The 470,074-nt window shown below is 33.3% G+C and overlaps 30 protein-coding genes, 5 long non-coding RNA genes and 6 other non-coding genes across 50 annotated transcripts; 25 read left to right on the top strand and 16 right to left on the bottom strand.

Annotated features, from left to right (window-relative positions):
* Nucleotides 1-13,094: 13,094 nt before the first annotated feature.
* On the bottom strand, nt 13,095-25,496 carry LOC144845598 (uncharacterized). Its single transcript, XR_013612573.1, has 3 exons — nt 25,388-25,496; nt 24,915-25,034; nt 13,095-13,191 (listed from the first exon to the last, which is right to left on the bottom strand). It is a non-coding gene; the product is annotated as an uncharacterized LOC144845598 (long non-coding RNA).
* A 4,623-nt stretch (nt 25,497-30,119) lies between these two features.
* Nucleotides 30,120-36,136, bottom strand: LOC144845130 (uncharacterized). Its single transcript, XM_078702285.1, has 8 exons — nt 36,021-36,136; nt 35,407-35,520; nt 35,073-35,186; nt 34,672-34,785; nt 34,284-34,397; nt 33,982-34,098; nt 33,744-33,857; nt 30,120-31,715 (listed from the first exon to the last, which is right to left on the bottom strand). Exons 1-8 carry the CDS (start codon nt 36,103-36,105, stop codon nt 30,223-30,225), a joined length of 2,265 nt encoding a protein of 754 aa, XP_078558411.1. The 5' UTR covers nt 36,106-36,136; the 3' UTR covers nt 30,120-30,222.
* Nucleotides 36,137-44,732: 8,596 nt separating this feature from the next.
* LOC144845128 (chitin-binding domain protein cbd-1-like) lies at nt 44,733-48,173 on the bottom strand. The gene is made up of 2 exons (XM_078702284.1): nt 48,131-48,173; nt 44,733-48,032 (listed from the first exon to the last, which is right to left on the bottom strand). Exons 1-2 carry the CDS (start codon nt 48,171-48,173, stop codon nt 45,178-45,180), a joined length of 2,898 nt encoding a protein of 965 aa, XP_078558410.1. The 3' UTR covers nt 44,733-45,177.
* Nucleotides 48,174-48,233: 60 nt separating this feature from the next.
* Nucleotides 48,234-71,588, bottom strand: LOC144845127 (uncharacterized). Its single transcript, XM_078702283.1, has 44 exons — nt 71,504-71,588; nt 69,849-69,925; nt 69,517-69,706; nt 69,182-69,289; nt 68,865-68,978; nt 68,477-68,587; nt 67,973-68,086; nt 66,568-66,681; nt 66,195-66,308; nt 65,738-65,854; nt 65,218-65,331; nt 63,562-63,675; nt 63,092-63,205; nt 62,812-62,925; nt 62,502-62,615; nt 62,302-62,415; nt 60,432-60,542; nt 60,108-60,221; nt 59,109-59,222; nt 58,774-58,884; nt 58,051-58,161; nt 57,753-57,863; nt 57,376-57,489; nt 57,113-57,226; nt 56,624-56,734; nt 56,326-56,436; nt 55,953-56,066; nt 55,690-55,803; nt 55,200-55,310; nt 54,902-55,012; nt 54,478-54,642; nt 54,266-54,379; nt 53,752-53,862; nt 53,452-53,562; nt 53,078-53,191; nt 52,815-52,928; nt 52,300-52,416; nt 51,802-51,915; nt 51,181-51,294; nt 50,420-50,650; nt 49,729-49,910; nt 48,834-48,965; nt 48,504-48,620; nt 48,234-48,299 (listed from the first exon to the last, which is right to left on the bottom strand). Exons 1-44 carry the CDS (start codon nt 71,586-71,588, stop codon nt 48,234-48,236), a joined length of 5,202 nt encoding a protein of 1,733 aa, XP_078558409.1.
* Nucleotides 71,589-77,756: 6,168 nt separating this feature from the next.
* On the top strand, nt 77,757-81,973 carry LOC144845126 (chondroitin proteoglycan 2-like). Its single transcript, XM_078702282.1, has 6 exons — nt 77,757-77,817; nt 77,899-77,949; nt 78,360-78,470; nt 79,019-79,132; nt 79,240-79,353; nt 79,824-81,973. Exons 1-6 carry the CDS (start codon nt 77,757-77,759, stop codon nt 81,275-81,277), a joined length of 1,905 nt encoding a protein of 634 aa, XP_078558408.1. The 3' UTR covers nt 81,278-81,973.
* Nucleotides 81,974-83,132: 1,159 nt separating this feature from the next.
* On the top strand, nt 83,133-88,440 carry LOC144844534 (uncharacterized). Its single transcript, XM_078701482.1, has 8 exons — nt 83,133-83,303; nt 83,598-83,975; nt 84,203-84,260; nt 85,136-85,408; nt 85,904-86,173; nt 86,417-86,689; nt 86,822-87,079; nt 87,799-88,440. The coding sequence occupies exons 1-8, from the start codon at nt 83,199-83,201 to the stop codon at nt 88,128-88,130; spliced, it is 1,947 nt and encodes a 648-aa protein (XP_078557608.1). The 5' UTR covers nt 83,133-83,198; the 3' UTR covers nt 88,131-88,440.
* Trnan-guu (transfer RNA asparagine (anticodon GUU)) lies at nt 84,641-84,714 on the top strand. Its single transcript has one exon. It is a non-coding gene; the product is annotated as a tRNA-Asn (tRNA).
* On the top strand, nt 84,951-85,024 carry Trnan-guu (transfer RNA asparagine (anticodon GUU)). The gene has a single exon. It is a non-coding gene; the product is annotated as a tRNA-Asn (tRNA).
* Nucleotides 88,441-89,288: 848 nt separating the features above from the next.
* On the bottom strand, nt 89,289-92,043 carry LOC144845125 (uncharacterized). Its single transcript, XM_078702281.1, has one exon. It carries the CDS (start codon nt 92,041-92,043, stop codon nt 90,091-90,093), a length of 1,953 nt encoding a protein of 650 aa, XP_078558407.1. The 3' UTR covers nt 89,289-90,090.
* Nucleotides 92,044-99,988: 7,945 nt separating this feature from the next.
* Nucleotides 99,989-107,631, top strand: LOC144844691 (E3 ubiquitin-protein ligase TRIM71-like). Its single transcript, XM_078701717.1, has 2 exons — nt 99,989-100,241; nt 103,547-107,631. The coding sequence occupies exon 2, from the start codon at nt 103,592-103,594 to the stop codon at nt 105,587-105,589; it is 1,998 nt and encodes a 665-aa protein (XP_078557843.1). The 5' UTR covers nt 99,989-100,241; nt 103,547-103,591; the 3' UTR covers nt 105,590-107,631.
* A 323-nt stretch (nt 107,632-107,954) lies between these two features.
* On the top strand, nt 107,955-110,807 carry LOC144844192 (carbohydrate sulfotransferase 11-like). Its single transcript, XM_078700950.1, has 3 exons — nt 107,955-108,085; nt 108,434-108,585; nt 109,689-110,807. The coding sequence occupies exons 1-3, from the start codon at nt 107,980-107,982 to the stop codon at nt 110,523-110,525; spliced, it is 1,095 nt and encodes a 364-aa protein (XP_078557076.1). The 5' UTR covers nt 107,955-107,979; the 3' UTR covers nt 110,526-110,807.
* Nucleotides 110,591-117,722, bottom strand: LOC144844193 (transcription factor A, mitochondrial-like). Of its 2 annotated transcripts, none has more exons than XM_078700951.1 (7): nt 117,633-117,722; nt 116,588-116,772; nt 116,290-116,360; nt 113,917-114,066; nt 112,779-112,883; nt 112,272-112,328; nt 110,591-111,810 (listed from the first exon to the last, which is right to left on the bottom strand). In XM_078700951.1, the coding sequence occupies exons 1-7, from the start codon at nt 117,719-117,721 to the stop codon at nt 111,634-111,636; spliced, it is 834 nt and encodes a 277-aa protein (XP_078557077.1). In that variant the 5' UTR covers nt 117,722; the 3' UTR covers nt 110,591-111,633. The 2 variants fall into 2 exon arrangements, with proteins under 2 accessions (XP_078557077.1, XP_078557078.1); XM_078700952.1 differs by having other exon boundaries at nt 116,588-116,757; nt 117,633-117,720.
* Nucleotides 117,723-118,487: 765 nt separating this feature from the next.
* Nucleotides 118,488-120,730, top strand: LOC144845620 (uncharacterized). The gene is made up of 4 exons (XR_013612579.1): nt 118,488-118,704; nt 119,160-119,187; nt 119,689-119,812; nt 120,447-120,730. It is a non-coding gene; the product is annotated as an uncharacterized LOC144845620 (long non-coding RNA).
* Nucleotides 120,731-124,290: 3,560 nt separating this feature from the next.
* On the top strand, nt 124,291-126,331 carry LOC144845596 (uncharacterized). Its single transcript, XR_013612571.1, has 4 exons — nt 124,291-124,437; nt 125,044-125,062; nt 125,529-125,645; nt 126,027-126,331. It is a non-coding gene; the product is annotated as an uncharacterized LOC144845596 (long non-coding RNA).
* A 2,161-nt stretch (nt 126,332-128,492) lies between these two features.
* On the top strand, nt 128,493-130,977 carry LOC144844829 (uncharacterized). 2 transcript variants are annotated; one of them, XR_013612474.1, is made up of 4 exons: nt 128,493-128,650; nt 129,716-129,743; nt 130,339-130,460; nt 130,642-130,977. It is a non-coding gene; the product is annotated as an uncharacterized LOC144844829 (long non-coding RNA). The 2 variants fall into 2 exon arrangements; XR_013612473.1 differs by having other exon boundaries at nt 130,339-130,486; nt 130,658-130,977.
* A 2,196-nt stretch (nt 130,978-133,173) lies between these two features.
* Nucleotides 133,174-135,119, top strand: LOC144845597 (uncharacterized). The gene is made up of 3 exons (XR_013612572.1): nt 133,174-133,329; nt 134,131-134,238; nt 134,817-135,119. It is a non-coding gene; the product is annotated as an uncharacterized LOC144845597 (long non-coding RNA).
* Nucleotides 135,120-136,277: 1,158 nt separating this feature from the next.
* On the top strand, nt 136,278-140,280 carry LOC144845594 (uncharacterized). The gene is made up of 4 exons (XM_078703029.1): nt 136,278-136,436; nt 137,055-137,064; nt 137,300-137,431; nt 139,542-140,280. The coding sequence occupies exons 1-4, from the start codon at nt 136,380-136,382 to the stop codon at nt 139,676-139,678; spliced, it is 336 nt and encodes a 111-aa protein (XP_078559155.1). The 5' UTR covers nt 136,278-136,379; the 3' UTR covers nt 139,679-140,280.
* A 244-nt stretch (nt 140,281-140,524) lies between these two features.
* LOC144845580 (uncharacterized) lies at nt 140,525-154,647 on the top strand. Of its 3 annotated transcripts, none has more exons than XM_078703010.1 (11): nt 140,525-140,615; nt 141,302-141,492; nt 143,027-143,286; nt 144,151-144,306; nt 145,341-145,459; nt 146,830-146,938; nt 147,478-147,710; nt 148,917-149,070; nt 150,189-150,243; nt 151,658-151,802; nt 153,494-154,647. In XM_078703010.1, the coding sequence occupies exons 2-11, from the start codon at nt 141,303-141,305 to the stop codon at nt 153,558-153,560; spliced, it is 1,488 nt and encodes a 495-aa protein (XP_078559136.1). In that variant the 5' UTR covers nt 140,525-140,615; nt 141,302; the 3' UTR covers nt 153,561-154,647. The 3 variants fall into 3 exon arrangements, with proteins under 3 accessions (XP_078559136.1, XP_078559135.1, XP_078559137.1); XM_078703009.1 differs by having other exon boundaries at nt 140,525-140,630; XM_078703011.1 differs by having other exon boundaries at nt 140,553-140,600.
* A 2,235-nt stretch (nt 154,648-156,882) lies between these two features.
* LOC144845571 (glutamate receptor ionotropic, NMDA 3A-like) lies at nt 156,883-180,803 on the top strand. Its single transcript, XM_078702995.1, has 8 exons — nt 156,883-157,537; nt 170,441-171,024; nt 172,540-173,590; nt 174,961-175,106; nt 175,900-176,033; nt 177,776-177,946; nt 178,618-178,754; nt 179,270-180,803. Exons 1-8 carry the CDS (start codon nt 157,205-157,207, stop codon nt 179,381-179,383), a joined length of 2,670 nt encoding a protein of 889 aa, XP_078559121.1. The 5' UTR covers nt 156,883-157,204; the 3' UTR covers nt 179,384-180,803.
* LOC144845589 (transmembrane protein 59-like) lies at nt 180,801-187,274 on the bottom strand. The gene is made up of 6 exons (XM_078703022.1): nt 187,033-187,274; nt 186,447-186,555; nt 186,220-186,317; nt 185,468-185,678; nt 184,949-185,148; nt 180,801-183,845 (listed from the first exon to the last, which is right to left on the bottom strand). Exons 1-6 carry the CDS (start codon nt 187,207-187,209, stop codon nt 183,702-183,704), a joined length of 939 nt encoding a protein of 312 aa, XP_078559148.1. The 5' UTR covers nt 187,210-187,274; the 3' UTR covers nt 180,801-183,701.
* Nucleotides 187,275-187,564: 290 nt separating this feature from the next.
* Nucleotides 187,565-189,537, top strand: LOC144844612 (large ribosomal subunit protein mL64-like). Its single transcript, XM_078701596.1, has 2 exons — nt 187,565-188,113; nt 188,347-189,537. The coding sequence occupies exons 1-2, from the start codon at nt 187,695-187,697 to the stop codon at nt 188,600-188,602; spliced, it is 675 nt and encodes a 224-aa protein (XP_078557722.1). The 5' UTR covers nt 187,565-187,694; the 3' UTR covers nt 188,603-189,537.
* A 2,198-nt stretch (nt 189,538-191,735) lies between these two features.
* LOC144845124 (uncharacterized) lies at nt 191,736-195,467 on the top strand. Its single transcript, XM_078702280.1, has 4 exons — nt 191,736-192,202; nt 194,051-194,093; nt 194,515-195,409; nt 195,454-195,467. Exons 1-4 carry the CDS (start codon nt 191,736-191,738, stop codon nt 195,465-195,467), a joined length of 1,419 nt encoding a protein of 472 aa, XP_078558406.1.
* Nucleotides 195,388-197,615, top strand: LOC144845587 (excitatory amino acid transporter 3-like). The gene is made up of 4 exons (XM_078703017.1): nt 195,388-195,710; nt 195,909-196,142; nt 196,398-196,727; nt 197,381-197,615. The coding sequence occupies exons 1-4, from the start codon at nt 195,475-195,477 to the stop codon at nt 197,613-197,615; spliced, it is 1,035 nt and encodes a 344-aa protein (XP_078559143.1). The 5' UTR covers nt 195,388-195,474.
* Nucleotides 197,616-197,766: 151 nt separating this feature from the next.
* LOC144845591 (uncharacterized) lies at nt 197,767-204,159 on the bottom strand. 2 transcript variants are annotated; one of them, XM_078703024.1, is made up of 9 exons: nt 204,077-204,159; nt 202,146-202,221; nt 201,655-201,743; nt 201,150-201,348; nt 200,712-200,816; nt 200,194-200,275; nt 199,309-199,473; nt 198,603-198,690; nt 197,767-197,903 (listed from the first exon to the last, which is right to left on the bottom strand). In XM_078703024.1, the coding sequence occupies exons 4-9, from the start codon at nt 201,302-201,304 to the stop codon at nt 197,848-197,850; spliced, it is 651 nt and encodes a 216-aa protein (XP_078559150.1). In that variant the 5' UTR covers nt 201,305-201,348; nt 201,655-201,743; nt 202,146-202,221; nt 204,077-204,159; the 3' UTR covers nt 197,767-197,847. The 2 variants fall into 2 exon arrangements, with proteins under 2 accessions (XP_078559150.1, XP_078559151.1); XM_078703025.1 differs by having other exon boundaries at nt 201,150-201,205.
* Nucleotides 204,160-204,751: 592 nt separating this feature from the next.
* Nucleotides 204,752-216,992, top strand: LOC144845572 (DNA repair endonuclease XPF-like). Of its 2 annotated transcripts, XM_078702996.1 has the most exons (21): nt 204,752-204,892; nt 205,276-205,360; nt 205,659-205,755; nt 206,402-206,484; nt 206,842-206,964; nt 207,496-207,706; nt 207,834-207,947; nt 208,236-208,331; nt 208,750-208,859; nt 209,203-209,272; nt 209,719-209,809; nt 210,886-210,966; nt 211,207-211,361; nt 211,883-212,091; nt 212,395-212,488; nt 213,204-213,341; nt 213,921-214,043; nt 214,945-215,205; nt 215,504-215,644; nt 216,147-216,283; nt 216,612-216,992. In XM_078702996.1, exons 2-21 carry the CDS (start codon nt 205,290-205,292, stop codon nt 216,814-216,816), a joined length of 2,610 nt encoding a protein of 869 aa, XP_078559122.1. In that variant the 5' UTR covers nt 204,752-204,892; nt 205,276-205,289; the 3' UTR covers nt 216,817-216,992. The 2 variants fall into 2 exon arrangements, with proteins under 2 accessions (XP_078559122.1, XP_078559123.1); XM_078702997.1 differs by lacking the exon at nt 206,842-206,964.
* Nucleotides 216,993-217,011: 19 nt separating this feature from the next.
* LOC144845579 (CD5 antigen-like) lies at nt 217,012-227,011 on the bottom strand. Its single transcript, XM_078703008.1, has 6 exons — nt 226,871-227,011; nt 225,153-225,485; nt 223,935-224,255; nt 222,538-222,864; nt 221,078-221,188; nt 217,012-220,285 (listed from the first exon to the last, which is right to left on the bottom strand). Exons 1-6 carry the CDS (start codon nt 226,932-226,934, stop codon nt 219,924-219,926), a joined length of 1,518 nt encoding a protein of 505 aa, XP_078559134.1. The 5' UTR covers nt 226,935-227,011; the 3' UTR covers nt 217,012-219,923.
* A 488-nt stretch (nt 227,012-227,499) lies between these two features.
* LOC144845585 (midnolin-B-like) lies at nt 227,500-250,334 on the bottom strand. The gene is made up of 7 exons (XM_078703015.1): nt 249,842-250,334; nt 244,550-244,640; nt 244,090-244,146; nt 235,977-236,174; nt 232,695-232,875; nt 229,767-229,964; nt 227,500-229,486 (listed from the first exon to the last, which is right to left on the bottom strand). The coding sequence occupies exons 1-7, from the start codon at nt 250,042-250,044 to the stop codon at nt 229,323-229,325; spliced, it is 1,092 nt and encodes a 363-aa protein (XP_078559141.1). The 5' UTR covers nt 250,045-250,334; the 3' UTR covers nt 227,500-229,322.
* A 2,970-nt stretch (nt 250,335-253,304) lies between these two features.
* On the top strand, nt 253,305-255,447 carry LOC144845217 (uncharacterized). Its single transcript, XM_078702400.1, has 3 exons — nt 253,305-253,608; nt 254,139-254,240; nt 254,365-255,447. The coding sequence occupies exons 1-3, from the start codon at nt 253,521-253,523 to the stop codon at nt 255,384-255,386; spliced, it is 1,212 nt and encodes a 403-aa protein (XP_078558526.1). The 5' UTR covers nt 253,305-253,520; the 3' UTR covers nt 255,387-255,447.
* Nucleotides 255,448-277,796: 22,349 nt separating this feature from the next.
* LOC144845786 (uncharacterized) lies at nt 277,797-278,703 on the bottom strand. The gene is made up of 3 exons (XM_078703219.1): nt 278,561-278,703; nt 278,212-278,428; nt 277,797-278,051 (listed from the first exon to the last, which is right to left on the bottom strand). The coding sequence occupies exons 1-3, from the start codon at nt 278,659-278,661 to the stop codon at nt 277,866-277,868; spliced, it is 504 nt and encodes a 167-aa protein (XP_078559345.1). The 5' UTR covers nt 278,662-278,703; the 3' UTR covers nt 277,797-277,865.
* Nucleotides 278,704-278,764: 61 nt separating this feature from the next.
* On the bottom strand, nt 278,765-283,549 carry LOC144845619 (uncharacterized). 2 transcript variants are annotated; one of them, XM_078703052.1, is made up of 3 exons: nt 283,006-283,549; nt 279,195-279,282; nt 278,765-278,880 (listed from the first exon to the last, which is right to left on the bottom strand). In XM_078703052.1, the coding sequence occupies exons 1-2, from the start codon at nt 283,404-283,406 to the stop codon at nt 279,201-279,203; spliced, it is 483 nt and encodes a 160-aa protein (XP_078559178.1). In that variant the 5' UTR covers nt 283,407-283,549; the 3' UTR covers nt 278,765-278,880; nt 279,195-279,200. The 2 variants fall into 2 exon arrangements, 1 of the variants encoding a protein (XP_078559178.1); XR_013612578.1 differs by lacking the exons at nt 278,765-278,880; nt 283,006-283,549 and adding an exon at nt 279,382-279,543 and having other exon boundaries at nt 279,221-279,282.
* Nucleotides 283,550-292,618: 9,069 nt separating this feature from the next.
* On the bottom strand, nt 292,619-323,688 carry LOC144844549 (serine/threonine-protein kinase NIM1-like). Its single transcript, XM_078701504.1, has 4 exons — nt 323,492-323,688; nt 303,331-303,765; nt 302,630-302,898; nt 292,619-294,653 (listed from the first exon to the last, which is right to left on the bottom strand). The coding sequence occupies exons 2-4, from the start codon at nt 303,599-303,601 to the stop codon at nt 293,913-293,915; spliced, it is 1,281 nt and encodes a 426-aa protein (XP_078557630.1). The 5' UTR covers nt 303,602-303,765; nt 323,492-323,688; the 3' UTR covers nt 292,619-293,912.
* Nucleotides 323,689-325,220: 1,532 nt separating this feature from the next.
* Nucleotides 325,221-329,565, top strand: LOC144845592 (synaptonemal complex central element protein 2-like). The gene is made up of 4 exons (XM_078703026.1): nt 325,221-325,350; nt 326,069-326,209; nt 326,483-326,666; nt 328,120-329,565. The coding sequence occupies exons 2-4, from the start codon at nt 326,127-326,129 to the stop codon at nt 328,312-328,314; spliced, it is 462 nt and encodes a 153-aa protein (XP_078559152.1). The 5' UTR covers nt 325,221-325,350; nt 326,069-326,126; the 3' UTR covers nt 328,315-329,565.
* A 2,002-nt stretch (nt 329,566-331,567) lies between these two features.
* LOC144845058 (chitin synthase chs-2-like) lies at nt 331,568-342,028 on the bottom strand. Its single transcript, XM_078702188.1, has 11 exons — nt 341,829-342,028; nt 339,200-339,349; nt 338,567-338,695; nt 337,445-337,850; nt 336,159-336,994; nt 335,795-336,043; nt 335,451-335,633; nt 334,934-335,093; nt 334,395-334,608; nt 333,738-333,938; nt 331,568-333,522 (listed from the first exon to the last, which is right to left on the bottom strand). The coding sequence occupies exons 1-11, from the start codon at nt 342,026-342,028 to the stop codon at nt 331,568-331,570; spliced, it is 4,683 nt and encodes a 1,560-aa protein (XP_078558314.1).
* A 7,087-nt stretch (nt 342,029-349,115) lies between these two features.
* On the top strand, nt 349,116-349,188 carry Trnar-ccu (transfer RNA arginine (anticodon CCU)). Its single transcript has one exon. It is a non-coding gene; the product is annotated as a tRNA-Arg (tRNA).
* Nucleotides 349,189-349,416: 228 nt separating this feature from the next.
* Trnar-ccu (transfer RNA arginine (anticodon CCU)) lies at nt 349,417-349,489 on the top strand. Its single transcript has one exon. It is a non-coding gene; the product is annotated as a tRNA-Arg (tRNA).
* A 238-nt stretch (nt 349,490-349,727) lies between these two features.
* Nucleotides 349,728-349,800, top strand: Trnar-ccu (transfer RNA arginine (anticodon CCU)). Its single transcript has one exon. It is a non-coding gene; the product is annotated as a tRNA-Arg (tRNA).
* Nucleotides 349,801-350,028: 228 nt separating this feature from the next.
* Trnar-ccu (transfer RNA arginine (anticodon CCU)) lies at nt 350,029-350,101 on the top strand. Its single transcript has one exon. It is a non-coding gene; the product is annotated as a tRNA-Arg (tRNA).
* An 877-nt stretch (nt 350,102-350,978) lies between these two features.
* On the bottom strand, nt 350,979-353,413 carry LOC144844507 (glutathione peroxidase 3-like). Its single transcript, XM_078701446.1, has 3 exons — nt 353,096-353,413; nt 351,560-351,754; nt 350,979-351,454 (listed from the first exon to the last, which is right to left on the bottom strand). The coding sequence occupies exons 1-3, from the start codon at nt 353,351-353,353 to the stop codon at nt 351,245-351,247; spliced, it is 663 nt and encodes a 220-aa protein (XP_078557572.1). The 5' UTR covers nt 353,354-353,413; the 3' UTR covers nt 350,979-351,244.
* Nucleotides 353,414-354,629: 1,216 nt separating this feature from the next.
* On the bottom strand, nt 354,630-357,522 carry LOC144845194 (carbohydrate sulfotransferase 9-like). The gene is made up of 4 exons (XM_078702376.1): nt 357,377-357,522; nt 356,743-356,835; nt 356,065-356,161; nt 354,630-355,677 (listed from the first exon to the last, which is right to left on the bottom strand). Exons 2-4 carry the CDS (start codon nt 356,823-356,825, stop codon nt 354,817-354,819), a joined length of 1,041 nt encoding a protein of 346 aa, XP_078558502.1. The 5' UTR covers nt 356,826-356,835; nt 357,377-357,522; the 3' UTR covers nt 354,630-354,816.
* A 612-nt stretch (nt 357,523-358,134) lies between these two features.
* LOC144845570 (dual 3',5'-cyclic-AMP and -GMP phosphodiesterase 11-like) lies at nt 358,135-445,624 on the top strand. 3 transcript variants are annotated; one of them, XR_013612570.1, is made up of 22 exons: nt 358,135-358,263; nt 358,883-359,770; nt 391,418-391,585; nt 400,435-400,524; nt 400,930-401,067; nt 415,964-416,002; nt 421,472-421,551; nt 422,440-422,500; nt 427,013-427,060; nt 428,714-428,857; nt 430,414-430,506; nt 431,523-431,573; nt 432,750-432,896; nt 434,656-434,763; nt 435,808-435,917; nt 437,562-437,649; nt 438,324-438,424; nt 438,965-439,106; nt 439,820-439,891; nt 440,567-440,650; nt 441,233-444,376; nt 444,473-445,624. XR_013612570.1 is itself a non-coding variant. In XM_078702993.1 (21 exons), exons 2-21 carry the CDS (start codon nt 358,988-358,990, stop codon nt 441,404-441,406), a joined length of 2,721 nt encoding a protein of 906 aa, XP_078559119.1. In that variant the 5' UTR covers nt 358,135-358,263; nt 358,883-358,987; the 3' UTR covers nt 441,407-445,624. The 3 variants fall into 3 exon arrangements, 2 of the variants coding, with proteins under 2 accessions (XP_078559119.1, XP_078559120.1); XM_078702993.1 differs by having other exon boundaries at nt 441,233-445,624; XM_078702994.1 differs by lacking the exon at nt 415,964-416,002 and having other exon boundaries at nt 441,233-445,624.
* Nucleotides 373,208-377,240, top strand: LOC144844881 (uncharacterized). The gene is made up of 4 exons (XM_078701983.1): nt 373,208-373,622; nt 373,719-373,825; nt 374,056-375,078; nt 375,246-377,240. Exons 1-4 carry the CDS (start codon nt 373,208-373,210, stop codon nt 377,238-377,240), a joined length of 3,540 nt encoding a protein of 1,179 aa, XP_078558109.1.
* Nucleotides 445,625-470,074: the final 24,450 nt, after the last annotated feature.

The raw sequence follows: 470,074 nt of genomic DNA, 5'->3' as shown, positions 1-470,074 counted from the left end.
ACTTACTTATATCACAGTTTATACCAGTGTAGCCTGGAGAACAAACGCAGATGTATCCATCAACCAAATCAGTACATACACCATTGACACATGGGTTCTCCAAACAATCATCGATATCTGTTAAAGAAATTTGATCTTCATAAAACAAAAAATAAACTGTATCTACCAGCAGCGTAATAAAGTCAAATCATTTAGGATGTATGTCTTAAGGTTCGCATAATACTTACTTATATCACAGTTTGTACCAGTGTAGTCTGGAGAACACAGGCAGAAATATCCACCAACCAAATCATTACATACACCATTGATACAGGTGTTCACCAAACAATCATCGATATCTGTTAAAGTAAATTCGATTTTCATAAAACAAAAAAATAAACTAAATCTATCTATCCGAAAAGACTCGTTCTACCACCAGAACCATGGGCTGAGTGAGTCTCGAACCCTTGCCGATTTTATTGCTACGTAATTACGGTTCCACTGTCTTAACCGCTCGGCCACTCACTCGGCCACTCACTTTACTTACCTATGTCACAGTTGATTCCTGTATAGCCCTGGAAACAAGAACAAACATAACCACCAACCAAATCAAAACATTGCCCATTTGCACATGGATTTCCAAAACAATCATCATCATCTAAAAAAACATTTATAATGAAGTTTTTAAAACACTATGTGTTCGTACAGATTCTTGATTTTCACAAATTGTGATAAAGATTAGATGTTCGAAATTAGACAAAGAAAACTGGTCGTAGGTAGGGACAAAACGTGTTTACTATAAGAAACTAAAAAAACAAGACAGTTAGTTACAGGTAGTGGTAGTGATGTATAGGAGGGTGGTGGTGGAACAAAAGTCGGTAGAGGAAGTCGGTTATTGTATTCTATTGACAGTTTTCAAGGAAAAATACAAGAAGAAAATAAAACCAGAAAAATGGCGAATCTCATTTTTTCGCTGTTAAAATCATAACTTATTTCTACTCCTTATATGGTTACGATATTCTAATACTCACTTGTTTCACAATTCCTCCCTGAATACCCCGTTTGGCATGCGCAAAAATAATCATTAATCAAGTCTGTACATTGACCACCATTCAAACATGGGTTTGGAGAACAATCATTGACATCTATAAAGCAAAATTATAAATTATTATTATAAACGTCATAAAACCACTTAACCCATTGCATTTTTTAAATTTGATATTTCATCGATGAATAAAACTACGTCGATGTATACGATTGCATTGATCCGTTATTACATTTTGCACTGACTTACTTGTATCACAGTTTTGACCGATAAACCCAGCGATGCATGTGCACAAATAACCACTGACAAAGTCTGTACATTGCCCTCCATTTTGACATGGGTTTGGAGAACAATCATCAGCATCTAAACGGCGAAACAAAAATTTAAATTATAGTATAAAAGAGGTGATAAGATAAAGTACTGTACATATGCATTTTTACTTATAGAATGAAAGTCAAGTTAGAGAAAGAATAATAAATCTATATAAATATTTTTTTTAAACATGGCAATCACAGGGGCAGGTTGACATTTGAAAAGTGGATTTTGCAAACTATTGGTGATGTACCAGCAGCGTAGTCAGGTCAAACATCTAGAGTACGTATGTCTTAAGGTTCGCATAATACTTACTTATATCACAGTTTATACCAGTGTAGCCTGGAGAACAAACGCAGATGTATCCATCAACCAAATCAGTACATACACCATTGACACATGGGTTCTCCAAACAATCATCGATATCTGTTAAAGAAATTTGATCTTCATAAAACAAAAAATAAACTGTATCTACCAGCAGCGTAATAAAGTCAAATCATTTAGGATGTATGTCTTAAGGTTCGCATAATACTTACTTATATCACAGTTTGTACCAGTGTAGTCTGGAGAACACAGGCAGAAATATCCACCAACCAAATCATTACATACACCATTGATACAGGTGTTCACCAAACAATCATCGATATCTGTTAAAGTAAATTCGATTTTCATAAAACAAAAAAATAAACTAAATCTATCTATCCGAAAAGACTCGTTCTACCACCAGAACCATGGGCTGAGTGAGTCTCGAACCCTTGCCGATTTTATTGCTACGTAATTACGGTTCCACTGTCTTAACCGCTCGGCCACTCACTCGGCCACTCACTTTACTTACCTATGTCACAGTTGATTCCTGTATAGCCCTGGAAACAAGAACAAACATAACCACCAACCAAATCAAAACATTGCCCATTTGCACATGGATTTCCAAAACAATCATCATCATCTAAAAAAAAACCAAGTAACCATGTAAATATTTATAACGAAGTTTTTGAAACACTGTGTTCGCACAGATTCTTGATTTTCACCAATTGTGATAAAGATTAGATATTCGAAATTAGACAAAGATAACTGGTCGTAGAAAAGGTGGTGACAAAAACGTGTTTAGTAAGAAACTAGAAAAACAAGACAGTTAGTTACAGCTTGTTGTGTTTGTGTTGTCCTGTAGCGTAACAGTGTATTTTTAAATATATTTGTTTATATTATTACTACTACTTGTCTGATCTAAAGTTAAGATTAAGATTTAAGTATTGTTTATTTGTATTTGATACAATTATTAGTTTATTTTGTACTGGCTTAAAGCTCTATATTGAGTTTATTTGGTCTTTTCCAGGCTTTGCATTCTTTATTTAATACTTTGAATTAATCTGGATAAATAACAAGTTTGATGTATTGTGAAATAAAAACGAATGAAAGAATGAACGAATGAGTGATTAAATTACTCCGGGTGCGCTTACGTGTTTGCGTTGCGATGTGTTCAAGTGAGATGCACGCTTTAGGATCTACACACAACGTAATCGTTGTAAATCATTTGGACTTACTAATTTGACATACTGTTCCTGCATAACCAAAAGGACATGTACAGAAAAAGAAATTGACCTCGTCATTGCACGTTCCACCATTATTACAAGGGTTAGATGCACATTCGTCGATATCTGTAATAAATATAATAATTTTTTAGTTTCAATTTATGAATTTGAGTACCTAGCTAAAATAACCAGTATTACGCTTTCAGTTAAACTCACTTGTTTGACAGTAAACACCACTGTAACCTGCTGCGCATGTGCAGATGTATCCACCAACAAGATCTGTGCATAAGCCTCCGTTCAAACACGGATTTTAGAAACAATCGTTGAAATCTGTACAACCAATTAGTGTTTGTTTATTACTTTTGTATGTGTCGCAAATATGTAATAATAACCAAAACAGGATAATATATGGTAATCTTCCGCTCCCAATGTAAATGCACATTCATTAATATCTTGATAAAACAAAATTAATAAAAAATTCATTTTTCGTTAAATCACCACAAAATGAAATGTGCAATGATGTCGGAAAAGTGTACACAGCCAGTAAAGCTGTACACAATCGGTAACATTCACACAATTGGTAGAATACACACATTGAGTAAATTTAATTAAAGACCCATTCCCTACGTTTTTTAGATCTAATTTAAGATCACAAACTATATTTAATGTAAAAATAATACTATATGGTCCTATTGCGATAACTTTTTTCGTCTTTAAATGGTTAAAAATGTGAAAAATAAGTCGATTCTAATAATTATAGCGGCCCGCTATAAATCCTAAAATGCATTGCGCGCGAATTGATATTTTTGTTTTTCTTCTGTAATTCACCCACTTTTCGATCAATCGTGAGGCCAAAACAAATGGAGGACTCCTAACTTTTCAGCGAAAATACCGGGTTTTCCCCAATTTGTATCAACGGAGTCTGGCAAAATTAGAAAGACAATTAATGCAGCAACTATACAACGTCAGGCTAGGTATATAGCTAGCGTACGATGTTCGTACGCAGGCCCGTAGCCAGGGGGGTTTTATGGTTCGGGCGAACCCCCCTTTACAGCGAACCCTGTTCTATGAAGTATAATGTGTCATCATCATCATAGAGGATTATAGTGAATTTAATATATTACACTATAATATCTATGGTATCATGTACTGTAGTTTACATTAGGCCTATAGCATTCAATTATTTTTTTCTAGACCACCAGCCGATACGTAGGCCTACTCAACTGTATCAATACCACCTATTTACATTGATATATTTAGTTTCCTCAACAAATTGCTGTAAATAAATATAGATAGAGCTATCAGGGGCAGTCGCAAGACTATTTCAAGAGGGTTGCCCAAAGACTCCAGGGCTGTAGACACTGAGCAAGCAAATTGTTAAATGACATCCTTAGATGGCCGCAAATGGTACTCTCGCACATAAAATTCATGATAAATTTTTTATCGTTCAATGCGAACGTCACATGGAAGTCCCCGATGAAGGTACTTTTGGTACGGTAATACATTCCTTTTTTTTTTTCTCTTTCGTGGGGGCAACCCACTTTTATTTCATTCTTCATATTACACATTGTAGTTATATATAGAAATTGTATAAAATGTCATTAAAATAAAGTTTTAAATATATATATATATAAATAAAAAATTAAAATAATAATGAAACAATTAAAAATTAATACATGTAATTTTAAGAAATACAAGTTAATAATTTTCTTTTTACGTTACCCCATTTCTTTTTTGCCTTGTTTATGTTACAAGCATATTGATTCTCTATAAGATTTTTTAGCTCACATCGGAACAAGTTCCAGACGACTTTTGATCTCATTTTTTAATGCTTTTCTAATGATTTAATAAAATTTGTTTTATAAATACAAAAAGTAAACAATGATAATAATTCATTGACATTTTCACTTTTTGTTCCAATAACAATGTCTAGCCAATCATGTACGGTTTCTTCAAGTGTATAGCATTTTATAATCATGTTGTTAAATTTTGTCCATACTTTTTGGATACTTTTACATTTCAGAAGCATGTGCTGTCTCAATTTCGTTTTGGCAGTGTTCGCACATTTCTTCAGGAGATATTTTCCATATCTTCATTCGTTGTTTACATGCCAGAATCCGATGTAGCAGTTTAAAATTAAATGGTGCTACTTTTGTTACATGTTTCATGCTATAGACTTTTTTTAACCATATTTTATTCCACTTAAAGTTCACATTTCTAAATTCCGTTTCCCATTTCGATTGACAAAATGGAGTAATAGATATATTGTTTATAATGTGTTTATAATAAAAAGAATTTTTATACTGTTTACAATATATTGTTTGTATTTCTTGTTTGTCTCTCTCTTTTTTATTGTTTATAAATATTTTCTTCCAATTTGAGGGAATTGCATTTACAATCTTAAAATATTCAATTATTCCATTTTGTTGCTCTGAAAGGGTAGTTATCAATTCTGTCGGAGTCATTAATCTGTGATTAACTATTATATCTTTTATTGTTTTATACCCTGCTTGTATCCAACTTTTAAAATATAATGTTTTTCCACTGCATTTTATAAAAGTGTTTTCCCACAAATGTTGTTTTTCAACTTCGTTTACATTTTGCGGGTATGTATTACTTATATTGTTAAAATACACTAACACTTTTAACATTTCTTTATAAAATTCAGGCATACATTTCAGTTCTACATGACTTTCAAAATTGGGCTCACTAATATTGACAGTATAATTAAATGGATACATATAATGTTTTGGTAAATATTTCCATTTACCTGGGTCAGGGCTTAACAATCTCTTAACCCAACTAAGTTTTAACGAACTAACCATTGTGCTAAGATGTACCATATTTAGACCACCTTCTAGTATTGAATTTATAAGGGTTTTTCTTTTTATTTTTTCTCTTTTTTTACCCCACAAAAATCTATATAATACCTTTTCTACTTTTGGGAATACATATTTAGGCACATTTATGACACTAGCATTATATACAAGTTTGGAAATTGCAAATGTTTTTATAATAATTATTTTTCCAAAAAAAGAGAGGTTTCTTTTTTGCCATAATTGCAATATCTGATCAAGTTTAGTGATTTTTTCATTCCAGTTCTTTCCTTCGCACACTCTTTTATTGTAGCCGACATATATCCCTAAGAATTTAACTGGATTCTTCGTCCATGTTAGATTAAAAGGTGCTGTTTCATTATTTTTGCTGGAACCAATCCACATTCCTTTAGTTTTTTCTTTATTTAATTTTAATCCAGATATATTACAAAAAACCTCTATTTCTTTCAAAAAGTGTTTTAAACTAGTCTCGTCTTGTGTAAATAAGACGGTGTCATCTGCTAATTGACAAATTTTAACAGTACTTTCATTTACATTATCTATATTACATGGTAACATAATGCCTTTACATAGAGGATTATCTCTTATGTTATTAGCCATTATTTCAACAGCAAGTGTGAATAAAAGAGCAGACAGTGGACATCCTTGTCTTACTCCACTTTTTATCTGAAAACTTTCAGATAGCCAACCATTATTTTCTATAATACATTCTGTTTCTGTATAATAACAATGTAATCCATTTTGTAAATGACATTCCAAAGCCAAACTTTTGGAGGCATTTAAAAATAAAGTTTCTATCTAATGAATCGAAGGCCTTTGCAAAGTCTAGAAAAACTAATGCTCCGGGTAAGTTACATGTATTGGTCTGGAAAAGAACGTCTTCTACTAAGCGTATGTTTTCTCCTCCAAATCGTCCGTTGATATAACCTTTTTGGTCGGAATCAATAATTGGGGCAATTATTTTTTGTATTCTACTCGATAGGGCATGGGCCATAATTTTATAATCAACATTTAACAATGTAATTGGTCTCCAGTTTGTTAGTAATTCTCTTTTTCCATTTTTAAATAATAATTTTATTATTCCCTTTTTTTGTGTTTTAGGTAGTTTACTTTTATTGTAGCTATAATTTAAGGATGCACATAACATTTCTTTTATATGATTCCAAAAAAACTTGTAAAATTCTACACTTAGTCCATCACACCCCGGACTTTTATTCAAGTGTATTTTATGAAGAGCACTTGTTAATTCATCTATAGTTAGTAAACCTTCACATTGCATACTGTCATTTAATGAAAGTGTTTTGGATTTTGATTTATCAAGATAGCTATTTATATTATTAACAGAAATATTTTTTTTGGAATATAAGTTTTTGTAAAAGTTGACCTGTTCTCTTAAAATGTCATTAGTGTCGGTAGTATACTTTCCATTAGTTTTTAATAGGGTAGTAATTTGTTTTCTTTTTCCATTATTTTTTTCAAGGCCGAGAAAAAACTTAGTATTTTTTTCTCCCTTTTCAAACCATTCTATTCTCGAACGGATTTGGGCTCCTTGGGCCTCAGATGTGTATATTTCATCAAGTTGTTCTATTTTATTTTTTAATTGACAGTCAGTTTCTTGGCTGTAGGTTGAATCAAGTTTTTTTGTAAGTTCGCTAACTTCTTTTATCAACTTTTCTTTAGTATAATTTTTTTTAATTTTCTTTCTTGAACAATATTTACACGAGAACTCTTTTATTTTAACTTTTAAGTATTCCAATAAACTGTCAGGTTTCAAGTTATATTCGTTTTTTTTTGTCTTTTCAATTATGTGTATAACATTTAACGCATATATTTCATCATTCAAGACCTTATTGTTTAGTTTCCAGAATCCTGTACCTCTCTTTTTTTCATCATTTATTATTTTCAAAGATATCGCTTGATGATCAGAGAAGATACAAGGTCGAATATCTGTAGAAATGATGTCACCATTTTTATAAAGGGCGTTTGATGTGCACCAAAAGTCTAACCTTCTGTACGTATCCTTTCTTCTCCATGTAAATTGGGATTTATCTTTATGACTTTGTCTCCATATATCAATTAAATGTAACTTATTCATGCATTTTTTAATGCTATTGGTGATTTGTCGTAGCTATTCACGCTGTTTTTCTGATCTACCTTTTTATCTAATATGCAATTCATGTCACCTCCTATTATTATGTATTCATTAGTTACATCACATAATGTGTTTATCTTATTTTCAAGTTTCTTAAAAAATATTGCTCTTTCCTTGTAATTGTTTGGAGCATAAACATTTACGAGGTTAAAGTTGGTCTTATTATGAATAATACATTCTAATAACGGTAATACATTCTAATAACTGTACTCAATTAATGTAAATTAATTATCAAATAATAATTTTAAAAAGTTATACAAAAAAATATGAAGCTGTTGCTATAAATATATTGAGCAAAAGGTTAAATTGTATAATTTGGAATTTTAATTCATTTAAAAATGCTAAATAAAGTCAGATGTTAAAACCACAATTTCCAAAAATTCATTTTTATTTATCCACTATAAACTTTACAAAAGTGTTGTTTTAAACCACACTTCAAATAAAACAAAGAAAATAATGATAGGACATGAAAGAAGCGAACTTTGCTCTGCTACCGGTATAACACGGTTCAAATTTCGGAACGTCTATAAATTACTACGGAAATTCGGCCTAATATTTACGAACGTACGGAAATGAAGATAAATAGGGTACTACACGCATCAGAAATAGTATGCTACATACACGAGCCTAGATAGGGAAGATCTGTACTGTAGTTCATTGCGAGAGGAGGGGGAAGTCCGGTAATGTGTCATGAAAAATGTAACAAGCCAGAGATGAAATAAAATCACTAACATTTAGCTGATGGTCGTTGTTTTAGTCGTCGTCAGAAGTTTATCGACCGACATCTATTTCTCATGTGTAGTAGAGCGTTTCTTTGATTGAATAATATTGTTTGTATTATAACACAAGTTCATTTTGGATTTTCAGTAAATTACCAATGGTTTATTCAAAGTCAAACTGTAACTAATCCCTCACTATTCAATCAAAATGTTATTGTTATACTACTATATTGTTGAAAAATGGATTGCGTGATATGAAAATGGATTTATAGTAAAACGTAATAAAGATACGTTCTTGTCTGGTTATTAGGTATTCATGCTCTGATGAAGCAGAGGATTATTTTTATAGCGTTCCATTTAAAATAAATTTTATTACAAAGAAGTATTTTGGTTGTGAAGGTCGTTTTAACAATTAGGCTAATATCAAAACCTTCAACAATGATAAAATGCCCTGCAACTCTGTAACTACTTTATGACTAAGCCTATCAAGTTCCGGGTCAGGTGCCATTTATCATGAATGTTATGGGCGAGAGTACCATTTCCGGCCATCAAGGGGTGTCATTTAACAAAATTCGCCTCAGACCCCACCGGGTTGGGGTGGCGCGGGGCAGTGACCCAAATACTTAGTGTCCGAACCCCCCCTTGACAGATCCTGGCTACGGCCCTGGTACGTTACCGATGTTTACCAGCTAGGCCTACAAAACTAAGCCTAGCTAGGCTAGGCCTAAGACCGTCCACGAGAGGTCAATCGCCGCGAGCTACTTAGGTAGTGCATTGTTTCTCACTTTTTATCATAATTTACCATAAAACGGTACATTTAAGACAAGGAATGACATGGTTTAATATTTTTAAAGTAATATATATGTATTATTTTTACAAAACGTCACAAATTGTAGGGAAGGTGTCTTTAAACAATCTTTAAAACACACCATACATAAACAGACGTGTACGTGATAACACCGTCGATACACATGCCCTGGTTTAAGCAAGGGTTCGGGAGACAATCATTCGGATATCTAAATTAGCAAAGTTAGATGGACACGATTATTTAAAGAAAATGAAATATATAACCATATCATAAACTACTACTAGGAACAATACTATCAGGTAGACTTCAACAGCATTATTAACAATAGTTCTACGTTAAAAAGTTTAGGCCTAAATTCTATAAAAATCCTTTAAAAAAACCACTGATTTGTTTAAATGTTATTAGGATTGATCTGCACCAGCTCAATTGGAAACTCTTAAAGCAAGGAATAACCTTCCAAAACACAACATAGTGATCCTGCAAAATCATTGATTCAAATTGCACTTCAAGCAAAACATTCTTTAAATTAATTTGTGGATTTGAAATCTAATAAAATGTGTTAATTCATTCATATAAAAGACATTAGCTTATTTAAAATCGGGGGTTTAAATCGCACTATTGCTAATGAGCTAAACTAAAACACCAAACATCGTAATAATGGCATAACTATACTTAGTCTGGACTGTAGCGGTATGGTATCATAATGAAAAATAAATACACAAAACTTACTTTGAGTTTGAGGGAATGCTCGGACATTAGCAACTCCGATAACTACAAATAGAACGAACAGGCTGTTCGTGAGGAGTAACATCTTGTTTGTAAGTTGTAGAGAATTAAACTTATCAATTTGTACGATACCAGAGTAACGGCTCCTTTTATAACCATTCGTCTTTTAGTAGAGTGAATGGCCTCTTATTATGTTTCCAGGTAGGGATTACAACAACAATATGTGGAAAAAAAAACCAACATAATAGACGTGTAACATATGCAAGAATTCACGTTTTTGGAAACGGTATAATAAATCATTTAAAGATGTATTGTCCCTTTGACTAATTCCAAAAAAATAAAAATAAAAGATTTCGAAAAAAAGTGGGTCATTTTGATGTATCATAATAGTTATTAAATTTCACAAAAAATTAATCGAAAAAAAATCATTTAACTGAAATACAGACGTTTTTATTGTTCAAAAAATAACTTTGACTTCCAGTCAAAGTTTTCGATCAAAACATATCTCATAATGCAGCGCGCTTGTTTGGCTACTCTGTATGCATAATCATAAAACTTCCTCGCGATCTGTGTGAAAACACCTTCTCAACCGTAACGAGTTGTAAACAATCCTAATTAGCATCATGCATAATTCATACTCGTGGTTTGAAATCTTTGTTTACTTTCGCTCACGACGATTTTCTAGACGAAATGTAATCAAATTAATTTACCTGTTAATTACGTTAACATGTTGTTTTTGGCAATATTACTTGATATGGCCAATTTAAATTAAAATATTTTGACCTTCATTTTTTGTGTTTCAAAGGACAATACATCTTTAAGTGTGAAGAATGATTCTATTAATGGTATTATTAGGTCTATGCATTTTACTTGCGTTATTTGCGTCAATAAATATGTTTATTACAGTAGGTAAAAGGTAATTATACAATAAGGTAGACAAAACAGCATCATGCTCTTTGGTAAGAATTCGTCTTCAAAATATGTGTTGAAGTAAATGACCAACTATCTGGGTACAATATGGGTTTCCAGGTAAAAAATTACGACAAAATCACGGAAAAATCTTCATACCAATACATAGATATAATGAATAGTAATGAATAGTTATTTGGAAACTTTCCAACAATTTTTATACAATATATGTCATGTCAATAATAACCTATCGTGTATATTATTATCAAATATCTCACAAATACATTGATAGGTAAAAGGTTATTGTACAATAAGATAGGAAGAATAACAGCATTAGACTCTTTTGTAAGAATCCGTATTCTGAAGTGAATAACCACCTATGTCACTATAAGAAAAAAACACGGACATCATACAAATAAATGAATAGTAAGAATAGTCATATTTGGATCTTTTAAAACTTTCCAATAAAATGGACATAATAGGATTAAATGCTCAATACCAAGGTAAGTCATTTGCAAATTTAAGCACGATACCATATTGTATATGTAAAATCAATGACCTATGATGTGAACAATTATAATATCATTTTATTGAATATGTTAATAATAATGGGTAGCCTAAAATGTACTACAATAATGGTAGGCCTATAATAAAGAAATGTAACATACTGCACCTCTTATTTAAATGTGTTTTATGTTCTATTCTTGTTTAATTGATTGCATGTTTTATTTCTTGTTCTAAATTAATTGTCGTATATATTGTTTTGTCTTGGTATCAATTAGTTTCACAGATGGCAATATGTTTTTCATATACTTCCTTGGTAGAGCTCTCGGGAAGTCAAAACATTTAATGTATTTTATAATGACTAGCTGTAAGCAACATTTTTGCATGATACTTGCTAAATAGTGTATTACTTGAACCAGGTATACACTTTTGAATGTAGAGGAAGGTTCAATAAGTTTAACACAAAAAATGAAACCGAAAGACTTATTTGAATAAATGGAAATAATCATCAATATATTTTTTAGGTTCTTTGAAAAGTTTCCACAATAAGGAGTCGGTTTTATGTGCATCATGTCAATAACCTATAACGTGAGCTACGGTATTCATTGTTATTATTAACATCTAAATATCTATATCTCCATATGACCTTTCATCATTCACCAAATGCCATTATTTGTACCCTTACTCATAAACATTCATTATTTGTATATTATTGGTGCGTAAAAAGTATAAAAACATGGAATGGATTTTTTGACAACTTTAGAAACTGTCAATTCGAGTACGCATTCAGTTGTAAGCTGTAATTAATAATTATGGTATTGTACAAGACAGTAGGTGATATTTTATAGGTGATATTGTATGTGAAGTTCTGAACAAATATTCAGCGCCACAAATATGTGGATATACTATTTGGTAACAGTGCTCAAATAATAATAAAAAGCATTTTTTTGTAATACATTTACAGTAGGTCTACAATTGTCTCAATCTTACTGATACGAGACATTAAAGGCGATTATATTATGACCATAACATAATATGTGTGTTATAAGGTAACATGTTATACAAACTTTGAAACTTGGCTAAAGAATACTATACCAGGATGTATTGGACCAATTGAACTAACATGTTGTTTAGGTATGATATAATTGATCTAGGCCTACAGAAATGTTATGAACAATGGCATGCAAATATGTAGATATTACCGAAAGAAAAACACGAAAATAAATGTAAAATTTGGTGCACCAAACATTCTCTGAAAATTATTGTTACAAACTGCCTTCCCACTAAACTGATATATTTATAAAGTTTAACAATACCATAAGTTGGTTGTAGTTATAGTAGCCTCACCGTCCGCTAGCAAATTTAAAAACTTTTAAAAATGTGATGGCTGTTTCCAGTTAGTCATAGAAAAGCAGCAAAAAAAGAAGCAACACCATTATTATTATCAACATCTTTTTATTTCAAAAAGTTTTAATCTTTGGTTGTACAAATTAATTTAGTTTAAATTATTCAAATTAACATTGAGGTATTATTAGATCGAACAATTTACAATACAACATTTTAAAATTTGACATGTTTTAGGGTATGTTGTACCTTGGTAACATTGGTAAAATATATTACAGTCTGTTGGATGGTAGTGATATCCATTAGTCTTGTCGAAACAGAATTGATCTAGGCCTAAAGGTAAACAGAATTGGAAGATAGGAGTAGATCATTTGATATGTACAAGAGAGAAAAAAGATTATTTGTGTAAGAAAAGTGTAGGTAATTGAAGGATTAATAATTTATGTTTGGTCCTGCTAGGCTAAATGGGGGATGAATTACGATTATGGATTTCGCAAATTTACAGATTCAAATTTCTCTTTTAAATGTATTAATTGCTCTGAGTACATTAGATGATTAAACAATACCAAGACATAAAATTCCTTACATTTTATAATTAGGCTCTTTAGAACAAAAAATCATTTATATCAAGCAGAAATCATTAATAAAAATGAGATTAATATGTCATAATTAGGATATTATAGCATGAACAACAAAATGATTGCGGAATATTTGATACAGTATATGGTAATATGCTGTTATTTTACTCAGCAAATTTGCATAGATTAAGAATAGATACTCGTAGGCGTTATATATAAATATGTGGATATTTCACCAGGTAAAAGATACTACAATATAATTATTATATCAGTAGACTATAAGGCACTAAACTATATAATAGTATAAATACAATATTGGTAAACTTTGGTAACCTTTCCATTGTATACAGTGAAAATTAACATTTAGGTTCCTTTATTTAGGAGGTATTTCAAGTTCAATTATGATAAACACAATGTATAGTTTTGCCATTGTTAAACACTCCAATGGCTGTCAATGGTGAAAACATAACGGCACACAACATAACATAAACATGCTTCGTAGTTTCTTTTCTCCAACTACAATTTGGTTTTAATTACTTATGTAAACAGCTTGATTACATCATTTTACAGACAAACGAAACTTTATAGTATGCATTTTCATAAATAAGTGAATAAACATATACATATTTGTGTTTTCATTGACGAGGTTGTAATACTAACTTCAGTAACTATTACAGTACTTATTTGTCATACGACACAAGACAAGTGTATCTGATAGGTACGTACATTTATTCGAAAAAATAAGTCTATATAAAGATCCCTTAGGCGTCATAAATCACGGCCCAACAAATCAGTACTCCTGAAGATAACTGAATTCTTTTTTAAGGATCTTATAAACCATAAAGTTAGCTTGCTAGGCCTATATCACATTTCTGTTATGGTACCTAATCCAATCGGTTTCTGTTTATCACTATATAAGTATACACCTGTGGGTGAATAGCAGATCACTCGACAACAAATTACTTACTTATATCACAGTTTGTACCAGTGTAGCCTGGAGAACACAGACAGGAATATCCACCAACCAAATCATTACATACACCATTGACGCATGGGTTCGGGGAACAATCGTTACTATCTATGAAATTAGAAAACATAAACGAAACTTTTAAACGCTAAAAATGTTTACGAAAGAGATGTAAATCCGACGTTTTAAATTCCACTGACCATATGATGACGTCACAAAATCCAATAGACAACATTTTTATATGAATTCTGATCTACAATTTAACAGCTTTCATTAAAAGTTTTAATCATGAGAATCACTTTTCATTCTGAGAAACTGGTCATATGGTGAAGTCAAAACATCCGGTAGGTACACATTTTTACATTAATTCATATCTACAACTCATCAACTTCCAATAAAAAATTTTCAAAAATTGGAGGACACCAGCCATATTCTGGTTAGAAAACATTTCACAGATTTGCATTAAATTACGCATTTTTAAACACACGATTATTCAAGTTCAACGTGTACCTGCGCCGTTATTTTGCAATTAAAGTTCATCAAAATTAATGAAATCTGCTACAGATGATATGAAACGCAAAAATCAATTACAAAAACGACCTTTCTATGTTGCTTACGATCTGCGTGCGCAAAAGTGCGCGCGCAATGTAAACAAATCGAAAATGTTTATAATGACCTGAAACGCGCAGAAATTGATTTTTCGCAATATAAAATTTTAATGGCGCGTGCGCGCGTAATTTCTTGTGCAATAAGCCATTTTTATTCGATATAAGGTCGACGAAGCCTTATATAAATTATGATTTTTTGAAGTTTCAATAAAAAAGTTACCAATACCGGATAACCAATAAAGATTTCATACAATAACATTAGGTGATACTTTTATTCTAAATGATAACCTAATTATACGACCGACTACGGCGAAGTTATTTTAGCAAGCCTAATATTATAATATTACTATTGAAAAAAAATTGCAAAAAGCATACAGTATAAGTATACATCTTTAAGACATTACCAGACAAACAATACATATATTATAATTGGACACCAGAAATGAAGATATGCCACAATTCGCAATTATTAAAAAAATAAGACTAAAACGATATATAATAACATGATTAAAATTTATTAAATCATTGCATTATAACTGTTTTTCGAAATTAATAGTAGTAGAGGATTCATAAGCCACGAACATGAAAAACAGCTACATAAAAGACCGCAAAAAGTAATGAATTAACAAAAAAACTGTATTTATTTATTTATTTCATTTCCCAACCAACAGTGAACTCATGGTTCACCACTTACAGGAGGGAACACAGACAAACACGTACACATACAATAACAAATATTATACTAAACTACTAAACAATGTTATGAAACTTACGGAGATTATTAATAAAAATATCTAACGCAGGGTTTCTTAAAGATGTATTGTCCCACAAAAACATGAAAAATGAAGATTAATTAAATCGGACTTCGAATATTTTTTTTTGTAGTTTTAATAAAATTAAACACTTCCATAGAAACAAAAAACGAAAAAAAATATCACTTATAAAATGACAAAATAAATGGTTAAATTTAACCAAAAATCCATCGGCTGACAGCCAATTTGACCATTTTTTGCTTTAAATTACATTTTTTTCAGGTAAATACATTTTTTAAATCCAATTTTTGGTTAAAGTGGACAACTATGATGTTACATTAAAATGGAATATTAAAAAAAAAGTTGTTTAAGAATTATTTTTTCAGAGGGACAATACATCTTTAAAGTAAAAGAATTATAAGTTTGACTTAATCTACTAATAAAACCATTTTTTTTAAATTTACTCTACTAAAAGGAATATGGAATGTAGGATTTCTTCTAAGACGACGACAAGGGACTCTAAGACTAACTAAGTTACAGTCTAATAAAGAATTAAAACATTTATACAAAAACACAAGATCAAAAAGGCTAACTTTTCTAGCGGTTTTGCTTTATCGTTTTGATTTAGCTTTTCGCTTTTTTTTGTATCTCCATTGAGATCCAGCCACTGATACCCACAGCATTGTCATTTTTTTCAGTGAAAAAAAGCGAAAAGCTAAATCAAAACGATAAAGTAAAACAGCCAGAAAAGTTAGCAGAGCTTTCGGGCAACACTAGCCCTTCATCGGTGCAAGTGAAGAAATTTGGATAAAGTCATGGCATAAGAACTGGCAAGTGCTGCCTGGGTGGACAGGAATATATATATTAATATTATACACATTTTAGACAGACGGAAGGCTAATTTAGATTACTGTGACTTCTAGATTGTGAGTTATAGAGGTTCACTGTCTCTTTAAGTCAAGGAACTATAAACAAATAATATTTATAAGCAAACAAGAAACTAAAATTAAATTTTAAAGACGATTAAAGTAAATCAACTATCGTAATTGATACCATAGAGCACTTCCTATTGATATTGCAATTTTACAAGTTTAAATCGCACTATTGCTAATGAGCTCAACTAAATTTAAACAACACCAAACATCGTAATAATGGCATAACTATACTTAGACTGGATTGCAGCGGTAAGGTATCATGATGAAAAATAAATACACAGAACTTACTTTGAGTTTGAGGGAATGCTCGGACATGAGCAACTCCGATAACTACAAATAGAACGAACAGGCTGTTCTTGAGGAGTAACATCTTGTTTGTAAGTTGTAGGTCACTTATCAAGAGAATCAAACTTATCAATTTGTACGATACCAGAGTAACGGCTCCTTTTATAACAATTCGTCTTTTAGTAGAGTGAATGGCTTCTTATTATTTTTCCAGGTAGGTATTACAACAACAATATGTGGCAAAAATATAAAACCAAAATGATAGACATGTGACATATGCAAGAATTCATGTTTTTGGAAACGGTATAATAAATCATTTAAGTGTGAAGAATGATTTTATTAATGGTATTATTATACATATTGTTTGCGTTATTTACGTCACTAAATTGTTTACAGTAGGTAAAAGGTAATTATACAATAAGGTAGCAAATAAATAGGATCACTTTTGTAAGAATTCGTCTTCAAAATATGTTTTGAAGTAAATAACCAACTATCTGGGTACAATATGGGTTTCCAGGTAAAATATTACGACAAAATCACGGACGAATGTCGAATAATAATGAATAGTTATTTGCAAGTTTGGAAACTTTCCAACAATATTTATACAATATATGTCATGTCAAAAACCTATCGTGTGATATTATGATTAGCATTATTATTGCTTACAATAAGGCACTGATGAAGGGCTAGTGTTGCCCGAAAGCTTTGCCAATATTTCTGGCTGTTTTACTTTATCGTTTTGATTTAGGTTTTCGCTTATTTTTTTTGTATCTCCATTGTGATCCAGCCACTGATATCGACATCATTGTCATTTTTTCAGTAATTTGACTTTATATATATATATATATATAATTAATTTGAAACGATAAAGATGAGGAAATCTGTAAGAATAAGAAAAAGTCGCCCCAACCGAGACTCGAACTCGGACCTTCTGCTTGATATGCAGTTGTCCTAACCATTAGACCACTGGGGCTTTCATGGTATTGTTCAAACTCGATTGGATAGCGATTCTTTAACATTCTCGGCGTGGTACGTCGGAACAGCACTAGTCTTTATTTGTACGCGCGCACCAGAGATCAAATTGATACGCCCTCATCTTTCAGTATTTTTATTCACGAGACGAGATCTCCGATGAGATACTTTTATATATATAAACAAATCAGAACAGTAATTCTAAACCGCCCGGTGATATACTGTATTTAATTAATTAATTTGAAACGATAAAGATGAGGAAATCTGTGAGAATGAGAAAAAGTCGCCCCAACTGAGACTCGAACTCGGACCTTCTGCTTGATATGCCTGATTTGTTTATACTCATTACCCTCAATCACCCAAATAAAAATTTAAAAAATAATTCAAATACTTAAATAACACGCAAAGATCAAATTTCATTTTCGTTGTTGTTAAAAACAAAATTTATTTCAATACACATTCTATTGCAATACACTTTACAAAACATAATAAGAATAATAATACTTTAACAGATAAGAAAAAAAGAAAAGAAAAATAACTCAAAACATTTAATAACATTACAAATAATTGAAAAAGATGGTAACTACATACAATTATACATTTTTGAAAAAAGGTTGTAATCACTTGAAACGATTTTTATCAGTGAGTTAAATTCATTGACGTTCATAACAGCAGGTTAAAATGTTTAAATGCCCATTCAAAGTGGGTACTACCATTGTCGACGAGATTTAAACATAAGATAGCTTGATAACACCTGTGAAGAAGTTCAAGTTTTGGTAAGTTACAAATGTCGTGGTCTTCTTCTGTACATCTTATTTGATATCTGCCGTACAGGCAACCCAAACAGTAAAGTTTTTTCATATCATTCATCACAGCTATGAATGCCGATATGTATGTTCGTTTAACTGTTTCCTTTATCATTAACCATTCTCTTTGGTTAGAACTTGTCATCGCCTTCACTTCTTCCGTCAACTGGTCTATGGCTATTTCATAGATGAACACATCGTCGTCTAGTTCTGAATTATCTTCTGTCAGATAGTTTAAGTTGTCTTCTATGGTTTTGGTTTCATCGAAGAGTATTTTTCCTCGGTCGAGATTATACGTGGGTATAGAACATCCTCTTCTGGTGTAATATCTTCCTCCATTAGTTCCATCTCTTTAGAATCCATCGTTAATTCTATCGGAACGTTTTCTTCTTCTGAATGGATTGAAAAATCGGCTTCCCTCTCTAGTTCTTCAAAACCTTTTAAATTCTAATAGTTCATATTCTTCTTCTGAATCAGGTAGCGTTGTTAAGTCAATCAGTTCAATTGCAGCGACTTCTTCTTCCTGCATGGTTAAGTCGATAATTTCAATTACTTCGTTGACGAAATTCATAGTGATTTTTTTAACTGGCTAAAGTGTCTGAAGAAAAATAGTATGTCTGATAGGTTACAGCGTTGTAGAATGGTTAAATGTTACAGCATATCGTCGTGTTATATACAGCTTCCATGGATTAAAAATAACATTCGGCATTTACTAAAACTGTTTCATCCCTTGTCTCATTTTCACAGATCCTGTCGAAGCGCTGTGTTTCATTTGTTTCAAAATTAGCTTCCCCAATGTCATTCAATTTAAAAAATGTCCGATCCAAGATCATCAATCCGTTCTGTTTTCCAAAAGATTACATTGTAATTACGGAAACTGTTTTAACCAATCGTAATTGTCATTCTTGTAGCTTTTTTTGGTCCGTGTTTCTAGCATTTCATTGTCATTCATGTTTACACCGGTTCCACAATCTTCACATCCATTCAACTCTTCAATCATTTCATCGACCATGTCCTTTTGTTCCATTAGATCTCTCCACTGCATCAATGTTAAATTAATACCTTTCTTGCCTAATTTACATTTACCATCTGGTTCTGATTGATAGTATTCTCGGATACATACGTACATATTATCATCACGTCAAGTTTAATACGTTTAGTAGCTGTAACTGTAATTCGATTATCATTCTTAAAAAGTGATTCTTTACCACCGGTCGACAATCTTGTTGAAAAGAAGCGCTAGTATTTGGTTCATCTTCTACTCTCTGTCTCTTGCTAGACCTCATAACTCACTGCATAGTAGCCTTAGCCTTATCGGCTATTTTAGAATCGGTGTAATCGACTGTTGGTTTGTAGAAGTTCATACTGATGAAAACTGTACTAAATTCTCTTAATCAAGATTGTAGAAGTGAGTTCAGCGCTTTGAAAACTGATACTTTGAAATCGGCACTTCACTTGCTAATGAAATTCCCAATAGTAACAGATCATTTAAATACTTCTTACCCAACTCTTCCCCTAACTCAATATTCTTTACTCCAGTCAATGAGGCCGAAGTTTTTAAAATCATTTCTACTTTTAAAAACAACAAATCACCCGGTATTGATGATTTTCAAACCAAGCCCATTAAACATATTGCCGATCTCTTTCTTTTCCACTTACTCATATTTTTAATCTTGCTTTATCAAAGGGTGTTTTCCCAGACAGGATGAAGTTTGCGCGCGTTATCCCTATCTACAAATCTGGAAGCAAATCTGATTTCTCTAACTATCGCCCCATCTCTGTCCTTTCTATTTTCTCTAAAGCTTTAGAAAGGGTAATCTACGATCGTACATTTTCATTTATCTCAAAACATGACATTCTTCACAAAAATCAATACGGCTTTAGAAAAGGACACAACACACCCATGGCTCTCATTGACTTAACAAACAAAATTGTTGACGCATTTGAAAGTGGTCATCTAGCCATCGGCGTTTTTTTAGATTTGTCGAAGGCATTCGACACAATAGACCACAATGTACTTTTATTTAAATTATCCTATTATGGAATCAGAGAGCCTGCATATGATCTTTTCAAAAGTTACCTTACCAATCGTTTTCAATGTACCATGTATTCTAATTCTGTCTCCAACTTCAATCCTGTACTTGTGGTGTTCCCCAAGGCTCTCTTCTTGGCCCCATGCTATTTATTCTATATATTAATGACATCTATCTTTCTTCTTCAATTCTTAACTTTTTTCTATATGTTGAAGACACCACTGTTTATTACTCTGACCCTGATATTCAAACCTTATTTAATACTGTTAATACCAATCTGACCCTCATGTCTCAATACTTTTCAGCTAACAAACTTTCTCTTAACCACAAAAAATGTAACTTCATCCTGTTTGGGACCCCTCAGAAAATTAAAAACATTGATACTGCAAACTATAACATTTCGATTAACAATCATGACATTCCCTCAGTCCAATCTGCTACATTTTTAGGAGTTCATCTAGACAGTCGACTTTCATGGAAAAATCATATCAATTTTGTTGAGAATAAAATTTCAAAAAGTCTGGGCATCATCACTAGACTTTCTTTTTTTTACCCCCTAACATTCTTCATATTCTTTACTGCTCAATTATCCTGCCTTACCTTAACTATATTAACAATATATTGCAATTTTTGCAATATTGTCTGGCGCAACTCTTAACCTTCCAATATTAAAAAACTTCAAACTCTTAAAAAAAAAGGCCATCAGGGTTATACCTGGCGCCCCACCCCTGTCTCATTCATCTCATTTTTTCTAAGCTTCACCTTCTCAAAGTCCTTGATATCAATCTAACCCAACAAGGCTCTTTCATCTTTTCTTCTATTATTCTAACCTTCCAAAACATCTTTGCTCCATGTTCACTCCTAATTCTGTAATTCATTATCATCATACCCGTATTAGTTCAAAAATTACATATTCCAACCCATAAAACCAACCACTTCAACACAACATTAGGTATTCCGGACCCACTTTTTGGAACGATCTGCCACTCCCCATCTTAAACTCCGTTTCCAGTAAATCATTTTTATCTAAACTTAAAAGTCACCTTATTTCCAAATATTAACTATTCTTTGGTCAATTTTTTATTTATTTATTTTTTTTTTTATTATTCTTTTTTGATTGTCTGTGTAAATAATATGTACGCCCTCAACAGAATGTGTTTTCATCTTTCTTGTACCCTCTTCTTTCTAAAATCTTTTATATATATTGTACATTGTAATCAGTTTTTTTATTCCAAAGGAGTAAATAAATGTTGCTTTGAATTGAATTGAATACTGATAATTTAACTATACATTCACCCTACATTTATACTAAACAAAATAATGTATACATGTCAGTTGTAGCGTCCTTTTTTGTTTTATTTTAAAAGGAAACAAAGAATTCTTTATGTAAAACGTAAACCATTTAAATGAAAATGAAACTTAATTTAAAGTTAGAAATAATTATTATTTATTTTTGAAAAATAGTGAAACTAACATATTGCTTGACGTTACACCATTCATTCATTGCGAAGCTCCATTGTTATAATTTCCGGAAGAAATTAAGTACATGTCTGTATAGTTCAATCAAGACATACTTATTATATCACTTCATTATATTCTTATCTTTTTATTTTTGTCGTTGTTATAAAATACCAGTATTAATTATATGTCGGTCTAGTTCTATCAAAACACCCTTATCCACGAAGCTGTGTCCCCTATGGACCAGTACTGTTATCAAATTAATTAGCCTAGGACTGTTCTTTGTCTCGCTGAGAAGAAGGGTGAAGTAACTCCAACCTCGCAACTGACAGCCCCTGGGTAGTTAACTGACCGTTTTCCACATTCCTATCCTGAGCTGGATCTGATTCACTGTGGAAGATGTGTAGAATGGTTACCTCTCGCATTGTTTCTTTGCAGATTTTCAATTAGGACGGACTTTTCTGAGTTTACCTCAAATCCTCCTAATTAATCAGTCTCGATTGCTACCAGGCACTTGACCCCATCAGAACACTGGGCTCAGCCTTTATAAAATTGGGAGGAGTGTAGCGAAAACCCCATTATATAATAATGGGTCGACCAAAGGTGTGACCCGAGGTCACGTGCGTTACTGACCGGTGCCGTAGCGGCCTCTTTGAACGCATGACATTGGACGGGACGGACGTAAATCGTGACTACACTGTATAAGTATCAGCTCTACGCACGTTCCCTGGTGTTAGATATACATTAGCCTATAGCCAGCAGGGTTGGTAACGGGACGATTCGGCCCTGAGACGATTCGGCCCGGGATGATTCGGCCCTGGGACGATTCGGCCCGGGACTATTCGGCACACTTACATTTATCGGCTTTGATGCATTTTATAAGCATAAAATAAGCTTTTTTCCCCAAACTTTATTTTCAGAGAGACTATGGGTAGTACTACTAGGGATAAAGATGCAATAAAGCAAACATTTAAAAAAAAATTGTCGAAAATGATCATTTTTTAGTCACGCGAACGATGATAACAAGTTACGCCCTCTGTTGGCCGCTTGGCGAATGCACAATGCACAGGGACGATTCGGCCCTGAGACGATTCGGCCCGGGACTATTCGGCCCACTTTTGGTGGGACGATTCGGCCCACTTTTGGGCCGAAACATCCCACTTTGTAGGCCGAAACGTCTCACTTTAGACCAAATTCATATTCATTTTTGTGGGTATTTAAAGTTTTTAAAGGTGTTTAACAATCCGTATTTTATTGATATTGACAATTTTGATATAATATATACAATAAATTACTAAAAAAACGTAATTTTATATTCAATTTATTACTTCGAAAATCTTGTTTATTTCGTGTATTCGCCAAGCGGCCAACAGAGGGCGTAACTTGTTTACATCGTTCGCGTGACTAAAAATTGATCATTTTCGACAATGTTTTCAAAATGTTTGCTTTATTGCATCTTTATCCCTAGTAGTACTACCTCATAGTCTCTCTGGAAATAAAATTTGGGGAAAAAGCTTATTTTATGCTTATAAAATGGATATCAAAGCCGATAAATTTAAGTGAGCCGAAACTTCTCAGGGCCGAATCGTCCCGGGCCGAATAGTCCCGGGCCGAATCGTCCCAGCGCCGAATCGTCCCGTTACCGCCTAGCTAGTACTAAGGGACTGCTCACCGGGTAGCCATACGCACACAGCAACGGAATTAAGGTACGTCTAGTCCTCCTAGGCTGGCCTGAGTGTTTATCACTACCAGCAGCCACACATCGGAGTAGACTGTTCGTACTCTTCTGGGTATAACACCACATCTCGGCTACTAGAGGCGGAAAGAGACCAGTCCCGCCTAAAAGGTAAGCTGGTACGCTTTGTGTAATAATTGTAGTAGCTTCGCACTCTCGGCCGATTTACAACATTGGCGCTGTGAGCAGGGTTCGAACCTGCGCGGGAAGATCCCAACTTTATTATTTATTTTTTAATTAATCAAATAGGCCTACTCATGCACGTGCATACATAGTTATCTCCTTTTAAAATTGCCGACAATACATGATGTCATGTAACTATCAAATTAAATAATACCTAAATTGTTATATATCCGAAACACCTATTGTTTTATACTTCCTTAGTCATTTACTTTTCAGTACTTTGTACAACTGAACTACAAGTTGTACAATTTAAATTATACAGCATATAGTAGACAACATACTGAATTAACCCCACTTTTTTTAACAACACAACAAGATAGCATGTAACTAATTTAAATTATATACGGTAAATACCTCTATTGTTATATACCCCAAAATGCAATACCTATTGTTTCATACTTCCTAGGAATTTGTTTTTTCAGTGATTTATACAACTGACTAATATTTACAATTTGTAAAAACAGCCTATAAACGGACTATAAACGCTATTTAACTACTACAGTTTATACCAGTGTAGCCTGGAGACCAAACGCAGATGTATCCATCAGGGGTTCGCCAAATAATCATCGATATCTGTTAAAGTAAATTCGATTTTCATAAAACAAAAAATAATCTGAATCTATCTATCCGAAAGGACTCGTTCTACCACCAGAACCATGGGGCGAGTGAGTCTCGAACCCTTGCCGATTTTATTGCTACGTAATTACGGTTCCACTGTCTTAACCGCTCGGCAATTACTTCACTTACCTATGTCACAGTTGATTCCTGTATATCCCTGGAAACAAGAACAAACATAACCACCAACCAAATCAAAACATTGCCCATTTACACATGGATTTCCAAAACAATCATCATCATCTAAAAAAATATTTATAACGAAGTTTTTAAAACACTGTGTGTTCGCACAGATTCTTGATTTTCACAAATTGTGATAAAGATTAGATGTTCGAAATTAGACAAAGAAAACTGGTCGTAGAAAAGGTAGGGACAAAAACGTGTTAGTTGCAGATAATGGTAGTGATGTAGAGGAGGGTGGTGGTGGAACAAAAGTCGGTAGAGGAAGTCGGTTATTGTACTCTATTGACAGAAGTTTTCAAGGAAAAATACAACAAGAAGAAAGTAAAACCAGAAAAATGGCGAATCTCATTTTTCGCTGTTAAAATCATAACTTATTTCTACTCCTTATATGGTTACGATATTCTAATACTCACTTGTTTCACAATTCCTCCCTGAATACCCCGTTTGGCATGCGCAAAAATAATCATTAATCAAGTCTGTACATTGACCACCATTCAAACATGGGTTTGGAGAACAATTATTGACATCTATAAAGCAAAATTATAAATTATTATTATAAACGTCATAAAACCACTTAACCCATTGCATTTTTTAAATTTGATATTTCATCGATGAATAAAACTACGTCGATGTATACGATTGCATTGATCCGTTATTACATTTTGCAATGACTTACTTGTATCACAGTTTTGACCGATAAACCCAGCGATGCATGTGCACAAATAACCACTGACAAAGTCTGTACACTGCCCTCCATTTTGACATGGGTTTGGAGAACAATCATCAGCATCTAAACGGCGAAACAAAATTTAAATTATATTATAAAAGAGGTGATAAGATAAAGCACTGTACATATGCATATTTTACTTATACAATGAAAGTCAAGTTAGAGAAAGAATAATAAATCTATATAAATATTGTTTTTAAACATGTCAATCACAGGGGCAGGTTGACATTTGAAAAGTGGATTTTGCAAACTAATGGTGATGTACCAGCAGCGTATTCAGGTCAAACATCTAGAGGACGTATGTCTTAAGGTTCGCATAATACTTACTTATATCACAGTTTATACCAGTGTAGCCTGGAGAACAAACGCAGATGTATCCATCAACCAAATCAGTACATACACCATTGACACATGGGTTCGCCAAACAATCATCGATATCTGTTAAAGAAATTTGATTTTCATAAAACAAAAAATAAACTGTATCTACCAGCAGCGTAATAAAGTCAAATCATTTAGGATGTATGTCTTAAGGTTCGCATAATACTTACTTATATCACAGTTTGTGCCAGTATAACCTGGAGAACACAAGCAGAAATATCCACCAACCAAATCATTACATACACCATTGACACAGGGGTTCGCCAAACAATCATCGATATCTGTTAAAGTAAATTCGATTTTCATAAAACAAAAAATAAACTGAATCTATCTATCCGAAAAGACTCGTTCTACCACCAGACCCATGGGCTGAGTGAGTCTCGAACCCTTGCCGATTTTATTGCTACGTAATTACGGTTCCACTGTCTTAACCGCTTGACCACTCACACTCGGCCACTCACTTTATTTACCTATGTCACAGTTGATTCCTGTATAGCCCTGGAAACAAGAACAAACATAACCACCAACCAAATCAAAACATTGCCCATTTACACATAGATTTCCAAAACAATCATCGTCATCTAAAAAAAAAACAAGTAACCATGTAAATATTTATAACGAAGCACAGATTCTTGATTTTCACAAATTGTGACAAAGATTAGATATTCGAAATTAGACAAAGATAACTGGTCATAGAAAAGGTGGTGACAAAAACGTGTTTAGTAAGAAACTAGAAAAACAAGACAGTTAGTTACAGCTTGTTGTGTTTGTGTTGTCCTGTAGCGTAACTGTGTATTTTTTTTAAATATATTTTTTTATATTATTACTACTACTTGTCTGATCTAAAGTTAAGATTAAGATTTAAGTATTGTTTATTTGTATTTGATACAATTATTAGTTTATTTTGTACTGGTGAAACGCCGCGAGCTACTTAGGTAGTGCATTGTTTCTCACTTTTTAACATAATTTACCAAAAAACGTACATTTAAGACAAGGAATGACATGGTTTAATGTTTTTTAAAGTAATATATATGTATTATTTTTACAAAACGTCACAAATTCTAGGGAAGGTGTCTTTAAACAATCTTTAAAACACACAGTCGGTAAATTGTACAAGGTCGGTAAAATGCACACAATCGGTATTATATAAAAATCAGGACGGTAAAATTAACCCAATCGGTAAAATGCACAAATTCAGGTAAAATACACTCACTTTACAAACTGCACACAATTGGTATAATGAACTGTGTTATTTATTATTATAACACCTACCTGTTTGACACTTTGAAACCAGTCTATCCAGCCATACATAAACAGACGTACGTGTTAACACCGTCAATACACATGCCCTGGTTTAGGCAAGGGTTCGGGAGACAATCATTGATATCTAAATTAGATTTTGATATTACTTGATATGGCCAATTTAAATTAAAAATATTTTGACCTTCATTTTTTGTGTTTCAAGGGACAATACATATTTAGGTGTGAAGAATGATTCTATTAATGGTATTATTTTACTTGCGTTATTTGCGTCAATAAATATGTTTATTACAGTAGGTAAAAGGTAATTATAAATAAGGTAGACAAAACAGCATCAGGCTCTTTGGTAAGAATTCGTCTTCAAAATATGTGTTGAAGTAAATGACCAACTATCTGGGTACAATAGGCCTATGGGTTTCCAGGTAAAAGATTACGACAAAATCACGGAAAAATCTTCATACCAATACATAGATATAATGAATAGTAATGAATAGTTATTTGGAAACTTTCCAACAATTTTTATACAATATATGTCATGTCAATAATAACCTATCGTGTGATATTATGATTAGCATTATTATTGCTTACAATATTAGTACCGGTAAGTACCAAACATGAACATATCTTCTATGTTAAATCAAGAGAATAACAGGAAAGATTTGTGCGAAACCAGAGTATCGGCTCCTTATATAACTCTGGTTTGTCTTTTAGTAAGAGTTAATGGCCTCTTATTATGTTTCCAGGTAAAGGAGTACAAACAAAATATATGGAAAACTAATAATTACCGTATGATACCTAAATATGACAGCAATGCGACAAAAGAAGAATAGATTCTATATTATTATCAAATATCTCACAAATACATTGATAGGTAAAAGGTTATTGTACAATAAGATAGGAACAATAACAGCATTAGACTCTTTTGTAAGAATCCGTATTCTGAAGTGAATAACCACCTATGTCACTGAGAAAAAACACGGACATCATACAAATAAATGAATAGTAAGAATAGTCATATTTGGATGTTTTAAAACTTTCCAATAAAATGGACATAATAGGATTAAATGCTCAATACCAAGGTAAGTCATTTGCAAATTTAAGCACGATACCATATTGTATATGTAAAGTCAACGACCTATGATGTGAACAATTATAATATTATCATTTTATTGAATATGTTAATAATAATGGGTAGCCTAAAATGTACTACAATAATGGTAGGCCTATAATAAAAAAATGTAACATACTGTACCTCTTATTTAAATGTATTTTATGTTCTATTCTTGTTTAATTGATTGCATGTTTTATTTCTTCTTCTAAATTAATTGTCATATATATTGTTTTGTCTTGGTATCAATTAGTTTCACAGATGGCAATATGTTTTTCATATACTTCCTTGGTAGAGCTCTCGGGAAGTCAAAACATTTTATGTATTTTATGATGACTAGCTGTAAGCAAAATGTTTGCATGCTACTTGCTAAATAGTGTATTACTTGAACCAAGTATACACTTTTGAATGTAGAGGAAGGTTCAATAAGTTTAACACAACAAATGAAACCGAAAGACTTATTTGAATAAATGGAAATAATCATCAATATATTTTTTAGGTTCTTTGAAAAGTTTCCACAATAAGGAGTCGGTTTTATGTGCATCATGTCAATAACCTATAACGTGAGCTACGGTATTCATTATTGTTATTAACATCTAAATATCTATATCTCCATATGACCTTTCATCATTCACCAAATGCCATTATTTGTACCCTTACTCATAAACATTCATTATTTGTATATTATTGGTGCGTAAAAAGTATAAAAACATGGAATGGATTTTTTGAAAACTTTAGAAACTGTCAATTCGAGTACGCATTCAGTTGTAAGCTGTAATTAATAATTATGGTATTGTACAAGACAGTAGGTGATATTTTATAGGTGATATTGTATGTGAAGTTCTGAACAAATATTCAGCGCCACAAATATGTGGATATACTATTTGGTAACAGTGCTCAAATAATAATAAAAAGCATTTTTTTGTAATACATTTACAGTAGGTCTACAATTGTCTCCATCTTACTGATACGAGACATTAAAGGCGATTATATTATGACCATAACATAATATGTGTGTTATAAGGTAACATGTTATACAAACTTTGAAACTTGGCTAAAGAATACTATACCAGGATGTATTGGACCAATTGAATTAACATGTTGTTTTGGTATGATATAATTGATCTAGGCCTACAGAAATGTTATGAACAATGGCATGCAAATATGTAGATATTACCGAAAGAAAAACACGAAAATAAATGTAAAATTTGGTGCACCAAACATTCTCTGAAAATTATTGTTACAAACTGCCTTCCCACTAAACTGATATATTTATAAAGTTTAACAATACCATAAGTTGGTTGTAGTTATAGTAGCCTCACCGTCCGCTAGCAAATTTAAAAACTTTTAAAAATGTGATGGCTGTTTCCAGTTAGTCATAGAAAAGCAGCAAAAAAAGAAGCAACACCATTATTATTATCAACATCTTTTTATTTCAAAAAGTTTTAATCTTTGGTTGTACAAATTAATTTAGTTTAAATTATTCAAATTAACATTGAGGTATTATTAGATCGAACAATTTACAATACAACATTTTAAAATTTAGTTTAAATTATTCAAATTAACAATTTACAATACAAAATACCGTAATGTATCTATACTTCTTTATTATTATAGGGCTTTCGCCACAGAAAAACTATCCAGCTAATAATTACATAAATTATATATCATGAAATATGGATCAGCTAGTATAAATAGCTTAAAAGCGTAGTATCGGACATTTTAATATCCATTGTTGAAATTTACTATGCCACCGGCATACATATTTGAGACAATTAATTACACCTAGGTACGTTTGATGGATAGTCACATCTTACAGGTGTTACTTCACCATTGAAGAAAAGTCCAGGCTGACATGTTTTAGGGTATGTTGTACCTTGGTAACATTGGTAAAATCTATTACAGTCTGTTGGATGGTAGTGATATCCATTAGTCTTGTCGAAACAGAATTGGTTATCTACTTGTGCTTGGACTCCACAAGGCCCGTTTACTTTAGTTGCTTCTGAACACGTCTTGACAGCCGGATTGTAAACCTTTCCTGTTACACATATATTGACTTGTGACACTCCCCAGGTACACTGGTAATATAGATCGCATCGGTCATCGAATCCGTAGATTCCATCTGGTTTACCTAAACATAATGGATCTGGTGACTGTTGTTGGAATGTGCACGCTGGCGTTCCTGTATTTGGCGATGAATCACAGGTTCCAATGGCAGCATTGTATGTTAACGCGGGTGAGCAGTTAGGACGTGATGTAACCTCATTTGAACAGCTATAGTATCGATTGCAGCTGGAAGGATCTGTGTAACTTCCGTCCAACTTCCCGACGCAAAAGCAGGATGGTGTGTCTTCTGGTGCTCTACATTCTTGAGCGTCCGCATTGTATGCAAGACCAGATCTGCATATTCTGACGTCAGAATATCCATTTTCACATACTAAATACGTGGTACATGAATCTGGGTAAGGATATTTACCATTGGGTCTATCGACACAGAGAGGATCTTCAGGTTGACATTCTGGAACATTGGAAACAAAGTCACATTTCTTTGTTTGTGGATTGAAAACCAGATTTCCATCACATTCAAGGCGTTGGGCAGAGCCTAGGATACATACGTAGTATCCTTTGCAGTAATTGTTGTCTGGAAAGTAACCAGTAGCAGTTTCGCATTCTGCGTCCAGTTGTTGGTATTGAGGTTCTAAGCTGTTGCAGCCACTTTCTCTGTTACAAGTATTCTGATATACATTATAAGCCTGGTTTTCAAGACAAGCATAATGAAAAGCTATCTGCTCGTCACACCAGTAATACATGTTGCAGTTTCTTGGATCTGCGTATGCTCCATCATCTTTATCCCAGCAAAATGGATCGAATTTAATTTGTGGTTCTGCACATCCGGGTACATTGGAATGATGGTCACATTTTTCGACTACTTCGTTATATACTAAACCAGTTGGACAACTGTGGTGATACGTTTTGCCATTTGAACATTGGTAGAACTTTTCACAGTTTGATGGATCCTTGTATAAGCCGACAGCACTCTTTGTAGAACAGAAGTCTCCAACTTGAGCAGCTTGGGCACATGGTCCAACTGTTAATGGATAATCGCACTCGTCATTCTCAACAGAGTAGACTAAACCTGGTACACATGTTGTGACAGTACTTACGCCACCGGAACATTGAACAAATTTACCACAATCACCTGGGTATTCGTAGTTACCGTCATCTTTTCCATTGCAGTAGACGTCACCAGTTTGTGCTTGGTTACATTCTGGAAACTTTGTAGGGAAATCACACTTATTGAGAAGCTCGTTGTACACCAGGTTGTAAAAACAAGAGGCAACTTGAAGGCTTCCATAAGAGCAAATATAATACTTAGTGCAATCCGTAGGATGTCTGTAGCTACCATCGGGTTTACCGTTACAAAATGGATCAACCTGTTGCTGATTTGAACATCCAACAACATTATACGGATAGTCACATTTCATTTTTGCCTGGTTAAAAACTAGTCCAACTTGACACTGCCGTACGTATTCAATTCCACCGCCACACTGGATATATTGACTGCAATCAGAAGGATGGCTGTAGAGACCATCCGGACGGCCAGTACATTCGGTTGGTACATCACAGTCTGGAACACTTGATGGCCAGTCGCAATACCCTGCTTTAGCGTTAAAAACTAAACCTTCTGGACATTCAACTTTGTATGTAACGAAATTACTACATGTGATGTAGGTAGAACAAAGCACCCAGTGACTGTATAAACCATCTTTCTTATGATCACAGAACATATCCTCGTCTGTTAAGTAGATAAAGACAACAACGTATTAGCAAATTAAATCACTATTAATAGAAGTAGGCCTAAGAGCTTTATTTATCTAATTGTTGACAATCTCATTGACAACATAGTACATCAAGAACTCCTTGCGAAAAATCTGACTTATTATAAACACATGTATAATAAGCAAATTAATCTTTAAATACAGTACTTACGATATTGGCAGTTATCTCCGAACCATTCAGTGGAACACACGCACTTGTAAGTTCCAGGACCAGTCGTAAGACATACTCCATCATGTTGACATGGTATGTTATCACATTCATTTACAGCTAAAATAAAAACAATTATATACAATTCGTTACTTTGTATAGTGACTTTTATAGTGATATTAGTAAATTTTAAATTCTTTTTGTGAATGTTTTAAATCTACTGATCTAAAAAAAACAGGATCATATTTAAAACAAGTGCAATATCCAGACCTGATATGTTTTATCCTGTATAAATACGTTTTTAAATAAATACAATTTAAACAGTTTTCCCAATTAAATTAGGGAATATATAGGCAACCTAAGGTAATATTTATTTTAAAAATGTGTGTAACTATTGAATAACTTTTTTCTTCTTAATTTCCATTAACTTATCCTATTTTGTGATTTTTGTATTTTGTACGTTTGGTTTATCTTGTGTTTACGTAATGTCCTTGTGTCAGCATATGACGTGTTATACTATAAGAATTGCTATTAAATGATAATACATAGGCCTAATGCTGTGTTTGTTTAAACAACTCACAGATTTCACAATTTGGTCCTTCGTATCCAGGGAAACAGATGCATGAGTAAGAATTTACTTCATCTTTACAGGTAGCACCATTTTGGCAAGGTAGGCTGTAACACTCATCAATCTCTGAATAAAATATAAAATAACGACATTTAAAAAAAATCTAAACCTATCACACGCTTGATGTAAGGTAAAGGATAAAACGAACAAACTCGCAGTTTGTAAACACAAGTTTGATCAAGTTTCCTAGTAGAGCCTAGTCTACACCAGACAACTTTTGACTGCGAGGTTACTTGCGTTTGCAAACTAAAGCTTGGTTCCCACTAGGACCTAACGCAACGACGTAAGCGCGACGTAATCAATTAATTATTAATTACAAGCGATGAATTATCCGAATTTTCGCTTGTGATTGGTCAACTCGCTTGCGTTGCGTTTACGTCCTTGCGTTGCGTCCTAGTGGGAACCAAGCTTAATGTCTGCTTGCGCTTGCAAACTAAAGTCTGCTTGTGTAGACTATGGTTTAGATTCAGGAACAATATACAGTCACCGTTATGAAGAAGTTTTTCAAAGGATTGTTCACAGTTGTATAGGTATAATACAAAATGATGGTTCTTAATCCTCAATTAAAGATAGTATATATTTTACAAGGCTTTATTCTAAATAACTTTAATTCAAAATTAAATATGATGTCTGATTACGACATTACAAAATATTTTGGGTGAATGAAATCAGCGTTCGTACCTTGGTCACACGTGTATCCTTGGTAACCAGGGGCGCAGTTGCACCAAAACATGTTTAGCAAATTAATGCATGTAGCTCCGTTCTGGCAAGGGTTGCTGTCGCACTCATTTATATCTGTAAGATTAATACTATCTGTCAATGTATTATAGTTTTACTACTAACAATATGTTTCAATTAGTCACTACTATAGTCATCTGGATGTGTAATATTATTGTTTAGATATTTATTGATAGCTTACCAGTCTCACATCTGTCACCAATGTAGCCAGGAATGCATGTACATGTGTAGCCTCCGTTTGGACTCTGAGCGCAAGTCCCGCCGTTTTCACAAGGGTCTGAGCGGCACTCGTCTGTATCTGAAATAAAATAGATTTCAATCAATTTAAACAAACCCCATGGATGTCAGAAACGGATACTAGAGGTGGATAGGAGGTGGGAAATGGCGTTCTCCTCCAGACAACAATAATTATAGGCTATAACATTTTAAAAGAGCAGGCTTGAACTCTCCTAAAGTCTTCCTGACAAAAAAAAAATTACGTACCGATGTCGCAGTTCTTGCCTGTGTAACCATTTAAACAAAGACATTTATAATCGTTGACTTTGTCAAGACAAATTCCTCCGTTTAAGCAAGGGTTTGGTTCACATTCATTTACATCTGAAAATAATATAAATTCAACTTATAGCAGATAATATAATTAACATACGCGATACAAGAAAAGTGAAATGTGAAATATAGATAGATATGCCAACAACGAACTACTACAGAAGATTAATATGACCACAAAGCCAGCCAGCCATCAGCCAGCAGCTATCACTAAACAGATTCTAACTAACAATCGCAAGTCAAATTGAATATTATTATATACTCGTTTCTGGAATGACATATATGATAATTAGTTATTATTCAGTAATTAATAAGCAATACTTACTCTGGTCGCAATTGACACCAGTGTATCCTGGATTACATTTACACTCATAATAGCCAATAAAATCAAAGCACGTTGCTCCATTCACACATGGGTATGATGCGCATTCGTTGATAGCTAATAAAGAAAATAACCCATGTGATAGTATGTGAATAATACGCCTACAAATTACCACGAATTAAGAATCATATTTGTATTTTAAAAACCCACACTGTCGTAAGCTTGGTTCTCACTAGGATGCAACGCAAGGAAATATGCCGCAACGCAAACGAATTGACCATTCACAGGCAACAGTTAGGAAAACCTAGCTTTTGATTGGTCAATTTGCTTTCGTTGCGTTTTACGTCCTTACGTTGCGTGCTAGTGAGAACCAAGCTTTACAAAATAAATTATATTACACTTACGAATTTCACAAGTTTTTCCAGTGTAGCCAGTTGGACATTCACATCTGTAGTAACCAATACGATCGACACACGTGGCGCCATTTTTACACGGATCTCCGACACAGTCGTCAACATCTAAAATATAACATATATTCAATTATACAATTCAATTAGAGGGTAAAACAGAGATATTACAAAATTCTTTATCTACAAAAACATGAGAAATAAAGATTCCAGTTTCCGGTTGACTATTTTTTTTCTTTCCATTACGGTTTTATCAGGTAAATAATATTTTTAGACCACACTTCTTTATATGGTAAGATTTGTTTTTATTATAAATAATATTTTTTCTTACTAATTTCGCAGTTGATACCGATATACCCAGGTGGACATATGCAGTAGTAGGCATTGATACTGTTTATACAAACTCCTTTATTTTTACACGGTTCCGGGTTACACTCGTTAATATCTGAGAGAAATAAACATTGTATAATGTCATTGTAATTATAGCATTATCTATAAAGATGTAATCTCATAGAAAATAAAGAAACATAAAAAACATATAATAATAAAATAGATAAAGATAAAGAAATGTTTTTTGTTTCTAAGAAACTTTTATATTTCACTCAACTGCTTCATTCTATAATTATGATTTTTTTTTATACGCATCAAACAGCGAGTAACTCATCAATTATTAATGGTTAAAATATTAGAATGTATCGTGCTTATAAAGTCTCACTCGAGGATTAGAGAGTGAAGTTGAAAGAGTCGTGAGTTACAACCCCGGTACTAGGTCAGGAATGAACCCTGGAAATTGAGAGTACGTTAATCACCAAGTCTATTTCTTCTATTGTTTGTTGTGCATGTCCACACAAGCTGCAATTACTGTTAAATCATTCTTCAATCCAAAGTTTGCAACATTTGCTTAAATATACATAATTACAGAATAATTTTTAAAAAGCAACTTACCGATTTCACAGATTAGTCCTTGGTATCCAGGTGGACATATACAGGTGTAAGTATTGACACCATCTTGACACGTGCCCCCATTCATACACGCTGTAGGGCTACAATCATTCGTGTCTAAATTAAGATAATAAGAATAAGATAATAGTGTAAACTACACCTTACAAAGTATTATACAACCAAACCAAATAGTTAAAAAAGAATAAATGCTATCTACTCTCATACAACTTCTTTAAAATTGTACTTACTTATGTCACAATTTTTCCCTTCAAATCCTGCTTGACATGCGCAGAAATAGTCTCCGACACCATCAATGCATGATCCGTATACGCATGGATTTGGGTTGCAGTCGTCTTCATCTAAATAGATAATTAAATATTGAGTTGATATATACACACTTTTAACTTATTATGATGTAATTAATGAGTTTAACATGAAAAAACAAATAAAAAACAACCCGGCATACTTACTTATTTGACAGATATCGCCTCTGAATCCAGTCGAACAGTCGCATGTGTATCCATTTATACCGTCTACGCATGTGCCAGCCAAACAAGGATCTGGGTTGCATTCATCAATATCTGAAATGATGAAAATATCAAATTGTATGCCTTATATAGTCTAAAAATTAGAACTAATAAACGAATTAAGGTTATATTATTTCTACACGATAATATGATGCTGAGACAGATTGAGAATATTTGGCAGATGGATGGAGAGAGACTGACATTTCTGTCTGACATGACTAATACGTTACCAACCATTTTCTAGTTTAACATTTGTGACAGTTTTGTTAAAACGGTAGAACGTAAATTATAATATACGAAATTTGGTTTTTAATTTTACCTGTTCCACAGTTTACTCCAGTGTAGCCAGGCTCACACCAACACTTGTATCCATTAATTAAATCTTGGCACTTTCCATTATTCAGACATGGTTGTGGCACGCAATCATTTATATCTAAAAAATAATTTATAACAATGTATTAAGTAAGCCAATGCATCAAACGAGTCTTAATTATCTTAATTTGGCAAAAGCTGGAGTGTGTAACTCCTCTACCAAAACGTTATCAGTACGGATACGGTACCGGTAGGCGTATTTAAAGCACCAGTAAATAATCCCAATATTAAACAACATCTAGATTCTTATGGGCAGAATTGTTAAACATCAACCAGTGGTTAGGCCTACATAGGCTAGATATAGAACACTTCATTCAAAAGTAGGCCTAAGGGTCTCAATCTCTAGATTACCCAGCGCGCGTGGTCATTGTTGTCAGTTAAAGTTACTCACTTTCTTCACAGAATAAACCCGCATACCCTGATGCACAAAAGCAGACATATCCATAAACAACGTCTTTGCACGTAGCTCCGTTTTCACAACGATTACCGATACATTCATTAATGTCTAAAATAAAAGCAAAAACACAGATATAACATTATTTTTTTGTTGATTAAAGATGTTTTACTTCGATTATCTTTTCTCTGTTTCCAATACAATGCAATGATATGTTCAACCTTACTAACAGTGTTTTTCTTTCTTTTCTTAAATAACGAGTTTCTCATTTCTAGGCATTATATTTCCAATAATCAGTAGCTCTCTCTATGTCAAATTCGTATAGAACTTGTCTTTATCATTAGCACTGGTATTTGAAACTCACCTCTCTCGCAATGTGTTCCATCGTAGCCTTTGGCACAAATACATTTGTAAGCTGATACGGCATCGATACATTTTCCACCATTTTGACATGGGTTCGGTTCACAATCATTGATATCTAAAATAAAATTGATAAGTTATTACGTAAATAGAATTTTAAAAAGCAGCCTGTAGAATTGTATTGGCACAAATTTAGAGCTGAAATTCTGAAACTTGGAAATGTTAATATACTGTAGATGTAGTCAATTTCAATTTCTTTTTATTTCGGAAATATCAACCATATTAATAAACTTATAAACAGAAAAAGAAAAATCGTAAACTCTAAACTTAAGTATATAGAATGCTTCTCCATCTACAATACATTTTGGAGTTAAGGAGCATATGTTTGGAAACACAAGCAACAAGGATGTTACCACTATTCAACATACGTTGCATGAAACCATAGGTAGATTTTCGCATATACTCATTAAAGGAAGGGACACCATGTTCAATAAACATTGCACTGGCACTACTACTTCTAGAGACATTGCATTCTTAATAATTAGCTACTACCCAGACCTATATTCAGAAGAGTTAAATGTATAGCAGATTAATTATTATAATAAACAATCGTAATTCAAATGGAATATTGAACCTTACTTATTTCGCATCTTTCTCCTTCATATCCTTTAGGACAAATGCACTGGAAGGCATTCGTTCTATCACGACACGTAGCTCCATTCTGACAAGGATTTGAAGCGCATTCATCTATTATTAAACAAATATTGATACATGGTATATTCATTTTATTTTATTTGATCCCTAACAACATAGTTCAACAATACAGTAACTAAGTATTTAACAGATTGCCGTTACAGAAGAATTATTTTATATATGATAATAATTATTTGTTTCTTTATAATATTTTAAATGTTTCGATTTGCATTGAGGATACGAAGTTTATGATTATATAGTAGACAAAAAAGCGATGTAAATATTTTGAGAAAAAAAGAACTAAAAACGTTTAATTACAATTCGATAATTTATATAATTACAAATAGGCCTAATATCACTTACCGATTGGATGTGAGCATCTAAATCGCACGCGGTAGTCAAGGCAACGTTCTCCTGGTTTTTGTTCAGAATTTCGACAAATCAAGCCAGTTGATGCTTCGCATTTCACGACCTGTCCTGTGGCAGTGTACGGAACTCCAGATGTAGTTTGACACTCGATTCCAAATGGAAAGTCGCATAACAGAAAAGGATTTTCCTGTAAAGATCAGACAATTTGTATTTACTTTCTAATAATGTGTTTGAACTTCAGTATAATTATTGTCAGTGGAAAAAATAGTTTGTTGTCAGATAGTTTGAACCAATCATATAATTAAATATCAAAGGATATCAAATTATCGTAGGGCTACGGTATTTGTCTAGCTGTAGGCCTATATATCACATAATTATTGTCAGTTGCCTATAACTGATTTGTACGTATTTCACGTCACATATATTATATTATTTACGTTTATATAAATATTATATAATATATGTAATCTTACCCTTTTAAGATCTTCTAATGTTTCAAAATCACCTTCACCTGTCGGACTATCTCGGTTAAACCAGCCCGTAAGATGCTCTAAAGAATATAAAATGAAAGATAAAAGATATAGAAATGCAAGGCAACCAAGGCAATGATACTGTTACAAATGAAATTTGCTTTTCTAATTTCTATTACCGAATTTTCCATTCTTTAATTTGAACCAATATACATATATTGTATATGTTATTAAAAAGACAAACAATGTAACTCACCTTGTTCAATCGGAGCGAATGTACTAAACTGGGCGTTTACAGCGCTGATAACAGCAAATATTGCACATAAAAAGACCGGACTGCGTTTGAGGTATAACATCGTTTTCATTATTTTTCGACCGGCCTGATAGACTCAAATCTCTCGTTTGGTTTGAAGCTAGGCATCGTACCTTCTTATAAACATACATCGACGACCCTGGCCTTGGCCTGAAACAGGACACAAGGGTGATTCCTACCTGATGTCTTAACTTTGCAAACTTTCTTCTGGGAAGCCTGCAGTTGATTGGCACAAAAACAAATTCATCGATAACCAATCAGATGCGAGAATTTGTTATAGTGAATGAATATTAGATTACATTGAATTATGCGGTTGCATGACATGTTTAGGAATCTTTAATTATGAAAACACATTTTTTTCAGAAAGCGATTAATGTCCAAGGAGATTTGTCCCCTTGTATGGCTCAACATTTCCTGTTTAGGCAAATATCCGGACACAACAAATAACCTAAATTGAAATGTCATCAAATTTAGCCATGTCCATTCGTGACGTAGAGTTTACAAATATTTTCCAATAAATTGAAATACAGATAATCCTTTTTTGTTTTGTTTTATTATATTTATTTATTCATGTTGACGCTTTATATGTTTTTTTAAATTTTATTTTGTGTTTAAGAATGTATTTTTTTCCCAGTAATTTGCCGTTTGATTTAATTTAAATTTATTATATTATAGATATTCATCGGTTTTAATTCTAATACAATATATTATACTAAAATTACAGACAATTACTTGAATATTAACTTAAACTAAAAGTATATTACAATAACATTGATAATCGATATGTAGATTGTTTCATTGATTTATAAATATACCGATGTTTCTTGATTTTCCTAATTTGTAATCAAATTTGTTTTTGTAATGTTCCTCATCACTTCTCTTCCTTGTGTTGCATTTAATTTCATTTATTTTGTCTCCATAAAAATACAATATAAAAAAACGTGGACAAAGAACAAGAACACATCACACAAAACCAGGCAGAGTCAGGATTCCTAAAAATCGAACTTAATCATTATCTAGTAGGTCATTGTATAAAAAAACCATTTAGAATATAATTTGTATAAACATAAGTGCATGAAATATATTGCAATATCATTAAAAATCATCAATAAATAGCATAATCCTACTTACAATACATTTTAAGCTTGTTTATAAAAGTCTTAATACCTGTATTTAAAATGAATGAATCTCTTATTTTCTTCCGGGATTCCCTCCCATGCACGGAGAAATATGAGGAAAATTGAGTATTATTATCTAATGTTTGTTGAAAGGAATAAACAATGGCAAAGTGAAACAATACTGCATTTTGAACTCATTTTTGAAGCAACCTCCTCCAAGGCAAATTTGTCTATGCAGAATGTATTTGTCTAAAGTGTTTGCAATGATGTAACTGGTTAATAATTTCAAAAAAACATATTTTATTTTCATAAATTAAAGTTAATCATACATGCTTTATAAAAAATAAGTAGGCCTACTTATGGTTGTGACGTAACCATAATAATAATTCCGTAATAATGGAATACGCTAAATCCGGAATAGACGAAGCTGTATTATATTCAAAATATTAACATTAAGTCATTTTAGAGGAATTATATAAGTAGGAGGTGCTATGTTTAATGAATAATAATAATCTTAAGCTGAAGGAATAAAGATATTGATATCGGATTAGCATAAATCCACAATTCGTACAGGAAGCAGTGGTAAAAGCCGCATAAGTGATTTCCGATGGTCATCCCATAGGATTGATTGTCCTTCATAATTAGGTCAAATAGTATTAATTCCTAGTATGACCTATATAGGATTGATACTTATTAAAACAATATACAAACAGTGTTGAATAGTAGGCCTACAATTAGATACAATTTATAGATATTTTATAACTAAAGTCCAACATAACAAGCGTTCGATTCGCCATGCATAGAGAGGCACCGTTATTAAATTAGGGCTGCTGCAGCATATTAGTGGAATGTTTTTTTTAAAGAGGATACAGTTTTTGTGAAGTGGTTCAAGCAAACTTTATTTCGATTCTCTTGATCTATCCATTGTATATTTTATAGTAATAGGGCCTACAACAATTCTCTTGATCTATCCATTGTATATTTTATAGTAATATGGCCTACAACGTTGACATTTACATTCCTAGTATTTACACTGTACATTTATTTATATTATATTGCTCCATACGTTTATTAAGAACTTTCACTGACATAATCTAATTTACATACTTATTATAATAATAATAATTAAATGCAGTAGGAGGTAGTAATAGTTATATATAGGCCACAGTGAATAAGTGTTATTTTTGTTGAATTAACTCAAGTGGCAAACGCCCAACTTAACAGATTAATCTACTGAAAATCAATGATATATATAATTCATTGTTTCAATAAATTAGATTATGTTTTAATACTCAACTTAGATTATTCAAGAAGGTTTGTCAAGTATGCAGTCCAAGGATATTTATGAATAAACTAATAAGATTAATTAGAGAAGAACATTAGTTAATTAGTTAATTAGACAAGATTTGTTGGTCTGTGGCGTATTATTTATAATAATTACGATGCTTTAATCGCCCAACTCTCAAAAGGTATAATACAGTTTCTTGTCTGCTAACTCATGCTTCAGTGACTCTGCGCGGTCAGTACGCGTTTTTACCGGAATGACGAATCAAGCCCAACGCATGAGAGACTGTTTTCATTGTCAACATGGCTATACATACAACAATATCTTTCACAGAAAATAAATGTTGAAAATAAACTAATTACATATTCGTAAAATGTTATGTAAAACACATGCCTCTCTTTTTCAAATACGTTATCTCAACGCTTTTCTGTAGGCCTGAGCCAGCTGTTTGACAGAATGGTTAGTGTGTTAGCTCTTCCAAATCGAAAGAAAGGGTTCGATTGTGGATTTGTGAGAGATCATTAATTAGAATGTTACGTTAAGTTAATATTTGAAAGACAACCAATTCAATTCAAATTCTTTATTCATCAAACATAAAAAAAATACAACAATATATGAATACATAATATAAAATGAAAAGGAAACACATAAAAACTCAAAAGAGCTTGATTAGTTGTGTTCCCCTATGCCATAGTGTTCCAATTTTTTTAGAAGAATATCATGGTTGATGGTGTCAAAAGCTTTTGACAAATCAATAAATATTCCGATGGTATTTTCTTTCTTATCAAGCGCATCAGTTATTCGTTCAACCAGATCTATAACGGCCATAAAAGTAGAACTGTTTTTTCTGAAACCATATTGTGCCTGATGTTAAACTTAGTGATATAATTATTTATATTCTAATTTGAACAATTTTTTCAACGATTTTTGAAGCGGTAGGCAGAATAGAGATCGGCCTATAATTACTGACGTCACTTTTATTGCCCGATTTAAAAATTGGAACTACTCTAGCTACTTTCATACTATCAGGGACCATGCCTGTCTCAAGAGAGAGGTTAAAGATATGTACAAGAGGAGATGCCACAGCAGCAATAATATGTTTTAGAATACGATTACTTAAGTTATCAACACCTTCTGAATTTGAATTTTTGATTTGACTATTTATTTCAATGACCTCTTCTTCATTCGTAGGATTGAAGAATATGGATTGGGATTGACTGTCTTTCATATATTGTTTAAAGTCAGAATTGTTTACATTTGATATATTGTCATGTAAGTGATCATGTAAATAAAGCTTAATTTCTTACTAAATAAGAAACCACATAAATACATTACATTATACATACATTTATATAATTATAATATAATACATTATGTTTTTTGAAAATCATACAAATACGAATATGTATGAGGCTGTGCGTTGATTTTTCCTAGTAAAGATCAACTAGATCCAGGGGTTTATAAATCAATTAATTTGTAAACGACATCCGGGTAGCTTGTTTAATCAACAGACAGCAGTAGTTGTGTTAAAGTAGGCCTACTTTTTTTTACATTTTAACTATACTGTTGGTGTAGAAAACAACCATATTAGTTATTGTTTGCATCTAACTAAAACACAGTACTTAAGTTATGATGGAATTAATTTGACTGCATATCAAATAGATTGAATAAGGTGGAGATATTTTGTATAGGCCTAAATGATATATAATATAAATGCATCTGATGTAAGATGTAGGAAGATTATTACATTTTTTTTACGTTATAGTTATACATGTGATAATGAACGTCACAAGTAAAATTGATCGAGACCTAATGTGAGAAATCAACAAAGTATAGTGCAGTAGGTATGGATAAGCTACGCAGTAATGTCTGCACGTCCTACAATGTTATCCTTGACCTATTAATTTGTGACGTCTTAATTTTAAAAGTGAAACTTTGTTGTTTACTTTATTAAGTAATCAATCAATTTGTTTAAGTCACGTTTTTGGAGAAAATAAGAAAAAGAAAAAGAAAGAAAAGAAAAAAAGTATGACTTAAATTACGAAAACGTTCTCAATCAATGCAATGACCGGTATGACGTCATCAATGATATGATATTATGGCATAATAATTACATTTTGAAAAGGTAATATTTTGGCCATTTTCCATTTGTCCTGGGGTAGTTATCCTAAGAGGAGGGTAATTGTCCGTGTAGCTATTTTCTTTTCGTACATATGTTGGGGACCTCATCATGAAACGTCACAAAAAAAAGAAAAGAAAAGGTAATATTTTGGCCATTTTCGACAAAAAATTGTCCTGGGGTAGTTATCCTAAGGGGCTGTCCAGAGAGTAATTTTCCGGGTAGCGATATTTCAGTTTTGTATCTATGTTGGGGACCTCCTTATGAAACGTCACAAAATAAACATGAATATGCATTAGTCATATCCATAAGATGTTACGTATGAATTGATCTAACTACAATTCACTAATGTCTCCAACTTATGTACGAAAACAAATTACGTCCGTGTACGAAGGGGATAATTGTTGGACAAACTTTATTATCATCAACTTTGTCATATTTTCCTCCTCAATGTCTTGTCCGTGTCATTGTCATCATTATTGCAATAACTATCTCATGTCTTAGAAACTGTTCTATCGGCATGCTGCTGATACTAATCCCTGCCTCTTAAACTATTGCAAAATATATCCTACACCAACATCAAATAATGTCATTGAACAACATTTGAATTTGTTATGAATATTTTATTATTCGAACATAAGTTGTATAAAATTAGTTATGTAAATAAATAAAACAATTTTAGAGCTACAAAATTATTATTAATCACCATATAATTTTGAACTTAAAAATAATAATATTGAAATAAATATCCCGAAGCAATGGAAGTAGCCTAATCAGGAAATTTACACGGTATAGTCTAGAAAGTAAATTAGAGGAAAACATTTAAACTATATATAGCACCAATAATCAAATTAGACTGCGATAAATCACAGCAGCACACTTTATAATAGCCATAACACACAGTTCAATAGACTACCGGATACCAAACAAAAATAAATATAAATAAAAAATAGCAAACCATTAAATATAATTACTGTAGCCATTAAATAAAAATACAAATGCCATTAAATAAAATATTAGAGTTACATTATAACTGAATTGTCATTCTACACCGTCACCATCATGGCCTTCTTTATTAAGTTGTGAACACTAACATTATCTTCGTGAACATTAAATAAACTCCATGACTATCTAACGATATTAACAATAAGGAACGAGAGTAAAATCTATACATGAGCACGTGACCGGATCAAATGCACGCTGAGGTGGACACGTGAAGCTTCCAAGCTGGCCATCTGTACAGATGTAGTATTTTCTACAATCTGTAGAATCGGCAAAATGTCCGCTCTGTCCTTCTTCACATAGATCAGGAAGCGGTGCGACACAATTGTCCACGTTTCCTCTAAGATCACATTGGTCTATGGTTGGATTATATCCAAGTCCAGCTGGACATTCGAGTGATGTAGTTACTCCACCTGAACATGCGTAGTACTGAGAGCAGTCAGCAGCGTCAGGGTAATTTCCGTCAGGAAGGCCAGCACAGAATCCACTGCCTGGGAAGAATCCTGAACATTCTGGAACATTAGCTGGGTTATCACATAGGTTTCCGGTTTGGTTAAATACAAGACCTGGTGGACATGACAAGAATGTAGCAAGACCTCCAGCACAAGCAGCAAATATACTACAATTTTGAGGTACGCGGTAGTTGCCGTCAGGTATATTTGAACAAGCGCCGCTACCATCACCGTCTCCACGATCTCCTGAACAACCTGGCACAGTCGATGGAAAGTCGCATCTATTCTCTTGAGAATTGAAGGCGAGTCCGTCTGGGCATAATAGCAATTGAGCTTGTCCACCACTACAAGCATAATAGGAACCACAGCTAGAGGGGTTTGGATAGTTACCATTTTGAAGACCCGAGCAAAATGCTGACCCGCCTGAAAGCTCACATCCAGGAACATTGGAAGGCAAATCACAAGTGTCATTTACACTATTGTAGGCTGTACCACCGGGGCAGACTAGAGTAGCAGCAAAACCTCCACTGCAGGACAATATAGCAGTGCAGTTGTTTGCAACTGCATAGTTGCCGTCTGGAAGGTTATTACATTCTGGATCTCCACCACCACCGACAAAATCTTCACAACCAGGAACATTTTGAGCAAAGTCACATTGATTATCAATTTCATTGAAGACTAGGTTTCCTTGACAAGTCAATGTTGCTACTTCCGAGCCTCCAGAGCAGGCAATGTACTGGTTACATAATTGAGGATCTCGGTAATTGCCATCAGGTCTAGCTGAACAAAATCCTCCTCCTCCTCCACCACCACCACCACAATTTGGCACATTCTCTGGTAGGTCACAGGTACGGAATTCAGCATTAAAATATAATCCTGGGTTACATGAATGGAAAGAAACAATAACACCTCCTTCACATCTATAAAAGCTGTTGCAATTAGAAGCATCAGCGTAAAATCCATCTGGTCGACCAGTACACGTTACTGGTGGACCAACATCACCAGAGCATCCAGGTACATTTCCTGGCTGCTGACATTCATTGTCGGCTTCATTAAATGCCAAGCTTCCTGGGCATGCAAGTTCTATTGTTACTCCTCCACTACATGCGTAGTAGCTATTGCAATCAATTGGGTTAGCGTAATTACCGTCTTCACGTGACGTACAGAAACCTTGGCCTCCTACAGAACATCCAGGGACACCTACATCACACCTGTTACCAGTAATGTTGAAGCCTAGGCCAGCTGGACAGGATTGTATAATTGGGTTACCTCCTACACATGAGATAAACTGACTACAATTGTTTGGATTAATATAATTTCCATCAGGTAGACCTGCACAGAAACCACTTCCACTACCGGCACAACCTGGAACATCGCGGTCGCACCTATTACCAGTTTGGTTAAAGGATAATCCCGTTGGACATACCTGGTATGTTGATACGCCCCCTGTACAAGAGAGAATTGCACTACAGTTTCCAGGAACAGCATAATTACCGTCTAGTAGCCCAGAACAATCTCCTGTAGTAGGAAGCTGACATCCAGGTACATTTGATGAAAAGTCACATTCCATTGTAAGTGGATTATAAACTAGACCAGATGGGCAGAATAAAATAGTTTCTTGGCCGGCAACACACGAGTAGAATGATCTACAACTAGATGGGTTAGGAATGTTGCCATCAGGGCGGTTTCCACAGATGCCAGATTGAAATACGTTGCATCCTGGAACATTCGATGGCTGGTCGCAAATATTGCCAGTCTCGTTAAAAACTGTTCCTTGTGGACACACTTGGTAGAATGGGAATCCACCAACACAACTCAAGATGGCACTACAATTTCCAGAAACAGCATAGTTGCCATCTTCTCGATTAAAACAAGCTGGATCACCACCAACATTAGTACATCCTGCCACGTTCTGTGGGTAATCGCAAATATCTTCAATCGGGTTGTAAGCTAATCCGGCTTGGCAAGATTGTATGATTGATGTTCCGGATACACACGTATAATATGATATACACGACAATGGATAATTGCCATCTGGAAGAACACTGCAGAAGTCTCCACCAACGCTTCCTTGGCATCCGTCAACATTCTGAGGACTCTCACACATGTCAGTGGTATCGTTGAATGCAAGACCATTTGGACAAACAAGGTAAATTGGAGTGCCACCAGAACATGTTAGAATTGCACTACAGTTCCCTTGAACAGAATAAAAGCCATCGTCACGTCCTCGACACTCATTATCTGCACCAGTGAAGTCCTCACAACCTGGTACATTTATAGGACTATCACATTGTTCTTCAATGGGGTTGTATACCAAATTTTCGCCACATTGCAACACGAAAGTATTGCCATTACTGCATTGGAAGAATGATTGGCAATCATCTACGTTAGGGTATAAGCCATCTGGACGTCCTGAACAGAAATCACCAGGTGTTACAACGCCTGTACCAGCACAGCCTGGAACCAAAGACGGTTGCACACATGCATCTTCAATTTCATCGTAAGCCAAACCCGGGGCACATTGTGCAATATAGTCTATGCCTGCAACACATTGTAAGAAATTATTACACGCTCCTGGGATAGCGTAGTTGCCATCTGCTCGTCCAGAACATGGGGTACCGGTTCCAATACCAGCGCACCCAGGTACGTTTTCTGGTCGATCACAAATATCGGCAGTCTCATTGTACGCCAATCCTTGTGGACACGTAATAAATATCGGAATACCACTTACACAGGCCACGATTACAGAACAGTTTGTTGGATGAGCATAATTTCCATCCGCTCTCTGATAACACAGTAGATCGGGATCTGTAAAGTAAGGAGCACAAATATAATAATTCAGGTCAATCTAACATTGTTATCTGAATAACAGGGGAATATAATGTGATGAAACTCGTAACAATAATCATCATGTGTTGGAGTTTACTAAAATGTATACGGTGTGCTCAAAACTTATATATATGTATGTATACCACAAATTTGCAATAAAGTTATTAAAACAGTTACACTTACTGACATTACAGTAGAAATCAAATCCGTATCCTTGACAAATACATTTGAAACCGCCTTCAACGGTTTGAACACACGTACCACCATTTGCACAAGGTTGTGAGTTACAAGGATTTCCTCCTAAATAAGAACAAGATAATTATCAAATTATAAAAAACAGTGTTTTTTTTTAATATAAGTAGTTTTTTTGTTGTACCAAAGACGGTTTATGCTCGCAATGTTTACGCCATGAAGAGTACCAAGTAAAATTGACACATAAATGTATCAATAGTGACTATAGGCCTAATAGGCTTACATATGTTTATGGTTAACCATCTATGTAGCCTTACGTACCTCCTGGGATGAAAGTTGCACAAGTTGGTCCTGTATACTGACTTGTACAGATACAAACGAAATTTGAAGTGGAACCAAGACGTTGACACGTTCCACCGTTTTGGCACGGTTGAGAGCCACAGGGATCAATAACTATAATAATAACAATCGTTTTGTGATTAATTAATTCAAAAACTCACACGTATACATATGAAATGTTTTAAAATGTACTTTTGGAAGAAACTGTTTCACATTTAGATATAATGTTATCATCATGCATTCGTCTTCACATTGACTGCTGCTGCACCAGAACTAGACGGACATAGTTTTCGGTGGTATAATAACAATAACATATTCATACAGGTTTGTTTTTATTTTGTTTTGTTTTGTTTTTATATATATTTTTTTGTTTTTAATATTTTTATTATTTAGGCAAATTGCCAAGGATAATTAATAACCACAAACGAATTCATTCACCATTCTTCTTAAAGGTGACAATCTTGTTCACAAGACAAATATATACACAAGATGCTCTACATAAACAAAGTCTTATTACAAGTCTTTGGGAGTGGAGTTGTAATTTGTCCTGACATATGACAGGACTTGAACCCAGGACCCTTGAATTGGGCCAAGCATCATAACCACTAAGCCACAACTCCACTATATCATTGTACTGTTCACAAAGAAAGGAGCTTATCTATAAAATATCGATATTCAAAAATACTGTAGGCCTATGTGCAGATATGGCAGTATACTAAGAATCAGAACATCCACTCCAGGAGACAAGACCGAGGCTCCACTTTTGTGGTGACCTGCTTGAGGTATATCATTAGTTAAATTTAATTGGTGGTGGTTTTGAATAATACTTACGGATTTCACAAAATTGTCCAGTATAACCAGAAGGACATAGACATACAAAAGCATTAACACCATCTAAACAGGTTCCTGCGTTCAGACAAGGGTTAGGATCACAATCATTATCGTTGGTTTCACAGTTGAAACCACTGTATCCCGTTAGACAGCGACAGAAATATCCGATTGTTAAATCAAAACAATCGGCACCATTGTTACACGGATTACTTTGGCACGCATCAACTCCTAAAATAAACAACATTGTAGTAATATAAAAAAAAGTAACATAATTATCAATAACACATTTGACGTTAACTTAATAGAGTTCTTTGATTTTTAACCAATGTGTAACATAATCAAACCAAAAAACACACAAAGGCCTAAATAGTCACACTATCAAATTAGTGTGTTGTGCCCAAATATGGTAGTGATATGCTTAAATATGGCAGTGATATATCATTATCATGTCCATACAGCATATGGGCATACACATTGTTATGTCACATTAAGTTTGATAGTGTAGACAAGGCTCTAGTACATGCATTTTAAGGCCTAAAGCTCTGTCTACACTATCAAACTAGTTTAACAAAAAAGTGTGATGTGCCAAAATATGGTAGTGATATAACATCGTCGTGGCCATATATGGGCAGACCACATTGTTTTGATAGTATAGACAGAGCTTTAAAGTAAAGTGAAGAATGAGACACATGTGATTGACGAAATCACTTTTTAGTGTGAAACAAGCGTGTAGTTACCTATCTCACAGACTGTTCCAGTATAGTCTACGGTGCAGCTACAGAAATATCCATTAACCAGATCAATACAAAGACCATTATTTTGACACGGGTCTGAGGCACATTCATCAATGTTAACCTCGCATCTTGGTCCAGTATATCCAGGGATACACTGACAGAAGAAGAGTCCTGCGCCAGGAATGTTTATGCATGTACCACCGTTATCACACGGATCACCGTCACAACTGTCATCTATCAAACAAGTATTTAAGTCATATTTAACGTAAATGTTTTGCATCTCAATCAATCAACATTTCTCTTCAAGTTCAAAATAATAAATTAAAAATAATTTGATTTGTCTACATAAGACAGTCAAAGCACGTTGATTGAACGTGTGATTACAGTCTTCATTTAAAAAAAAATAACAAGTTACCCAAATATATAGTACTTGCATTACATTGTTTTTGTGTTATGTTTGTTTGTTTTTCACAATAGCGTTCTCAATTTTTAAATTATCGTCCTGAATTTTTTAGCGTTAGTTTCAGAAAAATAGATATATTTGTAACAACACAAATGCTTATTAAAATCTTATCAACATCTTTATCTTGCTTATCGCCCTATGTTGTGTTTAGTTAACCAAATATTTTACTCGGTTTTTGAGCGCATAAATTACTGCGTGTTTATTATTTAGTATTATTTAAAATCTTTCAAATGAGTATATTGTGTTTTGTCAAATTGTAATATTTCATTTATACTGAAATGGCAAAAAAGGTATATCTTACCATTTTCGCAGTTCACTCCAGATGTTCCTCCTAAACAAATACAAGTGTATCTGTTTATTTCGTCAATACATGCTCCTCCATTAAGGCAGGGAGAGCTAGCACATTCATTGATATCTAAAAGAACAAGGGAGGAGAAAAAATAAGTACATGGATAAATGAATGTGTAAATAATGCGAAATGTAATTAATGGAGACTAAATATGTTTATTATTTATTAATTATCAACTTCTTACTAACTCTGTTAGTGAAGGATCTGGACCAATAGGTGGTAAATACTTCTAAAACGGTCCAGTCCCAATTGCACAGTGGCTGTGTTTGTGTGGACTAGTACACCGGGGTAACACTAAAGATGTACTAGGTTTTCTAAAGTGCACATGAGCTATGTGTACAGTGGTTTATAGTCCTTATCCGAGAAGACTCCTTCTACCACCAGAACCATGGAGCGAGTGAATGACCTATTATTTCACTCAGTTTTTGAGCGCATAATTTACTGCGTGTTTATTATTTAGTATTATTTAAAATCTTTCAAATAAGTATATTGTGTTTTGTCAAATCTGTCGCTGTAATTGTAATATTTCATTCATTTTTGTAATACTGAAATGGAAGAAAATGTATATCTTACCATTTTCGCAGTTCACTCCAGATGTTCCTCCTAAACAAATACAAGTGTATCTGTTTATTTCATCAATACATGCTCCTCCATTAAGGCAGGGGAAGCTAGCACATTCATTGATGTCTAAAAGAACAAGGGAGGAGAATAAATAAATACATGGATAAATGAATGTATAAATAATGCGAAATGTAATTGATGGAGACTAAATGTGTTTATTATTTATTAACTTCTTACTAACTCTGTTAGTGAAGGATCTGGACCAACAGGTGGTAAATACCTCTAAAGTCCCAACTGCTGTGTTTGTGTGGACTAGTACACCGGGGTAACCCTAAAGATGTACTATGTTCTTTAAAGTGCACATGAGCTATGTGTACAGTGGTTTATAGTCCTTAGAAAACTCGTTCTACCACCAGAACCATGGAGCGAGTGAGCCTCGAACACTTGCCGTAATTACGATTCCACTGTCTTAACCACTCGGCCACTCACTCGGGCACTCACTTTACTTACCTAGGCCTATGTCACAGTTAATTCCTGTATAGCCCTGGAAACAAGAACAAACATAACCACCAACCAAATCAAAACATTGCCCATTTACACATGGATTTCCAAAACAATCATCATCATCTAAAAAAAAAAGTAACCAAGTAAATATTTATAACGAAGTTTTTGAAACACTGTGTGTTCGCACAGATTCTTGATTTTCACAAATTGTGATAAAGATTACATGTTCGAAATTAGACAAAGAAAACTGGTCGTAGAAAAGGTGGGGACAAAAACGTGTTTAGTAAGAAACTAGAAAAACAAGACAGTTAGTTACAGGTAATGGTAGTGATGTAGAGGAGGGTGGTGGTGGAACAAAAGTCGGTAGAGGAAGTCGGTTATTGTATTCTATTGACAGAAGTTTTCAATGAAAAACACAACAAGAAGAAAGTAAAGCTAGAAAAATGGCGAATCTCATTTTTTTTGGTTAAAATCATAACTTATTTCTACTCCTTATATGGTTACGATATTGTAATACTCACTTGTTTCACAATTCCTCCCTGAATACCCCGTTTGGCATGCGCAAAAATAATCATTAATCAAGTCTGTACATTGACCACCATTCAAACATGGGTTTGGAGAACAATCATTGACATCTATAAAAAAAAATTATAAATTATTATTATAAACGTCATAAAATCACTTAACCTATTGCAATTTCGTAATTTGATATTTCATCGATTAATAAAACTACGTCGATGTATACGATTGGATTGATCCTTCATTACATTTTGTATTGACTTACTTATATCACAGTTTTGACCGATAAACCCAGCGATGCATGTGCACAAATAACCACCGACAAAGTCTGTACACTGCCCTCCATTTTGACATGGGTTTGGAGAACAATCATCAGCATCTAAACGGCGAAACAAAAATTTAAATTATAGTATAAAAGAGGTGATAAGATAAAGTACTGTACATATGCATATTTTACTTATAGAATGAAAGTCAAGTTAGAGAAAGAATAATAAATCTATATGAATATTAAACAAAACATGGCAATCACGGGGGCAGGTTGACATTTGAAAAGTGGATTTCGCAAACTAAAGGTGATGTACCATCAGCGTATTCAGGTCAAAAATCTACAGGATGTATGTCTTAAGGTTCAATACTTACTTATATCACAGTTTGTACCAGTGTAGCCTGTGAAACACGCGCAGGAATATCCATTAACCAAATCAGTACATACACCATTGATGCAGGGGTTCGGCGAACAATCATTGATATCTGTTAAAGTAAATTCGATTTTCATAAAACAATAAATAAACTGTATATATCGATCCGAGAAGACTCGTGCTACCACCAGAACCATGGAGCGCGTGAGCCTCGAACCATTGCCGATGTTATGGCTACGTAATTACGGTTCCACTGTCTTAACCGCTCGGCCACCCACTCGGCCACTCTCACTTTACTTACCTATGTCACAGTTGATTCCTGTATAGCCCTGGAAACAAGAACAAACATAACCACCAACCAAATCAAAACATTGCCCATTTACACATGGATTTCCAGAACAATCGTCAACATCTAAAAAAAAAACAAGTAACCATGTAAATATTTATAACGAAGTTTTTGAAACACTGTGTGTTCGCACAGATTCTTGATTTTCACAAATTGTGATCTAGATTTGATGTTCGAAATTAGACAAAGAAAAAAATGGTCGTAGAAAAGGTGGTGACAAAAACGTGTTTAGTAAGAAACTAGAAAAACAAGACAGTTAGTTACAGGTAATGGTAGTGATGTAGAGGAGGGTGGTGGTGGAACAAAAGTCGGTAGAGGAAGTCGGTTATTGTACTCTATTGACAGAAGTTTTCAAGACAAAATACAAGAAGAAGAAAGTAAAACTAGAAAAATGGCGAATCTCATTTTTTTCCGTTAAAATCATAATTTATTTCTACTCCTTTTATGGTTACGATATTGTAATACTCACTTGTTTCACAATTCCTCCCTGAATACCCAGGTTCGCATGCGCAACTATAGTCATTAATCAAGTCTGTACATTGACCACCATTCAAACATGGGTTTGGAGAACAATCATTGACATCTATAAAGCAAAATTATAAATTATTATTATAAACGTCATAAAACCACTTAACCTATTGCAATTTCGTAATTTGATATTTCATCGATTAATAAAACTACGTCGATGTATACGATTGGATTGATCCTTCATTACATTTTGTATTGACTTACTTGTATCACAGTTTTGACCGATAAACCCAGCGATGCATGTGCACAAATAACCACCGACAAAGTCTGTACACTGCCCTCCATTTTGACATGGATTTGGAGAACAATCATCAGCATCTAAACGGCGAAACAAAAAATTAAATTATAGTATAAAAGAGGTGATAAGATAAAGTACTGTACATATGCATATTTTACTTATAGAATGAAAGTCAAGTTAGAGAAAGAATAATAAATCTATATGAATATTTACAAAAAACATGGCAATCACAGGGGCAGGTTGACATTTGAAAAGTGGATTTCGCAAACTAAAGGTGATGTACCAGCAGCGTATTCAGGTCAAACAGGATGTATGTCTTAAGGTTCGCACAATACTCACTTATATCACAGTTTGTACCAGTGTAGCCTGTTAAACACGCGCAGGAATATCCATTAACCAAATCAGTACATACACCATTGATGCAGGGGTTCGGCGAACAATCATTGATATCTGTTAAAGTAAATTCGATTTTCATAAAACAATAAATAAACTGTATATATCGATCCGAGAAGACTCGTGCTACCACCAGAACCATGGAGCGCGTGAGCCTCGAACCATTGCCGATGTTATAGCTACGTAATTACGGTTCCACTGTCTTAACCGCTCGGCCACTCACTCGGCCACTCACTTTACTTACCTATGTCACAGTTGATTCCTGTATAGCCCTGGAAACAAGAACAAACATAACCACCAACCAAATCAAAACATTGCCCATTTACACATGGATTTCCAGAACAATCATCATCATCTTAAAAAAAAAACAAGTAACCATGTAAATATTTATAACGAAGTTTTTGAAACACTCTGTGTTCGCACAGATTCTTGATTTTCACAAATTGTGATAAAGATTAGATGTTCGAAATTAGACAAAGAAAACTGGTCGTAGAAAAGGTGGGGACAAAACGTGTTTACTATAAAAAACTAAAAAAAACAAGACAGTTAGTTACAGGTAGTGGTAGTGATGTAGAGGCGGGTGGTGGTGGAAGGTAGACTCTATTGACAGAAGTTTTTAAGGAAAAATACAAGAAGAAGAAAGTGAAACTAGAAAAATGGCGAATCTAATCTTTTTCTGTTAAAATCATAACTTATTTCTACTCCTTATATGGTTACGATATTGTAATACTCACTTGTTTCACAATTCCTTCCTGAATACCCCGTTTGGCATGCGCAAAAATAATCATTAATCAAGTCTGTACATTGACCACCATTCAAACATGGGTTTGGAGAACAATCATTGACATCTATAAAGCAAAATTATAAATTATTATTATAAACGTCATAAAATCACTTAACCTATTGCAATTTCGTAATTTGATATTTCATCGATTAATAAAACTACGTCGATGTATACGATTGGATTGATCCTTCATTACATTTTGTATTGACTTACTTATATCACAGTTTTGACCGATAAACCCAGCGATGCATGTGCACAAATAACCACCGACAAAGTCTGTACACTGCCCTCCATTTTGACATGGATTTGGAGAACAATCATCAGCATCTAAACGGCGAAACAAAAATTTAAATTATAGTATAAAAGAGGTGATAAGATAAAGTACTGTACATATGCATATTTTACTTATAGAATGAAAGTCAAGTTAGAGAAAGAATAATAAATCTATATGAATATTTACAAAAAACATGGCAATCACAGGGGCAGGTTGACATTTGAAAAGTGGATTTCGCAAACTAAAGGTGATGTACCAGCAGCGTATTCAGGTCAAACAGGATGTATGTCTTAAGGTTCGCACAATACTCACTTATATCACAGTTTGTACCAGTGTAGCCTGTTAAACACGCGCAGGAATATCCATTAACCAAATCAGTACATACACCATTGATGCAGGGGTTCGGCGAACAATCATTGATATCTGTTAAAGTAAATTCGATTTTCATAAAACAATAAATAAACTGTATATATCGATCCGAGAAGACTCGTGCTACCACCAGAACCATGGAGCGCGTGAGCCTCGAACCATTGCCGATGTTATAGCTACGTAATTACGGTTCCACTGTCTTAACCGCTCGGCCACTCACTCGGCCACTCACTTTACTTACCTATGTCACAGTTGATTCCTGTATAGCCCTGGAAACAAGAACAAACATAACCACCAACCAAATCAAAACATTGCCCATTTACACATGGATTTCCAGAACAATCATCATCATCTTAAAAAAAAACAAGTAACCATGTAAATATTTATAACGAAGTTTTTGAAACACTCTGTGTTCGCACAGATTCTTGATTTTCACAAATTGTGATAAAGATTAGATGTTCGAAATTAGACAAAGAAAACTGGTCGTAGAAAAGGTGGGGACAAAACGTGTTTACTATAAAAAACTAAAAAAAACAAGACAGTTAGTTACAGGTAGTGGTAGTGATGTAGAGGCGGGTGGTGGTGGAAGGTAGACTCTATTGACAGAAGTTTTTAAGGAAAAATACAAGAAGAAGAAAGTGAAACTAGAAAAATGGCGAATCTAATTTTTTTCTGTTAAAATCATAACTTATTTCTACTCCTTATATGGTTACGATATTGTAATACTCACTTGTTTCACAATTCCTTCCTGAATACCCCGTTTGGCATGCGCAAAAATAATCATTAATCAAGTCTGTACATTGACCACCATTCAAACATGGGTTTGGAGAACAATCATTGACATCTATAAAGCAAAATTATAAATTATTATTATAAACGTCATAAAATCACTTAACCTATTGCAATTTCGTAATTTGATATTTCATCGATTAATAAAACTACGTCGATGTATACGATTGGATTGATCCTTCATTACATTTTGTATTGACTTACTTATATCACAGTTTTGACCGATAAACCCAGCGATGCATGTGCACAAATAACCACCGACAAAGTCTGTACACTGCCCTCCATTTTGACATGGATTTGGAGAACAATCATCAGCATCTAAACGCCGAAGCAAAAATTTAAATTATAGTATAAAAGAGGTGATAAGATAAAGTACTGTAGGCCTACATATGCATATTTTACTTATAGAATGAAAGTCAAGTTAGAGAAAGAATAATAAATCTATATGAATATTTAAAAAACATGGCAATCACAGGGGCAGGTTGACATTTGAAAAGTGGATTTCGCAAACTAATGGTGATGTACCAGCAGCGTATTCAGGTCAAACAGGATGTATGTCTTAAGGTTCGCACAATACTTACTTATATCACAGTTTGTACCAGTGTAGCCTGTTAAACACGCGCAGGAATATCCATTAACCAAATCAGTACATACACCATTGACGCAGGGGTTCGGCGAACAATCATTGATATCTGTTAAAGTAATTTAGATTTTCATAAAACAATAAATAAACTGTATATATCGATCCGAGAAGACTCGTTCTACCACCAGAACCATGGAGCGCGTGAGCCTCGAACCCTTGCCGATGTTATGGCTACGTAATTACGGTTCCACTGTCTTAACCGATCGGCCAACCACTCGGCCACTCACTTTACTTACCTATGTCACAGTTGATTCCTGTATAGCCCTGGAAACAAGAACAAACATAACCACCAACCAAATCAAAACATTGCCCATTTACACATGGATTTCCAGAACAATCGTCAACATCTAAAAAAAAAACAAGTAACCATGTAAATATTTATAACGAAGTTTTTGAAACATTCTTCATTTTCACAAATTGTGATCAAGATTAGGAGAACAATCATCAGCATCTAAACGGCGAAGCAAAAATTTAAATTATAGTATAAAAGAGGTGATAAGATAAAGTACTGTACATATGCATATTTTACTTATAGAATGAAAGTCAAGTTAGAGAAAGAATAATAAATCTATATGAATATTAAACAAGGCCATATAGATGGCTGCAGTCGCCGACCAACCTACCAACCGATCGACCAACCGACCGAAATTGCTGAACATGTTTAAAAATGTTGAAAATGTTTAAAAACATTTATATTTTTTTAATTTACACGTGCGTAGCCTGTCACTTTTGATGTGCTCGTATAACGTAATTTCGAGTTGAAAAGTAAGTCAAGAAAACAGAAATCTGGCAAAAAGAGTGCGTATTAATATTTAACGCGCAGTACGCGTGCAAAAATCTGCGCACTCATGGCAATTTTTTAAACTCTTATTTCATCGAAAATAAATTTTGACAATTTCAAATTTTTTTAGCGCGCGTACGCATGCGTTACATGCGCTAAAGGTTCGCATAATACTTACTTATATCACAGTTTATACCAGTGTAGCCTGTGGGACACACGCAGGAATATCCATTAACCAAATCAGTACATACACCATTGACACATGGATTTGGTGAACAATCATCGGTATCTGTAATAAGTTACGTTAAAAATGACAAAAGGTGACAATCTGTAGAAAAAAGACTTTCACAAAAATCAGTTAAAAGATAGTGAGAGATGAAATTGTTTTGTACATAACCGCACTAAAAAAATCAACAGCAAGACGCTGTGTGAAAACACCTAGCCTACATTAATACAAACCTCCTACTTTACATTAAACGTTTGATTCAACTTTTTATACATGTTAGTACTTACTGATTTGACAATTTCCACCAGTATAGCCGGCTTGGCAACTACAGATGTATCCTCCCAAAAGATCTACACATACTCCTCCGTTAAGGCAAGGGTTAGGTGAACAGTTATCAAAATCTGTCATAGATTAAATGATACTGTGTAAAATCTTAGACAAATCATCAAGTTCATTAGAATTATGAATGCACATAGCTAGCTTGACATAGCTTTCGAGAATCTCAACAATCCATGTATTAAGATGTGTAAAGACACCAGACGTGGTTTTTTAAATATGTAAACGTTGGAAATAATGTACAATACAAATTAATGATAAATTACTGTAAACAACATCATGGTACTAGTTTAGTTTTCATTCCTATTTTTTGCTGGAAAGTTTGCAATTTTAATGACTGGCCTATAATAATAGTAATAACGATATCAATATGATTTCTTGAGCTCTGTTACAACCGCTAATGTAGAAACCTCAGCTAATGTAGTATTAACCAAATGTGTTTATATGCGTTCTAAAGCTCTGTCTACACTATCAAACTTTTTGTGACAAAAAATGTCATGTGACCATATATGGACATGATGATGTCATATCAGTACCATATTTAAACATATCTCTACTATGTTTAGGTACATCACAATTTTGTGTCAAACCAGTTTGATAGTGTAGACATATCTTTACGTCGTCAAGCTTATTTTCCACTTGGCGTATTCATGTTTCCATCTTCCAAATCCATCTCTACACATGCCTCCTATAAGCTGACGTTTTCGATTCATGCGAACAAAATCGCCTAGTGGAAAATAGACCTTATTCATTGACTGGCGCTTTCTACATAGCGGTTGTAAGCGCATGTATGAAAAAATGCCTACGACTGGGATTTATTTTTTGCTGTAGGCCTAAATAATAAATGAGACACGATTGAACCCAGGATCGCGGGCCTGTCAAAAAACATCTTAACAACAAAAGCTAAAATTGTATTCATAAATATAATATGAATGGTGAGTGCCACATACCATTTTGACATAGAGTACCAATGTAACCAGCAACACACGTGCACGTGAATCCGTTGATGAGATCAACACACGTACCTCCATTCTGACATGGATTTGATGCACATTCGTTAATATCTAAATAACATTATTCATAAGATGACGTCAATGCATTGCAGCAAGTAATTAGAAAATAAATAAATTTATTTTTAAGGTTCTTAACCATAAAGTTAGCTTGCTAGGCCTATATCACATTTCTGTTACGGTACTTAATCCAATCGGTGTCTGTTCATATATACGTATACTCCTGTGGGTGAATAGCAGATCACTCGACAACGAATTACTTACTTATATCACAGTTTGTACCAGTGTAGCCTGGAGAACACAGACAGGAATATCCACCAACCAAATCATTACATACACCATTGACGCATGGGTTCGGGGAACAATCGTTAATATCTGTTCATACAAACACAATTTTATTTACTATTTTAGTGAAAAAGATAAAAACAAATGATATTAGTCGTACTTTAAGTGTGTATTCCTCGCATATTAAAGCTTTGCGTCCATTAGGACGTAACGCTAGGACGTAACGCAAGGACGTAGACGCAACGTAAACGAGTTGACCAATCACACGCGACTGTTCCAATAATTCATCGCTTGAGATTGGTCACATTACAATTTGTTTTATGTACCCAAAAATCCGGGCGATTTCCGCTAAACGGCACGAAATCACCGAAAAACAGCTATTTTTTGAAAGTTTTTTCAATGTAACTTTGTTATTAATTGACCGATTTTTATGGCTGTTTCGACATTGTAATGCCTAATTAAGTACATACAATGTCATGTTTTTTTTAATTAAAAAAAACTTAAAACGTCGTCGGCATTGATTTTTAAAGTTAGACGATTTGAAAATTGCCCTGTGTTAAAGAATAGGCTTGTTTTGCAAATTTGTTGAGATCTTTACAAAAACGTTCATAACGTTTGACCTAGTTATCCAATGATATTGGCTATTCCACCATGCAAAAGCTAATCAATCAAGCTTTCTAATGACCTAAATTAAAATTTGATTGGTTCAGATACTTCGTCGGCACAGCCCCTTTTTTGAAGCAGTGTTTTAGTTTGTCAGTGACCGGCTAGTGTTAAAGGATAGGCGAAAATTTTCGAAGTCGACAAAGCTTTCCTTAACAGTCAGAACGTAACGTTAAAACTAAAATTACAGTTGCTGAAAAACTACTTATCCAAAACGCTTAATTTTTTCACGAAAGTTAAGAGTTATTATCCCTTATTTGTAATATGTAAATATATTTAAGATTAGGGTACAGGATGTTTTACATAAATAGTTTTAAAACACTTGGTTTATTTGAAAACCACCAGCGTGGTATTGCCGTATTGGCGGACTCGTCCATTTTACTAATAGGACAAGGATTGTAGCACATATAAAACGTTGAATTTGACCTATGTGGTTTCCATTTCTGTTTTCTAATGTAAAATTAATATTATATTATTAGTATCTCTATGTAATATATTATATATTCATATTGTACTAGTTAGCATCTACATACTGTTATACTGCACTTTGTTTTGATGATTTTTCAACACAGGGAGTTGGTATACCCTTAGTTCTACTAAAATTATTATTACTTTTATTTGTTTGTGCAATATTTGAAGATTGCTATAAAAATAGAAATAATTTAAATATAATATATTTAACAGATTAAGTGTACGCACTATGCCTATGGAACAGATTACCTATTGGGCGTAGTTCAGTATGACACATCTGATGTTCTATTATTACCTTCTGTATCAGCCTCCGCCCTTTTGGGATTTTTTTCTATACAATACTTATTGTTAATGTACCATAGTTATTTTAAGGGGAATAGTCTCCTAATAAATAGTTCTTAACACTCTAACATTGTTCTTTTGTACCTATTGTATTGCTTTGTTTTCTTGTATTAAAAACTTGTGTTAACTGTCTGAAAGTTACCTCCTAGCAAAGTGGGACGACCCAACATGGTTCATTACCCACCACTGTATTAGGGAGCAGATTGAGATCAACTGATAAGAACCCAACGCACTAAAATTAAATAGGCCAAAAAAACAAAACAAATTGTAATGAATCACTTTGCATTGCGTTTCGTCCTTGTGTTGCTTCCTAGTGGGCACCAAGCTTTAAGCTTTAAGCAACCTAATCATTGTAATAATCATTTTGACTTACTAATTTGACATACTGTTCCTGTATAACCAAAAGGACATGTACAGAAAAAGAAATTGACCTCGTCATTGCACGTTCCACCATTAATACAAGGGTTAGATGCACAGTCGTCGATATCTGTAATAAATATAATATTTTTTAAATTTTAAATTATGAATTTGACTACCTAAAATAACCATTGTCACGCTTTCAGTTAAACTCACTTGTCTGACAGTTAACACCACTGTAACCTGCTACGCATGTGCAGATGTATCCATTAACCAGATCTGTGCATAAACCTCCGTTCAGACACGGATTTTGGAAACAATCGTTGAAATCTGTAATAACAAATTAGTTTTTGTTTATTACTTTTGTATGTGTCGCAAATATGTAATAATGATCAAAACATGATAATATATGGTTATCTTCCGCTGCCAATGTAATTTCTTTCATGACAATTAACATGAATTATGTATGTACTCTAATATGCCTATTTAACGACGAGGAAGCGTAAATATAATGATGATGACGTACTTATTTCACATCTATTACCAACGTATCCGATGACACATTCACATTCATAGAAGTTTACTCTATCAACACAAGTAGCTCCGTTTAAACATGGGTTTGAGGCACAATCATCCAAGTCTGGAAAAAAAAATAACAGAATCCCATATTGTAATAATCGTTTACGAGATTGGATTCATTTTAGTTATTAGTCCTATACATACAATAACTACACGAATAAACCAACGTTGATATAAGTTGTTGATTCTAAATTTCTCGACGGAGTTATAAGTCGAAAATAACTAACCTGTTTCACAGTTGATACCAACGTAACCAGGAATGCATCTACAGATAAAACCATTCACACCATCAAGACACGTTCCACCATTTTGACAAGGATTCGATGCACATTCATTAATATCTTGATAAAAAAAACAAATAAAAACACACATTTTTCGTTAAATCACCACAAAATGAAATGGGCAACGATATTGGCAAAGTGTATACAACCGGTAAAGCTGTACACAATCGGTAAATTAAAATGAACACAATCGGTAGAATACACAAAATCAGTAAATTAAACAATCTGTAAAACACACACAGTCGGTAAATTGTACAAGGTCGGTAAAATGCACACAATCGGTAATATATAAAAATCAGGACGGTAAAATTAACCCAATTGGTGAAATGCACAAAGTCAGGTAAAATGCACTCACTTTACAAACTGCACACAATTGGTATAATGAACTGTGTTATCTATATTATTATAACACCTACCTGTTTGGCAGTTAAAACCAGTGTATCCAGCCATACATAAACAGACGTACGTGTTAACACCGTCGATACACGTGCCTTGGTTTAAGCAAGGGTTCGGGAGACAGTCATTGATATCTAAATTGGCAAAGTTAGATGGACACGATCATTTAATTTAAAGAAAATGTATAACCATATCATAAACCACTACTAGGAACAATACTATCAGATAGACTTCAACAGTTGATAAATTATATAGTTCTACGTTAAAAAGTCTAAAATTCTATAAAAATCCTTTAAAAAAACAACTGATTAGTTTTAATGTTATTAGGATTGATCTGCTACCAGCTCAATTGGAAACTTTGAAAGCAAAGAATAACCTCCAAAAAGACAACATTGTGATCCTGCAAAATCACTGATTCAAATTGCCCTTCAAGCAAAACATTCCCCAAAATTAATTTGTACATTTAAAATTTGTTATTTCATCCATTCATAAAAGAGCATTATATAGTTTATTCAGGGAAGCGTGAAAATTTGATATATAACTCATATATATATATAAACACAAGAGGCAAAGAACATTAATTCTAAACCGCCCGGTGATATACTGAAATTTAATTAATTAATTTGAAACGATAAAGATGAGGAAATCTGTGAGAATGAGAAAAAGTCGCCCCAACCGAGACATATATATAAAGATATATATATATATATATCATCGGGCGGTTTAGAATTAATGTTCTTGCCTGATGTGTTTATATATATATATATAAATCCAAAGGCAAATTACTGAAAAAATGACAATGCTGTGGGTATCAGTGGCTGGATCTCAATGGAGATACAAAAAAAAAGCGAAAAGCTAAATCAAAACGATAAAGCAGAAAAGTTAACAGAGCTTTCGGGCAACACTAGCCCTTCATCAGTGCAAGTGAAGGAATTTGGATAACGTCATAGTATAAGAGCTGGCAAGTGCTGCCTGAGTGAACAGGAATAAAAGAAATACAACAAAAGGAGACAGGGTGGAGTCTGAATAAGAGTAGAAAACAAAGAAGGTAGCTTGGTAGAGATATAAACAATTTTGGAATGAAACTAAAAAACAGCTTAAATGGTGGTTAATACTGAAACTTAACTTTTGGTAGTCAATGGAATAATTTTACCGATCTGGGAGTATGTTCCTATATATAATGTTAAGTTCAAAAGGTTTTGTGGTTTTAAGTTGTAATTCCCAGTGGGTTTCGTTGTCTTTGTGAGTTTTGTCGCTCCATTTGACATCGTGGTCTATTGCAATAACTCTGAAATTTGCAATCGAGTGACCAGCTGAATTAAAATGTTCGGCTACAGGTTGATCAAGCTTTAATGTTTTGATAGCTGGTCTGTGTTGTGTCATTCTCATACGGAATATATATATATATTGGCTAGTGTTGCCCGAAAGCTCTGCTAACTTTTCTGGCTGTTTACTTTATCGTTTTGATTTAGCTTTTCGCTTTTTTTTGTATCTCCATTGAGATCCAGCCATTGATACCCACAGCATTGTCATTTTTTTCAGTAATTTGCCTTTGGATTTATATATATTTATATATATAAATAATTAAAAAATTAAATAAATTATCATGGGTTGACAACGTCTAAATGTTATTACTTTGTTTACTAGTGCAGTACAGGTATTAAAATTGTTCTTACTGATTTCACAATTGAATCCTTGGAATCCTATTTCGCAGACGCATAGGTATTGGTTGATTCCATCTAAACAGCTTCCTCCATTTTGACAAGGAGCTGAACTACATTCGTTGATATCTGGAAATACATTGGAAATAAACTTTAGAGTAACGATGTATTATTATATTAAGAATTTGTGTATATTATGGCTGCTTTTCGCTTCTTCCATCTTCTACGCACGTCATTCGTAATCCAGAGCATTGCAATCGGCAAGGGTTCAATGTTCACTCGCTCCGTGGTGCTGATGGCAAAACAAGTATTCTCGGATGAAGACTTTACACCGTAGGCCCAGTGTTTGTGTTTAAAGAACCTAGTACATCTTTCGAGACGAGTAGGGGGTTACACCGGTGAAGGCCTACTAGTACACACATATACACCGTCTTAAAGTGGCTGCACTGACATTGGAAAAGTGCCATGAGCAATGACCTATTCGTAGGAATCGGCGCTATACAAGAACTCGTATATAATTATTAATATTACTTACTTATTTCACAATTTATGCCTCCGTATCCTGGTGAACAGTCGCATTGGTAAGAGTTTACTAAATCGTTACAAGTTCCACCATTTAAACAAGGTTGTGGTTGAGCACATTCGTCGATGTCTGAAAAGGAAAACAAAATATATTCGTGTTAGATCGAAAGAAACATGAAGTGGAGGGTGATATGCGCTTGAGTCAATTAAATACCTGCTTGCCCAATTTTAAATTCTCTGTCTGCTGCAACGATCTGTCCTCAGTGGATCTAAGACTTTGGCTTATTACTTGTTTCTGTTCAATTATTATTGTTTTACTTGCCATTGCTATGCAGTCTACTTTCCAAGAGCTGTCTATTAGTCTTTTCTTATTTATATTATTTTTCGAACATAGAGACAATGTGTTATGCCTCCATGGACTAGATCAGCGCGGACTAGTGAATTAAATATCTTTAGAGGCGAAAATGTACCTGTTTCACAATCAGTGCCGGTGTAGCCTGGAACGCAGCTACAAAAGTAGCCACCGCCGAAGTTAAAGCAAGTAGCTCCATTCAAACAAGGGCTGGTTGTACATTCATCAATATCTGCAAATAGATACAATTAACAATGCTAATAAAAAATAGTATTAATAATAATAATATTTGAATATCAATAATAGGGAATTGACATTGGAGCTCAGGATTGTATAAATACATTTAAAAAATGAATGATGTAATCCTGATTTTTTTTTCAGAAATACCATTTAGGCCCAAGTATAGGTTTTTTACGATTGATTTAAAATTACAAATTTACTTTGTACTGGCAATCAGATAAACATTTACATATTGTAATTTTACCACTTACCATCCTGACAAATTGTCCCAGCATAGCCAAATGGACAGATACACAGAAAGCTGTTGATGCCATCAACACAATTTCCATTGTTTAAACAAGGGTTAGGTGCACATTCGTTAATATCTGTTGACAAATAAGTAAGAATATTATTACCGTATGTAAATAAGAAGAAAACTGTGGTAAGGTGGCCAAGTCAGAAGCCTTATATGTTTAAATGAATGTTTTATAATAATGATTTGCTTACTTATGTCACATCTTAGGCCTGTGTACCCTGGATTACAATCACACCGGTAGCCGTTTATCTCGTCTACGCATGTGCCAAACAAACATGGAGATGAGGCACACTCGTTGATATCTGAAAACAAAATAAGTGAAAGTAGTTTTGTATTTATAACCAAACACATCTCTAGGCCTCGTAAAAAAAATCGTGACCTAAGAGAGGTATTACTAACCAGGTCCTAAAAGAATATAAAGACGAATCATTCGTTTGATAGTGTGAATTAAGGTCATCTCTTTTTCCTCGGTCACATTTGCCTAGAAGAGATTACCTTCCTAAATGTACTTAACCTAACCCTCTAGATAATCTCTCTCAACTATTAAAAAAAAACATGTTCATGAAAGACCTCCAGTAATAGGTTAAAGATATATTGTCTCCCTAAAAAAATGATTTTTTAAATTTTTTTGTTGAATATGTTATTTTAATGTCACATAATAGTTATTCACTCTCACAAAAAATTGGGTCTGAAAAAAATTTATTTACCTGAGAAAAATGTAATTTAAAGCAAAAAAATGGTCAAATTGTATGGAAGACAATGAGTTTTTGGGTAATTTAACTGTTTATTTTGTCTTTTTATAGGTGAAATAATTTTTTCCCCCGTTTTTTTCCTTATGGAAGTGAACAACTTCATTAAAACTGCAAAATGGCCTATTCAAAGTCCGATTTTAAAAATCTTTATTTTTCATGATTTTGGGGGACAATACATCTTTAAAGCCTTTACCACTATACCAAACATTTCGGTTGGGATAGTCACGTCAATTGACTATGATGGCATGGTTGTTCAGTCTAGTGTGACCGTGTATTCAAATGAGGCAAATGCGACTGAGGAAGAATAACTAACCGTGAATTAAGCGAACGATAAAAGAATATGTCTACTTACTCTGTGCACAGTTGGTACCAGTATAACCGGAGTTACATGAACAAAAATAGCCGTTGTTTAAGTCAGTACAGGAACCAAACACACATGGGTTAGGTACACACTCATTTGTATCTAATAAAGAAACATACAAAACGTTTAGTATGAATGTCAAACGGTCAAACCCCTCCTCACTAGGATGGAATTACATTATGACATTCATGGTGACCTGAGGTAACAGGATATAGTGATAAAGTTTGTTTAATTGAGATAAAACCTACTTATTTGACAATTAACACCGGTGTACCCAAGTACACATACACACTGGTATCCGTTCACTTCATCCTGACATGTTCCGCCATTTAGACAAGGCTGGGAGGCGCATTCGTTGATATCTATAATACATTAATTATAACATTTAAATAATGATTATTAGTAGAAATGTTAAATAATAAAAGTGTATATATAATTGAAAAAGAACTGATGATTTAAGCGGCACCGAAAGCACTGTTTAAATATTTTCCATTAACCATCCGATTCTCTTTACTGTACTTCCACATATGACAGTATTCAGGAGGCATTAAGTCTGACACAAGCATCACATATGGCGCAAGTATTAATTAGGTTATCGATTAGTTAGGCGTATGACCTATCATATACGTAATATGTGCCACTGCATCACATAATTTGCCTTTGATGCGTCACAGATTATAGACACAGTACCAAGAATCGGCTACTTTTAACAATAAGGGTAAAAACAATAAACGACTGAAATAAACACTTACTTATTTGACAGTTTGTTCCCGTGTATCCTTGAAAACAGCTACAGAAATATGAATTTACTAGGTTAAAACAATTTCCGTTGATACATGGATTGGAACTGCATTCATTAATATCTGTGTGAACAAAAGTTTTTGATTGTAGTACAGTATGTCAATTTATACAAACACTGCATGAGATGTACAAAAGTGGAGTGGGTTGCGAACATCCGTGCTATATTTTGGAGCAATATGTAATATAGTTGGCAGCAGACTCGATCAATAGAAGAGACCGATCAATATGACAGAAAAGTGTGAATTGAGTCTACGCTGAATACAAATTTAATCTTGATAGGTCTATTTGCTAATATCTACCCAAAATAATATAATAATAATAATATTGAATGTTTGTTACCTATTTCACAGTGTGTTCCTTGATATCCGAGTTGACAATTGCAAACATAAAATCCAAGAAAATCTACACAAGTCCCACTATTTTGACATGGATTTGATGCGCACTCGTTGGTATCTAAAAATAGAATAACCGATGTCAGTGGAAGTCCATTTCATTTTACGTTGGTAGTGGCGACGTCACCGTTTCCCCCGGAGGGGGCGTGTACCTCCAACGGAGGGGTCGCCGTCCCCAACGAACACATGTTCAATTTACGAACGTCCTGGAGACTCTATCTAACACTATAATTTATGTTTGTATGATTTGTAAATGGAACCTACCAATTTCGCACCGGTATCCTGAATAGCCAGTAACACAAACACATTCAAATTCGTTTACAAGATCATTGCACGTTCCACCATTCAAACATGGCTGCGATGCGCATTCATCTAAAAATTCATAATTGTATTAAATAAACCAGAATCTAGATATACTCAAAGTATACAAAAGAAACAAGACAACATAACTGAAGGAAATTAGAAGCTTATAAAGATATTGCTAAGTCTCAGCATCAGCAAGTTTTTCTAATATTACTTATTTACAATTTAATTATTATTATTATTAATCTAATTTAATTCTTGAAGCTATTTTTGAAGCGCAAAAAGAAACCACTTACCTATTGGTTCTGCGCATCGAAATCGAACTCGATAATCAAGACAAGTTTCTGGCTGATTATCTGCGTTCAGACACTCTAGACCTCTAGATGCCTCACATGACACGTCTTGTCCAGTGACTGTATATGGCTGCCTAGAAGTAGTCTGACACTCAATCCCAAAAGGGAATGAACAAATCAGAAATGGGTTTAACTGAAATGAAGATTAAAGTCATTAAATATAATGTGAATAGGCATATAAGTCAGTGTATTTGTAGTGGCATAGCTAATTTACATACGTGTTATGTACGGCTAATAATAAAGAGTTTTTTCTTCGAAATGATCGACGAACTTACTTGTCTTAATTCATCTAATAATTCAAGATCTCCAGTACCGTCTGGATCGTCACTATCAAACCATATTGTCCATTCCTCTGCAATAGTACATAAACATTTCGATGATATAAAAGGTTAACATCGATTATACGATTGAAATGTCAGTTATTACACGTTGGGCTTATCCCACTGTAAATGATTCAACACATCTCTAGCTAACACAAACGTAACTTTATAAAACAAGGTCAACAGCCATAAGTCGCGTGCTAAAACGCATAGTGATACCGGACCGACAGACAGACCGACAGACCGACAGACCGACCGACCGACATAGTCCACGCGACTAAAAACATGTACCGGGCATTTAAAAGAATGATTATCAGCCAATGATGTTACAACTATATCTTATGCTCCTAAAGAGCCAACATCTCCATTCAATTTTTTTGAGAACCGTTAAATCATTATTTTATTAAATGGGAGTGGGACGGTGGTTTTAAGGAGCTTTACTGGTGAATAGATGATGATAAGATCTAGTTCAGGTATGTATTCATAAAGGCACACTCGATACAAACAAACAACTGTTGGCTTACAAAGAGGACAAGTACGCTAAACCAGCTCTTTAAACGTTGTATTACTCAGTGATATCACTCCCAAGTACAATGACAATTGAATTGCACTAACATAGTATGCACTACACACACAAACCGATTGACTGACGTAATACAGTATTATTTTTTCTCAGTATAATATCATATCTAAAATAATTGCAATCCATTCCAAACCACTTAATTAACTAACTTTCAAGGAAGAGTAAAATTACATTGTAATTTGTATTTTCACTCTTCGCTGCTTTTAATAGGCAAGTTTCTTGAAATCGTATTTCTGTATTTTATCTGTTTTGTTTTCAATTTTAATAAACGCAAACATTTCAAACTGTTTGATATGTGTGTTTTGATCATGTGCCACACCTGACCTAAAACCATGATTTGAACCCACGACATGAATTGGTATGCAAGAATAATCACCGCGGTATAATGCTATCTATTAATAATTGCATGTTACAATTGGAATTGGCTCTCAGAATTTCTAGGAACGTATCCTTACGAACTTTCCGTGCAATTATTTATCTAGTATAATTTGGTTATACTGTAAGGTTCAGTAGTACTTTCAGGGTGTAAGATTCGAAAAAGATAATATATTTTAGCTTTAAGATTTATTTTACATTCCCATCGCACAGACAGAATGAATAGATGATAGCAACTCCTCACTAGTCACAAAGGAACATACGAGATAATAATAAAATATAGTCTTTTTAGTTAGCTAAACTACCTTTAGTAGTAAGTAAATAACATAAATATAAATATAAAATCAGGTAATTCTAACATTACCAATACTGAATGGTATAACAATTACAATCTCTATTATATAACTTGATCTGGTGAAATATAAGTGAAGGAAAGCAGAAAATGGGTTAGGCTAAGAAACAAAGAAGTATGAGCTTAGTTGGGAGTTTTTTTATAGGAAGAAAAACCAAATTATTTGATTTGTAAGAATCAATTTAGAGAAATCGTATTATATACCCTACCCGTTTTTTAAAAAATAATTTTGGGAAAAAAAAACTTCAGGTAGACAAATGTAACAAAATAATGAAAAAAACAACAATATAAAGCCTTTACCTGAAACAACAACTTCTTCCTCTTGGGCTGATACAGCCGATAAAAATAATATACATAGGAAACACTTTACTGATTTGTCTAACATTATGATCCTTTGAGTTCGTTGCGGACCTTACCAGTCCGACCAGTTCCAAAACGTTAAAGATGCCAAGAACAGAAAAAACATTGATTTATATACACATATTTCTCTATAGGCCTATAATCCATTTTTATCAGGAAGCTTTGACGTTCCGATTCTATAGAAAAAATTGTTTCAGACTCCAATTGTGCAGTCGTAGCAACGTAAACATTGTTTTTTAATCCAACGTTTTATCTGGATTAATTTGATAATTTGCATGGATAAAGACAGTATTGTAACTCAACAACTCTGCTTAACAATGAAAAGATTTGAAGATTATGAATTGTTAGAATACTTCATATACAAGGTATTTTGTCTATTTTATCATCTTACATTGTTGTAAAACAACTTGTCGGTAAACAATTGATTAAGAAGAGAAAATAACTCCTCAAAAATAAGCGGCGAGTCAAGACTCTCTTAAAAGCGGCGTATACGTGACCTCAAAGTTAACTACAATCCTTAGCCTAATTATCAATGAACTGATAGTACAATTAAATTTGTAAAAATGACTCGAGTGCTAATTAATAGTTATGGGTCAGCTAGGGTACAGTACCGGTATTGATTTTCTATTTTAAAAATGCTACTAAATTAGAAGGGTTTTTGAAAGGAAACGGTGGTTGGTGGTTGGGGTTTTGTGTGATTGGGATGGGGGCTCGTAGTTTGGAGGTTGGTTGAGTATCTGTATCTACTAAAATATTTATATCAGAAAAATATCGGTTAGTTTATCATAAGGAGACTCCCCCTGAATTTTAACTAATACCTCGTTAAATGAATGCAATCTCTGTTAAGAATTTATTATTTACCAATTCAAAAGATAAATTACCAAAGATTATTCCATCGGGATTATTCCGCTAAGTCCATATTATGTGGTGGTGGTGGTGTGGTGACCTAGTTTGCTGGCGGACCAGAACATTGCAACTTTGCAACCCATACAAACATTATATGTATTTCATAATTCTTATCGTTCTTTAATTAAGGTATATTTCATGAAAATAGCCAAGAAGGAACCATGAATCAAAAACTATATAACGACATGTACAGAACAGTAGTAGAAATAAAAATACATGCTTATTTAAAACAGAACGTTTTGAAGAAGATAGTATAAAGGATGTGTCCTAACAGTGTGTATATTATTGTGTTATTTACTTTATTAAATATAAGTTTGTGTATTAATATTCTTTATTTTCGGTTCCCATCGGTACTCGTCGTGTAGGACTCAAGTTTCATTTTTTGCAAAGTTTAGCGTGCGCTGTATGTATACCTTTGCTGTCACAAGCCTACGCTGTATCAAAATATTTCAAAAGTGAATATCCTTTTCCAAGAAAAGTTCAGAATAAAAGTAATTACAATAGTATCAATGCGGCTAACATTTTAAGACATTGTTAATGACGTACGGAATTTTCTCGGTCATTCAGCTGCAGGAATTTCGGGTTGTGGAAAAATACTGAACAATATGTAATAAAATAGATCCGATAGGAGCATTTTAATAGGCCATGAACCAATCAACAATACATATTTACAACATCAAAACCATGAAATAGTAATCTCACTCTCCCTGTTATAAAACCATTGAATATAGGTCATTATTTGAATCAGACATAATATTCAGCATACAGCGTAACCCAGGTGAAACCGCGTTTTTGACAGGTATTTCGAACATCCGGGCACTTATTGGGTTAAGATACACCAAAAATTGACCATGAGGTTTGAAACGGACCTAGCTTCAAGTTAAATAACAATAACAGTATAACGAACGAAGGTTATTAGACCTACGCAATTATGTACTGAGCTGACGTTTAAAAAAAGAAAATTGTCTTCGTCAAATAATTGATGCGTACCGTGGAAACTCTACTTAATAGGTATCAGAATATACTATATCACAAAAAATGTCGTGTTATGGAGTATTATATTGTATTGATCATTTATGTAACTAAACTGGTAACTACCAACAGAAAGAGAATAGATTACAGGCCTACTGTACCCATACTTGCTAGGTGACTGATTATAGTATAACCTATACTCTATTCTGTGTTTAGTGTATTACAGAAGATTAAACTATGTAAAGTAATTTGCTGAAAGCAGAATAATCAAATATCAAGTGTGAAAAGGTTATTAATATATTCCCATTGCTTTATCCGTTGGATGGAATGCAAATGAGTTACTAGAAACACCACATAGAATTACCTAGAATCGTCATCAATAATTAGTTCACTTTTAAAAAAGAAACCGGAAAGATTTTAATCCAAATAAAATTTATTAACAACGAGAAAAATATTGTCTGCCTGACCTTCTTTTGAGTTAGATTGAAGTGTTTTAAACAAAAGTAAATCAGTCAATGTATTCCTTTAAAGAGGAATTTTCTTAAGAATTGCTTACAAATGCAAAATCTTAAAAAACAATACATTCTGGATCTTATTGTCTCACTTTTAACATAGTTCGTTAACCAGCAGCTTAAGTGTCTACCTACGCACTCTCTCCAGCAAGATTTAACAGTAGTAGGCCTACGACGCTGTGGGTGAGAAGAGTGGATATCCAATCAGAGAAAAATATACTATGATCTAATCGTCCTTTTTCAGGTAACTCAAGTTAGAGTGTCGGTTGAGTCTTATTCTTGCTGACATTTTATATATATATAGAATTAATGTTCTTTGCCTCTTGTGTTTATATATATAAAAGTATCTCTTCGGAGATCCCGCCTCGTGAATAAAAATACTGAAAGATGAGGGCGTATCAATTTGATCTCTGTTGCGCGTGCGTACAACTGAGGACTAGTGCTGTTCCGCCGTACCACGCCGAGAATGTTAAAGAGTCGTTATCCAATCGAGTTCGAACAATACCATGAAAGCCCCAGTGGTCTAATGGTTAGGACATCTGCATATCAAGCAGGCGGTCCGAGTTCGAGTCTCGGTTGGGGCGACTTTTTCTCATTCTCACAGATTTCCTCATTTTTATCGTTTCAAATTAATTAATTAAATTTCAGTATATCACCGGGCGGTTTAGAATTAATGTTCTTTGCCTCTTGTGTTTATATATATAAAAGTATCTCTTCGGACATCCCGCCTCGTGAATAAAAATACTGAAAGATGAGGGCGTATCAATTAGTGCTAGTGCTGTTCCGCCGTACCACGCCGAGAATGTTAAAGAGTCGTTATCCAATCGAGTTCGAACAATACCATGAAAGCCCCAGTGGTCTAATGGTTAGGACATCTGCATATCAAGCAGGCGGTCCGAGTTCGAGTCTCGGTTGGGGCGACTTTTTCTCATTCTCACAGATTTCCTCATCTTTATCGTTTCAAATTAATTAATTAAATTTCAGTATATCACCGGGCGGTTTAGAATTAATGTTCTTTGCCTCTTGTGTTTATATATATATAAATAAAGAGTTATCAATTGTAATAATAATTCAACCTAAATTATAAAAGATACTGGTACTATAAACTAAGTGATGCGACTCTTAATAATATTCTTATAATATATACAGTATTTTGTAAATCCAAAAGCAAATTACTTACAAAAATGGAAATACTGTGGGAATCAATGGCTAGATGCCAATGGAGGTACAAATATAATAAGGAAAACGCTAAATCAGAACGATAAAGTAAAGGAAAAGTTATAGTGCTTTATATGTATATAGGTCTACATTATTTATAATAATATGTACGCGGCATATCATAAAGTTCAATGTTATGTCAACATTTTTACAGATTATGTTAAGACGGTTAATATAATCTCTTGAATTATGTTAAAGAAGGTTAACAGTTCAATATTTTTAACTTTGTCTTGCCTTTTAGTGGTTTTAATTCCATAGCAAAGCATCAAATACACTCACATCTAATAATCCAAGGTAATACATCATATCTATTATAGTGATCATCTTACTAAAATGATTACTATACATCGACTGGAGTGTTATTAATATTATATGCTATTAATATGTCTACATACAATATACCACTTTAATTTATGATTTAACTTTTTCTATCTGAATTTAATTGAATTTCACTGCATGATAGGTAACCTTTTTTCTCTCCTTTCAATTAGTTTTCGTTTCTCGGGTTTGCTAGAGAACAAACTAGCCTGGAAATGAATTTACACGCTGGTCCGTACGGTCATTTATTAGCATTTGGGTGTGGCATTTATGGCCGTGTGGAGGGCAAATAAACGTTTGTAAATAGGGTTTTCATGTGATCCTACAACCTCACAACCTATCTAGGTTGAACTGATCCTACGCTATGCTGGAAACATATTATTTCAAGTAATACTTTCGGTGGTAAATCGACGTATATTAATAATACTTTGATTAACCACCAGACGTTACGATTTTGTAGACATAATTGTTTTTATTCTGGTGTATTTAATACTGAAGTGGTAGTTAGTTAGAAGACCCATTGACCCAATTATTCTAAACAACACTTATTAACTAGAGTCACAGTACAACACCTACGCTGTCGATAAACAAAGGTGTTATCAATCTTTAAATTCCAAGTTTACGTGTTAAGTGTGTTTTTAAATACTATTTTAAACTATGATCTTTCTAGAAGTTCAAGAAATGTAATGATTTAAACTTTACAGCTAATTTAAATAATACTAAAATTATTCATGAATGCATTATCCGCCATTGAGGCATGCTTGCTACAGTATAATAATTTCGTGAAAACTCCATAACGGTGATCTCGTGTTTTGAAAAAAATATTTAGTTTAAGCTTCAAAACTAATTCTATTCTAGCTAAAAATTGAAACTAATGAATATTCATATTTTTCTCCTCATGCAGTATTAATGCAGATCAAGCTTGACATTGTCTATTAAATCTGTCAGAACCTAATTCAAGAACTCTGAATGGTTCAGAATTTGTTTACGTCACACATAGTTATATGAAAATATGAATACGCATGCGCATTACCCAACGCCCCTTTTCTTTGAATTCGTCCAATGGAAAACAAGTTTTTACAAATATCAAGTTGAAGTTTATTCCGAAGATAAGATAATATTATGTTTCAGCAATATGCATTAGAACGTTAATACTTACATTTCACACAATATGGGCCTAAACTTGGCGTGTTTTAAATACCAAAATGGTTCGGAGAAAGTTCATTTAACCACCAGGCCTACATTACTTAATATAACGTCATATTATTAAAACAAGGCCAACAGCCATAAGTAGCGTGCTCTCAGAAAAAAATGAACTTTCAAAAAGTAATGTACTTTAAAACTTTTCTGTACATCGAAAAAGTTCAAAAAGTACAGAAAAGCGATAAAACGCATAGTGATACCGGACCGACAGACAGACCGACAGACCGACCGACCGACATAGTGAACTATAGAGTCGCGTCCACGTGACTAAAAATATGGTTTTAGTGTTCCGATTATTATGTACATACTACAGTATCAGGTCGAACTGTAATATAATAAATCTTAATTAGATATTAACTGTCTTCTATCTTATTCTATCCACCCTCTATTCATAAAGATTGACACTTCTTTCTCCATGTTTTAGCCTTTTACTTGTTTTATTTGTATTTCTATTACGATCTAGTCAGATACATACTGTAGTTTGTATATTTATAAATCTTTTGATTTGTATTTTATATATTTTAAAGTTAATGTGTGTTTTCAATTTATATGTGATGTATGTATGTGGTTTGGAGTATTGGAGAGCCACTTTGATAGTGCTTGCACTGTTGGCAATCCTTAGGGTACTCCATCCACACTTGTTTGTATAATGGTGGTTTCTTTCTGTTTGTATACCTGAAAATTAAATAAATAAATAAATAAAAATACACATTATTGTTGCAAAATATAAATATTAACCTAACGTCACTTAATTCGCTTTTTGGTCAATTTTATTTTCTTCCCATGTATTAGCTATAAAAACTATACTCTAAATCTGGTTATATAAACATGATACCTACTTTGTCTTATTTTAAAGAATATCTTTCTATTTATAACTCTTTCAACAAGTTCTAAGAACCATATAATCTCTTCATGGATGAAAAATATGTAATAAACAAAAAACCTTGGCACATTTAATCTGATAAGTAGTACTTTTTAATGAATTGGTCATCCCACTTTGACAAAGTATGTACTCAACAAATTATTGAACAAAAAACGCGACCTTTTGAAGTAGCTTACAAAAAATGGTTATAAGTAAAGTGGAAAACATTGTTCTACCTCAATTTCATAACGGCTGTTTCTCTTGTTAGTGTCAGTTTTCTTACTATTAAAATAGGCCTATATAGTTCCAAATGTTTAACATTATCTACTTGTTGCTATTACCAGGGCTGGCGGAATCAAAGAAACTACCATCGACCTCTGGATCTTATGGAAATCGTAAGTAAGAAATTGTACTCTTTTTACTCTGTCAAATAATAGTTATCTTCTTCAACGTTTATTGATTTGATGTATTTGCATCGCAGTGTGGTTACATTACAAAGAAAAAAAAATAATATAATAATAATTTAAACATTCAAACGTCTCATTCACTAATTATCAAAATTCTTTTTTTATTAATTCTCTTTTATTTATATAATTTAAACAACTTAAGTACATCAGATAAAACCAGGAAGCTGACAAGAACCACCTGACAGAGAGAAGCATGAACTTTGTCCGTAAATTAATTATAAAGAATTTGGTCAACTTATTATACGCGTATGGGTATTGGTGGTCATGTATATTTTTTTTCTATGAAGAATTTAAAACCACGCAATCAGAAAATTATTTTTGTCTTTTCATGTTTGAAGTACGGCAATGTGATCAAAATATATGTCAAAATGGAGCAGAGTGTGTTGTCCAGAATGGAAATGTATGGTGTAATTGCTTATTTGGTTACCAGGGAAAATGGTGTGAACAAGGTAATGAATACAACATGTGAACAAAAGTAAGACAACTTTCGACTTAAACCTGCTGATAATAATAATAATAATAATAATGATAAAATCTTTATTTTAAAACGGAGGCTCGTTCACAACAAAATGTGTTCTTCCACGAGGCCGTATGAAAGAAATAAAACTACAATATCACAATTATCAAACTGATAACTATAAGACTGTGTTATTGACTGTGTTATTTTACCCGGGTTAGTTGGTTCTTTACCCGCCACAGAGCGACAACTGTGCCAATGAAATAAATTTACATGAAGACATGAACGGGCTTTATGTGCCTCGATACAGAATTGACATTCATACTTAGACCAGATTCGTTAACAGATACTCAGATGAATAATCAACTCGTACTCTATTACGTAACAGAAATAAGGAAGTTCAGACATGATATATAACGCTGTATTTATATAATTTAAGGAAGGACAAATAATAATCTGACATAATAACGTTTAATAACAGTGTGCCGAATTTGTTAAAGAACATTTTTGTTTAACTTATACTTATTATAATGTTTACAGCGATAGATGAATGCTACAGTATGCCATGTCAACATGGAGGTATTTGTGAAGACGAGATCAATGGATATCGTTGCATTTGCCGTAACGGGTATAAAGGTGTCAATTGTGAACGAGGTAGGAATCTTTTATGGAAGGCCAACAATGTCAGTATCGATCAAGTCATAATATTATGACGTAATAATATAGATATAACAACAGTACATACATTTGATTATCTTTAGAAACTAACGAATGCCGGAGTTCACCTTGTCAAAATGGGGGTTACTGTATTGACCAGTTCAACGGTTACACTTGTGTGTGTTCTAAAAAGTATACTGGGCCAAACTGTGAAATTGGTAAGTTTTGTGAGCAATTAAATTACATTAGTCCAAAAAAACTAAATACAGTATCACATAATAACTTTTCTATTCGTAATATTGTCTTTAATAGTACATACCGCCATAATCTTTAAAAATGTGTAAATCTGTGGATTGTGTCAATCATGGTATCTGGGATAGCGTTAAGTCTGCTCTTTTTCACAATTATTTTGCCACCTTATTTAACTTGTTAAAACCATTTTAATCGTTTGATTCGTGTGAATTTTAATTTTGATGTGTTTAATTGTACAGTTTTTTATGTTTCTCCTAAGGGAGGTGAATAAATTTGAATTTGAATTGAATACATTATTGTTTCCACACTAACCGTAACATTAATGTGTATAATATATTATAATGATCACAGAACAAAATAATAAACAACTTTAAATCAATAAGGAGCCGTTTAGTGACAGAGATGACATTAAGCAAGTATTTTTATTTTGTAATAGTTTTGACAGGAAAGAAGAATTTTTGCAAATGGAAAAAAGACGGTAATTATCGAAACCCGGAAAGCTGCTCCAGCTTCATTCAGTGTAGCGGAGGCCGACTCGTTGTACAGCATTGCCCAGGTAAACTGGCCTATAATGAACATACAGACGCATGTGACTACCCGGGCCAAATCAAAGACTGCCGATTACACTCGAACTTTTGCTACAGAAAGAAGGACGGAAATTACAGAGATACAACAGAATGCAAAAGGTTCTATCAGTGCTCCGGTGGAGAGGACTTTATACAGTATTGTCAAAAAGGTCTGGTCTACAATCAGTATGAAGACAGATGCGACTATCCATACAACGTGCCGGAGTGTAGATATACTCAGGGGACCGATGGCCGATTCTGCACAAACCGTCCTGACGGAAATTACAGACATCCTGATGATTGTAAGAAGTTCTTCACATGCGTGTCACACACACGATACGTGTTCAGGTGTCCGTTAGGTCTAGTTTATAATCAGAATATTGGAGTCTGCGATTGGCCATTCAATGTACCAGAATGCTCGTGTACTAACTGCGGCATCTGCGCAAAATCATCCACAGACTTGCATCCACATCCATCAGACTGCAAGAAGTTCTATCAATGCTCGAATGGAAACATTATAACAAAATCTTGCCCCTCGGGCTTGGTATTCGTAGTCTCCAAAAGAAGATGTGACTACCCTCCGTCATCCGGTGCCTGCTCTGTATTAAAAGGCAATGGGTTTTGCCACGGTAAGTATAACGGACTCTACACAGATCCAGAAGATTGTGGTCGATTCTACCAATGTTCTAATGGTATTCCTTATCACTTCACATGCCCCTCTGGTCTTCTGTACAACGAACCAACAAAAAGATGCGACTATCCGCAATACGTTCATACATGTAATGTACCTGTTGGAGTCCATAACCCTTTCTGTGATAGAAAACCAAACGGTCTTTATCGAGACCCAAGTGATTGTAACAAGTTCTTTAGCTGTCATGGACATATTTCATATCATCTATCTTGCGCTGAAGGCCTTGCGTTTGATGAAAAGCGGTTAAAATGTAGAGGAAGCCATCATATCTCTGGATGTACGCCACAAGAACCCAATATATGTGCTGGTCGTGGCAATGGTGTGTTTAAAGATCCAAATTCGTGCACAAGGTTTTACATATGTAAGGATGGGATGCAGTTTTCGCGTAAATGTTACAACGGGTATTCCTACAGATCGGAGACAAAGAAGTGCGAACCAAAATCACAAGTTCCCGGATGCCACAACTATGACGAAACATGTACAGGTAAACCAGACGGTAATTATCCTCACCCACGTGACCAAAGAAAGTACATTTACTGCAGCTCTGGTTTTGGTTATAAACGTTCATGTGAAGAAGGAATGATATACAGTGACAGAACTAAACGTTGTGAACCCTGTGTTGAAGAAGAGTAGATAACACAATACAAATCCAATTGTACATTCATGAACTTGGGTATGACTAATTGGTAAAATCTCACATTTTGAAACATTGGCGAAATATGGTCCAGTCTGAGTCACAGTACAACCTTTCAAAATAAGTTTGATTCTTTAAAACAAGTCACCAAAAAAGTTATAGAACTAAAAATAATGTATTTACATAGAAACCATAAAATATAATAATAATAATAATCATTGTGTTTTAAATAAATAAAACAATTACAAGGGAATATTTACTGTATTAATAATGATGATAATACAATAAAACAAAGGATTTAAAGAAGATGATAGTAGTAAAATAAGAATTAGTATAAGTTGACCTATTAATATTCATGTTTAAAAGCAACGATATACAATATGTTAAGTTAAAAACACGAACATTGATTTAACGTGGGTAAACACAATGTAACACTTTAGTCTATAGTATCAACAATACCTGTATACGATTATATTTAAAACATTCTACTAACACTAACACAAGTACTATAAACGTTCGTGGATTTCAGTTCGGGTTTTTAAAATGACTAATAACTTATAGTATGCTAAACCAATGTAGAGAAAATAAGCGAAGATGTGCGTTGTCACTGTATTTCTGGTATATAAACATTATTATGAAAACAATGATAATATTTATTTATTTGGAAACTCCACTTTTGAAACAGTGGCAAAGTAAACGGAAAGTGATTGGACAAGGATTATTTATAAGAAAACTTAGTAGTAAATTACGAAGTAATTACAAAAGTTATAGAGGATTTAATAATAAAATATAATAGTATAAACAATGTAGATAGTAAAGTCGAATTTATTAACACACAGATCATTCATTTCTATATGTAATTAAAATTAATTTATAAAATGTAGTTTAAAGTTAATTGTCCGTAAGAGGGCGGTGTAGTGTACCATGAAAAAAAGTTAAGCTCTATTTCTAAGCACTGCTATGATACAATAGCATGTTATTGTCTTCTTACGATAATCGATACAAGTGCCTTTGTTGCGACGGGTAAAGAACATTAAGAGAAATAATTAAACAAACACCAATGTCTTTTAACAATAAACCGCATTTGTTCCTTTGACTTCATGTCTTGGAAACCAAACTTACTTGCCTCGTAGGCCTACTATCGGTGTGGCAAGACCAAGGAATTACAGACGAGGTAGGACTAATTTGTTGTTATCATCTTAATAAAAAGTTCTTTATAGCTAGGCCTAATATAACATTATAACAATATTTTCGTAGGCTTATCCACGACACATTTTTGTGTTTACGTATTCAACATTAAATTATACTAGATATTTTTAAAAGCTGTATCAAGTTGAAAGGCGATTATCATTATGACTTAGCAGGAGGTTCGATGTAGGCCTAGGTGGCCTATACACATTGTCTGTTGCTTCCACTCCGTAGGTAAGGTGAATAGGCAGGGTTAGAGGTTGGCAGGTACACGTATAATTCCCAAAAGCATAATAAATAAACAAGCAATGATCGGCCTATTGTAATAATAGTTAAATGATAAACATGTATTATTAGGCCACTGTGACTTATTCATTGAAAGCATACAAGAGATCTGAACGGAACGATCAAAATCTAGTACTTCATACACAGAATTTGTCATCAGTGATAGCCCTTCGTAATATACGAAGAAAACAATATAGGATTTTCTATCTGTATTTTTTGGTACGGTACAGCGCATTGGGAGCCTGCTTATAACGAGTTATATAAGAATTAGATATTATTATATTTATGGTAGGCATCCTAGACATTTGGAAGGGTAGATTTTTTTCTAGAATTATTTACATTGATGACCGTCCATGCTTTTATAAAGTCAAAAATATCAAGACAGTGTGGCCTACTTTCATACATACGTATACATTTTGATTGTTAAGACGTTAAATAGTCGACAACATGCCTGACTCAAAAGGAGATAAGGTTCGATTTGTTCTACATCAAACGGAAAAGGATCCAAATGAAGTGTTTGCTCATATAATCAAAGAAGATGAATATGAAAAGGTAAGAAATGGACTTATTATCATGGAATTCGACTTTTTAATTTTTAATCATTGTTTTTTCTTCAGATATAATTATTTATTTTTTTACTTGGATCTATCAATTAGTCGCTTCTAATTGGTCAACTCAATTTCGTTGCGCCTAAGTTGTTTCGTGCGTGCGATTTAGAAACATTATTGTTGATACGAATACTTAAAGTTGTTCACGATATAAAATTAAATAATTTATCATTCTTACAAACAAAAGTATTAAAAATACATCATTAACCTTATTGTTTTCTTTATAAATCGTTACCAGTTGTGTAAAACGATGATGGAAAATGGATCAACTTTGTGCGAAGCTATCAAGTCAGAACCATTTAACGCTAAGGTAGACGAATCCTTCATCATTCATGTCATCGGTGACGTCATTATAAAAACTTTTGGAGAGCACAGCTACAGAAGTGATCGGATACAGTTAAAGTATCTACGGAATCGTATTAACCGTCGAGATTTCTACGTAAAGGGGTACTACAGAGGGAGATACCAGCCTGAGTATGTTGGTAAAGTGATGCTACGTCGAACTACAATCCACGCAGGTACTACCAATAAGGGTAGTGGCAGGCAGTTCGGAATGACCAATTTAGAAAGTGTTATAGGAAAGGTTGTGGCAAGTGTCTCCATTGTTTTACCAAAGGTACCATACTCTGTTATTGTTATACATTATTGCTTTAAATACTAAAACATTTGACTTTAATTTTTTTAAATGTAATTTACCTCAAAGTAACAAAATAAATAAGATAACACTAAGTAAAGCTCGATATGCAAAATAAGAAAGCACAAGCCTTATGTGTTAAAATTCAATATCGAAACCTCACATCCGGAAAAACATTACGTTTTTTTAACTATCATATTATTATTAAGGCGCTTGATGACCCAGTACCAGAAGACACCGAGGGAACTGAAGAAGAAACTAAAAAAGGTGAGTACATACTAAAAAAGGCCTAAAATACTAGGCATACTAGGCACCACATCTTTTGTTCACTTACGGCTTAACTTTGCAAGTAAAAGGATATTTACCTCTGGTCATTAACCAGAACGGAAATATTTTTATTCTCAAAAATTGTTATATGCATTTTAAACAAAAATAATAAAAAGTTTTATATTTACTAGCCAGATTAGGCGTACGTGCATAAGCAGGTAAATTTACAGGCCTATTCAAACAGTGATATCTACTAATTATAAAATAACAATATGTATAGCTAATAATAGAGAATGAGTTAATATAATAATATAATAATGATATTTTAAAATAATGAGGAAGTATTATATCGATACTAATTTAACAATAAAACCAAATGGGTCTCTGTGGCGCAATCGGTTAGCGCGTTCGGCTGTTAACCGAAAGGTTGGTGGTTCAAGCCCACCCAGGGACGCCTCTTTCTTTTGATTGGGTTAAGAAAACTGCTTATTTTATTATGCCAAAAGAATAAAGTAGAACAGGTAAAAGGAAAAAACATTTGTATTCAGGGAATTAACGTTTGCTAAAGTACTTATTTATTTAGTTCATTGTATTACATATGTCCTATCGCTTGTACTTATCTATTACTCATGCAATGCAAGTACCGGTAGATAATAAGGAATTGTTTAGTGACGATTAGCAATCATCCGGGTCTCTGTGGCGCAATCGGTTAGCGCGTTCGGCTGTTAACCGAAAGGTTGGTGGTTCAAGCCCACCCAGGGACGGATTTTTTTTATCCCTATTTTTTTCTTTTCTTGTAAAAAAGGTAATTTACTTTCTTCATTTTATACTTCTTACCCACTTCATTTCGTTTTACATTATTTTATTTATTTCAGATATTATTCTTCGAACTATTTCGAAAGATATACACCGTGGGTTTGCTATTCCGTTGGCTATGCACCTGTTTGGATTAACGGAGACAGAAATTCTTAACTTAAATCTGCTACCCAACCACTACGACTTCAACGAACAGAGATACCTGATTCTAAAGAAATGGAAAACACAAGAAGGGGAGAATGCATCGTTTGAGAAATTGATTGGGGCCTTCAGAGCAGTCAGGATGACAGCACCGGCGCAATCGTTGAATAGAAATCTACTTACAGATAATCGTAAGTAACATTAGATCCTAACATATTTACATTCTTATTTTATTGTATTGATTACTACAAAATACAATTATCATCAGACTCTTTTTTGTTCTAACCATAATTTTCAATTTTATCGTGTTTGAATATTGGTTAGACTCAATATTACGCGCAAACAACTTTGTTTAAACAGGGTCCGGTTAGTACGCGCTGTTGGCAATACTAGTGTCTAATAAAATAATTTAATTATTTTCATTCACATTTTCAACACGTAACTATACAAATCTGTATTTATATGTTACAATACGACACTTTGCCATTGATATAGTTGATATGATCTAGGCCCTATACTTCTTATTTATGATTAATAATGTAATTTATGTGATAAGGAGCAATGCTAAGGTAAATCCCTGTCCCTTCATATCATATCAGTGTTTTGTTTTTGTAATGGAGGCAATCAAACAACAAGAATAAAAGATCATGATTTAAAGATGTTCGTATCTAATTATCTATTTTCAGTTCTGAAAGTAGTTGCCAACGCTCTTCCACCAGACCCTAAAAAGCTATGTGACCATTTCAAGATAAAGATGACTGAAGTGGAAGCAAAATATACCGACGAACTGAATGAACATACTTACCAGATTCTAAGCCGATGGAAAGAGAGAACGCACAAAAAGCTGTCGTCGGCAAGAGCGTGTCACCTGCACCTCCTCAAACATCTACGAAACATTGGACTAGAAAACTTGGCAAAGAAATGTGGTGAAATTACATCTGTTGATACAAGAGACGGTATATAGTTTTAATTTATACATTAATCTTTAGTTCAGTTAACGATTTTCATATTAAATATGCATATGCTTAGGTATTGGGGGTAAGTTGGTATCATGTGCACAGTTATCGATAACGTTGGTCGATAGAAGCCAACTACCCGGGAAAATACCTAAGTGTTGTTTTTGCAAGCAGGTAGACGTCAGGCCTAAATTAGAATCATGAACTATAAAACGTAACAGTATTACTTTTGTTTTTTTCCAGTCACTATATTGCGCATCATAACAAAGGATGCTAGTCGTGAAACTATCTATCGTCTGGTTAAGAGTCTAGGGATTAGTCAAGACAACATAGACGCTATAACACGTACTTTCGGATTCGATTTCAACAAGCGAATGTTTCTATTGAATTGCTTGGTAAAATGGATGGAAAAGGGAGAAATGACATTTGAACACATTCTTGGTATTATGCGATCCAAAGCAATCGGTCTAAAAATGAACGCGCATATACTTGACGAAGAACTGATATCACAAAAACGTAAGTGCATTAGGTCTATAAAAATTGGAGAAAACGATTTGTGTGTAAAGTTTTACATGACGAATAAACACTAACTATATTTAACGATTGATCATACAGATGTATTAATAATATGTGTTGAATTCAATTTAGGGCTAAGCAAGCTAGCCAAATTAATTGAGCCGGAACATATCCAGTCACTAGCCGACGAATTAGGGGTTGATACCGAGAAAATGCAAATTCCTGACGGAACCTTCGAAGAGGCAGTGCGATTTCGTCTGCTCCAACGTTGGAAGGAAGTACGCGGGAAATACGCTACGCATACGGAGCTAATAAGCGCTCTTCGAACTGTCGGGCTCTCATCTGTAGTCACACAGATTGATGCGATTGGTTCAATTGATATAAAACGAGGTAAATATATAATATTTTGGTTTAGATTTTTATTATAGCCATCAATAGACATTAATGGGTTGGTCTTTCTATTCATGAGCTATACACGTAGGTGACAAACTTCTTTTAAATATGGAGCGCAGTACGACACCCTATCTATTCTGTCCTATAGACCTTCGTTCGTAAGAAACAATTGTGGTATTAGATGGATGGAAATAGCTCAAAAATAGCCTGTGAGTCAAACAAATTGCAAAAGTTTGTTTATTGTTGAAATATGTTAAAAATATATAAGAGAATACTATATCCAAAATCTAGTGGCCTAATTTGCATAAAGTCAAAATGGCTTTTGTTTAATATAGCAACAATTAATCGTGAGATTAACTTAAAGATGTATTTTCCTCCTGAAAAATATTTTTTTACAATTTTTGTTGTTGAATATGCCATTTTGATGTCACATAATAGTTATTGACCTCGACAAAAAATTAGATCGAAAAAAAATGTATTTACCTGAAAAAAATGGAATTTAAAGCAAAAAATGGTCAAATGGATTTTTGGTTGAATTTAACCATTTATCATGTTATTTTATAAGTGAAAACATTATTTTTCCCGTTTTGTTTTTACGGAAGTGATTCACTTTATTAAAACTACAAAATAACCTATTCAAAGTCTGATTTAATTAATCTTCATTTTTCATGTTTTTGGGGGACAATACATCTTTAAATGTTATTTTTCTATTGTAGGCGCACTTTGTGATTTCTGTTTACGTTACGTCAGTAGCTGGATGCACGTCAACAGGGCACATGAGTGGCCGTCAATCGTTCAAAATATTCCATCACCTTTGGTTGAAGGATTGGACAGTAAAGTGATTGATCAGATCCAACGTTACAAGAGAGATCCGCAAGAGCAAATGGCAAACGCCCTCACATTGTGTCGAGACCGTGGCATTTTACCAACCGTTGCCAAGTTCGTTGATCGTCTGACTGCGTGCGGGTTTGAGCACGCAGCTAAGACGTTTCTAGATGTTGCAAGGCCAGTACTTTACTACTCTGGGTTGAGGCCCTACGAAGTTTGATTATTATCGACGCACTCTACAGGTTGGATATCGATCGTATATTATACTCATCAGCCTACCCCGTCGAACAAAAAATGTCCCAGAAAAATAGTACATTGAATCATTGAAATGTGAAAACTAACGCACGACACGTGATACAACATTAACCAATCAAATGGCAAATATACATTTATTTGTATTATAAAAAATACCTCTTACTAACTTAGTATTATTAAGTGGCATGTTCAAAATATAAAAATTATTATTAACAACAAATGTAAAGGGAGTACATCTTATTTGATATTATGTCCTAATTAGCCTGTGTAATGTCTCTCATTGTTGTGCTATGTCAACATAATGTCAATGACGGCGAAATGTCCCCAATAATGGGGATAGCTATGCAAACAAGTAACAAGTAAGTAATGGTGGCCTCTCATTTCGATCATGCCCAATACATACCTCAAAATACAATCATCGGAAATCAGTATCACAACTGAGTAATAGAAATTAATCTAATTATAATCATTGTTTTTATAACATCTTTTTGTTTGGTTACTGACTCAAATCAAAATAAAAAATAGTGAAAACAAACAACAAAAGTAAAAGAATAAAAAGTACGGTATATGGGTTTACTTGGGTCTCACTTTAGACGCAAAGCAATGACGTACGTGCAATGTAAGTCATGTGACCAATCACAATGACAGTTCGAATGATGTTCCGTCAATTGCACGTTGTGTCCAGTTTTAGTTTAGTGGTTCCCACTAGCGACGCAACGTAACGCAACGCTACGACGTATTGACGCACAGTGCTGTATTGCGTAATCACAAGTGGCAACCGACGACGCAATAGTGCTTCAAACACACAGGTTTGATTTCATGCAGTCGGGGGAAAACGCAATTATTGGAAGGGCATTTTCTTACGTTGCGTAGGTTTCGTTACGTTGCGTCACTAGTTGGAACCAAGCTTAACTATAAACATCCACGCATGTATCTGCTGCTTTGCCTGATATGTTGGTGGTGTTGAAGCCCATTCAGACACCTTCATTAGAATGACTCAATCAAAACCAGTATAGTTCATGAATACTAAAATTTCAATAACATTGTTGAAGTATTGCACTCTCAATTTAAATATTAACATTTCCAAATGTTATCAACATTTCCCAATTTCCAACTAAATGATTGCATTGTACCTCATACTCTAATTGATCAATAGCAATAAAATCACTCTATTTCATTTGAATTGGATAGTGTTGCTTAAGTATTGTGTAGGCCTAACAATACACCAACATTTACGATCGCTGCATGCTACTGTCCGAATACAAATATTTAAAAGCAGGCCCACTACAATGTAAAATAACAACGGTGGGCCTATTGTTCGTCACTCAATGACTTATCCAGGAAATAACTATCTGTTTGCTGTTTTGGCATAATCGTAACGTAATAATAAATAACATGTATTCATCAAGTATCGAAGGTTGGCGCGTACTGTATTATCAAGGCAATCTAACTTGCCTTGGTATTATCAACTCTGAACGTGCGTAAATAAAAATGTATTGTCTATTTGTGGCGTCATTGGCGTACCATACTACATATTTAATATTTGTATTATGGACCTATACATTATTAATGTAACAATACACTGCATTCATACATTTAAACTATAGCTTCTACTTTTGATGAATCTTCCTTGTATACGCATTGTGTTTATGAGCAACTGTAACAATTCATACAATAATGTTTATGTTCAAAATATGCTGTGCGGCTTAATTCACAAACTATTTCCGTTAAAACATCGATGACTAATAACAATCATTCTCATCTAAGGTACTTACAAGTAATCTTGAACTTTTCATACATAATTTTCATTGGTTAATGATAAATTTGCGGCAGCAGAAGCTCAAACGTTGCTAATGCATTCAAAGGTTGATTACTGTCTTGTCTAGTTTCTGTTTGAGTTATTTTTAAACACATATAATATTTCCTTAAATCTTCACATCAGCGTATATCGTTGTTGGCTCGGGTGTTTGTGATTTTATTGACTTTTTCATATTTCCAAAATCTAAATCTGCGTATGTTAGCCCTTCCACATTTTTATTCGATTTGTCTGGTGTTTTTTCCGGTGATGCGTACTCACTGGTATTGATAGGATGGGGTTGAATGGCACTAGTATTTGAATTACCAGACAGAACGATTGCATATGTCTCGGAATCATCTACCTTTCTTTCGTCAAATGATGGTTTGACTCCACTTTCTTCGATATCTCCCAAATGGTGTTTCTTGTTAGCAGTTGTTTTTATACTCGCCTTACTAAATTTCGACGGTTTTGTTCCTTTAACTGATTTATCTTTCTGTCTCTCCCCAAGTTTTGACACGTTGCTCTCTTGAATATCTCCTAAATTTTCCTTGTTAACACTTTTTTGCAACTTTTTTATACTGCCGGTAGCTGATTCATCTTTCCTCCTTTCGTCAATAGTTGATTTTGGCACGTTGCGTTTATCGATATCTCCTAAATTAGGTTTCTTTGAAATACTTGGTTTTATGCTCCCCTTATTAATTGGATGCGGTGTTTTTACACTGCCAGTAGATGTATTCAAAGTATTTGGTTTCTTACTGTCTTTTTTAGAAAGCGATGATTTTATACTCCCTTTATTCAAAAGTGACGGTCTGACACTTTCTCTATTCGGCTCGGTAGGTTTACTGTTATTTAACTGTAACTGTAGCTCAGTTAAGTTTCCTAGATTCTTCTCTGCAGTGTTTACCTCTGTGATAGATTTTTTCCGTTGAGTGTCGACATGCCTCTGTAGAACAGATTCCAAGTGGGCCTCTACAGCAGGTCGTGTTGATTTATCCGTATTTCGCTTTCTGCTGAACACGCACAGTATAATTAGGACCGAGAATGCTACAACAAGTGATACACTTACTACAACTGCTATCAGCGCCCCAGCGGAAAGACCTGTCGACACGTTCCCTTGCTCTAACATGTTGCTGTCAATGACAATCACGAAATACGCACTTCCTGACCCAAAATTATTTACAGCGTTACATGATATATTTGTACCGTTGTCAGAGGCTTCAATGCTAGCTATAGTTAAAATACTGTCGAGAATATTAAACCGATCTGGGGAGAGAGATCCAGAAACCTCCCATTCGTACTCAGATATTTCCGGGTTTGCCGAAGCTTGGCAGGTAACCGAAACAGAACCTTTAACAACAATAGCATTCGCTGAAAATAATCGAATATTCTTTGGAGCGTAGTGTATATCTAATGGTCCTATTTTACACATTTTTGTTGTCGACAACAAAGGGTGATCTTGTAGACAATAAAAGTCACGATTGTTGTCAACATAAGTTAGTACACGTTGATACGTTGACGTCACATTACCGATACTTGATTCTTTATCCACCTTTACTATACTCGGTAATTCATTCTCGCCGTCACTCCATATAAGATCTACTGTTGGTTGACTTTTTCCCGATGAACAATCAGCATTTAAAACGTTACCTTCTCGATAAACAGATTTGTGTGTGGAACATATTGGGAATTGATCGGCAGGTGGGAAGTTGACAGTTAGTCTGGCAGATGTGGAAACAACTCTTGTAGAAGGCACAAAACAGGAATAAATTCCGACGTCGTCTGGGTCTGCATCCCTTATAACCAGATTAAAATCGCCGTCCACTGGGCTAGCATCGATAAAGTATCTTCCGTTTTGCGGTCTAAAAGTTGGGTTTTGGCCATTCAAACTGATGATAGTTGCGTCTTTTACCCAGGCAACCTGTTGTGATATGCCTCGGCCCGTGACGGAGCAGAAGAGTACCGCGACTTGGCCAACATCTACGGTTGTGTCAACGGGTTGTATGCTGAATGTTACCCTAGATATTACGATGCTCATACAGCATTGATAAAATACGTACAATTTCATCAACAAGCTATTCATGTTTGGCACGATGTGAAAATTACAATCCGGCCAACTTTTGTCGGTGACTTGTTCCGAAAACACCGGGTTATCTATCTATCAAAGGCTTAATTCTACTTGGCGGTTTCTCATATAATAGCAATGAGTCGCAAATCGGAACTGAAACACAATTAGATTCCTCGTCACACGTATTAATACGAGGCAAAATTACTTTGATATAACAATATTGATAATGCATTTGAAGAAACCGGTTTAGTAATGCGGTTTACATTTGAAATGATATTAAGACGTATCCACTTATAACATACTGAAGTTTAAAATGATCTACTAAATCGAGGTTTATAAGTTTAACTTAAAAAAACCATTGATTGGTCGGTCAGTTCATTGAAAGTCTTAAGCTATACGGTATTAGTCAAGTCGACAAATCAAAACAATGGGATAAAAATGTGTTCCGTCTCTTTATTTGGAGTTACACTCGAATTATTTTATTGGAAATTATTCAGTGATAAAATTAATTGGTTTTAACATATCCATTTTTACTACAGGCAGTCATTATAGGACGCAAATTATAAGGACGAAGCCGCAACGCAAGCGAATTGACCAGTCGTAAGCGACCGTTAGAATTATCCATCGCTTTTGACTGGTCAGTTCGCATACTTCGCGGCTTGCGTTGAGTCATGCTAATGTAAACCAAGCTTTAATCTATTCACTAAATGGGAGAAAACCCTATTTTAGTGTGATTTTCCTTTTTTCTTCTTTTTTTTTTTGCTTTGTTTTATTTTTGATATGGAATTGTGTTATTCTGGGGCAACTGACTCTTTGAGTTATAGTAATTGTTTTGCTTTAGTTACCCCTGACCATTGTGCTCTGTTTCTGTTCTGTTCTGTATCTGTGTTTTGGTCGAATAAATAAATGAAATGAAATGAAATAAATTGATCAATTAACCAACCAATTGGTGTAGGTTTCACAGTTACGTTACGTTACGATACGTAGCTTGTAAAAGTTGTTAATACAGAGACGGATTCATGGGGTAGATGTACCCCCACTCCACTTATAGCTACAATGAATTTATGAATATCAAATATTCCAATTATATTACTTTGTATTTAAATCATTATGTGGATAAGTAGGCCTATTGATAAAGCTTGGTTCCCACTAGCGACGCAACGCAAGGACGTAACGCAACGCAAGTGAATTGACCAATCACAAGCGATGGCTTATTCGCTTGTGATTGCTAACTGTCTATAACTTCGCTTGTCATTGGTTAAAACGCTTGCGTTGCGTTTACGTCATTGCGTTACGTTCTAGTGGGAACCAAGCTTAAAGCTTGGTTCCCGTTAGGACGCAACGCAAGGACGTAAACGCAACGCAAGTATGTTGACCAATGACAAGCGTTGCCTCTAGTGGGAACCAAGCATAAGGCATTGAGAGAATCAAAACAATGCAACAGAAGGAGTAAACTATTACGACCGCCTTCTTAAACTATATTAGCGCTCCTTGTAAATCTGTCCCTGAGAGAGTTAATCTAATAATTTTATTTATTTTTGGCCAATGAATAAATATTGTATGCCAACAGATTTGAAAATGTTATGGTAATTCGATTTTAATTGTGAGAATTAATTCGTATTAAAATAAAATTGGGGATAGGCCCAACAAGACCATTTATAATTCGATTATCGACAACAACAGGTCTTATGTTTATTTGAAGACCCATTCTCAAATTTGATTCTATTGCATTGATACCCATCCAATTTAACAATTTATAAAACTTAATGTTAAAAAGAAAGGAACTTAATGGACTAACAGTAACATTATTAGTAATCATCCTTGGTTCTTGGTTGATTCTTTCAACAAACGATCTTTGTTATATGGCCATGGACCTATATTGTTGTCACTAGGAAAGTACCACTGATTGAGGATACGTTTTTACTGCACAGCGCCACCATTGAGTAGTCTTATATCATCCATCCATGAATAGTGCGGAGTGAGTTCGAATGTTCATCTATATGTCCGAATGTTCCATTATTTTAGAATGTCTCGCGTCTCGCTCAACATTATGAAACCTGTCTCGAAATACTAAGTTGGTATTAGACATACGTAAGTAACCCGACAGATAACGAGCAGTAAAGATGTTGAGTCAATTGAACAATCACACTACGTTCAGATACAATGAAATCATATCCTCTGGTCTATTGTACAATAGTAAACGGTGATAAACAACACTGATATTGTTAATGTGTAATTAAAACAAATTGAAACAATAATGTTGATCACAATTATGCCAAGTAGACGCAACGTAAGCGAGTTGACCAATCACACGCGACTGTTCGAATAATCCATAGCTTGAGATTGGTCAAATCACTCACGTCCTTACGTCCTAGTGGGAACCAAGCTTAAGTATGAGACTAGCCGGTTGTTGGTACTATATCTAAAATTGGCACAGTTTCTATCATAGGTAAATTATGTAGATATTTGTTATCGCAATGCCTGTATCATAGGCTATAAGTATGCATATTAATTATATTAATTAACATAATACAGGCGATACATATGTGACATTGCATTACACTAAGAATTTGCATATGACAGATAATGCCTGTATACGAGAATCGGGTGGTTAAGTAATTATCAGATACAGGTCCTCAATGTGACTGGGAAATAGGGAAGGAAGGAAGGAAAACTAGGAAATTGAAGTCGTAATGTTGGTCACAACAGACTCTAGTGTAACATTAATTGACTGTAGACCTACTTAAGTATGTTTGAGTAGTGCAGTATCATATTCATATAAGAATATTAGGATGTGATTACTCCACAGTAATGCTAGGGCTCATGCAAGCAAAAAAGAGTACATGGTTGACGGGACAGACTCTCCATGGTATTACATACAACACAGGAATTACAGTAAAAACCTATCGAGGTGAAAAGTCCTTCTAGGCCAACAAATCCCCTTAATATGTTATGGTGGCATTTCCTCCCTGTTGGAAAGTGTCCCCTATAATAGGTGTTTATAGTGTTAAAACATGCCTCTCTTTCATATCATTGAAAGCGCCCGCGTATGGTGTCTTCTGATTAGGAGTATCACGAAAGGGTGTTTGTGTTAAACGCCAGGTGCTGGCAAAACATTTCTATTGATCATACATTCCAATAATTATTGATCTATAGTTTCCACTATGTTTCATAATTTTTGGGATTGTATTTGTGTTACACGAGCTTGTTGTTTTAGGGCCTCTATAGCAGAATTTTACCAAATTTTGTATTTGACCATTTTAAGGGAAATTAACATGTTTTTTCTTCTAGATTTCTATTACAAATATTTGATTTATGTACAATTAACCAGATATTATGTTTAAAATTCATGCCTGTACCTGAGCTTTAAGTATTTAGTTTAACACAATTTTACATAACGTCAAAGTTCAATTAACACAAAAAAAAAACATAATTGGGAATTCGACATGAGGAAACAACTATTTGATAAATGAGCGAGCTTATGAGTTTTGACATTTAAAATTGCTTATCGGAATCAAGTGATTTTATAAAGTCATATGACTGAGATAGTGTACATGGCTTTACTTGAATGTTAAATTATTTCTAGGCTAAAACAATCTAGTATTAGGCCTAATAGGTTTGCGGTACCCATTTGTTTCAAAAGGTTGCTACAAACGTCTTATGGAGATATATATGAACGTGGAGCACAGACTTAAATATTGAAGTTGACATAATCATTACAGTTTAAGAACAAACAAAAAACCAATAGGCTCTACTACTTTTAAATTTAGAACTTAGACATTTCAAATTAGGCTACAAATTAATGTTTAAATCGCCCAAAAAAGAGTTTTAATAATTTACGTTTTGACTGAATGATCTTTGTTCAGTTATTCATTTCTGACTGAGAGCTAGAAGAAAACTGTGAAGACAAACAGACAAACCGACAGGTTGACAATAAAAAGAAACGTTTCATAATGGTAATTACCGCATTTCTTCATTATAAGTACTTAGAAATTAAACAGCTAAGATCTTATCTCTAATTGTATCAGTTTCGGTAACTCCATGGCAAGTGCCTACTATTTTAATAGGGACTTAGGCTTACAAGGTGGCCTCTTTTATTGTGAATATAATTAAACCATTGTTTGTAGGCCTATACTACTCAGTGATTTGGCAAACGGGCAAACAAAGTCCTCAAAATTAAGCATAAAGGGGATTGAAAGATATATTGATTTTTTTCTCATTAATTGTACTATGTCAATAAACATTTTTTTCTAAATACAGGCCTGCTTGTTTGTTTGAAAAACAAACAAACAACTCTTCTAAATAATATTGTTTTCTCTGATTTACAGATATTAGGGAGGTTTCGCAACCTTACGAATACGATAACGAAAACGGATACGTCATACATTTGTGAAACTTTTGAGCTGATCCCCATTTCATATTCGTAAAGCGTATTCGTGTTGACGAATATCACCAGTCATATTCGTAACTACAAAACGAGTATAGTTTTTGATCTATTTTGCACATTTTGCATTTGAATTAGGAATGATTCATGATTATAATATAATTATAGATTTATTGAAAGTAATTTACTAAAGTAATTTACTAAAATGCCAGGTCAATTTAGATAAATAGCAGTTTTTAAAGTCCTCACTCGCTTTGATGTTACGCTAGGCCTAGGCAGCCAAGCACCTAGCAACACGTACCTGCGCTTCGCTCAAATTTACCGCAGTCATATTTTGGACGCGCCTCGATATTTCGTTGCCATGCGAAACAGATTTTTTGATGGCTTACGAAAACGAATACGTGTGCGTGACGTATCCGTTTTCGTTATCGTATTCGTAAGATTGCGAAACCTCTCTAATATGAACATAACCAATTATTCATACTCTTGCTTTCAAATAATTATGTGTTTAATGCTTTCACTGTTGTTTTTTGCTTTGTATTGAACACCTGAAGAAATCGAAACAAGCAACGAAAGTCGTCAATGTTAGTATTTTCTCATTTCAGAATATAGATATGACTCAGGATTATTGCGCAACTGTATTTGATGAGATACCGTTTAAGCAGCACCGTATTTCTTAATTACAGACACAGTCAATTAGGCGATACCTGGCCTACGTTATAACGGAATACATTTTGCACGCGACACTACAGCTCACTATGTCGGTCGGTTGGTCGGTAAACACTAACTTGAGCACGCGACTGCAGCAATGTATATGGCATTGTTTCTCCGGTTTCTAACTTATATTATTGCTTTTCGAAGAAAACATACGTTGTTTTTAAAATCATATATTTAGAAAACTTTGGAATGTTTAATATAATCTTCATGATAAAATACAACTAATAAAATAGAAGAATAAATCTTAAGTCTAGAAATATTCGATCCGGCCCCCAAAATAAGATAAGAAATTAAATATTTTCTGTTTTTGTATTAAAGTTTTTATTGAAAATTTATGTTCTCAAATTCATTATCCGGTACCATCTTTTTTTATAATATTACTTTGTTCGACTCTACTGTACAATCGAAACTACAATATACATCGTATTTAAAAGAAATCTTTTCATTTCACTCCCCCATAACTAAGTCACAGCACTTTCAATTTGCAATCTCTAATGAGTGGTTATTAAAAACAAGAGAAAGAGAAACAAGCTATATTAATTGCAACGATGGCTATATACGTTAAAATTGATTACAGTAAGTACATCTATTTATTTATTTCGGTATAAAAAAAAAATATATACAAAAAGCAGCAAAAGTATTGCATTTACATAAAATCAGTATAAAAAGTACACAAAAACATCAAAACATTAACATAGAAAAATATCAATACGTTATAGTAATACAAATTTATACAAAAAACAATCAAACACGAAAAAGTCATACAAAAACAAAGGAAAAATCAAACACATCAAAAAAGTGATTAAAATTCATAAAATCTAGGTTCCCCATAACTACTGCGTCTGCGCAGTAACCACACCGAGTTTCCGGACGAAACATCAAGATGTAGAAGAGGGTTACGTAACTCTTCCGGTCCTTTCATCGTAATAGATAACAGATTGACAGTCTTTGACACTTTGACCATTGAGGTTTCTGACACTTTGACCATTCAGGTTTTACCTATAGCGATCTCTTGGTTTTACACAAATATGCGTTTCTTAATTTGGTCATGGATTATATATGAACAGAATCCATTATGTGGTCCATCTAATGTCATTAAATGTGGAATTACTAAAGCTTGGTTCCCACTAGCGACGCAACGTAACGTAATCAACGCAACGTAAGAAAATTCCCTTCCAATAATTTTGTTTGCCCCCGCCTGCGTGAAATCAAACCTGCGATGTTTGCAGCAATGTTGCATCATGTTGCGTGATTACGCAATACAGCACTTTGCGTCAATACGTCGTTGCGTTACGTTGCGTTGCGTTTCTAGTGGGAACCACGCTTAAGTATCACAAACGTGCGCTTTTTCTTCAAAGCCATTAGGCTAAGCCAACTTATTTTAGACACGTCACATACTGTACCACTCCACTCACAATAAATGAACAAAGAAAGGAAAATCAATCAAACAAAAAGTTGATAAGGGCTCTAATAATACATGTGTATAAATTAATAGAAATGCAAAGTAAACACTTTACATTTACCAATGTTAGCTTCGACAGGCCCACTGAAGATCTTTATTTACATTTATTTTAAACGTCTGTTTCACTAAAGTTTTCCCTAGGAACAACGATTTCACTAAAATGATTGGTCATTCATACTGACCAATTGATACTCGGACAATGTCCACGTTAAGTCTGCATGCAATTTATTCATTACCAGTGTGTTTTGTAAAACGTAAACAAGTTTAAAACTATATAATAGCTTTTATTAACTCTCTACGACCTCGATTTGTCATTGGGCAGATTAAACGCACATATTGTGTACATCTTTGATGACCAGTTGTACAATACCATAAAGTATTGTAAGTATTGTCTGCTAAACATAACATATGTCTTTACATTTTTTAGGCCCATGTGTGGGATATTTTTCGATGCATAATTTCTTCTACATGTTTAAGTGTCAGGGCATGGCGGCCAATAGGAAATCTGCCTTCCTGTCAATCGTAAGCCCGTCGTTTGAACTTATTATTATTATTATTAAATGAAACACACTACATGTATAGGCCTATCAGTCTATATTTATATACCTCTCTGATCAGTTTTTAAGCGGACACACGACGCACGCGCATTGATGTGCGCACGTACGTTGCTATAATATACCCTGACACAATTCAATCACAATTTTAAGTCTGTTGTCAGCGTATTGTTGATTTTAATAAAGATTGTATTTTTAAAGAAATAAGTCCACATCGATGAGTAGTTGTGTATGTACTCAATGTAATTAATTAGGTACAAGACAAAGGGCAGATGGCAGAAGCGATACTCATGAATAGTAAATAAAGTGATTTTTACCACCGGTAGGTCTTTATTTCTGCTTTGATCAAACAAAGAGGACTTGTTTTTTGAAATTTTACATTTTAAACAGATCAGATACCAGTGATAAATATAAAAATATTGAAGCTATTAGTTTATTAATGACGATTAATAATCAACTGAGTGCATCCAAGGTGAAAAACGTGTTATGGTTCGCACGACGAACAGCTGAGCCGTTTGTTAAATAACGGGTATTATTGTATTTCATTGTTTCGTACATCTTTTGTGATGGTAAGGATACAATAATATTCCTCAAAACCACAATTTTTCGTCTTTGTCTCATTTTACAAAAACCGGTCATAACACATCATTAAGAATAATCATGTAACGTTACGAAATATCCTTAATTTTGCGGCCCTGGGAACTATCACCTAATTAATTTTCTTTTGATCTTATTAAGCATTCGTCGTAGCAACAAATATTGCGTGATCTGATTGGTCAGTACGGAATATTGATATGTCAAAGTTCATGTGTTTGTTATTTGCATGTATACACGATTATCTCATTGTTAAAACGCAATTTCGGAAAACACACTCGGGTAATGTGCATCTGGTATTTTTGTGTTGGTCTACTCCGTATTACATACAATATATATAATATTGTGTATTTATCAACCCATGCACAAATTGTTAAGCGGTTTTGAATTTATTTTTTGTTAACAGTAAATGGAGCATTTACTACGTATTTTGTATTGAGCTCGATTCATCAGTTTATATTCTCAGTCGTTGGTTGTCTGTCATCCTCCAGTCAGCTGTGTGGTAAGTATACATAATGTATTTAAAATCTTTAATATATTTCGACGATTTGTATACTATGGGTGTATTACTGGGGTACGTTTAGTTTTAGTAGGGAATTTGAGCACTCACATTGTCTTTATTATTATCAACGATGACGAAACTTAAAGGATACTTAAATATTCGATTCGTCGTCGAGTACGTTTTTGATCATCATCGTGTGGGTTCAATTTCATTATGTTTTTATTGTTACATTTACAATTATATTGAATAATCATTCTCGCTATACTAGGCATACAATAGCCTATGTATCTCCAGTGATCTGTATAGGCCTAATCGTTGCATATGAAAACTGGTATTAAACTTAACTCATTATTAATGTTCATCTCATTGCTACTTCCGTTATTAATAACATGAATCATATGAATATTTTACATTCAGTAACAGTGCTGAGTGGTATGTGTATTAACGTGCTTTATGAAGATTGTGGGTACGGCACAGACGTACCGTATCTTACTGCATTGTCTAAAAATAAGTGTGACATTTTATTTCTTGACCTGTTTTTTTTTTATTTATACCTGGTATACAATATTAATAATACATATTGTATTATTGCTATTCTTGTATAAAAATATCTCCCTTATTGAGGCATCGCTTGGGTTATTTTGTATCAGGTCATGCCATATTGCAATTGATATTAATTCAACTTGTTCTCAAGCCGTTGTATTAACACTTTTTCGTGTTAGAGATTATTTTGTTCTTGAACTGGTCATGAACCGGGCTAGGATGTGCTGTAGCTCTTCAAGGGCATTACTATTTTCCACCAGACTTGTCTATGTGTTCCCTTAGACCTGTTCATAGAGTTATAAAAAAATGTTATGACCTCCTAAGATCATGATCGATATCGTACTTAATGTAAATTAAAAGGAATTAGCAGACGTGTCCTGGTGATGATGATCATGATGATGACGACGACGATGATAATAATGATGATTATGATGATGATGATGACGATAATGATGATGATTTAATTGGTAGACTCGATGAAGTTGACATGATCATGATTGCAATGATTGATCATATTGGTTAGGCCTTGTTTTGTGGCTAAGTATTTTCTTTAAAAAACTATTGCACAATGCTACAGGTGTATGTTGACACAATGTGTATCTGTTCTCATGGCTATTTGTATTATTTACCGAAGGGCATCTCACTATCTCCAGCACACTTGAGCCGAATGTGTTTCAATAATACTACAATTAGTACACAAATATAGGCCTAATTATGGCAATATATAGATACCTGCCTGCATAGACTATGACATACCGTAGGCCTACCGTACTTTAATCACCTTAATATAAGACGACATCATAATATAATTATATGCCCCTCGTTCGTTCACGGAAAAATCCACTAATAAGGGCGTCCCTTGAATAGAGGCGTAGAAAAGGTTATGCCGAAGTTGCCGTGACAGAATGGCTAAAATAACGAATAAGATACCAGCTTCTTTTTTATTGAGGACTCCCTGGTATTTCTGTGATCCGGATTAACAATACCGCCCGAACGATGCTTAATAAATTAGAGGACACTAATTAATCCTACTTTATAGTATTAAAACAACCCTGTTAAAATGTATACAATTTTATATTATTTAATTTTTACTGCTTCGTGCTGATTGGAAAATGACGCATCATAAACGAGGTTGTGGTTAATAATTTATTTTAACATTTTGAACATTTCCCACCAGTTTAATATTTTGCTGGCATATGTTGTATTCATCAACTCATTTATGCGGATAAACAAATAACTTTACAACAAGGAATGATTATAATAAACTCTTTGTTTATAACGTTTCCAACTCATGATTTCTTTGTTCCGGAATTCTCTTTGTTTAGTGTTATATTTTTTATATAATATAAATACTGTACGCTCGAGTTTTGCTTTTTATGATCATGTATGCAGGCCTCGACATGCCTCTTACAAATAGTAACTCGGTACCTAGGACCGTATATGACCTTCATATTGAGAAAAATAGTCGACGTGTATAATAGTATTTGATTGCCATAGTAGTCGATACAATGTATACCTTTATAACACTCGAAACTCTTCTAATATTAAGTGTATTCTGAGATTGATGCGAAGGTATAAGGTTAAGGTATTATATAGCAGTGTGTTATAGGACATTATACGATGATATGATGATGACGATGATGATATGATGATGATGGATCAGTTGGTGATGATGATGATGACGATGATGATGATGATGATATGAATATGATAATAATGATGATGATAATAATGATATGATGATGATGATGATGGATCAGTTGGTGATGACGACGATGATGATGATGATAATGTAATTATGATAATGATGATGCTGATGCTGATGGATCAGTTGGTGTTGATAAATTAATGATGATGATATGACGATGATAAAATTATGATGATGATGAATCAGTTGGTGATTACGATGATGATGATTATAATGATGATATGCTGATGATGATGGATCAGTTGGTGGTGATGACGACGACGACGACAATGATGATATGATAGGGTATAGTGATTATTATATCGGCTATTATGTAGGCCTACCTTGTAATGTTCAACTTGCGAGTACGACGTGATGGAGTTAGTTTGCGATGATGTGGGTATGTAATGTGACGTAAGATTAGATGATTGCTAATACTGTATACTATTTTTAAAACCGACCTAAACTGACCTTAAGTATGAACATTTTAGTAGAATAGGATGTTCCAAACACAACACGTACTACATACGGCATGTTACTTGTGGCAAATGTTTAATTACTGTCATTAATTTGCCTATTAATTTACTCTCATACAAAATTAATTAAACCAATTTACATGATAAAAAATGTATATTAATTATATGTTATATGTGACTCACTGCGTTAATAGGGTTTCCCCATTTCATGGTACAGTGCATTGGGCAATTAAAAACAACACTGTGCTACTGATATACAAAATGACTAAAATAGATTGACGAGAACAATTCTATAAATTCTAAACGTGATCCTATTGTTCAGTTTTAAAAACATAAACAATGACAAGGTATTAACGTGTTTGGCCTGATTTCATTGACTTTGACACATTTGGGTAAAGGTCGTGTCAAATCGGTTCCTATTATTAATATTTTAAATAATAGGCATATACGTATAGGCCCACACAATCACGAGGACGAGTAACGTTATAATTACTCAACTTTATAGTCTTGATGATCGATGTATATAGTTGCGTTTCCTAATACTTGCGTCATCTTAGTAATTCTTACCATTCTGATAACAATATTTTCTTTATTCGCAGATAACCAATAACTACATATTCGAAACGCGTTGAAGACGACAAAACATGGCGGCTAACTGTTTCATGAACTACATGTTTGACTATCGTGGTCTACAAGAAAAGGTCGAAACCGAAAAATGCGAAGTGTGTGGACACCCAGCAAATTTTCATTGCGTTGAGTGTAACAACCTACTATGCAACGGTTGCAAGCTAACCCACGAGAAACGTCCGGCCAGCGATCGCCACCAATTTTGTACCATTTCACAAATGAACACTCTTAATTGGGAACACCGCAACTCAAAAGACACTTTGTGTACTAAACACAGATATACGCCGATTTCGTCATATTGCAAATCGCCGTGCGAGACGCCTATATGCGCTGACTGCGCACGATCGCATGAAGGTCATCATATTATAACTGTTGATGACGCGTTTCAACAGTATAAAAACGCAACTGAGACGCTTGTGAACTGTGCATTGAAGGAGGAAGAGTCGGCAAAGGAGAAACTTGCAACATTAGAAGCAACAAACAGAAAATGGGTGACGTCGACAATAAAATGTGAGCAAGATATCATAGCGTATGTCGATCGATTGCAGCAACAACTGGAAAATGCGAGAGATCAGCTATTAGAGGGCATGAATGAAATAAGTACAAGGAAAGAGAGGCAACTTGAAGATGAAATTCAAAAACTGAAATCGATTGACGGTACCGTGAGGAATGCGCGATTGCGGAATCAAGGTATTATGGGAACATTGAACCCAAATGGTGCTCTTTGTATGATTAATGATGGACTTCTACAACTTCAAAGTGCTCTTGAAAACATCCCAAAAGTGCACCCTATTAATGTTGGAAATCTGGAGTTTGACCCAGATCGTGAATGTATTGAAGGGTTTAAGTTAGGTACCGTCTACGAAGGTGGATTGTTGGACCAATCTAAATGTAGCACTGACATCCCAGGGAAGATGGAAAAAACTGTCGGCGAAACCATCCAGTTTAAACTGACGACCAATGATTCCAATGGAAGGAAAAAACACGTAATAGAAGAGTCCATTTCTGCAGTGCTCCAAAACGAATATGGTGGCCAGGTGATTGGCGAAGTAGCCAAAGTTTCCAAAGGTGTATTTCAAATAACCTGTTTGTGTAAATGGGAAACGGAATACAAGCTTCATGTAGAAGTGTTCGGGAAGCCGATTTGTGGTTCTCCGTTTAAAGCGGTTGGCCTTCGACATCAGTTGCTTCTCAAGACCATCGATACGGGAAACTTCTGGACAAAAAAGAAAAGCAACATCGACGACGTTTGCTTCACAACAGATGATGTTCTTCTCGCTTGCAGCTCGACAAACCAAATTTTACGATTTGATTTACAAGGAAATTACTTGAACACTGTTTTCTTAGAAGATAAGAAAGAAATCCAGGGTATTTATTGTATTGATTTTGACTTGATGGCAGTGACTGAAAAAACAGGAAGTGAAGTACTGATCTGCAAGCAAGATGGTGCTATTGTTCGACAGTTCGGAAAAGGCTTGCTGCAGAATCCAAAGGGCATAGCCGTTTCAGTCAGAAGAAGTGAAGTTTTTGTTGTGGATTGTCATGTACATTGTGTATTCCGCTTCAGTAATGAGGGACGTCTATTGACAAAGATCGGTGGTTACGGGAATAGCAATGGTCAGCTGAACACTCCCCATTCTATTGCGGTGATAGATAAAAACGATCAACTTATTGTGTCCGACAGTCTCAATCATCGTCTGCAGGTTTTTACATTCGGTGGTAAATACATTAGAACCATTGGAAAGGGCCGTGGACATGGCAATGGTAAACTGGAGTTCCCTAGAGCTGTAGCACTAGATGGCAAGGGTCGCGTTATTGTTGGAAGCAGTGACAGATTACAGTTGTTTGACCACGAGACAGGTCAATTTGTGACGCAACTTGACCACCGAAATGATGACATCATGTTTCCGTATGGGATAACAGTCACTAAAGGCAGAATAGCAGTTGCAAATTGGAGAGGCCTTGGGTCAAAAACGGCAAATATCAAAATATTCAAAGATACATTTGAACAATGAGTAAATTCCATCAATGATTGCTATCGTAAATATGTTTATTAACTGTATTAACTTTGTATTATGTAGAACTAAAACTTGCAGTATTAATCACACTACACACATTTCATTTGAATTCAATGCCACTATCAAAATGTCTTCGATATATTTCGTGTGCTGCATATTTTGTATAACTAGAGGCGTACTCTTGTGGAGTTAGTCTTTCATATTTTCAAGTTTTATTATTTATTATAAGTTATTGTTTATGTTTCCGTGCTTTCTGTAATAGCGTATACCGTATATCAACCGGACATTGTATAAAAAAAAAAACGTTATCGTGTAGGCCTAGAGAAAGTCTTAGGCCTATACCGTTTTGAAATCACAGCAAAACTCTAGAGTTAACACACTCACCGTTTCCTCAAGATCGGCGTTTTGTATGTTTGTTTAAACTCCGGAGTTTTGCTTGGTTGGAAAAGGGGTGTAACAATGTACCAAGTCCAGTGATAATTCAGCTTCTTCGATAACACTTGCATTTAAAGTAGTCTTTATTAATGAAATTAATTCTTTTCACTTTAGCCTTCTGACATTTTTATAATAGGAGAAATAGACATTATATTGTAGTACTACGCATGCGCTCGATTTTCAATAGTTTACATTTTTATTATAACTCATTTAAGCTTGACGTTGGGCTTTATTATATCTATTGTCGTGCCTAAAATTGAACAATGGACACTGTTGACACTATACTCTATTGTGCTAAATTAACGTAGCGTTGTAGACAGGTAGAAACAACAACGCTAACATTACTGTTAAGGGCATTTATGACTAATATCATAATAATATATATGAAGATGTAAACATAACTAGAGCATATAAGGTAAGCCTTGAGCCGATATCGAATCCGAACATATTTTCCCGAGTTTTTTTGCAATTGCCTTCAGTAGGTACACGATAGTTGTAGCGACCCTTGCAGAGATTGAAGTAATTTCTTGCCTTGCTCCGACGGGTTGTAGGCTACAAAGCTTGTCAGTGACGACATTATCTATTATAGAGGTATTACTGTACGTTATTTAGCCATACCAATCTGCGCAAACCAAAACATATTTAATTTCGTCCGTTAAAATGGTGATCATTTTCTAAATAATATTTCACTATTTAATACTATTTATGTAATAGTCTTTTTTTTAATTAAGGCATCTTGCAACATTGAAAAGAAGAAAATGTCCTATCTAGACTCCAAGTTTAAAATAGACAATCGATGTGCTATCTGTAATGAAATAGTTACCGTGTAATGGGGTTGTATCTTATTTGTAGACTGCGATGCAATTTCAATATTTAATCCATATCTTGCCGTCAATTCATATTACTATATCATTTTTATCGTTAATAAATCAATATAACTATCTCTAGGTGTTTTCCCAATGATGCTCCCAAATCTAAGATCTCGCTTACATATTATTATTTTATAACAGTAACGTATACTAATAATAAATAATAATAATAATAATAACTAACTAATAAAATAAAATCATTTGTGTGTTTATATCGCGTATTTTTCAATTAAGATGGTCTACCTGTATTATTTAAGACGACGTAAATAATGTTCAACTATGTTAATTATGGTTAAAAAAAACAAAACAATGCAATAAACTATAATAAATAGATGCTTAACAAACTAATAATGGTATTTTCACTATTTTATTTTGCGGTAGCTGTATTCAAATTATGAAGTAGTAATACACGTTCAACTTTTGTCTTTTGTACTTCATGTTTGAGCAATTAACGAATTTTGAAAATGATTATTACTATCACAAACATTATACTTAATATAATATAATACGATAACAAGGAAATGATTTAGAAAAAACTTATAAACAATCAAAAGTAAAACTATAACCTCCCTGTGTGCAAATTATGTTACTCTTTTCTTGTTTGGTCCTTTTGATTTATGTAATGTACTGGATGTTGAAAGTTATGTACCGCACCGTAACACACTGGGGAGTTAAACAATGAAGAGGGTTTTGAAACACATTACAGAGGTAGAGTAGGTCCCTCCTTTGAGACACACTGTGACACCCCCTATTCAGGGGACACATGATCAGTTAATTATGTTCTAACACCACAGCCAACCCCGTGAGGATAAAACTATGTTTAGGGGACACTCCTATGTACTTTCTTGGGTCCGGAAGTTGTCCCCACGGGTTCTACTTTATATTTAATGCGCTCATTGCACAGAAACATACCTTTTGTGATAGGATATCACTCAGTACGACAGACAGACAGTCCTACATGATTACTTCTGTAATGCATTGTGTTTGTTATTCATTACAACTAGACATTAATAGAGCAACAATGAGCAACAATTTCTATATGAATCAGACTAATATTTGACTTACAGTATTATTTACGTAGACATGCCGAGGATACGACTAAGACGTCTTATCGTCATGTTTGTCTTTGGAACATTAGCTGTATACGCCATTGGAATATTTTCAAGTTTGGCCTACGTCATATATAACAGTAAGACGTGTTGCTTTAATTGTATCCGTTAATAGTTAATTACTGAATTAACACAGGTCACATTATAACGGCCTATTTTGTATTATTTATTATTTGATTGGCCTAACGCAGGGTTCAGAATAACGCCCAACCACCCCTCTTCCGTTCGTAATAACGTTAACAAAAGTTATTGTTGTTGTTGAGCAAACAGGCACCGTACTGTTACATGAAAGAGAAAATACTTAAATCTAAGAACAATTAAAATACACGGACAACATGAAAATCAACACCAGTCATTATTATTTAAGCACGTGCTTAAGTGAATTTAGTCATAATCCTACATAAAACATTGTTGCTATATTATTACAGGAAAAGACTTCTTGTTCAGACGAATTCAGGTAAACGCTCAACGGAACAAGTATATTGAGGAGAGGCAGCCTCCGGATTTCCGAGAACATATTGGTAGTTCAGATCGTTTTGATCGACAAAGAAAAACACAGTTTGTTAATAGTACAGCGACGGTAAGAAAGCTAGTCCATAGGAAGGTGATCGATAAAACAGGACCTAAGTTACAAATTGAGAGTCTAAAAATAGGTGCCAAATGTAACTATTAACAACTTCGACAAAATGGTAAAAAAAATAGGTGCGAGTGTTTGAGAATAATAATAACTCATCACGAATTCCGCACAAAACGTTGCATTAGATCTTGTTCCCACTAGGATACAACGCATCGAGGTAAATTAAGCACAACGCAAGCGAGTTTACCAAGGACAACTGACAGTTGCGTTGCGTTTACGTCCTAAATTTAATATAATATATAATAATAAAGGTTCTAAAGCGCACTTTGCCGCGCCACCAAAGGTGCTCAAGACGCTTTATTAATACATTGGAAAGAATAGCAATGCACCCAGGATTGAGCCTTTACTGAGATTTATGATCTAGGCCTATACCTAATAAAACAATAGTAAGCTTAACATATGAATTTCCAAGATGGCATGAAGTCATATAGTTACATAATTGCAAGGTCATAGACAGAAAAATAAATATAAAGTTATTCATGTTTTATTACTGCTGGTAGGCCTACAGGAAATAATCCAAGCCATGAGAGCTTCCTTGGATTTCACAGATAGAAAATATTCACCGAGGAAACAGTTCCGGAAGACTTTATGCTTGGTTCTCACTAGGTTGCAACTAGGACGTAGGTGCAACGCGAATGATTTGGCCAATCACAAGCGACAATTACCCCTTATGGCGACAGTGGGCCCCCGGCCGCTTTTTCTACTTCTTGGCACATTTAAAGTCTGTAATGTGCTCAGCTGTTGCCGAAATTAATAAATAAAATAATCTGGCAACAGTCCTTGGTTGTACTTTCATTGCGCGTACGTGCGTCATTGCGTTGACCGAAATCTTGATTCACAATAGGATGCAACGCATTGACCAAACACGATGCGAAGGATAATGATCCATCGCGTCGTGATTGGTCAAATTATTGCTTTGCGTGCTCTTGGGGACAAGCTTAGATTCACTCCTATCACATGGTGTATCTAAATCACTTTTGACTCTTTAGTTGACATTAGGCCTTTAGAAAATTACTCATACAATTTTAACTATCATTTTATTACAGGAAATAGACGGTGATAAATGGATGAGTGTAATGGACGAAAAAATGCTGGTAAGAAAACAACTACTGACTGGTATTTGTGAAAATCGTTACAACCGATATCGTGTCAAGATTGAAACACTTGCAGAGAAACCGAGACAACAATTGAGGGCGCTTATTGTAAACGACCAGAATAGATTTCTTTACAGTATCGCATACAAAGTTGGTTCTACGAACTGGGAACGCGTAATTGTAGAAATGGCCGGCTATAAAAATGTACCAAACCAAAAGCTATACAAACATAAAGCTTTAAAATGGACAGAGAAGTTAACAAACCAGGAGGTTGTTGAGCGTCTACATAACTACACTAAATTTATATTTGTTCGAAATCCATTTTCTCGAATACTTTCTGCTTATAAAGATAAGTTTGTGGATCATCATTTTCCGTTATTTAATAGTATTGGTAAAACGATAATTAGAAAGTACAGGAAATCTAGATTTAACGTGTCCGAAATAGACGGAACTGATGTTACTTTCCAAGAGTTTGTTGATTACTTGACCGATGGTCACTACACCGCCAATGTCCATTGGACACCGATACATATACAGAACTGTCCGTGTGAAATTGATTTTGATTATATTGGTAAACTGGAAGACGCGAACGATGACGTAAAATATGTTTTAATAAAAGTAGGTATATGGGGTAAGGCATATTACCATAAGGCTTTCACGGACCCAGCTAGTGAAAAACATCGAATCAAAACATATTACTCAACTTTGACAAGAGAATCTGTAGCACAACTGTACCGAATATATGAACCTGATTTTCTATTGTTTGGATATACTTTACCAGAAATGTGAAAAACAAAATCATGTTTTTCTGTCATGTCATTTGAAACTATGTAAACTTCTTTTTCGCAATGTACTTTACTACAATAAAGAATAAATGTTGATTTATGTGATTCTTAAAATGAAGATCCCTCGATACAAATAGGTCCAACTACACGTAAACAACGTTATGTTTCTTTTTAGAATTTTTATTTGGAATATTTGTTGTAGGCCTATACTTTTATAATTAAAGAATTTGATATTTTTGTCATAGCGTAAAATGTATTTACATTAGGGCCTATATGTATTTTATTTGTACTTTTTTACTGAAATAAAAATCGGTTTTCCGAAATTGCAGTGAATTTTTTAAGTGCCTCTGCATACAATTCATATTATTTACACAGAAATCTACGTAAATTGATATAAAACACAAAACAGGATATTTTGTATAAAACTATTGTATTTTCATTCACAATATATTTTAACAGAAATCACTGATTGAGTGTGATTAACCACCTTTATATGTTGTTGTAATTTTAATAGACTTAGAAATATACGGACGAAGTGATAGTTTCTTTTACGTATCGCCACCAGTTTTGATTTTTACAGCTCAAGTATAAGTATGACACGCCATATGTGCCAAACTGTTTTTAACGAATATCAAGCCGAATCAGCTAGTCAGAAAGTACAGAGCAGCCTTCGTCTTTATACAGTGCAAAAGACTGTTATAATATGTTATTTCTCCACATAGTAGACCACAATCATAATACGTTTCATTCATTGCAGAAAAATACGGTTATATATTATACAATGGTATAACATATTCCAATATTCTGTATTTTGATAAATAAGAATACAATAGTAAAGGCTGATATCAAGTGCCATCTTGTCGGGACACATTTAGCACCATCAAAATGTTCTGTCATTTTCAAAACACACTTTCCGGAGACAAACACTGTTGAACCATTACATAACCAGAACGTAACCTGACTGTCTGGTTCATGACTATCATTGTTTTAGCACAGTTGTGTTACAATTCACATAAACAGACTGGTTTGTTACTCCCTGTACATCATCATGTTGTATTATAGTTAAAATCAATTCATTAGTACTATATCAAAGCATTCCTTTTATCTACATGTCATGTAGTATCATCATGTTCAGAATCATTTTTATCAGTATCATTTTCTTGTTCCTTACGATGTGCTTTTTTTTTGCGTAATAAATCGTATCTCCCTTCCGCTTCCATTCTCTGCTCCCATTCATCCATCTCTTTGCGGTACCTAACCATATCTTCCTTTGCAAGCTCTTTATAAACCTAAACAGCATAAATTAAAAAATATATATGACAGATTTCCTCATCTTATTGTTTCAAATTAATTAATTAAATTTCAGTATATCACAATGCAGTTTAGAATTTATTCTGTGCCTGTGGTGTATATAGGACCTGAAATATGTGGATAATGGTAAATACTATAGAGCTACCATGACCCAGGGGCAGAATCAAGGGGGGGGGGGGGTGCCTGACAGCCTGGGCCCCCTCTAAATTGCGCAAATTGAAATGCAAAAGATAGGACATCAAAGTTCAGCACTTAATTTTACTACTTTTAGGCCTTGGGCTACCCCTATTTTAAAATCCTGGATCGCCACTGTAGACTGGTAAACAAATAGTTCTTCACTATGCCACTTTAATGTTTACATGTGTATTCTTGAATATAAGACCACCAGCTAAATGTCCCATCCCATTACCCTTTAATTCACTGCACAAATTGTACTTACATATTTTTCTTCTTCATCCATTACATTCCAATCAAGGCTAACATCAGCTAAAGGAGCCTAAAATAAAATACAAAAATGTCTTCAGTAAACACAACCAGAAATAATAATAATAATAACAATACTGCCATCTATAGTAATACACAAATAAACATGCGTTAGAATTTCTTTTATTTAGCTGTGAATTTATAAAAGATGAGTGCTATATCTACAAAGTACTTAAACATGTTATACTGCCACCTATTGAAAAGAATATACGGAAATCAATTTAAAATCTAACACTGTTATATAAGATTTGCACGGTGAGTAAAAAAAAAATAAATATTTATCTTTTTTTTAAATACCATACCTAAAAATACATTTTTGCTTAAGTTATTTTGAAAACTGACTTAAGCAAAATCATATGATTTAAAAGAAGATTTTTTGCTATGCAAGTTTGATAAATTTGAACCCAGAGAACTATAAATTCATTAAATGATATTCTATAAAGAAAGATGACTTAAAACTTACTTTTCTGATTATTGCACCTTCGGCTTTCAGCTCCGACAGTTTAGCTCGCGCGTAAAAAGCAAACGGTCCAGAGAACCGCTTTGGTTTGTCTAATTCTTTCATTTCCTGTAAAATAAAGTGCTGTCTGTTTTTCGTCTAATCAACTGGGGCGAATTGAATTTCTGATTTAATTTGAATTTTGAAAAGCAACATATGGTGGTAATAAGCAAGATCCAATATAAGTAATAGAAGGTGATATGTAATATGATGCAATGTAATATGATGCAATGTAATATGATGCAATGTAATATTTATATTTATATATTTGAACTTACACCTTTAGATTGGTGGCACTCAATCAATGACAATTGGTGCATTCATAAATAAAAAGTTATGTTAAGTTACAAATATGTAAAACAAGAAAAATATGCATAAACACACATAAACTCTTAACTAAATACATTAAAAAATCACTGAAATGATAGAGCAGAAAGCTCTTGGAAACCATAAAAACAATTTAATACTTAAATTACAAAAAAAAAAAAAAAAAATGACTGATGTTCAGTAATATGAAGATGTAAAATGTCAAATTTAAAGAAAATCAACTGACTGTGTCAAGTTTATCTAAGCACAATGAGGTTAGATGAAAGTAAAAATTTGTATATATGACGCAAGATATTAGTCAATAACGTCAAAGACCAAGGGCCGATGGCGTATGTGAGTGTAGGTGTGAAAAACAACAGGCGGCCTGGTCTTTTTCATTTTTTTATGACATATATTATTTTTTTCTTAGAAGTTTAGATTACTACAGAAGTCATTAATTCATACTTTAATCTTGAATATGCTGTGAAAAGGTCACTGCAGTAAAACTCCTTGTTGAGTGAGAGAGCGAGTTTGTGAAATAAAATACACTTGCGATTTTGAATGCCCAATTTCAAGAATATGTCAGTGCCAGTGTAAGCATTGGGTATGATTGGGCACATTTCAGGTTAACAGCATATACTATAAAACAATCGAGAGAAATTGTATCTTAGCGGGAGCAGGAGGATAAGTTGAAATATCAGGAAATTCCTGTCAACGTATGTCCTACCCTGACTTAGGCCTATGGAGATAATAACTCGCTTTGAATATGTAATTATTAACAAATATATAGCTTTACCTGTTTACCCTTCCTTAGTTTTCGTCGTCTGAGTTTTGTCCTCTCCATCTCAAGTAAAACTCTGATGTGATTTTCTGTTAAATTTGCTTTATAATATTCAAACTGTTGTTTGAATTCTGATCTAATTTTTTCTGCACGTTCTCTGTATTTCTAGAAAGAGCAAAGATTTTGTTCACACTTTAGATGGGACATAAAGCTTTGGTCCATTGTGCATAAAAAATTAATATGAGTATGTTAAAAAAGTGGGGCTCATCTCAGCATGCTAATAATGATAGATGCTGCACTAGTGGGTCAATCTTCTTACAGTTTCATATCAAAATGCCAAGTACTAATTACTTGATATAATCTAAAATTTAAAGTAACATAAACCTTTTTAAAATTGTGAAATAAAGATTTAAAAGTAGCGTTGGTATACAAATACCCATTCATTTTGCCACTAAATTTAATACTTTAATATACCATTAGTGATATTGGCCACCGTCCTTGATAAGTTTAATTTTGTTTAAACATTTTTCCATTCGTATAGTTTTGTAGTTGGTTACATATCATAGCTGACAAAATCAACAGAATCAACAATCAAAAGAAGTGTGGTTTTTCAGTTGTTAAGTAATTATAGGTAACTGAGGACAAAATTATAATTTACAGAAACACTGTCATTTTTAAACACAATTTTCTAAAGCTCTGTCTACACTATCAAACTAGTTTGACAAAAAAGTGTGACATGCCCAAATATGGTAGTGATATGTTCAAATATGGTAGTGATATGAAATCATCGTGTCTATATATGGGCACATCACATTTTTTTGTCACAATAAAGTTTGATAGTTTAGACAGAGATTGAGGATATTTACTGAATATCAAATTTCCTTAATGTAATTCGTTATCAATTGTCAATTCCTAATTTTATGTATAAATAACTATACTAATGATGTTACACAATTGACACATGCTTACTTGAACTTATGCACAGCAGTAAAAACCTACCAAATGACTAACCTTAAGTGCACTCAACGAGGGTTGATTAACAGGTTGGATAATTATACAAGTAATTTAAGCAAGTATAATGATGGTGTGCGCAATCATAATGACCATTGGGATTTGGGAATAAACAGTAATACCGATGGAACGTGACTTTCTTTAATATCACACTGGAATAATCTTATCTGGAATTGTGGGTTTATATTGGGAGATTTAAGGGTCTGTTTCTGCTGCATAGCGCTGAATAAACCGATTATGTAAAAATAGATTAAAATGTAACTTTTATATTGACTGCATTTCTGCTCAATTTTTGCTCCAAAATAACCGTTTAAATCAGTGGGTGGTCGTTGACAAAAATCGTTAGAATTACCCAAAATGCAATTGGTCCAGGCAGTTAATTCAAATGTTACCGTAGTGTAGTTGACTCAAGGTCAGCAGCTGTCAATCAAATAACTGTGTGATTTTGTGTTGCAGCTAAAAGGTGCCCATCAATAATCCGGTTAAATGGCGTTCTAACACTGAATTGAATGGGTGGTTTTAACCGTTATTTTTGCACTGCCATTTAACCGGTTACTAAAAAATTGTCCTGTTTCTGCTCCCAAGAAATTGGGGTTAATTTATTCACACCGTTTTTAATCAGTTATTTTTATGCAGCAGAAACAGGACCTAAAAACAGACAGATGAACTTAAATAACCAATCATAATTAAAAATATTTCCTTTATTAAATAACTCCTAAGAAGGAGTGTGAAGAATATAATGACTCTACTAATGGTAATTTCTTCATAATGAATCATTTTTATTTGACCACTAGGAATAATAAACCATCACTGGTCAGCAAGGATGACCATAGATGATCCAAATTTATGATTTTACCTCTGATTTGGAGATGCGCTTTATGTTATAGGGGAGTGAGAAATAAATAATTTCAATTTTTAAAAAATGAGTACAGTTTACTGTGAAGGTGCTTGGGTAGAAATCCTGGGTCCTGGGTTCAAACCAGGCAACTTTTTTTTCTAATGAAACAGATGTATGATGACCTACTGTAAAATGGATTACGGACATTTACTAAATGTCAATGGATGCATCTAAATAAATGATATGGAAATCTCCTTTTAAATTCTTAGTTATATGATTCAGTTGTGAATATTACCGTATATCCTCTGGTATAATCCCACCGACCTACACACAAAATTGGGTTCAGGAAAAAATGATTAGTAAGTATTTCTTGTAAAAACTCATCTGAACTGGCTAGAGAGAGGCCTACATCCAGACCAAAAGTCAATACTGAGACTATAGCCTGTTTGTGAAATCAGACATAAAGGGATTAAACCCGAGGTGGGATTATACCAGAGGATATACAGTAATTGTAAAAAATAATAGTGTAATCCACTTACTTCTTTCTCTGGTTCAGGCAGTTCTTTCCACATGTTACCTAACATTTGGGAAATTTCTTTAAAAGATTTATCTACAAAAAAAGTGTTAGAAGATTATGGTCTTATGAATGCTACTAGATGATACATGTGTATTTGCTGTATTAAAGAATTTTTGTATGATACTGAAGAAATTTAGATACAGTTACCGAGAATTGAATGACACAACAGAAAATAATATCACAGATTTTAAAAACAATATTATATTTGATTGGCTATATTAATTGATTGTTATTGAAAACTAAAAAAAAAAGTCACGAACCAGAGTGTTCAGCTGTAAGTTGTGCTCGAACATCAGCCAAGAAAAGGCCGTAACTGTTTCCAGGTCTTTTCAATTTTGTTGGAATTATACTTGATAAAATCGTTGCATCTGTTATGCGTCTGTGATTCCCATGTGATAAACTGAAATATGCATTGTTTTGTAAAGCGTGCCTGAAACAAATATGCCTGAAACAAAGTTGTAAAATTATTTAAGGAATAGTTCAAATAGTGGAGAATAGACTTAATAGTAAGTTTTACAGCGAGATTCACATCGTTTCCCGTACACTACGGGATCGAGGCGAAGCACTCAGTGCTTAAAAGCCCCTCTTGAAGATAAAGTCATATTCAAAGGTGAAAACGTCAGGGTGGTTGGACCATGCAACATTAAGTTTTGCTTTAAACGAGTTGACAGTAGAACATGAAACAACATCCATAGACAGGGCATTCCATAACAGAATAACCATCCTGGAAAATATGACGTCCCTCCTTATATTAAGATGTGAGTGAGAGTTTGAACATCAATGTAAATATAAGAAGTAGGTCACAGTATCCAGATGGTATAAAACATAACTTCCTGCCCTGGTTTCTAAAAAAAGAATTATGAAATGGTGTCTCTTGTTCATCATCTTCAGTCGGGAAAACGGATTTATTTGAAATGAGGCCACAACTCTAGGCCTGGCTGGCCCTTTCTTGCCTATAATTTTATAAATAGGCCTAGCCCTAGGCCTAGATAGTATGGTATGGGCAATACTAATAGTGATGTACTGTACTAGTGATAATTAATCGACTCTAAATAAAGCAAATACTGATACAATACTGATTGATTCAAAGCATTCGCTAGGCCTAGCCTAAACGTGAGTGTGCAGTGGAACTGATCTCCAACGGCGGTACCGGCGCGTTCAAGCGGGTACCCGTCCTTTACAGTCCTAACTAACTACTAGCCTAGCTAGGCCTAGCTTAACAAACAAGTTTATATACTTTACTGAATGTAAAATACACCATTTAAAACATAAAAACTAGAAAATAAATTAACATAATTCAATAACCTCCAGCGGAAAGTCAATATTGTCCTAGAATATTGAGCGATAACGCATAACATCAACGACTTCATTTGTTTCAAGATGGGCGCTGCCATTTTAAATTGCCAGAAAATAATTGCAAATTTCTCCAAATCCGTCATGAATTTTAAAATGTTATAAAAACAAAACAATAGGTTTTTTTCTTGTGTATCTTGTATCATCGTTACATCACACATAGTTTGTTGTATGCATCCAACCGCCTGATATATATCAATAATGTATGGAAAAAAACACGATAAATGAAGATTAATTAAATCAGACTTTGAATACTTAGGTTACTTTGTAGTTTCAATAAAGTTGATCACTTCCGTAGAAAAAAAATCGGGAAAAAAAATGTTTTCACTTATAAAATGACAAAATAAGTGGTTAAATTCAACCAAAAATCCATTGACTGGCAGACAATTTGACTATTTTTTGCTTTGAATTACAGTTTTTTCGATCTAATTTTTGGTCGAAGTGGAACTATTATGTGACATTAAAATGGCATAGGCCCTATTCAACAACAAAAAATTGTTATAATTTTTGAGGAGGACAATACATCTTTAAAAAGAGTAAAACAAATAATTCTAAAGAGGAGAGGCACAGACGCCGCACGGCTAAAAGAAAAAGTGGGACACAAATTTTATAACACAGTTTTTTATTTTGAGATCAAATGTCCCTAATCACCCTGGTTGGTTGTGATATAATAAGTCTACATGTGATTTTTTTTTTATTCCCGGGGAGAAGTAATAGCGAATTAAGTAGATGGTTTTGTTGAATTATGGAGAGAAAAAAAGATTAGCTAATGCGGTCATTATGGTAATTTATAATCGGACTTACTCCCTTACTTTGATTTAATGTAACCAATAAGAACACACGATTATTACTTTTATGACAACTTCAAATCTTATATAAGTACGGATTTCAGAGCAAAGATACCACCCTTTTGAAAGAACTTTTGCAAGACAACCAGGAGAGCACAAGGCACTGTCACTTCACGATGTCAAAGACTTTAGCATTTTTCTTTGTTGGAATGATTGCACTTTGCATAATTCAAATGGTAAGTATATGTTTTTAAATTCTAATCAATCGACACCTCCCCCCACCCCCTCACCAATAATGATAATAATAATATTAATACTGATAACATCGAGCATGGATACTGAGTATACCTTGTTGTAGTATTGTAGGACCGTGGTCCAATTAGGCCAAATTCAACTACTGTATATTCTATTCTAATTTTAGAAATTTAGTTTAGTCTAGTATGCTGCGCCTTTACTGAGAAAAAAGCGACTTGAATGGATTAGCAGGAATAGTAGTCTTAGGTAGTCACATACAAGACGAACGACGTAGGTGATCTATAATCGAAAATATCTTATTTTACGTTCTGTGTTAGCTAGGTATTACGTTTAATGTTAATCTAAAACAATGATACGCGGTTGAAGCGTAATAACATTGTTTTAATCACCTATCCTTGGTAGTACAGTATTTTAAAATATCCTGATTTCTCCACAGGCATACTGCGCTGGAGTCAACGATGCTGGTAAGTAACCTACTGACATGGTCCAATCCAGTAAATATACACATTTTGAATATATAAATTAGTAAAATAAATAATACTTAAAGATGTATTGTCCCACAAGAAAATGAAAATGAAGATTAATTATATCAGACTTTGAATAGATTATTTTGTAGTTTCAATAAAGTTCACTTCCGTAAAAAAAAATTTAAATTACAGTTTTTCAGGTAAATACATTTTTTCCAATCTAATTTTTGGTCAAAGTGGATAACTATTATGTAACCTTAAAATGGCATATTCAAGAAAAATTTCTAATAATTATTTTTTTCAGAGGACAATACATACAAAACTAATGAAGGAAAAGCACAGATTGTTCATGAAATCTTTTCCTCCATTGACTTTCAACATCTCCAGTCATTATGAATACACATTGTTTGTTCGTACCACCCTCTTAGCCTGTATACCAAATATATACTTATATATTAAAAAATATTTTCTTATACTTTTTTTACGTGTTGTTCGTAGATATTAGTTGCTCCGATACACCAGGAGTGGACTGTTCAGCCATTGCTGGAAAATGCGACCAAGAGGCATACGTTGATATGATCTATGACTGCTGGAAGACATGCAAATTCTGCACTTAAAATGTGTAAGTGATGTTTGTATTAATTGGTCAGATGTTTGGCCTACTCTTGCGTAATTGCAATTAATTATCATTTGTGAGAACGCTACTATCTAACCCAAAATATGCAATGTTGGTGGTCTTCTAAAGGTGTGAACGCCAGAATAGTGATTGGGAGGTTCGGAGTTAGAATCTCAAGAATTACTTTTTTTCGAGTTCTCGTATGCAGGAATCTACTACAGTTATGTAAGAGTCAGGCAAACATCTGACCAGGGAAGAGTTAAATTACCTTTTCCCTGATCTGACCAAATAGCTCTTTAACTCAAAGTAGTATATATTATATATGTATGTATGTATTTTTATTACGACAACGTCCACCATGTCCAGCTTATCATCTTCAATTTCTTTCTAAGTAGGCATCTATATACAGATTTCATAAAAATCGATATATTAAAAAAAATACGCATTCCATCACTATTACGTAAACGCATTACGTCACCTTGATATATACAAAATTCCACTCCTTCCTGGTAAAATAAATAAATGAACATAATATATGGATGAATAAGCGAACGTTCCATGCTGTTTAAACTATCTTAGTAAAAAACGAACTTCAGATATTGTATTAAATAGAAAAATTATTTATCTTTATATTTTTCAGATTGAGTGTCAACCTTTCAGAATATTTTCATCTCGTCAATCAATCATGTTATATTAAAACAAATAATACTACTACTAGCTAACGGATTTTTTAGCCCCAAATTATCACTTGTAGACTAGGCACAATGCTTTTTTTATCATCAGAATTCCAATACAACTATGGAAACAAGTCCACCAGGAAGCGTGATAATATCTTAGTGACGTCATACTATAACAAACCCGTCTTTGAAAGCAACAGTCGTTTAAGATGTTATTTGCTACACCATAATAAACATATCGTTTTAAGTATAACAAATATAAGTCTTTCAATCTAAACAACGCGTAACTGGTTAAAGTTGATATCTCAGGACCCATTGTAACCGTAAGGTAATTCGCAATGTAATGTGTTGAGTAAAGAAAATTAATAAAAGATATGTTGTATTCTATTTGGTTTGAATTTGTTTATTCTTTAAAGTATCGATTGAAAACAGTATTAATAACAACAGTACAGGTGTTTCGACTTAATATTAATAAAAGATCAACATTTTGGCACAAATGGCGTTTCATACGTATAATACTCGAATCTGTATTTTCCAGACAATAACGTCGACTGGTGGACTAACATAACAAAGACAAATTTAATACAGACTTGGAGAATGTTTAGTGTTTTGAATGAGAATGTACTTTCTATAAAAATAACCAACGTGACGTGTGATATTATAGTGAATACGCCAGGCAGAACATTTTTGTGTGACGCTATAGAGGGCGCTATATGTGGCAAATTAATTATAGTGGAAATGTTTGGTAACAGGAGTTTTACATAAAACTATGTTGCTAATACAATGTACAAATCACCATTGGTTTATGTTGGTCCTTTTTTTACCGTTTGCTGTTAATAAGAGAATGAAATGGTGTAGTAAATCAGATCAAGCCATTTTTTTTTTTGAATTGCCAGAGAAAGATTTTAAATTTTTTTTATTTTGGCCCTTATTGAAGATAAAGAGAAGAGATTTTAATAAGTTCGTTAGATTTTTAAAAATATACCGTTTTCCTAAACAATAAATATTTGTTGGTATATCTATTTACACATTCAAAAAACGACAACGATAACTTCAGAGTGTTGGCAGACAACGTTCAACCAATAATATTTACAAAAACCTACAGTATGAACATTATGAGTTTGTTGAGAGGTGTTTCTCATTTCATTTCATTTCATTATTTATTCGGTCTATTACATAACAACAAAAAAACTGAAAATGGGGAGACATGGGTCAAACTAAGTGAACTTAATCACTGTAGCTGAGCCGGTTGCGATTTTATTTTTCGTACATAAGTTGGGGACCCCTTATGAAACGTCACAAAATAAACATGAATAGTTCATTAGTTGTTCACCATTCACGTGATTGCCTTCGCGTACTCTTCTTCACGCACACCATGCATACTACTCCTAGGCCTTATTATTAGCTAGCTCTCTCTCTCGCTATTCTGCTTGTTTGTTCAAAAGAAGAACGGTTGCTGTTACACATCTTTTGCGCATACTATATGAACACATGAGATGGAAAGATTAGACCCACGAGAATAAAGAATATATATCATTTGTGTAATGTTAATTTTTTAATTATATTCTATTATTGAAGATGTATTGTCCCTTTGACCAATTCAAAAAAAAAATTTTTTTTTAAATTTCGAAAAAAAGTGGGTCATTTTGAAGTATCATAATAGTTATTAACTTTCACCAAAAATTAGTAAAAAAAAAAATTATTTAACCGAAATACAGACATTTTTTTGTTCAAAAAATAACTTTGACTTCCAGTCAAAGTTTTCGATCAAAACATATCTCATAATGCAACGCGCTTGTTTGGCTACTCTGTATGCATAATCATAAAACTTCCTCGCGATCTGTGTGAAAACACCTTCTCAACCGCGACGAGTTGTAAACAATCCTAATTAGCATCATGTATAATGCATACTCGTGGTTTGAAATCTTTGTTTACTTTCGCTTGTGATGATTTTCCAGACGAAATGTAATCAAATTAATTTACCTGTTAATTACGTAAACTTGTTGTTTTTGGCTTGAATTTTCGACTTAAAGTGAATACCTTTAATATTACTTTGATATGGCCAATTTAAATTTAGAATATTTTTTTTTTTCATTTTTTGTGTTTCAAGGGACAATACATCTTTAAACAGTACATTGATAAATAAGTATGTATGTACTCAAAGGAAACTTTACATAAGCATGTATATTAGAATAAAAAATGTACATGCTGTATTTTTGTGTAATGTAATTGTTTAATTTTGCTGACTTATTCGGACTGTGTCATACCTAACACACACACGTCACACACACACACAGTACTAACTAGAAGAATAGACATGGGCTTTAGAGACTAATAATTAGGCCTAATAGTATTAATAGAAACTATAATTTTAACACGTAATTCTTTAGTAATAAATTCTATTAAACAACACCATAAACTAAAGGCTGATTATTTCGACAATCCACACAACGCCGCTATTCTTTTATGAAATCGCACGCCGCAACCACAGCGGAGATATGCCTATAATCGTATCGCAGTTGTAATCACGCTTAGGTGCATACGGAACAACAAACTTAACTGATGAATTACTCATGTTTATTTTGTGACGTTTCATGAGGGGTCCGCAACTAATGTACGAAAAAAAAATCGCGAGCCGCAAAGTCAATTTACACATAAAAGACACAGTTACAGTTAAAGCGAATCAAAATGAAGGTGAACTTTTCTAATCAAGGTTAATGGGCTTTCTAGGACTGCAGCATCTTTCCACTTTTATCATAACTACCCGTTATAGCGAAAACGTTGTGTAAACACAATAGAATAGGATGCTTTTTTCTCTAGCAGAAACTATCGCGTTCGAGACACGGTTTTTTGCACTCTCTGGCAACACGATGTAAAAGGTGTTTGTTAGACTGAACATATATAGGAATGTAGTTTAGTGCAAGTTAATTACCTTACCCAGTATAATATGAACTTACGGCTTTCTTGTGTAATTTAAACGTTATTGCATACTTTTTAAAGAGCAGTGTACACAAAACGTGTTCATTATTGGTTATTTATACGCAATGACGTCAGTTATTGCCTTTAACCGAATTTCTGAAAAGGAGGATATCACACTAGTAAGTGTAAAAATGGCCATCAAGAAGATGGCCTTATTTAGCTAATTACAATCCAGGCTCAAATGCCGTTGACCTTGATATTTTTTAAAATAAAATAGGTCACTAATATGATATTATCTATTATTACCAAAGTTATTATTACCATTTGCTTATAATCCTTACTTAAATCCACAGACAAAAACACAATAATGTCACCTTCCAGATGTATCTTATGTGCATATAGATCACGTCACTTGTACCTATCTAATGTTTATTTTCGGGTTGATGGCCCGTATATACTGAATAAAATCTAGCATGGGGGAGAACTGAAGATTTTTTTGTTTTAATAGTTCTGTGAGTTTTTACGGGTATATCAATGAAAATGATAGTAAAAACATTCTCCATTGGACATCCTTCGCCTAAAATAAAAGAAAGTATAAAGTGAAACAATGGATCTAGTTCCCCCACCCCACTTTTTTATATCAGTCCCTAAAACAGTTGAAGTTTAAAAATACATTTGTTTTGCTCCTTGGTTTAGGAATCAATGATGTATATTGAAAACATAGAAAATGTGACTATTTATATTTGGCCAACAGTCATATAACCGTTATAAATTTATATATAACTATGTTAGGAGTTATTGTTAAAAAACCGTGTCCTGTTTCTGTTTTAACCAATGAGAGAAGAGACAACACGTTTACATTTTGTTCAGAATGTATATAAGGGACAGACCACCAGTCTAATGTATCACAACTTACACTTGTAAACTTAACTTCTTGTTTCAAGGACAGACTGACAAACCTACAAACCTTCTAAGATGTCGAGAACTTTCGTATTCATTCTCTTCGCTTTGGTTGCGCTTAGCCTTATCCAAACGGTGAGTATTTTTAGTTAAACTTAGTTTCTACTTGGACACAATGCAAGGACTGTAAGAGGACCGCAAGTAATTTGACCAATCACGACGTGATGCGTCATCCGATATGTCACTTGTGATTGGGCAACTCACTTGTATTGTGCCTACGACGTTGTGTTGCGTCCAATTTATTTAACGATAATAGTTGTTTCTATATAATAATAGAGACGGCTTTAGAAAAAGGCCAACCAGCGTATACTATACTTGCCGATACTGCAGCTGACAGTCAGTGTCAGTCAAACGTGTCTAATATAGCATAGGTGCAATCAATTTAATACATGTTATCCATGTCCGTAGGTTCGAATCAGACAGAGTAGGCCTATCATACCTTTACATGTTTTTAGCAGCATAGTCACTGTTAGTATCTCATGACACTTTATAATAATATAAATATTTTAAATAATAAAGTATTTTTATATAACTTTTCAAGTTAAAGACCTCAACGATATCTTATATACACGTGCTCCTGCTTCAGACCTAAAGTGACTTTGTTTTAGGACATTTCCTCTAGTAGATAGAAACATTATGTTTATTTGATTTGATTAATATTAAATTTGTTTTTGTTCACAGGCATTTGGTGCTGCTGTTGGTAAGTAACTAAATTACTTAAAGGATAGCTCCGGACATAACATGTTTAGTGTCTATCGGCCTTTGCAACAACATTGATAATATTTAACCTTGCTTTGTTGTCGTCGGCAAACAGAACGAGCATTGTGAAATAAGTCTCTATTTAAAAAGTGATGCTACGGGATATATTTTCCGTTTTTCTTGTTGCAATAGCATGAAGAACACCAGACTCCTTAACCCATATTCATAATGAACACTGGGCAAAAATTCTTCTTCCTATTTATGTCCGTTTATGCATAATTATATTATATATATTATTATTAATGTTCTTTGCCTACTGTGTTTATATATATTATTATTATATATATATATATATATATATACGCCATTCACATTTTGATTAATCAAGCGTAACGGATGTAAATAGCGGCATCACATGTTGAACTACAATACAAATAATTAGTATACATTGATATAATTTATTATAGATCCCTCATGCTCCGACACACCAGGGGTAGACTGTTCAGCCATTGCTGGAAAGTGCGACCAGGAGGCGTATGCTAACAAGATCTATGACTGCTGGAAGACTTGTAAATTCTGTTAAAGTGAGTTAGAATTCGTGTTACGTTACAATATTTATTCAGTTCTGTGTTAGTAGGTGGTTATCGGTACAATATCTGTAATTTGTCCAATATCATGAAAGATTCTGTGACAGGGTCACATGTATCAGATGTGACGCCGTAACATAGGCCTAATGCAGAAACAAAGTTTATTTTAATGCTTTACATAAATTTTTATTTGAACACTATCATTTGTACAATAAAGAGGAATAAAGAGCTGAGACATTTCATTTATAAAAGTAATGGCCACACTCGTAGTACTACAAAATGAAAAATGCTCAACCACAGCTGTGATTATCGATTATCCCTCTTACAAAATACTGTATACATTGCTGATATTATTTTCTTCTTGTCTTGTTCTTTCAGATGGAGGTCCGTGAATCTGTAACGTCATGATTCGCCAGTAAATATTCTACAAAGTAGACCTATACATAGGACTTTAAATAACATATTCAATAGGCTATTAATTATCTTTAATCCATGATGATATATTCTGATCAAAGAACAAGTTCGATAAGCTAAAGAAGAAGTTTTATGACGAATAATTTAACTAAATGATTATATTAAATCACGTGCTTCCTGCTGTACACCAATCAAATATCAGTTTTAACTTAGTTTCCAATGTACTTTACTTAGGCGTAGGTATGAATAAAGTTACAGAAAAAATGAAACTGTTGTTTGTTAGATTGTATTGCATGTTTGATGATTTTTCGATTAAAAATGTGCACTGTCTTGGATTGTAAAACACAATCAATGTTTTAAATGATTATGTGACGTTTAATTTTGATGAAAATAAAGATAATTTAGTTTTTAAAATTTATTTCGGATTTAAGAAGGGACAGTGCATATTTTAAATAGAATAGAAAACGCCATTTCAGATCCAGTTAGTATTGCTTGTGCTGATAATGTACATGATGCATAGCAATACTTACAAAATACGAATATTGTATTATGATGCTGTTTTGTTGATGATCGATAGAAGGAAAATCGAAGCCCGCGAGTTTAGACGTCTTTATTGGCACATGACTGTGACACGAATATAGTATACAAATAAAAGGTGAAAGTTGAAAATATGACATGACTCATCTTTTCCCAAATTAAATAATTCGCCCTATTGCACGAATATAAATATTCAGTTTTATAACATATACTGTGAATAACCAAGCCTAGGCTAGCGATACGAAACATCGTTCCAGACTGAATTTCAACTAATACTGGTAAAATGGTAAATATTTTGGCACACATGGCGTTTCATACGTATAATATTTGCGCTTTTTCCAAAGATCGAAACGTCGACTGGTGGACTCTAAAAGACAATAATACAGAATTGGAACAAGTCTAAACATCGCTTATACAACTGAAACCAGGCTAACTTAAGTGTCCCGCTTTGAATAAACACCCCATGTAAACAATATTGTATTAGGCCTATTACACATTTCTATTTGTAGTAGAATGCATTGACTACTTCCATGATCTACAATTTAACAAGCATTTTGATAGGATAGAATAGAATAGAATTGTATTAATTAATTAATTACATAACATGTCCGTTTCTCTGTCATTAGACAGAAACAACAATATTCATTAAAGCACTAATAGGCCTATGTGGCCAAGAAAATAAAAAATACAAACACATTTTACACGATTGAGTTACAATGTTGTGAATGGGGAGGTATCAGAGTATGCCTAAAATATTCTCTTTTATATATTCTTTGGTTATTCACTAATATAAGAGTAAAGTATAGGCCTAAACGTTGCTACTTCAGGTAATGCGATTGCATACATTTGGAATCCGTTTAAATATTGACATATAGGAGGCCTACGTTTAAAAGTTTAAATAAAGAAATGTAATAAAACCGTTTACATCTAAATGAAAATATAGCCTCAGTTAGTGACAATCACAATTTATACAAATAAATTAAATACACAAATATTTAAATTAATCTAAAATCCAAACTACCAACGAGTTGTACCAAAAAATGTTTAAATTTCAATTTTCAATTTAAAATCACATACATTAACTTCCTTTTAAGATTTAATAATGGATTTCAATAATGGAATAAATAAGAAATAACATAGACAAAAATAACAATAAATCTGCGGTGTGGGGGAAGAAGGCAAGATCCCAGAAAGATACAGGATCTTGAGTCGGGTCTGCCTCGGACAAAAAACGAAGGGACAAAGACAAGCGGGACACGGGACAGGACAAATCAACAGAAAACAACCAGGACATTAAACACTACGGATTCCGACCGAGTAACCAACAAACAAGGCCATATACATTACATACATATACAGTCGCGTGCTCAAGTTAACCGACCGACCGACCATACCAACTGACCGACATGGTGAGCTGTAGAGTCGCGTTGCATGCGACTAAAAAGAAGGGATGGGAAATGCAAAAGTGAATTATATAGCAATCAACCGCCGCATAGATACGTAACTGTATACTTAACAACTAAACTACAGATATAACATAATAGGCTTATGTTTTTTATCGATAAAATATACAATACAACAATACGAACAGTCTTAAAATGCATGCTTTTATTTATAACCAAATCATATTAAATACATTAGAAAAAATGTAATTTGTGTATTGTATTTTTTAATTTGTTGGTAAAAATTACATACAGGGTACATACTATAACCAGGTCATAAGCTATAGGATGTGACGCAAATTTAGTTATTGCAAAACGCATTTTATTGAGATGCCTATATAAGGGCACGTACATTAAAATGTGTATAAAAAGGCGTACATTACATAACCTTGATAGTTAACTGATATCATAGCCAATGAGAAGTAATAAATGTGTTTTATTACTTTACATTTGCTTTATAAGTAGTGAGGTTTCAACCTGCCAGAAATAACAACTTAACTTGTCATCATCAATATAACATACTTGTTCCTGAACAACACCACTTACAAGATGTCGAAGACTTTGGTATTTATCCTCATCGGAATGATGGCTCTTAGCCTGATCCAATTGGTGAGTTTTCTAAATAGTTTGATATTTGCAAATACACGATGTTTTAGTTATAAAAGGTAACATTTAACCAGTAGATAACTTAATTGTCATGGCTGGTAGTAACCAACTAAATTCACCATTTGAAGGTCAAGTAAAATGTAATTAAATCTAATAATTCAGTGTTTTCTTTTCTTATAAACATACTTATACTGAATATGTGATTACAGTAATCCCAGATGTTCGTTTCCATGACTGTAGCCTCCTGGAAAGTGACGCGCAAGATTCATCTGTGGATTTGTCGAGACTGTTAAGCTCTGTCTACACTATCAAACTGTATGTGACAAAAATTATGATGTTATATCACTACCATATTTAAGCATATCACTACCATATTTGGGCACATCGCACTTTTTTTTTATCAAATTAGTTTGATAGTGTAGACAGAGCATTAGTCGATTTAACATTAGTACATCAGGCTTTGCTCGACTAACAAAATATTACATTAAAAATTCAGACCAAGATTGAAGCATACAAACCATTTCGCGTCGATATGGTGTACAACCAGTAAAGATTTACAGTACGCCATGTGCTTCAACAAAGGAGGAAAGAACTGTCAAACAGAATACGGTTGTAGCTTAACAACAGGAACGTCGAGACATTCTCAACCATGCTTTATTACGCCTACTTATTGCAGATTAAAGACTGCACTTATTAACGAAAACAAGTACCGCTTTTCGTTATATTGTAGCCAGCATACCATCATTTTTAAATGCACCGGAGGCTCGCTAGCGAAACTTGTATTACTCGACGTATCGAAAACCATTCAAATGTCATAATTTACGCCATAATTAATTTCATGAATTCTGTCTGAGACGGACCCGCTAGATGAAATATCATGGAATTGTTTTACAAAAAAACACTACAGTTTTATTTGTTCTTACACAATACATTTCGGGTTTTCTTGTGTTATAGTTAAATTGTCTGTTGCGTTTGAGAAAAAAGAAGACATATTATTTTCATGCTATTATGCAGTGGCACTAAAATAAAGTAAATTATTACCGCAATAACTTTTTTTTTGTTTTACAGTCGAGCTGTACCGACAACGAAATCACTGGTGCGTATTTCTCTCTGTTAAACTAAAATTGAATTTAAAACGTATTGTCCCTCAAAACTCAACCACGGTTGAATTAGATTACTTTTATAATAACAAGCTGTCGTTTATTATAGGAACATATAGGAAAATGTATGTAAGAGTCGTTGTTTAATGTAATAGATGATACATCTCCTCCCCTTCGTCTTCCTCATAATGTGGTATGAGCCAAATGGCTGAGGGGTTAAGGCAGGGGCGCCATTTACCGTACCTAAAGAGTCAACAAAATCGGCAAGGGTTCGAGGCCGACTCGCTGCTACTTCTGGTAGTGGAACAAGTCTTCTCGGATAAGGACTATAAACCATAGGTCCAGTGTACACAGTTACAACCCGTGTGCAATTTAAAGAACCCGGTGAACTGGTTCACAAAATAGCCCTGTATCAGGAGTATTAATACTATCTGATAGGACAGTGATTAATTTACTATTTACTAATCCTTGGCCACATGTGCCTAATGATATAAAATAAAATAAAAATAAATAATAGGTCGTCTTTATATAAAGTAGAGGATTCCAAATCTTTACCGTTTAGACATTATTTTCATTTTATATTTTACATAGAGTTTGAATGCGCCGACACACCTGGCACAGACTGTGCATCCATAGCTGGAAACTGTGATTCGGAAGACGTAGACCCAGATATGGTATACAACTGCTTTAAAACGTGCAAATTTTGTTAGCAAGTAAGTATTCTTATGCTATGCCTATTGTATAGCAATGCAGTTGATTGAATTGTTGTGACGTATAAAGTGATAGTAAATATCGCCCCTCCCCCCTCCCCGCCAACTGTAGATATAATAATATGCCTTGTGAACGAATTGTCACTTGTATTTCAACATTGACTTATTTCCTTTCTTCTTTCAGATTGCCAAGAACCAAGAGTCACTGTTTAAACAATACAATAGTCCGAAGCAACCAATCTATTTTAATTCACTGTAGTTAGTTTATTCAGCCTTTTTAATGCCAACATCTCATTAACAATTAATTATTACTGAAATCGTATACATCAATACAGAAATAAAAACAAAACCATGGTCTACGATCACCTGATTGTATTGACCAATCAGATTATTTTATTATTTACATTAGTTTCATTTATCAGTTAGATTCTTGTATCACGTTATTGAGTTCTTATAAACTTTATTTAATTATTTCGAAGTTTCGTTCAGAAAATCGTAATAAATATCAAATTGAACCAAATATAGTTGTCTGTTCTGTAATGATATTGTTGGATTTAATATGCATGTAAAGATGGGGATTCTGGGGATGACAATGATGGTGATGATGATTACGATGATGCCCGATGATGAGGTAAGAAGATGCTGATAATGTTAATACACGATGGTGATGATTATAATGACGTCATGATTACGCAATGGAATGAGGATGACTATTACACTAGTTACGATGACGTTTTGATAATTGTGATGTCAATGCCGTGTTAATGTTGTTGGCCTGATTATGACAATGATTTTGATGATGCTTCATACAACGATGATGAAGATGATGTTCATACTTGTGTTACTTGGGTAAATGGTCTAACAAAGAAAAATTTGAGTAAGTTAAACAGAATAGTTAGGAATGCAAGCAAAATTACTGGTGTCGAAATTAAAGGTATCACACAAATGTGTAATGATGGAATGATATCTAAATTAAATAGTATTTTAGCTGATGAATCTCATATTCTCAACAATAAGTTAGTAGTTACCAGATCTGGAAGATTAACAACAATTTCAGTAAAAACAAATAGAGATAAATGTTCATTCTTATCTAGCGCTATTAGACTATACAACAGTGAGTTTCAAAGATAGGTCATTAGGTCTGTTGTATTTTATATTGCTGATCATTTGTTGTTGTTGTTGTTAGTTCCAAGTTGATCACGAATGTAAATATTATGTATGTATTTTTTTGCTTGTGTTTTTCTGACAAGAAAATAATTATCATTATACTATGTATGAATGACTTAATAAATCGAATCTGAATCTGATATCTACGTTGTTAGTGATGTGCCGGTATAAAGACAGACTTGTATAAATGAAAGTAATTTTACAAACACATGACTGAATAGATGAGTAGGCCTACAAGCCGCAGCCCAACTTTACATTTTAAGACAATATTTCATCTTTTAAACGGCATTTGGATTCTACAGTCCATTAATAAAACTAGGTTATCTTAAACACGATTATCAGATACACATATGGCAATAGAGCAACTGTAAGCACTTATTACTGTAGAAAATATGCTAAGTAACGTCTTACAATTTGTAACATATGTTATAAATTAGCCTAAAACTTAATGATCTATACCTAATCGACTGATACAAATACAGATACTCAATACATTAAGTATACATTATACTTCTGTCGTAATACTAATAGTCTTTTACGAACTTAAAAATATGTTTAACCGAAGACATTTTGCTTATAATGTGAATACTGCATAATTATTCGTATCATATAGGGTTAATGTCGCGGAATGTGAATATCAAATAATGTCTACATTTTGTTAGAAAATAAACATACGCCATTTGAAGCTTGACTAAGTACTTTATTCTTACGTCGAATTGACGTTTAAAGAACATTTGACAAAAATAGTATCTTCTCTTCTCTCTTTACTACAATTGTCAGTTTTTTCACTATTTTCATCAACATTAAAATCAAACTGTAGGCCTAATAATTAGAAACATTTTGCATTTAGAAGGAAAGAAACGGCTAAATTGACATATCTAGACCTCCACCAGATGCGTCAAATACACCAGTGGTACTGAAATCTATTAATCTAGAAATTATGTAAATACCAATTATTTCCAGGTACTCTTTTAAAGGAACATCCAGGGTTGAATATGAAACTTGAAAGCTACGACAGGATCAAACTAGGCCTAGTATACCGTGTAGGCCAATTCTTGGGACACCGCTATTCAGGGGGTACCCCTATTGCAGGGATACTTTGTTGGGTCCCGATGGTGTCCCTATAATAGAGGTTCCTTCATGTAAAATTCACACAAACTTTGTTTTTCACCCGTTACCTGATGCCCTCGCCAAAACGAGACGCATTAACGTGTTATAAATACACGGATCTTGTTAAGAACTGTTTACGTTTAATTCGTTGTCATTAGTAGTTTTAAAGGTAATACAATCAGGTCATAGTAATCCACAGAATAACAAACACTGCTCTATTAACAATATTAACAAACTAGTACACATCTGCACTTGTTTTTATTCTGATAAAACCCTAAGAATAATTGCGAATTTTATTCCTAATTCAAATTACGGCAAGTGACAAAATAACACTAAATAAGATATATACATACTTATCAGATAATAGTGAAAACAAGAACCTTTCAAAAGGTAATTTCTATCACCTTTTGTCTTATAAAAGGATAATAACTTCGAAAGAACATATATACTTATAATTGTGACAGCCGTACATAGAATAACTACGAAAATTTAGCTCAAGACATCACTACAAACATGGAAAAGGTTCTGATCTGTCTTTTTGTCAGTGTACTTATTTTTGGAGTTATTCTGCCAGTAAGTAAAACTTTATTTTCTCGTTCATTCTTTTATTCCAGATATAATATTCATCTGTAAGAAAGATAAGAAGAAATGCACACTATAATGCTCTGTCTGAAGTGATACAATCAACAAGGGTCCTCGGACCCGATCGTTCTGATTTCAACCCCATCTAAAAAAAAAGGCGACCGTGTAAATAATCGAACAACTATAATCGAAAACCAGCCCCCGATATACTCTGCGAGAGTATTGTATAAGCTACGGTATACTGTAAATGAAAATGTTGGATAACTTGTTGTATTGATCTTTTCTTTGTAAAGGCCGGGCGTCCTAGAATCGGTTTAGGGGCTGCGGACCCGTAAATAATTGATTATCTTCGACGTATTTATTTTATTATTGAAGTGATCAAATCAACATCAACACTTCATTAATATAAAAATGTGTTAAATCATTAAATAGTTTATGTTTTTTTTTCTTTTATAGGTAGAGAAAGCGTCAGCAAACGGTAAGTATTTATAAATTACAGTCAACCATCACGTTTTGCATGAACGCCATTTTATTTTTAGTCTAGACATCCCCTCCTGTTTCTTCTTCAAGCGGTAGAATAGGCCTACTAAAAATCCTCCGATTTTCTGTGGAATTTTGCTAGAGCTGTCATTAGGTACATTGCAACTGACTATTGAAAGTCATTGAAACACACCTAGGTATATATCAAATACCTTTAATACACGTTATGTAACTGGGTACATCTTTTGAACTTGTCTACCATTTGTACTAGAACACATGCTAATTTAAAAGTATACATACATTTGCAATAATTGTAATCGATCTTTAACAACAGCCGAATGCCAAGATTATCGTGATGACTGTCAAGTGTTCAAGGGTTGCAATGATCCTAAGCAGGCGATGGCTGCAACGGGATGCATGAAGACATGTGGGGCATGTACATGTAAGTTAACAAGACTCAGAGAAAGCTCTGTTCAGACGATAAAAATGGTATTCCCTGTGCTGTATTTCTACATATTATCTGTTTTCTAAGTATCATAGAAATATTTGGTAATACAGCATCTTATTTATATCACATGTGGTGTCTGTATCATAAAAGGTTAGGTTAAGAGTTAGGCTAATACTATAAGATACATGTAAGCACATGTTGTATTATACCAAATGTTCCTATGATACTTTGGAAATAGATACAGTACCGAGAATCGGCTGAAATGAAGGCCGTATTCCCCAATTACACTATAAATATTAAGTAGGCCTATTTCACTTCATTCAATAAAAATGTAAGATTTTTCCCTTAAATTGTATTCAAATAGATAGATGTTTAAGTAGTATTAGTGTGAATGGTGAATACGGCCACTGACTCGATTTGATTGAATCATATGAAGAATTAAAGTATTGCTTTTGGTTAATATTAAGTCAAAACTCCGCTGGAACCCAGGCTAAATTTGACGATGTGTTGCCGTATGCATTCGATATTTCCTTGTACAAGATAAACTTATCTTTTATTAATTTTCTCTTCAGAAATCCGGAATGGAAGCGGAAGTTCCAGAAATATGAAGGCCATAACACTTTCCGATTAGGCCTACAGTTAAACAACTAAATTGACAATTTTAATTAGTCGAACATATTTACTTATTATAATTATGTGAGGTAATTTCCCGATTGATCGTAAATTCAAAACGGTACTAGATGATCAATCATATATTGGTGTAACCTGTTGCCACTTAAATAACATATTTCTTTTTTCCTTTTGTTTAAAATATATCATATTTGTGTCGTAGACATTAAACGTATAGTTTTAATTCTTAATATATTTGTCATCCAGTAAAATAAGAAGCTAAATAAAATTCTATCAATAATAATTGCCTTGTTGTTTTTTATTTATAGTTGGGTTACTTGAACTTAATTCTCATTTGTGTAGTATTGGTTAGCTATTAAAATGCATTATTATAAGAGCGCCTTCTCGTCGAAGTAGGCCTAATAACACACAGATATTATACAAGTAAACTTTTACAATTAAAGTAAGTTGACATTGTCGTCTATATTTCTTAGTTGACTGATTTTATTCGGCGATATAATAAATGGCATGGTCATAAAATTACTTTTTTTAAGATAGAATGTGAACTGTGGGTTTTTGACAGGAGAGTAAAAAATATCGAAAATATGTGGAATAATAATGTAAATAATGGATAAAAAATAAGGTAATCGTATTTTAAAGTGCTTTGATTGGTGATTGGTCATTGCTTCACTATTTCATTGGTTTGGATTAATTGTGCGTTTGCAATATCCAGTCAAGTGGTTTGGCCTGGGAATGCTTTATTATGTTATCCAGTCCCGGTGTATGATTTAATTTATTAGGAAAACCATCATAAAAAAATACACACAAAGCGATAACATAATTTACTGATATTACAAATAAATACATTTATAAAAGATTTTCCAGGATAGCCTAAAAACGCTTATTAGCTTTTATCCATTGGGATCCTTTTATAATCTAAAATAAAAAATATAAACGTTACAAACTAAGTATTGCATTAAACATATAAATAACAACAACAATAATATTTATAGCATGGTTTAAACATAGATCTCAAGAGTACACCAGCAGTGAAGTCATCTGATATTAAGTGTCCGTTAATGACGGCCATGTGTCTTCAGAAGAAGACGGCCACAAGAACAGTAACAGTAAATGGTATGTCTGCATAATTAAGCGGTATCTCTTTATAAGCCTAACATGACTATTACAAGAGGTGTTTATTCCGCTCCAAATACAGTCCTACTTATAACTCTATCATTACTGTTCCCCTTCATTTTCCAAGCTTTTAAAGATCGTAAATCCAACAACTTGCAATTCCAAAATCGTTCTTAAAATGTATGGGTGTCAAAATGTTGAAACAACAACATGAGACGTTGGTTGATTAGTCATCTATCATCATTATGTTTGTAAATAACACAGTCATATAAAAATGTGAAAATATAGATTCGATTTTACAATTCATTGAACTTCCTTCGTGTACAAATACCTCGTTGTATAGTTAGGCCTCCATTATATTTTACAACTTGGACAAAGTATCTGTGAACAAAATGAGTATACGATTCAGTGCTGTGTTTCTTACAGTAGCAGTCTGTGTCAGTTTAAAGGTAATTTATTTTAAAATATTATTTATTGTTATTAAAATAACAATTTAGGCCCCTATAGTGTTAAATTGATAATTCTGCATCAGATGAGATCTGTACGGATCCTAACCCCTTCCAATTGTCTCGAAAACTAGAGTTTACACATCATACAACACGTTTGTGTACACCAGTTTGCAGCCGACGTGAGGGGTGACAAGGAGAAGCTCAGTATAAGAACTGCAGGTTATACATGGAAGCTAGTACCATTATGGTACTATGATAGTACTATTATGTATCCACCCGATACAACGGTATATCATGTCTAACGACTGTAGACATTGTGTAGTATTGCGGATTCTGACAGCAAGCTTCGTCCCAATGGTCTTACTATCAGAGTTAGATAATCGAACGTTTATATAACAGTTCATGACCTATTTAAATTATAAAAATCCTCAAACACAACATGTGTAGGTCTAAATGTGTTTATTTCTTTAATGTACGAATTATTTTTAGATCTTCTTATGTTTTTATAAATGCCACATGACTAATTAATGAACCTTTCGATGTTTTTGCTAAATTGCTAAAATAGTATAACATGTAACTTAAAATAAATAATTTATTTTTTCTTTATGCCATCAACAGTATTCAGCAGGTATGTTCGATTATTTTTGAATCCATATGGCTTTTTGTTTCATTTTACTTTCACATCAGAATTGCTTGGGTGATCGCTTTTTCCAATTTGTAGCCTAGTATTTCTTCAGTTTAGATGGATAATTTATTAAATAAATAAATTAAATTAAATAGATAAATTTATTTCTTGTTTCCATTTCATAGGTTTAAACAAAATATGAGATTGTCTTGATATAATTTATTTTAAACTGTATTAGGTAATTCGGAGTTTGAAGTTTGCGAGGATAGTGATATAGATTGCCCACACTACGCCGAGTACTGTGATATGTCGGTAGCTGAATCTTTCGTTAACAACAATTGTCCAAAAACTTGCGGCTTTTGCATTGACAGTAAGAAACCAATTTATCATTTTAAAGCGTAGTTGATCAAAATTACAGAACAGTAAGGACATTCTTTGTTTTCTAAAATTTGTATAATAATTAAGCGGTATCTCTTAACCACCCACCTAAAGCTCTGTCTACACTGTCAAACTAGTTTGACAACAAAAGTGTGATGTGCTCAAATACAGTAGTGATATGACACAAAGTTCGATAGTGTAGACAGAGGTTTAGAAACCTCTCTTAAACAAACCATTATGGCGATATTAGGTTAACAGTGAATATTTTAGTGTTTTTTTCTTAAAGATGTATTGTCCCCCAAAAAGATGAAAAATGAAGATTAATAAAATAAGACTTTAAATTTTGCTTTAAATTAAATTTCTTTCAGGGAAATTCAGGAAAAGATCCAGTTTTTAGTCAAAGTGAATAACTATATGTGACATTAAATCGCATATTCAGCAACAAAAAATGGAAAAAAATATTGTTTAGATGGGGGACAATATATCTTTATAATAAATTAAACCCTTTTAGCATAACATTTTCCAATACACCATTATTATATTCAGGTATATTTATTCATAAAAAAGGAAAGCCAAAAGGCTGAAAAGTAGTATTTTACAATATTTGATAAAAAGAATATATACAAGTGTATAAATAGTAGGCCTAAAACTATTTTTTTTTTATTAAAACATTAAAAATTAGTCCACCGGTAAATTAAATAGTGCCAGCCTATTCAATATTCATTGAAACATCATCACTATTGAGTCAGGCTAAGAAAGGGACTGGTGAAGATTTAAATCTCTCAAACGGGATTTCCAGTCTAGGCTAAAGGCCCATTTACACTAGGACGATAACGATCGACGATAAATAAATAAGCATGCATTTTTATTACATAAAACAAAATAAATTAGAAAAGTTTTCGTTCTTGAAGTATAGAACAATCATTTATGCTGTCTTTGATAAAAATAATATGTTTTTAAATTCCAATCGAATGACGTCATGATAAATAAAAACAATAAAATCGTTGTATTGTCACGATATTATTGCTCTTACTAATCATGACGTCATTTTGATTGGACGTGTGAAAATATCATTTTTATCAAAGATAGCAGAAATGATTATTCTATAGTTCTAGAATGAAAAGTTTTTAAATTTCTTTTATTTTATGTATATAATAGAAATGCATATTTGTCTATTTATCGTCCTAGTGTAAATGGGCCTTTACACGCAGACCTCAGAGGGTTCTGCTAATGTCACGAATGAATGCTTCTAAATGTATCGGACTTTATTAATCCTTTACCAAATTTCAGTAAGAGTTGGACTCTTCTGTTAAAAAAAAAATAGGTTATCTCTCTCCGACGTTAGTCTCACACCCCCTTTCATCATCTTACGTAATGTACGTCGGTAATGTTCATTATCATTGTAGGAATATATTCAGTCATCCTTATTTAGTTTTTATACAAAAAATGCAAGCGACATTATTGTTTTTAACAGTGGTTAACTTTTCATATGTTTTTGTTGCGTCGACTATCCTCCATTCCTCTCACATTGAGCAACCTTCGTTTTTCGGGTGTTTAGAAAACTCAGATCTCAGATATATATCTGAGTTTTCTAGATCTAGAAAACTCAGATATCTGACTTTTCTAGATCTAGAAAACTAAAGCCTGGTTTCCATAAAATCGCTACACCGTGTCGCCGACTGCTGTCGCCGACAGAGCGTAGCGATTCTATGGAAACGCTAGAATTTATCGGGGATCTAGTACGCGAGCGCTAAATATTCTTTGGTACACTCGTATACGATTCATCGCCGACAAAATCGGCTAAGTTGAACATGTTGAACTTTGCCGATTTGTCTGCGATGAATCGGGGAGACCTCCCCGATGCGCGTCGGCGACATCTGCGCGTGTAGCGATTTCAATGGAAACGGTGTAGCGATTTTATGGAAACCAGGCTTAAGATATCAATATCTGAGTTTTCTAGTTCCAGAATGGAACTAGAAAACCCAGATCATCAAATGATTGGTTGGTAGGTCATTTGAATAATTCCATTATTAATCAAAGGGTAGGTCATTTTGAAATACTAGAGTATTATTAAAACTGATTACTGTGTACGTTTTTTACAGCTCAAACGGAATCGAACGATGTGTGCATAGATGAAGACCCCGATTGCCCAACCAAACCATACATTTGCAAGCTAAAGGAGTACAGAGCATACGTAGAACAAAGATGCAGAAAAACTTGTGAACTGTGCGACTACTAATAATTAGTATGCAAATTGTATGCAAATTAGTAATGGAATTTGCAAATACCAGGCAATTATGCCAATACAATATGTGTCTAATGTTGAATTATATATTATTCGTTTTTTTCTCATTTTCACAGATTTCCTCATCTTTACTGTTTTTACAATTAATTTGATAACAAAAATAATTTATTAATTTAGATCGCCGGTTTAAAATTGTATCTATGCCTGTAAATTATTCATAGGCAAATGTAATATACAATATAGCCTAATAATGAGAAAATAAAATCACAAAGTTAGTTGCCTCATTAACCAGAGTAAACATATTTATTTGACATTAGTGAAAGAGTACGTTATTTTGTAACGATCGTTTGTCCATGCATAGCCACACATAATGTAGACGTTATACAGATCCACCACCATGTATACGAATGTAGGCTACGTTTTCACGAATGCGTTCATAACATTCATTTAAATTGTAACTCACTTTTCTATTTAAAAAGATTTAGTATTTAGCCTACTATAGGGTAGTAAAATGAAAGAAAATAAAACTCAACGTCAAAATGAGATTAAATTGGTTTTTTTTTATATCGACACAATAAATGTTACATAATAAGCAATGAGTGACATTTCAATCATTTCACTCTTTCCTGATAATATTATAATAGTTGCAATGAAACAGCATACACAAAGGTCTTGCATCCATCATACGATTTTCATTATTTTATATTTATTACTATTATTATTAATATTTCTTTGATTGCTATACTTTAGTCCCATGTTATTTAAAAAATCCCAGCAGCAAAGAATGTAGGTTTCACTTCCGACATGTAGATGGCGCTACTTTATTTTTTTTTTGATAGTGCGAGAAGTGTGCATGAAATCAAAAAAGGATTTTTCTTGACATTCTTTTTTCGAAGAAAGGAAACTCCAATTTCAAGTATTTCATATTAGAGTGAATATATTTCAAGTATAAAATTGACTGCACATTATATGATAATTTATTTATTCAATTATTAGTCTGGCTTAATGCTTTTGGTAGCCTTAGGCTAGGCCTAGGTCTAGCTAGGCCCTCTAACTATATAAGTAGGCCTAGGCTAGTAGGAGGCTATCCTAGCTAGGCCTAGCCCTAGCTAGGGAGAGGCCTATGCCTAGCCCCCTAGCTGGGTAGGCCTAGGCTAGGTCTACTATGCCTAGCGTTGTTGTTGTTGATACGAACTGGAGTAGGTCCTGTTTGTAGCTAGGTTACGCTAGGAAACTTCAAGGCCAGCTAAAGCATTATTGTAATATTAGTTTTTTAGTGTTGTGCTCTCCGACTCTTTATTTATTAGTACATGTATATTGAAGTTGAGAAATTATTTTATTTAAGTAAATTATGGGGAGGCCTGATTATGGAGAAGTTTACCCCCTCCCCCTGTGATAAACCTAGGCCCTAACCCCTCCAAATTACCCCTACACACAAGAAAACTGAATTAAATTCTGCAGAGAGGCCGGGCAATTTGAAGTCGTGCAAGAATTTCCTTTTAAAAATTTCCGAATTGAACAAAGATTTGTTTTGCAATTTCATGTTGCAAATAACACTGACACTTCAGGCCTTATCTTTTAGGCCACTAATACCCAATTTTTAAACATATGATTCAGAATGGCAGATGCTGGTAGTTATGAGATCTCAACCTGGAATCCGAAGGGTTCAGCAGTACAGGAGACAGTAGAAGAGAAACCAGTAGAAACAAAGCCAGCAGAAACAAAGCCAGCAGAAACAAAGCCAGCAGAATGGCCGACGTTACGTAGGCCATACAAACCAGGAGAACAACCAATGAAAACTCCACCAGGTAGTATGACTATTTACATTTGAACTTTCCAACAAGGAAACAATAAGCCAATACCCCAACACAGTTCAAGTGAGAACCTCTTGATAAAAAAATTAATCTACTGTATATATAAAAAAACTGATTTCGATCCAAGTCGGCCCTAAACCGTCTCGGCCAAAGTCAAGTCGGCCCCAAATCAACTCGGCCCCAAGTCAACTCGGCCTCAAGTCAACTCGGCATCAAGTCAACTCGGCCTCACGTCAACTCGGCCAAAAAATAATCGGTCAACTCGGCCCCGTTAAAGTATGGAACGGAAAAAGTGCAAAGAAAGGGGATTGATATTTCTTCACATTTTTTTACCTATGAATAATTCTGACTTTTAATGAATATTAATATTTAGACAATAATACATTTAACAAAAAAAATAAGAATGATTTCACCAACTTTCCTTTATTTACGTTTAATAAAATTTCAAATTGCACAAATTGTTCAAATTGCGCCTAACAAACAATTGATAAGCATTCATGCTATTATTAATGATTACAATGAACATTTGGATAATAAATAGGCCCAATAATGATGATGCACGTACGTCGGCGCGTATGTTCGTTCGTGCGTCAAAATTCAATAAACATGTCCGATATGCGAGGACATTTATTAGGTGTAATAGGATTGTTTGGTTGAATCATTGAGGTATAAAATAATGGTAACTCCATGGTTGAATCACGCGTAGAAATTTTCAGTGTATGCATTTGATTAGGCGACAACATCTGAAACCAATTCGTAGCTGCGCCTCCCTAGCTCTGCGCCTTTGGCAGCTATTTCGATATCTAATACTGCTACGTATTTTCGCTGACTGGGGGATTCCCCTTTTTTAAAAACGCAAATCATGAACAAAAACGATATGTACGATTATTTTTTCTATGGCAATGAGATCATTTTTTTATATGAGTATTTTTCTTATTTCTTCATTTTTTTTAAAGCGTGGATAGTAATAATCATAATAATATTAAGCACTTTTTGCGTTCCATACTTTATTGTGGCCGAGTTGACCGATTAGTTTTTGGCCGAGTTGACGTGAGGCCGAGTTGACTTGAGGCCGAGTTGCCTTGGGGCCGACTTGACGTGGGGCCGACTTGACTTTGGCCGAGACGGTTTGGGGCCGACTTGACATGCACCCAAAAAAACTATATAAAAAAATAATAAAATAAAATTTGTACAAGGAGAAAACATTAAAAGGTCACCTAAAGTTTATAAAATGTGCAACTAGATACAACTATAATTTTGTATTAATTAATTATTAACAATGACATTATCTGAAAGAGCTATGCTTTGAAGATATCAATAAACATGCTACCCAAAAGTCCACAGTAAACACCCTTTTTTGGGACACCCCTTGGAAAGCACATAAGGGGCAGTGTTGCGTAAACAGGGGACACCTCTATTAAGGGGTCACTTCGTTGAGTCTGTGTATTGTTCTTTCCACAAAACAGTACAGTTACCTATGCAATAAAAAAAGAATATACATTTTGATTAATTTTTTATTTTTGTTTAGCTGCAAGTTGGCAGAACATGTCACAAGGATTCCATAACCATTCCTCCCTCAATCCAAACGCTAAAGCTTTTACTCCTGGTGGTGCTGTACCAAAAGCACCAGCTGTTTACAACCAACGGGTACTACCAGTGGTTTTAGATCCAACATTGGTAAATGACCCAACATTGGTACGCGTACCATCAATGGAAGCATTACAGCCTACGGTTCTATCTGTTCCTTCAGAAGATAATCATGTTTTGACTGGTGCGACCTCTGCAAATGTAATTACTTTAATTCTATTGTTTTTATTTATGCAAGGCAATATACATTTCTAGTTAATTGCTGTGTTTACTTCTAAACAATTGTCATATTATTTTACCTGTATTCATTTTTTAGGAATATTGACAATGTGGAATTTATTCACTGCCATGATAAAAACAAAGTCTTATACTGTAACAAACAAGTCTTTGAGATTGCATTTGTTGGCATCCAACAACACTTATTAGGGACTTTACGAAACATGACGGTTAGGGGAGACGACGAATATCCTGTGTTCGCTAGAGTGTAAAATCACATACAGTCAACATAGCCGTTTTATTAGTTACGCACCTTTGTGCGAAGACAACGACTGGCAGTACAGTATATCTCTCTGGTCCATCCCTTGTCTCATGGCGCTGGGCCCTTCTGAATTGCTTGGCTCTGGTGATACAGCATAGGCCTTCCTAGCTAGGGCCTCGCATTCAAATGATGCTTTAACACAGCCATTTTAACCCAATAAAAATGTCATTAAACGATTAAATTAAAAGTTCAAATATTCCACATTTAAGTGTAATTTGAACTGTATGTTTAAGGTTATATACATTATTTCTAGTTGTTCTACATGAATCATGGATCCAGTGTACCCAATTCACAGAAAGCAGGGATTGCACATCTACACTAGTACCTAATTCTCGCAGCTCGTGTCATGAATTTTTGATAGAGTGCCTGCTAAATACAGAGCTGGAGCTTATGCAACAGTGTAACATTTGGTTCAGTTTAGAATAGACAGTAATACAGTAATTACCAGTATGTTTGTGATAGTAGGGTACAGTGTACAATTTTAAGTAATTTAATCATCTTTATATAATGTATATATTTGATTTTAGGTCGATATCATGAGCAATGTCAAGGATGTATTAAATGTAATGTCTATAAATCCAGGATGTTTTGATGATTACATTGAACAGTTGGTAATTGCTCTCAACACAAACCCAGTCGACTTGAATCAACTAGACAACCTTGTAGAGTTTATCTATGAACAGGTATTATTGGGAATTTAATCTTTTTGACAAACCCATTGTGTTTAAAACTCTGCCTACACTATCAAACTAGTTTGACAAAAAATGTGTGATGTGCCCAAATATGGTAGTTATAAGTTCAAATATGGTAGTGATATGCAGGCCTTGTTATTTGAAATTTATAGGTGTGCTACAAATTGCACTCCTCAATGCATTCAGGGGTGCTGAAGGTGCTGTTTGTATTTTGGTGTGTAGAAATTTACCAAATTTAGGCGTGGTTGTAAATCGCACTCCTTAAAGGCAGTTTAGGAGTGTGTTAGGTGAGTGATCGCACTCGTTCGCCTTAAAAGACAAGGCCTGGATATGACTTCATCATGTCCATATGGGCACATCACATTTTTTTGTCACATAAAATTTGATAGTGAAGACAGACTTTACTGACTGACCAATTCAACATAGAGGTATACCTCCATGGTTTCAATAATCAGTTCAGTGGTTTTGAGTGTATATAACCCTACTGTTTAGTGAATGCCACCCATCGGCGAGTGGTTCACTTTTAACTCTAAATTTCACTCGGATGATGCTACACATGAAATGAACATCAAGACTGTTAGGGCTGGCATTTAACAATCATTTTGCTTAAGTCAACATAGTGCTCAAGTGATAAACAAGGCTTTATTTATCAAACCAGTTCCATTACATACAATGGTTACAAATTATTTTTAGTTTGTCCATGCCCAAGATGGATATTTATCAATTTTTGAATGTTGTATTATATTCTTTTAATATTTGATGGAAGATTGTTCAAGTTTTATATTCAATTGTATCACCATTTATTAATGAAATGAAGTACAGTATAAAGCTCTGTCTATACTATCAAACTTTATAAAACAAACAAATTGTGATGTGCCCTTTGCCTTATAATGGACACGATGATGTCATATCACTACCATTTTTGGGCACATCATTGCCATATTTGGGTACATCACACTTTTTTTGTCAAACTATTTTGATAGTGTAGACAGAGCTTAACGTTAACTTTATTGTTTTCTTTCTAGGCTATTTTTGACACTAACTTCACATACACTGCAGCAAAAGTGTGTAACTGCTTGTCTAAGAAGCTACTAGTACAACCAGGGATGGAATCAGATGTGTTTAGAAATATTTTAATGGAAAAGTAAGGTTACAGACACCTAAAGCTTGGTTCACACTTACGTTGCGCTTACATCCTTGCATTATGTCCTAGTGGGAACCCAGCTTTAATAGTGGTTGGCCGTAGTGTTAAAACATATATTTTCCCTTGTTCATTTCACAGGAATGATTCCCCTGAATGGTCTTTATAGTGTTCAAATATATATTGCCCCTAATTTTTCGCGCCACGGCTTTTAAGAAGCTTTATCATCGCGGCAGCTATAGTTCTAAGGCCGACAGTTTTAAGAATTTGTAAACTCGACTATAATTTATAGGTCCCAGCTGCTGGACCCAAAAAACGTCTGGGAAAAGAGAGTCTATGAGGGCTCACGGTTGAACGATTTTGGATACTCGCCCTTTGATTGGTTGACGTGAATCAACAGACTGTGGAAGAATTTTCTCACTTGTACCACCGTGAAGTCACATTGTCTCTAGAGGGTATTCAGTTGCATGCCTACAGGTTGAGGTCACACACACAGCAAAAATTGAAAAATCAAAATTGACCATTTTTAAATGCCATTTTTTAATTAGTAGATGTATATTTTTTGGCAAATAATACATTGTTGGAAAGGTACACATGTCTTCTTTCAAATGCTGTTGAAAATTAGCAGAAATATCAATTATTCAATGAAATACAACCAGATTACTAACAGTAACACCCACCAAAATGGGCATGATGTGATTTATAATTAAATAGCTGTTAGATTTTTGTGATTAACCAACATATTTTTATTTTGTTACACGTTTACATGGTAACAAAAACATATTTTCCATAAATTATTAAAAATTGTGTATAGTATACAATTAACTAGTGAGAAAATGGGCATAATGTGATTCATAATTAAAGAACTATCTTTGAATTGTATGTATTTTTGCGATTAAAGGACATCTTTTTAATAATTAATCATTTAATATATCTGAAGAAAGAACAATGATTAATTTTAAAATGTCGAGCGGCGTTTTTTGTAAGAAATAATTCTTGTTTTAATGTTAAGTGTCCCCTTAATAATTTGCCTTGAATTGGAGTGTCAGGAAAGGAGGGTTTATACTGTATTTAAAATGCGATGACTGATCATTGGTTGTAGAATTTGGGTGCTACTGTACTTTCGCACCACAATCTCTCAAGCTTACCCAATTGAAAAGCATTCACCCACTACGCGACGGTGATGGTGAGTGACTGTGAAGCCTTATGCCTAGTTTTAGGTGCGAAACTGCAGTAGCAGTAGCAGTAATTATTGATATCTAAATCTAAACTGATTCCAGTTTCTTTCAGCTGTTCTTATACATTGTTTATTCTTCCATCATCTGATATCTAAATATAGATAAATAAATAATGTTGTATTTTTTCTTAAATAGATTGAAGAAAGAGTTTGACGAACGAGAAACTGCGTTTACTGATCCAATTTTGAAAGAAAGACTGTATCGGTTTACGATGTTCATAGCTGACTTGTTCTTAAACATGGATGTATGTTTGTAATATTTGTTTTATTATTATATATTATTATATTATGTTCTTGGCCATTTTACTGTTCTAAAACAATCAGGACATCATTTGCCTTGCCCAAATTATGAGTTTGTGAATGCCTTGAGATTGAACCTATTGTAGGAAGGGAGAACATTATAGAGCATAGTAGGAGCAAGGCAATCTAACAACAGAATGCTGAGCTCCGGAGATCAAAGGGTTTTTCTGTGGCTGCGACACGATCAGTCCTACACGGCGTGACAAACACTGCGCGCCGCAGAGAATACTGTTGGTATTTGTCACAGCCAGACATAAGATCAAAGGACTGTTGCGAGTTCCTATCTTGGCAAGGCAAGACACTGTTGTGAGATTGCCCGAATCAAGTTAGATTTAAGACATGATACGCATACAATATCATGTCATTTGTTTGACAGTTAGGTTAAGTCTGTTGCAGTCTACAGACACGATACTGCAATCAGTTTTTTGTCACTAGACATGATACTGTATAGCATCTATTGAATTTGAAATTTAATTTCTTTTAGTTAATGGTAAACAATAAACCAAGAAAAATTAAAATTTTAAGAAAAGCTTTAAATGGCTTGATGGAATCTTTTCTTAAATATCCCGATGATGAAAATGCAACAATGTTGATTAGGCTGTTGAAATTGACTGGAGCTCAGGCAGATGATTTCGACAGGGAGATGGGCAGCATGACTAGTCTTCAGGACCTTTTCTCTACAATCAGAAACATCATTCTAGATAATAAATTACAGAGGTATTAATGATTAACCAAAATTATTTATGCAAATTGTATGTTAAAGATGCATTGTCCCTTTGACTAATTCCAAAAAAATTTAAAAAAAAGATTTAAAAAGAAAGTGGGTCATTTTGAAGTATCATAATAGTTATTAACTTTCAAAAAAAAATCATTTAACTGAAATACATACATTTTTTTTTCAAAAAATAACTTTGACTTCCAGTCAAAGTTTTCTATCAAAACATATCTCATAATGCAACGCGCTTGTTTGACTACTCTGTATGCATAATCATAAAACTTCCTCGCGATCTGTGTGAAAACACCTTCTCAACCGCGACGAGTTGTAAACAATCCTAATTAGCATCATGCATAATGCATACTCGTGGTTTAATTTTCGACTTAAAGTGAATAACTTTAATATTACTTTGATATGGCCAATTTAAATTTAGAATATTTTGACCTTCATTTTTTGTGTTTCAAGGGACAATACATCTTTAATTAGATTCATTTTCTTTTTTCAATGCACAGCCAACAGAGAATTTGTACACACAGATTTTAACATCAAATAACTTACAATTTTTTATATAATTACAGGTATAAAATATATCAATATCATTAAAATTAAAAGTAATTATTGATATTTAGTTTATTCCATTTCAAATGAAGAGTAAATTTGTAACATTGTAAAAACTGAGAAGAAATGAAACAGGGACAGCCACAAGCAAGCAAAAAAGCTTTTACAAATAGTGGTTCCCTAAAAAATTTAGCTAAACGTAACATTCTAAAAGGTACATTAAATACGTTTTTGGACAACCAGGAATGTTCAATTAGTCAAACTTATATAGCACAGATATCTATAATAATAATGTTCAGAGGTGCTTCACAATAAAGAAAAAATAATAATTAAAGAAAAAATAATAATTAAAGAATAATAATAAAAGAAAATTAATACATTCATTTTTTTTTTTGCATTTTAATATCCACAATGTGTAGTAAAACTATAATAGTTACAAAAAAATATGCTGATTAATAATTTTATAAATTAATAATAAAAGGTAAATAATATAATTGTTACCAGATATAAAATCCTATCATTTCTTTAGTATAGTACTAACTAAATGTTACAGAACATGTTTTAATATTTAAAAACCAATGATTAAATATGTTCATCTGACTATGAAAAACATTCTTGATTTTTTATGTTGCATTTGTGTTATTTTCTAGGAAAACAAGGGAAACATTATTGAGTTTAATTGAACTTAGAGCAAGCAATTGGGGAAGAGACACAACGTCACCGGCAGCCCAGCAGATGTATTCCAGTGCTGCTGCTGCTGCTGCTGCTGCTTCAGGAGATAGTGCAGTTGGGGTTGCAGATCTAGTAAGTGATTATGTGCTTAGAACAATTGGCTTAAGGGGATATGTATCAAGCTTGTGTTGCTTGTGTAGTATGACCAGTCAGTTCACATAGTATTTTTTTCTAAATGGATATCATTATTGAGAACATGAGGTGGGCTCGTGGAACTATCCATGTTTTTTGGCCTTTATTGCAAAATTAATCATAATATAACATTGACCGAAGGCTAAAACCACAATATTTACATAATTAATAATGATAGAGCATTATAACAATATAAAACATCAAAATAAGAAACCATTAAGATATTAAAATTTGGATTAAATGCATACAGTATATCGTATTCAGTATTAAATTAATAATTATAATAAAAGATTAATTAACTAGGTTCGTTTAAAATTTTAGCAAGAGTGAGTATTGTAGATTTACATCTTCGTTTCTGCATTGCACCTGATTTCATATAAGAGACGATGAGACAGCAGGGCTTTAATAGACGTGTGGCAAGGAGGAAGCAAATACCTAAAATTATTAGAAACCAAGAGTTTCTTACCAAAAGTAGGAGTTGGTTCCTCTTTGTCGCAAGTAAAGGGAGCCCAGCAGCCTCACGTAACTCGACAGTATTTAAATTGTAACCAAAAATAATCCGCAAAATTCTATTCTGTACTCGTTTGATCGATTTTGTGGCTTGTTTAGTGTTGCCTGTTTTCGGATGAACACATAATTTACTTTTTTGATGGGCACCATTTAATTGTTTAGTGGTCTTATGGATAAATTTAACATTTTAAAATTCTGTTCGGGACCTGTTTTTACAGCAAACATATATATAGCTCGATAATAGCTACTTGCACTTGTTTTGAAGCAAATTTGGAGTAGAGTATGTGTATCTGACGTTTAGTTTTAGGGTGATGTATTTGCATTGTGATCCAACATGCATAATTTATATACTGTAGATATTCAAAATTGTACAATATTCTCATTGTAATGTTCTATAATATGTTGTTGTGGCCTCTGCTTAAAGTCTATATCTAGACTTATTGTGATCTCCACATTTATAAATATTTAAAGATTTATTAAGAAAATTATATATTATTTGTGGAAACCAATAAACAAAACTTGTATAACATGTTTTCTTTTTTTTCCAGAACGATTACACATTCTATGCACCGGATGGTAGAGTCATTTCTCAAGAAGAAGCTAGTAAGGACTTTTGGAATTTTTGAGTGTAGATTTGACAAAATGTGAAGAACAATTCTTAATCAAGTTAATTGCATTTAATAATTACTTAAGAAATAATACACCTCCATTTAAAGAGCACTTTTGGACCAGTGTTGTGTGGGGAAGTTTTTATTCCTTAATTAGGTTCACTGAGTCAACTTACAATCCGTTTCCAGTTTTGTTGAGTATATTATATAAAGAATTTAATGCTATTTTGTGTTATGTGAAAGTGTGTAAATGTAGCCTAAAGCTCATCCTACACTATCAAACTAGTTTGACAAAAAAAAGTGTGATGTGCCCAAATATGGTAGTGATATGCCCAGATATGGTAGTGATATGACATCATGTATATGGACACATCACATTTTTTTGTCACATAAAGTTTGATAGTGTAGACAGCTTTGTACAGTTGGTATATGCTCGATCAGTCAGGTCTTTGTAAATGGTAATGTTTCAGTAGAGGAGAATTTGATTTATAAAGCACTTTTTAAAGTTGTGCCAGGCCTTGTCTTTTGAGGCATGGGCACCTAATCTTACCTCGAGGTGTACCATCTACAGCACACCTGCAATTTTCAAAAGACATTGCCTGTGGTACGGTAGCATAGTAGGTAACATTCTTGCTTACCAATCCCATGGTGCTAGGGTCAAATCCTGGCAGTCCAGATGTGACTTAAGCCTGAGACAAGACTATGCTTAAGCCTAGTTTAGACTATCAAACTAGTTTGACAAAACAAGCGTGGTGTGCTCAAATATGGTAGTGATATGACATCACCGTGGCACATATGGGCACATTAAGTTTGATAGTGTAGACAGACTTTTAGAAAGCAATCTTTTTTTTTTCAATGTTTTTAAATTAGCATTTGACACTGTTTAATATATAAAATGTCTTCCATTGTGTTCACTGGTATAATTTCTTTATTTGCCTATCTATAAAATTGGAAAATATTGTTGGAAATAAATATGCAGTATATCAACTTGATTTCGAAAACTAGATTATAATGCATTATATGCTACTGAATTATTAATAGAAAAAATAAATCTTTAATAGACGAAGGTCTAGCGAAATATAAATTTGATTGAATAAGCTTAAACTCTATATATATTTTACAAAGGGTATACAATTGGGAAGTAGTGCTCTTCCACTGTACCACAATGAGGATGTCAAAAAGTCACTCCAATTGGATTTGAATCATACCATGAAAGCCCATATGGTCTAGTAATAGGATGTCTGGATATCAAACAGAAGATTCTTGGTTCGAATATGAGTTTTTTCTCATTCTCACAAATGTCCTTCTATTCACCATTTTTAAATTAATTATTTTTTAGTAGATTACTGGAAGGATTGGAGTTTCTTTTTGCCTGTAAATTTATATATCATTTTTTATTTATATTATAGGTATTATTTATGTAAATGAAAGTGATTTAAATAATATGGATGAGTTCCTAAGTAACAAATGGAGTCTGGGAAACAATGAAAAATCACAAAGATACAATGATGATGACTATTATACAAGTGAAAGTAGTTCTACCTATGACCAAGGGTAAGACATTAATTTTATGCTAATTTATGCATGATTAACTCTAAAAAAAAAATTTATTAGCTCTGATTTAAGACTGTTTTTTGGGACGGGTATTAAATTAGATAATAATATTTAACAACTAGAAAGCCACTCCGAGAGTGCATACCTCCGCCTACTGTAAAATTCTCCTACATAAGATTTCTCTGGTTAAAAAAAAGATATTTATATATGCGTTTGTCTTAATGCTGTTTGTGATTTGGGCTAATTTCACTACAAGCATGTGTATGCGAGTTTGGTGTAATGGTTATGTAACAAGCCTTTCAATTAAAAATAGCTTCAGTTGACTAACAATAGAACAGCAACGCGAAAATCAAACGAGTGAATTTGAAAAGAAATAGGTTTTTTAAACCATCAAAAAACGTGCACATTAAATCAAATTATGTTTTAAAATTACAAATCACAAATTATAACTCTTGCCTCTTGTACAAAAATGAAGTTTTTTGGACAAGTAGTTCTCGAGAAAATGCAATTTCAGTTTACTTGTTACTTTAAGACTGCTCGCCGGCTTTTGAAAAATTCTGTCCTATCTTTTAACAGCAGGTCTGAAAAGTATACTAAAGCGTGGTCCAGAATTGGGACCATGGTCCCAAATGGTCCTAAAATTGAATGGAATGGTCCTTAACCACATATCTATCTGTATATTCATTTTGGTAAAGATTTTGTAATTACTTTTTGAGTAATCCTGCTAACTAACAAACAAACACACGCTACCAATTACATATACCTCCTTGGCGGAGGTAAATTACAGTGATACAGAAATAATAATAATGATGACTTTGATGATAAGAATGATAATATTACAGTATGTTAAAAGGCCTAACAAAAATTGTTTTGTTTCCCAAGCCCAACATTTGATCAAAACTATGGTTGTCTTTTTCATTCACTCATTCATTCATCAGTGGAAAATTAATTCCATTTATTGCCATTTGCATATAAACTATACATAAAAATTATCTCTTTTTATTTTTAATTGATTTTAGTAAAAACATTTACGAGTGAATTTTCTATAGCACTTGATTTGATTTGAATTTATTTGGAAAATCATCATAAAAAATACATACAAAGTTAATAACATAAATTACGGACATTACAAATAATACATTTATAAAAGATTTTCCAGGATAGCCCAAAAAGCTTATCAGCTTATTTCCATAATTGTTTCATTAATTATACAAAATTGTTTAATCGATGTTTTTGCTTGGGCGTCATAATTTTGGTGGATTTATAAAGCACAAATAAACAAGTGCTGTGGTAAAAGGTAGGGTTCAAGTCTCTAAGGTCATATTTTTCTTTGGTTCAGTTGCACTTCAAAAGTCAAATATTGAACAATTTGTGTATTCAATTTCTGTAGTGGCTATATTATGATTTGAAGGTTTTAGTGTCTGTAAAGGTCTTCCGATTACTTGGCCATAGGCATTTTACTGTATTTTAATTATTTAGTCAATGATGCAGTATAACCTTGTACTTTTATCCGAATTTAATAAAGCAAAGCAAAACCATCTCACCTCTCACGATAAATAAATTAATTAATTAATAAAATGATTCAAAAGTTTGTTCTTGTATTTACATGATAATATCTCATTAAATTTGTTATATTAAATAAACTTGATTTTCTAACATGCTGTTTTATCGGGTTTTTCTCTTTTTTACAGTCTTAACGATGAGGAATACGCAGCCTATGAGGAATTTACCAGGTGTATGCCTGGTGGTCGTACCTAGCACTGCAAGCTAGTGAAAGTGCTTATAAAACTTTAAGACAAGAACTTTTTAAACTGATATCTTTAACAATAGGAGCTACATTTTACGTACGGTATGGGTCCAAATGTGAAATAAAGGAACCGTAAAATTCATGTTCACCTTAAATTGATGCTATATCTAAGGTAGCACTACCGGTTGATTACCTTACAAAAACACAAAACAACGTGCCGATATGTATTAAATTACAAAAATAATGATGTCACCTGTTAATCATCCAAACAACATAAAACGTAGGTCATACTGTATGCGAGTACTTCAACATGTCCACAATACACTATCTATATTTTTGTATGTATTGTTTGAATTGATAACATGTCATATCGTACTGCAGTTTAGTTGGTTCCCACTTTGATACAAGTTGACCAATCGCAAGCAACAGTTTGGATTGTTCATCGCGTTGTGATTGGTCAAATTACTTATGGTAGACATTGTTGTATTCAAGTGTGGATCATCCTTAATGTTTCACGCTTACTGCAACTACTAAAAGTATTATTTTAAACAAGAATAAAAATGTTTTGCTTTTTTTTTATGGAATCCACAATATGCACAATCAATGACTTTTAGTAACTATATTATATATATTAAGTCAGAGTAGGGCAAAACATTCTGACCAATTAGTAAATATATTCTTTTTAATAGAATCAGTTTGTTTTAATGATTGGGATCTCAAATCAAGGCTTTTTTTAATTATAGAGTTTAAATACAAATAAGCAAATGTGTATAAAAAACATGTTTTTAAAAGCTTAACTGCAGTAATAATTGACATATATATTTATTGTAGACTTCACTTCCAGTTATCTTGATTGTAAATAGTAAGACTAGTGTAATTTTATCATTAACAATCAAACATCAATTGGAGTGTTTGCAATATTTTTAAAAAAACATTTTAAGTGATTGATCTGATGTAAGATAAAGAGATAGCGGTTTTTGTAAATGGTTTTTATGTATAAAATAATTGTTTTGTAAGGTCTGCTATAAGCAAACTTTCCACCTATTTTGAATTTGTTTAAAACTTGTAGTGAACGAAATAAAAATGTTGAAAATACTATTTTAAATCTTTTAATATTATTGATGTGTTTGATGAAGAAATTAATAATTAAAACTATTGACTGGGCTTCACAAAGAAAGAAATAGAAAAGTTTTACCGAAAAGAAGGAAGAACAAGATCGAGAACCACTGACTGGGCGCCACAAATTGAGAAAGTAATGACATGAGAATATAAAACCACTGACTGGGCGCCACAAATGGCAAACAGAAATGGAAATGGTTGACCGAAAACAAGGGGAAACATGATTAAGAAAATAATGACGGGAAAATATAATCACAGGTTATAAGAAAAGATTATAGGAAAGTTTTAATGGAAAAACATGACCGAGGACCACTCACTGGGTGCCACAAATGGCAGAAAAATGAAGGTTTGGCTGATTAAGGAAAACACATTCTACAACTGGCGCACAGAAAATGGAAACGTATACAAGACGGAATGAAAAACATAATGGAGAAGAATAATCTTCAACTCTAAATATAATATAAAGTGAATAACTTAATCTATGGAAAAGGTTAGTTCAGTGATTATTTTTCTCTTATTCTTTGAAGAAAAAAAATGAAAATGACAGATCAGGGTCATATCACTAGGTCATCATTATAATTAGATTAATTAGACTACTGTGTTAGATAGATTGCTCTACTTGCGATGTCTCGTATTACAGTCGCATCTTTGTAATAATAAATGTTAATACATATGTCAAAACCTAATACCGATTATAAAGCAATATTATACATCAGCAGTATTAAACATTCTGTATTCATAACCATAATACATAACACGTTTCGATTACATGTCGCAGTCTAACTCAACTCCCCATTGTATCACTTGGCTTATTTTCAAAATAACACAATTCATTTATTCGGTGACACAAAGACCGAGTAGCTTAAAAAAGCACAGCAATCATAATAATTGATAGAATATTGAAAGAGTGAGGCTTAGTTAACGTTATTTAACACGGAGGTCTAAAAGCAGGAATCATCAGAGCCATATATTATAATAGTGCTTTTTATAAAATACATTGACAAGAGGAGAAATCATGGCTTCATCACAATGTCTGCAACAAATGCAACTCTTAAGCTTGGTTCCCACTAGGACGCAACGCAAGGACGTAAGCCGCAACAAAAGGGAATTGACCAATCACAAGCGACAGTTCGAATAATCCATTGCTTTTGATTGGTCAATTCGCCTGCGTTGCGTCGTGTCCTAGTGGGAACCAAGCTTTACGATGACTTGTTGACCGTGCGTGTTCGTTCTCGACCCAGCTCAACCAAAAAACTCACCATGTAGAATTCTACATGCTGCTTACTTACTGGGTCAATCATTCACGAGTTAATCTCATTATCTGAAAATAATTACAGAACGATATTAATATTATATTTTTCATCGCTGGATGGTAATCTTATTTAGTAACAATAGCAATGCATTCAGGCGATGTTCACTGTGTATTCCAGTTCAAACGAAGGGTTGCCTATACTTTGGGATGCAACGACAGTACGATAACAATTCTCATTGTAGAATAGAACGAAATTCATACAATATTAATACATTAATATACTAATAGAATTTTACCAACACAAAAAAAAACCCGTGCTGCATCTGTAATCTTTTTCAATATCAATTCATCGGATTATGGAATTAATGTGAATTTTGGTTGATGGAAATATTCGTTCATAAGTGTAAGATGTCACCCATATAGATAAAAAATTAATAAATATATAATTTATATGCCTATATATTTAAGCTTAATAGGCCCTATTAATAATAATTTCTAAGAATTGTTTGCTTTATGTTATCTAATCTCATAATCTTATTTCATGTTGATGTACACATTATATTTCACTTTTGCTGTTGTGCTGTTTCCCACTTACAAATACATTAGTACTTTGTACTTTTTTATATTAATTACCATCTCGTACCAGTATTTAGTATGAATATATTAATAATTATCAGAAACATAAATTGGAAGCCTTTTCATCAAGCATATTAAGGAGGTTTTTGTTGTATTTCATTCTGTCACGTGTCTGTGATGTGAAAATTGAACTAATAGTGCACATATTTACGTGTTTGTTAAAATGTGAGAGTGAAATTGTCACTTTGGCTAATTTTTAAACGATATGTGTTTGTTGCTGCCGGTTGTACTATTGCCGCTAGCGGGCGTTTAGTAATTGAGAAAATAGAACGCGACGGATAGCTTTTATTTTATAACGACGACAGTCACTGTATGCTTCGCACAGGTTTACAATTTATCTGCATCTGACGACGCGTGTACCTTACAAATTACATTTTTATTTGGTTGGCTTCTTTCCGATATTTATTACTTTTCAAAACATGGTGATTTATTCGTTCGATAGATTTAAAGATTTATTTAAGCAAGAACACGAACCGTGGTGTCTTTTTTAAATCGCATGATGTGACTTCAAAGATACCGACAAGAGAACTTATTTAACATGGTTATGTGGTGACCGACTTTTTTTAACCGGATAAGTACAGGAAAATACGCGATTGTAGTTTCTCGTAAATTGGGATACCTGGTGACAATGTCTAGGTACAATTTGACATGATGGCTTTACTCTTACAAATATTTATAAATGTACACATTATTGTCGCATCAACCTGCTGGGCATCGGGACAAGTGGTCTTGTATACGAAGAACAGCGGTGGGAGCCAGTTCCCAAATGTCGTCAATTCGCACGCAATTTCGGCAGAAGTTGCGGAAAATCCCGGTTACTTAGCAACTCAAATATGCAACCTAACGAAAGATGATACGAATATTGTTGGAATTGGTGCTGCCGTTGATGATAAGTTTTTGTATACATTGTCAACGACAGCTACCTATCTAGATATTCCAATTATTGGAATTGGCTGCCGGTCTCTTATTTACTCGGATAGGGTAAGTTATATGGTATATTGAATGCATTATTATATTGCTTTGTAAAGTGCATTGCCGTGCACGAGCGACACACTTTAATATCAATAATGATATTTGCAGTCAACGTGGTACTTGCACCTAATGAGTTATAGGCCTACTACAGACAGCTAGGTATCACCATATAGCCGTAACCATCCTATGTCTTTTGGTTCATTGTTTTTTCACAGTACAATACTTTCTCTTATTCCAACAACAGTAACGCCTCGGAGCGATTATACTCAGTTAAATCTAAGTTAAATGGATCTGGAAACTAGCCTAATTGGAAACTAGTCATTAGCCTAGATGTAGTTTAAATTAAATAATGACAGCGTAAAATATCGAAGAAGTATGCTCTATCCGTTTCCTTTGAGATTAAGCTATGTCATGAAAGAGTAATTCAATCAACTTGATCGGAAAAAATATAGCATAACGTCAACATAAAACTGCAATCAAACTTGCATTACATTCGTCCATAATTGTCAGTCGTCATTTATGAAGAAGTATAGTACTCCAATCAAGGGACACATTCGGGCCCAACAAAGTATCCCAGTAGTTGTAGGTCCTCAGAGTGGGCGTAGCCGTCTGTAACGTTACAACGTATAGGCCTACTCTCCCTTCATTCGTTTCGTGGGAATGTGTACCCTAGGAGTTTTCCATGAATACAAGTCCCTGTATTATTTTCATTAACATATGTTATGGTGTAAACACCACCTGCAACGGAATCAGCTGATACCATACCAATCATAAATGACGTGGGTTCGAGACCTGCCTCATTTGTATCATTGTACTCTCATTCCCTTTCCTTTGGATGGGACGTTAAGTCGTTGGTCCAGTCCTCGGAATACACGTGTGGACAATAATACGTAACTGTTTTAAAAAGTGCTGCATTGAGGGTGTGGTTGGTAGGCCTACATAGAGACCCCTAAACCGCATTCCAACATATTCTAGCTAAACCATAAAGACACTTTTATACACATTTCAATTTTAAATTAAGTATATTTTTATATGAAATAGTATTAACATATAACATCAACCTCACATGTTTAATAACCAGATTACCAAATGTTTTGCTATTAACAGTCCAGACTGTTATTTGTTAACATTACATATTGCATGTTTTGATATTATTCGTATAAAGCTATTGTCATCATGCGCGTGTAGAATGCATTATTTACTTTATTACTGTATTTTAATTACGGTCTGTGGCATCGATTATTATTATTGTTACAATATACAGGTATACAGTTCTATTTTTGTATACAGAGATATAATAGTTAATCGTAAATAGTTTGATTTCAAATATCAAATTCACAATTTCTGAACATACATTCAAACGTTTAATTTCACTTAATTTTTTTTTCATATGCCTGTAAAATGGACATTTCTATCAAAGGAACACCTTCCTGTGAAACGAAAGAATGGAAATATATTCAGGGGGCCCCCTATTATGGGAACCTTTTAGTCCTTCCCAAAGGTGTTCCCAAATTCTATAGTATATGTGCTCACAAATTAACTTCGGACATGTGTGATTGTACAACATTCAAGAGGTTTTACTATTTCTATTCCATTCAATTATTCGCATGATTAAGATAGTGGGACCGTAATTATGTAGCCATAACATCGGCAAGGGTTCGAGCCTCACTCGCTCCATGGTTCTGGTGGTAGAACGAGTCTTCTCTGATAAGGACTATAAACCATAGGTCCAGTGTACACATCTAGCTCATGTGCACTTTAAAGAACCTAGTCTTTCGAGACGTGTAGGGGGTTACCTCGATGTACTAGTACATCAGCCAATGATCATAACTGGGCCTTCTGGGAGACCAATATTTGACTGAAGAGGTCGCCCAGTATAAATAAAATATTTCATTTCAATCAATTAATCAATCAATCATGTCTTTGCCTATCTACAGAAATGTGTAACCATCCGATTCTCTACTCTATCTCCACTTAAGTCATAACTTGTCCATGATAGCGTTTCCACTTGTGTAATATTTCTCATTTGAATTTTTTTTTTTTAATAATTGCTCTAAATGCCTTGCAATTTATTGCCATCTTGATGGTGTTTTATTTAAATGTAGTTTAACAAATGTTCACCGTCGTTACTTTTTCAAATGTTACGATAAACAATAATTGGTTTAAAGACCTTCCGATGTATTGCTGTTGGTGCTATTAATAGAATTATGCCTTTACAGTTTAATGTCTCCTTAAAGTTGGTAAACAAATCAAACTGCAATGTATGAATTTATTAAAGCGGACGAAAGATGAGAAGTGGTAATTGAAACAGCCATTTACCATTGTTTTAAATATAACTGCATTGTCTGACTTGTGATTTACGCGCCAATCGATCGCGTGTGTCTGTCTGTCTGTTTGTTAGCAGGATTACTCAAAAAGTTATTTCAAGATCTTTACCAAAATAAAAGATAGATGTGGTCAAGGACCAGGCAATCCGGACCACGGTCCCAATTCTGGACCACGTTTAGTATTATTTTCAGATCTTTTTTTTTCTTTTGTGGCGCAAACACCACTTTTATTCACATTCATATTATCTCATGTCATTACATAAAATCATAAATCATTAATCATAAATTATTTTCAGACCTAGTGTTAAAAGATAGGACAGAATTTTCAAAAGCCAGGCGAGCAATCTAAAAGTAACAAGTAAACTTAAATTGCATTTTTGTACAAGAGGCAAGAGTTATAATTTGTGATTTGTAATTTTAAAACAAAAAATGATTTATTGTACAGGTTTTTTTATATGAGTAGTTTAAAAAAAATGTCTTTTCAAATTCACCCGTTTGTTTTTGGCGTTCCTGTTCATTGTTAGTCAACTGAAACTATTGTTAGTTGAAAGGCTGGTTACATAACATTTACACCAAACTCGCATACACATGCTTGTAGTGAAATTAGCCTAAATCACACAGAGCATTAAGACACACACACAAATATATATAGGCCTAATATCTTTCCGGAGAAATCTTTGGTAGGAGAATTTCACAGTAGGCAGAGGTATGCACTCTCGGAGTGACTTTTTAGTCTAAAAATGTAAACAATGCACTTAAATGTTATCAATTGTTATAGAAATGTGAATATAACATCTGGTTTATAGAAATAGGTTAAAATGGGGACTGTCATGTGGCGTAATATTGGGGTAAAAAAGGTGTACGCACAAACAGTATAATCGTAAAACAGTAATATGTTTATTGATATAAAAAATAAAGAAACTCATTTACTACAATCAATGCAATACAAACATTAAAATCGTTTAAAAAATATTGTTTAATCTTATGAATATACATAGGAATAGTAAAGATTTGTAGACAACTCTTTCATATACTTTGATAAAGCGGCTTAGAAATAGAAAGCTCTTTTGAGTACCGTAATTGAGCAAAGTGCGTTTTTATTTTTCATCTATTTTTAACTTAATTTGTTTTGGTTGTTATTTTGAGAGGTAGATAAAGCCTTTTTCTAAATTAGTCGTACATTAAATGAAACATATATTGATAATATGCGGTTCGTTTGACGTTCATTTTATCATTAAAATCAAATACCAAAAAGGATGTAATCAAAATGTTTACGTTATGAGTACATTGTAGGAAGCACACAAAGCAACACCAATCGAGATCATTTTCAATTAATGAAGAAACTTCTATTTTAACGAAATGTTAAAAATATTTCATACAAAATGTAGGCCTATTCACTTTGGACAAAAAAATATAGGACTGCATGTCAGTTGTCGCCATTTGTCAATAACGAAACGTTATAGTTGTGAACAATTATATTTAATGTGTTCTAATTCCACAGAATAGAACTTTAAGTCACCTAGTATAGTTATAATACTGCAATAAATGAATGTATAAATGGTATACGACTTATAATTTTATACATGTTCAGTTTTAGTAATTGTTATCGAGATTACATTTAATTATTTGTCAACGATGGGTATGGAAAAATGATCGTTAGTGAAATTAATTGAACTATGCCAACGAAATGATGCAAGAAATATTATTTGAAACAATCAATAAAATAAAATCATTCTAGTAATTGATATTAAGAATGATTAAAAGTGATCAAGTGGAATTTATTTAAATTAATTCAAATCACTACCGTAGTATTCACTGGTTATTATCACATGCTCATGTATGCAAATTACCGCACGCGTCTAACAAATATACTGTACATTTATCACAGTATTATCAAAATTCAAAGCATATTGCCACGGATTGTACAATCGATACCAGTAGACTGACAAACAGATACTGATTTATATCTTATTCCATGGTGTGTATGTGAACGGACAGATATCTGGCCGTGATTCTTTCCGTACGTAGGCTATTCGTTCCAATCGGTTCGTTTCGGATGCACTCGGTAGATATTGTATCCTGTGATGCGTAAGAACGAAAAATACAATTTCCACTGGGGGATAATGTGTTGAGTTATTGAAAGAGTTAGGGTTCATATTAAAAAACAAATCCTATTTGAAACATTCCACCGAGTTCATCCGATATGAACCGATTTAAGGAAATCGCTGTTACGTACACACATCGTCCAAATAACATAACATAATACAGCCTTCAAATCGTACACATCACAGACAGTCTACGTATTGTATTTCGCTAATTTGGTTGTAAAGTGTAATACCACTGACATTAATTGTGTGAAGTCAATTCCCACTTCTTCAAAAACCATCCTACCCGCCCCGCCTGGCCGTGTTGCCCATGAGGGGGGTTGCTAGCGTGCGGAGTTTTCTCAACTACAGTATCCGCTTCAACATACAGAAATATTGGGATTCGAATGAAATGGAAACCTTATTATGAAAAGATCATAATGCAATTATATCAACAATTTAATCGACTAACCATCACTTGCGTATGTAGAATAATGATCCAGTTTAAGTGTATGATGGGTAAAATATGAAACACCTTCGTTACGAGATTAATGTCAGCGCATTGCTCAAGAAATGATTAATGTTTAAAAATGTGTTAAATTATTTTGTTTGTGTATAGAAATCTTATATTTTAAAAGTCGCAGCACGTATTTGAAGATTATAATTTAAATCATTAAACACAAAGTGTTTCATCAGTCCGATGATTACAAAATGTTGATATTGAAACTCCGTTATGAGTAGCCTATTAAAGCTTATGTTACTGATAGAGAAAAAAGTATAGACAACAATTATTCTAAGCCTAGAAAATACTTATAGAATTATCAAAGTCTTTAAAACCTTCTCGTTTTTGAGCTCACATTATTCATCCCGTTGGCAAGTAATTTGTTAGTAATAAGTGAAGGAATTGTAGATTAGAATCGACAATTATTCAAGTTCTATAATTCTGTCACACATCAATATTGCAACTAAATAGCGAAGGCATGACTCTTGGGAGAAGATTCATTATGATTAGTGGGTGTTCGCCACACCCTACCAAGACATTAAGTAAGGCTACTTTTACTCCTCGATTAAATATGATATAACGCTAAGGCAACGAACCTATAATTATAATTCATAAAAATTGTATCACTATTTCATATAGGGTAACAATTGTTGTAAACTCTGTGTTATTTTTTTTTAATAAAAAAGTATTTCGTTTTAATACAATAGTAACTTAGAACCATATTAATACCTCTTGCTCGAATAACAGAATTATACGCGCATGGACTCCGTATGACAATTGCACGAAACATCTCATTTTAATAAGTTAGCCAAAACTTGTTTCAATTTGGGACTTCTATTTTGTTGTGGGGGAAGGGGTGATTTGCAAGGTACGAAAGGAAGAACGAGGTTAAAAAGAAATGAAAAGACTGTGTATGTTAGAAAGAAGAAGAATGAAATGTTTGATGATTGATTGATTGATTTTTGATCGATTGACACTTCTTTATACAAGCTAAAACTATACACTATGTGTATGTGTATCTTAATTTGTTATCTTATAATAGAACACACATTAAAATACAAAATAATGTGAAACGCATGTTTATCGATCGTCGTTCACCACTTCATCCCCACTGTTGCTTAACATATTTTCATATGAATTGTTATTAACTGTAGTAGCCATTCAAAATAAAGACTGTTTACTAAAGCTTAATTACATCCTTCAAGTCGAGTGTATGTTAGTGAATGGTCTACTAATACAAGTGGGCCAGGCCTATCAAATGAACCATACGTGTCAAGAACCCCTGCCTGCTGCAGTACGTTACAACGGTACTGTTGCGTAACATTAAATTATGTATGATACACAAAGGTAAATTGGATTAGCTATATTATTAATAAACACCTGACATATTGTGTGAACCTAATATTATTATATTTTCTCGTGTCCCCAACGGATAAAACATGCTTAATATTTTTGTTGACATTTTCAAACGACCTAGGCCTGCCAAGTTGATTAGCCAAGTCTGTTTTATTTGTAGCCTAACCAGTTCTGTCTTGTCTACCATATTTTTCCTTTGGTGGATTAGATGTTGGTGGGATCCAGGCTAGCTAAACGCTTAAAACGTACTTTTCAATTCAATTTGTTTTTGACAACTTCAGCTGTAAATGTATTGATTTTGATTAAAATGAATGAGAAACTACCCACACGAATACGTCAAAAGACATAGTATAGCCTTGATATTATTAGTATTACAATATATTTAAAATGCTACATGTTTTGCAAGTGCCAAGTGAATTTAAGTTCAACAGAGAGAGGTAATATTTAGATACCGTTGTCATGAAATCAACTAATATGAAGATGTTATTATGTTATTATCATCTCGGCTTATTATATGTGACCGATTCAGCTTTTTTTTAACCCTGTGATGTTATGGAAAAGTCTATGACAATTACCCTTTGATTAATCGAGTGTCTAACTTAGTCGTCTTGAGGACAGGGCCAATGATATTCTTTTCCTGTGCAAACATGGTGAATCCTCCTCGCCAAAAAATCCACTCTTCACTTTCCGTTGTTGATTTTGCTTCTGTACCTTTGTAAAAGTTGGTGAGTGATAGTTTGTTTTAACCATGTTTAAACCATCTTGTTTTGTTGTATGCCTAAATGCCTACCAATGAAAACATTGCAGCACTTCCAAAGCCCAAGGCTGTCTAAGTTCAAACCCTCACTCTAATTTCAAAATTACTTAATATATAATTACTCAATTAAAAGCCAATAACGAATATAATTGAATACGTAAAGGTTTCATGAATTATGCAAACAGTGAAAGAACCGTCGTATTATAATAATAATTATTATAGATTTCAATTATGTATACTTATTCTAAAGATAACAAATATTATTATGAAACAAGCTACAGCTTATGGGCTACCGCTTATATGCTACCGCTTATGGGCTACCGCTTATAGGCTACTGCTTATGGGCTACCGCTTATAGGCTACCGCTTTATAGGCTACTGCTTATGATCAGGGAAGAGTTAAATTTAACTCTTCCCTGTTATGATCTACCGCTTATAATCTACCGCTTATAGGCTACCGCATATGGGCTACCGCTTATAGGCTACCGCATAATGGGCTACCGCTTTTGGGCTACCGCTTTTGGGCTAACGCTTATATGCTACCGCGTAATGGGTTACCCTTTTGGGCTACCACTTATGGGCTAACGCTTGTGGATGGCAAAACTGGTGATTTTCGTCGATTTCATTTTCAAGAAATGAATAAAACAGTTGCTGTGCCAGTTTTACAGACGATTTTAAGTCAAATATAATTTATAATATTCTAGAGATAAATAATATATGAAACGGCAAATTTTAAGTTATTACATTTTATGGCCAACTATACAATATATATATATTCAATAAATGAATAAAATTGGTTGTTACCTTTTCATGTCGCTTTCAATAACAGACGTTTTAAGTCAAATTGAAAAATTGGTTAGCAATTTAAAATCTATATTTTTCTCTCTATATAATTCAACAATAATTTAATTGATTAAAATATTGTGAATAGTAAAGGTAAGACTTCCAATGAGTTGATAAATAATGAATATGGTAGTTTAGAAGTAATTTTCAGTATGAATAACCAGGTTTTATTTGTAACCACGACAAGGGTGTACAGCAAGACTGCTTCATGTCAAGCGATAGTAACAGGTTTTGACCAATCAGGACGACGCGTTGGATCATACGAACTGTCGCTATTGGTCAACTCACTTGCGTTGCACCTGCGTCGTTGGCACTGTTACAGGAATCTGGGGCACTAGCTAGCAGATTCGATGTAGTAGTAAGTCTGTTATATATACTGATATTCACAACTTTAATATTAAATATAAATATTAAAGTCATCTGGTGGGTTACCTAAGCATCAATGTTCCTAATTAGATAATTTGTGTTTATCTATGTGGGTTCATCCCACTTTTATTTCCATATATAATGTTCTCTTTACATATATTTTTATCTAAACATTTTCATTTCAATACACTATACATTTTGTTATATTTCATTTGTTTACATATTATCACATTGATTTTTGTTTTTATCTTTTCTCTTCATAGTTTCCTCTTTTTATACATATTATCTATAATACATTTTCATTAACAAAGCTTATCTTTTCTTACATAGCATATTTGATTCATACAATTATAATATATTCTATATTTAATAAATCCATCTAATTTATTATCTCCTATGGGTTTGTCCCATTTTATCTTTCTTTGGATGTATCTATGCAAACATATTTTCATTTAACAATACATATTCTTTCTTATATCTTACTAACTGTTTACTGTAAACATAATTAGATAATTAATACATAATGAATAATATAATAGTCCTTTGGTATTGAGAAAATTAATATGGATTACAATGTGAACTGCTTTGTATATATCTTATTATATTAATTTTTTTCGTTTCTGCATTAACATACACTAGGAAAATACCCACCCCCATGACGGTTTTCATACGTTACCGTAGTTTAAAACTCCCCAATAAAATGCAGGTCAGTTTGATAACCAATGGATGCATGCAATAACAACACATACTTAAACGTTCTATCTTACAATACTCAACATGTCGCTGAAGGGTTTAGAGTTTGTCTATTTCCGTTAAATGTAATACTGTAAATTCACATTATTATTAAATTTCAGCAAAGTGTCTTAATAACACATCAGCGTTATAAATTATGCTTATTTAAGAAAAAAAACCTCTGGAGACACACTAATTCAAATGTATAATTTTTCCATTAACTGAAATAAAATAAGTTATTTCTTTTGATAATAATGCTACATATTCATTTGAAATCCTACCGACATCCTTATTATGAATTACTTTTGGCGGACAAAGCATCTAACAAAAATTATAATTACTTTATGCGCGTAAAAATAGTCAATAACGTCATTACAAACAGTGTGTTCTGTGTAGTAATTTTAAAATAGCTATTTGAATGATTGCCTTGTCGCAAACAAACGGCAATTTGCTATGATAACTAAATTAATCAACGAATTAGGACTGTGTGTATGCCTGTACTTATGACTATGAGGCTGGTTATTGATGCCAAAATTACTCATTGGGATGATTCTGTGATACAGAATCACATGTGGTCCTAACACCTGTATTTTATACTTATTTTAATCCTTAATATAATCATGATATGGGCATCACATGAGATACTGTATTACGGAATTTGCCTAATGATACTGCTAACAATTGTTATGTGTGAGATACAGCATCGAGAATCCGGTGAGAGTGGGGTAGGGTGTTTTTTTTCCTAGACTGTGGGTACGCAGCGACTAGAATGTCCTCACTGTATAAGATACATGTATGAAAGACCCACCTCTTAAGAAATAATATCTATACATACATTAGAGGTGACCAAATACCGTACTAACAATAACTGTTATCTTAGTATAGACATTTCCCAATCGTCTATACTACTGTAAGACCTAAATACTGAGGCCTTAGTACCTAATACAAGTGTTTAATCCCAGAGTGTAAGGCCTAAATACTGAGGCCTTAGTACCTAGAATACAAGTGTTTAATCCCAGAGGTGTGTTTCAGTTATTAAATGTGCACTATTTTATTTGCTGTTTCTTATATAGCTATGTGTGTTACGATAAAACAATTATTTACACAATAACCGCCTAATAGTTGAAATGTTACCTAGTAGAGTCAGTTTCATCCCTTGTGTCTTCTTCTATCATGCCATCTACTTAAGCATATTGCCATAATTCGAGCCAACCCGCAGATGCCATTCAGTGACTATTGTTATCATGTTTTGCTGCTAGGAGGCCTACCAATCGCGAGGCAGACTAAACGAAAGTAGCGTAACAGTTTATTATTGATTTACAGTCTTGTCCGTTTTCATAATCAACAAACATTGCTAGTAAAATAATTAATTTTATGATAACTATGACATTCGTTTCAGTATGAACAATGCTTATTGAACCTGTAGATAGACGTAGTAACGTAACGAAATATTGTGGTTTTTAAAAAAGAATTATAGCTTAAAAAAGATAGAGGATTACACTTTTATTAAACGAATTTCAAATTAAATTTCTGTATAAGAAAAAGTACTAGGCTCTGCAAATAATGCAATTTAACAGATAACAATTTATGATATATTTATAATAATCGTTTATCTTATGGGCAAATGGGAAACACAATTATTCAGTTTCCTGTTATGTTCCTGCCAATTTTAGTGGTCTCTGTTTTTTGGGTAATGAATAATAAGAATAAGACTAACCATAGATGATGTTAATTACCCATCATAAAAATTATACAGTAGTAAGATTTATGAATTAATTGTTTTTTGATTACCTATTGGCCTAAATATTTTATTATTTTTTTAATTTACTACAATAGCAATTAATCACATATTTCAACCAATATAGTATTGAATTTGTCCGGTTAAATTATGAATTTGATGGTATATAAATAATAAGAGGCCTCATCAATTTGCAATTGCAATGTTTTCAACAGCTTACTGATAATTTGTTAACATTTTATATTGGCACATGAATGTGCACAGGAAGAACATGAGTTATGTTCAATTGGACAACATTAATTCTTACAACTTACAAATTGATCGTAATGATTGTACTAGCTGTGCATGTTCACTCACCAATTGGTGCTGCGATAACTTCAACAATAACGACGATATTACAATTCTTTGTAGCAAAAGCATTTACAAAAGTAATTGGATTTTCATATATCAAGGATGAATATTATAAATTCCTTCGCATTGGTAAAGCAGCATCACATTGACGAATATAATAGTCAGGAGAATTTAGTCTCAGGTTCTAACGATCTTCGTTGAGTACTTCTTCAAATGATAAACCCTGGATGTATAATGAGTATCCATTTGCCATGGGAGTGTTCGTTATTTCATTATATACACCATTAGGCCTATATAAGTTTAACTAAATCACAATCATTTTTTTTTCTTATAACAATCCCTTATTCCTCCATAGTATTTTTTTACTTGATAATAAAGGCTATCAAACGGCCTTGATAATGATAAGCAAAGTACGATTCTAGAGAATTCACATGCGCTATATTGTTAATAATCTTAAATATTGATACGTAGCAGCTACTCATATTCTACATAGCAATGTTACCACCCGTCACTCTTCATTGCTCATCAAACCGACAGTTCATTGTTTGTCTACAAAACATGGGCCTAAGATGACCTAGGCAAGTTTACGGCTTTCGCTCTCTGCGGGTGAAATCGTTTATTGCAGGCGGCGACGATTGTGATCATTTTCCTTAAAGAATGTCCCCCTGAACAAAATAATTTTTACAACTTTTGTTCTTGAATATGCCATTTCAATGGCGCAATAGTTGTTTTCAGTTGGACCAAATATCGAAAAAAAATGTTATAAAGACAACAAGACAACGGTAAAATAAGATTTCTAAAACAAATGAGATGAGGCCTATTTTAAATGAACAAGCAAAGCAGGCAAAATATATTAAAGGTGCTAATATTTTCTAACTAGTATTTTTGATAACATTAAAGTAAATTAGTAAGAACGTCTGTAATATTCTGATCAAATATAACATTGTCTGAATCATCTTGTTACATTAAATAGAACCGTGATCTCACATTAAAACATATTGCTTATTTGCAATGCACCATTGCTTTATTACTTTGTTATTATATTTCAGTGTTACAATTTATGCAGAATATAATTACTGGAAACAACATTTACATATTGCGAATGATAATGGAATGTATATATATACTAAGCTTATGAACGTCGTTAATTTCTAGAGTGAAAAGAGTATAATTTTATACAGTGTTCTGTAATCAATTACGAACATTTTTTAACAAGTTATAATAATACCTGTTTATACTGCTGATCGTAAAATGCAAGCTGCTTATTTATGACCTTTCATTAAAAGATGTGTAGTTCAGAAACTGACAAACTATATTGAAATATATTTTTGGCTAATGCTATTTACAATATCGATAGTGATTGTGAATATTTTGTTTATTCAGAAGTAAAATCAATATTGCAAATATAAAAAAATAAATAAATAAAAAACAACAAATAGGTTAAATCTCGACTCTTGTTTAGCATCGTGCAGTCGATAATAGATCGCTTGTAATATATCGCTTGGCGTTCTTTTAGCGTAAATATGGAGAAGGTACATGGGAATATTGAAATGCGATTACTGTACGATCTACTGTATTTTAATATGCAGCAATAAAAATTACATTACAATGCATTATTGTTATGGAAATCAATCATCGTCATTAATATTATCACCATAATTGGTGTAGTATGATTTTCCGAATTCTTTTAACCACTTTTTAACTTCTTCCATTTAGGAGCAAACTTCGTTGTTGAAGTCTACTGCTCCACTTACAATCAACCCTAAACCATAACTATGGTTTGTCAGGAGTACTCCAAATACAAAATGTAGGTTTTTAAGTCTCAACTAAATAGTATTATCTTCTTTTATTTTGTAGGAAGTCCATCCTTTATTTCTTCGTTTTGCAACGTCTGAAGCTAAGCAAGCAGAAGTCATTTTGAGTCTTCTTCGACGCTACGCCCTCTATCGATTTGCCCTTCTTGGTAGTCGATCATCATCAACCGAACTTTTTGTTGAAGAACTTAGGAATTTAACAAGGTCTTCATCCGTCTGGGATTTTGTTGATTATTTTACAATCAAAGAGGACGGAGAGGATGTTGTAAATGCATTGAGACAACTAGTAATTGAAAATATTCGTGTAGTGATTATTCATTGCACTCCAGAAGAAGCAGCGGTTCTCTTTGAAATTGCAAAACAAACTGATGTTCTTAGTAACGGATACGCTTTAATAGCAACAGAGTCAGTAGTAACTTCCAATGAAAGTATATTAGTTCGATACCCCGAAGGCCTAATATCATTAATGCTTCAAGAACGTGGAAATGTAAATGACAGTTTTCAAGATATAAAAACACTTATGACAAAAGCTGTTACTACGGTAAATGTTAGTTTAAATAATATTGATTGCCATGAAGCAGTAGTGAGCACAGGCAGATCGAATAACAATGGTATTGTATTATATAGGTAAGTTGTTTTGTTTGTTTTTTTTTAATCGGTAAATACATAATATAAAAATAAATAAGCGTTCAGAAATACTTTCTAAGTTGCAGAGAGTGACAGAGGGCGTGCTATTTAATAGTTTGGCTCATATGTTAAAGATACAGATAACTCGAGATTTTAATAATCGTTTGTGACGTTCACAATATATCGATTTTTCTGAAAATAAATAGGCACGTTATGTTGGTATATAACTATTTTCCAAAATCAGGACGAAAACTTGAAAATTGTGGACGTATAATAAGAGCACTGATCATTGAAAGTATGGATAACAATTCCTTGCGTTTGCTGTTGAAACAGCCTACACATTGTAGTGCTAGCATGTATAATGTTCCATCATTTTGATGAGTTCATGAGAAAGACAGTTTTTAGTTTCTAAAAAAGTGTCAATTCTCTCTCACTTTTTTCTGTAATATTGTACAACTACAACAACCTTTTTGTTTGTTATCATCATTCTGTACAACGGTTCGCATTTTATTTTTTTGCTATAGATTTATTTATTTATTTATTTCATAATCTCATTCAACAGCGGGAAACCCGCCCCTTACAGAATGGAATAAAATATCTATATATATCTTAAGACCTATACAATACAAAGTTATACAATCTTACTAATTTTATTACAAAAACAATTATAACGGCCAAAAAAGAGATCAATAGAATTATCTTTAACAACACAATTATTAAAAAGAAGACAAATAGATGGATATATTATGTGATGATTCATTATAATATTCCAAAAATAAAAAGATGAATGAGTGTTATCTCATTAATCTTTTTATTCTGGAATAATTATGAATCATCACATAATATTTCCATAAAGCTTACATACAAAAGAATACGAAAGAAGTATATGCGTTGGAAGCATTTTACCAAGTAATAAGGATTTTATCAATTAATTTACTAAAATGGATTCTTACCAGTACATTTTATAATAACATATTTCAATTCATATTATAGATTTGTGACGATCTACGAATAGTTATAGTCATAATAATGCCTATGCAATCATATATGGAAATTAATGTGTGTACATCAGTAGTAGACATTCGAATCTTTCCTGAAACACAGACACCAGATACGCATAATTCTCCTATTCTCCAGCGTACAACAAATCTCAAACTTCACAATAGGTCAATTAAGATCACATTGTGCTCATACATTACGACATTATAACGTATTTCAATAAGGCCAAATGACTCTTAAAACTCAGCAAACATTGAACTATAAAAATTCAACATTTAATAAACTATGTTTTTTTTATTTCTTTATGTCGTAATTTGAAATGTATTGCTATATCCTTTCTTGTCAATGGCGGTTATTATAGCTTACTGACATTTCAAAACGCCATGCGGTGCCAATGCAGCAGCAACACACGGTGCTCTAACTAGTCTAACCCTAAGGAAATAATTATGTCCATTTATTTCATATTTTAAGTAGTTTAGTTTCTAATTCAATTTCTTTTTCATTTTTAACATTAAGGGAATTACTAGAGACATCATTTAATGGAATTACAGGAAATGTGAATTTTGATCAAGATGGCGATCTAACCGATGCGTCTTATCGTATTTTGAATTTAATGGCAGATTTAAAAAACAATTCTAGCATACAATGGAAAGGTGTTGGACAATGGGATAATGGAGTCTTAATACTTGATACGCTAGTATGGCCAGGCAAAAAAGACCGTCCATTTGGTATTGATACTCATAGTATTCTAGTTGCTACAAATGTAGAAAAGCCTTTTTTGTATTACGCAGAAACAGATTCTGAAGACTTTGACTGCGTTACTGGCGCAATGTGTATTGAAACGACAATGGACGACGATCGTCTGGATATTAGCAGAACGATCCATAGACTGAAGACACACGTGTCAGACGATAACATCACCACCGCCAATAGACGATGTTGTCTGGGACTTTGTGTTGATCTTTTAAATGACATCAGTCGTGATCTCGAAATTACCTATGAGTTGTATCTCGTTGCAGATAAAAACCATGGCGCTTTAGAGAACGGCAGCTGGAATGGAATGGTTGGAGATCTTCTCTACGGTAAAGCAGATATTGCCATTTCTTCCTTCAGTATAACATTGGAACGTAGTGAGGTCATAGACTTCACAGCGCCATTCTTCCATTCTGGTTTTTCTGCGTTGGTTGCTAAGAAAAAACGGGAGCTTACTTTCGGTGCCTTTCTTGCCCCATTAGACGGATATGTATGGATGACTATTTTCATGTCCGCCATTGTTATATCATTTGCCATAACGGTCTTCGAATGGGTCAGTCCGTATGGACTTCATCCGGGTGGCCGAAATAGAAAGTATATATTTGGTTTTCCATCTGCCTTAAATATAACATTTGCGATATTATTTTGCCATACTGTACGAACAAAACCACCAAAGTGTATGACAAGTAGAACTTTATTAAATATGTGGGGCGGATTTTCTGTTATATTTTTCGCAAGTTACACCGCTAACTTGGCTGCCTTCTTAGCAGGACAGATGTCGTATTTACAGATCGATGGAATACATGACCCTAAGGTTAGTTTTTTTTAGATAGCTTTCGATTTGCGACAACTAATAGACATAGGAACTAGTTACGTCATAGTAATACTGAAAAAAATGTAGGAACATTGGGACGGGTTTCCTTACTCCATTTGGCGGGTTCCAGACGAGACTCGACCAACGACGCAATATGTGTGTAAATGCTAGGTTGTCGATCGTCGCAAATCGAAAATATCCTATTATGTTATAGTTTAAGAATATAAAGTAATCCATGTTAATAGAAACTCTCTGCGCACATCTCGACAAGCTGAAGTTACAGATTTGTCTAAACTGCATGGTTCAATCCAGCAGAAGGACGACATTACATTAAACGTGGCTACTATTAGAAAAACTCTTATCACACAGCCGTATTACCATCTAAAGTAAAGGTATAATACGGAAATTCAACATTGCCAGCTGAAAATGCATGTATTTTACATAATGCCGGCTTACCTGCATGTCTAGACGAGCAAATCCTAAACCATGGAGCAATAAATTATAACTTAAACTATATCTTTTCTTGTAATTAAATTAAAGCAAGCAGACAATGTTCAATATTAATTTGTAAGTTGTGGCGGCTGTTCATTATTATACATTTTTTGTCAATAGGCCTAGGTCAAATGAAACATTAAGCTTCGGGTAAAGTCAATTGATCTCGAATTACCTAGTTAAATTCTGTCATATATTACCGGTACTTAATATCATTATTCACTCGTGCATGGTGTATTTTCTTAGACCGACAGATATTAAAATAATGTCAGTACTAAGGCAATTCGTATGACGCGTGTAAATAATGTGACGACTTGAAACGTAATGAGTTATAAAAATTGATTGTTATATTTAGACTACTTGTCGGCATTAATATGTTAAATAAGCCACTTTTGACGTTCATTGCATATTAATGACACGTTGGAATGTAAACAGAAAAGTATTAATACTATAGCATAAAATATCAATATATTATATACTGATAGTACACCAAACAGCCTTTTAAACATAAAGGCATCCGATTCTCGTACGGTATTTTGTCTATAGGGACATATCAACAGATCCAGTTTCCTGTCGTTATGTTAGACACGACACCGTACGGAAATCAGTGTGAATGCTTTGATATATTTATTCTTCTGGTATACAATACAGTAGGATAATAATAAGTATTATTATGCATATTACCGTACTCACGTAATAACTGACGTAGTTTCACCAAATACTCGCACAAATTGAAAGTCCCACCCGAGGAAAAAGGTGATGTTTCAATTCAATTCACTATTATCAAATGTACGATTACGTCACAGTTTGGCAAAACATCTTCCTACACAACAATTATATTAATACAAATGTTTGTTATTATTTTAAAATGTTTATAGTTGAGAAATCCAACTGGAGAGATTAACATTGGTACTGTGACGGGTAGCAGCATTCAGTCCTATCTAGCCAGGTTGAACCCAGGCCTCGATAGATTTATGGACGATTTTGTACAGCCTTCAACAGAGCAAGCTATTCAAAGTTTAAGGTATTTTTTAAAATCATGTTTTCACAAATAGTTACTGCAGAATCCCTATTGAGGAGTAATTAGTTGTCCCCTTGATTGGCCGTAGTATTAAACCTTAGCCTATAGTACGCCATAGAGGTACAGTATCCTCTAAAATAGGTGTCCCAGAGGTTCTAACTGTATATTGTAATAGGTTAGAGGTATAATTAATTACTAGGTATTGTGTTCAAATCCTTGTTTGCTCTCAGAATTGACACACATGCAGTACGCTTAATAATAATATGTAAACAGAGCTACTACCTCGAATTAACTAAATCTAAGTGATGAATATACTTCTTTGGATAAAATGTATCCAACACTTTGTTGTGTCTCGAAGGTGTCTCCTTAATACGTTCTACTGTTTATGTATGCGTATAATATGTTTTGTGTATACCTTGGTACTCTTATGTCGTGGATTGTTACTCTGGTAATCGCAAAACCTTTAATAATGTGGATCTAACTGATTAGTCAGTGATTTGGCATTTCTCAAGACCCACCTGAGGATGTAACAATATGGCATTTATATTTCAAAAAACAAGAGATATCTTTAGAATTTTAATCAAACCCCATTGAAATCTGGTAAAGACAGGCATGTCGTTCTAGTCAACTCTAGGCCACATAGTCAACTTAAATATCAGGCCAGAGTCAGGATATCAGGCACAGAGTCAATTCTGCTGTAACTCTGCAAGAATACCATAGGCCTCTATTAAAAAAACAAATGTCAGGCATGCTAATCTCTTATTTCAGTGGCTAAAATCGTTTCTTTTTCAACAAGGAATGGAGACATAGACGTGTTTTTGTATGATTCACCAATAATCGACTATAGGATGTCCAATGACCCTGATTGCAAACTTGTCAGTGTCGGTAGTTCTTTTGGAGAAGAAGGTTTTGGGATAGGCCTACCTAAAGGTAAATCGTTAACGTGAATTTATTCACAATTCACAACATTATACCCAATTCAGTTAATTACAATTCAACTTTATTTAACCATGCACAGAGGCTCAATGTTTGTTTTTTCTCTATGGGCTGTGAACAGCAATACCAATACAATTTAACATTTAATATTATGTAGGTCTATTATTGTTAAACATATTAATTGAATGCATGTAACTAAACGATTGGAAGGCCGTAGACGAATGAATGTGAGCACCAAGAAATTATTTCATTCAAGTACACCAGTTTATATGCAAGGCTACATTTAATATATTCCGTGACGACTCTAACTATCTTTCTAGGCCTGTCTAAAGCTCTGTCTACACTATCAAACTTTATGTGACAAAAACATGTGATGTGCCCATATATGGACATATCACTGCCATATTTGAGAAAATCACACTTTCTTGGTCAAACTGGTGGATAGTGTAGTCAGAGCTTTATATTCGTCTGCTATTTATGCATTTTTCAGGTCAATAGTATTGCTTTCACTATACGTCATGCTCTAAAATAAACCTAATAGCATTGAATTAGTAATTGACGAGTGATCTAGAATGTATTCTGAAATTAAGGTGATCGTCACAGATGGGCGATAAAAGCTAAAAATACATATTAAAAATTAGCTAGGTTCGCCTATTAAAATAGCAAAAGTTAATAATATATCAATAGTCTATGAGCTAACAGTGTATATATTTTGCGTCGCCGTTTGACAAACATTTTGAAAACTTTAAAACTGAATCTTTAGACCCAAATAGATAAATGAAGCATACTTTTGTGTAAGAAGTTGTAAAATAAAGGCAAAAATAACAGTGATGGTCACACACAAATAATAATACAGTTTAATTCAATATAATGTAAAATGCAATGCGCCTCTAAGCGAACAATTAACAGAAAAAAGAGAAAAAGATGAACATGAACAAAAGTAAATAAAGACAAATGGCATACTGTAAACTGTGAAATGACATCATGACATGGAAAACAGTGGGTCTACTACCGGAAATTAAGGATCAATTTAATTTTAATTTCTGCTCCTCTAATACCACTATGTTTAGATAACTCATTGAGCTCAAGCATCGTTTTGTAAAGGTCTTCCTAATGTAGGTCCTTATAACGAGTTTAGTGCCATCTGTGTCACGCCCCTGGCGATTCTCTTCGACTGAAGAGAATTATAATTTAATTATGAGTGTTAATCAGGTATAATTTGATTTTATTCTAATGCTATGAAATATGAATAAGGTGAGTACAAGGTCAATAATAATAATATTATGAGTATACTGATTTGTATAATGAGATAACACTGTGCAGCTCAGTGATGGATTCATGAAATTTATTCTTTTGAAAAAGAAGAGTCGATGAATTGGACAGAGACACCCATAGATTTGAATATTATAAACTGTAATACCGTTCTGATGTTTCATTTCGTTTCACTTATTTATTCAAAAACACATAAAAGAGACATCTGTGTCTCACTGGGAGTAAATTTGGATATTTCATTTTATAAAATAGATAAAATACAATAAAAATATTCAATAAAAAAAATAAAAAAACCATCTTCCACGAAAAAAAATATATAGAAGAATAGAATGTTCCTCGTCCTTGTTTTCTTCCAATAATTCCTATTAAAAACAATGTTTATACCAAAACGTGTTTTAATCGATTGATTATTATAGTAGGCATGTTAGTGTGACATCGTATTTTTTTTCCCATTGGTTTATTAGGTTCCACATTAAAAACGCCTTTATCAACAATTCTACTTCAATATGAGATGGATGGACGTCTGGAACAGCTTCACCGGAAATGGTTCGATTCTATAGGTTGCTTAAAAGAGGACGTATTAAATCCCCAAACTGGGGGTAATGATAGCAGTGTGACAGTTAAACACGTGACAGGTATATTTTATAGAACATTTATATGATAAACATGATCCATTACTCGAACCAACTGTTATAGGTATAAACTACGTGCTACAAGGCCTACTCTGATTTTGTACGCCGATATAGGCCTACATTGCGATGATGAGTAAACAAAGTACGCCCAGATACCCAATTAAAGAACATAGAATTGTATTTAGTAAGCCTAATAATATTATAATAAAGTAACAAGGTATTTTAGAAATAAGGGTGCAGACACTTACAGTCATTAAGGGGACATCTCCGGGGGACGCGACAAAGTTTTCTATAAGGGGGTGTAATCTTAAATGGCTGCAGTTTTAAAACATACTGCTCCTCGTTTGTTTCTCAGGAAAAAAAGTGTCCCTTAAATAGGGGTCCCCTTGATTGAATAGAGTTGTTCCAGTTCTCTGTATACTATTACGTAATGTTTATTATTATTAATTTACTTATACTGATGAAAAGCTTCTGTTTCCCAAAAGGTCTGCATATTTTTCTGCCTTTTTTCTTTATCGTTTTGATTTAGCTTTAGTGCTTAATCTCCATTGAGATCCAGCCACTGATACCCCCAGCATTGTCATTTTTTCAGTACAGTAATTTACCTTCGGATTTATTATTATTATTTCATATTTATACTAATACAAACAATAACACAATACTTTATTTTGCAGGATTAATAGTAATGCTGATATTAGGTATACTTACGGGATTCCTTCTTTTACTATGTGAGTTTGCAATGCACAAATGGGGAGTTCCTTTTCTTAAAAGGAGGCCTCGGAATAAGCGAAATTTCCTAGTCATTAGCCAGGTAAGCTTTATCCTAGCTATGGGCATTGTATCTTATATTATACGTACAGCTTAACTAAGTCTTGTGAATATATCCTAATTTGACTTAATGTTATGTATAATATGATACTGAATGACTAAAAAGATGATTATGTAAATTACTGACGATGATGATGATGATGACGGCGACGAAGGTAGAAACATAGCTAGCCACTGGGACACACCAAGTTTAGTGAAAACGCCTATAAGGGGCATTTTTCTTTTAACCGAACGATGGGCATTTTAATCCTAAGAGGAACATTCTCTAGTAGTGATTGGTTCCCACTAGGACGCAACGCAAGCGAGTTGACCAATCACACGCGTCTGTTCGAATAATCCATCGCTTGAGATTGGTCAAATCGTTGCGTTACGTTCTTGCGTTGCGTCCTAGTGGGAACCAAGCTTTAGAGGACATTTTGCTGAGTCCTGAAGGTGTCCCCTATGAATTTTATTGTAATAATCGGGCGGGATTAATTAAACTATGTGGTTTTTTTACAGCGCATTCACAATGAAGTGAACAGTGGTACAAGTCAGTCTTCGTCTTCCAACATGCAGAATCTTGTGGCCCTCTTGAAAAACGGCGAGTTTCGAAAGATGATTCACAACGAATAGGACTTCGTAACAGCACAAGAATAATAATGATAATTAAGATAAAACGTTAATCAAATTACACTTCTTATGGAATAACGTGCAGTATCATCAAATCGATAATTGTGATAGAGGTCGCTGTGAACAGATTATCGACTGACGTACTTGGTAACTTAAAATATTTCACAACTAAACGAAACGCTTTTTTTTCTCGAAATCCAATGGCTAAAAATCTCTGCTGCTTAATGTGTTGTATAATCAAATAGCTGCTGGTAATAACACTATTGTAAAACACGCGAGGTAACGGTAAATAATTTTTGTAGGCCTATATGCACTTTTGTTACAATGATATATTCAAACACACTACTTGATAGTATAATTGTATTACGTCATTATACATAACATCATATCTTATTGCATACCGTAATAATAATAATAATAATAATAATAATAATAATATGTTCTTCTATGATAAAAGCTAACAAAACGTTACTTAAACTTGGTTCTGACTAGGACGTAAAGCAACAACGTAAGCGCGAAGTAAGCAATTTAACCAATCACAAGCGATGGATTATCCTAATTTTCGCTTGTGATTAGTCAACTCGCTTCTTGCGTTGCGCTTACGTCCTTGCGTTGCTAAACGTAGGCCTAATTAATATAAAATCATTATTTCCCTGTCTAGGCCTATTCGTTATCTTCCATTTACAAATATAAAGTGTAGTAATATGTAATAATGAAGCTATTGTTGAGATAATTTTTCAAATTCAATTATTCTACTTTCTGAAAGGACGAACATACTGTAAGCATAGACAGATTATATTATACAATGCTTTCAAAGAAAACCGTGTACAAAGGTGGTTTCTTGGTAACCAGCAAGGTCGTATCTACATAATCGATTTATATACGGTAATATATATAGACACAACTGTTGAAATGGACCTGTCTAACAATAAGTAGACAATAGTCTTTTGCCCAGCTCAGCTTTCAGGCTTACTTATTTACACGGGGGTAAGTTGGTTTCGAGCACACAGGTGGATGCCGGTTGGAGCCAACTTACCCGGGTTAATAACTAAGCCTGAACAGAATTCTAGGACTAATTTGAAATATATACACAAACCAATGTTTGTTTCTTTTTTTATTACCAGCATAATGTAGAATGTTAATAGTAGTATTTTTGGTTTTATATTCCATTCTTAAAAAAAAACTGTAGGCCTACTTCATGTAATCAAGGCAATACGATTGTCTTGATGTAATTAAAATTAAAACACATTTCGGGACAATACGTAGTCTGACGTCACATAGTACAGTGTAGTTGATATTTAAATATATATTTCTAATTTAATTATTATATTATATGTATTTATAATTATTGTGATTTTTTTAGTTTCTGTGTGAAATTTATGCAAAGATGTCCAAATAAAGTATACACACGGTTTCTGAATAAGGTACTATTATTTTTATTGTAGTAACTAACACATGCATCTAGGTACAGCCTTGGTAAATAACACTGGACCTATGACCATACAACAATACTACAAAAATAACTCAATCCACCATTAATAGTATTCTCTTAAATTACAAAAATACCACAGTAAAGATAAATTTAAATTAACTTAAATTCTAATAAATTCCATCAAATACATGTTTTAATTTAGGATTAGGATTTGCATTCAGGTATTAGTCGACGCTGTGGTCATCTGTTGAAGTAAAGTTTGGCATATCAAGCGTGTCCACTTAAGTTTGGTTCACACGATGACGCAACTTTAGCGCAACGCATTGACCAATCACAAGCGATGGATTGTTCGAACTGTCGCTCGTCATTGGTCCACTCGCTTTCGTTGCGCTTTACGTCCTCGTATAGCATTTGGTTGCGTCCTAGTGAGACCCGAGCTTTATGCTTGGTTTCCACTAGAGACGCTACACAAGGACGTAACGCAACGTAAGTGAATTGAACACAAGCGATGGATTATTCGAACTGTCGCTTGTCATTGGTTAACAGGCTTGCGTTGCGTTTACGTCCTTTTGTTACGTACTAGTTGGAACCAAGTTTTAGTTTTCATACGCGACAGAGGCGATGTGTGAACCAGTCTTATAGGGCCTATTTTTTTACAAATTGTCAGCATACTTGACTGTAATGAAAATGGCTCGCTGGTTGTGTAACTGTTACTAGCCTACTGCATGAATATTTGATTTTCTCACTTAAAAAAAACATAAAACAACCATGCAACAAGTATATTTGGGACCATATCCATGAATTATTGTTGAATTTGATTGATGTCGGCTCTTCAATGCATTTAACAGTTTTTAATATTCTTAAATACCACGAAGGTGATTAAAGTACGTACGCCTAGATAATCCTACATTCGTGTAGAGTAAAACTCTTTGGATTTAGATTGTATCGCGGGAACAGGGAAACCACTTACTTATAATTAATAATTATTTTCTCTCCTCTCTTTAATAACACAACAAAAATCTCGTAATTAAGATGAAATAGCCTAGGTCTCTTAATATTGATTGATTACGGTATCGAGAAGCGATTTGACGCCAATAAAACATGGAATACGTTTAGTGAAACCCTTATTTAAAAAAAACTTGTACCGTACCAAACCAAAAAAGCACACTACGGAGTAGATCTTGATAATATCCAGGATTTATACTGTTGTGAAACCTCTAAGCGCTGAACATTATTACCCCAGTCATTTTTTTTGGGATCAAACACGTGTAAACATACTCCCATAATGCAGCTAGTAATATGCGCAAAGCTGTGTCTTGATCTAACCGGGTTCCCATTTATACACTAACTTGGATGGAGATAGGCAAACGTAAGTAAAGTATCTTGCCTAAGGATACAAGCAATGCGGCGAGAGTTGGATTCGAACCTCGATCAGTAGTAGAACGTCCAACACACTGCGCCACACGCATGATTAAATCATAATATCTTTTGTTTTGATGATAATTGCTAGAAATAAAATGCCTCTTCTAAGGGTACATAGAACATGGTTCCTAAAAAGGTAAACGTAAGTAATAAGTACTTATTAAGTTTTTTAAAATTTAATGATAATGTCTATATAGTACTGATATCAGAGCATATTATTGTTATCCTTAGGCTTAAATATGTTATTGTTTTATGGCTTAAATATGTTATTGTTTTATGGTTTAGAAAGTTGTTAAGCTGGATCTATAGGGCAAAGTAACAATCACATTACGTTGTTTTGTTCTCACATTGATTACACTTAGAATACAGTAAAATGGTAAAGAAAATTATTACGCTACCAAATTAAATTAAAACTTAAATAAAAAGTCCAATACCAGTAACAACTTTATTAAGTTATTATTAATATAAATTTTAAAATGCTAGTGAGTACCTTTTACCAAATTAATGTTTATAGATTTTATTTATAGATGTTTAAATATCATAAATAAATATATTAGTTTAATTTACTATAAATATCACCAGAACCCTTCAGCCTGAAATGTGTTCAGAATACAATGTCACTAAACTAATTTCCTTCCCTAAACCCTTTCCTCCTCTCCCCTATTCAGGTACACGCCCATTCAGGGCAACCCCATCCAGGGGATACATTCTCATGAAATAAACAAGGGGAAATATATACCTAACACTTCGGCCAACCCTTATTTAAAGGACACCATTATTAAGGAGACAATTTTGTTGTCCCCTTAATAGGGTTTATACAAACACACATATGGCAGTCACAGGAATACAAGTAGCTGCTTCCACGACCACAACCCACATAACTATACACGGCCAATGAGATTGATAATATAATATAACGGGCACAGAACATGAATTCTAAACTGCCCGTTGATATACTGAAATTTAATTAATTAATTTAAAACGATTAAGATGATGAAATCTGTGAGATGGTTTTCTTTTCAAATAAAAGAAGCATTCAGAAATAAATATTAAAGACTACATAGTATTTTGTGTTATTTAGAAGAAGAGTCTTTAATTAAAAGAAAAACAATATCTAAATTAAATTTGAAATTAGACAGAATAGAATACCCCAAATTATAATATCAGATATAATGGTAAATTGTACTAAATACTTACAAGTTTAAATTTTTACAATATGTTTGAAACAAATTTTAAAAAGAAACTGGTTTACAAAAGGTACAATCAATTTTAAAAAGAATACTGACAGCACAATACAACCTATTATGCTTTATCGGGTTTAACCAGGGATTATAATCTCGTCACTCTTTTCTGGTTAAACGCACAAAAAGGAATCACAGTATTAATGGTATTAACGAAAACAACAATTTAATTCACAACCATTGTTCTTATCCAGTAATGCAGTCAATATAATTTATTGCAATTGAATTATATACTTGTGTTGTTGAGTGGAATGTCCACCTTCAGTGGCAGTGGTTCCGTCATTGTACTCTCGTCAAAGGATTCAGCAACACACACAGGGTACTTCTTCATTAGGTCTTCCCACTCTGGGTCTAAGTACTTGTATGTTTTCTAAAACAAAGAAAATCAAATTTTAAAATCGGGCCAAACCTAATTTTTTTTTACACAATTATAGGTGGGAGAGAACAATATGTCTAATGTACCTTAATCACTTGAGGACATAGACACTGTTGGAAAGAACAGACATAGATAGCTATTTTAGTAAAGCTCTGTCTACACTATCAAACTAGTTTGACTAAAAAAATGTGATGTACCCAAATATGGTAGTAATATGACATCATCATGTCCATATATGGGCACATCACATTTTTTGTCACATAAAGTTTGATAGTGTAGACAGAGCTTAATACTACAGTAGGGAGGTTTCGCAAACTTACGAATACGATAACGAAAACAGATATGTCACACATTTGTGAAATTTTTGAGCTGATCCCCATTTCATATTCGTAAAGCATATTAGTGTTGACGAATATCACCAGTCATATTCGTAACTACAAAACGAGTATAGGTTTTGATCTATTTTGCACATTTTGCATTTGAATCAGGAATGATTCATGATTATAATATAATTTGTCCCACAATCACCTATAAAAAATTTGTCCTATGTTCACTCATGGAGAGAACAACTGGATCGTAGACATTTTTTATATTTTATGTGATTTTATATAGATTTGTATTTTATATGTATATTTTTTATTATCTCTGCATTATATATAAGAATTCTGATGCATTTTTTATATTGGAACAAATAAAGAATAATAATAATAAATAAATTATAGATTTATTGAAAGTAATTTACTAAAAGTAATTTACTAAAATGTACATTTTGATAAATAGCAGTTTTTAAAGTCCTCACACACTTTGATGTTACGCTAGGCCTAGGTAGCCAAGCAACACGTACCTGCGCTTCACTTTAACATTTTCCGCAGTCATACTTTGGATGGCACCCTCAATATTTCATTGCCATGCGAAACAGATTTTTACTGGCTTACAAAAACAAATATGTGTGCGTGATGTATCTGTTTTCGTTATCGTATTCGTAGCGTTGCAAAACCTCTGTACTATTGCTTTACTGCCAACCAATACTAACAAGGCTTTTAAGATACAGTACAAGTGACTACAGTATGAAGGTATTAAAAAACATTTTCACAAACCTTTGGAGTAATAACTCTGTGTGGTTTACTGGTTGAACATGATGCAAACGCAAGCCAGATCATGGAAGCAGACGACAAAAATAAAATAAGAGAGATGAGCCATTCAGGGAGTCCAGAACGGTATGAGACACATGTTAACCAATCAGTGTTGGCGGAATAACTGCTGTCATATGAGGGCATGTCCACAAGAGTGTCCAAATCTGTCAAAAAAAGTTTTAAAGGGTTAGATATTTGATACCTTTAGTGAATTAATAAAGTGTGCTGAATAAATAAAAGTGTGACTGTTTATATTATATGAGAACATAAAATCACAAATGAAGGAGGTTGACATCATTCAAATTAAATTGCTAAATAAACCATCCTCAACGATTGCATCTAAAATAATCTTAAAAAAATATTTAAAAGGGACCAGTTTACAAGTATGAAATAAGTAAACAGATCTCAAGGAAATTAACGATATGTGGGTAATTAGTGAATAATTATTATTTAAAATTAAATTAAACCTTAAGTTTACAGTACCTAAGGGTGGGTCTTCATATTTTGGTTGATATGTAAAGGTGTCAAGTTTTGGTTGTGACTCAAACACATAGACCACGCCATCATCTGATTGCATGAACAATGAAAACGAACTCATCATCATTCCATGAGCATTGTCCAAAACCTCATGGTACATATTTTGCATCATCAGCAACGGAGTTAGCATATGAATCACTGGTTCCATGTTTGCATACTAATAAAATAAAAAAGAAAAAATGATTAAATGTTTCTCGTCACCTATTTAATATCTAATCAATTACAGTAGTCTTTGGGACGACCCTATTCAAGGAACACTGGTATTAAAGGGGCTCTTCCCTGCTAAATGAACCAGACAAAATACCGTATATCCTCGGGTATAATCCCACTTCTGGTATAATCCCACCCCCTACTTCATGTTTGATTTCACACACAGGCATATCCTTAGTTCCAGTATTGACTTTTATCTGGATGTAGGCCTCTTTATAGCCAGTTCAGATGAGTTTTTACAAGAAATGCTTACCAATAATTTTTTTTCCTCTGAACCAGGCTTTCCTCGGTTATAGTCCCACCCCCAATGTCCCAATTTGTGTTTTATAGAGGTGGGATTACTGTATAACAGAGGATATACAATATATATTGCAGACTATGGCCAACCCCTATTAAACAGTGTGTAAAGACACAACACGTTTTTACCTCCCATAAAATAGTGACTCTATTCTGACCCCTATCTTATGTCATTAAGACATATATTGTACCTGTTCTCTTAGTTGTCTGATGTATGGTAATTGACTTTTGCATCCTAGGCTGCATGCAAAGTTTGCATCTTCACTCGTATCATATGCTTCCTTGCAGGCTATAAGGTAAATAATAAATTAATATAAATAATAGTATTTTCTGGATTTTGTTATTCTGTTACAGAACTAGCCTCTATACTGTTTACGTAGTTATGTACAATGTACTTATAAACTTAAATTATACGTACCACCATCACATGTTTTTAGTGTGCTGTTCAAATCTGTTTGGTCCTCATTGGCGAATTCAACGATAGATAAAAGACGACATCCACGTTCACATGCTACCAAATTATCATTCTAAAAATTAAATCCGACACCGAAAATCATTAGAAAGCAAATAAAGATACATTCTATACAGCAGATATAATGTCAAACTAGAGCATCATTTACACTTTATTTTGTTGGATTTTCAATGTGAAAATTTCTAATTAATCCTATTGCAACACTACCAAATAATAACAACTGTTTAAAAATAACACAAATATTCAGTTGAATATCCTCTAGGCTATATCATAGAGATATTATATAACTATAATATCGCTATGGCTATATATATTTCATTTCTGTAGTTTACTTTAAATTGTTAGACAGTTTGTAATACTAATAGGCATTTGAAAATAGTATTTATTAACCATTCATTTGTTCTTGAAACCTGTTAATAAAGAACATATTAGTTCAATAATATATATTTATTGTGAACAACTTAAAAATATGAAATCAAAACAAGGTCAAAGTACTCTGTACTGTTGTAGGCCTACTAAGAAGACTACGTACCTCTGGATATGTGTGCATTGGATATGTATTTTCACAGGTCTCAGAGCAACTGCTCACGTCGTCTAGAACAGAATCAAACAATTCAGAAGCAGCATTTGTCCTAACAAGCACACTTATTATAAATATAAGTGTTACATAAACAATTAAAAGGCCTTTCTTGTCGCCAAGTTCAGCCATTTTAATATATTTTGTATAATTAATTTAGTTCCTCCCTCGACCTTTTCGTCTGTTCACAGAAGAAATCAACATAATGAGGAAGAACAACAAAGATTTGCCAGACAGTCAGCAGTGCGTTGGCCTATACATAATTTTAAGTTATTTTTCATGTATTAATATAATGTTTATTTATATAATATTATTATTTATGTATATTCATCCACATTTATATTTTAATATTCAGTAAAGGTAAGCCAACGCTAGACCATAGTAACTTTGCAAAAAATAATAAAAAATAATCATAAAGTCAACTAATTAACTGGCAACAATTACACTACAGTACATAGCGCCCTCTCATAATAAACAAATTGTTCAACTTTGACCTATCGATAGTCGGCGACGAAAAGCATGTGTAAATTTGTTTTGTAGGCCTAAGTTTCTGGGGCCTAATTTGTCGTATTTTATAAGCTTTCATATTCGGAAAATAAATATTGCCAACATACAATATGACATTGTGCATATGTTTAAATATTCTTTCTAGAAGAACTTATATTGAGCACAGTAGGGTGACGGGAGCAGTTGTTGGGCCGTTCCGGCAGGCCAGGACTGCCTGGCATGAGACGGCTAGGCCCCTTACTTGTAGAAGTAACGTGTTAATGGTTCCAGAAAAAGGGATTGAAGAAATAGATGAATTTCTTAAAACTAGGACATATACGGCTACCCCAAATTATCGATTAAGTCTAATACGACGAAAGTATGCGAAGGAAGGTGCTTCATCGGGCATTGATCCAGGAATCATGTGGCCCACAAAAGAAGAGTTAAAAGCCAGAATTGAAGAGGATTTAGAATTTGAACCCTCACTGAAACAAATGCAGGACGAATTATTAATCGAAAAACAAGAAAGAGAGCAAAAAGAACTTGCAAAGTAAAAACTAACGTTTTAGTTTCATTGTTTTGTTACAATTGTTATTGTTAAACAAGAATTATTATTAATTGATATTGAGTATGATGTATTAATTTGTTATTACTGTACCGTATTTATAATTACGGTAATGCATTTTTTTACTAATCATTTATGTTAGGTTTAAACAGGGAATTGGAATACTAATTAATATACTGTATATTACCGCCTTTTAATTCCATCCTTTTTTTTTATAGAGCCAAGGCAATTGAAGAAGGCATGAAGAAGATGCCATCATTGATTAAAGAATTCAAGAAAAAACAATTAGAGAAATTTGCGGAGGAAGAAGCAGCAAAGGAAAAGCGACAGAGGCTACTAGAAGAAGCCAAAGAAAAGATGGGTTATGCTATAGATCCAAGAAACCCAAGGTTCCAACAGATGTTAGCCGACATTGAGAAAGAGGAGAAAAGAAAAAAAAAGGAATTAAAGAAGAAGGGAATTGTCGTGGATTAAGAGAAATTATAATAATACATTTTCCTAAAAGCTTCTGTCTAGAATAACATTGTATTTGTTTCATTACTCAGAATTATTTTTTAATATTCTTTACAACTTGTTATTGAACATTGCAAAATTTAAAACAAATTTAAATGCATAAGCTAGTTCAAGAGGATGTGGGGTCCTCAACTCTAAACAAAAAATATATCTTCAGCCATTTAATACAGGTATTCCTGGTTCCACAACCTCTCCAGCTTTTTCAAAATAGACCTACTATATAAACCCTGATGATGAATTTGTGTACGGTCGGTATACATAAGAAGTTTATAATACTTGGCCAAAAAGACTTATTTTAACATCAGAGAACCGTAGAGCTATCTGTGAATCAATTGTTCAGTACAGTAAAACCATCCCTCCATTGGGTCACCTTACCTTACGAGGACATCTATAATTTGGATCTAATAAAGTGGACACTTTACTAGGTCCCTGGGTTAGGTCCTGACAATAGGTGTATCCTAAATAAAGCCCACAGACGACCGGTCAGCAGAAAAACGCGTAGCTCGTCCCATTACATGTAGAATTCGACAGCTCACGTTTAGTGTAAATGGTCATAAGAAATAACATAGATTCTGTTATTAGTTTTTGTTTATCGTTACCGCTCGTCTGTGTAAATTGACCTTTAAAAAAGGACAATTTACACAGACGAACGGTAAGCGGAAAACCGCGTAGCTTGTCCCGCGTAGAATCTGTATCTTTCTTGATGATCGGAAACCGTCCGCTCCGCGTTGTGTGTAAATGGTCATAAGTAATTCCATAGATTCTATACATTTAATACCGTTCCCGCTCATCTTAAGTGTAAATTGGCCTTTAGGGTTTGACTGTATTCTGATTTAAACAACATGAACATTGTGATGTAATAAAGTTTACAGTGTAATTTATATTATGTACTCTTCTCGTTTCGGTATCAAAATAATCCTCTACCTTTCTATATGACCAAGATGGACTAGGCTTCCTGATCTATTTTTAGCTAGCTGTGCTGTGTAGTATTAATTTTTAAAACCATAATATAATCATTATATTTATTCAAGCACACATAATTGGTTATCCGCACTTGGCGGATAACCCCTTGTTATTGTCAGGATCTTTTTTTTTTTTTTTTTTTTTCTATGTTCTTCTTTCTTTCCCCGAATTTTGTTGCACGCATATCTCTAATTCTGGCCTACATAAGATTGTATAACTTTGTCATAAGATTGACCTATAGCTGTAGATGTGCAGCCAAGCTTTTCGACGATTTCGGAGTTGCGCAGCGTAAGTTACGCACGATTTTATGAATTTCAATGATTGATCATAGATTAAAAACCAAAAGTCATTTTGTATTGAAACTTGGTGAAAATTTAAGTCATATCAAGCGGAAACTTTCAGTGGATTAAAAATGGCAGGTTGCGCAGAAAGTTACGCGCGCACGCGCGTTTAAAATTTCAAATTGCGAAAAATCCATTTCTAATCAACTTTCTACGCGTTTCATGTCATTTTGAGCATTTCAAAAATTCCCACGCGTGCGCAATATTTTTACGCGCGCGTGCGCACGTAGGGCAAAAACATGTTTTTTTTGCTTGATTTTTGTTTTTTCAGCCTTTTCTAGTAATTTTACCAACTTTCAAACAATTTCGACTTAAAATCACGTCATACGAGCACGTAGAATTGAACAATTTGCGCGCGTTTTTGATAAACAATTTCAAAAATTTGTCAAAATTATACCTTTTTTTAAACAGTCATAGATTATAAACTACATGGTCAATTTTATTTTTTTTTACATATTCTGAAAGTAGATGAGTTTTAGATGTAGAATCATGCATCCATTTGGCTAACCGGACATTGTGACGTCATCGTATGGCCACTCCAATATCAAATATAGGATTTTTGTCTCTTTCGTCATAGCTCATCACATTTAATAGAGCGCATCTCTACTTATCCATATTCCATTTTCCTCAATTTTGTAATATTGTCTAGGTCAATCAATTATCTTTTACATGATTTACCATTTTTAAAATTGTGATGACGTCATCATGTTCAAAAGCGTCAATAACTTTGGTAACTTATTTTCACCTATTCTGCACTGTATGTAGTACGTATACAGTATATAGTGTATACCGTATATACTCAGACGTGAAGCAAAATAGAGGGCACACTAACACTTTTTCAATGGCATAATCGTTTTTCTGTGCGCAATATTCTAACTTATGTCGTGCGCGTGGCTTTTGCGCTGCGGATAACCTAACTCGTCCGTAGTGACGAGTTCAAATCTAGTATTTTTTTTTTTTTTCGGTATTTTACACATGTTTTGTTTGTATCAAAACATAAATAAAAGATAAGAACTTAAGTTTGAAATAGAAGAAAACATGTTATTAAATTTGTAAGAACAATTAAATTGGCTTTTGATCGGTAATCCACCTCATTGACATTCCAAAAAACTTTCCAAACTGTTTGCTTTAAAAAAATTAGTACATGCTCTAGAAATATAATGTAGCGTGCGATATGATTGCATTTTCATATTAATTATGTGTTTTTATCATCTTAAAACTAATACTAAAAATAGTCTTAATTTGTGAACTCACTCCAATACACGAGAAAGCCTTCTCTTTCTCATACGCAGATCTATTTAGTAAGCATGCATGCCACTCTCTCGAGTGTGCAAAAATGTAAATAGACGTTAGACAAAGTATGGACACAACATATAATCGACCAATCCAATTGAACCTGACTAATAAATAGGTGTATATATGGAAACGCGCTCGATTGTTCAGTAACTGATTAAATTTGGCTTGTAAACAGAATCATCTCGAGATGTTTAACCAAAATAATGTCAATAAAAGAATAAAGCTTTGAGATTTTTACTGACCAATAAAGATAGCCTACTCAAGTTGTTATCTACAACCTCAGCCAATAGCTATTGCAAACGTTTCGTCCCTATCGCTGATTTATGAAGACTTTAATATTGTCTTTCCATAAATTAATGATATCATTATCTCGACAAAAGTGAAACAACAGCGGGTTAACACATTTTGGTGTTGAAATAGAAAAGGATAAAGGAAAAGGATTTTTCTTTTAAGATTACGTACACGACGTGCATACTCTTCTTCCACAATTGAAAATGGCACTCGGGTCTAAAGATGAGTATGTCTTTAAAGACAGCGACGATGAAAAAGGGAAACGGTGCAAAATCAGCAAAGAAAATATTCTATTAATTCTGTTGATTTCATCCGTAATCCTCGGTTTCTTTTTCGGTTGGTTATTCGGCAAACTTTTTGATTTTACTCCAGAGCAAATTGACTACATATCCTTTCCTGGCGATATATTCATGAACATGTTAAAGATGATGATACTACCATTGATTTTTTCAAGTTTGGTTTCCAGCCTAGCATCGTTGGATTCGTCAATGTCTGGAAAGCTGGGAATCAGGGCAGTGGTTTATTACATTTCGACAACAATTATCGCCGTTTTTCTCGGGATTTTGTTGGTGCTTACGATAAGACCTGGTGAAATAAGTGGAGATGTTGGTGAGAGTTCAGAGGAGGAAGCGTCTGTTGGGACAGCTTATGCCTTCATGGATCTTATAAGGTAGGCTAGTGTACTTTATTCATGTTAAAGGAGACGATTTTCAGAGAATGGACATAGGTGGTGTGCAAAAATAGTCTCTCTCTTATGTTGTTTTAATGTAAAGTAAGGTTTAATTGTGGTATGTGCATGTGTTTCCAAACAGAAATTGTGAATTGGGAATGTCTTCACGTATGCTACAACCGTCTTCTGGAATAATTCCATTTTTTAATTTCTATTGCAATAACGATTAGTGAGGTTTGCTGAGGCCGTGTTTCTTTTTTCACATCTATATTCCAACATTTCTGCTTAAATTTAACATGTTGATATATATACAAGTATCTATTAAAAAGTTTTCATGGTAGAAATATAATAGAACATTGGATTTTAAAGTGAAAATAAAACAAAAACAAATATTTATTTGTTAACAATTATTTGCCGTTGTTCATTTTATAGTAAACACCCAATACACGTTAGAGTTAACGTGTTATTATAGTATTTGGTGTTCGGTGTTTGTACCTATAATGGAACTTTGTAATAACTGAACGTCGCTCTAATAAATGTGCTGTTGATCTTTATAATATAACTGAGCTTTTATACTTTATAATAACTTGCACTTCGTAGAACAAAGCTGTCGCACTTCGTAAAAACAGAGCTGTCGCACTTCGTAGAACTGAGCTGTCGCACTTCGTAGAACTGAGCTGTCGCACTTTGTATAACTGAGCTGTCGCACTTTGTATAACTGAGCTGTCGCACTTTGTATAACTGAGCTGTCGCACTTTGCAGAACTTAGCTATCGCACTGTAATAATTCAATGAGCCGTGTCGCACTTTTTATAACTGTGGGTCCGTCGTTTTTTACAATTAGTATAACTTTGTAATAACTGAGTTTTCGCACTTTGTAATTATAAAATGAGCTGTCGCAATTAGTGATAAGAATGACCTGTCGCACTTTATTGTCCGTCGCACTTTGTTTTCACAATTTTAAAAATGTTAGTGTACCTGGCTTGCCCGCCACAAGTGTCAATTGGAGTAATCCGATTGATGTATAAATTAAAGGGCTCTAGCCTCTTCATTTTAGCATATTTTAAAAAATTTGGGTTTTTTTTAATCAAAAGTATATTAATCATTTATTGTTATACTTTATTTTTGTCAAATGTTAACGTTATATTTGAAAGAAGCAATAAATGTTACTTGAAATGAAATGAATTGTCACACTTTCACTTTTAATATCTGCCGTCGTTTGTACAATTATTATATTATAATATTCTATACCGATTAAAATACCATTCATAAAAGTTTATCCATATACCTTTAAAATATCTTGTTCTTGCTTATAAAAAAAATGTATTTGTTTGTAAACATTCAAATAACCAAATATTATGACTATTAAAACATTTTAGGGGAATCACCGAAAATCAACCCTTGTACATGTTTGTACACAAAATAGTAATGTTTCCATAGAATTATAATCTAACGTAAACATTTTGTTTCCGTAAACGTCATTTGGCGGCAGTATGTTAGTCTGATAGCAATCCCACAATAGCAATACCGATAAACCGATGAAATGTAAACGAAAAACATACTTAATTGTATTTATCTTATGTCGATTAGACGATAAAATCATCGATTGATTCGAATGCAATTATTTTACAAAGATGCTACTGTAAGATAGTCGTATTAACCGCAGCTGGTCGAACTCACGTAATATACGGTCACAACTTTTGTTTAGTGAATGAAGAATGTAATTTGTGTGTTTAAAAAAAATTAAAATAATATAGAAAATGTTGAAAATAGAGTAAAATAGCAATAATTAGAAAATGTGTGTCAAATAAATAAATCTTTGATTGAAATGTGTTCGTTGTATCTTTAGGAGCATGTTTCCGTCAAATCTGGTTGAAGCAACTTTCAGGACGGTAAGTAGACCTGGTTGATCATAGCTTGTGCTTTCGATTCAATAGAGAGGTTTCGCAATCTTACGAATACGATAACGAAAACAGATACGTCACGCACACGTATCCGTTTTCGTTATCGTATTCGTAAGGTTGCGAAACCTCCCTATTAAAGGATCTGCTCCTAAATCGGGAATATTAGTTATTAAACAACTTATATATATGGGTATAATTTAATCATTGTATGTTTCACAATGAAATAAATATCTCCCGATTTTATAACGAGATTTACGCCTTCTTAAATAGGAGGTTTTTAAAAAGGTTTAGACTCTTTCAACAGAGATAGTCACCCTAGTGTAGAAGTTCAATGCACAACTAAGCTAGCACGCATATAATGATTATAATTGACTCTATGTTGTAAAAGAAAATATGGTTATATTTCCAGTACAAAACTGAAATGCAAGAAGAAGCCATAGAACCAGTAAGTTCTGACGATCTTTCAAACCTAATGATCAGTTCTGGTGTTTCTGTTGCATCTTCACTTTCTGCCATTAACGGTAGTTTGATGATCATTGGCAAGAAAATGGCAGACTTTAACTCCAGCCGCTTGTCTTATGTGGAGGTACGAGCTGATATGGATGTCTTTCTGCAGGAGGTTGACTCGAGTTTGGTGTTTGTAGATAACGTTAGAGAAGATCTTCCAACACCGACCACATCACTGGATCTGCTTATGAAACATACTTCCGATAAACGCGACCTTTTGCAGACGCAATTAACCGAGATAGGCCAAACCGATGGTGATCTCGTTAGCGAATCACAGATGCAGATGCTTAGCACCGAATCAACAGATTTATCATTTTTACTAGTTTCAACAGCGCGGGAGATGGTTAGATTAGTTGGGTTGTCGCCTGTCCCTGCCACAGCAATGCAAGACTCCGCTGTTGCTCTTAGTTCAACTCTGAATGGAATCAATGAGGTCTTTTTCATGATCGATTATAATCAGATCAATCAAATAATGAGAGATGTGAATGACGTCAGTGGAAGCCTGATTGACGTCATCGAACAAAGCGACAAGAACACGTCATTTGTTGAAATCAATGAAATCATGACGATCATGATGAATATGACTATGACGTCAATGCATGTTATAGATATCAAAAGTTCATTGAATCTAAATGATCTTACAATGAGTTCAATGCGCATGACTGTTGATTTACTTTACTTACTGGACATAGATAAAGCAAACAGTTATGACGTCATGACTGACATAAATGCAATCTTAAAGAGAATGAACATAATTATGATTGAACTGATGACTCTAAGCTCATCTCCTTTAACTGGTGATTTGGAAGAACTTAACCAGATAGCATCTCTTACAAAAGAGGTTCACGAACTTGAAAAGACGATGGCAATGATCGTCAACACGGGAATGGATTACGTCATCGTTTATCATACTAACTCCACAGCGGCAACTCTGTATGTTGGTGTTATGTCAGATAGCATGAATATCCTTGGTATTGTTGTCTTTGCTATAGTATTTGGTGTAGCGATTGCTCGTGTTGGGGAAGATGGAAAAGTTGTCGTCAAGTTTTTTGGTGCTACTAACGAAGCAATTATGAAATTAGTAACAGTAATCATGTGGTATGTATTGTTAAAATGTTGTATGTATAGACTTTAGCACGAAGATACAATTTTCAAGTGTTTGCATCCCAGAAGAATTGATAATTTGACGGAAAAGTGTATAACTTCCCTGTTCACTTAAAAGTGAAATGTCCAGTACCAATTTATATTCCTTGGTATAGAAATGCCGCAATAACCTTCTGTTTATTTTAATTTCAGGTATGCTCCAATTGGCATTCTTTTTCTGATAACAGGAAGTATGATCGAGGTAGAAGACTGGGGAGAATTATTTGCAAAACTCGGCGCGTACATGGGAACTGTCGTAGCTGGTCTGTTCATACACGGATTCATCATCCTTCCTCTGCTGTACTTTGCGTTCACACGGAAGAATCCATATGCATTTCTTATCAATGTTTCTTCGGCTTTCATGACGGCTCTTGGAACATCATCGAGGTAAGAGTTCTTCACAGGTTTTCTGCAGTCCTTCATTATGAAAACGAAGTAATCAATTCCCGAAAACGTGTTACATGAATGCTTGCGTGAAACAGTTCTGGTATGAAAATGTCCCACATTTTAGCGTTAATATGCTCAGGGAAGAATCAGCTTGACATTTTGTGTTCATGAACCTATAAATTAGAGGCCCATGGTGTAACAAATGTTGCAAAGAATTGGTACCTATTTCAAATTCCGTTTTCGGAATCTTTTCAGTTCTGCAACCCTGCCCGTGACAACACGATGTCTGGAAGAAAAGAATGGAATCGACAGACGAGTGTCCCGCTTCATGCTTCCAATCGGTGCAACAATCAATATGGATGGCACGGCACTGTACGAGGCTGTTGCGGCTATCTTCATAGCACAAATAAATAACATTCCTTTAAACGTTGGCCAGATCATCACCATCAGTTTGACGGCTACATTTGCTAGTATTGGAGCTGCTGGAATTCCTCAAGCGGGTCTGGTGACAATGGTGATTGTTCTGACAGCGGTGAATTTACCAACCAATGACATTGCCCTGATTCTAGCAGTTGATTTTATTTTGTAAGTAAATCTCTATCTACACTATCAAACTAGAGTGACAAAAAAAGTGTGATGATTCCAAATAGGGTAGTGATATGCCCAAATATGGTAGTGATATGACATCATCATGTTCATATATGGGCACATCACATTTTTTTGTCCTATAAAGTTTGATAGTGTAGGCAGAGCTTAGCCTAGTAATTACTTAGTATTTACAATCTATCCGACCGATAAATAGTTTATCTGTCATTTAGTAGTACTGCTGCTACTGAAGAGCTAATCAACCTTATCATTCGCAATAAATAGATACTATTAAGATTTAACAGAATGTAAACACTACTGTAGTTGTTATATAGTCTTTTATTAGCCCTGCTACTATGTTTTATGGATCAATAAAAAAGTACATAAATTACAAAACAATACTCAAAACTTGTAACACAGGGATATTTTCATACAAAAAGTGTAATTAATAATAATAATTGTCTTTTGTATAGCGCTTAACCAAAATAAATTTCTCTAAAGCGCTACGACCACAAGGCTCAAACTAGGTAGAAATGACATCATTTTATATGCTATGCGAAAGAGATGGGTTTTCAGTAACTGTTTGAAGATGTCAATAGAATTGGCATTCTTGATTGATTGTGTACACAACATTCTGTATTTATACTTTTTAGAGATCGTCTTCGCACCGTTGTCAACGTAGAGGGAGACTCAATTGGTGCAGGGATTGTCAACCACATGTCGCAAGATATCTTAAACCAATCAGATGACCAGGATAAGAAAATGGAAGAAAATGATGTTGAGTCAGGAGGACACTATAATAATGGTTTTAATGGGACAGTTGAACTAAAAGAAACCAGATACGATAAAAAGAAAGATCTGGCAGTTGAAACGAAAGTAAAAACTTAAATTCGAAATTCTTTTTGCAGTTTAGTTCATGGTTTTTGTTTTCATTTAAAAACATAATTGTGGTTGAAAATTTAACAATTTCATTTATAGAAATCATTTTATTAAATGCTTAAACAACATGTGTTATTCCCTCTATAAAAATGATTTTTTTTAATGAACAACTTATTGCTTGCTGTTATAGTTGAGAAACTTAATAAAAAGAGAATTTAACTAAATGAAAAAAAAAATCACATCATCTTTTGTTGGTTTTTCGAAGTAAAGAGTGGACTTCATCTGGTGGTAATTTTACTAATAAAAGAAAGCAAAGAAAAATACTTTTATAATCTTCTAACATCTCAGTAGAACTTCTATTCAGGGCACAACAAAGCGTTCCTTTATTAGGATTGGCTGTAGTGTTAAAACATACTCTTTGCTAATTTCAAAGTAAAGTTTCCCCTGAATAGAGGTTGACCAGTGTGTTAAAACATATATTATACCTTGTTTGTTATAACAGAAAGTAGGGACTTTACGAAACAAGACAGGTAGCCATAGGACGGTGCTCATGAATAATTTATGCATGAGCTTTAAGAAAGTGGGCAGAACTTCTTAACACGTCTTAACTTTTTGAGAACGATAAAGTAGCCATTTTTAGAAATAATGTATTATAACCTTAAATACACTTAAACGTGGAATTTTCAAAACTCTAAATAATATTTAAAGCGATTCAGGACCCCGCACCATGAGACAGGCGACGGATCGCAGAGATATACTGCCGTCGTTCATCTTCGCGCAAGGGTGCGTAACTAATAAAACGGCTATGTTGACTGTATATGATTTTACACTCTAGCGAACACAGGATATTCGTCATCCTCCCCTAACCGCCGTGTTTCGTAAAGTCCCTAATGTCTGCTTAAAAGGGATTTCCGAGAAGAGGGGTTTAATCTAAGTAAAGCACGTTGTGTAGGTAATAATGATAAAGTTAAAAAAAACTAAGAAATAAAAACTCACATGGCTTTCGTTGTGATGGATTGATAAGACGTGCAACACTTACGTTGAACAAATCATCATCTTCATTGGTGCCATAGATAATGTATAACTGTACATATAGAAAAAATGAACAATTAATTCAAGTGTTTTAATCTGATTTGCAGTCAACTCTCATAAAATGTTGAATTTGAAATTTATTTATACTGGGTAACCTCTTCAGTCAAAGGCTGGTCTTCCAGAGGGCTCAGTTATGATCAGTGGCTGTGTGTGTACTAGTACACCGGGGTAACCCCTACTCGTTTCGAAATATGCACATGAGCTAGATGTGTACACTGGACCTACGGTTTATAGTCCTTATCCGAAGAAGACTTGTTCTACCACCAGAACCATGCAGCGAGTGAGCCTCGAACCTTTTCCAATGTTATGGCCACGCAATTACAGTTCCACGCAATGCAACGTAACGTATCGACGCAAAGTGCTGTATTGCGTAATCACAAGTGGGAACCGACAGTGCAACAATGCTGGAAACATCGCAGGTTTGATTTCAAGCAGGCGGGGGCAAACACAATTATTGGAAGGGAATTTTCTTATGTTGCGTGGGAAGTGGAAGTGGGAACCAATTTTAAAGGCTAGATCCTGGGAACAGAGTAGTTTTTTTCCTATGTTTGTACATGAACCAGTTACATTTTGTATTGAATACATTTTACATTTAATAAAAATAACTTACATGATTTTTGTAAATAATGGCCGAGTGATTGAATCGTTTAGTTGGTGGCTCAGAGATGAAGAATGGTTGCTTCCATTTTAATGTGTCAATGCTCAACTTGTAGAGGTCATTCAATATGACATCCGATGTACCAACAACACTTAAACCACCGAATACATACAAATCCTTAAACAAAAACATAATGCAAAAACAATTATCTATTAAATTTTTTTTGTTATTCTATACACATCCAACAGCGAGCAACTTGCCAATTACAGGATGGATAAACTGTTTAATAATTTATCGTGCTTATAAACTAAGGCTTAGGGAGTGGAGTTGAAAGAGTCGTGAGTTACAACCCAGGCACTAGGTCAAGATTGAACCCTGGACCTTGGGATTGGAAGGCAAGCACCATCAAGCTACAGCTCCATGAGTGATTGTGAGTGGTTAAAACTTTAAGCCAATCAGCTTTTTGCTGTGATAATCTAATGTCTGTACAGTATTTGCGTGCAATGGTCGTTCATTTACAGTATATGTATTTACAAAATAAGAATAAAGGGTCTTTCACACCTGTTCCGGCACAGTTCTGGTCCGGCGAATCAAACATCAATGTTTTGTTTTAACGACGCTCCACTCGGCTATGCGCCAATCGATATGCGCGTAGCCGTGCGAAAACGAAACATTGAGGTTTGATTGGATTTTCCCGGCACCGGACCGGAACCGTGTCGGAACAGGTGTGAAAGACCCTTAAGGGAGTGGGAAAAACCTTGAATAAACAAATACGGCTAAATCATGTGTATTTGTATAACAATAACTTTTTTCTTATTTCCCAACAAACATGGTACCTCCTCCAACCACCACTGTAAATAATTACTTTGGCAATATGACAATAATCCACATCAATACCTTATCTGAGTGTGCTGTAAATGAATGTGATCCTCTTTTACAACGTACTTCACCTTTGACCTCTGGCTTTGTCCAAACAAGACTATCTATTGTTAATATGATAAGAAAGAACATTACACATTATTTATAATAATAATAACTATAATATAATCTTCATTTCAAAATTTCTAGTGCGATGTTTTCAGTATATATGATTATCTGGCAAAACATATTAATCAAATAAAAATTCTTTTTATATAAAAAAAATGTAAATATCAGTAAAATACAACATTTACAAAATATTTATTTTACATGATTTTAACACATGTTCTGTTTACAAACTCTGTTCACACTAATAAGATATCAGACAGTTGTTTGGAATTTACTAGTCTTGTAGTTAAAATAATTATCTTTGATATCGTTTTGATTTTTGTCTGGAAACAAGTATTATACATATGAAACGCCATATGTGCCACAATATTTATCTTTTTACTAATATTAAGTTGAAACAAAGTCTAGAACCTAGACTAGGAAGTTACTTGCCTGTATCAAGAACATACAGATCATTCAGGAACAACTGGTATCCATGACAACCACCAAACAAATATATTCGTGAATCAACAGCACTACATCGGTGGTCACATCTGAAAGTGAAAAGTATCATTAAATGAACATAATGAAATGACAAATATAGAAATTTGTAGTCAGTTTCAAAATCACTTATAAGAAATCACTAATGAACAACTACATTTGTTTTTGTCAATACCATATAGTTTTTAGTTTTCTTGTCATGTCGACAACTGCTTTAAGGTGGTGAATACTTAAAGTAATTATTATTTATTTTGTTCTCCTTTCACACATTGTCCTTTTTGTATTTTTTTTTCTTTTCTAAAGTATAAATATCTGTTCTAGTTTGTACAATGTATGGAAAATAAATAAATGAAATGAATTATATATTTTACTACATTTTGAAATACCTCGGAGTTGGAATTTCACCATGCGTATGCAACAATGTCCAAGTTGAAGACGAAGGCTGAAACAGATAAACGTTGTTACTAGCTTTACCATGTATTATTCCACCAATAACATACAGGTTTCCACGAGCGACTGCTGTGTCATGACACAAGGTCATTGGTTCAGGTCCATTTCTTTCGCATTTGACCCAGTGCTGGTTGACTATAGTAAGCAAATCGAGACAACATTTATATTTTATTGTTAATAGGTACAATCAAAAGGGTCAGTAAAACAATAGAGAAAGTAATATCGAAACTACTGTATATGTAATTCTCCACTGAATTGAAAATCTGTCTTCCATAAAATTTTTCTCAATATATTCTCAATTATGATTGGACAGGACCATGGTTATTTTGGGTACTTATGTTGGGTGTATAGACTAGGGAATCTATGTAAAAATATCATCATTTTAGTAGCATTAAAATGTGACCAAAGAAAATTCTTGAATAGAAAATCTTTTTTCAATACCTGTGTCAAATTTGAAAGTTCCTGGCAGGCACTTTTTCGCATCTGGGTGGTTTTTCCCACCATGCAAGTACAAGTCACTGCCGATAGAACTACAAAAAAAATCTTATTTAGTAAATGCATATGATAATGAATTCATATTTTATTTTACGCTTTATGCGGTAACAGTCTCAACATGCAGTATACTAGATGTTACATCAACTTTCATCTCTCCAAAAATTACAGTAGTTTGACAAAAAAAGTGTGATGTACCGAAATATGGTAGCGATATGACATCATCGTGTCTATAATATGAGCACATCACATTTTTTTGTCACATAAAGTTTGATAGTGTAGAAAGAACTGAGAGATGTCATATCAATACCATATTTGGGCATATCACCACCATATTTGGGCACCTCACACTTTTTTTGACAAACTAGTTTTATAGTGTATACAGAGATTTATATTACTATTATTCTTTATTATTTTTTATTCAAGTTTATTTAAGTTACCTTAGAGAATGGCCATCTCTTGCATCTGGGATGCTACCACACTGCTTTACTTCAATCCACTCCAGCTGCTTTCCAACTTTAACAAAAATTAAAGCTAACAATTAATTTTATTAACTCTTCTTTCAATTTTATATTTTATAATTAAAAGCTGAATAAATCTCAATCCACTGCAATGCATAAATAAAAAATATGAAATGTGTAAATGATTCACTGATAAATATGATATAATAATTCATCAAAACCAGTAGTTTTACCATATTTAATTTCATTTTAGATATATCACACGTTTTTATATTACTTGGTTTCCAAATATGTTTTCTTCAAGAAATTTACCACTATGACAATGTATAAACATTTTATTTTTAAATGTATGCACTCATGCATGTAAAATCAAAGCCAATTATGAGATACAATTTATGAATGAAAGTTATTATTGAAACATGCACAATATGGTCAGCAAAAGGATGCACAATATGGTCAGAAAAAGATGCACAATATGGTCAGCAAAGGATGTACAATATGGTCAGCAAAAGATGTACAATATGGTCAGCAAAAGATGTACAATATGGTCAGCAAAAAGGAAACATTAACTTTACCAACTAATTTGAACATATCACTAAAATAAACAGTTTTCTAAAAAGTAAAAAAAATAGAAATGTCTCCAACTTGCAAAAAAAAAGTTAAAGGGATGCAAACATATTTAAATAATAAAATTATGAAAATATGTGTATACTGTATATCTGAATAAATGAGCCTGCATATATTAAATATTTTTCTACTAAAATAGTAGGAAAAAGGGTTGTGCATACAGTGGTCTCATGATTTTGTAATGACCGCTTAATATTATTGATTATATAATAAACTGCTCAAAAAACTATAGGGACATCATCATCAGCTTCTGTCTATAGGAAGTATGACCAAAAGTTTATTTTTCCTATATATTTTGTTAAAGACCCCTTCCCTGCAATTTTGGACGTTTTTTGGAAAATAATACATATATATCACTTTAAAAACATTAAACCATGTCATTCCTTGTCTTAAATGTAAGTTTTATGGTAAATTATGATAAAAAGTGAGAAACAATGCACTACCTAAGTAGCTCGCGGCGATCGACCTCTCGTGGACGGTCTTAGGCCTAGCCTAGCTAGGCTTAGTTTTGTAGGCCTAGCTGGTAAACATCAGTAACGTACGAACATCATACGCTAGCTATATACCTAGCCTGACGTTGTATAGTTGCTGCATTAATTGTCTTTCTATTTTTGCCAGACTCCGTTGATACAAATTGGGGAAAACCCGGTATTTTCGCTGAAAAGTTAGGAGTCTTCCATTTGTTTTGGCCTCACGATCGATCGAAAAGTGGGCGAATTACAGGTGAAAAACAAAAATATCAATCCGCGCGCAATGCATTTTGGGATTTATAGCGGGCCGCTATAATTATTAGAATCGACTTATTTTTCACATTTTTAACCGTTTAAAGACGAAAAAAGTTATCGCAATAGGACCATATAGTATTATTTTTACATTAAATATAGTTTGTGATCTTAAATTAGATCTAAAAAACGTAGGGAAGGGGGCTTTAAGTTAAGTTAATTGAGTATGACGTTGAAACATGTGCAAGAAGTGTTGTTTTACTTTAAGACCTGTGTATTTAAAAATGCCATGAGAGTTTTATTCATATATTATCTTACCTTGGTATGGTGTTCAATTCCTTTACTGCCTCCAAACAAGTATATACTTCCATCAACCAAAACAGTTGCATGGCCTTGTCTGAAGACAAAACATATTTTTGTATTAAATAGTAAATTTAGCATTGTATCACAGAGTTCTTTCCAAATCATCATCTCATTCCAAAATAATGATATTAATATACATGTATTGTACAAGTACAAGAGCAGAATGTAAATTTTGCATTTTGGATTGAATGAATTTACCTTGGACTAGGCTTGTTTCCAATTGGACATCGATCCAGCCACTCAATGCTTGCAACTGCTAAACTCATTTTTTTACATTATATTCACAAATTTCCTGTAACAAAACAGTTATAATAATGTGTCATCTCATTCTCATCAAACAATTAATATTTACGTACAATAAAACAATATCACGTAATTTTTTCTTTAATCCTTTTTTTTTTACAATTTACTGGTACTGTATAGGTAGGGAGGAGTAGAAGTAGGATTTGTTGATATAAAGTTTGCGAAGAAGTAGGATTATTAGGGTTAATTCTATTATTAGCCCATTTCATATACTGCGACCGATGATATGAAGTGTGGCCGAAATTATATGAGAAGTCATCAGTGGTGTCCATCCATGCATGGTGTAAAGAGGAAGGATTCGTCAAGACTGGGGCCTGGGCTAATCTATGTTGTGTCAATGCAATAACAATTTGTTTTTATTAATTGTTACTAATATCATGTTTCCAACTATTGAATTACTAGCCTAGACCCTATTACTACATTTACATGCACATAATACTTATTTTTGCCACCTTTTAATATACAAAATCTGTTCCGAGACCAACAAAACATGATCGACATGCCGTCCGTGTGCCAGAAAGTCAACCAAGCGTGACACAAACTAATCAAAAGCATATAAATGTGAAACCTATTCGAGCATGACCAACATGTGAGAAAACAAAAATACAAGATTTTTTATGTAATAAAATACCTTTTTATCAAGTACTTAATAGCAATAATACCGGTCGATACTTCAAGTATACTGTATGTAAATCAATTAAGTAAAACAAGGTAAATAATTATTGATCAATATCATAATGCCTCAATTATAGTTTTGAAAGATGGCCAAGCCAAGCCAGAGTAGGCCACAGAGATAGGCTGACTTCACAAATCTATAAAAAGCAACCCGAAAAAATTGCATATCTTCGCATGTGAGGGAACATGCTGACATGGCCTAGTAGTAGTAGTCTCTGGTATTCGTTTACTCTATATTGTATGTGATACATCTTATTTATGATCAATGCAATGCAACAGCTCTACTTTTGACTACAAGTGCAGTGTAATTTTAAATCAATTTAAAAATGTGAAGTACTTGATTTATTTTTGCAAAAATTAAAATAAAGGATTGCTTTTATGATGGGTTGATAAGATAATAAATACTATTTTTTCTACAGAATCAAGACATAAAATGCTGCTGGAATATGAAAAGCAGATGTTTTTAGATCTGTTCCATGAGGATGGACTTATTGTTTCAGCACGGTAAATGCAAACAGGTTTTTTTTTTTGAGTGGAGGGATACATCAGAACTACAGTAAATTCTCACAACAGTATGGGAAGTGCACCTCAACTCCTTTCATGTTCTCCCAACTCATGTTCTTCTGCCAATGCGAATGTCAAGAGAACTATATTAGTGTGGTTTTCTTTTCAAACCCAAATTTAATTGCAAACATTACAAGGTTTTGGTCAGAAAAAAATATGAATTTAATAGTACCTTAGATGGATATAGATGTGTATTTATTTGTTAATAACTTACAGTATTGTTTTTTTTTTCCTTTAGGGGTCTTGGAATAGAAAGATTGTTACTGCATTTCATAGAATTGTACAGTGATCCTGGAAATCTTGTTCTTGTTCTCAACACAAGCAGTCATGAAGAGGTTAACCTTTCAACTTTACACTTTATACGTCTGATTGCTATCTCCCTTTGTTTTGAACTTTGACATTTAGCATGCCTTATTTATCTATTTCTTCAAAACTCAGGGTTGTGTAATTTAATTATAGATATAAATCACCACATCAGATGATTTGCCTTTCTCTGATGTAATTAATTAAACAAATTTGCCAGTACCGTACTAGTAATTCTTGGGTGGGACTCAAACCTACAACCTCCAGAAAACTAGCCTGGTGTCACATACTTCTAGAGTACTGAGCTTGCACTATAGAGGCTAGGGTTAGGTTCAAGCCCAAGAAAGCAGGACAGATACTGAAATGATCAATCAATAATTTCTTTAATAATTCTGAATTTTTGTACGGTTAAAACTATCATCAACCATATTGATTTAATTTGTTGGGTTAGTAGTCCTAATTATAAAGCTCAGTATACATCAAACTTTATGCGATAAAATATGTGATGTGCCCATATATTGACATGATGATGTTATATCACTACCATATTTGGGCACATCACACTTTTTTGTCACATGAAGTTTGATGTGTAGACAGAGCTTTACAAGCAAATTACATAGTGCCCATTTGCATTGTAATATGTGTGACTGACCATTTTGGTTTCTTTTTCATTGACAGAATTACCTAATTGAAGAATTAATAAGCAAAGAGGTAAAGTCTTTACCAAAGGTTATCAACAATGAATACAGTGTGAAACAAAGGTATTATGGGATATTTCACAACTTTCCTTTATTGTGAGGGAAATTTTGGTGTTGAATCTGCTTTCTGCTTTCAGATTTTGACTGTATTTTGAAAGAATGAAAATTGAAATTATGTTTAATTATCTTCAATAACTTTATGTTTCTACATCTTTAGTTTTACAACCTAGGACAAAACTGAACTCCTTGAAAACTCTCTAAGAAATTTCTGAAGACCAATTTATTTTCATCTCTTTGAAATGCATATTCTGAAAACATTTATCTAGCTCAAATGTGTAATTTGTGAGAGTTTGCATCCAATTCCCTACATATGCATTACCGGCAAAGAAAAAAATTTATTTGGTATGTTTTATTTTACAGACAAGCTGTTTACTTAAAAGGTGGAGTTCTCTTCATCACGTCACGTATTCTTGTTGTGGACTTATTAACTGACCGTATACCTGCTCATCTAGTATCTGGCATTCTGGTCTCAAAAGCACATAAGTAAGTTACAAATGAAAACGATATATTCTAGGGATGTGTTGTTAGTGCTGATGATTCCATTTCTGCAATCACTTTTGCGAACTCTACATAACCTTTTAAAGTATTGGAGCTGCAGCTTTGTGGTTAACATCTTGCCTTCCAGGATCCAGGGTTCAATCCTCACCTTGTGCCAAGGTTGTAACTCACAAAATTAGCCTCAAATTAGACTTCGTTTATAAGCAACAAAAATTATAAAATAGTCAGTGGCATAACACAGAGACCTGAGTTTAAGGACACTAAGTGGCTCTCCCACGCTCGAGGCTTTTGATGTTTTTAGCCCTTTTCGACATATTTTAATGCCTGTTTTTCCTCTGTAAGCTCCGGGGCCTCAGGGTTTAGCCAGTGAGGGCTCATAGTCATTACGCTACTGAAAATAGTTAATCCATCCTGTAATTGGCGTGTTACACGCTGTTGGATGCTTATGCAATCAAAAATAGTATTAGACAAACCAATGTTTTGATACAGCTTAACTTATTCACATGTTTGTTTTAGAATTATCAACAGTCATCAAGAATCCTTCATATTACGGCTGTATCGAGAGAAGAACAAGACAGGATTTATCAAAGCGTTCTCTGACCAACCACAAGCCTTTTCATCTGGGTTCTGTAAGATTGATCATGTGATGAAAAGCTTGTTCGTTCGCAAACTTCATCTCTGGCCTCGTTTTCATGCTTCAGTTAACTCGTTCTTAGAAAGAAATCAGGTAAGAGGTTAAAGGATCATTAATCAAAAGATTGAGACACTTTAGTTTCCAGCATCAGACATGATTTACCCACCAAGCTACAATTCCTTATAACCACTTATTTCTTTCTTCTTTCTATTGCTTTCAGCCAGATGTTGTTGAGCTTCAGCTTAGCATGACAGCACGAATGCAAGCCATCCAATCATCAATTCTTGACATCATTAATGCCTGTCTTCAAGAGATTAAAAGATACAATCCTATGGTAAATTATTATCATTTATTTCATACAAGTTCTTTTATAACAAAATCCCAGAATACTGTATAGGAAAAGTTTTTGTATTGCATCATTCTCAATGATATCAATACAGTATAAAACATCATAAGAATTGTGATGGTCCATATACTGATTACAGTAATAATAAAAAAAATGTCATGTTAGGTAAATTTGAAGGGTCTTTTTTACGGTATATTTTGAAATTTAAAAAGACTATTTATGGCTTTCTTCAGAACTTATTGTGTGTTATTAAGGAGGTTCTTTGTTACTTTTTAGCTGGATGCAGATGCCCTTTGTGTTCAGAATATCATTGGTAGAAAAAGCCTTGATAAACTCATCAAGCACCAACTGGATCCAGTTTGGCATCAGCTGGTAAGTAGAGAATACAAGAATACAACTATTTAAATATGTATTGACTTAATTGAAATAGTGTATAAGCATAGAGATATTATAGTAAACATCTTGATAGTTTATATTTATTTCTTATTTTATTTAATTTAAATTAAAACAGGTATAGATGTATCACCTGTTTTACATATGGTCCTGTTTATAGAAAATAAAAGGTTAAAACATGCATACAGGATTCTTTAAAACATGTAAAAACAGTAAAATAACAAGGGAAATTATTTCGATTGGTGAATACGACCACAGGAAGGGAGATATTTTGATTGGTGAATACAACCACAGGAAGGGAGATATTTTGATTGGTGAATACCACAAGCACAGGATTAAGATCCAAGAATTAAGCAGATTATTATTGATACAGTCGATTTTTCCAAATTGTTTTTAGACAGGTAAAACAAGGCAGTTGGTGGCTGATTTAAAGCTTCTATGTCTACTGCTACAGTATCTTGTTCAGTATGATTGCATCACATTCTATAATTATTTAAACACATTCAGGTAAGAATAACAATTTATATTTACAGTACAATTAAAATATTAAAACTGTAACCATATTATTGTTGCTGTGTGGGTAAAGGGGTTGCTATCTAACTGGAGTAATTGACCATGCCCACAGAACATCTGAGCAGTCTTGTGGTAGTAGGGCATCTGCATTAAACGAAACAACCATTGAGATGAAGTGAAGTTGATGTGCCATGTACTAGCCTAGACTATTTAGAATTATTATCATGGTAAAGTCTCATAGACAGTGCTTTAAGTACAATATTCTATGTATTATTCACAATTGGGAAAATATTAATGTAATGTAATGTTTTTGGAGATTACTGTATTTTTTTTATAGATCAAGTGAGCTAAAGTTTGGACAGAACTCAGGTTGGCTTTATTTAGATGCAGCAAACACAATGTTTATGGTAATTAAATAAAACGTTTTATTTTTAGTCATCAATCAATCAATAATAAATTTGATTTCTCAAATATAAACAAGTACAGTGACATTTTCTAAAATGATAAAGGAGAAAAGGGGTGCCCCACTGGAAGCCTAAGCTTTAAAATGTGGGGTCCAGGCAACATATTTAAGGTTCTCGTCCGAACACCGCAGTTAAACAACATCGGGCCATGACAACAAACAATATGGTAAAGAATTTTACCATAACACTGTACAATTACAAGATTGATTATTTGTTACATCAGTATATTAAGATACCCCATGGTAAATTGTCCCCCTCTGTTTTCCAAAAATAAATGCTCTCTAACAAGATATCATTATTAAATACCGTTAAATGATTAAATCCCTTAATAGTGTTTGGTATGAACACATTTTTCTTTGTTGTTGAAAAGTTTTATTATATTTCTATAGAATGCAAAAGAAAGAATATTTGGCGCCTCAAAGAACAAGAAACAAAAAACAGACGACAAAGAGGAAAAGAAAAAAGATGAAGAAGAACAAGGTAATGCTCAGAGAGTGGCCATGTTTCCGAAGCCAAAATAAAATTATCGGTTAATTGTTTAACCAATTAAAGTGTACATGATCAGTCACTACCAAACAAGCAGATGGTCAATCACAACGCAACAATTTGTCCTTCAGGTCAACTGTTAAAAATTATCGCATTTAACCGATAATTATCTGATTTGAATGAGATAATTATCGGTTACATTTTCTTGAGTGGAATCGGTTAAACCCTATTTCCGCAAGCAGTTTATCGGTTAATTTTTATCAGTTAATTATCGGTTATTTTTTTCCTGCAGAAACACAGCCGAAGAGTCTTTTATAGAACAGAATTAACTATTTAAACTAAGTCAGATATTTCTATTAAATACAGTACTACTTATTTTAGTTAAGTGAATAAATATTTAAGGTTTGATTAAGTGTGATTAAAGACCCCTTCCCTACAAATTGTGACGTTTTGTAAAAAATATGCATATATATTACTTTAAAAACATTAAACCAGGTCATTCCTTGTCTTACATGTATGTTTTATGGTAAATTATGATAAAAAAAGAGCAAAACAATACACTACCTAAGTAGCTTGCGGTGAATGTTCTCTCGTGGACGGTCTTTAGGCTTGTTTTGTAGGCCTAGCTGGTAAACATTGGTAACGTACGAACATTGTACGCTAGCTAAAGGCCTTAGTTGCTGTATTAATTGTCTTTCTATTTTTGCCAGACTCTGTTGACACAATTTGGTGGAAACCCGGTATTTTCGGTAAAAAGTTCCATTTATTTTGGCCTAACGATCGATCGAAAGTGGGTGAATTACAGGATAAAACCAAAAATATAAATCCGTGCACAATGCATGTTGGGTTTTATAGCGGGCCGCTAAAATTATTAGAATCGCCTTATTTTTCACATTTTTAACCGTTTAAAGATGAAAAAAGTTATCTCAATAGGACCATATAGTATTTATTTTTACATTAAATGTAGTTTGTGACCTTAAATTAGATCTAAAAAATGTAGGGAATGGGACTTTAATGAATACGACAACTGGAGAAAATGTTAGTTCCCTTCCCTTCCTCTTTTCTTCTAGATCTCGAGCTTGAACCATGTCCGAAGTGGCAGTTATTATTAGATACCTTGAATGAGATTAAGGAAGACAGTAAAACTACAGGTGAATATACAAACACACAAATATGCAAATTTTATTGAAACACATATATCAAATATCAGCAGGTTAAGATACATATGTATATTACAAATAAGATGTTTTTACATTTCATACATCTGTATAACATTTAATTTATACCTATGTTTACAATAGTTATTTATTACATTTTTAGTTCAATGAATGCATATAATATTAGTAACTTCTTATTATGTCTTTACATTGATAAACTTGCCCAATTTTCAGGTCAATCAAATCGTGTTTTGATCTGTGCATCTGATGACCGAACTTGCTCACAACTAAAAGATTTTCTTTGCAACGGTGCTAAGCCAGTATTGTTGAAGTTATTTGATAAATATTTCCAATCTAAAACTTCTGACAAGGATAAAGATGACGCTGCTGTAAGTATTCAATATTCAATGAATTAATGTTTATGATTGTAATGATGTGGAACGAAGTTAAATAGGACAGTCCAATGAAATGGTGAAAATGTTGTATTATAGTGAATATAATTATAACTAGAAAGCCACTCTGAGAGTGCATACCACACGATCGATTACATATACCTCCTTGGCGGAGGTAAACTACTGACACATGACACTCTATTCTAGTGACATCAGACCGCCTGTCAATAACATCTTTCATTGCCCAATAGGGCAATATAACGTTTTCGACCCTTGTACAGTAGTAGTATGTAGTTATATGATGCCATATCAGCCAATCACATTCTTACATAGGCTATGTACTATAATGAGAGTTAAAGGCAGAACAGGAGGATTTTTATCTATAATTCTCAGTTTATGGGGACTTGTTCTATATATATATTATGGATATGAAATTGTGACAATACACAGCACTTGTTGGATTTCCTGAAGATCAACAAATATTTAAATATGCCCCTTTGTGCATCTTCTATTTCCAGGGTAATAAAAGAAAAAGAACTGCAAAATCAAAACCAACAGAAAGAGGCAAAGACGAGCAAACATTGACCCAGATGGTAGGAAGTTTGATAAGCATTCCTGATGCTGGTAGTGACCAGGCACCTTCAAATGTCCAAGTGACATCATTTGATGCATATTATGGTATTGTAACAGCACCCTCTACTGTCATCCATCCACTTCATGGCAATGAGTAAGCATCTTCCTTTGTTTGTTTTGTTTTGTTTACTCAGTAATTTGAACTCTATTTTTTATTCACTTCTGTAACAGAACGTGAAATAAGGAAATGAATCTTTAGAGAGAGAGATATTTTTTGTTTTATCATGTTTGCCATTGTCAACTTTATTTGCACCAATACATGTTTTTCTGTAAATTCTAGAGGGCCCACTTTCAAAATCAATAATCCTCTGAAAAACATATTATAGTTCACATTATTTAAAATAAAGAGTAAATCTTGATCGTTCAATTGATTTTTTTTTTTACATTTTATTCGCAGAGATCCACATAATTTAACAAGAACTTTAAAAGAAGTTCAGCCAACATATGTTATTTTGTACGATGCAGAGATTCAGTTTGTTCGTCAGTTAGAAGTGAGTATATTATTGTTTGCTGTTATAAGTAAATAAAAAAACTAAATAACAGTGCAAGAAATATGTAAGGTCTAGTATAGTTGACAGATTTCTGGTTTTAGGACAGAATTGTTAATAAAACAATGGCAGATTTATAATTCAATTTTAATTTATTTCACAAGAAGGCCACTCAGAGAGCGCAAGCCTCCTCCTAGGCCTATTAAAATTTAATTAAATGTTCCCATACAGCTGTGAAACCTTTAAAATCTTGAAAATCGAGCAATAACTTTTTGATTAATCCTTGATTGATTGATTACTGCCTCTCTGCTGAAAAGTCTGCCGACATTTCCGCTTGGGCTGCTCCGTGAAATCCTGCTAACTAAATATATATATATATTATATATAAATTTGAAACGATAAAGATGAGGAAATCTGTGAGAATGAGAAAAAGTCGCCCAAACCGAGACTCGAACCCGGAACCTTCTGCTTGATAAGTCGCTATCCAATTTTGGATAATCCCATGAAAGCCCCAGTGGTCTAATGGTTAGGATATCTGCATATCAAGCAGAAGGTTCCGGGTTCGAGTCATCTGCATGCCCTCACCACTACCTTTTACACTTTATTTAATTGTTTATTGTTTATAAATACAGCTATCCTTCCTCTCACCCTGCCCCCTCCCTATACAAAATTTTTCGATCCACGCTAAAAAATGTATAATTTGTATTCCTTTTTCAAGATATATAAAGCTACACGAGGGAACCTGCCACTTCGTGTTTACTTTCTAATGTACGAAGGATCAACTGAAGAGCAACGCTACTTAACAACCCTCCAAAAGGAGAAGAATTCATTTGAACAATTGATACGAGAAAAAGCTGTAAGTTCAATGTTGTTACTTTTTGTTACAGTGGTTCTTTTGTTGTTGTATGTTTAACACCGTATACTATAATGCTTGTTTATCAAACAATTTGTGCCCTAAAGTGCACTATATTTACATACAAATCATTTCAGTTTTATGTATGTATGTATATGTATTTTTTTGTATTTGTATTTTGGCCGTTCATCTGGATAATGAATGAAACTAAGCCAGGACTGTTTAAAACACCTTGGTTGGTTCTCTCATTGATCAAGGGCTTCTCTCATCCAGTGCCCACCTTAATCAGAGGAGAGGCATAAGCCAATATGTCTGAAGCAGATACTAGATGCACGGGCTGCCTAATGGGACCCCAGCTCCATATACAACACCCGGTATTTCCAGATGGTCTCCCATCCAACTGGTCCCAACGTTGTCTATTTGAATTGCTGAGGAAACAAACTAGTTTTCTGCAGCTAGCTGAAGTTATTCAGCTGGTCTACAGTTCCGAACTCAGAGTTTGCTAGTATTTTTAAGAGGTTTTAAGAGCACAACATATAAATAGTGCAATTCATTTTCAACTTGCTTACTTTAATTCTACAGACAATGGTTATTCCAGAAGAGGTTGATGGAAAAGGAGAAGTAGCCCCTCAATTGGAACGTACACAAGCAACAGATAAGAGTAATACTAGGAAAGGAGATCAATCTATGCATGTACAGCAGAAGGTATTACATCCATACATATTGTTATGTTGAGTAGCCTAACTGTTTAAGACTGGCGCACACTAAAGCTATCGACTGAGCCAACTGGCACGAGTAATACTTTGCTCACAGTGTGCGCCGGGGAATTCATGAGGAATTGGCCACCCTTGCAGCTGAGGATAATATCTATCATGTTTAATATTTGTTGGCACACGTGACATTTTCCTCATAGTGTGCGCCGAATGTGGGCTAACAGGTCACTAAAATATTCCACTGCGCATGACATATTCTAATTTATTAAAATATGTCAGCACGTGCCGTATAGCGTAGTAAGTAAGTCTGAAGGCGTTTAGTATGTATAGAACTGATCACAGTTTGCGGCAAATTTTTTTGTGAGCAAAGTGTTATTCGTGGCAGTTGGCTCAGCCGCTAGCTATAGTGTGCGTCTGGCTTAAAGTAGAGCCTCAGCAAACCGTAACCATAGCATCAGCACAGGTTCAAAGCTCTATAGTTTTGGGGGTCTAGTGTACACATCTGGCTCATATCATATGCATTTTAAAAAACCCTGTGTATCTTTTGGAAGAATAAGGTTACCCTGATGTACTGGTCCATGTCAGTTCCTGTCATTGTGTACAAATGTGTTCTGTCTACTGTTGTATTTCAAGATGAAAGGAAGGTGAAAGTTTTTTTGCAGTATGTACAACATCTAGTCCATTTTATTAAAATGGTTGTACTTATATAAAGCTCAAATTTGATTCCATTGTATACTACTTATTAAAGATACTGCATACACTTTGATAGAAATCTCTAAATTGTTATTCATCCAAAAGTTCAAATATCAATATATTTTAATATCTTTCAGAGCCCGAAATTTTTAAATTAATTAAATCAACTATAGTTTGTGAATAACAATGTTATGTTTTAGGTGATAGTTGATATGAGAGAATTTCGAAGTGAGCTGCCATCGATTTTGTACAAGAAAGGAATTGACATTGTTCCTGTCACTATAGAAGTTGGGGATTACATATTGACCCCTGACATCTGTGTTGAACGTAAAAGCGTGAGTGATTTGATTGGATCGTTGAAAAGTGGTAGACTTTATAACCAGGTGGTTGCAATGACAAGGTATTATACTACACCTGTTTTGCTGGTCGAATTTGATGCAAACAAGTCATTTAGTCTACAGGTACGTTAAGAATAATTAAATCAATGGTTTAATGTAGGACTTGGAAGAAGTTTTTAACTATAAGCCATAATTTTTAGCCATTTGATTCGTTAATTTTATATCGAGTGCCATTTAATGTTAGTTCTATTGCTCAGTAAAAGTTCTATCCAATGGTTCTATTATAATTTTATTATGCATAGTATATAACTGTTCTACTCCGCAGCCATAAAAATAGAATAGCCCAGCCTTCCTATCAAACGATTGTAAAAAATAAAATGTTATTATTGTTGTAGTTGAACATTTTTATATTTGTTTTTAGACAAGAACCACAATGACATCAGAAGTATCATATCAAAACATCTCTTCTAAACTGGCTCTTTTGACGCTACATTTTCCCGGTCTACGGATCTTATGGTGCCCAAGTCCACACGGTACTGCAGAATTATTTGCAGAGCTTAAGGTATCCATTTTGTTCCTTTGTATAACTGGTGGCAAATAGATGCATTTTGATACTGTCACTATGTTAAAAATTGGAATAAATGGCGGGTCCTGTAATTTCACCTATTCTACACTGTATGTAATAATGTATACAGATTATACTGTGTTTACTGTATATGCTCTATGACACAAAATAGACAGAATTCAGCACTAACAACATATCATATTCTTCAGTTCAGGTCATAAATAAATGCCATAAGCTTTTTCTGTGTGCAATATCCAACGTATGACGTGCACGTGGCGTTTGTGGTGCGGATAACTAACTCGTCAAAGTGACAAGTTCAAATCTAGTTTATTTATAATGTAGCGCCTTTAACATGCAGGTAGCTGATAAGAACCATGTAATCTATTCCCCATGGCCTACATGACTTGTATCAATAAAACACTCAGTTACAGTTATCTCTGTGGTTCACTTTACAGATGTATTGTTTATTAAAAGTAATGTTTCAATTTTTGTTTCGTAGGCTAACCGAATGCAGCCTGATGTAGAGAATGCACTGGCCATCACAGCAACTGACAAAACTGACTCAATCGATGTATATAATCATACACCTTATGATATGTTACTTAAGATGCCTGGAATTAACACAAAGAATTGCTGGTATGTATGCCTATAGATATTAACCGGCTGCAGAGATGTTTGAATAAATGTTGAATCAACTTTTTAAGCTTAAGCTCTGTCTACACTATCAAACTTTATGTGACAAAAATGTGATGTGCCCATATATGGACATGATGATGTCATATCACTACCATATTTCATATTTAGGCAAATCACTACCATATTTGGGCACATCACACTTTTTTTGTCAAACTACTTTGATAGTGTAGACAGAGTTTTACATTGATTAAAGGCTGTTATGATGATTAAATGATAGATTAAAATTTCATTTTAATCCATGATAAATTATAATTCATTTTTATTTCAGGGGTTTACTGAAGAAGGTTAAAGATTTATCAGAATTAAGTTCTCTATCAACTGATCAATTGGAAGAGTTGCTTGGGAGTAGCCTGCATGCGAATCTACTACACAAATTCCTACATACGACGCTGACAGAAGCTGCAGCAACTGCCTGTAAAAAACCTACTTCCTTTCCTGGTCGTAAAACCACAAAATCAAATATGAAGAAGTAGTAATTTGACATTTTATATTCCTTCTTCTTGTTGATAATGGATGATGACATTTGCTCAGGTGCGGATCCAGCATTGGATAAATGAGGGTGGGGTTTGTTAAGAAGATCATTTGTATCATATATATAAACTATTGTATATAGAAAAAAATATAACATTTTTGGAAAATTTGTCAACAATTCGTTTCTTGTTCTTTATTGTATCAATACAACAATACATTGGTTAACCCAAGAAATAGCTTTTAAGGCCATTTTATAATAATCAAGCGGTAACGGTAAGCGCAAAATACGTGTAGCTTACCGCACATAGAGTATGTATCTATCCTAAGCTAAAACCCCCCGTCCGCTCCACGTTGTGTGTAAATGGTCATAAGGAATAAGATAGATTCTATTTTTATTACCGTTACCGGTCATCAGTGTAAATCGGCCTTTAAACAAATTTGTGAGAGCCATAGTAAAAATATGCAGTTCAAGCTTTGACGTTTACATTAGAGATGCCTTCTAGTGCCCACCTTATCAATAAAATATTTTCATTTTTGATTGGTTTTAATGAGTCTAAAGACATAATTTCCTCATTTTTAATCTCAATATTTGTAATGTTAAAGATGTATTGTCCCTTGAAACACAAAAAATGAAGGTCAAAATATTCTAAATTTAAATTGGCCATATCAAAGTAATATTAAAGTTATTCATTTTAAGTCGAAAATTCGAGCCAAAAACAACAAGTTTACGTAATTAACAGGTTAATTAAATTTGATTACATTTCGTCTGGAAAATCGTCACGAGCGAAAGTAAACAAAGATTTCAAACCACGAGTATGCATGATGCTAATTAGGATTGTTTACAACTCGTCACCGTTGAGAAGGTGTTTTCACACAGATCGCGAGGAAGTTTTATGATTATGCATAAAAAGTAGCCGAACAAGCGCATTGCTTTATGTTTTGATCGAAAACTTTGACTGGAAGTCCAAGTTATTTTTTGAACAAAAAAACGTCCGTATCACAAATTGTTGGTGAAAGTTAATAACTATTATGATACTTCAAAATGACCCAACTTTTTTCGAAATCTTTTTTTTTTAAATATTTTTTTGGAATTAGTCAAAGGGACAATACATCTTTAAAGAACGAAATAATAGAAAATACAAACATCATTTTTAAATAAACCAACAACCTTGTATTTAAAGTTTAATATAAAATAACATAGTTAAAGTTTTACAAATTACAATAATGCACACAGAATGTAGTTAAATATATAAATATTATATAAAGAATATAGTAAAATAATATATATATATGTGGGAAATACTGTAGTAGGGGTTCCACACTGTTTGTTAGGTTCATCCAATAGTACAAGACATGATTACATTATAATTTGATTGATCATAATCTGTATGTAAAATGTAGGTTAAATATTAAAAGTTATCAAAAAACACTTTAAGTAACTTTTACTAGATATTTACAAATGTTGGCTTCAGCCTCTTTAAAATCTTAATATATAGCCAACATTGAAATCAGAATCTGGTTCTTTCTTGCAGTTTAAAATACCATTCTGAAAGCCTGACATTTTGGGCCAGTGTGTGCAGTTTTGAGAAAGTTGACTATTATCGTAATTGCCCCAAAATAGTCAGTACCCTGCAGTTTTATCATTCACAAGATACTAAAAACAGTTTACTAAACATTAATATGAGCACTATAAAAACTTAATAATTTAATAACTATTGAATTATGTCAGTAAATGGCAAGTAACCAAACATATCCAGAATTTCAAACAATACACATACTGTACATAGCAACCTTTTTTAAGGGGCTCCCTGTTTTGTTCACCTTGTGTTCCTATAAATTATGTCCTTCCTTCACTAGAATAAATGATAAATCTTAAATATAAATTATTATCATTGCTATACATAAGAACACCAACAAATTATAATTTGTAATATTATTATTATTATTATTATTATAAATTATTATTTACTACCATTATTATAACTACCTTTAGTATTATTATTAAAATAAGAACTAAATTAAAATTGGAATGTTTTAATTAAATCAGTTAAAATTTATATAATATACAAAGAAAGTCTGAGATTAGTAATTACATTACTAGTTGGTAGCCAGTGAAGAAACCAGGGAATTAATAAAGGCTTCCCAAATTAGGCTTTATAAGCCTTGTCTTGCAGGTGCAGGTGTACAAATTGCACTGTGTGTGCTTTTGGTGTCCTCTTTGTATCTTGATGTGGTTAAGTTTTAGTGGGATGTAAATGGCACACCTCATGGGTGTCGGCAAATGATCATGCCTCAAAAGAAGAGGCCTGATGATTCCAGAAAAAGTATTCTAGTTTTTATTGATTTGTTAAAGTCAGTAATTTTGCTAAAATCATTTTTCAAAATAACCTAAGCAAATATATTTACAATTTTTTTTCTATTAAAGATGTATTGTGCCCCAAATTTGTTTAATTTAAAAGACAATTTCAGAAGATAAGTGGGGCTAATAGAGGGCCACAACCGGCCCACCAGCCTCTTGCACCACTCAATTAGAGTTGTGTACCTTGAGTTACAGTGGTGAGTTAAAAACATGACAAATGAAGGTTAATAAGTCAGACTTTGAATAATCTACCTTGCATCTTCAAAAAAAGTTTCGTAAAAAAAAAAATGCAAACAAATGATGTTTTCACTTATAAAAGACAAAATAAATGGTTAAATTTAACCAAAAAACAATTGGCTGCAGGCACCCAATTTGAATATTTTTTGCTTTAAATTTTATTTTTTTAAGGTAAATATTTATTTTTTCAATCCAATTTTTGGTAAAGTGAATAACTATTATGTAACATTAAAATTGCATATTCAACAAAAAAAATATTTTTCAGGGGGACAATACATCTCCATTCCTTAGATTAAAAGAACATTCAATTAAGTAATTATTAACTATATTTAATAAAACGAATAATACCAGCTCAGGGATTTTTACCCATGTATAAACTACTACAGTATAAATAAATGAAAAAAAAGACGGCTTTGCTGCTATAGAAAAATAAGCCTCAAGCAATAAATATTGACATTGGCTGGCGCATGTATTGCAAAATGCGAGAATTGTAAGCGATAAAATACTAGAAGGTTAAGCATTGTAAGGAGGTGGCTCATCAGGCTGCACACCACTACCATCAAGGGGAACTTTTTCATTAGAGTCCTGAACCATCATTGCCTGTGCTCCAGCTACTGCTCCTGGTGCCTGGCTGAATGGTTGAATGATGGGCATATGTGATCCAGGAGGTCCAATCTGGACTATAGGAAGCAAATTAACTTGGTTTGCACTGTAAGCTACTGCTGGTTGATCTGTACGGTTCTTTCTGGGGCAACAGTATACAGATAGAAGAACAACAAACACTATAATTAAAATGCTTCCACTTACTAATCCAACTATGAGACCTGCTTTCTGGTTATCGTCATCATCATCAGGGTAAGTATAATCAGAATACTCTGAAATACATTAAAATAATTAAACTTCTACTTTCGTATTTGTGATAAACAATAGAAATACATATTTTGTCTACTTTGATCCCTGAAACAGGTCTTAATCTCTGTCTACACTATCAAACTATTTTGACAAAAAAAAGTGTGATGTACCCAAATATGGTAGTAATAAGACATTATCATGTCCATATATGGGCACATCACATTTTTTGTCACATAAAGTTTGATAGTGTGGACAGAGCTTTATTATAATTTGACTTATTGTATCTAAATTGTAAATTGCTTATATTTTTTTCTTGAAATAAATGTGAATGTGACTTATTGAATATTTGTAATATATTAAATTGAGTATTATCATTGCTTATTATCATTATCATTGCTTATTATCATTATCATTGCCTATTATCATTACTTATTATCATTGATTATCATTATCATTGCTTATTATCATTGCTTATTATCATTATCATTACTTATTATCATTGCTTATTATCATTATCATTGCTTATTATCATCATCATTTATATCATTATCATTGCTTATTATCATTATCATTATCTTTGCTTATTATCAATGCTTATTATCATTGCTTATTATCATTATCATTATCTTTGCTTATTATCATTGCTGATTATCATTGCTTATTATCATTATTATTAAATTACATAATTTTGTAGGCACATTTCATAAATTAAAAAGAGTACTACTATATAGTAAAGCCTTAACAACCAAGATTAAAACATTTTAAAAATGAAGCATGTACAATAGTTTGAAATAAAATGTGAATATTATACATACCACACCATTCACCATACCATGATCCATAACAGGTACAATCACCATATCTACAATGACCATTGGCACATTTTTTTCTACATATATAGCTCTTTTGCTCATCAGTTTCATTAACTGAAAAAACAATTTTTATAAAAAAGAAAGTGTATCCGGTATTTTTAAAGTTAATTCTTAAAGATGCAATCACTTCCATAGAATAAAAAACTAGAGGGTACTCCGAGAGTACAAACCTCCGCCTACTGTAAAATTCGCCTACATAAAATGCCCCCTGAATATTTTTTTTTTACATTTTTTTAAATTAGTTCTAAGTGTAAATAGGCTAACTGCACACTACAAAGTTGTGGATGACAGTGTGGTGTAATGGTTATGTATCCAGCCTCTCACAGTTGAGATCGCTGGTTCAAGTCCCACTGAGGTTTTTTTTTTATTATTTTTTTATTTCTTTTTTTGTTTTTGTTTTTTGTGGTCCTTGATCTTTGACCCTGACCCTTCAAAATTTAACCACAATTATATGATGTGTCATTGATCATTGTGGCTAAGTGTGGTGAGAATTGGATAAAAACTGTGGTCTCTTGGCAGTAAAATAGTTTTTTGTTAGTTGTGACCTTGACCTATGACCTTTCCCCCTCAAATTCGAACTCGTCCGAGCTTTTGGGGCATAGATCATTGTGGCCAAATTTGGTGAGAATCGGATAAAAACTGTGGCCTCCAGGCTGTTCACAGACACACACACACAAACATACAGGGGTGAAAACATAACCTCCTTGGTGGAGATAATAAAATGACAAAATAAACGGTTATATAACACCTAAATAAATTCCTGTCATTTGATTGGACGAATGTGGGTCACATGGCGTGCAATAGTACGCACGTTCGTTCAATAGTACTTTTTTTCATGTACGAAAAAAAAAATCTTTTTGCGTTTGAAAAATATTTTGTTTCATACTATAGCTTTTGAAATACAACAGCGCAACATATTTTGTACATTCGCTGTGATTTGATGGTTATGACTGGTTTTTCGTGATGGAAGTACATTGTTGGAGAGATATATATGTACTAATTTAGATCAAAAAGGCATTCAAATTAGGTTTAGATCGTTTGTATGATTTTGATTAATTAATGGGAACATCTCTACAAGACGTGGAATTGTTGGAAAAACCATAATTAGCCTATATGAGTTCCAGTTGTCTGTCGAAGTTTTGCCTTTCAGCCAAGCTAGTACTACTAGGTCTAGTCTACAGTAGGTCTGTTAGTATAAGAGGCTAGGCCCCTGGGTTTAGGCAGTGAGTGCTCATAGCCATTATGCCACTGGGAGTACGCCATTGAGTGTGTCCAAAAACGTGCGTGCCATAATGTTGGGCTGCAGGTTACTCCAATTAGGGTGGTGCTTTGGTCGATCTGTGCCCGGGTACCAACTTTTCATATCTCCACAGTTTTTTTTCAGCAACTAAAACTGTACATACCTACTGACTGCATACAGACAACAACCCATACATTTGAGCAAGACGACCCAGTCCAATCATCATGGTTACACTCAATAAGACTGTTTTCATGTCCGTCACAGCTTATATAATCAAGCCAAATCTTACTGGTTGAGTTTCTGGTAGTGTACTCGCCAACAATTGGGTTGGTAAAACCAAGTGAACGGCAGGCAACAGTTGCATCTACAGGTGCATATGTGCTGTACGAGTAATAGTAGTTGGACTCACAAGTGTAACCCCAAACTTCAGAATGGTAAAATTCAACTATTCCAGAATGTACATTATTTGACTGCAATCGGATATCATTATCTGTAGAAAGAATATATGGTCTGTTATGAGGCTTTCACGGTAAGCAAAGCCTACTTTTCAAACTACAAATGTACCCTTTATTTGTTCAACATAAGACGGAATGCCATATTTATAAGAATAAACGAAAAGAAAGTGAAAAACAAAAGAAAGTAGAATTCACCAGTACAGTAGTTTCTTTCATTTGTGAATGTTCATTCCCATAAAAGAAAAAAGCACTTGGATGAAGTGTACTAAGTACATCAGTTTTCCAATCACATATTTGTTTTTTTTTAAAAGGATCTCACTATGAGTGAGATTATACTATGACAATTTGCAATGACCTACCGTACCTACTGTAGGACCTAGGAACTAACCTAATTATTATTATTACATGCATATAACCTATTGATTCTGTCAGAATCTTTATTTATTCTTTCCTTAGCACTATTTTGTCCGTCAATTATCTTGATATCAGTTTCATCTAGCTAAGTCAATTTTGAGTATATTCCTTATGGCCAGGAATCGATGTGGTTATGTTTTCACGGTGCGCAATCAAAAATTATGCAATTTTAATGAAATCACGTTTGTAATCATATCTTCACAAGCATGAATCAAAATTGAACAAAATTTGGTACTCATAAATTTCAGGTCATATTTCATCATATAGCAATAGAATTACGAGTGTAGCGCATATAACACATGCATACGCACGTTTAAAATTTAAAAGTGATACCGGCTATTGTATATCTTTTAAAAATCATTTATCTTTATTAAAATCAATGCATATAACCTATAATTGGTCATAGTGACGAATTAAATCTAGTGTTGATTGGTTTTGTGCGTGCATAGACATTGTGATGCTTCCTCACTTTGATTCTTTGACAGTTAAAGGTAAATTTTATAATGAAATGGATAATTGTTTTGGTAAATTATCTACCAATTTTGCATATGAGGATCATGTTCTTGCATTCTTTGACACAGTTTTGCCAGATTTGAGGTCCACTTGATGACCAATGAATAGGTCCCACATCTTTGCAAATCAAAATTTCTCTATAGTATTATGTACCTAAATATGAAATCGTTTTATGTACCTGAATAACAGTACATGTATACATCATCATTATGATTACAGGAATCACTTCCACTCCACGACACTTGTGAGCATTCACTTATTTTCGACTCTGAACCATCGCAACGTAAATTATCAATCCAGATTCGTCCTGTTGCTTTACGCAAACGTTTTGATAGACTGTATTTTGCCAATTTGGTATCGTAGCCGACAGTACGACAGAGTGCCGTTGCATCCGACAACACCATTCCGCTATTGCAGATCGTACCCCACTCCCCATTGTGATACACTTCGGCTCTGCCTTCTTTTGCAGTCAAACCTCCAACCAATCTAACATGACTTTCTGATAAATAGAGAAGAAAAAAAAATCAGATTTATATTATTGCATTATCAGTTTCTGGATCTTGTCTGACACTTGTGTGCATGTCATTAAAGTCAATGTAAATAATTAAAAATCAAATAATCCAGTGCTTAAAATTCACACTAGACAATTATAAATTAAGAGATTCCAATTGTATTGATACTTAAAACTTTAAAACCAATTGCACCAATTGGACACACCGTGTGTGCATAAAACTCACATGGGTTATTTCAGACAATTTATGCTTGTTTGTCCAAATTGGACACATACATTAATAACTTTAAATAAAGTATATATCTAAATGATACTATATATGGTTTACTTCAAGTTTTTTACATTTTTTTTAATAGGAGTTACATGGCATAATATTTTTTACTTTTATTTTTTCAATTCAATTCAAATAACATTTATTTATCCGTCCGGATAATCTTAAACGTATTTCTAATGTAAATATTTTAAAATTAAGTTTAACTACATAAATTTTGTTTTAATTGTTATCCTGAAACATTGTTTAAAAAAACCGGGTTGGTGTCCGGCGGGGTTTAGTTTTTATGTTTATTTTCCTCTTTTATTCGTTTTGTTAATTTTCAGTACTTATGTATGGCCTTGCACGGCCTTGATGAAAAACAACCTTGGGTGTTTCCATGAAAATAAAGTATATTATTATTATTATATTATTATTATTTACTTCCTTTTAAGATTTAAACAATAATGGAATAAATAAGAAATAACATAGACAAATAACAATATACTTTTGTATATTAATGAGATATAGTGCAATACCTGGATAATTTAAAAGAAATTGATCATGATACACTGTGGCCATGATAATATTAAGCTTCAACAAAGCCTTTAATTAAGAAGACGTAATAAACATACCTTCTAGTCCTTTACATGTTATTTGTACAATCTTTTCATCAATTTTATCATCGAATGCAGATGAAGGTAAGTCATATTGTTTGCAATACTGTAAACCACTTTCCTTGCCAGTGCAAATAAAAGTACGTGCCGTTAACATGCGTGAATTGTCTACGCGGTTGACAAGGGCGTAGGCATGTACATCGGAATAACCTAAAGATTTGCAGACGACTAAAGAGTTTGATAACGTCCAATTAGCTGAGGCTATCAACCACCAGTTCCTGTTGTAGTATATTTCTACCGTTCCATAATGCTGTCCAGGTGCTTGACCGTTGTTAAACTTTACCTCAAAATCTAAAAAAGTCAAATGATTTTTTTTTTTAACATAATTATTTATTAATACTATGAATTACTGACGACCACCAGATTTGACAAGACTGGTGACTAGACTATTTAGAAACAGGTATAACGTCTAGAATCTAAATGATAATTGGGACAAAATGTTACTATGTGCCCGGTACATGTTCCCAAATCTGGTAATGTTTCCAAATTCAATGATAACATATTTTATTTCTTTATGATAAAAGATGACAAATACAGTAACAATAAAAAATAACAAATTTAATATTAAATAACAAAGAAATGGGGAAATTATTGAAGCATAGGCCTGTGCTTATAACACTTTATTATCAATATCTTCTTCTTTAGAATACTGCTTAACGATCATTAAGGATCAAAACAAGTGAGTGAGTGGCCGAGAGGTTAAGACAGTGTAACCGTAATTACGTAGCCATAACATCGGCAGGGGTTCGAGGCTCACTCACTCCATGGTTCTGGTGGTAGAACGAGTCTTCTCGGATAAGGACTATAAACCGTAGGTCCAGTGTACACAACTAGCTTGTGTGCACTTTAAAGAACCTAGTACATCTTTCGGGGACGAGTAGGGGGTTACCCCGGTGTATTAGTACATCACAGCCACTGATCACCAACTGGATCCTCTGGGAGACCAGTCTTTGACTGAAGAGGTCGCCCAGTATAAAAATAAACAAACAAAAAACAAGCATCCAAACATGAACAGCTATTATTAATTAATGATGTTTTAGGTGGTTCACATAGTCTGTTTGTTTGAATATGACTGTTCAATGTGTATGGTACTACTACTAATACTAGGCTTATTAAAGTATTATGTATTGTAATGTAATAAATAATAATATGAAACATTAGGAATCCCAGCTACATAAATGTGACCAACCCATCTACAACTATACTCAAATGAGGTTCTTCAGAGTATATAATAGGTGCTAGGAAGATGATGATGATGACCAACCTTTTATTTAGTGGTCCCAACATGGGCCATAATATAAGATAAAATTATATTATTTTGACAATAAAATAAGATTTCCAATGGTCTTAATGTGTTTGTGGGTTCCTTCCAAATCAACGATATCCCTATCTATTATCAATAGGTAAGCCTATCTAATATTACTAGGTCTAGGCCTAGGGCCTAGCTATGGCCTGGCTACATACAGCCTAACTACTACTAGTAACTACCTAGGCCTACTAGAGCTAGGCCTGTCCACTAGCTAGCTAGGCCTATGATGATGCCTAGACTTAGTCTTAGTAGGCCTAGAGAGTACACAGAGCAGCTAGCTAGGCTAGCTAGGCCTAGCTTAGCTAGGCCTAGCTAGGCTAGTTTAGCCTTTGCTAATAATCCTAGTCTAAATACAGTATCAACATACCAAATTGAGTATTAACACCATAACAATGTATTGCAACAAAAACAAGAGAAAGTATCCAAAACATAACGGCTTCCTATGTCCTAAAAAAGGAGAAACTACAGTACTAGGTAGGCCTAGAAATGTATGAAGTTTTGTTTATTATTGTATGCCGCCCTCTACAGTCTACATGTATCATTTCTACTAGTATTATGGAAGGCGATCACCGCCAAAAATACAATTACAAACACAATGTGCCCGTAGTATTAAAAGGGATGTTTTTCGGTGCGACAATTTGTTTACAAAGTGCATGCGAGTATCTTTGGTAGACATATTAGGCAACTGGGATGGAAGATAGGAGAAAATTAGAGACACTACTGATGTGAAAAACCTCATTCCAATCATTGATATCGGCACGCAAAAGCTTAAAGCTTAGTTCACACCTAGTTCACACCGTTTTAGTTACACGACTCTGCTTTTTATGTTTTTGATCATGGAAGGTTAATTTATATAGACCCTTGTTAGTCCATGGGAAATAGACTTTTAAATCAAACTAATTGCAAAAAAAGCTTTTTATATGAAATAGGTTCTTTGGACCATACAGAACACTTTTCATTAAAAATACAAACATTCGACTCAATAAAATAACGCAATTAATCAATTCGACGTAAGCTATTTTAATTGTTACTACAAAACCAATTACGTCATTCAAAGTGATAATATAGTGAAAATGCTACTTGTTCTATTTTCTTCATAACTAGGCTTATCACCGAAAACAACTCACTAAAATATTTAATTTTTTTTTTCATTAATATATTATTTACAAAATTTGGTCACGTGGTGGAAGTTTAAAAATGGTAAACAAATCTTCACCAAAATGCTAGTACCTGTTTACAGTAATTAACATACATAATTATACACTGTACAATAAATACCATTATACCATAAGGTGCGCGCGTGCGCCTAAAATGGCGACGCGCACTTCCAAGGTATGCTGCTAAACAATTATATACACGATATTCACAATCAATTTTATTCATATGGCTTCACGCATGTATATATATATAATATAATTAAATTGTTGTAATGTGGATCTTATTGGTATAAACACACGGCGCAAATGTATACGCTAATGATAAAAATAATATATTCAAAATAATCACTATTGCGGGTATTTCTTCTGGGACAGTATACAGACACAATGCCTGGAATAAGACAACACAAGATAGTTTGTACCATAAAAGAGACTCAAATCATATCTTGATACAATAGCATCTTTTGTTTTGCCAAGTTTCCTTGAAAAATAAACAAATTATGTTTAAAATAAACAACTGGATATTGGTATATGACGGCACAAAACCTATCAATGTTCGAATAGCAACAACAACTTGAAGTAAGTCAAAAACCAGGGAAATCCTGGCCGTATACATTTGACACACGGAGAGAAACAAATAATTATTTTGTTACACTTAAACAAACTTATATAAACATAATACAATGTATCAAATAACTTTATATGACGTTTACTACGGTAATTGTTTTAGAAATATTATAATTATTATTAATGATTTTAAATGTACCCACAAGTTGGCACATACAAGGTTTTGCATTATCAGCATATTAAGTAGTTTTAATATCATATACTGTACTAAAAATATAAATTTGTTTCTAACTATTAAAAAGCAAAAAATACATGTAACCGTTACAGCGCTATCTTTCGACTTGAAAACACCCATACCGAAAGCGCTCGCGTGGTTATATGATAAAAGTGTTGATATAATAATAGGCCTACACTTATTTTATAATAGTATTGTATAAGGTTGTCTATTTTAAATGAAAATGTGTTATATACTATATACGTGTCAGATGAGGAACTCAACACACTTAATATTAGAAATGATGAAGAAAAAACCTGATTTTTAATTAAAAGTTTAGTCTCAATTTACTAAAAAAAATTTTACGATATATTAGATAAATTAAAAATAGTTTTGCATATTAATTTAATTCACTCCTGGCGTTCGTTCTTGCCATCATGTAAATTAATATCAAATGAAAACAAAACCGGATGAAACCTAAAACGTTTTTTTATGCTAAATATTGTTCAACAAAAATTAACAAAATTATATCGTAACTATACATGATTTACTTTAAACTACTAAATGAAATAAAATCGATTTTTTTTCTTTCTGTTATTATTTCCATACTAATGCTTTCTTTAAATTTTACAAATCGATGACGCTGGTTTTTAGCCTACGATATGTCTATTCCCTAGCAACCAACAATGATCGTTCTCAAACTAATTCGATTCGTGTGAAACACCGTAAACACTTCGCAATGCTTTAGCCCGTGGCTCCAAGCACTAAATTGTATTCGTCAATTTTGAAGCTTTTCTTTAAAGCTTCAGCAGCCGAAATCTGCTAGAAAATTCGTCAAAATCCGATCAGCTATTGCTAGCTGAGATTTTTCTGGCCGCAGTTCAGACGGCGAGGTTACTCCCTTCTAAACGTTCGATTGAGCGATGAGGGGTGTTGTACGGAGATCGTAGATCGCGGCGGGCGCGTCGTCGCTGTTGGCGATCTTTCATCATCATCTGCAAATGCGCCATTTTATCTCTGGTGTGTTTTTCCTGACGTGCATCATCTAAAAATGTAATAATATATAATTAATAACTTGCACGTAATTTGCAGAAACTATTTTATTTATAAATAGGTCTACTCCATTGTCTAATAGGCCTATAACATCATTATTATGTCACGTTTTCTCTTGAAAATGGTTGCCCATGGAGGTATAAAATAATACCTCCATGGGTTGCCTATGTTAAATAGTTTCCGTATAGATATTTCTATAAAGGTGGTTCTATTTAAGGGCACTATCGGCGTCTCTTTTGAAAAAAAAAATTGTATAGGTTTCTTATACTGACCATTGGTTCTTCTTCTGAAGTCTGGCAGTCCTCCGGTGGAGTTTTTCGTGTTTGCCATTGGTGCACGTGGTCGACTTTCCAATAGTTGCTTATACATTGGTGCAGCTTTTAGAAGATCATTTAAAATTGACGCAATCGTGTTGATATCCCGTTTCTGTTTGCCGCCCTCATCACACACAGCAGCCGTATTCAATGAGCCTGTAACAAATAATGTCGTCATACAATAATTCGAATCCATGGAAGGCAATGTTTTATTCACCCTTTTCATTCAGAAACATTTCCTTTGAATAAAAATCAATGATATTAATAAATAACTGTCTTTAAAAAATCAATTGCATTTATGGTCAAAGCACCGCGGCAATGGTAATCGATCAAATGAGTAACTGCATAAAAATAACTACCCCAGCCGCACCCCACCCGACTGCGAGATTTGACGATGCGTCACGAATCAACATAAAGTACACGCACATACACGGTTTATCAAATATACAATTACGAATCAATTGCAATTTTTAATATAGAGTGAGTGATGCATTGTTATGGGAAAATAGCAGGCAGATCCCGAAAAGTTACCATCCCCCTACATTACAAGAAATTAGAATTTAAATTAAAATCACATTTTGTTTGTTGTCGGAGATAACATCGAAGTTGTATTGTTTATTTGCAGTATTGTTCTAATCTTTGAATGGGGGAGTGACCATGGTTTTTCATACACGTCGAGGTGTATGCAATATTTTTCATCTTCTAGGTCGAGGGGGGGGGGGGGGGGGGTAAGCGACCATACTCGACGTCTCAAATGTATTTTGCCTACTAGGCCTACTATATGCCGAATGGCGAAGGTTTTCGAACGTAACTTATCTTGTGTTATATAAATGAATAATGTGGATGTAATCGTTAACAAAATGACAAGGAAACGCAATCCACTCTACATGACACAAAGTAATCCATAATACGTTAGCAACCGTTGCTGAACGCGTATGATGTCATTCACTACGTTGCTAAGGCTGTGTCCTTTCGGGAATTATTAAAAATCTAAGGAACTGACATGACATGGCTATACTATTGCACAGCATATACTGTAGCGTAAACGATAGTAGAATTAGAGGGTGCGTAGTGAAGACCATTGTGTTGTATGAAATTGGAGTGATCATCCGTTGACGCGCACTTCGACGTTACGTTGCCATGGTTCCAAATTAAGGATTATTGACCACAAAGTCTTTGGAGTTGTTGAATTGCTAATATTTTAGATGACCTTATATGTCAGAAATTGGTTGAATAACTGCTATGATCTTTAAAAAAAAACTCATTTATAATAATCCTAGGGTTAGTACGCTATGTACTTAAACAACGGTGTTGTATGGTATTGGAACGATCATTGGAACAACACAGCACATTTTAATGTATACTAAAAAAAATTAAATGTCAAATTTCTGAAAAAAAAAGTATTGTGTCGATCACGTGATCAAAATATGTTCATCAAAGGTGGGTGCTGAATGAAATATCTATCACGTGACTCGGAATGGAAAATGACAGATCGAGGACGTATCGATGACAACGCAGTGATGACGTAATAAAATGCAACATTTTGTTTTCTTGCAAAGAAATATTTCAAATCAATTTATCTGGTTACAATTACAAGTAATAATACTGTAAAAGTGAAAGTTATTCTTTATTAAAAATATTCTCATCAAGAATATTATTAAGATAATGATTGCAGATTATATGAAAACACGTAAGTAGACGTGTAATGATAAATCTCACGTGTTTTATTCACGCATGTATTTCACATGGCTGATTTCTAAAATGCCAACTGAGAGTATCACGAGGCCTTTAAAACATCCATTGACTTTAAAATGCAGCCTAATTTTAACGATAAATGACGTTTGAAAACTAAACTGGTTGCTTCTTCGTAAAGTAGGCCGTTCATTCACAAAATGCCAACGACCAAATGAGTGAAATCCAAGAATTCACAAATGTCGACGTTAATCGTATAAAATACCAATAATAGTTTCTCTATCGCGTATAGCATCTGCGGTTTATTGTAAGCTAAAGTATTAACGATACTGGCTTGGTCAAAAGCATTAATACCAGTTAATCTTAATGGCGAATTAATATAGGACCCGAAGAAAAAAATCTCACATTAGAATGTATAGTGAAAAGACAGGTCTGTGTATTGTTAGTTTCGCTAATCTGGTGGCAAGGAGGGGAAGCTTCCATGTTATACATTATTAAATGACCATTATTATACAAACGTGTAGGCCTAGTATGATCAAACTTGGAGACGCGGACCTGGCGCTTCCTAAGCGAAAACCAAGACTGTCTTGGCCATCATACACGTGTATTTCTGGTCCGTTATTAGCGGTTGATTCTGTACACTGATTTCTGTCCGCAACTGCAGGCTGTTATCGTAAAGATTGTACAACATTGGTCTCAACAGCGTAATCTGTGCTATTTGTACTTTTCTGACTTAGGCCTAGTGTTCATTATTATTATATTATTTGTCTAGACCAAAGCGGCTAAAAACGAAACCCCAAAGCGCTCATCCAAGACGGCTATATTCTTTATGACAGATTGTTATCGTCAAATACGTTCTATCTTGAGAAACTTGATTTTAATCGATGAAGATAAAAGTTCTATATTGAATAGGAAAATAATTACGGCCACTGATACAAGTTACAGGATGCCGTCCTGAAACCTGAAAAAAATAGGCATTGACGTAGTCACAGGGCTACAGGACCTAGATAAGTAGAATGGAGGTGTCACGCCAAATTAGGTGACCTAGCCTTGCGTGATACAGATCACGCGAACCTAATTTTGGCGTTACACCGGTTTCTCCCAAAGGACAATGACGGACTTTTGTTTTTGTAAAAAGGAAGAGTTTTATTAATTTCTTTATAAATTTACATATTCATTATCTTTCTTACTTACCAGAAAAGGTTCCCGAAAACACACCGGGAGCATAATGATTTACTTGATCAATACAAGCACCTGTTCTAGGGCATGATTGTTGATTCTTGTCTCTACATGCCGTTGGTGAGGTGGTCGGAGGAGACGTCGGGCTGGGCGGTGGAGAACATGGAATGGACCGGGGATGTAAATGACAAGTGGGCTGAAAAGAGAAAAAAACACATATCAGTCAAACAAAGTGCATTTTACAATGTTAAGAAACGGACATTCGTCCGAAAAATACCAGATTCTGTGTTATATTTTCCCCAGTGTCATAAGAAAATTCCGAAATACAGCATCTCACGGTAGGCCACAATGGTGCACGTATAATGTAAAGTTAGGTTAAATGGTTAGGGTATGATACCAAAGATAGTGATGATAATAGGCGATTCATGTAAAACACATGTGATGCTGTATTACGGAATTTTCCTATGACACTGGAGAAAATCTAGATACAGATGTTCAAAAGCCTCATGAGCAAGTAATTCAAATGTTTAATTTTAACGGGAGAAATGCTTACTATACCTTTCGAAAGCGACATGAAAAAAATAACGGTGTATGATTGATTGAGTTATCAATATTTTGTATTCTTTTTTCAATATCAGACATCAATGACATGATATTATCAGACGTACACACTTGATATATTATTCTCATTTAACAGTCCAACTGCGGTATGAGTTAATTGCTGACAAGGGGGTGGATGTCAATTAACCGGGCAGACGTGTCACCCCATCAATTCTTAATGAATGTGTTCTTTGCAAAACACAATGTATCAAGTGGTTATAAAACCACAATAGCGCTCATAAACACTAACTCGCGGTCGAGGTGATATATTAATTTCACTGAAGTGATAATCTTGTATGTCTTTCTAGAGTCGATATCTTAATTAATTTGAGACACTTGTTTTTATGATTGGCTATGACTTGCCATGACTTAGCAGGCTGACCACACGCCTAACGTGCTGTGTAGCATGTGTCCACACACGCGATGTATACCGAACACGGACAGATATACATATACGACGCTGGATTCACGACCCTCCCTGCAGTGCGCACTAGGCTATAACTTATAAATAAATTCTACACCCAATTCTAGTAATGACAGGAGGTCATATCAATATGGCATTATTATCCGTCCGGTAACAAATTATGTATGTATATGGCGCCTGGCAATTATATAGTAAATTAGGGTTAGACTTGATGATCTATGATACAGGCGTTACTTTATGCGATACATACTGTATGTTACACTGTATATTGTATAATGATACTGGAGTTGTGAGATCAAATCGATTATTGACAACTTTCTTTATAATTATAGAGGGCCATATTGTTCGTTGAATCGCATGATTCCACATTGTGTTCGCACATAATTCTCGAATTTCCTATTAATTCGATATTTTATTACCGCTCGTTGACTGAGGGGTTGTCACCATCTCAATCACGGCACTGCACATTCGTGTCAATTATAAATGCCAAATTCTCCCATAAATATCACACAAAGTAGACCTAATATTTATTCTGAGGTGACCTTTGACAAGAAATTATTAAATGCGGAAACCCCATTCCAGACTGAGTTTTCTTCAAAATACTCGGACTCATTAGGCCTACTAACATGTAGTTTTATTAGAGGTCGCACGTACGTCAGAATGATTAATAGGCCTAGAAGGTCGAGCGTAATGTATTGCCACAGTGTTGCTATGGATACTTGATTTGATGCGACGACAACGTTGTCTTAAATTGATCAATTCCGCTGGCGGCTAATTAACATTTTGCACATGAATTTTAGAAAAAAAAATTTCTTGCACAGGTTTCTAAATAATTCATATTTACTGGTATGGTCCTTCCAGGCATAAAATTACGCATAACTAATTTTTCTTAGGTTATGTAATGATAATCTAGAACGCCCACAAAAGCTAGGAGATTAAAACCTCGTCTGCACGTAGCATGTGAAGACGTCAAGGACGCCAGCTTGGAAGAAGTAGCGGAAATTGTAGTTCAGAATGTTTCAGGAAAGTATACACAGAAATCCATATGGATCATAAGTCAATTCAATATGCTTCAAGAGTTAGTCTGCTATGCGCATTTTTTGCTATTTTACGAGATATCTATACCAACATGACCGGTTGTTGTACTGGGACGGTTTTTGCATAGTCCTAAATTCGAACCACCATCGTTGTGGTGTATTTTCCTAATAATAAACACAAAAATACGGCTAGCGAATTAGGCTACGGAAGTAGGCATATATGCTGTAATAATTCTTTTAGGAATAGGTAGACTATGAAGGTACTCTGAAATGAAACCACCGAAAACCATTACGTTTATTTCGTTAACGTCAGACGGAAGAATTTGTACATAGGTGACGCGGTAAAAATACCAATTAGGTCAATTAGAAATACATTATTAATTTAGGAATAGTTTGACATACAATCCATTCGGCGAGCACGTTATGTTTTCAAGATAGGCTTTCATTATATTCACGATTTCACCTTGTTTTTCTTACTTGCAGTTTAAACCCAAAATCGAATTCTTATGTCGTAGGCGATTGATTGATTCTAATTGTATCATCACCAGAAATCAATCAACAATTGCGCGTGTGACGATGTAAAATGGCGCTAAATCAATACACTCCTTCAGAAAAATGACGTATACTACTAGTTCACATTGAAATAAAGCGTGGTTGGTTACTCCTTACTTCTCAGAGATTCGCTTGACCCTCATTTCAAGTTCTTATATTCTCAACACACAAATCATAGGCCTACATCATGAAATGTAGGCCTACACGTTCTTACTACAGTATCCCCCTGGAAGATGACTGTATAGTATATATTGTATGGATGTATTGAAACAAATAGCTGTGTAATCTCCCCCAGAGGACGAATGACCTTGTCCGGATAGAAGTAGGCTAGCTACATGAATGAATGCAATGAACATGAGCAATGTGAGGGTAAGTGTGGGTTGCAATCAAATTAAAGAGTGCCAGCTGAGAAGCAGGCGACAAAAGAACGAAAAAAACGTTTTGTTTGTGAAAGAACAAAGTAGAGTTTTGTTGTCGGGCATAATATAACTTACTACCAGGTGCAACAATATTGGTTTATAGGCCTATATTACGCATATAGTTACTTTCGTAAACGTCACAAATTAGTGGGGCTAGACGAGATCCCAGGGCATCACACTGTTTGTGACTATGAATTGAAACGTAATTTTGCTATTATAAAATGTAATGTTATGAGTTGTATGCGAGTCTCATTGGCTCACTTACCGCGTCTACGGCCGCTGGAGCTTGACTTGAGGTATTTCTTCCAAATTGAGTTGGATTGGTAGATGAATGTAATGGACACTTTAGTTTTCCCCTTCCACCATTTGGACTAGCGGCTAGTTGAAGCTGTACAAACACCATGTGGTTACCCCATCGTAACGCCAATGTCAAAGGTTGTTTCCCATTTAGAAAGTCATTAACCTGATGAAGATAAAAAGTATAGAGAAAATATAAATTAAACAATATGATATTTTCGTTAAAATGTACAAGAAGCAATAAGAGAAAAAGTAAATGTCATACGGAGTTGTATATGACGTCATCACATAGTTAAGGTTACTGAACCGAATACATAATTATAAGCGTAGTAAAGAGAAATGACATGGTTTAGTATTATATTGTACAGTACGTTAATTACTAAAAGGGCACACGCCAAATTGAAGCGAGTTTCCACGAATACTTAAACGACGTTGATATTATGCCATCCATTTGTAAAGTGACGCGTGGTACATTCACAATTTCTTTAATATGAAACGTCTCAATGTAATTTAAAGTGACTAAATTGTACGTTACAAGAACACAACAGCTGCGCACGCGTCGTCGCAGTCGTGGATCGAAAAAAGAGCCGGTACCTGGAATTAGATTTTGTGGTGATATTTTGGTAATACAGTAACTGTGCAGTAACGGTCCTACCATAATGTGTTTTGAATTGAATTAAACATAAACTACATTCATTCATTCATCATGCGCTTTGTCTGACTTTATTCAAATATGAACTATGATGCTATGGCAGACAAGCTCATTTTGTATACAAATCCCAGTCAATAATGTAGGTTCTAGACGACGATTCGGCTTAATAATTGGAAGAAAGATAAACATTTAGGCACACATGGCACGCCATATGTATAGACCTACTTTAGGTGGGATATCAAAGAATAAGTGCTAACAACTAGTACTTAGTCAACTTTGAAAATGTCACGTGACTTTAAAAGTTAATAGTTTTTTTAAATAATTGTTAGGAATTCATATTCCTGAAATAGTGAAGAAAAGTATGGTAATATGGGACGTCCGGTACATAGCGAACAGACTGGGCGATTGGGTTTCCACAATATTGTGGTTATGTAATATATCTCTTTGAATCGACATTAATGACGTCACTAATATCCACACAGAGGATATGAAAAGGTCACGGCATTTGACCATCGGCGTGTCTTTGCCAACTCTTTTAATTTATTTAATAATCTATCTTTGCTATACGTTCTATTTCCTCGTATGGTCTTTGCCAACTCTTTTTATTTATTTAATAATCTATCTTTGCTATACGTTCTATTTCCTCGTATGGTATTTCAAAATATTATTCCTGGTCTTTCATCGTAACACAATGATAGTGACAATGTTTATATTTTGAATTATTTAGGTCATTGCTTAATATTGGATAATCCGTCTTTCGGAAGTGTTCATTGATTAAATTGAGTCGAGAAAGTGCATCTACGCAATGATGATGAAATGCACAATCATTCGTCTTCAACGGAAGCAGTAAATTACATTCCGTACCATTTTAGTTGCAATCTTCCCTGAACTAATTAAACACAAGCCTTCGTGCTCTCAATCCGCACTCTTTGTACCATTGGCACATACCCTAGGTGCCTCTACATTTCAGAGGGAGGATTGTCCCTCCCTGTAAGGCACCGCAACAACTCCCTTCTTTCGTAACCCTGCTTTTACACCCTCCATCCACACCCCCTTCTACGTCCAATCACAGCGGATCGGCGCCCTGTTGTTCTTCCCTGATAAACTGATTACTAATACCAAAATACAATAACAATAACGAATAATAATTACAAATCACAAATAATACTGAGCAATCAGGCATGACGAACGATCACGTCAACAGTTTGTACGAATAATAAACAATGACTCATATTTATATCTTTATAAGTTCAAACAGATAATTTGTAAACAATATAGCAATAAGCTTATCAAATGTATGTTTTGAAACGTCATCACAATAAGTGCGTATTTTACCCCACTTGGTCGATACAAATAAGATAATAATTATTATAGATATAAGTATGCGTATTTTACCCCACTTGGCTTATGTACAATAAGATTAGTACATTATCATAAATTACGCAGTATTCTGTGCATCGTAAACAAACACAAATATCCTCTAGGGTTTAGCGTTCATTCTGTAGGCCAAGTACGGTCAACAAAAGAGTGAACAGGAAACTCTCGTATCACACCACTTCAAATTGCACAAAGGAAAGCGTACGATTTGAATCCGATTTGGATTTACCGCCCCCGCACATACACCTAACCAGAAACAATACAGGATGGTACCGCTGGTGGTGGTTGTAGTCCTAAAGACATGAACGCGCGAACCACGCGTGGCATCTAACCTTGATTGATCCAATTTAAACAGTACATCATAGGCTAGGCCAACATGAAGGAAATCAATAATGTTTTACCATACTTTGACAATGATATTATTGCAGGGGTAAAGCAATGGGAATTGAAATAATTATCAAAGGAGGAATAGTTGTCATGAATGCATTTGCGTAATCCAGATTGATCCATTCAACTTGACACATTCCAATCCCCCGCGAAATTTGGACAGTATATACCAAAGAATGATGTTTACGCATTCCTCACAATCGTTAATTATCTCATTGCAAAGTAGTTTAATTGCGTTTAGGTACTGGGTTCTAGACGGCAATTCGACTTAATACAAAATATGAATAAACAGTTTAGCGCACATGGCGTACCATACTTTAGCTGGATTTACAGACAAAAATCGAAACGCCAACTGGAATAGATAATAGATAGACTGGAACATAAAAATGACAATAACTTTAGAGGTCTAAGTCTATAGTTACTTAGTACACACATCGCACTTGGTGATACATGTACCTTGTATTACGAGCCACCATAACCCTCCTAACAATGTTAGTAGATATTGTTTGTCCCAAAAGATTCTTAAACACAACGATATTCGTAAAACAAAACAATCTTTGAATTATGGTAATTAAATTGTATTTGATTGATACGGTGCAGTTCTCTTTCAGTTTCGACAAATTGACAAACTGCAGTAGAAAAACAGTGGTTTTATTTAGGGCCTATATCTGAAGGCAATTAATCACACCTCTCTCAAAAGAGTATGTGGTTAGTCCAAAAATATGTAGGAGGGGTGTATTAAAAGCTGAAAACTGTTGATTATCGATTAACACACAACTACACAATGACGTAATAAAAACTAATACAATAATCCCATGGGCATAGCTACCGATGAAAACGCAATGAATCAGTAACTATATCGATATTGATTTTAATTACGTTAGTATTATCCAGGTTAGTCGTGAGAACTGTAATAAACGACCACGCTTTTTTATTCTACAATATTTTGTTGAGTTGTGTAATAGACAATGTAAACCCAGTAATTCAGCCCACGAAATAAATTCAATTGTACAAAAATTGATCGGGACGCGGCACAACATCACAGGGTATATACGTCACTAAAAGATGATACTGCATATTTTAATTTCATAAATCATGGCCTCAGTAGTGGGTAGATAAAACCACATGGACGCTTCATGAAATTTAGATTTAAAAATAATATATTTAATATATATTATTTACGCAGAAGGGTATTCTTTATAAAAGTGTTTGAATTCTTGTCGACGGTTGAGTATTATATAACCGGATGATCGCGCTCTGCGCAGCGATGGTGTTCGTAAACTGCACGGATCTCGCTGCTCACGCGTATAACCATTATACGAAAAACGGTGAAATTAATCAATCAATATCGATACATTTCCACTTGACTAGGGCCTTATCGATCAATTAACTAATCTTTCAATACCAATATCAACCTATCATCACGACCAATAATACGAATCATTAATTTCGATATTTAAAAAAAAGTCAAATTTGTATTTATTGGATTTATTAAAACAAACGCATTTGGTGGTGGATATCTAAACAATTATTGTTTACGAAATTCAATAATTAATAATAGCCCACATTATAAGCGGATTATTATTAGCATAATAATTAATATAGAATTCGGTTTTTGCATAGGAATGTGATTAAGCTGTGGTGTATTTTTAACCGATATAACCAAAGATAGGCCAATACAAACAAACTTTGACTATGTGCATTTAAGGTAAAATGTTGTGGAATCAGAATAAACGAATTTATACCGAAAAAGGAGTAAAACCTGTATTGCAATGCGATTTAAGGCTATCGTGCAGTTTGATGCAGAGTAAGGAGATAACGAACTTCACAGGATGACGTCAAAACACTAGCTAATTCATCCAACTGTGACACGACAGCGCGCTAACTACGTCATCAACCAGCGTGTATTTTAAAATGTATTTTATCTCTTTCTCTATATAAATCTATACAGTGTAAAATATCTAAGCTTTTTAATGGCCTTTAAAATTTCATGACATGTATTAAATGACATATAATGATGCACATGCGCAGTGTTTATTTTAATGTGACTATTAAGTTAATAATAATCTCTTATGAGGATTCAATGAATTTATAAATGTTATTTCCTAATCCTACTATTTGGACAAAATAAAATTAGTAACTATGTATTACTGAGCTGACATTCATCACGCAAGGGTTTCTCTGGACTAATAAACCCGGAGGAGAAGCCATAATAATAAAAGTGTTGGCATTCAAAAAAAATTAAAGTTTAACGCATGGTTTGTAAATGTCAAAGTGTGATAAACGTGATATTGGCGAGTATTCCAAGAACACGATCGACAACGACAGCAAGTAGGATTCAGTGAGAACATTTACCTGATGTAAATTAACTCGAAGAATCATCAATCGATTCAATATTCATTGTGAACACGTTGTATGTCATCCTTTCCAACCCGGTTACTGTTTATGTTAAACTCGTTTACTAAATTCTACGAATATTATCGTTGTTTCAGCTAATCCACGATTTAAGTTGATTTAGTAAATATTATAAATATGACACAGATATTATAGTTACCGACCGTACTATAATACTGTACTATAATACTGAAGGGATCTTATCAACAATTATCATACTGCAGTAAGCCTACTACAATAACGTCCTATGGTATAGTCTGTTGAACAATGTGGGGGTTTATGCCACAGTCACTGCAATAAACAGTATATTCGTACCTAAATAATTGCAAAAACAGGTTAAATAGTAAATAAAAATGTAATTACTACAGTAATTGTAACAGAATATAATGTGGAGTTTAGTAGTACACGTATGAAACGCCATATGTGCCAAAATATTTTTATTTTACTAATATTAAGTCAAATTCCGTCTGGACCCCACCCAGACTAATATGATCCGTACCAAAGTCTGCAGACATACTGTATTAAATGAACACGTTGAATGTGTGCATTCACGATCTCTGAATACTATCAAAGGGATCAAATATCTGTAAATCATATTTTATTGTTTGTTAAATATATCAAATCATATTCCACCAGGGGTTTATTTCGACTGACCTAGGCCTATATTAGAATATCCCGTGGGCGTTGGTATTCAGGTCCGATGTGATCATTTGTCTTTCGTTGTGGTGCAATTGGTTGCTTACACTTGTACTTGTGTCGCGGATGGGCATATAGACGCAAATTACCCAGTGACATTTAAGTATAAGGTCACTATTTATATTACAATCAATGCCCACGTACATTCCAGACTGGTCACAGTAGTGAGGAACACCGTTACCGGTAAAATTCGAAATGTGGAATTCATTTCTTGTAATTTTTGTTTGTGCGAGACCACTAAAGTTGATGTGTTCAGTATTGTCCTTGTTCATGATTACGGGGCGCCGAACGCAGCAAAAGTATAATGCTAAAATACGGCTCACTATATGGGAAGGGATGGATGAGAGTTGGGAATACTATTGGTTACGCCCATTAGAACTAGTCCAGAAGATGAAGATTCACCTGTACGTCGCTCATGTTGCGGTGCCATTTCGGTAGACCTACACACCCACACGACCACAACTGTATTGATTTAAACGTTTACTTAACCTACACGACTTATTACACAAGGGTTAAGATGAGGTCAACTGTGTTACACATGTAATCAATTCCATAGTACACACACCTCACCCTAGAATTGGACGTTATTCGAACAATAGGACTTTTTGAATTTATTTTATACAGCTGGGCTAAAAATAATACAAAGTAATTCCGTTTAAGGTTTCAGGGGGAAGAATGGTGTATTATCCCCCGCATATTTTAATTCAATTCGACATTATTCGAGAGATTTTTTTTAGGTCAATGAAAAGAAGGAACTATATATTTCTGGTTTACAACGCAGACTCAATGACGATATTCACCTTGATTTTCCGTCACATGACATTTGACATTTAAAAAATACATAATAGAGTTTAAAGCAGCACCAGTTTAAATTCCCCGAGTTTTGTACAGACTTGTAATCCACTCGATGAACACCACGTACCACACCAGAGTGACATGTACAATTAATTATTATAATGGCAAACACAGGCTCCATTCCTGGGTAGACCTAATGTGCACCAGGGTGCAGTACGGTACCAGAATGCGCTCATGGGGGATAGATAACGAAACGTAGGCTATATCAGGGTCCGCTAATGCACCAACGTGCTACTAAATGTAGGCCTACTGGAGTTCCAACATTTCTAATGAAAACACAAGGCGTCAATTAATCCGACAATAGAAAGGACATTCAACACTTGCATATCTAGTTTAAATAAGATATCGTACTATAAATAATCTATTATTTGCAATGCACTGCAATTACTGTATTGTATTGCAACGTTATCGGCGATAAAATGCTGGCCTTTCTAATCAACTTGGTTTTCTCGGCTCAGTGGCTATTTTTGCCTATGGTTATAGGGAAGTGAAATAAAATCATACAATGTTTTAAAACTGTATAATATAGAACGTTTGTAAATCTTGACGCGGAATAATAAAACATCACGGACATTTTTATTGGTTCTAAGAAGATTATGCAATGTATACTGCTCAATATTGTTTGAAATTTAAAACAATATTTAGTTGCTGATTCACTCATAAATCCAAGTATCGAATTGTAGTCCGTTCCTGAGATTTATGATATTTCAAAATGTCAATGGCAAATTTACTTTTATAAATAACTTTCTCCGTAGCATCGAGTTGCACCAAATTACGAATGACCTTTCTGATCACGAGAGATTTTATGATAGCGTCGGAGATTATAAGCCGGTTGTGAACTTTCAAAAATGTTGGCTTACTTGGCTAGAATGTCAATGGATCATGTATGTTTGAAGTTTTAGGAAGAAACTATCAAGTATTAGACTTAAGTTTTAAGTTATTGTCTTTTTCATGATTTCAATGGCAAATGAAATATGTATATAAACAACAACGATATGCCTATAGAGTTTGTGGTTTTTCTCGATCACCCAGGCGTTAATATATACACAAAATATACCAAATAAGTCTACTCAAACAATACAAGATTTTGAACAGGTCAGGATGACGCCTTTCTTAGAACTAGTCACACAAGCATGCTATAAAATTGATAGTGATGACACGGTTGAAGTTGTTAATTGCTCACACTGCTTGACGGCTTAATGTTGCCGCCCATATACGGCAGTAAGTACGGATAGTTTTCACAGAATGAGTGTTTTTTTTTATCTGAGCTTAGTAATTCAAATGCGAACCTATCTGTCAGCGGAATCAAACGATATGAATCATATTTCATATTGATATTAATGCGTGTCAGTTGCAGCATTGATCTGATCCCGTGTCAATCAGTGCATGGAGGATCAGTTGGTACAAAATGCTATTATCCACACAATGTTGCCGATTCACACAGCTAACCGTTTATTGGCTTAGCTCTCTTTTCAACCGAGTATTCAACTCAAGTTTTAAAAAAAAGGACTATTAAAATTCAAGCCTACATATATCAGTTTATGTTTTAATAATGCAGATAGATATATAGTGAGGTTCCGTTTCGGGACGGTAGCACGGAAGGAGACAATATTTACAAAAGATTAAGCTGCGCATGCGTACAACCCAATTCACATCCATTTAATCGGGACTGTTTGTCTACCGTCCCGAAACGAAAACGCACTGATACTAAATCTCTTACCTGAGTATCTGACAGGTTTTGTAGAGCTTGAACCAGATTCTGGTCATACTGCGGTCCCTACGGAATATAAAGAAATGTCTGTCATATTCATATCACGTCTTGTAAAGCTCCGTCTACACTATCAAACTTTATGTGTGACAGCAAAATGTGATGTGCTCATATATGGACATGATGATGTCATATCACTACCATATTTAAGTATATCACTACCTTATTTGGGCACATCAAATTTGTTTATATCAAACTAGCTTGATAGTATAGACAGAGCTTAACGCTGTTTACTACTAAAGATCGGTTCCCAGGAACGCAAAACGACGCAAAAAGGACGTGCGCACCACCGTACCGATGGATATCACGCTTGTGATTGGTCAACTCATTACGTTTTACCTACACGCCCGTCGTCGTTGCGTTCAATCAATTGGGAACGAAGCTTGATGAGCAAAACTGCAAAGATACTCACCACATCTAGTCCACTTTCAACCACTGGTAACAAAGTAAGGGAGCTGCCGTCTGTTATAAAGTTCTCATGCAACGTACCTCTAGTAAGGTGCCTGAAAGACAAAACATGCGGATCACATTAATTAGTTTAGATGAATAGAATTATGACTTTCTTAGCTAAAAAGTTCAAACTATAATAATTTATTAATTCTTATTACTCAATTATTCACTGCGTTGTTCTGATTATTATAAATGTCTGGTTCATTCTCTACTAAAGCACCGCAAGGGGTCATAAGGACATTTAATTTGCATAATTCAAGATGGTGGATTCGACGCATAGTAGCACTATGTTGTTTTAAAGCCGTATTTATATTCTTACATAACGTAGATTGAACTTATTTTGCACTTTGCTTTCCTAATGTATTTCTAATTTACACAAGAAGGTTACAATTATCGTATTGACTTGCTAATGGAGGATCTAGACGTCGACCACAAATGGCTCACTGGTACAAATTTAAATCAGGATTATTGATTTTTGAAATATGAACTAAATAAGACATTATAGCTTAAACCACGCATTTGGTACGTCAAAAGGTCAGAGGACAAATATCGTAAGTTCTTCTTGAACATAAACTATACCGCATTTAAGATATAACTTGGTTCCCAGGACGCAACGCAAACCCGTAAGCGTAACGCAAATAATTTGACCAATCACGACACGATGGATCATCGAACAGTAATTGTTAGAGATTGGTCAACTCACTTGCATTGCGCGTGTACGCCGTTTACGCACATTAGCCTGCTAGCATTATTACGAATAGTTATCTGTACCCATGCATCATACCTATACGTGACTCTGGAGGGATCAGTTTTCATTTATGTTTACGATTTTGTCTACACTTTTAGTTCCTTTGTTTCAATCAAATTAATACTGCGGACCAATAGCCTACATCATCCGATACCGGTAAATACTCCGGGAATGCGAGCATAACCTTATCCACGTGAGACTTGAGGTTATTGCATTTTACCCTTCTCTTGGTATGATTTTCTCTGAACACCTGCATTCGCGAAAACGTGGTTTCATTACTTAAGTCATTTCACATTTAGCATTTAATGTCCATAAGGCAAGTAGTGCAACGACCACAGAACAAAATGAGTATATCCCACGCCATTGACGTCATGTTGATACAGTGCAGTTATGCCTACTTTATTCTACTATATTTCTCAGACTAAAGCAATTGCATTTTTTAATTGAAATTATTTTTTGTTTTATTTTAAAAGATAAAAATTATTTAATAAGATAACCACAAACGACGCAACGCAATTGGACGTGAGCGCAACGATTTAATGTTACCAATCGCAAGCGATGGATTAATTATCCGAACTGTCGATTGTCATTGGTCAACTCGCTTGCGTTGCACTTACGTCCTTGCGTTGCGTCCATCTATTCGCCGAATATACAGAACTAGCCCATTATTAATATTATGTAGGAGGTTGCGATTTCAATTCAAAGTGTGCATAACCCCGAAACACGGTTAAAATACACATTTCCTCAAATGTAAATTGCCACAAAACAAATTTACAAACGTTTAATGAAATAATATTACTGATAGCATCCAGAGTAAAATTAATGCTTATAACAAATTCGCAAACACAATTACATAATAACTGAATAAATACTGCAGTGTAAACGTGATTAAGGCTCCCACGCAATTTTGCGCGAATCACACCAACCACTAACAATGATGTTTAGTATTGTATAGTTGATAATACCACAACAATAGATTCAAAACGGCCACCTTTAGCCACAAGCTGTAACATCATTGTTGATGTTGGATTGTAAAAATTCAATCAGCCTTCACAACGATCTTCCGCTGAACAAGCAAGAGTTATGTGTTAGTGGTGCCCGGAACCAAATATTACACAACAATACAATATAACTATTCTACTGATTTGTTAATTAACAATATTGCCGCACACAAAGTCCGATACAAAGGACCAGTGGCTTAGCGTGGTTCATGCCTACTAACTCCGAAAGCATAAACTCGGGGAACAAAGTGGGGGTGACCGTGTATACCTCCATAGACTGGGTAAAGAGGATACCACTAAAACTTGGTTTAAACATGGACGCAACGCAAGGACGACGTAAAGAGCACCGCAAAAGCACCAATAACAAGCGACAACAGCTAGTTCGGATGGTCCGTCGCGTCGTGATTGGTCAAATTACTTATTGGTTCCCACTAGCGACGCAACGTAACGCAATCTACGCAAGAAAATGTCCTTCCAAGCGTTTGCCCCGCCTGCGTGAAATCAAACCTACGATGTTTGCGGCACTATTGCGTCGTCGGTTCCCACTTGTGATTACGCAATACAGCACTTTGCGTCGTCGATACGTCGCTGCGATGCGTTCTAGTGGGAACCACGCTTAAGATTGGTTTACGCACTTGCGTTGCGACGTCCTGGCGTTACGACGACGGGGGGAAACCAATCTTTACTACAGAGGAACATGTTTACTTCCTCCGACGTGCACTTAACCACATCTTTCATGGGTTTCTCAACATTCTTACTAAATCCCTTTTATGACGTTGCATTCTTATCACAGACAATAGGCAAAGCGTATATGGTTACATAAAATTCAATAATAATTGCATGTCTCTAATCTGTATACGTTTACAATTGACCTATAAATACAATTCAGACATCTACCCACTTGTGAACGGTACGCGCGTGGGAGGTCATTGTTCATGCTTCACAATATTGCAGAAAAAAATATATATGTTAGTTTAAAATATAAAATGCATAAGAACAAAATTAAAATACTGTGTAGCTAAAATACAACCCTTTATAGTTTGGATGTGCTTCGTGCAGGAATGTCAAAAGATGAAGAGCTGAACATTCTTTGCAATCAAAAACCAGGTACTACTCAGTGCCCACGCACTCTGTTCCAGGAAACGCTCGTGTGGTTGATAAGCATGACTATTTTAAGGAGGTGTGCGATTTTGTTTTATTGTAGGTTATTTGTAGGTCAATATAGTGTGTGATAAACGAAGACCTTGAGTTTTGAATTAATTTTGATACATCGTTTAACGAGCTTCGATTGCGTTGTTAACATTCGGTGGTCGCATGTATTCCATCTTCTAGATAGACGGTAATTATAGGGCTGTCCATAATTCAGGTCGGGTTTTTTCTAAAAGGTCTCCGAGATTCAGGCCTAGGCCTACTCATGGTTCCCCGACTGGTGCACGACACGGGGCTTTCACGGGGGCTTTCAATTACAACTGATACATCACTGTTTAGGCCTACTCTGTTACCCGATTCAATATAACGGCACTAGTTTACTTCCTTTCATTTCTGGTTTGCAGACCATAAACATGTTTAGAATTCAGTATTGAAAGTCTTGCGGTTAAGCTCGTCTTTCGTTTTCTTGGTAGTGTTTACGGGAATTGTATCAGTTAAATAATTTATTGGAACAGAGGCTTCGGGGTCACTAAACATTAGAAACATTTTCAAATAAACTTTGGTTTTAAGGATAGTAGCCAGCAGTTCTGATTAGGAGCTGGTGGCTTCCGAACGGAACACACAATTTGTGTAATGTTATTAGTAGGTGGCAATGGTTCCGCTAATGCTTTGAATGCTTGTACTGTAATTTTATAAATTATAGTTCGAAGAAGACGTCCTGATGGCTTTCCTGTTAAATGGCATTCACCGTGGTATGTTGGCTGCTGGTTCTGTTGAAATGTGTTCACTGGTTGTATTTTAATATTTATACAGTCAGTAATACTATCTAGCACTGCCATTGCCATTCATTCAAACAACCAACCAAAAGGATTATTCCCGGGATATTTAATTTGAGTTTGAGTATCTTTAAACGCAGTTTCATTTTGATGACGTCACGACGTGTATTATCGGATGTTATGAGTTAAGCCTACTTCCATATCAAGCATTCCCTGCAGGGTGTACAGCCTACCTCAATGCAATGAAAGGCTTAACGAACGTAAAGAGCAAACACAAAATAATACATAAAAATAAATAAATAAAACAAAATGAAACAGTGGAGTGGAGTTGTGGCTTGGTGGTTATGATGCTTGGCTACCACTCCAAGGGTCCTGGGTTCAAGTCCCGTCACATTTCAGGATTTTTTCTAAGGACAAAATTACAACTCCACTCCCAAAGACTTGTAATAAGACTTTGTTTATGTAGAGCATCTTGTGTATATGTTTGTCTTGTGAACCTCTGAGGGTCCCTAATGATCAGCAATTGCTGGATGGATCACCCTCATTAAATATGGTAAAAAAAAAAAATATGCCTATCTTGATTATTAGACTTGTTTTCAGCATTGTGCCTGTAGGCCTACGATAGACAATTAGCCCTATATGTAGGAATAGTTCCGGCTCCACTTTTTTGCACGCGACTCTACAGCTCACTATGTCGGTAGGTCGGTAAACTCAAATTTGAGCACGCGACTGCAGCCATGTATGGCCTTTTTTAGTGGTGTCCCGGATGATCACGTGCACATGCCTACATACTGCCTGTGTTGGCTGTCCCAAAGTGGTATTTATTAGAAACATTTATACTTGTTTGTAGGCCCACCTTACACAAACACATTAATACATTGTCGATCGTCTAATATTGTAAGTGCATTGCCATTTTAATGACTACAATATTTGCAGCAAATATTGTAGTCATTTGCCTTACAATGCTAATAACATAAAGCATCTTCCTTTGATTAAAGGTTGGATGTAAGTGTGAGGGCGTTTGTTTATATTGTAAATGATTACAAGGTCATTATATACACACACTGCTTTAATTTCATGTCATACGTGCACGTTCAAACTATAAACACAGATATAATACCATACAGAGTGTGCACCACTGGCACTAGACCACCAATAATACCAAGCCGTACTGCGCGAAACGCGCTGCACGATACGCACGTACTTAAGTCTTTATACAGGCGTTGAGAAATTAGAATTATAAATGGTTTCTCTATACACATTTAGCTGGGCACGGCATGACCCACATAGTAATTGTTAGAAAGCGATAGTTACTAGTATATAACAGGAAGCGTACAGCAGGAAAACACAATCGCCGCAATGATGTTCATTGAATTGTTTGACCTTTCGTACAAATGGGACACTTGCACTATCCAACACACAGGGGTAGGCCTAGTCTGATACCTATCTAGGTCTGAGAGTATTTGCTATAATCTTTCTCCATTCTGAAGATTGAAGATGATGCTGCAATCAATAAATAAACTAGAATAATAATATATGCATTCATCAATAATAATTTGTATGATATGAATGTTACTTACGTTTCCTTGAACAGAAGCGACAACCTTGCTTTTGCAATTCGTAACTGTCGAGCGATTTTAGCCTTCAGCTCTTCAACTGTACTTTGTATTGGGACGTGTAATGAGAACTTGCCTCCTGTTGTCTTTTGCACATGCAAAAGGATGTTTCCTCCGTCGTGAACGGTGCTTCTACCCCGAATACTTGTGTCGAAATTTAGCGTCATCCTCCAAATCCTTAGATACTTCACCTCGGTAAAAAAAAAATCGCCTCGTAATAATCCCAGCAAGATAGTGGTAGTGTACGTTGTTGTAGTCTAAATGGCTAAAAAAGACTCGTTCTACACCGCAAAACCATCATGATCTACTGCATCGATGAGTAAATTATGACCATTTACAATGATTAATCTAAATATATGTGGAACAAAGAATGGAATGGTTATTGATGAGAGGTCCTAGGTTCCCCTCCTTACTCCCCACATAACAAGCCTACTTTTAGGAGTAACAGACATCGAACGACGTTATTCATTATTATTGTAGCGCTCCAGTAGCTCAATAACCAATGAGAATCGTCGGGTGATTCCATTCATAAGTAGGGGTACTATGATTTGTTGTACTGTATTACTTAATATGGAAGTCATCTTGTTTACAAAATTTAAAAGCATAAGGATTTACTTTAAAGATATAAATCATATTGGTAAAAATGCAAGTATTTATAGTAATTATATTATTTTTAGTTGTGGACGATTAATGTAAGCCTGAATTTTGTAATATTCTGAATTTAAAATGTATGTCCATATTAACTTCTGTATTAGTCCATATGTGTGGGTGTCTCAGAGGTGTCAATCAGTTCAGTTAAAAGTGTCGATTCTGTTCAAAGAATTGCAGTGGATTACCAAGCATAATTTGATTAAAACATTGTTCAACGGTGTATCGATCACTGTTACTGCCTTTGGTATCATAATCATTATTTAGGCCCAGCATCATCATCGCAACAACAACAACAAAATTAATCCTGCAATTACTAAAATATATTCACTATATTTTTCTGAAAGGTCATAATTTGTTTTAGGACATTTACTGCACTTGAGATTGATAATTAAAAAACATTATCGTTAAAGCCTGTTCAATATTCAGAGAGGGTCTTGTGAAGATAGGGAGTGTTTCGATTTGGGACGACCAAGCCACGTCATGTTAGTTAATTGTGCGCATGCGGGAATATTGGGACGTGTGTCCTTACTCCCCCTCACCTCGACACAGGTTTGATACATCGATTGACCTGACCTAGGTTGGTCGTCGGTCCTCGGTGGTCGCAAATCGTTATAATTACTACCAGGGAAGAGTGAAATCACACGTTTGATAATTAATATGGAAAAATCGTTAACGCATTTCAAAAACTAATTGAAAGATTCTATGACGCGTTTGTAACGGAATATAACACTTCTTGAGGATTCCGTTACCACATAATAATTGATAGTTATCATAAACTAATTGAAAGATTCTATGACGCGTTTGTAACGGAATATAACACTTCTTGAAGTTTGCGTTACCACATAATTGATAGTTATCATACGTACTATAATACGTGGACATTGGTAACAGAGATGATGCGTGGTGTGTGTATGACGTATTCAATAATGTGTTTCTACAGACGCAATAGCTGCAGTGTTTGATATAGAAATAAAACGTTTATTTATGCCTGTAGTAATTAAGATCAAGACAATCACTTGTTAGCCCTCAACCTTTCCATAAGCAATTATCAGTCAATGGTGTTTTTAACTAATTCGAGCGTTATTACAGTACACAATGACGTCTATGTGACGCTTTATGATTTGTGTTAAGTGTTGTGTTTATATTGAATACTCTGTATTTGAATTCATACTTTTTGCTCACACAACAAAACAACAATATCCGGCTTTCTTTTGAAAGAACTTCTGCAGTAAGACTATTCTATTTTGGTTTTCGCAATAAATTTAGGAGGTTTTGTTGCTGCTGTATGACCCTCATCACAAAAGCAATAATTTTACTTTTTAAAAATTCACGTATGCCGTAATGAAGATGACCAAAACATGAAGATGAATAAAATCAAGCTAAAATTGACCATAAAATTATTCACCTTTACCAAAACAAGGATAAGCAAAATACAGATTTTGTTTGAAAAGACAAAATATACAGTTGACTTGCAGACAACTGGATTCTGAATTGATTTCCCTTTAAATTACGTTTTATTCCATTCAATTTATTTAGTAAACTATAGCTATCCTTGGACATTACTTATTCAAAAAAAACATTTTTTACCTATTGTTTTCAGGGTGGCAATATAATGTGATGAACTATTGTTATTTGATTTACTCGGAATCAATGTTTCCGAGCCGTTTCTGGTACGCATGGGCACTATAATAGTTCCTTGTAAATCGCTTCCTGGTTTAGTTCCCTGGTTGTGCCAGGCCCTGGTAACACTAACCGGAACTATACGTCTTCAATTGCTTTGAGTCTCAACAAGTTGTCTAATGATTTAAACGGAACATCAAATATCTACCTATCAAGGAGAAGTCTCGTCGCTTGATATAAAATACATCCAATTATCTGTATACTATTTCTCCATGACATAATGACAATATCTGTCCAGTTTTCAATCATGGGCAAATCTAATAAGAAGTCATGTATAAGTTACATTATGTCGGGTTCTGTATTGTAAGGTTATGGTTTGGTTTAGGTTCGAGCCTTGATACGGCGGGAGAAATACTAAGTACCAATAATCGGCTAATATTGTAATGTATTTTAGTGACTGATGACAGTGAAATAAAACTGTCCTCATCGACTGCATGTATGTTACAAAAGATAAATTCATTTTTACCCACAATAAGATTAAATGAAAAGCATTCTCCTGCGATATGCCAAGATAAATACAAACAAAATTAGAAAAGAGATGCCAGCTCCCACCGGAATTAAACTAACGAGGGGTTGCATGTTCCGAGCCGAAAGAAACGAGGGCCTACGTATGCCTGGTACAGATTAATTACAATAAAATGAGCTCACCTACGCTCATTTTGCCTTACTATTATATAACCATTAGATCCTGTTTTTTGTTGTTTAAACCTTGTACAGTATTGTTTCCTATCTTGGACGAAACGAAGTAAGCGCAGCACAAGAATTGACCAATCACGACGCGATGGATCATCAGAACTGCCACATGTGATTGGTCAACTCACTGCGTTGTGGGTGAGTGGGAACAAATCTTTAAATAAAGCCCGGTGGTCTTGAGCATTTATCACAAAGAAAGCCTCAGAAAGGCGTGGGCTGAATAATTTATTCTAACATGGTAAATGACTGTGATTATAGGCCTAAGCCCAGTGAGCGGCTTGTTTGATGATTAAAAGAGAATTGTTTCTTCACTCGTATAATTCTCGTTTCTTGGTCTGAGCATGGAGAAATAAGTTAGGAAGGAGTAACATCGAGAATACATCAAACGAATAGGCCACCCCGCCGCTAATTGGATTATCTGACTGTTACGTAACATTTAATTGCCGTTGATCTGTCGCTTGTTAGATTTGAGCATGCGCATATCCATTGCTTTCATGTGACGCGTCATCAAGCGAGACTCGTTGTTGATGCTGATCTACACACGCGGCGACCATACACACAGCAGAAGAATAATTATACCACACTCGATACATTTTATTTACGCGTTTTATTTATCATTATGGATTTTTATGAATTGGAGGACGAATTGGAACCCGGAATTCTCGAGGAATTGAAGTTTGCCAGCGAACATGAAGACCTGGAAAATGGTATGCTAGGTTAAAACTAGGCATTGCATTTAAGTTTAGTAGCTAGGCCTAGGCCTAGTTACCTGAACCTCTTCTCTTTTAAAGAGGCCTCGTCTGCCCCGGCCCACTCTAGGCTGTCTACACGACCGGGTTGATTGTAACAACGATAATTCTGAATTCGTTCGTCCTCTCTAGGCTAGGTAGTATTTTTGTAGTTTTTCTTTCTGTACGCCAAAAATTAGCCGCCCGATTTATTGATAGGTCTAGCTAGGCTAGGCCCTATAATCTATCCATCCATGGATTTCCCCCTATAGGAGGCCTAGGCCTAATATATCATTAATTTTATTGCACAATCATCAATAATGCATCATTCATATTATTATATTAATTATGAAGGCACGATTATCATCTGATGCAACCAACTCATCTATGACCTTGTCAAGACCTCAAACCATTAGTATTAGTATTAGTCTGTATTTTTTAGATAAATTATTATTTTTCATTCTTATAGGACAACATGAGTTAATTTTCAATTTTATTATGCTATTTAGGTATGGATGTTAGTGTAGGCCTACATCCAACTACTATTACCGCAACCCATCAGAAGAAGGAAGTGTCAACAAACCCAGCCAAAAACCAATCAAGGAAAAAGAGTAAGGATTTTGAACGAATGATAACATTTTATTTTGAACATTTCATCTTTACTATATTAAATGCATTCTCATCATTTATTAAAACTGTTGTATGCTCAATAATCTTTCTTTTCTGTATTTTCAGGCATCAGCCGACCCTCCAATAAGTTTAGTGAAGATGAAGCTGTCAGCAGGGTTAATGAATACGTTGATGCTGCTTTTACCATGTTAGCGAACGATCCAGTATACAGCAATGACTTGTATCCAATAGCTCGTCAAGTGAAAAAATTGGCAAATGATCTGCAGAAGCACTCAAATACAGTCATTATAAAAACATTTTGGGAAGACAGTACAAAATTACTTTGGAAGGTAATAACATCAGGAAACACAAAGAAAATGAAACCAGAAGCTGATGAGATGATGTGCCGGGCATTTCACCAACACATGTGTACAAGTTTGGGAAGGTGGGTCACCCTGTTAAAGGAGCTAAATGTCAACTCTGATGGGCAGCATGTAAAAACACTGAACCTATTTTTGCAACGTACAATGTTAAGGTTAATTCTAAATGATAAGCATAAAATAGATTTGCCACATGAGGAAACGGTAACTGACATCCCACAGTTGGATGTTCACACAGAAAAGATAATTCGGTACGTTGCCGGTTATGTGCCTTATGCGCTTGTGAAAAGATTTCGAAAGGGTAAAAGTAGTACTGCCAGAGCCTACTGTGATGTGCTCACTAAGTGGCAAGTGTGTAGTACCAACGTAACCCATTCCTTCTACGACTATTCCAAAGAATGGATCGACAAACAAAATAGATCAGGTTTGTTTGTTGTTGATGACGATGTATATCTGTTTTTTAGAAGCGTTGAAATAGAAACAAGGCAGCATTTAGCTACAAATAAACTTAATACGATGTTAAATAGTAACTATCTGGCTGATTTGTATGACCGTATTATCAATAAGGAGAATGTTCAAACTTTCTGGTGCAGAATAACCAGAGATACACTAGGTGACAATGCTTCTGCTCAATTATTACAAATTGTAGTTAGATACTGGTTGAAAATCAGAGCTAATGCATTCCTCAAGGTATACTTGAATTTAAAGAAGGAAAGCGGCAAAGTTTCAAAAAAGGGTGAAAAATCTCTCAGAAAAGAATTGTTGTAATATATACTATTTTGTATTTTGTGTGTGTGATGAAATAAATAACGACAATAGCTAACTTAAATCTCAATTGTATTTTGGTTGGTTCTGAAAAGAACCGTTTGGTTTGAAAAAGTTTGCTGATCATAAATATCATTTATGCATTTGGTGTCTTCTTCCTTTGAAGAGGTGAGTCATCAATAGTTTGGTCAACAATTTGGCTGCGGCAGTTGCCTCTCCTGGATGCCTTGGAACAGTTCGCAGCTACATACAGTGCATGCATATTGTGGCCAAACTGCATTGATGTTGGGTTTGTGTTACTTCCACCACATCCTCTCTGTTTACTGAAGTACTGTTCCAACGGATCTTGATTATACTTCGCACTTAGAACACACTCTACCCCTGGCAGGTCCAGTAGTTTTTTAGTCAACTCTACAAACGAATTAACTGTTGATGGCAAAGAATAAAAATTAATATACTTATTATTAATTCATTTTTAATATACTTTGTCACTCTTGTGATGTCAGAACTTTTGATTAATTATTAAACAAAGTCAGCTGTAAAAAAAAAACGAAATGTACTTGCTTGTTATCTCAAGTCCATCAAGTGTTGCGGTGCTTAATAACATCCTCTTTTTTACACTCTTCTCTACATCTTCAAGCGCATTCACCTCGTCTTGCCATTCTTTAAAGAAACCCAGGAAGTCATCTTGCAACCACTTAAAAACATCAGAACAAAAAATAGTGGCAATTATTCCTTCGATTAATACAAAAATTATAGATATTTCTCAATGTATATCCAAATGCTAATTGAAATTGAACAAAAACAATAATAAGCCCAATCATTTCCCATGTTCAATTTTTTTTAAATTTTCTATTTAAAAAAAATGTACCTTAAAACGCCAGTCATCTTTTGTCCTGTATGGCTCCATAGCTGGTTTTCTGGATCGTTTGCCTTGGAAAAAACTAGAGACATTAAGGCAATCAAAAAATTGGTCTACCATTCTAACAAATTTGATAGTGGATGTCATGTCATGTCGATCCATAATCTCCATTGCATTTGCTGTCGAATTGCTTAACACCTGAAAATATGAAGAAAATAAAAAACATTCATGAAAAATTAAATTACAGAATTGTTTGCAAAAGAACAAGGGCTGAACACAAAACTTGCAAGTAATTACCTGTGCAGCCAAGTATACCCGCATTCTCAATGATGGAGTAAGGTGGAGGTGTTCATGCGTCAACTTGTGGAGCATCCTCAGCCCTGGACATGTGTTCTGCAATTTCACATCCCATTCATAGGTGTCAAGAAAATGACTCCACTTGATGTCTTGTTTGTTATACTTTAAATGAAGAACATTTTTAGATTTAGAAATAAGTAAATATCATTTTCAACATGCTATAATGAAATTGGTATTTTCAATGTGGTGTATGATCATACAGTACTTACATGAAGATTCCGTGTCTTGTTATTGTAGCCAGAGTTCTCTACATTGTTTCGAAGCGTCTTTATTAGATGCGGCACATCACTGTAGAAAAAAACACTGCGATCTGGGTCTCCCTGATGCGATGTCTTGAAGACAATGGATGAAGTGGTAGATGATGGTGAATGCAGTCTGTAAAACTTCCTGTTCGGAGTGGCACCATCAGAAACCATCGCATGAACTACAAACCCAGCTACTTCGATCATCTCAACAGCTTCCCACATTGCCATGAACAGATCACAACTAGAAGCTCCAGTTGTTGGATAGTAGGCAATTGGAACATGCAGGTTAGAAAACAAACCCCGGATCATCAACACCAGAACATGTGAGGCAACTGGGATTTCTTCTTCACCTCGACATCGCCGCTCAAATGAATGCATCTCATTGGCTAAGCTGCCTACATCTGTTGATCCAACAACTTTGCCAGAGCTTTGTGAAAAAACCAATCCTGATTTTATCTTCATTTCATCAAATAATAGCACAACATGTTTTTGCAATTCATTACCTTCTTCATATAATTTGAGGTCTGTTACAACTCTACTTAACATCTCATGGCAAAAACCAGTTGTCACACCAGCAAAGTGGCTGTAGGGTTGGAGTGTGTTTGGATGAGGCAGCGTCATGAATCCACTTTCGCGAATTAAATTATAAGCTGACGGAGACTTGCTTTGGATAGCAATGCACCAACGTAAAATTGCCGGGTGCCAACGCATCTGCTTTCCCTTGCCCATAGATGCCAGTTGCTGCTCCCACAAAAGCTTTGCTGACGGATATTTACATAATAAACTCTCAATTTCAGGTTTTCCCATTTCCATTGTGTCTTCCATTAAGTGAGCTGCATTTTCAGAAATTAATTTGCTTTCTAGCATGTACATCTTGGAAACTTTATTCTCAAGGGAACCACTCTTTCTTTTCAACCGTCTGTAATTACATTGTAATGTTGCTGCTTTGTTCTGCAGTTGAGAATTTGATAAATACTTGTTGGCTACCGTCAGTGAAGACTTTTCCTTGCAGGAAGCACTTCGCATTGATGATAAATCCCCACGATAAATTCGGCAAACTGCGCACCGCTTCAGATCCTCAGCAATTAGCAATTCACAGTCATTATGTCTAATGGTGTTGCATAAATAGACATCTTTTGGTGTTATCCTTATAGGAATCTGCCCTTCTGGTCCTTTTCGTCTCTCTATCAAATCTAAATAATCTTCATTGCCTGCACAGATTTTAGCACTCCTCAATATATCACACAGCTTGGTGAACTGATGTAATGGTAATTTTTTGTTAAAGACTTCTCCTAGAATAGGCTGTGCTTGCAATACAACACCAGCAATGACAACTCCCCATGTCGAATCACTGTTGACTGTTAACTTGATGACAGCATCACCAGTTGGTGAAAGTCTAATTATTAGTAATTCATCTTCATGTGGAAACAAAGAGACAAGGCTACATTTTTCTGCTTCCTTTCTGTAATCGTGAAGATTGGTAGGAATCTCCCCATCAGTTATACAAGACGCACATTGAGAATCATTGAATTTTGCAATTACAATATTGCACACTTTACTGCGGTCCTTGCTGTGGCCTTTCTTCCACCTTTTCAGTTTTTGCACACAGGAATAACAAATAAATGGTGGGTGGATTTCTGGATCATCATTATCAATATCTAAGCAAAAACATGACTTGATTACAGACTTGAACGCGTCCTTTGTATAAGGTGAACGATCTGAAGGAATCGCCCTGGAAATTCCACAAAGTCGACAAGTAGGTTTCAAACAAACACTGTGTCCTGTCATCGTTCTCTGAAAACAAGAGCAATTTAATTTAAATGGCGAATGATGACCTAGAGTTGTTGTCCTAGTAGTAGTACTATCTAGGCTAGCTAACTAAAAATAAATACCTGCTTTTTTTTATTGTTAATGTTATTGAACATAGTCTAATTAGGCCGGCCCTAGATAGTAGTATTGGTATTTTTGGCATAACCCTAGGTGGTAGATTAACATTACCTCTATGATAAATAGTACATAGAACAATAGGTAGGTCTAGCCTAGTAGGACTAGACCCTAGCTAGGAGTCGAGTACTTTAGTCCTAGCCTAGCTAGTAGTAGTAGTAGGCCTACGAAAGTAATTATTTTATGGCTAATGTTAGTTATTATTTATTGGTTTAAAATTTAAATCTAAGACCTAGCCTAAATTAAACATCGAAACAATAACTGCCCTAGACCTAGGCCTAAGTAATACAACGACCGGTGGACCAAAATAACTACGACCGGTGGAACTAACTCCGGCTATTCGGTTCGGCGGTCGGACAGATTCGATGCTTTTCAATTCGTTGTATGTCAGCCGGACACCATCGGAAACTGTCATGCAAGGCATCAAATGAAAGCTACAGCTTTCCTTTATTCATATAACTAAAACTTAAAACTCCAGTACAAAGGGAAACTATTAAAATACGTGTTTGTTTCGTTGTTATATTCAAAATAATGGAATACTTACAATTGAAGAAACAAGTAGTTATTTTTGGTTGATTTTAATGATTTAATGACTGGTACGTTCGCAAAAAAATTCGGAATCCGAATACATAAAACACGCATGTGAATCCTTGTTGACAATTAACTGCGCATATGCAATGTGTTTTTTGTTCGTATTTATGTACTCCACTGTTAGTTAGACAGGGTATAGGGGTTGCTACTTAGCGGCGAGGAGCCTTGTGTGTAAGGAGATCGAACCGAGATAACGCGGCGGGCGGTCGCAGTGCAATTTAATAGGAGTCATTTGACCATGTAATGTGCTTAATTGGATTAAAATCCATGCATTACATCGATGTTACTCCTTCCTAACTTATTTCTCCATGGTCTGAGCTTGAACTCCATCATCTAATATCTTGAATCGGCCAACATCGATTTTAATGTACTGTATGCTTACGTAACCGTAAATAAAAAGTTTGTCAAATGACACACACATGAAGGTCATTTTTACGAATTTAGAACTGATGATTTCCAGTTTTCGCGCCGCGCCTTTAGGCAGTTATACTCCATTATGACGGAATCATTACAAAAACTGTATCAACGCGGAAGCTATTAATGTACTTACGAGGCTGAAAAAATGGGAATTTGTAAACTCGGACTAGGCATGCGCACACCCCAAATCACGTCTGGGAGAAGAGAGTCTATGAAAACATCTGCCGTTGCATATTACACGAACTAACGACGTAACATAATAGTGGATTTCAGGCTATTTTACGCAAAATGTTCACTTTCTGATTGTTAAACAAAATGATTGATAACAAATCACTGTTTCTTAATTTATTAAATAGAATATCAATAAAAACATTTTTTAATAAAGGAAGGAAAAAATAATTAAAACTGTCAATGAATCGAGCGGCGTTTTTTGTAAGAAATATTTCTCAAAATAATAATAATACTAATTTCAGAATTAATTTGAAAAAAAAATAATTTTAGCAATGACCACTAATATAAAGTGCGTGCTTGTATTATAGTCCGTTTCCCCTAGATAACAAAATGGAATCGCCATGACCGCATCTTCGAAAATAGAATGAACTGTTCGTGGCGATTGTATGACGTCATTAGTAGTCAACGTGACAATGTTTGCCTTAAATGACGTCACGTTCACTGAGCTATCGAGGCTGCGTTGATTGTATTGAACGGTATCTATGCAGCATGATGTAAACCACGTTATGATTAATACAATCATAATGTTTAAAATGTGTCATAATAGTAAATTGTGAAGATTAAATTTAAATTTTGCTGAACTAATGACGATTCTCTTATGATATTTTTGTTATGTGTCCATGGATACAAGTGTTTTTTTTCAATCTTATTGTTAACCGGACAATGTCCAGAATCTGACTAATCCTTCGCTCCTATGGTAGAAAATGACGTTGATCAAGTATCATATGGAGATATTTCTAATAGATTTTCGCTTGTTTAGACCTATTGCCTTTTAAAGAGCATCGGTTGTCTGCTATTTGCGTATTAACCCTAGGATAGTGTTTATTCGTTTGACGCAACAGAATTCCATCAATAGGACCAGAGATGGTAAGACAATATTATGAAAAAAAAGATAAATGATTTTATTTCTTATTGCTCTTCCATGTTGTTAAAGTCAATGATTGTTTTATATATTTTTATCTTTCTGCATATGGATTGGCCTATACATTTTTTCTTAATCGCAAAACCGATATATTTGTAAAGTGACATTGTTACTTGGTGGTCTGGTTGACATGCTTCTTACCAAATCCCAGGTCCCTTGGTTCAAGTCCTGATGCTACATTCCAGAATTGTTTTCACAATAACGCCACAATGCCTCTTATTTTGACTTAGGTAGAAAACATGGGTTTCCAATCCTAGCGAGTGCCTGTTTGCTGTTAGATGGTGTGAAAGTAATTTTTGAAAAAAGTGTTGTGGGTGAAAAAAAAACCCTGAGAAGCAAGTACATCACACTTGTTGTAAAGGCCCACTAAAAAAGTGTTATATCTGTTAGGCCTACGGTGATAATTACAATTTTGAATTGGACTTTATTATTAGGCCCCCTAATCCTTAATTGAGAATTAGACTGCCTAGGTTAATTAAATGCATGCAAATGTATAGATTGTCAATTTATAATCAAGTGAGCCGGATTTTGAGAGGTCATTGGTCGGAAGATAAAGAACAACAAAAAATTATAGAAATCAAACTACAAAAATATTGATACGCTACTTGAATACATTTTGCTGTTTCATCCTTTGTTGATAAAACTGTAGGCGCTTGTGTGTATCGTTATGTTATAACAACAATTAACCGATTTTAATTTAACAAAGGGATCGTCCGTGGGCGCTTGATTAGCAGTATTAAGTATACGACCTCGTAGCGAACTTTTCATACGAAGTAACAGGATTTGATATCGATTTGAACAGAAATGGAATTGAAAACGTAGAAAGTAAAATGACAATGCATAAATTTACTATAGTAATGTGGCTTCATTTAAAGCTTTCTTTTATTTAGCGTACCTTATCGTCTGTTTCGCGCTCGTATGCCTTTCGTCAACTGCCCGAGTCCCGCTGTCGGTGGATTCCATACGGAGTTTTGAATTAATCTAGTAAAAGGATAAATATTTTGGCACATATGGCGTTTCATACGTATACTAATTGGAGCTTGTATTTCAGGACTCTGAAACGCCGACTGGCACAGACAATAATACAAACATGGGGCAAGTCTAGTGGTTTCCCTGCATGCAGGAGAAACCTGGGATGAGGCTGTGGTCGCGGATTAGATTCCCGGCATCTCATCGATAAATTCCAATGAGTAAATGCAAGGGAATTTACATATTTTTATAACGATTCATTTTTATCTAAATTATTTCATCGTCAAACTTTTTGGTCGCGTTATTAAGAAGGTGATTGCCACGATATATATTAACAAATATGCTTATTATTAACTTGATGCATTTCTATAAACTACATTTTCACTGAATAATATTCATCGTTAACATGAAATTGTTTCAATTAATTTTAATTAGAAATATGTATTCACAGAATGATAATATTATGGTTCTTAAGTGGGTTGCCTCCAGGGCAGTTAGACAATAGTAAAATGCAATGCAGTGGCTCTCACTTTGAATTCTTCGATTTTCAGGAAACGCGGGGGTTTTTATCAGCGAGATGTAAATACTGCACTAGCTAGTAATAGGCTTGATTAAAGGTGACTGACTCGATTCTACTTCCCACATGCATTTTAAAACAATGGTTTCTGAGATTTCCTTCTGTAACCATATGTTGTATTATAAAATTAAAATTATGATTGAAAATAAAGCCATATAAAAATTAAATAATAAAATAGGCGATATTGAAAAATGGTAATTTCAATATTTTTACATAATGCTACACTAAATTAAGGAAAGACCTGGTCTACCGTACCACAAGACAAATTCGGTACAAACATTTTTATATCGCAAATCAAAGATAACATTTTGAAAATCTTTATGTCCATGCAGTAAAACCGTTTTTGACCCAACAAATTGTTCCTATTGATAGCGGTGTCTCCTGAATAGGGGTGCCATTTTTTATGGGATGCCTATTTAGGAGACTACACCAAAAAATGATTTTCTTTTCTTCTTATGGTGGAAAAAAGACAATTATGCCCAAATGAAAACTAATTGGTCTGGAATCTGGAAAAGAGAAGACTCGAAACTTTAGCAGCCAAAGTTTCACCAATGAAAACTGTCAAGCATGAGAAAGTATCGTAATTTTTTATATCCAATTTTGTATTAGTAAAGATATAAATAGATATAATTATTTGGTCTTTTTTGTTCTAAGCCATGTCTACACTATCAAACTTTATGTGAAAAAAAATGTGATGTGGCCATATGGACATGATGATGTCATATTACTACCATATTTGGGCATATCACTACCATATTTGGGCACATCACACTTTTTTTGTCAAACTAGTTTGATAGTGTAGACAGAGCTTTAGGGTTTGAATCAAACATTTGGCACATTAAAAAATGTATCTTTAGTGGGCCTTACCTTAAATCATAATGCTCCTCGTTGCGCAAAAGTGTCCCCTTAAATAGTGGTGTCCAATGAATAGAGGTGTCTCAAATGAAAGGCTCTACTGTATGCAATTGTTTGGGTAATGTACGCATGTGATACGTCAGTCATAATAATAAAACGAAACCTAGCTTATTAAATATTCATAATGATTCTTTGTCAAATGTTAACTGATTTTTTTTCGGCTCAATAATGACTAGTTCTGAAAAACAAAATTGACTCCGAGAATGTTAGAAATGTTATATTGTGGCCGTCTGTTCAGGTATAGGTGTGTGGGGGTTGGGACAATTGATGAGGTAGATGAGGTGAAAATAAACCACAGGACAGGAAGACGTCGCGTGACGAGAAGAGAAGCCCGATTCCTTACCGCTTTTGCCACATTCAGTACACTTTCAACCAATATCATTTCTTTTAAAAATTGTCAAAGACTTTTTAACTATTCCATGTGTCAATGACAGCAGTAAATAAGGCAACCTTTGAAATCAGGTTCATTGGCCGCGCTGTCTTAAGAAAATCTTTTTACGACGAAATTGATTAATTAAACAATTCATTGAACACGAACATCAAACATCGACCACTCACTCAAATATTATATCATAATTTATTAGTAATTTAGTACTTGTGTTTATAATAAATAGTTTGTACATTTCTGTTTGTATAATATACTCATGCTAAGTGTCAGAAATATCATCATGTTTTATTGTCCATAAACCTCATTTGAGTAGGCCTATAGTCAATAATAATAAATAAGTACCAGACCGTATAATTATCGCTTTCACTAATGATTATGTGAACTGAATAAAATCCTATTAAAATCACTTCCTTTGAAAACAAAATAATTTCATGACAACAAAACTGATGTTTAAACAATATTCATCAAACACGGAACTCATCAAACCAATATTAACCACGCAGTCATATATTATTATAATTGATTAACAATTTAGTACTTGTCTCAACAGTTTTTATAATTCTGTTTGGTCCGACATACCAATAAAACTAAAGCTACATTCTTTTTTCTAAGTCAAGATAGAAGCATGCTTAAAACTATTTATTTATCAGTTCATCTTAAGGAATGGACTTTTTATATGATTGAAAACATTTCTTCTTTCAAGATCTAGAGAAAAAATATATATAACTAAATATTTGCTTAAGATATTTTGAAACTGTCTTAACACAACGTTTAGATCGGACCTTTTTCTCACTCGTCGTCGAGAAACTCAACAGTTCTTTTCAGAACTAATATAGGCCTACGTGGTGTACCGCAAACTTTATATCAACATTTGATTTCGCCATGCAAACCTTTTTATTTGTTAAGCCCGAAATTTGTGGCCACAGAGAGTGCTCAAAGTTTCTAGTTATACGTTATCGATGACCAAAAATAAATCGGTTAAATAAATTGATTTCAAATACATTATTGATTACTAATGACTTGCAGGATGATCGCTTACCAGAAATCAAAATATATAGAAATATATAGGCCTAGTCGTCATGTCACGTGTTTGTTTTAGTATCGATCCGAAGTCCCGAACAATTTATGTAATTTATGCGTTTCCCGATTTGATTGGCAATTGGCCGCATGAACATAGGGCGCGTTTATACAACACGCTATTACACGCATATTCAACACGCCTACGAGAAGTGTGTTGTATAACATCGAAGAGATTCCGTGTAATGAGATTTTAATTGCAAAAAAGGCTACTTGGCTGAATCCTAAAATTGTGTGGATTCCCGGTTGCTGTTGGCGTGTTGGAAGTGTCCTCAGGGTATTGTTTTGACTTCTCGTTATAAAAAAGTATATGCTTTGAAAATGTTGACCAAATCTAGTAGATAATTGTGCCTTTTTTGCATATTTTAACCGATTTAGCACTTAACATTAACGCTAATCAAATGTTGGCATAATTTGGCAAAATGTAGCATAGTTTTATCCTAATTCTAAAACATTTTTTTTTATAATTTTAAAAGCAGATTTAAAAACTCAATAACTGAATAAACTAAATTTTAAACGAAATGATCCTTTATAAAAATCCTTTAAAAAACTCATATTAATTCATAATGCATGCGAGTATACATACAACTTAGGATTATATTACACGGTATTACTATTTAATGTATAACTGCAAGGTTTTTGTGGGGTTGACCTCGGCCCGTGCAACACGCTAAAAATTAAAGACGTGTTCAAATTTAGGGTGTTGTATAAACACAGCCATAGAGTAAAATTTTCATTACGGATATATTTTTAAAAGTAGGCCTGCATCGATTACCATCATCTTAAGTAAACTACGTTCTCAATGCTGCATCTCCGGTCACATGCTACACTATTGGCTAAATATTCTTAGCACCTAATTTGTATCACATGTGGTCACCTGCTGCAATTTTAGGTTATATCCTGGTAATATGACAAAGAGTAGGAGATACATGTGATGATGTAGGCTATTACCAAATATTGCTATCATACTGGAGAAATCTATAGATACAGTACCGAGATTCGGGGGCCTAATTACGATAACGCGATTTCATAGCCGGATTCTGCAACATCGTGTTTGTCAAGAATGGCGCATTAGGCCTACTCTACTACTACTACAATGTATGTTTGCCTGCAATGGTCCTTATTTTAAAATCCAGATAACTTGAGCATAACGATTTTAAATACTGTTGCGTTTCCTTTGATATCAATCATTTTGAAATGTTTGATTCGGGTACGCTGCCTACTATAAAGTAATGATATTTGAAAGTCAATGTCACCAATGATGTTTACAGCCTCAGGTACATTTATCAGAAAGCGTGAATACTGTTAAACATTCATATCATCCATTGACCTTTAACTGTATGTATTGGATGTAACCCGTCAGGCAGCATGTTATAGTTTTGATATTCAAATTCAAATTAATAACTTTTTCATTTCATTTCATTCCCTCGTCTTCCGCGAAAAAGTAACAGCTTATTGATCAACGGGTTGTGTCGGCTTAAGGCGTCACTCAACAATATTTTATCAGATTGCATAGACCTACCCAGTAGCGGATAGCCTATTGTTATTAAATATTAATATTTTTATTATATTAAAATTCATAACATTTGTAAATAAATTAAGAGAGAGAGAGAGAGAATAATTATGTAATGTGTATGGGTCTTTCAATAACTATTTTACAGTAATTGGAAATTCTCTTTAAAACAGCCAATCTAATATGCTACAGGGGGCGCTAATTATAAGCCTACTATAAAGTGAAAACGATTATCAGGGAATATAAAAAACCACCCGTAGGCGATTTCGTCTGTTTTCGGACACACATTTGAATATTTCCATCTAAGTATATAATTTATAATTAAATGCATCCCATGAGCAACAGCTTCTCAAAGAAGTATTATTTTGTGGTGGTGTGTAACGTGTGTGGAACATGTAAAGAAGTTGTGTGGTTAGTTCGAGCCAAAGCTCAGACTTAGGCCTAATCAAATGAAAAGCTTCGGGATATTATATAGGCCTAACTGGGCTTTATACTCTCATATTTGCGATAGGCCTATTATTACTCGTTTAAAAACTCGGTTAGCTCCACGTCTGTGGAATGCTATTCAGTTCAATATTATTCAGATCAATGAAGTATTAAAAAAAATTAAAAATAAATAAATAAAAAAAAAAAATCTGTTGTGACGACGTGTATGTTGTATTTATATTATCTGAATAAATTAGTTGCTTGGGTTTTTTCTCACTAAAGGTAGTGGTATTGGTGCGACTCTAAAAAATGTGCCCAGCTAGTCAGCATCATTGGTGAATGTCACGATACAGCATTAAATGAAACACAATCATGTAAAGCCGGCCTAACTCTTAACTTAATCTTCTAGGTGGTACAGGAATCACACGTTAAACACATGAGATTCTGTAATACAGAATGTTCATGATACTGGAAATATTGTCAGAAATGTGGAGATACATGCACTGAGAGAAACTTCAATCAAACAACTGTTATTTATGTTAGTAGCCTATGTCTTTCAACTGTATGTATCTATTGCGATGCAACCGTTTGCTTGTTGGCTACTGGCATAAAGAAATAAAGCTGAATTGAATTGAATTGCACACAAAAAATATGTGAGGTACAAAATGACAGGTACGGAACCGCTAACGTGGGCGCATAATTTATTTTTTACCGTACTCATTAATATTATCTGAACTTATCAGAAAAGGTTTATTAAAAAACTTTAATGTATATCAAAATAAAATTAAAGAGTTCCCGTCCAAAAATGAAAATAGTATATGAGTCACGTGGTAAGCGGAAGGTGGGTTTTTATCTTGAGTGATTCAAAATAGACTAATTGAAAATAAGGCTAAATCATTTAACGATTACAAATTATTAATGTCAAAGAGGATGATGATAATATTTGATATCAATAATTACAGAGCACCTTTAACGTGTTACACAAAATAAAGTGCATGACTATTATAATAATGATTAACATGTCCTTGCAGAAAACAACGAAACTCTTGAATACGAAATGTCGATCATAAAATAGATTACAACTTATAATGTAAGAATCTCTTTAGAACAGAGCGCTGTATGTGTGTGGAGTGATAATCAGGTTAGAGTTAATTGTTCGAGGGTAAGCTTTTGTCGATCCAGGGACGACATCGCAGTCCGTGGGTGTTAGCCGTGGGAGGATCGGGTTCAAATCACAAGAAAGTATTCAGATTCAGACAACAAAAAGACATTTTCTTTATCTAAGCACCGGCAATAATTCCCTTGGCTCATACAATAAAAATTCATAATTTATTGGAGTTAAAATACTTTTGACAATTAGTGTGAATATCGTATGATATTAGTGCAAGTTTATATAAAAACAAGGTCATAAATGTCGGCGAACCATTATTTTTGAAAATGTAAGTGAATGCCAAAATTGGTTTTGTTCGGTTGAGTACAGTAAGTAGCAGGTAATGAAATTATGCACTGTTGTAAGGTCTACTCTCTAGATATTAATAATCATAATCTTTATGGAATAAATGCACTTATTATGATGTAGAAAAATCTATATACAGTATATAGGCCTACTTTCCGTATGTTCCAATTGAACGAAAAAATAAGTAAATTTAAAAGGAATAACATTTGGTATTTATTTATTTAGCAAAAGTATGTTATTTGTTTTTGCTTCACCGTTTTATTTGTATTCATCTCAATTCAGGAAAGTGGGATTGGGTTTTCCACTGACAATGGCAACCCCCAATGCGGCGCTTCCATCTTCAGGAATAATGAGATGGACCAATACACCGGACCCCATCTCTTCCGGAAAAAAAATGCATATTGTTCTTCAATCAGAATCAGAATAATTTGATTAATCTCCAATAGGAGAAATTCATTTGCTCAGAGTTAAAACAATTGAAATAAATATGTATATATATAGAAATATCAATATTAGAAGCTTTACATAGAAATGATTATTATAAAAAACATATAAAAATAAAATAAAAACAATACATTTAAAAACACACCACAATACTAACATTCATAAATACAATTAAAAATATAATTTTCGTAATTATTATTACCATCTTTATTCTCATATATTTTTTATTCCAATGTATTACTGTGCATTATCTCATATGATTCATACTGAAAGACTTGATGCTCATTGGGATATATAAATATTCAAGAGGACATGAGGCAGATGTGTAGGCCTACCCTGAACACATCCAGTTTCAAATCCTTCTCCGAGAAGACTAGTCTTGTTCTAACACCACAGAACCATTTAGTCGAGGAGAGTGCTGAAACTGTGTTATGGCTATACGTTTTGCGGCACCTCTGCTTTAACCGATCAAATACGGTACTCTCGACCATGTCCCTTTAAAAATGTCCCTTTAAAAATACCAAGCATGTTGTTAATGTAACAATGCATTGGTTTTGTTTATATTATTGCAAACGAATGTAACAAAGTTCATTTATTCTGTCAAAACGTGAGTTTCTAGTTGTTAGAAACATTTAGATCTGTTTTATTAAAACGAAATATCTTGAATTGTAGGCCTATAGCAGGATAGGGTCTAATTCTTAACACCCACCACATACCGGTTAATTCACATTTATAATTAATAATTAAACACTTAAAAACATACTGTAATTACTTAGATAAAACAGAAGTGATTGCGCATGTCACAGACCTTGAATTAATGTTTTCCGTGGGCGAAGTAATTCTGAATGGAAAATCTTCAAATTGCATTTAGTTTGCAGCATTTGAAACATCAGATTTATAACATTGTGAGAATGGAATTGAAGTATATGTTTAATTGAATTAATTGGGGCTTATCGGTGGTTTCCCCTTATATTTCCCGTAACAATGTAGTTGTTGAAACCCACTGTAATTAATACAGGCCACAATTAATAGACGGAGACATCCTTAAAATTCTGTATTGGCACAATGTATTTAACAGTTTATACTCATAATGTTATGATAATGGGATACTGTCCGTGGTGCAGTGATGGTGTCATTTTCGGCCGCCAATGTCGTTTTCGTTAAATCAGGACCAGTTTTTAATAAACCCTTGTTCATATCATTTATTTCGTCGGAAAAGAACAAAAACATAACAAAACGAAAAAAAAAAAAAAGATTTCAAAATCCAAATGACTGGTTAACCACGAAAAATCCAAATGAATCACTGTCAAGTGTCTCACCAAAATGGAAAATGAAAAGTGTTATAGGCCTACAATTATAATTAAAATACATTAAATTCTTACTTTACTTGTAAGTTGTATACATAGGCCTACGTTTTGCACATTTTGCCTCTGACGCTTCACCTATAGGCCTATCAATTGTTTTGAGCTGTAAAGGGATCAACGTCCCTGGTACCAAATACTAAATCATTATGTTTGTCTGAAACAACTTTATCGGATTCAATTTGGTGTTCTTATAGATGACGTACTGAGCAGACAGTTTTTAAAGTGAAAATGTTAGTGTCTTTTTAACCAACAGACTGTATTTTAAATTCTATGTTTGTTAAATTTTCAGTTCAAACAAGGTTCAAACAAGCTTGGTTCAAATGGAAAATGTAAAGAAAAAATTATGGAACTGCTTAAGAAAAAAAATATTCCATTTAGTTAGCAGAGGCTAAAGTCTCATGATTTAAACACTCGGCTAATTTATAAACATGAGCATTAGAGAGGCTTAGCTCTTGACTAAGTTTAAACTGCAATATTAACATGGTAAAATTGCAGTGACTGGTAATGTGTAGGAGGCGTGGGAACTGATGGGACAATTAATACCTGTCGCCTGCCAGGTAAGGCACATTGTCTAGGTACCTCAAACCAGAACCTCCTTTGGGCAGAAACCCATCAACATTAAAACGCTCAAGGCAAATATATACCTTTCATAAAATATGTCTAGTCATGGGCGAGAGTAATTAATATTCGTAACAGACTAGACAGATTGACCAATTGTGTGAAAGCAACATTAAAAGGAAACCGATGTTGAGGACTTTTAACATGCAGTCTATACGGTTTCTCGATGACGTCACCAATAATTAAAACGTACACAAAACCGGGAAATCCCCTTTCCTTTTCATTCCTTGTGCTCATGCATAATATGTATATATGTCTTTAACAATTTGAATTTTATATTTATTGTTTTTATAATAAGTGATTTTTAATTGTAAGTTTGTGTTAATTTTTTGATTGTATGTTCTACATTTCTGAATGTCTTTTATATTTGTATATTGCATTTTATTTTTCTGAGTGAAACGCTTTTGTTAAACTTCAATCTTTCGTTTGATTGCAATAAAGTTCTATTCGTATTCGTATTCGTATTCGTATATGTAGAAATATTCTTATTGTTAAAGCGACAAATTGAATAGATTTTATTAATTACAACATTTGTTATGATTGGACCTACACAATAAATGTCTGTAACTCGATGTTTAAACATGTGGTTCATGCAATTGTGAATTCGGAATTAGAAATTTCTCTTCAGTACCAGTTTCTTTTCCAGGCTATATTCAATTCAATGTTATATAAATATTGTATCATGCCTCTGTTCATTAACCCATCTTTCTTCTTGTTTTATTCATTATGTATATTATTGTTATTATTATTTGGCAATTGTAATAAGTACAAGAAAAAAAGGTTGCGACACACTCTTCTGAAGGTCATGTGAAATCATTTGTCTGTAATTCCTTCATGGTATGATGAGCTAACACGTGATTTATGATCACAAAAACAAACAGTTTGGGGGCGTATTGAACAAACACAAACACCAGTGAGTACAAGCGATTAGCTTGGTCAATTCTATTTACACTTTTCTTTAATTCATAATTCCATTGTTAAGAAACAGATTAAAACGTTAAGCATTCTTAATTTGTTATTTGAGAATTGTTTCCACTGTTTGGTAGCTTTGGTTCCCACTACGCAAGCAGAGCCATATTAAAAAAATAGGCCTACATGACTCGGTCTGAGCATATAGTTTGAAATTATGACTATACGCTGAACGCAAAATGGAAGCGTGCCGTAAGTAGTTTGACCAATCACGGTGCGGTGATTCATCCGAGCAGTCACTTGCGATTGGTCACTTGCGTTGCGCTACTTCGTTGCGTTTCGGCCCAACGCAACGCATAACGTAATGAACAATGTCTTTCGACAAATCACTGAATTTAATGACACGGTTAGTTGAGACAAGAAGGGTGTGTGGTTGTGAAACAGTTTAATTAAACGATGCGTATGACGGCGGATTGTGAATGTGCAAGAATGAATTAGCCAGCGTATATTTCAAGGCACAATTCTAAAAGGACAACGAATTTTAATTATGATTGGTATTCCACTTATTATTCTACCCAGAGGGAAAGTGACCTATAAATTCAACACGCTGTCTAATGCTGTCATCAGTGATATGTAAACTAAAGAAGGTAGTATTAGTATGTTTCCAAAAGCAATAGTTACGGACTAAAAAATGTTAGTTTCAAGTACCCTCCGCACCCACTCCTCCTTCCCCCCAAAATGCGTATTAAGTAAAAAGAAAACTAATAGAAAAGAATCACCTGATTTTCCATTAAAATTGCATGATCGTGGCCGTCAATCTTCGTTCGAGGTGTGAATTCAACTTGAAACCATCACTAGATATTCAATATGTTGGTATAGTAGTAAAACCTTAATAAGAAAACACAGTTGCTTTGGTCTTATTTGATTTAAATTTGTTACCGGTGGGCATGTAGTTAATGCAATAGGAGAAATGTTACGCATATACTAAAGAGATTCCATTAGTACTGATTATGCTTCGTAACTTTACCTCAGCATTTTATTATGTAACTGTGTTTTGAAATTGTAGCCAAACGATTTTCAGAAATAATTATTGGCAACATATGAAATGTCAATGAAAATCTCTTTAATCGAAATAGAAAGAAAGCGTGAGGATGGGGAAATTTGTGAGACGCTCGTGGCTGGCCAGAGTTCTTGTTAATTGGCGTATTCTATTCAGGATTTCCAGAAAAAAACTGTGGGAGTATACCAACCAAATATCATGCTGCTCACTGGAAAACAGAGGAGGCAAAGGCATTATTAAATACAGTTGTTTGACTTTCACAGCCAAAATATCTCACTGAGTACCGTATCCAAACCACGCTCGCCGCTACCACATTCCATAGTGTACTGGGGCTAAACGAGTAAGCCCGGTAATTTTAATCAGGTCTATGAACCAAAATGCTAAGAAATAACTTATCAGGCGTCATTTCAACGAATGTGTTATTACACCCACTATGCTTGAGGTTGAAGAATTATTATTAAATTATGAACAAAATGTCTCGGGCGGCATGTAATCAGAAGTAGGCCTACACTTTGCATGTTTTTCTTATTAAAGAGTTACGTAAAAATACCATTGTAAAAAATCCCTTTCCATGACAATTTCACAATTCTGGATCTGCCACTGATTACGTCATTCAAACCATTCGGAATGATGTGAGATGGCTTTCAGTATTTCAGTATTTATTGGTACTCACTTTAGAATCAGTGGCACACCTTTCGGTGGTGCGTCCATACAAATATAAACAACAACATATAAAAGGTAAATGATGATAAAACTTACATAATTAACTTACATTGAATAAAAAAAAAAACAAAAAAAACAAAAAACAAAAAAAAACAAAAACAAAAAAAAAACAAAACAAAACAAAACAAAACAAAAAACAAATGTACAGTAGTAATTGCACACTTGAATAGAATACAATAGTATAACGAGCAAATCAATAATCGATGCAATAGGTCAGTAGTAAATACACATTGTTTTGTTGTCATTGTTGTTGTATGTGTGAGCCCCGGATGTGAGTTCAAATCACGCAGACAATGTAAATGAGGATTGCGATTTTTTGTCGTTACCGCCAAATTAATTTCATTTAAATCATTGTGTTACTTCAGGATATTATGGCCTACTCTAATAATACAAATGGTCCTTTTGATTATAGGCCTGTACGATTGCCAAGTACTATTAAGAACATGACTCAATATTTTCTACTAGTGGGATTTGATCAATTTTTAGATAAGTGAGTAAGTTTAAGACATTAATTCTCCATTCGTTGATTCACCCATACAATCAGCTTGTCAATTCCTTCTAGGTCGGTGATCGAATGTAAAGTAGGCCTTGTAATGTTAACTTATGACTGATTGCAATCGAATGAGCTACATTAATAGTCCGTATCTGTTAAAGTAATTTAAAACTCTTTATATCATATCAATTCAGTAGGTTATATATGGTGGTGTGTTTTTTTTTCTTTGAAAGACCAATTCCGTTTCTATAATTAGTTCATAGAACTAAAGCGGAATTGGTTATCTAAAGCTAATCGATGAACGTATATTATAGTTCAATGACCGCATGTTCATAGACAATTCTATATATAGTTTTCAGTAGTTTTATCAGAAGATAGTATACAAATAATTCATGTTTAGTATTCGTTAAATGGAGAGAATATTGAATGAGTTTAAAAATTGAATCGGCGTAAATCATTGACGAATGCTAGGCCGGAAAGCTAGGCCTATATAAAAGACAGTGTTCCAACTTTAGACGCGGAGCCTGGTAGAACAGTCAGCCAGTTGATTTCCGTACGCATTCAACAACGTCGCGTGGCACAAGTTCTCAAAATGTTGAGAAAGAAAGATGAACGTGCATTAGCACCGTTCATTAACACTTTTCCATGAGATAGGGCGAATTCCAAATGACACGTGATGCCTAACTGACCAATCAAATTGCAAGAATACAATCAGGTACTGTCGTGTTATAAAATAGAATAATTTTAAACATTATTAACAAGTTCGCCAACAGGAAGTTGATATGAATTATTAAACACTAAGGGAAACAATAAATCAGACAGTACGTTCATTATGTTCATTCATTATTCATTTGCCACAATTAACTCACTGACTGAATTATAAACAATGCGTATTGTTTATTCATATCCGTGGCATTCATATTTAATCGAGCCACATAATTCAATACAAGGATATACTAGGCCTATATATAAATACATCACACATTAATAATGAGAAGTATTTTTCTAAAAATAGTTAGACCTACTTTAATAAAACGTGTAGTGCGGCGTGTCAACAACAACATGGAAGTTTTATGGCAGGATCATAGAAAAGAGGACAAATAGTATTATATTTTATGCTATAAATATAACAATATTTGTGCTATAAATATAACAATATTTATAATATAACAATATTTATGTTTATATATTTTCTCATTAGGCCTACTGCACATTGTTTTCATGGAATCAAATATATTAAGCCTTGTCTACACTATCAAACTAGTTTGACAAAAAAAGTAAGTGCCCAAATATGGTAGTAGGCCTAATATGCTAAAATATGGTAGTGATATGACATCATCATGTTTATATATATGCCATCACATTTTTTGTCACATAAAGTTTGATAGTGTAGACAGAGCTGTAAGCTCTCTGTCAAAGAGGACGGTAACGGTCGGTATCGGAAAATAACTTTTTGTTCGTCAAAGTATCTATTCAATATTATTCAATAAATTGACACATTTAAAAGTGTTAAAAGCACTACAAAGTCTGTTTAAAGAAGGTCGTCTCTTAATCCCCGGTAGTAATCCTGCTAAACCTCACAATTACAAAAGGAAAAAGTGGTTGGCCGTATGGTATTAATCCTTAGGAAACAAATTTGCATAAAGAATATGCAAACGGGGTCTTCTGTGCAATGTGCACGATCTGTTCACCGTTGTTAGCCCTCACTCTCACTATAAGCTCATTATAGTAGGCCTATTTATTAATGTAAATACAATATAAACACATGACCTGCTGTGCGCCGTGAGAATAACCAAACATTTTGCACACAGCAGAGCATCTGTAGGCCTTTTTATTTCTTTTACGGCAGTCCAGCGACAATTATTCATAACACAGGCAGAGGTCTTGGCACACAACATGAATGGTGAACATGGTTTGGTCTAGGCCTACAAACGGTGTCATTATCTAATGGCTCCTGCGTAAGTGAGCTCGACCCAAAAATGTGGAACTGAATAAAATGCAAAATATTATATGGAATTATATAAACGCACGTATAATAGTTTTTTTATAGGCTTACCCACGTCTATTGATTTACAAGCACAGTCTCTGCACCTGTGTTTGCGTAACGTTATTTACGAGCGGCCCACGCGAATGCTGTACCCCCGGGGATTTCCTTGACAGGCAATGTACAGTTGTACACGCGAGTAACCGTTAACGTAGGCTAGGTCTACCATGGTACAGGCGGCCCACGCGAACAATCTGTACCACCGGGAATCCCTTGCCAGGCGATGTACATGCGATTGTAAATGTAGGCTATAGCCATGGTACGACATGGTGCACACTAATGCATTCCCATGGGTGTAAATAAGTGGGATGATTTATACTTATGTTAGTAAAGTTATAGTTATAAATAACAATAATAGTTTATTGAAAAAAAACATGGAATTAGTAAAGTAGACCCTGCAGAAAAAAGAATTAATTTACCTTTGGCGAAGAATCTACATCAACATAATTAATTGGACCATTAGACCTTCATGATTGGATTTAGAGCAAACAAAAAAAACTTAGAATTAGACAGACATCGGCATAAAAAACATGATTAGAGACGCTCGGGAATTTATATATTTTTCGTTTATTACGATAGGCGTAGGCATTGTAGAAGTTCAAGCTAAGGACACAGCTTCCATTTCATGGAAATATCTAAACTAAATGTCGGCTATTCTTTACAAAGTAGGTCGCATGTGCCGTATGCATTTGTATTTTATTGTTATTACACCTTATTTATAGAGGGTGACCCTAAAGAGCGTATGCTGACAATCAAGGGGCCCTCTTTATGAGTGACAGTGGATGTGTGTATACTAGTACACCGGAGTAACACCCTACTTGTCTCGAAAGATGTGCTAGGTGCACATGAGCCAGATGTGTACACTGGACCTACGGTTTATAGTCCTTATCCGAGAAGACTCGTTCAACCACCAGAACCATGGAGCGAGTGAGGCTCGAACCCTTGCCGATGTTAATATGGCAAGGTATTACGGTTCCACTGTCTTAACCGCTTAATTATATTATTTGTAGTCATGGTGTCTAATGTGCAACGTCTACTATTTTAAGTTTTAAATGTTTAAACTAATAGCACACCTGTGGTAGACCTAATGGTTAAAAATGTACCAACGCACTAGGACACAAGCTACAGAACCTACAGTACAGATTCCCAAACTAAAAACTCAAATATTCGACGGAAACAATATGGTTCTTAAACAGAATTAGTAAAGATGCTATAGTATTCTTTGCGTACTTCCTGCTTGGAAATCAAACTTGTGACACATTCTTTTTGCAATAGAGGGCGCTAAAACACTTTGAATAAATTATGAAATGAATAATTTTATTCAGGCAATGTTGTCTGACAGAGGTCGCTACAACCATTTTCTTAGTTTTCAGTGCTTGTGTAATATTTGAGGCATCATGACGGTGCTGATTCGAAAGTTATATTATGTATTATCATTATATCATACTGTAAATAACTGTCCCTCCAAAACAATCTTTTGAGCATTGGTATATTCATTCATTCAATTTTATATGTTTACCTCTAAGTATGAGGTGCCGACTCAGTTAAGCCAGTTGATGCTGTGGTTAATTAGGCTAACTAACTAGGTTCTTAAATGGAAATCTAAAATCTACCATTTGTTAGGCTTACTTTATGTTATCATTTCGTTCTTCTCAACAAAGGAGGCATGATTCCCTGTGTCCAAATTAGGTCCAAATTAGTACTTAATATAATAATGAAGAGTGAAGTACTAATAGACCAGTCCCTGGTGGTCACTCACTAATTACATTAAAAAAAAATAGGCATAGCACGCAAAATAAAAAATTAGGAAAATCTTTATTTTTATCCGTAAATAATATATTTCTTCATAATCTGTTATTTTTGTCTTCGTAGTCGTTGAAATACATGATGAGTCTAATAACTAAATGATCCTTGTGTGATCTTTCTAAGACACCCCCCTAGTCCGTGACATCTTCCCCGCTATCACTCGTCCTCCTCTCAAAGCGAACATCTAACAGATGTCTTTCCTTAAATCTTTGTCGGTTTTCCCACATCCTTAACTTGTACTGGATGTCTCGTTCTTGCCTCATGGCCAGTCTATGAAGGCGTCTTTTGTTCTGCCTTTCTTCCTCTTCTAGTTTGTACTATATAAAAAAGATGATTAAATTAGAAGGATTTTTGTTATAAATAAAATAATCAACTGCCATGTTGACATTCCCCTCTCTCCTCTTCACCCCACCAACCAACCCTTTGCTTATTTCTGTTTTTAGTAAGTGTATGTGGTGTTTAATTATTTATGCGTACCTGGTGGAATTGATTAGCATGTTTAATTCCTTCCATTAGCGGATTGTTACGATGACGAGAAGGATGATTATTTTGAACAACACTGGAGAAGATTGATGGTAGCTCTCTGTCCACACCAGGCCCAAACGATAATTTAAGCTCATTCATGAGTCCGTATCGTGTCGGTGGTCGGTAGCGTCGTTGAAGCTGACTGTCTACTGACATTTCCGATGCAATGCTAAAAAAAGAAGGAATATGACGATGATAATAATGATGATCATCATGATCATGATAATAATGATGATGATGATGATGATGATAATAATGATGATGATATGATTTATTTGTGATTATTACGGGTGATTTATACCTTTTAATCTGACTGGTTAGAATCTGTGCCTCTGCAATCCAATCATGGCCACCTTTTGAAAAAAAAGTACGTAAAATAATATATAAACAAGTTTTATTCATTTTTAGAAATGAAATATCTATACATCTTTTAGACCAAAATAAACATATCTTAAATAAAAGGCATCTCATACCTTCTTGGACCATCTTCTCGTCGTCGTCCGACCCTAAACTATTCCTGTCGTCAGAGTTATCCTCTGGGATAATGAGCTCATCGTCATTGTCAGCAATCAGTTCAGCAATGGGCTGATCGTTGTTGTCAGCAATAAGTTCAGCAATGGGCTGATCTTCGTTGTCAGCAATCAGTTCAGCAATGGGCTGATCTTCGTTGTCAGCAATCAGTTCAGCAATGTGCTGATCGTCTTTGTCAGCAATCAGTTCAGCAATGGGCTGATCTCTATATTGAATTCAAAATTAAAGAAAGTTCAAATAATAATGTACCAAAATTCTCACATACTGAAATATTGTTTTATTATTAAATGAATGATGTATGCATGTATTAAAGACAAGAGCATTTATCCAAAAACAAATTAAATATACTCTACATGACTATGCATACATTATTCAGAGTAGTATTAAAAACTTTAAAGTAATACTTAGGCTTACAGAACAATCGTTTCTTCCATGTCTTCACATTCGAGCTCATCTACCTCTATGACTTCTGTTTTAAGGTCCTTTTGAATACTGGAAAATAAGCAAATTAAGATATTGATTGTAAAATATTTTAATTTAAGAATCCAATACATACATCTAGACACTATACTAAACAAATGCCAGACATACCTTCCATTGTCATTGGCAGCTTCTGCTGTCACCACATCAACCGGTGGTTGTTTATCATCAATAGTGCCTTTGATTGCTGCAGAATCGGCGGTAGCATCATCATTATCAAGTCCGACTCTCTTCAGTGATCGTCGAAGTCTGGCCAAACGGGATTTAGACTTCTTTTTCTTGTCTTTCCCATCCTTAGTATCCGACAGCTTTTCTGTGTCAATTGCCAACGCAGTTACTTTATCATCATCTGCTGTGTTCTTTGATTCAGAACTTTCGTTGGCTACTATCTGGACATTTGGAGGATCTACACTACTTCCGTCTTGCGAATTAAATTCTTGGCGATTATCCGCAACGAATTCCTCAACTGAGTTGCGTTGACATAAGGTCAAAGGATTACCCATTGGTAATTAATATAGAAACAATACGACATATGAAATCAATACAACTTTCCTGAAAGGTTTCCAATAGTTTTCTGAGCGTTTCTGTTATGATTCGTTGATATGGCGATTGCGTTCTGTATCGTAGTAACGTCGAAGCGCGCACAAAGCGTCCATGCCAACAACGCGCAACCGCTACGTGTGACGACGCCGCCCGCTACGTGTGACCCATGATGGGCCGGGGAGGGGGGATGTCTGAGCTGTACATCTATCGATTACACTACATTGTCATAATTATATCAATACACTTTTTAAAATTAAATCTACAAAAAAAACCCTAATCATTTTCAATAAAATATAAACATTTTGTATTGACAAAAACAATTTTCATTCAACAATATATATATGGCTTATTTGGATTTCCCCACATACACAAATAATTAACCAGGTTTTTTATTTTTCTGTGTCTTTTACTTATTTTATGTGAACAATAAAATGAATGAATGAATGTGTACATTTTAATAATACAGAAAAAACGTTATTAAACCAAACTTATATAAAACTGTCTGTGTCTGTCTGTGTGGATGACACATTGAAAGGCTTGGGCCTACCTATGTTTACAAAATATAGTTTACAAAATATAGTAATAACTAAAGACTAAAGGCCCATTTACACTTGGACGATACCGATCGACGATAAAAAGATAAATTTGCATTTTTTATACCTAAAACAAAAGAATTTTAAAAAGTTTTTCTCCTAAAACTACAGGATTATCATCTATGCTGCTTTTGATGAAAATAACTTTTCAACACGTCCAATCAAATGACGTCATAATTAGTAAGAGCAGTAATATCGTGACAATATAACGATGTTAGGCCTATTGTTTTTATTGATCATGACGTCATTTGATTGGATGTTTAAAAACATTATTTTAATCAAATACAGCATAAATTATTATCCTGTAGTTCTAGAACGAAAACTGTTGTAATTTCTGTTGTTTTATGCAAGAAAAATGTATGTTTATCTATTTATCGTCGATCGTTATTGGCTTAGTGTAAATGGGCCTTAACCTTGGTCACGAAGGAACTCAATTTCACCATATACCATTGTACATGAAATATCTCGGTATTATGTTCTTAAAAATACTTTGTAAATTTAAAATGTGAACAATTAAGGCATACTGTCTGCAAACGAACCGATGGAATTTCATACCAACCGCACCGGCAGTTTATTTGTTTGTTATTTATATCATGTTACGTCATATCATGGTGGGGAGGGGGCGGGGGGCGTGAGATACTGGAATTATCATTACAATTACCGTCTGTGATATGAACTATTAAACCATTAAATTATAAATCATTTCTATTAATTGCACTATACATCTTCATTTTTTATAAACACTTTCATTGGCATTTGAAGATGTTACTAAATTAATCACTTTAATTCATACTCGACTCATAGACCAGTTCCTGGTGGCCTACTCACCCTGTCTACACTATCAAACTCGTTTGACAAAAAAAAGTGTGATATCCCCAAATATGGTAGTGATATGACATCATCATCACATTTTTTAATCACATAAAGTTTGATATAGTGTAGACAGAGCCCAATATTCAACATGAAAAAATAGCCTATAACACGTAACATTTTTAAAATTAGGACAATCTTTATTGCTATCCGTAAATATAATATATTTCTTAATAATCTGTTATTTTTCTTCGTAGTCGTTGAAATACATGATGAGTCTAATAACTAAATGATATTTGTGTGATCTTTCTAAGACACCCCCCTAGTCCGTGACATCTTCCCCGCTATCACTCGTCCTCCTCTCAAAGCGAACATCTAACAGATGTCTTTCCTTAAATCTTTGTCGGTTTTCCCACATCCTTAACTTGTACTGGATGTCTCGTTCTTGCCTCATGGCCAGTCTATGAAGGCGTCTTTTGTTCTGCCTTTCTTCCTCTTCTAATTTGTACTATATAAAAAAGATGATTACATTAGAAAGATTTTTGTTATAAATAAAATAAGTCAACTGCCATGTTGACATTCCCCTCTCTCCACTTCACCCCATCAACCAACCCCCTTGCTTATTTCTGTTTTTAGTAAGTGTATGTGGTATTTAATTATTTATGCGTACCTGGTGGAATTGATTAGCATGTTTAATTCCTTCCATTAGCGGATTGTTACGATGACGAGAAGGATGGTTATTTTGAACAACACCGGAGAAGATTGATGGTAGCTCTCTGTCCACACCAGGACCAAACGATAATTTAAGCTCATTCATGAGTCCGTATCGTGTCGGTGGTCGGTGGCGTCGTTGAAGCTGACTGTCTACTGACATTTCCGATGCAATGCTAAAAAAAGAAGGAATATGACGATGATAATAATGATGATCATCATGATCATGATAATAATGATGATGATGATGATGATAATAATGATGATGAGATGATTTATTTGTGATTATTACGGGTGATTTATACCTTTTAATCTGACTGGTTAGAATCTGTGCCTCTGCAATCCAATCATGGCCACCTTTTGAAAAAAAAGTACGTAAAATAATATATAAACAAGTTTTATTCATTTTTAGAAATGAAATATCTATACATTTTTTAGACCAAAATAAACATATCTTAAATAAACGGCATCTCATACCTTCTTGGACCATCTTCTCGTCGTCGTCCGACCCCAAACTATTCCTGTCGTCAGAGTTATCCTCTGGGATAATGAGCTCGTCGTCATTGTCAGCAATCAGTTCAGCAATGGGCTGATCGTCGTTGTCAGCAATAAGTTCAGCAATGGGCTGATCTTCGTTGTCAGCAATCAGTTCAGCAATGTGCTGATCGTCGTTGTCAGCAATCAGTTCAGCAATGGGCTGTTGATCTCTATATTGAATTCAAAATTAAAGAAAGTTCAAATAATAATGGACCAAAATTCTAACATTCTGAAATATTGTTTTATTATTAAATTAATGATGTATGCATGTATTAAAGACAAGAGCATTTATCCAAAAACAAATTAAATATACTCTACATGACTATGCATACATTATTCAGAGTAGTATTAAAAACTTTAAAGTAATACTTAGGCTTACAGAACAATCGTTTCTTCACATTCGAGCTCATCTTCCTCTATGACTTCTGTTTTAAGGTCCATACTGGAAAATAAGCAAATTAAGATATTGATTGTAAAATATTTTAATTTAAGAATCCAATACATACATCTAGACACTATACTAAACAAATGCCAGACATACCTTCCATTGCCATTGGCAGCTTCTGCTGTCACCACATCAACCGGTGGTTGTTTATCATCAATAGTGACTTTGATTGCTGCAGAATCGGCGGTAGCATCATCATTATCAAGTCCGACTCTCTTGGACTTCTTCAGTGATCGTCGAAGTCTGGCCAAACGGGATTTAGACTTCTTTTTCTTGTCTTTCCCATCCTTAGTATCCGACAGCTTATCTGTGTCAATTGCCAACGCAGTTACTTTATCATCATCTGCTGTGTTCTTTGATTCAGAACTTTCGTTGGCTACTATCTGGACATTTGGAGGATCTACACTACTTCCGTCTTGCGAATTAAATTCTTGGCGATTATCCGCAACGAATTCCTCAACTGAGTTGCGTTGACATAAGGTCAAAGGATTACCCATTTGTAATTAATATAGAAATAATACGACATATGAAATCAATACAACTTTCCTGAAAGGTTTCCAATAGTTTTCTGAGCGTTTCTGTTATGATTCGTTGATATGGCGATTGCGTTCTGTATCGTAGTAACATCGAAGCGCGCACAAAACGTCCATGCCAACAACGCGCAACCGCTACATGTGACGACGCCGCCCGCTACGTGTCCCATGATGGGCCGGGGAGGGTGGGTGTTTGAGCTGTACATTTATCGATTACACTATACCGCCATTATATCAATACACGTTTTAAAATGTATTCTACAAAATAACTAATTAATTTCATTTAGAAAATTTAGAGATTTTGTATTGGAAAAAACAATTTTCATTTCAACAAAAAATATCTTGATTGTTTAATAATTATAATAATGTGTACTTTCAAATAATACAAACAAAAAGTTCTTACACAATCCAATCGTGATATTTTTTTATCTAACAATTTAGTTTTATTAAAAATAACGCACAACACAGTGCAGTCCTGTGTAAAGAAACTATTGAATTCAAATGTGATACTGTAGGCCTATATGAAATTGATTTGGCGAAAGTATGCAAAATCATTTTACAAACATTTAATATAAATTAGCAAAATGTTTCTACAAAACTAAAATTTGTGAAAGCATTTGTTCTCTAATAATAATTATATAATTAATAATTGTTTGGTCACCTAGGTTGGGGTCCGGGACCGCGACAGAACGAGAACGGATGGGGACCCTCCAAAGAAATTGCATTTTATTTGTCAGGAATTTGTATGACTTGTTTTTTATTTTTTCGAATGCGCCTTGAGCACTCTTGAGTGGTATGTGCGCTATAAAAATCCTATTATTAGTATTATTATTTATTATTTATTATAAAAACGAAAACAAATCCTAACATAAATAAATCTTTCATTTAATTATTAAATATATACCTATTCTAAAATAAAAGGGTGGTGGATGCTGGAGTTAATCATCGTCTGTGAACTAATTAATCCATTATTTCTTTCCATTGCAGGACGAAGGCCTCTTCACCAGTTGGCCATTCACTTCTGTCTCTAGCTACTCTTTGCCATGCAATGCCACCACGTGTTGTTAGTTCATCCCTCCATCTCATCTTTTGTCTCCCTCTGCCTCTGTTGTAGGTTCTTGGAGTCCAATTTGTTAGTCTGACTGTCCATCCATCTGTTGTCATCTCCTGGCCAGATGTCCTGCCCACCTCCATTTCTTTGAGTTTATGCTGCTTATTATGTCCTGAACTCCTGATTTAAATCTGAGATTTGTATTTGACACTTTATCTTTTTTGTGGATTGTGACAATGGCCTTTTAAATTAATTTATAAAGAAAATAAATATAATATAGATCGCCGGCTTTTGGAAATTGTCTCTAGCAGGTCTGAAAACTAATTCGGTCCATGTTAAAAGAATACAAATGTTTCTTGTTTGTTATAATCTAATTTATTAATGAACTGATTTTTTAAGTATATACCTATTTGAACCGAAAAATTCAGAATGATAAATTGAAAATTGTAGACGCTATCGTGCTTACAAAGTAATAACATTGAATTGACTTGCATTTTTATATGTAAGCTTGGAGTAAGCAAGGAAAAGTTGTTTGATTGACTTGCCCCAAATATGTATTTTTTTATTCATTCCAGTTAACTTTTCGATTTTTCGCATCGTATGAAGGTTCAGGATTATTGTGATCAACAGTACGTTTTGCAATAAAATGTATTATTGCGCCCTCTATGAAAATGTAGTCTCGCACGCATCAAACCTACACTAATGCACACGATTCTATATAATATAGCTTTTAGTGATATTTATAAGATCAATATCTCGTTGACATTGATTGATAAATACAAGTATGATGATACTTATGATTGTATAATAAAACGTGTAGTTTGCTTTTAGCCATTGACAGAAAAGACAGACCCTACCAAAATCCTCTCTAATTGATACTTTCGGGCAGAGATAGCATAAAGAACAGATTTGTATGTAAAAATTTAGGGCACTAAACATAAAATTTACGAGATCGAAAGCCACAGAAAAAAAATGTTATGGTGCGCTCTTCCTGCCTCAGCACTAATGCCCTGCCACAGCCCTGGGTCGTTTCCACATCAGATGCATTGATGTTGCCGCCTCATGGTGTGGTGGAAGTGGAACGTATAATTCTGTGAACCCAAACACAGTAGCTCGCATAGCTTTAACTCTATTCAACTAGCGTGGGATTCGAACCCACGACATTTGTGTTGTTAACACGACGCTCAGTCGACTGAGAACCGGTCATCAGATTTGTATGTACAGACAAGTTCATAAAAACATGGTGCAATTAAAAAGCTGTGTCTGGTTACCAGTAGGGCCTACATTCATGTAATCATCTCTTATTAAAAGTGACAAAAGCTGTACACCTGTCACTAGCTGGGCCTACTGTCAACAGCAAATAGCCGAAAGCCGGTTATTTCAGAAGCGAAGAGGATTCCCTGTGGAATTCTTTTGAGAAAAAAATCGATGGAAAAGCATAATTACCAGAAGGTAGACCTTAAGGTGTGTACTTTAAACATGTATTGTTCCCCTGGAAAAAATATTTTTTCAAAATTTGTGGTTGAATATGCCATTTTAATGTCATATAATAGTTATCCATTTTATTTTATCTGAAAAACTGTAATTTAGAGCAAAAATTGTCTAATTGGCTGCGAGCCAATGGGTTTTTGGTTGATTTTAACCATTTATTTTGTCATTTCATAGGTGAAAACATTGTTTTTCCCCATTTTTTTCCCACTGAAGTGATTACCTGTACTAAAACTACAAAATATCCTATTCGAAGTACTATTTAATTAATTTTCATTTTTCATGTTTTCGGGGGACAATACATCTTTAATATAGTGGTATGTTAATGGCAACTATAATAGCCTACACATCATGAATGAGAGACCATATATAGAACCTAACAAGCGTCAAAAGAAACTTTAATGGCATGGGACTATACGAAGATAACGTCAATTGGTAACACCTTATTTCTTCAACAAAAGCGCAACTGCAAACTGTAGACACGTGGTGTAGCCCTTATTAATCGAACTTAATGTAAGAAATTACGAATTACTTTACTTGCATTAAGCCGTCCCTCTGATGGTACGTTAAGTCGTCTGTTATGTAAAATAGACACGAAAAATAACTTACTACGCGGTAGGTAAAGAAGTAATGGTTTCTGACCAATTATAAATTAATTGGAAATGCGTGATGTTTATATGACATGAATTCAGAATTTAAGTAAGGAAGAGTATATAGTAGTATGTCATATACTACAATTAAATCAATATAAAACGTAAAGTCTCGATTCGATCGTGTTCTTAACAAAACTGTCATGGCAACATTGTTTTTGGATGTAGTTTTGTAGAATGATGAATAAAGTAATAAGACTGAAGGCTTTCAAACTACATCTCACAACTATTCAACAAAAATTGTTGTTCCAGCATGAAATCCATTCGCTTTATACAAAAACGTAAATAGGCTTAACTGGTGATTTATGATTGTATTTAGGCCTATGTTATTGTTGTTATTAATTAGCTTTAATAACTATTCAAATCATTAACAATATAGATCATGTTCTTATATTATATATTATAAAAGTCATAATTCGACAGGACTGAGCCATAATAATGATTAGTTTGATATGTAAAACAAAAACGTTAAAATAGATAGCGTCATGGGAGTCCAGAAACAAATTGACCATTATCCATGCCATTATCTCAGAATAATTTTTTACAAAAAAGCACAACATTGACAAGTAGAATAATTGCCTTAGTATAATTGATAGACTAATAAACAAATACAGTACAATAATGACTCAATGGAGAATAATAATAATATTAATATAATGCTTAGATAAAATTCATGAGAATGGAGGTGTCAACGTAATGAGCCAGCATATGAGGGCAAGTAGGGATGACGAAAGTGCTACGAATCATTACATTTTCACGAAAAAAAAGTATTAGGCCTAAAGGTTGGTAACATAACTCAGGTGATTCTAGATATGTATGTATTGGAAGAAAGGTAGATGTCAGGAGAGGAGAGGTCTCTAGATATCGTACGAGAATCGAGTGTTTAATTTCCATTAACATATTGATAATGCTTGATAAGTAAATATTAATTACTAAGTAATGAAATAAATAAATCAATTACCGTATCTATCTTGACAAACCAAAATAGTGAATCTGTGTTTGATTTCGTCATATCACGTGTTTAAACCACCCAAATCTGAGTTGTCTCTAGGTAGATTGTAACTGCAGCCGATTCTCGGTAGGCCTACTGTATCTATTTCCGAAGTATCATAGGAATAATGGTAATACATCACATGTGTTTCACAATGTATCTAGAGTAACCTAACCCTTAACCTAATCTTACATGATACAGACACCACATGTGTATTACCAAATATTCCTAAGATACTTCGGAAATAGATAGTATGTGGAGAAACAGCACTGACTATTGACAGTCATCGATAGATACGAGTCTAGAATGATATAGAGGGGGATGGGGGTAGTAAATATTAAGAGCAAACCTTACCACGAACCAGAATAACAGTATTAAAAGGGCGAACAACTAATAAAATAAGCTAATATAGCGGTAGGCCTACGAACTGATAAATTACAGAAGAGTTTGGTGCCATTAGCTTCAACAATGGTTCATTTCTGACGTTCAGTGTCCGTATATGACGACGATGCCAACTGTCTCTTACTAATATAAAAAAGCAGTAATATAATCAACTTAATATACTTCTGAACTAATTTCTTCTATTTTCAAATTAATGTTAATTGACTGCTTACTATGCAAACGACTCAACTAGGCTTTCTGTCTCTTGCTATAAATAGAATTATTATTATTATATCAACATCTCTACTTGCGTTAACTCGTATACCCTGTCTACCCATTAAACAATAACATACTCAAAAATGTGTTTTCTTAGGCTATATCTATGCATAGTCCTAATGTGCCTAGATACAAAAGTTGGTGAAAATTAATAGGACTATACTAAAGCTCTGCCTACACTATCAAACTTTATGTGACGAAACAAAAATATGATGTACCCATTATATATAGACATAATGATGTCATATCAATACCATATTTGAGCATATCATTGCCATATTGGGGCACATCACACTTATTTTGTCAAACTAGTTTGATAGTGTAGACAGAGCTTTATGATTAGGTCCAGTGTACTGTGTACATCTGGTTACCCCGGTGTTTTCGGTTCATCAGCTCTTCTCTCAGCTTCTGTCGTCGGTACAAGGATCGCATACTTTGACTGGGCCAACCCAAGTTACAGAAACCACGAGAGTGGCCCTTGTCTCCTGGCACAACAATTAGTAGTACTGTTTTTGCATTTTGATCTAGAAAATACTGGCCAAGTGATACATTCGTCTCCTACTGCCCAATGTGTACGCGCCCGTTGAAGGTGTAGTGCTTAGACGGAGAGAAGAGGGGGGGGGGGGATGTGTGCGTTTCCAAAACAGAAACACAAACAAAGTACAAATACACAATACAACACAGTTCATAATTTCAAGGTTTTAGGAAATATAATATTTATTAAAAAATATGGAGATAATGTAATATTCTATGCAACTCATAATAAGCTGTTACTCTTACACTAACAATGCTTCCTAAACTCCAGGGATATTCATCTAATATTTTGTAACCACGCATCGTAAATAAAAACTTCCTAATATTAAGTGCCAGTTAAAGAGTAGTAGATCGGAAGTGGTATCAGTTCACCACCCTCCATCGAACCCCTTCCACTCCAAATCTATTATCCATATCTATTTCTCTTAAACTTTCGGGACAACAATGTAGGCTTATTCACAACATTATATAATGATTACAGTATAGTGAATAGTTACATTCCTTAGTTTCCTATGTTCATTATTCTGTATCAATATTGGACATGCTATTACTAAAGAATAAACGATCTACTATATTATACAATCGTAAGTTTAAAATACGCACGTCGCACAGTAGTAAATAGCGATCTCGTTTCGGGATGGTGTCGAATTTAAATTAAAGAAGTATTGTCCCCCTGAAAAAAATAATTATAAAAAATATTTATGTTGAATATGCAATTTTAATGTTACATAATAGTTATCCACTTTGACCAAAAATTAGATTAAAAAAAATGTATTTACCTGAAACATTTAATTTAAAGCAACAAAATAGTCAAATTGGCTGCCAGCCAATGGATTTTTGGTTGAATTTAACCATCTTCATTTTTCATGTTTTTCGGGGACAATACATCTTTAAGAGATGATATAAACGGTGTATACTGGAATTATACAATACACATGCGCAGATTAATCGTTTGTATACACTACCGTCTACATCCCGAAACGAAAGTTCGCTATACTTTTAGTATGAAGACAGACAGTCCTTATTCACACATGCGCTAATATTTGTGGCAGACATGTAGTAACAATTTCATATTTTCACTTTCCTTAAATTCAACCATTAAATTACAATAAAATTATACATATAACATTTAATCAGACTTCTTATTATGACCTACATTGTACATGATTTTATCATGTTATATAAATAGTAAATAATGTAGTTACAGTATAATTGCAGAAATGGACGGATAACATTATGAGGAAAAACAGAGACTGTGATTGTTCTCACCAAAGGTTTATTTGCACTAGCGTTTTAACAAAACATTTTTTGGGCAAAAATCATCATACTCGATTTTCATGACGAAATCATGATATCAATCAAATCATGATCACGAAATATGGTAGTGATATACCCAAATATGGTACATGGAATCATCATGTATATATATGGGCACATCACATGTCTTTGCTAATAAAGATTGTGGCAGTGTAGACCTAGTAAAGGACGTTGTTTAATATACAATTAAAATTCATTCACATTGTTTTACCATACTTTGACCTTACTATTGGAATCATACACTATTTTGTATTAAATATGAACTTATCATTTTATATTACCGAGTAGGTTATTAGATTTTTCAGATGAAGTTTAAAAAAAAGAACTAGTCAGATCAAGTTAAGATTCAGATATAATTTGTCTGAAAATTAAAACAAAATTAATTTGGGATTTTTTTTCATCTAGTTTTGTTGAAGGCTTTACGAAACTTGGTTGATTACAGAAATTAAATTAATACTTTAAGTTCAATACAGGTTTCGGAATTGAAAAGAAATTTTAGACATTATATATTAGAACTAGAAGGTCAACTCCAACGCAATCGTTTTCATTTTAAAAGCGAGTCTCTCAGTAGTATAGTTTATGTTTATTTTTACTGTACGTAATATCAGACAGTAAAATGTCTATGCCTTTTACAAAGAGCAGACCTTCATGAATTAAATAATTGTATGGTTAACAACATCCTAGTTATATATTTTGTTGGCTTATTTAAAACATTTTAAAAATATTTTCATCTAAAACAACTGAAACCAAAAAACGTCTTAACTGACAAGACACTCAGTGAGATGGAATACTTATTACATGTTACACATTGTTGCATTGTATCTAACTGACTTGCAATAATCAGTCAAGATGTATCTAGTGACACCTTCAGAAACGGGTTTATGGTTATGTTTCAGCTTTCGAGCTTCTATATTATGTAGGGCTGTTTAAACAAATTAAATCTGTGAGTTTTTATTGACATTAGTGTTAGACACAGCGTAAGTAGTTCAAAAGCATAATTGAGAATTGATAAAAACAATAGTGTTTGCAGTCAGTGAATTGGTTAGCAAAACGCGCTATTAGGGCCTCGATTTATAACATACCTATAAGAGATTGGTATTACAGGAGCTTATTTAGTCATAGGTGGGCGTAAATATACGTGACTCGCAGCCATAGATTTTGAAATTTAAAGTACAATTTATAGTAGCAGTTAGCTATAACTTTGTTATGTAATGGGTCTATTTTCGTATTCGGTTTAATGTTCGCCAACATTAAATTTGAGCGAAAATAATTAAATTAGAATATACTATATATATATTTTGTTAGATTGCAAATGCCAGCGCCCTGAGGTAAATTAATTAATATTAATTTAAATAAATATTTTTATTTATTATGGCACTTAAGTAGAATATCACAATTCTATAACATAAGTATTATTATTATTTACATTATGAATCAGTTATTAATAAATTAAATCAATATTTAGACCTTGATATATTCAGAACATAGTTAATTAATACTTTCTAATGTATAAAAATAACTCTGCTTATTACTATAATAATTATTTACTATCATGTTTATTTATATTTAACATAATTTCATTGAATTGTTACTTTCCTTAAAGATGTATTGTCCCCCTGAAAAATATTTTTTACATTTTTTGTTGTTGAATATGCCATTTTAATGTCACATAATAGTTTGCCCAAAAATTGGATCGAAAAAAAAAATAATTTACCTGAAAAAACTGTAATTTAAAGCAAAAAATGGTCAAATTGCTGCCAGCCAATAGATTTTTGGTTGAATTTTATTTTTATGTTATTTTAAGTGAAAACATATAACAACATATTTTTTTTCGTTTTTTTTCTACGGAAGTGATTAACTTTATTAAAACTACAAAATAACCTCAAAGTCTGATCTAATTAATCTTCATTTTTTCATGTTTTTGGGGGACAATACATCTTTAAGACTTCCAATATATGTAGCTTATTTGTGTAGAGATCTATATTAACACTTACGCTCGGCCCTACAGTCAAAGCATTCAATGCATTGAGAGATATTAATTATTGTCATAAATCTGAACTTATGTAACTGATGTCACTAATGCCTTTACAGTTTAATTATCAATTGTTATTGCAAGTGAGCAACAGCTCAAATATCATTCCAACTGTCCCTATTACAGGCATTTTCAATATATATATATATATTTCTTTTGCATAACTTTGTTACACTGCAAATTTAATAACAATGTTAAGAATTAATAATTATTATTTTGTATATGTGTTACCTGAAAGCTCTACAAAATTTATTTCTGGCTGTTTTACCTTATCATTTTTATTTAACTTTTTGCTTATTTTATTTGAATCTCCATCTAGCCACTAACATTTTTTTTTTATAAATTTGCCTTGTGATTTATTTTTAATATATTTTAGTCTTTACTCTTTTTTATTTCAAAACCAGAATAGGCCTATATATTTCACGAAAACATAAGAATGTTAAGCCCCAGAAAAGTAGATTCAATGCCATTTTCTGTCGAGTACAATTATTATATGAATGATTGTCAAAATATATATTAATATTTAATACAAGTAAGTAATGGTCGTTTGGCGAATTCATTTTGCATCACTATCAGCAACCAAGATTTATCTTTTAACTTACATTTTAATGAATAAAACATTATACTAGATTGTATTCCTCTCATAATTTAACAAATTTTAAAATTTCATTAAACTGGTTTATATAGAAACAATTATAAGCACATGGGTCATGGTAATACACTGTATCGTAAAAATGGGAACATATGTTGGACACCACTTCTGCAGTGAAAAATAAACATACTAAAATGTTAAAATAACAGTAAAAATCAGTAATTATGTAAGAAAATTCACCTAAAGATCCTAACTTGTGGAATGTAATCTAATCTGGAGTAATGCGTTATGGGAAGTCATTTTAATAAAATCAATGCATAAAAACCCCTGGCGTAAACACTAAAATGTTTATAAGTACGAAGTATGAGTTTGTTTTGTAGGCAAGCCATATATGTAATGTCAAGTTAAAGCAGGGGCCTCAAACGAGTCATATATTCAGCACAGTTTCAACCCTGTACTCGATCAATAGGTGGTAGAACAAAGTCTTCTCAGATAAAGAGACTTGAAACTTTAGCTTCAGTGTACACGAATGGATTGTGGTATATTTTTCAGAAGGGCAGGGGGTTACCAACTGGACTGGACTAACGAATGAGCTCAGTTTAGTGGCACTGTGCGATATGAATACTGTTGTATGTGTTGTCCACTGTGTGAAAGACACATGTTATTCCCCCACATTTACATTATAATTTTGGATAATATTGTATACCAATTAATGAGAGGAAACATACTGTTGAAATGAGTGTCTTGGGAAGTACTGTATCATTAGTACATTATCAATAGTAGTCACTCTCTACAGTAGACCCTTTTCATGCAGAAAGATTTTTTTTCATACTGTACTGTACAATAGGAAATGTTCATTCAATATTAGAACTAACATAACACAGATATCTTCATCTAAAATTCTGAATGCATCCATAATCAAGGGGATATAACACAGAGGTTATTGCTGCCTTGGAGCGCTCTCATCCCTGTCACTACTAATATCTTGAAGCATACATAACATAGGGTAATATCTATATAGTTTTTTATGATTCGGTACTGTAATAATACTTTATCACTATCTATTATCTATTTTATTGATAAATCTAAAATAAACTCATAAAATACTTTATATATCCAATACAATCCATTGTATTAAATTCATTCAAAGTAGTATTCTCATAAAATTTGACATGTTTTCGATGGTTTATTTTTTTGTTTCTTCTTATCTTCTTTCTTCCCAGCTGTAGGATTGGCGTTATTCACAACCACAGTGCTAATTGGAGGTTCTATATATTTTCGTTGCAATCTGTGTAACACGATTCTATAAGTTCCCGTTATACTATTACGTGAATCATGGTCACGTGTCCCTTTCAACAAATCGTCCTGTATACCGAGTTCTTCAAGTTCCTTTAATACTTTCAACTCGTCCATAGTTGCGTTTTCTTTTTCGAACGCAGGAACCGTATGATACGCATCGATTGATTTTGGAAATTCCTGACCCTTTAGCCAAGCATGCGCTTTCATATCGTGTAAACTTATTCGATCCGATGGTTCTAATTTTAGAATACTGTTAATCAACGCCTGGCATTCGGTTGAAACGAACGATGGTATTGTAAAATTTCCGTCTATTATACATTTCTTAAGCTTTGCAACAGTGTCCGCTCGAAATGGCATCACGCCAACTACCATAAAATACAGCATTATTCCTAATGCCCATATATCAACAGGCACACCGACGTAATTTTCATCTTTAAATAGTTCCGGTGCGGCATATGGTGGTGATCCACAAAATGTGTTTAATGTCTCATTTTGTTTGCTTACAGTACTGAATCCAAAGTCCCCAACCTTAGCCAGACCATTAGCTGCATAAAATATGTTCTCTGCTTTCAGATCTCGGTGGATTATATTCTTGGAATGCTGAGACGAAAAAAAAAAGGAAAAAATCATTAACATTTAGATTGAAAAGTGTATATCAATCACAGCGAAGCAAATATCAATTTTCTCTAAATAGATGTATGAAGGAGTAGGAAGAAATTCTTCTTATGTCTGCCACAAACGAGCAAATCATATGCCAGTTTGAAGCCAAACTCCCTGCTCAGCCACACACCACTAATACTACTATCGAGTAAATTTGGTCTAATATCATTATCACCTATTGTATTCTAAAACAAGTCTTGTATTGTAAGAATTTTTTTTCACAAAAAAGAAAGAAAATAGAAATAATGGGTTTTTTTAGATGTTTTTGGTATTATCGAATATGTTTTAATTTTCCTTATTTTGAAACTGTAAATGATTGAATAACCAGAACGAAACAAAAAAGTAATTGAATAAAATAAAGAGGATATGAAACAATAACAAAATATTTAAAAAAAGGACTCAGAAAACAAAAAACCAAATTGACATGAACCAAGATTCAGAAAATCAAACTTGAATATGAATGCCATAAACATCATTCCTTAGAGACAAAATGCAATAAATTAGTTTGATGGGTAATTAAGCAATAAAATGAAGCATTAGATGTCTTAAAATATGATTAAGTACGTAATGCACTAATAACTCATGACTATAAATTAACTATAGGAAAAAAAATCACACAATGCAAACAAAATTTAATGTCTTGAATTTCATATTAAAGGTCAGTTTGTTAGTCACTATTATTAGCAATAGTGTACAATAATGGAAGTTTATGAGTTGAATGGGCAGAATATTTTTGTGAGTTGAACAATTTTGACTGTTCTATTATAAAGTATGCTTTGATCATTCTCACTACTAAGGACGATCAAAGCATATTGATTGAAACGTCGAGAAACTCAACAGTTCTTTCCAGAACTAATATACGTGGTGTACTGCAACTTTATATTAACATTTGATTTCGCCATGCAAACCTTCAAACAATATATGTTCTATTATAATATGGCCATACAGCATTGAAACACTGGTTCTCGTCAGATCACCGAAGTTAAGCGATGTTGGGCCTGGTAGCATTCTGGATGGGAGACAGTCTAGAATCGCGGCGGGTGCTGTATATACACCAGAGAGTAATGGTATATCGGACTAGCATGTGATAGGCATGGGTTCGAGGCTATCTGTACCATACTAACTGAATCGTTAGGCAACAAGCTTTACTCTCAGTCTCATTGCCTCGTCCTTCGGATGGGACGGTGTACACAGTGCATGTTAAAGAACTTCACTATTCGCAAAGAATAGGGGTCGTGTCCCAGTGTGCTGATCTGGTAGGCGCTGCACTGCTGGCTGCCGTGGGTCAGCAGAGGGCCTATAATCTGAATTTCCTCAGTTTCCAGTTAAGCTTGAGGACAAATATATATACCTTATACAAAGCTGAATCTACTGTAAAGGCATCCCGAATGCAACGAATGAAAATATTCTCATTCTCATTCAACGAATACAAACCTTTGATTTATGTGAAACTTTTATTATGCTTCTAATTTGAATCTTTATCGCAGCATTCTGATTTTGGCAGTGGAGTCAAGCGGTTACAGATGGGACACATAGACTGAGCACCTTGTGAAAATCAACCAATCAAAAGGCAGGGATACACTTAGATGTGTTATAATTGTTAATAATTCACATTAATTTATTATCCAAATACTTTAATCTAAACTTAATCTTTAAGACTACATTATGTACTTATCTAGATCACCTTCACAACCTAGTAAATGATAAAGTAACATAATGTAAGCCTGGTAATATCTTATTTTATAAGATTTCATCTATCATACATGCACAAATCTCCTATTCAAATGTTGTATGATATTAACATGTTTCTGTTATGCATACCATTTTCTTTTTGCCAATTAAACTTTTATTTGAAAATTGTATTTAAGTATTGATAAAATAAACTGAAAATAATCTGCTTATAATAAAGAGTTTTTATTCTCTGCTGGTAATTAGACAAAGATTTGAAAAACTATAATAAACTTAACTACAGTATAGTAGAATCCCTTCTTTGGAAAACTATAGAGGTGATACCACTATTAAAGGAATCCACTATCTCGAGCAAACGAACAAGGGTAATATGCTTATATGTTTTAATACTTTGGCCAATCCAAGCACTCTTATTAGGAGGACATTTAGTTGACACAAAGGTATCCCCTTAATAGGGGTTCTACTGTATTAATATTAGTTATAAATGCTATTATTTAATGCTATATGAACTTTAGAATGATCCTAATTTACTATACCATCCAACTTTTATTTATGTTGGATGCAAAGTGAGGTAAACGTTGACCTTTTAACGTAAAGATAATCGGTTATTGTAATTGAAATTAAAATTCACAAATTATGCGATAGTTCTCCTTATATATAAACGATCTATTGTGTAGATTTTTAACTAGTAAACTAATTCCTGCAGGCTTGATCAGTTTACTCCTGAAAGTAGTCATGTTCAGAAACCACTTAAGAGATTTTGTCCATCTTCACAATGCCATTGATTTAGGCCTTTAGTCACATACTAGAGATGGCACTTTATAAATGCTAATAGAATAATAACAAAACATTATACTATAATGCTCACATCATGGTTTTAAGTTTCTAATACATTAGATTAAACAAATCTAAACCTTTTGTTATCATTAAAGGTTTACTTTTTAGTGACTATAGCAACGTTGTAGAAAATGGATGAGAAAAAGAATGAAATTTATTAAAGATGTATTGTCTCAAATACATGATAAATTAGGATTAGAAAAATCAAATTTGACTTGGCCATTTTGTAGTTTCAATAAAGTTATTAACTTCCACAGAAAAAAACAAACAAATGATTTTACTAAAAAACACAAAATAAATGGTTAAATTTAACCTGCAAGAAGGAATATTATGAAGAATATTCAACTCTCGAAAATGAGACACCATTGACCTGGCCCAAACAGTAAGAACATTTCGGGACCTGAAGGAGCTAAGAATTCCGGTTGTGAGAAAGCTACGAAGTCTGATTGATCATATATCAGGATTATTTTTGATGACCTAGGAACAATGACCTGGCAACGACCTAACAAGACCTACTCATATTGTGATGTTGGCTTTTGCCTGGTTATACAATGTGTTAAGGAATAACTTAGAAAGCACGTCCCAATATGCCCGAATGCACAATGAATTATGACATCACAAATCACAAGCTTCCTATAAGAATACAGTAAAATGCATGTGTTCAAAACTATAAGTATTTTAACAGAAAGTTGCTGCATAAAAAGAAAAACCAACTTTTTACTGCAAAAAATATAATCTATCTATAACCATTAGTACTATAACAGGTCTGTTTCCTGCTGTGAAAGACCGTTTATTGAATTAAAAGTCTGATGAAAGATCACAGAAGGGATTTAAATATTAATATAGGCTTGAAGTACATTACAACACATTATTCATAATCTTAAAATCGTTAGTAAGCATTTCAAACTCAAAGTGGACTAGTGACATTTGTGAAATGCAAAATGCAGTACAATGTATTAAAAATTATCCTTTAAACTTCAACAGAAATCGTTAATGAGTGCATTTTGAGTGAAAATGAATGTTGATGTCTGTTACATGTGATTGAATTTGACTTCAGCTGGGGAATGATAGAAGAATTGTAAGCAACAACGCTCTATGTTATATAGTTTAATTTCAATGCTTACAGCAATATTCAATATCCCTATACAGCGATTTATCATTGTTAATGCAGAATCTCTCTCGATGGAAATAATTAACAAAATCTGAAAGTTTCAATGATGATGCAGTATGCATCCTAAATAATTTGAAGGCATTTCGATTTAAATTAGAATATTATTTCTTACAGATAAGAAGTGTATAAATTATAGATCAACTAAATTATTAATTGTATACTGATATATAATCACATTAGCCTAAAAATTACAACATTATATACAGAATTAGAAAGGTGAAATTTAAAAAATAAAAATCTGTACAAGTATTATTCTACAGTATGTAGAATTTCTGCCGTTGTTAATACTAATCTATGCATAATTTTCTTTCATCATAATTAGTGCTTAAATTACAGTAATTGTCTTTTTTTTCATAATAAATTTGATTTTTTTTTAATAGAGAATTTGACTTTTAAATTGTATTTGTTTATTTTGTTTATTCTATGTATTATTTAAAATCATGTATTTTTCAAAATAAACAAGAAATATTTCTTTCAAAAACGCCACTTGACTTTTTGACAGTTTAAATTATTATTATCTTTCTTCAGAAATAATGATTTATTATCAATTATTAAAAAAAACTTTAAGAGAATCCAAGGTTACGTGTCTGATTACACTGAACATTGCAGAGTGAACAAGATTAAAGCTTGGTTCCTATTAAAATAGTAATTTGACCAATCACAAGTGATGGATTATTTGAACTGTCACTTTTCATTGGTCACCTCTCTCACGTTGCACTTACATCATTGCATTGTGTTCTAGTGGGAACAAAGCTATAAAAATATTTTTAAAAACACTGACTTAAAAGACAAACTTTAGAATGATAAAAGTCTAATTATAATAAAAAGTTTCAGAGCACAAATTCAAACACAATTGTCTATCTATATTGTATATTGCATTATTTTTTTACTTTCTATGGACCAGAAATAAAAGATTGAATGAATGAATAAATTATGCAAATGAGATCAATAAATGTAAATAATGTCTCCAATGATAATGAATTGTGGTATTATTCAAAATTAATTTTGAACATAATATGATTTTTAAAATATTTAACAAACTAAAATTGAAGACAAAATGTAATAATAATCAGAGCAGAATCTCATCTCCATGACAACTGAAGAACTAGAGAAAGGTTTTATCACAACATATCAATAATGATGGATATTATACAGTTACATTAGAAATAAACTGATAAATGAAAATTTAATCCAAGAAATGTAAAAATAAAAAATTTGAATTTCATAGCCTTAATATCTAAAGTTCAATAACATAGTATTCAAAAATAATAATTATTCTGAAAAATTATTGCGTGGTTGTTTTGATAAAACTCTTTTTCTGTTTGTCTAGATTTGTTTAGCTTAAGCCCTTCGAGGTGTTTTCTACAATAAAAAAAGTTATGCCATTTGTTTTAATTTGTCAAATTAAACTAAATTATATTAACAAGCAATAATTGATTATAAATCGCTATGTTTAGAATCCCTTAATACAATAAATTTTGGAAGTCAAGATATATTAGGCAAATTTACAGAGTACAGATCTTATTGCCTTAGCACTCACACATATCTTTACATAGGTGCAATATTGACTCTCTGTTGCCATGGAACTTATCAACAGTTACCAGTATTTGTAATTGCCATAGCAATAGGCTGTATGCTTTCGGAAAGAGAGAAATATTAATCCAGTAATTAATAATATATTGAAATTAAAAAAAGCAGCTTTTAAATAAAAATAAATAATAATAAAAAATAGATTTTATCTAAAAAAAACCAAATTATCAGTATAAAATGGGGAAGATACGATGTAAATCATTGAATGAAAAACACAGAGAGACAAATATTTTATTGTAATGAAGAAATAATGAATCACATTCTATAATTATGTAATTTACTTTTTAACAGCTGCCATGAAAAGGTCACACATTAAACTTTGAATTAACATTTTAAGAAATAGAATCCCTCCTGAGAGACACTCCTATTAAAAGTATACTGTTTCGTGAAACAAACAAGATGCAATATGATTTAACCACTCTGTCTGGCCTCGAAGGTGTCCCCTTAAAAGAGGTTCAAATATTAATTTACTTTTTTTCCTATATTTTAATGTACCACAAAGGCAATAATACCCTGTAAAAAAAGGCAATACCTAAAGTATTGTATGTAGCAGTATACTTTGTGAATCTATGAGAATGTCAAAAGTAGAAGTAATTTTCCAATTTATATTGGACAATAAAAGTTTTATCTGCTTTTATATGTCACATTCTTTCTTGATTTGATGAGGTAGAACATTTCTAATTCTGCATTCAGTAGTAAAAAATGAAAATAAAGATAATTTTGAAATTACACAGTAGTTTATGAATGACGTTTACCTCAATAAACCGATATTCTATTGTCTCTAAAGAGTGTAATACAAATAAAAAAGAAAACAATGAAGTGATATTACTACTATTTTAAAATATGTATTGTTCTCCAAAGGGGGAGTGGTCCCTTGCAAGAAAAGCAAGCATACACATACTGGGGGGGGGGGGGGGGGGGGGGCAGTGGCCGTATCCACCAATCACACTTAAGCTAAGGGAAATACCCTTTAAAACAAAAAAAATCTACTATCCAATTGAATACAATTAAATGGGAAATACATAAATATTTATCGAGTTTAAGTGAAATACTTTATATTTAAGGGAAATATCTCACTTAAGTGTGAATACGGCCACAGGGGCTGCCAGGAGCCATCTGGTGGGAAAATTGCTCATTCTACAAACTAATTTTTTTTTTTTCAGGGGGACAAATATCTTTGAATGGTATGTGAAATGTTGCAATGCTAACACTAAACTTTGGTTCCTACTAGGATGCAGCACAAAGGACATAAACGCAATGCAAGTAATTTGACCAATCACGACGCATGATTTTTCAAATTACTTGCATTGTGCTTACATCTTATGTTGCGTCCTAGTGGAAACCAAACTTAACTGTAGATAATAATCAATGTTATGGCAAAATAAAGAAAGGAAAGTGAACATATCAGTAAAGTGGTGTTCACAGTATATTGATTAATGTCATGTACTATTGTATGCATGGCAGTCGTCTAGCATGGATTCTCACGAATACACATATTGATTTCTACTGTAGATCTTTGCAGCTATCCATTATTAAAGTTTACTCTACTTTCCAATACTCTAGACGAAGTTAGATTTCATGTTTTAATGGCATAATTCATAAGCCTTGCGTTGGTTTTCCCATCAGTGTTTTACCTCACAATGTCATTACTGTACTCTCCTCGGAAATGTATCTAAACATATAATTACTCTGAAAATTGATATAATGATTCAAGCACAATTAGTGGAATAGACATTCCCATTCTTATTGACTTCACCTGTTAAAATCATTTTGAATTCATGAAAGTGAATATGGAAAAGAACAGGCTGATTGCACTATAATGAAATATGATAGGCCTGACCAGGTGATAGTAATCCGAAAGATGTGAAACAGAAAAAAGGTTTTTGTTCCGGAAACAGACCAAACTGAAAGGATTCATAAAGGCAAACAATTGTCACATAAAATTCTAAAAGTAATAAGCCAATGTCAAGTTGATAAATGGAGGATTTACTGTAGGAGTGTAATGACAAATGTAGGACTTTGAAATAAGGTGAGAGAAATGACAGAACGAATAAAGGCAGCCAGGAAAGGAAACATTAAAAGCATAAAATAAAAAATGGGGCATGACCTAAAAATTGTAGAAGTGCTGAACTTATATCCTATCTGTTGAAATGTAATTTAAAAATGACCCTCAATTGGATCCAACAATGAGGAGGGTATACAAATCATAACGTTCCCCCATCACAAAACCCTGGAATTATTAAAAGAATAATGTGTAAGGGATTTTTTGTTAGAGCGTTTGCAGAGGGCCTGAATGCCTATGGTATTAAAAGATCCTTAAGATGTACAGTACATTCACACTTGACAGTGCTGTGTTGTTAATTAATGGAAAATCATAAATGGTGCCGTCTTCTGTTTTTGTGAAACAGAACAAGTGTGAATGTAAATTAAAGCTCTGGCTACACTATCAAAAAAAAAATGTGATGTGCTCATATATGGTAGTGATATACCCAAATATGGTAGTGATATGACATCATCATGTCCATATATGGGCACATCACTTTTTTTGTCACATAAAGTTTATAGTGTAGACAGAGCTTTAAACAAGAGACAGCCCTAGCTTTAACAAACATTAGTCTTGGTTACTTACAATATGTTCAACAGCTGCCACAACCTGTGCATATATAGGTCTTGATTCCTGTTCGCTGAGTTTACCCTCGTTAGAAATCTTTGTGAACAGTTCTCCACCAGCAGCATACTCCATGACTATGTGCAGTTTGGACAATGTCTCTATGACCTCATAGAGTCGGATGATGTTCGGATGGTGCAGTTTCTCCATACTGCTGATCTCCCTCGATAGCAGCCTCTGTGTCTTCTGATCTAGTTTTGTTTTGTCTAGAATTTTTATTGCAACTTTTTCTATTGAAAGACAATAAATAAACTTTATGTTTGATTGCGATAAAGTATATCATTTCTGGTTTTGTTTAGTTCCTTTGTTCTATTTTTCAAATTCATTTTACCATTTATTATTAAGAAAAATAGGGAGAGATGCATAGCATAAAACAAAATCAGCAAAATATAATTTTCAAAAACAATGTGTTACATTCTGGTTATTTGTTTTTCACCAGGAATCAAAACATTAAGAGTGGGGGAAGAAAAAAATAAAAGAGTACTTTTCATAGATTTCTTGATGATGTCGTTGTTAGGTTGAAATTTAGCTACCTGGAAAGTCTAAAAAATAACCTTTAGGCTAGATTGAATCAGAGATATTATATAGTTGAATACTTTGAAGGTGGGGGTGTCCCCATCAACCTACCCTTACCCAATTAATTTATATCCTTGTTGACTTACCTTTGGTTAATACATGTAGGCCCATTTTCACCTGTGAGAAATTACCAGTACCAAGTTCGCCACGAATCCTATAAAATCCAATCCTCTTGCCAAGAGTGACCTCCTTCTGAACTTTATCATCATCGTTCAAATCATTGTTCAACCTCTCATAAGCTGTCAAAGTCCCTTTAAGGCTTCCATTATTATTGCTTGACGTCCTGCGGTAAGAATGACGGTTGGAATCCCGTCGACCATCTCGGCCGTTCTCCAATGCACCACTACCAGCTGACATGACTGGTAAATTGTATTTGAATCAACGGCTAACAGAGATTACATCTCGTGAGATTCTTTATCCTTAAAGTTGATTATAAATAATGTATAGTAAGGTACAAGTTTGATGTCTGATCTACACATTCTATACCTTCAACAAGACAGCCATCTTATTGGTTAATATGCCTGCAAGAAAACGAGAAAGTAAACTGAACGTGCTCATTAAAACTTACAAATTTTGACACATTCGATCCGGTGAAGCTTGCAGATCAGCTCTGCTCTAATGAGCATGAGACGGCCAGCCTAGCAATGTTGATGCGCACGCTCTTTATCATTACTCTTTCATTCTTAGCTACAAATTTCACTTTGCTATTATGTAGAGCAATTTAAAGCTCTATTGACAAGTTTAAAAATGTCATGCAAATGTGTATTGAACATACTGTACTACAGAACAGAACTGTATTCAAACTTTGAAGCTCTGTATATTGTATAATAATAAATTTAGCAACAATGAATAAATATTTTAATAGATTATAATTTATTATTAGTCTAATATTAGATTAGTGTATAATAGATGCAATAATGAATTCAGAAAAAACAAATATGTTCAGTAACAATACATAGTTACTGTATATAATTATACAACACATTGGTAATTTTAATGATTGAATTACCAAACATGAATGCAAATATTATGTAATTGTAATAATTAAATAAATTTCAATAAAACGTGAATACATTTTCAGTATTTATAAATTAGTAGATACATGTATTGTACCATACTAACAGTAGAGCCCCCTCATACTCACTCAATGGACACCCCTGTTAAGAGGACACGTTCGTATGAAATGAATGAGGGGAAATACATGTTTAAAACACTTTTTAAAACCATTCAGGATGAGACATCTCCTAAGGGGACAGGTCTTAATATGATTTTACTACACTGTATTAGTTTTAATTAATAATCAGTACTTAATGCTACAACTACTGTAATAAAACCTGGCAGAAACATCATGCATTAGTTAGTAAATCTTATTATCTAATAATCAAATATACAAATTTTAATATATCGTAATTATAAAAAAAATGAAATTATTGTGAAAAGCCTTGCCTTGCTATATTGTGCAAGTTAAGTATATATAACAAACACCAATGTCTGGCAGAAAGTAAAAGGACTCTTGTTATATCCCAGACATAGTGAAATACTGTTTACAGTTATTTCCTGCTCGTTTTCCAACACAACAACAATCTTTATAGTTTGAACATCATAATTTGAACAAAAACACCTCATAAAGAAACGGTGGGAGTTCTTTGATCGATCAAATTGTGTTCAATGTAGCACCTTTTGCATAGTGGGATTAAAACCATACCTTGTTCAATTATATTTTTCTTGTCAATTTTCATATAATTGTCAAAGAACTCATAATGGTTATTGAATTTATGTAAGAGCGGTATAAAAATTTGTTGCACATACTCATAAATTTATCTGCTTTATTAATTTAATGATACTTACTTGTAGAAGCGAATAGAGAAGACAATTTATTGGAAGAAAAACTAGATTTCAAGATACTATCTTGATTAAGTGAATATATTTGGACTTTCATATCTCTATGGAGACTATATTGACTAAATAATGTATTTTTTGGTTCACTCATAAACCTAAATACCAATACTGAGTATAACCCCATGCTCGCGTATAATCCCACCCCTATTTTAGGCTAAACTACAGGTAAATTTCATTGTTAATGCAACCTGAATACAGTAAAGTATAATCTATAGGCCTACTTCATGATCTCAGCTACTAATTGTTCCCAAATTTTATAACCAGGCCTCCGAGTACTGTACAGTCACTCTGTTAAACAGCTGGCCAATTTACACTAGACAAGTGGTATCGGTAAGCAGAAAACCGTGTAGCTTGTCCCGTATAGAATCTCTATCTACTGCATCCTGAGCAGAAACCACCTCTCCGTTGTGTGAAAATGGTCATAAGGAATAACATAGATTTTATAGTTTTATACCATTACCGGTCTGTGTAAATTGGCCTTAATTTTTGTCTATTTGCCGTATAAATTTTGAATCAACGATGATCTCCAAAAAATGTATCTGAAATTGTGTATAAAATAAACGTTTAGTTACTTAAGTCATCCCAAAGTAGTAATACACAGCGTCCTGATGTCTCTGAAAGCAATAACTTAATTGAAAATTCTTAAAGGTAATCTAAATGGTTATATCCATCATGAGCAGGTAGTTTTGCATTTAAATGACAGTAAAAATCAGTAAATAACTGGTTTTATTTATCGAACTATGTCTCAGCAAGGCTCGATAAATTGACAACAATTTATTTATCGACATATCTCAGCGAGGCTCGATATACCGTATATCCTCTGGTATAATTCCATCCGCTTCCTAGAACACAAAATTGGACTGACTTTAGGGGTGGGACTATACCTGGGGAAACCCTGGTTCAGAAAAAAAAAATGATTGCTTGTGAAAACTCATCTGAACTGGCTAGAGAGAAGCCAACATTCAGACCAAAAGTCAATAGGCCTACTGGGAAAATACCCGGGGATATGATTTGATTTGATTTGATCACTTTATTTCAGAATAAATATTCCATATATACTATATATACAACAATGCCTGTTTGTGAAATAAAAAAATAAATAAAGTAGGGGGTGGAATTAGACCTTACTTTAAGTGGGATTATACCCAAGGATATACAGTATTGGCAAACAATTTTCTAAGACGGTGGAAAAATCTAATTGAAAACATTAGTTTTTTCCTATAATAATCGAGTGGTGCATTTAATATTATGTAATTGCAAGAACCACATATCATTTGTTCAAAAATAGAATTATTTTAGTATGCAAACAACATCTTGTCTACAATCTTGTATGCTAAATTAGCCTATGGCTTTATTCTGATTACATTAAATTTGTTTTTGAGACAGCTACAGTTTAATCTTTAAAGGTATTTACTGTATTGTCCAAACAATTTTAAAAGCCAAATACCAATTTTAAATAATTAACTATCCTCTAAATATCCTCGAAAAATATGGAAACAAATCGTGAAAAGCGTAATGTCTCAATGACGGAAAACGTTTCAAGCGAGACCCCTTAAAAATTAACCCAGTCCTCCATTTAAAAAATAGTACTTCTGTAGTAGGGATTCTCTTGATGTCTAATTAGAGAGTTTGCGATTTGCGACGACCTATAAACAAGCTAGGTCATGTCACGATGTTTCATCGGTCATCGCCTAGACCTAAAGTGAGAAAGTATGTCCAAACTTTTCCGCATGCAAACAATCAATTGACATGACCCAGGTCGTCGCAAATCAAAAAGTCTCTATTGAAAAAAATAAGAAGCAGAATGTCTTCTGGTTGGTTTTAAAAGATTAAGGAATTTTCTCTTGGTGTACTTGGATTTCTAGTCTATGGCTGGATGAGTGCCTAAATCCACAGTTTTTTCCTTAAAATTTACAGTACACTTCAACTCACAAACAGATAAATACAAGATTTAGAGGGAAAAAATTGAAATATGGTAGACTTAAGAAAGTCAAGATTACTGCGATTATGTAAATCCTTCGCTTGGTCCTATCAATGCATAGCTATGTAAATAAAGTAATGACATACATTCTCCTGATAGTCATACCTTGGTGACTTTTATAGGCAATAAAAACCATTTAATCTCACATTAAATTACCTCAAAATCTGCTATGCTGCATCAACATACTATCGCTCCATTCAACAATAAAAACATTGGCTATTTATACAAAGTTAAATATTGTTCAGTGGTGACATACTTCTCAAACTTATGGGGCGGAAGACTAAAAGGAGTCTTGATAATCTTTATGACCGGCTAAAAGAATTGGAGTCACTTTATGACTTTATTCTAAAGGGAATATTTTACAGTGGATAACACAAAACAATGAGTGAATGTGATGATGAGGAAGTAATGACAATAATTAGTCAGACTGGAAAAGAATTTTTATTTCAAATTTTCAAAGAAAGACGGCTTAATAATTATAAGTGGCTTCTATAATGTGGCATAGACAATGTTGAAGAAATTGAGGAGTTTATAATGACAGATCAAATTGCAGAAGTGTAGAAAAGCCGCTTCAGATGAATAATATCAAAAACTATATTTAACTTTTATATTATCATACCATTATAATTTAGATTTATTATATATAAAAGTTTTGATGATTTAAAATACATTTGATATTTTAGACAATCATATGTGCCAGATGGCATCTCAATATCATTAACTGGTTTTTAAAGGTAAAGGTACAGTATATTTGTTCTCATCTGGAATGGAAACTGAGGAAATTCAGATTAGGCTCTCCACGGACCCCTGGCAGCCAGCAGTGCAGAGCCAATCAGATCTGTACACCGGGAGATGATCCCTACTCGTTGTCATAAACCATATACAGGACTATTTAGTTCAAAATTTCAGGCACTCAGTATAGGTTACAACTTAGTAAACCATAAATATTAATCAAAATAATGAGAAAACTTGAATTTAATATTATATGCATGCAAAGCACAATGGATTAGCAGTACATCTCCTTAAACACATTAGAATACTAATTATACAATTTTTATTTAACAAAAACATCTTAAAGAAATGAAATTCAAAGATAAATCGAGGAACAAAACCTTAATAGCTCAAATACTATTACAGCAACAGTTTACTATAGAGCTCCAATTAAATGGACACCTTAAGGTGTCCAATAGGGGTGACAGTAGTAATGAATACAAAATAATGTATACAAAATAAAGAATAAATGAATAAATAAACATTAAAAAGTGTGAACGGTAAAATATTGGCACTGATTCTTAAACTTCTCTCAAACATTTTTTAGTACACAATTGGTTTCTTAAACCATATTATTTTCAGCAAGGGATACCTTAACAGGCCTACAAACTTTTTAATCTATATATTTTAACTTCACCCTCCTCCTTTCACAGTACACATCATGTTTATGCCAAGTTAATTACTTGGTTTAGAAGACGATCTGTTACATGCATATAGGTTTACACATTGTGTTTTTTGTTTGTAAGTGATTAATGATCGCTTTGGTCTTTCTGAATTCCTCTGCAAGAGCTACAAGATACATGATATTTTCGATACTGTCCTTTGTTTTAATGTTTGTGACATAAATAGGGAGAGAAACAAATAATTTGACTTAATAATTGATCAGTTTTTTAAACTAAAATCCCAATTATGAATGATACTGTAAAAATATTTAAAATTGCATAATCTTTTCCTCTATAGTATAATAATTAAAGCCTGTTTAATATCATGTGGCAGATCTTTTTCTGGGTATAACTTTCCAAGCAATAGAACAATAGAAGACATCTACATGATTGATTAATAAACTTAATCTAAATCATTTGGAGAAAAAAAATCTAACTATTATTCTGAAATACAAATACACTTAGTTTGTTCTCTTTTTTTTACAGTTTTATATAGTGGACGAACTTTAAAAGAAAGTTATCATGAAATATTTACGAAGCTTGTGGCATTGATTTAAGTCTAGGAAATTTAATATTTTCCCCCTTAAAAATGATAACACAGCTAATAAAACACAGTGTAGCATGACCATTGAATTTGTAATATTAATATGACTGAATAAACAACCCAACACAGTCATATGTAATCAAATGAAGGTTGGATGCAAGCCTTTCCTGGTACACAATTGAAGAGTTGAATGAACGGATAAAAATATTATTTCCATTAAACAAATACAAAATCTTCATTAATATTTATAATTATTTGCCAATTCTCTTTTGAATGTCAAAGTGTAGTGTGCCATGATTTTGGCCTGTGGGGCAGAGTAGTTACAGACGGTGTAGTCTATAGGTGGGTTGCAGGACAACAATCTTTTACAAAAATCTGACAGTGTAAAATAATATATTCAATCTTTGAAATCGGAGGGGAAAATGGCCAGCATGTGATATGAATCAAGGCCAGAAATAAAAACAATCAATACTTAACAAGCCATTGTTTTCAGTCGAATCCTAATGATAATTGCAAGGATACCAAATAAATGGAAGGAAAATTAAATATTCCTAATTTGTACACTCCTATTGTCTTTTTTGTTTGTTGATAATTAAAATTCAAACTGTCTTTATTGATCGGAACTTCATTGCTCATTTAAAAACAGGTACAATTTTACATACAAAATTGGAAAAACGTAAAGCAGCAAATAGGATCTCCAAAGTGCTGGAGAACGGAGCGGTGTAAATGGTTCCTCTGCAGCTTTTCTTCTTTTTTTTGCTTATCTTAGGATATTTTAAAGCTCAGGTACAGGCATGAATTTTAAATATATTATTTGGTTAATTGTATATAAATCGAATATTTGTAACAGAAATCAAGACGAAAAAACATGAATTTCCCTTAATATGGTAAAATACAAAATTTGGCAAAATTCTTCCATAAAAACCAGGAAGACCTTTTTTCAGTAGTTAGGTAGTTAACCTAATGTAATAACATGTCTGGTGACTCCCTAGATGGTGAAAAAAGATGGTGGATATACGGTGGATAATTTTTGCTATAGCATGAAAATAAAAATCTGAAGTTGAATAAAAATATCAGAAATGTAATATTCAAGTTATATTACCTATATTTATTCATCTAATAACATTTTTTACCACACCGTTTATTTTTCATAGCTTTTTGAAATGCCTCTCTATTTACAAAATTTGTGTACAAAAGAATAGAGATTTTACTGTGTAATTTGAACTATCCCCCCACTGATTAGAAAGTGCTTATTTTCAACAAGCTCGTGTAACACAAATAAAATCCTAAAAATTATGAAACATAGGGGAAACTATAGATCGATAATTATTAGAATGTATGATCAATAGAAATTTTTTGCCCGCACCTGGCCTTTAAGGATCATTTTTGTATGTAAATTGCTTAGAAACATTGTATTAGGTGCTATAAGAATACCAACTATTATTATTATTGAAGTAAAGACCATTGATTTTGTTTTACTGTAGGGACAAAACCAATGATTGCTCTTGTTTTATTAAATGACAGTGTTAGATATTAATCTAGCAGATGTTATATTTATCACTACACTGTAGTGGTAAATTGGAGAGATTACATTCTAATCTAAAAACTGTAGCTTGTTTTTAAATAATTAGATGTTTAGAACTTACTGTAAACAAATTTATAGTTGATAAAAATGTCCCAAAAATGTTCTCAAGGGAGAATTTCATTTTTGTTTTCAATTCAATATTATTTTCATAAGATATCATATGTATAACATTTTTTTAAAGAGTAGAATGTACTTATGCTGGAGAAATTTAAATAAGCCCAGAGGGCTTTAAGGCTAGAGTTCCACCAGAAAAAAAAAACAATTCAAAAAGTATATACTAATTTCTACAAGCAAGATACTCAAATTAACATAAACATGCATTTGCTGTCAAAGAATAAATATATTTATGTGAACTAATAAAATTGCAGATTATTATTACTACAGTAGATTTTAATAACTTTCCTAATAAAATTGTAAAAGTATTCATAAAATATTTACAATGAAAATATAATAAAAACCGATATTGTTAAACAGTGAAAACTGAATGTTGTAAAAATGTAAACTAAAGAATTGTAAATGTCAGCAACACATTAATTTAGATGTTGTTGTCAGTAATTGGACTGACTGATGTAAAACATCAACAATATGTTGTTTAGATTTGGAAATGATACTTTTTATGATGAAAACACTTTTAATTAGTGTATTTTTAGTCTTTTTTTTCTTCTGCTATTAAAACTACTTTGCCTTAAAATTGTTTTTATTTTGTTTTAAAAGTTCAAATTAGTGATTTTGATGGATTTGGTAGTCAGTAGTGCTGTAGTAATAGTACAATGTATTAGGGTTCACGAATCCATACAGTACTCCTTTTGTTATTACCATAACAACAGTATCCACTAAAACTTTGAATGTAAGTAAATACATTTTTATCAATTTTAATATTAAAACATTTTTTGTTATGTTGCACAGTAGTTTATTACAAAATCATATAATACTAAAACTTACAAAAATAATTGGTCACATTTATTTTATTTCATTTAATTAATAAATTTCTAGTTTTTATTCATTTTTTGTTGTTGTTTTGTTTACTATTTGTAATTTTGAATTGCATATTATCTGTTGTTATGCACAATTTTTTTTTATTGAGGACGTATATTAAATCAAATTGAAAGCATACTGAAGTCCATTAAATTGTAATAATATCCTCATAAATACAAAATATGAAAAAAATCTGATAAATTCATATTGCTAGTATGTTTCAGAGTAAAATATAAATTAAACCTGATGAAGACAGTTAATAACCCTACAGTATAGTTTACAAGTGCATTATTATAAAATACACATTTCAGTTAAATTACAGAAGCCTTAAGGTCAAATGAATAAAGTCATCTATATACTATTACTGCTGGTGAACAGTCATATTTTTTATAGCGCCATAAAAAATTGAAGAAGAAAAAAAGTGGATGAATCAAGCAAAAGTAGTATTAAAACGTAGTGACCATCCTCATGCGTGTGTATAGTTACTAAACATCAATCACACAAAATAAAACAAGGCCTGTACAGATAATTAAGTGATTACTGGCCAATGTGCATAAGTAATTAATAATAAGCACTGTGTATATCTAGTTATGCGATATTAACACTGGATATCAGTCGTTTAAATTGTACAGTAAATTTTGTCTTTGCAATAAATTTTCCAATGCCAATAAAGATGCTTTTTTATGATTCTTTTTTTTAAACGTATTTTTAATTATGAAAATAAGAGTTTATCAAATGTCAAAGAACCTTTTAAACAGTGAATACAATGCAGAAAATATTTTAATAAATGACAAACATATGCTTTTAAACAAAATACAGACTAAATTTACATTTTTGTCAAGATGTCTTATTCAATTATACACGTAAGGATTTGAGAGCAAATTCTCATTTAAATATCAATATCATTCAATTATTTTAAAGAAATAATAAGAAAATGCTTTTAAACAGAGAAAAGTAGGCCTACTTCCAATTGTTTGTTTTCTTTTTGTTTGTCTTGTGTGGGTTCGTCCCACTTTTATTATCATACTCTGTTATAAATATTATATTTTGTAAACATATTTTTTCCTCTCGTTTATATCTTACAATGTTAAAAGTAATTGTAATAAAAACATTGCATTCATTATTTTACATTTAAAAAAAGTAATTTAAATAATAATTAACAAAATGCCTAATAAAAGACGATAAAAATTGATTAAAAACGTACTTTTGACAGTTGTAATTATTCTATAAAGCTTGTGTTCGTGTTCGGGTAGAGAGGCTATAAACTCAGGGGAGGAATATAAAATACCCTCCCTTTTCACCAAGACAAAAATGAATGAGATGAGTAAGAAGAATGCAAAAGTTTGAAAAATAAGGTATTTAGAATGGATAGCATGGAATGATCTATTTAATGAAAACCGTAAGGTTAGAGTTCATACACTGTGCAAGTCCAAAATAGTATTTTGGCTCTGTGTGTATGTGAGACGCTTCATACCCGGATGTAAAACTTTTATATATATATATATATCTATACCAATAAAAAGACTTAAAATAACTTTATACATCAATATTAAAATATTTGTATATCTATTCAATTAAATATATATATACATATTATACATATTGTTTGTTTTCATTCAAATTTATTTCTAAAATTAATAGATCATAATGCAATTATAATAGTCCTCAAGATGAAAACTGCTCAAATTTGGATTTTGCCCTCTATGAACCCACAGGGAGACTACTATTCCATAGACTCTTCTTGAAAAGAACCAACAGCTATATGTCCTGTCAGAAGATAAAGCATCTTGCAAAACAGTACAATCAATATATTATAGACTAGTTTAAATTAAATTGAAATTCAAAAAGTACAGTAGTGATTTATTAAGAAAATCTATAATAAGTGTAACAGAAATTGGATAACTTTATTATCTAACAACAGAACATTCATTCCACTCAGTAGGATTTAAATTACATGTAGATATTGTGATTACGAAGGACAGCAAATTTCATATAAATTTCACAAATCTATACATTACAGAAATGTGATAGTCAATTACTACATGAGTAAATCTAAAAAACTGAGATGGAGATGACATTATATTATCTAAACCTAGTAATTGCATTTTTTAACATAATTATCCAACAAAATTATGCAACTGATCTTAGGGGTGGTGTATGCTTGCCAATATCTATTAAAGTGATACTGTAATTATCCCTGCACTTGTAGTGAATTTTTTCCCCAAAACAACATTTAGTTGTACAGTAGGAGGATAATTGAGGACAGCGTTATATTATTTACAGTATATTATTAGGAAATCTAGATTGTTGTACTGTAGGATGTTTAGAAATAAGTAAAGTTATTACACATACAGTACAGTAATAATTACATTGAAAAGTAATGAAGCCTGAAGAATGTCCAGTAGGCAGAGTTAACACAAGGAAGTATACCTACTGATCCATCGTAATAGTTCAACGGGCCTGGTTAAGTCAGACATTTTTAGAACATTAGCAGAGGGTGGTGGGACTATTGACTCAAATACACAAACCAGAAATGGTGTTGGTAGTCTGTAAGTGCCGCTTACCTGGATAAACCAGACAGTAGCCCTTTTCCACGAAGTGCGAAAACAATTACGAAAATAAGAATTTTACACCTCCTTAATAAATGGAACAGTCTGCTACAACGCCCTCTCGTGGGACCACTCCCACGTATTACCGTCATCATTTCTTTTCGTGCCGTCGTGAAAAAAGCACAAAGTTTAAGAACAATAGAAGAATTCTTGAATTCCGAAATCGACCTTGAAGCTAGCCGAGTCTAAGTTGATTTGCACTATAGATACTGAAGCTAGCCAAGTCTAAGTTGATTTGCACTATAGATACTGAAGCTAGCCGAGTCTAAGTTGATTTGCACTATAGATACTGAAGCTAGCCGAGTCTAAGTTGATTTGCACTATAGATACTGAAGCTAGCCGAGTCTAAGTTGATTTGCACTATAGATACTGAAGCTAGCCGAGTCTAAGTTGATTTGCACTATAGATACTGAAGCTAGCCGAGTCTAAGTTGATTTGCACTATAGATACTGAAGCTAGCCGAGTCTAAGTTGATTTGCACTATAGATACTGAAGCTAGCCGAGTCTAAGTTGATTTGCACTATAGATACTGAAGCTAGCCGAGTCTAAGTTGATTTGCACTATAGATACTGAAGCTAGCCGAGTCTAAGTTGATTTGCACTATAGATACTGAAGCTAGCCGAGTCTAAGTTGATTTGCACTATAGATACTGAAGCTAGCCGAGTCTAAGTTGATTTGCACTATAGATACTGAAGCTAGCCGAGTCTAAGTTGATTTGCACTATAGATACTGAAGCTAGCCGAGTCTAAGTTGATTTGCACTATAGATACTGAAGCTAGCCGAGTCTAAGTTGATTTGCACTATAGATACTGAAGCTAGCCGAGTCTAAGTTGATTTGCACTATAGATACTGAAGCTAGCCGAGTCTAAGTTGATTTGCACTATAGATACTGAAGCTAGCCGAGTCTAAGTTGATTTGCACTATAGATACTGAAGCTAGCCGAGTCTAAGTTGATTTGCACTATAGATACGGAATTTAATATTGCATCATGTCTGAGTAAAAGCAAACATGAATTTGAGGATGGGATTATATTCGAGCATGGAATATTTTTTTTAGAATTTACTAATAATTGCATTATTTTTTTTATCAGGTTAAAGGTTAAAAATGTTTTCTCATCCCTGCATTTCCAATGTTTTATCAACTTCTTAACATGTTCTCATTAATCTATAAACTTACTTTACACAGCTGTATGAAAAAAGCAAAATATAGTATTCTTAAAATGTTGCAGCAGTTTTACATGTGGTATAGACGTGGTGAATCAGACAATGAAACAAGAGAGGCAGTCAATTAGTGTAAAGACTATTGGACAACATGCATGTATTGTAATTACTATAATTAGCAACAAAAAAAAGTGTAAATTAACTTCATAAAACAAATTGTAATTCAACAGTAGTTTGAAATTTAAAATAGTTGTCTTCATTTCTATATAGTCCTTAGTGAATTTATAGTTATTTATAAACATTATGTAATATCAATAGAAGCAAAGTTGTACTTTAAAATTACAATTTACTGAAGGCTTTATTATATAATAAAGCGAAGGTTCATTACATGAATTTGTTTGGTCAGGTTACATAGATTGATTACTAGTCCTTCTGATTTCTTCATCTGGTACAACCGGTATTTGCAGATTGCCAAGTTCTTGTAATCAACATACCAAGTCGACTACAAGTGGCTACCATGGCAACCGGAATGCACGCTATATTGTAATAAGCATGAAAGAACGTTAATTCAGACGTAGCCTAATTATAAACAAATTGATAGAGTATCGCTCGTTTGAAGGAACATTTTAGTAAATAGCGATAGTTTGTAGAATATACAAAAATTAACTTAATTGCTTGTGAGTTAAAATAGCCTTGCATTTGCAATCAAGACAAAACAATGTTCATTATTATAAACTAGAAAATATCTAAATTAGAAGATAGTCTGGGCTTTACTGCAAAACTTGCCTAAAAATAATTTTCATGTAGTATGATTATAGGTGATTGTATATTTTGTTTTTGATTAACACAAAACTACCGTAAATCTTCTAATTGTAACACTGGGTTATTATTCTTTGATCGTTTTTAGGGTGGGTTACTATTAGAAGAGGGGTTACTATTAGAGTAGTGGGTTACTAATTAATCTTAAATTAGGCACCTGAAAATAGTAACCCACCCCAACTTTTCTGGTCAGCAACTCATAGCAAAATAATAAAACAGTACGAATAAACAAATTTGTTTGAACTCTAACTTTATTTTATAAACTCAAAAACACTCCATCCTCCCCCACTCCCGAGATCAACATGAATATCTCCTTATTTTTTTAATACAGCTGCATCATAAAAGACCAGTCTTCATAATGTCATTTTGTCAATAGTTTGGTGACTCTAATAGAGTAGTGGGTTAATATTATAGATTGACTTATAAGGTGGGTTACTATTAGAAGGGGGTTACTATTATTTGAGTGAGGGTTACTATTATTAGAGTGTGGGTTACTATTAGAAGATTTACGGTCTTAATAAGTGTGAGGGAGGAGTCGTAGTAAATCTTTTTTTCGAATAAAGAGGTGTAAAACTTTATGTTGAATAGATGTGCTGATGTTGTGGTGTTCGACTTCAGAAAGACACACAGTACATTAAAAATTCCTCAAGACATTATTTCAAGAACAGAACTGACTGATTTAAAACATGTTTAAATTATGTAAAAGAAACATTTAAGATGGTACGAAATAGTGAAACCAACCACAATGGTCTTACTCCTTCTCCACTCCTCCACTTCTTACCAATAATTTTATGTTGATCAACAAAAACCAACATCACATCATATGAAGTCTCCCTCTCTGACAGTAGAAAACATGTTTAACAGTTTACAATTGTTAATTAAACAATAGCAGTCAGATATTACTGTACATACAATTCCTCTGCCGAGGGCTGATTCCACAATTAATAAAATTACTAAAATTATAAAAAGTGTTTCAGAATTGGAATCCTGGTCCAGATTACCGGCAAGGTAATGAAGTTTTCTGTAACCATCAGTACCTACTGTACAGTATCTGTGATTTAAATGTGACAAATAATCTCCTAAGCAAAGGTACTGTATATGGATTTACCTCAATTATTATACAGTATATTGTGACAGAAATTTTTTTAAATGATGATGGTGATAAGAAATGATGTTGAAATAGACTTTCAAATCTTCAGTGATAAAGTACCATGATTATACAAAAAGATCAAATATATTTTCTTAACAGTACTTGAAATGATGAAACAGAGAGACAGTCGATATTACTTTTGAGACTATTGGGCATCCTTGTATAACACTGTCAAATAACAATGTCACATTTAACTACTAAAGGCTGCATTTTGCCATGTTTTTAATATAATCAGATGTATGTAAAAGAACTGAATTAAACAAGACGACGCCAAGTATTATCATACGATACCAGTCTCCTTTTTATATAATCAGTAAACAATGACTTATCGGTAACAGTTGAGAGATCAAAGTTTGTATAGTGACAATGAATGTAAGATAACTAAATTATAATCCACATTTTTAGATACTATTAATAGTCTTTAGCTTTAGCAAAGATTTACATTATGGTCATCATAAGCTCCATTTAAATAATAATAATATCCTGGATTTATAAAGCACCTAATGTTGTGAAACCTCTAAGCGCTGTACATATTATTACCCAGGTCATTTTTTTTGACCAAACATGTATGGAAACATACTCCCATAATACAGCTAGTACAGTAATCAGCGCAAAGTTGTGTCTTGATCTAAAACCGGGTACCCATTTAATACACCTGGGTGGGGAGAGGCAAATGTAATTATAAGTAAAGTGCCTTGCGTATAGAATACAAGCAATGCGGCGAGAGTCGGATTCGAACCACGTCCTCACGATCGGTAATTCAGTGTCCAACACACTGCGCCACATGCCCTTAAATGATCACACACCAGCTCAAATTGTACTTAGTGAGGCTCAGCCAAAGTTCAAAAGGAAGACTGATCACAACATGGATAGCAAACATTCAGAGAGAAACGAAACAGGCCTATACAAGTGGTGAACACAGGTGAGAAAACGTGATGCTTTAAATATAATTATTAATATAAAATACAAGCTTTGATGGGAGATTGATCTTTGTAAATAATAATTTACATTTATTAAACATTGTTGTAATGTAAACAACAATAGATGACTTTTGTTGGTGGTCATGCATAAAATATTTATCCTATAAAAATATTGTGATATTGATAATGATATTCAATATCTATCATCACACAGTATTAACATACATTGTATTAATTCAGATCATGGAGAGAAGTAATTCCTCTATGTTGAGACTTACAGTATACTGCAATACATTATAATATAAAATGTCAGCAGTAGGAAATAAGGACTAACTGTACAGTTATATAGCAATTGTTTTTTTTTTATAGTTGATCTTTGTATACTGCTCAAAACCAACTGATACTGAGATGACCATATGATGCATTGTATCTTATGCAATATTATTTTTATATTAAATCATAATTTGTTTAATGTAGCTATAGGTAGGATGCAAGGACAAATATCAAATGGTTTCATCTTTTGTATCATAATTATAATTTAGTCACCTCATATACTAGTTTGCACTTGTTGTACTACCAATGACGGTAGATACAGGGTATTGTAATTGGTATATTATGGTTATTTGTGTGGATAAATAATTTATTCACTTACCGGTATATTTTGCGAAAATGATGATGTTCAAATGATGCAAAGCATACAATTTAATATAAACATACAGATATTATGATAGGCCTTAAAGTCCCTTGCATATAATAATAATATGTATTAAAATAAATTATATTGAGTATAATTATCTGTCATTATACTGTATGTTTACATGATCCTCCATTATTTCCATCATGTTCTACTATTGTAATCTATACAGTACAAGGCTAACCTTGTTCAGATTATTATTTATAGGTAAAAAATTACAGAGATTACATTCTATAATCCTAAACAATCAATTACTTAATCTTAAGCATTATCACATTAAAGAGATGTATTTCCATGTATCCACAACAATACTGAAGAACAATCAAATGAATGTAATTTTGATGAGGCTAGAATTTAATAACATGTGTAGTTCAACTTTTTAGAATCATATTCTCATCAAACTCGATACAGATATACATAAGGATGAAGGGTCGGTCGTCAGCAAGATTATCGACCCGTAATCATTGGATGTACTCTAGCTAGAAATACAATACGTCCATAGTCAGGTGTATAAGTGCCTCATGCTATGTGTTGATGTTGACAAGTAATTTGAGTGCTCATCCATTTCAAAACTAAACATCCGCACAAAGAAAACTGTGATTGGCTATCATCATGGAAAAGTGTGTTTCTTATGAATGAAATATTAAAAGTAGTAATTTAAGCATTAACTACTTTAGTGTGGTGTGCAATTTGAAGTTAAGACCAAAGAATGGCAACATTCAGTTATCTGATCTATTTTAATCATCACACAGTAAATACACACTTTAATATGGATCAATGAAAAACCAGATAATTTTACAGATAGCAGTTTGTGTTTAACCATTTTTTAGTTGCAATGTACTGTAGATAAATTTATGATTTGCTGTACTTAGGAATTGTACTTAGTAATTATAATTGATGATTATTTTGGTTTTTTTTTTAGTTCAAACAATATAACTGTCCATAGATACAATCTATAGAGTACAGCATACAGAGGAATGTAATGATATACTGTGGACCATCTTATCTATTGTAAAGTAATTAAATGTAAAGTCTGTAGAATTCACTTTGCAAAACAAGATATCATCTAATCATATTCTGAATCTGATGATAATAAAAATTATTTGCAATAGAGTCTACTAATATGGTGTAGGGTCAGTTGAAAAATTGTATTGATTGATTTGTGACGACAGACAAGTGGGTGGGTAGGCTATATGAGTGGATATTTGTTATATAATGACTACGTCAAAATAAAAATCCTACTGTAGGTCAAATAAAAATATTAAAAACATCAAATTCAAGTTATACAGTAGTATATTAATTTTGATAAAAGGTCAAATTATTGATGACAAAATAGAAAAGCTTTGCCTGCAACTGTATAAAAAAATATGATTCCACTATATAACTGTGTCATTCAAAATTAGTTCTATTTCATTGAAGTCAATAATGGTAAGTTCTACATAAAGTAGAATAGAACTAAAATTACAAGTTTACTTTACATACTGTAAATGAGGCGTTACCATGGAATTTTCTACGCTTTTGTTAAATTGTCAAATATCATGCTTACCGACCATACATAGAACATTACAAAATTATCTCAATTCAGCATCAGAATCTCTTTAACTCACACATGCAACACCGGTAATTGCAAACGACTCAATTAAATAATCACATTAACTTGGTTTCTTAGTAGCTTCTGGTTAATTATCAGATCCAAGCCACTGTTGATTTAGCAAAGTTAATGACGATGATTGTTAAAGGTTATTTTTACATGTACACATTTCTACTGTAGTTGATATAATATTAGGAACAAAAATTAGTCGAGGGTTAATTGATGCATTGTCCACCATGTAGTATCCACATCATAAATTATATGACCTGCCATAAATTATTTAATTAATATTCATGGAGAAGAGACAAGGGCAGTGATGGAGTGAGTTGTTTGGCTTTTGAGTGACAATTATTGCTTTGTTGTTATTGATTTAGATTATTTTAATTAATGAATATTAATTTAAATTTGTAATTAATTTAAATTATATTAGGATACAGAATCCAATTTAATTAAAAAATATATACTAGCTTTTAAAGCCAGGTGTGGGAAAAAAATATCTATTGTCAAACATACCAATAATTATCGATCTATATAGGAAAATCTTCAATGGTTCATAATTTTAGGGAAATTTGTTGAAAATAAGCACTTTCTTATTAGTGGGGAATGGGGGGGGGGGCGTAGTAGCTCAAATTACACAGTAAAATTCATATGCTTTTGATACACAAATGGTACAAATAAAGAGGCATGAATGAATAATTATGAAAAATACTGTAAGTGTTGTGGTAAAAAAAATCAGAATGACTATAATATAGCATTTTAAACTGGAATGTTATGTTTCAGGTGTTTTAATTCAACTTCAGATTTTATATTTGTGTTTACAGCAAAAATTATCCACCATATATATCTTGTTCTGTACCACTATAACAGTGTTATAAACATCCCTTTAAATAAAGTTAAAGCAATGAATTAATTTTTAAAACACAGAGTTGATTATGATTTATGGCCTAAGCTGCATTTATCAAAGTGTTTTTAATTATTTATTATTCGCAGTTATTTTAAAAACGTGTGTGCGTAAAGGTTTTCTTCTGACATGGTGTAGAAATAATAAATTTTATTTACGATCATTACAGTGCAACCATTAAGTGGAATTGAAAAGAAAGTTTTGCTTTATTTCGGTCACAGTTAAAATGTCTTTTCGCACTAACTGCAAGGGGGTCATGAGTTTGCTATTCATAGAACAGTGTGATCTAATGGAGACAGACAGTTTATATAAAATAATGGCTAAAGACTATAGATAAATGAATTTATTGACGTAGAAATCAATAGTTACTGGGGTGAATTCAAATTGCCCTAAATATTGACTGGATTTCTGAACTATTGAGTGTAATTGGCATTAACAATATTGGAAACATAGTTAAATTTAAAGTGTGAAGAATCCTTTTTTAAATCTTGTATGTACAATCGTACAATTTAGCATGCTACTATCAATTATTGTAAGCACACAGGGAGCAACTTCAGACAAAATTAATTGTCAGGATTACCTTTCAAGGAGAGGCAAGAAATCCATTATTTAACACTTTACACTGTACTACATCCGTTGAACAAATTTACTGAAATTGCTTCGTTTAATATTGAGCCTGTTTCATCTCAAGGAGGATTGCTTTTTACACATTTCTTATGCTCTGTCTACACTATCAAACTTTTTATAAAAACACCTTTTAAACTAAAATGTAACGTCTTGTCATACTGTACTATCTGTATTAAAATCTATAATAAGTTTGAACATATTAATACGAGTATTTAAGAGTATTAATTAGTTACTTTATATAAAATTTCTCAATGTGGTTTTAATTAAGTCAAATACTACACAAACCAACAGTGGTGCTAGTCATAAGTACCTGGATAAAGTAAGTAAGCAAATTCTCCTCGAAGAGTGAGAAATAACTTGTATTGTATGCAGAACATTTATAATTGAACATCCCTCTCCACAAATGGTATAGTCCATTGACTGTATTTAATTTTGGCAGAAAAAGCTTCAATGATAATCTCACTCACCAGCAAATACCACTCCACCTAAAACACTACAGCAACCTCCCCACACAAGAAATTAAACAAAAATGACACAATGAATGATATTATTAGCCGACAGTTACAGTATCCCACTGCATCTGTAGAGAAACATTCTTTTCAATTTCATGCATAAACTACTGTATAAATTTGTGAATAACAAATTTGCAATCTGCCTTAAATTTCTATATTTAAAATGCAAAAGATAGGACATCAGCACGGTTTTTATGGACGAATTTCCATAATCTACGACGAACCCATCTCTTACAATTTTCACAGTCTCGACTTTCGACTTTTAATTCCTGTAGTAATGTTTTAGACCAATTGGCTGACATTCTGAGTTTATTTTTGACTTATAGTATCTATAGCAACTTGCATTGTTAATTGTAATGTAATGCGACATTTATATAGCGCTAGTTCATGAAGATCAGAGCACTGTGGACTTTTTTTCAACAACATTCTTCTCATTCAACATCTAATTCATTCATGGTAAACTATTTTGTAATAAATAAATTCCATATGAAATGTTGAATAAAAGAGTTAACAATACGTTTAAGTATATACATTATTAATATATTACGCACTTATTTTATTTGCTTAGCCTACACTGTAGGCCTAGCCTCTACATTGAATGTAATCAACGCAAATCCAAACACTGTCGAGCTCTGTGAAACAATCTATGGTTCCCACAACACGCCATGTCTAGGCCAAGGCAAGGGCCTAAGCCCAAGTCCTAGCTAACAAATAATGTAGGCATAAACTTTAAAGGACCTGGTTGGGGCTGGGGCTAGCCAGGCCTATGCCTAGGCTACCTCTAGTAGCCTAGGCCGGCCTAGGCTAGGCCTAGCTAGGAAATGAATTTAATAAATTTCATACATACCATTCATTCTATTTGCAATAAGAAAGATTGAAAAAAATGTACGACAAAGTCTCCAGTACTAGTAGATAGACAGGAGTACTACTAGGCCTAGGCTAAAAACATCAAGACATGCCGAACGGCCCAGCAGCCAGGCAGTGCAGAGCTAGCTATCCTCCTTCTTCGCCGCGGCGGCGAGACGATGTTCGTGGCTCTCAGATCCACTCTCTCGATCGATGGATCACATCCCCCGCGACACGATCGACACAAACATCGGCAACGCAGTGATGCGTAGCGAAGTAAGTCAACATAACAACATAACAGAAAAGAATAGAGGTCATCAAATAATAAAGGTTATTCCCATGACTACTACAACAAACGCCTCCTCTCTTTTATTTTAGGTTGCGGTTGCGAGGTAACGATTGTAAACATTTACCACCAACCATCAGTAACAACTTGTATTTATTCTGTACCACTATTATAACACAGCGTTGACGTGTCAAAATAAAGTACTGTATCTGTATCAGAAGCTGTTTATTTTGTTGTCAGTGTGTGTGTGTGTGTGTGTGTGTGTGTGTGTGCTTAGTGTCGTTATTTAATATAATTATAAATATTTATAACCAAAATGATCTGTATCAAAATTTATTATAATATTAATGTTATGAGGTACATAGGCTTTCCAGACTTCACTAGGCCTACCCCATGAAGCCAACATCACAGGGAAAGAAATTGAATATATATATATTATGCTGTTGTTGAAATTAGAAATGAAATCTAACAATATATGAATCAAAGGCAATATATTACTAGACTGATACTGAAAACAGTGGGTATCAGTGGCTGTCTCAATGGTGATAAAGAAAGAAATTGTAGAGCTTTCGGGTAACAACTCTTCTGTAGAATTAGAAATCTAACAATTATAATAGTGGGTTGAAATGGTTGAAATAATAATAATGAAACACGTGAAAACACAAAATTTAAGAACACACAATTAGTTAGTACATAGTAATTATGTGATAAACCCACGTGTCACGTTGTAGTATTTCGCGCTCTCTGTATGCTGATTGGAGAAAAGTTTTTTTTATGTTGCGGTCAAAAGGTCAAGTGTTGCAGCAGTGACGTGTACGCCAGAGCCATATATTGAGAGAGTTACGGCATTGCGTTCACGGATTTTAGAAAGTCACGTGGTGTGCACACCGGCCATGTTTGTGTCCAACTATGCCTATGTAACGTATGGAGTCGAGTCATTTGCTTTAAAAATGTATAACATTCACAAGGCTTTAAATATCGAATTTAATATCAAAACAATCAATTTGTTTAAAGGCTTTTGTCAAGATAATAACGAAATCATAAAGTAACTGCGAACATGATTTTAAACAAGAAAATGTAAAAACAATGCATTACTATAGAGAATCGCTGTACAAACTAAACGCGCACGCGTAGAGCGTGCATGGAGCGCACAACCAGAGCCGTTCCGAAATTGCTATTTTTGTTGTTTAAAACCATGTTCGCAGTAACTTTATAATTTTTTTATTATTTTAACAAAAACCTTTAAACAAATTGATTGTTTTGATATTAAATTCGATAATTATAGCCTTTTGAACGTTATACATTTTCAAAATAAAAGACTCAACTCCATACGCTACATAGGAATAGTTGGACACAAACATGGCTTCTAATCCATTCGAAGTCGTAACTCTCTCTATATATGGCTCTGGTGTACGCGACGTAGCAGCTCCTCCTCTTCGTCATGCTTCCGATCCGTCTCTCCCCCCCCCCTGATCATCAGCCCCCAGTAGCGTAAGGTTTTTTTCGTATTATCTGTGTAAACAAAAATCGTCTTAATTTGAAGTTCGGTGACAAATATATAGAAAGAAAGAGAGGTGAATACCAAGAGTAGATAATTATATGCCTAACTAGCCATTATGCCTAATAAATAAGGTACACAATAAACCGGCCGCCACACTAGGCCTAGCTAGGCTAGTCTAGGCTAGGTAGGGCCTAGTTTAGGCCTAGGCTAGGGCCTCGAGTAGGCTAGTTAGGCCATGGAGGTATAAAATAGACCTCCATGGTTAGGCTAGTTAGTAGTTGTAAGCCTCAGTAGTATTCTATATGCTAGCCTTGCAGCCTATTATAGTATAGATGGTATATGACTTTGTGACTAGCTAATCTAGGCCTAGGCCTAGACTTATAATTAATATTGCTTGCCAGGAGGAGTGTATTTTGTAGGCATATATAAGGCCTTTTATAATTATTATTAAATTTAATATTATGCCTCCTACCTACCTAAATAGGACCTAGGCATTCTTTATCTTACTTTACACAAATAAATGTAGGTCTAACTAGGCTAGGCCAAAAGGAGGCCTAGGCTAGGTCTATGTTATTAATATTTTTTATAAATAATATTATGGATTGGTGATATATTTCATAAAAGTAACAGAGAGGGCAGCTACCCTTCTCTCTCCACCAAAATAGATCCGCAAAATAGGGCCTAAACACTTTTTTGTCATGTGTGCTATAAATATGGCCTAGCCTAGGCCTATTTATTATACTGGGACTTGGAGGCCTAATAGTGTATAACAATTCTATTATTCTGTGTAGTATAATATAGGATAGTTCCAGGCTTTTAAGGAAAATTTGCTGATCACTAATCACAGTCATGAGCCACCCTGGTGGGATACCTGCTAGTATAGACCTGCTTGAACCACCTACAGGAGATGGAGCTACACAGTTTCAGCAAAGGTTAGAATAGTTGGTTATAGGGATCTAGTTAATTGTTCAGACGTTTTACCATACTCTCTGACGTAAATTGTACTTGATACTAAGTTTCAGAATACATTCTAACAAATTCTCAAGCAATTTTTTTGTGGGACTCGAACCCGAGAATTAATGTTAATTAATTTGGCCTACTTATATGATTTTGATAACACATTCATCGCAATATAACCAGCATACAATAATTGATTTTTTTTTATATTTATTTTATAATCTAAATTGTTAAATATTTATAAATAGTGCTCCCACAGAGTCAGCAGCCCAATCAGGACTAGTTCAAAATTCTACTAAATTAGGTCTGACAATGCAAACAACTAGAGAAGGTATTCAAGAAACTGCTCAGCAATTAATTCATGATCTAAATCTTAAACGAAAATCAGATGCAGCTCTTATCACCGATTTTAAAAAAGATCTGGAAGAAAAAGTAAGTATTATAATTTAACTAACAATGCAGAAAATAATATTAAACATTTTCATTCTTTCATTCTTTATTTATCTTTAGGTCATAGGCCCATGAGATTCTTATTTTTGTGACAAATAAGTTATTCAATTAAAAAATATTAATGCAATCAAAGGATTCGTTCACAGTCAGATAACTCAAAATAAAAGATCTTAATTTTCTGATGGATGTAATAAAAATAATGCACAGTTTTATCAAATCTAGTGCATGGCTAATTTCACTTTATTTATATTTATACAGTAAACCCTGATTTGAGTTCTCATCATAACCATATCATATTTTTTCGTCACATAATGTTTGATAGTGTAGACATAGCTTAAAGGTTATTTTGTGTCAAATGTTAATGTTTTGTTCAGATAATCCATATTAAATATATTTTACTGTAGGGTTTTATAATTACATTGTTACTAAAAATAGACATAATATTACTGATTTGTATATAATGATGCATGTAGAAATAAAATAACAGTTCAATGTTCCTTGAGTGATTAGTCTTGACATACTCTAATTGTTGTAGTTCTATGATGATAATTAGTAATACTAAAACATGAATTACAGACTGTTTTATCAAAATCATTAGGCTATACTGTTGTTCCAAAAGGACAGCAAAAGATAGGATGTTATGCTCAGTTCACCATGTTAAATCATTACCACAATATTTGTTGTTTAAAATCCTGGATCCACCACTGGACAGTCTTACCAAAACCATTAAGCTATTTACTGTTGTTATTTTTAAAGTTGCATTGATTGAAGAACATTCTATTTAAACTTAAAAAGCTGAATTAATAATGCACAAACAGATTCAAAATATGTTGCTCTTATTTTGCTTCTAATCCAGAACCATTTTAAATGAATGCTTGCCAGTTAAACTCTGTCTTCAATATCAAACTTTATATGACAAAAAAAATGTGATGTGCCCATATATGGACATGATGATGTCATATCACTACCATATTTGGGCACATCACACAAACTAGACAGAGCCTTAGATCAGATTCATATTTTACCTATATTCTCTACTACTGCACTTTGTTCAATATACTACTAGCCTCTGGCATTTTCACCAAATTGCCGATCTAGTTTGCTATAGTATTTAGGCCATAATGTAATCTAAACTACTGTACTTATTTTTTTGAGAAATGTAAAAGTCAAAGTTAATTATGTACAATATTGCAAGTGTAGGTGTAGAGTAGAGCCCTTCCTTTTAATGGACACTGCCCTGTCAATCAAACTTTGTTCGTCCCGAAGAAGGGGTTCTTGTACTGTATTTTTTATTTTTGAGTACAATTATTCATATTTTGTATTTAATTAAATTAAATTATCTCATTGTTTTGTTATGCTTATTTTATTTCAGCCCTTTTAAATTTTTGTTTAATAATATTAAAAAGCTTTCCTTTTCTTCAAACTTTTTTTTTAGGTGACTGAAACCTGCAAAGCTGTTGATCTACACATGTTTCAGTGCTACGAACGAAATGGACAGATAATGCAAGAGAAACTACAGACACTCTTTGCTACACTTGAAAGAATTCACAAGATTGAGCAAGAGATGGAACAGTTCAAACAAGCGCTCGGAATATTTTACAAAGATATTCACTGCCAATCTAACAAGTAACTTCTTTATATTCAAATTATAAAGACGACTATTTATTTTCCCTTTATTGGCAACATGAAGTGGTTTCTCTAAAAATATGAAATCCACATTTTATTTAACATTCTCTGTAACTAACATTGTTTATGTTCCATTTTTACTTCTTCTATTTGAACAAACTTCAAGTTAAGTTACAGGTTATTATAAAAGTTTCCAATGTGCTTGATCTGAAACAGAACAAGTTTGAGCACCATTAAATGCATGGCTCAGTTTGTTATTAAAGTCATCTTTGCTATCAATTACTGTAAACAAAACAACTGTGTTCCAGATAATTTTTTTTTCTTTTTCATTAAGGTGCTACAAATTGTTAACAAGTTTATATTATTTGCTTAAAAATGAATGAAAATGTTATTGTATTGTAATTAAGTCATATAACAGGTTTATATTGTTTGCTTTGAAATTATATTTGGGTATAATTATTTTAAACATAGTGAAAGTAAAAACAACAGATTAATCTTAATTTTGATTCCAAGTTTTTGTAAATAAACAGTTTTTGGGATTTTATTTATTATGTAAATTATACTCTTGAATTAAAGCATTCAAATATCTCTAGATTAATACTGTAAAAGGTTTTACACTAATGGTAACTAGCTTTTAATGTAGAGTCATAATAAGTTCTTTTTAAAGTGGTGCTACAGTAGCATTTAGTTTTTAAAGATTGGAAATTTACAAAAATTTACTCTGATTTAGTGGCAATTTTTGTCAGAAAAATATATATCAAAAAAATTGTGTTTTTTAATGACATTGTATTGCAATTAAGGCATTGAAAAATCAGTAAAATTGCTATCAATTATCATATAACACTATGAAAAATTCCTGTAGGACATAACACATAACAACTTTGTTTACAAAAGAAACTTCGTTTAGGGACTTATTTTAAAACGCTTGCTTGTTCTACTTCACCTCTGTAAAATTGGTGTGGTTATATTATCAATTTTCAACGGTTTATACTTTATTTATATATACTGTATAAACAATACAGCTACCCTTTAATGCATGTTAACTTACAAACTAACGCCTGCTACCCATCTAACAACTACAATTGTATGCTTTATTCAGTAGTTGCAGAGAACTGACATAACTTATAATATATCTCTTCATCTGAAATAAAATTTTTAAATAGAACACGTTTATTTACGATAGCTATAAACTAGATCCATTTTGCTTTTAAATTGTTTTTGCTGAATAAAGAATAAAATTAATTGCTTATTGCAACGGTTAATAAAAGTTTAGCACATTATTTACAGTATCTCTACTTATAAAGCAATTGATTATTCTACATATTTGATGGTTGAATAATAGTTAAATAATAAAACAAGAAATGAGTATTATACATTAGTTTTGGCAATCAAAACTTTCTCTAGAGGGGGTACTTCAAAAATAACATTTTTGTCCTATTTTTATTTTCGCGGTGTTACAGTATATTGTTTTTCTGTTGGTCTTTTTTTTTTAAATTAGTAAACCAATGTGTGATTTTAATTGTTTCTTGTAGACCTAAAGCTGCTTTTAAATTTGTTTGTAGAAATTGCTTTGTGACACAGTATAGCCAGATTTTAGTTGCGTGCAACGCGACTCTACAGCTCACTATGTCGGTCGGTCGGTTGGTCGGTCGGTAAGCACTAACTTGAGCACGCGACTGCTTCCATGTATATGGCCTTGTATCTTGTGGCCAAACATTTGTTTCTTCTATGCTTTTTGGTACTTTTGTATGTGTTTTGGTGCACAGTACAACGTGTATGCTTTCTTGTTCTTGTTTCCTGCCGTATAATTGTATATAAACCTATTTCTGCATTCAAATCTTAAAAAATCATCAATTCCAGACAGACGATCTATTGAATTTAATAATATTATAGTGTTTATTTTTCTCAATAATGATATAAATATTATAAATAATAATTTTAAAAAGTTTATAGTAATATTAAATTATCATACTTTATGTATGTTCATTAACACCTTTTAACCAAGTTGAAAATATATACTTCGTTTTGGCTTAATTTTGATTCTAATAGTGAACATTATGTTACTTTTTTCAGTCTTGTAATCTATAGTTTTAGTTAAATGAAAAACATAAATAAAAATAGAAATATATATAAAAACATAAAATGAAATGAAGTATCAGTAACATAGGCTTTATTAACCACACAGATGACATTTTAGCACACCATTTTAGAACTACCTGATGATAATCCAAAGTGGATTTGCTATAAATATACAAAAACTTAATGTAGCACACATAATGCAGTGACATATCAGATAATATACTTTAAATCTCTACATAAAATAACAAACCACCACTAGATTTTTGATATACCATTTACAATACTGTGTAATAATTTATATACTAAAGTTATAATATTAAATAGTATGCTTTTATATTACTTCACCTATAGTCTATAATATGGCAAAATAATTGTTTTGGAATAAAATTACTTGTTTTAGTTTATCTCACCATAAACAATATTAAATGATACAAATATGAAATTGACTTAAAAATTAACATTATTTTGAAATAAGATTACTACAGTATAGTATACATTAACCACTAATGCTCTATCTCACCATAAACAATGTTAAATAATATATGAAATTAATTAATATATTAACATTTTGATAATCTTATCTTATTTTACTATTTATTACTATAATTAAATAATTAGCACCAAAGCTATATAAAATCTTGAAGTCGGATAGCACCATGTGATCGATGAACCCACCCTGGTCTATTGCACCATGTGGACATTAGATATCTGGATGAAAGCTGGATATCTGGATGAATGCAGGCTGGGTATCTGGATGAATGTAGGCTAGGTATCTGGATGTGGGTTTGGTATCCGGATGAAAGTAGGTTAGGTATCTGGATGAATGTCTAGGCTAGGTATCTGGATGTGGGCTTGGTATCCGCATGAAAGTTGGTTAGGTATCCGGATAAAAGTAGGTTAGGTATCTGGATGAATGTAGGCTAGGTATCTGGATGAATGTATTGTAGCCTAGGTATCTGGATGTAGGCTGGGTATCTGGATGGATGTAGGCTAGGAATCTGGATAAATGTAGGCTAGATTTCAATTTGGATGCTTTACATGTGTAAACGTTTATTACCGTTTTAGTTGTGGAACTTCATACTGTACCCAATTGAACCAATAATCTATCTTATATAATTTTTAAATATATATACATGTATATATTTGTCTTGAGTTTGAAAATATAAATTTATTTTATATTAGAAGTAGGGTCTGTCTTGCCATGCATTTCGCTCATCGTCTTCGCATTCTGGTCGTACCATTTTAGGCTTCGTGCTCCTCCTTCTTCGTATATGTGTGTCAATTCGGTCAACTATGGAAGGGCGATACTTCAACTTAATTCGTGTTGTCGTTGGGGATGAACTTGTGCCGCTTTGTTCGCCCTGTGTTTCTCCTCCACTTGAAATAATTTCCAGTTTTGGTCGTTTGTTCCTCCGTTTCATTTTACCCCATTTTGATTTAGGTTTCGTCAGTGTGTTTTCCGAGAATGGAGTCGATATTTCAGATGCTGTTTCGTAGTTATTCAATTCATGAAGGTATAGACCCGTTCTTTCCGAAGATAAGCTACCCGTTTCAAGATTAGTCATATCGATAAGAGATGGAGTCAATTCAAGCTGCGGCGGTCCAACAAAATCTGGATCTTTCTCTTCGTCCTTTTTGGTTATGTCAGTGGCTGCCAGAATATGAAGTAGTGTGTAAACCCGATGGGAGATCATGGCAATGAATTGAATAACGAGAATTATCAAAAACAGAATGAAGAACGCAAACTGGAATGGTTCAATAGTAGCTGGATCACCATTCGTTCTTTGTATATTTCCTAGAGGTATAGCAAACAATTCGCTTTGGAGTTCCAAGAAGAAAATTATAATGATCCAAACAGCATTCAACATAAAGAACGCGAAGCATGCTTTGTTACGAAGCTCTTTGAGTCTGTTGGCTATAGCTTCTTGCATCTGTTTGTCCTCTTCAATAGGATGAAGGTACTTTGAGACAAGCTCCTGCCAGAACTCGACTTCTTCTGAATCGATAGTCCGGATTTTGGCCCATGACAAAGCAGGTGCGTTCATCCAAGAAGGCTTTTCATCATGTATGTCCATTTCCATGTATTTGGGTAGTTCTTCATCATAATCTGGTTCTGGAATCTCAAAATCTGTGGTCATCAGTGTTTTCTCTGCTTTCTCTTCAGGAATATAGTCTGTCTGAGTTGATCCATCAGTAGTTGTAGTCGGTTCTACGGTATGATCTTCTGTCCTGCTGTTGTCGACTGTCACTTTAAGAGCTTCCACTAGAGAATGATATGGAGTATCATCTGAAGGATTCAAACAGCATCCAAACTTAAATAACGATCCACATCCACAGGTCAAAGAACCATCAAATCCAACTTCCAAATCAGTTCCAAATATCCCGTTCTTAGCCTTCTGTATCACTTCAGTTTGTTCTTGTTCAATCTCTGCCTTGGTCTTCTTTTTCGCCACTTCACGTGTTCCCCAAGAAACGATATTCAAGTTGCTTAGAGAGTATATCACCAGAAGAACATATCCAGATGGAATTGCCAGAAAATGAAGAACACCAAACAAGATGTTCCAGATCTCTTGTGGATGGAGAAGAGCAGCGAGTAAGTAGATTGAAATCAACCCGATCATACACAACACTTCTGGACTATACAAACCGGCTTCTAACGCATTTCCACTGAGTGATATCACCACTGCCAACATCTGTAATGCGTAGATTGTGCTCATGATTTTTGCTACAAAAAGTTGAGTGGCGGTTTTACAAGTGAAACAGATGATGATGTAGAAAAATGGCGGTAGGATGGCAATGGCGTAAGACACATACTCGCTTTCAAGGTTGAAAGCAAACGCGGTGGATTTAGCTATCAAAATAGCTACAGTAGCTGGACCAATAATGGATGATGCCATGAGGACAATCTGGTAGATGATGAACGGCATCGAGATGCTTTGGTTTACCTTAGATGTTCGCTTTCCGTCAAGTAGAATGTCCATCGTATTGGCCATGGTGGAGGGAACCCATCGGCGTCGTTGATTGTAAAACTCTTCGAATTCTTCTGGTGCGTAAGTCAAAGCATCTGCAGCGGCGCAGTACTCGACCCTCCAACCTTGTTGCAATAGTAGAGTACATAACCAACGATCCTCACCTATGAAAGACATCAATTTTGTTAATGTGACTTAACTTTATGTTATACAGTAGAACTTTAGGACACATACACCCCTAAGTTACGCTTTTTCGTGAAAAGAACGAGGGGGCCAATAATATATGTTTTAATTTAACACTATTATGTCGAACCCGTATTCATGGGGCACACCTACTAAGGGTACATTTTATTTGATCCCGAAGGTGAGTTCTACATACCTTGATCATACTGCACATAATGTTCAGCTTTCTCAGATCTTGTTGCATATTTTCTCATTACATTGTCATCCATGAGAGCCGAAGCACGGAACAGACTAAAGCACCCTGGACTACATAGCACACAACCCAGGACATGCTCAGCTGTCTTCTGAAACCAATGACCTGTAGCATATTCAAACTTCTGGTACCAAACCAGTGGACCTATTTGAACAAAAATGCATACCATTATATTAGTAGTAATACAGTATTTACCTTGGAGCTTAATATATTTGCCATGTTGCTAAGAAATTTAGTCTCCCCATGTTAAATTATTTCTAATGTCTTTATTAATAAGGAGCTTTCGATTTTGTTTCGCATTGATGTGTCGTTGTCTGTACCTAGAATCTTCCACCGGTTCTGTATCGAAGAATAGGGGAGGGAGCAAGTCCTCGCATGCGCATATAAGAGGTTGTCAGCAATCCGAAACCATTGAGTCATTGATTACAAAGAGGTTTAGATAAGTTTCCTAAATGGTGCCCATCTTCCGTTTGCCATTTCCTACGTTGGCGATTATGGCTTCCTAAATAATTCTATTCTCAGAAACTCCGAAGACGTCTTCTGCATTCAGTTCCTTTGCAAGTCTTTCTATATATCTATTTGTATCTATAATGTTCTTACCTGTTCCAATTGGATGAATTCTACCACATGCTGCTCCCACTGTCCTGTTCCTCTTCATCAGATCAAGTAGTCTCTGTACGGCATCTGGTTTGAAATCGATGTCGCCATCAAGAGCCAACACATAGGAGTTGTGAGTTTTCACTTCTATTAGTTGTTCGTTGTCTTCCTGCTGACCAACCAAAATCCATCCCAACAAATAATACATGTACATAACCTGCATAAATAATTGAATTGTTTAAATAGACTAACATTTTATATTATATATCATTAGAAAGTTATAGGATTTGAGTAATTATCGCGTAAGATGATGTCTGCACCTTCCCCATAAATAAAACAACCTATTAATTTTAAAGAATGTATATATTTATTCTACATTTTCTATGCTGTTATTACAAATTATTCCAACCACTGTCCCTCCTTCCTCAGAGCCCTATCTCCACCCTCCACCCGTCCTTCTCATGTGTCTTTTCCTGATCTGAAGTTCGTTACGGTAGTATTATGGGCCTTATTCTCTTTTTGAGATTTATTGTGGCACATACCTGACTCCATCGTTTTCTGTGCCTAATTTTAGCTTTGTTCTTTAGATGAACAATGAGTTTGTTTCCACATGGTAGCGTCCATATCATTCTTCCTCCATACGGCGTGTCCAGGATAGAAGGTGGTCGCACTTCAATGTATTCCTGTTTTCTACGAACAGATCTATAACAATGAAAGGGTTAGTTTGTTATGTAACTTTGGCGTAAACCATTGGTGTTGCGGAATGAGAAAGTAGAAGTTGGTTAATTCAGTAATAATGTTTGCGGTACACCATGTGTTCTAAAAGGAAGTTGAACATTTCTCGACGTGTCTGTTCTTATATACCGTCTCCTAACAAAAAAATCAATTGCAGAAAGATAAATTGAGGTTTGGAATTTGTAAGAAATACCGAATATTTAGACATTTTATGGAAATCACCTCTTCTTAACTGATACAATTATGTTTATTTCAACAACATGATTGGAAATAGAATACAACAAACTTAAACAAATAGTTTTAATATTTCTGTAATCGTCTTACCTTGCAGCCGTTGCTACACACTCCAACAACGTCTTGACAAATTGGTTTATCTCTGGATTGTCTTCATCGTCAAGGGTAAAAGCATCGTCAAAGAATATATGTGCTTCAAATTGGTAGTAATCTTTTGGCTTTTTACCAGTCAAATCGTGGTAGTCTTGAAGTCGTCTCTGGTCTATGTCCAGCCTATTGAAGTAATATAACAAAATCAGGTTCACTAGTTGTTTGTTTGATTGGTACAGTATAATCAATTAAGTATTTTTAGAAAGAAGAACATAATCATGGTTGATGGCAGATGTAAGATGCCATGGACGCTTACTATGGATTTCGTTAACATGTATACACACCTGCATATACTCTTCAATATCTGGGTCATTTCGTTTTTCGTTTCGTGCCACATTGTTGCACAGAGGTAGATCATCGTATTGACATCATCATCTTCGTAAGTGACGTCAGGTTCAACGTCAATTTGTTCGTTTGGTTTATTAACCGTTTCCTCTTCTATCACCGGCCGCCTGTTCAACATCAAAGACTGGTCTATTAATCCGGCGCTGTAAAATGGTTGTACCAACAGTTTAACGGTAGCTTCCATTCTCCTGGATAAAGAAAAATGATAAGTTAAATGTGTGTTTATACCACAGTTTCAACTGTTGTATTTAAGACTACGTGTGGTTAATTTTGTAATAATATCATTATGTGAAAATAACTCACCTATTTCGGTTAAACCATACACTGTTTGTGATCCATAACTGTGAGACCCACAGGGCAATTGGGACCAAACGCCAGTAGATCTCGCTGTCATCTGATGGGCAGATCCACGGAAACTCATCTTGGTGGTCCTCTTTAAGATAACACGGCAACAACGTCACGGCCAAACTGACTGGAGTTGCTAGTGCCAACGGTAACGCAAAGCCAAAACGCTGAATCATCGTCTGACACGATGTAACTGCGAATTGGTAACAGAGAAAAGCTGCACAGATTTGTACGGCAAGCCAATGCTTCAGCTCTAGTGGACCAGCTTCCATCATATCTGACGTGCACCTGTATATAGTCCACTTATCGTTGACAGAAAGAAAGAGAAAACTGAAGCCTACAATACATGCGCACTTCCACACACTGATTCCAATGTATGTCTTGCATCTTGCGCGTCTAAGCTCATTTTTAAAATCCAATAATGGAAGTGTCCACCATAAAAAGCGTACGTTACTTGTTACGTATGTCTCCCACCACCTGAGAGATATTAGAAACATCGCCAATGGTAGCTCCCATTTACTGCCGGTGTAGTCTGGTGTGTAGGGGATCGTCACCAAAGCACCAAGTTGTAGAACGATCGTGACGAAAAATGTGAACATTCGTTTAATGATGTTGGAAGCCCTGTTGTTCTGGTGTGTCGAGTCTTCATCACTGCTGAAGAAGGTTTTGATTACACCGGGTATTATACAAACTCCACCAGTCAATGCAATGGCCAACTCGATCGAGGTAAAAGGAAGCACTCTAAACGCAAACAGAGTAATTCCTATACAGTGTAACGTCTCGATGGTACATACCTAAAGAAACGATAGAAAATAAATATATATAAATAAATGATAAGTATTTATCTACATTTGATACCGAAGATTGGAAATGATATTAAAGACCACATTGATTTCTACGGAATTATTCTGTCGTAAGCATAACTTTTCGTTTTGGAATGGTAGATGAAGAAGACGGTAATTTAACTGTGACGTTCACGCAATTTTCACCTCTCTTAAACTTGGTTCCCACTAGACGCTGCGTAAGGACATAGACGCATCCCAAGCGAGTTGAGCAATGACAGTTTGAACAATCCATCGCTTGTGATTGTTAAAAACGTTATTGCGTTACGTCCTTACGTTGCGTCCAAGTGGAAACCAAACTTCCTGTTAGCTTACGAATACGTCTTTATATTTTGTGGGAACTATAGTTTAACGTCAGGCCTACTGCCCCGAAAAGAAAGCTCTCTATTAACTATTACCAACCTTTATAAATAGAGAAAGACTCGGTGCTTTTAAAATACCAAAAATAGCTCTGATTGTATTATGTATAAATGTTAGAATTTCTGGAACAGCTAACGCAATGATTGTGTAGTACTCTCGAGAAAACCGATCACAATTTTCTTCGGAATCTGTCTCTTCTTCATCGACAACATGTTCGGCAGTTTCTACACTCGTACTATTTTCAGTTTCGAAACTTCCGACTAATATGATAAAAGATATTTTACTGCTAACAGCTGCTATGAGAACAAGTGTGAATAAAGTTATATAGGAGAGTACTTTTGTGACAAATATACAGGATGTGACGCAACTGTGTTTCTTTACTTCGTATCCACTTTTTGGTCGCAAAAGAGCTCTGTCCCAACGTTTTGTGGATGATGTTTCTCCAGTTCTGTAAAAATAACGAAAGAAATAAGTATTTGCTATAAATTATTCATATGACTGACATCCAGACAAAGAATTGTATGTAGTTTAGCTCTCTACCTACTTCAAGTTTTTAAACTTTCAGATAAAGTTTGTCATATAATTTTCATCATAAATAACAATTGTTTTTTATGGGCTGTACTCTATAGTTATTTTCTTCTAGTGAGCTTACACTATATGTTGATTGTTAAGATACAATGAAGACAAAACAAAACACTTTTTGGACAAACACAACATAAATTTATCAATTATTGTTTTATACTGTTTTGACATAATCCCTGTTACGTCATCACAAAAATCTGCCCTTCACCATGAGTTGAACAAACAGTACATTTGCAAAACGTATTAATTGTTAAATAGTAATATTGCACACAATAATTGAACACAAAACAACGTACAGTTTGGTAGTACAAACTATAAAGTAAACGAAGTAAAATAGTGTGTTTATATTACACCAACACCGAATATTAAACGTGTAGACAAAAAGCACAAAAGTTGTATGTGGTCCTCTTTGTGGGAGCTTTAGGGTAGTATTGTGTTATTTTCCAGGGCTGAAATCCCTATAGTTGTGACAGACACAAATGTCTTTAAACGGTACAAGTATAGCAGTGATATTATATAAGTGTCCCAGTTATGATCCACAGTGCGTTGGCAGTGGTACTGGCACCAAACATATATTTATACCGGTTGCTTATACTGCCAATTGTACTGCCTTTGTCAGAAGTAGGGTCATAACCAGACTCAGACGCCGTTACTCCACCTGATGCAAGACTTTGTAAACTCTGCGTGGCATAAAGTTTCTTCCTTGCGCTTCTGTATGGATAAAGTTTGGCATAATAGTTCATACTTACATTATTTATTATTTAACAACGTAGTTATGTAAGATTTCACAATCAGACATTTTGGTCCTGTCACCTGTTATAGTGACTTAATTAAGAAATAAACTAACGTTGAAAAAGTATATATTTTTACTGAAAGACATTTTTTTGTTTAAATGAATTTTAGGTATGCATTTTAGAAGACCGTTTTAATCGGAACATTAGTTATTGTTTCATAGAAAGTAGAAAATGCAACAAAAAAAACTCTCAAAAACACACATAAAACCTTTTTAAATAAAAACTTAAATTATTAAGATCTTATCTTTCGTCTTATATTTTTGAACACATTTTTGCATCTATCAAAAGATACACTTATGATCTTTCATATTAGTTAAAAACTTGTCCTCTATTATTACTTTGACCAGTAATATATTGTACTTAACTTTATCGTTGATTAATATATAAATATTTTACTAGTAATAATGGAAAATATACTTACGCGACACTTATACCAGAGTCTGCGTATCCCGCATAGCCTGATTCAGCTGATGGCGAAGATGATCTTAGTTGCTCTGTTTGATGCAATACATTATTAATTGGTTTAAATTCAACTTCTGTTGCTGGAACTGTTTCCTTTTGTTTCCTTTGCCTATTTTTAAAAGAAAGAGTGTAGCTTCCTTTACGTAACATTCCATTTACTATTTCCATTTTGTTTAGTTGTATAAATTATGTATAGTCCTTACAGTACCAAGTGTCAACAATCACTAAAACAAGTTCGGGTTAATTAATACAATTTTGACTGCGTTCATTGAGCCGGAACGTACCTTAATCACACTAAAATGCATCCTAAACTAAATACATTTTTTTGCAACCGAGAGACAATAGTTATTTAAAATCTATTATTATTTATTTGATTTTTTAGAATAATTAGGATTTAATTGATTAATTGTGACAATAAAACCGCTTTGATATGTGAATATCAAGGTTGGATCTGTTTAAACAGGTTAAAGTTTATTATACAATATGTCAAGAGACATAACCCACACGTTACCTAGGAGATAATCTCAATTAGATTTGATATTTTTTAATATTATGAACGATTTAGCTGAATAACTGGTATTCTTTTATCACAAAAGCATTCAAATAAATAGCTTATGGAGTACTATTGTTTCGAGATCCCATCGAACCTTTTACACTACAAACACTACACTACAAACACTACACAGAGAGGTCACCATTGTATACACTCCATCGGTGTATACTAGACGTAGACATATTAACAGAATAATACAAACAACATACGATATGAGAAATAATATTAATTTAAAGATAATATGATTTATGATTATCATTATTTCAAACTTTCTTTTTTGGATGTTTATGTCCAGATATCCGCCCGCAGCACTTCCTTGAAATTTGCAGTAATAAGGCCATTAGTTTATGATCTATTATAAAGAATTTAGGCTTATTGTTTTTAATGATAGAGAATTTTTAGATGTGGATCATTGTATCAACACTTGACACTTTCACAATACTGTCGCTATTTGTGTTTTTATTTTCTTATTGCTGTTTGTCTCAAGCGATATTACCAAACTTAACTTATTATCTATGACTTTACTTAAACAATTAGAACTAAGCTTAACATATTATTTATATGAAAGAAAGAAAAGTTATAAACTTTCATAAAAATTTGAAATATTCACCTCAAAATATATATTATGGATGAAACAATTTTTTCTCTAATTATTATTTATAACGGAGTACGTACTTAGAAGCTTCAACCTCTCAGAGACCTTTATTAAATAACTTATTCAAAGAAGAAATGTTGTCCTCCATACAAAATAGAAGAAGTTTAAATTATAAGTTTGAATATTACAACGATTTTTAGGCCAAACGTTAGCCTATTTGCAAAATAATTAATCGCTGTTAAGCCTTGTCTACACTATCAAACTTTATGTGACAAGAAATATGATGTGCCCATATATGGACACGATGATGTCATATCACTACCATATTTGGGCATATCATTACCATATTTGGGCACATCACACTTTTTTTTATAGTGTAGACAGAGCTTTAATTAAGAATGATTACACGTGTATTGGAGAGCTTGTTACGATTGGTCAGTGAAGCCCACCAATGAAACAGGACGTGGAAGGGCGACATAATCCAAAAGTGTTATACTGTATAATTAATCAATTGTCATTAATTTTTCTTGGTAAAGGACAACTTAACATTGACCTAATTTTCGTTAAATAGGCCTAGATACCACAACCAATAACGGTAGTATTTGTACCGCAAGTATGACAAATATTATTATTATCAAACTGTGAATAATTTTAGACTTACTGGGAAATGTATTATCAAAGTTTTGTTATACGTACCAACAATTATTATATAACACAATGTTGGTACAAATTATACAATAGTATTTGTATAACATTAAAACAATAGTCTATCGTGAATTACCGATTATAATTAATTTAATTCATATAATCTTTTGAATTATTATTTTTAAGTTATAATACAATTATAATAATAGTATGGTTTATACATATAAACAAACAATAAAATCTAAAAAACAATATCTCTAATTTTACTGAAAATTGCCAGCTGTTTTGCAGTTACGATATTATAAAACTAAATAACTAATAATAATAAATACGTTAATAATTTAATTGCTTTCAAAATTATAATTCACTGTCATTAAATTAGTTAGATGAAGGAAGGATTTAATAATGCAATATAAATACACTTTGAAAGATAAAAATTATTGGCTACAATTAACAACTATTTAATACTATATTATGAATTCTAAAAATTTAAATTGAAATAAACTGCCTTTTATTTCATTTTCAATTTTACAATCGAACCGAAAATATAATAATAAATTTGAACTTTTAAGCGCATAATGCATAAAGCCTATATGCGCTTCACATCAAAATAAAAATAATCCACAAAATAAATTTTAAAAAAAATGAGCAATTAAAAATGAGAGTGACAGACCATAAAATATATGGATCTCAACTGAAGTAAATATGGTTTATCGAGGGTGAAAATATTTGTTGAAAAGGTGAGTTTTTAAAAGCTGTTTAAATATGCTACTTTTATCAAATCCAGATCCATACCTAGATATTTCTTCAAGTTGTTCATTGATATCCTCCTCATTGTATTGTTTAGTCCCATTCGCAGTGCCATGGTTCTCTCCTCCGTACTTTCCACGGCGCGGTGGTACGAACGCGCTATTTCGCGGCGACGCATCATATTCTTTTAATTGTATATGTTCCTCAAAATGATGAATATTTGTTATGGAGTCGTGATCCGCCATCTCAAGACTCAAGTGTAGTCCCCAGTGTGAATATTTCAAAGATGTTTCTTTACTGTTTTATATATGTTTTGAGATGAGATTAAAGCGGATCAAAAATCCACTTGAAGATGCTCTTTACGTAGCAATGTGGTTAGAAATTCGATGACGCGAACGAATCCGAGTATTGTAATTTTTTACATAATCCGTAAATATAATCCAGCAGCCATATTCATATGTTAGCTGTCATATTTTTAAAAACATATTACTCATTTTTGTACAATCGTAAGTTAATTATGTAAACAATTGCTTAAGTAATACTAATAATTTATTTAGAGTTTACACTTTTACAACCATGGCACTCGACCACTTTTGATTCTCGCGAACAAATTTGCCTAGTGGAAAATAAGCTTAACAAAATACAAAAAGTTAGTTTTATTGCTGGCATTTTTTCATCAACTTTAATGTAGTCCTAGTTTAGTTAATTGATTGCATGTATATATTTGGCTGCCTAAATATAGTAGGTGAATAGATAAATGATTAGTACCGCTTTATAAGCTGTATAAATTATTTTATCAAACTTAGAACAAGTAAAGCTAGCAGTTTTCGCATGGTGTTTTTTTTTTTTTTTTGGCTCAGCTAAAATTCGTTCTTTGCTTCTTCACTAAAATATTGATATAGCAAAAAATCGGCAAAATAGGAATGGGCAAACTGGCGCGCCTAGCAAACACTAACCCATTAGAGGTAAATGTTGTAGTCAACAGACAAGAAACTGCAGGGGCTGATAATAATATGTATAATCGCTGTCTAATAGAGGTCTTAGCAAAGTGATTCTTCTATAAAATTGTATTTATTTTTTTTTCTAATTTGCTTTCACTTATTTGTGAGCATGCCTATAATTGATTAGATCATCCGTCGGTTTCTGTTTCAATCTAGTCTGAGAGCCACTCATATCTCCTTGCATGCCAATAGTTAAGGCATTTTCATAAAGAAGCGAACTGTATTCAACTATAAGAGAGCTATACAAGTTACTAATACTTTCTACTAATACTAAAATACAATAATAGTATATCAAACTAGAGGGTACTCCGAGACTACAAACCTCCGCCTACTGTAAAATTCCCTACATAAAATGCCCCCTGAATATTTTTTTTTTACATTTTTTTTTATTAGTTCTAAGTGTAAATATTGTTAACTGCACACTAAAAAGTTGTGGATGACAGTGTGGTGTAATGGTTATGTATCCAGCCTCTCACAGTTGAGATCGCTGATTCAAGTCCCACTGAGGTTTTTTTTTTTATTATTTTTTTATTTCTTTTTTTTTAGTTTTTTGTGGACCTTGATCTTTGACCCTGACCCTTAAAAATGTAACCACAATTATATGATGTGTCATTGATCATTGTGGCTAAGTTTGGTGAGAATCGGATAAAAACTGTGGTCTCTAGGCAGTAAAATAATTTTTTGTTAGTTGTGACCTTGAACTATGACCTTTTCCCCTCAAATTCGAACTCGTCCGAGCTTTTGGGGCATAGATCATTGTTGCCAAATTTGGTGAGAATCGGATAAAAACTGTGGCCTCCAGGCTGTTCAAAGACACACACACAAACACACACTCACACACACACACACACACAAACATACAGGGGTGAAATCATACCCTCCAGTGGCGGAGGTAATAAAACGGAACATATTTTGGTATCGCTATTACAAAATAGGCTCTGGTTCCCACTAGGAAAAAGGCGTAAGCGCAACGCAAGCGAGTTGACAAATCACAAGCAACACGATAATACATCTCTCGTGATTGATTAAATTGATTACGTTGCGTTTACGTCGCTGCGTTACGTCATAGTGGGAAACAAGCATAACGGGCTGTTAAAGAGCAATTGACGCGAGCCATTTCTCTTGTAATACTTACTACTAGAATATTGAATTACAATTGCAGATGGTAAAGTTGGAAGACATAGAGACTTCCTACATACTGCACCGTACATTTTTCGCATAAGCGTATAGGAGACGGACCTTTCTTTTTAAATATAGAACTCTATATTTAAAACAAATCAACAATAATAATTAAAAATATTATATTAAATTAAAGTTTATAAGAAGAGCCAAAATCTATCTTGGATTTCCGGAGATAGTTTTGTTTTTTAAAAAAGATAAATATATCGAAGTATTTTCGATTGAAAGAAACACACTTGATTCAGTTAGCTTTGATAGACTAAACATCTTTAGTATCTGGAGTACAATAGGCATGATCCGTTGTATTGTATCAATTAATACTTCATCAAAAGTAACCTTTATGTAAAGATGGTTTTCAACTTTTCTTGAACTGTGTAATAAAGTACTTCATTCACGGCTTCTCGAAAAACTACTTGTTTTAATTAAGTGAGTTTCTATGCACAGACGGTATACGTAGTTTGGTAAAAAAGTCACTTCTTTTGCAGTGAAAACGATGATAGTGGGGTACCTTCCTATTCAGAGATCAACCCTACAAAGTGAACAAAATGAACGAAGGGTAGGCCATACATAAGTGAAAACCGAATGTTGGGTCACGAATGTGTCCCCTTGGTAGGAGTTTTTTAGTTGTTGATATAAGTTTGCGGTACACCACGTGATAGTTCTGAAAAGAACTGTTGAGTCCTCAGGAGTGAGAAAATTGTTCTTGTTCTGGTAGGCTATATATCATTTTAATAGGCTTTCTTTTTCTTTTTTGGTTGCAAATAAATCGTAGACCGATATCATGTGGCTAGTTTCAGCAGACTTACCTTGTAATCTAAATGGTACAGTTATTTTAACAGATTTAATTATGACACCCTTTTTAAATCTCTAACAAAATGCTAGCTCCGTATACCCCGGACCTAGAATTAGAGTGTCAAGGGCGTGGCTTGCTACAAACAAATAGGATGCGGTTGGTATAATATAAACCTAATTATATTTTACAAATATAACATTTTAAATTCATATCATTGTTGCTAAGCAGAATTATATGTAAAGAGTTGATTTTTAAATATCAGAGTACCCGAGCAAAGGTTTAGAATGATGTACTAATTTATAAACAGGGCTTGGCGTGGAATAATATACAAATAATGTTTATGAGTGTAATGGTACATATAATGGCATGAGGTGAATGATGAAAGGTTATATTTCAATGAGGCGAAACCACGTTGAAATATAACATTTCATCATTCCCCAAATGCCATTATTTGTACCATTACACGAATATAAAACATTCATTTGTTTTATATAACATCTAAATACATTCCTGTCATTTGAATCAAATAAAAGGTAGGCGCTGTTGTATTTTCAAAAGCAATAGTATAGAAAAAAATATTTTCCAAACGCAAAAGTTATTTTTTTCGTACACGAAAAAAGTACTATTAACGATCGTTTAATAGTGCGTACTATTGCACGCTATGTGACCCACGATCGTCCAATTAAATGACAGGAATTTATTTAGGTGTTATATAATATTGGTTAATGTCGGCATTGATGGACTCGACTTTGACATAGTAAAATGTGGTCATTGCTGGACTCTTGGAATGGCATTGTTTAATATCTCGGTATTGTTATTCAATAAAACAACAATAAAATATAAAAATACAAAGGCAGCACAAGTGATGAATTGACATTCGGATTCTTTAGAAAATGGATTGAAACAATAAATATATAATCACAATTTACAAAGATAAAATGTATATCAAAGGTAAAATGTCAAAATAAAAAAATAGGCCGCATTTGAAGGGGTACAGTATACACAAATATTTAATTTATTTACTTAGGCCTAGGCCTACTACTAATATTTTCTAATAATTTACTACTAATATAATCAAATAGAGAACAGGACTGTTTTTAAATCTTTCAATTTGCGATTGGGATTTCGTATTTGGAAATATGAGTTACAGGAAGGGTGAAACTATAATATGTTGACCATTGGGAAGGTAGGCTGACTGACTGTGACATTATGATTATGATTTAGTACTAATTACTTTATGCATTATTCGCATGGTTCTGCTTGTACACCCTGGCAAAATAATTATGCTTCCTGAATCTCTTTTCCGAATCCGTCTTTGTGGTAGTTGACTTTGTAATTCATTAATAATCCGGATTAACTGGATGAGAGTAATTATTAAAAAGAACGAATAATCTGAATGAAGTCATTTTACTAGAATTACATAAATTTTAGGATTAAAACATTGGAACGAACTCTACATGCTATCATAACACAATAATATATCATTAGTCATTCGGTATCCCCTATTTATTGTCTATGGACAAGACTCAGATAAGGACGTCAAAACATTCATAAAATAGACGTATATTCTAAAAAAATGTACTTTATTGTGGTAGTTATAGTATAATGGACAAACTCACGGAACAGAATATCTTCCTGTGGATTAAATAAACTCGGCTATCCATTTGTCGCCGTCACTTGTTTTGGGTCAAGTAGGCTTTACAATTGGCTGACAAGGAAGGCCATTTTGAAGTACCTCGTGAATCCTTATAATTAAGTTTTACATCTCAACAATTAAAATAAGGTTAATTATGATTTTCGTTTGGACTAACTTTAACAGTTATGGACGTTATTCAAAGTCAAATTAGCGTGCCTTTATTCTCAATAAATTATACCGTACATGTAAGCAAATTAAGAGGGCGAAATCTCCAAAAGCAAACGATTAAAAAGGGCTTCCCAGAAATAGATATAAAATCAAATTGTTACCAAATATAACTAAAAACGTGGTAAGAAAGGAGAAAATTCGATCAACGTAGAACGACGAAAACAAATGAGATGACAAAAAAAGCACATGCGACAAAAATAGTCACAAAGTGTTTTTTTTTTTAATGTATGAAAAACATTTTCTTATAATTAAGAACGAATCAGCTAGAACCTGTAAATTGAATATTGTGTTGAAAAGAAGTGGTTGTGCATAGATTGTAGGCTATAATTGGTTAGAAGAACATTACGTTAAATTAATAGTAATCGAAATTAGGTGAAGATTTGAATCTAACAGTTATGGAGGACAGTGCTAGGCGTGGGCATATTCAAGCGTTGTGACCACGCCATACTCAAGTATGATAGTAGGTCCACTTGTTGCTCTGGTGCAAACGTACTTGCTTCGTCATTTCTGTTATTGATAGCACTACTATATTACTTCTTCATCAGTTTGTAAGATATCATTTTTAGTCGCGTGCAAACGCGACTCTACAGCTCACTGTGTCGGTCGGTTGGTCGGTAAACACTAACTCAAATTTGAGCACGCGACTGCAGCCATGTATATGGCCTTGTTTAAAGTATAGAAAAGTGATAATATAACAACAAGCCTAGCTTCCCAAAATTCTTATGAAATTGTTTGGCACTCGATTGGCGATTTTTTAGAACAAGAACCTAGTATAAAGTTAGTTAGGCCTAACATTTTTGCAAGAAAGGAGGAGAGATGGTTCATGTGAGCAAACCTTAGTTAATTAGCTCGATACTCTTTTTTTTAACTGTGGCACCTAAACCAGGCCGTACGGTAATTCCCCTTATTTCCCTTACTTATTTACGTGTATTACGTGGCAGTTTGTAGCAGTGGTCGTACTTTGTAATCTTGCCGCACTGTGTAAAGATGGCGAACTTTGTAATACATTTTCCTAATTTATAATGGGTTTTCGTCATTGATAACAACCGATTATTCACATTTTGTAAAACTAAGACCGTGGTGGAGTTCGTGCTAAAACGCAGTAAAGCTCTGTCTACACTATTAAACTAGTGTGATGTGCTCAAATATGGTAGTGATATGTTTAAATATGGTAGTGATATGACATTATTATGTCCATATATGGCCACATCACATCTTTTGTCACATTAAGTTTGATAGTGTAGACAGAGCTTACGACTTTGAGTTAAATGAAATCAATCATTTACAAAGGCTGTGTTACAAACTACAACAGCCGAATTGATTAAAAGTGTGACGGACTATAATTACAAAGTGCGATAGATGAGTTATTACAAAGTGCGACAGCTCAGTAGTTATTACAAAGTGTCCGACAGCTCAGTTATTACAAGGTGCGTCAACTTTAGGCCTATTACAAAGTTCGACGTAAGAAAGTGTCGTATGTGATTGTCGGGTAAACCCCCATATAGTTGAACGAGTTGTCGGGTAGTGTCGTTTCTGATCTCGGAATCGGGTTTAACAACTAGATCCTATAATCACCAATACAACTTAACTTATTGAGAAAGACTATACCCAAACAATTACGTAATTATGAAAAGTAGGTCGGTTCACAGGACTACGTGGGCTGGCCGTTAACTTGAGGTCCATCGACAATATTATAGGCCTACATGAGACAATTTAACACAATTTCCGTTGTTTTTTATATCGAAATACTAGGTTAGTTTTGCCACGTACATACTATACCGAAAATACAATGATAGCTTTGTATGTGAAGTTACTCTGAAATGGTGACATAAAAGCTTATGTTATGTAGGTCCCTATAGCCAATTATGATAGTGATTGTAATGTTAGTGAGCATGTATTACGTGTGTTGTTATGCTTGATCTTCGCCTTGTTTTCAGTAATAACAGAAGACAAGTATTCGATCAATAGTTTAGATATTTTAATTTGTCATTTCTGCAGGCAAAGTTTGGTATTGTATGTTATTTAAATGTTATTGTAATTAGTTGTAATAACTAAACAGGCCTACATTTTTGCTGACTGCCGAGTTAGGCCTACTTTTGAGTGGAAACCGAGAAGAAACTCGCATCCCGCAGACTAGTACTGTTGCCCACTAGGATGTAATGCACAGACGTACGTAAATTGCAAATTCTTTTCAATCAAGAGCCTCCGTGGCCTAATGGATAACGCACCGGCCTCCTAATCCAGTGATTGCGGGTTCGAGTCCCGTCGGTGGTGTAAGTCATGTTATTAGTTTTGCATCCCTTGTCCCCTTAAGATCATGTCATCTTGTGTTTTTCTATTTTGTTTTCTATTATGATTTTGAAATACTAGATAAAAACGGAACGGATTTATCTGAACTGTAGGTTGTGATTGTGCTTATGGGTAAGACCAGTTCTGTTACCCACTATGACGTAACGCACAGACGTAAGTGCATTGCAAATGCTGTTTAATCAAGAGCCTCCGTGGCCTAATGGATAAGGCACCGGCCTCCTAAGCCGGGGATTGCGGGTTCGAGTCCCGTCGGAGGTGTAAGCCAAGATGTTACCTTTGCATCTCTTATATCATTAAAATAATGTCATCTTGTGTTTTTCTTTTTCGGTTTGCTATCAAATCTATTATGATTTTCAAATACTAGATAAAAACGGAATTATCTGAACTGTAGGTTGCGATTGTGCTTATGCGAGTAAGACCAGTTCTGTTACCCACTATGACGTAACGCACAGACGTAAGTGCATTGCAAATGCTGTTTGATCAAGAGCCTCCGTGGCCTAATGGATAAGGCACCGGCCTCCTAAGCCGGGGATTGCGGGTTCGAGTCCCGTCGGAGGTGTAGGCCTGAGCCATGATGTTACCTTTGCATCTCTTATCTCCTTAACATCATCTTGTATTTTTCTGTTTTGTTTTAATATTAAATGTATTATGATTTTGAAAGACAAGATAAAAACGAAACGGAATTATCTGAATTGTAGATTGCGATTGTGCTTATGCGAGTAAAACCAGTTCTGTTACCCACTATGACGTAACGCACAGACGTAAATGCATTGCAAAATTAATACTTTTAACCAGAAGCCTCCGTGGCCTAATGGATAAGGCACCGGCCTCCTAAGCCGGGGATTGCGGGTTCGAGTCCCGTCGGAGGTGTAAGCCAAGATGTTACCTTTGCATCTCTTATATCATTAAAATAATGTCATCTTGTGTTTTTCTTTTTCGTTTTACTATTAAATCTATTATGATTTTCAAATACTAGATAAAAACGGAATTATCTGAACTGTAGGTTGCGATTGTGCTTATGCGAGTAAGACCAGTTCTGTTACCCACTATGACGTAACGCACAGACGTAAGTGCATTGCAAATGCTGTTTAATCAAGAGCCTCCGTGGCCTAATGGATAAGGCACCGGCCTCCTAAGCCGGGGATTGCGGGTTCGAGTCCCGTCGGAGGTGAAAACCATGACGTTACCTTTGCATCCCTTATATCCTTAAAATCATGTCATGTTGTGTTTTTCTGTTTTACCATTAAATCTATTATTATTATTTTGACTAGATACAAACGGAACGGAATTATCTGAACTGTGTAGGTTGCGATTGTGCTTATGCGAACCAAGCTTAGATAGTTGGTGCCGCCTGTTTTAGTATTCGGAAACATACAGAGTTTGATATAAGTATGTTCTTTATATTCAGTCTCAAGTATTTCAACGCGGCTACAACAGACACTATAGTTTTCTTTACGAAAGCAGCTTTTAATCTCCTGGAATCCATCCTTAGATTTAAGTGATATTCAATTTTGTATCAAATCAACGGTTATAGTTTTTTTATTCTGGATTAGTCTCGCCAACGCACTTTGACATATATTGATATAAAGTAAGGCACAACCAGATACTAAATTTGAAATCATAATCCTGACATTATTGAGGGCGCAATGAATAAAGCAAGAGTATAGAACCCCTCCTTCGGTACACACCTATTAAGGGGACATCTCTATCAAGGGGGACACTTCCTTGTGAACCGAACGATGGGAAATATATTATGTTTTAACAATACTACCTATTCAATGGACACCCCAATTGTTTGGTGACATCGTCTTTATATATGGTTTACCCACATCTTCTACATTTACATTTATTCACATTTATTTAGTCATCAATTACATCATAATTACAATACAACTGATAACAAGGATCCTGCATAAAAAAGCTGTAGCTTCGTTTTTTGTAGGACCCTTTTACATAAGAACAATGTAGGACCCTTTTACATGACGTAAAGACCCCACGATTATCACATATCGTACCTATGTACACAATGATAAAGACATGACCAAAGATCTATTTAAAATATTTTTATTATCACCTATTTCTAATATCTGATCTACATAAACGTTAATAATACGTCACTATTTCTCAATGTTCGAATGCACAAGAACCTTTGAGAAACAATGTGAATTATCAGTAACACGCCCTACTTTGCAGTTTTAAGACCGTTACGTCATTAAGTATTATTCTAGCTATCAGACATTGAAAATAGATTTTAAATAACAATGATACGTAATCATTACGTTTGCAAAATGTGCCTATGTACAGTGGAAAAGTGCTACCCTAAAAGTTGGGCTTCTAAAAGCAAGGTGGTGATGTCTGGTATAATGTCGGCGGGAATTACACTCGGATCGTACCGTTTGACTGGAACACCATCAAAGTCAATGAGAAACTTTTCAAAATTCCACGTGATGTCTGATGTCATAATAGGAGACCAATACAAGCGGTCTGGGTTGCCGATCTCTTCTTTTACTGGAGGACAGACTTTCTATTAAAATAATTAAATCATGAGTTAATAATATTTACCTTCAATAACCAAAATAAGTCAAGTTAATCTAACTTAATTAGTCGCTAGTGTCCATTATAACATCACCTTTAATGACCGGAAGAGTGGATGTTGTTTTGGCCCGTTGACGTCAACCTTTGACACGACTGGGAAGTTTGGCACAAAGTGGTTTCCTGGTCTGACATACTTCAAACCATGAAGTATTTCGTGGTCGTTTCCTGGCTCCTGTAGACCAAATTGGTTGCATGGGACTGCTATTATTTCGAGGAAGTTTCCGAACTCCTGAAGATCGGGAAAAAACAAACAAACATGAATTCATACCTATTGTATCCAGATAGTCATATTTCCACTCTAATAAGATGCTGTAGGCATTTCGTGTTAAAAGCGAAAAAATATGTGTTTTAGGGTAAATTCAATTCAAATCTGCTGTTTACCCGGCTCAATTTTTAGATCTTCACCCTTAAAATGTGAAATACAAAATGGCCGCCATTTCAGACTTATTCTGGCTTATAACTTGACTTTTAAGTGACGTAGCAAGTTAAAAATGGTGTCTATACCCATGTTTATGATACTGAGGATTCCAAATATATTATTATTAAAGTTGTAAATATTCTATTTTCAATATATATATTTCTACTTTCAAGTTCATTTTGGATTTTCAGTAAATTACCAATGGTTTATTCAAAGTCAAACTGTAACTAATCCCTCACTATTCAATCAAAATGTTATTGCTATACTACTATATTGTTGAAAAATGGATTGCGTATGTGGGTGTGTGTGTGTGTGTTTAAAATAGGCGTCATATTGGATTTCAACATGGCGGCTGTTTACAACTTTAATAACAATATATTTGGAATCCTCAGTCTCACAAACATAGACATCGTTTTTAACTTTCTATGTTACTTATAAGTCAAGTTATAAGCCAAAATACGTTTTAAATGGCGGCCATCTTGGATTTCAACATGGCGGCTGAAATAGAATATTTACAACTTTTTAGTAACAATATATTTAGAATCCTCAGTATCACAAACATAGGTAAAGACATCATTTTTAACCTACTATGTTACTTAAAAGTCAAGTTATAAGCCAAAATACGTTTAAAATGGCGGCCATCTTGGATTTCAACATGGCGGCTGAAATAGAATATTTACAACTTTAATAACAATATATTTGGAATCTTCACTATCACAAACATAGGTATAGACACCATTTTTAACTTGCTACGTCACTTAGAAGTCAAGTTATAAGCCAAAATAAGTCTGAAATGGCGGCCATTTTGTTTTTCACATTTTAAGGGTGAAGATCTAAAAATTGAGCCGGCTAAACAGCAGATTTGAATTCAGCACCCCGAAATTACCCTAAAACACATGTTTTTTGCTTTTAACACGAAATGCCTACAGCATTTCATTTTTCTCTGGACTGGTCTAATCTTGTTTTTAATGAATCACTCAATGATTATTATTAACAATGTTGATTAAAATAAAAACATATAAGAAAGGATTAATGTTATGCCGTTCAACAAAGTGGTTAGGATTCCGGCAGAATCAAGTGCATTCTATTTATTATTGTATAATTCGATGATGAATAACAAAACTATAAACGTAGGCCTAATTCAATACATACTTGTTTAAGTGCATTCAAGTCAAGATATTGTTCGGTAAAACCTCAGTATGTTGCCGTGTTGACGATAAGCAGTAGTTTACCTCTATACCTTGACAGCGGTATTGTGCTGTTACCGGTGCCCATTTCCAACAGATGATGGTTAAATACTGAATCACTACCGTAGCATCTACTGCTAAGCTCAGCATCAGACATGACAACCACGCACCAGAAAACAAGGGCTCGCGAGAAAAGCCCAAAGATTCCCTTCTTCTCTATCATGGTTGCCGCTTGTGTGTGTTTTTGTTGTTGTCGAAGTACGGATTTTTCATTTTAATTTAGTACTTTGAAGTCTGATTGGACAAAGGATGCTTACGCTGTCTGTTCGTTGGAATATGCAATTAGCAATTAACTGAGACATGACATTTGGAGACAATGCATTCGACACATGGTGCATCAAGAGAAAACAAACGAAAACTAAAATAAAAATGTTGATTTGTATACAATATTCATCAGGATAATAACTTTTAATAATTGTGTTCAGTTATACAGTGTATATGAGCTCTTTGAATATGTATTTTGATTTTGAACAAGGAAAAACAGGAAATAAAAAAATCCATAGTGACCAGTTTATTTGGTAGTTTATCGTGCTTTCTTATCACACCTGAAAAGATTAATGCTTTTCGATTTTGAAGGATTGTGGGTCACACGATATTCAATAGACATATACTATTGAACTCTTAATGACGTCATCGAGAGTTTAATGGTCCCTTTCAGCTTTTTTATAACATTAAAATGGCACTCGATCTGAACAGTTTTGGAGAGGGCCAGTATATCTCATAATTTAGACCAAACATTTCGCTATTTCTCAGTTAGGCTGATGAATTGAAATTGATACCTTTTACCTTTTTAGATCATTATGCAGTATGTACTCTAGTATAAAGAGTTAATTAAAGCCTTTTAAAGTAAACTAACAGAGTGTCCCGAAATATTACCACCACTTAATATGGGTGTTCAAGCAGAGCTCCACTGTTTCCACTTTCGAATGTGTGAAGAAACTGAATTACAAAATGTAGCATTTCTTTTTTCTCTCCAACAAGACCCCCCCCCCCCAAACCCCACCCCACCCAACTCTCTCTCTCCACCTCTTTCTTTCTCTCTTTATCTTTTTCATTTCCTCCCTTCCGTTCTCTATTTTTTTTTCTTTCTTTCCTTCTTTGTTTCACCAGATACGGACTATAGAAAGAGACTAGAAAAAAAGAAGAAGCACAGACTGGTGAATAGAAGTTGGAGACATAGGTGGAAGATTAAAACAAATCAATATCACACTAATCATATTATTTATTACAAAACTTGGCAAATACCCAAGAGTAGACATCATGTTATAATACAGTATGAAAATGGATAATTAAAACAAAATTAAAAAACTAAATACACTCAAGTTTAATAGAAAACAATAAAATTGTCCACGTTACCCACGATAAAACCAAATTGATTAATTGATAGCGTGACTAAAACTACATCCTCCCCGCCCCCCCCCCCCCTCCCACCACCCCCTCTGTTGCGATTTTCTAAACGATGCTTGTTTACAAAGGATTGATATGCGCATGTGTATACCCCTATACACCATTGTGGGAATGTATTATGGTATCATTTGGTCTGTCGTACCAAACAGTCTTTTTGATAAACAAACGAATGTATTATTTCTATATCAACAATAGCTAGCTTTTCTTCATAGATCTTTTTCATGTCATTTTATAATTGAATATTTCAAAATCCAATTTAAACAGTTTATAGAACTTCGATAACGCTTTCTTGTCAACACGCTCATAGTATTTTGCTATTTCTGTATCTGGGATAATGAGGTTACTCTTAAATTCAGCTGGAGGGACTCCTTTTGGAATTTCAAACCCTAACCCAGACTGTATGTATTTGAAGTCGTCATTATGGTTTTCAATAGAATAGATATAATCCCATTTGATGTCGCACACCATCAGTGGGTTCGTGAGTGGTCCCCATAAACGGTTGGCTGTCGGGTTAGATGGAGATGAGGCTATGTAACGAAAGAACTCTGGAAACGTGATGACAGAGGTTGAATTTGGTTGTCTTTTAAAGAATGAATTTATACTCAAAACAACGTCTTTGATTTCAGCCCTGACCACCTTTCCCTCGAATGCATCTTTGTAAGCCGCAATCATCCTTTTCAGTGGGTCTCGTGTCAGTAAAACTTTCTTCGAAGTCTTCAGACGATCGACAAAATCAGATTTCGACAACGTCTTCATGTAATGTAAGGCTCTGTTGATTTGACCAATTGATGGCTTTTTGTATTTCAAGCCTTGTGTTCTCGCTAGAAGTAACTTCCAGAAATCTTCTCCGCAAAATGGCGCCAAGTTACAAATACATTTTGGTTGGTCGTTGTAAACAAGTGTGATTCCTTTTACAAGCTTATTTCCATTGTATGGCTGGTTTCCAATGGTAATTGAATCTAATCCATAGTGACCCATTGATTTCTTGCAGTTTTCTGCCAGTTTTTCTAATAACTTAGTGTTCTTTTCATTAGTGACATTAGGCCTACTTCGATTGTCAATTATAGGTTTCATTGCTTTCTAAAAGATATATAAAAACGCATTGAGTTTAAATAACGTTGTATTAAGGTGAATTAAAGTTTTGATTCCATGTTAAGAGTTACGTCTCCAGGAGCTGATCGAGGGATCCAAGCATAAATCTCTTATTAACAAATCTTGATCCGCTCCTGTTCTCGGTCAAGTCTAGGCCTACATCGATCGTCTTTAAAAAGAGGGCATATAGTTTCTCAGTTCATGGTATATTTCAGGAACACACCAAAGTGTATTCTTGTCATTTGATTGGTTGATTTCGCATCACGTGGCATTCGTTTGTATAACGAATATATTATTAATAATAACATACTTATAATATAAGAACCCCTATCCAACAACAAATTGTCCTTTGAGCATTGAACAAAAAAAACTTACATCGATCTTTTGATTACTTTCTTTTTTTCTGTCCTTCACTTTCTTGTGTTTTCCATGTTTTGTATGATACACGTTGTGGTTTACTCCGACTTTATTTCTTTAAAAAAAAAGTGCACAAAAAGTAGGTGAAGATCATCGTGTGAAAGATAAAGTAAATTACGGATTTATAAAGGGCCTCTTAATTGCCAGCATATGCTGTTTAGGGTTACCCTCTTTAAATAAGTTTTAATAAAAAATAAATAAACAAAAAATAGAATTTTAAAATATTAGGAGCCGAGATGGGTGCATCCATGTGCCTCAATTGTAAAAAAAAAGTGCTGAAGTTGAAATGGAATACTGTATCTATTTCATTTAGTTTCATTTAGTAAGATTCTATATGGATCCGCCTATGTTGAGAGTATTCATCCCCATTACCCATTAACAATGTTCGATATCATTATATGCCTAATTACTCTTTAAACAAAAAAATAATGATATTGATGAAAGATGCGGATGTTGATGATATAATAGGTCTAATCACGGGGAGTAATACAACTCCTGGTCATCATAATAATGATGAAACATTGTACAAATGTTGATTGAGATGATAATTTGAGTGATGAGAAATGCTAATGGTCACGTCATCGATGATCATGACGTCACTTTAACTGATTATGAAAAAAAATAATAGTATTTCACCTGGTCCTGGAATGCGCTGAGTACCACAAACTCATAGTAATAACAAAGGTGACAATTGAAATTAAAGTTAATTTTCTAACCATGTTCCTGATCCTATAAAAAAAATTGTCACATAGCATAATTTCTGGTCTGGAGATTGTTTAGGGCCGAACAGCTTCCGATTTTTTCTGATAATTTTATATTGTTGATGCCTTTTGGTCACCAGGTTAAATATATAATAGTTACATTTTTTCGATTCATAAAGGGAAATCCTTTAACAATCATTGTATATTATCTGATCTGTAGGCCCTATACACAACAAGTTGCTCAACTCGGTCATACTCGGTCACAGTGAAGTCGGTCCCAATTCAGAAGAAACAATAAGCCAACATACCGTAAAGCTTTAGCAGTAATCCTGGGTCACTATTAGGCTATCTGGTTGTGTTTTAGGATGGGTTAGGCCTACTATTAGAGAGGTGTTAAATGGTAGGTTACTATTGGAAGCTACGTAGGCCCACGAAGCCACTGTATAAGCCATTATATATGTATTTAAGGCTACTTTCAAATTGGGAATACTCGATACTGTTTACGTCAGAGCTAAAATCAGTTATTAACCGATACATTAACAATAATCAGTTGATACATTTCTGCCTACCTGGTTTTGCAATAGACCTACAGAGTGATTCAATCTTGTTATCATGCAGGACACTAGAAATCTCGATCTTTATGCCATTGGGTTATATGGTGTAATATCATACAACAGGGGAGTAGAGCACAGAATAAATTAGTTTATACATCAGATATTCAGAACAATATGTGCATTCGTGCACTGCAAGAACAATATGCAATGCGTGCAAGACTTCGGATTGAATAAGCCATTGTCATTTTTAGTTGCAATACGAGATTCTCAGTTGGACCAATAGTGCCTATTTTGAGTCTGGTTGTTCTACCCTGAGTGTTAAAAGTCCTTACACTTATTGAACAAATATATTTCTGTTTTAGATATCCAAGTATAGCGAATATAAACCTAGTACAGTACTGATATTTTAATCTTGTTGGACCACCCGAATTGGTTTTAGATATTTGTTTTAAATTAATAAATGTAGGCCTACTTAAGATGCATAGCCTAACTAATTTCATATTGTAATAATTTGCATAAACATGTGAATATAGAGTCTGACATAGCATTGGCCAGGAATAGTCAAAAAAGTTTACAATAACAATTACTTACCTACAATTTTGTTCAATATTATTTAAAAACATTTTTTTTTTCGAGAATTTTAAATTTTTTAAATTTTGACCAAAGCAAAATGTTATATTGCGCCCTCTATATTAGCACACCTGATTTTTCCAGTGTCGGAATGTTTACATTTTGCAAGTTGATCTCGCCGCATCTCCTCGCACATTGAGAGGAAAGAGATAGAAGATTGCCGATGCTCTGCTGTGTGTGTACGTACAACAACAACAAAGGTGTACACATTCCAGGTTGGATATGTAGCTGGTGAAATAGCCATTACGTGTAAATCAATAATAACTGTGATGGTAGGTTGTTTTCCCTGAATTATTACGTAATTAAAGATCGTTGAAATGATGAACCTATTTTACAGGTCGGTTGTTGTGATTATCTTATCTTGCCTAGCTAGGCTACTCTAACTCTCTGCACCTTTAGAAATCAACAGTACAATACGCCGTGCGGTCGGCGAGTACAGTGTCACCCATAACATAAATTTTATTTCTACGGGAAGGCCTACACCTCTATGTGTAGGTGAACCCGGTATATGCCTATATGCCTATTATTTACTACTACTATTATTGTCAGTAGGTCTAGTTAGGTGCATTTTCATTAATGAGACATTCTAAGTTATGATCCATACCTGTTCGGCTCCCTCCGGCAAATAAAATTGCATCTCTCAATGCTTTGTTTTATGACGCGCCACATGGCTTGTGCTAATCTTTTTACTTGATGTGCGTAGCATAACGCATAAAGATATTATAATATCTCTATGGCTGTACGTGCGTTCTGTTAATATAAACACTTTTACACTGTAAAGTAAATGCTGAATTAAATTATAATAATATATTTTCTATTAAAGCATTTACTAATAATGCTCTGTTTTAAAAGATGTGAACTGATGGTATAGCATCCTCTTTTTTCTTATAGAATATTTTGGATATTTCATGGTCCATGATTGGCTACTAAAGAGCTGACTGCAAACATCCTTTTTGCAGTGACATTTGGAGCTTATTGGCCCACATCCAGTTGTTGATGGTGGTAGAGGGAACTTGTCACTATCAGACAGAAAAGAGGCCCAAAATGGCCGCATCAGATACCAGCAGCCAATCGATGGCATCCCAATCCAAAACAGCTGACGCGCCACAAACAAGTTTCGAGGAGATAGAAATCTGGCTTGACCAACATCCTGAGTTTACGCACGACTATTTTGCACGTAAGGCAACACGAAGCATGATTGACGGTTGGTACATTGCTACAGCAGTCTCCCAAGGTGTAAAACCAGCGGCAGGTGATGTAAACCACTCGCCAAACAGTTCATCTGGAAGCAATACACCTGTTAGAAAGGTGTCTGCATCAGATTTTGAGCTTCGTGAAGCTGGTGGCTCTCTGGGTCGTATGGTTCAAACGGTTGACGGCTCTCCAAGCTTTCTCGGACCATCAGTGACGCACCAGGGAAAATTGTCGCCTCCTGTACGATCAAGGAACTCCATCAATGAACTCAAACAACTTGAAGACCGGCGAATTCTTATGGAGCTTGTGAAGGATATTGCGAATGATCTTGACCAGAATAGCCTCTGTCATAAAATCTTGCAAAACGTGTTGATTTTGACCCGTGCGGATCGTGGCTCACTTTTCCTGGTTCAAGGGAAGGGAACGGAGAATTGCCTTCTTGTGAGTAAGCTCTTTGACGTAACGATTGATTCTACAGTCGAGGAGTCTGTTGGCAAAGAAATAGTGAAGGTAGCATGGGGTAAAGGAATCGTGGGATATGTAGCGAAAACTGGAGAGACTGTCAACATTGCAAATGCATATGAAGTAAGTACTATCTCACAGTTCTGCTTGGAAATTTACAGATGCTTATTTTGCTAATATACCCAAATTAAAATCAAACTATTGTGGTGGGTCAGATCTTTTCTGGATTCATATAATAGGTATTTGTTGTCCACTACAGTATTGTCTCTGTGCAATTGTTTTGGCCTTTTTGACCTTTGACCCTTTTTTGTACCCTGAATGTGCCAACTCTAGTATAAGTACAGGTATTCTTTTATGTGATCATTTTCACAAGAGCAAATTGTATATGTCTTATGTTGCCCAAACCTAATAAAATAATACATTTTGATGATTTCTTTATTTTTAAATTAATCACTGCTTTATTGAATTTTCATTTAAATCATATTATGCAGTACACATAATACTGGTATACTACAGGTACAGTATATTGCACAATGCATACATACTGTATCCAGCAATTAAATAGCCAGTCTATTTTATGCCTAGCTTACCTGAATAAACCGACAATAGCTCTTTCTCCTTGAAGATCGAGATTACTCGAAAAGTAGAAATTTTCATTGAACAGCCCTCTCCACAAATGGTATAGTCCATGAACAAGACAAGAGGCAGGGGATGCATGGCTTTTATTCTTCCCATTCCTTGGAATATTCCTAGTAATATTAATAAGGCTTGAGCTGGTCTGATTTATTTATACAGGCATCCCATAGATGCCTGCATTATTACAGAAACAAAACCTGCATGGTAATGGTAATATTCCCTGCAAGAAAGGGGCTTAAAATAAGATACAGTAGATTTTCGACATTAATTATTCAGTCTCATCAACTGAATTGAAGTAATTATTGCACTCTGGTAATTTGAAAAAGGGAGTTATTATAATACTGATTAGATGATAATGTTTCGTGTTAGAAGGCTGATCTAATCTCATCTTGAAAATTGGCGAATGCAATGTAATATCTATATCAATTACTACTAATAATAATGATATGGTAGATTTAATTCATTGCCAAAACCTATGCTATCATTATCAATGGACTATTAAATGCTTGGAACGCACAATTTTTACTGGAGTAGTGATACAGGCAGTTTGGAAATTTCAGTAATACGGTAGTCATGCTGTTGGACTACAGGAGTATACAGTACCCCTTTGACATCGCCTAGCGCACGATAAAAAAACACTGGTGTTGTGTTGATGCCTAGTTTGTGTCAACAATTCTGGAGTTTTGAGTGACTGTAGATATTGTAAAGACCGATATATTATATGGTGTAGTATTTACTCCTTTTCTATCTCACCTATTTGTACTCTCTCCCCCCCCCCCCCCATATCATCGTCCACCTTCCCTCTCCACCCATCTCCACCAAGTATGTATTTAAGTACAGTATTGTGACATCATACAGATTGTAAGTTCATTCACAAATACCTGCCTGCCAGCCCATCAAAATTTTTCCAGCCTGGAGTGGTAGGTAATAGGTAAAAAAGTTTTCGCTACCACCATAATTCTAAAATATATGCATCTTATTAAATTTTATTTCATACTAATGTAATATAATGAGAGGTGTTTCGTTAAACTTTAAACCGACCGACTTAAACAAAATTTTACCACAACACACTGTAAACATCATTGTTATGGTTTAAATTGCATTTGCATACAAATACAATTTATTATAAACCTAAGTGATCGTTGGATTCCACAGTATATTTTTAGTTTGATTCAAAGAATAACGTTACAAAATTACATAATAGGCCTACTGGAGCTAGAGAAATATAGGAGGTACAGTATATTAAAGGCCAAAACTTGAGTAGCGAAAGCTGATTTATTTTGGTCACATTTGAAGTTTATGTAATTCAGAGAATGACAAATAAAGTATTTACACGCTTGACACAGTTTTCAAGACGTGGGGTTTGTGTGCGAAAACATTATTTTCAAGTATCCAGGGTTTCTCGGATGGGTGCTGTGCTGAAATTAGGAGAATGCATTAAAATAAGCACACCACAGTGTCCAGCACAATTATATCCTTCATGATAATATTTATTTGCTATTTTAATAATATTATTATCCTAATAGCTTGACAGACAGTGTGAAGCAGTACACTGTAATGTTTTGAGGGGGTTGGTTAATTATTCTGAATCCCACAAATTCATCATAAATTCCATGGACAAGTAGAATAATAACTATTACTAGATTCACTATTATTACATTCAGTATGCATCAAAACAACATGGTCTCCACTCATCATAACATGCGACACTAAACTACAAAAGCAGCTTTGAACACTTCAGGGACAGATTTAGCCTTTTACAAAATTATATTTCCATCACAATAGATAATGGCCAGCTTTTATGGTATTGCAAATGACACAGTATGTTAATAATGTATTTTTGATAATTTATTTTCTGTTTGATTGTTTTTCGCATTTTTTTAAACTGTAAATTGTAATAGTTTCAAATTCCAATAGATTCCATTCCCTGAATTCAAACTTTATTCGAACAACGCTTTCGGATCAGCGACACATATAAAAATTATAATTATTATAAAAACAATACGTTCTAACATTAACAATACATTAATTACTAAATTAAATTACATTATTTAACTAAAAATTAATGAAACTTTAATAAAAAAGCAAGTAAATTTAACATACAAATAAAATTACAGCCACTTAAAGTGGGGAACTATAAAATGTTTTTTAGGCATTTTTGACATGGCCTTACTTTACTACTGTACAAAGAATAGTTCTTTTGTAGATAATAAAGATAATTCTATAACAATAGGATAAAGAAGACTGTGTGTGTCAGTGAAGGGCTAAGTGCTCTATAGAGTACTATGTTACTACAGTATAATAATACATGACAAAATCAGTGTGAACAGTTATTGCCTGTTCTATCAATTTAGACAAGTTTAACAATTGTCCTAAATTTAGTACACACACCTCACAAAAAACATCAAGTTGTATTGTTGTTTTGACACTTTTACCAGGAAGATGTAAAATAGAAATAAATGTTAGTGTACATCTCCCTGCTTTTACTTCCACAAAATGCTATGTTATTATTGTTGTAGCCATACTAGTAGAGTAGAACTAATGAAAAAAAGGGGCCAACCTCAAAAAAATTGCAACAAAAGGTTTTTCAACGGATTTTGGTAGTATTGGGTGTACTAAATAACAGAAAAAAAGTCTCAAGAATTTTGACCACCGGAAAGTGGTTTTTTTTCAAGATGGCCGCCAAAATAGATAAAACGTTAAAATGTCAATACCTCCTAAACTAAGTGGTCTATTGATATGATTTTGGTACCAAAATACTCAGAACATACATATTTATATTTGCCCTAATAGAACATTTTGGCCAAAAATGACCGGAAATGCTATTTCTTGCATGTTTGACCTTTGACCTTGATATGTTGTATCTTGGTAACAACTGACCGTAGGGAAACAAATTGTGACTCAAATTGTTCAGAATGTACATATTTACATTTATTGTAATGAGACATTTTGTCAAAAAATGGTTAGAAGTAAAGGTTATTGACCTTTAACCTTTATCTATGTAGAATGTCCATATCTCGGCAACTATGTGTGGTAGAGATTTAAAATTGGGCTCTAAATACTGAGCATATGCTTATTTATATTTACTCTAATGAAACAGTTTGACAAAAAATGACCAGAAACGACATTTTTTGATGATTGACCTTGATATGCTATATTTCGATAATGACTGACTAAGACATACTATTTATGGCTCAATTTGTTCAGAATATAATTATTTTTATTTCGTATAATGGTCTAATCTACCCATGGAATTAAGAGCTTTCCTGGGTAACTGTAATATTTATAAAGACTTTTAGAATATGAGTTCAAGTTCAAATTGTTCAGAACATACTGTATACATTCTTAATAATAATAGTGAATAAAAAACCCGAAAAGTAAACAAAAACAAATATAATAATAATTTTTAATTTCTAATTACGGTATAGCAGCAGTTGATTGGATATTGTGCATGTATTTAGTACGGCTTCCTAAACAACTTTTTTAACTTCGTCTTCATCATCGTCATCAATCTCTCTATCTACGTTGTTCCATTCTTCTAGTTGACACACTCCCCAAACTGAAGTACATGCCAATCCATAGCATCTACAACTGCAACATACAGTTTTACATCCAGTAGTACAGTTACAATGGATGATTTTCAAAAGTTCTTCTGAAGCAGCAGTTTCAATCGTCATTATTGGCACAAATGTTTTATTAAAAACTTCCCCGACTTGGTAGCATCCATGGTATTATCTTTCTTTATCCATTGCATGATTTGATAGTATACTCTAAGACTGTGACATTTTGTAGCAGATGAGGTTGGTGGTAGTAGTTGTTGAGGTTTGATAAATTATTTACCCTCAGCAACTTTCTTATTAAACAGCTTGCATCTGTAGCTATTTGGGAAATCCAGTGACTTGGCTCCAAAACGAATAGACATGGCCTTTAATCCAAACTCCTCGATAGTTTGAAGTTTCTGATGCGGTTGAGTGAAACTATCGGCACACATCAGTGTCATATTCTAGGTTACTTTCTATCAATTTATTGATTTATTTGCCTTCCTAAAGATGTCTTTAGGCTTTGAAGAGTGAGGGTGGAAACGGACTTCATATTTCATTACATCGTCTAGAGAGATTTGTCCTAACTGAATTTGATGGAAAGAAAGAAGAATTCCTGTCAAGGCATGAGAACAAACACAAATTTATCAACATGCTTTCATATGAGCTATAGAAAAAAGAGTGGAGTTGTGGCTTGATGGTTATGATGCTTGGCTACCACTCCAAGGGTCCTGAGTTCAAGTCCCGTCACATGTCAGGATTTTTTCTAAGGACCAAATTACTCCACTCCCAAAGACTTGTAATAAGACTTTGTTTACGTAGAGCATCTTGTGTATATGTTTGTCTTGTGAACCTCTGAGGGTCCCTAATGATCAGCAATAGCTGGATGGATCACCCTCATTAAATATGGTTTAAAAAAAAACAAAAAAAGCGATGTTGACATTGCTCTGGCAACAGTTGAAGTCTCTGAACATAATACAGTAACTTTGATTGGAGAAGACACGGACTTACTGGTACTTTTACTGTATCATGTAAATACAACAAACCGAGAAATGTACTTCAGATTAGACAAAGGAAAAGATGGGCCTACTAGAGTGATTAATGTAACCAGATTGAAATCTGTTTTAGGATATAAAATCATCCATTGTAACTACTGGATGTATGTTGCAGTTGTAGAAGCTATGGATTGGCATGTACTTCAGTTTGGGGAGTGTGTCAACTAGAAGAATGGAACAACGTAGATAGAGAGATTGATGACGATGATGAAGACGAAGTTGGAACAGTTGTTTAAGATGCCGTACTAAATACATGCACAATATCTAATCAATTGCTGCTATACCATAATTAGAAATTTAAAAGTTATTATTATATTTGTTTTTGTTTACTTTTCGGTTTTTTATTTACTATTATTATTAAGATTGTATACAGTATGTTCTGAACAATTTGAACTTGAACTCATATTCTGAAGGTCTTTATAAATATTACAGTTATTTGATTCCCAGGAAAGCTCTCTATTTCATAAGTAGATTAGACCATTATACGAAATAAAAAATAATTATATTCTGAACAAATTGAGCCATAAAAGGTGTATCTCAGTCAGTCATTATCGAAATATAGCATATCAAGGTCAATGGTCAAACATGTCGTTTCTGGTCATTTTTTGTCAAACTGTTTCATTAGAGTAAATATAAATAAGTATATTCTCAGTATTTAGAGCCCAATTTTAAATCTCTACCACACATAGTTGCCGAGATATGGAAATTATACACAGATAAAGTTAAAGGTCAATAACCTTTACTTCCAACCATTTTTTGACAAAATGTCTCATTACAATAAATGTAAATATGTACATTCTGAACAATTTGAGCCATCATTTGTTTCCCTACGGTCAGTTGTTACCAAGATACAACATATCAAGGTCAAAGGTCAAATTGTCAGAAATGGTATTTCCGGTCATTTTTGGCCAAAATGTTCTATTATAGCGAATATAAATATGTATGTTCTGAGTATGTTGGTACCAAAATCATATCAATAGACCAAGTAGTTTAGGAGGTATGGACATTTTAACTTTTTATCTATTTTGGCGGCCATCTTGAAAAAAAACACTTTCCGGTGGTCGAAATTCTTGAGACTTTTTTTCTGTTATTTAGTACACTCAATACTACCAAAATCCGTTGAAAAACCTTTTGTTGCAATTTTTTTGAGGTGAAACCTTATTTCTACTCTACTATACAGACTGTGTTTGTCAGTGACAGACCAATTTTTTTTTTTATGACAAAATCAATGTTATTTAGTTATATAACATAATACCAAAGATGCAAACATTTAATATGACGGCTGGTTTTGTACAATGTTTAATATTTAGTGCATACAGTACCTGGAATACTAAAAAAGAATAATGGCAAAAAAGAACAATTGATACTGTAGAATGAAGCTATGAAAATGGTAAGATCTGCTCACTGTAAATGGCTTCTGCTGTCCTGAATAATAATATGTTCTATAAATTATATAATTATCAATTGTTAATCTGATTCAAACAAACCAGTGATCATTAAAAATAAGATGTATGCATGTATAAAATAGTGGCAGATCCAGAATGTTGTAAATGTGGGAGTACTAACAACATTTAATGAGTCAAATAGTAGTTTATTATTTTAGCTGTCAACAACAGAAGGAGGGGGAGGGCATGCCATAGTATTGGTATCAACAGAACGTGAAGGACTCTGAGAAAAGAAGTGTAAATTACTCTAGTGGAAGAATCTTTAGTCTTCAGCAAATTATATTTATAGTACTGATACTGTAGGTGTAAGATCAATTAATTGATTAATTAAGTTTCTGATGTGCGTGTTAATAATGGCACCCAGTGTGTGAGTACTTCAGTCCACAGTACATCTTAAAACTCTTGACATTACATCACCAGAGAGTGATGTTTCCATGGTTATAACACTTAAATGCAGTCTTAATAAAAATCTGCTTTTATACTTTTTTGGCAGACTGTACATTAATTTTGAAAATAATATTAAAACTAATTTACTTTAAGTCGAAAGCTTTTAGCTTGTGTCTCTAATGTTGCATGGACGTTTCTTTTAGAGCATGAATTTAATTTATAACTATCAAACATGATGTACTAACTCTTTCTTTAAACCAAAGTCAATTTCTGAAATTGAATATTCATTGGATAGTACTTGTAATTATATCATATGTGCAATGAGGCATAAAGATCATTATATATTACTGTACATTATGGTATTCATACTGTATTTTCCTCGCGTATTCATGTCGAATTAGTCTGTAATAATAAATATATACAGTACGTGCACGTTAGTGTGAGTGCTGATAAAAAATATTTTCGGCCTTGATGAGAGAAAAAAAACTGCTTGAAAAACCCCCAAAATTACAATTTTTGTTTATAGTTAGCCTACTGACTGCATTACAGTATGTGTAAAATTAGTAAAAACCAAAATGAATAAATAAACAATACATATTTTTACTTTTTAGACGTGTTGTGTTTTTAAATGATTGTTTATAGACTTGAAACATCTTGAATAACGAAGGTAGAGAAGGGAGAATTGTGAGTTACTGTAACAGAGAGGTGGACACTCCAATACTTGAGTTTGGAATGTGAAACCAATATTACTCACTGTTAAGAACTGTGAAGTCTACATAAAAATACCATAATATAGGCTCTCCTTGATATCCAATGTATACCACTAAGAAGTACAGCGGAGCTTTAACGTCTCTATGTGGGATAACTGTACAGTAGGCTCTTGGGTGTCCAATAGACTGTCTAATTCCATTAAAGTACAGGCAGCAGAGCTGTAACGTCTCTATGTGGGATACCACTTATCCCCGGCACTTGGGTGTCCAATGGACTGTGTTAACCAAACCATTACCACCCATCCAAATTTCTTATTGCGTGTCCTATCCCACATAGAGAGCAGGGAGATCTGTATGTGGAATACCACCTCTCAGTCTCAAGCTTGCCGGTGTCCAATGAACTGTGCCAACCACTATTTAAGCACATCAAATTGAGAGGTCCTAAGATCTGAAGAGCTGGTAATTCTCTATGGAAAAATCTACCCATCCCTGCTTCTTTATGGAGTTTGTCTTATTTTTCTTCCTGTTAATACTACAGTAGTACTTGATTGGTGGTTGTCCTCTTAAGTACTCCACTAGGAAAAGACAAAGATGCCTTGTGGAAATGATTTTATGGATTGGATAGATTATCTTCTTGAATATCACTATTTTTTTTGTTGAGAAAACATATAGACTGGTATTATATAGAAGACATATATAATGATACTGATAACTTTTACAGTAGGTTTAATAAATTAAAAGTATTTAAAAATATATAATATGCTTTAATTGATGAACATATCAATATTAACTCCAAAAGTTATTTTGACAATTAATTGTTTGAGTTTTTTTTTCTCTTAGTGCATTCTATGTTAAATAAAAATAACACTAATGCACTCATCACGAACATGCCATAATAATAATATTATTTATGTTTTATAACTAATGAACACTTTTTAACTGCTCATTGATGGCATTTTTTTCTCTACAATTATATCATATTGGACCAATATCACTAAGTGCTTATACACATTTTTGCGAGTAGATATTGTACGGTTGATTATTGGTTTTGTTGTACATTATGAGTACATTTTTAGACATGAAAGCAGATGTTACCAATCCCAGGATAATGCATTATCAACATAAACCAGTTTTGATATTAATTTTTGTAAATTCTCAAATGATTGCGTGATCTGAGCATTATCGGATAACATTCATACATTTCTCATTTTCACATTTACTTACACATTCCTACACTTAATTATTACTACTGTATACAGTACAAAGCAATATTTCTACTGTATGCTCATTGAATATAGACATTACTATCTAGTTTTTTATCTTAATTAAATAATAGGCCATTTATGTTTACATAAAAAATATTTTTGACTAGGATTGTAACAACCAGTAGAGAATTGTGTGATTTTAAACATATGCAGCATTTGAAATGCTAAAATTGATATATTTATGAATAATATCAACAAAATTGATATTTCTTTTTTTGTTTTCATGTAGGAGCCATGTTACCTTATTATTCAATCTGTTTTAATCATTTTTTCAACTTTATGTGAAAAATGTCATGTCCCCATGTATGGACATGATGATGTCATATCACTACCATATTTAAGCATATCACTACCTCATTTGGGTATATCACATTTTGTTGTCACATAAAGTTTGATAGTGTAGTTTTTAGATTAACATCCCCAACCACTACATTAAAATGAAACCATGTTAATCCTTATTACTACAACAAGAAGGTGATTGTCTAGACTGTTTTGATGAAGAGATGTCAAAGGTCACAATATTTTTTGTCAAGATTTCCAACAACCACCACAATCTCACGGCAAATGAGCGTATACCGACCGACCGACCTAAAGCTTTACACAAAATGATGATTTTTATTGACTTGACCATATTTAGGCCCAACCTACTCTAAGACCAACTTTAGTAAAGTGTGAAGAAAAGGATCAAATAAAAGCAACTGAATTGATAATCATAAGAAAACTTATTATGCAATTTCTATGATGATTTAGTAGACTGCAATCATCGAGGTAATGATTATACATTAGACAGGAATGTGTATTTAACGAGTGCAATTATAATGTAATGTAGATCGACTTACCACTTTGAATATTATAATACTACGAATACTGTTTTAAATATAATTTTGTTGTCTTATTTACAATACCATTATTTTCTTTTCCATAGTACAATATGTTAAGTACATTTTTGTTTATTTCATTTAATTAAATAATTATAATGACGCTCAAAGGTCATTCGTTGTGTACTTTGTTAATTAAGCATTTAGTAATTTAATTACTAGGATAGTAAAATTATTGGTTATTAACATAACCTATTTTACGGAATATAAATGGAAGAATATTTTATTTGGTATGTACTATGTATTCATAATGATTTAACAGATAATTTCTTAAGGCATTCAATGTTTTTTTTTTTTTTTTACCATATTTAATGAGGGTGATCCATCCAGCAATTGCTGATCATTAAGGACCCTCAGAGGTTCACAAGACAAACATATACACAAGATGCTCTACATAAACAAAGTCTTATTACAAGTCTTTGGGAGTGGAGTTGTAATTTTGTTCTGACATGTGACAGGACTTGAGCCCAGGACCCTTGGAGTGGTAGCCAAGCATCATAACCACCAAGTTTTCATTGTATTTACTACTCAACATGGTGATTACATAGGTTTAAATTTGCAGGTGGACACCCACTTTCACAAGGTATCAGGCTTAGTTCTCAATGCAATGCAAGTAAGGCCAACGTTAGATGGCTCATCCAAACTGTCGTTTGTGATTGGTCAACTCACTCATGTTGTGCCCAAGTGAGAACCAAGCTTAATTGAAACTGATTTTACTTTAAAAAATAAAAATTAAATACACTGCATACAACTATTCTTTGAACATAAGATACTAAAATCTGGTATTAAAAACAGCTTCTGCCTATGGTTTAGCACTCCTAAGGGGAGTAGACTCCAACGCTGGGTAGTTGAATTCAGACTGCTCATGTGCTGGGCCCCTGGATTTAGCCAGTGAGCGTGAGCGCCACTGTGTAACACTGTACATTAATTAAAAATTGATAACGTGGACCCATACAACTTTTAAGTCCAATGTCGGCTCAACTTATTAAAAGGTTTTATGTCCTATTAAGGGACAAACAAGTTTTACATTTAATTGCATTAAATGATGAATTTTATTCAAATTTCAGAAGTATATTGATTGTTTTCCTTATTGAAAAAAACATTGGGGACATCAAAATACAACTATCAGTAATCTTGAGGGCGCTCTTTACTAATATTATTTTCTATCCAAAATCATGTTGTCAAATTTGTAATTTGATGTTTGAAGTATTTCCATTGTATTAGTCTTGGATTTCATGTCATTAATATGTGTCGTTACTACATAAACACTAATTATTAATAGAACACTACGCAATATTTATCAAAATGTTATCTGCATGATAATTAAAGTATTATTTTGGAATCCTTAGCAAAATGATTATGTAAATTGTTGATATTAGTAGTCGCTACCATGCATACCGTATTAGACAATTTCATAAAAACTACCTGACATAAATAATGAACACTTATTTATTTATAGCAGAATTTGTACTGCTTTAATGTTTTTGTTTTGCGTTTTTTATTTCTCCAGTAGCAAAAATTGATACATTACCATACATGCTGGGCAGGAGACTCCTGTATTTTTTAGACTCGTCTCCCAGCCTAGTGTTGTGCTCCCGCTTTTCCACATTTTCTCCCGGATTACAAAGATAACTGAATTTTGATGCAGTATGTTTAGTTTTCTGCATTGAAGTATAACAAAAAGGCTTATATTATACACAATCAAATTTACAATATTTAATCGTACGACCATCTGCGGTCATAATTTTCTGATTTTTTTCTCAATGGAAAGGGGATTCCCCTCACATAGCCACCATGCAATACCGCTTGTGATGTCACACACTGCAAAAAAAAAAAAAAACACCACCTCCCATTTTTTAAACTTCAGATGTTGCCATGTATGCATTACCATTACATATATATATATATGTAATATTCATCAATAGACTAAAATGTTACAGTACCTTTAAAGCATATAGATTGACTCAACTGATTGAAATTCATGAGTTGTGCCAATTAGATTTAATTTGCTTTTGTACTAAAATGTACAGTAGTTTGAGTTACATACTGTATAATTAATTCTAGCTTGTTTTAGCCATTTAAAAGTATACTATGGCAAATAAGTGATAGAAGCACAACACTAAGATATCTAGGGGCACCTTAGCGGAGCTGGAATGTTTAGGTCAATCCATGTTATTGGAACCCAACACCACTACTGTACATAACGCAATTTGCTTATGACAATATTGCTAGGCCATCCGATCAATCTAGATCAGTGGAAGGGGAAATTTCGCTCTAGGCCGCTTTGCTAAAGTATATTTGAATTATTAAAAATGATTTAGCCTAATTCATGACACACGAGCTATTGTATCGAGATTTCCTTGAAATCAATTAGTCCAAATAGATTCTTTTATTTTCATATCCCTGCCTCATGACATTTTTTTACTGCATGAATTTTTGCTATTTTTATTTACATAAACAAAATTGAATCGAATTTGAATGATCATGCAGGCCTTGTCTTTTGAAAAGACAAGGCCTGATCATGCTCGTCCATAGTTACTTGGTGTTTAAGAGAGCCAGTCACTAAAAATCAAACATTAGGTGGCAAGGGTCAAAATTTCGAATTGTCTCATATTTTGCACATTGGTAGACCTTGATGTAAGTAAACCTGATGTGTAGTTTGTTTGGTAAAATATCGCTTAGTTTTCGAGAAAATCGAAAAATAACGATTTTCGGCCAATTTTGTTAATTTTTGGTGTATAATTTACATTAAGTTTAACAGCCTCTGGAAGCCAAATGTAGCAACCTAGCGTTTTAATATTTTACACTTACGTTAACTAGCATCTTGACAATAATTTAGTAAAGTTTCAAAAAATTTGATGAAATTTTAAGATTTTTACTAATTAATTACTAATTAGCATATATAAAACTCTTAAAAAGTAGGTTAAAAACAAACGCGTTTTTTTTCATGTGCGACGAATTTTTTTAAAATAAAAAAATCATCAATATAAAGTTTAGATACTAATATTTATGAATCAAGTAAAAAAAAATTGGGGAAACTATTTTGCGCTCCGCGCCAGAGCCACAAAGTTGTAAGAAATTCAAAGATTTTATCTGTCGGCAAGATCAATCAGATGTACCTATTGTTATCTATTTAGCAATCTAAGTCGCTTTGAGCTAAACTTTTATTACGCGAAACAAAATTGAAAGATAAACTGAAAGTTCCTGGAATAATTTTGAATTAAGTTGCAATTTAAACACAAACTAAAAATACGTTTCTGGTAAAATTTCAATTACTAATCAATATACAAAATTAAGCAATTATCTAAAAATCACTCGCTTATTCTTTGTCAAACCACATTATTATAAATTATTCCATCCTCTCATAGTTTATAGGATAAAACTGAAAAACACATTTGTTTTAACTTGTTATCGTTTTCCTGTTTGTCGAACCTGGTCGAACATACTCAGCGAGAATGTTTCAAAACATTAACCACAGTAGACAAAACACTTTACTGCATATATTCGATAGACAACGATATCTTCATTGGCGTTGACAACGGAACTGATTTGTTATCCATTTTAGTTTATGTCTTACAATGTAAAGACGTGTTGAAAATAATTTTTATATATACTTATTGTCTGATGGCTTTAAGTTCAAACAAGATGGAGATTTCATGTTCTTTTAAATCGGTTGTTGGCGGCGCTTGTGGATTCGATAGAAAAGACCGCAAACAGAGCACTGAAGTCCTACCTTTACAAGCATGCCAGAAGGAAATCGCTGCACACAGACACATGTTTAGGTTTACGGGCATTGATAGTGAGGTAGACCTAATTCTTAGTCGAGCAGCCATGTTTACCTTGCCCGCTGATATACATAGTTGGACTGTTTGTCCCTTGCATCGATCGGAACTTGGCTTAGGTTGGTCTCGAGGAAATAACAACAGATGTAGAGTGCCGCCTGATCTCTCTAATCACATCCAAAGCAAAGGAAAGGGACCCAAGTGCGATAGGGGTATTAGCAAAGAAGATTCGCAACTAATATTAAAGAAAACAGGAACTTTCCTGCAAGTTGGTTCAGGTAAATATAATTTAATTTTTATATTTTTATATATTTAATGTAATTTAAACTGTTAAACAAAACCCTGTAAGTAAATGTTTTTACACTTTTTATCAGGTATCTGTTCAACTTGCCGTAAGATGCTGAAGTCATTGTTACCTGTAACCTCGAACACTGAAACAAATAACCCTAGTCTCGTCGATCAGATGAGCGCACTAACAACTGTAAGTTAAAAAATACCGTACAGTATGACATTTATGAATACGCATTTATTGGCGGAAATAATGTGTTTCATGTTACTTTGTTCATTTTTTTTCGTATGTTGGTGGTAGGAGGAATATTTTCTGCATTCCCTGCCATTGTCATCATCATTTTATATATATCACGAATCAGTGCGTCAATAATTGAATCAAAGTCAGTAGTAATTTTTTACCAATATTATTCTTATTTTCAGGAAAGTAATAAGGATGAGTTTTACATGCCATTAGCCACTCCAACTTGTCAAACACCGGCGTGTGATGTTATGGATACTCAAATGAGCCTATATCAATTTTGCGATCCAACTTTTGCTTCAGCTACCTCAGAAGATGAATCAATTCAATCTACACCAAGAGAAAAATTAAATGCATTTCTCAATTCAAGGGACGTCAGTCCAATTAGATATCCTTTATCTGCACCGCTGGAGCAAGTTTCAGACCGTACTAAACGTTTCCACATGCGCAAGGCTCGTCAAGTTGTCTCTATGTGCCTGGAAGAAATCGCACCTGGTCAGTCGACTACTCTACTTGAAGGCTTATCAAGTGATAAAACCACAGAAGCTGACGAAAGAACCGATTCTTCTCTATTAGATGCTCTATCAGAATGCTATCTTCATACTAACCACTGGAGTACAAGACGTCAGATTTTATCGATCATGGTTGATAAGGTTACCTTCAAGGAACTGCAGAAATGGATACCTAACTTGACTAGATACCGTTTTAACGTGGCCAAACACCATTTATTGTTACATGGTAGAGGTTCTGTAATTCAACCTCTAAAGAACACTAGAGTATGCGTACAGCCAGGGAAAATTGACCACTTTGTTACCTTTATAACAAGTTCTCAAGTTATACAAGACTTGCCATTTGGAGAAAAAACTCTAAAACTTTCTACAGACAGAGTTATAAAAATCCCAAATGTTGTGCGTAATCTTATCCCAGAACAATGTATTCTTCAATACGAGAGTTACTGTCAAGAGAAGAATTTTCAACCTATGAGCCGCAGTACATTGCGTAGAGTTCTCAGTGTTTGTTCTGCTTCTGTACGCAAATCCTTACAGGGCCTTGATTATATCTCTGCCAATGGTGGAAAAGCCTTCGATGACCTGGAGAACATCGTTGATAAGCTGGGAGATTGCTATGAAATGGGTTTGACTTGGGCCAAACAAACAAACCAAAAACTTAAAGATGCCAAGCGCTACCTAAAAGGTGACTATAAGGTAATAACAATCTTGTTTAAATATCTTGATAACTGCTACAGTATAAATAGAAAAACAATATAATAAAAAAGGCAAAGTAGCGCGTTGTATGTTGCTCAGTAAAGCATGTAAGAAACATTCAAGACTAATTACATTTTTTATACAAGTCCTTTTATATATTATTGCAGATTCACATTTCTAACCATTCTGAAGTTGCCGATCATTGTAGGGCGTATGCTCTTAGTTCTTGCGAAGACAAATATTACCAGACTGTCTGTGATCATGACCACAATGCAAGATGTGACAGATGTCGTATATTTCCAGAAGCTTTGTCTGAAATTCTTGAAGCTTTAAACGAAGTGCGCTGCTCTTCTGAAGAAAAAGATGACATGGAGTACGTAATTACACGGTCAGTCCAAGACATCGAGACGTGGAAGGCGCATATCTTAAGATCCATTAACCAAGACGCTGCACGACATGATATTTTAGGAGATTTGAATCCTGGTTGTGCCCTAATTGTTTTAGACTGGGCGATGAAGTTTGTACCACGTAAATACCGCGAAAGCCAAAGAGACTGGTTTGGAAAGCGTGGACTTCCGTGGCACATAACGGTCTTGACGAAAAAGAATAAAGATAGAGAGGTACAGATGCTTACGTTTGTGCATATTTTTAAATCTTGCAGTCAGGATAGTACTACTGTTGTGGCAATCATCGACGATGTGTTGAGGCAGCTGCCATCTATTGCACCCGATATACACTCTGTGTATCTGCGTCAAGATAATGCAGGATGCTACCACTCTGCCCTAACATTACTCTCGTTACCAAAGATAGCGAAAGAAACGAAGATCAAAATCCGACGTATTGATTTTTCGGACCCTCAAGGGGGGAAGGGCGCATGTGACCGCAAGGCAGCCCATATCAAAAATCACATGAATAAATATCTTAATTCAGGAAAAGATATTGAAAATCCAGAGCAGATGAAGGCAGCAATTGAGTCCTTTGGAGGCATTCCTGGAGTGAAAGTCATAGTTTGTGCTTTACCTACTGGTACTATTTGTGCAGCAGGGAAATGGAAAGGCGTGAGTCACATCAACAACATAGAGTATGGAAGCAGGTCCATGAAGGTCTGGATGGCGTATGGTATTGGTGCAGGACAAAATCTACTTTTGAGTAAATTCTGTGTGCCCTCGAAACTACCCAATTTAATTCATAATAAGGATACAACGTCTGATCAAAATCAAGTATCATTTATTACAGTAAAAGCAAGAATACAAGCCAAGACATCTCATGAAGAACAAGCTGATATAAATGACGACGAACAAATAGAAAGTGAAGAAAGTCCTGGCACCCCCAGCAAACTGTTCTTTTGTCGCGAACAAGGTTGCATTAGGTCATATCAGAGATACTCTTCCCTAGAGAAACACTTAGATTATGAAAATCACAAGAACGCACTAGAACATGAAACACTATATGACAGGGCAATGAAATTATACGCAACACAACTAGAAGAGGGTACTTCTAAAAATCCAGAACCAACAAGAACCAACGATTTGCCACGGTTTGACATTGGCCCCGACCTGCAAATGGGCTGGGCGTTAAAGTCCTCTGCAAAAAAAACCCGATTTTCTGTTCCACAGAAAACCTACCTTATTGATGTTTTTGACGTTGGAGAGCAGACAGGACAGAAAGCTGATCCATGTGATGTCTCACGAGAGATGAGATCGGCCAGGCACAGCGATGGTTCACATCTATTTAGCAAGAGTGAATTTTTAACAGCACAGCAGATTGCAAGTTTTTTCTCACGCTTAGCTAAAAAAAGGAGGACAGATGCAGCCGTTCATGATGATGATGATGACGAAGATGATGATTACGATAGTAATGAAGATGGTGACGAAGTCCAAGAAAATGGAGACGATTCAAAAACGGAAAAAGAAAGAGAAATTCAAATTTTGTCGCAAACCGTACTGGACACAATAGGCTTGCAGCATCCAATAATGTTTGAAAGGCATAATATTTGTGAACTGAAAGCTCAAGAAAAACTCTCCAGATTCTCTTTGCCAATGTTGCAAGAAATGTGTGCTTCTCTTGAACTTGATACCACAGATATAACCATAAAGCGCAAGAAGCCATACATTGATTTGCTGGGAAAGCTGGTTTCCACGTGCAGTTGCTCGATTGATTAAGGTAGCAACGAAGGTAAAACTGTGTCTGTGAGAATTCTTTAAAATAACAATTTAATATGTGGGACGATTCTGTTGTCTAAATTGTTAGTATTTTAAGTCGCGTTCTGTAAATTTTTAATAAAGCGAAGGGGTGAAACAATGGTAAAACAATAATTTATTGTTTAGGCCACGAATTATTAGGAAATTTCGCACGAGCACATGAACGTTCATCACTCATTTGCATAACAACAGAGTTCAGCGAACATTTGCGTTAACGTACTTGCTCGTTTTGATTTCGCGCTTCGACGGGAAGTGTAGAACGCAACACATGTGTAGCGCACGCAACATACGCCACAAGTATTAAAACAAATCACGGAATACCTTGGGTTTAGAGACTAAGCCTAGCCAGGCATGTTTAATCATGTTTTGGTTAACGTTTTTCATTGACGCTATTTTTCAGAAATAAGGTTCTCGACGCACGTAACTAAAGTTTTTCGTAATGCTTGCGCACGCACAGATCAAGTTGTTTACAAAGTGGGCGGAGCTTGGAAAATAGCGTTAACGTGCTCGTGCGAAAACTCCCTATATGAGAAGATAAGAAAATTATGTTGTAAAGCCTGTTTTCCACTAGGCGAAATTATTCGCGCAAATCAAACATTTTCGCGTATACGCGCACGCCCAATGGAACACGTTGTTGATAAAAATAAACTGCGCATGCAAAAAATGTTCAATTCGCGAGAATAAATTCACCTTGTGGAAAACATAACAGGCTTGATGAAGCTAAGCGAGTTATAATGTTGAGCTCAGATAGTAATTGCTTAATTTCATCATGGGTTAGTCGTTTAAATTTTACTAGAAATTTATTTTTAGTTTGTGTTTATATTAAAACGTAAATCCAAATTATTCAGGACCTTTCAGTTTACCTTTAAAGTTTGTTTCTCATAGTAAAATTTACCTTAAATATGTAAATAGAGAACAATAGGTACATCCGATTGATCTTGCCGACAGATAAAATCTTTGAATTTCTTACAAATTTGTGGCTCTGGCGCGGAGCGCAAATAAGTTTCCCCAAATTTTTTTTACTTGATTCATAAATATTAGTATCTAAACTTTAGATTGATGATTTTTTTATTAAAAAAAAATTCGTCGCACATGAAAAAAAACGCGTTTGTTTTTACCCTACTTTATAAGAGTTTTATATATGCTAATTAGTAATTAATTAGTAAAAATCTTAGAATTTCATCAAATTTTTTGAAACTTTACTTAATTATTGTCAAGATGCTAGTTAACATAAGTGTAAAATATTTAAACGCTAGGTAGCTACGTTTGGCTTCCAGAGGCTGTTAAACTTAATGTAAATTATACACCAAAAATTAACAAAATTGGCCGAAAATCGTTATTTTTCGATTTTCTCGAAAACTAAGCGATATTTTACCAAACAAACTACACATCAGGTTTACTTACATCAAGGTCTACCAATGTGCAAAATATGAGCCAATTCGAAATTTTTACCCTTGCCACTAAATTACGAATATGTCTGATTTTTGGTGACAAGCACTCTTAAATGCTGATTGGAGTTTTAAAATTGTCATATAGTATTGATACTGTTCTTATAGTGCTTATTGCCCAAAGCTTCTAAAGCCCTTCACATTATTACACCGGTCATTTTTTTACCAGGTACCCATTTGTACACATAGGCAAACGTAAGTGTCTTGCCCAAAGATACAAGCAATGCGGCGGGCATGGATTGAAACTCCCAATCAGTAGTATAACACACTGCACCACCCACTTACAATACTTCATATAAGTGTCTAAAAGAAATTTTGGATGTGAAACAAACACATTTCTTTTGGCATTTTGGGCAAAAAAAGAAACAAACCAAAAGAACAAACTGAACCCCAGGCAAGAAATAAATGACAAAGGATTACAAAAACATAATAGAGTAATGGTATACACTATCTGTTGGTTTGTCTATTTTCAATGGTCATTGAATATTTTTGAAAATGCTATGCTATTCTACAGTAGGAAGTTTAATAATGCATTTTTTAGATCATTATACATACGTGCAGTGCTATTTAACTATTATCTCAAGCGATGTACCATCTGAATTGAGGCTTGTGATTGGTCAAATTACATGCGGCCCATTTTTGTTCTTGCATTATACGTTTTATTGGGGACCAAGAAAGTTCAATATTATACAATGAAATTGTGGCTTGTTATACCCATTATAAAATGTTGCCAGTTATCACAAGCGATGGACCATCTGAATTGTGGCTTGTGTTTTCTCAAATTTGTGGTGAATTCTTTTGTTGTCATTTCTAGTGGGAACCAAACATACAGTACAGTAAAAACAACTGGAAAAATTAAATAAACAGTTATTATGTATAATATTTACGTGATAACATGAAAATTACAGCTGAATATGGATTCATATCTATATCCTAATAATCCAAATCTGTTTTTCTAAGATCCAAAGATAATAAAACTATAATTAAATATGAAAATAATATTACTATAACCTATTTTATGAAAACTATAGTTTCATTTCACATTCCTTCAATATTATAAAATATTAATACTATTTTATACGAGTCTCAACGGCATGCACAGTAATATTATACAAAAAATGTCATTTGAAATAATGACATGCAAAGACATGTTTTATTCGTACTAAAAAATATTATTTAAATCTTTGTAGCGTTTGTAATGGCAACATTTTTATGCAAAAAATTGTAGGCATAAATTGTAGCATTATATAATATTTTATTTTTAAAAATGTAAAGATATATTTAAAGTAGCCTTAATAAAGATGTGCATTGTATTATAATACTACAATATTTAAGAAAATAGTAATACTAACCATACTAAGTAATACATAATACATAACATTATATTAAAAATATTTTATGCATTAAAATGGATATATATTTTATTTAAAAACAAATATTTGATAAAATTTATACAGTAGTTATATTAATTTATGAAACTAATACAATTATATATTGAATAACCTCCTTGGCAGAGGTAATAATGGAACAGTACTGTATGTGTGTATATACATTGAAATAAAAACATTGTTTTAAACATATTATAATTATAATCATTTTTATATGATTTAATATTTTAATAGATCATGAACAGAAAATATCAATGTACAATTTTTGAGATATTTTGTTCTGTAATACATAAAAACCGATTTTTAGAAAATCAATATTCAAGTATGCTTGTTTTATAGATATATAGTCAGGAATATGGCAATTATATTGTGGAAGTATAATGGACACATCTACTTTGATATGCAATTGTAGATTTATTTCGTTGCTGAATAAATTTACTTGTTACGCTTCATTTAAATTTCAACAGTGATCAAATACAGGTTGAAATAAAATGCTGAAACAAATTGAGTATCTAGAAGAATATCAGTTTGTATCGACTTGTACAGTAAATGTTTCTGAGTAAAAAAGGAACATAATAATTTGAGATATAGATATCCTTAATACATTTTTCTATTTTAGTAACTGTATGGATTAGAAATAAAGGACTTGATTTTGGCTTATCATATGAGAATTGCAGGAAAAAAGCGCCATTTTGACATGATCACGTTTCTATTGAGCAAGAGAGTTTTCCTTTCAATAATGATTTTCTCTTGCCGGAATTAATTCCACAAAAAAAAACAGGTTAAAAGACCCCAATTGTTTCTGGTATTGATTGCAAAAAAAATGATTTGTCTTTCCAGCGAAATTGGTTTCACAAAAAAAAAAGAACCAATCTTGAAAAAGGTTTCTAAGACACCCAATTGATTTTGGTTTCTTGCCAAAAGAACTGTTTTGTTTTGCCAGTGAAAATGGTTTCACAAAAAAAAACCATTACAAAGACTATAGGCCAATTGATTCCTTTCTCAATGGGCAAGAACCATTCCTAAACCGATGTTCCTTTAGGATTTTTGAGACTGTAATGTAAATTAGAAATATTTCCTAGATCTTCTTACTAACGATGCAATATCATTGGGTTAAGTTAATTTGAGCCTGTTAGTGTTACAACAATTATTTCAAGAGGTGTCACTTAAATGGTGAAGGGGGAATAATGTTCTTATGGAGTCCTCTGGAGAGAAACCAGTGACTCCAGATACAGGAATCCTCCAAAAGACTACTATGCCTATACAGACAATCCTGCTAGTTTAAGCTTGGTTCCCACTAGGATGCAACGCAAGGACGTAACGGAACACAATGTGATCTGTCCAATCAAAAGTGATGGATTATTCAAACAGTCGCATGTGATTGGTCAACTCGGTTGCGTTGTGTCTACGTCATTGCATTGTGTCTCTAGTGGGAACCACGCTTTAGCAACAGGACCAACAGCTTAACACCCATCTGAAGGATGAGGCAATCACAGAAAGGTATCTTACACAGTGACACAAACTGGTAATGGCAAGCAATGTGATCTGTCCAATCAAAAGTGATTGATTATTCAAACAGTCGCATGTGATTGGTCAACTCGGTTGCGTTGTGTCTACGTCATTGCATTGTGTCTCTAGTGGGAACCACGCTTTAGCAACAGGACCAACAGCTTAACACCCATCTGAAGGATGAGGCAATCACGGAAAGGTATCTTACACAGTGACACAAACTGGTACTGGCAGGTCATAGACTATCTTACATCACACCATCTTGCTTTATGATGCGGCGGTCTAAGGCAACCTACTTCCCAACTTCATACTTTTTTCTTATATAAACTTTTATATACTCATTTATAGCCAAGAAATTAAGAATAAATTTACTTCATGATTTCAATCTCTACCATTGTTATGATATAACATTGCAGATCATATCTGGATTAATTTCATTGATTCATTTCAAGTGATGTGTGTCTAAGGTCGGACTCAAGGTTCATCAATTAGATAATTGATTTTCACTTAATTAAGTCCTTTGAGATTCTTCATGAACTTCTTTCTAATCTCACAAGAAATTCAATCAAACTATCCATCTACAGATAATCATCATCTCCTTCAGAGAAGACTGATCAAGTGATGGAAATTGTTGATTTGAGTTTGGAAACAAAGCTAATAAGTAATGTTGATACCATCTCGCTATGGACTGAATTTATCATGTGTACAGTATAGATACAAATTGCTGTACGCATATAAATTGGCCAGTCTAAAACCTTTTTTTTAATGGAAAATTGCCATTGTAATATTTAATACCTTAATCACCTTGGTAATTAGAAGATTCCCCAGTGAAAAATAAGATAGAATATCTAAAGTGTCTAAATATCTAAGTGTTTGGAATAGGGCTGAAAAGATCACAAATAACAAGCATCTTCTGCAACTTTAATTTATCTGTATACATGTAACCTTGGTTTACCCTTCTGTCTTTACTTCTTTGAATGTTTAAAATTGGGATTCATAATGGGACTAGTACGTTGCTTACTTACTTAAATCATTGTCCACAAAATTGCTAACCTTATAGACCCTGTTCACATGGATGGAGTTACATTGTTTTAGCTTATGACACTGAACAATTGTATCTATACAGTAGTGTTTTAGCATAAGACGTTGTACCGTACCGTTTTAGTATAAGACGTGCTAATTCAGCGTTCTATCCAATCAGAATAGACCCTGTAATTGATAACAAGAAGTGACCTGGAAGGTAAAAACTTTCATCGTAAGGATACTGTAAGTGTTGCCTTCTGTTTCGCTGCAGTTTATACGTTGACCATGCTATCAGCTAATGCGTGTGCCATAACTTCATCAGTGTGAACATAGAGTTACCATGATAGTCCAGAAGTATCACCAAACTTTGAAAAGATACAGAAATGATTGCACATATAATGTGTTCATACTATGGTAAACTTGTTTTAAAGCACTTTAATGCTATGTATGAAGCATACACTCCAAGCAATTAAATACATTTGGTGTTAGGATTCAATATTTCAACATTATGTCATCATCAACGAATTCCTGATGATGACATTCAAAGAATTCATTCCTGATAATGACATAATTAATGTCGTAATATTGAATCCTAACATGATGTGTTTATTTCACTGCTTGCAGTATGAATTATACATTAAGTACAGAATGAACGTACAGGCACAATTTAAAATTCTTCTTTGGCCTCCCATACATTGTTTTAATTGAAGAAGGGGAAGATTTTCAATTTTGCTAGTGTGGTCTTAACTATCGGGATATAGTACAGGGGTTTTAAAGACAAACCAAAATAATCAAGTCATTTTATAGGGTATAATTATTATATTTTGTAGGGATTTTTATTTTGTTTTGAAAATGTTACAGTAAAACACCTTTGGGACCCTTATAGGCCAAAGACAGTAAAACTAACAGTAACTGGAAATCGGTAAGCAGAAAACAAAAATATAGAATGTTATTTCTTATAACCATCTAAACAAAATGCGGTTAAGCGGAAAACCCGCTCAGGATAGATACAGATCAAGTTATCCGCCTTTCCATTTACCGTTAAATTATTATTAAAAAATTAATTGTGGGGTTTCTTGGCCGTAGTGTTAAAAAAACATTTATTTCTTTGCTTCACGGAAAATGTTTAAATTTGTCTTGGTAGCAGTAATGTACTGTGGTCTGCGGCCTGCCTGTTTAGTACCCCTACCCAATAGCAATTATCCCTTCACTCTTGTTTTTTGCAAATTGTTCATTTTTGGAGTTATTGACTAATATTAACACCAGGTGAATATTTAATTTTCCTTTAATAGTAATCAAAGGATTAACTTTTTCTTCTGTTCTATTTGTAGAATATCTTAATAATAATGTATTATTCTATAATTACACATTTTCTGTTGTTTTGTAAAATTCTAAAAGAATGTGTTTATGTGAACTACTTGTATGGTAAGAATAATGCTATATTTTTTTATTCATATTTAATAACACGTCTACGGGGAATTCTAAATAATATGATTTTCATTCTTCCACTTATTTGCTATGTTTCTAATGATATTCTGGAGTATCGCGTTAGGAATGGAGAATTAATGCAACTAGCGTTAGTAATTGGAATGTGCTGTCCCATTTTTAAAGAATTTTTCTCGTCTCGTCAGCCTTGCCATATTCAATGTGCTCGTTGGAACATGTAAATGAGTCTTGTATATTAAAGCAAATTGATCATATATATGTTTAAGTTGAGAAATGAACTCTTAGGATGAATGACCTGGTTTGTACAGTAATAGCCCTGAATATAACGTACTCTAGACTCCATGTTGGCTATTAATGTTAATGTATAAAATATTATATTAGGTGTTAGTATTATTAGAAAATTCCATAATGAATACTTTATTGTTTCTTTATATATTAATATTCATATTGTTTTAATAATAAATTTCATTTGGAAACTTTTATATGCCTACATAATTTTACAATATCAAAATATAATTATAAGTCGTAGATAATTGTATGCAGTAACAATTTAAAAGTTATATTTCTTTACATTTTTGTGATCTTAAAAGTAATTTCTATTAAAATTATAATAAAACATCAGTAAAACCTAATTGGAATTGGTTTTTATCACTGTAGAATCAAAATTAATATTTCTTGCTGATTAAATTCTGAATTTATTGCGATTAATTATTGTAAAGACACTATAATACAGACTATAGTAAATTAACTAAATAAAACTAAAAAAAACTAGATACCCAAATCCATATTAGGGTAAGTTTCATATTATATTGCTATTAATATTATTAACATTTATATGCTATATAATATTAACATTAACAACTATTAGCTATGCTGTTCACTTTGACAACATATTTCCTTGCTGTTGTAAAGAAAAAAAAATCCAAATCAATTTGTGGAATTGCTATATTACCCAGATCCATATTATATCTCTCTAAATATTTGTCAAAGATGGATTGAATTGCCATTATCTTTCTGTGGATTGTCCTTGCAATTTGTGCTTTGTTAGTTTTGGCATTTCTTGTATAAAACCCCTAATGAATGCTCTGTTTAGATTTACTTGAATTGTTAGTGATCATCTTCGAGTTAGGAAAAGTATTCAAGATGAACGGTATTGGCTTTGAAACTCTCTTCTTTACATTGATTGGAAAAAGCATGTATGAGATGACTTGCACACTATGTGCGATTAGGGGAAAAAGATATTAATGTCAATATAATAAACGTAACTTATTCATTAAAAAGGTTACTGTAAATATTTTTTTTATTGTATGCCTAATACATAAGTGCAGTATTCATTCAAACTTAAATAATTATTTGTAGTAATTGAAAATTTAAACATGAAACTTTTAATTTCATTTAATTTGTTTCTGTTAAAATTCTTTTGGAAACTACTGTACTAACTTCAATGGTCTCAATTTAGAATAAAGTATAGTTATCAGGAGAGGGTGCTATAATATACATCAAACTGTACGAAAAATCTTTGAAACATGTACTGGAGTATAATTGTAGAGATTACCACCTGACACCTTGTAGATGGATTTGATGAATTTTAGTTAGTTTTTAAAAAATAAATTGCAATTTGAACTGAAAATATAAAATATTTATTGTTTTTTGGCAATTAAACTACCATAAAAGAAATGCAAATAACAAAAAACACAAAAACAAAGAAATCAATATAGTCCACTATGATTGTTAAGTAAACACATTTAAAAAAAACGTGATCCCAACCAAAATGTTAAAAAATTATAAAATTTACATTGAATAATTATTACTGTGCAGTACATGTTTCCCTAGCCAATCAACATCAGTTACATATTTCTGATTTATTCTTAATCTTCCAATGTATTGGCTGTTTTTTTTCCTCAAGTATGTATCGATTGCAAACTATATGTCTGACCTCGACTTTAAACATGTATACTCATTTGACTATAAATTTCTTTGCGTTCAAAATGTATTGCATATTTCATCTTTCAGTGCAATTATTATGATCACATTGATGTTTGAATACACAACATCTATACAAGAAAAAACTATCATAATCAAACAGTAAAGATACTATGTACAAAATAAACATATTTTTTGTATTGATTTGAGTAGAGTGTAGGAATACTAAAAACTTTCTGTGTATAAATCTATTTTTTTTTAATAGATAAAATAATATTATAAATAATTTTAAAATAATAATTAGTACACTGTTGTTTTTCTAGTAGATTTCCATTTTTGTAAAAAAAGTTTTAGGTATTACTTTTGTTGGCTTAACCTGTTGGCTGAGTCTCTAAATAATGGTTAAAACATTTGCGTGTTGGAACATCATTTAACTGATTTTATTGCTCTGCAACTTTTAGTTGCAATGCAAAATTACTGTAGAACCCTAGTTCTATACCAAGCATCGTGACTATTTGATCACCACCTGCACACATTATATTTTGTCAATTTTTTTTGGAGCACAATTAATATACCAAAAGTACTGTATATCAATTTTATTTTTAATCTATTCTCAAATGAATGGTTATTGTGCATAATGCAGAAACAGGCCCTATTCACTCCAAAGGGATGCAAGTCTTATTTATTTGTCATGCCTCATTTGAAAGTTAATATCCTTTGCAAGCCAATAAAATTTTCAATTAAGTAGTATCATGCTGTGCGTAGATGTATTTTGTGCAAGAAGTCAACTAGCTAAAGTTTGTTCATCGAGTCAAGATTTCACCTACAGTAGAATAAATGCAGAAAAATATGTGAATCAACTCCAGTTTCTTGGCCAAAAACTGTTTGTACAATATAAGAAGTAGGCTTAACCTAGCAGAGCTTGATGTGAGGCAATAAATACTTGTAATTAATAATGTATGAATTACACATTTTCGAAAATTCAAATAACAGCTACATTGATTGCTGGTTAAAACACACAATATCCCTTTTTGACTACAAAACACTGACTATTTGGGAAGAAAGTTGCAGCAGAAAAGCATTTTTTTTATATAACATGCTACAGCACTTGCAGATTAACTTCACTATTTAAACTACTTTTAAAAATCACTGACTTTAATTTCCATCAACCATAAGCTTTCATGAGTATGTCCCTGTGTGTGTAGCATCCACAAAGCAACGACAGGAACATCTTACTCTTAGTCTTAACAATTAAAAAATTCTCCTATTTAAAAGTATCACTTAAGTGAAATTCTTAAATATTTATTAACTTAAGTGAAGTATTTAATAATGTACTTAAGAGAGGTAGCTAAAGAGAGTAAGCTATACGACCTCTATTAAAGGATCTTTTGCACCTTCGTGTCGAACAGACGATTTTTCCCAAACATGACCTAACATGGCTCTGCCCATCTAATATAATTATATGGATTTATAGTGTTTAAGAAGTTTATCAATTAATGAAAATGTATAATTTTATAACTTAAGTGCGATTGGTGGTTTTTAGTTTATTTTTTCTAACGATATTTAAATCTTTAGTAAAGCCCAACATTATGTATTCAAGATAGGCTGTCAGTGTCAGTTGCATTTTTCTGCTGTGATGGTGATTGATTAACAACATGTGTATTTTTCTTCACTGTTACAATCTTGTCTCAAAAGAGCTCTAAAATAAATAAATTGATTATTGACTGACATATTTTTTATCTGTCAATCAGTACAGTTTTGACAATTGTCGCTAATTTATTCGTACTACTGTCGTAATTAATTTCCTGTTTATAATATTTACTGATGAATAAATTAGCAGCAATTTATTTTTTTTTTTTCGTATAATTTATGTGTTTGTAATCGATAACTAGTGCGGTTTTACAATGCGTTAATACAAAATTCTCTGAATAACTACGTCATCATCATTCATTAACGTTTTTTTAATGATTGTCCGTCTGGATGTAGCTGGCCTTTGAAGGCCGGAGTTGACCCGGCATATTGTTGTCTGTTCATACAGTATGTTCATTTTATGTTTGAAGTCCAGTATGAAGAGCCAATTCGATAGTGCTTTGGCACTCATGGCAATCCCCTGGGGCTGCACCGTTGTCATGTATTTTATGTTGTTTGTGGCTGAAAATTGAATAAATAAATTAAAAAAATATCAAAAATTATTGCTGGTTTAGGGTAGGTTTACAAACAAAACAAAGTTATTGTGATCTCTTGGACTTTGGAGGTTGGAGTTGTCCAAGAAAATGTTCATGGTAGACACCGGTCGTTGGGACTTTCAAATATAAAGACAGGATTTTCTGAGAATTCTGTGCAAATTCAAATTTGTATCCAGTAGTGAGCAGATGTTTTGTTTAAGTATATTACATAAATTATTCATTAAGATAGACAATTTGTTTATTGTTTAGAGCGATTTTGATTTAGTCTTTAATACAGTATCCTAGTATTTGTCACACCAACAAAATCATATTTTTCATGGAATTTTAATTTTTTCTGTTTACAGTTTTTTAATGAAGTCAGTAAAGGTATTTACATAATTGATTGGAACATAAAAATGAAAATTATACGAAAAATATTATTTTGGAATCAAATTAATTTATTTAATGCTTCAATGACATGATTGCTGGAAATATGAATCTTTCCTTAATATTCACAAGCTATAGATTTTTTGTACTAGGTTCAAGCCCAACTAGAACTGCCACACCTCTGTTTACTTCTCTACAGAACTGTAGGTGGTTCTTTAAAACTGTACAAGCTGTTTCATAATTTTATACCCTTAAAAAAAAGAATATCTTTTATTGCATTTATAGATATTCTTAAATCCATGTGACGTTTTATAGCCAACCATTAACCAGAAAATACTAAATACCTATAAATTATAATTAACATTTTGATTTTTATCGCGATAAGTATGTAAAAAAAGGAAATGAGTGGCGTTCTTAAGTATATTATGCATAGATTTAAGTTGAAGATTGATAGATTGTTGAGAAAGATTCTATCAACAGTTATAGGTTTTATACTGCTATTTCACCTACTCTCACACAAGGTAGAATAACTCCTATAATCAAAAACCTAATCCTATCATTTGGCATAAGTGTCAGATGAAGGATTTTTTTTATAGATATAAAGTAACGGTTAAATTGTATGGATTATTCGAAGGTATTTAAGTAGTTTGTTTGCTAGGCGTACAATACTCATTTTTAGGATATAGCTTAATCTTAATTTTTCTTTTAAAGAGGGTTAGTCTTGATGATAAATCAAGGTAATATTTAGTATCAAGGAACTTTATTCCTGCTAAAAATAAACAGTGTTCAGGTAATTTATATCATTGTGTTTAATAACAATAACAATTGGAATCATTAATGACTTTGTTCTATTTAAAAAACTAAATTCCATGTTGTCAAGGTAGCAAGTTTAAATCTAGTTTATATTAATTGTGTTAATAAAATAATAAACATTGAACTATTGGACTTTGGTCTATTTAAAAACAGTCTTAACTGACAAGATGATAATTGTTAATGTTACCAACCGGGTGATGGCTCTTACCGACCGGGTGATGGCTCTTACCGACCGGGTGATGGCTCTTACCGACCGGGTGATAGCTCTTACCGACCAAGTGATAGCTCTTACCGACCAAGCGATGGCTCTTACCGACCGGGTGATGGCTCTTACCGACCGGGTGATGGCTCTTACCGACCAGGTGATGGCTCTTACCGACCGGGTGATGGCTCTTGCCGACCGTGTGATGGCTCTTGCCGACCGGGTGATAGCTCTTACCGACCGGGTGATAGCTCTTACCGACTGGGTGATAGCTCTTACCCACCGGGTGATAGCTCTTACCCACCGGGTGATGGCTCTTACCGACTGGGTGATGGCTCTTACTGACTGGGTGATGGCTCTTACCGACTGGGTGATAGCTCTTACAGACTGGGTGATGGCTCTTACTGACCAGGTGATGGCTCTTAACAACTGGGTGATGGCTCTTACTGACTGGTGCTCAGTCATGCACCACTGCACCTGTGTTGCATATTGGGAATATTACACATTATTTCACATTATCCTGTTTCTGTTGACAAGAAAATTCTGTTTTTTTTTTAGTTATATTTTTCGAGGGTGGTCTATCCAGCCGAAGCTGATCATTAACCAGGGCCTTCAGAACAATAGACGATTTATATAATAAATAATAGCATTTATATATAAAAATATATAAACTATAATTAACGATTAAAAAAAATTTGAATGATAAATAATGTCCCTCCCTCCCAGCAGTAACCAGGTTAAAAACGTATCCCTAAGTTAAGTCCATCATCTTCCCCTAATATACAGTACATCTGCTTGTTTAATAATAATGTGGAACTTGCATTATATCAGAGTATATAACAATCAATATATTATAAATAGTTTAAACATGATATTTATAGTTTTGACAAAACTATATTCACACAGTCCCCATCATTGTACCATGAGCATTATACTGTAGTAAAATAACGTTTATTTTTATCTAGTATCAGTACATTATCTTGTGTATACCCATAATATATGTTTTCTTACAATGTAATACTAATACAGCTAGTCTATGTATACTTTCAACTTCAACCTTGATATATATTATTATATACCGTAAGTCATTGCTTCACTACAGAGACTGTAAAAATACCTCTTGTGAAGGTATAGAAATGCATGGGTGATTATATTTGCCATTTTGTCATCAATATTTCAGATTATAATAAGTTATTCTTCCTATAATGTTGTTATTATACAGGTAGTTTAAATGTAATTACTATTGCTATTTTTTGTACAAAATCAACATGTCTAATTTATTCAATCATGTTATTCTGAAATATGAAAGTTAAATCTTAGTCCATATTATTATTATAATTATTTATTCATGCAGGTGCTGTAGTTGACTTAAAATACATAATATTTACATCATTTTTCAATAAATGTTTTTATCAATATGTATTTACTCAACAATCATTTTTTTTTTCATTTGACTATAATGATGTTATTTAAATACAGAAATTGAATAAATTTAATTTATCAATATGTATCAACCCATTCAAATTATTATTCAAGTATTATACGCCTACATAATTGTTTTTTATTTATTTAGGCAATAACAATTATTTTCGAATGATAAAGAGTCTTTTTTTTTTATTATTAACATTTTTATTTTAAGTTTATTAAATTTATATTTATTTTATGGTAACTTAATTTTTTTCATCAATGTATTAATCGTTTTCAATTATTATTATTTATGTGTATCATTATTATTATTTATTCTAGTCTTATTTCATTACTTTATTTTAATACAGTCAATGTAATATAAAGATAAGAGTACAGTAATAATGAATTGTTTATTTATTTCTTACAGGATTCTAGATTCAATTGTGAAGTCGACCTTTGCACAGGGTATAAAACGCGTAGTATGCTATCCATGCCGATCAAAGATCCTAGCGGAGAGGTCATCGGTGTGGCGGAGGTCATCAACAAACTTGGCGGCATCGATAAACCAGAGGCATTCGATGAGACTGATGAACAGGTACAGTATGATTGTCTTCTGTTATCTTCTGTGGTCTAATGGTTAAACCCTCTCCTATATATGAAAGGTTACAGGTACAAATCAACTGAATGTAGTAATAATTTAATTCATTTCATTTCATCTTTTATTTTGAAAAAAAAAAGAATACAGAGTACAAAAATTCAGTTGACAGAAAGTAATAAGGTTTTATAATGACCAGAATTGTACTGAACTGTTACAGTCAACACCATTTAAAAACTAGCCTGAAGTGGGTTTAGATCAGGAGGTTGGGTAGTTGGGGGCGGATATCTTTGATATGTATATGTGTATTTATAAATAAAATTGATGATAATGAGATGATTGAATTGAGATGATTGTAAAATATAAACATTAATTTTTCATTTTAAATTTCTAAATGCATGTTTGTTGACATGACAAGCTGACTGCTTGTTGAAGGTTACATTTTAATTGAGCTACAAACACAAATTGTTGCTCAAATGTAAAATAAAACCTTGGGAGATCTTGAAATGATTTTTTATTTTGTCTTTTTCTAATAAATATTGCTTTTGGGCTGTATTTAAGTCATGTTTGCTAATGGTTAATTGAATTAGATACTTCATCCTATTGGACATGACTACAGACAACTATCTTAAAGGACAACTTGACCGAGGACCATATTTTAACAACGTATAATAGGGATGTACATATGATTTCAGAACCAACGCGAGATTAAGGATATTGCCGCACGCGCTCACCGTACAGCCGTCGACGTAAATTGCTCATGACGTAAATTACAGCAATTTACGGCGAGGGCTGTACGATGAGCGCGTGTGCGCCGATATCCTTAATCTCGCAATGGTTCTGAAATCATACATCCCAAATACGTTGTTAAAATATGGTCCTCGGTCAAGTTGTCCTTTAAGTTTACTGTTTTGATCTTGGGCCTGTTTAAACACCATACCTGTTCATTCTAAATGTTTTCCCGTTTCTGCTACACTGTTGAAGTTGTGTCTTTTTTATTGGCAAGTTTTTACTGATATAAAAACAGAATTAAGACACACATCGGTCAACCTCGGTGATAAAAACAGGCATTATTAATAAGAAACAATGAATTTGACGCACAGTCGACATGCCAAATATTGTCTATCCTCCATGGTAAATTGTAAATTATGATTACATGGTTGACTATGTTGATATCCTCTACCGTATGTGAACAGCCAGAACCTCTCACAATGCAATACACATACTTCCATATAAACTGAATATTATTAGCGCTAGTTCAACCTACAGTGAGTCAATACAATTTATAAATGAAATTGGAATATTGCAGACCATTTAAATCTCTTTCAATATTATTTAAAGGTTAAATTTAAATAGCAATTTCATAATATAGGTACTGTAATTTTCAAATTAAAATTGATAATTAAATTAATTAAAACTTTATCTTGCTCTGATATCACCATGAGCTTGCAACTGTCTTCGATGCATAGTGCTGATAATTAATATTCATTTATCCTATAATAAGATGATCAACATATTAAGAAAATGTGTTAAAGAAAGTATCACGTCGGTTATTTTCGCATCTTTACCTTGAACTATTGTCGCAGTTAAATTAGCATGAGTTAATAACAAAGTAGGTCCATGATACAGTAGCAACTGTCATTAAAAATTATCACATAGATTGAATGAATTGAGTATTCATGACTCAAGGATTTACTAAGAGTGAGATTGTAATGAATCTCTGGTACTTCTGGCTTGCGAGCAAAAGAGCTTCACTGTCGAACAAATAAATGAAATTAAAATAAGTAAGATCACACTAATTGGCTTTCACTTTTGAAAAATATTTGTTAAGAATGATATTATTCAGAATTTATAAATAATCTCTTTATTGTCAACGATAACGAAATAATTGGCAAAATGGTAATAAGGCGTATAGCTATTTATATAGCTAATCATACTGTAGCTTATCACCATTTAAATGAACATACAAAACATACTTTCTTGAAAAATGTTACAAGAACAGGTTGAGAAATATAGTTAGCAGTTACATTTCAATAACCATTTTAAATAAATATTTTAAGTAAGACTGAAAAAAAACAATGTCTGTATAAGATGGGAATATGAGGGTTAGGAGGGATATTGATATTGGGACAACATTTTTTTTATAGAAATTCTCAGTTCTTTATCAAGAAGATGAATTTCCAAGGATTATATTGTAAAAAAAATTTCCCACCATTAAACATGGTGTAACAGGGTACTTGATCATGATGTATGGTATGATCATCAAAATTAAGTAATTCAAAAAATCTGGGTGCTACATTGATGAAAATATTTCAACTTTCTGTCCAACAATTCTGGTGTACAGACCTATTTTCCATGGCCTAATTGGATTGCAATTAGGAAGATGTCCAGTCTACGGCTTTAGCTAACATGACAGGTTACTGGTCAGTTGATAGAGAGCTGACAGAGTTTTGTGTACGCATTGCTTGGAATTTGAACCAGTAGCTCCTCCGTCCTACTTTGCAGACATCTTGTGAAAATGAAATGAACTTTTAAAGGGGAAATCCAGGGTTGAAATCCAACAGTAGGAAAATCTACTGTATAGAAGTGACAACACAACCTCTAGAGGGCTCTCTGTAAATTTAATAGCATTACCTATAATCTGTTTTAGAATTTGTTGGTTCTTTAATGAAATGAAAATTATTATTAAATAAAATCTAAATGTAATTTTAGATCCACTTCAAATTGGCTCTAAGAATATATAAAATTAGTATAACAAAATTATATTTTTTTTAATTCTCTACTGTACTGTATATTTTTTAATGAAAGTGAAAATTCTAGATTAGAAATCATCTTCTAAACTAATTCTGCATCATAATTTCAATTTCCATTGGCTACTAGCTACTATTTTGCATGCTCTATCAATTCATATACGATCAATTTTGTCAACGACCAAATGTAAAATGTATCCATTCGCATTCACATGTATTATGGTTATCAGTCTCAGAAGATAAATTGCATTTATTACTATTTGCATATAGATCGGGCCATAGACATGCTGATTATTATTGTAGCTTCACTTGCAAGAAGACAAGAAATCCAGAATTTCTTAATTTATTTGTCAAATTTGCAAAAAAGTTTTTTAACCTTTTATTATTAAACTATTACTGAATGGGGACGTTGTAATTCTGGTAGTAATTGTATTCTCTATTTGATGGCCGCCATTTTTTGTGGTTTTAGAAATATTTATTGTTGTTAGAAGTTTGTTTGAAAAGAAAGGTAATAAACACACAGCTTCGCCACCGATGAACCGAGAACAATAAAAAAAAAGCCTTTGACACAGGGCATTTTTCTACTGTAATAAAAAAGAACTGTTTATTTGTATGCTTTTAAAAACAATATATTTTTAAGACTGCATTTCTGAAAATTCTTTTTCGAGTTTCCATTAAAAAAAACCCTTTAATATAAGAGGGTGGTTTGTTAAAAAACGGCATCCAAAATGTGAAGCACTCATCAAACAGTCAAAATGTATTGGTAATTGACTCAAAGGCACCATTTTCACATCTAATTTAAAATTTGTCTTGTTTCTGCTGCCAAGAAATTGAGGATAATTTATCAATACGCTACAGTATATTTACCGGTTACTTATAGAACCCTTTCTATGCCTTTTCTTTGAATGACAACTTAATCAGGTGTTTCTTCCTAATTATTTTTGTTTGTTGGATTTGGTTTATTTGCTATCTAATTGAGGGAAGCCATATAATTATAAATAGACTATAATGATCTCTTGTGGTTAATTATTTTTGAAGTGGTCATCTGCTCTTGAAAGCACATGTAAAATAGGATTCCATTATTAGGATTCATCTGAAGACATTTTCATTGTCTTATAATAACATCTCATTTTTCTTTTCAATTTTTAATACATTTCTTTTTTCAGGAGAATTGTGAGGTGCTCATTAAACCTATGTTTACAATTTGCCATTGTCTTGATCGATAGTATGTTGTTGGCATAAGTTGTTCTTGATTAAACACGGCTAGTTGAAGTCGTCACCTTCTGGCAATGTTCTGTTCATTGTATACATCCAATGTATACTGTCGTATCTTCATAACAATTCATTCGGGACATGTTACAGATTTGTATACACATCGGTTATCCTTGTCTCTCATTTTCTTGTTTGCTTTTTCTTTGTTAATGTTTGCTTAGCGCAAACTTAATGGCTAAGATGGGACATTATTGCACCTTTTAATGTAGCCTAGTTTTTTTTCCAGGCCACATTATTGTTTAGCTACAGCAAAGTAGTTTTTGTAACGACCAATCAAAATCTAAAAAAATAGCTTGTCTTGTCTTAACCATGATGAAATGTGAGCACATTCATTCAGTATCTATCGTTCATTTTACAAATTGCTGAAAGATTTCCCATACACACAGCTATTTGAAAACTTATATGTGGATGAGGTGTTGGGAAAACATTAGTTGGGTACTGTAGTTAGTTGTTTATAAGTTGATATTTTTTCTGGTTTGCAGAAAAGAATTCCTAGGTTGAATAAGTAGAGTCCATTGTGTGTTAAATGTAAGCTTCAGTGAATTGATGTAATAATGTTTTTTCTTGCATTACTGTGAATTCACACCACTTGTGAGAAAATAGCGTGTATATTCCAGGTAAATTCTGCAGTTTGAGGTTTGCAACATAATATAAGTGCCAAGCGGCGCCAGTCAAAGCACCAATAGAGACCAAATGTTTTAGATGTAACTAATTATCGTTTTTGTGCAGAGCAGTGCACAGTTCCTATGCTAACATGATTTCCCTCCATGCCTTGAATCCATTATCACTTGCCTAGGTGCCGTAAGATAATTAAACAGAAAATGATTTTTCCTAATATCCAAGTGTTGTGTTAAGAGTATCGGTGTCCCGTGGGAAGTCGATGGGAATATCACCTGATTATATTGCCTTCAGATGTTTTGTATAATCAAATTGGTAGAGCTCTTTACGCATATATTCATAATTGTCTGTCACTGCTTATAGCACTGTTTCCTTTAAATTATTTATAGAGTACAAAGTAGATATTTTATTGTATATCCATAGGCCAAATCCTGAAGTAAAAGAAATCTGGTTTAATAGTTTAAAACAAAATTTAGTTTTGCCTGTTTCTGCCTGTTAACTGAGTAATAAGCCATGTGAATTAATTACCCCCATTTCTGGTCAACATAACACGTAAACAACCATAAACCTAACCATATTTTCCCATAAACATACAATAATTAATAGGTCATCTTTGACTGATAAGTTTATCCGTTCACAATGCTCACATAAGATTGACAGATTTTGAGTTGATATATAAAATGCCAAAGCTTGTCTATTGCTTTTATATTGAGACATAAAGCGGTTAAGCAAACATAGAAAATGTCTAATGTGAAAGGTCCTATGTCAACATCATAGGTTACGTGAAGGGTATATAGAGTATTGGTATTTACATATAGACTTATACAACAATCTATCACAACCATGAGCTATTACTTTGTTTGGTGTTAAATTGATATACACATGGAGAAATAAGTTAGTTATTTCTCCATGATATACAGTAATATAAATTATTAGGGGTAGGGCCTGTGGCTGAATCTGTTCACTGTCCCGATATAGTATGTATATTCCATGTTTGTTGAGTATTGGGATTCACCTAGATCATTCTGCTATTATGTTGTTTGTATCTATCATTGATAATGATAGGACCTGCAACCAGTGCCAGTGTCCAGTGCCCACCTTAACCAGAGGAAAAGCATAAGCCCATACGTCTGAGGCAGATACCAGATGCAGGGGCTGCCATAAGAGTCAGCAGTGCTGATTTTAAATGCCTAACAGGACCCCAGCTCCATATACAGCACCCGATATTCCCAAGCGCTCTCCCGTCCAAGCTCTAACCAGGCCCAACGTTGCTTAACTTCAGTGATCTGACAAGAACCGGTGTTTCAACATGTTTTCAACGTACATATCCTTTACCATTTACTATATATACTGAAAGAGGATCTGCATTTATAAAAACAAAATCTTTGAATTAGGCTAAAACAAAATATTTGTTCACAAACCATTCTCTTTCATTTGAAATATTTCTCGCACATAATTAGGTACAAAAAATTATGTTCTAAAAATAAAATATAATATTAATATTATTATCAAAACCATCTCCACCATTAATTGTCCATTATTAATATTTGGTTATACTGTATGTACAGTTGGTGTTGTCGCATATTGTAAGAGTAATTTTAAATGCAGAATCTACGTAAACATTCCCCCACAATTCTATTAGTAATTCTTTAAACTTTTCATTGGGTAATTATAAAAGAAAAATATTGTATTCATAATAGTAATTAATTCGCAAAAACATATTGAATTGGATCATTAAGGCAGAGCTATACTTGCAGCGCCATGCTGTAGCTCCTAGGGTATTGCTGCAAAGACTGAATGAGATCATCTCTACATTTCCTCATAATGACTTTAAATGGAGCATAGCTTAGATAATTTTTGTTTCTATAATTAGATACCTATTAATATTAACCTATTTAATAAATTCTTATTGTCATGATGATCTATTTTAATGTTTTATTTTATAAGGAACCTGTGTGGGGTTCAAACTAAAATGAAAAGTTATGAATTCATGATTCAAAAGACAAATTTCTATTAATATCATTGAATCTTAAATTAATAAAAGTTGGCAAACTAATGTATGTACATTATATAATTTTGTTTCTATAATTAGATACCTATTAATATTAACCTATTTAATAAATTCTTATTGTCATGATGATCTATTTTAATGTTTTATTTAAAGAACCTGTGTGGGGAGTTCAAACTAAAATGAAAATTTATGAATTAATGATTGATTTTTAAAAGAAAGATTTCTATTAACGTCATTGAATCTTAAATTAATTAAAGTTGGAAAAATATTGTTGAACAATAATGTATGTACATTATATAATTTTTTAATCATTTTGTTATCTTTTTTTATACATACACATTTTATACATTTAACCATAGAGATATTATAGTGAACTATAATATATGATTTAACACACAAATGTATTTAAACATTGGATAGGTTTGTTTAAATTACCTATTTTATTTGCTACTACATCTGAGAATTTATTAACATAGTTTTATGTTCAGTAACATTTAGACATTTATTAGCTATGTTGTACGCACCATTAATATATATTTTTTGCTTCAATATTGTCGAACGTGTCATGTCTAGAAACATGTTGTACGCGTATGACTTGCAGCCAATGGCAACCATGTCTGTTGACAGGTAAAACCTCTGTCTTCTAACGTTGTTTGCCGACTCTATTTGCTTAAACCTGCCCTACTTGATGTAGCATTTTGACTTGAAACAAATCCGACAATCATGTTCATTGAGTAGATTGATTGTCCTGTCCTTTTGATTTATGTTCCAACTATCAAAAAAAAATGACCAGGCCTAAACTGTATAGAAAAATGTCTTGCACAAAGTCTGACAAAATTTTTTAAAAACTAGGATAAATTTATACAGCTAAATACCAGTACTTTTCTCTGATTTTGTCTTGTTTTAATTAACACATACATTATGCAAAGCAACTTTCGTAACTTGACTTTTCTAAATGTTCATACACTTTGGTAGAGTTCAATAGCATACAGTAGATAGTTTGTATAAAGATGAAAAATCTCATGAGTGTAATAATAATATGCAAATTTAAAGAAAAAAAGAAACATGCAGATGCATAATTAGAGGAAATTACAGGACAACAACCTTACCAATCCAATATATCTAGGGGCTAAACATAAATCATTACATACACCAGAAAAGCCATTTAATAATTTCAGAAAAAGCAACTGAAATGTTTCTATTTAATCGTGTTTAAGATAATGGTCTTATTAAATTATTATTTTAATTATTTTTTAAATAGCACCATTATGTAGATTCAGTGGACACCCTTAATTATTAAGAGGCACTTTGTTAAGCCACTAAAGTGTCCCATTAATAGGGGTTCGTATACTTATAATTACTTACAATTATTACCCATTTATAATTTAAACATTCCATCTTAAACCGCTGTCATGCTCAACAAAACTTTGTTAAACATATTTATTGACTTGAAAATTAAAAATTATTATAAAATACTGCCTGATCTATATATATATAAGAATTATATGCTTCCACTGATTGTGAGGGCGTTTGTAGTATGAGAGAATGTATGTATCTGGTGGGTGAATATCTGCGATAATACCATATATGGCTCTGTGGTCTAATGGTATGATACTCCCCCTGTAAGCGAAAGGTCGCCGGTTCGAATCCCACCAGAGGCATTTTTTCATACAAATAAAAAATATGGAACTTTCGCCAATGAGCTATGCTCAACGCGATTATAAGATCATGTTCTGAATATGAGCACTGTTTCTATAATTTGACAGTATGATTTATATATAATTTACACAGTGCATAGCAACACAATTGATTTACATAACCACAAAAATGTAAGTTTTAGGTGGACATAATAGAGTATTACCAATAAACATGTGTTTTTTCACTTGTAAAAAAAAGGAAATTGCGCACTATCATCAGACTACTATAGTTTACTGATGTCACGTTTACAGATAACAATTATAATTACGGATGTTGAAGAGTAATAATCCAACGTGTCCTTGTATTTAATTATAATTGCTCAATTTTTATACAAGATTTATATGACTATTGCCATATTTTTTCGAATAAACACTCCAGGGTGCTTATTTTGTTAAACATTTTTCTGAGGGGTTTGTTGCGGAGCATTTATTAATGAGCGGCATTTATTTAAAACAAGGCGTTTATTCAAATAAACATGGTAACTTATTTTATCTTTACAGGTGTTTGAACAATACTTGCAGTTTTGTGGAATCGGTATTAATAATGCTCGTCTGTACCAGCGTGCCATGCTGGAAGTGAAACGCAACAAGGTACTAAAGAACCCTTATTTAGGGGACACTTTGAATACCAAAACAGTTTTCCATCAATATGGGTGTTTCATCAATATGGGTGAGATGTCACTATGAGGGCTTCTATTATATGCAATTATACTAAGAAGAGACTTGTAGAACAACAACCAATTATCTTTTAATTTGAAACTTAACTTAACTTAACTACAGATAAGATTCTACATACTCGGTTATTAGAGTGGCAAAGTAGCCGGGTGGCTGTTTACCAATTGCAAAAGCTTGGGTTCTAATCCTGACTGCAATACTAATGATTAAAAAGCAATTAAATGCCACATATATATAAAATAAATATAATAAAAAAGAGCATTAAAAGTGCTGAACTGTGTGGACAGAGTTTTAGTTATGTTATTTTGTGTACTTTTTTAGGTTCTTCTTGATTTAGCAAGGGTGATATTCGAAGAGCAGAGTACACTCTCTAGCATAATGCGTCGGATACTGGAGCTAACAATATCGCTTCTTCGCTGTGAACGGTGTTCAATTCTGCTTGTGGACGAGTCTCCAAGGGTAAGTGAGCATCAACAGCTGTTGATTAAATATTTGCGATATTAAATATTATGGTTTTTAGGAATTAATCAAAAATTGTTATGACATTATGGCATTATATTGTGTATGTCATTACCAGTGCATTCTTCTAATATGCATTCATTTTTTGTAGAACTGCCTGTGAAGCCTTAAAAAATAACCATAAAGAAAATACTTATATAAAATGAACAAGCAAATTAATGTAACAAAAAACTTCATTAATATCAAAGTTTTTTGTTGTTTTGTGCAATCTGATAAATGTCTTTAACTTGATTTCAACATGCGACTTCTTGCTTTAGCATATAATACCATTAGACCAATATTGAATATTTTAAATAAAGTACTCCAGCTTAAATTTAAATTTTAATAAAAAATGTTCTAATCTTCAATTATATATTTTTAGCCCATATATGGATGTACAAAAAACTTTTAAAATGTAAATGTTGAGTGGTTTATAAATGTATATGATTATTATGTAATCTGTCTATATTTTGTCTGTGTTTCTACTTGTAATGTAAATTGTTGTGTGTTTATGTGTTCCGATTTGTTTGTCATTACTTTTTATCAGCAGGTGTTTTACAGTACAGTTGCAGGTGTACCATGCATATTCTGATTCGGAAATATTGCCTTATATGAAATTAACATATTTTGTACGTACTCATCAAGAACTGTTTGACGTTTTTATTTTTTTTTTAAACATACAATCAATTTCACATCGAGTAAAACAAATATCAGGATTTTTGTTTTTGAAATCTCATTTGCACTATTTCATTTTATTCAACAGTAGGAAAGCTATAATTGTATATAGTCTTAATACCATTTAATACAAAATTAGCAATGAACCATACAGTATCAAACCCAATATATACAATTGACAATGATGCCATAAAGAGTATCTTTGTCTCACACAATAACCACAGATTCATTTTTATACAAACATTTGAAGTATTATAGTTTCAAGAAGTACAGTATAATTTCCATTTAACTTTCTACCCCATCTGAAAAGAGAATAGTTGTAACACTGTCAAACTGAAAGCATGTCCAACATGACCACTTGGCATTTATAAAAGGAGATAAAGGAGACATAGGAAACCATGGGAGACCATTTACTTTATAATATATATATATATGTTAAAGAGTCGCTATCCAATCGAGTTTGAACAATACCATGAAAGCCCCAGTGGTCTAATGGTTAGGGCAACTGCATATCAAGCAGACGGTCCGAGTTCGAGTCTCGGTTGGGGCGACTTTTTCTCATTCTCACAGATTTCCTCATCTTTATCGTTTCAAATTAATTAATTAAATTTCAGTATATTATTAATGTTCTTTGCCTGCTGTGTTTATATATATATATATATATATTCACAACATATATTCACACATATATATATATATTAATACACTTCATCGTCGTTAGACGTAGCGTGTTGTACTTAACACACACTTTACGGGTGTGTCTTAAGTGGGCAAGTGTTATTTTTAATACTGTTATAAAGTCCTCCTGTATCCTATTTGTCCATATTTTCATTGGTCTCTTTTCTTCGGCATACCCAAAAAATAAATTATTGAGATAAAGAACATGCAATATTGAAGGTTGTTTTGAGTACTTCTAAAATCATGATTCTATTTTTTTAAATACATATTTCTTTATAAATCAATTGAGTTGAAATGTATTTTGATATCTTTACTTAGCAGTTCACAACTTCTTCAGTAATATAATAAATAGTAAAATCTTGTAAAGATGCCCTCACCCCTACTCGTAAAATTAACAAATACTTGTGAAGTAACGTGATGATTTTGTATCCTCTCGGGCATTCCTTCAGGGTTTTCACGAAAGACACTTGCCGCACTTTTAACACCATGCAATCACGTCGTATAGATTTTATTCGTTAGGCTATTTACTCCCTCGTAATAAGCTTATAGTGAAGTTTGTATAAAAGGTATTTTGTATTCAGCCGTTCGTGTTGTGGTGGCCCCTTCTTTATAATAGTGTGTGTGTTTTAATTTCTATAAAATGTAAGAATAAACCCATAATAATTAATATAATTTTTTTATTTTAAGCTTATTTATCTAGTTGTTCTATTAAAGTGTGACATAATGTCCCCTTTGAACATTAATTAATTTAATTTTCCTGTTTCATAAATTATATTTCTTTATATAGTCTAAAGTTGTTTTCTATCTAGCTATCTTAGTTGTGTTCTACAGTACCCAAGTACCATAATTATCTTTAAGTTTTTATAATTGCTTAAATAACATTTAACAAGATTAACGGCTTTCTTGTTATTTTAAGATTATTTATTTAGCTGTTATAAGTGTGACGTAGTAACCAATTGAAACATAACATTTAAATAATTTAGTTTTCTTCTTTGCTATTATTACATTTAAAATTGTTTAGTATTTTTATTTCATGTAATTATCTACCCAAGTAACTGTTTAAGTTTTTATAATTGCTTTTATTATCCCAGATTAAACAGCTTTCTTGTAAATTATATTCCTATCCATTTTCTATATTTATAAACCTACAGTTTTAAATGTCATTTTCGTTATCCCATTACACAGTGAATTAATACCTTAACTGCATATGTTTGTACCACCCCCTCATCCCATTAGCCTTCAATATTTATACGACCATTCTACATAATACTATGCTTATTGCCAAAGCTATAAAAATGTTGAAAAATTATATAAAAATCTATTAAACATGTTTATGGCCTAGTTTTTATAGAGACAGATGAAGAGTAGATTTGTGTGGTAGATTTTAATTGTCAAATGTTTTATGGGTTTTTACATTATTTTTGCAAAATAAAAATGTGTCAATTTGTTATTTAAACACTTTCTGCCATTTCTACTCAAAATTTTAGCTTGTTTGCCTTTGAGTTTGTGTTGCATTGAACACAAATTAAAAGTCCAAAAAGAGGGCCAAAATCAGGGCCACAATTCATTGAAAAGAGTCAATCAAAGAAGATATATAATTTATAATTATTTTATGTTAGTAGTGTTTAACTTATGCTATATTATAATTAATTAAAAAAAATTTTAATTTATGATATAATATAACATGATATTAAGTATTTATAACCAATTTATTTTCTTTAGATTTGAATACATATACATTTATGAAATTATTGAAGACTAAAGAATTATTTTTCAGTTTTTAATAGCTTACAAATTATAATATCATGTGGTAATTAGATACTTGTATGTCAGATAGAATAGTCATAATTTACATTTGAGCAAATTTTAACGTAAACACAATTAATACAATCTGTCATTACCTATACAAACCGTCAATGATAATGACTCTGTTAGTTGCTAAAATTGTTACCGATGTCATGTTTATTATTGGAGTACAAGATGATGAAAAAATATTAATTACATACAAATTAATTAAAATATATTCAATTTTTATTTATTTGCAATGTCCTGTTTGTTGATTACCGTTTCAACAATGTGTTAAACAAAACTTAGAAATAATCTTTTTTTTTTCAATTGGATAAAAAAGATCTCCAATTTATTATTTGTCCAAAAACTTATTATAGCTCCAAATATTTTCTTATAACTAACTAATTAACTATAAGTTATAAAATATAATTATAAATATGTAAATAAAGTGATACGGCAGAAAAATCTTTAAAAACATCTAAATTTGGTAAAATTAGCCAAAATACACACATTTATTTGATTGTACATTTTACATTGTTATACTATATGTTACGTAATTGTAGCAATTCAATCGTTGCAATGAAAAATGTTGTACCTCTTCTATTAGAGCTACTAAACCGATACTCTTGAGCTCTCATAATTGATGCCAATTAGGAACTGCTAAGCTCTCATCAGAATTGAGAGCCCTTTCACACTTATTAAGTCGACTCGGGGCTTGCCTAATTGTGGCTGCCTCTAAATTAGTTCAGTATACTGTAGTGTTAAAACAAGCTATGCTGTCTCATGTCATAGTGACGTATTGACATGAGTTAAACCCTTACTGTAGTGTTAAAACAAGCTATGCTGTCTCATGTCATAGTGACGTATTGACATGAGTTAAACCCTTACTGGAGTGTGAAAAGAAGCTATGCTGTCTCATGTCATAGTGATGTATTGACATGAGTTAAACCCATACTGAAGTGTGAAAAGAAGCTATGCTGTCTCATGTCATAGTGACGTATTGACATGAGGTAAACCCATACTGGAGTGTGAAAAGAAGCTATGCTGTCTCATGTCATAGTGAAGTATTGACATGAGTTAAACCCATACTGAAGTGTGAAAAGAAGCTATGCTGCCTCATGTCATAGTGACGTATTGACATGAGTTAAACCCATACTGGAGTGTGAAAAGAAGCTATGCTGTCTCATGTCATAGTGACGTATTGACATGAGTTAAACCCATACTGGAGTGTGAAAAGAAGCTATGCTGTCTCATGTCATAGTGAAGTATTGACATGAGTAAAACCCATACTGAAGTGTGAAAAGAAGCTATGCTGTCTCATGTCATAGTGACGTATTGACATGAGTAAAACCCATACTGGAGTGTGAAAAGAAGCTATGCTGTCTCATGTCATAGTGATGTATTGACATGAGGTAAACCCATACTGGAGTGTGAAAAGAAGCTATGCTGTCTCATGTCATAGTGACGTATTGACATGAGTTAAACCCATACTGGAGTGTGAAAAGAAGCTATGCTGTCTCATGTCATAGTGACGTATTGACATGAGTTAAACCCATACTGGAATGTGAAAAGAAGCTATGCTGTCTCATGTCATAGTGAAGTATTGACATGTGTTAAACTCATACTGGAGTGTGAAAAGAAGCTATGCTGCCTCATGTCATAGTGACGTATTGACATGAGTTAAACCCATACTGGAGTGTGAAAAGAAGCTATGCTGTCTCATGTCATAGTGACGTATTGACATGAGTTAAACCCATACTGGAGTGTGAAAAGAAGCTATGCTGTCTCATGTCATAGTGAAGTATTGACATGAGTAAAACCCATACTGAAGTGTGAAAAGAAGCTATGCTGTCTCATGTCATAGTGACGTATTGACATGAGTTAAACCCATACTGGAATGTGAAAAGAAGCTATGCTGTCTCATGTCATAGTGATGTATTGACATGAGTTAAACCCATACTGGAGTGTGAAAAGAAGCTATGCTGCCTCATGTCATTGTGAAGTATTGACATGTGTTAAACCCTTACTGGAGTGTGAAAAGAAGCTATGCTGTCTCATGTCATAGTGATGTATTGACATGAGTTAAACCCATACTGGAGTGTGAAAAGAAGCTATGCTGCCTCATGTCATTGTGAAGTATTGACATGAGTAAAACCCATACTGAAGTGTGAAAAGAAGCTATGCTGTCTCATGTCATAGTGAAGTATTGACATGTGTTAAACTCATACTGGAGTGTGAAAAGAAGCTATGCTGTCTCATGCCATGTATTGACATGTGTTAAACCCATACTGGAGTGTGAAAAGAAGCTATGCTGTCTCATGCCATGTATTGACATGTGTTAAACCCATACTGGAGTGTGAAAGGAAGCTATGCTGTCTCATGTCATAGTGATGTATTGACATGAGTTAAACCCATACTGGAGTGTGAAAACAAGCTATGCTGCCTCATGTCATAGTGATGTATTGACATGAGGTAAACCCATACTGGAGTGTGAAAACAAGCTATGCTGTCTCATGTCATAGTGATGTATTGACATGAGTTAAACCCATACTGGAGTGTGAAAACAAGCTATGCTGTCTCATGTCATAGTGACATATTGACATGAGTTAAACCCATACTGGAGTGTGAAAACAAGCTATGCTGCCTCATGTCATAGTGATGTATTGACATGAGGTAAACCCATACTGGAGTGTGAAAACAAGCTATGCTGTCTCATGTCATAGTGATGTATTGACATGAGTTAAACTCATACTGGAGTGTGAAAGGAAGCTATGCTGTCTCATGTCATAGTGAAGTATTGACATGAGTTAAACCCATACTGGAGTGTGAAAAGAAGCTGTGCTGTCTCATGTCATAGTGATGTATTGACATGAGTTAAACCCATACTGGAGTGTGAAAAGAAGCTATGCTGTCTCATGTCATAGTGAAGTATTGACATGTGTTAAACCCTTACTGGAGTGTGAAAAGAAGCTATGCTGTCTCATGCCATGTATTGACATGTGTTAAACCCATACTGGAGTGTGAAAACAAGCTATGCTGCCTCATGTCATAGTGAAGTATTGACATGTGTTAAACCCATACTGGAGTGTGAAAGGAAGCTATGCTGCCTCATGTCATAGTGAAGTATTGACATGAGTTAAACCCATACTGGAGTGTGAAAAGAAGCTATGCTGTCTCATGTCATAGTGATGTATTGACATGTGTTAAACCCTTACTGGAGTGTGAAAAGAAGCTATGCTGCCTCATGTCATTGTGAAGTATTGACATGAGGTAAACCCATACTGGAGTGTGAAAAGAAGCTATGCTGTCTCATGTCATAGTGAAGTATTGACATGTGTTAAACCCATACTGGAGTGTGAAAAGAAGCTATGCTGCCTCATGTCATAGTGATGTATTGACATGAGGTAAACCCATACTGGAGTGTGAAAACAAGCTATGCTGCCTCATGTCATAGTGATGTATTGACATGAGTTAAACCCATACTGAAGTGTGAAAAGAAGCTGTGCTGTCTCATGTCATAGTGATGTATTGACATGAGTTAAACCCATACTGGAGTGTGAAAACAAGCTATGCTGCCTCATGTCATAGTGATGTATTGACATGAGTTAAACTCATACTGGAGTGTGAAAGGAAGCTATCCTGCCTCATGTCATAGTGAAGTATTGACATGAGTTAAACCCATACTGGAGTGTGAAAAGAAGCTATGCTGTCTCATGTCATAGTGAAGTATTGACATGAGTTAAACCCATACTGGAGTGTGAAAAGAAGCTGTGCTGTCTCATGTCATAGTGATGTATTGACATGAGTTAAACCCATACTGGAGTGTGAAAAGAAGCTATGCTGTCTCATGCCATAGTGAAGTATTGACATGAGTTAAACCCATACTGGAGTGTGAAAAGAAGCTATGCTGTCTCATGCCATGTATTGACATGAGCTAAACCCATACTGAAGTGTGAAAAGAAGCTGTGCTGTCTCATGTCATAGTGATGTATTGACATGAGTTAAACCCATACTGGAGTGTGAAAAGAAGCTATGCTGTCTCATGTCATAGTGAAGTATTGACCTGAGTAAAACCCATACTGGAGTGTGAAAAGAAGCTATGCTGTCTCATGTCATAGTGAAGTATTGGCATGTGTTAAACCCATACTGGAGTGTGAAAAGAAGCTATGCTGTCTCATGTCATAGTGATGTATTGACATGTGTTAAACCCATACTGGAATGTGAAAAGAAGCTATGCTGTCTCATGTCATAGTGAAGTATTGGCATGTGTTAAACTCATACTGGAGTGTGAAAAGAAGCTATGCTGCCTCATGTCATAGTGATGTATTGACATGAGTTAAACTCATACTGGAGTGTGAAAAGAAGCTATGCTGTCTCATGTCATAGTGATGTATTGACATGTGTTAAACCCATACTGGAATGTGAAAAGAAGCTATGCTGTCTCATGTCATAGTGATGTATTGACATGTGTTAAACCCATACTGGAATGTGAAAAGAAGCTATGCTGTCTCATGTCATAGTGAAGTATTGGCATGTGTTAAACTCATACTGGAGTGTGAAAAGAAGCTATGCTGCCTCATGTCATAGTGATGTATTGACATGAGTTAAACTCATACTGGAGTGTGAAAAGAAGCTATGCTGCCTCATGTCATAGTGATGTATTGACATGTGTTAAACCCATACTGGAATGTGAAAAGAAGCTATGCTGTCTCATGTCATAGTGATGTATTGACATGTGTTAAACCCATACTGGAATGTGAAAAGAAGCTATGCTGTCTCATGTCATAGTGAAGTATTGGCATGTGTTAAACTCATACTGGAGTGTGAAAAGAAGCTATGCTGCCTCATGTCATAGTGATGTATTGACATGAGTTAAACTCATACTGGAGTGTGAAAAGAAGCTATGCTGCCTCATGTCATAGTGATGTATTGACATGAGTTAAACTCATACTGGAGTGTGAAAAGAAGCTATGCTGTCTCATGTCATAGTGAAGTATTGGCATGTGTTAAACTCATACTGGAGTGTGAAAAGAAGCTATGCTGCCTCATGCCATAGTGATGTATTGACATGTGTCCCATACTGGAGTGTGAAAACAAGCTATGCTGTCTCATGTCATAGTGATGTATTGGCATGAGTAAACCCATACTGGAGTGTGAAAAGAAGCTATGCTGCCTCATGTCATAGTGAAGTATTGACATGAGTTAAACCCATACTGAAGTGTGAAAAGAAGCTATGCTGCCTCATGTCATAGTGACGTATTGACATGAGTTAAACCCATACTGAAGTGTGAAAAGAAGCTATGCTGTCTCATGTCATAGTGATGTATTGGCATGAGTAAACCCATACTGGAGTGTGAAAGGAAGCTATGCTGTCTCATGTCATAGTGATGTATTGGCATATTAAAATAGTCTAGAGCCATGTTCAGATGTATGTAGTTATGATTTTTATCGTATTTAGCATAAACTACAGTTGGTTTGACCTAGGAAAAGATTATTGGAAGGCACCTCTTACGACACTGTCTTTCGTTTGACACAAAGCTGGTACACAATTACTGTATTGTACATACTAATTATGATATAAAAGTCATGCAACGAACCAAATTTGCATACCAGATGTTCTCCCTGAACTGTGACACTCGGTTTGTAACAAAAATCGACACTAATTATAATGTGATTGTGTTTATTAGTGATACAAAAAGACCTCATGAACATGTCCTTTATGCTTTTCATATAAAGCTACGTAAACAAGCTCAAGTATTATTTTAGAACCATGTCACAGACTTTTGACAATAATAAATCAAGTGTGGTTGTTGTGATAGTAAATGCATACTATAATGAGCTATGTAAGTTATGCATTTCGATTGATCTCAAAGAATGTCATGTTTAAAATTTAAATGAAACGACAAAGAGACCCACTTTAAACCTCCTGGTCAACCTTTTATAATGGCGTTATCGTTCTCTATGTAATTTCATATGTGCTATTACTTATAGTCACTTGCAGCTGAATCGATAACGATGAGTTGTTTTTAGAAGGTGCCTCGGGGAGCGCGTGTTGTAGTATCATCATTGCATATGATTAAGAGGGACAGTCGTAGTATCACGATGCTCCAAAATTGGCCAAGTAGAAAATGTTGCAAATGTATTACCGTATTTGTAGTCTCGTATTGCCAAGTGTAATTAGTTGAGATGTTTAAAACTTGATGAAACTGAAGACTTTTGAAAATATGATATTTTTGAATTGCATGGAATCAGATCGTTGCATATCATTAGTATAAAATGTCCCAAACTTACGAAGCAAAGGAAGAAATGCAATGAATACAAGTTTCTTGTCACCATGGACTGTTTGAATGTCTTATCTCTTACAAGGTGTGAAGATCAAACAACCAAGTTGCAGAAAGTAAAGTCCATGATTCCCTTCTATCTTGAAATACAGTACAAAATTTGCAAATACAAAAGAATAAATAAATAGAATAATACCACACAACCAAATACTGTAGAGCTTGCAAACAGAGTTGGAGGAGCAGAGTCTTCACATCTGAAGTTGGCTCCAAATACGAAGAAGAAATATTTGTTAGATAGTTCTTTTTTCCCATATTTTTATTTTAGGCAAGCCAAGATTTGAGCACTGTAATTTCCATTATTTTGGATAACAAAAGGAATCTGTATCTGTAAATACAATATCAATGAAGCGACCTGCAACCCCATATTGTCAAGTGTAAAAAATTAAAATCCACCTTTTAAATATCAAAGTGAAGTGAAATGATAACATTAAAAATAAGGGGGAGAAAACTTCTTTACGTTCAATAACAAAATTGTAATTTTTTGACATAATTGAAAAACATTTGGTATTTTTCCTAAGTTTTATTGTCAATAAAAAAACAATAAACAATACTAACAACATAAGTGCCTTGAAACCAATTATTTGGATTGGAGCATTTATTTACATTAATTATAGATAGATATAAATATAGACAGACAAGACAAAATATAAAATACCTGTATAACAGGTCAAAAGAGGACTGCCAAGTGACTCGCACCCAAGTTTCCTTATTCATGCGTGGCATGATAGGACAGTATAAAAACAATGAGAAAAGTAATAAAAAATAACATTTAAATCTTAAATAAGAGATGAGGAGGTAATTGTTTTAAAACATATTTCTACAGACCAAGAATTGGTCAGATATTGTTTACAATAATGGTGAAAAAATGTTATTTAACTCGAGCTTCCTGTTTATTGTCAAGGAACAATGATGTTTATATGTTCTATAGAACCATTCGGCATTATCAAAGTTACAATGGAGTATATATATCTAATAGTCCAATGCATTAAAAGGTGGTTAATTTGTTCTTTGACTACTATAGTAACCTAATAGTCTTTATCAAATCTATATTTGTACTCTGCATTCTATGTTTAATCATTCATGAAATCAGAGTATAGTATTTCTTCATTAAATAATTATTTTATTATCTTATTATAATTTTTCTGCAAATCTTTCAGTAATTTCGTACCAAATAGGGTGTTGCATTGCGTTTATATCGCTAATGTTCTGTTCCTTAGTTATGTTTATGATGTGGTCATGTGATCATCGAATGTTATACGACTCACCCCAGCTTGATGTCTGCTTTTAACAACAAAGCCTCTAATCTATAAAAAAAATAGCTCAATATTAGTACGAACTAAATAGAGTTATTCGTCTGCCTTGTCCAATCAAACGTAGGCAGTTCAGTGTTTTGTCAGCGAAACATGATACTGCGACCTACACAACTCGATACCCTATGTTGGTTTCCAATTGACTTGCGTGTAGGTTTAATGTTTGACACACGAATAAGGTTGTAAGTTCATTCGCTGTATTTCTTCAGGCTATGTTCTGCAATCTCCACATCCGGCCCAGATTGTTGCTTATGTAAGAATATAAGCTGTTCTTGAGAAATCAAATAGATGCTTAAAGTTACCTCAATGAGTTTGGTAATTACCCCGCTCTTTATTTCAGTCTTCAATCTCTTTTCCTTCCCACTCTGACAAATCAATGGGTTTCTCGTTAACTATTTGTCATATCTTACATTACCCAGTTCCAAATGGGAAAGGGCAAAATAATATTTAATTATATATCAAAAAGTAGCTGTCAAAAGTAGGAGGGCATGCCCCTAGCACTGTATCCCTAGATCCTCCCCTGGGCTCTCTGTCTTGCGACAGCTTCCTCACTAGAGTTCTCTATATCTTGCTTCCTGAAACAGGTTAATTTGACAATTCTGGTTCCTCCTTTTACCTCTGTTCCTCATTTGGAAATTATGTATATAGGTTATTATGTAGTGGAGCTCTAGGTTGGTGCTTAAATGTATTTTAATCCCAAGGTGCAGGGTTCAATCCTGATCATGCCAGTATACTCATAACTGTTTCTATTCACTCCTTAAGCCTCAAATGAGACACAGGCACATAGGTTTTTTTTAAAGAAAACTGACAAATTAAATCAATACTTTGGAAAATAATTCCACACTAACAACTAATTTTGCTCTTAATTTATCATAAACTGAAAATATTAGATTTGCTCTTTACAATCTACCCACAAAATAATCAATGATTCAAACAGTGAAATTCTTGTCAAGAATTGTCTGTGATATGCAATACTAAATTAATGAATTAGTTTATTACTCAGTTGAAATAAATTGACAAATTTATAATATTGCACGATTTGTCGGAAATTCAACACAAACTATATCTATAAAGGCATTTCATATCTTGCAAGCCCGAAGCCTGATGCATAGCAATCTCCGTTCATTGTGGAATATTATTACAATTGTCCTCGTAATTGTCATCATATTCAAATGAATACGCATTGACGTACGCAAGAGACTTTACATTTATCTATGTATGCGACAAAGCTGAAATTGGCATTTGTCTTTTTTTTTAAATATAATAATAACAATAATAAAATGCATACAAAAGATATGAATTTTAGCTAACATTGCTTTAATATGTAATTATACAGATATACAATGACAGGGATGCAATAAGCATTAACAATTTAGCCAAAAATGATAATTGAATAAAGAAAACATATGAACTTCTTTATATGACAATATTATATTTTTTCCCGATTTTATTTAAATTATTTGAAAATTCTCATGCATCCATGAGTTATTATCATTCCTTTGTATTAAACGTCACTCACTCTTTTAGACAAATGTTGTTGCAAATGTTGTACATAAATCCAAATCAATAGACCACTTTGTCACCTGTCAGAAATATTGGACATAAACAACACAGTATTTAACATTTCTTTGACAGAAAATACATTTCACTGCACTTTTGGTACATTTTTGTAATACTTTTTAATATTTTTAAAATAAAACTGGTACATTTTGGTACCAAACTACAGTAGAACGCCTTTTTTGTGACACCATATTCAGGGAAGATATACTATAATTTTGAGTGTATTTCATAGTAGAATATAAAAATATTTAAAACAGAAAAGAACACTACGGTATATAAAACACTTTACCAAAAATATTTAAATTAGGTCAGCAATGAAAAATAACCAGGAGTGAGAATAGGCTAAATCCTAAACAGATTCTGCACTCATTCCATAGGTTCTTTGCTGTATCTGTATTCTTTTTCATTAAAAAGAAAAGTGGATATAAAGAATTGTACATTAACATAAAATTTTATTACGGACAATATTATGGTGATATTCGAGAGAACACATTAAATACAGAGGATTGAAAATTACCCCAGACAAGTAGACTAGACTTGAGAACATTAAACCATCTTGCAATCTAATGACTCTTTAAGCATTTTTTTATTTCATGAGTTGAAATGATCTTTTATTACAATTCTCATTGAAAATGCATCAATTTAAGTTTTCATAGATGTGTGCTGTCAAAGAGAAGATGAATCGCAACTTGGAATATAATATGAGAGATAGCATGGCAACTATAATGTTTGCAGCAAAGATGTTGTGATCATCTTCTGAGGAGGGAGGGATGCCAGAAGGCTTTAAGATGGAAGACGGGTATAGGCCTACAACCATAACAATGAGAATGGTAGTCAGGGCAAACATAACTTATTATTATTATTACTACCATAAACATTAGGTCTTGTGCCGCCGCATTTTTATAGACAAAATTATCAAATACCAGGTACAGTAATTTTTTCACTGATTGTGGGTTTATTGAAGTAAGCTACACAAAATAGATTGCCTCATATATCATAACCAAAATAATATACAGCAATAAATTTATTTAATTCTTGTATCATCTATCGAAAAATGTTTACAGTATGTATGAAAACGAAAATTGATTATGAATAATTGATAAAGTAAAACAAGAAAATGCTATAATTAGACAAGATATCTCTAAAGTACAGACGCCTTCAATCGTAATCTTTGCCAACTGATCTTGAAATCTTATATCGGGTTTAGCCTCTGTAAATATTTTTGCGTTTTAAAGAATGGTTTGGAAGATTTGCTCAGGCTCGGCAGCTTGTTATTGCAATGAAATGTGTGTTAGTTTTAGGCTCACTAACACCTCTTCATCCCAACCCTGTGTGTAGATTGGAGTCAAGCGGAGAACTCAATTAAACCATTAAGCCAGAAAGTCCACCTTGTTGTTGTATGTAAGATGAGTCTATTTATAGGCTTCGTTCTACCAACCAAGTCTATGACTTGATGTGTTTATTAAAAATGTTCCAGAATAGTCCAAGAATAGAATAGAATATATCTGTAAACTTCATGTTAAAGTATGCTAGAAATCATTATCACATATACAGATATAATCATATTCTTCATATTGACATCATTTTCATATTATAATCATCTAATATGATAATCATCATCATCATCTTCATGAATTATAATATCATTAATCATGATCATATCTTTATCATCTTCAGCTTTTTCATCATCGATTTTTGTCTTTTTCAGTATAACTCCCACATTGCTGTCTCTCATTCACGTTAGAAACCACATTTCCATTTTTATTTTAACTTTCTATTGTGAAGTGCAGTTAAAAATCAAGAAAAATGTACAGTAATGTTGTGTTTTCTGTCTTAAATGTCATATGTTGTTGATTGTATGTTTTTTTCCCATATTTTTATTTGTTTTTAGGTGCAAACATTGTTTTAATGTTGTCATTTGTTTCATGTCATTAAATGTGTTTAATGTTGTGGTATGTATGTGAAAGAAATGATGTGCTATATTAAATGTATCATGTTTCTTTTTGTTTTATTATTATAACAACATTGTTAAAAAAAACTATAATATAATAGCCATAATACTATATTTATATATTGCCGATTTCATATTCATGCATTGCTTTATTAAAGGTCAGATGCTGAAGAGAGGTCAACTTACAACAGACAATATTATTAATATACATAATGTATTATAATAATTGCATATTTACATGTAATTTTGTTTTTCCTTACTACTCTGGATAATGAAACGTTTTGCAGTAGCGTAATATTCAGACATTCCACCACAACCATCTCATGTTTATTCATGAATTGATATTTTTTGCTCCATATATGGTTGGCTGTGGTACATGCTTGTGTGTTGATATTGTTCTCTTCTTTTTTTTAAGAAATGAAGAAGGCACAAATTAAAAAAAATCCATCTTTTCTAATTCATTTTTCTTTGCTTGAAAAAAAAGTAAATTCCCTAGTTCATCGCTTTGTTAGTTATTGTTTTTATTTCTCATCTAATTCTGCTCATGTTCACAGAAGCGAAATAAACGCCGACAGATAAAGGAGAAGGATACGGTGAATATTCATAACCTAAGCTCCTCCCATATTTGCATATTCATAAGCAACTTGCTCCTCCTTTGCATGCTCACATTTTTTGTTGCTTTCTCTTGACTTTTTTCCATCTATTTTCACGCATTTTAAACAAATAACACGCTATTTATATTATTCTATTTACTAATATTGGTTTTGCATTTTATACCTAGCTATATTTTATTTCTTCCTTTAAATCTATTAGTGTTTGTAGAAATTGCATTTATTCAAGCATTGAGACTGTAGATATGTCTGCTTTTTACCTGCTTTTATCCTATTTACATAACCAATTATTTTACAAGTCATAAATTCTTAACATTTTACGTTGAACAAAAAATAAGTACAACTCTACTATAATAGGCATGCCTACTAATATTATAAATTTTCTTTATCACCTCAAAAATATATAATGGTTATTTTTTCTTTGCCATATATGAACACATATCATGTATGTCAAATTATTTAATGAATGAATTGGTGTTTATAATACTTTTTTTCTACGAGTGTCGTTTTTTTATTTGGTTTTTTTTTGTCTCTGAGCTTTAGCCGATTGATGTGTTTTGTTGTTTTTATGTCTTATAATACTGCGATTTTGGATATTTAAAATGGCTTTTTTCTCCTCTTTGCATTCCCAACAAAGTGAATTTTCGTGTGCTTATGTATATTTTATATAACCTATATTTAACTATTATTCTATTTACATATTATATATTATATACTTTTATATTGTATTCTCTTTCTACCTTTTTTATGTACTGTTTTGGTCTTAAATAAATTGTTTAGTACACCGCTGGAAATTATCTCCTATCCTGTTTTTGCATTTTAAAGATTATTTTGTAGGTAATAAAAACAAATAATGTGTTTAATATTATAGCTTATTGATTTAATACTAATATTATATAAATCATTTGTTTATCCCCAAAAATGTTAAAATGACGTCAATCATTACCATTGTTTTATCCATACAAATTGTTCATCTCATTGCCAATGTAGTAAATTCAGTGCATTTCACTTTAAACTTACCTTTAGGAATATTATACAATCTAAACATATTTTAGCATTCTGGTTAGATTACAATAAAAACTCCACCCTCACCCAAAAAAATACATTTTTAGTAATAGTAAAAACATTTGATTTTATATATAATAGTTTGTAACTCTAATATTATTATTATTATCATCATTATGCTTAAAAAGATTACCATGCAATTTGATTAAATATTTGTAATTTTTTCCTAGATTTTTAAAATAAGATTCGGTTTTTCTTATAATTTTTATCACATAAATTTATTTTTTATAATTAAATTATTGTAAAGAATGATAATAATTAGACTACCGAATGATACACCAATTAAACAAACAATGCAGGAAGCTAAATAGAAAATAAAAATACTAGGAGACAAAAATACTGGATAACCAAATAAACAAATATTTGAAAGAAAAAAAATGTAAGAACACAATAACAAACCATCCTGCCAAAAACAGAAAAATATGGAAATAAATTATGGAAGCTTTTATTGTCTGAATGATGGAAAATAAGAAAGGAGTTATTAGTATTGAATTATAGTTATAGTGTTTTATTAAATTTTCTCAACGTAAATGTTGTAGTGGCATACTGTAGATGCTTCATAGCAAAATGGCGGCGCTCTGAACACTGCTTTCATTATTTATGAGCGAGAATTTGCCATGTTTTATTTGGTTCGGTATATCACATATTGTGAATATATATGCCTCATAAATTTAACATGGTGTTCCATATGATAGTGTCCGTAGGGAAGAAGTGTCTAAACACTTGGAGTGTTGATAAATGTTTAAAGAGTACGTTTATAATATTAAATAAACGAGAGAAACAGAACATGTTTACTAGAAAATATGATAAATTAAACAACACAATGATGTATGCAGCAGTCTATCGCCTCCTTATCTTAAGCATCATTTATTTTTACTTAAATAATCATTTTTTCTAAAATACCTTGATTGATCTGTAAGTAGAATCTAAAATCCTGGTTAAAATGTGTATAACCTTTAATTAGAAGACTCTAAATGTGTTAATATTCTAATATTAAAACCATTTATTAATGCACATTATTATTTGTAAATTCACCTTTGTCCCTATAAACCATTGTATGAATTAAACACAGCTTTATTAGGTGACAGTCAATGCTGATTAGTTTAAAATCATTAATTATTATGTTTGTAGATAAACATGCCATCAACATTTCTACCAAAAGTACGGCAACTGTTTTTAATTTTAAAATATGATGTCAGCATCGTTGCTTGATAGTTCGTGTGAAAGTCATACAGTTTAAAACACCAAACTATTTTAAACCAAGGATTTAGAAAAACTATTTTAGTTCTAGTATCATATTGAATGAAGAAACTCAAACATTATTTGGTTGATATTGCTAGGTGACATTTATAGGCATAGAATGTAAATGTAGAACACTATTTCATTGTAATTATGCTTTAAATGCCAGTCTAAAAAAAATGTTTTTCTTACAACTTTTTTTCTTATTTTGAGGTCATCCATTATCTGTTCATGAGTTAAAAATACAAACACAATCATTTACGTACATCATAAAAACATTTCCATTTCGATTGACGTCAAACTTAATATTGTTATAGACTAGAGTTGATGACTATGTTGTATTTTAAATACCAAATAGCAAAGAAAAATATTAATTTACAATTACAGTTCAGAATTCGTTAACGATAAACAGGAAGAGAAATTATTTAAATAGATGATAAAATAAAGAGATGTAAGTAATATGGAAGGAATAAATAGCTATAGTACTAATTTGTAAAGGTTAAAAAATAAGTACAATAAATGTGGACTAAGTACTAAATGAGAATTTAAGAATAGCACAAGTTAGATTCGTTTATTAATCAACCATAATTGCAAAATTTATAGAAAAAACTTAATTTCCGCTTTTTATACTTTGACTTCTCAATTCATTTTCTAATCAGACACAGTTTACCAAATGTTTTTTATGAATATGAATAATTTTTTTTAATATTGTTTTGTTGATTTTAATATCTTAAGGTTCAATTATCCCATTCATCAAGTTAGTATGTTTGTTTACTAGCCCGAAATCCAATTCGGCTGGCCATCTAATAGTTTTAAAAGCTTGTTTTAAAGATTGTTGGATGTAAAAATGAAAATGATATTTTCTTAAGAAAAGTTGACATGCCCGTCGGTTTTTTGAAAGATTTAAACCACTAATAGTTTATACAGTAATTGTTTGATGTAGTAATTTTCCTATACTGGTTAACTTTACAGGCATGCGTTTATCGATGGGGTTGTGGTTCGGTATCAATATGTCTTTTTGGGATGTAAACTTTAATTCTTTAGTATATAGCTCTGTCTACTATCAAACTAGTTTAACAAAAAAATTTGTGCTGTGTCCAAATATGGTAGTGATATGACATCATCATGTCCATATATGGGCACATTACATTTTTTTTTCCATAAAATTTGATCGTGTAGACAGAGCTTAATACTTGTCACATACTCCTACACATACTAGAACTGTCCGAAAGAGTTTTCTTACGATGCAGAACATTCTGCCCAGGTGTAGTTGCCAGTATGTTTGTTTATAATTGTAGCTATGGAATCCAGCTCATGTTAACAATTTGACTTTAGAAGTGGAGAATTATGCTTCATAAATATCTATCATTATAAGGTCAAGGATAATCTTTTCAGAACTATACACGTGGTGTACCGCAAACTTTATATCAACATTTGATTTCGCCATGCGAACCTTCAAATAATATAAGGATAATCTTGTTTCTTATTACTTCAATAAATTCAATTTTGTTATCATTATCATCATCTTCATCATCATAATCATTGACGGCATTGTGCCCCGCCCTCACTCAAATTTTGATAATTAAAATCATATTGTCATCATCATCATTATAAATATTATCATCAGATGATCTTCATTGGAATATTTAATATGAAACACTGATATTCATTCTTCTAACTTTGTGTTAAAAATAAATGTATCGAAAAACAATTATGCTCTCGGTCAATATATTTTCTTTATCACGTCGTTTGTTTTGATTTGTTTTTTTTAACTATGGTCAAATGAATAGTATTAAATAAAAACATTTCACCATGCATCAATGCACTTTAAATTCTTCTTTTACACATATCTGATTGAGGTTTGCATGTTTGTTTTCTGGGATAATGATTTTACACACAGTTGTTTTTCAATCATCGATTCATAGATAAAAATTGATTGTTTCTTATAAAATAAATTTTTAAGTCATTTTACCCCAAAATTATGATTTTAATAAAAAGTCATTAAATTGAAATTATCACCCAGTGAATCAAATCAAATCTAAAATTACTGATATTTTCCAAAAGACAGTGTTTTATGAGCTCATGATATAATCCATTCTGTAAAAATGTATGAATGAAATGAGCTACTGTACTAACAGTAAAGGCTTCAGAAAATTGTATTTTTTTAATTTTACATCTCAATTTTAAAAATAAAACGATTGATAACAATCCAGTACAGTGAAAAAATTAGCATAAATGCTTGATTACTAAATACACGGGTGGAGGTACAGCATTATATTGACACATTTTAGAAAATCACTTTTTATCAACAAATCATTATTCTTTTATAGTTATTAATTATTTGAAAAGCTTGTTCTAAGTCTTGTTTTTCTAGGTTTTATCCCAAAACTTACTATACTAATAATCTCTTGGTTTTAATTGCTTTGTTAATGTGAAATTTGGATGTATTTGTTGTGGTCAGTGGTAATAAAGGGATTTTTGGTGAATGCATAACATTAGAGTGGATATTTTTCCGATACAATGTAATGCATTATGATACCTAAACTTGAAACTCAATGCACAGTATAGGCTCTATCACTAATAACCTCAATTTTACTCCACTTCCCTTTAGTCCACTGTAATACTTCATGCTACCGAGTACCAATGTCCTATAAATATAATAGGGGGGGGGGGGGGCCTTCGATTTGTAATAACCTGAGGGCATTGACATATTGTGTCTTGGTCTAACCTGGTCCTAGAATCCACCAAAACTGTATTGAAGAATTGAATGAAGTAGCACGAGCCACCAATCATAGGTGGATCCAATGGTAGCCCAACCGGCCCTGTTCCCACTAAATTACAATGCAAAAAATAGAACATTAAAGTTCTGTACTTCATTTTACATTTTTTAGGCCTGGAGCTTCCCTATTTCAAAATCCTACATCCATCACTACCAATGTCCATGTATGAGCACAATGAAATAAAACATGACTTGTTCTTTTGTCATTGCCAATCGAGGGCTCCCTTTTATGCGATAGTTGACTCCCAAGAGATTATAATAAATGGTTATGTGACAGAATCTAATGTATCCCCTAATTTCAATTGAAAATATAGTATTAACTTGATTTATAAATTTACAGATTTTTGTTTCTTTTCTGTAATTTACAGGGAATATTCTCACAGGTCTATGAGCTAGGGACTTCAGATTTGGAAAATAAGGGTCAGAATATCAACAGCTCTAGTACTGGGTATGTATAGTAAATTGTGAGTGAGTCAATGACAGAGCAGTTTAGACAGTGCTACTGTAACCCATGTCGCTTCTTTGACATTTATGTCTCTATGTTAATGGTTCTATGGTAAAACAAGTCTCCTCTTTTGGTCATGTGCACAAACTATTGCATCTTTCGAGATAAATAAGTTTGTATACTGCCCTCATTTACTTAAGCATTTCTTAAATGTCTTGACTTAAGCAAAAAGATTGATAAATGCCAAGGCAACATTGTCATATTTAATGGTCCATTATCAAAAAACAATCTAATGATAAAGAGTCTGTCCTTTCTTCAGTTGAAATAACTGTAATTAAGAAGTAATATTTATTCTAAAAATAGTTTAATAAAGAAAATATTTTTTTAAATAATATAAGAATGCAAGACCTATGTTTTCTTTCCCTTATCTTTAGAAAATAACTGTTAATAAAGATGTAATATTCTAAAAATAGTTTATTAACAAACATTTTTTTTTATATCATATCAAAAATGCACCTATGTTTTATTTAATCGTTTATTAAAAAATGTTAATAAACAATTTATCTTGCTTATTTATATCTATCAAGATATAATTTTTAGAGTTTTCTTATTTCTTCTCAAACAATTTTTTATAGGCGTTTAATTTTTTTGTCTTTTTTGCCCACCAAAGTTATCGGTAACACTGCTCATGAAACCAACTTACCTTTGTAAATATCAACAGTCCAAGTTTTATAGTACATTTAAAGAAACCCCAATATTCTAACACTACTGAGATAGGAATCTCTTGAACGCTGCAAATCTCCTGAGATTTTAATAGATGTTTTTTAATACAATATCAAACATATTGCAGTTAATATTTTCAAATAAATATTCTGTTTTCTCATTTCACAGTTCCTCATGTCGTTTCCCCGTACATATGGGTATTACAGGATTTGTGGCTACCACAGGGCAGGTAAGATCTAGTTTTTGACATTGTGTAGAAAAACCACATGACATGAAGAGATGCGTATAGAGAGATAAAGTTTGTATAACATGTCCACTGTTCCTTTGAGACGAATCTATTATCATTACACTGTGTAAATGTTCTTCAATTTTATATGATTTATAGTTCAAAACCATGTTCTATATAACATTTATCACATTGAATTCTACAATTACTAATCATTATCAAGACTTTTTGTTTCTTTAGTTGAAAATCCCTTATACTGTACTAATTCTGAGCAGGAATGTGAGGCCTAGCTTGTTGTATTCAATGCTAGTTCTCACTGTGTGAGTAGTTGACATCTTGTCATATGTAAGGCTAACTTGAACCTCATAATCCAATCCTCTGATAGATCCACCCACGTTGTTAGCTTTGACTGTCGAGATTTCTACTAAATGTCGTAAAGTGGATTTACTAAAATAAAGATTAGGCCATTAAAGGTAGAGATGATCGCTAATTACCTATGATGAGTACAATGAATGTTGATTTAAAATTTACCACGTAGCCGTATCAAAAATTGGATTTGTATATAAAAAAGAAGGATCAGCAAAGATATGGAATATTCACTGTACCATGGATTTATTACATACTGTATTGGTTGAAGATTACTACCAGATTAAATAACATTAATTGAGATTATCAAACTGGAATATTTATCACATGGATGAAGCATGGACCTATTATAGGTCTATGGATGAAGTTATGGGTATCACTATCTGCAAGAATATTTTACATTATCAAACTGTGTCACAAAAGTCTATTCTTTATTAAATACAGAAATTGATTGTTTTTGCTATGATAGACATCTGGACTTATGTATACATACTATTAAGGTGAAGTAATACATACAGATGGATTGCAGCCTATGTGGACTTTGGATTTAATAATGCACACATTGAAAACAGGATCTACTTTCATAAAAAATATGGACATAGCCTTTGTATCTGAATAGGATTAGGAAGATAATAAGATAGGAAGTAGGATTAATGAAGAGATTGTTGTGTAACTATTTGAAGATTCTTACAGATTATCCAACACTTTCATTGCATTTGTTGATAAAATTTATTAATTAGAATAATCATAAATGATATGCCAGGACAATGTAAAATAAGTTCATCTATTAAGGTAATGTTACGCAAGTTAGTTCTAGTCATAACCATAGTAAATCCATTGAAAGTTTATTAAACAATTATGGAAAGATTATCAAAGATATATCTAAACATTTGATATAATATTCATAATAGTAGATTAGTTTAGTAGCCAATGCTATTTAAAGCTACAAGGAACCACCAGGATATAAACACCAGAAACAAGGAGGAAAATTGCAGACAACAGATATCTCACTCAAATGGGCCTGTTATTAAAAGCGCATTGGTATATCAAACCACTCGCATAAATCAAATCTGTTTAAAGTGTTTTCCAAATGATGACGTTGCGATAATGTCATCTTCGAAGTGTTTATTCGTGGAAATTAATCGCAATAAAACCAATTGGAAGGTTTATAGCATTTGGCCAGCAGGGATCACAGCACATATTATGCTAATTGTTTTAAACGCAGAGTGATTTACACCGCATAGTTTCGTATTAAGCTGCCTCATCTATCTACGACCGTATTTTCCTTGACACGCAGGGGAATATTTGTGACAGTTGAATAAGAATTGCGAACTGTAAATCAACCTTTTGTAAGGTGATGCTAATTGTGAGTTTTTTGCTTGAGTAGAGTAAAGCGTATTGCATGTTTGTTTTTGCGTAGTTTGTGCATCATTGTAAAGCCCTTGGGGGCAGCATTACTCGATCAGGTCGCAATTAGTGACGATACTTATTAAATTTAATCACCTCAATTGTCTTTTAAATGTCTACTGTATGATTTTTCATAAAAAACAAATCGCAAAAAGATAAGGTGCATTTAATATGAGTCTTTATTACAACAAACAGTTTATTTACTCTAAATTTCTATTTTATAATATTTACAAATGTTAAAAACATTTACAAATTACAGTATTTAAAATTAATAGGGGATCTACTGTATATGTTTTAATGCTACATTTAATCCCTATTTAGAAGACATTCTATTAAGGGATCCTTTGTTGGATGCCAAAGTGTCCCCTTAATAGAGGTTCTACTGTGTTGTTATTTTAAATCAATAAACGCAACTTAAATATCATATTTTGTTTTTGTAAAATCACTAAGCTAATTAAAAATTGATGTAACTTCTCAATATGATTTTTTGCTGCTCTACTTTTTGTTTAACATTTCCCTAAGGTATGGTTTTTAAAACATTATCAAGTGTCAATTTTCATTGTCTCACGCTACAACGTCATTACGGAGTTCGAGTTCTACGTGTTATGTCGTCGTTATTATGAAGGAATGTGCTCCTTCTACAATCAATACTCAAACCTGGCTCTATAGTCATACATTATTAAATAAGAACAAATGTAACATGCACATTTTGTTATATATTTGCACATTTAGTAAAAAAAACATACTATTTTTAAATCAGTTATTGAATAATTTAAACATTCTAACAGGCAAATTTATACAATTTTCTTTATGAATCTTTCTCTTATATCTTCTTCAATTGATTAAGTGTCCCTTAAATAGGGGTTGTTTGTGGTTTTGTTATTGTTATATATTTATTAATTATATATGCTCTACTGTATTTATTTCATTGTAGTATAAATAAACATTGTTTATTTTTAGATATGATTTAAATTTAAATTAAACCTTAATAGTATGATTTAATATGACTTACAAGACTGAATTTAGTATATACACAGAATATTATTAGATATATAACTATCCACTGATATATTGGTTTTCATCAGGAAGTTGTATTTCTTAAGATTAACTGAAATTCTGATAACCACAAAATGTGGAGAAAGGGAACAATTTAACAAATTCCCTTATTAATGAAAACAATTTTATTGTACGTTTTATATTGCCGTAGACATGAAAATGAGTTGTTCATACAAGCATGTCTAGAGAACAGACCTACTTTATGCAGTAGCTAAACATTAAACCTGGCTATGTTACTATTAAAGTCCATTAGTGTGCAACTTCTACAGAGTCCTGGCATTAACATTTAAAATAGTTATGTTTCATGAATACTAAACTAAAATCAATAAAAGTAATCAGTTTTTGTTGTATTTTTTAAAAATAACAGATTGTACATTACCACATAGAAATGTTTCTTCTTTTTAAAAACATTTGTTTGTTAAAACTGAATAATTGGTTTTTTGAAAATTATTATACAGTAGAATCTATTATAAGAGACTTTCCTGTGAATCAAACATCGGGCAATATATGTTTTAACACTAGCAAACCTCTATTTACTATTTGTTTAGTTCCGAAGATGTCCCTTAATAATAAAGTTATACTCTATAAAATAGTATATTTAATATATTTTACTGACATAGGTTTCCTTTATTCAAATTAAACATTACAAAAGATCTTTTCTGACAGTTCAAAAGTGTAACTTTAAATATCAGAGTTCAGACCGAGATGTGTTTCAAGAATGTATTTAACATTATTTTTTTATGAGAAGAAAGTTTGTTATTAGGGTCAGCTAAAGGTTGTTTGTAGCTATATCAAATGTTTGAAAAATGTGTATTTATGACACAAAAAAACTGTTAAGTGAATGGCACAGTGTTTACACTTTGGCTGGCAATTGGACTGAAGGAAAATAATAGTGTCATGCAACAAACTACTTTCTAGAAGTTGGATATCAACTCTGCCAAACACAAACTTTTCCCAGAGGATGGTAGATTGTAGGATAAAGTAGAAGCTACTCTGGAGTCAAACATAACTTTCTAGGTGTGATTGCTGGCTGGCAGCTCTAAAGAGTTGGAGCAAATATTACACTGTATGTCACCAAACTCTTGAAGTTGTCCTGCCTACAAACTTTGAACTGTGCAACCAAAGATGAATTTTAGAAGAAGAATTCAACTGATGAGTGCAAAAGATATTACCTATGAAACCTAACACATAGAAGTTGTCCTGCCTACAAACTTTGAACTGTGCAATCAACATGACTAGAATTTTGATGGCAGCCCTGAAGACTGAATGGGAGCAACTTTTACCCACAATACATTGCAGTAAACAATCAAGGCATGAAAACCTGAAACTGTTAAACCAAACATGACTTTGTAGAAGTTGTCTGGTAACTGAATGGAAAAAGATCTAACCCCTATGCAAGCAAACTCTAGCTGTCGGTTTCCTAAGAATCTGGAACCAAACATGACTAGAATTTTGCTGGCAGCCCTGAAGACTGAAAGGACTGAACTTCACCTATGCAGAAATTGACTAGCCTAAAAACCTAGAACTGTGCAACCAAGCATAACTTTCTTCAAGTTAACTGGTAGTTCTGAAAAACAACGTACAGGAGATCAAGCAATTCCAAACATGACAAAGTTAATTTATAATATGTTTATAAATGCATTGAGTCTTTTAATAATGAAAATCCAATCCAATTTTATCTTACAGACTTTGAATATATCAGATGCATATAATGAGCCGAAATTTGATTCAAAGGTAAGCAGAAATTATGATGTATTGGAAATATTTTTTTAAACCTCAAATACAACAAATAAATTTTCCTAAATCTCTGTCTACACTATCAAACTTTATGTGACAAAAAAATGTGATGTGCTCATATATAGACATGATGATGTCATATCACTACCATATTTGGGCATATCACTACCATATTTGGGCACATCACATTTTTTTTGTCACATAAGTTTGATAGTGTAGACATAGCTTTAAAGTTCGGTCACATTTTCTTTCTCCTCCTTCTCTGCCAACATATCTCTTTGATAACATAGCCACCACTGGTTGTCTGCAGTTAATGACTTTAAACAAGATTGATTAATATTACACAGTCTGGCAAATCGTAAATTTAAAAAAAAAGAAAAATGTATTTTGTTAACGCTTTCTTTCAACAATTTAGTTGAATATGATATGGATGACATAACTCATTTCCTTGGAATTAAATTAAGTATAAAATAAGATCAATAGAAATAAAAGACAATAAGTCAATTCAAAATCAACTTGATAAGATTTATTACATTTATATGTTGTCAATAATGTATTTTTAGCATTGAATGCTTCTGACAAGTAACTAGTAGATGAACATGACCTTTACCGTATTCTGTCACAACAAACGTCACAGGCTCATTCAGTGCGAGCTGCGTGTCATAGTTTATAGTCTCGTAAACATGTGATATAGCGTTAACACATTAAGCCACTTATTCTCATGGGGGGTACTGAAAGACAATGAAATAATATCTAGGACAAATATAAATTGATTTTTACATTTTTACGGCTTTCTTTGTAGCTCGAGTAGTTCTGTCTTGTTTTTCAGAACTGCAGTATATCTTATATATATCTTATATATCCATTCTGTATCTTTAGTATTTGCGGTACTGTAAATTTAATTATTTAACATTCTTATAATATCTGGTTATTCTAATCCATCAACATCAGTTTCAATTGGTTTTTGTTTATGAATGATTGTCTCGTAATGTACTCACCAATTAAATTAAGCCGCACGTAATCCCCAGGGACTTTGGGAAGTGAATCAATGCTTGAATGAATGCTCTGAAAGCCAGAGTAAGGTATGCCCTCTATGAAATTGTTCTGTTTCAAAGCTGGTTGCGACTGCTGGTTTTTGTGGATTTGAAATGTTTGACCTAATATGCAATGGCATGTGTTCATGAGTGCCTTCTGGAAGAAAGAGCTTGTTTCCATAAATCATAGATAGGAAAAACCTTCTTTTGTTAAAGTACCCAGAACACACACCATTTAATATGCAATATACCACCACACCAATAAAGCATAACTAACATTTGCACATGTCTACAAGCCAATTCAGTGTTGTGATAGCTTGTGCAAAATTGGAGTATGTTGCATATTTCAATTGGTTTGTCAGCATTCAGTACATATATTTGTCACACCAGAAACCAATTATATTTACTGTACTTATTATTGGAAGTTTAAATGCTACAAAATGTTTAGACTGGCCCTGGGCTGACCCAAAGTTAGACCACCTACCACTGTTGACAGTTAAGATAAAATAAGATTAATAAGGTCAATACTTGTTGACAAATTCAATATTCATTGTATACATTTACAAAAATTCAAAAATGTAAACATCTGCATTTAACAACATTTTTTAATCCACAGTGTGACGAGCAAACAGGGTTCCGAACAAAACAAATGTTGTGTATGCCAATAAGGAATGCAAATGGCACCATCGTGGGCGTCAGTCTACTTGTAAACAAAATAGACGGAGTTGCTTTCAACAAGAATGATGAAGAGATGTTTGAGGTAATGTTGATTTTTGAAGGTTTATAAAAGCTCTGTCTACACCATTAAACTTTATGTGACAAAAAAATGTGATGTGCCCATATATATCACTACCATATATGAGCATCGCTACCATTTTTGGTCACATCACACTTTTTTTGTCAAACTAGTTTGATGTAGACAGAGCTTTAGAGCAAATAACCAATAAAAGTAAGTTTAAACAAGATGGGCATTTTAGTAGATTTGGTTTTTTTTAATTTAGCCCACCTATATGACCAATTCTCTGTACTATTCCACATGGCATGTCCATGCAGTTTATCATAATAGGCAAATGTTTCAATACAGTTCACATGTGTCACATGTAACCCCTGTATCACATGTGACCCCTGTGTTACAGCTAAGGGTGGGTTAGGCTTATCACCTATGATACAAATATCCCATAGCAAAAAAAAATTAGTAGATTTAAGTAGTCGTAAGTAGAAATAGCTCTATTTTTAGTAGCCCTAATAGTTTTTAAGTAGAGCTTTTTATCTCGCCTACTAAGGATTTTAACTCAATGAGTAAACAATGGAATGACTACTTCCCAGCTATATAAAATAGATAGTTGATTAATAGTTACTGGCTATTAATTATTTGTTAACAGTCTATTAATAGGTTATTGGTAGCCCTAGTATAGCTATTATAAGTAGACAGTTGATAGATATGATACTCATAGATTTCTAATAGCTATCTGGTAGTCCATATCTATCTATTGTATAAAATAGATAGTTTATTAAAAGTTACTGGCTATTATCAGTTTGTTTATGTCTATTAATAGGTTGCTGGTAGCCCTTGGTATAGCTATTGTAAGTAGACAATAGATAGATGTATACAACTGTGTTTCTCACAGATTAAAAATAGTGAAAAATCTATCTAATTCTATTAGTGGGGATTTTGAATTATGCTAATGAGGTAAAACCTATTAGGACCTATCTAAAATCTGCCTAAAATCTACTTATTAGTAGGTACCTTAATAGGTAATAGAGCTATATCTATTAAGGCGATAACTTATAAGGCTAATAGATATAGAGCTATATCTAAGACTTTTTGTTATGGGATAGCACTGTATTACAGAATGTTCCTATGATACAGGGCAAATTTTAGATACAGTACTAAGTACCGTCTAACTACATTTACTTAGTGTGGTGGACACGCCTTTTGATTTTAAATTGCTAATAATTTAGAAAATGAGAAGATTACCCTCATTGCATACTATAATATGAAAATTTGTAAATGACACATTGTGATGACCTGTGTGTGGTATGATGTACAATTGTGCACGTGACATCACTGCCATTGCAATCAGTCGATACTCATTAAACTTCCTATAATTTATTGATGTTACATCTGAATGTATTTTATGACACTAGTCTGATGTTTAGATAATAATCTTGCATTTAGAAATACATTCAATTTTGCAAAACAAAAAGATCTACTGAGCATTCCATTTTATTCAATTGATTTGTTTATTTTGTTTTAAACATTACCTAATATTTAATTAATTCTAATTATGTTATTTTAATGTTTTTTCTTTGCAGGCATTTGCAATTTTTTGTGGACTTGGCATAACAAACACACACATGTATGAGAATGCTTGCAGAGCTGTTGCCAAGCAACGTGTTGCTTTAGAGGTTAGTAACTTGGTCTAAATTCTAATTTTAAGTCAAACTATATATTTCCTCCATGCTCAAACTCACTCATTATTAGCACTCAGAATTTGATTATTTATTTATTATTTGTAGTGTATACCGACATAATATACAGACCTCTTAAGTCTCTTGGTAACAGGAGTTTCCCTATATTTCTCCAGCTAAATGGATACAAAATATATCATGGTAGTGCATAAATTTACCATTACAGGCTGAGTTTTTCTATTAGTTCTGATGGCCTCTCTTATGGCTTAACTTGGTAAGCCAGTCTTGTCGTACATCTTAACTGCCAAACTAGTTACTGAATCTTGAGATAAAAGTCTTCCTTCTCCAGGGTACAATTCTTTAGGCAGTTGCATGGGTCATTTACCATTTCATATTTCTTTTAAAGTGATTTCTAATGTTTACATCGCAAGCTGATAAATTATCTCCCGAAGGTATTATAGACAAGATACTGTAGCCTTTAACAGCTATTAATTTGAGCAGAAATTGATTGCAATAAACAAAAACAAAAAAAACCATTAAGATCCACTAATCAACTTCAAACACAAAAGTATCACGCTCTGTCTAATATATCAAACTAGTTTGACAAAAAATGTGTGATGTGCCCAAATATGGTAGTGATACTGTTGTATGACATCATCATGTCCATATATGGGCACATCACATTTCATCACATAAAGTTTGAGCTTAATACATTTATCTAAGCAAAGTACATATAGTAGTCAATAAACAGTGTGTATGATTTACTAAAAACTGCAGTAGCAGTAGACAAAGTGTCATTCGTTCCTAACCTAATTTCAATTACCTTTTTTTTGCCAAATGTTATTTGTATTGCTAACTTTTTATCAAAATATTTTTATTTTAAATTAGCATTATGGGATGAGGAATATTTTTCAATAAAAATATAGTATTAATATCTACTGTAGAATATTTTAAAATTATATATACATCATCATATCATGAATATCATTTGGTATCAATGTTTTATTTTACAGACACTGTCATACCATGCTACTGCTTCTCAAGAAGAAGCACTAAGACTTAAGGTAAATGTAGTCATATTAAAATATCATAAAAATCATAGGTGAAACCTGGGTGAATAAATAAGCATGAACTTAAAACTATATGGCCATACTGCGTTGAAACACCGGTTCTCGTCAGATCACCGTTGGGCCCGGTTGCGTTCTGGATGGGAGACCATCTAGAAATAGCGGTTGGTGTTATATATACACCAGAGAGTGATGATGTGATGATAATATCGGACTAGCATGTAATAGGCATGGGTTCGATGTTATCTCTACCATACTAATTGCATCCTTAGGCAAAATGCTTTACTCTCATTGCCCCATGGGATGTCATTGTCATTTGCCCCATTGGTCCCGTGTACTTAGCAGAGCATGTTAAATAACTTGGTACAGTATTCGAAAAGAGTAGGGGATCGTCTCCCGGTGTACTGATCTGGTAGGTGCTGGCTGCTGTGGGTTCGTGGAAGGCCTAATTCAAATTTCCTGAGTTTACAGTTAAGCTTGAGGACCAGAATAATACATTTAAAGATGTATTGTCCCCCCAAAACATGAAAAATGAAGATTAATTAAATCAGACTTTGAATGTTATTTTGTAGTTTTAATCAAGTTAATCACTTCCGTAGTAAAAAAACGTTGAAAAAAATAATGTTTTCACTTAAAACAAAATAAATGGTTAAATTCAACCAAAAACCCATTGGTTGGCAGCCAATTTGACAATTTTTTGCTTTAAAATACAGTTTCTTCAGGTAAATACATTTTTTTCGATCCAATTTTTGGTCAAAGTGGATAACTATTATGTTACATTAAAATGGCATATTAAACAAAAAATTTGTTAAGAATTATTTTTTCAGGGGGACAATACATCTTGAACATTCACAAGCACTCATCAAAATGTTTGATGGAGTTTTTAAGTAGACTTTAAGTAGAATTGTTGTATAAACAATTTTTGAGCTGCATGTCTTACTGACTTGGTTACTAGTTTAACATTTAATAGCTGTGTTAAATTTAATTGAGAGCAGCTTTAATATTTACCCATAATTACTAATAGTCATGATAAAATCTTCCTTTTTTGATCCAGTGTAAATGCACCTTTAATTATTAAGCCCTGTCTACAATATCAAAGTTTGATAATGTAGACAGAACTTTACATGTAAACAACCTTTCTCATTATTTCACTCTGTATCTTTTTCTTTACAGAAAATGTCTATCCCGTCAAATACTGAATTAGGTTTGTCAAAGTTCTCATTCAATGAACTCAGGTTTACAGAAGATGATATGCTGATCGCGGGAATCCGCATGTTTCACGAATTGGACTTTTTTAACAAGTTCCGAATAAATTATGAGGTAGGTATTAGAAGATTGTAAATGCATTGATTGCTTTGCATTGATGGATCCATGTTAATAAAGTGTATTTCAATGTTAGCCTTGTCATATAATCTATTCTCCATGTTTCTATTTTATAATACACTACAAACTTTATGTGACAAAAACATGTGATGTGCCCATATATGGACATGATAATGTCATAGCACTACCATATTTGGGTATATCACTACCATTTTTGGGCACTTCACATTTTTTGTCTCATAAAGTTTGATGGTGTAGACAGAGCTTTATATATAGTATGTTTAAATGGAAAATAAATGATCATCTAATCATGGCAGAGTACTTGGGTGGTTAACATGCTTCCTTACCAATGCCATGGTCCAGGTTCAATTCCTATATTAGTCACAGTATTAAATTCTTCACTAGACCAATAACAGAGCTAGTGGTAGTACCAAGTCTTATTGTAGCATGCTATCAGGGCCGTAGCCAGCCTTACTGAAATTTTCAATTTTCGTGAGGTAATTTCCAGTATGATCGTAATCAAAACAGTACTGGGTTTGGTCTCTACTAGCGTTCCTGTTCCCAACTAATCCATTTATAGAAGGGTTGATGAAGCAAGCCTACCCGGTGGAGACTATAGTTCAGAGATAGCGACTATACTTCGTCTTTTGTTGATAGAAGATTGAAATATTTATTAGAGATAGAGTATACGATGTTTGATTATATTAGCGTAGATGTGTGACTATATTTTTGCATAGTATAGGAATGGTTTGGTTTGGTTTAAAATTGTCTTCATGCACCCCAATTCCTCAGCACAGATCGTTATATTTTATAAAATAATTATATTTAAATTTGCCTTGTCTGTTTCTAACCTCTCACTACGGCCTTGGTTATGTTGTACCTGCTGTCTCGTGCGTGTTACAAAAAAAGCAAATTGGTTATGCATTGGTGAATTCAGCCTAAATATATTCTATTATGAATATTTTTCTTATATCATTTTCAGATTTGATACATAACATGCATGTATATTTTATTGATAGTACTATAGACATCGGAATATCAACTGAACAAGCCACATTTTGTCCAATATGATAAGACTGATATATAGTTAGTTTTAGAATATAGGGCTACTCTTGTAGCTTCCATAATAAATGGATGTAGTAACTAAACACAGTGATAAAATGACAGGGTTAAATGGACCAGAACACCAGAACCAGGGAAGAGTGAAATTACATGTAATTTAGCTCTTCCCTGCCAGAACTATGGTCGAGGAGTGTCTCAAACATGCTTTTGTATAAATTTTATACGCATCCAACAGCGAGTAACTCTCTAATTACAGGATGGATAACTATTTAATAATTTATTGTGCTTATAAATAACAGTCTCATTTTGAAGATTAGCGAGTGGAGTTGAAAGAGTCGTGAGTTACAAACCTGGCACTAGGTCAGGATTGAACCCAGGTCCTTGGGATTGGAAGGCAATTTCTGATACTATGGCAGTGGATTGCAGTTCCCCTGTATTATTACTAGACTCAACAAAAGGATTGATCATAATTAGGTTACTACTCAGCAGATCTTATTGTTGATGTGCATTGAAAAGTGAAATGCTATCAAATGTGTATTGGTTGGTATACAAAAATGTAAACTTTAGTGTGGGCGTAGTCTCATTGTAACTAAGCTTAACCTTTAGCAAATGGATATACCACTTGTAAATAATTACATTTATGTAAATATTTGGTATTACTTTCATTTAAGTTGAAGATATTTGTTTCTTTCAGACAATGTGTCGGTGGCTACTGAGCGTACGAAAAAATTATCGCAATGTGACATATCACAATTGGAAACATGCATTTAGTGTGTCCCAAACAATGTTTGCAATTCTTAAAGTAAGTTATTTTATTTATTTATTTATTTAAGCTTTCTTTATTCTGAAATACACTTTCAATACAATGTACTGATTTCCAAAGTGGTTCAGTTCTTAACTACATAAATGTAAACAAAATACAGTATATAAATGGACAAAAGAAAATATAAAATTAAACCTAAAATTATCAAAATAAAATTAACACAATTAAAGTAAGCACATTTAAAGGTAAAAACAGAAATAATTGAGATTTTTAAACAAGATAAAAGAAGTTTTGATCATTGAGCATTAATTAGATTTAGTTTTAATTAAAATTAAAGTTTTGAAATTTGTGATTTGAAAGTTGATACTGTCATATAATAAAGATCATTTTTTATTTTGTTAGGTAGGAAGTTCCATAATTTTGTAGATCTGTAATTAAAAGTTCTTTTACCTTGAGTATTATTCCATTTAGGTATTATCAAAGTGTTGTATTGTTTTCAATATTATTACTTATGACAAATAATATGTATTTCTTCTTATGGATGAAATATTGTACTAAATCCACACTGTAGTGGACTATAAACAGTAGGTTTACATTACATATATATGGTCTGTGACAGAGTGTGAGATTTACCAATCCTCCATGGTAATCCCCTACTCATTTGAAAGTACAAGCAAAGTCAGATCACCAGTTATTAGTCACTGTCCTTATCTGAGAACATGTGAGTGAGTGGCCGAGCAGTTAAGACAGTGGAACCGTATATTATGTAGCCCTAATCTTGCCATATTAACATCGGCAAGACTTCGAGGCTCACTCACTCCATGCTTCTTGTGGAACGAGTCTTCTTGGATAAGGACTATAAACCGTAGGTCCAGTGTACACGTCTAGCACATGTGCACTTTAAAAAACCTAATACATCTTTTGGGATGAGTAGGGGGTTACCCAGTATAAATACATAGTAACAAACAAATACAACACCAACTTATTTTACTATCAAAATTATTGTCAAGTGCCTTGAACTCAATATCAAAATTGATTTACCACACTGTGATGCTGACATTTTTTTTCACTGTTATATTTTAGACCGGTCAACTGTGCAATGTGATTTCTGACCTAGAATGTATGGCACTCTTAGTCGCATGTTTTTGTCACGATCTGGATCATCGAGGTACAAATAATAAGTACCAGATAATGTAAGTATAATTGATTGACAATACTTCTGGACACAGAGGACTTTAGGACCTGCATGTTATAAAGTATTCCATAAAATGTAATAATGACTGTAATGTATATTCAGTTATTTGAAACTGATTAAATACATTTGTATCAAAATAGTTAAAAATAAGAATTTAAAATTGAGTTGATATAAATATGTATCACTGACAATACTTTTGAAAGGTATAAGGTTATTTGTGTTATTCAATAGCACATCACTTATATACATTCTTTTGATAAAACGCCAACATTTCTTTCAATTGCGCTTATGATCGATAATGAAATTTCACAATCCAATCTAATATGAATGCACGAAGTACACAAAATATTGCTGTACTATATTTCATAAAACATGTTATCCACCTAGTACATTCAAGCTTCAATGATTACACAAGTTATATTCATAAACCATGCCTCACTAGATTTTTATTATTATTATTATAAAGCCAGACATATTAAGCCATTTGATTAGCTACTCAGCGTGTACATATCATTTTTTCAACCTGCTTTCTATGGATTGCAAATTTATGTAATTATGGTGTGTACAGTGAACAGGGAATTAATTAGCATATTATATATTTTTTCTTCTAAATATCCATATTAAATAGATGGGTATTGATGTTCTAGTCTACTGTATACAGAATACTGTATTTCTTTTATACCTGTTATGTACTAACTTATCTTTAGCAATTACTATTACTAAATTTGGTAACAATGAAAAAGAGATGTTGTTTAGTTTATAGTTCTATTTTATTTAATAGAAATATCAACAATATATATCTTTAAATAGATGTCTACATTGGTGCCTTTTAGTCTTCGGTGTATATTCAATCATTCATTCATTCATTCATTCATTCGGGCACTGAATGCTTGTCCGTATACGTACATACTGATGTGACACTTTTGTTTTTTATTTATCTGTTTCTCTATATCTCAGAGCAAACATAATTTCTATGTATATTTTATATGCAAATGACAATAAATGAAAGTAATTTTCCACTGATGAATGAATGAATAAAATAAAAGTTAGCCTGAATTATCCAGGATTTCCTGTATTCCCTTTTATTTCCCTTTAGTCACCATGGTTGCTCTTTATCCCAAAGGTTGCCATTTAAACTGCCCTGTAGTCAACATGATGTCCTGCAGTCTCCATGATTGCCTTGTTGTTTTCCTGATTGCCCTGTAATGTTTGCTGAATCCCAGTTTGTCAAATCCCAGTTTTCTTCAACCCTCATCCAGTTTGCATAGGATAGCTTTCAACGTGTGAAATTTGCTTGGCTGCTATGCGTACACCTAGGTGGCCTAGTGCGGCAGCCCTAGCCAGGCTCATAAATTTGACATAGTTTTTAGGGGAATAAAAAAGACATTACAAAATACTGTGGTATGTAAGGTAATATACTTTATTAATTATGCCATAAATGTTATACATTTCGTAGAATGAATTATTATTATGTTTTGATGGTTTTATTACAGTTAACAATCTGAGTTGTTTGGTTATTTCCATTTGGAAAACTGGCCTAGGCCTAGAATCATTTTTACTCTCCAGTATAGCCTTTATTGTTTTCCAGGACTACCCTATACTCTCTACCCAGTGAAATAATTGAAGTTTGTGTATTTTTCAGGACTGAATCATCGTTGGCACAGCTGTATTCTACGTCTGTTATGGAGCATCATCATTTTGATCAGTGCATTATGATCTTAAATAGCAAGGTAAATCTTAAAGGCCCATTTACACTAGGACGATAATGATCAACGATAAATATACAAATATGCATTTTCCATACACAAAGTTTTCATTTTAGAACTATAGAATAACCATCTATGCTTCCTTTGATGAAAATGATATTTTCACACATCCAATCAAATGACGTCATTAGTTAGAGCAATAATTTTGTGACAATACAATTATTGTTTTTATTTATCATGACATCATGTGATTGGAATTTTAAAAGTATAATAATAATATGCTGTCAAAGACAGCATAAATGATTATCCGATACCTTTCTAAATTTCTTTTGTTTTATGTAAAAAAAATGCATGCTTATATATTTATCAACGATCGTTATCGTCCTAGTGTAAATGGGCTTTAAAAACTAAAAATTAACAGAAAAAAATAGATGTCGTAATCAGGATGTTTAAATGTTATGTCTGTATTGTGTTATTTATGTTTAGTATTCATCATCAGTTGACTATTTATGTTTATATTACAGTAGAATGATTAAAATGATTACATATTCACATTCCAATATTGGAAAAATAAACATATATAAATAATAATAATGATATAAAATATAAAAAAACAAATGCCACTTAATTTATCACATAGGAGTACTTAAAATATAAATTTGTTGCATAAATACATTCTGCTGAACTTCAAATTGTAGGGTTGCGAAATATTTAACAACCTATCTCCGGAGGATTACTCACAAGTAACGCGTCTTGTAGAACATGCAATACTCTCAACAGACCTGGCTGTTTATTTCAAGTAAGATTTTTTTTTTTAGTAGTGACATTAGTGTATTCATCTTGTGATTATACTGCAAATAGTACATACATATACTGTAGGTCCTGTTTCTGCTGCGAAAAAAAAAGATTAATAATCGTGTGAATAAATTAACTCCAATTTCTTGACAGCAGTTTCAATAACCGGTTAAATTGCAGCCTAAAAATAACGGTTAAAACAGCAATTGAATCAGTGTTGGAACACCATTTAACCGGTTATCGCTTTTACAACTTTCAGCTGCAATGCAAAATAATGATTATTTGATTGACAGTTGTATAGTATTGTGAACGTTTAACGCCAGATTGCATTGCATTTTGGGTATTGTTAACGTTATTAGTTAATGCCAATCACAAATTTAAACGGGAGCAGAAATGTGGTTAGCCTAAAAATTATATTTGTGAAATATACGGTTAATTCTGCGTTATTCAACGGAAACAAGCCCTTATAGAAAGATCTCATTTACACTAACAATCCAACACATGATTGGTTATGATCGACATAAATTTTTTTTTTTAATTCCAGATCAAGAGGAGATTTTTTTAACCTAGTCAAATCAAAAGACTGCGATTGGTGTGATGAGGAAAACCGGGAGATTTTGCGAGGCATGCTGATGACAGCTTGCGATGTGTCTGCAATCAGCAAGCCGTGGGAAGTTCAGAAAGAGGTTTGTGCAAGCAATCAATTAAGTAAAATATTGAATACATATTAGGCGTATCCAACTGGCATTCGTAAACACTTAAGCTCTGCCTACACTATCAAACTTTATGTGGCAAAAAAATTTGATGTGCCCATATATGAACATGATGATGCCATATCACTACCATATTTGGGCATATCACTACCATATTTGTGCACATCACACTTTTTTGTCAAACTAGTTTGATAGTGTAGACAGAGCTTTACATTGAGCTACTCCCACTGCTCACATATAAACAGCAAGTTTTTAGGAGCTAGATCTGCTGGTTATCTGCTCAGAAGAACCCAGTCGAATATGCCTACAATCTTAAATATAATATATAATAATTTTATTTTTATGGAGACAAAATAAATGAAATCAATGAAATGAAATACGAAAGCATCAACGCCATTTTTTTGTTTTTGTAAACTTTACTACTCATGAAAAAATCAATATACACAAAGGTTTAAATATATTAAACCTAGTTTAATAGTATAATCAATTCATTTTATTTAAAAAAAATGCTAATATGATTTTTTTTTAATTTATCCAATTGATTTTTCTATTGATTTGCCACTGTTGAAAGGCTGTGTAAAAGTTTATATTATTCATAATTGTATTTTTTTTCTGTTTTCATTGAATTGCTATAAAATTCACTCACAATTTTGTCATTTCTTTTCCTCTTTTGTTTGACATTTTAGGTTGCTGAGCTTGTGTCTGGAGAGTTTTTTGAACAGGGTGATTTGGAACGAAAATTAAATGTGGAGCCAGAGGTTTGTTTCTCTACAGAATTGTTTATTTTATTTCAAGTGTATTTTTTAGGCAATGACCAAGCATTACCAATTGTAAATTAATCACTATCAGATAGGTGGTAAATACCCCTGATATGAGCTATTTGTGAACCAGTTCACCGGGATAACCCCTACTCGTCTCAAATTAATTTTCTCCACATGACAAACCGTACACTCATTGATATAGAGTCCTTATCCGAGAACTAGAAGCGAGTCGGCCTTGAACCCATGCTGATATTGTTGGCTGTTTAGGCCCCTGCCCTAACTGCTCGGCCATTTGGAAAAAAAAGACTGAAACACCAAACAAAGACTATATACCATAACAAACATGAAAAGAGTTTCAGTTTACTAAAATGTCACTGGTGTACTTGATCACCTGTAGTAGTGAAAAAAGTTCCTGATGGTTGAAATGACATAAAATGGCCCTTAGACTTGGTTCCTACTAGGAGGACGTAAACGCAACGCAGCCGTATTGACCAATGACAAGCAACAGTTCGAATAATCCATCGCTTGTGATTGGTCAACTCACATTGCGTTACGTCCATGCATTGCGTGCTAGTGAGAACCAAGCTTAAGAGGAGGAGCATGTTATTAAATAATGTAAAATCTACCTTAAAGACTTTATGAGCTATATAAATCCACCTATTTGTTTTAAAGGATATGATGAACAGAGAGAAACACCATCTCTTGCCAAAAATGCAAGTTAGTTTTATTGATGCAATATGCCTTCCAATATATAAGGTATGATATTATAATTTTCGTTTTTTATTCTATAAATGTACTAAGATAATTATTTGTTACTTGGCAAAATAGAATTTTGCTAAGTATAGTACTTGCTTTCTTTGTTTAACACGATAGCGTTCACAATTTTTAAGTTATCGTCCTGAATGTTTTGGTGTTAATAGGTATATTCTTACAGAACATGCCTATTGATTTTCAGGAAAATTGATGTATTGGTCACGTCACAAAAGCTTATTATATTAAAATCTGACATAACTGTATCTTTCATATGAGATATTAAATGCCCTCTGTATTCCTACAACCATACCAAGTTGAAAACACCGGTTCTCATCTGAACACTGCAGTTAAACGTGGACCGAAATATCAAGTAGTGAGCCCTCTCTCTCCAAATATAGTTTTCCCAGATTTTGCCAAGTACTTCACTCAGTTTCTGAGTGCTTTTATTTACTTGTTTTTTATGTTTAGTATCACAGTACTGGTTTCAAATACAGTACACACATATATTAAAGATAAATGAATAAAGGTATAAATTCTCTTATAATATCAATTTCCTTAATGTACTTATTTTTTTCTATATATTAGGCTTTAACAATTGGTTTTGAAAAACTGTATCCATTGAAAAAAGGTACTGAAGAAAACAGGGAAAACTGGTTGAAAGAAGGAAGAAAGGGTGGAATAAGCGGCCTGAAGGAAAAAGGAGTGACGGACGAAAAAGACGTTGACGAATCAGAGGCTAAAAGCAGCAGCAAGCACTAACTATACACTGCATTTGGCAGTGAGTCTAAACTTAAAGTACTAGATATTTCGGTAGAATCCAGTAAGAATCGGAGTTCATCAAGAAGTTGTACATAGTTACATAGCAGATACAACATGTTCTTCTTGGTTGAATTCTTCTGGCTGTTTATTCAAACAATAATTTTGAAATTGTATCTATGAATAAGGGTTCTACGTTAAATATATCATTATTATAATTTAGAATTGTGTTTTCGTTTGTTTTATATTAAATATCAGATTGTTTAAAGAAATATTAAGAAGTTTTAAGAAATAATTGTAACTACTGATCATCGCAGTAATCCGTAGAATCTTTTCGAAACAGGGTCAGTACACTTTTTTTTAGCAAACCGGTTAAATTTAAAACTTTACTGTGAACTTTTAACATTTCTATTTTACAGTATTAACTAATAATACCACTCTGAGTGTGAAGTTTGTTGATTGTGGTTGTCAAATAGAGGTTTAGAATGTTTGAAGGGCAGATTATTATATACTGTTAGCTAGGCTAGATTGTACCAGAATAAAATACAGTGGAATCTCCTTATGCATTAGAGGAAAATATGGTTCTTTAATGGAAACATGAAGTAATTGCTGAATATCTACTGATGCACAAGGAGCTAGTGGTCACTATAATAATTATTCCAATCTAGAATTTCCACTGTATTTGGACTTTTTATGGTAGTGTTTAAAAAATACTTGACCAATGCATATCAGCTAAGTTTGTGGTAAAACACTATTTATCTGATAAATATAAATAATTTATAAATAGCATGAAATAGTTCGATTTTTAAAGAACCAAAAGCAATATTGTAAAATGCATTTTCAAAAAAGTATAGAATTGTCAGACTTCTGGTAAGTATTAACATGGAGTAATTATGAATGTGTGTGTGTGTGTACCAAAAGTGCACATCAACAGGTATGTGTGATAGTTTATGTGTATTCATACAACTTGCATTATTACAACAAGTCATATATTTAAATACATTTTTCTTTGTAAAACTTAATAACCTTTACATCATTTCCACCGTGCAATGTTTACAATGTTTAAGTTATTAATTTAAAAAATATCTATTAGGATGGTGCAAAAATGGCAGAAAATGGTAGATGCCGAAATATGGTCATTTTTGTATTGTAACACATTTTGTATATGTGAACTAAAGTGCAACCATAGCACATTCACATCTCCACCAGCCTATGTTCAGGAGTATCTTTTTTTTATAGTTATTACCAATAATGCCTGATAAGTTGCTAAAACAAAAAAACAATTTGGTCCAATAATAGTGATTCAACATTTTAAACCATGCCAGAAAATTATTTTGGATGTTTTAATTGAATTATTTAGCCACAATTTGCCTCCTGATTACCTCACATGCTAACATAAACATTTTACTTAAACTTAGTTATATTTCTCACTGTTTTTTTTTTATTTTTGAAAACAATAAAACAATTTTTAAGTTCTGAAAAATTATCAAAATTACTAAAGGACATTTTTCATTTACGGCTGATTTTGACGATAAAAGAACAGTTTGAGGACAAACGGTTATTTGTACATTTTTCTTGTTATTGGACGACACTGAATGTTTAGCATTTATAGCGATGTAGTATTAATTGCAATTTTAAAAATTATGAGTCAATTATAAATAAATACTATTATAAAATTCTTAAGGATCTTTCAGTGAATTGAATGCAAATAATAATTAAGCCTTAACATATATCTACTAATCAGTATCTACTTTAGATATGTATGTATGTATGAAATAATCTATCGATCTTGTAAATATACAGTTGTACATTGTTTTACCTATACCACAGAATAATAGGATAACTTATTCTTAAATTAACTATTTTAAAGAAATGTTATGTTTCTTAAGTGTGTGATGTTTTCTTGGTTTTATTCTTTTAAATGGTGCAAAACATATTAGCTATGTAATATTATTTTGATTTTCGTTTGTTGGAGTTTAACATTTATTATAGTTCTACTAGTGGTACTGTTTTAATTTCTATAAAATTATTTATAGTTGTTTTTTGTTGTTGTTTATTATTGCAAAAAAATAATAATATATTACATATCATATTGCCTGTTAACATTTTAGTTAATAGTTTAGTTGTGTTGAAATATTCATAAAATAATTGTAATTTGGATTAAGTTATATAGTTTAATCATCATGTTTTATTATCAGACAAATGTATTTCTAACAGTCAATCGGATGGAACAGAATTTTATTAAGATTTTATAATCTTGTAATTTTCTGTTTGTCTCTAATTAAAGACCACTTTAATAGGTATATATTCTTTGAACATCTATGAAGTCTGCTCTGGTGAATAGGCAGCTTTAGATTATCGACAATCTGGGACCTGGGCATTAGTTACGTCATTTTAATTCATTGTGTACATTATGACTTTTCTCTTGACTCCTTGGTGGATTCTAGATCAATGACCAACATCGGTCCTAGGTTGTTGAAAATCGGCAACAATTGGTCCTTAATTAGAGTGTCTTATTTGAGAGGTCTTTATGGAATAAGAACAGTATTTCATTTTAAAACGCTTAAAACATGTCTTAGTTAATTTTTATTTTAAAATGTTTAAAACATTAATTTAATGAAAAACACACTTGGTGCACAGATATATTCAGTATGTGTTTATAGTGTCCATTAATTTTTATTATCTATTATATTATCATCGCATTATTTTAATTGATTTCATAGCCACTTCTTTGCTATTTCTTTTTTTTTAAACTGGAATTATTATAAAAATGTGATTTAATGACAAAGTTTGTGCACAATTCCAAGTATGTTTTTTATTTTATTTTTTTTCCAATTAATGTTAGTTATTTCATAATTATACACAATAGACACGTTTCTCTCTGTTTACATTATTGATATTGTAGCAATTCGATACTTTGTATTCAATTAGTATCTGCTCTTCTAATTGCAGTATACCAATGTATATCATTTAGTCTACTGCTAATTGCAGTATACCAATGTATATCATTTAGTCTACTGCTAATTGCAGTATACCAATGTATATCATTTAGTCTACTGCTAATCAAAGACCATCTCAATGTTTTTGCATACTGTATTTAGTTCATATGAAATATATATATATATACATAATCTAATTCGGTATACTTTTAAATATCATGTTTTTGATGCAACTTTTAAACATTATTATCTGGTTTATAGTTTAGAATAATTTGAATAATATTGGAAAATTTAACTAAGAACACTGTATGTAAAATATTACATTAACTTGGTTGGGAATTATCTATGATAAACTGTGCCCTCCTGTGTCCAGTCACTAAAGAACATTTTAAAATACCTACATTTTTATTTATTTGACCAATAGATTATACCAAAGATAAGTTTATGTGCTAGTCTGTTTCCAAGTTTACCCCCCCCCCCCCCCCCAACCACTTTTTTTTTTCCGTTATTGAAACTAAGAGCACATTCTTTAAGATTGGGGAGGGGTTTAACCTTTGACCTTTATCCTTGTGAAGCTTAATTACGAGTCGAGTTAAATATTTTTTCCAAACATGCATTTAACCCTCTATTTTTTATTCCTGTTCTGTAGATTGGAGATTCGACAGTGTTATTTTAACGGTGCTTTTAAATTTATTTATGTTATGGTGATAAAATAGTATTAATGAGTTTGCTTTTGTTTTTTATTAAATGGTTTAATAACTATAGGTCTACCCTCCATTAGATGGTCCTCGCTTAGTGCAATCAGTGACGTCACAGGATTATTACCATTGATATTATTTATTATATACAGTATAACATTAATGAATTATTAAGTGTAATATGTTCCACTGTTATTTTAAGTACTCAGGTGGTTTTTTAGGGGCCTACTTCAAACAACTGCCAAACGAACGCGACAAGTAAAAGACATGAAAAGTATGTTTTGGGATATATCTGCATTAAGTTAACATTAAGAAAATTACTGATTTTTGTACCTATTTATAAATGAAAGCATTATTATTAGTATTTAAACAACAATAATGGAATTGTATTTCTTGTCTGATATGTGGTAGATGCATATAGCTATATTTATCTTACTAGTAATTATAATAAATAGGCCTAATAATAAATTAAATAATAATGATAATTATTATAGCCATAATCACAGCTATTGATTACGTTTGCTTCCTTTGGTGTACACTTAATTTGCAATATTTGAAATAAACAAATTATAGATAGATTCCAACATTTGTTCTTATTTTTATGTTGCCTGAAACTTTACCAGACGGTAGAGGGCCAAATGCGTTTTATTTTTATGTTGCCTGAAACTTTACTAGACGGTAGAGGGCCAAATGCGTTTTATTTTTATGTTGCCTGAAACTTTACTAGACGGTAGAGGGCCAAATGCGTATTATTTTTATGTCATGTGCGCGCTAATTATACTACAATACTCACAAATTCTGTTCATGCATCAAACATCAAATCACACACGTCGTCAACAGAAAAAAAATAATCTAAATTATTCTAAGTGGTCTAACGGTATGGGATTCATCTTGTATATATGCGAAACATGGCAGGTTCAAATATCTTACGTAATAGACTACGTTTTGGGGTGTGCCGCATACTGTATAAAGCGTGGTTCCCACTAGCGACGCAACGCAAGGACGTAACGCAACGCAAGTGAATTGACCAATCATAAGCGATGGCTTATTCGCTTGTGATTGCAAACTTTCTATAACTTCGCTTGTCATTGGTTAAAACGTTTGCGTTGCGTTTACGTCCTTGCGTTACGTTCTAGTGGGAACCAAGCTTAAGATTGAGATCATCTTTAAGCTTGGTTTCCACTAGAACGCAACGCAAGGACGTAAACGTAACGTAAGCGAGTTGACCAATCACAAGCTTTGGATTATTCGAACTTTCGCCTGTAATTGGTCAACATGCTTGCGTTGCGTTACGTGCTTGCGTTTGTCTCCTGTGTGAATACAAGCTTGACTACATATTCTACGCAACGCACCTGATTTTATATAGAGAGTACGCCCGCAACCTTTGGGACAAAACAATGCTATCCCTTTCGGGGTATTTTATTGAATAGCGGTCTCCAAAAAAGAGGGGTTCTATCTTCAGTACGTTGGTGACGATCACATGCTAAACCTTCATTTAAAGCTTGGTTCCCACTAGAAAAACGTAACGAAGCAGCAACGTATCGACGCAAAGTATCGTTGTAGAAACCGAACACCGTTTTCTGTTGCATTGGTTATGTCAGTGCGATTTTTTATTAATAGGAACTTTATATAAAGTAATTTGATTATTTGCAGTTCATTGATTAGATTATACAGTACATACAAGACTATATTCGAGCTTACATGTCACTATTGCAGTATTTCAAAAGTAACACCTCTCAAGGTTATATTCAGTTTAAAAAAAAAACCCAAATATTAAAACCAATAGAAAATGAAGTTGTTTTTATTACGCATTATTTGTCAATATTAAATAAATATTAAATGTCAATGAAACCACGCGTTAACGAGATGAATTCTATTTACTGAACTGAATAATATTTAAATTTAGATATCGAGGTGGACTCATGTCGAGAAAGCATTTGAGATATTCTGCTATGGAAATATTTACACTGTTATTTTTAACAGAAAATGCTTATTTTACAAATGATTTACTGTTTATTTACAAATATTGTATATTTTTGTCAATGACTGCATTTTCTGCATAATTTCACTTTTATCAGATTTAGAGCACACTTTCCGTCTACTGCCCTCAATTCTTCCCTTTATATAGATCCAAACCCATCTAGAGGCAACAGTGTGATAAATAGTTTAATAATTATTCCAAAGTTGGAAGTAGGCCTATCCCTCTCTCTCTGACAAAACCAACAAAAAAAGAAAAGAAAACAGGTAGGCCTACTTCCTTGGATTAACGTGCGCTTTAAATCCCTGCTTAAATTCCACTCAAACCACTAAACGAGCCATTTCTATTCCCATCTGCTGCCCAAATAGACATCCCCTGATCTTTTTCCATACGTCACTAAAATATGTTGTGGTGCATTGTCAATTTTATAGCAATTTTCAGAATTATAACACGGATTTTATAACCGCGGCGCCAGATGGATAAAATAATAATACATTCTATATAATGTGAGTCAAGGTTAAATATTATATAACCAGACCTAATAGACTTAATATTGTTTATATGACTGTATGTGGCTTGCGTCGATAACTTAACTAGGCCTAAATGAGGATTCCATGTACTTGTCACGTGACGTCACAAATCGAAATTGTATGTTTCAGGTGGCGCTCTCGTTTCGGTGCATTCAGAGCCATATATAGAGAAGATTCTATATATGGCTCTGGGTGCATTTTTTTTCAATTGAATAAGTTACGTCACAGGTATGTCATTTGCATATGTTTCTGCTGTTATTGTGTGTGTAGGCTGCTGCCAGACAAAAATGTGAATGTATAAGGCTAACGTAGATTATAACTACATTGACAGTGCCTCACAATATGTAAGTTAATGCTGTTAGTTCATTGAACTGTAGAACATCTAATAATGTAATTCTTCTATGAATAAGAACGATTGTGTAATGTTTGTACCTAATGATGAAGATGATGCGTCACTGTGTTATATAGTGTACTTTCGGGATTTCTTTTATACTTTAACGTATTTTATTCATTTATTCAACTTTGTTTTACAAGGGTAGCTTTTTTTTTTTAAACCATATTTATTGAGGGTGATCCATCCAGCATTTGCTGATCATTAGGGACCCTCAGAGGTTCACAAGACAAACATATACACAAGATGCTCTGTGCTGTGACGGGATTTGAACCCAGGACCCTTGGAGTGGTAGCCAAACATCATAACCACCAAGCCACAACTCCACAGCTGTACAGCTGACTTGACTTGAAGAAGCCCTCTTAAAAACATGACAAACGAAATTCAAACATAAAGTTAAAATTCTCAAACAGTGTGCATTATTATCTTAATCTTCTTTTAATAGTCATCTTTCTAGTCCCAGATCTCAAGTTGCACGGCAATAACCGGTTAAATGGCGTTTTAACACTTTTACAAGTGTATTCAAAATCAAAAAAAATTTCAATAAATGTGATTAAAATCACTTTCATTGAAAATAGTTTCTGCTGCCAAGAAGTGTGGTTGATTAGACCATCCGTCATACTCACGCTCGTGGCATCTGGTGGTCACGGAACAAACCTATCCTACCAGACAATTCAAAATACCATAACCAAATACCAAGTAATTAGTAATAAATATCTGCATTAATCAGGGTGTATTAACAGCAATATATTAAATTCCGTTGACATGACATATGTCAAATATTGACAACTATTGGAAGATATAGGCCTACACGTGGTTTAACACGCTTCCGGTCGGTGCCGCTCTTCACAAAGTCTGGCCAGTTATTTTAGAAAATAGAATTAAATTCAAGTGAACACTAAAGATTAGTGTAATAAACAGAAAATACTTACGAAATCCGGAAAGAAAACTGTAGACAGACTGAGTAACCCTCTCAAAAGCCGCTGTCAACCTCCGCTCTTTTTTTTAAGGTGTCACAAGAAAATTGGTAAAGTCCAGGTGTCCAAGAGGACTTGGTCTACCATCAGGACTGTGTGTCTTGAACAGCAGTGCCTTGTCTTTCACTGCTCGGCCACTCGCATCGACTTCAGATGTGACATTTTTTAGATTATATTTTAAAAGCATGAAATATACGGTAACTGTTTTAGGCCTAGTGTTTAAACAATTTTCACAACCCTTCTTCGATATTTACAATTTTACTTTCATTCATTGCGGCGTTAAACTATTTTAGTGTTTTAAAACGTTTATTTGTTAAGCTACTGTATTACAATTTGGTAGCAATGTAATGCAACATGGGTTGGGTTTATTCATAGGCCTTCTGTTACTGTATGGTTTTGTTGAAAATTCCCAAATGACTTTTTTTAGTGTTCTACATGATATAATACCGATATCATTATTGGAGTGCGGGTGTAAAAGCAGGCCGGGTCTTTCGTGTTCCTGCGTGTTTGTGTTCCCTCCTATTTGTGGTCTGTTGTGGGTGTTTAAATATTTGTGGGTTTAATTGTTCTTTTTACAATGTAAAAATGTATTGTTTCTATACATTTTAATAATTAGATTAAGGTATGGCAAGTATTTACGGAAATTGTGTGAATTGTGCAAAACCTGAGGCATCAGTGGGGACAGGCGGAAGGAAAATCATCAGAAAAAACTTATATTTCGACGAAATATATTATAATCGTTGACCGTAACCTGTGGCCTAATGTCAAATTGTAAAATATGACAACGCCTTTTTGTATGCGGCATGTGGTTGTTTTTTGTAAACAAAATTGTTCGACACATCATATTTTTTGGAGAATACACAAAAAACGAGTATAGGCCTACTCTATTCACACCTAGGCTAAGGGAAACATTCTCTTCTATAAGTGGCATATAAATGACATTTAATCCTTATATATTTATTGACTTAAGTACTGCACATTATTGAAAGTAACTTATTTCCCTTTGAAATACAAAGTATGATGATGAATATGGCCACTGGTACCCAAGTACTGTACCTAGAATTAGCACGCGCCCCCTCTAGGCAAGTAAAGTTGAGTAATGAGTAGATTTTAAAATACATGCTTGATTCTGGGTACCTCGTTTGCGTCGAGAATGAAAACACGTGTAGATTACTCGTGATATAGACCTAAATTAGATACATTAATATACGTACCTACGCTTAGTATTCGGGCTCTTCGCAGCCTGACCTATATGAATATAAAGCTTTTTGTTCTGACCCACCCTAGCCTGGGGGCCGGGATAACACTGTATACAGTACAGTACTTCTTGTGACTATTTATTTATACTTTATGGAATGACTGTTTTCAGTTTTTTCATAATTACAAGTTTATATTCTTTATAGACTTTATGAGAGAATTCTTCGTCGTTATATCCAGGGCATGTCATTAACCGTGGGTATTTGAATGCTAAGATAAAGCGCTAATATTGAAAAGTTAATTGTTTAATCTGCATACTTGTTAATCGTATCCTACGCTCTATTGTCGTATTGTATTGAGCCATAACTTTGAGAGACTAGCCTAGACAGGTTTTTATAATATTTAAGGTTCTTTTATTCCAACATTCCTTTTATTGTGACGTTAAACAAAGTAAAACTTGTAAACTATGTAGAACAGCACTATACTTATGTATTTGGTATTTTAAACTATTATAATGCGACATTGTGAAATGTATACCTTGTCGTAAGTACAGTTAATAATACTTTGTTACCACAATAATGAAACATTATTTATATAGAGTTAATTCGTGAAGATGGAGTGATTCATTGTTTTACAATAACCCATATTCAATAATAAAGTACGCCTACCATGTCTGGTGCCCGGGGCCTGGGGCCTAAGAGAATTTGTGACAAATGCCGACAGTGGTTTCTTCAATATGTCCGTTTTGAACAATAAGTACCGGTATTTCACGTAAGTCTGCATCATCCTTAAATCATCAGCACGTGTTATGTTTATGATTTTATTTATTTAACTAACAATATATTTATCCAGGATTTCACAATCACGTAAAAAATTAATTTAACCCTCCTTAAGAATTTCCATTTCTTCCTCTTTGCAACTATTGACCAATTCGTAGGCACCAGATATCTCCTCTCCATCGTCCGTACTCGTCTTCCTTCTCCATATCTTAATGCCTTGTCTATATAGGCCTATTGTCCCTTATTCTTGTGTACTGCCATCTCCATTTCATAGATTTGATCACTGTCTTAAACGTGTGTTTTTCACTTATATTAAACTTTAATGATGTGCCTTTTCCTTGTTGATATTTTGTGAATGGTGAATATACGACCAAAGAACTCTTTAATAAACCATAACCATTAGAGAAGATATGTGAATTCTTTTTATTATGGATATATTGATATCTATCTATTTATACGGAAACAATCAACCTATTGTATGTAATAGAATACATACCTTTTCTATATTTATACAACTCATGCCGTGTTCCCTAGTTACCTACTAAATAAACAGTTAAATTTATAAATTAATTTTTCCTATTTAGTGTTTTAAACCTTTATATCCCTTACACATTCCATTGAGTGTCATTATTTCCGTTCTGTGGGTCATCCAACGTTCAACTTGAAAGTGCAGTACGAAAGGTGAGTCGTCACTCATTTCATTATTGTTTGGAAACAATATGAACACTATATTAACTGATGTTTGGGGGTGGGGTGGGAGTATCGAGTCTGTACCCAGACTACAAGTAATGCGTCTAATTCACCATTATCTAAATTCAAAAATGCTTTTGACTAGTCTACACCGATTGGCCCTCATTGTTCGTTTATAAACACGATGAGTTTGAGATTATTATATACAGTTACCCTACCACCCCTTTCCCATTCACTCCCTTTGCACTTTGTAGGCCCTCGCCCATTGACTTGGAGTTCAGTTCTGGCCGTGGGTCCACCCTTCAGGAATGTAGGCCTAACTAATTGTTTTATTGTTTATTTGGTGGTATACCCAACCCGTGGTTAGAGTATCAAATAAGTTGTTAATTATTTATTTATTATCAGGCAATTAACATTTCAATCAAACATGTGGTTGTATTGTATACAATTCACTGCGACCGGAAGGTAAATTCAGGTCGACGTTGGGTCATTTATTGCGTAACTTCAACACGATTTCTTGAAGTTAGTAGTTTTAATACTGAAAAATGTATAGAAACTTATGGCACTTTTTTGAAGTACCGTATATACGTTAATCTAACAGCGGCTGTATTGATGTGGAACAAAAGTAGTTTATTCCGGTAGTTTAAAACCGGGTTTCCTAAATCTTAGGCTTGTATTGTGATAAAGCTTAGTGTCAAACGGTGTTAATCAATTAGCTTTTGAAAAAAAAGGCTAGTCTGTCGGTGGCATTCAAAGAGTCATTGTCAAAGCAACAATTATTCACAATACATCACCTATCAATAAAGTTATCTCAAAAGATGCCTTTTTCTTTTTAATTTAATGAATAAACTATAATTAATGTTAATTTGCGCATGCTGTTACTAACGAAATAATAAGCATCATTAGCTTGGTTCCCACATTGACGCAACCAAAAGACGTCATGTGATTGGTGAACTCACTTGCGTTGCGCCACGTCGACGTATTGCGTCAACGTGCGAACCAAGCTTGTATGCCTAGATGAGCTGGGTGACGTAACGAAACAGCCGTCATTAATTATCCACCTTTTCAATATAAATGTAGGCCTACTTTACACGTTGTTGTTTCCATTAGTTCTTTTGGACGAACTCCGGTTATAATTAGCGAAATATCTGAAAAGTTGCGGAGGATCAGAGGCATTGGATCAAGCCATATTAAAAATATAAATGGTGTCCTTATGTGCCGAACACCTGGCTAGTTTAAAAATATGAAGTGTTTCCAAATTTATGCTAACTTATAAAACACCTGGGCCGTTATTAACAAATATCTTAATGGGGGAGTCAAGTATACCACTAATTAGTGTAAATGTGTAGTGTGTCCTTACTGAACTAACCCCATCTGGTATATACATGGACAGTCTGTTTTAGCGTCAATAAATGTCGGTTTTAATTATTACACAAACACGTCAAACTATCTTATCGATTGGCAGTCATATCGGAAGATACTGTACCATATTTATGAGTTACATACTGATTGGTTTCTTTAAATGTCGTGTAATTTTTGTATTCGTGTGTGTGTAAAAGTGTAAATCAAAATATATAATCCTAGCTGATCTCATCATCTTGTCTGTAGTGGATCTGATGACGTCACTGACAACCATCCCTTCGGCAGGGCTTTCGTGGTGCGCGCGCCCCGCTTTTCCGAATGCACTGGAAACCAGGGAAGAAGTTTACTCTTTCCTGATGTGGAAACTATAGTGCATGATCCATGCAGGGAGGTATAATATTTCTATACCTCCCTGATCCATGCATATGGGACCTGACGTTCTTATACGAATATTGTCCTACCACTATAATATGTTCGAAGGGAGCATTGGTGTTAGTGATGATTTGCTTCGTCCTGCTTAACCACTCGACTTGACTAAAATCATAGATAAAGTATTGAGTGTTGATTCTGTTGGAGCAAGGGTTGTAACTCCCTGGTCCCTGAAGTTTGCGATCTAGCCTTCGGCGTGTAACATCTTAGCAATTAATGACACTTTAATTTGACAGATACAATGGCAATCTTTTGACCTTATGCTACTCTAATCATCTTATGTATCGATTATCGTCATTCCACCCACCTGTTCACCTGAGTACCACTACTTTATTGACATACCACTTATGAAAAAGCTTAAAAACCCAAGTACCTGATAATTACAAAAATAATCCTTCGTCTCTGATAAAAGCGGTACTGTTTTTGATTTTCTAAATCATCTATGATCTCCTTAATCTTCAAAAATAAAATTGTATTAAATAATTGCATAAATAATTATATTTGAACTATAGATGTGAGTCAACAGCATTATATAGATTTAGTTTTTCTTGCTAAACTATTGTAATTCATTGTAATTTAGAGAAAACATATGAAGAAAACAACAACAATTATTGAAGCGACGTTAGTCATGTCAGTCAATGAATAGGGATACATTGAACTTGTTAGAAGGAATTCAACAATATTGCTGTGGTCTCCAGCATTTTATTTTGTTTATTTGACTTTGGTCTTCCATCGGACGCACCTCCGTCTCTTGCAGCGTGTCACTGTAATAAAATAGTGTCCAAATAAATAAATACTCCCTAATATGTTTATAATTGTTTTGATTATAATAATATATTATCGAATGTAATGATGTCAATGACATTTGATTGTGTCGCGTATGTTTTGATTCATTGATTTGAATATCTATAGGCCCAATGTCCCATCGTTGTCATCAACTAACCGAATTGTATCTGTGCCACGATTTAGAATCTGTTTGTTTTAATTGATTCATGTATTGGTTTGTAGTATTTGTTTTGTTACTCTATGCATTGCATTACTCGCGATGTTAGTGGCATGAGAACATCATGATCTACTTTTCTGACAAAGAAAACTTGTACACCACTACGCAGCAATAACAAAGGTTGTTGCCACAGAAAAAGATTTACCAAAAGAAAAAAAAATGGTTATTTACAGTTTATATAAACATGTTTCAAATATGGGATAGGAAATTACACTTTTTTTTTCTTTACTGATTTAAATCCCGATTAAATAATAATTGATTGGATGTGTACATTTTCCACTTGGCGGCGAATTTTAGAGTCGTTAGAACTTGGTGGTTTAGATTCAAAATTGGCAAACACTTGAGGGTGTTGGTTCCAAATATGATTGACATAAAGTGCTTTGTTTGATATTTCCTGTCTTTTCACCTTCTGAAATATATTAGCTTTATCCATTCAGAATTTAGGTAATTGATCCTAAATACGATAGGTATAAAAGTTATATTTGGATAAAGATTACGGAAGGGGGTTTTCAACAATCCTGAAAATTCCTCGTATCTAACCATTAAACTAACACTATTGACAATTGGTATTAAAGGTGTTCTCACACCTTGGGCTAACAAGATAAATTAAATAGAGCCTAACAGACTATGTTACCAATTGAAGTGCTTATGGAATTCTTTACACAAAGAAGAATTATTTAATTAATCGCTTACAAACCTGAGAGAAATTAACGGAATTTAAACCCGTTAATATAATAAGTTTACTCGTGTGGTTATAGTAGAATAACCATGGTTCAACAGTTGAAATAGTCTTATCTCTAAAGCTCTATAGAATCATAACCACACAAAAAGAACTATTTTATATTTAAACTTGTTGAATACTTCAACTTTTCACAACCTTTATTTGCATCAATGAAATGGCAATTAGTCGTGTATGTTTATTTAGTAGAATTCTTCCGCCATTTAGATTGCTTTTAGCCGCAAAGAAAATTAAGGTGGATGGAAAGTAAGGGATAAATTTCAGTTATTAGGTCGATATCCGTCAGCTTATTGACCTCTGGTCGCCCTCATTTGTTACGTTTTAAAAGGGTCAATTATAGCAACTTCACAAGTGCAGTTTCGTAGGTAGAAGGATGTATGTTACATTGATACCATTGATGTAACCATGAGAGAAAAATGTATTTATTTCATTTTTCTCTGCAAATTATTCAAATTTTAACTGGATTGAAAGTAAATAGGCCTACTGTATGGTAATAATTGTTATTTAAGGATATATTGTCCCCCTAAAAAGGGGGTCACATGACAGTTAATCACTTTTACAAAAAACTTGGGAAAAAAATATTTACCAAAAAAAAAATGTAATTTAAAGCAAAAAAATACTTAAGTTGTCTGTCAGACAATGGTTTTTGGTTAAAATTAACTGTCTTTTTATAAGTAAAATCATTATTTTTGTTGAGTGTTTTTTTTTCTACAGAAGTGAGTAACTTTATTAAAACTGCAAAATGGCCTATTCAAAGACTGATCAATCAATCTTCATATGTCATGTTTTTTGGGGGACAATACATCTTTAAATGACAATATAATATCGTATCGTGGACTATCTTGACCTAAAAGAATACTTAAATAACTTACTGAGTGAATTAATTATTCCAAATGAACTTTAGATAAGGTCTATATGTTATTATATTAAAAGGCCTATAGTAATGTGTTATCTTTTTTTACCAATTATGATTTACACCGCATATTCTTACTTTATACACATGGAATGAAAAATAGTAAAAAATAAACGAATATCTCATTAGCATTAGTGAGTTACCGTATAGCATACAACAGACCGTTGCAGTAATGCGTTTGACCAATATTAGATGTTATCGACATATTACCAAGAAAAACTCGCAGGCCTACAATTGAAAATTAGCGCAAAACAGTAAAATTCAATTATTTTAGCTACCATTAAGTCATTAAAAAACGAATGTAGGAGACATTAAATAAATTAGTTTTTCTTTTTTCTTTGACATACAACTTTGAAATGTCATCGTCGTTTACCGATTGATTCCCGATTTCAATTCGATCGACCTGGATTTCGAAACCATAATCGCGTGTTCTGTTGTAGCAATATGCTAACCATACGTTGAATGATCTGGCCATTGTAATTACACTGACGTGGGTTTAATAAGTTATTATACCTAGCGAAAACAAAGTAATTGAAATATAAAATGTTTTTATTTTATGATCTAACCAACATTGATCAATGCGGATTTTGGAATTAACTTACTGTTTAAGAAAAACACTTCTAGTATTTGAGTCATACTTCGAGAAGTGTGGAAATATACGGGAAGTTATGCTACAGCAAAGTGGTGTAAACACCAGTCGGTGTTTAGATATAGATATTAACAGCTAATTGCGGTTGATTAAAGAAGCAAAGAAGCAAATTGTCTCTAAATTGTACTTGATAATAATTGGTCATGATAATTGTATGTGGTCAAGGGCGGTTAAGTGGACACGAAAAACACAATATGCTCCTGGGTATGGATGAATTTAGAAGTATAGGCCTTATTTTATTCTATTTTGAAATAAGTTTGTAATTATGTTTGTTGACATCTTCTGCAGGAAGCATACAGAATCTCAATATTATATTGGCAAACTCTCCAAACAACACATTCCATTAGATTCTCTAACAGTTTTCTTGTTTCTTAAAGTATATTGAAAGGTTCCGTGATACAATGTCATATGTTCCTCACATCATGGATGAAGTATTCCTCATGGTCACTCTGTATCATGGTATCATAGGAATTATCTTAAAGTATGAGTATTGCAGACAAATAACAATTAGCTAAAATATTAATTCATTGGGCAAAATACAATTCAAGGTTAATATTAATTATGTACAGTAGTGATAATACTTAATAATTTGTAGGCTTTGTTTTTTGTTTTTAGTCTGTTAGTTGTTTTTTACAGCTCACTATGTCGGTCGGTCGGGCGGTCGGTAAACACTAACTTGAGCACGCGCCTGCAGCCATGTATATGGCCTTGTTATTTTATTACACGGCACGGTTACAATTGTGCTGAGACCCACGATTAAAACATTACGGTACGTATGCCTAAGTATAATACTATCATATGCCAACAAGCTCTCCATCAAATCCAAAATACTTTCGAATCAGCATGACATTTTATCATTTTTGAAAAGGACAAGATACAGAACTTCCGGTGACTGATTTTATAACTCATTTATACATTTTAAAATCGTTCACACTTCACGCAAAGTTGAGATGAAACCCCAGAATGTCCCTTGTTAGCCTTGACTGTATTTGAACTTGCAACTCTCCATTTTTTCTTTTTTTGTGTGACATTCGTGTCAGTCATTTTTCTTTTCTTCTTTTCAAAATCACATACTTAACTGAGGATTTATCTTTGTATAAATATTATAAAGGTGAGCGACAAAGAACATTCTACAATGACCTTCCGTTGTAAAGTTCTCTCTGGCTGACTAGTATTGACATAACTATTTGCGGAAAGATTCTATAAATTATGTGGTTTTATAAATAAGTTATGAAAACATGCTGAATAATAGATTTGAAATTGTTGCGGGTAATATGTATAATTGATTTAATTAAGTTTCTTTTAAGTTTCAAATTACCTTTGATTACTTTAGATTTATACATTTTCTGTCTCATTATACCGGAATAACTTTGTGACAGGTTATTAAGTTACCTGTATATAAAATTCATGATTTTACCCCTTACCCCTTCCAACAACTGTTTTCCTTTGTTCGTTTAAAAAATCGGCGTTATTTTAAACTTTTCTGTGAATTTAGAAAGAGGAATTGTCACAGCGATTTTGACAATATAGGTCATTTTAAACTATACCTATTTTCCTAAAATATATTTTCATATATATATTGTTTAGATTTGTTTTGTGATGGTAGCTTGTTTAAATGTCACAGATCGTTTTTTTTTTATCTGAAAGAAATGAAAGAATGATTTTTACTGAATTTCCTGCTGTCATTTAAACATCAAATAAAACATATTTTTAAATGACCTCAAATATGTTGCCAAAGAAACACTTTATTAAAAAAAAAACCCGAAAACTAATATATAATTTTAACTTCCTGAAACTCAAAATTACTCAAAATATTTTCTTGTATTCCATAAATGAAATACGGTAATAGCTCGGAAATGGCAATAGCATACTAAGTACTGTATTTTCCCTACCTGAACCTAAATAAACCACGCCCAAAACATTCCCTTATATACTCATCTCATTTCTTCCAATATTTCGGGTTTTTCCCCAAACAGAAAATAAACACTTTTTTGTTATAAATAGGCCTACACATGATTACTTAAAAGGTTTTTCATTTATTTATTGTATTATATATATATATATATATGTATAAATCCAAAGGCAAATTACTGAAAAAATGACAATGCTGTGGGTATCAGTGGCTGGATCTCAATGGAGATACAAAAAAAAGCGAAAAGCTAAATCAAAACGATAAGTAAAACAGCCAGAAAAGTTAGCAGAGCTTTCGGGCAACACTAGCCCTTCATCAGTGCAAGTGAAGGAATTTGGATAACGTCATAGTATAAGAGCTGGCAAGTGGTAATACCAGTGGTAAGCTGGCAAGTAATATATATATATATATATTTATAAATTAAATGAATTAACACGGAAGTGGCGAAGAGAGGATACTTTCCCTAGCTAAACCCAGACATGTGAATACTACGCCCAAAACTTCACACACTCATCATTTCCCTTAACTTTCTGTTGGTTTTAAAGGAAAATCCCTTTATTTAAAAAAAAGACACCCTAAAAATATATTATTATATAATTATTGTAGACTTTCCGAATCCAACTTTTGTTACAATAATATAATAACAATTACTCAAAATATTTTCTTTTATACTTTGTAAATTGAAATAACAAGGAAATAGCAAAGAAACAACACTTTCACAGCTATACCCTGATACGTGATGAATAGGCTACGCCTAAAACATCACCCACTCATATCCTGTATCTCTCCTTTCCTTTGGTTTTAACACAAAAAAAACCCCTTACTAAAAATTAAAATAACCCCGAAAACTAATTATACAATTGTAGACTTTCCGAACCAAATGTTATTACACACAATTACTGAAACAATTTTCTTTATTTCTAAATGTATATCTATTCTAGCTTTAATAATACATAAATTTCACACTACATCCTCCATTTATCTCAGTACCTCCCTTTCTGTTGGTTTTAGCTCAACATTCAAATGATTCACAATGCAATCATTGAACAAAATGATACAATACAAATAGCCATAAATCACGAACTTATTATTTAGGCCTAAGAATACAGTTGCAACAAAATTCCTGAAACTTTTTATTTTACTGAAACCATCTTTTATTCAGCTGGTGTTACCGGATTGTAATAATAATACAAAGTAATAACAACTTTATAAGTTATATTAAGTTTTTTTGTGTGTTATTTTAGCGTTTTTTTATGTGTAACATTTTAAACTTTCATATGTCTTTGTTAGCATTTTAAACATTTTTAAGTTACTGTACATTTTTTGCAATCACAATTTGTAGCCTTTTGCTGCCTTCTGTTCTCTACACTTTCTTTGATTACCAAATACCTCAAGAATTTTATATTAGGCCAAACAAAAACATAATTAAACAATAGGATGTTTTGCTATATCTTTCCCAGTGAGTATACCGTGCGAATCAACCTCATCCTTCATAAAAAGGAAATTGCAGAAACATTTTCGTGATCCAAGATTCCAATTAAAGGCTTAGCTCTTATTTTCAGTCAGCAATGCATTTCCTACTTATGAGTACTTATTATTACTCGTTTGAGTATGTTATATTATAAGGAAATCACTGTCACGAATATTATACCCTAGAATTCCATTTAGTAGGCCTATATTATTCATGATCCTGGATATAAATATAGACAGTTAAATGGACCTTGACTAATCTCGCTGGCTGAGAAAGAAAGTAAAATAAAATAAAACATAAATTACGCATAGAGTAGAATTTTTTGGCTACATTTTCCCCAAATTTACGCCAATTCGTCCTTTGTAATGACAGCATAATTTTTGTTTATTTGGTTTTTTTTTCTGGATTGTTGTACATTATACATTTTATTAGAATTGTGGGGATTTTTCTAATGGTATTTTTTTAAAGGTTAAAATCTGAGATTTGTAGGCCTATTATTTTATACAATTATTTTTATAAGTCATTATTAAATGTTATTACTTTAATTAGTTCTGATATTTACATTTTATTTGTTTTTTCTTGTATATTATAATAATATTATATCTCTTCCCCCAACTTTACGTCATTATAAAATTAATTTAAACACAAATTTTAATGAAAAATATAATTATAATACTGTATCTATTATATTGGTATAATAATATTGACAATAACTTGTCCTCGAATTAAATTAAATATTTCCTTTGGGAGCTCCTGTAAATACTTCCTCTCTCGACGACACGTCACGCTAACTCTCCACCGACGACACTTGGTCCTTAACCCGTACTAAAGCAAATATCGGTTTGACTCTTCAATTATTGTTGATATTGTTATCTATCTTCTGTATCGACTTATTTATTAAGCAATAAATTCAGCAAATATTTGTCATAAGAATAAATTACTGCCATTCGTAATTCGTTTATAGCTGATAATAATGTGACGCTTAGGCCTGGTACATTAGGGTATATTATTACTCTTATATTATACGTTAGTTTAAACAAATACAGCAATAAAGCTAAATTTGCTAAACATTTTTGTATTTTTTTCTTTGAATGTTTTCTTGCTTGTTCTGGTTTTGTATGTTGTATGAATACATTTCAAATTAATAAAAATACAATGTTTAAATAAGACAGCATTCTGGGACAATTCGTGACAATCAAAGTAGAACCTCTCTTTTTAGGTACATTTTCTATCCAAAAAAACATTGAAACCAGATCATTGGTAACTCAGTGCCAATCGTTATGAGAAAACTTTGCTGGATCTAATAGGCTATAGGTAAGTTCTTTAAGGGAGTTCTTTAACTGCATTTAATTCGACTTAATTTGTTTTAATGTTTCATATTATGCAAGGATATTAATAAAAAGAAGTGGTATTATTACACGTCTAAATATTTGTTTGTTTATTAATTACTTTTACGTATTAACCTTGTACTTGGCGGTCACAAACTCGTCACTTACCTTGTTTTGTGATTTAATTTCCTTCCTCTTCAAACTAGAAGTACCCGACCACAATCCACGCGTCACCACAAACCAATATCTACCGCAAAACTATAAATATAGTGTTTCCTATGCGGTATTTATTCGTTATCAAATTAGATATTGATATTTGTTGTACCCTAACCATAGTGAAATGTTATGTTGTTATAAAATATCGCATATTAACAAAATAGGAAACACGCGTGGGTTTTCATGTAATTGTTGTATGGCACGTGTGCATGTCGGTTTGCCAAAGAGCTGCTCTTTTTAAATTCTTCTGTGCTTTGCAGAAAGTATGAATTATATTTAGTGTAACTTGGTGAAACTAAATTACAATATTAATATTATTATATATTGTATGATAAATATTTGTGAAACAGGGGGGTGTGGGCAGCTAATGTGCATATATGTAAAACCATGCAGGACGGTAAAACGAAACACCTTTAAACTGACGAGAGGTTTTTATACCTCAATTTTCTCAGTTTTTTAAATACTTGTCTTTAGGCCTATAAAAAAACAAGATATGTTTGTTACTGAAAATGTAGAAGAATATAACTGTGTATTCACCTCTATATTAAATTAAAAAATTTCCCGCCACAATTAGTTAATTTAGTGTTCTGGTGAAATGTGTCAAGTGTATTGTTAGTGTTAATATGTATATTGTTGTTTAATGAAACGATACCGTATCATTAAGTATAGACACGATCATTATTCATTTTAGGATATCCACAGTAAGTACAGGAAATAGAGATATTTCATTTTACTTTTAGTACTGGTATGTACCGGTAATTATTATTGATAATTAATATCTTATCATTATTCAATCGCGCTAAAATAACACCACGAGTGTCATTACAGTATCCCTTTGTCAAGCTATTTACAAAACAGACACTGATTAAGAAAACTTAATAGTACATTACAACTCTGAACTTCCTATTGGCAAATACTTAAGTCCTAAGACAACAAACTTAATTATTATACAATCTATAGAGTTACAGACAGGTTGGCCGCGCTTTAACTTCACAATCAACAGTTCATACAGTAAACAGTTAATACGTAACTATTATCAACAACGTATCATTTTTAATATCTCAATATGTGAAACGATCCTAATTAATTACGATCACTCTCGATGATATGGGTTAGGTTGTTACCACTTGTGTATAGGTTGTTTATGATTTCAAGTAATGGATACTATCATGAATAATAGATAATAATTGTATTTTGGATACTATCATGAATAGGCCCTAATAGATAATAATTGTATTTTTAAAAATACAGTATCTAGGTTTCATACAATTGGTACTTAAAGTTAGTTATATCCGGGTTACAATTGAGACATTTGTTACCTTGATTTGAAAAGTTGGACGAACCCTGTTTGTATAGATAAAACGGAATGGATATTATTCGTTTGTTTGAACTCAACGGTTATTAAATATGTGTACAAATTGAATTAGATAAAGAAATCATAAATTGACACAGTGCTAATTGGTGAGCCTCGACCCTTACGTTATCTTGTCTCTGTATCATATAGGCTGCCATATTTTGGGTCACTGCTTGCATATTGTGTGCGACTGACTTTACGAGCATTTACGACTTAGAGCAGCACTTTTTCACTGACGAGAGAGGGTTCCGTCCTGTCTAAGGCCTTCTGAACTCATCAACCCTGACACAATTCCTTTAAGAAGGAAGGTAAGTTGGCTTTTGATAAACTTTTTAGGTCACCCAAGAAATGCGGAAAGTCAAATACAAGAAAAACATGTTTTTTGGTATAAAAAAAACTTGAAAAACAACAATTTTGTATTTACCTTCTGCCCTAGATACTGTTCTGTATTGGCTACATGCTTTACGTTATTACTGATAATCTTTCAAGTTAATTGCACTCCAGTGGTATATACGGTACTTTGACATATAGGCCTACGTGACATAGGCATACATGTTCCTATTCCATGCGCCAACCTAACATAACGCCACAAAGTAATGCTAACTTCAGCGCGCAAGAAGGGGGTGGGTCAGTTTGGGCATGGAAAGGTGCACATGGCAGGTACCTGGAACACTAGACAATCTAGGTATGCATATATGTCTTCACAAACAAGCACAGGTGAATTAGGGGGGACTAATATTGTAGGGGTGATGCATTTTCTTCAACCATTAAACAACCAGCTTAGGCCTACGCTATATCGATCGGTGGTCTGCATATTATTGCTTGCCCCTCAAGTACCTACGTAATTACGTGCCGTGTTGCACCCCGATAAAGCTTGGTTCCCACTAGTACGCAACGCAAGGACGTCCCGAAACGCAAGTATTTGACCAATTACAAGCGAAAGTTCGGATGATCCATCGATGTGATTGGTCAAATGATTTGCGTTGCGTCCTATAGCGGGAACCAAACTTGGATGTCCGTTACCCATCGATGACACACACCCTTCACCACCCACAAACATTAATATCCTATATACAGTTACTAGTTAGTCTCTATTAACAGATGTTTTTATTGAATCGAAGGTTAAATTAATTTGACTGAGGCTCATAGATCGAGGCCCTGTCTACAGTTCCCTTCTTCGGATTTTGATGGCCTTTTTATGCTTGACCTGCACCCATGACTAACTTGTTTCGCCTAAGGGGAATCATTTCTTAAAATTTAAAATTCCTAAAATGTCCCCCCTCTCCGTTGTGTGATCCACTTTTTAATCTAGCAGGCTTTAACGTTTACTAACTAGGTCAAATCTTACCCTCATTCATCGGTCATTTACCTCTGGTTTTCACATTCATTTTAATTAATTAAGTTCTGAGATTATATATAAGTAAATGACGTTTATGATATTTTAGTTCCTTCTTAGTAGGCTTTTACTTAATCCAATAGGACTTAGTACATATCGAGTCTGTATGTATAACTAGCAAAACAACTTAGGAAGTATAAATTATAATGTTGTTTATCCTAGATTTATAGTTTGGTCTACGGCCCATGTAAGTCACAGTAGGCCATGCTATATATGTCACCTATTGATGCATTATAAAGATACATTATAATTTTTTTAATAAAATATAGAATATCTGGGCCTTGAACATTTAGAAGGGTTCTTATAGGCCTAGATGGACCTACTGTTGTTACGTTACACCGTAGAAGGAAATTACTATTATTTACATAATAGGTCTATAGGTCCTAGATAACATTTCCGCTTTTTGAAATCATGTCAACACATTTATTATGCACTCTGTGGCCTCTGCAGAAGATCAAATATTGCGATATAGTAAAGGTTATATTTGAACAACATTTATGATGTTTGTAGTTGAATACCTGAGCCGCGATATTATTTATTGTATTAAAAAAAAAATACAAGATGATACTATATGCCTATCATCAAAATATAATGGTTGAAAAAAACGGACTATGGCGCATTTTGCATGGTTAATCCAGAGGTAGCACCACTTGCCTTCTCTCACCCACCTCACTACGCCCTTACAGTTTCATTTCAATTTAGACGTGTTTTGCAGAATGATTTAGTTTGATTTGTCTGTCCATCTTCTCTCTGAGTAGAGGAGCTACCCCCACGTCATCGTTGTGGTGTGATCGCTATCATAAACCAACACTCACTTTGTGATTTAAATAAACCCGTCTCAATCAGACGCGTTTAACGAGTGAAGACGCGTTTAACGAGTGAAGTGGTATCTCTCATACAATAATACAGAGCATAAAAATGAGGACCAAGTAAATTTCTCTCAGTTAGCCCTTTAACATGGTTACAAAAAATAATAAGAAAAGTGAGAATACAAAGCATCAGTAATAATACCGGTATAGGCCCTACCTAATACAAAATGTTAATGTTTAATTTAAGTAAAAGATTCTTTAATTCTTTCTAAAATTGAACAAAAAGTTTGACTTCTTTTATTAATCCTTCGTAACCCAATACAATGTGGTTGACCGTAGTGTAGTATAAATGTAATTTTCTCCGTTAATTTCAGGAAAATGTTATAATTAACATAACAAATTATCATTATTTCGTTACAAACGTATATTTCATATCCAGTGCCTTGGTCTGTAGACCATAATGGTATGTACAAACACCTTAAAGGCATTTCATACTATAAATGATATACAATAATTGGCAAGTATTTGTCTATCAAATGAAGGGGTTATAACAATATAAGATTAAAAAACCATATAGGTAATACGCGTGTCGGAATGCACTATATTTGACTATTCCGTCATCGGCACAAGTTTATTATATGGGTGAGTGCAATTAGATATCAGTGTGCAAACATTGGCATAAATAAAAAATATGCGCAAACAAACAAAGTAAACAAGTAAACATCCGCCTGCATCGCTCCTATTTTTAGGTACATGATATTGATGATCGATTTTCAGTTGTCGAGACAATAATTATTCACTACACAGGCCTCATAATTTGCAATTGCAATTAGTAGTGTTACTCAAGGCTCTACACGGCAGTGGGCACTTGGCACTTGTAGGCCTACCGAAATGCACCATAATGAAATAAGTTGGCCCACAATAATACGTCCCAACTATACTCATAGGCCTATATTTATTTCGTCATCCTGATTAAATATCACGCCCTTTATGCATCGCCCCTGTGAAACGCCCACTTCGTCACGACACCATCACACAAGTATTATATATGTGAAAATAATTTCTTCTGGTTTATAATTTATGAACTTTCTATCATTACAAATATTATATATTAAGTATTAAGAGGCCATTATATAAGGCTACAATCGTCAGTCATGCCAGACAGCAGCTATGGTGTTTCGGATTGGATCGGGGGGGGGGGGGGGACGCAAGAAACAGGGGGATGGAATAGAGTAACCATGCATGCCGGACAACAGCTACGGTGTTTCGAATGGGGGAGGGGGGGGGGGGGCACGCAAGAAACAGCGGGATGGAATAGAGTAACCATGCATGTCTACCATAAAAATGAGATGATAAACCTTTTAAAATAATATGTTACATTAGACGCAAACAAACAACATGACGTTGCGTTATTATTATAGCTTACCGTCTTATCAACATATCGTCCAATACATCAATTCAAAGATATCATGAATCGACATTTTTTGATATATTGCCGCCATTTGTATAGCATGCTTTTAATCGATTAATATAATGAGGAGACCCGGGTGCAATTTATCCCCCATTAGCTGCTTATGTTCACTAATTACATATTGATTCAAATTGATCGAATTTAAGATCAAAATAGGTTATAATTATACAATAAATCTGAAAGGAACAAAGGTTTTTAATCACTATATCCTTGGATGGGATATCACTTCTTTCAACTATTGCCGAATTATTTTAATGTGTCGTTGTTTCAAGTGTATTTATTAATAAATTATGACTTGCATTCTTTATTGGGGTAAGACGTTACATTCCTTGAGTTTTGTCCATGAGAGTCAATCCTGTGATGTCCCTGGAAGCATGTCCCTGGAAGCTGAAATCCACTTTTGTTATAGAAGAACTTTTATATATCAGAGGAGGACACCGCGCTCCAGCATCTACAGTAAACCTTACACCTAAAACCGTCAGTAAATACGGTTAACTGAACTTGCCATGTAATTTAAAAACGTATCCTCTCTCGTTTAATTTTAATTAACTAAAGCTCCACCTAACATTATAAACACGGAATAAACACATTACCTAAATTATCTACAATTTAATAATAGAATCATAGTCGAATATCCTTACGGTTAACTAACGAGTAGAATTAAAAGTGTGTAACTAGTACGTGTTTAAACTGATGCACTAACATCCGCTATTTACAATTAATAGTGCGCTGTAATATGTACGACAGCATAAGAATATGGTATAGGAAGCAGTAGACTCGTATATTAATATCTATATGAAGTCTTTCGTTTATTATTCGTATGGTATGAGTAATTATAATGAACGTGTTTAAAGTTTCTGAGCCTGATATTTAGTTGTCTCGTGAGGGTATTTCCTGTGACCATCTGCCCTTAGGTTTAACACATTTTGTCTTCAGGCTATGAACGTTCTGTCGGACAATATAAAGAGTAATAACTCATCATTTATTCTGAGGAATACCACGTTTTTAAACTCTTTAAGGTCACTGTAAACTTGATTTCCCCCTAATTGCCATATATGGTTTTATGAAAATTAGTTTTTAACACCAGATTGGCTGGGTGTTCGTCCTGTCGACGCATGGTTAGGTCAGCGAACTATAATCGTTATTTAAGTGTCGTCCACTTATCTATGTTGTTCATTCGTTTAATAAGCGTTTTCATTTAATTAGCATCGCTATCTGTCATACTAGATTAACTAAACTTACAAACATACTGAACTTGATCTGCATTTGGAGTGGTTTTCTTGGTAATCATAAAAAGAATTGCAAATAATTATAATACAATAACTGATTACTTTTTGTTAGACGTTCTAGTTTCATTGCGCTCACTAAAAGCGGCGTTCAAAGAGCAAGGTTGTGGTACGCGCGCAAGGTTGTGGTACGCGCGCAAGGTTGTGGTACGCGCGCGCCTGTAAAACGACCGGAGAAACTTCATTAATGTTTTCTACAAAAATAATATTAAGAATACGTGATCTGTAATCTAGAGTTGTTAACGTAAATATTAAAAAGAAGCACAGTGCACAAAGTTATCGACAAGGTGGAAATAAGAGTGGATTACAAAAAAGTTAAAAGTTCAAGGGTTTGTCTTAATCATTTATTGGCACTTTTAGTTTTATATTCGCTAAAACTTTGATATGCATACATCCGAAATACTGTTGCGGCCTGTATTATTTAGAGTACTAACATATTTCAAATTGCTCGTTTGACTGCATATATTGATGCGAAATGAATATACGTATGCATTGATTAAAAATCGTAATTATAATAACTCGAATTCTAGAACATTTGATTAATTATTGCCAAGTATTTATATAAAGAATACTGTACCGTAGACAATCTGAAAGTTGCGCGTTGTGTTGCTGCATGCTTGCAAACGCATTCTGTAGCAGAACCGCGAGGAATTACAGTGCCTTATATTTTTGTTGGGCTTTCTGTGAACTCTGGCTACCCCTACTCAATGTCAAGTGAATTATACTTCGTTAATGAGAGATGATAGCAAAGCAGGGATATGACTAGACTACTGTATCTATCATTAACCTCTATTATATTAATTTAATAGAAAGCCACCAAAAAGCAATCAAATCAACACCCGGTTTAAGCGCCTGTTTAGTGTGATACAAACATTGATGGAAGGAATGATTAGTAGCCCTAAACAATATCGCTTTGAAGTTAGTTTCCAAAAATTGTTATATATTTTTACCATACGTTTATCATCAGTTTACAAAAATATAATGCGTCACGCATATTTTATACATTGCACTCAGCTGTCGGGAGATTGACTCTCATCAACGTGATTACGTCACATTGTAGGCCCTGGATCATGTTTATATTGTAATAGGCCTACAATTAGTTTAATTAATTATATAGTACGCGTATTTTAATGACTAGTGGTTTTGTTAATCTATGATTTGGTGAACTGGAAACATGTTATATCATAAAGCGTCATAATTGGTTTAGTTCTGTTCATGACAAGGTACGGAAACTCCTATTCAGGGGACATCCATTAAGTGGAATCCATGTAAAACGAACGAAGTGCAATGTTTGTTTTAACCACGCACAACCATCGAACAATCTGTGAAACGAATTAAGACTCCTTTTTAAGAGGACACTTTGTTGTCTTGATTTTGTTTCCATCCATTGTTGTTTCATATCCTCCAAAGAAATGCAATGAAAATAACAGGAATATAAAAGCTATCTATATTGATTGTGTACAGGTTATATTCAATATACATTTTAAATACCTTCTTTGAAATAACTGTTTCTTGGTAAAAATAGCCTATATTTTATATCACAATTAGCATGACACAGGCGTTTAACAACAAAAAAACTGGTGACATACGATGGGTACATTTTTATTGACTCAGTCTATAAATATGTGAAGAAATCACTACTAAATTTATTGATAAGGAATTGAATGACAGCATTTTGTTCGCATGAAGGAGTCTTTTATAATCCTTTTATAATTCTTACAATAGATTGTATAATTGTCACTTGAGTAGTAGTACTATATTTATTTGTGACGTGAATCCGGTAACCTGTGTACCAGAATTTCCATTCTCTCTAGATTTTTCCAGTATTATCGGGAAATTCAATAAGATGCCGTTTCTGTCGTTTGTTTTCCTACAAAAAATAGGCCTAATCCGAAATAATTTATTTTTACCCTGCTCATTGTAAAATAATTACAATGACAACATGTTATAGAATTAAAGTAAGCCTCATGCTTTAATAAGAGTACATAACGGTTCTCGTGTAACGTGTGATAACACGTTTGTGGTCCAATAACTGCAGCCTGCAAACAACCACCTAGTTAAGGATATCCGATTGTATTGATTATCGTTCAATACCATATCCGATTAACCACTGAATTTCGTAATAGGCGTATAATTTTAAAGGAACAATTTAAG

The sequence above is a fragment of the Antedon bifida genome, chromosome 6 (assembly GCF_963402885.1).
Source record: "Antedon bifida chromosome 6, ecAntBifi1.1, whole genome shotgun sequence".
Classification (NCBI taxonomy): Eukaryota; Metazoa; Echinodermata; class Crinoidea; order Comatulida; family Antedonidae; genus Antedon; species Antedon bifida.
The sequence above is the reverse complement of the archived record's forward strand: the minus strand, read 5'-3'. Positions and strand labels throughout refer to the sequence as shown.

Bases quoted from the DNA above. Each gene is read 5' to 3' on its own strand.
- LOC144845130 (XM_078702285.1), bottom strand. From the start codon at position 36,105: ATGAATGGGGGCACGTGTCAAGATGGTGTCAATACTTACACCTGTATA. The intron at 34,398-34,671 runs GTAAGTATTGCT...TATTATTTTCAG, and splicing joins TGGTGTCAATTGCGACCAGA to ATGTAAATGAATGTGAACCA. The intron at 33,858-33,981 runs GTAAGCTATCAA...TTAATCTTACAG, and splicing joins TGGTGACAGATGTGAGACTG to ATATAAATGAGTGCGACAGC.
- LOC144845128 (XM_078702284.1), bottom strand. From the start codon at position 48,173: ATGAGACTGCCGATATTTGTGATCGACCAGAAAACGTACCTGG. The intron at 48,033-48,130 runs GTGCGCTGGTAT...AATGTGTTGCAG, and splicing joins CGACCAGAAAACGTACCTGG to GCATAGACTATATTGCACAA.
- LOC144845127 (XM_078702283.1), bottom strand. From the start codon at position 71,588: ATGTTAGACAAATCAGTAAAGTGTTTCCTATGTATATTATTTTTATCG. The intron at 68,087-68,476 runs GTAAGTGTTTAT...AATGTATTATAG, and splicing joins GGGAACAAACTGTCAAATAA to ATATCAACGAATGCGCCTCC. The intron at 65,855-66,194 runs GTACATTTTCGC...TTTCCTTTTCAG, and splicing joins CGGCACTGATTGTGAAACAG to ACATCGACGAATGTGCTCAA.
- LOC144845126 (XM_078702282.1), top strand. From the start codon at position 77,757: ATGGTTATAAGTAAAGTGGAAAACATTGTTCTACCTCAATTTCATAAC. The intron at 77,818-77,898 runs GTTAGTGTCAGT...TGCTATTACCAG, and splicing joins TCATAACGGCTGTTTCTCTT to GGCTGGCGGAATCAAAGAAA. The intron at 79,354-79,823 runs GTAAGTTTTGTG...ATTTTGTAATAG, and splicing joins TGGGCCAAACTGTGAAATTG to TTTTGACAGGAAAGAAGAAT.
- LOC144844534 (XM_078701482.1), top strand. From the start codon at position 83,199: ATGCCTGACTCAAAAGGAGATAAGGTTCGATTTGTTCTACATCAAACG. The intron at 84,261-85,135 runs GTGAGTACATAC...TATTTATTTCAG, and splicing joins TGAAGAAGAAACTAAAAAAG to ATATTATTCTTCGAACTATT. The intron at 87,080-87,798 runs GTAAATATATAA...TTTCTATTGTAG, and splicing joins TTCAATTGATATAAAACGAG to GCGCACTTTGTGATTTCTGT.
- LOC144845125 (XM_078702281.1), bottom strand. From the start codon at position 92,043: ATGAATAGCTTGTTGATGAAATTGTACGTATTTTATCAATGCTGTATG.
- LOC144844691 (XM_078701717.1), top strand. From the start codon at position 103,592: ATGGCGGCTAACTGTTTCATGAACTACATGTTTGACTATCGTGGTCTA.
- LOC144844192 (XM_078700950.1), top strand. From the start codon at position 107,980: ATGCCGAGGATACGACTAAGACGTCTTATCGTCATGTTTGTCTTTGGA. The intron at 108,086-108,433 runs GTAAGACGTGTT...ATATTATTACAG, and splicing joins GGCCTACGTCATATATAACA to GAAAAGACTTCTTGTTCAGA. The intron at 108,586-109,688 runs GTAAGAAAGCTA...ATTTTATTACAG, and splicing joins TTGTTAATAGTACAGCGACG to GAAATAGACGGTGATAAATG.
- LOC144844193 (XM_078700951.1), bottom strand. From the start codon at position 117,721: ATGGCAGCGCCCATCTTGAAACAAATGAAGTCGTTGATGTTATGCGTT. The intron at 116,773-117,632 runs GTTATTGAATTA...ACTTTGTTTCAG, and splicing joins ATATTGACTTTCCGCTGGAG to GCATATTTGTTTCAGGCACG. The intron at 111,811-112,271 runs GTAAGTACAATT...TATGCTGTTTAG, and splicing joins TGGATGAAGAAGAAAAATAT to GTTTATAAAGAGCTTGCAAA.
- LOC144845594 (XM_078703029.1), top strand. From the start codon at position 136,380: ATGAGTATACGATTCAGTGCTGTGTTTCTTACAGTAGCAGTCTGTGTC. The intron at 137,432-139,541 runs GTAAGAAACCAA...CGTTTTTTACAG, and splicing joins TTGCGGCTTTTGCATTGACA to CTCAAACGGAATCGAACGAT.
- LOC144845580 (XM_078703010.1), top strand. From the start codon at position 141,303: ATGGCAGATGCTGGTAGTTATGAGATCTCAACCTGGAATCCGAAGGGT. The intron at 149,071-150,188 runs GTAAGTGATTAT...TTTTTTTTCCAG, and splicing joins CAGTTGGGGTTGCAGATCTA to AACGATTACACATTCTATGC. The intron at 150,244-151,657 runs GTAAGGACTTTT...TTTATATTATAG, and splicing joins CATTTCTCAAGAAGAAGCTA to GTATTATTTATGTAAATGAA.
- LOC144845571 (XM_078702995.1), top strand. From the start codon at position 157,205: ATGATGGCTTTACTCTTACAAATATTTATAAATGTACACATTATTGTC. The intron at 157,538-170,440 runs GTAAGTTATATG...TTTATTTTGTAG, and splicing joins CTCTTATTTACTCGGATAGG to GAAGTCCATCCTTTATTTCT. The intron at 178,755-179,269 runs GTAAGCTTTATC...GTTTTTTTACAG, and splicing joins ATTTCCTAGTCATTAGCCAG to CGCATTCACAATGAAGTGAA.
- LOC144845589 (XM_078703022.1), bottom strand. From the start codon at position 187,209: ATGGCTGAACTTGGCGACAAGAAAGGCCTTTTAATTGTTTATGTAACA. The intron at 186,556-187,032 runs GTACGTAGTCTT...TTTAATTTTTAG, and splicing joins CAATGCACACATATCCAGAG to AATGATAATTTGGTAGCATG. The intron at 185,679-186,219 runs GTACAATATATG...TTATTTTATTAG, and splicing joins TCAGACAACTAAGAGAACAG to TATGCAAACATGGAACCAGT.
- LOC144844612 (XM_078701596.1), top strand. From the start codon at position 187,695: ATGACATTGTGCATATGTTTAAATATTCTTTCTAGAAGAACTTATATT. The intron at 188,114-188,346 runs GTAAAAACTAAC...TTTTTTTTATAG, and splicing joins GAGCAAAAAGAACTTGCAAA to AGCCAAGGCAATTGAAGAAG.
- LOC144845124 (XM_078702280.1), top strand. From the start codon at position 191,736: ATGGCACTCGGGTCTAAAGATGAGTATGTCTTTAAAGACAGCGACGAT. The intron at 192,203-194,050 runs GTAGGCTAGTGT...TTGTATCTTTAG, and splicing joins GCCTTCATGGATCTTATAAG to GAGCATGTTTCCGTCAAATC. The intron at 194,094-194,514 runs GTAAGTAGACCT...TTATATTTCCAG, and splicing joins TTGAAGCAACTTTCAGGACG to TACAAAACTGAAATGCAAGA.
- LOC144845587 (XM_078703017.1), top strand. From the start codon at position 195,475: ATGGCAATGATCGTCAACACGGGAATGGATTACGTCATCGTTTATCAT. The intron at 195,711-195,908 runs GTATGTATTGTT...TTTTAATTTCAG, and splicing joins TTAGTAACAGTAATCATGTG to GTATGCTCCAATTGGCATTC. The intron at 196,143-196,397 runs GTAAGAGTTCTT...GAATCTTTTCAG, and splicing joins GCTCTTGGAACATCATCGAG to TTCTGCAACCCTGCCCGTGA.
- LOC144845591 (XM_078703024.1), bottom strand. From the start codon at position 201,304: ATGACCTTGTGTCATGACACAGCAGTCGCTCGTGGAAACCTGTATGTT. The intron at 199,474-200,193 runs GTATTGATGTGG...TTTTTGTTTAAG, and splicing joins TTACAGCACACTCAGATAAG to GATTTGTATGTATTCGGTGG. The intron at 198,691-199,308 runs GTAAGTTATTTT...CTATATGTACAG, and splicing joins CCATTATTTACAAAAATCAT to TTATACATTATCTATGGCAC.
- LOC144845572 (XM_078702996.1), top strand. From the start codon at position 205,290: ATGCTGCTGGAATATGAAAAGCAGATGTTTTTAGATCTGTTCCATGAG. The intron at 212,092-212,394 runs GTAAGCATCTTC...TTTTATTCGCAG, and splicing joins CATCCACTTCATGGCAATGA to AGATCCACATAATTTAACAA. The intron at 216,284-216,611 runs GTATGTATGCCT...TTTTTATTTCAG, and splicing joins ATTAACACAAAGAATTGCTG to GGGTTTACTGAAGAAGGTTA.
- LOC144845579 (XM_078703008.1), bottom strand. From the start codon at position 226,934: ATGTTTTGGATACTTTCTCTTGTTTTTGTTGCAATACATTGTTATGGT. The intron at 225,486-226,870 runs GTATGTTGATAC...TGACTTTTTTAG, and splicing joins TGGTGTTAATACTCAATTTG to ATTTTGAGGTAAAGTTTAAC. The intron at 222,865-223,934 runs GTACATAAAACG...TTCTTTCTACAG, and splicing joins ATACATGTACTGTTATTCAG to ATAATGATATCCGATTGCAG.
- LOC144845585 (XM_078703015.1), bottom strand. From the start codon at position 250,044: ATGACGCTAAATTTCGACACAAGTATTCGGGGTAGAAGCACCGTTCAC. The intron at 244,147-244,549 runs GTGAGTATCTTT...TATATTCCGTAG, and splicing joins TTGAAAGTGGACTAGATGTG to GGACCGCAGTATGACCAGAA. The intron at 236,175-244,089 runs GTAAGAGATTTA...TATCTTCATCAG, and splicing joins AAAACCTGTCAGATACTCAG to GTTAATGACTTTCTAAATGG.
- LOC144845217 (XM_078702400.1), top strand. From the start codon at position 253,521: ATGGATTTTTATGAATTGGAGGACGAATTGGAACCCGGAATTCTCGAG. The intron at 253,609-254,138 runs GTATGCTAGGTT...TATGCTATTTAG, and splicing joins ACATGAAGACCTGGAAAATG to GTATGGATGTTAGTGTAGGC. The intron at 254,241-254,364 runs GTAAGGATTTTG...CTGTATTTTCAG, and splicing joins AAACCAATCAAGGAAAAAGA to GCATCAGCCGACCCTCCAAT.
- LOC144845786 (XM_078703219.1), bottom strand. From the start codon at position 278,661: ATGAATAAAACTTGTTTATATATTATTTTACGTACTTTTTTTTCAAAA. The intron at 278,429-278,560 runs GTATAAATCACC...TTCTTTTTTTAG, and splicing joins CTAACCAGTCAGATTAAAAG to CATTGCATCGGAAATGTCAG. The intron at 278,052-278,211 runs GTACGCATAAAT...TTTTTTATATAG, and splicing joins ATGCTAATCAATTCCACCAG to TACAAACTAGAAGAGGAAGA.
- LOC144845619 (XM_078703052.1), bottom strand. From the start codon at position 283,406: ATGGGTAATCCTTTGACCTTATGTCAACGCAACTCAGTTGAGGAATTC. The intron at 279,283-283,005 runs GTATGTCTGGCA...CTTATTTTCCAG, and splicing joins GCTGCCAATGGCAATGGAAG to TATTCAAAAGGACCTTAAAA.
- LOC144844549 (XM_078701504.1), bottom strand. From the start codon at position 303,601: ATGTCAGCTGGTAGTGGTGCATTGGAGAACGGCCGAGATGGTCGACGG. The intron at 302,899-303,330 runs GTAAGTCAACAA...GTCTTTCAATAG, and splicing joins CCTACATGTATTAACCAAAG to AAAAAGTTGCAATAAAAATT. The intron at 294,654-302,629 runs GTAAGTAACCAA...TTTTCGTCTCAG, and splicing joins TGGCAGCTGTTGAACATATT to CATTCCAAGAATATAATCCA.
- LOC144845592 (XM_078703026.1), top strand. From the start codon at position 326,127: ATGAGCCACCCTGGTGGGATACCTGCTAGTATAGACCTGCTTGAACCA. The intron at 326,210-326,482 runs GTTAGAATAGTT...ATTTATAAATAG, and splicing joins GCTACACAGTTTCAGCAAAG to TGCTCCCACAGAGTCAGCAG. The intron at 326,667-328,119 runs GTAAGTATTATA...CTTTTTTTTTAG, and splicing joins AAAAAGATCTGGAAGAAAAA to GTGACTGAAACCTGCAAAGC.
- LOC144845058 (XM_078702188.1), bottom strand. From the start codon at position 342,028: ATGGCGGATCACGACTCCATAACAAATATTCATCATTTTGAGGAACAT. The intron at 337,851-338,566 runs GTATAAATATAT...TTATTTTTACAG, and splicing joins ATTGGCAGTATAAGCAACCG to AACTGGAGAAACATCATCCA. The intron at 335,094-335,450 runs GTAAGACGATTA...TCATTGTTATAG, and splicing joins TGTGTAGCAACGGCTGCAAG to ATCTGTTCGTAGAAAACAGG.
- LOC144845194 (XM_078702376.1), bottom strand. From the start codon at position 356,825: ATGGTTAGAAAATTAACTTTAATTTCAATTGTCACCTTTGTTATTACT. The intron at 356,162-356,742 runs GTGAAATACTAT...TTTTTTTTAAAG, and splicing joins TCAGCGCATTCCAGGACCAG to AAATAAAGTCGGAGTAAACC. The intron at 355,678-356,064 runs GTAAGTTTTTTT...TATATCTTTTAG, and splicing joins AAAGTAATCAAAAGATCGAT to AAAGCAATGAAACCTATAAT.
- LOC144845570 (XM_078702993.1), top strand. From the start codon at position 358,988: ATGGTGGTAGAGGGAACTTGTCACTATCAGACAGAAAAGAGGCCCAAA. The intron at 421,552-422,439 runs GTATGTATAGTA...CTCATTTCACAG, and splicing joins ATCAACAGCTCTAGTACTGG to TTCCTCATGTCGTTTCCCCG. The intron at 437,650-438,323 runs GTAAATCTTAAA...TTCAAATTGTAG, and splicing joins TTATGATCTTAAATAGCAAG to GGTTGCGAAATATTTAACAA.
- LOC144844881 (XM_078701983.1), top strand. From the start codon at position 373,208: ATGGAGATTTCATGTTCTTTTAAATCGGTTGTTGGCGGCGCTTGTGGA. The intron at 373,623-373,718 runs GTAAATATAATT...ACTTTTTATCAG, and splicing joins TTTCCTGCAAGTTGGTTCAG to GTATCTGTTCAACTTGCCGT. The intron at 373,826-374,055 runs GTAAGTTAAAAA...TCTTATTTTCAG, and splicing joins AGATGAGCGCACTAACAACT to GAAAGTAATAAGGATGAGTT.